Source organism: Scyliorhinus torazame, chromosome 18 (genome assembly GCF_047496885.1).
Source record: "Scyliorhinus torazame isolate Kashiwa2021f chromosome 18, sScyTor2.1, whole genome shotgun sequence".
Lineage (NCBI taxonomy): Eukaryota > Metazoa > Chordata > Chondrichthyes > Carcharhiniformes > Scyliorhinidae > Scyliorhinus > Scyliorhinus torazame.
Genome location: NC_092724.1, coordinates 68,187,218 through 68,691,966, shown reverse-complemented (window position 1 = coordinate 68,691,966; position 504,749 = coordinate 68,187,218). Strand labels below are relative to the sequence as shown.

General features: G+C 49.1%; 3 protein-coding genes across 8 annotated transcripts; 2 read left to right on the top strand and 1 right to left on the bottom strand.

Annotated features, from left to right (window-relative positions):
- The first annotated feature begins 52,996 nt into the window (after positions 1 to 52,996).
- Positions 52,997 to 95,230, top strand: LOC140394745 (E3 ubiquitin/ISG15 ligase TRIM25-like). The gene is made up of 6 exons (XM_072481962.1): positions 52,997 to 53,557; positions 58,032 to 58,127; positions 68,867 to 69,100; positions 71,338 to 71,360; positions 80,244 to 80,392; positions 94,470 to 95,230. Exons 1-6 carry the CDS (start codon positions 52,997 to 52,999, stop codon positions 95,012 to 95,014), a joined length of 1,608 nt encoding a protein of 535 aa, XP_072338063.1. The 3' UTR covers positions 95,015 to 95,230.
- Positions 95,231 to 193,826: 98,596 nt separating this feature from the next.
- c18h19orf44 (chromosome 18 C19orf44 homolog) lies at positions 193,827 to 264,012 on the bottom strand. Of its 5 annotated transcripts, XM_072482844.1 has the most exons (11): positions 263,708 to 264,012; positions 263,538 to 263,677; positions 244,800 to 244,918; positions 244,458 to 244,551; positions 241,445 to 242,167; positions 237,109 to 237,319; positions 234,657 to 234,739; positions 229,701 to 230,277; positions 228,132 to 228,227; positions 226,217 to 226,383; positions 193,827 to 195,168 (listed from the first exon to the last, which is right to left on the bottom strand). In XM_072482844.1, the coding sequence occupies exons 3-11, from the start codon at positions 244,856 to 244,858 to the stop codon at positions 195,079 to 195,081; spliced, it is 2,100 nt and encodes a 699-aa protein (XP_072338945.1). In that variant the 5' UTR covers positions 244,859 to 244,918; positions 263,538 to 263,677; positions 263,708 to 264,012; the 3' UTR covers positions 193,827 to 195,078. The 5 variants fall into 5 exon arrangements, with proteins under 5 accessions (XP_072338945.1, XP_072338944.1, XP_072338946.1 ...); XM_072482843.1 differs by having other exon boundaries at positions 263,538 to 264,012; XM_072482845.1 differs by lacking the exons at positions 263,538 to 263,677; positions 263,708 to 264,012 and adding an exon at positions 262,884 to 263,504.
- Positions 264,013 to 272,410: 8,398 nt separating this feature from the next.
- On the top strand, positions 272,411 to 493,218 carry LOC140395273 (calreticulin-like). 2 transcript variants are annotated; one of them, XM_072482842.1, is made up of 19 exons: positions 272,411 to 272,614; positions 279,431 to 279,532; positions 291,149 to 291,352; positions 292,096 to 292,190; positions 293,270 to 293,479; positions 293,994 to 294,107; positions 296,836 to 296,979; positions 299,611 to 299,708; positions 328,864 to 328,903; positions 395,729 to 395,797; positions 433,589 to 433,670; positions 455,550 to 455,629; positions 460,456 to 460,787; positions 462,569 to 462,624; positions 464,457 to 464,584; positions 475,761 to 475,854; positions 477,750 to 477,877; positions 486,616 to 486,759; positions 489,314 to 493,218. In XM_072482842.1, exons 1-19 carry the CDS (start codon positions 272,530 to 272,532, stop codon positions 489,425 to 489,427), a joined length of 2,319 nt encoding a protein of 772 aa, XP_072338943.1. In that variant the 5' UTR covers positions 272,411 to 272,529; the 3' UTR covers positions 489,428 to 493,218. The 2 variants fall into 2 exon arrangements, with proteins under 2 accessions (XP_072338943.1, XP_072338942.1); XM_072482841.1 differs by lacking the exons at positions 328,864 to 328,903; positions 395,729 to 395,797; positions 433,589 to 433,670; ... (6 more) ...; positions 486,616 to 486,759; positions 489,314 to 493,218 and adding an exon at positions 325,845 to 327,271 and having other exon boundaries at positions 272,420 to 272,614; positions 299,611 to 299,703.
- The last annotated feature ends 11,531 nt before the right edge of the window (positions 493,219 to 504,749 follow it).

The following is a 504,749-nucleotide window of genomic DNA, read 5'->3' as shown; positions in this document are numbered from 1 at the left end:
CCCTCAGGGGTGTAGCCATCTGGGATGACCACTTACAACAAGAAACATGGACGTTCGCTAAGCCTAAAGGGAAAAATGGACAATGTAAGATTCAGGCAGGCACAGAGCCTGTATGTATAATCGTGAGCAGAGAATCCAGGCAGCATCGGAACCCCCAACCTATTAGCATTTTAATGACCCATCTCCGTAAGACAAAGGACTGATACTCAGGTAAGCGATACAATTCCAAACACATCAGCGCCACTCCCTTTACTCAGGAAGCATCAACAACAGGGTCAATGACCGCTTAGGACACGCCCAGCCATCAAGGCACCCGCCACTTTATTGGCTCAGATCGAAGGCAGTGATCGAGAACTGCCCAATTAATTGGGTCCAAACCTAAGGACCACCCAAAAGAGCGCAAAACCCCCCAAGGATAAAGAGAGACACTGCCATGTGTTCGATCTCTTTTGGACCTGGCGCTCCGGCAACGTCCATCTCCAACTGCAGCACCACGACTAGAAGCAAATCCAAGTTCAACGCCCGCTACCAGACGGATGAGCCCAGCTGAGCAGCAGTTACTTCTCCAGACCCAGCAGATCCAGATTCGAACAAAGGCCACTGTTCCTCTGACCTAAGCCAGGTGCCTGAAGTTAAGTACAGGTTGTGATAGTTGTTAGGAGTGTTTCTATTGCACATATAAGTTAATCTTGTGTGTAAATAAAGTATTATTGAACTTGAACTAACTAACTGGTTGTTGGGCCTTTGATCGATATCCGGTTGAACCTTGTGGTGGTATCATTTGATACCTGGCGAGTCTGAAAGCAATGTAATATCAATATCTAGACAAAAGAAGGGCAACCTTATTGACTGCCATATTTATAGCGAGTAAATATAGCAACAGGGGGAGGCTAGGAAAGCTAGGAACCTACCTTCGTACAAAGTCCCGGACCTGAAGGTATCGAAACCCATTCCCGCCCGGTAGCTCAAACTCCTTCTCTAGTGCCTTCAAGGTCGGAAAGCCCTCCTGGATAAATAAATCCCCAAATCTCTCGATCCCTGCCTGCTGCCACCTCCTGAAGACCCCATTCAACCTTCCTGGGACAATCCCATGTGCTTCCTCCATTGCCCCCACACTCTTAGGGCTGCCACCACCACAGGGCTTGTAGAGTACAGAGCCGGCGAGAACGGCAGGGGTGCCGTTAGTAAAGCCTCCAAACGCGTACCCTTGAAGGATGCCGCTTCCACTCGCTCCCAGGCCGATCCCTCCCCCACTACCCACTTCCTGACCACCGATATGTTGGCCGCCCAGTAATAATTAATAAAGCTCGGGAGGACCCGAGCTCTCTCCGCGACCCCGCTCCAGGAGTGCCCTCTTTACTCTCGGGGTTTTCCCCGCCCACACACAACCTGTAATCGCCACGTTTATTTTTCTAAAAAAAGCCTTTGGGACAAAAATCGGAAGGCATTGAAAAAAGAAAAGCAGTCTTGGGAGGACTGTCATCTTCACCGTCTGGACCCTTCCCGCTAGCGTCAGCGGGAGCATGGCCCATCTGTGGAAATCCCTTTTCATTTGGTCGACCGCTTTGCCCCGATTTAACTTGTGGAGCTGCCCCCACTCTTTAGCCACTTTAATCCCTAAATATCTAAACTCCCCGCCACCACTTTAAAAGGTCACTCCCTCAGTCTCCTTTCCTGCCCCCGTGCCTGGATCACAAACATCTCGCTCTTTCCCATATTCAACTTGTAGCCTGAAAATCGTCCAAATTCTCCTAGTACCTCCATGATTTCGGTCATCCCCCCACCGGGTCTGTCACATAAAGCAGCAAGTCATCCGCATAGAGAGAAACCCTGTGTCAAAGACCCCCCCCCCCTCTCACTATCCCCCGCCACACACTCGGTGCTCTAAGGGCCATTGCTAAAGGCTCTATGGCCAGGGCAAACAGTAAAGGGAGAGCAGGCATCCCTGCCTTGTCCCTCTCCCGAGATTAAAATATTCTGACCGGGTTCGGTTGGTTCTCACATTTGCCACCGGGACCTGATATAACAGCTGGACCCAGTCCACAAATCCCTGCCTGAACCCAAACCTGCCTAAAATATCCCATAAGTATGTCCACTCCACCCGGTCAAAAGCTTTCTCCGTGCCCATGGCTATTACCACCTCAGCCTCACGCCCCTCAGCTGGCATCATTATAACATTAAGAAGCCATCTAATATTGGACGTCAAGTGCCTGCCCTTCACAAATCCCGTCTGATCCTCACCTATTACCACCTATTCAGGTGGCCAAGATCTTTGCCAGTATTTTAACATCTACATTTAAAAGGGAAATTGGTCTGTACGATCCACAGCTCTCCGGGTCCTTGTCGCGCTTCAGGATGAGAGAGATTGATGCCTGTGATAGCGTTGGGAGAAGCACTCCCAACTCCTTGGATTAATTGAAAGCCTTCACTAACAGCGGTCCCACTAGCCCCCAAAACTTTTTATAAAATTCCACTGGGAATCCGTCAGGTCCCGGGGCCTTACCTGATTGCATTGTCCCCAATCCGTCTATCACTTCACCAAGCCCAATTGGGCCCCCAAGAATTCCACCACCTCCTCATCTACCTTTGGGAACTCTAGCCTCTCCGGGAATTGGTTAATTCCCTCCTCCCCCGCAGGGTTTCCGACTCATATAAATGACTATAGAATTCACGAAACACGTCATTAACCGCCCCCGGTTCCCTCACTACTTTCCCCCTCATCCTTAATTTTCCCGATTTCTCTCGCCGCCTCCTGCTTCCTCAGCTGATGTGCCAACATCCTGCTAGGTTTCTCCCCATATTCATATACTGCCCCTTTTGCCCTCCTCAGCTGTCCCTACGCCTTGCCTGTGGAAAGGAGCACAAAATCCATTTGAAGTCTCTGATGCTCCTCATTCGGAGACTCCGCATACCTCCTATCCACATGTAAGATTTCTCCTACTAGCCTGTCCAGCTCCGCCTGTTCAGCCCTTTCCCTATGGGCCCGAATCAAAATATATTCCCCTCTGATGACCACTTTCAATGTCTCCCACACCATCCCAGCCGCGGTCTATCCTGTGTCGTTGGTTTTTATATACCCCCGAATGGCCTCCCTCACTCGATCACATATCTGCTAACAGCCCTGCACCTAGCCTCCACTGTGGGCGCTGAGAATTTCCTGTGTTCACCTGTAGGTCTAGCCAATGTGGTGCATGGACCGATAATACGATTGCTGAATACTCTGCGTCCACCACCCCCGCTAACAGTGTTTTGTCCAGTATTAAAAAATCGATCCTGGAGTACGCCTTGTGCACATGAGAGTAGAATGAATTTTCCTTGTTCCTTGGCTTCTCAAATCTCCCCGGATCAACTCCCCCCATGTGCTCCATGACCCCCCGCAGCTCTTTCACCATTGCTGATACTTTCCCCGACCTAGAACTTGACCGGTCCATCCTAGGATCCAAGACTGTGTTAAAATCACCCCCCACCCCCCCCCCCCCCCCCCCCCCCCCAGGCCAGCCCTTAGCCCATGGCCCGCACCTCCCAGATCTGCCCCTCGGCAGCCACCGCCATCTAGTCTCCATCTCCAGCCTCCTGGCAGTCCCCTAATCATCAGCAGTCCCCCCCCCCCCCCGTCCGTCCCCCCCCAACCCGTCACTTTTCAGCTCACCCCCCACTTCGCTTCCGTGAACCAGCCTTATCAGCTAGCCTAGCAGGTCGGGCCCCTGGCGCCTAGGATTCTACCAGCTGCTGGAACTTGAGCCCCCCAACTCTTAACATAAGTTTTCAAAATAATAGCACCAAGCACAGAAAGCAAACAAACCATCCACTTAAGGTCTAGGCTCAACGGCCCACCCCTCCCCCTTTACAACATTTTATCAATCCCATCACCTTCAAACAGAGCCCCAAACAATGGAAGTGAAAACAAACAGGATAAATGGAAGACAGAAAAAATTATGCTTGCAAGAACTCAGACAGATACCTTTCCTTCCTAGAACATCTCAATTTGAGAACTTTTCTTCACCCCCTTCCATTTTCTTCTTTTTTCTTTTTTTACAAACCCAAACACAAAAAAAAGGAAGAAACTGAAACTTGGTACATACACTAAAAGGTTCTTACATTTTGTCTCTGGGCGCGGTTCTTCAGATCCTCCACCTCTTCCTTTAACCACTTCCAGGTATCCAGTTCCTGGCCTCCAACGAGGTACGCTGCTCCTCAAGCTCCCCCACTGCCTCCTCCATCGTCTGGCTCTGGGTCACCAGCCTCTGCACCAACCAATTGACCCCCGGTTTTAGCGGCTCTACCACCTTAAGCTCCCTCCTCTGCTGGCTAAACTTCTCATTCAAGACGTCCACCAGCTGCTCCATAGACCATTGAGCTGGTAGGGCGACCCTCTACCCTCCACCATCTTCAACTGTGGCGCAGAATATCTTGCTCCAACAGCTCTTCCTTCTCAACCCACTTCTGTTCTGTGGATCCATCCACCATAACCACCAGTAGAGCTTTACTTTCCTCCACCATCTCCACCTTTTTCCATAAAACATCCGCCCAGCAGGACCGAAAAGAACGCCTCGAGCTGGAGCTGCCAAATGTGCGGCCACTCACTCCATGGCCACCACCGGAAGTTGGCGATCGTGATCTCTGACCACGCGCCGCACTGGGTGGATTTGTGAGGAGGGGGCCCAGCGCCCGCAGTGGAGGCTGAACATGGGACTGTTGGCGGGTGAGGAGGTGTGCGAGGGGTGAGGGCTGCCATCCTCGGGCATGTGGAGCTAAATTATATGGGGGAAGTCACGGCCGCCAGGTTGTGGGAGGCGCTTAAGGCGGTGGTTAGGGGGCAAGTTTCAATTTGGGCTCATTGGGAGAAAGAGGAGCGGGCAGAGGTGGCAAGGCTGGAAGATGAGATCCTGAGGGTGTATAGAAGGTATTCGGAGGCCCCAGAGGCAGGTCTGTTGAAGGAGAGGCAGAGGCTCCAGGTTGTATATGGACAACCTGCTGTTATACATTTAGGACCCATTGGGCAGTATTGGGGGCATTATGGGGATTTTGGAGGAATTTGGCCGGTTCTTCGGGTACAAGTTGAACATGGGAAAGAGCGAGGTGATCCTGATTGAAACAAGAGTGCAGCAGAGGAGATTAAGGGAGCTGCCGTTCAAGGTAGTGGGGGCGAGTTTTAGATACTTGGGCATCCAGGTGACACGGGGCCTGGCGCAGCTGCACAAGTTGAACTTGATGAGGTTGGTGGAGCAGATGAAAGGAGACTTTAAGAGGTGGGATTGTGCTGCCATTGTTGCTGGCGGGGCAGGTGCAGATGATAAAAATGACAGTGCTGTCAAGGTTTCTGTTCGTGTATCGAACCACCCAATCTTCGTCCCAAAGGCATTCTTCAAAAAGGTCAATTGGCTGATCTCTGGGTTTGAGTGGGTCGGGAGGGCATTTCTGGAGCGGGGCAAGGAGGGGAGAAGGCTGGCGTTGCTGAACATGATGAACTATTTCTGGACGACGAACATTGCCATGGCCAGGAAATCGGTCATGGGAGAGGGGTCGGCATGGGGGCGAATGGAGGTTGTATCGTGTATGGGAACAAGCTTAAGGGCTTTATTGTCAGTGCCTCTGCCGTTCTCACGGCTAGACAATCCATGAGCCCAGTGGTGGTATCGGCCTTAAGGGTGTGGGGGCAGTGGAGGCAGAATTTGGGATTGGAGGATGCCTCTGTGTTGGCGCCGATCTGTGACAATCATAGGTTTGCGCCGAGATTTCAGGGCAGATGGGGATTGAGCGATTTGTTTTTTTCGGGGACAGATTCACGACGCTGGAAGACATGGAGGAAGAGTATAAGTTGCCCACGGAGAATGGTTTCAGGTACCTGCTGGGAGGGGAGGTGGAGACATCGGCTGAGGCCCTGCGGAGTGTGAATGCATCCTCGTCATGTGCGAGACAGCCTTATCCAGTTTAAAGTAGTTACAGGGCACATATGACGGTAACACAAATGAATAGGATTTTTGAAGAGGTAGAGGAGAGGTATGGGCGGTGCGTGGGGAGGCCCGCGAATGACGTCCACATATCTGGGGTGGCGATATTCGGTGTGTCCAAGCGGCGAGAGAGGCCAGTATTTTGGCCTTTGCCTTCCTGAGAGCCCAGATACGAATCTTGATCAGGTGGAGGGACTCGGAGCAGCCGAAAGCGGGGGTGTGGGTGAGTGACCTGGTAGAATTCCTGAGGCTGGAGAAAGTCAAGTTCACAACTCCTTGACCTTTACCATAGTCATGGAGAGCGATAGGGACAGACAGTATGGGAAGGTATTTAATTGGGAGAGGGGAAATTATACTGCTATTAGACAGGAGCTGAGGAGCATAAAGTGGGAACAATTGTTCTTGCACAACAGTAATGTGGGGATTGTTTAAGGAGTATTTGCTGCGAGTGCTGAATAGTTTTGTCCCACTGAGACGAGGAAGGAATGATAAGGTGAAGGAAGAGGAAGCTGGAAGCTTGCGTAAGGTTGAGGAAGCAAGGATCTGACTCGGCTCTAGAGGGTTACAAGGTAGCCAGGAAGGAACTCAAAAATGGACTGAGGAGAGCTAGAAGGGTGCATGAAAAAGCCCTGGTGGAAGGATTAGGGAAAACCCCAAGGCATTCCACACTTATGTGAGAAATAAGAGGATGATCAGAGTGTGAGTAGGGCCGATCAGGGATAGTGGAGGGAACTTGTGCCTAGAGTCTGAGGAGATGGGGAAGCCCTAAATTAATATTTTGCTTCAGTATTCACTAGAGAGAAGGACCTTGTTGCTCATGAGAACAGTGTGAACCAGGATAATAGACTTGAGCAGGTTGATATTAAGAAGGAGGATGTGCTGGAAATTTTGAAAAGCATCAGGATAGATAAGTCCCCTGGGCCTGACAGGATATACCCAAGGTTACTACGGGAAGCGAGGGAGGAAATTGCTGTGCCGTTGGAGATGATCTTTGCACCCTCGCTCTCCACTGGAGTAGTACCGGATGATTGGAGGGAGGCGAATGTTGTTCCCCTGTTCAAGAAAGTGAATAGGGAAATCCCTGGGAATTACAGACCCATCAGTCTTGCGCCTGTGGTGAGCAAAATATTGGAAAGGATTCTGAGAGATAGGATTTATGATTATTTAGAAAAACATAGTTTGATTAAGGATAGTCAGCATGGCTTTGTGAGGGGCAGGCCATGCCTCACAATTAACAGGTGGATTGAGTTTTAGAGCCGGGAGGTTTTGCTGCAGCTTTATAAAACTCTAGTTCGACCACACTTGGAATATTGTGTCCAGTTCTGGTCACCTCATTATAGGAAGGATGTGGATGCTTTGTTGAGGGTACAGAGGAGATTTACCAGGATGCTACCTGGACTGGTGGGCATGCCTTATGAAGAAAGGTTGAGGGAGCTAGGGCTTTTCTCATTGGAGCGAAGAAGGCAGAGAGGAGACTTAATAGAGGTGTACAAGGTGATGAGAGGCGTGGATAGCCAGAGATTTTTCCCCAGGGTGGAAATGGCTGTCACGAGGGGACATAATTTTAAAGTGATTAGAGGAAAGTATAGGGGAGATGTCAGAGGTAGGTTCTTTACACAGAGAGTGGTGGGTGTGTGGAATGCACTACCAGCAAAGGTGGTGGAGTCAGAGTCATTAGGGACATTTTTTTAAAATATAAATTTAGAATACCCAATTTTTTTTTTCCAATTAAGGGGCAATTTAGTGTGGCCAATTTACCTAACCTGCACATCTTTGGGTTGTGGGGGCGAAACCCATGCAAACATGGGGAGAATATGCAAACTCCACACGGACAGTGACCCAGAGCCGGGATCGAACCTGGGACCTCGACGCCGTGAGGCAGCAGGGCTAACCCACTGTGCCACCGTGCTGCCCTGTCATTAGGGACATTTAAGCGACTCTTAGACAGGCACATGGACAGCAGTAAATTGAAGGGGTGTAGGTTAGGTTGATCTTAGATTAAGATAAATGGTTGGCACAACATCGTGGGCTGAAGGGCCTGTACTGTGCTGTGCTGTTCATCCTGAGGGGGTCAGTCGATGGGTTTACTCCGAGGTGGAAGCCGTTTATTGATTTCTTTAAGGAGAATTGAGCTGTCAGCAAAAGGCGGGGGGGGGTTAAAATGGGGAAGGCAGGATGGGAGAAGGGGGCGATATTGGGGAGTGGGAAGGAGTGGGTGTTGGTTATTAATAATGTTGTATGATTTTTCATCTGCTTTTGTTTGTTTATATGAAAATGCCTTGAATAAAATAGATTTTTTTTAAAACACCGCCTCCAGCAACGAGGAAGGTGGTGCCACTGGAAGGGTCGGACAGACGATTTTCACAAAATCCCACACCTGCATGTACCTGAAACCCTCCCCTTGCAGCACCCCAAACTTCATCTCAAGCTTCACCCCGAACTTCACCCCAACTCCTCCAGATTCCTCCAGACTCGCAAACTGCCCTTCTAGAAACAGGTCCTTTATTTCCACCTCATTCCTACCATCCCCAAAACGTCACATCCATCCTCCCAGGACTCTCCGTCGTCGTGTCTCTTGGTCAGGGTGGATCGGGTCCCCTTTTCCTCAACACTTACATATGTGTATCTGTTATCAAAGCCCCTGTTATAATTAGTAACTGTGTCGACTCTGCGTTGTTCGCCCCTACAGAGTCTGTGCTGTTACCCGATTTACACTGTCCGTGCTTGCACCCTGAGTGCCTGTTCCTCTCAGTGCCCGCTTCAACACCCAACCTTAGCATGGGAGATTCCTTCTCTTAACGTTCGATTTAAGGTAGGGCACCTTGAGTCAAGCACTCCCTTGTCCTATTGCCTTGGCACAGACACCGGATTCACTTACAATCCTGGGTTAGTCACACCAATTAGTTCTGCATGCGGTTCTTATCCTTATTTTAGTCTTAATTCCTTATTCTCGTTATCAAAATACCCCAAAAACTATTATCTTTACCTCTGGTCCTCTATTTCTTCTATTAAAAGTTTCACATAAGGTTTTACTTACCTTCTTCCACTCGGTCGTTTTGACCTATACCTCTTTAACGGACGGTATCTCTGTCGGGCGTCCTCTTTTCCTCAAAAAAATTCTGTTTTAATTCAAAAAAAACTTAGGCAAGATTATACAATTCTCTAGGACAACATTTAAACGGACAAACCCTAACCCTTAAAGGAATCTTACTTTGAACGGAGACTTGTACCCGTTGTTGACTGCCCTGGATTTTTATCAGATTCGTTTGAATTTGATCCCGGCTTCCAGACCGTGGCCACCAGTCAGAAGTCAGACATCAAACCCTGCTCTCGCAGCGCCATTTGTTGTAGGGAAAAATCCCTTGTACCAGTGCATTCAAAAGGCCGAGTCTCAAGGCAAGGTTCAAAACGTTGTTCTTTATTGTACAATTACTGAAGCCTTCAGGGAGACCCACGCAGCCAGCTCAGAAACAGTGGCTTGGCCACGTTGATCTCGACAATTACACATTCGCTCTGGATTTTTATAGGAATCCAAATTTGAGCGGGAACATTTGCTCATACATAATAGTTAAAGGGTAGTTTGGATTTAGATCTCTCAGACAGGTTTAAACTGAGAATATGCATCTTTGTCAATTTGCATCTGTACGGTGTGTGTCCGTGTTGATGAGATTATCTGTGCTCGCTCCGGTGTCCCTCCCTTGTCAATTTGCATCTGTATGGTGTGTGTCCGTGTTGATGAGATTATCTGTGCTCGCACCGGTGTCCCTCCCTTCTCTAATGTGTTTTCCATTATCTCCCTGATGTGTCTCCTTAACTAAATCGACCTCCGATGTCTGTGGCTGTGCTATGCTTTTGTTTCTGTGTTTGCTAGATGAGGTGTTAATGTCATCTTTGTCCTGCTGTGTGTGTAGGGGACGCTAATCTAATCTATACATTTCTTTTATTCCTTCTATTCTGGTTTCTTTGCCTGCCTTGGCCATTTTATTAATATATTATTTCATTCTTTCATAAGTCTTTGCAATACAGTTGTGCCATATATCCCACTGCCAGGGTCTTGACTCGCAGATATCCCGATCTCCTGGCCATGTTTTAAGATGCAGCTTCGTGCTGTTGCTGGGCAGAACAAGTGTCTTCCATCATTTAAGATGCAGCTTTGTGCTGTTGCTGGGCAAAACAAGTGTCTTCCATCATTAAGATGCAGCTTCGTGCTGTTGCTGGGCAGAACAAGGGTCTTCCATCAATTTCGAATTAAAGGTCTCCCAGCTGTGCAGAAGGGGATTTAAACGAATGTCCATCCGGGTGTCCCCTTCTGCATTGTGAGCACATTATAAACGGTGTCAATCAGTCCAATAAAACAGTCCAATAAATGTTAAACGGTGCCAATCAGTCCAATAAAACAGTTTCATAAATGAAGAATGTTTGATGAGATGAGATAAAAATATGGTCTTGGAAAATGGGTGAGATAAAAATATGGTCTTGGAAAATGGCCTACTTCACACCTTATTCGCCTGCTGCGGTGCCACACCACCAACTCCCCTGTCCTGTCCCGGACCAGAACAATCTCTCGCTGCCGGTCGAGCAGTCCCGTCAACTAGCGGCTGGTCTTCTCTCCATTCTCATATTCGCCCTCCTAAATTGCTGAATTGCCTTTCCTGTGGACAGAAGGTCAAACCTCGCCTGCAGCTCCTTCCTCCTCACCCAAAGGTCTGGAGTCAGTTCCTCCGCATATCTACTATCCACCTCCAAAGGTTCCTCTATCAATCATAGTCGCTCCTCTCTTGCCTCTCTGTCCACCTGAGCCTTAACCGAGATAACCTCACCCCTTACTGCTGCTTTCAACACTTCCCACACCAATGATGACAATACCTCTCCCTTCCTATCAAACCCTACATAGTCCTCAATCACCATTCCCATTTTGGTGTACAAGTTTGGGTCCGCCAGCAACCCCACGTCCAGCCTCCAGGCCGACCTCTTCTCCAGGACCACATCTATCCAATGTGGGGCATGGTCCAAGGTGACAATCGCAGAATATTCTGCCTTTCTCGTCCCTGCCGACAAGCCTTCCCAATGACAAAAAAGTCTATCCTCGAATACACATTGTGCACTGTCAAAAAGAACGAATACTCCCTGTCCCGCGGGTGAAGAAACCTCCATAGGTCCACCTCCCCACCTCCCTTCGGCCCCCTGATGGGGTCAGTGAATGGGGTATGGACCTATCTACCTTTGGATTCACTACTGTATTCTAGTCCGTCCCCGTTCCCCCCCGTCCCGTCCCCCCTGCGACTGCGAGACAAATGGTGAACTATTGAGGCTTTATTGTGCTAGATGTTAAGCCTCTTGCAGCTGGAACCAAGAATGGGGGCAGTGCAGGAGAGCGTACACTTTTATACAGAGCCTGCTGGGTGGAGCCAGCAGGCCGGGATTTACTGTAATGACTGGAGTACAATGACAGTACCGTAATACATGTAGTGGTGTTTACCACAAGTCCCAGCACTGATCCCTGCGGAACACCGCTAGTCACAGCCCTCCAATCAGAAAAGCACCCTTCCATTGCTACTCTCTGCCTTCTATAACCTAGCCAGTTCTGTATCCATCTTGCCAGCTCACCTCTGATCCCGTGTGACTTCACCTTTTGTACCAGTCTGCCATGAGGGACCTTGTCAAAGGCCTTACTGAAGTCCATATAGACAGCATCTACTGCCCTACCTGCATCAATCATCTTTGTGACCTCCTCGAAAAACTCTTATCAAGTTAGTGAGACACGACCTCCCCTTCACAAAACCGTGCTGCCTCTCGCTAATACTGCGGCCTCACAATGCAAGTTCAGAACTTGTAGGAGAGAATATTCGGCCAGCCTCAGTTGATTTGAACTGCAGATTTGTCAGCACCAGAGAGAGAGATGGGCATTTTGTGATACTAGACTATGATAAAAATTATAGGTGGCCCTGTAACTACATTTGTGCTCCTATATTACTTTTGAATGGTTCTGATGAGACAAAAGGTACTCATTGGCTTAGATGCCTGTTTAGAAGAGGCAATTTGTAGAAATAGATAGTGTATACACAATGCTTGTTAATATCAGAAAAGACACAAAATGGCTGAACAAGCCACATTCCCTATAAACTGTCTCATGAGAACCAACCTTGGGTATGTATAGGGAGTATCCCAACAGCTGCTGATAACCGCTTCACAGAACAAGACATGCAATGTATCCTTTTTTTTAATAAACAATTTTAATTAGGTATTTTTTGGTATTGTAAACAGTAGAATTACAGAACGTGAAAGCAAAAGGACTGTACAGTAAACAAAGTACATAGTGCAATTACCCATCGAGATCTGCCTAATTGACCCCCTATACTACATTCCCCTAACCATCCCCATCTTCCCCCCCCCCCCCGCCCGCCCCCAACACCCTGCTTGACGATTAATTCTCCGCAAAGAAGTAAATGAATGAATGGTTGCCACCTCCGGGCGAACCATAACAACAACCCTCTCAATGTGAACTTGATTTTCTCCAAGCCCAGGAAACTCGCCATGTCTGACAGCCAGGCTTCCGGCTTCGGGGGCTTTGAGTCCCTCCAAGCTAGAAGTATCCGTCTTCGGGCTACCAGGGAAGCAAAGACCAAAACGTCGGCCTCTTTCTCCCCCTAGACTTCCGGGCCCTCTGAAACCCCCAAATCGCCACCTCCGGACCCTTGTGTTTAATACTCTATACATGATTTCCTCAAACTCCTGCCAGTGTCTCCTAAGTTTTGGACACGCCCAAAACATGTGAACATGGTCTGCCGGTCCTCTCAGACACTTTACACACCTGCCCTCTTTGGCGAAGAATCTGCTCATCCGGGACACTGTCATATGGGCCCGGTGGACGACCTTAAATTGAATCAGGTCAAGCCTGGCACATGTTGCAGTCCCATTAACCCTGCTCAGCCTCCCACAGGCCTTCCTCAATCTCCCCTCCCAACTCCCCCTCCCATTTATGCCTCAGTTCCTCGGTCTGCATCTCCTCCGTCCCTATGAGCTCCTTGTAAATATCCGAGACACTTCCCTCCCCCACCCATTCTCTAGACAAGAGTGGAAAAGATGGCACCTGCCTGCGCAAAAAGTCCCGCACCTGAATATACCGGAATTCCTTTTCCCCTCCTCAACCCAAACTTGGCCTCTAGCGCCCTCAAGGTAGGGAAGCTCCCTTCCAAAAACAAATCTCCCATCTGCTCAATCCCCGCCCTCCGCCATACCCGAAACTCCCCGTCCAACCTCCCCGGGGCAAACCGATGGTTGTCACATCGGGGACCAGACCGATGCTCCCGTGGCTCCCACGTGCCTCCTCCACTGTCCCCAGTTCCGAAGGGCCGCCACCACTACAGGACTGGTGGAGAAGCGCGCCGGTGGGAACGGCAGAGGCGCCGTCACCAATGTCCCCAGACTGGTACCCCTACATGAGACTGCCTCAACCTGCTCCCAAGCCGACCCTCCCCCCACTACTGACTTCCTTATCATGGCCATGTTGGCCGCCGAATAATAGTTGCTGAAATTCAGCAGTGCAAGCCCCCCATTCCTCCCCCGGTTCTGCTCGAGCATCACCCTCTTCACTCGCGGGGACTTGCCCGCCCACGCAAAGCCCAAAATGACCTTACTTACCCTCTTAAAAAAGGAACGTGGAATGAAAATGGGGAGACACTGGAACACGAATAAGAACCTCGGGAGGACCGTCATTTTGACTGTCTGTACTCTCCCAGCTAACGACAGCGGGAGCACATCCCACCTCCGGAACTCCCCTCGCATTTGACCTACCAACTGGGACAGGTTCAGCTTTTGTAGTTGAACCCAATCCCGCGTCACTTGTATTCCCAGGTACCATAAACTGTCCCCAACTAACCAGAGCGGCAGCTCCCTCAGCCGGTCCCCTTTGGCCCTCTCCTGAACTACAAACATTTCACTGTTTGTCATATTCAATTTGTACCCCGAAAACCGGCCGAATACCCCCAGGGTCGCCATGATTCCGTCCATCCCCGCCATCGGGTCCGAAACGTACAAGAGCAGGTTATCTGCGTACAATTAAACTCTATGCTCCACCCCCCCCCCCCCCCCCCCCCCCCCCCCCCCCCCCGAACTAGCCCCTTCCAACCCTCTGAAGCCCTCAAAGCAATTGCCAGTGGCTCCAGAGCTAGCGCAAACAGCAGTGGGAAGTGGGGGCACCCCTGTCTCGTCCCGCGGTGCAGTCTAAAATAGTCGGAAGCCGTCCTGTTTGTCCTCGCACCCGCCTCCGGGGCCTGATATAGCAGCCCGCCTCTGGCTCCGCCCTCACCGGGGGTTATATAGACCGGCCACCTGTGGGTGGCACCCATTTGTACAACAGATACTGGCAGGCGAGTTCATGGATAATAAAGCCTAGTATTCACTTGTTCTCACAGTGAATTGACGGCATAACAATTCGCCACCAGTTGCCTACCTTTAACGAACCCTGTTTGGTCCTCCCTAATAACACTCGGCACACAATCCTCAATCCTAGTGGCCAAAAGCTTTGCCAGCAGTTTAGCTTCCACGTTAAGAAGGGAGATCGGCCTATAGGACCTACACGACTCCGAGTTCTTGTCCCGTTTTAAAATTGAGGAGATGGTAGCCTGCAACATCGTCTGGGGCAGCACCCCTCTGTCCCTTGCCTCATTAAAAACCTTGACCACCAGCGGCCCCAATATCCCAGAGAACCTTTTATAGAATTTTACCGGGTACCCATCCGGCCCCGGGGCTTTACCTGACTGCATGGCCTTTAAGCCCTCAAATATCTCAGCTCTGATCAGGGCGCCCAGCCCTTCTATTAGCTCCCTACCCACTTTTTGGAATGTCAGGCCGTCTAAGAAGCATCTCATCCCCTCCAGCCCCACGGGCGGCTCCGAGCTATAGGGTTTTCTATAAAAGTCCTTGAAAGCCCTGTTCACACCCGTCGCATCCCCTACCAAATTACCGCCTCCATCCACCACTTTACCTGTTGCCCTAGCCGCCTTCCTCCTTCTGAGTTGCTGAGCCAGCATCCTGCTGGCTTTCTCCCCATGTTCATATACCGCACCCCTCGCCTTTCTGAGCTGCTCCACTGCCTTACCCATGGACACCACCCCAAACTCCGCCTGCAGCCTCCTCCGTTCCCTCAAGAGCTCCACGCTCGGGGTCCCCGCATACCTCCTGTCAATCTCCAGGATCTCCGCTAACAGTCGGTCCGTTTCTGCCCTTGTCCCTGTGAGCCCGGATTGAAATCAGCTCCCCTCTCACCACTGCCTTGAGCGCCTCCCAAACCACCGCTGCTGAGACTTCCCCCGTATCGTTGACCTGCAGGTAGTTTTGTATACACTTCCTCACCCTCTCGCACACCCCTTCATCCGCCAGCAGTCCCACCTCCAGCCTCCACTGCGGGCGCTGGGAGCACTCTTCGCTCACCTGTAACTCGACCCAATGGTCGGAAATGGTGATTGCCGAATACTGCACATCCACCACCCCCGTCAGTAGGTCCCTACTCAGTATAAAAAAATCGATCCGGGAGTAGACCCTATGGATGTGCGAGAAAAAGGAGAACTCCTTCCCTGTCGGCCTACCAAACCTCCACGGGTCGACACCCCCCCCCCTTCTGCTCCATGAACTCGCTCAGCTCTTTTCCCATTGCTGACACTGCCCATTTTTGAGCACGACCGGCCCAGGCCTGGATCAATAACTGTATTGAAGTCCCCTCCCATAACCAGCTTGTGGGAATCCAGGTCGGGTATCTTCCCCAGCACCCTCTTTATGAAATCTGCATCATCCCAGTTTGGCGCATATATGTTGACCAGGACCACCTTCCTCCCTCCCTCCCGCTAACATAACGTAGTGACCTCCCCCATCCGAAACAATACTCCCCACCTCAAACTGCACCCGCTTGTTCACCAGAATCGCGACCCCCCTGGTCTTAGCATCTAACCCTGAGTGGAGTACCTGACTAACCCAGCTCTTCCTGAACCTAATCTGGTCCGCTACCTTCAGGTGCATCTCCTGCAACATTATCACGTCCGCCTTTAGAGCCCTAAGATGCCCGAACATCTTTGCCCTCTTCACCGGCCCATTTAGCCTTCAAATGTTCCATGTGACCAGCCTATTGTGCCCCCCCCACCTCTTGCCGGTCAGCCATTCCCTTTCCTGGGCCTGCCCCCAGCCCCTGCACCCGCCTCTGTAGCCCCGCCTCCTGTCAGCACCCATCCCCGATCTCTTCTCCGCTTCAAATCCCCCCCCTCGTCAGCCGAACAACCTCCCCCCTAGCAACAACATCTGTAACCTAACCCCATCGCTAATCTGATTGTATACACACACCCCCACTCTGCTTCCGCAGACTAGCTCACCCAGCTAGCCTGGTGGCCCACGGCTCCGACGCCAGCATGTCTCCCACGTATTGTTGCTTACCTGACGTCCCCCCGCCCATCGAAACCATCGCTTACGTCAACCCAGCCCCGACAACCGGCCACTTTTAGAAACAGATGCCAACCAAGGTCAGTATAAAGAAAAACAGCCAAACTCTCGCCATAATACAGATCAAAGTAATACTACTCAAAATAATACAAAGTCAAAAATCCCCACCACCATCCCCCTCACAACACAGAAAACCCACCGAAAACGAATAATTTTTTAACTACTTTCCCCTTCTTAAACAAAACACAGTTATCGAAGAGAAAAGCCAAGAACGAAAACGGACAAACGAATAAATCAGTGCAAACAGCATTTGAAACGAACAGGGAAAACAGTTTCTCAAACTTAGAGCAGAATGTTCTCAAGTTGGCACCAGTCCTTTCTTCCTGACGAACTCCATAGCGTCCTCGGGCGACTCAACGTAATGCCCCATCTCCCAGCAGCTTCTGAAACATGTTCGCCACAAACTCCCCAGAATCAGCCCGCTCCGCCCCCTCCGGGAGGCCAACAATCTTTAGGTTCTGCCTATGGGACCTGTTCTCCAAATCCTCTACCTGTTCCAGCAGCCTTTTTTGCCGGTCCTCAGCATCCCCACCTCCATCTCCACTGCCGTCTGGTGTTCCTCCTTTTCAGCTAGCGCCTTCGCCAGTTTCTGGATCGTCCGGTCCTGGGCATCTAGCCTCCGATCCATCCTCTCCACCGTTTCCTTAATCGGGTCCAGACATTCCCGTTCCTGTCTGGTGAAGCCTTCCCAGATGACCTGCATCAGCTCCTTCGTTGATGACATGCAATGTATCCTTGATAAAGCTCAAGGACTCCAGTTGCAGACAGGACATCATTATGTTAGTTTTGAATGACTTCTGTATGAAGTTAGGGGCGGGTAAGACAACACCCACTTTAACCATATATGTGATAACTGGGATGCTAGGAAAATTGATTGACTGCATGTAATAAAGTGTGACACGAATATAGTTGATTGCTTGTATGGAAATGAGAATACAACTAATTCCGCCCCTTGAATCTGTATATTAACCTGTGTGAGCCTTAGTTCAGGTGAGAAAAGGTGCTGTCAAAGGCTGCGGAGTCTCAGGCCTTCTCTCCCAGAATTCTGACATAAACTACTTTTTTACGTATACTCAGGCCTTCGTGTGAATATTTTCACCTCTAACATTTGGCGTAGTCTGGCGGGATGTTGCGGAGCCGGAGACCGCTCGAGCCGGTGGACAAGGCGAGTAATCAAACCTTTGACCACCAGAAATTAGAGTTACACGGCGAGACGGACGGACAGCGAAGCAACATCCAACGAATTTGGTATCAAGGCCAAGTGAGTAAAAGACTCAGTTTAAAATTTCTTTTTTTTGCTTTTGTTTTGTTGGTCCGCTATACCATTTTCTTTAGTACTAATTGTCTGCTCGAGGACCCATGCTGAGTCTGAATTAAGGGGCAATTGAGCTCTCACGTGACGGCCAGAGTTAGTGGGGAATTCGAGACGCACAGACCGTTGAGTGAATAACGGGTCGCGAAATTTATCGTGACACAGTGCCAAGCGACAGGACCTCCACCCTACGGGAGTGGACAATAGGTAAAGCCTCTGAGCACAAGTCGCACCGGATACGCGGGTGATAGAGATGACACGGTTAACACATCATGGAAAAGAGAGGCATGAGGCCGCTTTTCTGGGGTCCCCTGGGATCCATGAGTCTGGCGTTCAGGTAACAGCAAAATACTCTGGTACAAAAAAAAACAATGATCAAAGATGGGTGGGATCCCGACGCAGCCCCTGTGGAACAGAGAAAATGGTGAGATACACAGAAGCGAGATAAGACAAATAAAGCATTAGTCATCTTAGTTCACCAGTTAGAAGAACAACTGACAAAAATTAAGCCTTCATACCGTTTGAAAATCGGGCTAGTTTTAAGAAATTAAGCTTTCACTCTCCCACATTCACAACAATTCATTTTAAGCATAGCAATAAGAACGAGAAAAGATAGCGGCAGTACAGATTGTGCAAACTGGCAAAAAAATCACAGGAAACTGCTACAATTACGGCTAAGGACTGTCCAGGAATGTCTCAAGAAGAGGGGAAAGAAACAGGCTCCCTGGGAATGGACATTTTAAATTAACTAAAAGTTTAGACATGTCCAAAGGAAAAGAAAGGAAAAAATCAAATAAAGTAAAAATCCCAAAGATCAGAAAGGGGCTGAAACGCTCAATTAGCTTTTTGTTCCGAAATATCTGAGGATGACAAATCCCCCTCCCAAAACAAAAAATGGGGAGTAAAGTCGATACAAGATTAAGGTTAGAAACTTAACAATGGTTCTTGTCTAGAATAACTTCAGATCATTTCAAGCCGTCCAGATAGATTCGGCAGTAATTCAATTCATTTGAATCAAAAAAAATAAACACCCAGTAATATCTCTTTCAAACACTGGTTAAATAGCAAGCATTGAAAATTGAATTCAGTCTAATGAACAAGAAAGAAATTTGAGTAACATTAAAGGAAAGAATAAATAATGTTTGAGATCACGTAACAGACACATATGGCATCATTCCAATGTCCTCCTCCTTCGGTTCTGCACAAAAATTTAACCATTTCAGCAAGCAGGTCATCTGCACAAAGAAATATATGTCTCTAAGAATAGCTAATGCCTATAAAATTAATCAGTGGAAATTGACTTAAATGGAATAACACAGACAAAGTTTTATGACGAAGGAGAATGGAAGATTTTGTTCAGTATTTTAATTAAGCGACTGAAATTGCTGTCTCTTTGAGAATCTGGGCTAACAGTTAATTCTGATATTTGCGACCTGTGAGAATGTGTGCGTGTTTGGTCTGTGAATGTTAATATCTCTCTGCTAAGATTTATCTTCTGAGAAGTAACCTTGAGTTTATAATTTGCAACTTTAGAATAGGCTCCAGAAGAATTTTTACCGAACTTATTTTGGTGTGTCATCTGACATTGTGATTTAAAGATCATAGTTTGAGTGTAGTTAACAAATTTTTCTTTTCAAATGTTATCATTGACATTTCCAGGGTAATTTGATACACGAGGAATTTTAATCAGGGTATAAAATCACGTATGTAAGAATAAGAAAATATTAGTTTTATGGTGTTCATTGGAAGTTAGGATAGTTGAAATACATATAACAGTTGAAATACATATGACCTATCCCGTGTTTCATAAGTTCAGGGTTAAAACTTCCCTGACACAACGCAGGTGTATTAATTCTGAGTTTGCATAATTAAGTGTAAAGGACAGATGGGTAAATAAAATATGTCTACGATCATGTTGTTTCAACAAAAGAAGGGTGGTGACAAAATGACGTCTGGTAGAGAACTCTGGTAGAAAACCAAAATACAGCGCAAAATCGGTTCAGTCATATATTCAATGAGTTATTGTGTTTGATATTTTAAAATAAGTGTTTTACATTAGCTTGGAAATTAAAACTTCAGACAACGTGGAAGCTGGTTTTTAAAACAAAAAACACACAACTCTGATTAAAAGCAAATCTATATTCCAAGAAAACACATAGTTCTAAGACACTTGATAACGGGAACTTGGCAGCAATCCAACTTTTACTCCACCCTCTTTTCAAACCAACAGAGAATTGACCCGTGCTGGGGTTTGCCTCTGTCCACTCTCTGAGCTCTGGCTTTGTAATTCGGATAAAGTAATTTAAAAAAACAGTTGAAGATGTATTTTTAATTGGAACTTACAAATCTTAAGTTTTGAATTGTCAGATATATTCAGATTAGTTAACCCACTCTGTCCCATGCAGAATGGATCTTTTGTGTTAGAACATAGAACATACAGTGCAGAACTTTACAAGTAACTACAAGTGCCACAATATTTGCAGTAGCTTCAGGAATTTGAGACAGTTGAGTTATTGTAAACTGGCTAATTAACCAGGCAAAAGCACATCAAGGTCGGGTTCAAACGCAACAGAATTAGGCACTTAACCACGAGGAAAATCGATATGAAAAGGTTGTAATATATAAGAACTACTAACCCCTGAATAACACATGTGTTCAGCCCATACAGGAAAAGCTTTATACGGACAACATCGAACACCTGGTGACGACCAGGACACTTTTCCACTTTTCCTTTAAATGTTTAGGTTAAGCATTCAAGAAAGGCTGGAACGACAGCAGCAGCTGTGGGGACTCGTGATGGCTCTTGAGACCTCAGAACAACTACAAGCACTTAAAAGAGAAGGAACATCACTGATTTCACAACGGACACAGGATTAACATAGCTGTATGAACTATGGTGCTTTATATAATTTTATTGACGGGATGTACATCCCAGCAGCCAGAGATTGGAACAATGATATAGCTTATTTTAATGCATGGCTGCAGCTACATTCGGGGAAAGACATCGGATGCGTATACAACTTGTGTCTGTACTTCTCGCGCGTTCCGGTATTGTTTATAATATGAAATAAATATGTAGTGTTTTAAGTAAGGTTGTTATGAAGAAGGCTGCCAATGACATGGGTGCCACTAGATTTTGATGGCATGACAACCTACACAGGGTTAGAAGAGGCATAATCAATGATGCAGTGACATGACTTAACACAGAAACTTCTATGGTAAAGTCACTGGTCATACAAAGGTTAAATGCGAAGGTGGAACAACTTACAGGAATAAGGAAGAGAATATTAGGAAAAGCAGAGAAAGGTCTAGCCAGCTTGGGGAAGAGGGCCTGGATATACAATTGAATAGGACAACAATGTTAGGGACATACACAAAGACAATCAACAATAATTAACAAACCCATCGACTGAGAAAGGGAGACAGCCGGAAGGCTCTGACAGGGGCAGATAAGACACAACCTTGATCTGATCTAAAGGAGGGAGGTGCCTGATTGAATAGACCGTCCGCAACTGGCTAAGCTAGCCAAATGACAAGGGACGCTGGACAACCGTACTCTGAAGGGAGTAACCAGAGTATACTCAGGGATCCCCGACTGCAAAATGGACGAGATAACGGGGGTAGAGATGATCCTGATGATCCCTATAATCACACCGGACTCAGGGCCGTACCCTCACAACCAACTGGAAGACATTGGAATCGTACGGGCTAACACCTCCCTCAGGTACTATCTCATAGAGACCTCTGCTATAAGCAGGGATAATATATGGGATCTCCCTTACGTTGCCCCCACCCGGTGGGAAAGGGAGAGTTGGACGAATGTGGGTTAATCAGAACTCGTTGTTGTGTCTTTTTTTTTTTAATTTTATTCTCCTTTTTCACATTTTCTCCCACATTTACATCCATCAACAATAAACAATAATCAGCAAGATATGTCAGTCCCCATAATAACAACGATCCCATCTACCCACCAACCCCCACACCTCAACCCGTATGTTTACATAAACAAATGACAAAAAGGAATCAGGGATTACCCGTAGTCACCCTTAATCTTACACAGCCCTTCCCCCACCCCCGGTCTCCAGCTCCTCCCGTCCACTGCCTCTTGTAAAACTCCTCCTCCCAACCTCGGTTCCTGCCCCCCCAACTTTCCACCCCGGCTAGACCACTCGGACCCTGTTCTGCCAGGCTCCGATGGCCGCAGCCCCTCCCCCCACCTCACTCCCGTTCACTGGCCGGCTTAAACCGGCCAGCGTGGAGGCCCCCGCCCGGGTCCCTTTCCCACTTGCTCGGCCCTAGGAAAGCCCAAAGATCCCCTTTTAGCACACAAACCCCACATATCCACCTACACCCCAAAGAACCCTCATTTCGAGTGAAAGTCCTGTCCCTTCCCTTGTCCAAATATATACCACATTGGCTCCTTTAGTCTCTACACACGCGCGCAGTGATACAAAAAAGAAGAAAATACAGTCATGAGGTTACATCGGCACATGGCCATTCCTCAATTTGTCAGTTCTGCCACAGTCCTTCTGCTTTCGCAAACTCCTCCGCTGCATCCGCCGTTCCAAAATAAAAGTCCCTGAGCTTGTAAGTCACCCTCAGCTTCGCTGGATATACAATGCCGCACTGCACCTTACTAATGTACAGTGCCCTCTTCACCTGGTTGAAGGCAGCCCGCCTCCTCGCCAGCTCCACCGTAAAGTCCTGGTATACACGTATACCAGCTCCACTGCACCACCCGCTTCTGCTTGGCCCAGCTCAGGACCTTCTCCTTCACACTGTACCTACGGAAGCACAGAGTAACTGCCCTTGGCGGCTCACTCGCCTTTGGTACAGGCCTCCACGACCGATGTGCCCAATCCAGTTCATATCGGGAGGGATCCTCCCCCAATAGTTTTGCCAACATCGCGGCAAAATACTCAGTCGGCTTCGGTCCTTCAACTCCTTCGGGCAGCCCCACAATCCTCAAATTCTGTAGCCTGGATCTGTTTTCCAGGTCTTCCATTTTTCCTCGCAGATCCTTGTAAGTATCCATCACCTTCCGCATCTCTTTCCCCATCGAGGCAAGTTGATCACCGTGCTGCAATAACGTTTCCTCCACTTCCTTCAGCCCCTCCCCTTGCTCTTGCACCTCCACCACTGCGCTCGCCACCTCCGTCCTCACCGGGGAAACCGCCTCCTCCACCAGCACACTCAAAACCTCCCTCATCTCCTTCCTCACCGTCTCCATGCATTTCGCAATCTGCGCCAACTGCTTTTCAAATTCCGCAGCCATCACCTTAGTTATTTCTTCAGCCGTAAGCAGTGCGGCCTTCCCTGGTGCTCCAGCCTCCATTTTCCTTGGTGACCCCGCGGTGACCTTTCCACTCCCTGACGGACCTTCAGCTGTTTTTTTTCCGTCCGTTTTCTTGCTCACCCTCGACATTTTTCTTTGTTCTTTTTTTCCTCCTGTCTCTTCACTGTGCCTCCTCCGTGCCTTCTCCCTGCTTCTGCCGCCTCTGTGAACCCTGGGACCGGGCTTTAAGCCCCGAAAATGCCGTTGCCGAACGGGGGCCCTCCATTGTGCGGCCACCTCCCGCCCGCCGTCACCGGAAGTCTCATGGTTGTGTCTTAGGGATTACACTTGCCCTCATGCATTTTAAGTTTACGGGGAAAAGGACATACTGCGTCTCCGCCACCGTAACCTCCTAACGCTATAACCTTTTTACCCCTTAGGCCCACCACTATAGGCCTAGCAAGGATCATTTGAGTTAGGATTATAAAGAGCCAGAGATGGTCCCACATCTTGCAGAAACTCTGGGGGAACGAAGACTCAAGATTAGTCAATCAGTTAAGCTTTACCACCAGATAACGAAAAAAAATCCATGCTTTGAAAAATAAACACACAGAGGAACTACTTCAGAGTGACAGTTAGTGACAGCGTGTATGGGACTGTTAGATGAGCTTACTTGAAAATTACTATGAATAACATAATTTAATGACAAACAGCAGAGTTAGTCAGGGAGGCAGGAATGATTGATATCAAGACATTAAATGTGACATATATGGTTCGTTTGAGGGGTGATCATTGAATCACATGCACGGTGTACATACGGAACATCTGGGAGGTTCCATGCCCCAAAGGCCGTATTAAACGCATCCTGCAGCCCTCATATCATTTCATTGTGGTCAGTTGAAGTTCTGTAAACATCTTCCATGACCAAAAGAAGGGAATGTTGTGATACTGGACTATGATACAAATGATAGGTGGCCCTGTAACTACATTTGTGCTCCTATATTACTTTTGAATAATTCTGATGAGACAAAAGGTACTCATTGGCTTAGATGCCTGTTTGGAAGAGGCAATTTGCTTTATTGGCTGGGTGAAATTGCTGCACCAGGTGCCTGTTGCAAGTGTTTGCACAAACCGGCTGAGGTTGGGGTACTTCGAGCTTCACCGGGGAATGAGGCGTGGTGTCCCCTCACCCCGTTACTATTTGCCCTAGCTACAGAACCGCTAGCTATGGCACTGAGAGCCTCGAGGAACTGGCGGGGACATCGGGTCTCGCCATAGGCGGATGATTTGCTCCTGTATATTTCGGACCCTGTGAATTGGATGGGGGAGGTTCTACGGATCCTGAGGGATTTTGGTAGTTTTTCAGGGTACAAACTGAACATGGGAAAGAGCGAGTTGTTTGTAATCCAGGCCAAGGGGCAGGGGGAGAGACTGAAAGAGCTGCCGCTCAGGATGGTAGAGAAAAGTTTTTGTTACCTGGGTATACAGGTGGCCAGGAAATGGAATGCCCTGCACAGGCTCAACCTGACCCGGTTGGTGGAGCAAGTGGAAGGGGACTTTAAAGGTGGGACATGCTCCCGCTGTCACTGTCAGGGAGGGTGCAGACCGTGAAATGACTGTCCTCCCCAGATTTTTGTTTGTCTTTCAGTCCCTTCCCATCTTCATCCCTAAGGCCCTTTTTAAGCAGGTGAGTAGGATTATTTCGGGCTTTGTGTGGGCAAATAAGACCCCGCGAGTAAGGAGATCGCTGTTGGAGCGCAGTCGGGGGGTTGACGCTGCCGAACTTTAGCAACTACTACTGGGCGGCCAATATAGCTATGATTAGGAGGGGGAGGGCGTCATGTAAAGGTACTAGTCTGGGAGCTTTGATAACGGCTCGTTCTCGCCGACCCGTTACTCCACGAGTCCGGTGGTGGTGGCGACACTGGGGACAATGGAGGAGGTACAAGAAGGTGGAGGGAGTGTCGGTCTGGACCCCGATATGTAACAACCACAGGTTTGTCCCAGGTAGGATGGATGGTGGGTTCCAGAGCTGGTAGAGGGCAGGCATCAGAAGGATGGGAGATCTATTCATAGACAGAAGCTTTCCCAGTTTGAAGGCGCTAGAGGACAAATTTAATCTGCCGCCAGGAAACGCCTTTAAATATCTGCAAGTACGAGCCTTCCTGAAAAAACAGGTGGTGGCCTTTCCGACGCTGCCGCCACTGAGGATACAGGACAGGGTGGTCTCCGGCACCTGGGTGGGGGAGGGGAAGGTGTTGGATATCTATCAGGAACTACAGGAGGCGGAGGAAACCCCAGTGGAGGAGCTCAAGGACAAGTGGGAGGAGGAGCTAGGTGAGGAGTTGGAAGCGGGTCTGTGGGCAGAGGTCCTGGGCAGGGTTAATTCCTCCTCATCATGTGCCATGCTCAGTCTAATTCAATTTAAGGTGGTCCACCAGGCACACATGACGGCAGTGAGAATGAGCAAGTTTTTTGGGGTGAAGACAGTTGTATGAGGTGCAAGGGCAGCCCTGCAAACCATGTCCACATGTTTTGGGCATGCCCGGAGCTTAGAGAGTTCTGGCAAGGGTTCGCGAGGGCAATGTCCAAGGTGCTTAACACACGGGTGGTGCCGAGTCCAGAGATAGCGATCTTTGGAGTGTCAGAAGACCCGGGAGCTCGGAGCGAAAGAGACCGACGTCTTGGCCTTTGCCTCCCTAGTATCCGGAGACGGATTTTATTAATGTGGAGGGACTCGAAGCTCCCGAGTGTAGAGACTTGGGTTAACGACATGGCTGGGTTTCTCAGCCTCGAGAAAATTAAATTTGCCTTAAGAGGGTCTACGCTAGGGTTCTCTCGGAGGTGGCAGCCGTTTGTCGACTTTCTCGGGGAAAATTAAAATGTCAGCAGCAGCAATCCGTAGACGGGGGGCGGTGAGTGCTTCATTGGGATGGTGTGGGAAGACTGAGTCGCATGGGGTAATGTCTATTTAATTGTTATTGTATATTCTCTTTTTGCACTACGTTAATGTTCACTCTAGTTTGATTTGTTATTATTGTTACTACTGTTTTATTATGAAAAACTTTGTTAAACCTTAATAAAAATATTTTTTTTTTTAAAAAGAAGAGGCAATTTGTAGAAATAGATAGTGTATACACAATGCTTGTTAATATCAGAAAAGACACAAAATGTCTGTTAGCTATTTTGTGATATTAAAGACACAAAATGGTTGAGCAAGCCACATTCCCTGTAAACTGTCTCATGAGAACCAACCGTGGGTATGCATAGGGAGTATCCCAACAGCCGCTGATAACAGCTTCACAGAACAAGACATGCAATGTATCCTTGATAAAGCTCAAGGACTCCAGTTGCAGACAGGGCATCATTGTTAGTTTTGAATGACTTCTTTATGAAGTTAGGGGCAGGTAAGACAACACCCACTTTAACCATATATGTGATAACTGGGATGCTAGGAAAATTGATTGACTGCATGTAATAAAGTGTGACGCGAATATAGTTGATTGATTGTATGTAAATGAGAATACAACTAATTCCGCCCCTTGAATCTGTATATTAGCCTGTGTGAGTCTTAGCTCAGGTGAGAAAAGCTGCTGTCAAAGGCTGCGTCGTCTCAGGCCTTCTCTCCCAGAATTCTAACATAATAAACTGCTTTTTTATTTATACTCAGGCCTCCATGTGAATATTTTCACCTCTAACACTCGTTTGATTGATAGGCTGGTGGCCAATGAATTGGCCCAAAATGCCGCTAATAAAGGTCAAGCGTATTGGTTTGCCTTTAAAACTTAAATGCTGTTGTGGGGCGGGATTCTCCGCCGGCAGGATGCTCCGTTTTGCCGGCAACCTGGGGTGTTCCCGACGGCGTGGCGCTGCCTCACAATGGGAAACCCCATTGACCAGCCGGCGTAATGGAGCATCCCACCAGCGTACTGAGCCAGAAATCTGGCGTGGTGGAACGGAGAATACAGCCCGTGGTGTTTCTGCAAAAGACTCGTTTTCAGGTCAGAGACCAGACAAGGTTGGGAAAGCGGTGGGTGGGATAAGTTTTTCATTCGGGCTTTGATGGTAGGACCAGGGTGCGGAAATTTTAATCAAATAAAGGGTTTAGTTTTATGCCGCTTGGCTGACCCCATTGGTTACATGTTATTTTCTTTGGCAGGCACCTCGATGGTTCTGGTTAATGTCTCTTCTCCAAACTGGGACGATACAAGTTTTATTAAGCTGCTAGCGTCCATCCCTGATTTGGATTTGCATCATTTATTTTGGGTGGTGACTTAACCTTTGTTCTGGACCCCAGGGTAGATTGGTCCAGGCCCAAATCCCTGACTCCATCAGGGGTGGCAAAGACCATTGTTGGTTTTCATGGAGCCGGAGGGGTGGCGGGGACAGGTCCATGGCATTTTTTTTGCACCCGGGTGATAAAGATTTTTTCTTTTTCTCTCATGTCCACCAGGCATACCCGCGTCTTGCCTTATGAGCGGTGGATAGGTCTCTCCTCCGTTCAGTGGAGGGGGTGGTTTACGCGACGATTGTGTCTTCAGACCATGCCCCACTTTTTTTTTTTTAAATTTAGAGTACCAAATTATTTTTTTTCCAATTAAGGGGCAATTTAGCATGGCCAATCCAACTAACCTGCACATCTTTGGCTTGTGGGGGTGAAACCCATGCAAACATGGGGAGAATGTGCAAACTCCACACAGACCTTGACCTAGAGCCGGGATCGAACCTGGGACCTCGGCGCCGTGATGCAGCAGTGCTAACCACCACCACCGTGCTGCCCTCATGCCCCACATTTTGTTAATTTGGTACAACAAGCAGGGTCCCTCCCAGTGTCCGGCTTGGAGATTGGATACAGCATTATTAGCGGACAATAAATTTTGTGAACACGTGTCCACTGCCATTGAGGAATTATATTAAATTTAATAAAAGTGAATCTCACCTTCTATCCTGTGGGAAGCCTTAAGGTGGTTCTCATGGGGAGATAATTTCCCACAAAGCTTCCGTCCTGCCTCAGGTAAATGCGGCTTTTGAAACATTTTATCGGGATCTTTATAGATCGGAGCCCCTGGCGGAAAGTTTGGCCATGACAGATTTTTTGGATGCATTATCCATCGCAGTTGTAAGGGTCCTTCCTGTTTATTCCCTTATCTCCCCTTTTATTTTGCTGTTATTATTTTTGATCCATGGATGATTAATGAACATGCCTCTTTCCGGTAAGAAGCAGAGTTCAGAACTTGCAGGAGAGAATATTCGGCTAGCCTCCGCTGATTTGAACAGGAAGCTGCAGACTTATCGGCACCAGAGAGAGAGATGGGGTGGGACTTGGTTTGATTGATTGGCTGGTGGCCAATGAATTGGCCCAAAAGGCCGTACTCTGCCTGGGAACAGGTGGTGATTGGATCCTATCGCAGCGGAATGATTTTCAGAGTCCCAAGGAGTTTTAGTTTGACCCTTGGCAGCACAGTGTTTTCTCTGGAAAAGCTGTATTCCTGGCGCTGCAGAGAACCTGAATGAATGAATCTACAGGAAAACCATTACAAGGTTGCAACCAGAGACAAGGACCTTCTCTCTCTCCCCAGAAGAGCCTCTGAGTGCTGTATTTCTGAAACCACAGAAACTTGAATGAACCTACAATAAAATCACAAACTGAAATCATGATTTGAAGAGGAATAAGGGTGGCGCAGTGGTTAGCATTGCTGCCTCACGGCGCCAAGGTCCCAGTTTCGATCCTGGCTCTGGGTCACTTTCCGTGTCGAGTTTGCACATTCTTCCCAAGATTGCGTGGGTTTTGCCCCAACTACCCAAAGATGTGCAGAGTAAATGGATTGGCCATGGTAAATTGCCCCTAAATTGGAAAAAATGAATTGGGTACTCAAAATTTAAAATTAAAAAAAAGAAGAGGAGTAAGGTGATGGAAACTACCATCTGAATCAGAGTTTAATAAAGGCGAAGGGAGTCAGATATGTAAGACAAAGAACAGTGTTTTTCAAACTTCTTTTCCGGGGACCAATGCCTGCCGAGCTGCGCGGCCCACCATTTTCTCTCACCTTGTTTGTTGCTGACAAAAATGGAAGAAATGGTTTTGGGTCCCTTTGGCCCCCGTTGGAACTTGGACAGCAACAATGAACGCAACACGGAAGGCGTCCCAGTCGTCTGTGTCACTGGTCTGGATATCGTCTGGACACGATTCGTAGTAAGGAGGCTGAATGGTCCGCACGTCCCTGCGAGGTTGTCGGAATTGGGGAACATTGGCAGGCTGAGCTGCTCGACAGCAGGCAGCGTAGTGGCCCATCTTGCCACAGCGGAGGCATTGTCGGTTTCTTGCCGGACATTGCCGCTTTAAATGTGCGGCTCGGCAGTTGCCGCACGTCGTGACGTTATGGCGTTCGTTGCGCCACCACGCATGTGCAGTTTGGTCTTGCGTCGAGCGTGCCTGCGCATCACGTCCCTCTGTGTCGACGTCTTTTTTGGTGCGCACAGACGCGGGAGGCCTCGGAAAGCGCGCGAAATGGCCGCCCTCGTCCGGGCCGCGGGCCAGAGGAACTCGATCGCCTGGACCCGTTCGGCCTCGTGGGACGCCTGTCTCGCCGATCCAGCTGCGTAGGGCCCCTGCCGCGCCGATTCGGCCGCTTGAAATTGGGAGTAGCGGCTAGTCTCGTTTTCATGCAGGACACCGGCTTCGATTGCGGAGGCTAGGGTGAGGCCGTTTATTTTTAGGAGCTGCTGGCGTAGGGTACCTGAGGTGACCCAAAAAACAATCTCGTCCCGAATCATTGAATCGGAGGTGGTGTCGTAACCGCAGGACTGCGCGAGGTTACGGAGGTGTGTAAGGAAGGATTGAAAGGGCTCATCCTTACCCTGCAGGCGCTGCTGGAAGAGATACCTCTCGAAACTCATTGACCTCGACGTTGAAGTGTTGGTCGAGTTTGACAAGGACCGTCTTGTACTTGGTCTTGTCCTCACCTTCTGCGAACACCAGGGAGTTGTAGACATGGCTGGCGTGTTGACGTGTTTGAACAGCTTCCAATTGACTCCGAGGTTTTCAGCAACTTGTAGCGGCTGCGGTGTGCTGATGGTGTCCATGGTGCAGGATGGCAGATTCCTGAGGATTCGTAGGTAGGTCCCACAGTTACTGGGTTCCAATCCTGGTACTATGATGTGTTAGGTGCTCTGCTACACAGATGAACCAACACGGTTACGAATGGTACAACTCAGTTTTATTACTAACATATATTTACAGTGGTAAACTGGTTACTGAGCTTCGATCATAACCCTTGAATCTGTGGACCTATTCCTAACACTATTTTGGAGTGGCACTCAGCACATGGTGGATGTCTGAGTGGCTTGCTGTGAGCTCTGTGCCCTGAGCTGTCTCCTGCTGGAATCCACGGTAAGTGTCGTGTTCCCTATTTTGTAGTGTGTATGCTCTTGCCTGTGGTGTTGTGTGTGTGTTGATTGGTCCGTTGATCCGTCCATCAGTATGTATGTCTGTTTGCACCATGATGTTTACCTGAATATCATGACACCTTTGGCCCCCCGAACTTGGGGAAAGAAAAGGCTGCGACCATATAAAAAAATATATAGTTTGGCGCATGCGCACCAATGATCGGGCACGCATGCGTAGTGCAGCCGAATTTTTAATCTGTTCCCGGCCATTTTGAAGGCCACTTGCAGCCGGCATTATTAAAAGCCGGCTGCTGCGGTTGTTTCAGAGAAATTACAGTGCAGGAGGAGGCCATTCGGCCCATCGAGTCTACACCGGCTCTTGGAAAGAGCGCCCAACCCAAGCTCACACCTCCACCCTATCCCCATAACCTAGTAACCCCACCCAACACTAAGGGCAATTTAGGATACTACGGGCAATTTAGCATGGCCAATCCACCTAACCTGCACATCTTTGGACTGTGGGAGGAAACCGGAGCACCCGGAGGAAACCCACGCACACACGGGGAGAACGTACAGACAGTGACCCAAGCTGGGAATCAAACCTGGGACCCTGGAGCTGTGAAGCAATTGTGCTAACCACTATGCTACCGTGTTGCGCGCAGATTTGCATGATCGGGAGCACCGCTACGGACGGCTCCACGACCCTCCCGACACCCACCCAAGACCCATCCGCGGGTCGCGCCCCGAATTTGACAATGCCTGACAAAGAAGACGTACCATTTACAAAGAGGCCCGGATGACCCTTACCAGATCCTCTCTCTCTGTCAGTAGTCCTTATCTGGCTGACCTTGTATACAATATGACATCAGCCCCGTAGTTAGCGACAGAGCTCATAGACCTTGAGCCACACTGGGAAAACAATCAACCCGGTGTGCTCCATGCAGGCTATTACGGACATTTTTTCCCCTTGTACTTATGATTTTTTTCAAATGTAGAGTGCCCAATTCATTTTTTCAAATTAAGGGGCGATTTGATTGATTGATATTTGTTGTCACATGTACCGAAGTACAGTGCAAAGTATTTTTCTGCGGCCAAGGGAACGTACACAGTACGTACATAGTAGACAAAAGAATAATTGACAGAGTACATTGACAGTGGTGCATCAACAAATAGTGATTGGATACAGTGCGGAACAAGGCCAAACAAGAGCAGCATAGGGCGTTGTGAATAGTGTTCTTATAAGGAACAGATCAGTCGAAGGGAGAGTCGTTGAAGAGTCTAGTAACTGTGGGGAAGAAACTGTTCCTATGTCTGGATGTGCGGGTCTTCAGACTTCTGTATCTTCTGCCTGATGGAAGGGTCTGGAAGGGGGCAAAGCCTGGGTGTGAGGGGTCTCTGATAATGCTGTCTGCCTTCCTGAGGCAGTGGGTGGTGTATACAGAATCAATAGGATTTAGCATGGCCAATCCACCTACCCTGCACATCTTTAGGTTGTGGGGGCGAAACCCACGCAAACATGCGGAGAATGTGCAACGCTACACGGATAGTGACCCAGAACCGGGATCGAACCTGGGACCTCGGTGCCGTGAGACAGTAGTGCTAACCACTGTGCCACCATGCTGCCCTTACTTACCCCTTCCCCTCTGTGTTTGTTTGTCATGTGTGTGTAGAGGGTGGAGGCCAAGTTAAAGTGGGGTATTAGGGACTTAGATAAGAGTTAACCAGTTGTATTTGTTGCATATTTCATTCATAGAAACATACATAGAAAATAGAAGCAGGAGGACGCCATTCGGCCCTTTGAGCTTCCTCCGTCATTCATTATGATCTTGTTGGAAATAAAGTTACTGTATTTCAAATTACAAACCTGATGATTAATCATAGGGTAGCTAAGGGCCAAAGACGCTGGATATTTTTCGAAGAATTATTGGTTAATTCACTTGTGTTGTGACTCCAGGTCAAGTCAGGCTGGAATTGACCACACACTAGCCCAGGGTGTCATAACACAGCGGTGAAGAGGAAGTGGCGGGAAGAGTTGGTATCCTCGTTGGGCCCAGAGGAAATTAAGAAATGCATTGGGTTGATGTAGACTGGTAAAGCTCCTGACCCTGATGGCAACGCCATTGAGTCTTATAAGAGGTTTGTGGAACAATTGATCCCTCTAATTTTAGATATGTTTAATGACTCCTTGTCCAGGGATTCATTGCCCGTCACACTTGCGCAGGCCTCTATTTCCCTGATCCTTAAGAAAAACGAAGACCCAACAGGGTGTGGGTTGTACCGACCTTTAAATGTGGACATTAAGTTACTTGCAAAAGTGCTGATACTGTGGTTGTAACACTGCCTCCCATAGGTGATATCAGAAGACCAGACAGGCTTCGTCAAGGGTCGGCAATTATCGGCCAATATACGAAGGCTATTAAATGTTGTCCTCTTCCCCCTTTTCTGTGCCTGAACCAAGGGTGATTGTTTCCCTAGATGCTGAAAAGGCGTTTGATAGAGTGGAATGGGAATCATAGAATCATAGAATTTACAGTGCAGAAGGAGGCCATTCGACCCATCGAGTCTGCACCGGCTCTTGGAAAGAGCACCCTGCCCAAGCCCACACCTTCACCCTACCCCCATAACCCAGTAACCCCACCCAACACTCAGGGCAATTTTGGACACTTTAACAGCAATTTAGCATGGCCAATCCACCTAACCTGCACATCTTTGGACTGTGGGAGGAAACCGGAGCACCCGGAGGAAACCCACGCACACACGGGGAGGATGTGCAGACTCCACACAAACAGTGACCCAAGCCGGGAATCAAACCTGGGACCCTATCTCTGAGATTCTTGGAACGTTTGGATTCGGACAAAAAAAAAATTTTAAATATAAATTTAGAGTACCCAATTCATTTTTTCCATTAAGGGGCAATTTAGCGAGGTCAATCCACCTAGCCTGCACATCTTTGGGTTGTGTGGGTGAAACTCACGCAAACATGGGGAGAATGTGCAAACTCCACCCCGACAGTGACCCAGACCCGGGGGGGGGCTGTCCTGATTTGGAAAAAATTTATATCCTGGATTAGTTTTTTTTAATAGGGCCCCCACTGCTAGTGTTCGCACAAATGCTTTAAATGCAGGCTATTTTCTGTTGAATAGTGGCACGAGGTAAGGATGTCCATTGTCTCTGCTCCTATTTGTTCTGGCAATAGATCCACTTGTCAAAGCACTTAGATCTTCCGGTAAACGGAGGGGGATAAATCGGGGAGAATTGAAGAATAGGGTGTCCTTGTACGTGGATGACCTGTTTATATTACAGACACAGCATCCACTATGGATGAGACAATGAAACTGCATGGAAGCTTTCAGTCCTTCTCTGGGTATTTGTTGAATTTGGACAAGAGTGAATACTTCCCAGTGAACCCCTTGGGAAAGGGAGCCTACCGGACTTCCGGTTGCGGCGATGCGGAGCTAAGCCGCATGTTTAGGCAGCTTCCGCGACAACGGACTTTCGGGCTCTCCAGAGGAGCCCCAACGGAACTTTTTTGAATTGATCCCGTGTGGGAAGGTGCTGTAAGATCCCCCCTTACGATATATGGCCGAGATCAGCGGTGGAGCGGCGAAAAAAGAGGCTCTGGAGCAGCAGCACAATCGAGGGGGAAAAAGCAAGATGGCGGAGGGCGGAGAGCAAGCAGCATGGGGGGCGGACCAGCAGGAGTTCCTTAAGCGCTGTGTGGAGGAGCTGAAAAAGGAGGTGCTGGCGCCAATGCTGTTGGCGATCGAGGGGCCGAAGGAGACCCAGAAGACCCAGGCGGTGGAGCTTCGTGAGGTGAAAGATAAAATGAATGACAACGAGGACGAGATCCTGGGCCTGGCGGTAAAAATGGAGGCGCACGAGGCGGTGCACAGGAGGTGGGCCGAGAGAATTGAGGTTCTGGAGAACAGGTCGAGGAGAAAGAACCTCCGGATTCTGGGTCTTCCCGAAGGAGTGGAGGGAGCTGATGCTGGGGCGTATGTGAGTACGATGCTCCATTCGCTGATGGGTGCGGAGGCCTCTCCGACCCCCCTGGAGCTGGAAGGGGCTCACCGGGTCCTGGCGAGGAGACCCAAGACTGATGAGCCGCCAAGGGCGATAGTGGCAAGGTTCCATCGCTTTGCGGACAAAGAAAGTGTACTGAGATGGGCCAAGAAGGTGCGGAGCAGTAGATGGGAGAACGCGGTGATCCGAGTTTACCAGGATTGGAGCGCGGAGGTGGCAAGGAGGAGAGTTGGCTTCAATCGGGCCAAGGCGGTGCTGCATAAAAAAAGAGTCAGGTTCGGCATGCTGCAGCCTGCGCGACTGTGGGTCACTTATCAGGACCGACACCATTATTTTGAAACGGCAGAAGAGGCTTGGACCTTTTCTCGGATGGAAAAACTGGACTCGAACTGAGGGGATGTGGTTGTGGGGGGAGATGTTGGTTGTATATGGGGTTGTAAATATGGGTAAAGAATAGTTCATGGGTGGGATGATGGATGGGGATATGGGTAGAGTTCTGATTCAAATTCCTAAAATTTCCCTTTTTTTCTTTTCTGTAGACGAGATGATGATGATGGGGAATGTGGGCGTCGGTGCTGGAGGGAGGTGAGACTCGGAGATGAGGGAGCTGGGTAATGGCTGCAACAGGAGCTGCGCCACAGGGGGCCGGGCTGGTTCAGTAAAGCGCGGACTTTTTCCCACACCAAAAGGGGGGGGGATGGAGGAAGGCGAGGAGGAGGAGAGACTCCCACACAGGGAGATCAACGGGAAGGCGGGGGAAGCCGGGGTCAGCAGAAGTCAGCTGACTCTCGGAAGTAATATGGGGGGAGCAAAAGAGCTAGATGTGGATCCAGCGGGGGGGGCGGGGGGGGGGGGGGGTGGATTCTAGGATTGCTGCTGCACTGTCCGAGGGGGAACTGAAAATGGAAGAGGTGGTCGGGGCGGGGGTTCTCCGCCTGGGGGACTGGAGGGTGCGGGAGGCGTGAGCACGGGACTGGCCTAAGATAGGAGATGGCTAGTCGGAGGAGGGCGGGAGGGGGGGGGGGGGGGTAGGCAACCTGGGCAACCCCCCCAATCCGGCTGATCACGTGAGGGCCCGAGTGTTCGCGCACCTAAAGGGACTGAAGGCAGACGTGGTCATGCTTCAGGAGACATCTGAAGGTGGCTGACCAGGTCAGGTTAAGGAAGGGATGGGTGGGACAGGTGTTCCATTCGGGGCTGGGTGCGAAGAATAGAGGGGTGGCAATACTGGTGGGAAAGCGGGTGTCGTTTGAGGCCAAGAACATAGTAGCGGATAAGGGAGGCCGATACATGATGGTGAGTGGTAGGTTGCAGGGGACGGAGGTGGTACTGGTGAATGTATATGCCCCGAACTGGGACGATGCTGGATTCATGAAACGGATGTTGGGGCGTATTCCAGACCTGGAGGTAGGGAGCTTGATAATGGGTGGGGATTTTAACACGGTGCTGGACCCAGCATTAGATCGCTCCAGATCTAGGACGGGGAAGAGGCCGGCTGCGGCCAAGGTGCTTAGGGGGTTTATGGGCCAGATGGGAATAGATCCGTGGAGATTTGCCAGGCCTTTGGCCAGAGAATTTTCTTTTTTCTCCCACATACATAAGGCCTACACCCGGATAGATTTTTTTGTTCTGGGCAGGGCATTGATCCCGAAAGTGGAGTAAACGGAGTATTCGGCCATAGCCATTTCAGACCATGCCTCGCATTGGATGGAGTTAGAGCTGGGGGAGGAGAGGGACCAATGCCCGTTGTGGAGGTTGGATGTGGGACTGCTGGCAGACGAGGGAGGGTGCAGGGGTGTATTGAAAGGTATCTGGAGGACAACGGGGAGGTGCAGGTGGGAGTAGTATAGGAGGTGCTGAAGGTGGTGGTCAGAGGAGAGTTAATCTCCATCAGGGCTCATAGGGTGAAGAGAGGGCAGGGAAAGGGGGAGGTTAGTGGGGGAGATTTTAAGGGTGGACAGGAGCTATGCAGAGGCTCCTGATGAGGGACTACTCGGGGAGAGGCGAAGTCTCCAGACGGAGTTCGACCTGTTGACCACAGGGAAGGCAGAGGCCCAGTGGAGGAAGGCACAGGGGGCGATATATGAATATGGGGAGAAGGCGAGCCGGATGCTGGCACATCAGCTCCGTAAGAGGATGGCAGCGAGGGAAATAGGCGGAGTCAAAGATGGCAGGGGAACTACGGTGCGGAGTGCGGGGAAAGTGAATGAGGCTTTTAAGGCCTTTTACGAGGAACTGGTATAGGTCCCAGCCCCCAGGGGGAAAAGAGGGGATGCGGCGATTCTTGAACCAATTGAGGTTCCCAAGGGTGGAGGAGCAGGAGGTGGCTGGTTTGGTGGTTTTGGCCAATTGGGGTGGAGGAGCTGGTTAAAGGACTGGGGAGCATGCAGGCAGGGAAGGTCTTATTCGAGGAATTAAGGGCTATGGAGAGAGAGCGGGTAAATGGAGTTGAAATCAGCCATGATTGAATGGTGGAGTGGCCTCGATGGGCCGAATGGCCTTACTTCTGCTCCTATGTCTTATGGTCTTAAGGCCCCGGGGCCGGATGGGTTCCCGGTGGAGTTTTATAGGACGTATGTAGACCTGTTAGCCCCGTTGCTGGTAAGGACCTTCAATGAAGCAAGGGAGGGGGGCACCCTGCCCCCGACAATGTCGGAGGCGACGATCTCTTTGATCTTGAAGCGGGATAAGGACCCAAAGCAATGTGGGTCGTATAGACCGATCTCGCTCCTTAATGTAGATGCTAAGTTGCTGGCAAAAATGTTGGCCACGAGGATTGAGGACTGTGTCCCGGAGGTGATTCACGAGGACCAGACGGGATTCGTAAAGGGTAGGCAGTTAAATACTAATGTGCGAAGGCTCCTAAATGTGATAATGATGCCATCGGTGGAAGGAGAAGCGGAGATAGTGACAGCCATGGACGCGGAAAAGGCCTTTGATCGGGTAGAGTGGGAGTATCTCTGGGAAGCGTTGAGGAGGTTTGGGTTTGGGGGAGGGTTTATTAGTGGGTTAAGCTCCTTTATAAAGCCCCAGTGGCGAGTATGGTCACGAATCGGCGGAGGTCGGAGTATTTCCGGCTGTATCGAGGGACGAGGCAGGGGTGCCCCCTGTCCCCTCTGCTGTTCGCATTAGCAATTGAACCTTTGGCCATGGCGCTAAGGGAGTCGAGGAAATGGAAGGGGGTGGTTCGAGGGGGAGAGGAACATCGAGTGTCGCTGTATGCAGACGACCTGTTGCTGTATGCGACGGATCCAGTGGAGGGGATGGTTGAGGTAATGCAGATCCTACAGGAGTTTGGAGATTTTTTGGGTTATAAGCTCAATGTGGGTAAGAGTGAACTCTTTGTGATCCATCCGGGGGACCAGGGAAGAGGGATAGATGACCTACCGTTGAGGAGGGTGGAAAGGAGCTTTTGATACTTGGGGATTCAGGTAGCTAGGAGCTGGGGGGCACTGCACAAACTTAATTTGATGCGGTTGGTGGAACAGATGGAGGAGGATTTTAAAAGGTGGGACATGTTGCCACTCTCGTTGGCGGGTAGGGTACAGTCGGTTAAAATGATGGTCCTCCCGAGATTTCTTTTTGTATTCCAATGCCTCCCAATTGTGATTACCAAGGCCTTCTTTAAGAGGGTAAGCAGGAGCATTATGGGATTTGTGTGGGCGAGCAAGACCCCGCAGGTAAGGAGGGGGTTCCTGGAGCGTAGCAAAGATAGAGGAGGGTTTGTTTGTAAGGTGGAAAATATTGTTGAAAAATTCTTAATAAAAACATATTTTTTTTAAAAAGGGAAAGGGAGCCTACCGTTACACCTTGCCAGATCTAGCTTTCAGTATCTGGGAATCCAGGTGGCCCATGATCGGGCCTCGCTTCATAAATTAAATTATACTAGTCTGGTTAATGGAGTCAAACTGACTTGTAGAAGTGAGATACCCTCCCCCTGTCCTTGGCAGGCAGGGTCCAGTCTATTAAGATGAATGGGCTCCTGAGATTTTTTATTTTTTTTTCAATGGCGCCCCACTTTTCTCCCCAAGTCCTTCTTTGTCAAAATTAATAAATTAGTGTCCTCTTTTATTTGGGCAGTTAAGACTAGAATCTGTAGGGTGTTCCTCCAGAGAGATAGGCAATCAAGAGGTTTGACTTTACCCAATTTATTATTTTACTACTAGGCAGCCAAAATTGAGATGGTACTGGAGTCGTTTAGTGATCCGGGTTCCATTTGGGGGCAAATGGCGAGCTCCTTTAAGGGTGCAATAGTAACTTCATCGTTACGTTTCTCTCTGGCAAGATTTTCCTCGAATCCGGTAGTGGCGTTCACCCTGAGAATCTGGAAGCAGTTCAGACAGCATTTTAAACTCGGTTCCATGTCTTTGCTGGTTGCTATCTGCAATAATCACCTCCTTTTGCTAATGGGTCTAGAATCGATGGTTAGGTCATGGAAGGGGAAGGATTTGAAGAAGTTTGGGAAGGTTTGCCAGGTTTAAGGAACTGTTGAAGAAATTTCAACTGCCTGGTTCCAGTCCTTTCAGATACTTCCAGATTCACAATTTTTCACACAAAGCTTTTCTCTCTTTCCCCTTGGCACCTCCCTATTGAAGAGGATTTTGTCTTTGGCCGGGTCTGGTGGGGGGACTGTTTTGTGCATGTACAGCCAGATCCTATCGGCGGAGTCGGCTCCATTGAATGAGGTGAAGGTGAAATGGGAGTTTGAATTGGATCCTATTCTGGATGATGAGGTCAGGAGCGAGGCCGTTCACAGGGTCAATTCTACATCCTCATGTACTCGGCTAATCCAGTTCAAGGTGGTGCACAGGGCTCATCTGACAAAGGCGAGGATGAGTGTTTTGTTTTCTGGAGTGGATGACGGCTGTTGCTATCGGGGGCCGGCTAACCATACTTGTATGTCCTGTTCTTGTCCCAAGTTAGTAAGCTTTTGGGTCTCTTTCTTTAACACCATGTCAGAGCTACTTGATGTGAATCTGGAGCCATGTTTGCTGGTGGCCATTTTTCAGACTCGCCGGTGCTGTAGAGGGGGGTGAAGGTGAATCATAGAATCATAGAATTTACAGTGCAGAAGGAGGCCATTCGGCCCATCGAGTCTGCACCGGCTCTTGGAAAGAGCACCCCACCCAAGGTCCACACCTCCACCCTATCCCCACAACCCAGTAACCCCACCCAACACTAAGGGCAATTTTGGACACCGTGGGCAATTTAGCATGGCCAATCCACCTAACCCGCACATCTTTGGACTGTGGGAGGAAACCGGAGCACCCGGAGGAAACCCACGCACACACGGGGAGGATGTGCAGACTCCGCACAGACAGTGACCCAAGCCGGAATTGAACCTGGGACCCTGGAGCTGTGAAGCATTTGTGCTATCCACAATGCTACCGTGCTGCCTTGCCTTTGCCTTTGCCTTTGCCTCATTGATAGCCTGAAGATGAGTTCTGCTTGGGTGGAGTCTCCTACTCTGCCCAGTGCCTCGGCTTGGTTGGTTACCTCATGTCGTTGTCACGTTTGGAGAAGGTCAAGTCCATCATTAGGGGGACGGAGAAGGGTTCTACCCAAGATGGCAGCCATTAATTTCCTTTTTTAAAGACCTCGTTACCGTCAGTTGTTGAGGCGTTTCATTTAATGTTGGGAGGGGTTAAGTTAATTAGTGCTTTTGATTATTTGTTGTGCTCTGTGTCATTGTTACTTGAATTAATTGTTTTAGTGTTTTACTTCAAATGAAAAATTTTCAATAAACATTTTTTTTTAAACCAAACTGAATGACCTGGAAAATAAGGGGGCAGAACATTCGTATTGTGGGGTTACCAGAGGGGAATGATGGCTGCACCCTGACTGATTATTTCTCAGGCATGTTTTGCAAGGTGACAGGTGAGGGTGTTTTGTACAGCCCCCAGAATTAGACTGGGCTCATCATTCACTTCAACCGAAGCCTCGTGTGGTCATCCTAAGGTTTCTTAGTTTAAAGAAACAGATTCTCCGATGGGCAAGGGAACATTATGATCTCCAGTAGGAAGGCCACTCCATTAGGCTGTACCAAGATATGAGTGTGGATCTAGCAAAACGAAGAGCTGCTTTGAATGGAGTGAAAGCCATCATGTGTAAGAATGGAGTCAGGTTCAGAATGCCCTATCCAGCTCATTTGCGAGTGACTTGGGGAAAAAGACCACTTTTTTGACATGCTAGGAAATTTGTTTAAAAGCTCAAATTGGACACTCTTTAATCTATTTTATGGCTCTGTGGACTGGCACTTTGTATTTTCCCTGTCTTCTTTAGCCCCTATTTGTAACAATCATTTCTTTTTAAAAATAAATTTAGAGTACCCAATTCATTTTTTCCAATTAAGGGGCAATTTAGCATGGCCAATCCACCGACCCTGCACATCTTTGGGTTGTGAGGGCGAAACCCACGCAAACGCGGGGAGAATGTGCAAACTCCACACAGACAGTGACCCAGAGCCGGGATGAACCTGGGACCTTGGCGCGTGAGGCCGCAGGGCTAACCCACTGCACCACCGTGCTGCCCTCAATCACTTCTTCATAACTTCTGGTTTGGAGCCATCATTTAAATCTTGGGACTGTATTTTATTTTATAATTCTAGAGTACCCAATTATTTTTTATCCAATTAAGGGGCAATTTAGCATGGCCTATCCACCTAGCCTGCACATCTTTGGATTGTGGGGATGAGACCCACGCAGACATGGGGAGATTGTGCAAACTCCACACGAACAGTGACCCGGTGGTGGGATCGTACCCGGGTCCTCAGCGCTGAGGCAGTAGTGGTAACCACAGTGCCACCGTGCCACCCTAAAGTACAGGGACCTGAGCATTGGGCAGCACGGTAGCACAAGTGGATAGCACTGTGGCTTCACAGCGCCAGGGTCCCAAGTTCGATTCCCAGCTTTGTCACTGTCTGTGTGGAGTCTGCACGTTCTCCCCGTGTCTGCGTGGGTTTCCTCCGGGTGCACCCGTTTCCTCCCGCAGTCCAAAGGCGTGCAGGTTAGGTGGATTGGTCATGATAAATTACCCTTAGTGACCAAAAAAGATTAGGAGGGGTTATTGGGTTATGGGGATAGGGTGGAAGTCGAGGCTTAAGTGGGTCGGTGCAGACTCAATTATTTTCAGGTTTGTGACTTTCCCCCGAAGGTTTACCCTTCCTTTGGCCCCACCCCCCTCTTTGCTGAAGAGGATTTTATCCTTGTCTCAGCCTGGCAAGGGGTCTATTTCAGACCTATATGGCTATATTCTCTCGTCTGATCCCATTCCACTGAATGGGGTGTGGGTGAGATGGGAGAGTGAGAATGGTCCTGTGCTTACTGATGAGACTTGGCAGGAGGCCCTCTACAGAGTCAACTCCACGATTTCTTGTGCCCTTTAGTTTAAGGTGTTGCACTGGACAAAGCAAGGATGAGTGGGATCTTCTGAAATGTGGAAGATAGATGTGATTGTTGTTCACTTGCCCTGGCTAACCATATGCATGTGTGTGATGAACGGTTACTGTATTACTGTACCCTTATCATCATGTAAGGTGATGTCCCCTTTAAGACCGGGCTTGGAACCCTGGGGGACTCCGCCTCCATCTCTGCCCACCTGGGAGTCGTATATAAGGGGTCGCCTTGTGGGCGGTACCCAGTTAGCACCCGTCTCGGCACCAGGCTAGTTCTTAGCTTATTAAAGCCTTCTTTACCATTTTACACTCTAAACATCGTTATTGAGGGTACAACAATTTAATAAGCTAAACTACATCAGGATGGACGCAGGCCTAAAACCAGAGAAGCTCAACCTGGAAGCACGGACACCGGAGGCAAAAGAAATTTTTTAATACTGGCTCCGATGTTTCGAGGCCTACCTGGACTCCTCAGAGACTCCTATCCTGGGGCCACGCAAGCTGCGCCTACTCCACGCCCGGGTGAGTCACAGAATCTCCGCTACGCTCAAAAAGGCGACTACGTATGAAGAGGCGGCCGAGATACTCCATAAGCGATTCGTCAAACCCATCAACGAGGTAGACGCCAGGCACCTGCTCTCTACCAGCGCTCGGGGGAATCGCTAGACAAATTTGTTGAAAACTCACCGTGCTTGCCAGGAACTGTGAGTGACCATCAGGATGTGACAGGGGAAACCCATATGAACCTGCACATCAGAGAGGCGTTCATGTTCGGCATTCGCTCGACCTACATCCGGCAGCGGCTACTCAAAAACAGGGCAAAAGACCTCCAGGACACGCTAACGCTCGCCTCCTCGCTGGAGGTGGCCCGACATAACTTGGGCACGTACACACGGACTCTGTGAGCCCCCCTCGGACTTACTCAGACTCCGCCACTTTACGGGCCTGCGCCGCGCGGCGACCCACTCATCCCGGGGGCACACCCTGCTACTTTTGTGGACAGGGCCAGCATCCATGTCCATGCTGCACAGCCCGCTCCGCTATCTGCAGCGACTCGGGGAAGAAGGGACATTTTGCAAGGGCCTGCCTGGCCAGGCCCAGGGGCCAGAAAAACAAAGAACAGCCGGCCCGTAAATCAGGCTCTCAGGCCCGCAGGCCTCGCAATGGGGCTGCGAACCGACAAGGTGCGCACCGACAAGGGCAAGGGGGGTGTCGCTATCGTCGGGTGGTGGGTCAGGTTCTGGTAACGGCAAATAAATTGTCTCTGAGGGGCCGAACATATCATGGTCGGTGTCACTGGGGCTATAGTGACTGGGGTCTGGTCTGTTTTTCCATTGGTCGGAAATAAAAAGGACGTTCGTTGTGCTTTCTCTGTCGCTATCGCTGTCGCTAGCGGCCGAATCAAGTGTGAGTGTGAAATTCGACTCTGGGGGCGGAGTCAAGGTCATGTCTGTGGACGTGCTGTCCTGCCTGGGAGAGAACATAGAACATAGAACATAGAAAATACAGCACAGAACAGGCCCTTCGGCCCACGATGTTGTGCCGAACCTTTGTCCTAGATTAATCATAGATTATCATTGAATCTACAGTGCAGAAGGAGGCCATTCGGCCCCCTGAGTCTGCACCAGCTCTTGGAAAGAGCACCCTACCCAAACTCAACACCTCCACCCAACACCAAGGGCAATTTGGACATTAAGGGCAATTTATCATTGGCCAATTCACCTAACCCGCACATCTTTGGACTGTGGGAGGAAACCGGAGCACCCGGAGGAAACCCACGCAGACACGGGGAGGACGTGCAGACTCCGCACAGACAATGACCCAAGCCGAAATCGAACCTGGGACCATGGATCTGTGAAGCAATTGTGCTATCCACAATGCTACCGTGCTGCCCTTAAGAACAAATAAATCTACACTATATCATTTTCCCGTAATCCATGTACCTATCCAACAGCTGCTTGAAGGTCACTAATGTTTCCGACTCAACTACTTCCACAGGCAGTGCATTCCATGCCCCCACTACTCTCTGGGTAAAGAACCTACCTCTGATATCCCTCCTATATCTTCCACCTTTCACCTTAAATTTATGTCCCCTTGTAATGGTGTGTTCCACCTGGGGAAAAAGTCTCTGACTGTCTACTCTATCTATTCCCCTGATCATCTTATAAACCTCTATCAAGTCGCCCCTCATCCTTCTCCGCTCTAATGAGAAAAGGCCTAGCACCCTCAACCTTTCCTCATAAGACCTACTCTCCATTCCAGGCAACATCCTGGTAAATCTTCTTTGCACCTTTTCCAGAGCTTCCACATCCTTCCTAAAATGAGGCAACCAGAACTGTACACAGTACTCCAAATGTGGCCTTACCAAAGTTTTGTACAGCTGCATCATCACCTCACGGCTCTTAAATTCAATCCCTCTGTTAATGAACGCGAGCACACCATAGGCCTTCTTCACAGCTCTATCCACTTGAGTGGCAACTTTCAAAGATGTATGAACATAGACCCCAAGGTCTCTCTGCTCCTCCACATTGCCAAGAACTCTACCGTTAACCCTGTATTCCGCATTCATATTTGTCCTTCCAAAATGGACAACCTCACACTTTTCAGGGTTAAACTCCATCTGCCACTTCTCAGCCCAGCTCTGCATCCTATCTATGTCTCTTTGCAGCCGACAACAGCCCTCCTCACTATCCACAACTCCACCAATCTTCGTATCGTCTGCAAATTTACTGACCCACCCTTCAACTCCCTCATCCAAGTCAGTAATGAAAATCACAAACAGCAGAGGACCCAGAACTGATCCCTGCGGTACGCCACTGGTAACTGGGATCCAGGCTGAATATTTACCATCCACCACCACTCTCTGACTTCTATCGGTTAGCCAGTTCGTTATCCAACTGGCCAAATTTCCCACTATCCCATGCCTCCTTACTTTCTGCATAAGCCTACCATGGGGAACCTTATCAAATGCCTTACTAAAATCCATGTACACTACATCCACTGCTTTACCTTCATCCACATGCTTGGTCACCTCCTCAAAGAATTCAATAAGATTTGTAAGGCAAGACCTACCCCTCACAAATCCGTGCTGACTATCCCTAATCAAGCAGTGTCTTTCCAGATGCTCAGAAATCCTATCCTTCAGTACCCTTTCCATTACTTTGCCTACCACCGAAGTAAGACTAACTGGCCTGTAATTCCCAGGGTTATCCCTAGTTCCTTTTTTGAACAGGGGCACGACATTCGCCACTCTCCAATCCCCTGGTACCACCCCTGTTGACAGTGAGGACGAAAAGATAATTGCCAACGGCTCTGCAATTTCATCTCTTGCTTCCCATAGAATCCTTGGATATATCTCGTCAGGCCCGGGGGACTTGTCTATCCTCAAGTTTTTCAAAATGCCCAACACATCTTCCTTCCTAACAAGTATTTCCTCGAGCTTACCAATCTGTTTCACACTGTCCTCTCCAACAATATCGCCCCTCTCATTTGTAAATACAGAAGAAAAGTACTCATTCAAGACCTCGCCTATCTCTTCAGACTCAATACACAATCTCCCGCTACTGTCCTTGATCGGACCTACCCTCGCTCTAGTCATTCTCATATTTCTCACATATGTGTAAAAGGCCTTGGGGTTTTCCTTGATCCTACCCGCCAAAGATTGTTCATGCCCTCTCTTAGCTCTCCTAATCCCTTTCTTCAGTTCCCTCCTGGCTATCTTGTATCCCTCCAATGCCCTGTCTGAACCTTGTTTCCTCAGCCTTACATAAGTCACCTTTTTCCTCTTAACAAGACATTCAACCTCTCTTGTCAACCATGGTTCCCTCACTCGACCATCTCTTCCCTGCCTGACAGGGACATACATATCAAGGACACGTAGCACCTGTTCCTTGAACAAGTTCCACATTTCACTTGTGTCCTTCCCTGCCAGCCTATGTTCCCAACTTATGCACTTCAATTCTTGTCTGACAACATCGTATTTACCCTTCCCCCAATTGTAAACCTTGCCCTGTTGCACGTACCTATCCCTCTCCATTACTAAAGTGAAAGTCACAGAATTGTGGTCACTATCTCCAAAATGCTCCCCCACTAACAAATCTATCACTTGCCCTGGTTCATTACCCAGTACTAAATCCAATATTGCCCCTCCTCTGGTTGGACAATCTACATACTGTGTTAGAAAAGCTTCCTGGACACACTGCACAAACACCACCCCATCCAAACTATTTGATCTAAAGAGTTTCCACTCAATATTTGGGAAGTTAAAGTCGCCCATGACTACTACCCTATGACTTCTGCACCTTTCCAAAATCTGTTTCCCAATCTGTTCCTCCACATCTCTGCTACTATTGGGGGGCCTATAGAAAACTCCTAACAAGGTGACTGCTCCTTTCCTATTTCTGACTTCAACCCATACAACCTCAATAGGGTGACACTCCTCGAACTGCCTTTCTGCAGCTGTTATACTATCTCTAATTAATAATGCCACCCCCCACCTCTTTTACCACCCTCCCTAATCTTATTGAAACATCTATAACCAGGGACCTCCAACAACCATTTCTGCCCCTCTTCTATCCAAGTTTCCGTGATGGCCACCACATCGTAGTCCCAAGTACCGATCCATGCCTTAAGTTCACCCACCTTATTCCTGATGCTTCTTGCGTTGAAGTATACACACTTCAACCCATCTCCGTGCCTGCAAACACTCTCCTTTGTCAGTGTTCCCTTCCCCACTGCCTCATTACATGCTTTGGCGTCCTGAATATCGGCTACCTTAGTTGCTGGACTACAAATCCGGTTCCCATTCCCCTGCCAAATTAGTTTAAACCCTCCCGAAGAGTACTAGCAAACCTCCCTCCCAGGATATTGGTGCCCCTCTGGTTCAGATGCAACCCGTCCTGCTTGTACAGGTCCCATCTTCCCCAGAATGCGCTCCAATTATCCAAATACCTGAAGCCCTCCCTCCTACACCATTCCTGCAGCCACGTGTTCAACTGCACTCTCTCCCTATTCCTAGCCTCGCTATCACGTGGCACCGGCAACAAACCAGAGATGACAACTCTGTCTGTCCTGGCTTTCAACTTCCAGCCTAACTCCCTAAACTTGTTTATTACCTCCACACCCCTTTTCCTACCTATGTCGTTGGTACCAATGTGCACCACGACTTCTGGCTGCTCCCCCTCCCCCTTAAGGATCCTGAAGACACGATCCGAGACATCCCTGGCCCTGGCACCCGGGAGGCAACATACCTTCCGGGAGTCTCGCTCGCGACCACAGAATCTCCTATCTATTCCCCTAACCATTGAATCTCCTACAACTATTGCTTTTCTATTCTCCCCCCTTCCCTTCTGAGCCCCAGAGCCAGACTCAGTGCCAGAGACCTGGCCGCTAGGGCCTTCCCCCGGTAGGTCATCCCCCCCAACAGCATCCAAAACGGTATACTTGTTTTGAAGGGGAACGGCCACGAGGGATCCCTGCACTGTCTGCCTGGGTTGGGTTGACAGTGGGCGGGTCTTTGTTGTCTGCCATTGCCAGTGAAATGTGGTGTGAGTGGCTTCACTGAGTTCCATAAACCTTAAGCTGGTTTATATGGAACCATCCTGATTTTCCGTTTGGATATGTAATCTTATAAACTGAGGGGCTTACTTTATCGGAAATTGAGTAGGGTCCTGCAAATTTGGGAGAGAGGAATGAATTAGGGTTGTACAGGGAGATCATGACTTGCTGTCCGACTGTATACTCTATCGGGTGTACTGTTTTATCAAAGCAGACCTTACTCTGCTTTCTCCTAGCGCCTAGTCGAACAGCTGCAGCGAGCTGTGCTGCTTTAATATTCTCCATTATGTTTTGGACCGCTTTTTCACGGTAAGGGCAGTGACTGTGGGGCTGGCCAAACCAAGTCCAAATAAATACTCGGTACCCTTCATGGGTCGTCCGGTCATGAGGGTATGGGGGGGTGTATCCTGTCGAACTCGACACCGTGTTTCTGATAAACATCAGTGTGAATGGGAGCACTGTGTCCCATGTCGTATTGTGCTGCTGTACCATCTTCCTAAGTGTTGCCTTTACGGTTCGGTTCATGTGTTCCACAATGCCGCTGGACTGTGGGTGATAGGCAATGTGAAACTTCTGTTTTATTCCGAAAATCATCAGGACGTTTTTCATTACTCTACCTGTGAAGTGCGAACCTTGGTCCGACTCAATACTACGGGGGAGTCCCCATCTAGTAAAAATTTGCTTGGTTAGAATTTTTGCCGTGGCTTTGGTCGTGTTTGTTCTTGAAGGGAAAGCTTCTACCCATTTTGTGAAGGTGTCGATGACGACCAACACATATTTCTTTCCATTTCTGCAGGGGGAGGGGACCAATATAGTCTAACTGCAAGTTCGTCCATGGGCCATTAACAGGCGGGTGTGTCTTAGCTGACCTTTCTTTCCATATCTGTCTGGGTTGTTCTGGGCACAAATCAAACAGTTCTCAATGTGGTGGGTTACATCAGTTTTTAAATCGGGCCACCAGCAGAGAGGTCTGAGGTGGGCAAGGGTGGATTCTATCACTTGGTGTCCGTGTCCGTCATGGAATTGGCAAATAATCTGGTTCGTGTCCTGGGTGGGGACCATATAAATACCATCCTTTAATACGATTCCCTCATGTATCGTTAACGTATCTTTGAACCTATCACAGGGAGCTGGGAAGTCTCCTTTTAAAATTTCCTTCAGCGTGTCGTCTTCCTTTTGTTCCTGTGCCAAATCTTGAGTATCGGTCTGTGAGACCTGTACCGCGTGTACTGGGGCACTCTCGGGGGTTGGCAAAAGTGGCCATGTCGTGAGTCTGCTTTGCTAAAGCGTCTGCTTTCACATTACCGGGTGGGGAGGAACGATGGTGGCTTCTAACTTTTATGATTCCATATTTTCGACCTGTAGCTTCCTTAAGAATGTGTTTGAGTAATGGCGCTGAGGGTAGGGGTTTTCCGTCAGTGGATATGAATCTTCTAGATTCCCACAGGGGCAGGATTTCTGTCAAGCTGTTGCAAACATACAAACTGTCTGAATATATGTCTGCTGGGGTCGGGAACGAATCTGGGTGCTGCACAATGTCAGCAATGGCGGCTAACTCTGCTGCCTGCGAACCTAAATGTCCAGGCAATTCTAACGAGATTTCCCCTAAAGCGCGTCCCTGCACGTCCTCTGCATAAATTCCACATCCTGTAATCTTTTTTCCATTTAGAATGGTGGAGGAGCCATCTACATAAATCTTTAGAGCTTTATCTGTGGGTTGGGTTGTCTGTGGTCGGATGCCTGTCTTTTTCGACACCGATTTGGCTGCAATGATCTCACTCCTGCATATTGTAAATTGTCGGCCAGAAACGTGTGCGCCTTTGTCCTTTTTACCATAATGTCGCATCCTTGTAGGAGTAGGGTCCAGCACACTGCTCGAATTTGGCTTACTGTGCCGTCTTTTAGCCTACCGTCTAATAGTAGCTGTGTCGGGGTGTGCTCGGTCAAAATGGGTACGGGGTTGAGTCCTGTTATATAGGAGAAGTATTGGACAGCCCAAAAAACTGTGAGCAGGTGCCTTTCGCAGGCTGAAAATCCCAATTTTGGGATCTAAAACTCGTGAGGCATAGGTTACGGGTCCTAAACGATCCTGTAGAAGTACGGCCGAAAGGATTCGGTCGGTGGTGGCTACCTCTATTGCGTATGGGGAGTGCAGGTCTGGTGCCTGCAAAGCGGGGGCTGTGCTCAGGGCGCGTTTCAATGCATCTACAGCATCCGTGTGCTGTGGAAGCCATTCCCATGGGGCCTGTTTCTTAAGGAGCTCGGAAAGTGGGGCTGCTTTCATGGCAAAACCGTCTATATGGTTCCTGCAGTAACCGACCAGTCCTAAAAATGACCGGAGTGCTGTAACATTTTGGGGCAAAGGCAATTTTACAATTGAATCTATCCGTTTCTGTTCTATCTCACGCTTACCATGCGTTATGACCTTATCTAAATAAGTGACCTTTTCCTGGAGAATTTGGGCTTTTTGGGGGTTGATTTTGCATCTAATTTCATTTAGGAGTCCTAATAGTTCCGAAAGAAGCGAAATGTGCTTTTCCTTGGTGTCAGTCTGTAGGAGCAAGTCGTCCACATACTGAATGAGGCATTCGGGTCGGGACAATTTTGCTAATCCGTTGGCCAATCTGTGAAAAATGGAGGGCGAGCTGTGGAAGCCTTGTGGAAGGCATGTCCACGTGTCCCTGGAAAGTGAACCCAAATTTGTACTGGCACATTTTGTCCAATGGAATGGACCAAAAGCCGTTGCTAATGTCCAGAACCGTGAAAATGTTTGACTGAAGTCCCTTCTTTAACATGGTCTCGGGACTCGTGCCAACGTTGGGGGCTGCCAATGGAGTTACTTAGTTTAATTCCCTATGATCGATGGTCAGTCGCCATGAACCATCTGGTTTTCTTACGGGCCAAATCGGGGCACTGTTCATTGATGCTATGGGACGAATCACTCCTTGGTCCAATAAACTCTGGATTACTTTAGCTATCTCTCCCTCGGCCTGCTGTGGAAAACCATATTGTTTCTGGGGCTTAGGATCGGGACCTGTGATGTTGACCATTCCTGGAATCTTACTGCAATCGTGCTTGTGCTGGGCAAACAATGCTTTATGTCTCTTCAAGACTAACCTAACTGTTTTGTCCGTGGTAATAGAGTAATAGAATTTACAGTGCAGAAGGAGGCCATTCGGCCCATCGAGTCTGCACCGGCTCTTTGAAAGAGCACCCTACCCAAGCCCACACCTCCACCCTATCCCCATAACCCAGTAACCCCACCCAACACTAAGGGCAATTTTGGGCACTAAGGGCAATTTAGCAGGGCCAATCCACCTAACCTGCACGTCTTTGGACTGTGGGAGGAAACCGGAGCACCCGGAAGAAACCCACGCAGACACGGGGAGAACGTGCAGATTCCGCACAGCCAGTGGCCCAGCGGGGAATCAAACCTGGGACCCTGGCACCGTGAAGCCACAGTGCTATCCACTTGTGCTACCGTGCTGCCCATTTAATGGTTTGTGGATCAAATCAGTACTCTCCCACTGAGCTAATCCTGTCCCATGGTGGAACTGTGGCGTGCTCGTAGGCTGCCTTTAAGTCCTCACATTGTTTTTTCAGTTGTTCTGCTTGGTGTTCTGTTTCCTCTCTTACCAAAACCGCACGTTGTGTGTCTTGGTAGGCCTTATCATATTGGATCTGAAAGCTACTTAGGTGAGTGAGACAAGATTGGTGTGCCCGTTTGACATTAGCCACCTCCTTGTCCTTCGCTGCTAGCTGCTCTCGGGGTTGCCCATTTACTCTCTCACATTCGCTAACATTTCCCTCTCTACTCCTCTCCTTCTCCTCAAGCTGTCTATGGAGCGTCCTCACGACCTCCTCTGTTCCTCGCAATTGTGCCAAGCAGGACACGATTACCATCGTTTTACGAACTCAATTCAAATTCTTCTTTTGGATCTCGGTCAGGTTATCCCACCAAGTTTGTCCTATACTACCAGGAACTGTTTCCTCATTCGCACAAAACTCAGACCATAGGGGCCATCCTTTCCCCTTTAGGTACGTCCTAATTTCCTCTTCCCATATAGGACACTGTTCTGCTCTGTGGGTCGCTGAGACCTCGGGTTCTTGTGGGTGCATAAGGCGTTCCATTGCCTTCATTGCCACCTCTACGATTATCTCTGTATCTTTGCCGGGAATTTGGTACGGGGGAAATAAAGCGGTGGTGCAAACACTGGTACGGCTTAAGCTATTTTCCGGTTTACACAACTCCCGAAAGTTTCATGCAACAAAATCTATCAAGGTTACCTTATATCCCTTGTTAGTACACATGCAAATTACACACTTCCGAATTTTGGAGGTTTGATCGATACTGGTCTTACCCTTGTGGTTTCTTTATACTTTTCCAATTTGGATTTCTAATTTAACCGTTTTGTGGGTTCTCTTGGAGTGACACAGTCACTTCTGGGTCGAGTCCCGTCAGATGTCGCCAATAACTGTTGCCTTTTTTACCTGCTATAAACATGGCAATCAATAAGGTTGCCCTTCTTTATTTACATATCAATATTATATTGCTCAGAGTCGCCAGGTATTGAATGATACCACGACAAGGTTCAACCTGATATCGATCAAATAGCCAAACACCAGTTAGTTAGTTCAAGATCAAAGGTACTGTAATTACACACAATTATCATGCAACATAAACACTACTAGTTAAACTACACCTAACAACTATGACAACCTGTACTTAACTTCAGGCACCTGGCTTAGGTCAGAGGAACAGTGGCCTTTGTTTGAATCTGGATCTATCGGGTCTGGAGAAGTAACTGCTGCTCAGCTGGGCTCATCCGTCTGGTAGCAAGCGTTGAACTTGAACTTGCTTCTGGTGGTGCTGCAATTGGAGGTGGACGTTGCCGGAGCGCCAGGTCCAAGAGAGATCGAGCACATGGCGGTCTCTCTCTTTATCCTTGGGGAGTTTCACGCACTTTTGGGCGGTCGTTTGGTTTGGACCTCATTAATTGGGCAGTTCTCGAACACTGTCTTCGATCTGAGCCAATAAAGGGGCGGGTGCCTTGATGGCTGGGCATGTCTTAAGTGGTCATTGACCCTGTTGTTGATGCTTCCTGAGTAAAGGGAGTGGCGCTGAAATGTCTGGGATTGTATCGGTTACTCAAGTATCAGTCCTTTGTCTCACGGAGATGGGCCATCAAAATGCTAATCGGTTGGGGGTTTCGATGCTGTCTGGACTCTTTGCTCACAAATATACATTCAGGCTCTGAGCCTGCCTGAATCTTACATTGTCCATTTTGCCCGTTAGGCTTGTCAAACGTCCATGTCTCTTGTCGTAAGTGGTCATCCCAGATGGCTACAACCTGAGCTTGCTTTGACAATAAAACGACAAGTCATTCTATTACTTTTACAGGTATTCAGATATCTGGTAAATTAGTGAATCTTCTATTCTCGGGTCCCTGGGCTCAATATTCAGTAAATTAAATCATGGAGTGCTGTTAACAGGTGCGCTTACACACCCTTATACACAAGGGACCATAAAGATGTTTTTGCTGATCTATTATTGTTGTGCTGTATAATAAATCGGAGTTAACACAATAGCGCTGAACACTTCTGACTTGAACATGGCAACCGGTTTAGCCCAGGAGGCTTTGGGAGAGGAATTAACTTGTGCTATTTGTCTGGAGATTTATACAGACCCAGTCATACTCGATTGCAAACACAGTTTCTGTCGACCCTGCATTGAAGAAGGCTGGAATGATGTGGCAGCTCCTTATTGCTGTCCGGAATGTAGGGCAGAGTACAACGACAGGCCCGAACTGGAGAGGAACTTCAAACTGGCAAATATCGTCCAGAAATACCTGGCCCTGGAGGTCTCTCAGGATGCTGTTCTGTGTAACTACTGCACCGAGAAACTGCGGCCAGCCATGAAAACCTGCCTAAAATGTGAAGCCTCGATGTGCCCTGAGCATCTGAGACATCACACCGAGAGCACGGTGTTTAAAAACCATCTTCTTGTAGACCCCACTGCAGACGTGTCCCGGTGGAAATGCAAAGAGCACCAGGAACTGCTGAAGATTTACTGCAAGGATGATAAAGTGTGTGTGTGCACCCTCTGTACTCTGATCGGGAAACACAAGGACCATCGTTGTGGCAGCATCAGTGAAGGGGAGAAGGAACTGAGGGTAAGTGTGTGATACTTGCTGAATATCAGGGTATGTGCCAGGCTGTGAGAAAGATGGAGAGCCACATCTCCTATATTCATCATTTTAATTTTCTGCTTTGTAACCAGATAAACTCTAATTAAATCAGTGTTAGTTGTGTAACTTGGCATTATGCCAAGGGTGGGATCAGTCCAATGCAATAATTCATTACTGAATTAAAAATGGATATTGGTTATTTAATTGTAGCTCAGGTTACTTTTCGTTTAATGTTTAATTTATATTCTACTTCCGTCAATCAATCTGTGCAGGCAGTGAATTTTGGGGAAATTACAGCAGGACTATAGTATTTTGAAATGTTGAAGACAGAATCATTGGCAATGGAGAGACTGGCGTGCAGTACAGGGTGATGAGGACACACATCAACTCTGGATCTAATACTTGCTATCGTTGACTTAGAGCTGGCAATGCTGGAGTTAGCTTGAGGAATGTCCTATTCACTAATTCACTGTTTTCAGATTTGACAGCATTTGTTTTAAATAATGAATATTGGTGCAAACATTGAAACTAAAGAATACTGTGGATGCTGAAACAAAATAAAAACAGAGAATTGCCCTCCCTTGATGCTCCGCCCCCGATGTGCTGACTTCTCGATGGCGTGGGTCACTTGTGGTCTGAGGTTTTGTCAACCTTGCATGGTGGCTGCGGGCTGTGTCCAGCGCTGCCACAGTCGGGGGGTGGGGGGCCATTCCGCTAGCCGGAGGGGGCTTCGGCGGGGATTGGAGGGTCTGGTGGGGGATGGTCCGGGGGTAGCGAGGGTTTACTGGGGGTCACTATCTGACAAGTCGGTCCACGCGCATCCGGCGCCATGTTAGAATCATAGAATGTACAATGCAGAAGGAGGCCATTCGGCCCATCGAATCTGCACCGGCCCTTGGAAAGAGTACCCTACCCAAGCCCACACTCCACCCTATCCCCACACCTCTTATCTCTGTAACCCCAACTAACCTTTTTTTTTGGACACTAAGGGCAATTTAGCATAGCCAATCCCCCTAGCCTGCACATCTTTGGACTGTGGGAGGAAACCGGAGCACCCGGAGGAAACCCACGCAGACACGGGGAAAACGTGTAGACTCCGCACAGACAGTGACTCAAGTGGGACTCTAACCTGGAACCCTGGAGCTGTGAAGCAACTGTGCTAAACATTGTGCTATTGTTCTGCCCTTCATAACGAGAGAATTTGAGTATAGGAATAACTACAATTGTATAGGCATTGGTGAGGCCACACCTGGAGCATTGGAGGATTATATTTATTGGAGGTTAGAAGAGTATGGGGGGAATCTCATAGAAACTTATAAAACTCGAACAGGAATAGGCAGGGTGGATTCAGAAACAATGTTACCGATGGTGTGGGAGTCCAGGAGTGGTTGGACGGCGCGACCGCTGCCGGTCACCGCCGTGCACATGCGCAGCCACGGACTCGGCAATTCTCCATCCGTATCTGCAGGGAAAGCTGGGGGTGTTACGTGGCGCGGTTGCTTGCCCCCCACTGGGCGGAGCATCGGTGCGGGGGCAAGGCCGACTTTTTGGTCGTAATTCCTTTTTTTAAATTTAGAGTACCCAATTCACTTTTCCAATTAAGGGCAATTTAGCGTGGCCAATCCACCTAACCTGCACATCTTTGGGCTGTGGGGGCGAAACCCACGCAGACCTGAGGAGAATGTGCAAACTCCACACGGACAGTGACCCAGAGCTGGGATCGAACCTGGGACCTCCGAGCCGTTAGGTAGCAGTGCTAACCACTGCACCACCGTGCTGCCCTTTTGGTTATAATAGGCAGTTAGTTGATGGATGGCACATGCTCCGGACATAGCCTCAAAATCGGAGAATCTAGCCCATAGCCAATGTTTCAGGTGGAGGGAATTTTGTTGTTGGTATCTGATTACCAGCATTTTCTGTTATTTTATCTTACATTTTATCAGGAGCAGAAAATAATGCCTAGGTTCTGTAAGAGTGGTGAAGATGATTGAAGATGCAGTAAAGCAACAGAGATTAGGACAGGACGAGGATCAAGTTGGTCAGGGTTTGAGGGAGCTGCTCAAAGGGAGAGATTTCAGAGTGTAAAATCCAGGTGACTGCAGGCACAGCCTTTGATGAGGCAAAGAAGAGGGATCGAAGAAGGCATCAGAATCAGAGGAATGGAGTAGGGCTGGAGGATGTTGTTTTTTTTTAAATTTAGAGTACCCAATTCACTTTTCCAATTAAGGGACAATTTAGCGTGGCCAATCCACCTACCCTGCACATCTTTGGGTTGTGGGGGCGAAACCCACGCAAACACGGGGCGAATGTGCAAACTCCACACGGACAGTGACCCAGAGCCGGGATCGAACCTGGGACCTCAGTGCCAGTGCTGCCCCTGGGGCTAGAGGATGTTATCAACTTCCCTGGCTGCCTCAGAAACTTGGACAATCAGTAAAGATCTGAGGAAGAAAGTAGAGGCCTTTGAAACATGCATGCACAAAATCCAGATATAAATTATAAAACAAATGAAGAGGTGCTTGAAATTGCAACGACAACAAAAAGAACTCTGAAAAGTGACATCCAGAAAAGAAAATGTCAGTATCTTAGCCATTTGATCAGAGCTGAGAAGCTACAGACATCTCTATGGGGTATGGGGGGGGGGGGGGGGGGTTGCAGCAGAAAGAGGGGTACATTTATGGGGCAGTTAGTTGATGGATGGCACTGAAAGGTTGCAGGTGAGCTACAGAGGATGTGTGAGGAGGGAGCAGGACAGATAAGCATGATGCACCATGACAGAAGATCCCTGGGTAGCAGCAGGAGGATGATATAGAAAAACAAACAAAGGGCAAGAGAAGACTTTAAAATTTGAGATTATTGGGTCAGGAGTGACGATGGGTGAGTGGGTGAATCTGACATGGGAGGGGATTGGATCAGGAGAGTTTTGGACAGGCTGGAGCTTGTGCAGGGAATGGTACATATTTGAAAAATTATAAACTATTTTCTCTCAATGATGTTGACTGACTTGCTTGTACGTCCAGCAAAATGTTTCTGTGACAGGGATGTAGCTGGTGGTTGAGGAATGTGCTCTCTCTTGGACTGCGATCTGAGTTCTGGCTTGTCAGCTAACCATTGACGGTTTTATCCTGGTCCATTAGCAGCTCAAAGCAATTCACCAGTGATTCAGGAAACTTCCCTCAGTGCCTGGCTAGTATGGGGCTCCACCCACAACATTCTGACCCAGAGATAAAAGTAAACAGATGCCAAGCTGAATTCACCTGTGTATTGACACCATGTCTGGTGTCTGATCCCGTTCCCTACTAAAAGTTGTTTTCTATTGAAGGAAATTCCTTGACTCTAAGATCCAGACTGACAAGTCCACAGATACTTCAAAAAAAATGTACCATATTTGAGCGTATTCATACTTCATAAAGAAGCTTAATGCACTTTTAACTCTTTCACCCAAATAAATCTATACTTCTGTTTCAACAAACTAAAACCTGCAAAGCATTAATCCATGAAGTAGCTGTCCAGCTCACTGCCTATCCCCTCTCCAATCTATGTAGTATTGTGTTTGCAAACTCGATCACTGGCTACCTAGGAGGTAAACCCCTTACTTCTAGGCTCTTTCCCTCATTTGTAATCCCTTGATGACGCTGAACAGATATTTTAAAATTAACCTCAACAGAAATCTTTCCAATTTCAGAAGATATTTTGGGACAAATACCATGGATGGGCAGAGGTTTGGGTCACGATGCATGATCGGATGTTCAAACCCTTTGGCGGGTAAACAAATTCACAAAAGAGGTTGCTAATGGCTTGGGACTACTGTATTTCACACATTTCATATATATATAATTTCATACATGTTGATACAATTTCCCCCTTACCGGTTCTTTTTTTTAAAGATAAATCTAGAGTACTCAATTCTTTTTCTCAATTAAGGGGCAATTTAGCACGGCCAAACCACCTACCATGCACATCTTTGGGTTGTAGGGGTGAGGCCCACGCAGACACTGGGAGAATGTGCGTACTCCACATGGACAGTGACCCGGGGCCCTAAGATCGAACCCAGGTCCTCAGCACTGTGAGGCAGCAATACTAACCACTGGGCCAGCGTGCCGCTTTAAGTCCACAGATACTGACGGGTCCTTCATTTCTGTGCAATTCAGGTGATCTGCGATCTCCTCCTTGCCTGTTTTCTCACAGTATTTGAAATTGCCCAATTATGCTTTGCACTGTCACCTGTTGTGTGGATTCCTCCTATAGTTTTGGTAACATTTCCCCTTTTCACATCATTCTTTAGTTTTGTTCAATGGTGAATGTTATTATTGTGAGCTGTAAGTGAGATAGTTTTCTTCTTGCACTTTGTTTTGGCCACTTTGTCTTTTTTGGAGCAATTTGAAAATGATGTAAGCATCCTCTGCACACAAACTTGATCTTCATAATGTTTTTAATGTCTCCAATGCTCTCACTTTAGAATCACTTACAACATCAGCTCCTGAAGATCCAAAATAACGTTGAAGCTGTTCAATTAGCTCTGAGTGATCTCCACAAAGAGAAGAAGAATGCACAGGTAGGAGGTGATGTGTTGGGTGTTCTGGATCACACACAGGTCACCAACACTTGAAGTAGTGCAACACTATTTTATTAAAAGGTTAACTATTTAAACATACTTGATCTGTGGGTAAATACGATACTAGCTTTAACTAAAGACCTTTGCCTTGTCCTAACCAGTTGATGCACTCAGCACATGGTGAATGTCTGTGTTGCAGGCTGTGAGCTCTGTGCTCCTAACTAGCTGCTACTCGAATGAGCGGGAACTCTGATGCCCCCTGTCTTTATAGTGCGTGTGGTCTCACTGGTGATTGGCTGTGGTGTTGTGTATGTTGATTGGTCCCACTGTGTGTCCATCAGTGTGTGTCTGCACCATGATATACTGGTGTATATTATGACAGGAGGAGCCTGTCAAACAGTGGGTACCATATTTGCACGGATAAAGGATTGGTCAGCTAACAGGAAACAGGGATGATAGATAAATGGGTCTTTCTCAGGCTGGTAAGCTGTGACAAGTGGAGTGCCACAAGAATCAGGGATCTACATCGATAATTTGGATGAAGCCAAATGCACGGTAGCTAAATTTACTGATGACATCAAGATAGATAGGAAAATAAGTTGTCTAGAGGAAGTAAGTATTCTGCAAAGGGATAGAGACAGGTTAAATGAGTGTGTGTGTGGGGGGGGGGGGGGGGGGGGGGGGGGGGGGGGTGTTGCGGCGGCACGTATAGTATAATATGGGAAAATGTGAACTTGTCCACTTTGGCAGTAAGAATAGGAAAGTAGCATATTATTTAAATGGAGAGAAATTGCAGAACTCTGAGGTACAGAGGGATCTGGGTGTCCTTGTAAATGGAATGTTGACATTTATTACAAGGGGAATGTAAGGATGTTTTACTGCTGTGATACGGGACCTTGGCGTTATCTGGAGTTACTTTGTACAGGTTTGACCTTATTTGGAAATAATAAAAGATATAATTGATTTAGAAGTAGTTCAGAGAAAATTCACTCAACTCATTCCTGGGATGAGGGGCTCATCATATTAAGAACGATAAAGGAGGCTGAGCCCATACCTATTGGAGTTTAGAAGAATGAGAGTTGATCTTATTGAAATGTATAAGATCCTGAGGGGATTTTACAGGGTAGGTACCGGGCAGATGTTTCCACTTGTCTCCCATTTAAGACAGAGATGAGAAATGTTTTCTCTCAGAGGGTTGTCAGTCTGTGGAATTTTCTTCCCCAGAGCGTAGTGGAGGTTGAATCATTGAATTTATTCCAGGCAGAGTTAAACAGATTTTTGATAGACAAGGGAGTTATGGGGGGAGGCAGAGGACAAAATGGAATTGAGGCACAACCCAATCCGCCATAATCTTATTGAATGGTGGGACAAACTCAAATAGATATCAAGAAACAGCTGGAGAGAGCAGAATGGGAGCAGGAGTAGGCCATCAGCCCCTTAGATCTGCTCACCATTCAATAAGATCATAGCTGATCTGATTGTGACCTTGACTCCACTTTCCTTCCAATTCCAATTCTCTTCTTGCACCTAGTGATGCACTAAGGCAGACTTTTATCTGCTTCCATAGCTTGTTATTTCTGGAGCAGGTCAACTAGTCTGTCGCCAGGTGCTGAGAACTTGAGGGGTCCCACTCCACATCAAATGTGGCTGACCAGGAGTCTCTCCCACTCTTACCGCCAGCCATTAGCTTGTTTGAAAGGATTTTGCAGGTTGACATCAACCTGTTTGATCGCATCATGAACACGCTTTCCTCGGCCTTCAAATCCTGGGTTGGGACACAACCCCAGACTTTCTGGCTCAGAGGCAGGGACGCTACCCACTATGCCACAAGACTGCCTAACTCTTTCCTGCCTTCCCCCAATAGCCTTTGACACCCTTGTTGATCAAAACTTTGTCTTGCACAACCTCGAATATATTCAATGATCCAGCCTCTACTGCTCTCTGTGGCAGAGACTTCCAAGAGAAGAAATTTCTCTTCCTTGCAGTCTGAAATGGAAGACCTCTCATTTTGAAGTGCCCGAGTTACATTAACCAACTTGTAGGAACGTGGTGGTGCAGTAGTATTGTCACTGAACTTGTAATCCAGAGACCCAGGGTAATGCTCTGGGGACCCGAATTCCAATCCCACCACAAAAGATGGTGGAATTTAAATTCAATAAAGAAACATCTGGAATTAAAAGTCTAATGATGACCATAAAACCACTGTTGATTAACCCATCTGGAAATCTGCTGTCCTTACCTGGTCTGGCTGACCATATGACTTCAGCCTCTTAAATTCCCCCTCTGCAATGGCCTAGCAAATCACTCAGTTGTATCCAACTACAAAGAAAGCGGAAAGGAATGAAACTGGATGGACCACCCGGCATCTGACCTAGGCACCGGAACTGACAGTGGCGACCCTGATAGACTTTGAACTCATCTAGCAATACATGACTGGGCATCCATGAGGTGCTGTGGAGCATCAGCAGCAGCAGAATTGTACTCAGCCACAATCCGTAACCTCATGGCCCGGCCTATCCCCCACTCTACCATTACCAGGGGATTAACTCTGGTTCAACAAAAGGTGCAGGAGGGCATGCCAGGGGAAACAACAGGTATACCGAAGTGTCAACCTGATGAATCTACAGCAAGGAAACAGCAACCAACAGATCAGATCTAAGATCTTCAGTCCTGTCACATTCGGCCATGAATGGTGGTGGACAATTAAACAACTCACTGGAGGAGGAGGCTCCACAAATATCCCCATCCTCAATGATGGAGGACTCCAGAACATCAATCCAAAAGACAAGACTGAAGCATTTGCTACAATTTTCGGCCATTAATGACGTGTGGATGATCTATCTCAGCTTCCTCCAGAGGACCCAAGCATCACAAATGTCAGTTTTGAGCCAAGGGCAGCACGGTAGCATTGTGGATAGCACAATTGCTTCACAGCTCCAGGGTCCCAGGTTCGATTCCGGCTTGGGTCACTGTCTGTGCGGAGTCTGCACGTCCTCCCCGTGTGTGCGTGGGTTTCCTCCGGGTGCTCCGGTTTCCTCCCACAGTCCAAAGATGTGCAGGTTAGGTGGATTGGCCATGATAAATTGCCCTCAGTGTGCAAAATTGCCCTTGGTGTTGGGTGGGGTTACTGGGTTATGGGGATAGGGTGGATGTGTTGACCTTGGGTGGGGTGCTCTTTCCAAGAGCCGGTGCAGACTCGATGGGCCGAATGGCCTCCTTCTGCACTGTAAATGCTATGATCTATGATATCAAGAAATGGCTAAAGGCACTGGATACTGCAAAGGCTATGGGCCCTGACAATATTCCGGTAATAGTACTGAAGACGTGTGCACCAGAACTTGCCGCAACCCTAGCCAAGCTGTTTCAGTACAGCTATGACACTGGCATCTTCCCAGCAATGTGGAAAATTGTCCAGGTATGTCATGCACACAAGAAACAGGACAAATTCAATTACCACCCCATCAGTCCACTCTTGATCATCAATCAAGTGAGGGAAGGGGTCATCAACAGTGCTATCAAGCGGCACTTATTCAGCAATAACCTGTTCACGGACGCCCAGTTTGGGTTCCGTCAGGGTCGCTCGGCTGCTGACCTCATTACAGCTTTAGTTCAAACATGGACAAAAGAGCGAATGCCAGATGTGAGGTGAGAATGCCTGCATTGACATCAAGGAAACATTTGACTGAGTATGGCATCAAGGAGCCCTAGATAAAACTGGAGTCAATGGGAATCGGGGGAAATCCCTTTTCTGGTTGGGGTCATACCTGGCACGAAAGAAGGTGGTTGTGGTGGTTGGAGACCAATCATCTCAGCTCTAGGATATCACTGCAGGAGGTGGAGGAGGCCCCACAAATATCTCCATCTTTAATTCTGGAGGAGTGCAGCACATCAACTGGATACAGCAAAGATCCTGACAGATTCCAGCAACAGTGCTGAATAGTACATCACTCCAGGATCGTGTCCTAGGCTCAACCTCTTCAGCTGCTTTATCAATGACCTTCCTTCCGCAGGTCAAAAGTGAGGATGATCGCTAATGATTGTTCAGCACCATTTACAACTGCTCAGATAATGAAGCAGCACATGTCCAAATGCAGCAAAACTTGGACAATATCTAGGGTCGAGCTGACAAGTGGAAGTAACATTTGTGTCACATAAGTATCTCCAATAAGAGAGGATTCAACATTGTCCCTTGACATTCAATGGCATGACCATCATTGAATCCCCCACAGTCAACATCCTCTGGGCTACCATTGATCAGAAACTGAACTGGACTAGCTACATTAATACTGTGGCTACAAGAGCAGGTCAGAGGCTTGGAATCCTGCAGTAAGTAACTCATCTCCTGACCCCTCCAAAGCCTGCCCACCATCTGCAAGGTACATGTCAGGAGTGTGATGAAATTCTCTCCATTTGCCTGGATGGGTGCAGCTCCAACACTCAAGTAGCTCGATACCATCCAGGTCAAAGCAGCCCACTTGATTGCTACCCTTTTTGTAAATATTCAATCCCTCCACTACTTACGAACCTTGGCAGAAGTGTGTAGCAACTACAAGGTGCACTGCAGGGCTCCTTCAGGAGCACCTCCCAAACCCATGACCACTACCATCTAGAAGGTCAAGGCAGCAGAAACCTGGGAATCTCACCACCTGGACGTTCCTCTCCAAGTCACTCACCATCCTGACTTGGAAATATGTCACCGATACTTCACTATCATTGGGTCAAAATCCTGGAATTCCCTCCCTAACCTACGCCTCAGAGGCTGCAGAGGTTCAAAAAAGCTGCTCACCACTGCCATCCCAAGGGCAAGTAGGGATGGGAAATAAATGCTGGGCCTAGACAACAATGCACACATCCCGTAAATTATTTTTTAAAAATGATCCATTTACCCAAACTCTCAGTTTCTTTTTAACCAATCTTCTATCCACACTAATATATCACCTCCAACATAATGATTTCTTACCTTGTGCAGTAACTTTTTATGTGGCCCTTCACCAAATGCCTTTTGGAAATCTAAATACATTACATCTGCCGGTTCCCCTTTGTCCACCCTGCTTGTTACATCATCAAAGAGCTCTAATAAATTTGTCAAGCATGATTTCCCTTTTGCAAAACCATGTTGACTCTGTCTGATTGTATTATGATTTTCTAAACGTCCTGTTACTACTTCCTTAAAAATGGATTCTAACAATTTCCCAACAACAGATGTTACGTTAACTGGGAGAAAATTGGTGCGACCCATCTGCATACTCGGCGCAAGAACCTCGGGTGGGTTCTGCTATAAATAAATGGGAAGTGTTGGCCCATGGGCAGGATTGCATAGTTTTCAGTCTGGTGGTGGTGGCCACTTTGAAGGTCTGGAGGCAATTTAGGCAGCACTTTAAGCTGGGGCCGGGTCAGGGGGGATGTCAATTAGAGGGAATCATGGGTTTGAGGCAGGGAGGATGGATAGGAGGTTTTGAAGATAGGGTGAGAGGGGGATTAAGGAAATTAAGATTCTGTTTCTTGGGGGATGATTTGCGAGCTTGGAGGAGCTGGGAGAGAAGTATGGGTTGATGCAGGGGGAAGGGTTTAGGTACCTGCAGCTTCAAGATTTTGCAAGGAAGTTTTTCCCGAATTTCCGATAGCGGCGGCCTCCGCACTGTTGGAGGCAGTGCTGGCAGCGGGGGTGGGGAGCTGGAGGAGCGGTGGAAGAGGGTCTGTGGTGTGAGGTGCTGCGAAGGGTGAACGCCTCACCCTCGTGCACGAGGTTGGGGCTGATACAAATGAAGGTCGTTTTTAGGACACACCTCACAAAATCAAAGGTGAACCATTGTGGTATTATAGGTATTACGGTACCTGATAGACTAAAGCACCATTGGTGGAAACGATATGCTTTCTATTGGCTAGAGTGTATAATAGCTCCGCCCTGATAGGCGGGGTATAAGAACCCGTGCCGCCCCAGCAGCCCTCATTCTGTACCTGAGCTGCTGGGGGAAATATGTAGCTTATTAAAGCCTTCAGTTGGACTACAACCTCGCTTTAGTGGTCATTGATCGTGCATCAATTTAATAAGCTAGATTTAAAAGAATGGAGCTCCGAATCAAGCCAGAGTGTCTGCAACTCAGCCCCCATGCGGCGAACTGAGCGGCAATCTTCAAGCAGTGGCTGGCGTGCTTTAAAGGGTATCTCGAGATGGCCGAAAACGCACCCACGGGAGAGCAGAAACTGCACGTCCTGCACTCAAGGGTGAGTCCGGAGATTTACGCCGGAAATTTGAGCTGCTAAAAGGACACTATATTCACCCGGTAAACCAGGTCTACGCCCGGCACCTGCTTTCAACAAGGCGACAAACCCCTGGGGAATCGCTGGAGGAATTCTACCGCGCACTCCTGGTGCTGGGAAGAAGCTGCGGCTGCCCTCAAGTTTCGGCAAGCGAACACACGGAACTCTTAGTCCGGGACGCTTTCGTGGCAGGTATGCTTTCGTCACAAATCCGCCAGCGCCTGTTAGAGAAGGACACCCTGGGTCTCAGGGAGGCACGGGCCCTTGCAGGCTCCCTGGACGTGGCCTCCAGGAACGCCCAGGCCTATGTTCCCGACCACGCGGCAGCCCCCTGGGCAACATGGAACCCCGCAGCGGCCGACCCCGATACTTCCCCCGTTCCCCCACAGGCCTGCGCTGCAAGGTGGCCTGGCAACCCCGAGGGTCCCGCTGCTACGTTTGCGGGCAGGCCAAGCACCCCTGCCAGCGCTGCCCGGCCCGTGCATCCACCTGCAAGGGATGCGGCAAAAAGGGCCATTTCGTGGGGGTATGTCAGTCCCGAGCGGTGGCCACGGTCTCCAGCGGCGAATGCGGACCGCAACCACAAACCTCTCCACGGGCCCCATGCGGCCAGCGGTCGCCGCCACCTCCATATCCCAGGGCCACATGCGGACCCCGGGCGCCGCCATTTTGTTCCGCAGACGCCACGCTGGAGGGATGGGCGCCGCATTTTGTGCACCCCCGGCCATGTCCGACCAATGGGAGACGCTATCTTGGATGAACCCCCAGGACCCCCGCTCGGCCGACCACACACTGTCTGATCAGAATTCCCTGTCGATAGAGGCCCGCTTTCAGCCGCATCAAAGCAGACATTGCAAAGGCCACGATGCACGCCATCGATGAGTCCCTCCCCTTCCAGGTCGAGAGCGATGCATCCGACGTAGCTCTGGTGGCCAACCCCAACCAAGCGGGAAGACCCGTGGCCTTCTTCTCCCATACCCTCCATGCTTCCGGAATCCACCACTCCTCAGTCGAAAAGGAGGCCCAGGCCATAGTAGAAGCTGTGCGACATTGGAGGCATTACCTGGCCGGCAGGAAATTCACTCTCCTCACTGACCAACGGTCGGTTGCTTTCATGTTCAATAATGCACAGCGGGGCAAGATAAAAAAACGATAAGATCTTGCGGTGGAGGATCGAACTCTCCACCTACAACTACGAGATCTTGTATCGTCCTGGGAAGCTAAGCGAGCCTCCTGACGCCCTGTCCCGCGGCATATGTGCCACCGCACAAGTGGACCACCTCCGAGCCCTCCACAAGGACCTCTGCCACCTGGGGGTCACTCGCTTTTTCCATTTCGTCAAGACCCGCAACCTGCCCTACTCCATCGAGGAGGTCAGGACTGCCACCAGGGACTGCCAAATCTGCGCGGAGTGCAAACCGCACTTCTACCGGCCAGAGAGAGCGCCTCAGCATGGACTTCAAAGGCCCCCTCCTCTCCACCGACCACAACACGTACTTCCTGAACATGATTGACGAGTACTCCCCGTTCCCATTCGCCATCCCCTGTCCCGACATGACCGCCACCACCGTCATCAAGGCCCTCCATAGCATCTTTGCATTGTTCGGGATCCCCGCTTACATACACAGTGATAGGGGGTCCTCCTTTATGAGCGACGAACTGCGTCAATTACTGCTCAGCAAGGGCATCGCCTCAAGCAGGTTGACCAGTTACAACCCCCGGGGTAACGGACAGGTAGAGGGGGAGAACGGAATGGTCTGGAAGACCGTCCCACTAGTCCTATGGTCCAGGAACCTCCTAGTCTCCCGCTGGCAAGAAGTCCTCCCGGATGCCCTCCACTCCATCCGGTCACTACTTTGTACGACCACCAATCAGACACCTCACGAACGTCTCCTTGTCTTCCCCAGGAAGTCCTCCTCTGGGTCCTCGCTCACAACCTGGCTGGCAGCACCCGGACCCATCCTGCTCCGAAAACACGTGCGGGCGCGCAAGTCGGACCCGTTGGTTGAGAGGGTCCATCTGCTCCATGCTAACCCCCAGTAAGCCTACGTGGCGTACCCCGACGGCCGACAAGATACGGTCTACCTACGGGGCCTGGCGCCCGCCGGAAATCCATGCACATTCCAGCCACCAGTCCCACCCTTCCCTCCACCGCAGCACCATACAGGAGGATCGGTCCTTCCGCCGCCCCTGTCTAGGCCCCCCCACCCACCGACGCCCCCCTCGCAGGCGCTCCCTTCCCAGGTCAGCCGTTTTCCCCACCAGCGCCGTCTAGGGGCGACGAGGCTGCCATGGAGATCGAAGCTACACTCCCAGAGTCACAGACACCCGAGCCTCCACCGGAGTCACCACCGAGACTCCGACGATCACAGAGGACGACCAGGGCCCCCGATCGACTGATTGCTTCATTTTAACTGTAATCTGTAAATATAAAACACCAAATGTACATCGCTACCAGACTTGTAAATAGGCACTAAACACTGTACGGAGGTATTACGTTTCCTCCATAACTAATTACACCATGTTGTTATGTTTGTAGTTTGGGGCCACCACCCCCGCCGGACTCTTTTTTTAACAGGGTTTGGTGAATGTGGTATTATAGGTATTACAGTACCCGATAGGCTAAAGCACCATTGGTAGAAACTGTATGCCTTCTATTGGCTAGAGTGTATAATAGTTCCGCCCTGATAAGCGGGGTATAAGAACCCGTGCCGCCCCAGCAGCCCTCATTCTGTACCTGAGCTGCTGGGGGAAAAATATAGGGCGCGATTCTCCGCTCTCGTGCCGGTTGGGAGAATCGCCTGGCGCGCCATTTTTCCCCACAACGCCGGTCCGACGCCCTCCCGCGATTCACCCAAGCGGCGAGAATGGCCCCGTCGAGTTCTGCGCGGTGCAGGCGGGAGAATCGCCCGAGACACCCAAAATGGCGATTCTCCGCTACACCCGTTATTCTCCGGCCCCGATGGGCGGAGCGGCCTGCCCAAAGCGACAGCTTCCTGCTGGCGCCATCAACACCTGGTCGCTGACGGCGGGAACGCTGGGGGGGCAGCCTGTGGGGCAGCGAGGGAGGTTCTTTCACCGGGGTAGGACTCAAAAGGGGTCTGGCCCGCGATCGGTGCCCACCGATCGGCAGGACGGCCTCTCTGAAGGAGGACCTCCTTTCCTCTGCGCCCCGCAAGATCCATCCGACATCTTCTTGCGGGGCGGCCTCGGGGAGGACGGCAACCACGCATGCGCGGGCTGGCACTGGCTGGCGCCGGCCAACCTGCACATGCGCGGGTGACGCCAGTTATGCGGCACCGGCCGCGTCATTTAAGCGGTGCCGCGCGGTGCGCGGTGCGCGCTGACGACGCTGCTTTCGCGACATGGGGGGAGTTTCTCGCGGCCCCGATCCTCGCCCATTTTCGGACCCTGAATCGGTCGAGATCAGGGCCGTTTCGTGCCGTTGTGAACCTCAACGGCATTCACGACGGCGTGGGCACTTAGTCGCGGGAGCGGAGAATCTCGCCCCTAGCTTATTAAAGCCTTCAGTTGGACTACAACCTCGCTTTAGTGATCATTGATCGTGCATCAACCATATATTTGTGGGGGTGGAGGATGTCTGTGAGCCGTGTGGGAGGGGCTCCGCAAACCATATTCATATGTTTTGGTCCTGCCCGCAGCTGCAAAGGTATTGGAGAGAGGAATTTAGCACCTTCTCGGGGTGCTGCATATGGATTTGGAGCCGGGTCCCCTAGAAGCCATTTTCGGGGTGTCGGACCGGCCCGAGATGCAGGCAGGTGCAGAGGCAGACGTTTTAGCCTTCACCTCACTGATCGCTCGTAGGCAGGTCTTGTTGGGATGGAGGTCAGCCTCTCCATCCTGTGCCTCGGCGTGGCAGGAGAATCTGCTGGAGCTTTTGTCTCTGGTGACGTTTGAGTTGAGGGGGCTGAAGGAGGAGTTCTACAATTCTTGGGGTTTGTTTATTATGCACTTTCGGGAGTTGGTTGCCATTGTTTGCTAAGGGGGGAAGGAGGGGAGGGGTTGTTTTTCATTTTTGATTTACGAGTCTATGTTTTAGGTTTTATATTATTGGGGTTGGGGCAGCACAGTTGCACAAGTGGTTAGCACAGTTGCCTGACAGCGCCAAAGTCCCAGGTTCAATCCCGGCTCTGGGTCACTGCCTGTGTGGAGTTTGCACATTCCCCCAGTGTTTGTGTGGGTTTCGCCCCCACAATCCAAAAGATGTGCAGGCTAGGTGGATTGGCCACGGTAAATTGCCCCTTAATTGGAAAAAATAAATTGGATACTCTAAATTTAAAAAAAAATGTTGGGGTTGTTCTGTTGTTTTCTTTGTATGGTGAAAAATGATGAAAATATGGCGAATAAAAAGATTTTTTAAAGAAAGGATTGCATAATTTTCTCCGTGTCTCATTTTTGCAACAATGAGGTGAAGTGACCTGTGCTTGTTGGTAACAAAATTCCTTCTGCATTTCAAGAGCGTGAAGAAAATAGTACAGGTGAAAATCAAAACAAAATATGAGACACTGAGGAAGCACATTGACAAGGAGGAGAGGAGAGTTCTGCGATATCTGGAGAGCAAACAGAGTCGTTTGACTACAGAGATCGATGTCAAGATCTGCGAGCTTGAAAAGAAAGTGAAGGATTTTGAAAAGTCTTTTACTGATCTCAGTGACCTTCTGAAGCACAATGAAGATTTTGTGTTTATACAGGTAATGCCGCACCTCCTTCAAAGTCCTCAGTAACAGAGGAGTATGTGAGCAGTCTTGGTCACCTAGACTGGCTTTGGATGATGTGTGTACAGTTCTGGAATATCAGGATTTAAGGTTGAGCAGTTTGGATAGCCATCAAATTGAAGTTTTCAAAATGTGGAGATGCCGGCGTTGGACTGGGGCGAGCACAGTAAGAAGTTTTACAACACCAGGTTAAAGTCCAACAGGTTTCGTTTTGAATTGCTAGCTTTCGGAGCTGTAAAACCTCTTACTGTGAAGTTTTCAGGATTATGAACAGGACAAACACATTTATTTGGGCAAATTGTTCCCTGTGATGAATGTTCGAATCCCATGGGGCATGAGCATTAGGAAGTTCGCAGTAAGATGGAGAAAATGGGTTTGAGAAATAATGAGATACATTTCTTTTTTTAAATTTAGAGTACCCAATTCATTCTTCCAATTAAGGGGCAATTTAACGTGGCCAATCCACCTACCCTGCACATCTTTGGATTGTGGGGGTGAAACCCACGCAAACCCAGGGAGAATGTGAAAACTCCACACAGACAGTGACCCAGAGCCGGGATCGAAACTGGGACCTCGGCGCCTTGAGGCAGCAGTACATAGAACATACAGTGCAGAAAGAGGCCATTCGGCCCATCGAGTCTGCACCGACCCACGTAAGCCCTCACTTCCACCCTATCCCCGTAACCCAATAACCCCTCCTAATCTTTTTGGTCACTAAGGCCAATTTATCATGGCCAATCCACCTAACCATTGCTCTCCACTGTGCCACCGTGCTGCCCTATGAGATACATTACTGGCAAGGAGGGAGTGAGGGATGCAGTGAGGAGTAAGGTAGTGGAAACTAATCCATCTTCAATCCCTGAAATTCCTACAGTCTATTAACATTCACATTTCTAGATTTGCTCCTTAAATTTTGATTTTTGTTAATGAATAGCAACTGTGATTGTTCTTAGAGGAGCGAGGGTTAAGGATAAATGTATTAGAGATGTTCAAGGTCATAAGGGATTTTGACAGAATAAATAAGGAGACATTACCATTGACAGAAGATCTGGTAAACAGAAGAGACACATTTAAGCTAATTAATAAAAATAATAATAATCTTTATTAGTGTCACAAGTAGGCTTACATTAACACTGCAATGAAGTTACTGTGAAAATCCCTTAGTGTCCAATTCAGCTAAGTCTTTCAGGACTTGTGGGAGGAAACTGGAGCACCCGGAGGAAACCCACGCAGACACAGAGAAAACGTGTAGACTCCGCACAGACAGTGTCCCAAGCAGGAATTGAACCCGGGTCCCTGGCGCTGTGAAGCAACAGTGCTACCCTGCCGCCTCAGTGATTTTTTAAGTAGTGAGTTGTGACCTGGATTGCAGCACCTGACAGGGTTGCGGAAGTAGATGCAACAGTATTGTTTAAAATAAAATTGGGGGCGGCACAGTGATGCAGTGGTTAGCACTGCTGTTCCACGTCACCGAGGAGCCGGGTTTGACCCCGGCCCAGGGTCACTGTCCGTGTGGAGTTTGCACATTCTCCCCTTGTCTGCGTGGGTCTCACCCTGACAACTCAAAGATGTGCAGGGTAGGTTGATTGGCCACGTTAAATTGCCCCTTAATTGGAAAAAAAGAATTGGGCATTTTAAATTTAAAGAGAAAAAAAAATAATAAAAAAAAAATAAAATTGAAAGTACTCTTCAAAAGGGCAAAATGTGCAGGCCTACTTGAATAGGGCAAAAGGAGTGGGACTATTTGGATAGATCTTGTAAAAAGCCAGCAAATGTAAGATGGCTCAAAAGGCTTCTTTCTGTGCTGAACGATTCTATGGTTCTTTAGGTTTTTTGGCAATTCAATAACTAGGGATGGAGATTGGTGCAACCTCTGGAGTAAAGGGGCTGAATCGCCAAATACTTGCTGTAAACAGGAGAACGGAGATAAATGGTAACTAGAGGGTGTAGGGCTGATTCTCTGACAGTTTTACCAAACCCGCACAAGTTACAGGAAATGGAAAGAATCTCAAGTGAGGTCAGGGACGTGACATGTTTCTGGGCTGCATATTCTTCAGAAGCTCAACATTCTGGTTTTTGACATAAAATAAACATTAATCGATGGTATAGTAAACTTTGGAACATATTTGAATCACTGGGCAGGATATTTGATATAATAAAGATGGTTTTGATGCTGTCATTTACAATGTTTCCAATTTGTTGTTTCATTACAGGGGCTAAATTCGATGGCAGACAGGTAAGGGGCAAATATTTTACATCATTCTCTGTAACAATCCCTGCTCTCTGCAATATTTAGATGAATCCAGAATCTACTAAAAGTATATTTTTTAAAGTTCATATTTACGGGATTTGGGCATCGTTGGTTAGATCAGCATTTATTACCCATCCCGAGTGTATTTAACTCTGCTTCAGGTGTCCTGATTTGCACAAAGTCCCATTAATCCATCACTCCTGTGCTCAGCAACCTAGACTGACTCCCATTCAAGCAATGCCTTGATAGTTCATTATTTTTTTGAAAATAATTTTTATTAAAGTTTTCACAAAATATCAATAACAAAATGTAAAAGGAATCCAATGGAATTAAATACAAAACAAAACAACCCCGTGCCCCCCTTCCCTCTGTACATAAATAATAAATTAACACCCTGAATTATCACATAGCAAACATAGCAAATATATACACCCCCTCAGATCCCCCAGTGTAAACAAACAAAAATAAAATAGAACCCACCTCCCCCGGGTTGCTGCTGCTGACCAATGTCTACCGTTCTGCCAGGAAGGCCAAGAACGGCTGCCACCGCCTGAAAAACCCTTGCACCGATCCCCTTAAGGCAAATTTCACCCTCTCCAATTTAATAAACCCCGCCATATCATTGATCCAAGATTCCACGCTTGGGGGCCTCGCATCCCTCCACTGAAGAAGAATCCTTCGCCGGGCAGAATTCCGGCCTCTTTCGCCTCCTGCACTCCCGGCTCCCCTGCAACCCCAAATATTGCGAGCCCCCAGCCCGGCTTGACCCTGGATCCTACCACCCTCGACACCGTCCTCGCTACGCCCTTCCAAAATTCCTCCAGCGCTGGGCATGCCCAGAACATATGGGTGTGGTTTGCTGGGCTCCCTGAGCACCTAACACACCTGTCCTCACCCCCAAAAAACCGGCTCATCCTTGTCCCGGTTATGTGTGCCCTGTGCAGCACCTTAAACTGTATGAGGCTGAGCCTCGCGCACAAAGGAGAAGAGTTCACCCTCACTAGGGCATCTACCCATGTCTCCTCCTCGATCTCCTCCCCCAACTCCTCCTCCCACTTACCTTTCAGCTCCTCCACCTCCTCCTCCTCCTGCATTACCTGGTATGTTGCCGAGATCTTCCCCTCTCCAACCCACACCTCCGAGAGCACCCTGTCCTGTACCGTGCATGGCAGCAGCAGCGGGAATTCCACCACTTGCCGCCTGGCAAACGCCCAAACCTGCAGATACCTAAAGGTGCTCCCCGGGGGGAGCCCGCACTTCTCCTCCAGCTCACCCAGACACGCGAACTTCCCATCCACGAACAGGTCCCCCAACCTTCTTATCCCTGCCCTGTGCCACCCCGAAAACCCTCCATCTATTTTCCCTGGGGCAAACCGGTGGTTCCGTATCAGGGTCAACACCGAGGGCCCCACTTCCCCCCCCTGTGCCGCTTCCATTGCCCCCAGATTTTGAGGGTAGCCGCCACCACCGGGAGGGAGCAGCCTTCGGGATAAGAATGAGGAGGCACTGGAACAGGAACAAAAGCCTTGGGAGCACCGTCATCTTGACTGACTGCACCCTACCCGCCAGAGACAGCGGTAACGCGTCCCACCTCTTGAACTCCTCCCCCATTTGCTCCACCAGCCTTGTAAAGTTAAGCCTATGCAGGGCCCCCCAGCTCCTGGCCACTTGGACCCCCAAATACCTGAAGCTCCTCTCCGCCCTTTTTAGTGGGAGCTCGCCAATCCCCCTCTTCTGGTCTCCTGGGTGAACCACGAACAACTCGCTCTTCCCCATGTTGAGCTTGTACCCTGAGAAATCCCCGAACTCCCTGAGGATCCTCATTACCTCCGGCATTCCCCCCACCGGGTCCGCCACATATAGCAGCAGGTCATCCGCATAGAGCGACACCCTATGCTCCTCCCCACCCCGCACCAACCCCCTCCAGTTCTTCAACTCCCTCAGTGCCATAGACAGGGGTTCAATCGCCAGTGCGAAGAGCAGGGGGAACAGGGGACACCCCTGTCTCGTCCCTCGATGCAACCGAAAGAACTCAGACCTCCTCTTGTCCATGGCCACACTTGCCATCGGGACCTCGTACAACAGCCTAACTCACCTGACGAACCCCTCCCCAAACCCGAAACTCTTCAGCACCTCCCACAGATACCCCCACTCTATCCTATCGAAGGCTTTCTCAGCGTCCATCGCCACCACTATCTCCGCCTCCCCCTCCCTCGCCAGCATCATGATAACGTTCAAAAGCCTCCGCACATTCGGGTTCAACTGCCTCCCCTTCACGAACCCCGTCTGGTCTTCGTGGATAACCTGCGGCACACAATCCTCAATCCTCGTGGCTAAGACCTTCGCCAACACCTTGGCATCTACATTTAGCAACGAAATCGGCCTGTAAGACCCACACTGCAGAGGATCCTTGTCCTGCTTCAGGATCAAGGAGATCAGTGACTGGGACATCGCCGGGGGCAACGCCCCCCCCTCCCTTGCCTCATTGAAGGTCCTAACCAACAACGGGCCCAACAGATCCACATATTTTTTGTAGAATTCGACCGGGAAACCGTCCAGCCCCGGTGTCTTCCCCGCCTGCAAGCTGCCTATCCCTTTGGCCAGCTCCTCCAGCCCAATCAGGGCCCGTAATCTCGCCACCAGTCCCTCCTCCACCTTCGGGAACCTCAATTGGTCCAGAAAGCAGCCCATCCCTCCCTCCTCCAGTGGGGGCTCGGATCGATACAGTTCCTCAAAAAGTCCCTGAAGACCCCATTGATGCCAACCCCACTCTGCACCACACTCCCTCCCTGTCCTCAACTCCCCCGATCTCCCTAGCTGCGTCCCGCTTCCGAAGTTGATGCACCAGCATCCGGCTTGCCTTTTCCCCATATTCATAAACCATCCCCTGGGCCTTCCTCCACTGCACCTCCGTCTTCCTGGTGGTCAACAGGTCGAATTCAGCCTGGAGGCTACGCCTCTCCCTCAACAGTCCCTCCTCAGGCACCTCCGCATACCTCCTGTCTACCCGCACCATCTCCCCCACCAGCCTCTCCCTCTCCCTCTGCTCCCTCCTCTCCTTGTGGGCCCTAATGGAGATCAGCTCTCCTCTAACCACTGCCTTCAGCGCCTCCCATACCATCCCCACTCGGACCTCCCCGTTATCGTTGGCCTCCAGGTATCTCTCTATGCTTCCTCGGACCCGCTCGCTCACCTCCTCGTCCGCCAACAGCCCCATCTCCAAGCACTACAACGGGCGCTGGTCCCTCTCCTGCCCCAGCTCTAGGTCTACCCAATGTGGGGCGTGATCCGAAATGGCTATCGCCGAGTACTCGGAATCCTCTACTCTCGCTATCAGCGCCCTGCGCATAACAAAAAAGTCGATCCGGGAATAGGCCTTATGGACATGCGAGAAGAATGAAAATTCCCTAGCCCCCGGCCTTGCAAATCTCCAAGGGTCCACCCCTCCCATCTGGTCCATAAACCCCCTCAGCACTTTAGCTGCTGCCCGCGTCCTACCCGTCCTAGACCTGGAGCGGTCCAGTGCCGGATCCAACACCGTGTTAAGGTCTCCCCCCATTATCAGGCCCCCCACTTCCAAGTCCGGGATCCGACCCAACATGCGCCGCATAAAACCCGCATCGTCCCAGTTCGGGGCATACACGTTGACCAGCACCACCCTCTCCCCTTGCAGCTTACCACTTACCATTACGTATCTGCCGCCATTGTCTGTCACAATGCTTGACGCCTCGAACAACACCCTCTTTCCCACCAAGATCGCCACCCCCCGATTTTTGGCATCCAGCCCCGAATGAAACACCTGACCTACCCACCCCTTCCTCAATCTTACCTGGTCTGCCACCTTCAGGTGTGTCTCCTGGAGCATGACCACATCCGCCTTCAGCCCCTTCAAGTGTGCGAACACCTGGGCCCGCTTAACCGGCCCGTTCAGTCCCCTTACATTCCAGGTTATCAGCCGGATCAGGGGGCTACCCACCCCCCTCCCCCGCCGACTAGCCATAACCCCTCTTCAGCCAGCCACGCGCCCGCACCCCACGGCGGCAGACCCCCGTCCCAACCCCCTCTACTCGCTCCAGCACCCCCTTCACCATACCAGCAGCAACCCGGTTCTCCCCCCCCCCCCCCCCCCCCTCCAGCTGGGACCCCTCCTAGCTGCTTTGCTCCCCCCATTGCACTCCCGCAAGCCAGCTGAATCCGGCTGACCCCGTCCACTCCCGCCCCTCCTTCGACTCCTCCCATTGTGGGACTTCCCCTCCCCCTCCATTACCCATCAACAGGCTCCCCGCCTCCCCCTTCCATCCCATGCGCGGGGGGGAAAAACCGTGCTTCCCCGCCCCGGCCCCGCCTCCTCCAGCCTTCAGACATTCCACCTGCCCGGCCCCACCTCCTCTGGCGCAGCTCCTTTTACAGGCCCAGTCCCCTCACCCCTGACTCGGGCCTCCCCCTCCCCCGCGGGGCCCCATCCCCCCTACCGAACATCCACCCCCTACTCCGTTTTCTTGCCCCCCTCCAAGAGCCCACCCGACAGACCCAACCAAAACAGTGCCCAATCCACCCTAACCACCCACACCGAATCAAAAAGAAACAAGAACAAAGAACCCCCCCTCAAAATGTAACACAGCAACAACAATCCCCGACCATCCCCACGCCCGACCCCCCCATCCCGACCCTCAGTTTGTGTCCAGCTTCTCAGCCTGAACAAAGGCCCATGCCTCCTCCGGGGACTCAAAATAATGGTGCCGGTCCTTGTAGGTGACCCACAGTCGCGCCGGCTGCAGCATGCCAAACTTCAGCCCTTCCTGTGCAGCACCGCCTTCGCCCGGTTGCACCCGGCCCTCTTCTTCGCCACCTCTGCACTCCAGTCCAGATATATTCGAACCTCCGCGTTCTCTCACCTGCTGCTCCTCTCTTTCTTAGCCCACCTGAGCACACACTCCCGATCAGCGAACCGATGAAACCGCACCAGCACTGCCCGCGGCGGCCCGATAGCCTTGGGCCTCCTCGACAGCACTCTATGGGCCCCTTGCAGCTCCGGGGGCCCCTGGAAGGACCCCGCTCCAATCAGCGAGTTTAACATGGTGACCACATAGGCCCCCACGTCCGACCCCTCCAGCCCTTCCGGGAGGACCAGGATCCGCAGATTCTTCCGCCTCGACCGGCTCTCCAGTTCCTCGAACCGTTCCTGACATTTCTTGTGGAGCGCCTCGTGCGCCTCCACCTTTACCGCTAGGCCCAAGATCCCGTCCTCGTTATCAGAGATCTTTTGTCGGGCCTCTCGGATCGCCACCCCTGGGCCGTCTGGGTCTCCAGCAGCTTGTCTATAGAAGCCTTCATCGGCTCCAGCAGGTCCGCTTTGAGCTCCCTGAAGCAGCGCTGGATAACCTCCTGCTGGTCCTGCGCCCACTGCATCCACGCTGCCTGGTCCCCGCTCGCCGCCATCTTGCTCTTCTTCCCTCGCACTTTCTTTGGTTTCACCACCACTTTTTTAGTCGCCCCGCTCCTGCTCCAAGCCATACACTGTTGGGGGAATATTGCAATCTCATTCCCATACCAGGAAATGTCGAAAAAATGCTGTTGGGGGCCCTGAAAAGAGCCCAAAAGTCCGTTCCAAGCGGGAGCTGCCGAGCGTGCGACTTAGCTCTGCATAGCTGCAACAGAAGTCCTCCCACAACCGGAAGTACTCTAATGCCTTGATATTTCATGTAGTGAGCTATACAGTATTTGTATAGAGAGGAACAGAGTTAATATTTCAGGTCGATGACCTTTCATCTAATATCATTAGAGAGAGAACAAAGAACAACGAACAAAGAAAAGTACAGCACAAGAACAGGCCCTTCAGCCCTCCAAGCCTGTGCCGACCATGCTGTCCGTCTAAACTAAAATCTTCTACACTTCCGGGGTCCTTATCTCTCTATTCCCATCCTATTCATGTATTTGTCAAGATGCCCCTTAAAAGTCACTATCGTCCCTGCTTCCACCACCTCATCCAGCAGTGAGTTCCAGGCACTCACTACCCTCTGTGTAAAAAAAACTTGCCTCATACATCTCCTCTAAACCTTGCCTCTCGCACCTCAAACCTATGCCCCCTAGTAATTGACCCCTCTACCCTGGGAAAAAGCCTCTGACTATCCACTCTGTTTATGCCCCTCATAATTTTGTAGACCTCTATCAGGTCACCCCTCAACCTCCGTCGTTCCAGTGAGAACAAACTGAGATTATTCAACCACTCCTCATAGCTAATGCTCTCCATACCAGGCAACATCCTGGTAAATCTCTTCTGCACCCTCTCTAAAGCCTCCACATCCTTCTGGTAGTGTGGCGACCAGAATTGAACAATATACTCCAAGTGTGGCCTAACTAAGGTTCTATACAGCTGCAACATGACTTGCCAATTTTTATACTCAATGCCCCGGCCGATGAAGGCAAGCATGCCGTATTCCTTCTTGACTACCTTCTCCACTTGTGTTGCCCCTTTCAGTGACCTGTGGACCTGTACACCTAGATCTCTCTGACTGTCAATACTCTTGAAGGTTCTACCATTCACTGTATATTCCCTACCTGCATTAGACCTTCCAAAATGCATGACCTCACATTTGTCCGGATTAAACTCCATCTGCCATCTCTGCACAAGTCTCCAAACGATCTAAATCCTGCTCTATCCTCTGACAGTCCTCATCGCTATCCGCAATTCCACCAATCTTTGTGTCGTCTGCAAACTTACTAATCAGACCAGTTACATTTTCCACCAAACCATTTATATCTACTACGAACAACAAAGGTCCCAGCACTGAACCCTGCAGAACACCACTAGCCCCATAATCAGAAAAGCACCCTTCCATTGCTACTCTCTACCTTCTATGACCTAGCCAGTTCCATATCCATCTTGCCAGCTCACCCCTGATCCCACCTTTTGTACCAGTCTGCCATGAGGGACCTTGTCAAAGGCCTTACTGAAGTCCATATAGACAACATCCACTGCCCTACCTGCATCAATCATCTTGATGATCTGGGGTGGCACGGTGGAGCATTGGTTAGCACTGCTGCTTCACGGCGCCGAGGACTCGGGCTCGATCCCAGCTCTGGGTCACTGTCCACGTGGAGTTTGCACATTCTACCCCTGTTTGCATGGTTATCACCCCCATAACCCAAAGATGTGCAAGGTAGGTGGATTGACCACGCTAAATTGCCCCTTAATTGGTAAAGAATTCTCAAATCCCTGTATCGCCTCACCCTTCATTGTCTCTGTAATCTCCCCAGAACTACAAACCTCTGGGGATATCTGTGCTCCTTTCATTCTGGCCCCTTGAGTATTCCTGATTTTAATTCCTCTGCCATTGGTGAGCATGTCTGCAGCTGCCAGGGCCCTAAGCTTTGGTATTCCTTCCCTAAACCCCTCCAACTCTCTGAGCTCCTTTATTTTTTGTTAAATTCCAATTAAGGGGCAATTTAGCGTGGCCAATCCACCTACCCGACACATCTTTGGGTTATGGGGGTGAGACCCACGCAGACACGGGGAGAATGTGCAAACTCCACACGGACAGTGACCTGGGACTGAACCCGGGTCCTTGGCGCCGTGAGGTAGCAGTGCTAATCACTGCGCCACTGAGTCGCCCCTCTCTGCCCTCCTTTAAAACACCACTTAAAACCAAACTCTTTGACTAAGCTTTTTATCACCTGCCCTCATATCATCTTATGTAAGTCAGTGTCATAACTTGTTTCATACTGCCCGGTAAAGAATCTCTCGGGAGTTTTATATTAAAGGTGCTATATAAATGGATAGCTGTTGTTTTTGTGTGGCCCTGATATCCAGGATGTAAAGACCATGATAGTAACCTGACTACTGGTCCAGCTGTGATAAAATCACAGATTGCAGTTGAAGCTGCTATTGCTTCATGCTCGTGGGTAGCTGTCTCTTATCTGAGTCAGAGAATTGATTACATACAGTAATCCAGGATGATATTCCCAGTGCAGTGCAGAGGAAGCTGTAAATCTGGAAAATGCTGGAAATCCTCAGCAGGTCTGGCAGCATCTGTATAGAGAGGAACTGAGTTAATATTTCAGGCCGATGACCTTTCATCTAACATCATTTGAGATGATCTGGGGTGGCTCGGTGGAGCACTGGTTAGCACTGCTGCTTCACGGCACCAAGGACTCGGGCTCGATCCCGGCTCTGGGTCACTGTCCATGTGGAGTTTGCACATTCTACCCATGTTTGCATGGGTATCACCCCCATAATCCAAAGATGTGCAGGGTAAGTGGATTGGCCATGCTAAATTGTCCCTTAATTGGAAAAAAATTGGGTACTCTAAATTTATAAAAAAAGAGAGGATCTGGTCATGGCAACATGGCTGTTCGTGGGAGCTTGCTGTGCACATATTGATAGCCACATTTCCTACATTACAACTTTAGTAAAGGCAGCGGAGTAAGTTGAGTAAAAATACAGTACTCGTTTATTCACAACAGAAACATATACACACACAGGACCCGGTTAGGTTTCACTGGTCCTCTCTCTCTGGAGGCCTGTTCTAGTCAAGTCCCTGCGCCGTAGTTAATGGGGAAGTGCACACTCCTCGAGCCACACGGGGACTATTATCAACCCTGTCACGTGTGCCCTGTGCGGGATACTCAAACAGCCATGACCACGTTTTGAAAAAAATGTATTCGTTGTAAAGTGCTTTGGGACATCTTGAGATTGTGACAGAGAGACCCTTTGATAAAAGGGTCACCTGGACTCGAAACGTTAGCTCTTTTCTCTCCCTACAGATGCTGCCAGACCTCTTTTGGTTTCAGATTCCAGCATCCATAGTAATTTGCTTTTATTGAGGTTGTGACAGACTCTATATAAATACATGTTCTTTTTTCTTGAAGGATGAAAGATGCGTCTGAACCATTCAAAGCACAGGCACCCACCCCTGATATGGGTATATCTATTTTGCAAAAGCTGGCAGAATGGGTCCAGCAGCAGTATGTGGCAGTGCCCCAGTCAACCCTGGGCAGGAACTTCCTGGTCAGTATGTGTAAGTATCGGTAGGGATGGCTGCACACCTGGGTAAAGGGCACACAATGCCAGTAATGTCACCACCTTCTTCAGATATGAACGAAACATAGTTCGAGATGGGGAGCAGTATGTAGCGGGCAGTTGGAATTTTAATTGACTGAGATTAAAGAGATTCATGCTCCAAAGTGGAGCCTTATCTACGTATAGGATGTATCAGAGAATGTATGGGTGCTGACAGTGGGCAAGCCTTAAAGTGGCTAGCATGTACAATTACCTTATGGTAACTAGATAATACAGTGCTCTCAATCTTAGGGCTTATATGCTCACACTGGACGTCCACTGAATTCCAAGAAAACAAACTGCTTACCACTCATGCTCCTGGGAGAGAAATATTTGAGTCAGAGTCATTTATGGCACAGAAAGAGGCCATTCGGCCCATCAAATCTATGTCAGTTCACAACAGCAATCCAGTCAATCCCACTCACCCGCTTGATGCCCGTAACCCTGCAAGTTTATTTAATTAAAGTGTCCATCCAATTTCCTTTTGAAATCATAGATTGTTTCCACTCCCACCTTGTAGGCAGAGAGTTTTAGATCATTGCCACTCATTGCGTAAAAATGTTATTCCTCATTTCCCCTGCATCTCCTGTCCAGGAGCTTAAATCTGTGTAATTCAGTTCTTGTACTATATGATAACGGGAATAGTTTTTTAATCTTGTACACCTCGACCAAATTTCCCTTCCCCCAGGAGAACAACCCCAGCTTGTCCAACCTAACCTTGTAACCAAAATCCCCCATCACTGGAATCATTCTGGTAAATCTCCTCTGCACCTCTCAAAGATCCTCATATCCTTCCTTCGGTGTGGTGACCAGAACTGGACACAAGAGGTTGGGGCCTAACCAGAACTTTATAAAGGTTCAGCATAACTTTCCTGCTTTTCTACCCAATACCTCCGTTTAAGAAAACCAAGATTTATATGCTATGCTAACTATTATCTCAATATGTTCTGTTACCTTCAAAGATCGATGCACACTCTGTGTAATTAAGTCTCTATTGTCTCTCTTTATCTTTCTGCCAAAATGTATCACCTCACACTACTCTGTATTAAATTCCATCTGCTGCTTGTTTGCCCATTGTTTTTTTTGGAAAATATTTTTATTGGGTTTTCATATTTTGTATCCAACAATTTACAAAACAGTGCTGGACCAACACATATATATCCACAAATGAGGAGCATTCCAGCAACAACAGTGGCTGCCCCCCCCCCCCCTTTTACAGACATACTTTTCTTACATATTTGACATACTCCATTATGGCCAAGACATGTATTTACAGCCACTTATGTACAGTTAGGTTCAGGCCTTCGCTTACCTATGAGCCAACCTTCTGCGGGTTTTGTCCCTCCTGCTTGTCCCTCGCGTTCCACTTGTGTGTGTTTGTTTCCCCCCTCCTTTCCTCCTCCCCCAGGCCCCCTCCCCCTTCTTTCTCCTCTCTGTTCCGTGGCCAGTCCCGTGTCTCCCCCCCCGCCTCCCCCGCCCCACACAATTTTGTTGGTTGCTGGCTAGTCTTGAAACAAGTTGGTGGACGGCTTCCACATCCTGTGGGAGGCTTCTTCCGAATCACGGATGGCGAATTTTATTTTCTCCAGCCTGAGAAATTCCGCCAGGTCGGACAGCCAGTCTGCAGCTTTGGGTAGTGCTGCCGATCGCCAGCTGAGCAGGGTTCTCTGGCGGGCGATCAGGAAGGCAAAGATAGGGCAGCACGGTGGCGCTGCTGCCTCATGGCGCCGGGGTCCCAGGTTCGATCCCGGCTCTGGGTCACGGTCCGTATGGAGTTTGCACATTCTCCCCGTGTTTGAGTGGGTTTTGCCCCCACAATCTAAAGCTGTGCAGTGTAGGTGGATTGGCCATACTAAATTGCCCCTTAATTGGAAAAAATGAATTGGGTACTCTAAATTTATTTTTTTTAAAAGGCAAAGACTGGTCTGCGGCCCCTTCCCCGTGAATAGCACTGGCTGATCTGATAGCCCAGACTGCCACTTTTGGGCACAGCTCCATCCTCACCCCCACAACCCTGGACATGGCCTCAGAAAAGGACCAGAACATGTGGGTGTGGTTGCCAGTGCTTCCCTGGTACCGTTCGCTTATATCCTCCACCTCCAGGGACAAGCTGCTCATTTGAGTTCTGGTTAGGTGTGCTCTAAGCACCATCTTTAGCTGCGATAGGTTCAGCCCTGCACATGTGGAGTTGGAGCTCGCCCTGTTCAGTGCTTCGATTCAGAATCCTCCCCCTAACTCCATGCCGACTTCCTCCTCCCATTTTTGTCTTGTCTCATCCAGTGGTGAGCGTACCTCCTCCAGCTGTTTCCCAAACATGTCCCCACAGTCCCCCCCCTCCCCCCCCCCCTCTCAAGGTCAAAGTCCGCTCATCCTGTCTCCACCTTTTGAAGTGGGCATCCATTGTTGCGGGAGTAAACTTGTGGTTGTTGCAGATGGGAGCCATGGTGGACATTTTGGTTAGAAGTGCTGCCTCATTGAGCAACACGGTGGCGCAGTGGGTTAGCACTGCGGCCTCACGGCGCCGAGGTCCCAGGTTCGATCCCAGCTCTGGGTCACTGTCCGTGTGGAGTTTGCACATTCTCCCCGTGTTTGCGTGGGTTTCGTCCCCACAACCCAAAGTGCAGGGTAGGTGGATTGAACACGCTAAATTGCCCCTTAATTGGAAAAATTAATTGGGTACTCTAAATTTATTTTAAAAAGTAGGTGCTGCCTCATGTGGTACCACATTCGGAGGGTGGTTCTTACCACCGGACTCCTCGAGTATTTGGCTGGGGGATGTGTGGTATGGCCAGCGCTCGGAGGGACGTCCCTATGCAGGAACTCTCCTCCACCTTCACCCACTCTGCTCCAGGTTCCTTGAGCCATCCCCACACTCTTTCTGCTGTGGCTGCCCATGTGGGTAGGTTCGGACGGCCAGGCCTCCCACATTTCCCGTCCTTTGTCGGACCTTTTTTGGATCTTCAGGTTCTTTCACCCCCACACAAACTTCATGATTAACCTGTCGACTTTGTTGAGAATGGCCTTGGGAATGTAGATAGGGAGGGATCTGAACAGGAAGAGGAACCTGGCAGCACATTTGTTTTGATTGTCTGCACTCTGCCCGCCAGGGAGAGTGGGAGTGTGCCTCACCTCTGCAGGTCCCTTTTGGCTTCAACCACCAGACTCGTCAGGTCCCATTTGTGGATCTGTGTCCAGTCATAGGCTACTTGGATCCCCAGATGACAGAATGTATAATGGGCCTGTTTGAATGGCAGTCCCCCCAGCTCCATCCTTCCCCCTTGCGGGTTCAGGTTGTAACCTGAGAAGGCTCCGAACTCCTTTAGGAGGTCCATGATCCCTTCCATGCTGGCTCGGGGGTTCGAGATATAGAGGTGCAGGTCATTCGCGTACAGCGAGACATTATGCTCTCTGTCTCCCATTTGGATATCTCTCCACCCCTTTGTCGCTCTGAGGGCGATCGCCAGTGGCTCGATTGCCAGAGCAAACAGCAGCGGGGACAGTGGGCATCCCAACTCGTTCCTTTGTGCAGCCAGTATTATCTAGAGCTGATGGTGTTTGTCCATACGATCACCCTAGGAGTGCTGTACAGCAGTTTCACCCAGGAGGTGAACCCTGGCCCGAACCCAAACCATTCCAGTACCTCAAGGAGGTACTTTCATTTGATTCTGTTGAAGACCTTTTCTGCATCCAGGGAGATGATCACTTCTGGTGTTCTGTCCCCGGATGGGATCATTATCACGTTCAGCAGGCGTCTGATGTTCTCTGTAAGCTGTCTGTCCCTGACAAAGCCTGTTTGGTCCTCCACGCATGCAGTTCTCCAGCTGCCTCGCCAAGGACTTCGCCAGGATCTTTGTGTCAGCGTTCAGGAGTGAGATGGGTCTGTAGTATCCGCATCCGACAGGTCTTTGTCTCTTTTGGTCATCAGTGATATTGAGGCTTGGGCCAGTCCAGGTAATATCTTTGTAAATTTGCTCTGCACCCTCTCTAGTGCAATCACATCCTTCCTGTAACATGGTGATTAGAACTAAATGCAGTACTTTAGCTGTAGTCTGACTCGTGTTTTGTGTAATCTTCTTGCCAACTCCTGTGTGAAGTATTGCATGGGTTTTCCATTACAATGTAGTCTCATGGGAGATAGTGAACAAAGATAAGCAGCTGGAGTATAACGCATTTGTTTACAACTGGAGTATAATCCACTGTTTACAGCAGAACAGAGTTGAAATTACAAAAGAAAAAGAATTGTGAGGGTAAACTGATTGAAAAAATATCTTATTCAAAAAGATTTCAAGTTAAATCAGAAATCGTAAGGAATGATTCAACAATTTCTATTAGAAATCCCTCGCGAAGGAATTCCCTGGTCGAATGTGGATATTTCAGGATGAGGTAGGTTCCTTAATCATCGCATTCGGGCATTACTGACAAGTCTAGCATTTATTGTCCATCCCTAATTGTCCTTGAGGTGGCAAGCAGCTGCATTCTTGGACTGTTGCCGTCTATGTGGTGTGGTTAAGTACCCTCTGGTAAGAGGTTCTAGGATTTTCACCCAATAATGAAGAAGGAAAGCTGAAACCCACGCAGACATGGGGAGATGTGCAAACTCCACACAGTCACCGGAAGTCAGAATGAAACCCAGGTCCCTGGCGCTGTGAAGAAGCAGTGCTAACCATTGTGCCACCATGTCACCTTTGGCTTCAAGAGCAGATCAGAGTCTAGGAATTATGAGGTGAATAACTCACCACCTGCCTCCGCCAGCTCATTAAGAGAATTCATATTCCACGAACCCCACGGGAAGATCAATTGACGATTTCCCATGGTCTTTGTGGGCATCATTACAGATAGATTATCTCCTGTTGCCGATGGTCATTGCCTGGCATTTGTGTCAGTCCAAGCCGAATGTTGTCCACATTTTGTTGCATTTGGACATGAACTGCTTCATTATTTGATGTGTTGCAAATGGAGCTGAACATTGTGCAATCATCAATGAACATCCCCACTTCTGACCTTCTACCTTCTGATGGAGGGTAGGTCATCTATGAAGCAACTGAAGATGGTTGGACACTACCCTGAGGAACCCCTGTAGCATTGCCCTGGGACTGAGTTGATTGACCTCAAACAACCACATTATTTCCTTTGTGTTGGTATGACTCCAACCAGTGGAGAGGTTTCCCTGATTCCCATTGGGTTCAGTTTTCCTAGGGATCATTGATGCCACACTCAGTCAAAAGCTGCCTTGATGTCAACAAGTCAATTCTACCACTTTCTCAATCAGCCCAGTCACCTTCAATGACTTGTGCACATATAACCCCTAGATTTTTCTATTCCTGCACCCACTTTAGAATTGTATCCTTTATTTTATATTGGTTCACCTCATTCTTCCTTCAGAAATGTCTCATTTCACACTTACCTGTATTTAATTTCATTTGCCATGTATCTACTCATTCCACCAGCCGGTCTATATCCTCTTGAAGTCTATCACTATTCTCCTCACTGTTCACTATACTTCTACGATTTGGGTTATCTGCAAAGTTTGAAATTAAACTTATACACCCAAGCCTTAATATTAGTATATATCATTAGTATATATATCATGTATCAAGAAATACAGTGATCCTAATACCAATCTCTTGGAAATCTCATTATATACTTGCGTGTAGTTTGAAAGACAACAATTCACCACTATTATTTTTATCCTGGCACTCAGCTAACTTTGTATCCATGCTACCACTGTCCCTTTCCCCCTGGGATTTAACTTTTCTGGCAAGCCTATTATATGGCAATTTATTACCAAGTCAACTGTATTACCCCCATCAACCCTCTCTGTGGGGCAGCACGGTGGCACAGTGGTTAGCACCGGGACTATGGCATTGAGGACCCGGGTTCGAATCCTGGCCCTGGGTCACTGTCTGTGTGGAGTTTGCACATTCTCCTCATGTCTGCATGGGTTTCACCCCACATCCCAAAGATGTGCAGGTTAGGTGGATTGGCCACGATAAATTGCCCCTTAATTGGAGAAAAAAATAATTGGGTACTCTAAATTTGTTTTAAAACCCTGTCAGTTACCTCAGCAGAGGACCTAAACTAGTTAAAGACATATCCTTGTTAGCTTTCCAAAATTGATTCCCATTTGTGGGGGTAGGGGCTTTTCGCAGTAACTTAATTGAAGCCTACTTGTGACAATAAGCGATTATTATTATTATTAGTGGAGAGAAACGTCAGGAATTCTGTGGAGAGGTAGGAAGAACGAGAAGAGGCAATAAACCTAAATGATACAAATTTAAAATGTGATCCTTGGGTACAGATAAATGAGTCTCTGTAGGTAGCAGGACAATTAGAGAAAATGTGGGTTAAAAGGATTATATGATCCTTGGATTCATCATTAGAAGAATGGATTATAAAAGGAGGGAAGCTCTGTTGGAAGAACTTCGGATCATTCGGGAGGCAGAGGGGGTCATAGATAGCAGCTTCAGGGAATTAGTTACACCAAAGATTGGAGATAGATGGGTAACTGTAAGAGGGACTGGGAAAAAGCAGTCAGTGCAGGGATCCCCTGCGGTCGTTCCCCTGAGAAACAAGTATACCGCTTTGGATACTTGTGGGGGGGGGCCTTACCAGGGGTAAGCCATGGGGTACGGGCCTCTGGCACGGAGTCTGTCCCTGTTGCTCAGAAGGGAAGGGGGGAGAGGAGCAGAGCATTAGTAATTGGGGACTCGATAGTCAGGGGCACAGATAGGAGATTTTGTGGGAGCGTGAGACTCACGTTTGGTATGTTGCCTCCCAGGTGCAAGGGTACATGATGTTTCGGATCGTGTTTTCCGGGTCCTTAAGGGGGAGGGGGAGCAGCCCCAAGTCGTGGTCCACATTGGCACTAACGACATAGGTAGGAAAGGGGATAAGGATGTCAGGCAGGCTTTCAGGGAGCTAGGATGGAAGCTCAGAACTAGAACAAACAGAGTTGTTATCTCTGGGTTGTTGCCCGTGCCACGTGATAGTGAGATGAGGAATAGGGAGAGAGAGCAATTAAACACGTGGCTACAGGGATGGTGCAGGCGGGAGGGATTCAGATTTCTGGATAACTGGGGCTCTTTCTGGGGAAGGTGGGACCTCTACAGACAGGATGGTCTACATCTGAACCTGAGGGGCACAAATATCCTGGGGGGGAGATTTGTTAGTGCTCTTTGGGGGGGTTTAAACTAATGCAGCAGGGGCATGGGAACCTGGATTGTAGTTTTAGGGTAAGGGAGAATGAGAGTATAGAGGTCAGGAGCTCAGATTTAACGTCACAGGAAGTGTGTCTACTTCAATGCCAGGAGTATACGAAATAAGGTAGGGGAACTGGCAGCATGGGTTGGTACCTGGGACTTCGATGTTGTGGCCATTTCGGAGACATGGATAGAGCAGGGACAGGAATGGATGTTGCAGGTTCCGGGGTTTAGGTGTTTTAGTAAGCTCGGCGAAGGAGGCAAAAGAGGGGGAGGTGTGGCGCTGCTAGTCAAGAGCAGTATTACGGTGGCTGAGAGGATGCTAGATGGGGACTCATCTTCCGAGGTAGTATGGGCTGAGGTTAGAAACATGAAAGGAGAGGTCACACTGTTGGGAGTCTTCTATAGGCCTCCAAATAGTTCTAGGGATGTAGAGGAAAGGATGGCGAGGATGATCCTGGATAAGAGCGAAAGTAACAGGGTAGTTATTATGGGAGACTTTAACTTTCCAAATATTGACTGGAAAAGATATAGTTCGAGTACATTAGATGGGTCGTTTTTTGTACAGTGTGTGCAGGAGGGTTTCCTGACACAGTTTGTTGACAGGCCAACAAGAGGCGAGGCCACGTTGGATTTGGTTTTGGGTAATGAACCAGGCCAGGTGTTGGATTTGGAGGTAGGAAAGCACTTTGGGGACAGTGACCACAATTCGGTGACGTTTACGTTAATGATAGAAAGGGATAAGTATACACCGCAGGGCAAGAGTTATAGCTGGGGGAAGGGCAATTATGATGCCATTAGACGTGACTTGGGGGCGATAAGGTGGAGAAGTAGGCTGCAAGTGTTGGGCACACTGGATAAGTGGAGCTTGTTCAAGGATCAGCTACTGCGTGTTCTTGATAAGTATGTACCGGTCAGGCAGGGAGGAAGGCGCCGAGCGAGGGAACCGTGGTTTACCAAAGAAGTGGAATCTCTTGTTAAGAGGAAGAAGGAGGCCTATGTGAAGATGAGGTGTGAAGTTTCAGTTGGGGCGATGGATAGTTACAAGGTAGCGAGGAAGGATCTAAAGAGAGAGCTAAGACGAGCAAGGAGGGGACATGAGAAGTAGTTGGCAGGAAGGATCAAGGAAAATCCAAAAGCTTTCTATAGGTATGTGAGGAATAAGCAAATGACTAGGGAAAGAGTAAGACCAGTCAAGGACAGGGATGGGAAGTTGTGTGTGGAGTCTGAAGAGATAGGCGAGATACTAAATGAATATTTTTCGTCAGTATTCACTCAGGAAAAAGATAATGTTGTGGAGGAGAATGCTGAGCCCCAGGCTAATAGATTAGATGGCATTGAGGTACGTAGGGAAGAGGTGTTGGCAATTCTGGACAGGCTGAAAATAGATAAGTCCCCGGGACCTGATGGGATTTATCCTAGGATTCTCTGGGAGGCCAGGGAAGAGATTGCTGGACCTTTGGCTTTGATTTTTATGTCATCATTGGCTACAGGAATGGTGCCAGAGGACTGGAGGATAGCAAATGTGGTCCCTTTGTTCAAAAAGGGGAGCAGAGACAACCCCGGCAACTATAGACCGGTGAGCCTCACGTCTGTAGTGGGTAAAGTCTTGGAGGGGATTATAAGAGACAAGATTTATAATCATCTAGATAGGAATAATATGATCAGGGATAGTCAGCATGGCTTTGTGAAGGGTAGGTCATGCCTCACAAACCTTATCGAGTTCTTTGAGAAGGTGACTGAACAGGTAGACGAGGGTAGAGCAGTTGATGTGGTGTATATGGATTTCAGCAAAGCGTTTGATAAGGTTCCCCACGGTAGGCTATTGCAGAAAATACGGAGGCTGGGGATTGAGGGTGATTTAGAGATGTGGATCAGAAATTGGCTAGCTGAAAGAAGACAGAGGGTGGTGGTTGATGGGAAATGTTCAGAATGGAGTTCAGTCACAAGTGGAGTACCACCAGGATCTGTTCTGGGGCCGTTGCTGTTTGTCATTTTTATCAATGAGCTAGAGGAAGGCGCAGAAGGGTGGGTGAGTAAATTTGCAGACGATACTAAAGTCGGTGGTGTTGTCGATAGTGTGGAAGGATGTAGCAGGTTACAGAGGGATATAGATAAGCTGCAGAGCTGGGCTGAGAGGTGGCAAATGGAGTTTAATGTAGAGAAGTGTGAGGTGATTCACTTTGGAAGGAATAACAGGAATGCGGAATATTTGGCTAATGGTAAAGTTCTTGAAAGTGTGGATGAGCAGAGGGATCTAGGTGTCCATGTACATAGATCCCTGAAAGTTGCCACCCAGTTTGATAGGGTTATGAAGAAGGCCTATGGAGTGTTGGCCTTTATTGGTAGAGGGATTGAGTTCCGGAGTCAGGAGGTCATGTTGCAGCTGTACAGAACTCTGGTACGGCCGCATTTGGAGTATTGCGTACAGTTCTGGTCACCGCATTATAGGAAGGACGTGGAGGCTTTGGAGCGGGTGCAGAGGAGATTTACCAGGATGTTGCCTGGTATGGAGGGAAAATCTTATGAGGAAAGGCTGATGGACTTGAGGTTGTTTTCGTTGGAGAGAAGAAGGTTAAGAGGAGACTTAATAGAGGTATACAAAATGATCAGGGGGTTGGATAGGGTGGACAGTGAGAGCCTTCTCCCCCGGATGGAAATGGCTGGCATGAGGGGACATGGCTTTAAACTGAGGGGTAATAGATATAGGACAGAGGTCAGAGGTAGGTTCTTTACGCAAAGAGTAGTGAGGCCGTGGAATGCCCTACCTGCTACAGTCGTGAACTCGCCAACATTGAGGGCATTTAAAAGTTTATTGGATAAACATATGGATGATAATGGCATAGTGTAGGTTAGATGGCTTTTGTTTCGGTGCAACATCGTGGGCCGAAGGGCCTGTACTGCGTTGTATTGTTCTATGTTCTATGTTCTAAAGCTTTATAAACACTGGTTCGACTTCAGCTGGGCTATTGTGGCCAATTCTGGGCACCACACTTTAGGAAGGATGTTAAGACCTCAGAGGGGTTTTAGTAGAAGTTTAATTTTCCACCATCATTCCCTTAAGACTGCAAAGCTCTGATCTGAATAATTGGTTATGGGATCACTTGGTTTTGTTTATAGAATGGTACATCCATTGTTTAGTGTACATGTTGCAAATTCACCAGGTTGGCACCTCATTTCTAGCACATTCAGTCCTCGTTGAACTTTTTACATATTTAAAGAAAATCTTGCTGTTTTTATATTCCTTGCTAGTTTACTCTCATAGTTTACCTTCTCCCTCTTTATTACTTTTTGGTCATCTTTTATTAGTTTTTATAACTTCCCCAATCTTCTGGCTTACCACTAATCTTTGCTACATTGTATGATTTTTTCATTCAGTTTAATACTATCCTTAACTTCCTTGGTTAACCATGGTTGATCAAGGCCCTTCCTAGAATAATTCTTCCTCAGTGGGATATATCTTTGTTGTGAGTCATGAACTATTTTTATAAACGTCAGCCTTTGCCGATTGATCATCTTTTCAGCTGAACTTCTTTCCCAGCCTACTTCAGTCAACTTTGCTCTCATTTCTTTGTGTTTACCTTTATTAAAATTTGGCACGGGTGTTTCTGACCCAAGTTTCTCATTCTCAAATGGAATGCTAAACTCTACTATGTTATGGTCACTGTTTCCTAGGGGGTATTTTACTCTGAGATTGTTTATTAAACCTGTCTCATTACACATTACCAGATCCAAAATAGCCTGATCCCTGGTTGGATCCACAACATATTGTTCTAGGAAACTGTCTGGAATTCTTCCTCATGGCTACCTCTGCTAATTTGATTTTCCCAATCCACATGAAGGTTAAAGTCACCCATGATTAAAGTACTGCCTTTTTTAATGTCCTTATTATCTCCTGATTCATTCTCCATCCTACAGTATAGCTACCGTTAGGGGGCCTATAGACCACTCCCACCAGTCTCTTCTTACAGACAGCACAAACTGGGGTACCATCCTTTGTAATTCTGCCGTAGCTCTGAACGTTTCAACAGATGAGTACTGTGCACCTCTTTGGGGCTCAAGTCGTCAAACCAAACTCATTGACACACAACTTCACTCAGTAATAAAGATAATCTCTGGAACTCTGAGATCAACCCCAGTCCTGTCAAATATTGTCGCTTCTTCCATTCAATGGGACGCAGCCACACAGACAGACATAACTCATATCAGCGGCAACTTGAAACTTTTCATCCACTGAGGCTTTCAAGATAGCCCCCAACCCACCACATGGCTTGACCAAACCCCCTCTGGACACAAATCAAACATCTCCAACTCTATAACATTTTTTTAAATTTAAAGTACCCAATTCATTTTTTTCCGATTAAGGGGCAATTTAGCGTGGCCAGTCCACCTAGCTTGCACATCTTTTGGGTTGTGGGGGCGAAACCCATGCAAACACAGGGAGAACGTGGAAACTCCACACGGATAGTGACCCACAGCCTGGATCGAACCTGGGACCTTGGCGTCGTGAGGTAGCAGTGCTAACCCACAGCACCACTGTGCTGCCCTCCAACTCTATAACATTGATGAAAACTGGAGGAAAGCTTGGGCAGAAAACACCCTCCTAAATAAACTTGTTGGACTGTATTTTATGTGACCCTGTCAGGCATGTTTTGGGCAGGGGAGGAACACACTAAGAGGGGTAGATAAAGTGAGAGATCTTGGCGTACAAGTACACAGGTCCCTAAAGGCAGCAGTTCAAGTAGACAAGGTTGTAAAGAAAGCATATTGAATGCTCTCCTTCATTGGCAGAGGTATAGAATATAAAAGTAAGGATATAATGTTGGAATTGTATAAAACACTGGTGAGGCCACAATTGGAGTATTGTGTGTAGTTCTAGTCACCACATTACAGAAAGGACGTAATTGCTCTAGAGAGGGCGCAGAGGGGCTGTTTAGCACAGGGCTAAATCACTGGCTTTGCAAGCAGACCAAAGCGAGCCAGCAGCACAGTTCAATTCCCGTAACGGCCTCCCCGAACAGGCGCCGGAATGTGGCGACTAGGGGCTTTTCACAGTAACTTCATTTGAAGCCTACTTGTGACAAGCAATTTTTATTTCATTTTCAGAAGAGGCTTACAAGAATGTTGCCAGGATTAGAAAAGTGTAGCTACGAGGAGAGATTGGATAGGTTGGGGTTATTTTCCTTGGAACAAAGCAGGCTGAGGGGTGACTTAATTAAGGTATATAAAATTATGAGGGGAACAGATATAGTGGACAGGATAAAATTGTAGAACCAATGGACATAGACTCAAGATAAGTGGCAGAAAGTGTAGAGGGGGCATGAGGAAGAACTTTTTTACTCGGAGGAAGTGGGGGTCTGCAATTCGCTGCCCGAGTTGGTGGTGGAGGCAGAGACCCTAAACACTCTTTAAAAAGTACCTGGATCTACACTTGAAGCACTGGAAACTACAGGGCTATGGACCGGGTGCAGGAAGTGGGGATTAGAAAGGGCACCTGGGTGTCCTTGGGCTGGCATGGACAAGATCGGCTGAATGGCCTCCGTCTGTGCTGTAACTTTTCTATGATTCTATGGTTCTGAGAAGATGAGTTCCAGATTTAGTTAATTAACTGAAATCGCCAAGCTACCATCTAAACTCATATCTCTTGAGCATTTAGTCCAGGCTTTTGGATTATTAAATTATAAACTGCCACTATGCCACAGTACCTGTATATGATGCAAAATTCAGTATTTTATATTGAAATCCTAATAAATAGCTGTCTCCTATCGTACACCTGAGGATATTTCACTCCTTGTGGTGAGAATAGTGAACTTACTACCATTGGAGTAGTTGAAGTAAGTAACATATGTATTTAAGATGAAACTGGATAAGCACGGGACAGAAAGGAATAGAAGGATATGTCAAGAAGGTGAGATTAAGTAAATCGAGTGGAGCATAAACACTGACATTTAATGGATGTTCCTGTGCTGTATATTCAATGTAATATTTTTTTTAAAATTTAGAGTACCCAATTATTTTTTTTTCCAATTAAGGGGCAATTTAGCATGGCCAATCCACCTAAACTGCACATCTTTGGGTTGTGGGGGTGAACCCCACGCAGAAACGGGGGAGAATGTGCAAACTCCACACGGACAGTGACCCAGGGCCGGGAATTGAACCCGGGTCCTCAGCGCCGTAGACAGCAGTGCTAACCACTGTGCCGCGTGCCACCCTCAATGTAATATTTCTAACCAGCAGCAGTTCTGTGACTGAAAGCATTTGGACAGTTCCTTTTTTGCGAGAGTGAGCAGCTGAGGTTGATCAATTGATTGATATTTATTGTCACATGTACCGAAGTACAGTGAAAAATATTTTTCTGCGGCCAAGGGAACATATACAGTATGTACATCGGAGACAAAAGAATAATCAACCGAGTACATTGACAAATGGTACATCGACAAACAGTGATTGGTTACAGTGCGGAACAAGGGGCCAAACAAAGCAAATACATGAGCAAGAGTAGCATAGGGTGTCGTGAATAGTGTTCCTACAGGGAACAGATCAGTCCGAGGGGGAGTTGTTGAGGAGTCTTGTAGCTGTGGGGAAGAAGCTGTTCCTTTGTCTGGATGTGCAGGTCTTCAGGCTGTATATGCTGGTTGATGGAAGGGTCTGGAAGGGGGCAAAGCCTGGGTGGGAGGGGTCTCTGACAATGCTGTCTGCCTTCCTGAGGCAGCGGAAGGTGTAGACAGAATCAATGGGAGGGTGGCAAGCTTGTGTGATGCGTTGGGCTGAGTTCACCACCCACTGCAGTTTCTTGCGATCTTGGGCATTTACTTCAACTCTCCCTTTCATTCACAGATGGACAGTCACCAACTCTGGATCCTCACACAGCATTTCCTCACCTTGTTCTGGCTGACAGTAACCGGTCTGTGTCAGGATCGAAGCATCAGCAACCCTACCCCGATAGCTCAAAGAGGTTCAACTACTGGTGGCAGATTATGTGCACCGAAAGATTGAGCTACGGTCGCTGCTATTGGGAAGTGGAAGTTGGAGGAGGTCGCCGTCGGTGGGATGTTGGGATGTGTTATGAAAGCCTAAGCCGGAAAGGCAAGGGTAAAGAATGTTCACTGGGACAGAACAAGGAATCGTGGTGTCTGTACTCAGAGCCAGGGAGCCTTGCAGCCTTGCATGATAACAATGCTACTAAACTCACGGTCCAGATGCCCACCAGAGTGGGAGTCTATGTCGACTTTGATGCTGGAATAATCTCATTTTATAGTGTGTCTGACAAGAAACTAACCCTGTTACACAACTTCCAGGAACAAACATTCACTCAGCCTCTCTACCCAGCTCTGGGAGTGGCAGATTTCACAACATCCCTGGCATTGTGCATTCTAAAGTGATGCCTTATCAGTGATAATAATATGTACAAAAAGGAAGTGATCTGACCTAAAGGAAAATTGCAAGAACGTCTGTCCTTTAATGGCATTTAATGGCATGTTTCCTCCAGTACCAAAGGTTGTAATGGTGCTTCATGATCGTGTCATTGGTGCTAAGCAATATTTCTCCAGGCACTGGCTCCTCAGATGCCTGATACTGGTTCTTCCGGTTCTATATAATCTTTGCTCTGGAACTGCTTGATAATTCTCCAGTCGGCTGTCAAAGCAAGAGGAACCACTGCATGGCATCAATTTCAGCCATACCTCAGCGGCAGCACTATAGCCTCTGTGTCATAAGGCTGTGGATTCAGGTCACCTCAGAGACTTGATCACAAAATCTAGGTTTCCACTCCAGCCTGATACTGAGGGAAAGCGCTGTCTTTCATGTGTGGTGTCAAACTGAAACCCAGCCTGCCCTCTTATCTGGATGTAATAGAATACATGGTACCATTTGAAGAAGAGCAGGAGCATTCTCCCTGGTGTCCTGGCCAATATTTATCCCTCAACGAACACTAACCCTGTTACACAATTTCCAGTAGCAAACATTCACTCATTCCCTCTATCCAGCTCACTACTTCCCTGGCATTGTGTAGTCTAAAGTGATGCCTTATCAGTGCCGACAAAGCTTCATATACAGATTATAAAATCCCTACAGTGCAGAACGAGGCCATTCAGTTCATCGAGTCTCCACCGGTCCTTGGAAAGAGTACCTTACTTCAGCCCCTGCCTCCACCCTATCCCAGTAACCCTCCCTAACCTTTTGAACACTAAAGTGCAAGTTATCATGGCCAACCTAACCTGCACATCTTTGGACTGTGAGAGGAAACCGGAGCACCCGGAGGAAACGGGGAGAAAGTGCAAACTCCACATGGACAGTCACCTGAGGCCGGAATTTAACCCGGGAACCTAGAGCTGTAAGGCAGCAGTGTGCCACCATGCCGCCCATTTATCGAGATTATCTCTTGTTATTTTTGGAAGTTTGCTATGTGTAGTTTCGTTTCCAGAGCAGCAATTACACTTCAAAAAGTGCTTTATTGGCTGTAAAGGATTTTGGGACATCCTGAGCTTGCGAAAGGTGCTATATAAATGCACACCTTTTTTCAGTGCTAGACAAGTGCTACTGCATTCCTGTTATTTGCACATTAACTTGAGGGATTTCTCTGTGATCCTCCTGTCCCAAGAAGTGTTTTAAAAATTCTGTTGCAGAAGTCACTGCTGGTATTCAAGTCCTGCTGAAATTATACCTCGGAGACTTGGCTGGGGTTGATGGTATACTTATACCTCGGAGACTTGGCTGAGGTTGATGATATACTTATACCTCGGAGACTTGGCTGGGGTTGATGGTATACTTATACCTCGGAGACTTGGCTGGGGATGATGGTATACTTATACCTCGGAGACTTGGCTGGGGTTGATGATATACTTATACCTCGGAGACTTGGCTGGGGTTGATGGTATACTTATACCTCGGAGACTTGGCTGAGGTTGATGGTATACTTATACCTCGGAGACTTGGCTGGGGTTGATGGTATACTTATACCTCGGAGACTTGGCTGAGGTTGATGGTATACTTATACCTCGGAGACTTGGCTGGGGTTGATGGTATACTTATACCTCGGAGACTTGGCTGGGGTTGATGGTATTCTTATACCTCGGAGACTTGGCTGGGGTTGATGGTATACTTATACCTCGGAGACTTGGCTGGGGTTGATGGTATTCTTATACCTCGGAGACTTGGCTGGGGTTGATGGTATACTTGTATCTCGGAGACTTGGCTGGGGTTGATGGTATACTTAGGCCAACAGTCATCCAGCAGTGCTTAGGGCAATGTTTTGGTTTATGTTCTTTAGACGTTTTAAAATTTCAATATCATTGACTGAAGGCAGTCACACACACACCCTGGAATTAAGTCCCCTTCTCCCCTGGACCAGGGAGACATATAAGTCTATTCTAACTCACTGAACCAACCAGCATGTGGCACTGGATAACATTTAGTTAGCGAAAGGCAGTGGAAAGGGGTGTCATTGAATATTTTTAAGGTAGCGGTAGATTGATTCCCTTGCCTAACAAGAATCTAAGGTTATTGTGGGTAAAAGGGAATGTGGAGCTCAAAACACAAACAGATCTGCCATACTCTTATTGAATGGCGGAGCAGGTTCGAGGGGCCGAATGGTCTACTCTCGCTCCTATTTCCTATGTTAGTTGGAGAATCCTAGATAACTGTTCCCCCTTCTTAGCTTAAACTCACTAAGACTAGATTTAATGGCCCATTGCTGTCCTGGATCAGATCAGCTGATCGACACTGCTGTGTTGAGAGGGAAAGCTTCTAACTTGACTGTCACCTACAGTGTATGTATTACAAAGAACAACAAAGAACAAAGAAATGTACAGCACAGGAACAGGCCCTTCGGCCCTCCAAGCCCGTGCCGTCCATGTTGCCCGACTAAACTACAATATTCTACGCTTCCTGGGTCCGTATCCCTCTATTCCCTTCCTATTCATGTATTTGTCAAGATGCCCCTTAAAGTAAAAAAAATAAGAATATGACATGGATGGAGAGGGTCAACCTCTCAAGTCCCTTCACAACCAATGTAGGAGTTGGGATTATTTAACGATAATCTAGTTGAGGAAGATGCTTTAATACAGTAAATCTACTTTTAAAAGTTTATGTGGAACATAGCTTGATGTAATTGTATTGTTCCTAGCTAAAGGGTTAAATTTTTAAAAATTAATTTTCTCTGTTCTATGTTCAAATGTAAATATCTATTTTAATAACAAACTAAGAACCTGATGAACAAGAGCGACACATGCTGGCAGAAGATTCCAGAAACTAAGAGCAATGGTGAGAACTACCAGGACAATACAACCATATAAAGTAAAGTTGAGACAATTCATTTCCTTTGAAATAAAATGGAAATAGCTATGCTGCACAGGGCTGTAAATAAATATGAAATAAAATATGGTGCAAGGTGTATTTACCCCAAGTCTCTTTGTGTCATTCAGCTTAGTGAACATCGAGCTCTTTCATTCTTGGCAATAGCACAAAGTTGGATAATACTCAATGGACTTTATGTATTATCTTTACAATCTCTCACACACAATATACACATGACATAGAAACTCCTGTACAGTACTCAACTGAAATAGATCTCAAAGTTAGACTGATTATAGACTATGGGAGCAATCTCAGAACGATTAGAGAGCAGCAAGGAAGGCCTATCAATGTGAGAGAGCCCCCAGGAGCAGCCAGACAGTGGCAGAGGTCCTCAATAGGGGCCAGACAGGGGGAAAGAGCACCAAGAGTGGCCAGACAAAGTGGAGAGAGTCCTCAGAGTGGTCAGACAGGGCGAAGATAGCCCTGAGAGTGGCCAGACAGGGCAGAGAGAGTCCCGAGAGTGGCCAGACAGGGTGGAGAGAGTCCCGAGAGTGGCCATACAGGGTGGAGAGAGTCCAGAGAGTGGCCAGACAGGGCCAAGAGAGCCCCGAGATGGGCAGACAGGTTGGAGAGAGTCCCGGGAGAGGCCATACAGGGTGGAGAGAGTCCAGAGAGTGGCCAGACAGGGCCAAGAGAGCCCCGAGATGGGCAGACAGGTTGGACAGAGTCCCGAGAGCAGGCAGACAAGACGGAGAGAGTCCAGAGATGGGCAGATAGGGCTGAGAGTGTCCAGAGAGCGGCCACACAGACACGGGCAGACACGACGGAGAGAGTCCAGAGATGGGGAGACAGAGCGGAGAGAGTCCAGAGCGTGGCCAGACAGGGCAAAGAGAGCCTAGAGAGTGGCCAGACAGGGCAAAGAGAGCCCAGAGAGTGGCCAGACAGGGCGGAGGGAGTCCAGAGACTGGCCAGACATCGCAAAGAGAGTCCAGACAGTGGCCAGACAGGGCGAAGAGAGTCCAGAGAGTGGCCAGGCAGGGCGAATAGAGTCCAGAGAGTGGCTAGACAGCGCAAAGAGAGTCCAGAGAGTGGCCAGACAGGGCAAAGAGAGTAGAGGGAGTGGCCAGACATGGTGAAGAGAGTGGCCAGACATGGAAAAGAGAGTCCTCAGAGTGGCCAGACAGGGCAAAGAGAGTCCAGAGAGCGGCCAGACAGGGCGAAGAGAGCCCAGAGAGGGACCAGACAGGGCAAAGAGAGTCCTCAGAGTGGCCAGACAGGGCAAAGAGAGTCCTCAGAGTGGCCAGACAGGGCGAAGAGAGAGCAGAGAGTGGCCAGACAGGGCAAAGACAGGTCAGACAGGGCAAAGAGAGACGAAAGAGTGGCCAGACAGGGCAAAGAGAGTCCAGAGAGTGACCAGACTGGGCAAAGAGAGTCCTCAGAGTGGTGAGACAGGGCAAAGAGAGTCCTCAGAGTGGCCAGACAGGGCAAAGAGAGTCCAGAGAGTGGCCAGACAGGGCAAAGAGAGTCCAGAGAGTGGCCAGACAGGGCAAAGAGAGTCCAGAGAGTGGCCAGACAGGGCAAAGAGAGTCCAGAGAGCGGCCAGACAGGGCGAAGAGAGCCCAGAGAGTGGCCAGACAGGGCAAAGAGAGTCCAGAGAGCGGCCAGACAGGGCGAAGAGAGTCCAGAGAGTGGTCAGACAGGGCAAACAGAGTCCACAGAGTGGCCAGACAGGGCAAAGAGAGGACAGACAAGGCAAAAAGAGCCCAGAGAGGGACCAGACAGGGCAAAGAGAGTCCAGAGAGTGGCCAGGCAGGGCGAAGAGAGTCCAGAGAGTGGCCAGACAGGGCAAACAGAGTCCACAGAGTGGCCAGACAGGGCAAAGTGAGTCGAGAGAGTGGCCAGACAGGGCAAAGAGAGTCCAGAGAGTGGCCAGACAGGGCAAAGAGAGCTAGAGAGTGGCCACACAGGGCAAAGAGAGCCCAGAGAGTGGCCAGACAGGGTGGAGAGAGTCCTCAGAGTGGCCAGACAGGGCGGAGAGAGTCCAGAGAGTGGCCAGACAGGGTGGAGAGAGTCCCGAGAGTGGCCAGACAGGGTGGAGAGAATCCAGAGAGTGGCCAGACAGGGAGAAGAGAGTCGAGAGTGGCCAGACAGGGCGGAGGGAGTCCAGAGACTGGCCAGACAGACTGTGTGGCCCAGAGAGCCCCGAGATGGGCAGACAGGTTGGAGAGAGTCCCGAGAGCAGGCAGACAGGACGGAGAGAGTCCAGAGATGGGCAGACAGGGCTGAGAGTGTCCCGAGAGCGGCCACACAGACACGGGCAGACACGACGGAGAGTCCAGAGATGGGCAGACAGAGCGGAGAGAGTCCAGAGCGTGGCCAGACAGGGCAAAGAGAGCCTAGAGAGTGGCCAGACAGGGAGAAGAGAGTCGAGAGAGTGGCCAGACAGGGCGGAGGGAGTCCAGAGACTGGCCAGACATCGCAAAGAGAGTCCAGACAGTGGCCAGACAGCGCAAAGAGAGTCCAGAGAGTGTCCAGACAGGGCAAAGAGAGTAGAGGGAGTAGCCAGACAGGGCAAAGAGAGGCCAGACAAGGCAAAGAGAGTCCAGAGAGTGGCCAGACAGGGCAAAGAGAGTCCAGAGAGTGGTCAGTCAGGGCAAAGAGAGTCCAGAGAGTGGCCAGACAGGGCAAAGAGAGGCCAGACAGGGCAAAGAGAGCCCAGAGAGTGGCCAGACAGGGCAAAGAGAGCCAGAGAGTGGTGAGACAGGGCGGTGGGAGTCCAGAGACTGGCCAGACATCGCAAAGAGAGTCAAGACAGTGGCCAGACAGGGCGAAGAGAGTCCAGAGAGTGGCCAGGCAAGGCGAATAGAGTCCAGAGAGTGGCCAGACAGCGCAAAGAGAGTACAGAGAGTGGCCAGACAGGGCAAAGAGAGTAGAGGGAGTGGCTAGGCAGGGTGAAGAGAGTGGCCAGACAGGATGAAGAGAGTAGCCAGACATGGAAAAGAGAGTCCTCAGAGTGGCCAGACAGGGCAAAGAGAGTCCAGAGAGTGGCCAGACAGGGCAAAGAGAGTCCAGAGAGTGGCCTGACAGGGACAAGAGTCCAGAGAGTGGCCAGACAGGACGGAGGGAGTCCAGAGACTGGCCAGACATCGCAAAGATAGTCCAGACAGTGGCCAGACAGGGCGAAGAGAGTCCAGAGAGTGGCCTGACAGCGCAAAGAGAGTCCAGAGAGTGGCCAGACAGGGCAAAGAGAGTAGAGGGAGTGGCCAGACAGGGTGAAGAGAGTGGCCAGACATGGAAAAGAGAGTCCTCAGAGTGGCCAGACAGGGCAAAGAGAGTCCAGAGAGTGCCAGACAGGGCAAAGAGAGTCCTCAGAGTGGCGAGACAGGGCAAAGAGAGTCCACAGAGTGGCCAGACAGGGCAAAGAGAGTCCAGAGAGTGCCAGACAGGGCAAAGTGAGTCGAGAGAGTGGCCAGACAGGGCAAAGAGAGTCCAGAGAGTGGCCAGACAGTGCAAAGAGACCTAGAGAGTGGCCACACAGGGCAAAGAGAACCCAGAGAGTGGCCAGACAGGGTGGAGAGAGTCCCGCGAGTGGCCAGACAGGGTGGAGAGAATCCAGAGAGTGGCCAGACGGGGCCAAGAGAGCCCCGAGATGGGCAGAGAGGTTGGAGAGAGTCCCGAGAGCAGGCAGACAGGACGGAGAGAGTCCAGAGATGGGCAGACAGGGCTGAGAGTGTCCCGAGAGCGGCCACACAGACACGGGCAGACACGACGGAGAGTCCAGAGATGGGCAGACAGAGCGGAGAGAGTCCAGAGCGTGGCCAGACAGGGCAAAGAGAGCCTAGAGAGTGGCCAGACAGGGCAAAGAGAGTCCAGAGAGTGGCCAGACAGGGCAAAGAGAGTAGAGGGAGTGGCTAGGCAGGGTGAAGAGAGTGGCCAGACAGGATGAAGAGAGTGGCCAGACATGGAAAAGAGAGTCCTCAGAGTGGCCAGACAGGGCAAAGAGAGTCCAGAGAGTGGCCTGACAGGGACAAGAGTCCAGAGAGTGGCCAGACAGGGCAGGGAGTGGGCAGACAGGGCAAAGAGAGCTGAGAGAGTGGCCAGACAGGGCAAAGAGAGTCCAGAGAGTGGTCAGACAGGGCAAAGAGAGTCCTCAGAGTGGCCAGACATGGCAAAGAGAGGCCAGACATGGCAAAGAGAGCCCAGAGAGTGGCCAGACAGGGCAAAGAGAGTCCAGAGAGTGGTCAGACAGGGCAAAGAGAGTCCTCAGAGTGGCCAGACATGGCAAAGAGAGGCCAGACATGGCAAAGAGAGCCCAGAGAGTGGCCAGACAGCGCAAAGAGAGTCCAGAGAGTGGTCAGACAGGGCAAAGAGAGTCCTCAGAGAGGCCAGACATGGCAAAGAGAGGCCAGACATGGCAAAGAGAGCCCAGAGAGTGGCCAGACAGCGCAAAGAGAGTCCAGAGAGTGGCCAGACAGGGCAAAGAGAGTCCAGAGAGTGACCAGACTGGGCAAAGAGAGTCCTCAGAGTGGTGAGACAGGGCAAAGAGAGTCCTCAGAGTGACCAGACAGGGCAAAGAGAGTCCTCAGAGTGGCCAGACAGGGCAAAGAGAGTCCAGAGAGTGGCCAGACAGGGAAAAAAGAGTCCAGAGAGCGGCCAGACAGGGCGAAGAGAGCCCAGAGAGTGGTCAGACAGGGCAAAGAGAGTCCAGAGAGTGGCCAGACAGGGCAAAGAGAGTCCAGAGAGTGGCCAGACAGGGCAAAGAGAGTCCAGAGAGCGGCCAGACAGGGCAAAGAGAGTCCAGAGAGCGGCCAGACAGGGCAAAGAGAGTCCAGAGAGTGGCCAGACAGGGCAAAGAGAGTCCAGAGAGTGGCCAGACAGGGCAAAGAGAGTCCAGAGAGCGGCCAGACAGGGCGAAGAGAGCCCAGAGAGTGGCCAGACAGGGCGAAGAGAGAGCAGAGAGTGGCCAGACAGGGCAAAGACAGGCCAGACAAGGCAAAGAGAGCCCAGAGAGGGACCAGACAGGGCAAAGAGAGTCCTCAGAGTGGCCAGACAGGGCAAAGAGAGTCCTCAGAGTGGCCAGACAGGGCGAAGAGAGAGCAGAGAGTGGCCAGACAGGGCAAAGACAGGCCAGACAAGGCAAAGAGAGCCCAGAGAGTGGTGAGACAGGGCAAAGAGAGATCCAGAGAGTGGTTAGGCAGGGCAAACAGAGTCGAGAGAGTGGCTAGACAGGACAAAGAGAGTCCAGAGAGTGGCCAGACAGGGCAAAGCGAGTCGGGAGAGTGGCTAGACAGGGCAAAGAGAGTCCAGAGAGTGGCCAGACAGGGCGAAGAGAGTCCAAAGAGTGGCCCGACAGGGCAAAGAGAGTCCAAAGAGTGGCCAGGCAGGGCGAAGAGAGTCCAGAGAGTGGCCAGACAGGGCAAACAGAGTCCACAGAGTGGCCAGACAGGGCAAAGTGAGTCGAGAGAGTGGCCAGACAGGGTGGAGAGAATCCAGAGAGTGGCCAGACAGGGAGAAGAGAGTCGAGAGTGGCCAGACAGGGCGGTGGGAGTCCAGAGACTGGCCAGACAGACTGTGTGGCCAAGAGAGCCCCGAGATGGGCAGACAGGTTGGGGAGAGTCCCGAGAGCAGGCAGACAGGACGGAGAGAGTCCAGAGATGGGCAGACAGGGCTGAGAGTGTCCCGAGAGCGGCCACACAGACACGGGCAGACACGACGGAGAGTCCAGAGATGGGCAGACAGAGCGGAGAGAGTCCAGAGCGTGGCCAGACAGGGCAAAGAGAGCCTAGAGAGTGGCCAGACAGGGAGAAGAGAGTCGAGAGAGTGGCCAGACAGGGCGGAGGGAGTCCAGAGACTGGCCAGACATCGCAAAGAGAGTCCAGACAGTGGCCAGACAGCGCAAAGAGAGTCCAGAGAGTGTCCAGACAGGGCAAAGAGAGTAGAGGGAGTAGCCAGACAGGGCAAAGAGAGGCCAGACAAGGCAAAGAGAGCCCAGAGAGTGGTCAGACAGGGCAAAGAGAGATGAGAGAGTGGCCAGACAGGGCAAAGAGAGTCCAGAGAGTGGCCAGACAGGGCAAAGAGAGGCCAGACAGGGCAAAGAGAGCCCAGAGAGTGGCCAGACAGGGCAAAGAGAGCCAGAGAGTGGTGAGACAGGGCGGTGGGAGTCCAGAGACTGGCCAGACATCGCAAAGAGAGTCAAGACAGTGGCCAGACAGGGCGAAGAGAGTCCAGAGAGTGGCCAGGCAAGGCGAATAGAGTCCAGAGAGTGGCCAGACAGCGCAAAGAGAGTACAGAGAGTGGCCAGACAGGGCAAAGAGAGTAGAGGGAGTGGCTAGGCAGGGTGAAGAGAGTGGCCAGACAGGATGAAGAGAGTAGCCAGACATGGAAAAGAGAGTCCTCAGAGTGGCCAGACAGGGCAAAGAGAGTCCAGAGAGTGGCCAGACAGGGCAAAGAGAGTCCAGAGAGTGGCCTGACAGGGACAAGAGTCCAGAGAGTGGCCAGACAGGACGGAGGGAGTCCAGAGACTGGCCAGACATCGCAAAGAGAGTCCAGACAGTGGCCAGACAGGGCGAAGAGAGTCCAGAGAGTGGCCAGACAGCGCAAAGAGAGTCCAGAGAGTGGCCAGACAGGGCAAAGAGAGTAGAGGGAGTGGCCAGACAGGGTGAAGAGAGTGGCCAGACATGGAAAAGAGAGTCCTCAGAGTGGCCAGACAGGGCAAAGTGAGTCCTCAGAGTGGCGAGACAGGGCAAAGAGAGTCCACAGAGTGGCCAGACAGGGCAAAGAGAGTCCAGAGAGTGGCCAGACAGGGCAAAGTGAGTCGAGAGAGTGGCCAGACAGGGCAAAGAGAGTCCAGAGAGTGGCCAGACCGTGCAAAGAGACCTAGAGAGTGGCCACACAGGGCAAAGAGAGCCCAGAGAGTGGCCAGACAGGGTGGAGAGAGTCCCGAGAGTGGCCAGACAGGGTGGAGAGAATCCAGAGAGTGGCCAGACGGGGCCAAGAGAGCCCCGAGATGGGCAGAGAGGTTGGAGAGAGTCCCGAGAGCAGGCAGACAGGACGGAGAGAGTCCAGAGATGGGCAGACAGGGCTGAGAGTGTCCCGAGAGCGGCCACACAGACACGGGCAGACACGACGGAGAGTCCAGAGATGGGCAGACAGAGCGGAGAGAGTCCAGAGCGTGGCCAGACAGGACAAAGAGAGCCTAGAGAGTGGCCAGACAGGGCAAAGAGAGTCCAGAGAGTGGCCAGACAGGGCAAAGAGAGTCCAGAGAGTGGCCTGACAGGGACAAGAGTCCAGAGAGTGGCCAGACAGGGCAGGGAGTGGGCAGACAGGGCAAAGAGAGCTGAGAGAGTGGCCAGACAGGGCAAAGAGAGTCCAGAGAGTGGTCAGACAGGGCAAAGAGAGTCCTCAGAGTGGCCAGACATGGCAAAGAGAGGCCAGACATGGCAAAGAGAGCCCAGAGAGTGGCCAGACAGCGCAAAGAGAGTCCAGAGAGTGGTCAGACAGGGCAAAGAGAGTCCTCAGAGTGGCCAGACATGGCAAAGAGAGGCCAGACATGGCAAAGAGAGCCCAGAGAGTGGCCAGACAGCGCAAAGAGAGTCCAGAGAGTGTCCAGGCAGGGCAAAGAGAGTAGAGGGAGAAGCCAGACAGGGCAAAGAGAGGCCAGACAAGGCAAAGAGAGCCCAGAGAGTGGTCAGACAGGGCAAAGAGAGATGAGAGAGTGGCCAGACAGGGCAAAGAGAGTCCAGAGAGTGGCCAGACAGGGCAAAGAGAGTCCAGTGAGTGGCCAGACAGGGCAAAGAGAGCCAGAGAGTGGCCAGACAGGGCAAAGAGAGTGGCCAGACAGGGCAGAGGGCATCCAGAGAGTGGCCAGGTTGGGCAAAGGGAGTTCAGAGAGTGGACAGACAGGGCAAAGAGAGTCCAGAAAGTGGCCAGACAAGGCAAAGAGAGTAGAGGGAGTGGCCAGACACGGCAAAGAGAGTCCAGACAGCGCAAAGAGAGTCCAGAGACTGGCCAGACATCGCAAAGAGAGTCCAGACAGTGGCCAGACAGCGCAAAGAGAGTCCAGAGAGTGTCCAGACAGGGCAAAGAGAGTAGAGGGAGTAGCCAGACAGGGCAAAGAGAGGCCAGACAAGGCAAAGAGAGCCCAAAGAGTGGTCAGACAGGGCAAAGAGAGAGCAGAGAGTGGCCAGACAGGGCAAAGAGAGTCCAGAGAGTGGCCAGACAGGGCAAAGAGAGGCCAGACAGGGCAAAGAGAGCCCAGAGAGTGGTCAAACAGGGCAAAGAGAGTCAAAAGAGTGGCCAGACAGGGCAAAGAGAGTCCAGAGAGTGGCCAGACAGGGCAAAGAGAGCCAGAGAGTGGCGAGACAGGGCGGTGGGAGTCCAGAGGCTGGCCAGACATCGCAAAGGGAGTCAAGACAGTGGCCAGACAGGGCGAAGAGAGTCCAGAGAGTGGCCAGGCAAGGCGAATAGAGTCCAGAGAGTGGCAAGACAGTGCAAAGAGAGTACAGAGAGTGGCCAGACAGGGCAAAGAGAGTAGAGGGAGTGGCTAGGCAGGGTGAAGAGAGTGGCCAGACAGGATGAAGAGAGTAGCCAGACATGGAAAAGAGAGTCCTCAGAGTGGCCAGACAGGGCAAAGAGAGTCCAGAGAGTGGCCAGACAGGGCAAAGAGAGTCCAGAGAGTGGCCTGACAGGGACAAGAGTCCAGAGAGTGGCCAGACAGGACGGAGGGAGTCCAGAGACTGGCCAGACATCGCAAAGAGAGTCCAGACAGTGGCCAGACAGGGCGAAGAGAGTCCAGATAGTGGCCAGGCAGGGTGAATAGAGTCCAGAGAGTGGCCAGACAGCGCAAAGAGAGTCCAGAGAGTGGCCAGACAGGGCAAAGAGAGTCCAGAGAGTGACCAGACTGGGCAAAGAGAGTCCTCAGAGTGGTGAGACAGGGCAAAGAGAGTCCTCAGAGTGACCAGACAGGGCAAAGAGAGTCCTCAGAGTGGCCAGACAGGGCAAAGAGAGTCCAGAGAGCGGCCAGACAGGGCGAAGAGAGCCCAGAGAGTGGTCAGACAGGGCAAAGAGAGTAGAGGGAGTGGCCAGACAGGGCAAAGAGAGTCCAGAGAGTGGCCAGACAGGGCAAAGAGAGTCCAGAGAGCGGCCAGACAGGGCAAAGAGAGTCCAGAGAGCGGCCAGACAGGGCAAAGAGAGTCCAGAGAGTGGCCAGACAGGGCAAAGAGAGTCCAGAGAGTGGCCAGACAGGGCAAAGAGAGTCCAGAGAGCGGCCAGACAGGGCGAAGAGAGCCCAGAGAGTGGTCAGACAGGGCAAAGAGAGGACAGACAAGGCAAAAAGAGCCCAGAGAGGGACCAGACAGGGCAAAGAGAGTCCTCAGAGTGGCCAGACAGGGCAAAGAGAGTCCTCAGAGTGGCCAGACAGGGCGAAGAGAGAGCAGAAAGTGGCCAGACAGGGCAAAGACAGGCCAGACAAGGCAAAGAGAGCCCAGAGAGTGGCCAGACAGGGCAAAGAGAGTCCAGAGAGTGACCAGACTGGGCAAAGAGAGTCCTCAGAGTGGTGAGACAGGGCAAAGAGAGATCCAGAGAGTGGTTAGGCAGGGCAAACAGAGTCGAGAGAGTGGCTAGACAGGGCAAAGAGAGTCCAGAGAGTGGCCAGACAGGGCAAAGCGAGTCGGGAGAGTGGCTAGACAGGGCAAAGAGAGTCCAGAGAGTGGGCAGACAGGGCGAAGAGAGTCCAAAGAGTGGCCCGACAGGGCAAAGAGAGTCCAAAGAGTGGCCAGGCAGGGCGAAGAGAGTCCAGAGAGTGGCCAGACAGGGCAAACAGAGTCCACAGAGTGGCCAGACAGGGCAAAGTGAGTCGAGAGAGTGGCCAGACAGGGCAAAGAGAGTCCAGAGAGTGGCCAGACAGGGCAAAGAGAGCTAGAGAGTGGCCACACAGGGCAAAGAGAGCCCAGAGAGTGGCCAGACAGGGTGGAGAGAGTCCTCAGAGTGGCCAGACAGGGCGGAGAGAGTCCCGAGAGTGGCCAGACAGGGTGGAGAGAGTCCCGAGAGTGGCCAGACAGGGTGGAGAGAATCCAGAGAGTGGCCAGACAGGGAGAAGAGAGTCGAGAGTGGCCAGACAGGGCGGAGGGAGTCCAGAGACTGGCCAGACAGACTGTGTGGCCAAGAGAGCCCCGAGATGGGCAGACAGGTTGGGGAGAGTCCCGAGAGCAGGCAGACAGGACGGAGAGAGTCCAGAGATGGGCAGACAGGGCTGAGAGTGTCCCGAGAGCGGCCACACAGACACGGGCAGACACGACGGAGAGTCCAGAGATGGGCAGACAGAGCGGAGAGAGTCCAGAGCGTGGCCAGACAGGGCAAAGAGAGCCTAGAGAGTGGCCAGACAGGGAGAAGAGAGTCGAGAGAGTGGCCAGACAGGGCGGAGGGAGTCCAGAGACTGGCCAGACATCGCAAAGAGAGTCCAGACAGTGGCCAGACAGCGCAAAGAGAGTCCAGAGAGTGTCCAGACAGGGCAAAGAGAGTAGAGGGAGTAGCCAGACAGGGCAAAGAGAGGCCAGACAAGGCAAAGAGAGCCCAGAGAGTGGTCAGACAGGGCAAAGAGAGATGAGAGAGTGGCCAGACAGGGCAAAGAGAGTCCAGAGAGTGGTCAGACAGGGCAAAGAGAGTCCAGAGAGTGGCCAGACAGGGCAAAGAGAGGCCAGACAGGGCAAAGAGAGCCCAGAGAGTGGCCAGACAGGGCAAAGAGAGCCAGAGAGTGGTGAGACAGGGCGGTGGGAGTCCAGAGACTGGCCAGACATCGCAAAGAGAGTCAAGACAGTGGCCAGACAGGGCGAAGAGAGTCCAGAGAGTGGCCAGGCAAGGCGAATAGAGTCCAGAGAGTGGCCAGACAGCGCAAAGAGAGTACAGAGAGTGGCCAGACAGGGCAAAGAGAGTAGAGGGAGTGGCTAGGCAGGGTGAAGAGAGTGGCCAGACAGGATGAAGAGAGTAGCCAGACATGGAAAAGAGAGTCCTCAGAGTGGCCAGACAGGGCAAAGAGAGTCCAGAGAGTGGCCAGACAGGGCAAAGAGAGTCCAGAGAGTGGCCTGACAGGGACAAGAGTCCAGAGAGTGGCCAGACAGGACGGAGGGAGTCCAGAGACTGGCCAGACATCGCAAAGAGAGTCCAGACAGTGGCCAGACATGGAAAAGAGAGTCCTCAGAGTGGCCAGACAGGGCAAAGAGAGTCCTCAGAGTGGCGAGACAGGGCAAAGAGAGTCCACAGAGTGGCCAGACAGGGCAAAGAGAGTCCAGAGAGTGGCCAGACAGGGCAAAGTGAGTCGAGAGAGTGGCCAGACAGGGCAAAGAGAGTCCAGAGAGTGGCCAGACAGTGCAAAGAGACCTAGAGAGTGGCCACACAGGGCAAAGAGAGCCCAGAGAGTGGCCAGACAGGGTGGAGAGAGTCCCGAGAGTGGCCAGACAGGGTGGAGAGAATCCAGAGAGTGGCCAGACGGGGCCAAGAGAGCCCCGAGATGGGCAGAGAGGTTGGAGAGAGTCCCGAGAGCAGGCAGACAGGACGGAGAGAGTCCAGAGATGGGCAGACAGGGCTGAGAGTGTCCCGAGAGCGGCCACACAGACACGGGCAGACACGACGGAGAGTCCAGAGATGGGCAGACAGAGCGGAGAGAGTCCAGAGCGTGGCCAGACAGGGCAAAGAGAGCCTAGAGAGTGGCCAGACAGGTAAAATAGAGTACAGAGAGTGGCCAGACAGGGCAAAGAGAGTAGAGGGAGTGGCTAGGCAGGGTGAAGAGAGTGGCCAGACATGGAAAAGAGAGTCCTCAGAGTGGCCAGACAGGGCAAAGAGAGTCCAGAGAGTGGCCTGACAGGGACAAGAGTCCAGAGAGTGGCCAGACAGGGCAGGGAGTGGGCAGACAGGGCAAAGAGAGCTGAGAGAGTGGCCAGACAGGGCAAAGAGAGTCCAGAGAGTGGTCAGACAGGGCAAAGAGAGTCCTCAGAGTGGCCAGACATGGCAAAGAGAGGCCAGACATGGCAAAGAGAGCACAGAGAGTGGCCAGACAGGGCAAAGAGAGTCCAGAGAGTGGTCAGACAGGGCAAAGAGAGTCCTCAGAGTGGCCAGACATGGCAAAGAGAGGCCAGACATGGCAAAGAGAGCCCAGAGAGTGGCCAGACAGCGCAAAGAGAGTCCAGAGAGTTTCCAGGCAGGGCAAAGAGAGTAGAGGGAGAAGCCAGACAGGGCAAAGAGAGGCCAGACAAGGCAAAGAGAGCCCAGAGAGTGGTCAGACAGGGCAAAGAGAGATGAGAGAGTGGCCAGACAGGGCAAAGAGAGTACAGAGAGTGGTCAGACAGGGCAAAGAGAGTCCAGAGAGTGGCCAGACAGGGCAAAGAGAGATCCAGAGAGTGGTTAGGCAGGGCAAACAGAGTCGAGAGAGTGGCTAGACAGGGCAAAGAGAGTCCAGAGAGTGGCCAGACAGGGCAAAGCGAGTCGGGAGAGTGGCTAGACAGGGCAAAGAGAGTCCAGAGAGTGGGCAGACAGGGCGAAGAGAGTCCAAAGAGTGGCCCGACAGGGCAAAGAGAGTCCAAAGAGTGGCCAGGCAGGGCGAAGAGAGTCCAGAGAGTGGCCAGACAGGGCAAACAGAGTCCACAGAGTGGCCAGACAGGGCAAAGTGAGTCGAGAGAGTGGCCAGACAGGGCAAAGAGAGTCCAGAGAGTGGCCAGACAGGGCAAAGAGAGCTAGAGAGTGGCCACACAGGGCAAAGAGAGCCCAGAGAGTGGCCAGACAGGGTGGAGAGAGTCCTCAGAGTGGCCAGACAGGGCGGAGAGAGTCCCGAGAGTGGCCAGACAGGGTGGAGAGAGTCCCGAGAGTGGCCAGACAGGGTGGAGAGAATCCAGAGAGTGGCCAGACAGGGAGAAGAGAGTCGAGAGTGGCCAGACAGGGCGGAGGGAGTCCAGAGACTGGCCAGACAGACTGTGTGGCCAAGAGAGCCCCGAGATGGGCAGACAGGTTGGGGAGAGTCCCGAGAGCAGGCAGACAGGACGGAGAGAGTCCAGAGATGGGCAGACAGGGCTGAGAGTGTCCCGAGAGCGGCCACACAGACACGGGCAGACACGACGGAGAGTCCAGAGATGGGCAGACAGAGCGGAGAGAGTCCAGAGCGTGGCCAGACAGGGCAAAGAGAGCCTAGAGAGTGGCCAGACAGGGAGAAGAGAGTCGAGAGAGTGGCCAGACAGGGCGGAGGGAGTCCAGAGACTGGCCAGACATCGCAAAGAGAGTCCAGACAGTGGCCAGACAGCGCAAAGAGAGTCCAGAGAGTGTCCAGACAGGGCAAAGAGAGTAGAGGGAGTAGCCAGACAGGGCAAAGAGAGGCCAGACAAGGCAAAGAGAGCCCAGAGAGTGGTCAGACAGGGCAAAGAGAGATGAGAGAGTGGCCAGACAGGGCAAAGAGAGTCCAGAGAGTGGTCAGACAGGGCAAAGAGAGTCCAGAGAGTGGCCAGACAGGGCAAAGAGAGGCCAGACAGGGCAAAGAGAGCCCAGAGAGTGGCCAGACAGGGCAAAGAGAGCCAGAGAGTGGTGAGACAGGGCGGTGGGAGTCCAGAGACTGGCCAGACATCGCAAAGAGAGTCAAGACAGTGGCCAGACAGGGCGAAGAGAGTCCAGAGAGTGGCCAGGCAAGGCGAATAGAGTCCAGAGAGTGGCCAGACAGCGCAAAGAGAGTACAGAGAGTGGCCAGACAGGGCAAAGAGAGTAGAGGGAGTGGCTAGGCAGGGTGAAGAGAGTGGCCAGACAGGATGAAGAGAGTAGCCAGACATGGAAAAGAGAGTCCTCAGAGTGGCCAGACAGGGCAAAGAGAGTCCAGAGAGTGGCCAGACAGGGCAAAGAGAGTCCAGAGAGTGGCCTGACAGGGACAAGAGTCCAGAGAGTGGCCAGACAGGACGGAGGGAGTCCAGAGACTGGCCAGACATCGCAAAGAGAGTCCAGACAGTGGCCAGACATGGAAAAGAGAGTCCTCAGAGTGGCCAGACAGGGCAAAGAGAGTCCTCAGAGTGGCGAGACAGGGCAAAGAGAGTCCACAGAGTGGCCAGACAGGGCAAAGAGAGTCCAGAGAGTGGCCAGACAGGGCAAAGTGAGTCGAGAGAGTGGCCAGACAGGGCAAAGAGAGTCCAGAGAGTGGCCAGACAGTGCAAAGAGACCTAGAGAGTGGCCACACAGGGCAAAGAGAGCCCAGAGAGTGGCCAGACAGGGTGGAGAGAGTCCCGAGAGTGGCCAGACAGGGTGGAGAGAATCCAGAGAGTGGCCAGACGGGGCCAAGAGAGCCCCGAGATGGGCAGAGAGGTTGGAGAGAGTCCCGAGAGCAGGCAGACAGGACGGAGAGAGTCCAGAGATGGGCAGACAGGGCTGAGAGTGTCCCGAGAGCGGCCACACAGACACGGGCAGACACGACGGAGAGTCCAGAGATGGGCAGACAGAGCGGAGAGAGTCCAGAGCGTGGCCAGACAGGGCAAAGAGAGCCTAGAGAGTGGCCAGACAGGTAAAATAGAGTACAGAGAGTGGCCAGACAGGGCAAAGAGAGTAGAGGGAGTGGCTAGGCAGGGTGAAGAGAGTGGCCAGACATGGAAAAGAGAGTCCTCAGAGTGGCCAGACAGGGCAAAGAGAGTCCAGAGAGTGGCCTGACAGGGACAAGAGTCCAGAGAGTGGCCAGACAGGGCAGGGAGTGGGCAGACAGGGCAAAGAGAGCTGAGAGAGTGGCCAGACAGGGCAAAGAGAGTCCAGAGAGTGGTCAGACAGGGCAAAGAGAGTCCTCAGAGTGGCCAGACATGGCAAAGAGAGGCCAGACATGGCAAAGAGAGCACAGAGAGTGGCCAGACAGGGCAAAGAGAGTCCAGAGAGTGGTCAGACAGGGCAAAGAGAGTCCTCAGAGTGGCCAGACATGGCAAAGAGAGGCCAGACATGGCAAAGAGAGCCCAGAGAGTGGCCAGACAGCGCAAAGAGAGTCCAGAGAGTTTCCAGGCAGGGCAAAGAGAGTAGAGGGAGAAGCCAGACAGGGCAAAGAGAGGCCAGACAAGGCAAAGAGAGCCCAGAGAGTGGTCAGACAGGGCAAAGAGAGATGAGAGAGTGGCCAGACAGGGCAAAGAGAGTACAGAGAGTGGTCAGACAGGGCAAAGAGAGTCCAGAGAGTGGCCAGACAGGGCAAAGAGAGTCCAGGGAGTGGCCAGACAGGGCAAAGAGAGCCAGAGAGTGGCCAGACAGGGCAAAGAGAGTGGCCAGACAGGGCAGAGGGCATCCAGAGAGTGGCCAGGTTGGGCAAAGGGAGTTCAGAGAGTGGACAGACAGGGCAAAGAGAGTCCAGAAAGTGGCCAGACAAGGCAAAGAGAGTAGAGGGAGTGGCCAGACAGGGCAAAGAGAGTCCAGACAGCGCAAAGAGAGTCCAGAGACTGGCCAGACATCGCAAAGAGAGTCCAGACAGTGGCCAGACAGCGCAAAGAGAGTCCAGAGAGTGTCCAGACAGGGCAAAGAGAGTAGAGGGAGTAGCCAGACAGGGCAAAGAGAGGCCAGACAAGGCAAAGAGAGCCCAAAGAGTGGTCAGACAGGGCAAAGAGAGAGCAGAGAGTGGCCAGACAGGGCAAAGAGAGTCCAGAGAGTGGCCAGACAGGGCAAAGAGAGGCCAGACAGGGCAAAGAGAGCCCAGAGAGTGGTCAAACAGGGCAAAGAGAGTCAAAAGAGTGGCCAGACAGGGCAAAGAGAGTCCAGAGAGTGGCCAGACAGGGCAAAGAGAGCCAGAGAGTGGCGAGACAGGGCGGTGGGAGTCCAGAGGCTGGCCAGACATCGCAAAGGGAGTCAATACAGTGGCCAGACAGGGCGAAGAGAGTCCAGAGAGTGGCCAGGCAAGGCGAATAGAGTCCAGAGAGTGGCAAGACAGTGCAAAGAGAGTACAGAGAGTGGCCAGACAGGGCAAAGAGAGTAGAGGGAGTGGCTAGGCAGGGTGAAGAGAGTGGCCAGACAGGATGAAGAGAGTAGCCAGACATGGAAAAGAGAGTCCTCAGAGTGGCCAGACAGGGCAAAGAGAGTCCAGAGAGTGGCCAGACAGGGCAAAGAGAGTCCAGAGAGTGGCCTGACAGGGACAAGAGTCCAGAGAGTGGCCAGACAGGACGGAGGGAGTCCAGAGACTGGCCAGACATCGCAAAGAGAGTCCAGACAGTGGCCAGACAGGGCGAAGAGAGTCCAGATAGTGGCCAGGCAGGGTGAATAGAGTCCAGAGAGTGGCCAGACAGCGCAAAGAGAGTCCAGAGAGTGGCCAGACAGGGCAAAGAGAGGAGAGGGAGTGGCCAGACAGGGTGAAGAGAGTGGCCAGACATGGAAAAGAGAGTCCTCAGAGTGGCCAGACAGTACAAAGAGAGTCCTCAGAGTGGCGAGACAGGGCAAAGAGAGTCCACAGAGTGGCCAGACAGGGCAAAGAGAGTCCAGAGAGTGGCCAGACAGGGCAAAGTGAGTCGAGAGAGTGGCCAGACAGGGCAAAGAGAGTCCAGAGAGTGGCCAGACAGTGCAAAGAGACCTAGAGAGTGGCCACACAGGGCAAAGAGAGCCCAGAGAGTGGCCAGACAGGGCAAAGAGAGTCCAGAGAGTGGCCTGACAGGGACAAGAGTCCAGAGAGTGGCCAGACAGGACGGAGGGAGTCCAGAGACTGGCCAGACATCGCAAAGAGAGTCCAGACAGTGGCCAGACAGGGCGAAGAGAGTCCAGATAGTGGCCAGGCAGGGTGAATAGAGTCCAGAGAGTGGCCAGACAGCGCAAAGAGAGTCCAGAGAGTGGCCAGACAGGGCAAAGAGAGTAGAGGGAGTGGCCAGACAGGGTGAAGAGAGTGGCCAGACATGGAAAAGAGAGTCCTCAGAGTGGCCAGACAGGGCAAAGAGAGTCCTCAGAGTGGCGAGACAGGGCAAAGAGAGTCCACAGAGTGGCCAGACAGGGCAAAGAGAGTCCAGAGAGTGGCCAGACAGGGCAAAGTGAGTCGAGAGAGTGGCCAGACAGGGCAAAGAGAGTCCAGAGAGTGGCCAGACAGTGCAAAGAGACCTAGAGAGTGGCCACACAGGGCAAAGAGAGCCCAGAGAGTGGCCAGACAGGGTGGCGAGAGTCCCGAGAGTGGCCAGACAGGGTGGAGAGAATCCAGAGAGTGGCCAGACGGGGCCAAGAGAGCCCCGAGATGGGCAGAGAGGTTGGAGAGAGTCCCGAGAGCAGGCAGACAGGACGGAGAGAGTCCAGAGATGGGCAGACAGGGCTGAGAGTGTCCCGAGAGCGGCCACACAGACACGGGCAGACACGACGGAGAGTCCAGAGATGGGCAGACAGAGCGGAGAGAGTCCAGAGCGTGGCCAGACAGGGCAAAGAGAGCCTAGAGAGTGGCCAGACAGGGCAAAGAGAGTCCAGAGAGTGGCCAGACAGGGCAAAGAGAGTAGAGGGAGTGGCTAGGCAGGGTGAAGAGAGTGGCCAGACAGGATGAAGAGAGTGGCCAGACATGGAAAAGAGAGTCCTCAGAGTGGCCAGACAGGGCAAAGAGAGTCCAGAGAGTGGCCTGACAGGGACAAGAGTCCAGAGCGTGGCCAGACAGGGCAAAGAGAGCCTAGAGTGTGGCCAGACAGGGCAAAGAGAGCCCAGAGAGTGGCCAGACAGGGCAAAGAGAGTCGAGAGAGTGGCCAGACAGGGCGGAGGGAGTCCAGAGACTGGCCAGACATCGCAAAGAGAGTCCAGACAGTGGCCAGACAGGGCGAAGAGAGTCCAGAGAGTGGCCAGGCAAGGCAAATAGAGTCCAGAGAGTGGCCAGACAGCGCAAAGAGTGTACAGAGAGTGGCCAGACAGGGCAAAGAGAGTAGAGGGAGTGGCTAGGCAGGGTGAAGAGAGTGGCCAGACAGGATGAAGAGACTGGCCAGACATGGAAAAGAGAGTCCTCAGAGTGGCCAGACAGGGCAAAGAGAGTCCAGAGAGTGGCCTGACAGGGACAAGAGTCCAGAGAGTGGCCAGACAGGGCAGGGAGTGGGCAGACAGGGCAAAGAGAGCTGAGAGAGTGGCCAGACAGGGCAAAGAGAGTCCAGAGAGTGGTCAGACAGGGCAAAGAGAGTCCTCAGAGTGGCCAGACATGGCAAAGAGAGGCCAGACATGGCAAAGAGAGCCCAGAGAGTGGCCAGACAGGGCAAAGAGAGTCCAGAGAGTGGTCAGACAGGGCAAAGAGAGTCCTCAGAGTGGTCATACAGGGCAAAGAGAGTCCTCAGAGTGGCCAGACATGGCAAAGAGAGGCCAGACATGGCAAAGAGAGCCCAGAGAGTGGCCAGACAGCGCAAAGAGAGTCCAGAGAGTGGTCATACAGGGCAAAGAGCGTCCTCAGAGTGGCCAGACATGGCAAAGAGAGGCCAGACATGGCAAAGAGAGCCCAGAGAGTGGCCAGACAGCGCAAAGAGAGTCCAGAGAGTGTCCAGGCAGGGCAAAGAGAGTAGAGGGAGAAGCCAGACAGGGCAAAGAGAGGCCAGACAAGGCAAAGAGAGCCCAGAGAGTGGTCTGACAGGGCAAAGAGAGATGAGAGAGTGGCCAGACAGGGCAAAGAGAGTCCAGAGAGTGGTCAGACAGGGCAAAGAGAGTCCAGAGAGTGGCCAGACAGGGCAAAGAGAGTCCAGGGAGTGGCCAGACAGGGCAAAGAGAGCCAGAGAGTGGCCAGACAGGGCAAAGAGAGTGGCCAGACAGGGCAGAGGGAGTTCAGAGAGTGGACAGACAGGGCAAAGAGAGTCCAGAAAGTGGCCAGACAGGGAAAAGAGAGGAGAGGGAGTGGCCAGACAGGGCAAAGAGAGTCCAGACAGTGGCCAGACAGCGCAAAGAGAGTCCAGAGAGTGGTCAGACAGGGAAAAGAGAGTCTTCAGAGTGGCCAGACAGGGCAAAGAGAGTCGAGAGAGTGGCCAGACAGGGCAAAGAGAGTCCAGAGAGTGGCCAGACAGGGCAAAGAGAGCCCAGGGAGTGGTCAGACAGGGCAAAGAGAATCCAGAGAGTGGCCAGACAGGGCGGAGAGAGTCTCGAGAGTGGCCATACATGGTGGAGAGAGTCCAGAGAGTGGCCAGACGGGGCCAGGAGAGCCCCGAGATGGGCAGACAGGTTGGACAGAGTCCCGAGAGCAGGCAGACAGGACGGAGAGAGTCCAGAGATGGGCAGACAGGGCTGAGAGTGTCCCGAGAGCGGCCACACAGACACGGGCAGACACGACGGAGAGTCCAGAGATGGGAAGACAGAGCGGAGAGAGTCCAGAGCGTGGCCAGACAGGGCAAAGAGAGCCTAGAGAGTGGTCAGACAGGGCAAAGAGAGTACTCAGAGTGGCCAGACAGGGCAAAGAGAGGCCTGACAGGGCAAAGAGAGCCCAGAGAGTGGTCAGACAGGGCAAAGAGAGTCGAGAGAGTGGCCAGACAGGGCAAAGAGAGTCCAGAGAGTGGCCAGACAGGGCGAAGAGAGTCCAGAGAGTGGTCAGACAGGGCAAAGAGAGCCCAGAGAGTGGCCAGACAGGGCGAAGAGAGTCCTCAGAGTGGTCAGACAGGGCGGAGAGTGTCCCGATAGTGGCCAGACGGGGCCAAGAGAGCCCCGAGATGGGCAGACAGGTTGGAGAGAGTCCCGAGAGCAGGCAGACAGGACGGAGAGAGTCCAGAGATGGGCTGACAGGGCTGAGAGTTACCGAGAGCGGCCACACACACACGGGCAGACATGACGGAGAGTCCAGAGATGGGCAGACAGAGCGGAGAGAGTCCAGAGCGTGGCCAGACAGGGCAAAGAGAGCCTAGAGAGTGGCCAGACAGGGCAAAGAGAGTCCAGAGAGTGGCCAGACAGGGCGGAGGGAGTCCAGAGACTGGCCAGACATCGCAAAGAGAGTCCAGACAGTGGCCAGACAGGGCGAAGAGAGTCCAGAGAGTGGCCAGCAAGGCGAATAGAGTCCAGAGAGTGGCCAGACAGCACAAAGAGAGTACAGAGAGTGGTCAGACATGGCAAAGAGAGGCCAGACATGGCTCAGAGACCCCAGAGAGTGGCCAGACAGCGCAAAGAGTGTCCAGAGAGTGTCCAGACAGGGCAAAGAGAGTAGAGGGAGTAGCCAGACAGGGCAAAGAGAGGCCAGACAAGGCAAAGAGAGCCCAGAGAGTGGTCAGACAGGGCAAAGAGAGTAGAGGGAGTAGCCAGACAGGGCAAAGAGAGGCCAGACAGGGCAAAGAGAGCCCAGAGAGTGGTCAGACAGGGCAAAGAGAGTAGAGAGAGTGGCCAGACAGGGCAAAGAGAGTCCAGAGAGTGGCCAGACAGGGCAAAGAGAGCCAGAGAGTGGCCAGACCGGGCAAAGAGAGTGGCCAGACAGGGCAGAGGGCGTCCAGAGAGTGGCCAGGCCGGGCAAAGGGATTCCAGAGAGTGGACAGACAGGGCAAAGAGAGCCCAGAGAGTGGCCAGACAGGGCGAAGAGAGTCCTCAGAGTGGTCAGACAGGGCGAAGATAGTCCTGAGAGTGGCCAGACAGGGCGGAGAGTGTCCCGATAGTGGCCAGACGGGGCCAAGAGAGCCCCGAGATGGGCAGACAGGTTGGAGAGAGTCCCGAGAGCAGGCAGACAGGACGGAGAGAGTCCAGAGATGGGCTGACAGGGCTGAGAGTTACCGAGAGCGGCCACACACACACGGGCAGACATGACGGAGAGTCCAGAGATGGGCAGACAGAGCGGAGAGAGTCCAGAGCGTGGCCAGACAGGGCAAAGAGAGCCTAGAGAGTGGCCAGACAGGGCAAAGAGAGTCCAGAGAGTGGCCAGACAGGGCGGAGGGAGTCCAGAGACTGGCCAGACATCGCAAAGAGAGTCCAGACAGTGGCCAGACAGGGCGAAGAGAGTCCAGAGAGTGGTCAGCAAGGCGAATAGAGTCCAGAGAGTGGCCAGACAGCACAAAGAGAGTACAGAGAGTGGTCAGACATGGCAAAGAGAGGCCAGACATGGCTCAGAGACCCCAGAGAGTGGCCAGACAGCGCAAAGAGTGTCCAGAGAGTGTCCAGACAGGGCAAAGAGAGTAGAGGGAGTAGCCAGACAGGGCAAAGAGAGGCCAGACAAGGCAAAGAGAGCCCAGAGAGTGGTCAGACAGGGCAAAGAGAGTAGAGGGAGTAGCCAGACAGGGCAAAGAGAGGCCAGACAGGGCAAAGAGAGCCCAGAGAGTGGTCAGACAGGGCAAAGAGAGTAGAGAGAGTGGCCAGACAGGGCAAAGAGAGTCCAGAGAGTGGCCAGACAGGGCAAAGAGAGCCAGAGAGTGGCCAGACCGGGCAAAGAGAGTGGCCAGACAGGGCAGAGGGCGTCCAGAGAGTGGCCAGGCAGGGCAAAGGGATTCCAGAGAGTGGACAGACAGGGCAAAGAGAGTCCAGAAAGTGGCCAGACAGGGCAAAGAGAGTAGAGGGAGTGGCCAGACAGGGCAAAGAGAGTCCAGACAGTGGCCAGACAGCGCAAAGAGAGTCCAGAGAGTGGTCAGACAGGGCAAAGAGAGTCGAGAGAGTGGCCAGACAGGGCAAAGAGAGTCGAGAGAGTGGCCAGACAGGGCAAAGAGAGTCCAGAGAGTGGCCAGACAGGGCAAAGAGAGCCCAGAGAGTGGTCAGACAGGGCAAAGAGAGACCAGAGAGTGGCCAGACAGGGCTAAGAGAGCCCAGAGAGTGGTCAGACAGGGCAAAGAGAGTCCAGAGAGTGGCCAGACAGGGTGGAGAGAGTCCCGAGAGTGGCCAGACAGGGCGGAGAGAGTCCCATGAGTGGCCAGACAGGGTGGAGAGAGTCCCGAGAGTGGCCAGACAGGGTGGAGAGAGTCCAGAGAGTGGCCAGACCGGGTGGAGAGTGTCCCGAGAGTGGGCATACATGGTGGAGAGAGTCCAGAGAGTGGCCAGACGGGGCCAAGAGACCCCCGAGATGGGCATACAGGTTGGAGAGAGTCCCGAGAGCAGGCAGACAGGACGGAGAGAGTCCAGAGATGGGCAGACAGGGTTGAGAGTGTCCCGAGAGCGGCCACACAGACACGGGCAGACATGACGGAGAGTCCAGAGATGGGCAGACAGAGCGGAGAGAGTCCAGAGCGTGGCCAGACAGGGCAAAGAGAGCCTAGAGAGTGGCCAGACAGGGCAAAGAGAGCCCAGAGAGTGGTCAGACAGGGCAAAGAGAGTCCTCAGAGAGGCCAGACAGGGCAAAGAGAGGCCAGACAGGGCAAAGAGAGCCCAGAGAGTGGTCAGACAGGGCAAAGAGAGTCGAGAGAGTGGCCAGACAGGGCGGAGGGAGTCCAGAGACTGGCCAGACATCGCAAAGAGAGTCCAGACAGTGGCCAGACAGCGCAAAGAGAGTCCAGAGAGTGTCCAGACAGGGCAAAGAGAATAGAGGGAGTAGCCAGACAGGGCAAAGAGAGCCCAGAGAGTGGTCAGACACGGCAAAGAGAGATGAGAGAGTGGCCAGACAGGGCAAAGAGAGTCCAGAGAGTGGTCAGACAGGGCAAAGAGAGTCCAGAGAGTGGTCAGACAGCGCAAAGAGAGTCCAGAGAGTGTCCAGACAGGGCAAAGAGAATAGAGGGAGTAGCCAGACAGGGCAAAGAGAGCCCAGAGAGTGGTCAGACACGGCAAAGAGAGGCCAGACAGGGCAAAGAGAGTCCAGAGAGTGGTCAGACAGGGCAAAGAGAGTCCAGAGAGTGGCCAGACAGGGCAAAGAGAGGCCAGACAGGGCAAAGAGAGTCCAGAGAGTGGCCAGACAGGGCAAAGAGAGGCCAGACAGGGCAAAGAGAGTCCAGAGAGTGGTCAGACAGGGCAAAGAGAGCCCAGAGAGTGGTCAGACAGGGCAAAGAGAGTCCAAAGAGTGGCCAGACAGGGCAAAGAGAGCCAGAGAGTGGTCAGACAGGGCAAAGAGAGTCCAAAGAGTGGCCAGACAGGGCAAAGAGAGGCCAGACAGGGCAAAGAGAGCCCAGAGAGTGGTCAGACAGGGCAAAGAGAGTCCAAAGAGTGGCCAGACAGGGCAAAGAGAGTCCAGAGAGTGGCCAGACAGGGCAAAGAGAGCCAGAGAGAGGCCAGAGAGGGCGGAGGGAGTCCAGAGACTGGCCGGACATCGCAAAGAGAGTCAGACAGTGGCCAGACAGGGCGAAGAGAGTCCAGAGAGTGGCCAGGCAAGGCGAATAGAGTCCAGAGAGTGGCCAGACAGCGCAAAGAGAGTACAGAGAGTGGCCAGACAGGGCAAAGAGAGTAGAGGGAATGGCTAGGCAGGGTGAAGAGAGTGGCCAGACAGGATGAAGAGAGTGGCCAGACATGTAAAAGAGAGTCCTCAGAGTGGCCAGACAGGGCAAAGAGAGTCCAGAGAGTGGCCAGACAGGGCAAAGAGAGCCAGAGAGTGGCCAGAGAGGGCGGAGGGAGTCCAGAGACTGGCCGGACATCGCAAAGAGAGTCAGACAGTGGCCAGACAGGGCGAAGAGAGTCCAGAGAGTGGCCAGGCAAGGCGAATAGAGTCCAGAGAGTGGCCAGACAGCGCAAAGAGAGTACAGAGAGTGGCCAGACAGGGCAAAGAGAGTAGAGGGAATGGCTAGGCAGGGTGAAGAGAGTGGCCAGACAGGATGAAGAGAGTGGCCAGACATGTAAAAGAGAGTCCTCAGAGTGGCCAGACAGGGCAAAGAGAGTCCAGAGAGTGGCCAGACAGGGCAAAGAGAGTCCAGCGAGTGGCCTGACAGGGACAAGAGTCCAGAGAGTGGCCAGACAGGGCAAAGAGAGTCGCGAGAGTGGCCAGACAGGACGGAGGGAGTCCAGAGACTGGCCAGACATCGCAAAGAGAGTCCAGACAGTGGCCAGACAGGGCGAAGAGAGTCCAGATAGTGGCCAGGCAGGGCGAATAGAGTCCAGAGAGTGGCCAGACAGCGCAAAGAGAGTCCAGAGAGTGGCCAGAGAGGGCAAAGAGAGTAGAGTGAGTGGCCAGACAGGGTGAAGAGAGTGGCGAGACAGGGCAAAGAGAGTCCACAGAGTGGCCAGACAGGGCAAAGTGAGTCGAGAGAGCGGCCAGACAGGGCAAAGAGAGTCGAGAGAGTGGCCAGACAGGGCAAAGAGAGTCCAGAGAGTGGCCAGACAGGGCAAAGAGAGTCCAGAGAGTGGCCAGACAGGGCAAAGAGAGTCCAGAGAGCGGCCAGACAGGGCAAAGAGAGTCCAGAGAGCGGCCAGACAGGGCAAAGAGAGTCCAGAGAGTGGCCAGACAGGGCAAAGAGAGTCCAGAGAGTGGCCAGACAGGGCAAAGCGTGTCCAGAGAGCGGCCAGACAGGGCGAAGAGAGCCCAGAGAGTGGTCAGACAGGGCAAAGAGAGGACAGACAAGGCAAAAAGAGCCCAGAGAGGGACCAGACAGGGCAAAGAGAGTCCTCAGAGTGGCCAGACAGGGCAAAGAGAGTCCTCAGAGTGGCCAGACAGGGCGAAGAGAGAGCAGAGAGTGGCCAGACAGGGCAAAGACAGGCCAGACAAGGCAAAGAGAGCCCAGAGAGTGGCCAGACAGGGCAAAGAGAGTCCAGAGAGTGACCAGACTGGGCAAAGAAAGTCCTCAGAGTGGTGAGACAGGGCAAAGAGAGATCCAGAGAGTGGTTAGGCAGGGCAAACAGAGTCGAGAGAGTGGCTAGACAGGGCAAAGAGAGTCCAGAGAGTGGCCAGACAGGGCAAAGCGAGTCGGGAGAGTGGCTAGACAGGGCAAAGAGAGTCCAGAGAGTGGCCAGACAGGGCGAAGAGAGTCCAAAGAGTGGCCCGACAGGGCAAAGAGAGTCCAAAGAGTGGCCAGGCAGGGCGAAGAGAGTCCAGAGAGTGGCCAGACAGGGCAAACAGAGTCCACAGAGTGGCCAGACAGGGCAAAGTGAGTCGAGAGAGTGGCCAGACAGGGCAAAGAGAGTCCAGAGAGTGGCCAGACAGGGCAAAGAGAGCTAGAGAGTGGCCACACAGGGCAAAGAGAGCCCAGAGAGTGGCCAGACAGGGTGGAGAGAGTCCTCAGAGTGGCCAGACAGGGCGGAGAGAGTCCCGAGAGTGGCCAGACAGGGTGGAGAGAGTCCCGAGAGTGGCCAGACAGGGTGGAGAGAATCCAGAGAGTGGCCAGACAGGGAGAAGAGAGTCGAGAGTGGCCAGACAGGGCGGAGGGAGTCCAGAGACTGGCCAGACAGACTGTGTGGCCAAGAGAGCCCCGAGATGGGCAGACAGGTTGGGGAGAGTCCCGAGAGCAGGCAGACAGGACGGAGAGAGTCCAGAGATGGGCAGACAGGGCTGAGAGTGTCCCGAGAGCGGCCACACAGACACGGGCAGACACGACGGAGAGTCCAGAGATGGGCAGACAGAGCGGAGAGAGTCCAGAGAGTGGCCAGACAGGGCAAAGAGAGCCTAGAGAGTGGCCAGACAGGGAGAAGAGAGTCGAGAGAGTGGCCAGACAGGGCGGAGGGAGTCCAGAGACTGGCCAGACATCGCAAAGAGAGTCCAGACAGTGGCCAGACAGCGCAAAGAGAGTCCAGAGAGTGTCCAGACAGGGCAAAGAGAGTAGAGGGAGTAGCCAGACAGGGCAAAGAGAGGCCAGACAAGGCAAAGAGAGCCCAGAGAGTGGTCAGACAGGGCAAAGAGAGATGAGAGAGTGGCCAGACAGGGCAAAGAGAGTCCAGAGAGTGGTCAGACAGGGCAAAGAGAGTCCAGAGAGTGGCCAGACAGGGCAAAGAGAGGCCAGACAGGGCAAAGAGAGCCCAGAGAGTGGCCAGACAGGGCAAAGAGAGCCAGAGAGTGGTGAGACAGGGCGGTGGGAGTCCAGAGACTGGCCAGACATCGCAAAGAGAGTCAAGACAGTGGCCAGACAGGGCGAAGAGAGTCCAGAGAGTGGCCAGGCAAGGCGAATAGAGTCCAGAGAGTGGCCAGACAGCGCAAAGAGAGTACAGAGAGTGGCAAGACAGGGCAAAGAGAGTAGAGGGAGTGGCTAGGCAGGGTGAAGAGAGTGGCCAGACAGGATGAAGAGAGTAGCCAGACATGGAAAAGAGAGTCCTCAGAGTGGCCAGACAGGGCAAAGAGAGTCCAGAGAGTGGCCAGACAGGGCAAAGAGAGTCCAGAGAGTGGCCTGACAGGGACAAGAGTCCAGAGAGTGGCCAGACAGGACGGAGGGAGTCCAGAGACTGGCCAGACATCGCAAAGAGAGTCCAGACAGTGGCCAGACAGGGCGAAGAGAGTCCAGAGAGTGGCCAGACAGCGCAAAGAGAGTCCAGAGAGTGGCCAGACAGGGCAAAGAGGGTAGAGGGAGTGGCCAGACAGGGTGAAGAGAGTGGCCAGACATGGAAAAGAGAGTCCTCAGAGTGGCCAGACAGGGCAAAGAGAGTCCTCAGAGTGGCGAGACAGGGCAAAGAGAGTCCACAGAGTGGCCAGACAGGGCAAAGAGAGTCCAGAGAGTGGCCAGACAGGGCAAAGTGAGTCGAGAGAGTGGCCAGACAGGGCAAAGAGAGTCCAGAGAGTGGCCAGACAGTGCAAAGAGACCTAGAGAGTGGCCACACAGGGCAAAGAGAGCCCAGAGAGTGGCCAGACAGGGTGGAGAGAGTCCCGAGAGTGGCCAGACAGGGTGGAGAGAATCCAGAGAGTGGCCAGACGGGGCCAAGAGAGCCCCGAGATGGGCAGAGAGGTTGGAGAGAGTCCCGAGAGCAGGCAGACAGGACGGAGAGAGTCCAGAGATGGGCAGACAGGGCTGAGAGTGTCCCGAGAGCGGCCACACAGACACGGGCAGACACGACGGAGAGTCCAGAGATGGGCAGACAGAGCGGAGAGAGTCCAGAGCGTGGCCAGACAGGGCAAAGAGAGCCTAGAGAGTGGCCAGACAGGGCAAAGAGAGTCCAGAGAGTGGCCAGACAGGGCAAAGAGAGTAGAGGGAGTGGCTAGGCAGGGTGAAGAGAGTGGCCAGACAGGATGAAGAGAGTGGCCAGACATGGAAAAGAGAGTCCTCAGAGTGGCCAGACAGGGCAAAGAGAGTCCAGAGAGTGGCCTGACAGGGACAAGAGTCCAGAGAGTGGCCAGACAGGGCAGGGAGTGGGCAGACAGGGCAAAGAGAGCTGAGAGAGTGGCCAGACAGGGCAAAGAGAGTCCAGAGAGTGGTCAGACAGGGCAAAGAGAGTCCTCAGAGTGGCCAGACATGGCAAAGAGAGGCCAGACATGGCAAAGAGAGCACAGAGAGTGGCCAGACAGGGCAAAGAGAGTCCAGAGAGTGGCCAGACAGGGCAAAGAGAGTCCAGAGAGTGGTCAGACATGGCAAAGAGAGCCCAGAGAGTGGCCAGACAGCGCAAAGAGAGTCCAGAGAGTGGTCAGACAGGGCAAAGAGAGTCCTCAGAGTGGCCAGACATGGCAAAGAGAGGCCAGACATGGCAAAGAGAGCCCAGAGAGTGGCCAGACAGCGCAAAGAGAGTCCAGAGAGTGTCCAGGCAGGGCAAAGAGAGTAGAGGGAGAAGCCAGACAGGGCAAAGAGAGGCCAGACAAGGCAAAGAGAGCCCAGAGAGTGGTCAGACAGGGCAAAGAGAGATGAGAGAGTGGCCAGACAGGGCAAAGAGAGTCCAGAGAGTGGTCAGACAGGGCAAAGAGAGTCCAGAGAGTGGCCAGACAGGGCAAAGAGAGTCCAGGGAGTGGCCAGACAGGGCAAAGAGAGCCAGAGAGTGGCCAGACAGGGCAAAGAGAGTGGCCAGACAGGGCAGAGGGCATCCAGAGAGTGGCCAGGTTGGGCAAAGGGAGTTCAGAGAGTGGACAGACAGGGCAAAGAGAGTCCAGAAAGTGGCCAGACAAGGCAAAGAGAGTAGAGGGAGTGGCCAGACAGGGCAAAGAGAGTCCAGACAGCGCTAAGAGAGTCCAGAGACTGGCCAGACATCGCAAAGAGAGTCCAGACAGTGGCCAGACAGCGCAAAGAGAGTCCAGAGAGTGTCCAGACAGGGCAAAGAGAGTAGAGGGAGTAGCCAGACAGGGCAAAGAGAGGCCAGACAAGGCAAAGAGAGCCCAAAGAGTGGTCAGACAGGGCAAAGAGAGAGCAGAGAGTGGCCAGACAGGGCAAAGAGAGTCCAGAGAGTGGCCAGACAGGGCAAAGAGAGGCCAGACAGGGCAAAGAGAGCCCAGAGAGTGGCCAAACAGGGCAAAGAGAGTCAAAAGAGTGGCCAGACAGGGCAAAGAGAGTCCAGAGAGTGGCCAGACAGGGCAAAGAGAGCCAGAGAGTGGCGAGACAGGGCGGTGGGAGTCCAGAGGCTGGCCAGACATCGCAAAGGGAGTCAAGACAGTGGCCAGACAGGGCGAAGAGAGTCCAGAGAGTGGCCAGGCAAGGCGAATAGAGTCCAGAGAGTGGCAAGACAGTGCAAAGAGAGTACAGAGAGTGGCCAGACAGGGCAAAGAGAGTAGAGGGAGTGGCTAGGCAGGGTGAAGAGAGTGGCCAGACAGGATGAAGAGAGTAGCCAGACATGGAAAAGAGAGTCCTCAGAGTGGCCAGTCAGGGCAAAGAGAGTCCAAAGAGTGGCCAGACAGGGCAAAGAGAGTCCAGAGAGTGGCCTGACAGGGACAAGAGTCCAGAGAGTGGCCAGACAGGACGGAGGGAGTCCAGAGACTGGCCAGACATCGCAAAGAGAGTCCAGACAGTGGCCAGACAGGGCGAAGAGAGTCCAGATAGTGGCCAGGCAGGGTGAATAGAGTCCAGAGAGTGGCCAGACAGCGCAAAGAGAGTCCAGAGAGTGGCCAGACAGGGCAAAGAGAGTCCAGAGAGTGACCAGACTGGGCAAAGAGAGTCCTCAGAGTGGTGAGACAGGTTAAAGAGACTCCTCAGAGTGACCAGACAGGGCAAAGAGAGTCCTCAGAGTGGCCAGACAGGGCAAAGAGAGTCCAGAGAGTGGCCAGACAGGGCAAAGAGAGTCCAGAGAGCGGCCAGACAGGGCGAAGAGAGCCCAGAGAGTGGTCAGACAGGGCAAAGAGAGTCCAGAGAGTGGCCAGACAGGGCAAAGAGAGTCCAGAGAGTGGCCAGACAGGGCAAAGAGAGTCCAGAGAGCGGCCAGACAGGGCAAAGAGAGTCCAGAGAGCGGCCAGACAGGGCAAAGAGAGTCCAGAGAGTGGCCAGACAGGGCAAAGAGAGTCCAGAGAGTGGCCAGACAGGGCAAAGAGAGTCCAGAGGCCGGCCAGACAGGGCGAAGAGAGCCCAGAGAGTGGTCAGACAGGGCAAAGAGAGGACAGACAAGGCAAAAAGAGCCCAGAGAGGGACCAGACAGGGCAAAGAGAGTCCTCAGAGTGGCCAGACAGGGCAAAGAGAGTCCTCAGAGTGGCCAGACAGGGCGAAGAGAGAGCAGAGAGTGGCCAGACAGGGCAAAGACAGGCCAGACAAGGCAAAGAGAGCCCAGAGAGTGGCCAGACAGGGCAAAGAGAGTCCAGAGAGTGACCAGACTGGGCAAAGAGAGTCCTCAGAGTGGTGAGACAGGGCAAAGAGAGATCCAGAGAGTGGTTAGGCAGGGCAAACAGAGTCGAGAGAGTGGCTAGACAGGGCAAAGAGAGTCCAGAGAGTGGCCAGACAGGGCAAAGCGAGTCGGGAGAGTGGCTAGACAGGGCAAAGAGAGTCCAGAGAGTGGCCAGACAGGGCGAAGAGAGTCCAAAGAGTGGCCCGACAGGGCAAAGAGAGTCCAAAGAGTGGCCAGGCAGGGCGAAGAGAGTCCAGAGAGTGGCCAGACAGGGCAAACAGAGTCCACAGAGTGGCCAGACAGGGCAAAGTGAGTCGAGAGAGTGGCCAGACAGGGCAAAGAGAGTCCAGAGAGTGGCCAGACAGGGCAAAGAGAGCTAGAGAGTGGCCACACAGGGCAAAGAGAGCCCAGAGAGTGGCCAGACAGGGTGGAGAGAGTCCTCAGAGTGGCCAGACAGGGCGGAGAGAGTCCCGAGAGTGGCCAGACAGGGTGGAGAGAGTCCCGAGAGTGGCCAGACAGGGTGGAGAGAATCCAGAGAGTGGCCAGACAGGGAGAAGAGAGTCGAGAGTGGCCAGACAGGGCGGAGGGAGTCCAGAGACTGGCCAGACAGACTGTGTGGCCAAGAGAGCCCCGAGATGGGCAGACAGGTTGGGGAGAGTCCCGAGAGCAGGCAGACAGGACGGAGAGAGTCCAGAGATGGGCAGACAGGGCTGAGAGTGTCCCGAGAGCGGCCACACAGACACGGGCAGACACGACGGAGAGTCCAGAGATGGGCAGACAGAGCGGAGAGAGTCCAGAGCGTGGCCAGACAGGGCAAAGAGAGCCTAGAGAGTGGCCAGACAGGGCAAAGAGAGCCTAGAGAGTGGCCAGACAGGGAGAAGAGAGTCGAGAGAGTGGCCAGACAGGGCAGAGGGAGTCCAGAGACTGGCCAGACATCGCAAAGAGAGTCCAGACAGTGGCCAGACAGCGCAAAGAGAGTCCAGAGAGTGTCCAGACAGGGCAAAGAGAGTAGAGGGAGTAGCCAGACAGGGCAAAGAGAGGCCAGACAAGGCAAAGAGAGCCCAGAGAGTGGTCAGACAGGGCAAAGAGAGATGAGAGAGTGGCCAGACAGGGCAAAGAGAGTCCAGAGAGTGGCCAGACAGGGCAAAGAGAGGCCAGAGAGTGGCCAGACAGGGCAAAGAGAGGCCAGACAGGGCAAAGAGAGCCCAGAGAGTGGCCAGACAGGGCAAAGAGAGCCAGAGAGTGGTGAGACAGGGCGGTGGGAGTCCAGAGACTGGCCAGACATCGCAAAGAGAGTCAAGACAGTGGCCAGACAGGGCGAAGAGAGTCCAGAGAGTGGCCAGGCAAGGCGAATAGAGTCCAGAGAGTGGCCAGACAGCGCAAAGAGAGTACAGAGAGTGGCCAGACAGGGCAAAGAGAGTAGAGGGAGTGGCTAGGCAGGGTGAAGAGAGTGGCCAGACAGGATGAAGAGAGTAGCCAGACATGGAAAAGAGAGTCCTCAGAGTGGCCAGACAGGGCAAAGAGAGTCCAGAGAGTGGCCTGACAGGGACAAGAGTCCAGAGAGTGGCCAGACAGGACGGAGGGAGTCCAGAGACTGGCCAGACATCGCAAAGAGAGTCCAGACAGTGGCCAGACAGGGCGAAGAGAGTCCAGAGAGTGGCCAGACAGCGCAAAGAGAGTCCAGAGAGTGGCCAGACAGGGCAAAGAGAGTAGAGGGAGTGGCCAGACAGGGTGAAGAGAGTGGTCAGACATGGAAAAGAGAGTCCTCAGAGTGGCCAGACAGGGCAAAGAGAGTCCTCAGAGTGGCGAGACAGGGCAAAGAGAGTCCACAGAGTGGCCAGACAGGGCAAAGAGAGTCCAGAGAGTGGCCAGACAGGGCAAAGTGAGTCGAGAGAGTGGCCAGACAGGGCAAAGAGAGTCCAGAGAGTGGCCAGACAGCGCAAAGAGACCTAGAGAGTGGCCACACAGGGCAAAGAGAGCCCAGAGAGTGGCCAGACAGGGTGGAGAGAGTCCCGAGAGTGGCCAGACAGGGTGGAGAGAATCCAGAGAGTGGCCAGACGGGGCCAAGAGAGCCCCGAGATGGGCAGAGAGGTTGGAGAGAGTCCCCAGAGCAGGCAGACAGGACGGAGAGAGTCCAGAGATGGGCAGACAGGGCTGAGAGTGTCCCGAGAGCGGCCACACAGACACGGGCAGACACGACGGAGAGTCCAGAGATGGGCAGACAGAGCGGAGAGAGTCCAGAGCGTGGCCAGACAGGGCAAAGAGAGCCTAGAGAGTGGCCAGACAGGGCAAAGAGAGTCCAGAGAGTGGCCAGACAGGGCAAAGAGAGTAGAGGGAGTGGCTAGGCAGGGTGAAGAGAGTGGCCAGACAGGATGAAGAGAGTGGCCAGACATGGAAAAGAGAGTCCTCAGAGTGGCCAGACAGGGCAAAGAGAGTCCAGAGAGTGGCCTGACAGGGACAAGAGTCCAGAGAGTGGCCAGACAGGGCAGGGAGTGGGCAGACAGGGCAAAGAGAGCTGAGAGAGTGGCCAGACAGGGCAAAGAGAGTCCAGAGAGTGGTCAGACAGGGCAAAGAGAGTCCTCAGAGTGGCCAGACAGTGCAAAGAGACCTAGAGAGTGGCCACACAGGGCAAAGAGAGCCCAGAGAGTGGCCAGACAGGGTGGAGAGAGTCCCGAGAGTGGCCAGACAGGGTGGAGAGAATCCAGAGAGTGGCAGACGGGGCCAAGAGAGCCCCGAGATGGGCAGAGAGGTTGGAGAGAGCCCCGAGAGCAGGCAGACAGGACGGAGAGAGTCCAGAGATGGGCAGACAGGGCTGAGAGTGTCCCGAGAGCGGCCACACAGACACGGGCAGACACGACGGAGAGTCCAGAGATGGGCAGACAGAGCGGAGAGAGTCCAGAGCGTGGCCAGACAGGGCAAAGAGAGCCTAGAGAGTGGCCAGACAGGGCAAAGAGAGTCCAGAGAGTGGCCAGACAGGGCAAAGAGAGTAGAGGGAGTGGCTAGGCAGGGTGAAGAGAGTGGCCAGACAGGATGAAGAGAGTGGCCAGACATGGAAAAGAGAGTCCTCAGAGTGGCCAGACAGGGCAAAGAGAGTCCAGAGAGTGGCCTGACAGGGACAAGAGTCCAGAGAGTGGCCAGACAGGGCAGGGAGTGGGCAGACAGGGCAAAGAGAGCTGAGAGAGTGGCCAGACAGGGCAAAGAGAGTCCAGAGAGTGGTCAGACAGGGCAAAGAGAGTCCTCAGAGTGGCCAGTCATGGCAAAGAGAGGCCAGAAATGGCAAAGAGAGCACAGAGAGTGGCCAGACAGGGCAAAGAGAGTCCAGAGAGTGGTCAGACAGGGCAAAGAGAGTCCTCAGAGTGGCCAGACATGGCAAAGAGAGGCCAGACATGGCAAAGAGAGCCCAGAGAGTGGCCAGACAGCGCAAAGAGAGTCCAGAGAGTGGTCAGACAGGGCAAAGAGAGTCCTCAGAGTGGCCAGACATGGCAAAGAGAGGCCAGACATGGCAAAGAGAGCCCAGAGAGTGGCCAGACAGCGCAAAGAGAGTCCAGAGAGTGTCCAGGCAGGGCAAAGAGAGTAGAGGGAGAAGCCAGACAGGGCAAAGAGAGGCCAGACAAGGCAAAGAGAGCCCAGAGAGTGGTCAGACAGGGCAAAGAGAGATGAGAGAGTGGCCAGACAGGGCAAAGAGAGTCCAGAGAGTGGTCAGACAGGGCAAAGAGAGTCCAGAGAGTGGCCAGACAGGGCAAAGAGAGTCCAGGGAGTGGCCAGACAGGGCAAAGAGAGCCAGAGAGTGGCCAGACAGGGCAAAGAGAGTGGCCAGACAGGGCAGAGGGCATCCAGAGAGTGGCCAGGTTGGGCAAAGGGAGTTCAGAGAGTGGACAGACAGGGCAAAGAGAGTCCAGAAAGTGGCCAGACAAGGCAAAGAGAGTAGAGGGAGTGGCCAGACAGGGCAAAGAGAGTCCAGACAGCGCAAAGAGAGTCCAGAGACTGGCCAGACATCGCAAAGAGAGTCCAGACAGTGGCCAGACAGCGCAAAGAGAGTCCAGAGAGTGTCCAGACAGGGCAAAGAGAGTAGAGGGAGTAGCCAGACAGGGCAAAGAGAGGCCAGACAAGGCAAAGAGAGCCCAAAGAGTGGTCAGACAGGGCAAAGAGAGAGCAGAGAGTGGCCAGACAGGGCAAAGAGAGTCCAGAGAGTGGCCAGACAGGGCAAAGAGAGGCCAGACAGGGCAAAGAGAGCCCAGAGAGTGGTCAAACAGGGCAAAGAGAGTCAAAAGAGTGGCCAGACAGGGCAAAGAGAGTCCAGAGAGTGGCCAGACAGGGCAAAGAGAGCCAGAGAGTGGCGAGACAGGGCGGTGGGAGTCCAGAGGCTGGCCAGACATCGCAAAGGGAGTCAAGACAGTGGCCAGACAGGGCGAAGAGAGTCCAGAGAGTGGCCAGGCAAGGCGAATAGAGTCCAGAGAGTGGCAAGACAGTGCAAAGAGAGTACAGAGAGTGGCCAGACAGGGCAAAGAGAGTAGAGGGAGTGGCTAGGCAGGGTGAAGAGAGTGGCCAGACAGGATGAAGAGAGTAGCCAGACATGGAAAAGAGAGTCCTCAGAGTGGCCAGACAGGGCAAAGAGAGTCCAGAGAGTGGCCAGACAGGGCAAAGAGAGTCCAGAGAGTGGCCTGACAGGGACAAGAGTCCAGAGAGTGGCCAGACAGGACGGAGGGAGTCCAGAGACTGGCCAGACATCGCAAAGAGAGTCCAGACAGTGGCCAGACAGGGCGAAGAGAGTCCAGATAGTGGCCAGGCAGGGTGAATAGAGTCCAGAGAGTGGCCAGACAGCGCAAAGAGAGTCCAGAGAGTGGCCAGACAGGGCAAAGAGAGTAGAGGGAGTGGCCAGACAGGGTGAAGAGAGTGGCCAGACATGGAAAAGAGAGTCCTCAGAGTGGCCAGACAGGGCAAAGAGAGTCCTCAGAGTGGCGAGACAGGGCAAAGAGAGTCCACAGAGTGGCCAGACAGGGCAAAGAGAGTCCAGAGAGTGGCCAGACAGGGCAAAGTGAGTCGAGAGAGTGGCCAGACAGGGCAAAGAGAGTCCAGAGAGTGGCCAGACAGTGCAAAGAGACCTAGAGAGTGGCCACACAGGGCAAAGAGAGCCCAGAGAGTGGCCAGACAGGGTGGAGAGAGTCCCGAGAGTGGCCAGACAGGGTGGAGAGAATCCAGAGAGTGGCCAGACGGGGCCAAGAGAGCCCCGAGATGGGCAGAGAGGTTGGAGAGAGTCCCGAGAGCAGGCAGACAGGACGGAGAGAGTCCAGAGATGGGCAGACAGGGCTGAGAGTGTCCCGAGAGCGGCCACACAGACACGGGCAGACACGACGGAGAGTCCAGAGATGGGCAGACAGAGCGGAGAGAGTCCAGAGCGTGGCCAGACAGGGCAAAGAGAGCCTAGAGAGTGGCCAGACAGGGCAAAGAGAGTCCAGAGAGTGGCCAGACAGGGCAAAGAGAGTAGAGGGAGTGGCTAGGCAGGGTGAAGAGAGTGGCCAGACAGGATGAAGAGAGTGGCCAGACATGGAAAAGAGAGTCCTCAGAGTGGCCAGACAGGGCAAAGAGAGTCCAGAGAGTGGCCTGACAGGGACAAGAGTCCAGAGCGTGGCCAGACAGGGCAAAGAGAGCCTAGAGTGTGGCCAGACAGGGCAAAGAGAGCCCAGAGAGTGGCCAGACAGGGCAAAGAGAGTCGAGAGAGTGGCCAGACAGGGCGGAGGGAGTCCAGAGACTGGCCAGACATCGCAAAGAGAGTCCAGACAGTGGCCAGACAGGGCGAAGAGAGCCCAGAGAGTGGCCAGGCAAGGCAAATAGAGTCCAGAGAGTGGCCAGACAGCGCAAAGAGTGTACAGAGAGTGGCCAGACAGGGCAAAGAGAGTAGAGGGAGTGGCTAGGCAGGGTGAAGAGAGTGGCCAGACAGGATGAAGAGACTGGCCAGACATGGAAAAGAGAGTCCTCAGAGTGGCCAGACAGGGCAAAGAGAGTCCAGAGAGTGGCCTGACAGGGACAAGAGTCCAGAGAGTGGCCAGACAGGGCAGGGAGTGGGCAGACAGGGCAAAGAGAGCTGAGAGAGTGGCCAGACAGGGCAAAGAGAGTCCAGAGAGTGGTCAGACAGGGCAAAGAGAGTCCTCAGAGTGGCCAGACATGGCAAAGAGAGGCCAGACATGGCAAAGAGAGCCCAGAGAGTGGCCAGACAGGGCAAAGAGAGTCCAGAGAGTGGTCAGACAGGGCAAAGAGAGTCCTCAGAGTGGTCATACAGGGCAAAGAGAGTCCTCAGAGTGGCCAGACATGGCAAAGAGAGGCCAGACATGGCAAAGAGAGCCCAGAGAGTGGCCAGACAGCGCAAAGAGAGTCCAGAGAGTGGTCATACAGGGCAAAGAGCGTCCTCAGAGTGGCCAGACATGGCAAAGAGAGGCCAGACATGGCAAAGAGAGCCCAGAGAGTGGCCAGACAGCGCAAAGAGAGTCCAGAGAGTGTCCAGACAGGGCAAAGAGAGTCCAGAGAGTGGCCAGACAGGGCAAAGAGAGTCCAGAGAGTGGCCAGACAGGGCGAAGAGAGTCCAGAGAGTGGCCAGACAGGGCGGAGAGAGTCCAAAGAGTGGCCAGACAGGGCAAAGAGAGTCCAGAGAGTGGCCAGACAGGGCAAAAAGAGTCCAGAGAGTGGCCAGACAGGGCGAAGAGAGTCCAGAGAGTGGCCAGACAGGGCGAAGAGAGTCCAAAGAGTGGCCAGACAGGGCAAAGAGAGTCCAGAGAGTGGCCAGACAGAACAAAGAACAAAGAACAAAGAAATGTACAGCACAGGAACAGGCCCTTCGGCCCTCCAAGCCCGTGCCGACCATACTGCCCGACTAAACTACAATCTTCTACACTTCCTGGGTCCGTATCCTTCTATTCCCATCCTATTCATATATTTGTCAAGATGCCCCTTAAATGTCCCTATCGTCCCTGCCTCCACTACCTCCTCCGGTAGTGAGTTCCAGGCACCCACTACCCTCTGCGTAAAAAACTTGCCTCGTACATCTACTCTAAACTTTGCCCCTCTCACCTTAAACCTATGCCCCCTAGTAATTGACCCCTCTACCCTGGGGAAAAGCCTCTGACTATCCACTCTGTCTATGCCCCTCATAATTTTGTATACCTCTATCAGGTCGCCCCTCAACCTCCTTCGTTCCAGTGAGAACAAACCGAGTTTATTCAATCGCTCCTCATAGCTTATGCCCTCCATACCAGGCAACATTCTGGTAAATCTCTTCTGCACCCTCTCTAAAGCCTCCACATCCTTCTGGTAGTGTGGCGACCAGAATTGAACACTATACTCCAAGTGTGGCCTAACTAAGGTTCTATACAGCTGCAACATGACTTGCCAATTCTTATACTCAATGCCCCGGCCAATGAAGGCAAGCATGCCGTATGCCTTCTTGACTACCTTCTCCACCTGTGTAGCCCCTTTCAGTGATCTGTGGACCTGTACTCCTAGATCTCTTTGACTTTCAATACTCTTGAGGGTTCTACCATTCACTGTATATTCCCTACCTGCATTAGCCCTTCCAAAATGCATTACCTCACATTTGTCCAGGTTAAACTCCATCTGCCATCTCTCCGCCCAAGTCTCCAGACAATCTAAATCCTGCTGTATCCTCAGACAGTCCTCATCGCTATCCGCAATTCCACCAACCTTTGTGTCGTCTGCAAACTTACTAATCAGACCAGTTACATTTTCCTCCAAATCATTTATATATACTACAAAGAGCAAAGGTCCCAGCACTGATCCCTGTGGAACACCACTGGTCACAGCCCTCCAATTAGAAAAGCATCCCTCCATTGCTACCCTCTGCCTTCTATGGCCTAGCCAGTTCTGTATCCACCTTGCCAGTTCACCCCTGATCCCGTGTGACTTCACCTTTTGTACTAGTCTACCATGAGGGACCTTGTCAAAGGCCTTACTGAAGTCCATATAGACAACATCTACTGCCCTACCTGCATCAATCATCTTAGTGACCTCCTCGAAAAACTCTATCAAGTTAGTGAGACACGACCTCCCCTTCACAAAACCGTGCTGCCTCTCACTAATACGTCCATTTGCTTCCAAATGGGAGTAGATCCTGTCTCGAAGAATTCTCTCCAGTAATTTCCCTACCACTGAAGTAAGGCTCACCGGCCTGTAGTTCCCGGGATTATCCCTGCCACCCTTCTTAAACAGAGGAACAACATTGGCTATTCTCCAGTCCTCCGGGACATCCCCTGAAGACAGCGAGGATCCAAAGATTTCTGTCAAGGCCTCAGCAATTTCCTCTCCAGCCTCCTTCAGTATTCTGGGGTAGATCCCATCCGGCCCTGGGGACTTATCTACCTTAATATTTTTTAAGACACCCAACACCTCGTCTTTTTGGATCACAATGTGACCCAGGCTATCTACACCCCCTTCTCCAGACTCAACATCTACCAATTCCTTCTCTTTGGTGAATACTGATGAAAAGTATTCATTTAGTACCTCGCCCATTTCCTCTGGCTCCACACATAGATTCCCTTGCCTATCCTTCAGTGGGCCAACCCTTTCCCTGGCTACCCTCTTGCTTTTTATGTAAGTGTAAAAAGCCTTGGGATTTTCCTTAACCCTATTTGCCAATGACTTTTCATGACCCCTTCTAGCCCTCCTGACTCCCTGCTTAAGTTCCTTCCTACTTTCCTTATATGCCACACAGGCTTCGTCTGTTCCCAGCCTTTTAGCCCTGACAAATGCCTCCTTTTTCTTTTTGACGAGGCCTACAATATCATTCGTCATCCAAGGTTCCCGAAAATTGCCGTATTTGTCTTTCTTCCTCACAGGAACATGCCTGTCCTGTATTCCTATCAACTGACACTTGAAAGCCTCCCACATGTCAGATGTTGATTTGCCCTCAAACATCCGCCCCCAATCTATGCTCTTCAGTTCCCGCCTAATATTGTTATAATTAGCCTTCCCCCAATTTAGCACATTCATCCTCGGACCACTCTTATCCTTGTCCACCAGTACTTTAAAACTTACTGAATTGTGGTCACTGTTACCGAAATGCTCCCCTACTGAAACATCTACCACCTGGCCGGGCTCATTCCCCAATACCAGGTCCAGTACCGCCTCTTCCCTAGTTGGACTGTTTACATATTGTTTTAAGAAGCCCTCCTGGATGCTCCTTACAAACTCTGCCCCGTCTAAGCCCCTGGCACTAAGTGAGTCCCAGTCAATATTGGGGAAGTTGAAGTCTCCCATCACCACAACCCTGTTGTTTTTACTCTTTTCCAAAATCTGTCTACCTATCTGCTCCTCTATCTCCCGCTGGCTGTTGGGAGGCCTGTAGTATACCCCCAACATTGTGACTGCACCCTTCTTATTCCTGATCTCTACCCATATAGCCTCACTGCCCTCTGAGGTGTCCTCTCGCTGTATAGCTGTGATACTCTCCTGAACAAGTAGCGCAACTCCGCCTCCCCTTTTACATCCCCCTCTATCCCGCCTGAAACATCTAAAACCTGGAACGTTTAGCTGCCAATCCTGCCCTTCCCTCAACCAGGTCTCTGTAATGGCAACAACATCATAGTTCCAAGTAGTAATCCAAGCTCTAAGTTCATCTGCCTTACCCGTAATGCTCCTTGCATTAAAACATATGCACTTCAGGCCACCAGACCCGCTGTGTTCAGCAACTTCTCCCCGTCTGCTCTGCCTCAGAGCCACACTGTCCATATTCCCTAGTTCTCCCTCAACGCTCTCACCTTCTGACCTATTGCTCCCGTGCCCACCCCCCTGCCATACTAGTTTAAACCCTCCCGTGACAGGGCAAAGAGAGTCCAGAGAGTGGCCAGACAGGGCAAAGAGAGTCGAGAGAGTGGCCAGACAGGGCAAAGAGAGTCCAAAGAGTGGCCAGGCAGGGCGAAGGGAGTCCAGAGAGTGGCCAGACAGGGCAAAGAGAGTCCTCAGAGTGGCGAGACAGGGCAAAGAGAGTCCTCAGAGTGGCCAGACAGGGCAAAGAGAGCCCAGAGAGTGGCCAGACAGGGCGGAGAGTGTCCCGATAGTGGCCAGACGGGGCCAAGAGAGCCCCGAGATGGGCAGACAGGTTGGAGAGAGTCCCGAGAGCAGGCAGACAGGACGGAGAGAGTCCAGAGATGGGCAGACAGGGCTGAGAGTTACCGAGAGCGGCCACACACACACGGGCAGACATGACGGAGAGTCCAGAGATGGGCAGACAGAGCGGAGAGAGTCCAGAGCGTGGCCAGACAGGGCAAAGAGAGCCTAGAGAGTGGCCAGACAGGGCAAAGAGAGTCCAGAGAGTGGCCAGACAGGGCGGAGGGAGTCCAGAGACTGGCCAGACATCGCAAAGAGAGTCCAGACAGTGGCCAGACAGGGCGAAGAGAGTCCAGAGAGTGGCCAGCAAGGCGAATAGAGTCCAGAGAGTGGCCAGACAGCACAAAGAGAGTACAGAGAGTGGTCAGACATGGCAAAGAGAGGCCAGACATGGCTCAGAAACCCCAGAGAGTGGCCAGACAGCGCAAAGAGTGTCCAGAGAGTGTCCAGACAGGGCAAAGAGAGTAGAGGGAGTAGCCAGACAGGGCAAAGAGAGGCCAGACAAGGCAAAGAGAGCCCAGAGAGTGGTCAGACAGGGCAAAGAGAGTACAGGGAGTAGCCAGACAGGGCAAAGAGAGGCCAGACAGGGCAAAGAGAGCCCAGAGAGTGGTCAGACAGGGCAAAGAGAGTAGAGAGAGTGGCCAGACAGGGCAAAGAGAGTCCAGAGAGTGGCCAGACAGGGCAAAGAGAGCCAGAGAGTGGCCAGACCGGGCAAAGAGAGTGGCCAGACAGGGCAGAGGGCGTCCAGAGAGTGGCCAGGCAGGGCAAAGGGAGTTCAGAGAGTGGACAGACAGGGCAAAGAGAGTCCAGAAAGTGGCCAGACAGGGCAAAGAGAGTAGAGGGAGTGGCCAGACAGGGCAAAGAGAGTCCAGACAGTGGCCAGACAGCGCAAAGAGAGTCCAGAGAGTGGTCAGACAGGGCAAAGAGAGTCGAGAGAGTGGCCAGACAGGGCAAAGAGAGTCCAGAGAGTGGCCAGACAGGGCAAAGAGAGCCCAGAGAGTGGTCAGACAGGGCAAAGAGAGTGCAGAGAGTGGCCAGACAGGGCAAAGAGAGCCCAGAGAGTGGTCAGACAGGGCAAAAAGAGTCCAGAGAGTGGCCAGACAGGGTGGAGAGAGTCCCGAGAGTGGCCAGACAGGGCGGAGAGAGTCCCATGAGTGGCCAGACAGGGTGGAGAGAGTCCCGAGAGTGGCCAGACAGGGTGGAGAGAGTCCAGAGAGTGGCCAGACCGGGTGGAGAGTGTCCCGAGAGTGGGCATACATGGTGGAGAGAGTCCAGAGAGTGGCCATACGGGGCCAAGAGACCCCCGAGATGGGCATACAGGTTGGAGAGAGTCCCGAGAGCAGGAAGACAGGACGGAGAGAGTCCAGAGATGGGCAGACAGGGCTAAGAGTGTCCCGAGAGCGGCCACACAGACACGGGCAGACATGACGGAGAGTCCAGAGATGGGCAGACAGAGCGGAGAGAGTCCAGAGCGTGGCCAGACAGGGCAAAGAGAGCCTAGAGAGTGGCCAGACAGGGCAAAGAGAGCCCAGAGAGTGGTCAGACAGGGCAAAGAGAGTCCTCAGAGAGGCCAGACAGGGCAAAGAGAGGCCAGACAGGGCAAAGAGAGCCCAGAGAGTGGCCAGACAGGGCGGAGGGAGTCCAGAGACTGGCCAGACATCGCAAAGAGAGTCCAGACAGTGGCCAGACAGCGCAAAGAGAGTCCAGAGAGTGTCCAGACAGGGCAAAGAGAATAGAGGGAGTAGCCAGACAGGGCAAAGAGAGCCCAGAGAGTGGTCAGACACGGCAAAGAGAGATGAGAGAGTGGCCAGACAGGGCAAAGAGAGTCCAGAGAGTGGTCAGACAGGGCAAAGAGAGTCCAGAGAGTGGTCAGACAGGGCAAAGAGAGTCCAGAGAGTGGCCAGACAGGGCAAAGAGAGGCCAGACAGGGCAAAGAGAGCCCAGAGAGTGGTCAGACAGGGCAAAGAGAGTCCAAAGAGTGGCCAGACAGGGCAAAGAGAGTCCAGAGAGTGGCCAGACAGGGCAAAGAGAGCCAGAGAGTGGCCAGAGAGGGCGGAGGGAGTCCAGAGACTGGCCAGACATCGCAAAGAGAGACAGACAGTGGCCAGACAGGGCGAAGAGAGTCCAGAGAGTGGCCAGACAGCGCAAAGAGAGTACAGAGAGTGGCCAGACAGGGCAAAGAGAGTAGAGGGAATGGCTAGGCAGGGTGAAGAGAGTGGCCAGACAGGATGAAGAGAGTGGCCAGACATGTAAAAGAGAGTCCTCAGAGTGGCCAGACAGGGCAAAGAGAGTCCAGAGAGTGGCCAGACAGGGCAAAGAGAGTCCAGCGAGTGGCCTGACAGGGACAAGAGTCCAGAGAGTGGCCAGACAGGGCAAAGAGAGTCGCGAGAGTGGCCAGACAGGACGGAGGGAGTCCAGAGACTGGCCAGACATCGCAAAGAGAGTCCAGACAGTGGCCAGACAGGGCGAAGAGAGTCCAGATAGTGGCCAGGCAGGGCGAATAGAGTCCAGAGAGTGGCCAGACAGCGCAAAGAGAGTCCAGAGAGTGGCCAGACAGGGCAAAGAGAGTAGAGTGAGTGGCCAGACAGGGTGAAGAGAGTGGCGAGACAGGGCAAAGAGAGTCCACAGAGTGGCCAGACAGGGCAAAGTGAGTCGAGAGAGTGGCCAGACAGGGCAAAGAGAGTAGAGGGAGTGGCCAGACAGGGCAAAGAGAGTCCAGAGAGTGGCCAGACAGGGCAAAGAGAGCTAGAGAGTGGCCACACAGGGCAAAGAGAGCCCAGAGAGTGGCCAGACAGGGCGGAGAGAGTCCCGAGAGTGGCAAGACAGAGTGGAGAGAGTCCCGAGAGTGGCCAGACAGGGTGGAGAGAGTCCCGAGAGTGGCCAGACAGGGTGGAGAGAGTCCCGAGAGTGGCCAGACAGGGTGGAGAGAATCCAGAGAGTGGCCAGACGGGGCCAAGAGAGCCCCGAGATGGGCAGACAGGTTGGAGAGAGTCCCGAGAGCAGGCAAACAGGACGGAGAGAGTCCAGAGATGGGCAGACAGGGCTGAGAGTGTCCCGAGAGCGGCCACACAGACACGGGCAGACACGACGGAGAGTCCAGAGATGGGCAGACATCGCAAAGAGAGTCCAGACAGTGGCCAGACAGGGCGAAGAGAGTCCAGAGAGTGGCCAGGCAAGGCGAAAAGAGTCCAGAGAGTGGCCAGACAGCGCAAAGAGAGTACAGAGAGTGGCCAGACAGGGCAAAGAGAGTAGAGGGAGTGGCTAGGCAGGGTGAAGAGAGTGGCCAGACAGGATGAAGAGAGTGGCCAGACATGGAAAAGAGAGTCCTCAGAGTGGCCAGACATGGCAAAGAGAGGCCAGACATGGCAAAGAGAGCCCAGAGAGTGGCCAGACAGTGCAAAGAGAGTCCAGAGAGTGTCCAGACAGGGCAAAGAGAGTAGAGGGAGTAGCCAGACAGGGCAAAGAGAGGCCAGACAAGGGAAAGAGAGCCCAGAGAGTGGTCAGACAGGGCAAAGAGATTCCAGACAGTGGCCAGACAGCGCAAAGAGAGTCCAGAGAGTGGTCAGACAGGGAAAAGAGAGTCTTCAGAGTGGCGAGACAGGGCGAAGAGAGTCCAGAGAGTGGCCAGACAGGGCAAAGAGAGTCCAGAGAGTGGCCAGACAGGGCAAAGAGAGCCCAGAGAGTGGTCAGACAGGGCAAAGAGTGTCCAGAGAGTGGCCAGACAGGGCGGAGAGAGTCTCGAGAGTGGCCAGACAGGGTGGGGAGAGTCCTCAGAGTGGTCAGACAGGGCGAAGCTAGTCCTGAAAGTGGCCAGACAGGGCGGAGAGAGTCCCGAGAGTGGCCAGACAGGGTGGAGAGAGTCCCGAGAGTGGCCAGACAGGGTGGAGAGAGTCCAGAGAGTGGACAGACCGGGTGGAGAGAGTCCCGAGAGTGGCCATACATGGTGGAGAGAGTCCAGAGAGTAGCCAGACAGGGCCAAGAGAGCCCCGAGATGGGCAGACAGGTTGGAGAGAGTCCCGAGAGCAGGCAGACAGGACGGAGAGAGTGTCCCGAGAGCGGCCACACAGACACGGGCAGACACGACGGAGAGTCCAGAGATGGGCAGACAGAGCGGAGAGAGTCCAGAGCGTGGCCAGACAGGGCAAAGAGAGCCTAGAGAGTGGCCAGACAGGGCAAAGCGAGTACTCAGAGTGGCCAGACAGGGCAAAGAGAGGCCAGACAGGGCAAAGAGAGCCCAGAGAGTGGTCAGACAGTGCAAAGAGAGTCGAGAGAGTGGCCAGACAGGGCGGAGGGAGTCCAGAGACTGGCCAGACATTGCAAAGAGAGTCCAGACAGTGGCCAGACAGCGCAAAGAGAGTCCAGAGAGTGTCCAGACAGGGCAAAGAGAGTAGAGGGAGTAGCCAGACAGGGCACAGAGAGGCCAGACAAGGCAAAGAGAGCCCAGAGAGTAGTCAGACAGGGCAAAGAGAGATGAGAGAGTGGCCAGACAGGGCAAAGAGAGTCCAGAGAGTGGCCAGACAGGGCAAAGAGAGTCCAGAGAGTGGCCAGACAGGGCAAAGAGAGCCCAGAGAGTTGCCAGACAGGGAGGAGGGAGTCCAGAGACTGGCCAGACATCGCAAAGAGAGTCCAGACAGTGGCCAGACAGGGCGAAGAGAGTCCAGAGAGTGGCCAGGCAAGGCGAATAGAGTCCAGAGAGTGGCCAGACAGCGCAAAGAGAGTACAGAGAGTGGCCAGACAGGGCAAAGAGAGTACAGAGGGTGGCCAGACAGGGCAAAGAGAGTAGAGGTAGTGGCTACGCAGGGTGAAGAGAGTGGCCAGACATGATGAAGAGAGTGGCCAGACATGGAAAAGAGAGTCCTCAGAGTGGCCAGACAGGGCAAAGAGAGTCAAGAGAGTGGCCAGCCAGGGCAAAGAGAGTCCAGAGAGTGGCCTGACAAGGACAAGAGTCCAGAAAGTGGCCAGACAGGGCAAAGAGAGTCGCGAGAGTGGCCAGACAGGACGGAGGGAGTCCAGAGACTGGCCAGACATCGCAAAGAGAGTCCAGACAGTGGCCAGACAGGGCGAAGAGAGTCCAGATAGTGGCCAGACAGGGCGAAGAGAGTCCAGATAGTGGCCAGACAGCGCAAAGAGAGTCCAGAGAGTGGCCAAACAGGGCAAAGAGAGTAGAGGGAGTGGCCAGACAGGGTGAAGAGAGCGGCCAGACATGGAAAAGAGAGTCCTCAGAGTGGCTAGACAGGGCAAAGAGCGTCCAGAGAGTGGTCAGACAGGTCGAAGAGAGAGCAGAGAGTGGTCAGACAGGGCAAAGAGAGTCCTCAGAGTGGCCAGACAGGGCAAAGAGAGGCGAGACAAGGCAAAGAGAGCCCAGAGAGTGGCCAGACAGGGCAAAGAGAGTCCTCAGAGTGGTGAGACAGGGCAAAGAGAGCCCAGAGACTGGCCAGACAGGGCAAAGAGAGTCCAGAGAGTGGCCAGACAGGGCAAAGAGAGTCCGGAGAGTGGCCAGACAGGGCAAAGAGACTCCTCAGAGTGGCCAGACAGGGCAACGAGAGGCAGACAGGGCAAAGAGAGTCCAGAGAGTGGCCAGACAGGGCAAAGAGAGGCCAGAGAGTGGCCAGACAGGACAAAGAGAGTCCAGAGAGTGGCCAGACAGGGCAAAGAGAGCCCAGAGAGTGGCCAGACAGGGCAAAGAGAGTCCTCAGAGTGGTGAGACAGGGCAAAGAGAGCCCAGAGACTGGCCAGACAGGGCAAAGAGAGTCCAGAGAGTGGCCAGACAGGGCAAAGAGAGTCCGGAGAGTGGCCAGACAGGGCAAAGAGACTCCTCAGAGTGGCCAGACAGGGCAACGAGAGGCAGACAGGGCAAAGAGAGTCCAGAGAGTGGCCAGACAGGGCAAAGAGAGGCCAGACAGGGCAAAGAGAGTCCAGAGAGTGGCCAGACAGGGCAAACAGAGTCCAAAGTGTGGCCAGACAGGGCAAAGAAAGTCCAGAGAGTGGCCAGACAGGACAAAGAGAGTCCAGAGAGTGGCCAGACAGGGCAAACAGAGTCCAAAGTGTGGCCAGACAGGGCAAAGAAAGTCCAGAGAGTGGCCAGACAGGGCAAAGAGAGACCAGAGAGTCGCCAGACAGGGCAAAGAGAGTCGAGTGAGTGGCCAGACAGAGCGGAGGGAGTTCAGAGAGTGGCCAGACATCGCAAAGAGAGTCCAGACAGGGTAAAGAGAGTCCAGAGAGTGGCCAGGGAGGGAGAAGAGAGTCCAGAGAGTGGCCAGACAGGGCAAAGAGTGTCCTCAGAGTGGTGAGACAGGGCAAAGAGAGCCCGGAGACTGGCCAGACAGGGCAAAGAGAGTCCAGAGAGTGGTCAGACAGGGCAAAGAGAGTCCAGAGAGTGGCCAGGCAGGGCGAAGAGAGTCCAGAGAGTGGCCAGACAGGGAGATGAAAGCCAGATAGTGGCCAGACGCGGGGATAAAACCCCGAGAGTGACAAAATGGAGCTGAGATCCCCAAGAGCAGCCAGATGGGAAAAGCCAAAAATAAGGCAAGCAGCATATGGGAAGTTCCAATGCGAATATGCCTGAATCTGTTCCTGTGTAATCTTCCATCTCGCAGATCAAAATGTATCCAGTTTGTTGTGTTACCTTTTCACTTGTGTTATCTCAATGATAACCACAGGAAATTTTCAGAGAGAATTAACATGGTATAAACACAAAATGCTTGAAATACTCAGAAGGCCTGGCAGCAGCTGTGGAGAGAGACACAGAGGCAATGGATGATTTTTACTGGTCCTGGGTGGTGGAGGATGGAGACCTGTGTTGGGATAGCTCTCAGTCACTGTCCTGCCACTGGGAAAGTTTCCCAGGGGTGTGCTGCGAGGCAGATTGGCTGCCTGCTCCACATAGGTGAGCAGTTGACTTGTACAATTAAGGGCCCTATTAAGGGCCACTTTATGGGGCCACCAGCATTCTGCTGATGGCGAAGCAGACCATCCCAGCACCTTCGGACATCATTAATTTCATGGACCAGGGCTAGGCCATTCAACCCTCGAGCCTGTCCCGCCTTTAAATGAGATTATGGCTGGTCTGTGACCTAACTCCATATACCTGCCTTTGGCCCACATCCCTTAGTATCTTTACTTAACAATAATCTATCTACCTCAGATTTAAAATTAACAGCTGGTCTAGTTTCAACTGCTGTTTGTGGGAGAGAGTTCCAAACCTCTACCACCCTTTGAGTGAAGAAGCGCTTCCTAACATCCCTCCTGAACGGTCTAGCCGAATTCTTTTAGACTATGCCCCCTAGTTTTAGAATCTCCAACCAGTGAGAGGTGGCAAATGGAGTTTAATGTAGAAAAGTGTGAGGTGATTCGTTTTGGAAGGAGTAACAGGAATACAGAATACCATAGCTAATGGTAAGATTCTTGGCAGTGTGGATGAGCAGAGAGATCTCGGTGTCCATGTACATAGATCCCTGAAAGTTGCTGTCGTGTTGGGTGTTCCGATACACAAACGAACCAACACGGTTGTAGATGGTACAACTCTGTTTTATTATTCTGTACAATAATAACTATTAACTTCTGGCTGTGGTTCGTACTTCACCAGTTAACCTGTGGACCCAGCCCTAGCACTATCTTAGTGAGGCACTCAGCACATGGTGTATGTCTGAGTGGCACGCTGTGAGCTCTGTGCTCTGAGCTATCTCCTGGTAGAATGAGTGGGAACTGTGGTGTTCCCTGTTTTATAGTGCGTGTACTCTCACTGGTGATTGGCTGTGATGTTGTGTGTGTGTTGATTGGTCCATCTACCTGTCCATCAGTGTGTGTGTGTGATTGCACCATGATATGTTAATATGGATATCATGACATCCCCCCTTTTCACAAGGATATGTGCCTACATGGTAATAAATATTGGTGTGTACTGAGTGCATCTGAGTATGTGTGTGCAATATTTACAACATGTACATGAGGCTAAACGATATACATAGGAAGGTGTCAGGTGCAACAGAGCAACGAGGTTGTACCACAAACAAAACAAGTGCGATCATCAAATATCGAAAGAGAACTCCTGGAACGACAAAAAAAAACGTTAACATTATTGCACAACAATTCAGTGAGTCCAATGTGCAAACAGGCTCATAAGTCCAGTCTATTAGGTGGGCGACGAATTCGGGTTGACCGCCTCAAGGGTGGGTCAGGATCCACCGGCTGAGGAATGGGCCTGGCCACGGGCGATAGAGGAATAGGCAGAGTGGCAGGAAGCTCCACGAAGTCGACATCAGGGACAACAGGAGGGCGTGGCACCGGTGCATGATCACGTAGCGAGCGCGGAAGCAGCCGAAGGGCCCGCCAATTATGCCGGCGAATGGAGCCATCAGGCATGCGAACCAGGAGCGAGCGGGGAGCCACGTGGCGGAGAACCTCGGCAGTTGCCGACCAGCCACCCTCTGGTAGGTGTATGCGGACGTTGTCTCCAGGCGCCAGGGCAGGAAGATCAGTTGCCCGAGCGTCATGTGCCACCTTCTGCTGAGCACGCTGCTGTCGCATCCTTTGCAGTACTGGAGCATGGTCGGGTTTAGGAACATGAATGGATGGCACAGTGGTCCTGAGGGTGTGACCCATCAACAGCTGGGCTGGTGAGAGGCCTGTGGACAGTGGGGCTGAGCGATAGGCCAGCAGGGCTAAACAGAAGTCAGATCCGGCATCAGCAGCCTTGCAGAGGGGCCGCTTCACGATATGGACGCCCTTTTCCGCCTTGCCATTCGACTGGGGATGCAAAGGGCTGGACGTCACGTGTGTGAAGCCGTATGAAGCGGCAAAAGAAGGCCATTCTTGGCTCGCAAAACAGGGCCCATTGTCCGACATGACGGTAAGCGGAATGCCATGGCGAGCGAAGGTTTCTTTACATGCTCTGATTACAGCTGATGCTGTCAAGTCGTGCAGGCGTATGACCTCCGGATAATTGGAAAAATAGTCAATTATGATGATGTAGTCCTTGCCGAGAGCATGAAAAAGGTCCACACCCACCTTTGCCCAGGGGGACGTTACCAACTCATGGGGCTGAAGTGTCTCAGGGGGTTGCGCCGGCTGAAACCTTTGGCAGGTGGGGCAGTTGAGCACCATGTTGGCGATGTCATCGCTGATGCCCGGCCAGTACACAGCTTCTCGGGCCCTCCGCCTGCACTTTTCAACCCCGATATGGCCTTCGTGCAATTGTTCGAGGACAAGCCGGTGCATGCTGTGTGGGATCACAATCCAGTCCAACTTTAGGAGGACACCATCAATGACGGCCAAGTCGTCCCGGACATTGTAGAATTGTGGGCACTGCCCCTTGAGTCACCCTTCCGTCATGTGGCGCTTCACACGTTGTAGAAGGTCCGCCGCAGTCTCACGGCGAATGTGGGCCAGACTTGCATCAGTAGCCAGCAGGTTGGCCGATGTGAAGGCTACTTGTGCGTCAACCTGACAAACGAACCCACCCCGATTCGGGCGGTGTGCTCACTGCTCTGGACAGGGCATCCGCGATGATGAGGTCCTTTCCCGGAGTGTAGACAAGTTGGAAGTCGTACCTCCGGAGCTTGAGCAGAATGCGCTGGAGGCAAGGGGGTCATCTCGTTGAGGTCCTTCTGAATGATGCCGACCAGGGGGCGATGGTCGGTCTCCATGGTGAACTGCGGAAGACCATACACATAGTCGTGGAATTTATTGATGCCGGTTAACAAACCCAGGCACTCCTTTTCAATCTGCGCATAGCGCTGTTCTGTGGAAGTCATGGCCCGCGAGGCATAGGCGACCGGGGCCCATGATGCAGTGTCGTCCCGTTGCAGGAGTACCGCCCCAATGCCGGACTGGCTGGCATCAGTCGAGATCTTTGTGTCTCGAGTAGTGTCGAAGAACGCCAATACCGGGGCGGTGGTGAGCACGATCTTGAGCTCCTCCCATTCCTTCTGGTGTGCGGGCAGCCACAGGAATTCCGTCGTCTTCTTGACCAGGAGGCGAAGAGCCATTGTGTGCGAGGCAAGGTTGGGAATAAACTTCCCCAGGAAGTTGACCATCCCGAGAAAGCGTAGCACTGCCTTCTTGTCTGCCGGCTGCGGCATGGCTGCCACTTTGTCGGCATCCGGCCGCACCCCTGACCGGGATATGTGGTCCCCCAGAAACTTTTGCTCAGTTTGGCCAAAAGAACACTTGGCTCGGTTGAGGCGTAGGCCGTGATCTTGTATCCGTGCAAAGACACGCTGGAGATGACTGATGTGCTCCTGTGGTGTGGTGGACCAGATGATGACGTCGTCAACATAGAAGCGCACCCCTTCGATGCCCTCCATCATCTGTTCCATGATTCGATGAAACACCTCGGATGCCGAGATGATGCCAAACGGCATCCTATTGTAGCAGTATCTGCCAAAGGGAGTGTTGAAAGTGCACAGCTTCCTGCTGGACTGATCCAGCTGAATCTGCCAAAAACTCTTTGTGGCATCGAGCTTGGTAAAAATTTTAGCCCGGGCCATTTCGCTCGTGATCTCTTCCCGTTTGGGTATGGTGTAGTGTTCCCTCATGATGTTATTGTTCAGGTCTTTCGGGTCGATGCAGATCCGGAGCTCGCCAGAGGGCTTCTTTACACACACCATGGAGCTGACCCATGGCGTAGGCTCCGTGACCTGGGAAAGCACTCCTTGGTCCTGCAGCTGCTGCTTGAGGCGGTCCTTTAGTGGTGCTGGGACTCTACGAGGTGCGTGAATGACCGGGGTGGCGTCCGGTTTGAGCCGTATTCTGTAAGTGTAGGGCAGTGTGCCCATGCCCTCGAAAACCTCCTGGTTGTGGGCGAGGAGCGAGTGGAGCTGCGCCCTAAAGTCTGCATCCGGGAAATCGGACGTGCCTTCTGGAGACAAAGTGTATACCCGCTGAACGAGGTGGAGGATCTTGCATGCCTGTACGCCTAGCAGAGAGTCCTTAGAGGATCCAACTATCTCAAAAGACAGTGTGGCTGTGTATGAATTGTGTACAACCTCGAGCTGGCAGGACCCCATGGCCGGGATAACATTATCGTTGTAATCGACCAACTGACAGTGGGATGGCCGAATTGGTGGTTTGACCTTCAAGGTGTGGAAGGCTGACCATGCAATGAGATTGGCGGAGGCACCAATGTCTAAGCAGAATGTGATTGGTGATCGGTTGACCGTTAGGGTGGCACACCATTCATCGCCCGGATTAACGCTGTGCACTGGCATCGGCTGGTGGGTCCTACTTGGGGACATCCGATTCCTGTCTATTACCGCAAAGCGGAAGGGTTCCCGGTCGTCGGTATCACCGGTCTGTACGTCGTCAGGGTATGACTCGATGAATGGAGGCTGAATGGCCCGCACGTCCCTGCGAGGCTGGCGGAATTGGAGAGCGTTGGCAGGTTGAGCTGCTCGACAGCAGGCAGCGTAGTGGCCCATCCTGCCACAGCGGAGGCATTGTCGTGTTTTGGCTGGACATTGCTGCTTTAACTGTGCGGATCCACAGTTGCCGCACGTCGTAACGTCATGGCATTCGTTGCACCACCGCGCATGCATGGTGTGGTCCTGCGTAGAGCGCGCCTGCGCATCACGTTCCTCTGCGTCGGCGTCCCCTCTTTTGGCGGGTGCAAGCGCGGGAGGCCTCGGAAAGCGCGCAAAATGGCCACCCTCGTCCGGGCCGCGGGCCGGGAGGAACTCGATCGACTGGACCCGCTCGGCCTCGTAGGTCCCCTGCCGTGCCGATTCGGCCGCCTGGAATTGGGAGTACCGGCTGGTCGCGTTTTCGTGGAGGACGCAGGTTTCGATGGCGGTGGCTAAGGTGAGGCGCTTTATTTTGAGGAGCTGCTGGCGTAGGGTGTCCGAGGTGACCCCAAAAACTAACTGATCCCGAATCATGGAATCGGAGGTGACCTCATAGCCGCAGGACTGCGCGAGCATACGGAGGTGTGTCAAATAAGATTGAAAAGGCTCATCCTTACCCTGCAGGCGCTGCTGGAAGAGGTACCTCTCGAAGCTCTCATTCACTTCGACGCTGAAGTGTTCCTTAAATTTTAAAAGGACCGTCTTGTACTTCGTCTTGTCCTCGCCTTCCGCGAATGCCAGGGAGTTGTAGATGTGGATGGCATGTTGCCCCGCTGTGGAGAGGAGGAGGGCGATCTTCCTGGTGTCCGATGCATTCTCCCTGTCTGTGTCTTCTAAGAAGAGCTGGAAGCTGTTTAAACAGCTTCCAGTTGACGCCGAGGTTTCCAGCGATTTGGAGCGGCTGCGGCAGGCTGATGGTGTCCATGGCGCAGGATGGCGGATATCTGAAGAGGTGCACGTAGGTCTCACGGTCGCTGGCGAGTTTCCAGTCCTGGTATCATGCCATGATGGGTGTTCCGATACACAAACGAACCAACACGGTTGTAGATGGTACAACTCTGTTTTATTATTCTGTACAATAATAACTATTAACTTCTGGCTGTGGTTCGTACTTCACCAGCTAACCTGTGGACCCAGCCCTAGCACTATCTTAGAGAGGCACTCAGCACATGGTGTATGCCTGAGTGGCACGCTGTGAGCTCTGTGCTATCTCCTGGTAGAATGAGCAGGAACTGTGGTGTTCTCTGTTTTATAATGCGTGTGCTCTCACTGGTGATTGGCTGTGATATTGTGTGTGTGTTGATTGGCCCATATACCTGTCCATCGGTGTGTGTGTGTGATTGCACCATGATATGTTAATATGGATATCATGACAGTTGCCACTATTGCTAACTTTTGCCTTAGTTTAATTGCTCTGAATTATCACCTTTGCTCAAGTCACCAGGTATCTTTCTGATACCGCCACGTGGTTAAAATCCGAGTAATGATCAATAATCCAATACACCGCTTAGTAAGATTTAAATCAAAGCACATTTATTATACACAGTAATCACTACTCATGTACAAATTCTACGTCTAAGCTACTTCTACAGCTAACAGGCCAATACTTAACTTGGAACTGGCCCACCAGGTCAGGGGAACGAAGGGCCTTTCGTTCGGGTTCTGAGCCTGCAGGTTTCGAAGTTGGTACAGATTGGTAGCTAAGAGCGCCTATCTCGTAGCGAGCGTTGAAGTAAGACTTAATGGATATCGGCGGCGGCTGAACCGGTCACTGTCAAGGGTTGGTTCGCGTTGCTGAGTGACCCGGTCAAGAAGAGAAGCAGAGGGCCGATTTGAACTTGGCCTCTATTCTTATAGTCCCCAGGTGCTTCCCGCCTTTCGGGGCGGACCCTGTACCTGGTTCCAAGTGATTGGACTTTGTCCCAATCACTTGGTTCGATTTTCTCCAATGCTGGAGCGGTTCCCTGATCGATGGGCGGTCCTGAGGTGGTCGTTCACCTCCCATTGTGTAGGCTTCTGCTGGCGCCGAAGAGTCTGGTTTTGCTTTATGTGTCTAAATGTTGCTCATTGTTCCCGGGGATTGCTCATTAATATGCAGATGGCTGGTGTTTTGTTATGCTGATGGTTGCTGGTATCGATCTTGTCTGGCCTTTCCAGAGGTAAATACACACTCAACCTGCAGCTGCTCGTTTGTGTCCTGTTGGCTGACTTTCCCATCAGCCTTTGCCGTTCGCCATTTTAAATCGGGAGTTAGCCATTCTAAATCGGGAGTTAGCCATTTTAACTGGCTACATTCCCTCCTTGAGATCCTAACACGAAGCGTGAAGGATCACATAACTATGTTGCTTTCCATTCCCTGAACTGGGGGGGACACTTCCTTCATGGCCTCTGCACTGACCATAGCTATGCAAAACATTTTTAACTAACAATTCTAAGGGCGCTATGTCAAACAGGGACATGCATTACAAAACAATAAACTGGGAACCTCTAACTATTCTTAATACACTACACTCACTTCAACATTTCATCATCCTAACTTCCTCGACCAAACAAACAAAATTATAGCATTTCATACACAGTCTTTCCTGGCTTGGCGGTCAAGCTCAGGATCATACAATTTGCTCATGAAAAGTTCTTTACATTTCTTTATTTACAATAAACGCAAGTGAATGCACTTTATTATAGATCGCGGGGGTCGGGGGTCTGGTCGTATCCGAACGTGGGGAGCTGATCCTATATAACCGGGGTTCGAGCGCGGTAGGCTCTCCTTCTCCATTTCCGTAGACGCATAGTCTGCACAATGCAGCAGAGTATCGCTAATACCAGTAATGTTTCTATTACATAGGACAGAGAGTGCCCGGTTATAAACAGGATGATGTGGTGTCGCTGGTGACTGGGCTCTGGGTACTGCGGGGAAGTGAAACATTAACGGCTGGGGGGCTTGAAGTAATGGGGTTCGCGTTCACGCGCAACCAAATATCCATAAACATGATGCTGATCAGTGAGAGGTTAGTGGGGGAGATTTTGCGAGTGGACAGGAGATACGCAGAGGATCCGGAGGAAAGATTACTTGGGGAAAGGCGACGGCTCCAGACGGAGTTTGACCTGTTTTTTTTTATAAATGTTTTATTGAAAATTTTTTCCCAAACAACAATTTTTCCCCTCTTACAAAGCAAACGCAACAATAACAATACAGAAATTTTAAACAATACACAAGTAACAAAACCCCTTTATCTTTGACCTAAACTAAACCCCCCCCCCCCCCCCCTCCCCCTGGGTTGCTGCTGCTGGTCATCTGTCTTCCCTCTAACGTTCCCCTAGGTAGTCGAGAAATGGCTGCCACGAGTTTGACCTGTTGACCACGGGGAAGGCGGAGGCACAGTGGAGGAAGGCGCAGGGGGCGACCTACGAGTACGGGGAAAAGGCCAGTCGGATGCTGGCACACCAGCTCCGTAAGAGGGCGGCAGCGAGGGAAATAGGGGGAGTCAAAGATGGTGGGGGAGCCATGGCCCAGAGTGCAACGAAAATAAACAAGGTATTCAAGGCCTTCTATGAAGAGCTGTACAGATCCCAGCCCCCAGGGGGGGAAGAGGGGATGGGAAGATTCCTGGACCAACTGCGGTTCCCGAGGGTGGAGGAGCAAGAAGTGGCTGGTTTGGGGGCACCAATCGGGTTGGAGGAGCTGAGTAAGGGTTTGGGGAGCATGCAGGCGGGGAAGGCCCCGGGGCCGGACGGGTTCCCGATGGAGTTGTATAGAAAGTATGCGGACCTGTTGGCCTCGCTACTAGTGAGGACCTTTAACGAGACAAGAGAGGAGGGGACCCTGCCCCCGACAATGTCGGAGGCGACAATTTCCTTGATTCTGAAACGAGACAAGGACCCACTGCAATGTGGATCGTACAGGCCGATTTCGCTCCTTAATATGGACGCTAAGCTATTGGCAAAAGTGCTGGCCACGAGGATTGAGGACTGTGTCCCGGGGGTGATACATGAGGACCAGACGGGATTTGTAAAGGGCAGGCAATTAAATATGAATGTGCGGCGGCTCTTAAACGTGATAATGATGCCATCGGAGGAGGGAGAGGCGGAGATAGTGGCAGCCATGGACGCGGAAAAGGCCTTTGACAGAGTTGAGTGGGAGTACCTCTGGGAGGTGTTGCGTAGGTTTGGGTTCGGGGGAGGGTTTATTAGCTGGGTTAAGCTCCTTTACAGCGCCCCGGTGGCAAGTGTGGGGACGAACCGGCGGAGGTCGGAGTACTTTCGGCTGTACCGAGGAACGAGGCAGGGGTGCCCTCTGTCCCCCCTGTTGTTTGCATTGGCGACCGAACCCTTGGCCATATTACTGAGGGAGTCTAATAAATGGAGGGGGGTGGTCCGCGGGGGAGAAGAGCATCGGGTGTCGCTATACGCGGACGACCTGCTGCTGTACGTGGCGGACCCAATGGAGGGGATGGTGGAGGTCATGCAGACTTTGAGGGAGTTTGGGGAGTTCTCGGGCTATAAGCTCAATGTAGGGAAGAGCGAGTTTTTTGTACTACAGGCAGGGGACCAAGAAAGAGGGATAGGGGACCTACCGCTGAGGAGGGCGGAGGGGAGTTTTCGGTATCTAGGGATCCAGATAGCCAGGAGCTGGGGGGCCCTACACAAACTGAATCTGACGAGGTTGGTGGACCAAATGGAGGTGGACTTTAAAAGATGGGACATGTTGCCGCTCTCGTTGGCGGGTAGAGTGCAGTCGGTAAAAATGGTGGTCCTTCCGAGGTTTTTGTTTATGTTCCAGTGCCTCAACATCGTGATCACCAAAGGCTTTTTCAAGAGAGTAGGTAGGAGTATTATGGGGTTTGTGTGGGCGAACAAAACCCCGAGGGTAAGGAGAGGGTTCCTGGAGCGCAGTAGGGACCGAGGAGGGCTGGCGCTGCCAAACCTAGGGAGCTACTACTGGGCAGCAAACGTGGCGATGATCCGTAAGTGGGTTATGGAGGGAGAGGGGGGGGCATGGAAGAGGATGGAGATGGCGTCCTGCAAAGGAACGAGCTTGGGGGCGCTGGTGACGGCACCGTTGCCGCTCTCGCCATCAAAGTACACCACGAGCCCGGTTGTGGCGGCAACGTTAAGGATCTGGGGACAGTGGAGACGGCATAGGGGTGCAGTGGGAGCCTCGGTGTGGTCCCCGATCAGGGGTAACCACCGGTTTGTCCCGGGGAAGATGGACGGGGGTTTCCAGGGCTGGCACCGGGCGGGGATTAGAAGAATGGGGGACCTGTTCATCGACGGGACATTTGCGAGCCTAGGGGCACTGGACAAGTTTGAGCTACCCCCGGGAAATGCATTCAGATATATGCAGGTGAGGGCTTTTGTGAGGCGACAGGTCAGGGAATTCCCGCTGCTCCCAACACAGGAAATTCAAGACAGGGTGATCTCGGGTGTATGGGTCGGGGAGGGCAAGGTGTCGGAAATACACCAGGAGTTGAAAGAAGAGGGGGAAGCGCTGGTAGAAGAGTTGAAAGGTAAATGGGAGAAGGAGCTGGGGGAGGAGATCGAGGAAGGTCTGTGGGCTGATGCCCTAGGTAGGGTTAATTCCTCCTCCTCGTGTGCCAGGCTCAGCCTGATACAATTTAAGGTGGTCGACAGAGCGCACTTGACGGGGGCGAGGTTGAGTAGGTTCTTTGGGGTAGAGGACAGATGTGGAAGGTGTTCAGGGAGTCCGGCGAACCATGTCCATATGTTTTGGTCATGCCCGGCACTGGAGGGGTTCTGGAGAGGAGTGGCGGGAGCAATATCTCAGGTGGTGAAAGTCCGGGTCAAGCCAAGCTGGGGGCTAGCAATATTTGGAGTAGTGGACGAGCTGGGAGTGCAGGAGGCGAAAGAGGCCGGCATTCTGGCCTTTGCGTCCCTAGTAGCCTGGTGAAGGATCTTGCTAATGTGGAAGGAGGCGAAGCCCCCTAGCGTGGAGGCCTGGATAAATGATATGGCTGGGTTCATAAAGTTGGAAAGGATTAAGTTTGCCTTAAGGGGGTCTGCGCAGGGGTTCTACAGGCGGTGGCAACCGTTCCTAGACTACCTCGCAGAGCGTTAGAGGAAGGTCGGTCAGCAGCAGCAGCAACCCTTGGGGGGGGGAGGAGAGGGGGGAACGAGAGATTGCTTGAGGGGACGGACGAGCGGGGGATAACATGGAGGGTGGGGGAAACTGGCACGAACGGCGAGAGCCAGTGTATAAAGCTCTGTAAATATATCATCTTACCATGTATATATCTTGCTCAGGGCGATTTTGTGTTATTTTGTTACGGGGGGGGGGGGGGGGGTTTATTGTTTGTAAGGGGAAAAAATTGTTTTGTTGTGTTAAAAAACTTTAATAAATATATATTTTTTTAAACAACATGATGCTGATCCATGTGGAGGAAGTCCTCATGGCTCTTCTCTTTCCCTTTCTTTCCTCTCTTCTCCGGTCCTGGAGCTTCTGGAGTTCTGTGGAAACAAGCATAGTGTCTGTAACTATCTTTGTTTAATATCTCGTACGATAGTGTGTCTTTCCTGTAGTGCCAATTACTCCCTTTATAATTGGTCACTATGTGTGACTCCCTCATTTTTTTTTCAAAAACCGAATTTTCGGACAAGACACACCCCAATAAAGAAACAGTGCGAGCCGTCTCGCAGACTGCAATTTACCATCCAAATGTTTCAGGATGTAAATAGCATGTGGTTGGCAACCTAAAGGTTACCTAAACAAAACAAAACTTTTTGAACTAAAATTTCCAAAATGAGGTGCGTATGGGCCGCGACAGGTAAGAGATGGATGGAGTCCCCAGGTAGGACGGCTACCAATGCCGTGTCTCTCCTACCCAAGCGTTGTTGACCAGAGGAGGGGTTCCCAGGCAGGGCGGGTCCCAAACCGTTTCTCCACTACCTGAGCAACCGACAAGAACGGGCAAAAAATGTAGTCATCGTGGTGGGGCTGCCGTAGAGGTTCTACCTTCGAACCAGAAGGGCTGTTACAAACGGGCGTCTGGTTCCTTAGCCAGTCTCTGCTGACAAGCTCTCAGAGGTTTCTGCTGAACTAGTGTCTGGCAATGGTGAGTCTCTGTAGGCAAGTCCTCAGAGGTTTTGGCCGAATAGGCGTGGGGCAGTGAGAAAAAAATTCTCCTGTCGGAAATACAACATTTAACAAACTTACAAACAACATAAAACATTCTGTAGGTTCCATCAGAAAGGACAACACTTCTCCCAAGCGGTTCCTTTTAAAACATCATCTGGACACCTCAGTCCTCGGTTGCGAACAGGGTCGCAAAGGGGTTCTCGGTTTGGGAGTCAGACCCAAGTTTGTCCTCTTCTCCCGGGTGCCACACTCTTGAGTGTATCAGGGCTGAAAGGGCTGCGTGGTGTGAGGTGGGGTCGCTCTCGTCGTTGCGGACGAGTCTGAACAAGTTACCTCGGTGCCAGTAATTGGTGTCTAGTTGTGTGGTGACAAAATCTGGGTCATCAGTGTGGTTCAGTAGTCGGTAGTGGGGTTTATTCAGGAAAGTGATCATGAAGGGATCACTCGGATCGTAGTCGGATTCGCTGGGTGTGGGTCCTGTTGCATGGGGATAGTAGGAGGCGTGCTGTGGCTATCGTCCGAGTCACAGTCGCTGTCTCTGCTGCTGCAGTCTGTGGGCGTTCCGGGGCGGAGTGTATATTTCGGGGTGGAGTCGAGGTCGAGTCCGTGGCTGGGCTGAACGTGTTGGGGGATGGTAGGGTTACGTTGGCTGTGGGCGGGGTGTGGTCTGCTGCGTCGAGCATGACGTGGTGTGCGTGGTTCGACTGTGTTCCATATGCCTTCAGCTGGTTTATATGGAACCACGCGGTCTTACCGTTGGAGTACTTTATTTTATAAACGAAAGGGCTTACTTTATCCGCAATGGAATACGGACCCGAGTATTTTGGTGACAGGAATGTGCTGGGGTTATTTACAGAGAGCATAACATGCTGTCCTATACTGTACTCAGTCGCATGCACTGTCTTGTCAAAACAAGCCTTGCTCTGTTTCTTTCTGGTGCCCAATTTTACTGAGGCTGCTAGCTGAGCCGTTTTAACATTTTCCACTAATTGTTCTACTGCTTTCTCGTGTGTGATGGCCGTCACGGGGTTGGTCAAGTCCAAACCTAACAAATATTCTGTGCCTTTCATGGGGCGTCCGGTCATGAGGGTGTGTGGGGTGTAACCTGTGGAAGTAGAAATTGTGTTACGTATGAACATCAGCGCAAAAGGGAGGACGGAGTCCCAAGTGGTGTTGTTCTGCTGGACCATTTTTCTGAGGGTGGATTTTAGGGTCCGATTCATGCACTCCACGATACCACTCGACTGGGTGGTATGCTATGTGGAATTTTTGGGTGATGCCAAATATCGTGAGGACGTTCTGCATGACACGTCCCGTAAAATGGGAACCTTGGTCGGATTCAATGCTGCGGGGGAGTCCCCATCTTGTAAAGATGTGGTGGGTCAAAATCTTGGCTGTGGTTTTTGCAGTGTTTGTGCGGGCTGGGAATGCTTCCACCCATTTCGTAAATGTGTCAATTACCCCAAGTACATATTTATAGCCATTCCTGCTAGGGGGCAATGGTCCTTTAAAATCAATCTGGAGGTTAGTCCAGGGGCCATTAACGGGTCGGGTGTGGCTGAGTTGAGCCTTTTGGCATATCTGTCCGGATTATTCTGGGTACAGATAAGACAATTTGCTATGTAATGGTTTACATCATCCTTTAAATTCGGCTCCAACAAAGCTGCTTGGGATGGGCTGTAGTGGGATTGATTCCCTGATGTCCATGACTGTCATGGAACAAGCAAATCAATTGATTCCTGTCCTGTTCAGGAACCACATAAAGGGTGTCTTTTAACACCACACCGTCAGGTGTGGTCAGTGCATTTCTAAATCTCTCATAGGGAGCTGGATATTTTCCTTTTACAATCTCCTTGAGATTGCTGTCCTGCTTCTGGGCCTGCACTAGATCCTCGATCTTTGTCTGTGAGACCTGAACTGCACTCACTGGTGCGCTTTCGGGGGGTGTCCAAAAATATCCATGCCTGGAACCTGCTTTAGCCAGTGCGTCGGCTTTCACATTTCCAGGGGGGGGAGGAACGATGGTGACTGCGGACTTTGATTATCCCATAAGTCCTGTTCTGGGCTCGCTCTAAAATGTGACGGAGCAATGGGGCTGAGGGGAGGGGTTTTCCATCTGCGGAAACAAATCCTCTTGCTTTCCATAGGGGCAGAAATTCAATGAGGCTGTTGCAGACATAGAGGCTGTCCGAGTATATGTCTGCTGGACTGGGGAAGGAATCTGGGTGTTCAACTATATACGCGATGGCTGCGAGCTCTGCTGCCTGCGCGCCTAAGTGTCCAGGTAGTTTTAACGATATTTCCTCGAGGGCACATCCCTGCGCGTCCTCGACATAGATACCACAACCTGTTATGCACTTCCCATCCAAGACTGTGGAAGATCCATCCACATAGATCTTTATGGGCTCACATGTGTCCGTTGTGTTGCGCTGGTCAAAGAGACACAGCCTGAGTGAGTGAGACACAGACAGAGTGAGAATTTGAAACTTGGTAATTTGGTGCAGTCAGGTAATTCGGTGAAGAGTGGGAGAAGGTGCTTTTTCCCTACTGTTTTGTTCTTTCTCTTTCTTCTGGCCTGTAACTTTTAATCAGCAGGGAGAGAACCTGAGAACATCTGAGACCCTCAGAAGGTAAGTAAGTGATTTTTACTCATTTTTACTTTTATTACCTTTTCAAATTGTGTGTGTGTGTGTGTGGGAGGGGGGGGGGGGGGGACACTGAAGTGACATCACAGAAAAGGGGTGACCTGAGTGGCTGGTTGGGAACCTACGCTAAATTAAAAAAATTAAGCATTGGTAACTAATTAAACATAATTACTTAATTATAATTTAGAGGGGTATCTAAGCCAGAGATCGGAGAGTACTATATTTAGCTTTCACATTTATAGTAGAAATCTAGTGCTAGGAAACAGATAGTTAACAGTAACTTTTTTATTCTTTATTTTAACTTTTAACTTTAATTTAGTAATTAATTGACGCAATGTCAGTTAGAGGGGTGCAGTGCTCTAACTGTGAGATGTGGCAGGTCTGGGAGGCTTCCAGCATCCCGGATGGCTTCATCTGCAGAAAGTGCACCCAACTGGAGCTCCTCACAGACCACATGGTTCGGTTGGAGCAGCAATTGGATGCACTTAGGAGCATGCAGGTGGCGGAAAGCATCATAGATAGCAGTTATATAAATGTGGTCACACGCAAGATGCAGGCAGAGAAAGGGCAGGCAGTCAGTGCAGGAATCCCCTGTGGTTGTCCCCCTCTTTAACAGGTATAGCCCTTTGGATACGGTCAGGAGGGATAGCCTATCAGGGGAAAACAGCAGTAGCCAGAGCAGTGGCACCACGGCTGGCTCTGATGTTCAGAAGGGAGGGTCAAAGCGCAGAAGAGCAATAGTAATAGGGGACTCTATAGTCAGGGGCACAGACAGGCGCTTCTGTGGACGTGAAAGAGACTCCAGGATGGTATGTTGCCTCCCTGGTGCCAGGGTCCAGGATGTCTCCGAACGGGTAGAGAGCATCCTGAAGGGGGAGGGCAAACAGGCAGAGGTCGTTGTACATATTGGTACTAACGACATAGGCAGGAAGGGGCATGAGGTCCTGCAGCAGGAGTTCAGGGAGCTAGGCAGAAAGTTAAAAGACAGGACCTCTAGAGTTGTAATCTCGGGATTACTCCCTGTGCCACATGCCAGTGAGGCTAGATATACGAAGATAGAGCAGCTAAACACGTGGCTAAACAGCTGGTGTAGGAGGGAGGGTTTCCGTTATCTGGACCACTGGGAGCTCTTCCGGGGCAGGTGTGACCTACATAAGGACGGGTTGCATCTAAACTGGAGAGGCAGAAATATCCTGGCCGCGAGGTTTGCTAGTGTCACACGGGAGGGTTTAAACTAGTATGGCAGGGGGGTGGGCACGGGAGCAATAGGTCAGAAGGTGAGAGCATTGAGGGAGAACTAGGGAATAGGGACAGTGTGGCTCTGAGGCAGAGCAGACAGGGAGAAGTTGCTGAACACAGCAGGTCTGGTGGCCTGAAGTGCATATGTTTTAATGCAAGAAGTATTACGGGTAAGGCAGATGAACTTAGAGCTTGGATTAGTACTTGGAACTATGATGTTGTTGCCATTACAGAGACCTGGTTGAGGGAAGGGCAGGATTGGCAGCTAAACGTTCCAGGATTTAGATGTTTCAGGCAGGATAGAGGGGGATGTAAAAGGGGTGGCGGAGTTGCGCTACTGGTTAGGGAGGATATCACAGCTGTACTACGGGAGGCCACCTCAGAGGGCAGTGAGGCTATATGGGTAGAGATCAGGAATAAGAAGGGTGCAGTCACAATGTTGGGGGTTTACTACAGGCCTCCCAACAGCCAGCGGGAGATAGAGGAGCAGATAGGTAGACAGATTTTGGAAAAGAGTAAAAACAACAGGGTTGTGGGGATGGGAGATTTCAACTTCCCCAATATTGACTGGGGCTCACTTAGTGCCAGGGGTTTAGACGGGGCAGAGTTTGTAAGGAGCATCCAGGAGGGCTTCTTAAAACAATATGTAGACAGTCCAACTAGGGAAGGGGCGGTACTGGACCTGGTATTGGGGAATGAGCCCGGCCAGGTGGTAGAAGTTTCAGTAGGGGAGCATTTTGGGAACAGTGACCACAATTCAGTAAGTTTTAAAGTGCTGGTGGACAAGGATAAGAGTGGTCCTCGAGTGAATGTGCTAAATTGGGGGAAGGCTAATTATAACAATATTAGGCGGGAACTGAAAAACCTAGATTGGGGGCGGATGTTTGAGGGCAAATCAACATCTGACATGTGGGAGACTTTCAAGTGTCAGTTGAAAGGAATTCAGGACCGACATGTTCCTGTGAGGAAGAAGGATAAATACGGCAATTTTCGGGAACCTTGGATAACGAGAGATATTGTAGGCCTCGTCAAAAAGAAAAAGGAGGCATTTGTCAGGGCTAAAAGGCTGGGAACAGACGAAGCCTGTGTGGAATATAAGGAAAGTAGGAAGGAACTTAAGCAAGGAGTCAGGGCGAGAAGGGGTCACGAAAAGTCATTGGCAAATAGGGTTAAGGAAAATCCCAAGGCTTTTTACACGTACATAAAAAGCAAGAGGGTAGCCAGGGAAAGGGTTGGCCCACTGAAGGATAGGCAAGGGAATCTATGTATGGGGCCAGAGGAAATGGGCGAGGTACTAAATGAATACTTTGCATCAGTATTCACCAAAGAGAAGGAATTGGTAGGTGTTGAGTCTGGAGAAGGGTGTGTAGATAGCCTGGGTCACATTGAGATCCAAAAAGACGAGGTGTTGGGCATCTTAAAAAATATTAAGGTAGATAAGTCCCCAGGGCCTGATAGAATCTACCCCAGAATTCTGAAGGAGGCTGGAGAGGAAATTGCTGAGGCCTTGACAGAAATCTTTGGATCCTCACTGTCTTCAGGTGATGTCCCGGAGGACTGGAGAATAGCCAATGTTGTTCCTCTGTTTAAGAAGGGTAGCAAGGATAATCCAGGGAACTACAGGCCGGTGAGCCTTACTTCAGTGGTAGGGAAATTACTGGAGAGAAGTCTTCGAGATAGGATCTACTCCCATTTGGAAGCAAATGGACATATTAGTGAGAGGCAGCATGGTTTTGTGAAGGGGAGGTCGTGTCTCACTAACTTGATAGAGTTTTTCGAGGAGGCCACAAAGATGAGGCCACAAAGGTAGGGCAGTGGATGCTGTCTATATGGACTTCAGTAAGGCCTTTGACAAGGTCCCTCATGGTAGACTAGTACAAAAGGCGAAGTCACACGGGATCAAGGGTGAGCTCGCAAGGTGGATACAGAACTGGCTAGGTCATAGAAGGCAGAGAGTAGCAATGGAAGGACGCTTTTCTAATTGGAGGGCTGTGACCAGTGGTGTTCCGCAGGGATCAGTGCTGGGACCTTTGTTGTTTGTAGTATATATAAATGATTTGGAGGAAAATGTAACTGGTCTGATTAGTAAGTTTGCAGACGACACAAAGGTTAGTGGAATTGCAGATAGCGATGAGGACCGTCAGAGGATACAGCAGGATTTATTATAGAATTTACGGTGCAGAAGGAGGCCATTCAGCCCATCGAGTCTGCACCGGCTCTTAGAAAGAGCATCCTACCCAAGGTCAATACCTCCACCCTATCCCCATAACCCAGTAACCGCACCCAATACTAAGGGCAATTCTTTTTGGACACTAAGGGCAATTTATCATGGCCAATCCACCTAACCTGCACATCTTTGGACTGTGGGAGGAAACCGGAGCACCCGGAGGAAACCCACGCACACACGGGGAGGATGTGCAGACTCCGCACAGACAGTGACCCAAGCCGGAATCGAACCTGGGACCCTGGAGCTGTGAAGCAATTGTGCTATCCACAATGCTACCGTGCTGCTAATCCGGACAAATGTGAGGTAATGCATTTTGGAAGGTCTAATGCAGGTAGGGAATATACAGTGAATGGTAGAACTCTCAAGAGTATTGAAAGTCAGAGAGATCTAGGTGTACAGGTCCACAGGTCACTGAAAGGGGCAACACAGGTGGAGAAGGTAGTCAAGAAGGCATATGGCATGCTTGCCTTCATTGGCCGGGGCATTGAGTATAAGAATTGGCAAATCATGTTGCAGCTGTATAGAACCTTAGTTAGGCCACACTTGGAGTATAGTGTTCTATTCTGGTCGCCACACTACCAGAAGGATGTGGAGGCTTTAGAGAGGGTGCAGAAGAGATTTACCAGAATGTTGCCTGGTATGGAGGGCATTGGCTCGGAGGAGCGGTTGAACAAACTTGGTTTGTTCTCACTGGAACGACGGAGGTTGAGGGGCGACCTGATAGAGGTCTACAAAATTATGAGGGGCATAAACAGAGTGGATAATCAGAGGCTTTTCCCCAGGGTAGATGGGTCAATTACTAGGGAGCATAGGTTTAAGGTGAGAGGGGCAAGGTTTAGAGTAGATGTAGAGTGGGGGGTTGTGTGGAGTGGGGGGGGGGCTGTGTGGAGTGGGGGGGGGCTGTGTGGAGTGGGGGGGGCTGTGTGGCGTGGGGGGGCTGTGTGGAGTGGGGGGGCTGTGTGGATTGGGGGGGCTGTGTGGAGTGGGGGGGCTGTGTGGAGTGGGGGGGCTGTGTGGAGTGGGGGGGCTGTGTGGAGTGGGGGGGCTGTGTGGAGTGGGGGGGTGTAGAGCGGGGGTGTGTGGAGTGGGGGTGTGTGGAGTGGGGGTGTGTGTGGAGTGGGGGTGGAGGTTGTGTGTGGAGTGGGGTTGGGGGGTGTGTGTGGAGTGGGGTTGGGGGTGTGTGTGGAGTGGGGGTGGGGTGTGCTGTGGGGGGGTGCAGTGCGGGGGGTGCAGTGGGGGTGCGTGGAGTGGGGGTGTGTGGAGTGGGGGGTGATTGGAGTGGGGGGGGTGCAGTGGGGGGGGTGCAGTGGGGTGTGTGCAATGGGGCGGTGCAGTGGGGAGTGTGCAGTGGGGGGTGTGCAGTGGGGGGGTGCAGTGGGGGGGGTGCAGTGGGGGGGGTGCAGTGGGGGGTGGTGCAGTGGGGGGTGGTGCAGTGGGGGGTGGTGCAGTGGGGGGTGCAGTGGGGGGTTGCAGTGGAGGGTGTGCAGTGGGGGGGGGGTGGAGTGGGGGGGGTGGAGTGGGGGGGTGGAGTGGGGGCGGTGGAGTGGGGGGGGGTTGGATGGGGGTGTGTGTGGAGGGGGGGTGGAGTGGGGGGGGATGGAGTGGGGGGGTGGAGTGGAGGCGGAGTGGGGGGGTGGAGTGGAGGCGGGGTGGAGTGGGGAGGGTGTGGATTGGGGAGGGTGTGGAGTGGGGAGGGTGTAGAGTGGGGGTGTGTGGAGTGGGGGTGTGTGGAGTGGGGGTGTGTGGAGTGGGGGTGTGTGGAGTGGGGGCGTGTGGAGTGGGGGTGTGTGGAGTGGGGGTGTGTGGAGTGGGGGTGTGTGGAGTGGGGGTGTGTGGAGTGGGGGTGTGTGGAGTGGGGGTGTGTGGAGTAGGGGTGTGTGGAGTAGGGGTGTGTGGAGTGGGGGTGTGTGGCGTGGGGGTGTGTGGCGTGGGGGTGTGTGGCGTGGGGGTGTGTGGAGTGGGGGTGTGTGGATTGGGGGTGTGTGGAGTGGGGTGTGTGGAGTGGGGTGTGTGGAGTTGGGGTGTGTGGAGTGGGGTGTGTGGAGTGGGGTGTGTGGAGTGGGGTGTGTGGAGTGGGGGTGTGTGGAGTGGGGGTGTGTGGAGCGGGGGGGTGCGGAGTGGGGCTATGCGGAGTGGGGGGGTGTGGAGCGGGGGGGTGCGGAGTGGGGCTATGCGGAGTGGGGGTGTGCGGAGTGGGGGTGTGCGGAGTGGGTGTGTGTGTATGGAGTGAGGGAGTGTGGCGGGTGAATGAGGGGGTGAAGTGGGGGCGGGTGAAGTGGGGGGGTGGAGTGAGGGGGTTGGAGTGGGGGGGTGCGGAGTGGGGGTGTGCGGAGTGGGAGTGTGTGGAGCGGGGGGGTGCGGAGTGGGGCTATGCGGAGTGGGGGTGTGCGGAGTGGGGGTGTGCGGAGTGGGTGTGTGTGTATGGAGTGAGGGAGTGTGTGGAGTGGGGGGTTGTGGAGTGAGGGGTTGTGGAGTGGGGGGGTGGAGTGGGGGGGTGGAGTGGGGGGGTGGAGTGGGGGGGGTGGAGTGGGGGGGTGGAGTGGGGGGGTGGAGTGGGGGGTTGGAGTGGGGGGGTCAGGGGTGGGGGGGATGTGTGGAGTGGGGGGGCTTGTCGAGTGGGGGGACTTGTGGAGTGGGGGTGGAGTGGGGGTAGAGTGGAGTGCGGGGGTTGTGTGGAGTGGGTGGGGGGTGGAGTGGGGGGGGTGGAGTGGGGGGGGTGGAGTGGGGGGGTGGAGTGGGGGGTTGGAGTGGGGGGGTCAGGGGTGGGGGGGATGTGTGGAGTGGGGGGGCTTGTGGAGTGGGGGGACTTGTGGAGTGGGGGTGGAGTGGGGGTAGAGTGGAGTGGGGGGGTTGTGTGGAGTGGGTGGGGGGTGGAGTGGGGAGGTGTGGAGTGGGGGGTTGTGTGGAGTGGGGGGGCTGTGTGGAGTGGGGGGGCTGTGTGGAGTGGGGGGGCTGTGTGGAGTGGGGGGGCTGTATGGAGTGGGGGGGTTGTGTGGAGAGGGGGGCTGTGTGGAGTGGGGGGGGCTGTGTGGAGTGGGTGGGTGGTGGAGTGGGGGAGGTGTGGAGTAGGGGGGTTGTGTGGAGTGGGGGGGCTGTGTGGAGTGGGGGGCTGTGTGGAGTGGGGGGGCTGTGTGGAATGGGGGGCTGTGTGGAGTAGGGGGGCTGTGTGGAGTAGGGGGGCTGTGTGGAGTGGGGGGGCTGTGTGGAGTGGGGGGGCTGTGTGGAGTGGGGGGGGCTGTGTGGAGTGGGGGGGCTGTGTGGAGTGGGGGGGCTGTGTGGAGTGGGGGGGCTGTGTGGAGTGGGGGTTGTGTGGAGTGGGGAGGCTGTGTGGAGTGGGGGGATTGTGTGGTGTGGGGGGGTTGGGTGGAGTGGGGGGGTTGTGTGGAGTGGGAGGGGGGATAGTGTGGAGTGGGGGGATAGTGTGGAGTGGGGGTGTTGTGTGGATTGGGGGGGTTGTGTGGATTGGGGGGGTTGTGTGGATTGGGGGGTTGTGTGGATTGGGGGGTGGGGGGGTGGAGTGGGGGTAGAGTGGAGTGGGGGGGTTGTGTGGAGTGGGTGGGGGGTGGAGTGGGGAGGTGTGGAGTGGGGGGTTGTGTGGAGTGGGGGGGCTGTGTGGAGTGGGGGGGCTGTGTGGAGTGGGGGGGCTGTGTGGAGTGGGGGGGCTGTATGGAGTGGGGGGGCTGTGTGGAGTGGGGGGGCTGTGTGGAGTGGGGGGGGCTGTGTGGAGTGGGTGGGTGGTGGAGTGGGGGAGGTGTGGAGTGGGGGGGCTGTGTGGAGTGGGGGGGCTGTGTGGAGTGGGGGGGCTGTGTGGAATGGGGGGCTGTGTGGAGTAGGGGGTTGTGTGGAGTGGGGGGGCTGTGTGGAGTGGGGGGGCTGTGTGGAGTGGGGGGGCTGTGTGGAGTGGGGGGGGCTGTGTGGAGTGGGGGTTGTGTGGAGTGGGGAGGCTGTGTGGAGTGGGGGGATTGTGTGGTGTGGGGGGGTTGTGTGGAGTGGGGGGGTTGTGTGGAGTGGTAGGGGGGATAGTGTGGAGTGGGGGGATAGTGTGGAGTGGGGGTGTTGTGTGGATTGGGGGGGTTGTGTGGATTGGGGGGGTTGTGTGGATTGGGGGGTTGTGTGGATTGGGGGGTGGGGGGGTTGAGTGGGGTGTGTGGAGTAGGGGTGTGTGGAGTGGGGGTGTGGAGTGGGGGTGTGTGGAGTGGGGGTGTGTGGAGTGGGGGTGTGTGGAGTGGGGGTATGTGGAGTGGGGGTATGTGGAGTGGGGGTATGTGGAGTGGGGGGGTGTGGAGTGGGGGTGTGTGGAGTGGTTGTGTGTGGAGTGGTTGTGTGTGGAATGGGGTGTGTGGAATGGGGTGTGTGTGGAGTGGGGGTGTGTGGAGTGGGGGGTTGTGGAGTGGGGGTATGTGGAGTGGGGGTGTGCGGAGTGGGGGTGTGCGGAGTGGGGGTGTGCGGAGTGGGGGTGTGCGGAGTGGGGGTGTGCGGAGTGGGGGTGTGCGGAGTGGGTGTGTGTGTGTGGAGTGGGGGTGTGTGGAGTGGGGGTGTGTGGAGTGGGGGGTTGTGGAGTGGGGGGTTGTGGAGTGGGGGGTTGTGGAGTGGGGGGGTGGAGTGGGGGGGTGGAGTGGGGGGGTCTGGGGTGGAGGGATGTGTGGAGTGGGGGGGATGTGTGGAGTGGGGCGGCTTGTGGAGTGGAGGGGCTTGTGGAGTGGGGGGACTTGTGGAGTGGGGGGACTTGTGGAGTGGGAGGGTGGAGTGGGGGAGGTGTGGAGTGTGGGGTGGGTGGGGGGTGGAGTTGGGGGGTGGAGTGGGGGGGTGGAGTGGGGGAGGTGTGGAGTGGGGGGTGGAGTGGGGGGGTTGTGTGGAGTGGGTGGGCTGTGTGGAGTGGGGGGGCTGTGTGGAGTGGGTGGGGTGGTGTGGGGGGTGGAGTGGGGGGGGTGGTGTGTGGAATGGAGGTGTGTGGAATGGGGGTGTGTGGAATGGGGTGTGTGTGGAGTGGGGGTGTGTGGAGTGGATGTCTGTGGATTGGGGGCTGGGTGGAGTGGGGGCGTGTGGAGTAGGGGTGTGTGGAGTGGGGGTGTGCTGTGGGGGGGTGTGGAGTGGGGGTGTGTGTGGAGTGGGGGGGCTGTGTGGAGTGGGTGGGGGGTGGAGTGGGGGGGGTGGAGTGGGGTGTGTGGAGTGGGGGGTGCAGTGGGGGGGTGCAGTGGGGGGGTGCAGTGGGGTGTGTGGAGTGGGGGTGGTGGAGTGGGGCAGGGTGTGCATTGGGGCGGGGGGTGCAGTGGGGCGGGGGGTGCAATGGGGGGGTGCAGTGGGGGGGGTGCAGTGGGTAGGTGCAGCGGGGGTGTCTGGAGTGGGGGCGTTGTGTGGAGAGAGGTTGTGTGGAGGGGGGGTTGTGTGGAGGGGGTGGAGAGGGGAAGGCGCGTTCCGGGGAGGAGAGGGCGCGTGCCGGGGAGGAGAGGGCGAGTGCCGGGGAAGGGAGGGCGCGTTTCGGGGAGGAGAGGGCGAGTGCCGGGGAGGAGAGGGCGAGTGCCGGGGAGGAGAGGGTGCGTTCCGGGGAGGAGAAGCCACGTTTCGGGGAGGAGAGGGCGCGTTCCGGGGAGGAGAGGGCGCGTTCCGGAGAGGAGAGGGCGAGTGCCGGGGAGGAGAGGGCGCGTTCCGGGGAGGAGAGGGCGCGTTCCGGGGAGGAGAGGGCGAGTGCCGGGGAGGAGTGGGCGAGTGCCGGGGAGGAGAGGGCGCGTTCCGGGGAGGAGAAGCCACGTTCCGGGGAGGAGAGGGCGCGTTCCGGAGAGGAGAGGGCGAGTGCCGGGGAGGAGAGGGCGCGTTCCGGGGAGGAGAGGGCGCGTTCCGGGGAGGAGAGGGCGAGTGCCGGGGAGGAGAGGGCGCGTTCCGGGGAGGAGAGGGCGCGTTCCGGGGAGGAGAGGGCGAGTGCCGGGGAGGAGTGGGCGAGTGCCGGGGAGGGAGGTTGAGGGCCGGGGAGAGGGGGTGCCGGGGAGGTGAGGGCGAGTGCCGCGGAGGAGAGGGCGAGAGGCGGGGAGGAGAGGGCGAGTGCCGGGGAGGGAGGTTGAGTGCCGGGGAGGAGTGGGCGAGTGCCGGTGAGGAGAGGGCGAGAGGCGGGGAGGAGAGGGCGAGTGCCGGGGAGGGAGGTTGAGTGCCGGGGAGGAGAGGGCGAGTGCCGGGGAGGGAGGTTCAGTGCCGGGGAGGAGAGGGCGAGTGCCGCGGAGGAGAGGGCGAGAGGCGGGGAGGAGAGGGCAAGTGCCGGGGAGGGAGGTTGAGTGCCGGGGAGGAGAGGGCGAGTGCCGCGGAGGAGAGGGCGAGTGCCGGGGAGGGGTGGGTTTGGGGAGGCTCTCCGCCTGGCCAGGTGCCAGCTTCCAGCAGTCGCGACCATGCAGCCCATGGCACCTGGCTGCAGGGCGGGGGGGGGGGGGGGGGGATACGGGCAATGATGACATGTCATCTATCCCCCCCCCACCCCCACCCTCTGCAGGCCGTTATGTTTGGCCATCACCCAGCGATGTTGGCCGCCGTGGCGGGAGCCGCACTTCTACATGTTGCCCTGGGGGAGCTGGATGAGCCAGGAAACCATCGCCCATATCTGCCACCTGATGGCATACCTGGCACCACGTGGCACTGGGGGAGGACACCCTCTCCCCGTGGCCGTCAAGGTTACGGTGGCCCTGAACATTTATGCCATGGGTCATTCCAGGCGCCAAGTGAGGACCTGTATGGCATCTCGCAGGCATCGGTGCATCCGTGCAATGACAGATGCCCTATATGCCATTGCGGACTGCTACATCCAGTTCCCGGTTGCCCGGGCCAGCCAGGATGCCCAGGCAGCGGGCTTTGCTGCGGCAGCAGGGATTCCCGTGGTCCAGGGGGCGATTGCAGCCACCTGCAGATAACAGGGTTGTGTTCACAAATTGGAAGAGGCCCTTGATTTGTTATGTTGTAGGTGTAACATAAGTGGCTTCCTTGAGGTGCACTTGACAAAGGATGGTTCAGACATGGAGATAACTTCAACACGTTTATTAAACTATTTACACTTCTATTACTCGGGTTTGACACTACTGCTAATCCTACTATAACTACCCAGACTGACTGACCAGTTGCTGCAATCCACGTGGTGGGTGTAATATTGAATCAATCCTGTGTCTGTACTCACTGACTGTCTCCACTGGAAAGAGGCAGATCATGTGTGTGGTGTCCTTTATATATGGGTTGGTGTAATGCCCCCCTGTGGTCGTGTCAGCTCCTTGTGTATCGTGAATGTCTATTGGTCGTGTCCTATCTACTTGATCTATTGGTTGAATGTGTGTGTGATGTTTCTGGTGCTCCCTCTAGTGTCCAGTTAGTCTACATGCATTTACATTGATGCACATCACCACATCCCCCCTTCTTTATATGTTCATATTTTCTGTACACTTTTAAGAAAATTGAACAAAGAACATGTAGATAAGGTAAGGTATACACAAGTCATGGGAACAGTGATTAAACAATAAGTCCAAATCATTTGTGTGAGTCCAAAAACCATCAATCATCATGGTCAAATGTCTCTCTTGGTTATGAACACTATCAACGTCCCTGTGCCACAGGAACCAAGAAGTGGTCAAATCACTTCGCTGTCTGATTTGGAGACCCTTTCTTTCGTCGATGTTTGTGATGGTGCTGTTGGATGGCATCTTCTAGCTGTTAAGGTGTTGACGTTGAAGAGGTATCATCAACAGTATCATTCGAGGTCATATGTGCCATATGTTGAAGTTGGATAAGACTGTACATATTGGTTCTGGCCACATGCTGTGCTGGAAGGGTGATCCTGCTGAGAACCGTTGAAACTTGTCGAATTGGAAACAGAATTGCTGCTCGCATAAATACCTGGTGATGGTGTGAAACTAGAACCTTGCACCTGATAGGAATATGTCGTCTGGCCCGGCTGGGGTGCAGCAAATCCTGGGCTGTAACTAAGGCATCCAGTCTGTAGTGCAGATTGCGCTTGCGGTAGACCTCCTTTGGTCTTGATTCCATTAGTGGGCAATCCGTAGTGCTGGCCTGTTTGAGAATATGCTGCATAGACTGCTGGCTGCTGCATGCCTGAATACTGGGTTTGTCCAGCATGACCTGTCATTGGTGGCATTGCTGGTGTGGAAAAAATGTGTGCATATAGCTGTGGTGAATATTGGTGTATTCCTCTTGGACAGTAGCCGCTGCTTGTTATTACTGACCCAGTGTGATTGTTAAGTGATCCATCTCCTGTCGTTGTGGCATCTGCTGTCACCCTGAGCGTGCCATCACTGAGGAGTAAAGTCCGGCTTACATGAATCAGAGTTGGCGTTTGGTTGCTCCCCATCTGGAGTCTGGTCTGTTTTAACTGAGCCAGTGTTGGTTTGTTGATGCTCCCCGTCCGGAGTCTTAGCAGGTTCACTGGAGTCAGCTGAGATTTCTTGAAGCTGCACATCTGGAGTCGGAACATGCAGGAATGCATTGACTTGTGGAGAGGTTCGAGCGAATGAGGGTGGAAGTATCATGGTGTCACCGGAGTCACCAGTGGTCTCAGCGACCGTTGAGTGCCTCTGTACACACCAGCTGAGGTCTGTCACTTTGCACATCTTGCATGGGAAGTGGGATGCTGTCGTCACTCGTCTCACATACCATGGGTAGAGCCTCAGTAGCTGCTTGTTGTTCACTTGGGTTGGGTAAATTATCAGAGTCTTCATCTGGTGGTGCAAACAACATGGGTGGACTGTCATTGTCTTGCTCTTGTCCTTCATTTGGGCTTGGACTGTCATCGTCGCTTTGTTCTTCACTGTAGCATGATAGACCGTCATGGTCGTCCTGCTGTGCACTGGAGCGTGGTAGACTGTTATAGTCTTCTTGCTGTTTATTTGAGCATGGCAGAATCGCATCGTCTGCCGGTAGTTGGTCAGAGGAGGTTGCTAGACCCTCATGGTCTTGTTCCTGCAAGGACTGCGCGTCGGAGTCTTGCGTTTCTTCTATCGTGGAGTCTGTCCATGAGCTCGCTGTGGAGGCTTGTGACACTGGAGTCACTTCTTGTTCGTGCAAGGACTGCGGTGTGGACTCTTGCGTGTCTTCTTTCTTAGAGTCGGGAACACTGAGCGGTGCGTGGACCACGCTCTGTGTGGCAGCAGGCCGCTCTCTGTGGGCTTGTACCGCTCTCTGTCTCTTGGTTTCAGGCTGCAGCATCATCCTGCACTCACGAGTTGGAATGTCATATCTGCTGGGCTGAAGATCCTCAAATCCGAAGAATGAATCCGCGTCTGCGTCGGATTCAATACGGGTGTCGCCAATGTGCAACACGTCTAGTTGCGGTTCGGATTTGGTACTGGGGTAGCCTCCCAAGGTGAAAGGTTCGTCTGTGTCGTTGTCTTTTAGGACCATATCATCACTGTTTGTGTTGGAGCTGGCATTGGGCTCGCGAGGTCCAGAGAAAATGTAAAGGTCGGTATCGAAGTATTCAAGGTCGGAATCATCGGTTTGGGGGTAGGTAACTGCTTGTTGCAGGGTTCTTCGGAGGTTAATTTCATTTCCTGGTTCAATTTGAAGCATTGTGCTGTCATTCCAGGTGAAGGAAGGTTGTTTTACGGCTTTAAAATATTTTTTCTTTGATTTGGGACATTTCCACTTTAAATGGGGCCTCTGACGTCATGACGCACGTGACGTAGCGCGTAGGAAGCGATTGTGCATGTGCAGATCGCTGTTTCTTTACCGATGGCCGTTTTGTGATTGCGCATGCACAGCGTTTCACGCATGCGCAAACAGACCTTCCCGTTCGGTGCGCTTCTCGTGCATCGTGCAAGTGCAGACCCTTTAGAAAGATGGCCGCCGGTCAAAACTGTTCTCTGCTCCGGGATCTCGGCATCGTGGTGAGTCCTGGCGCTTCTCTTACCTTTTCTTGCTGGTTGGAGTGTGTTTTCCTCACAGTATTTGCCGAATTTGTCCCGGACTACCTGGAAGTCGCTCCTGTTTTGGCCTTTGGAGAACTTGAATTTTTAAAAGATTTGTTCTGCTCTGGCACCGGCTATGGTGAGCAGAAGCTCTGTCCTTTCAGCATCGGCCAGGTCTTCTAGTTCGGCTGCTACCACGAAGATTTCAAACTTTTGCCGAAATGCCCGCCAGTTTTCGCGGAGATTGCCGTGGCACTGGAGCTGCTGTGGAACCCGGATCTCGAACATCTTGCCTGGGTATTGTTGCTGGTTGTCACTGTACGCTGAGGTATGGCTATCTGGATTGAAACAGTTCACTCCTGGAATAATGATTTGTTATGTTGTAGGTGTAACATAAGTGGCTTCCTCGTGGTGCACTTGACAAAGGAAGGTTCAGACATGGAGATAACTTCAACACATTTATTAAACTATTTACACTTCTATTACTCGGGTTCGACACTACTGTTAATCCTACTATAGCTACCCAAACTGACTAACCAGTTGCTGCAATCCACGTGGTGGGTGTAATATTGAATCAACCCTGTGTCTGTACTCACTGACTGTCTCCACTGGAAAGAGGCAGATCATGTGTTTGGTGTCCTTTATATATGGGTTGGTGTAATGCCCCCCTGTGGTCGTGTCACCTCCTTGTGTATCGTGAATGTCTATTGGTCGTGTCCTATCTACTTGATCTATTGGTTGAGTGTGTGTGTGTGTGTGTGATGTTTCTGGTGCTCCCTCTAGTGTCCAGTTAGTCTACGTGCATTTACATTGATGCACACTACCACAAACCGATTCCATGAACATTCAGGACCACCGCATGAGGATCCTGCACGTTTGCACCCGGTACCCGGGCAGTGTACATGACTCATTCATATTGACCAAATCTTTCATCCCCACCATGTTCGAGATCGCGACCCCCGGCTGAGGGGCTGGTTGCTGGGCGACAGGGGTTACCCGCTGCGGTCGTGGCTGATGACGCCTATACGGAGGCCACAGACTGACTGAGAACCGCCACAATGATGCCCATGCAGCGACCAGGGGTGTGATAGAGAGGTGCTTTGGGCTGCTAAAGATGTGCTTCAGGTGCCTGGACCACTCTGGAGGGGCCCTCCAGTACCCGTGAGAAAAGGTCAGCCGCATCGTTGTGGTCTGCTGCATCCTGCATAACAGAGCCCAGCAGAACATAGAACATCGAACGATACAGCGCAGTACAGGCCCTTCGGCCCACGATGTTGCACCGAAACAAAAGCCATCTAACCTACACTATGCCATTATCATCCATATGTTTATCCAATAAGCTTTTAAATGCCCTCAATGTTGGCGAGTTCACTACTGTTGCAGGTAGGGCATTCCACGGCCTCACTACTCTTTGCGTAAAGAACCTACCTCTGACCTCTGTCCTGTATCTATTACCCCTCAGTTTAAAGCTATGTCCCCTCGTGCCAGCCATTTCCATCCGCGGGAGAAGGCTCTCACTGTCCACCCTATCTAACCCCCTGATCATTTTGTATGCCTCTATTAAGTCTCCTCTTAACCTTCTTCTCTCCAACGAAAACAACCTCAAGTCCATCAGCCTTTCCTCATAAGATTTTCCCTCCATACCAGGCAACATCCTGGTAAATCTCCTCTGCACCCGCTCCAAAGCCTCCACGTCCTTCCTATAATGCGGTGACCAGAACTGTACGCAATACTCCAAATGCTTCCGAACCAGAGTTTTGTACAGCTGCAACATGACCTCATGACTCCAGAACTCAATCCCTCTACCAATAAAGGCCAACACTCCATAGGCCTTCTTCACAGCCCTATCAACCTGGGTGGCAACTTTCAGGGATCTATGTACATGGAGGGGCGATGTGCTGCAGGTGGAGAAGGGGGAAGGAGAGGAGCAACAAGACGAGGCGCAGACCTCCCCAGATGAGGAGGATGGGGGCAATGGTCAGGACAGACAGGCTGGACATGGACGGGAGGCTGCCCACCGTTACCGGCTGGGCCAGCGGGCACGGGACAGGCTGAAAGCCGCCCGCTTCACGGACTAGGGGGGCGTGGGGATCACTGAGTATGGGCACAGACTGCACACTACGGCACCAGCCTACCACCCTCACCCCACCCTTCCAACACCCACCACCCTCACCCCATCCACCCACCCTCACCCCACCCACCACCAACCACCCTCACCCCACCCGCATGCACCCCACCCCTCCATTGCACATCCACCTGCGGCACAACGGGCCGGGCTCACACGGGCGCTGGTGGAGGCGTGTCTATTGCAGGCCATGGAGGATGATGACAACTCCCTCTGCGATGAGCTCTGGGCTCTACATCGTTGGACAATGTCTGACCCATGGCCACAGTACCACCCTCCACCCGGACCGTCCCTGCATGTGGCCGTGACACTACAGGGATGGCGAGGGCGACCCGGGGGGAGGGGGGGGCACACACACCGGAGGCCGACGTTCTATCACCCCTCACACACCCACTGGCGATCACCTCACACTACACTCCCGCAAGCATCGGATAGAGCACAAAGGCAGCTTCTGTAGGTGTGAAAGTGATTTTAATAACAAACAGTTCATACACATGCCCTAGCTCCTCTAACTAATCTGTGCCCTGCACCCATGCCAACTTACTCAGTGTCTAATTGTTTGGCCTTACGTGCCCTTTGACTACGTCTAGGTGGTTCCCCAGACGGTACAGCAGAACTGGAGGTGGACGCCTGTGATTCCTGCCCTGTGACTAGGGACCCCTTTGGCACCGTTTCCTGGGGCGGCCCGGCCTAGATGGGTCAGGCTGCGGCTCGGGCGACTGGGATGGTGAGCTGCCAGCCTGTCCTGCCCGTTGCCCACCAGATGCACCCCGGACGGAAGGGGTGGGGGGGGGGGGGGGGAGTTCCGAGGTGTCGCGCCTCCCCTACAGGGGGACCTGGGACTGGCCCCAGAGCTCCTCCTCCCTTGGGGTGCCCGATGGACCCCGGACCTCTACATGGGTCGGGGATGCGAACGGACCGAGCATCCGACGCCCTGACACCTGGTGCTGCCAGTCCTGGAGGCTCGTCCTGGTATCAACTAGGGTCTGCAAGTTTGCAACCATGCAGCTGAGGGAGTTGGCCATCCCTTTCTGTGCAACGCCGGCCAGCACCTGGGAAATGGCGCCGATGCCCTCAGCGATGGCCTGCTGAGACTGGGCCACGGCCTGCAGAGACTGGCCCATGGCCTACTGGGACTGGACCACGGCGTTGAGCGCCTCTGCGATTTGCTGCTGGCTCTGGCTCATGGCTTCCTGTGAGAGGGCAGCTATGTCCTGGGGCATGGATGCCACCCGCATGGAACGCCCCAGGCCTTGCATACTGTGACCCATGTCTGACACCGTCGCACCCATTGCCTCCACTGCGGACGCCACCCGTGCGGTTTCGGTCTGGGTGGCACGCATGACCGGCACCACTCCCAGCTTCTGGACGCGGGTGCACTCCTCCATCTGCATCTGCAGCTGCTGCAAGCCGGCCGTCACCCCCTTCGATCGTCCCTTGGTCCGTGACTGCATCGGGTCTATGAGTGGGTGTAGTAACTCCAGGAACCCGGGATCCGTCTGGGCGTCATCATCGCTAAAGTGCCCAACCGAGGTGAGTGTCTCTGCGATGCTGGAGGGTGTAGGAGATAGCAGTAGAGTAGTGTCGTGCTCCTCATCGGTCCCAAAATCCAGGGTGTCCTGAAGTGTTGGTTTTTGTCTATCCGTCCCGTGTGTGGGTGTCGTGCCCAGTGCGGTGTCCGGTGTCCGGTGCGTCAGGTGTCCGGTGCGTCAAGCGCCCGGTGCGTCAAGCGCCCGGTGCGTCAAGTGCCCGGTGCGTCAAGTGCCCGGTGCACCAAGTGCCCGGTGCGTCAAGTGCCCGGTGCGTCAAGTGCCCGGTGCGTCAAGTGCCCGGTGCGTCAAGTGCCCGGTGCGCCAAGTGCCCGGTGCGCCAAGTGCCCGGTGCGCCAAGTGCCCGGTGCGTCAAGTGCCCGGTGCGCCAAGTGCCCGGTGAGCCAGTGTCCGATGCGCCGTGTCCTGCGCGTCAGTGTCCTGCGCGTCAGTGTCCTGCGCGTCAGTGTCCTGCGCGTCAGTGTCCTGCGCGTCAGTGTCCTGCGCGTCACTGTCCTGCGCGTCACTGTCCTGCGCGTCACTGTCCGGTGCGTCAGTGTCCGGTGCGTCAGTGTCCGGTGCGTCAGTGTCCTGTGCGTCAGTGTCTGGTGCATCAGTGTTTCCTGGCTAGGTGTGCCCTGGGTAGGTGTGCCCTGGGTAGGTGTGTCCTGGGTAGGTGTGGCCTGGGTAGGTGTGGCCTGGGTAGGTGTGGCCTGGGTAGGTGTGGCCTGGGTCGGCTGCGACGGGGGCCTGTTCCTGTGGCTGCCCCCCTCGTCGCTGGGTGTGGCCTGCGGGCGTTGCCGCACTCGCACTAGATGGGGGCGTCGTCTCCCTGGTGCACCGGGACTGTCCCTGGCTCGTGGCCGCTCTGGATCATCCAGGGTGTGTCATATGCCTGATGGGCCGGGTCTGTCCCTGGCTCGTGGCCGCCCTGGATCGTCCTGGGGGCGTCGTATGCCTCATGGGCCGGGTCTGTCCCTGGCTCATGGTGGCCCTGGATCGTCATGGGGGCGTCATATGCCTCATGGGCCGGGTCTGTCCCTGGCTTGTGACCGCCCTGGATCATCCTGGGGGCGTCGTATGCCTGATGCTCCGGGTCTGTCCCTGGCTCGTGACCGCCCTGGATCGTCCTGGGGGCAGTCGCCTTCCGCAGGGATGGGTGGGTCGACGTTTGGCCCTGCAATACACAATGCAGCATGCATGGTTAGACACGCAGACGGGGATGGGGGCAGGGGGGAAATGGGGGATATGGGGGAAGGGGGATATGGGGGATGGGGGATATGGGGGACGGTGGATATGGGGGAAGGGGAGATACGGGGGCAATGGGAGGTACGGGGGCAATGGGAGGTACGGGGGCTATGGGAGGTACGGGGGCTATGGGAGGTACGGGGGCAAGGGGGATATGGGGTAAGGGGGATATGGGGGAAGGGGAGATACGGGGGCAATTGGAGGTACGGGGGCAATGGGAGGTACGGGGCAATGGGGGAAGGCGGATTATGGGGTAAGGGGGATATGCGTATGGGGGAAGGGGGATATGGGGGAAGGGGGATATGGGGGAAGGGAGATATGGGGGAAGGGGGATATGGGGGAAGGGGGATATGGGGGAAGGGGGATATGGGGGATGTGGGGAAGGTGGATATGGGGGAAGGCGGATATGGGAGAAGGCGGATATGGGGGAAGGCGGATATGGGGGAAGGCGGATATGGGGAAGGCGGATATGGGGGAAGGCGGATATGGGGGAAGGCGGATATGGGGGAAGGGGGATATGGGGGAAGGGGGATATGTGGGATATGAGGGAAGGTGGATATGGGGGAAGGCGGATATGGGAGAAGGCGGATATGGGGGAAGGCGGATATGGGGGAAGGCGGATATGGGGGAAGGCGGATATGGGGGAAGGCGGATATGGGGGAAGGCGGATATGGGGGAAGGCGGATATGGGGGAAGGCGGATATGGGGGAAGGCGGATATGGGGGAAGGCGGATATGGGAGAAGGCGGATATGGGGGAAGGCGGATATGGGGGAAGGCGGATATGGGGGAAGGCGGATATGGGGGAAGGCGGATATGGGGGAAGGCGGATATGGGGGAAGGCGGATATGGGGGAAGGCGGATATGGGGGAAGGCGGATATGGGGAAGGGGGATATGTGGGATATGGTGGAAGGGGGCAGGCCGTGGGGGTCTCACTTGGTGGTGCGCCCCCGACCTCTGCATCTGCAACCTTCCGGTCCTCGGTTCCGCCTGCAAGGTCCAGGGCCCTCTCCTCATGGATGGCGAGTGGTCGCAGTTCAGGTGGACCCCCTCCGGTCCTCTCACGCTCCCGATTGTTGTGAGCGCGCTTCTCCTGTGGTGGGCGGATGGGTGGCAGGGATAAAGGGCAACAGTGTTAGGCGGACATATACATGTGGACCAGCGGTTGTGTGTATGCTGGCAGAGGTTCACAACCCATCCTGACACTGCAGCCTGCATGGGTGGGTGCAGCCATGTCGATTGCACCTTGGGCTGTGCCGCACATCGGAGGTGGGGGGGTACTCACCCTGGCTGCCCTGACAAGGTCATTGACCTTGTGGCACTAGACGTCTGTCCTTGCTGTCACGGCCACGGCACTGACGGCCTCTGCCACCTCCCTCCACAGGTGCCGGCTGAGGCGTGGGGCGACCCTGCGGCCGTGTCCGGGGGACAGGGCCTCCCCCCTCTGCTCCACTGCATCCAGGAGCGCCTTGATGTCCCGCTCCTGGAACCTCGGCGCTGCGGGCGGCCAATTTGATGGGTCTCTGGGGAGGGGGTGGGGGGGGTGCGTCTTTTGTGCTGCAACGCCGCACAGCGTCACTGACGCCATGCGAATGGCGTCACGTTGCTGCTAGCCCATTCCGGGCCGGAGAATTTGCGACATTTCGGGGGGCCTGACGCCGGAGTGATTCGCGTTGTTTTTGGCGCCAGGTTCGGGCCATCGCGCCGATTATCTGAGAATCCCGCCCTTTATCTTTATCTACGCTGTCTTGGTAATGTCTTAAATACTTTGATCAGATCCCCCATTACCTTCTAAATTCTAGCGAAAACAGCTCTAATTTGTGCAATCTCTCCACGTAACTTTAAAAAAAAATTTAGAATACCCAATTATTTTTTCTCCAATTAAGGGGCAATTTAGCGTGGCCAATCCACCTACCTTGTACATCTTTGGGTTGTGGGGACGAAATCCACGCAAACACAGGGAGAATGTGCAAACTCCACATGGACAGTGACCCAGAGCCGGGATCGAACCTGGGACCTCGGCGCTGTGAGACTGCAGTGCTACCACAGCGCCACCGTGCTGCCCTAGGTATCATTTTTAGAAATGTACGTTGCACTCCCTCCAAGGCCAAAAAATCCTTCCTAAGATGTGGTGCCCAGAACTGCTCACAGTGACTCCAAGTGGGTCTAGACAGGTTTTTGTACAGCTGCACCATAACTTCAGTGTCTTTATACTCCAATCCTCCAGATAGTCAATCAACAGCACACCAAGCACTGGCTCCATGCTAAAATCATTTGAAACAGCAGCCAGCTGTCTTGCTGGGTGGTGAGAGCTGCGAGAAGGTCGGATACGGTTCTGCGGCAGCAGGGCCATGGGCCGCAGCCTGGGCGCTGCATTACAGGGAGAAGCCAGTGGAAGCTGTGCGGATCAGGGAGTGGAGTGAGGCTTGCGCAATGTGGTGGCAAGCCAGCCTGACCAGTCTGGGCTGGGTAGCAGGGAGAGATCGGAGAGCTGATCGAGCATTTCTCCAAACCCCAAACCAGTACCAAGCCAAGGAGGCCAAACTACAAGGGAACCGGACCAGCTCTTCTTGACTGACATCGGGCACAAAAAAAACTGGTTGCAGCTGGATTTAAATTTTTTTTTTTAATTTCCAAGGTGGTGCAGAGCATAGCGATTCTCTGCAAGCTCTCTACTACAGATCCTCTTCCTATATCTTTTATAACCATTATTATTGTATGTTCTATCTATTCATGTATGGAGTGATCTGCCAGGTCTGTAAGCAGAACAATACTTTTCACTGTACCTCGGTACACGTGACAATAAAAAAATTAATCAAATCAAATAAAGGCTAGCATTTCATTAGCCTTTTTCCTTATTTTCTGCACTTCTTCCTGGCATTTTAAGGACCCGTGCACCCAAACCTCTTTTTGGACATCCACCGCACCTAACCTCTTTCCGTTTAGAAAGTACTCTGCCCTATCCTTTCTTGGTCTAAAATGGATAACCACACACTCGCTTACATTGAATTCCATCTGTCACAATTTTGCCCATTCACCTAGTCTGTCACTATCTCCTTACAATTTTATGCTATGTTATGGGCCTGGCTTTAGAAAACTCCAAAGTATATCATGGAGTTCACCTGACCCACACTGTTTATAGATTTGGGCTATGAGGAGCATAAGGGCCTACCTTTCAGGTGTTATTCAACAGAGGCCTTCAGCACTTTTAATCAAAAACAAAGTTTATTCTACAAATTCAATTAACATTTCTATAAACGCACACAGGAAGCATTTTTATCAACTACAAACATAAATACCCCACACAGCTACAGTACTCTATATATAACCCTTAATGAATTCCCTTTAGCTGTTTCAATCAAGTAACAACATCCATAAACCAGAAAACCCTTTTACCAAAACAGTAGGTTTGAATTCCTTCCAGAAAACAGTTATTACTTTCATAGAATTTACAGTGCAGAAGGAGGCCATTCGGCCCATCGAGTCTGCACCGGCTCATGGAAAGAGCACCCTATCCAATGTCAACACCTCCACCCTATCCCCATAACCCAGCAACCCCACCCAACACCAAGGGCAATTTTGGACACTAAGGGCAATTTATTATGGCCAATCCACCTAACCTGCACATCTTTGGACTGTGGGAGGAAACCGGAGCACCCGGAGGAAACCCACGCACACACGGGGAGGATGTGCAGACTCCGCACAGACAGTGACCCAAGCTGGAATTGAACCTGGGACCCTGGGGCTGTGAAGCAATTATGCTACCCACAATGCTACCATGCTACTGTGAAACTTTGAAGTTATTAAGTGATCTGGAGACATCTTTTAACATGCAGAGAGAGAGAGACACGCACACAAGACTTCTCTGTCTTTATCCAGCTTCCAAAAAGTGTAAAACGAAAGTAAAACTCAGGGCCACAGCCCAGCTCCACCCACACAATGACATCACTGAAGCCATGTGATAATACAAAACATTTCTTAAAGGGACACTCCCATGACAGCTATCATCTAGGCTGTCTACAGTGCCACCTCACATTGTAACATCAGCAAATTTGGGTATGTGACTTGCTATGCCATCATCCAAGTCATTAATGAATAATGTGAATAATTGAGGCCCCACACAGATCCATGTGGTACACCACTAGCCACCTCCTGCCAATCAGAGTAAATACCCATTATCCCCACTCTCTGGGGGTGCCATCAGAGTTGGAGGCTCCCTTCCCCAAAGGTTGAGGGTGGGGTGGGGGGCCTGCAGGCAGGAATTTAGCCCCCTTAGCCTCAATGATCCAATCAGAGGGCTATATCCTATCACTGATGCAGCTGACCTGTCTGAGGACACCTCCATTTTGAGGTACCTGGAGGTCTCCGACTGGCCACTGCAACACTCACATCTCCCATCAGGGCAGCTGTAGGACAACTGGTCTCTGATTGGGCCAACAGCATCAGGAACCCATCCACTGTCCTTGGTTAATTGGCAGACCCTCAGACAGCTGATTAGGAGGTTATGTACTGTAAAATTGCTGAACCAGTCCCACTGCCGGCAATTGCAGGCTTGGGAGTTGTTTTTCACCGACATCAGGAGCCTACCGTAAACTTCAACCCAATGTCAGTCATAATCACTGCTCCCATTTTTTTGTCTGTATGTTTGCTTCTGGATTGTAGCTGTTTGCATTAATTCTGCATTTTCCCATTTATACCTTCTTGGGACACATCTTTGGTTTCTTTAGTTGTCCTATTACCGCCAGCATTAGGCCTTGCATGATGATTAGTTCTGTATTTATCTCTCCAGCCTTCCACCCCATCGCAGATCTTCACTTGTTATTTTTCTTCACTCTGTCTCTGTAAACCTGTTACATCTCTAATGTTTTCCAGTTCTGGTGAAAGGTCATGGACCTGAAACATTAACTGTATCTTTCGCCACAGATGCTGCGAAATCTGAATATTTCCACATATCTAGCATATTTGCTTTTGAATTAACTTGTGGTTTTGGGAGATTGTCACAAACCCAGAAGTATTCAACTGCACACACAGATTCTTTTGAGTCTGTATTGAAATCCCTGTTACAATGGTGAGGTTTATAACATTGAGTCAAGCAGGATTAATGGACATGTGGCTTTAAGGGAAGCAGCTAAATTCAGAGGTTACAGGAGAGCATTCTGCTAGTTTCAACTGGTTTGACCAGGAGGCTTCAGGTTTGTCAGCACCAGAGAGAGATGGGGTGGGAGGCGGTTTGATTGATTTGGCACAAAAGGCGGTACTCTGCCTGGTAACAGGTGATGATGTGATCATATCCCAGTGGAATGCTTTTCAGGCCCAAGGAGTTTCAGTTTGACCCTGGCAGCTGAAAGACTTTTCTCTCTTTCTCCAGAAAGGCTGTATTTTGATTTAGAACATAGAACAATTATTTATTTTTCCAATTAAGGGGCAATTTTGTAGAATTTTGGCCCATCGAGTCTGCACCGACCCTTACAAAGAGCACCCTACTGAAGCCCATGTATCTACCCTATCCCCGTAACCCTCACTTAACATTTTTTGGACACTAAGGGCAATTTAGCATGGCCAATCCACCTAACCCACACATCTTTGAACTGTGGGAGGAAACCGGAGCACCCGGAGGAAACCCACGCAGACACGGGGAGAACATGCAGACTCTTTTCTCAAAAGCTCCACAAGATCCCCCTGCCACACCGAGGCATTGGGTGGAGACGCTGACCTCCACTCCAATAGCAACCGCCTGCAAGTGATCAATGAGGCAAAAGCTAAGACATCTGCCCACGCACCTGTCTGCAGCTCCAGCAGGTTTGACAAATTCCATCTATAGAATCGCCGTCATGGTGCTGAAGAAGGAAACTCAAAATCTCACTAGTTCAGGACACGCCCAGAACATATGCATATGACTGGTTGGGCCCCTCCCACATATCTTTCACCCCCTCAAACAACTGATTCATCCTAGCCCTAGTTAAGTGTGCTCACTGCACTTCAACTGTATTAGCCCCAGTCTCGCGCATGACCAAGCGTTCACCCTATGCAAGGCCTCACACCACACCCTCTCATCTAATTCCACCCCCAACTCCTCCTTCCACTTGGCCTTAGTCTCCACTAGAGATGCAGTATCCTCCACCATTAACCTCCCATAAATTCCCGAGGTGCTCCCCTCCTCCAGTCCTGCGAGTGACAGAACCCTCTCCAACAATGAAAATCGTGGCATGAGAAATGCAAAGCCCTCACCTGCAGATCCACAGGTCACTGAAAGTGGCAACACAGGTGGAGAAGGTAGTCAAGAAGGCTTACAGCATGCTTGCCTTCATTGGCCGGGGCATTGAGTATAAAAATTGGCAAGTCATGTTGCAGCTATATAGAACCTTAGTTAGGCCACACTTGAAGTATAGTGTTCAGTTCTGGTCGCCACGCTACCAGAAGGATGTGGAGGCTTTGGAGGGGGTGCAGAAGAGATTTACCAGGATGTTGTCTGGTATGGAGGACATTAGCTATGAGGAGAGGTTGAATAAACTCGGTTTGTTCTCACTGGAACGACGGAGGTTGAGGGGCGACCTGATCGAGGTCTACAAAATTATGAGGGGTATAGACAGAGTGGATAGTCAGAGGCTTTTCCCCAGGGTAGAGGGGTCAATTACTAGGGGGCATAGGTTTAAGGTGCGAGGGGCAAGGTTTAGAGGAGATGTACGAGGCAAGTTTTTTTACACAGAGGGTAGTGGGTGCCTGGAACCCACTGCCGGAAGAGGTGGTGGAATCAGGGACGATAGTGATGTTTAAGGGGCATCTTGACAAATACATGAATAGGATGGGAATAGAGGGATACGGACCCTGGAGGTGTGGAAGGTTTTAGTTTAGACGGGCAGCATGGTCGGCGCAGGCTTGGAGGGCTGAAGGACCTGTTCCTGTGCTGTACTTTTCTTTGTTCTTTGTTTGTTCTTTGTAGATATCTAAAGTTCTCCGACTGTGAAAGCCCAAACTTCTCTGATAACTCCTCTGGACTCGCAAACCGCACCTCCGGAAACAAGTCCCCAAACCTTCCACCCCCTTGTCCATCCAGCCTCGAAACCTGGCATCCAATCTTGTCGGCTCAAACATATGGTTATCACAGGTTGGTGCCAGCTTTGACAACCTATCTAATTTAAAATGCTGCCGGAATTGCCGCCATATTTTCAATGTCGTGACCACCACCAGGTTACACAAAGAAGTCCCTGGAGAGAGCGGAAGCGGGGCCATCGCCAGTGCCCACAGCCCTGACCCCCTACATGAACCAGATTCCATCCTCACCCAAACTGCCTCCTGGTCCCCACACCAACCCAATACCTCTCTGCATTTGCCGCCCAATAATAAAAGATCAGGCTCAGCTACGCCAAGCCCCATATTGCCGGTCACTCTGCGGGAGCTTACGCTGAATCCTAGCAACCTTACCTTCCCAGATAAAGGACAAAATCAGTCTCAGTGCCCCTGCAAAAAACACATTTGGCATAAAAACTGGCAAGCATTGGAACAGGAACAAAAAGCCTGGTAGAATGCTCATCTTCACAGACTGCACTCGGCCTGCCAAGGACAGAGGAAGGCTATCCCACCTTTGTAGGTCAGCCTTAACTATACCCACCAGACTCGTAAAGTTTAATATCCATAGCAAAGCCCAATCCTGTGCTACCTGCACCCCTAAGTACATAAAATGCGTGTCCGTCAAACAAAATGGCAACCCCACCCCCCCCCCCAGATTAACTCCGTTCTCTGGCGGGTGATGAAAAACACTGGCTGTTCTCAAAATGTAACTTATACCCAAAGAACGCACCAACCGCTTCCGCAGCGCCATTATGCACCCCATTGTAGGGCATGGGTCCGAGGTGTACATTAACAAGTCATCAGCATACAGGGACACTCTATGCTCCATCCCCTCCCCTCGCTATCCCACAAATTCTTCAACTGAAAGAAGAGAGTTTGGGCACCCCTGCCTCGGTCTCCTGTGCAATACTGGAAATACTTCAAACTCATACTACATTCAGCAAAGAGATTGTCCGATACTTCCCGAACTCCAACGAGTCCTTATCCTTCTTCAGAAGCAATGAGATGGATGCCTGCATCATCATCTCCGTGAATAACCCCGAGCCATTGAGTCCTCTAGCAGCAGTATCAACCGGTTGGCAAACCTTTAATAAAATTCCACCGGGAACCCGTCTGGCCCCGGCGCCTTGCCCATCTGCAATTTTTTGATTGCCTTCCGAACCTCCTCCTCCCCCAGTAGCTCTTCTAACCCTTCCCAATCTTCCTCCTCCAATCCCTCCAAAAACTCCCCTATATCCAACTCGTCTTCTGCCGGTTCCAACCTATTCAACCTTTCATAGAACGCCTCAAAAGGCCCATTTCACCTTCTCGGACGCGGCCACCAGCCTACTTCCCATATCCTGCACCTGAACAATCTCTCAGGGAGCTGTCTGCCAGCTAACAAATGTCTAGTCATCTCTCTCTATATTCATACTTTTCCTCCCCTAGCCCACCACAGCCGATGCACCCACTTATCCGTATTCACCAGATTAAACAGTGTCTGCAGTTTCCTCCTGCTAGCCAATAGTTCAGGGGTGGGGTCCTCTGCATATTTAACATCCACCTCCAAAATTTCACCCACCAACCACTGGCTGTCCTCTCTAGCCTCCCTATCAGACTGCCCTTATATGTAATTATCTCTCCTTGCATCGCCGCCTTCAACACCTCCCATAGCACCGAGGGAGAGCCTCCCCATTTTTGGTGAACCCTACGTACTCAATTGCCCTCACTACCCGCAAACAAAACCCAAGATCTGCTAACAGCCCTACATATAAACTCTAGGCCAGCCACCTCTCCAGCACCACATCTACCAGATGCGGGGCATGATCTGAAATAACAATAGCAGAATATTCTGCTCCCCGAACCCCCGGCAAGAGACCTCCCTATAATAAAGAAATCAATGCGTGAATAAGCCTTATGCATTGGTGAGAAAAAGGAGAATTTCTTGTCCCCCGCGTGCAGAAACCGCCACAGATCCGCCCCATCTCTCTCAAAGCCGGCAACATCTTCCCCCCCCCCCCCACAAAAGGGGACAAAGACTTGGGCTTGCAGCAGTCCACCTTCAGATCCGAAACTGTATTACAATCACCCCGCAGGATCCTAATATCCAGGATAATCGCCATCAACCTCTTCATAAACGACATCTCCCTAATTTGGAGCATTGAAATTAACCAAAACTACCGCCCTGCCCTCCAACATCCTCGAAACCATCACATATCTGCTCCCCTGATCCGCCACCACGTTCTGCATCCAAAATCACTCCTTAATTCTTCAGGATTGCTGCCCTCCGGGCCCTACTATCAAAGCCCGAGCTAAATACCTGGCTTAACCAACCCTTACCTGGTCCTTCACCCGTAAATGAGTCTCCTGCAACAGCACCGTACCAGCCCTCAAGTTCTTCAAATGAGCAATAACTCTCACCCGTTTTACCGGGGACCCAGCCTCCGCACATTCCACATCACCAATGAAATTGGGGGCCTCTCAATCCCCCCTTGGATGAACCATTCCCCTGCACACATCGACCAGAAGCCCCCACCCAAGCTGGCACCTAGTCTACCCTTCAGATGGGACAACGGACACACCTCAGTCACCGTCAGCAACTACCCCTATCCCCAAAACACCCCAACTACTTCCTACAGAAGCTGCTCCTATCTCCATCATCCCCATACCACTCACACCTAGGCACACCAAAACCTGCACAAACAGGGTCAGCAGGCAGCAGCCCCTGCCGCCACCTTGCTCCCATTTGTTAGTGAACTGCAATTTGTTAGAAGGGTAGCAGCGCTCGCCAGAGTCCCCTTCACCTAATAATTAACAAAAACAAACCCAAGGAGCCCTCCGCACCCACCTTAATACCTCGAAAACCCCTTCCCCATTCCTAACCTCTCTTAACCCCCTCTCCATTTCCATATACCCATACCAACCCCATAAACCACAAAAGGCAAAGGAGAAAAGTAACCCATTCCACGAACACTCCCTAAACACTTTTCAATTCACAATACCATAATACAAAAGGAATACAAAACACCTCAATAGAACAAAAAAAAAATACAAAACACACAGCCCTTTAAAAACATAAGTTCCACTTCCACCATTCTCAGTTCAGTCCAAATCACTCTGCCTTCACGAATGCCTCCACTGCCCTGAAGTGACCCCTAGAGTTGTGCGTGACCCTCAACTTTTCAGGCAGACCACTCCAAAATGCAATCCGCTTTTGTAGAGAACTGCCTTCGCCTTATTGAAGGCTGCCCACTTTCTCCACCGTAACATTCTAGAATATCCGAATACCACTGCCTTCCCACCTCATTGTTCTGCTTAGCCCATCGCAGCACCTTCTCCTTCATTTGGTACCTGTGAAAGCAAACTATCATAGCTCTAGGTGGCTCGTTGGCACCTCGGCTTCGGCAGAAGGGACCAATGTGCCCTACCCAGCTTGACGGGGAGATTTCATCTCCCTCCCCCAACAGCTTCCCAAACATTGTCGATAAGCACTCCGTCGGCCTTGGGCCCTCCACACCTTCAGGCAACCCCACAATCTGCACAATCAGCCATCGGGCCCTGTTTTACAGGTCCTCGACCGTTGCTCTCAGGCCCTTATTACTGTCCTCCACCTTCAACAGCTCAACTTCAAGAGCTGGTCACTCTGCCTGGACAGCATCGTCTTCAACGCCTCACCATGCTCCCACACAGTCTCCGACTGCCTCCTTTACTGGGGCCGACAAGTCCTCCGGTGACTGCTTAAAACTCTCCAGCATTTTCGAAATGTTTACTGAACTGCTTACCAATCTCAGCTGCCATCCCAGCATATCCATCGTTACTGAAGCAGTCCCACTTGGAGAGCCCATCTCCACCATCTTTCCTCCCACAGCACTCCTCACTGAAATTGACCCTGCAGAAAGACTAATGCTTGCACCTTTCTTCAAAGTATTCCTTCTTTGTCTCTTAGACATTTAAAAAAATAAATTTAGAGTACCCAATTTGTTTTTTTCCAATTAAGGGGCAATTTAGCGTGACCAATTCACCTACCCTGCACATCATTTTGGGCTAGGTGGGAGTAGAAACACACAGACATGGGGAGAATGTGCAAACTCCACACGGACAGTGACCCAGGGCTGGGATCGAACCCTCCAAATTTATTTTTAAAATATTGTGGAAATATATGTTGTGGTGATAACAGAAACCTGGCTCAAGGAAGGGGAGGACAGAGTGTTAGATATCCCTGGGTACAATGTGCTCACAAAAGATAGGAAAGGAAGGAGGAGTGTGTGGTATTGGTTAGGGAGAGCATTGCAGTGCTGGAGAAAGAGGACACCCAGAGGGTTCGAGGACAGAGTCAATTTGATTCGAGCTCAGGAACAAAAAAGGGGGCAATTACATTGCTCGCTATAGTTTATAGACCACCAAGTAGTGAGAAGGATGTAGAAGAACAAATCTGCATGGAAATTACAGAGAAATGCAAACATTAAACAGTAGTTGTAAAGGGGACTTTAAGTACCTGAATGTAGACTGAGACAGTAGCAGTGTAAAGGTGGAGAGGTGGCACAATTTCCTAGATTGTGTTCAGGAATTTAAAAAAAAAAAATGTATACAGCATTTTGTGTCCAACAAAAGATGCATTATTTTGCAAATTTGAATCCACGATGTTACTGTCCCTTTTATTCCATGAGCTGCAACGTTTGGGGCAGCACGGTAGCCTTGTGGATAGCACAATTGCTTCACAGCTCCAGGGTCCCAGGTTCGATTCTGGCTTGGGTCACTGTCTGTGCGGAGTCTGCACATCCTCCCCGTGTGTGCTCCGGTTTCCTCCCACAGTCCAAAGATGTGCGGGATAGGTGGATTGGCCATGATAATTTGCCCTTAGTGTCCAAAATTGCCCTTAGTGTTGTGTGGAGTTACTGGGTTATGGGGATAGGGTGGCGGTGTTGACCTTGGGTAGGGTGCTCTTTCCAAGAGCCGGTGCAGACTCGATGGGCTGAATGGCCTCCTTCTGCTCTGTAAATTCTATGATCTATGATCTTCTCGCAAGTGTTTTATGTGGAATTGTATGGATTGCCTTGTGAAGGTCCATGCACACCATGTCAACAGCATTACCTTCATCGACCCCTCTCTTACCTCTTCAAAAAATCCTCAGCAAGTTAGCAAAACACGATTTTCCCTTTTAGATATCCACGTTGGTTGTTCCTAATCAGCTTACATTTTTCCATGTAACTATTAAATCGAGCCTGAATAATTGTGAAAGTAGACATGCCAGCGAAAACCACCTCACCCGAGAAGGAAGTACCGAGACAAAAGCTTGAACTCCAGAAAAACAGTAACTGGAAGCCATCCTAGTGCATCAATTATCCTTTTATTTTTATTGATATCTTCCTTACCTACCAATCAGGGTGGCACGGTAGCACAGTGTTGCTTCAGAGCTCCAGGGTCCCGGGTTTGATTCCCGCTTGGGTCATTGTCTGTGTGGAGTCTGCACATTCTCCATGTGTCTGCGAGGCTTTCCTCCGGGTGCTCCGGTTTTCTCCCACAAGTGCTAAAAGACGTGCTTGTTGGGTGAATTGGACATTCCAAATTCTTCCTCTGTGTACCCAAAAAGGCGCTGGAGTGTGGCGACTAGGGGATTTTCACAATAATAAAGATTATATCATTCTCCCCCCTCTGCGTTGTTTGTCTGTGTGTGTGTGTGTAGAGAGGGGGTAGTTAGAAGGTGAGGAGGCATGTCAGAGGTATTACAAATGAGGGTGGTGCCGAGTCCAGAGGTAGCAATCTTCAGTATGTCGGAGGACCCGGGAACCCAGGGGGCGTGAGAGGCCGACGTCTTGGCCTTTGCCTCCCCGGTGGCCCGGAGATGGATCTTACTAGGATGGAGGGACTCGGAACCTCCAAAGTCAGGGATGTGGGTTAGCGACATGGCAGGGTTTCTCAGATTCGAAAAAATTAAATTTGCCTTGAGGGTTCGATGCAGGGGTTTGCTTGGAGGTGGCAGCCATTCATCGACTTCTTCGAGAAGAATTAAACTGTCTGCAGGAGGGGTGGGGGACATGGGACATGGTTGGGGAAGGTGGCACTGTTTGTGTAAGCCAAGCCATGGGGTTTGTGCTCAGGGGGATTTGTTGGGTTTTGTTTATATTGTTTTGTTTATATTGAAATTCGATGTTTAAAATTGTTAAAATTATAAATGCCTCAATAAAATATTTTCTAAAAAAAAGGCGAGGAGGTTGGGAAAGGGGTATTAGATAGACAGCTACATTTTTCTGTCAGTTTACTTATAATACAGTACATAATAAAAGGTTACTTGTGTTAAAGTTACAAACCTGGTGACTGCACTTTATTGGGCTCAGCCAAGGATCTCAGGAATTTAAAATAATATCTAATTTCACTTGTGTTGCAACTCCGGTTCAAGTGGAGCTGGAATTGACTGCACACTAGACCAGGGTGTCATGACAATGTAGGTTAATGATCTAGGTCTTGGTGTGCAGGGGCCAATTTCAAAGTTTGCGGATGACACAAAATTTGGAAGTACTGTAAACTGTGAAGAGGACAATGGAGAATTTCAAAATGACATGTACAAGTTGGTGGAATGGGTAAATAAATGGCAAATAATGTTCAATGCAGAGACGTGTGAGATGATTCATTTTGGCAGTAAGAACGATGGAGACTCAATATAAAATACGGGGCAAGGGTGCAGGAGCAGAGTGACCTGGGTGAAAATGTGCATAGATCAGTGAAGTGGCAGGACAGTAGAGAGCAGTTAATAAAGCTGTACTAATAGGGACATAAGAGCACAAGAAGAAGGAGCTTATGCTGAACTTATACATGGCACTTGTTGGACCTCAGTTGGAAAAGTGTGTACAGTTCTGGGTGCCGCACAATAGTAAGGATTTTTAAAAAAAAATCATTTACAGGAGTGGGAGTCGCTGGATGGGCCAGCATTTATTGCTGCTCTTGTCCTTCTAGATGGTAGTAGTCATGGGTTTGGAAGGTGCTGTCTAAGGAACATTGGCGAGTTACTGCAGTGCATCTTGTAGATGGTACACATGGCTGCCACTGTTCAATAGTGGTGGAGGGTTTGAACATTTGTGGAAGGGGTAGCAATCAAGCGGGCTGCTTTGACTTGGATGGTGTTGAGCTTCTTGAGCATTATTGGAGCTGCATGCATCCACCTCACCTCTGACATTCAGCTCTTTTGTCCATGTTGTAACCAAGGTAATGAGGTCAGCAGCCAAGTGACCCTGGCGGAACACAAACTGAGTGTCCGTGAGTAGGTTATTGCTGAGTACGTGTCGCTGGTAGCACTGTTGATGACTCCTTCCATCACATTGCTGATGGTGAGTAGACTGATTGGGTAGTAATTGACTGGGTTGGATTTGTTCTGTTTCTTGTGTGCAGGACACACCTGGGTAATTTTCCACATTGCCAGGTAGATGCCAGTGTTCTATCTGTACTGGAACAGCTTGGCTAGGGGTTCAGCAGGTTCTGGAGCACATCTTTAATACTATTGCCGGAATTTGTCAGGGCCCCATAGCCTTTGCATTATCCAGTGTCTTCAGCCTTTTCTTGATACCACGTGGAGTCAATCATACTGACTGAAGACTGACACCTGTTATGCTGGGACATCTGGAGGAGACCAAAATGGATCATCCAATCCGCCCTTCTGGCTGAAGATATTTTTAAAATTCAGAGTATCCAATTCTCTTTTTTTCCCCCAATTATGAAATGAAATGAAATGAAAATCGCTTGTCACAAGTAGGCTTCAAATGAAGTTACTGTGAAAAGCCCTTAGTTGCCACATTCCGGCACCTGTTCGGGGAGGCTGGTACGGGAATTGAACCGTGCTGCTGACCTGCCTCGGTCTGCTTTCAAAGCCAGCGATTTAGCCCTGTGCTAAACAGCCCCTATTAAGGGGCAATTTAGCATGGCCAATTCACCCACCCCGCACATCTTTTTGGGCTGTGGGGGTGAGACCCACGCAGACACTGGGGCAGTGACCCAGGGTCGGGATTGAACCCGAGTCCTCGGCGCCATGTGGTAGCTAACCAGTGCACCACCGTGTTGCCCATGGCTGAAGATTGTTGCGAATGTCTCAGCCTTGTCTTTTGCACATATGTGTTGAGCTCCTCCATCATTGAGGATGGGGGCATTTGTGGAGTCTCCTCCTCCAGTGAGTTGTTTAATTGTCCACCACCATTCATGGCTGGATGTGGCAGGACTGCAGAGCTTAGATCTGATGTATTGATTATGGAATTGCTTAACTCTGTCTATTACTTGCTGCTTATGCTGTTTGGCACACAGTAATCCTGTGTTATAGCTTCATCAGATTGACACCTCATTTTTAGGTCTGCCTGATGTTGCTCCTGGCATACCTTCCTGCACTTTTCATTGAACCAGGGTTGATTCCTTCGCCTGGTGGTAATGGTAGAGTGGGGGATATGCCGGGCTATGAGTTGCAGATTGTGGTTGAATATAATTTTGTTGCTGATGGCCCACAGCACCTCATGGATGTCCAGTCTTGAGTTGCTTGATCTGTTCAAAGTCTATCCCAATTAACACGGTGGTAGTGCCACACAACAGAATGGAGGGAATCCTGAATGCGAAGACGGAACTTTGTCTCTACAAGGACTGTGCGGTGGTCACTTCTACCGTTACTGTCATCTGCAACAGGCAGGTTGGTGAGGATGAGGTCAAGTATGTTTTTCCCTCTTGTTGGTTCCCTCACCACCTGCTGCAGTCCCAGTCTAGCAGCTATGAGAACACATTGGAGAGAGTGTGGAAAAGGTTTACAAGAATAATGGTTCCAGGGATGAGCAACTTCAGTTATAAGGTGAGATAGGAGAGGTCGGGACTGTTCTCCTTGGAGGGAAAAATGCTAGGAGGAGATTTGATAGAAATGTTCAAAATCACGGGGGGGCTGGACCAAGTAGATAGGGAGAAACTGTTCCCATTCACAGAAGGATCAAGAACGAGAGGGCACAGATTTAAAGTGATTTGCAAAAGAAGCAATATGATGTGAGAAAAAGCTTTTTCACTCAAGTGGTTCAGGTCTGGAACGCACTGCCTGAAAGTGTGGTGGAGGCAGGTTCAATCGAGACATTCAAGAAGGCATTAGATGATTATCTGAATAGAAACAATGTGCAGGGATATGGGGAAAAGGCAAGGAAATGGCACTAAATTATGATGTTCGTTTGGTGAGCCTGTGCAGACATGATGGGCCAAATGGCCTCCTTCTGCACCATAACAATTGTGTGATGTGGCTTGCTCTGAGGTTCACCAGACAGCAAGCCCAGGTGGTTTGAAAAGGAGCCCCCACTGTTTTACTGCGAAGAAGCTATAAACACCTTTCACTTGGAAACAATAGCAGCAGCCTTTGTGCTAATGTTGGATAGATTGGGAGACCCCAAAGTCCCAAAAAGTGTTGATAATGTTGGATTGTAAACAGTTGTGCTTTAAACTGTCAGTTTAGTTCCAAGATGTGGGTGGAAACTCTGATTTCAAAGGTCTAGTATAAGAGGAGTTAAAACAAAGCTGGAAGATTCGGCTACTTTGCGCTAGAGGATCTGAGTAATACTCTCATCGCAAAAGATGGTTGGTTACTTGCTTAGAAGTTATCAGGCCGAGTTATCTCTGGGGCCAAGAATCATTTGGGACTTGTTCCAGGAAAATTGAATGTCTACCCAAATGACAATGTAAAGTTTACCTGTGAAGTGTATTTTCGTGGTTGTGTTAGAAGTCCTGTTCTGTAGTCAAGTATAAGTTGCCTACAAAGATAAAGTTTAGTAAATTGTGCTTTTAGTCTATTTGATACAGTAGACGTCTTAAAATGTGAAATCTTGTGTTATCCGTTCAGCTGTTAACTGGAAGTTTGAATTTCTTTAAAGTTATCAGTCTCTACGGGGATTGTAACAAATCCTAGAACACAATAGGTTGAGCACTTACCATTACCCAAGATGTAAAATAGAATACAGTGATTTGTCTGGTCTGGAAAAGAAATTCAAACAAGCACATTTTGTTCAAAAATACTTAGCTTTGTAGGTCTCCAGTGGTGTTGTTAACTACAGACACTAGTTTTATTGACAAATAAGAATTGAATGTGGAATTTCAACTGTAAGCTTGGCTCAGTCAACAATACTCACCCAAGAAAGAAGACTTAGTTTGAAATTCCACTCCAGGTGCCTGAGCACATCACCCACAATGACACAAATGTAATACTGAAGGACGTCGTACTGTCAAAGGTTCAACTTTTAGGCAGGGACGATAGGGACATTTAAGGGGCATCTTGACAAATATATGAATAGGATGGGAATAGAAGGATACGGACCCAGGAAGTGTAGAAGATTGTAGTTTAGTCGGGCAGTATGGTCGGCACGGGCTTGGAGGGCCGAAGGGCCTGTTCCTGTGCTGTACATTTCTTTGTTCTTTGTTCTTTGTTCTTTGTAGACAACATTTCAAACCGAGGCCCCTGTGCCTGTTGGGTGGATGCATATAAACTCCAAGCACTATTTGAAGAGCTGAAGTGGGGATTACTTAGCTCAGTTGGTTGGATGGCTGGTTTGCTATTAGTCCCCTTATCGGCTGAGGTTATTCATGAAGGCCCTGCCTTCTCAACCCTGCCCCTCGCTAGAGGTGTGGAGACGCTCGGGTCAAATCACCACCAGTCTGCTCTCAAAAGGGAAAGCAGCCTCTGGGACTGTGGTGATATTTACATTCCAGCTGAAGTTCTTCTTTCAGCCAGCACCATTAAAAGAGATAAACTGGCTAATTATGTAGGGCCTTGTGTTTGAAATTGGCTACCACATTCACAAAGGTGACTACAGTTTAAAAGGAATGCATTGGTTGTGAAGCATTGAGACACCCAAAACATTTAAATTGTTTCTTACTGACCAACTTCAAAGGGATTGGTTTACAATATAAAACATTTTGAAAGCTCTGTTAGACACACTGACATAGCTGATGCAAAAATACTGCAGATTCTATCGAACACTGCAATCAGCAATGGGTAATCAATCTATTTGTACAATATGAGATTATTTATATTTCTCATCCATATCTGCTTTCTTGTAATGAGTACCAATAATACATGAGTTTCTGAGCTGCAGAATCAAACTACTCAAAAATACACAGATCAGTTTGAAAAGCTGTGTTGACAAGTGAGCAGGACAATGCTGGTAACATTGACAGGAGCCACCAGTCTTAGCAGAAGTTGCTCTTCTCTTCATCATTAACATTGCAAGGTTTACTTCCCTGTCTTGGTAACAGTCATATGCAGTGATATTCCTTCATTTCTTGGTGCACTTCTTCCAGGGCCTGATCCAAGGTAAGTGGTGGCGTCCTACGACTTCTGATAAACTGGACACAAAATGGGTACAAAGGTCAACTTGGCACAGATGCAACGATTGGTGACTCTCCACTTTAGAATCATAGAATCCCTACGGTGTAGGAGGTGGTAATTTGACCCATTGAGTCCACACCGACCCTCTGAAAAAGCACCCCAACTAGGCCCACTTCCCCACACTTCCCTGAAACCCCATAACCGCAGCTAACATTTGGACACTACGGGCAATTTAGCATGACCAATCCACCTAACCCGCACATCTTTGGACTGAGAGAGCAAACCGGAGCATCGGTGGAAACCCACGCAGACACGGGGAGAAAGTGCAAACTCCACATGAGGCCGGAATTAAACCCAGGTCCCTGGTGCTGTTTGGCAGCAGTGCTAACCACTGTGTCAATGAGCGTAAATAAACAAAAACATTGCCCTCATCTATGCACAATATTTTAAGTTGGTAACATTCACATCTCTAAGTCAAAAGGCTGTGGGTTCAATTGCCTCGAAAGAGACTGAAGCATAAAGTCTCAGGTAGCACTCCAGTCCAGTACTACGTCGTGCACTGTCATAGGTGCTGTCTTTCAGATCAGCTGTTTAACAGGCTCAGTCTGCCCTCTCTGGTCATCCTATGTCACTATTGCAAAGAATAGCAGGGAAGCTTTCCCTGCTATCCTGGTCAATATTTACCACTGGTCATTACTGCATTATCTGTTTGTGGGCCTTGCATTTCTCAAATTGGATTTCACATTTCCTACACTACAACAGTAACTAACTACACTTCAGAAGTACTTCATTGGCTGTAAAATGCTTGGGTCTTCCCAATGTCATAAAAGGTGCAATGTAAATGTGAGTCTTCATGCCAATCTCTGCATGTCAGCCTTCTCACGAAGGATGCGTTGTAAAGCAGTTTCAGAATCAGCTGTCTAGACACCAAAATTCCAACTGTCTTCCTTACGCCTCCTCCCACTCCCTTTCCACTCCTTATTTAACACCTCCTTAATTTGAAATCGCCTCTATAATATCTTCTGATATTATCCAGGCGACCAAATAGAAGTCCACAAGATTATGAGGGGCATGGACAGAGTGGATATTCAGAAGCTTTTTCCCAGGGTGGAAGTGTCAATTACTAGAGGGCATAGGTTTAAAGTGCGAGGTACAGGTGTTATGGGCCAGGGTTTAGAGAACCCCAAAGTGTATCAGGGAGTTCACCTGACCCACAACTTTTAATAGATTGTGGTATAGGGAGTACACGGCCCACTCTACAGGTGTGGTACAGCAGAAATGGAAAAGTATTTTTTAAAAGCAAAACAATGTCTATTCTATGAACTCAAGTTAACCTTTTTTAAAACCTAGTGAACATCTTAGCAACCATTAATTCAAATACAACCCCCAAAGAATACAACAATAAGTAAGCCTTTAAGCTTTCCTTTTAACATCCATAAGACTTAAAACCCCTTTTACCAGAAGCACATCAGATTTACATTCACTACTGAGGACATTTATAATTTTGAATTCACCAAATGATCAAGAGATAGTCTTTTCATGGCAGAGAGATCAACCATACACCTGCTCTGTCTGGCTTCAGCTTCAACACTGAAAACGAAACTAAAACACACCCTGCAGCAAACAGCCTAAAACAAATGTAAAAAGCTGACAGACAGGCCAGCTCCACCCACTCTCTGACATCACTGCAGTAGCAAACACCCATTTCTTAAAGGTATTCTCACTACAGATATTTACATACACACCCATTTATAAACACCCATTTCTTAAAGGTACTCTCCCATGACACCTCCCCCCAAGAAATAAATAAATAAACCATCAACTTTAAGATGGTTTCATTTTTCACCTTTTAACTATCCCTTAAGAAATGCACACAGTAAATATACTTTTTCATTTTAAAAAAAACACACGCAAACAGGCACAACAATATAGTCCATTTTTTGTTTTTCCTCCAACTGGAATCCTTCTCGATTGACAGTCTCTTTGAACAAGAAGGTCTCTGCACGATCCATCCATTTCTCTACGCCTCGGCATTTCTCTTTAAAGTCAGATACTTTAGTTCAATCTGATCGCAGAGTCCCTTGTAATTCTCCAACACAGGAGCATTGGGTATCACAGCTTTCAGGCCGTCAAATGCCTGTTGAAACTCCGCTGTCCATTGAAATTTTTGACGTTTCTTCAGCAAGTCCATCAGTGGAGCAATCACGCTACAAAACGTTTGCACAAATGTTCGATCAAATCCACTCATGCCAAGAAATCGCATTATTTCCCTTTGTCTTGAGGGTATTGAAAACTCCTCAATAACTGTTGGTTTCACATCCCGTGTGACCATTCAACCCTGTCCGATTGTATGGTCAAGGAAAGTGACTTGGGCTTTTCCAAATTCACTTTTGGCTAGGTTTATCACCAAACTCGACTCCTAAAGTAGATCGAATAACTCCATCAGATGTTTTAAATGTTCTGTCCATGTCTGGCTGATCGTCGATGTATACCGCACAATTGGGTAATCCTGAAGCAACTTTGTTAGTTCACCGTTAAAATGTGGCTGGGGCGTTTTTCATGCCAAATGGCATAACTTTGAATTGGTATATACCACCTGGAGTCACAAAAGCTGAAACCTCCTTCGCCCTTTCGGATAAAGGCTGATTGTCCCACTTTCTCAATGCAATCCTCCAAACATGGGATAGGATAAGAGTCCGTTCTTGTAACTGCATTAACCTTTCTATAGTCCACACACAACCGTTGGGTACCATCTGGTTTTGGTATCATCACTATGGGTGAGTTCCATTGGCTGCAACCCACTTCAATTATGCCATTTTTAAGCATACTCTCAATCTCTTTGTTAACCTGTGCCAATTTTTTTTTCAATAACAAAGCTAATATTTATTACACTACTTATTGAAGCTCGCCCACCTACTTCGACAGCAAGCGATAATCTAGTGATCTACAATCTACACTCTACTAACACTAGTCTCTACACTCTATCTATAACTGCACTCCGCACTCTCTAGACCTCTCCTCTGCATTCTCTCCAGCCCTCTCCCATAAGCCTGAGAGTCAGTGCTTTATATAGTTCTGCATCTAGCTCCATCTAGTGGTCAATTATGATGTTCCATTAGCCATAATATAATCTAGACATTCTACATAATGTCATAATTCCAGGAATGAATTTTTAAAACAATGAACTGGGAAGGAGAGTGAAAGCAGATTCAGTCGTCACTGAATGGTTAATATTGAAAAAAGAAAATAAATTGCAGATGATGGTGCTTAACTGGGTAGGTCTTTGATTCAGAGACATGATGGGCTGAATGGCTCCCTCCTGTGTTGGATGATTCACTGATTCTATGAAGCTCCATTAGCAGGCATCATAGAATAAAGTTTACACCAGTTTTATCATTTGCCTTCAGGAGTTTGAACAAAAACACTGTGGCATCCTATGGTCTGCTGAATCCCTTTTGGCGTTTATCAACGCAACAAGTTTACCCAAGTATCTCCAGGAGGGAACCTGTAAATGAAGATACATTTGAGGGGGAAAATAAATCATGCAACCAGCGCAGCGTAACTTGAAATCCATGAAAGAGCTCACAGGATAAGTGTCCAGCAATAATGGTACTTGTTCACAGAGCCATCCTCTGTTAACCAATTGGACCCTCTCAGGCTTTGACAGAAGTACATTCTATAAAGTGGAAGTGTTATTTGATGACACTTGCTGGTCAATAAGCACACACACACTTTCCTACTTTGTCAATGCGCCAACAAAGGTCGCCCAAATCTTCTAAACGTTTCAATCAGTATGACTTAACCCATTCATTTTAAACCAACGTGCTCAGAAAATCTAAGCTGTGTGTTCACTCGGGAGACTGAAAAATCCTCAGAGACTTCTGGTCCTCATTGTCATGATATTCAGGTAAACATCATAACACATACATACTGATGGACAGATCAACGGACCAATCAACACACACACAAAACACCACAGCCAATCACAGGCAAGAGCATACACAGTACAAAACAGGGAACTCGACACTTCCTGAGGATTCCAGCAGGAGACAGCTCAGGGTACAGAGCTCATAGAAAGCCACTCAGACATCCACCATGTGCTGAGTGCCACTACCAGATAGTATTAGGAATAGGTCCACAGATTCTAGGGTTATGATCGAACCTCTGTAACCAGGTTACCACTGTAAATAAATGTTAGCAATAATACTGAGTTGTACCATTCGCAACCGTGTTGGTTCGTCTGTGTAGCAGAGTACCCAACACATCATAGTACCAGGAGTAACTGTGGGACCTACCTACGGATCCTCCGGAATCTGCCATCCTGCGCCATCGACAACCTGTGCCAATTTTAAAGGGTTAAGTCTATATGGATGTTGTTTGATTGGAACAGCATTTTCCACATCTACATCATGTATAGCCATTTTAGTACTTCCCAATTGTTCTCGACAAACTTGCCCACGTGATATCAATAAATCTTTCAGGTCAGTCCATTTTTCCTCTGGAAGGTAACTCAACAATTTATCCCAATTTTTAAGAACATCCTCATTTTCCAATTTAATTTGAGCGATGTCAAATTCACAGTCACCTGGATTTGGTTCGTCACTTTGAATCATTAAAACCTCCTTTTTCTCTCCTTCCCTTTCAAAGTACCTTTTAAGGATATTCACATGACACACTCCGTGAGTCTTCCTTCTATCTGGTGTTTTTACCACATAATTCACCTCACTTAATTTCTTTTCAATCTGATCACGTCCACAAAACCTTGTTTTTAAAGGTTTACCTACCACTGGTAACAATACTTATCTCCACTGGCAAAACTACGAACTTTGAATGTTTTGTCCACTACCAGTTTCATCACATTTTGTGCACCGTATAAATGTTGCCTAGCCAATTCACCTGCTCTATTTAATTGTTCCCTAAAATTTGACACGTAATCCAATAATGTAATTTCCGATTTCTCACTCACCAATTTTTCCTTAATCAATTTAAGTCGTCCTCTTACCTCATGACCAAAAATTCATTCAAAAGGACTGAATTTGGTTGACTCATTAGGTGCATCCCTAATTGCAAACAGTACGAATGGAATTCCTTTATCCCAATCCTCTGGATAATCTTTACAATAAGCCCTCAACACGGTCTTTAATGTCTGATGCCACCTTTCTAACGCTCCCTGCGATTCTGGATGGTACGGAGTTGATTTAAATTGTTTTATTCCTAAGCTATCCATAACTTCTTTGAATAACCTTGAGGTAAAATTTGATCCTTGATCCGATTGTATTTCTTTTTTAAAAAATAAATTTAGAGTACCCAATTAATTTTTTCCAATTAAGAGGCAATTATCGTGGCCAATTCACCTACCAGCACATCTTTGGGTCGTGGGGCGAAACCCACGCAAACACGGGGAGAATGTGCAAACTCCACAATGACAGTGACCCAGAGCCGGGATCGAACCTGGGACCTCGGCGCTGTGAGGCAGCAGGGCTAACCCACTGAGCCACCATGCTGCCCTAATCCGATTGTATTTCTGTGGGTAGTCCATATCTTGTAAAGAATTTAAGTAACTCCTCCACAATCTTTTTAGCTGTAATAGAATGGCCTCTGGAAACCTAGTAGACACAATCATTATCGTCAAGATATTGATTCCCACTTTTCGTTTTAGGAAGCGGTCCTACACAATCAATTAGGACCCTTGTAAAAGGTTCCTCAAATGCTGGAATGGGTATTAAGGGCGCTCGTTTTATCAATGCTTGAGGTTTCCCTATCACTTGACATGTGTGACATGACTGACAAAATTTAACTACATCTTTATGTAGTCCAGGCCAATAAAAATGTTTTAGCATTTAAGCTTGAGTTTTCCTTATTCCCAAACGACGTCCCACTGGTACCTCATGTGCAACTCGCAACACCTCCTTTATATACCCTACCGGCAATACTACTTGATGAACTTCTGCCCACTTTTCCTCCGCCTGCATATGTAAAGGTCTCCATTTTCTCATCAAGAATTCACTTTTACGGTAATAACACTCTGATATACACTCAGATTCCTCTTCAATGTATGCTTTCTGATATATCCGTTTTATTTCTACATCTTTCTGTTGTAACTCCGCCAATTTTCCTGAACTAAAAATATCCGCCTCATCCTCCACTTGTTCTTGTTCTTTTTCAACCATCTGATCAAAAATCGTTTCTGATAATTGCACTTCAAATTCATCTTCGTGCTTTGATTTCTCCTCTTGTCTTAACCTGTGACTTTGTGTAGCCAGTTAAAATGGCTAACTCCCGATTAGAATGGCTAACTCCCGATTTAAAATGGCGAACGGCAAAGGCTGATGGGAAAGTCAGCCAACAGGACACAAATAAGCAGCTGCGGGTTGAGTGTGTATTTACCTCTGGAAAGGCCAGACAAGATCGATACCGGCAACCATCAGCATAACAAAACACCAGCCATCTGCATATTAATGAGCAATCCCCGGGAACAATGAGCAACATTTAGATACATAAAGCCAATCCAGACTCGTGGGCGCCAGCAGAAGCCCACACAAAGGGAGGTGAACGACCACCTCAAGACCGCCCATCGATCAAGGAATCGCTCCAGCATTGGAGAAAATCGAACCAAGTGATTGGGACAAAGTCCAATCACTTGGAACCAGGTACGGGGTCCGCCCCGAAAGGCGGGAAGCCCCTGGGGACTAAAAGAATAGAGTCCAAGTTCAAATCGTTCTTCTTGACCGGGTTACTCAGCAACGCGAACCAACCTTTGACAGTGACCGGTCCAGCCATCGCTGAAATAGAGTAAGTCTTACTTCAACGCTCGCTACAAGATAGGCACTCCTAGCTAACAATCTGTACCAACTTCGAATCCCGCAGGCTCAGAACCCGAACGAAAGGCCATTTGTTTCCCGCCCACAGCCAACATAACCCTACCAACCCCCATCACGTCCAGCCCAGCCATGGACTCGACCTAGACTCAACCCCCGATATATACACTCCGCCCCGGAACGCCCACAGACGGCAGCAGCAGAGACAGCGACTGTGACTCGGACGATAGCCACAGCACGCCTCCCTACTATCCCCATGCAACAGGACCCACATCCAGCGACTCCGACTACGATCCAAGTGATCCCTTCATGATCACTTTCCTGAACAAACCCCACCACCGACCACCGAACCACACGGACGACCCCGATTTTGTCCCCACACAACTAGACACCAATTACTGGCACCAAGAAAACTCGTTCAGACTCGTCCGCAATGACGAGAGTGACCCCAACTCACACCACGCAGCCCTTTCAGCCCTCATACACTCCAGAGTTTGGCGCCCGGGTGAAGAAGACGACTTTGGGTCTGACTCCCAAACTGAGAACCCCTTTGCGACCGTGTTCACAACCGAGAACGGAGGTGTCCAGATGATGTTTTAAAAGGAACCGCTTGGGAGAAGTGTTGTCCTTTCTGATGGAACCTACAGAATGTTTTATGTTGTTTGTAAGTTTGTTAAATGTTGTATGTCCGACAGGAGAATTTTATTTTCTCAATGCCCCACGCCTATTCGGCCGAAACCTCTGAGGACTTGCCTACAGAGGCTCACCATTGCCAGACACCAGTTCAGCAGAAACCTCTGAGAGCTTGTCTGCAGAGACTGGTTAAGGAACCAGACGCCCGTTCATAACTGCCCTTCTGGTTCGAAGGTAGAACCACTACGGCATCCCCACCACGGTGACTACATTTTTTGCCCGTTCTTGTCGGTTGCTCAGGTAGTGGAGAAACGGCTTGGGACCCGCCCTGCCTGGGAACCCCCCGTCTGGTCAACTGTGCTCAGGTAGGAGAGATACGGCATTGGTAGCCGTCCTACCTGGGGACTCCATCCAACTCTTACCCGTCACGGCCCATACGCACCTCATTTTGGCATTTCAGTTCAAAACGTTTTGTTTCGTTTAGGTAACCTTTAGGTTGCCAACCACATGCTATTTACATCCTGAAACATTTGGATGGTAAATTGCACAGTCTGCGAGACAGCTCACACTGGTTCATTATTGGGAAGTGTGTCTTGTCCGAAAATTTGATTTTTGAAAAAAAATGCGGGAGTCACACATAGTGACCAATTATAAAGGGAGTAATTGGCACTACAGGAAAGACACACTATCGTACGAGATATTAAACAAAGATAGTTACAGACACTATGCTTGTTTTCACAGAACTCCAGAAGCTCCAGGATCGGAGAAGAGAAAAAAGAAAACGACAGAGAAGAGCCATGAGGACTTCCTTCATATGGATCAGCATAATGTTTATGGACTTTTGGTTGCGCGTGAACGCGAACCCCATGACTTCAAGCCCCCCAGCCGTTAATGTTTCACTTCCCCGCAGTACCCAGAACCCAGTCACCAGCGACACCATATCATCTTGGTGTGCCAGGTTTATTAGCTGGTACTCCCTGTCCTATGTAATCGAAACATTACTAGCATTAGCGATACTCTGCTGCATTGTGCAGACTATGCGTCTACGGAAATGGAGAAGGAGAATCTACCGCGCTCGAACCTCAGTTAAGAATGCCGAGGAAAAGCAGGCCGGCGCAGATATGCAGGCAGTAAAGACAACACACCACGACCCCGCATGGGTGAATGAGGGAAAGAACAGCCCCCCACCCAAGTCACAGGAGTGTTACAACTGCGGACAGTTGGGACACTTCGCAAGAGAGTGTCTAAAAGTCACAGAGAGCCCAGCAGACGGGCACTCTGAGTAAGAAAAGAACAGAGCCCATTCATAGCGTTAGCGCCCGTTCTGATCAGATGGACTTGACCGGAACGGACTGACGGTGTATGGGCTCCCCCAGTTGGGTCTGCGACACCCTTTGGGATAGATCCAGACGACCAGTAGTTGCAGCAAAAATTTGGGGACAGCCCATTGAATTTCTCTGGGACACAGGAGGGTCCCGCACCACAATAAATTCCTCCACCATGTTCCAAAAAGACACGTGGCCCACTACAGCCACTATCACCCTCAGCGGCTTTACAGGCCACTCACAGCAGGGACACATCACAGCCCCTGTACCCATTCAAATCGGCAACATCACCACCAAGCACCCCGTAGTTTTAGTTGACCTGCCCCACACAGCAGAACACATTCTGGGAATCGATTTCATGAATTCCCATAATCATTCATTCGATCCAGTCAACCAGTGTGTCTGGAAGATGGCAAAATCCGCAAGAGCCCCCGCAACGCTCAACATAGGAGAGTACATGAACAAAATTAGCACAGTAGGCGAATTTTGGTTCAACCCGACCACGCTTAGTACGGACAAGCAGGTTAGGGCAGTTCTGCAAAAAGACAGGGCAGCATTCGCGACCCACAAGCACGACTGTGGATGGATGACTGGCTCCGTACAAGTAACAGGACCTGACCCGAGACCACAAAAACAGTACGGATTTCCCCAAAAGGCAGAGGGAAAAATCTCCAAGGTAATAGAAAGCTTATTAGAGCAGGGCGTACTTAGATCAGTAGCCTCCACTAATAATGCCCCGATTTGGCCAGTGAGAAAGCCCGATGAATCATGGCGACTGACCATCGATTACCAGGAACTTAACAAAATCACCCCCGCAGCAGCCCCACAGTAGCAACAAGTCCCGAGACCATGCTCAAGCAGGGACTCAATTCCCGATTCTTTACGGTTTTGGACGTCAGTAATGGATTCAGGTCCATTCCATTGGCAAAGGCCTGCCAGTACAAATTTGCCTTCACCTTTAAAGCACAGCAGTACATGTGGACATGCCTTCCGCAAGGATTCCACAACTCCCCCTCCATTTTCCACCGACAGCTGGCAAATGGTTTAGCCAAATTCTCTCGCCCCGAATGTCTGGTCCAGTACGTAGACAACCTACTACTGCAGACAGACACCAGGGAAGAGCACACTGAGCTTCTGTCCGAACTCTGGAACTCAATCGGTTGTAAAGTCAACCCCAAAAAGGCCCAGATTTTGGAAGAAAAAGTGATATATTTGGGAACAATTATCACACATGGTAAACTCGAGATCGAGCATAAAAGGATTGACTCGATTGCTAAATTGCCCCTTCCCCAGAACGTTTCAGCCCTCCGGTCGTTTTTAGGACTGGTTGGCTACTGCCGAAACCACATTGACGGTTTCGCCAGCAAGGCAGCGCCCCTCTCAGAGCTCTTAAAGAAAGGAGCCCCCTGGGAGTGGCTTCCGCAGCATACGGATGCTGTGGACTCTTTAAAACTGGCGCTCATAGCCACCCCCGCACTACAAGTTCCAGACCCGCTTTCCCCTTATGCCATAGAGGTAGCGACCACAGACCGCACCCTTTCAGCCGTGCTCCTCCAGGAACGGCACGACAAGTTAAGGCCCATAGCTTACGCCTCCAGACTTTCAGATGCTGTGGAGCAGGGATTTTCAGCCTGTGAGAGGCACCTGCTCGCAGTATTTTGGGCAGTCCAGTATTTTTCATATATTACCGGACTGAATCCCATCACAATTCTCACCGAACACACCCCCACCCAACCTTTACTGGACGGACAACTCAAGGACGGTACCGTTAGTCAAATAAGTGCAGCCAGATGGACCCTTCTCTTGCAGGGACGGGACATCACCGTTAAAAGGACAAAGACACACACCTATTTAGTCGACAACTTATAGTACCCCGGATCCCCCCATGAATGCGAAATTATCTCTCCACACCACAGCACAGGCCCCTTTATCGCTAAAAACCCCTCCCCGAAAGATAGATAGTTCAACCCAGAGCCCCCAGCACACGGACACGTGTGAGCCCATAAAGATATATGTGGATGGATCTTCCACAGTCTTGGATGGGAAGCGCATAACAGGTTGCGGTATATATGTCGAGGAAGCGCAGGGACGCGCCCTCGAGGAAATATCGTTAAAACTACCTCTTAGGCGCGCAGGCAGCAGAGCTCACGGCCGTCGCATATAGAGTTGAGCACCCAGATTCCTTCCCCAGCCCAGCAGACATATACTCGGACAGCCTCTATGTCTGCAACAGCCTCACGCAATTTCTGCCCCTGTGGAAAGCAAGAGGACTTGTTTCCGCATACGGAAAACCCCTCCCCTCAGCCCCATTGCTCCGTCATATTTTAGAAAGAGCTCAGAACAGGACTTAAGGAAAATCAAAGTCCACAGTCACCATCGTTCCCTCCCCCCTCCCTGGAAATGTGAAAGCCGACGCACTGGCTAAAGCAGGTTCCAGACACGGATACTTTTGGACACCCCCCGAAGGCGCACCAGTGAGTGCAGTTCAGGGCTCACAGACAAAGATCGAGGATCTAGTGGAGGCCCAGAAGCAGGACAGCAATCTCAGGGAGATTATAAAAGGCAACTATCCAGCACCCTATGAGAGATTTAGAAATGCACTGACCACACCTGACGGTGTGGTGTTAGAAGACACCCTTTATGTGGTTCCTGAACAAGACAGGAATCAATTGATTTGTTTGTTCCATGACGGTCATGGACATCAGGGAATCGATCCCACTACAGCCCATCTCAAGCAGCTTTGTTGGTGGCCGAATTTAAAGGAGGATGTAAACCATTACAAAGAAAATTGTCTTATCTCGGTGGTGGCCGCAAAGCTAAGGATCTGGGGCCAGTGGAGACGGCACCGAGGTGCAATGGGATCATCGGTGTGGTCCCCGATCAGGGGTAACCACCGGTTTGTCCCGGGGAAGATGGACGGGGGGTTCCAGAGCTGGCATCGGGCGGGGATTGGAAGAATGGGGGACCTGTTCATCGACGGGACGTTTGCGAGCCTAGGGGCACTGGAGGAGAAGTTCGAGTTACCCCCGGGAAATGCCTTTAGATATATGCAGGTGAGGGCTTTTGTGAGGCGACAGGTGAGGGAATTCCCGTTGCTCACGGCACAAGAAGTTCAAGATAGGGTGATCTCGGGTGTATGGGTCGGGGAGGGCAAGGTGTCGGAAATACACCAGGAGTTGAAAGAAGAGGGGGAAGCGCTGGTAGAAGAGTTGAAAGGTAAATGGGAGGAGGAGCTGGGGGAGGAGATCGAGGAAGGTCTGTGGGCTGATGCCCTAGGTAGGGTTAATTCCTCCTCCTCGTGTGCCAGGCTCAGCCTGATGCAATTTAAGGTGGTCGACAGAGCGCACTTGACGGGGGCGAGGTTGAGTAGGTTCTTTGGGGTAGAGGACAGATGTGGAAGGTGCTCAGGGAACCCGGCGAACCATGTCCATATGTTTTGGTCATGCCCGGCACTGGAGGGGTTCTGGAGAGGAGTGGCGGGAGCAATATCTCAGGTGGTGAAAGTCCGGGTCAAGCCAAGCTGGGGGCTAGCAATATTTGGAGTAGTGGACAAACCGGGAGTGCAGGAGGCGAAAGAGGCCAGCATTCTGGCCTTTGCGTCCCTAGTAGCCCGGCGAAGGATCTTGCTAATGTGGAAGTAGGCGAAGCCCCCCATCCTGGAGGCCTGGATAAATGATATGGCTGGGTTCATAAAGTTGGAGAGGATTAAGTTCGCCTTGAGGGGGTCTGCGCAGGGGTTTTACAGGTGGTGGCAACCGTTCCTAGACTATCTCGCGGAGCTTTAGAGGAAGGTCGGTCAGCATCGGAATGGCTATAAATATGTACTTGTGGTAATTGACACATTTACAAAATGGGTGGAAGCATTCCCAGCCCGCACAAACACTGCAAAAACCACAGCCAAGATTTTGACCCACCACATCTTTACAAGATAGGGACTCCCCCGCAGCATTGAATCCGACCAAGGCTCCCATTTTACGGGACGTGTCATGCAGAACGTCCTCACGATATTTGGCATCACCCAAAAATTCCACATAGCATACCACCCACAGTCGAGTGGTATCGTGGAGCGCATGAATCGGACCCTAAAATCCACCCTCAGAAAAATGGTCCAGCAGAACAACACCACTTGGGACTCCGTCCTCCCTTTTGCGCTGATGTTCATACGTAACACAATTTCTACTTCCACAGGTTACACCCCACACACCCTCATGACCGGACGCCCCATGAAAGGCACAGAATATTTGTTAGGTTTGGACTTGACCAACCCCGAAGTGACGGCCCTCACACATGAGAAAGCAGTTGCAAATGTTAAAACGGCTCAGCTAGCAGCCGCAGTAAAATTGGGCACAAGGAAGAAACAGAGCAAGGCTTGTTTCGACAAGACAGTGCATGCGACTGAGTACAGTATCGGACAGCAAGTGATGCTCTCTGTATATAACCCCAGCACATTCCTGTCACCAAAATACTCGGGTCGTATTCCATTGCAGATAAAGTAAGCCCTTTCGTTTCTAAAATAAAGTACCCCAATGGTAAGACTGCGTGGTTTCATATAAACCAGTTGGAGGCATATGGAACACAGTCGAACCACGCACACCACGTCATGCTTTACGCAGCAGACCACACCCCGTCCACAGCCAACGTAACCCGACCAACCCCTACCACATCCAGCCCAGCCACGGACTCGACCTCGACTCCACCCCCGAAATATACACTCCGCCCCGGAACGCCCACAGACTGCAACAGCAGAGACAGCAACTGTGACTCGGACGATAGCCACAGCACGCCTCCCTACTATCCCCATGTAACAGGAACCACACCCAGCGACTCCGACTACGATCCAAGTGATCCCTTCATGAAAGTGATACTTTCCTGAACAAACCCCACCACCCACCACCGAACCACACGGACGACCCCGATTTTGTCCCCACACAACTAGACATCAATTACTGGCACCGAGATAACTCGTTCAGACTCGTCCGCAATGACGAGAGTGACCCCACCTCACACCACGCAGCCCTTTCAGCCCTCATACACTCCAGAGTTTGGCACCCGGGTGAAGAGGACGACCTTGGGTCTGACTCCCAAACTGAGAACTCCTTTGCGACCCTGTTCGCAACCGAGAACTGAGGTGTCCAGATGATGTTTTAAAAGGAACCGCTTGGTAGAAGTGTTGTCCTTTCTGATGGAACCTGCAGAATGTTTTATGTTGTTTGTAAGTTTGTTAAATGTTGTATGTCCGACAGGAGAATTTTATTTTCTCACTGCCCCACGCCTATTCGGCTGAAACCTCGGAGGACTTGCCTACAGAGACTCACCATTGCCAGACACCAGTTCAGCAGAAACCTCTGAGAGCTTGTCTGCAGAGACTGGTTAAGGAACCAGCCGCCCGTACATAACTGCCCGTCTGGTTCGAAGGTAGAACCACTACGGCAGCCCCACCACGATGACTACATTTTTTGCCCGTTCTTGTCGGTTGCTCAGGTAGTGGAGAAATGGCTTGGGACCCGCCCTGCCTGGGAACCCCCCGTCTGGTCAACTGCGCTCGGGTAGGAGAGATACGGCATTGGTAGCCGTCTTACCTGGGGACTCCATCCAACTCTTACCCGTCGCGGCCCATACGCACCTCATTTTGGCATTTCAGTTCAAAACGTTTTGTTTTGTTTAGGTAACCTTTAGGTTGCCAACCCCATGCTATTTACATCCTGAAACATTTGGATGGTAAATTGCACAGTCTGCGAGACGGCTCACACTGGTTCATTATTGGGAAGTGTGTCTTGTCCGAAAATTTGATTTTTGAAAAAAAATGGGGGAATCACACATAGTGACCAATTATAAAGGGAGTAATTGGCACTACAGGAAAGACACACTATCGTACGAGATATTAAACAAAGATAGTTACAGACACTATGCTTGTTTTCACAGAACTCCAGAAGCTCCAGGACTGGAGAAGAGAAGAAATAAAAGGAAAGAGAAGAGCCATGAGGACTTCCTTCATATGGATCAGCATAATGTTTATGGACTTTTGGTTGCGCGTGAACGCGAACCCCATGACTTCAAGCCCCCCAGCCATTAATGTTTCATTTCCCCGCAGTACCCAGAACCCAGTCACCAGCGACACCATATCATCTTGGTGTGCCAGGTTTATAACCTGGTACTCCCTGTCCTATGTAATCAAAACATTACTAGCATTAGCGATACTCTGCTGCATTGTGCAGACTATGCGTCTACGGAAATGGAGAAGGAGAACCTACTCCGGTATACTCCCCGGTATATAGGATCAGATCCCCCTATGTTAGGATACGACCAGACCCCCGACCCCCGCGATCTATAATAAAGTGCATTCGCTTGAGTTTATTGTAAATAAAGAAATGTAAAGAACTTTTCATGAACAAATTGTATGATCCTGAGCTTGACTGCCAAGCCAGGAAAGACTGTGTATGAAATGCTATGATTTTGTTGTATGATTGAGGAAGGTAGGATAATGAAATGTTTGAGTGTAGTGTATTGAGAATAGTTAGAGGTTCCCAGTTTACTGTTTTATAATGCATGTCCCTGTTTGACATAGCCCTTAGAATTGTCAGTTAAAATTTTTTTGCATAGCTATGGTCAGTGCAGAGGCCATGAAGGAAGTGCCCCCCCAGGTCAGGGAATGGAAAGCAACATAGTTATGTGATTCTTCACGCTTCGCGTTACACGCTTCGCGTTAGGATCACAAGGAGGGGTTGTAGCCAGTTAAAATGGCTAACTCCCGATTTAAAACGGCGAACGGCAAAGGCTGATGGGAAAGTCAGCCAACAGGACACAAACAAGCAGCTGCGGGTTGAGTGTGTATTTACCTCTGGAAAGGCCAGACAAGATCGATACCGGCAACCATCAGCATAACAAAACACCAGCCATCTGCATATTAATGAGCAATCTCCGGGAACAATGAGCAACATTTAGATACATAAAGCCAACCCAGACTCGTCGGCGCCAGCAGAAGCCTACACAAAGGGAGGTGAACGACCACCTCAAGACCGCCGCCCATCAAGCCAAAGTCCAATCACTTGGAACCAGGTACAGGGTCAGTCCTGAAAGGTGGGAAGCCCCTGGGGTCTATAAGAATAGAATCCAAGTTCAAATCGTACTTCTTGACCGGGTCAGTCAGCAACGCGAACCAACCCTTGACAGTGACCGGTCCAGCCATCGCTGAAATAGAGTAAGTCTTACTTCAACGCTCGCTACGAGATAGGTGCTCCCAGCTACCAATCTGTACCAACTTCGAATCCCGCAGGCTCAGAACCCGAACGAAAGGCCATTCGTTTCCCTGACCTGGTGGGCCAGTTCCGAGTTAAGTATTGGCCTGTTAGTCGTAGAAGTAGCTTAGACCTAGAATTTATGCATGAGTAGTGATTACTGTGTATAATAAATGTGCTTTGATTTAACTCTTACTAAGCGGTGTATTGGATTATTGATCATTACTCGGACTTGAACCACGTGGCGGTATCAGAAAGATGCCTGGCGACTCAAGACAAAGGTGATAAAACAGAGCAATTAAACTAAGGCAAAAGTTAGCAACATTTGCGACCTGGTTACTACACAATCCGGAGAAATCCCAGGATATTCGTCCTTCAACCCTTCAGTTGTCGGATTGTCCACTGGCTTATCTACCACAGTAGGCATCACTCCCACCTGCGATCCAGCTATATCATTACCCAAGATAAATTGTATTCCTGGGCAAGATAATTTTTCTATTACTCCTACTACACTTCACCACTCTTCACTGGACTTTCCAACCTTAGCGTATATAATGGAACACTACTCCTCTCACCCTGAATTCCACATATTACCACCTCCTCCTGATATACGAGCAAACTTTACCCACACAAGTACATTTTTTAAAGAGATCTGGCACCTTCTTATCAATCACCGCTTGATCAGGCTCTACAATCTTTTGCACCTCCTTCGCTTCACTTGGGCTTTCCTTTACCACTTTCACAAACCCCACTGTCTTATCCTGTTTTACCACATCAGCCTTCCTAGTGCTTTTCTTCAACCACCAACACTGACTTTACACGGCCTAGTTTATTACAGTGAAAACATTTGAAACTTTTCATTTCTTTTCCACCCTCCTGGATTTCTTTTTTAATCTGAGGTACACTCTCTTTATTATCTCCCATCAGATCACCTTTACCTTTACCACTTGAGTATTTCTCATGTCACCAGTTTCTATCCCTCACAGGCTGAAACTGATGCTGGAAACCAAGCTTTGATTTATGAACTATAATCATCTGCCATTTCTGCTGCTAATCTCACAGTTTTAACCCTCTGTTCTTCCACATGAGTTCTCACTAAATCAAGAATTGAATTTTTAAACTCCTCCAAAAGTATAATTTCTCTGAGAGCTTCATACGTTTGGTCTATTTTCAAAGCCCTTATCCACCTGTCACAATTACTCTGTTTGAGCCTTTCAAATTCCATGTATGTTTGACCAAATTCTTTCCTTAAATTTCTAAACCTTTGTCTGTAGGCTTCAGGCACCAGTTCATATGCGCCTAAGATGTATTTTTGCACCTCCTCATATGTCTCTTTCTCACTATCTTCATCACTATCATCCAACTGTACGTTTCCCTTTACGTCTGCCAATTTTAACTGACTGTCATGTTTCATGGCCATTTTCCGAAGTTCAAATTCTCTCTCTTTATATTTTTCCCTGATCTGTATCTCCCTCTCTTTCTTTTTGTTCTGCTAGGACTATTCTTTCTTTTCTCCTTTCTTCTCTCTCCTTTTCTTTTTCCTCCCCCTCTCTTTCTTTTTCCTCTCTCTCTCTTTCTTTTTCCTCTCTATGTCTTCTGTATTCAAGCTGCTTTAATTCTTTCTCATGTTCCATTTGTTTAATTTGCAACTGAATTTTGCCATTTCCAATGAGTCAAACAGTATCTCAGGCCACTTTAAATGCTTAGCCACCGCCATAATTACCTCATCTTTTCGCATTTTGTCAGGTAATGTTAACTGCAATGTTCTTGCCAAATCTGAGAAAGAGCGTCTCCGTCAAAGGCGTGGTGGGGGTCTATTTAAATATGTCCAAGCATTGCCAAGGTTTGACGAGAAGGAGGTAGAAGCCTTTTTCATTTCATTTGAGAAGGTAGCTAAACAAATGAAATGGCCACAGGACATGTGGGTATTACTGATTCAAACAAAGCTAGTAGGTAGGGCTAGTGAAGTGTTTGCATCACTACCGGGGGGGGGGTATCTGGGACGTATGAGGAGGTGCAAAAAAAGTCTGCTTTTAGTCTCTGATGTAAGGTACTGCCTGTGACCGTCTCCACCCCCAAATAATTCTGAGCCTCTGAAAGAGCCACTGTCCACAACTCACTCCCTACTTAAACCAGAATACCACACCTGAAAAGCACCCACAATATGCTCACCCCTCACTGTCTTTAAGTTCACTAAGCCAATCCAATAGATAGACTTTTATCCCCCTCGAGCCCCAATTTGTTATGGGCCAGGGTTTAGAGAACCCCAAAGTGTATCATGGAGTTCGCCTGACCCATAACTTTTACTAGATTGTGGTATGGGGAGCACACGACCCACTCGACAGGTGTGGTACAGCAGAAATGGAAAAGTATTTTTTTTAAAGCAAAACAATGTTTATTCTATGAACAAGTTAACCTTTTTAAAACATACAGTGAACATCTTAGCAACCATTAATTCAAATACAACCCCCAAAGAATACAACACTAAGTATTCCTTTAAGCTTTCCTTTTCACATCCATAAGACTTAAAACACCTTTTACAAGAAACACATTCGGTGTACATTGACTACTGAGAACATTTATAATTTTGAATTCACCAAATGATCAAGAGATAGTTTTTTCATGGCAGAGAGATCAACAGTACACCTGCTGTGACTGGCTTCAGCTCCAACACTGAAAATGAATCTAAAACACACCCTGCAGCAAACAACCTGAAACAAAAGTAAAAAGCTGGCAGACAGCCCAGCTCCACCCACTCTCTGCCATCACTGCAGTAGTAAACACCCAGTTCTTAAAGGGACTCTCACTACAGATATCTATATACACACCCATTTATAAACACCCATTTCTTAAAGGTACTCTCACATGACACAAGGTTTAAAGGAGATGTATGAGGCAATTCCTTTTACACAGAGGGTGGCGGAAGCCTGGAACTCGCTGCCGGTGGAGGTAGTGGAAGCAGATACGATAGTGACTTTTAAGGGGAGTCTTGACAAATACATGAAAAGGATGGGAAAAGAGGGATATGGTCCCCGGAAGGGCAAGGGTTTTTAGGTCAGACAGGCAGAATGGTCGGTGCTAGCTTGGAGGGCCGAAGGGCCTGCTCCTGTGCTGTAATTTTCTTTATTCTTTGTCCTCCTCTTGGCTCTGTCTCTATACTTTGATTACCACTCTGAAGTGCTTTGGGCAGCTTTTCAATGTTGGAAATGTTTTATAAATGCATGTCATTATCCTGGATTCTGTGGCCAGCCTTAAACCTGGTAAAGCTCCAGGACCTGGTTGATTTGGAAGTGAATTTTATAAGGAATTCAAAGATATGCTGACAGAACCTATGATTGGTATGTATTTTTTTTTAAAAATAGTTTATTGAAAATTTTTGGTCAACCATCACAGTACATTGTGTATCCTTTACACAATAATATAACAGTATAAATAACAATGACCTGTTTTATAAACAAAGAATAAATAATATATAACAAAAACGAAAATATCTTTTTCTGAAGAGATAGGCGAGGTCTTGAATGAGTACTTTTCTTCTGTATTTACAAATGAGAGGGGCGATATTGTTGGAGAGGACAGTGTGAAACAGATTGGTAAGCTCGAGGAAATACTTGTTAGGAAGGAAGATGTGTTGGGCATTTTGAAAAACTTGAGGATAGACAAGTCCCCCGGGCCTGACGGGATATATCCAAGGATTCTATGGGAAGCAAGAGATGAAATTGCAGAGCCGTTGGCAATGATCTTTTCGTCCTCACTGTCAACAGGGGTGGTACCAGGGGATTGGAGAGTGGCGAATGTCGTGCCCCTGTTCAAAAAAGGAACTAGGGATAACCCTGGGAATTACAGGCCAGTTAGTCTTACTTTGGTGGTAGGCAAAGTAATGGAAAGGGTACTGAAGGATAGGATTTCTGAGCATCTGGAAAGACACTGCTTGATTAGGGATAGTCAGCACGGATTTGTGAGGGGTAGGTCTTGCCTTACAAATCTTATTGAATTCTTTGAGGAGGTGACCAAGCATGTGGATGAAGGTAAAGCAGTGGATGTAGTGTACATGGATTTTAGTAAGGCATTTGATAAAGTTCCCCATGGTAGGCTTCTGCACAAAGTAAGGAGGCATGGGATAGTGGGAAATTTGGCCAGTTGGATAACGAACTGGCTAACCGATAGAAGTCAGAGAGTGGTGGTGGATGGCAAATATTCAGCCTGGATCCCAGTTACCAGTGGTGTACCGCAGGGATCAGTTCTGGGTCCTCTGCTGTTTGTGATTTTCATTAATGACTTGGATGAGGGAGTTGAAGGGTGGGTCAGTAAATTTGCGGACGATACGAAGATTAGTGGAGTTGTGGATAGTAAGGAGGGCTGTTGTCGGCTGCAAAGAGACATAGATAGGATGCAGAGCTGGGCTGAGAAGTGGCAGATGGAGTTTAACCCTGAAAAGTGTGAGGTTGTCCATTTTGGAAGGACAAATATGAATGCGGAATACAGGGTTAACGGTAGAGTTCTTGGCATTGTGGAGGAGCAGAGAGACCTTGGGGTCTATGTTCATACATCTTTGAAAGTTGCCACTCAAGTGGATAGAGCTGTGAAGAAGGCCTATGGTGTGCTCGCGTTCATTAACAGAGGGATTGAATTTAAGAGCCGTGAGGTGATGATGCAGCTGTACAAAACTTTGGTAAGGCCACATTTGGAGTACTGTGTACAGTTCTGGTCGCCTCATTTTAGGAAGGATGTGGAAGCTCTGGAAAAGGCGCAAAGAAGATTTACCAGGATGTTGCCTGGAATGGAGAGTAGGTCTTACGAGGAAAGGTTGAGGGTGCTAGGCCTTTTCTCATTAGAGCGGAGAAGGATGAGGGGCGACTTGATAGAGGTTTATAAGATGATCAGGGGAATAGATAGACAGTCAGAGACTTTTTCCCCAGGTGGAACACACCATTACAAGGGGACATAAATTTAAGGTGAAAGGTGGAAGATATAGGAGGGACATCAGAGGTAGGTTCTTTACCCAGAGAGTAGTGGGGGCATGGAATGCACTGCCTGTGGAAGTAGTTGAGTCGGAAACATTAGTGACCTTCAAGCAGCTGTTGGATAGGTACATGGATTACGGGAAAATGATATAGTGTAGATTTATTTGTTCTTAAGGGCAGCACGGTAGCATTGTGGATAGCACAATTGCTTCACAGATCCATGGTCCCAGGTTCGATTCCGGCTTGGGTCATTGTCTGTGCGGAGTCTGCACGTCCTCCCCGTGTCTGCGTGGGTTTCCTCCGGGTGCTCCGGTTTCCTCCCACAGTCCAAAGATGTGCGGGTTAGGTGAATTGGCCAATGATAAATTGTCCTTAATGTCCAAATTGCCCTTGGTGTTGGGTGGAGGTGTTGAGTTTGGGTAGGGTGCTCTTTCCAAGAGCTGGTGCAGACTCAGGGGGCCGAATGGCCTCCTTCTGCACTGTAGATTCAATGATAATCTATGATTAATCTAGGACAAAGGTTCGGCACAACATCGTGGGCCGAAGGGCCTGTTCTGTGCTGTATTTTCTATGTACTCTATGTAAAACTAAAACTAAATGGCAACTGCCTTGTCTCAGATAAACACTCTCCAAAAATATGATTTAACAGTCCAATATACAGTTATTTATAGCAACGACCTATACATATTATACATATATATTAACAACCCTGAGAGTCCTTCTGGTTCCTCCCCCCCCCTCCCGGGCTGCTGCTGCTACCTTCTTCTTTTCCATTCCCTCTATCTTTCTGTGAGGTATTCGACGAACGGTTGCCACCGCCTGGTGAACCCTTGAGCCGATCCCCTTAGGACGAACTTAATCCGTTCCAGCTTTATAAACCCTGCCATGTCATTTATCCAGGTCTCCACCCCCGGGGGCTTGACTTCCTTCCACATCAACAGTATCCTGCGCCGGGCTACTCGGGACGCAGAGGCCAAAACATCAGCCTCTCTCGCCTCCTGTACTCCCGGCTCTTGTGCAACCCCAAATATAGCCAACCCCCAGCTTGGTTCGACCTGGACCCCCACTACTTTCGAAAGCACCTTTGTCACCCCCATCCAGAACCCCTGTAGTGCCGGACATGACCAGAATATGTGGGTGTGATTCGCTGGGCTTCTCGAGCATCTCACACACCTATCCTCTACCCCAAAAAATTTACTGAGCCGTGCTCCAGTCATATGCGCCCTGTGTAACACCTTAAATTGAATCAGGCTTAGCCTGGCACACGAGGACGATGAGTTTACCCTACTTAGGGCATCCGCCCACAGCCCCTCCTCAATCTCCTCCCCCAGCTCTTCTTCCCATTTCCCTTTCAGCTCATCTACCATAATCTCCCCCTCGTCCCTCATTTCCCTATATATATCTGACACCTTACCGTCTCCCACCCATGTCTTTGAGATCACTCTGTCCTGCACCTCATGCGTCGGGAGCTGCGGGAATTCCCTCACCTGTTGCCTCGCAAAAGCCCTCAGTTGCATATACCGGAATGCATTCCCTTGGGGCAACCCAGATTTCTCGGTCAGCGCTCCCAGACTAGCGAACTTCCCATCCACAAACAGATCTTTCAGTTGCGTTACTCCTGCTCTTTGCCATATTCCAAATCCCCCATCCATTCTCCCCGGGGCAAACCTATGGTTATTTCTTATCGGGGACCCCACCAAGGCTCCCGTCTTTCCCCTATGTCGTCTCCACTGTCCCCAAATTTTCAAAGTCGCCACCATCACCGGGCTTGTGGTGTATTTCTTCGGTGAGAACGGCAATGGGGCCGTCACCATAGCTTGTAGGCTAGTCCCCCTACAGGACGCCCTCTCCAATCTCTTCCACGCCGCTCCCTCCTCTTCTCCCATCCACTTACTCACCATTGAGATATTGGCGGCCCAGTAGTACTCACTTAGGCTCGGTAATGCCAGCCCCCCCCTATCCCTACTACGCTGTAAGAATCCCTTCCTCACTCTCGGGGTCTTCCCGGCCCACACAAAACTCATGATACTCTTTTCGATCCTTTTGAAAAAAGCCTTCGTGATCACCACCGGGAGGCACTGAAACACAAAGAGGAATCTCGGGAGGACTACCATTTTAACCGCCTGCACCCTCCCTGCCAGTGACAGGGATACCATGTCCCATCTCTTGAAGTCCTCCTCCATTTGTTCCACCAATCGCGTTAAATTTAACCTATGCAATGTACCCCAATTCTTGGCTATCTGGATCCCCAAGTAACGAAAGTCCCTTGTTACCTTCCTCAGCGGAAAGTCCTCTATTTCTCTGCTCTGCTGCCCTGGATGCATCACAAACAACTCACTTTTCCCCATGTTCAGTTAATATCCTGAGAATTCTCCAAACTCCCAAAGTGTCCGCATTATCTCTGGCATCCCCTCCGCCGGGTCCGCTAAATATAACAAATCATCCGCATATAGAGATACCCGGTCCGGTGTTCTTCTCCTCCTCTAAGTACTCCCCTCCACTTCTTGGAACCCCTCAATGCTATTGCCAGGGGCTCAATCGCTAGTGCAAACAATAAAGGGGACAGAGGGCATCCCTGCCTTGTCCCTCTATGGAGCCGAAAGTATGCAGATCCCCGTCCATTCGTGACCACACTCGCCACTGGGGCCCTATACAACAGCTGCACCCATCCAACATACTCATCTCCAAAACCAAATCTCCTCAGCACCTCCCACAGATAATCCCACTCCACTCTATCAAATGCTTTCTCGGCATCCATCGCCACCACTATCTCCGCTTCCCCCTCTGGTGGGGGCATCATCATTACCCCTAGCAGCCTCCGTATATTCGTATTCAGCTGTCTCCCCTTCACAAACCCAGTTTGGTCCTCATGGACCACCCTCGGGACACAATCCTCTATCCTCATTGCCATTACCTTGGCCAGAATCTTAGCGTCTACATTTAGGAGGGAAATAGGTCTATAGGACCCGCATTGCAGCGGGTCCTTTTCCTTCTTTAGGAGAAGCGATATCGTTGCCTCTGACATAGTCGGGGGCAGCTGTCCCCTTTCCTTTGCCTCATTAAAGGTCCTCATCAATAGCGGGGCGAGCAAGTCCACATATTTCCTGTAAAATTCAACTGGGAATCCATCCGGTCCCGGAGCCTTCCCCGCCTGCATGCTCCTAATTCCTTTCACTACTTCCTCTATTTCAATCTGTGCTCCCAGTCCCACCCTTTCCTGCTCCTCCACCTTGGGAAATTCCAGCTGGTCCAGAAAGCCCATCATTCTCTCCCTCCCATCTGGGGGTTGAGCTTCGTATAATTTTTTATAAAATGCCTTGAACACTCCATTCACTCTCTCCGCTCCCCGCTCCATCTCTCCTTCCTCATCGCTCACTCCCCCTATTTCCCTCGCTGCTCCCCTTTTCCTCAATTGGTGGGCCAGCAACCTGCTCGCCTTCTCCCCATATTCGTACTGTACACCCTGTGCCTTCCTCCACTGTGCCTCTGCAGTACCCGTTGTCAGCAAGTCAAATTCTACGTGTAGCCTTTGCCTTTCCCTGTACAGTCCCTCCTCCGGTGCCTCCGCAAATTGCCTGTCCACCCTCAGAAGTTCTTGCAGCAACCGCTCCCGTTCCCTACTCTCCTGCTTTCCTTTATGTGCCCTTATTGATATCAGCTCCCCTCTAACCACTGCCTTCAGCGCCTCCCAGACCACTCCCACCTGGAACTCCCCATTATCATTGAGTTCCAAGTACTTTTCAATGCACCCCCTCACCCTTAGACACACCCCCTCATCTGCCATTAGTCCCATGTCCATTCTCCAGGGTGGGCGCCCTTCTGTTTCCTCCCCTATCTCCAAGTCCACCCAATGTGGAGCGTGATCCGAAATGGCTATAGCCGTATACTCCGTTCCCCTCACCTTCGGGATCAACGCCCTTCCCAAAACAAAAAAGTCTATTCGCGAATTGACTTTGTGGACATAGGAGAAAAACGAAAACTCCTTACTCCTAGGTCTGCTAAATCTCCACGGGTCTACTCCTCCCATCTGCTCTATAAAATCTTTAAGCACCTTGGCTGCTGCCGGCCTCCTTCCAGTCCTGGACCTCGACCTGTCCAGCCCTGGTTCCAACACCGTATTGAAATCTCCCCCCATTACCAACTTTCCCACCTATAGGTCCGGGATGCGTCCTAGCATACGCCTCATAAAATTGGCATCATCCCAGTTCGGGGCATATACGTTTACCAAAACCACCATCTCCCCCTGTAGGTTGCCACTCACCATCACGTATCTGCCCCCGCTATCCGCCACTATCGTCTTTGCCTCAAACATTACCCGCTTCCCCACTAATATAGCCACCCCCCTGTTTTTCGCATCTAGCCCCGAATGGAACACCTGCCCCACCCAACCTTTGCGTAGTCTCACCTGGTCTATCAGTTTCAAGTGCGTTTCCTGTAACATAACCACGTCTGCCTTAAGTTTCTCAAGGTGTTCGAGTACCCGTGCCCTCTTTATCGGCCCGTTCAGCCCTCTCACGTTCCACCTGATCAGCCGGGTTGGGGGGCTTTTTACCCCCCCCCCTTGTCGATTAGCCATCCCCTTTTTCCAGCTCCTCACCCGGTTCCCACGCAGCTGTGTCCCCCCCAGGCCCATCCCACCCCATGCCAGCTCCCCCCTCTCCCCAGCAGCAGCAGCCCAATAATTCCCCCCCCCCCCCCCCCCCGCTAGATCCCCCACTAGCGTAGTTACACCCCCCATGTTGCTCCCAGAAGTCAGCAAACTCTGGCCGACCTCGGCTTCCCCCCCTGACCTCGGCTCACACCGTGCGACGCCCCCTCCTTCCTGCTTCCCTATTCCCGCCATGATTATCATAGCGCGGGAACCGAGCCCGCGCTTCCCCCTGGGCCCCGCCCCCAATGGCCAACGCCCCCTCTCCTCCACCTCCTTTCCTCCCCCCACCACCTCCTGTGGAAGAAAGAAAAGTTACCACATCGCAGGATTAATAACATAAAACTCCTCTTTCCCCCCTTTTTACCCCTCTCTTCGCCCCCCATACTCGCCCCACCACTTTGTTTCAAACGTTCTTTTTTTTTTAATAACCCGCTCATTCTAATTTTTCTTCCACGATAAAAGTCCACGCTTCATCCGCCGTCTCAAAGTAGTGGTGCCTCCCTCGATATGTGACCCACAGTCTTGCCGGTTGCAGCATTCCGAATTTTATCTTCTTTTTGTGAAGCACCGCCTTGGCCCGATTAAAGCTCGCCCTCCTTCTCGCCACCTCCGCACTCCAGTCTTGGTATACGCGGATCACCGCGCTCTCCCACTTACTGCTCCGAGTTTTCTTTGCCCATCTAAGGACCATCTCTCTATCCTTAAAACGGAGGAATCTCACCACTATGGCTCTAGGAATTTCTCCTGCTCTCGGTCCTCGCGCCATCACTCGGTATGCTCCCTCCACCTCCAGCGGACCCGCCGGGGCCTCCGCTCCCATTAACGAGTGCAGCATCGTGCTCACATATGCCCCGACGTCCGCTCCCTCCGCACCTTCAGGAAGACCAAGAATCCTTAGGTTGTTCCTCCTCGCGTTGTTCTCCAGCGCCTCCAGCCTTTCCACACATCGTTTATGGTGTGCCTCGTGCATCTCCGTCTTCACCACCAGGCCCTGTATGTCGTCCTCATTCTCGGCAGCCTTTGCCTTCACGACCCGAAGCTCCCGCTCCTGGGTCTTTTGCTCCTCCTTTAGCCCTTCGATCGCCTGTAATATCGGGGCCAACAGTTCCTTCTTCATTTCCTTTTTGAGTTCTTCCACGCAGCGTTTCAAAAACTCGTGTTGTTCAGGGCCCCATATTAAACTGCCACCTTCCGACGCCATCTTGGTTTTTGCTTGCCTTCCTTGCCGCTACTCTAAAGGATCCACCGCAATCCGGCCACCTTCCTCTCCTTTTTTCATCCGTATCCAGGGGGGATTCCCTTCTGGTTCACCGCACAGTACTTTTAGCCGTTAAAATTGCCGTTGGGGCTCTTATTAAGAGCCCAAAAGTCCGTTCCACCGGGAGCTGCCGAAACGTGCGACTCGGCTGATCATCGCCGCACCCGGAAGTCATGATTGGTATGTATAACCATTCATTTGAAGTGGAGAGCTACCTCAGTCTTGGAGGAGGAAATATTTCTTTAATTTTGAAGACAGGTAAAAGTCCAAAAGATTGTGCCTCCTATAGACCAATTTCGCTTTTAAATGTAGATCTGAAATTACTTTCTCAAATACAGGCATTCGTCCTGTAACAGCCTCCCTGAACAGGCGCCGGAATGTGGCGACTAGGGGCTTTTCACAGTAACTTCATTTGAAGCCTACTTGTGACAATAAGCGATTTTCATTTTTCATTTCATTTGAATATCCAGGGTGATCAGACTGGGATTATAAAAGGCCGGAATTCATGACCAAAGTCAAGAAAGGGTGGCACAGTGGTTAGCACTGCTGCCTCACTGCGCCAAGGACCCGGGTTCGATCCCTGCCCTGGGTCACTGTCTGTGTGGTGTTTGCACGTTCTCCCCGTTACTGTGTGGGTCTCACCCATACAAACCAAAAAGATGTGCAGGGTAGGTGAATTAGCCACGCTAAATTGCCCCTTAATTGGAAAAAATAATAATTGGGTACTCTGTTTTTTAAATAAATTTAATGTCAAGAAATTATTAAATATCATTCAGGTTTCTCAAAAACAGGCACTAGACAGCTTGTTGTTTTTACTGGCTTCATGAAGGCCCACCTTCTCAACCTTTCTCCTCGCCTGTGGTGTGGTGATCCTCAGATTAAATCAACACCAGTAAGTTCTCCCCCTCAAAGGGGACAGGAGGCTACGGTGATCTGGGACTATGGCGACTTTACCATTACCTTGCTTTCATTGGGTGCAAAGAAAGCATTTGATCGGGTGGAGTAGAACTATTTATACATTAGACAAATTTGGATGGTACGGTGGGGGGGGGACGACTTTATTAAATGGACACAGGTGTGTTATAAAACCAACTTTTAGCAGTTTTTGCCAACTGTCTCGATCTAACAGTTTTATTCTTCAGCGGTGGACAAGACAGGGTGTCTTCTATCTCCGTTGTTATTTGTAATTGTTATAGAGCCTTTGCCTGAGGCAATTAGACATAACCCTATGGTACTTAGTTTAGCTATTGGTGGAAATCAGCATAAGATTACATTGTATGCTGATGATGTTTTACTATTTTTATCTAAGCCTGAAATTTCTGTCCGGCTATTATCGATATTCTAAATTGGTTTAGTCCCTTCTCAGATTATAAAATAATCTTTGCCAAGTCTGAGGCTATGCCAGTAGGAAGGGTTAGAGGGCTGCCCCCTCCCCTTGCTCCCTTCCCCTTTAGATGCCCCCTTCTGATTTTACTTATTTAGGGATTTTCATTACCCCTCATTTGGTCAGCTGTACAAGGCAAACTTTACCCCATTACTCACATCCATGAAGTGCGATCTACATCGTTGGACCTCTTTACCTATATCATTGAGTAAGATTAATGTATTATCAAGGTTGCTTCAGCTAATGGCCTGAAGAAAATCAATGGAGGGTTTATATGGGACAAAGAGACCTCGCTTAAAACTGATCAAATTGCAACTTCCAAGTTCAAAGGAGGCCTTAGTTTACCTAATATAGAATTATATCAGCTAGCCTCTCATCTTATATTTATATATGATGTGGAGATGCCGGCATTGGGCTGGGGTGAGCACAGTAAGAAGTCTTACAACACCAGGTTAAAGTCCAACAGGTTTGTTTCAAACACTAGCTTTCGGAGCACAGCTCCTTCCTCAGGTGAATCACCCGAGGAAGGAGCAGTGCTCCGAAAGCTAGTGTTTGAAACAAACCTGTTGGACTTTAACCTGGTGTTGTAAGACTTCTTCCTATATTTATATAGGAATGGATAAGGGACCCCCACTTCCATTTGGCTTGATATTGAAATTTGTCAGACTAAATATTCTTTATAAACCCTTTTGTTTTTTAACCAGAGATTTTAAGCCAGCAATGGACTTAATATTAAGATGTAAGATGGTCCGTGATTTGGAGGGAAGATCTATGGTAACTTCTACGCTCACTCCTATTCAGGGAAACACTGACTTCCCTCTGGATTTCATGGACCAGGGCGTTTCCTCACCTGGAGGGATAGGGGGCTTCCTTGTTATCTTTTGATCAACTGTGTCAGCAATGTTATATCCCCAGACATACTTTATTTAGATATTTACAATTTTGAGACATTATTCTTAATAAAATAACCTGTCATCTTAATCCCAGTGTTCTCGTGTCTATGTGGGTCTCACCCCCACAACCCAAAGATGTGCAGGGTTGGTGGATTGGCGATGCTAAATTGCCCCTTAATTGGAAAAAAAATATGAATTGGACACTTTAAATTTATATTTAAAATTTTTTAAAAACAATCTTAATCCCAGTATCTCCCCTGTAGAAAATATATTACTGCTCACAGATCCAAAACAGTTCATTAGTAGGTTTTATGACACTTTAGATCCAATATAAATATGTAAGAGGTGCAGCGAATTTGGGAAAGGAATCTCACAGTGAATATTTTTGAAGAGACCTGGGGGGATATCTGGGAGAATGCAAATAAAATTTCTGTCTGCAATACAGCAAAGGTGATTCAACTAAAAATGCTACATAATTTGCATATTACACCAAGTTTTAAGACCCAACATGGAACCAGCCATATCCCCATTGTGCCAAAAACGTAGAATTGTAATAGGGGACTATACTCAGTGTCTGATCTTGTGTCAAAATAAAAAAAACTGCTGGTGAGGTATAAATGTTTGACATGACCTTGGAGATGGATTGGGTGTTTTGGATTCTGAGGCTTCCAGATAAATGTATAATTGGTGATAACGAGTAACGGTTGTATAATATTCTATCATTCGCAGCATGAAAAAATATTTCATATTCTTGGATCATTGACAAGTCACCTTCTGTACATAGTTGACACAAAATTATTATAGAGTGCATTCCAATGGAATTTCTAACTTGCATACATCGATCCAAGTCGGACTTATTTCAAAATGTATGAAGCCACTATCCTAAATATACAGGTTAAGCGGTGTTAGATTTATTTTTACTAGGTTTACCATTGAATATGCAGTACTGTCTCCAGTGTACCATACTCGAGAGTGCGTGTGTGCCCCTTCTCCCTCTATTTTTATTTTATTCTTTTTCTCTTCATCCTTTGATTCTTTTATGTCAAATCGCTGGGTTAGATGATTCAATGTATTTTTCTTTCTATACGGTGAAATGATTATGCTGTACTGTACCAGTTGTATGGGTGTATTTTGTTTCAAAGAAAAAGGGGGAAAACTCAAATAAAAATATTTACAAAGAAAAGCCAATTAATTGCTTTGAAATATTCACACACAACAAACCAGAAAGTTAAGATTATCCCCATTTTTAATTTAAATTTTCAGATATAAAATAAATGACTGGAATGAGGTAGAAGTAAAACTAAAATGTAAACAAACCTTTTTTAAAAATTGTTCAGAATGGAGAAATTTGATGTTCCACAAATATACAAGTAATATAACTTTTCAGGGTGAATGTGGATGTGTAGCAGCAAATATGAAGTTAGAACCATTAAAAACTCAATGACACCTCACTCAACAAGGTGCAACTTACTCAAGGATTTGTACAATGACATTAACAGTATACAAATGAAAGTTCTCATCAATTCAATTGACCTCCCAGTGATCGCAGTCAGGGGTCGTCAACGGAGCACCATCTGGAAAATTGCAGAATCACTGACAGCATCTTCTGGATTTCCAATTTATTCAAGTAGACTCCAGAGGTTTCTGTCACATTCAGTGCAGCAAAGATGACAACCACTGACAATTTTACCTCTCTTCACCACTGCATAAACTGTTTATCAACTTGAAAGGACTGCGTAACATGTGTGCCTTGCTCGCCCCTTCAAAGGATGCACATGCAGCCATGGTGGTAGGGTGTGTTTGTTTGTGTGCGTGTGTGTGTGTGGGGGGGGGAGAAAGAGAGAGCGCGAGAGAGAATGGGGAGAGCGAACTGTAAAGTCCTACTGCACACACTGTTTAGTTACCTCTTTAGTTTCTTCCAAGGTTGTGTAATGGTGGTTGTCTTGTTCTATTGAAGCCACAACAGATAAGTAGAGATGCCGGCTGACTTGCACAAACTGGCGAATCAGAGTGAGCTGCTGTTTCAGCATGTCATTCAGAGCAAAGCTGGCAGGATTGTATGCTGTCAGTGCTGTGGATTGACAGGCAAAGGAAGTAATGAGTACCACACTGTACGGTAGAAGAAAGATTGGCAATCATGGCACACCTCAGGAAAGGTAGGTTTCATTTACAGCACAGTTAATTTTATTGTATTTTTCCATATTTATTTAAGACACAAGATGACAGGACCAAAACCGCCCTCTTCTCCACCCCACCCCTACAACCAGAGGCCGGCTGAAGTCAGGAGTGCTCTGGGTTTGATCAATGCAGAAATTTCATTATGGTGTTGAACAAGGCAGGCCAAAATTTTGAGTCTCTGTTCCCAGTGCCAAGTCTCGCTCGAGTGCAGATCAGAGGACTGGGTGCACCATTTGCAGTGCGATTGATTGACTAAAATCAGTAATTAGCCACAATGACCTCTAATAGGTGCTGCTGATGAGCGGTGAGCAGAACCTCAGATTCATATCTCAAGTTTAGCAATCCACTCTCTCCCCTTCACATTTCATTTACTGCACTATCCCTCCTAACATCGACAGGATTGTTGATTATACCATTTCTGAGGAATTAGAAATGTGTTATAGAGAATTTCATAATTTGATTTAATTGTCATTTAAGTATGAACTACCCTAATAGTCAGAACCAAAAGTCCAAACTATAGGCTCCCCTCCCCATTGACAGCGTAGAGGCACATTTAATTTAAATATATTTTTTTGAAATTTAGAGTACCCAATTTTTTTTCTCCCCAATTAAGGGGCAATTTAGCATGGCCAATCCACCTAACCTGCAATCTTTGGGTTGTGGGGTGAAACCCACGCAGACACGGGGAGAATGTGCAAACTCCACACAGACAGTGACCCAGGGCCGGGATTAGAACCCGGGTCCTCAGCGCCGTAGTCCCAGTGCTAACCACTGTGTCGCCCTATTAATTGAAATATTTGATCTATTCACACTAAAGTTGGTTTTGAAGAGAACAGTTTTTGTAGAGTCAACTAAAACACTAAAAACAGCAAGTCATTCATCTCTGTGGTTTGTGGAACTGTTCCTGAATTCACCTACATACCAGATGATTGCATTTTAAAATAATTTATTGTATGCAAGGTGCTTTGAGACATCCTGAGACAGGTACTATAAAAACATAATTTATTTTCTTTGACAGCCTTACTGCTGACAAATCCAGGAAAATTACCCAAGAGCTTTAAAGTGAGAATATCATCCTTAAATTTCAAAAGGAAATAAATATAGGTTAAAGTCAAGCCCTTCTGTACTGGTGTAAGACCTAAAGGCTATAAAAGACTGCCAAGTCTCTGGGCTTTGCCCCAGAGCAGTCTTTTATCCTATTAGTCTGGTATTCACTTAATCTAGATCACTGTCCCAGCTCCAACACATTTGTTTTAAATCACAAAGTTCTTGATGAGTGCAGATTTAAACTAAATTCAGTGTTTTGTGCAAAGTTAATTCTACTCAAATTTAAAGTTAGTCAGGTCCCTGTCTCTTAATCCTTTATGAAATCTTACGGAGGTTTATCCAAAAGTTCAAACTGAGCTCTTACATAACAATTTAATCCATCCACAGTCCTTCATATGGGGTTCCAGTGCACAGACTGCTATTTTTCTTCAGGTTCAGCTCAATGACCCAAGTCGAGTCCAGAACTCGCTGTATATTATGCAGTAGCTTCAACATCCCCCAGCACCATATTCCCATTCCAATTTGGATCTGCTAGAGGCAGCTCTTTCGCATTCATTTAGCACCAGCTTGATAAATAAAATGCTACATGTTTACCTTCCATTGCTTCAGGGCTGATAACGTGGCTGGCAATGGGGGTGGGATCTATATACGCAGCTCCAAGAGATGCTCCAAGGACTGCTACACCTTCCTCTGTGGAAAGAGTAGGGAATGTTTATTTTGTGATACAGTGGATAACTTAGCCAACAGCTGCATGCAACACAAAGGCAATATACAGTCATTGGCCTGTTCCTTGTAGAAGTGAATTAGTTTCCAATTAACTGTTTAAATGCAACAATAAAGGAGTGATTCAAACACTTATCAACACCCAATTAAAGAAGCCAAGGATGAGAAATGTTAACTGTTATAGAGTGCCATTTTGAGTACAGAGTGGATATTTAAAATGGCATGAAGAGATACAGAAAATAAATCGCAAAGGCAAATGGAATGCTGGTCTTGTATCTGGAGTGCTAGATTAGCATGTTGGATTAGCAGTTTAATAATTCAGGCATTTCAGGAGTCAAGAACGATATTAGAGAGGTAATGCTGTGTTTCGCCAGAATACATGTGTCTGCTGATGATATCACCAACAAGCAGCATGTAGGCCAGGGGGCTGGTTTAACTCTCTTGACTAGACAGCCTATTTGTGATGCAGAGCAAGGCCAGCAGCGCGGGTTCAATTCCCATACCAGCTGAGGTTATTTATGAAGTCCTCGCCATCTTCTCACCCTTGCCCCTCGCCGGAGGTGTGGTGACCCTCAGGTTAAATCACCACCAGTCAGCTCTCCCCCTCAAAAAGCAGCTACGGTCATCTGGAACTATGGTGACTTTACCTTACATTACCTAGATTAATGACCAGGAGGAGGTGGCCCGAGGGGAAACCATTGCTAAAGATGTTGTGGCTAGATAAGAGTGGGATGACATGCGGGCAGTCACACTGAACAGATATTGAAGGGGTGGCGTTTGAGGACGAAGTTATGCTGGACTGTCAAATGCAGCAGGTCGAAAGGGACAATGCACCACAGTCACAAGGGATGCAATTTGTTAGTTTGTTTCAGAATATTTCAGTGATTTGGTTGAGATGGGAATTTGATTGGAAAGCTTACAAAGAGATTGAAGTGATATCAGGAAAGTTCTAGCTGGTGCATCAAGTCTGCCCCATAATCATCCGAAGTACTGTCCACCCATCAGCAACCATATCATCTCCATTAAATCAGCCTCAATAATCTAGAAAGCAGTCTGGGGGAAGTGTATACAATATTCTACAGCACTCTGGGGGATATTTCAATATCCAAGGCTGTCGGAGTTGCAAATAACCAGTCATCAGACTAGAGGGAAAGAATGTTTTTCGACAATCCTAACAGCATACTGGTAAATCACCTGTTTCATAATCAAGTATTACAGTTGTAACTTTGATTCCTAGTCTGGAGTTTCACTGGGTATGGACTGTCAACTGGATGGAACGGAGGCAGATTATGCTCCAGGGTTTTTAATTTCTATCCACATTCAACAGAAATCACATCCTGCCCCAGTTCCTTCACTGAGAAAAACTGGGAGAAGCAGGTGGTGAAATGATTGGAAGTGGGGGGAAAAATTGCAAATAAATATTACAATTCACAAATTAACCTCTGGGCCAATTGTAGGTAAATGCAGATGGCTGCGTCTGCATTGCTGTTTCCTTTACAGTCACTCTAGTCCGTCCTGGCTCTCGCTTTCTTCTCATTGAACAGTGAGATTTAGTGCTTGCTGCCATCTTTGACTGGTCTGGAGTTGAGGATGTTGAATGAAAAGTGCTGTTGTCAGAGTAATCAGTCCTTAGCTCCTCCTTAGATGACTGGTCAGTATATGATTCACTCTGGTCCATTTTTACTGTTGATACGTCAGAGTTAGAATTTTCAAAGTCCTCTGAGTATTCGGAACACAGAGTGCTCTCATCATCCGCTTTTAATTGCTTGTGCTGCTTCTCTGGAATGTTCTTTTTCTTCCTTGACACATTAGAATCTCCAGTTAAATGTTCTGTGATTTCACTTCCAGTTCCAGCACTTTCTGTCATGATATAACTTTCCACGTCACTCTCATCCTTTTCTCTTGAAGGTGTAATAGGTTGAGTATGCTGACTGACTAGCTCGTTTGCCACACGTGGCCTTGAGATGTGAGAAACGGATTGCGTGTTCTGATCATCAAAGAGTTGGCTCTCTTCATTCTTAAAAAAAGATCAACAACAGACTGAATCCTTAGAAAACATTGCATAACAAATAATTAACTAACAACATAAAAAGATACACCAATCCCTTTCTTAGCTTAATGACATCTAGTTTAGCTTCCGCAAAACTTGGTGGGTAAGTACAGTGTCCAATGAGCTATGCAGACCAGGAAGTTCTTGGTTATGATTACCAATCTGTGCTTTCAGCTGATCTCAGCCAGCGAACATTATCACTGGCCTCAGTAGCCCCGGGCTAGGTAGAGGGCAGATTGGGGAAATTAAAAATCAGCCAGGCCTCTCACTCCTGATTCACATCATGAGTGCAGAATAATTGCTGTGTGTTGGCAGCTTGTCATATGAATCCCCTGAATATTGTGCAATGCAGTTACATTAACATCTGGCTGGTTACGATTTTCAGATGCTCACCAGGTATTTCTCGCGAGCTTAGCGCCAAGGATCATGTAAGCAATCCATCACTCTCTACAAATGGGAATGTGATTATATCTGGTAGTGTTACTCAGGGTAGAACAGAACATCCTTGTTGCTGCAAAATGTTCACTGCAGGCGCTTGCTATTTTAACAGCAGAGAAGTAATCACCGTCAGACTATGTGGTGTACGTCATGAAATACCAACTAGGTTTATATTAAAAGTAACAATAGTAGATACCATTGGAACAGATTTAGTTACATTTAACTTGCAGATCCTCATTCACAAAATAATGAAAGACAGAATGCTTCACCATCTCGCCTAATAAACCCAAGCCTGGACTAGCATCACCAACACAAAACTGACATGGGAGGTTTAGTTTATCCCCCCCAGGTTTTCTTTCAGGTTGATGGAACAGAGAGAATTGCTGCAACGCTGCCAATATATTCCCTGCCTGGGCAAGGGGCTGTCAATCAACCCCACTTCTGAGATAGCAGACAGGTAAATTGTAATGTCAATCACAACCGATTTAAAACTGCCCCCAGAATATCCAGCATTCGGCTAGCTTTGCTCACAAAGTTATTTCCCATTAGGTAATTTTCAGCAAATATACTGCAAGGAATATGGGAAAGAACTAGGGAGTGGAATTAATAGGATAGTCCCTTCAAGGGTCTAGCACAGGTACGATGGGCAGAATGACCATTCTATGATTCTATACATATAGTACAGTGTATCGGTACACGGCTTCACAGCTGCAATCGTATTTCCTATTTACCCCCTCCTTATATTCTCCTTTGCAAAGTAACTTCCTTTGGAAATATCCAACGTGCTTACACCGCAATCTATGCCACTCCACAGATAACACACATAGTGCATTGGTGGTCATCTTCCAAGCCACTATAGACTCTGGAAAAGTTCCTACAGATTGTAACCCCACTAGTTAAAAAGTGAGGTAAAGAGAAAACAGGGAATTATAGATCAGTCAGCCTGATGTCAGTTGCGGGGAAAATTCTAGGGTCCATTATCAAAGATTTTATAGCAGAGCACTTGGAAAACAGTGGCACAATCAGACAGAGTAGGCATGGATTTACAAAAGGGAAATCATGCTTGACACATCAGTGGCAGAATCGGACAGAATTGAGGAGGGGGAGCCAGTGGATGTGGTTTTATTTTTTTTTAAATGTATTCAAATAAGATTTTAATTATAACAAAAAAAGCAACAGTACAACAAATCCCAACCCAGTACCAGAGCAAAAGTACACTCACCCACTCTCCGGAAAGATCAACCCATCCAAAAATTGCTCCATTGATGAACCCTCCTCCAGTGGCTCTGACTCATACAACCCAGGTAGAAGGCTTCAAACACCTCATTAACCTTCTCTGGGGCAGAAACCAACCTGCCACCCGAGTCCCTAACCTGCTCCACCTCCTGGGATCTCAGCTCGAGAGCCAACAGATGACTGGCCTTCTCCCATTCTCATAACAAGTCCCCCTCGAACGTCACAGCTGGCTCACCACCTTATCCGTTGACAACTCAAAATTCACTTGCAATTTTTTTTTCCCCGCCAATAACTCCAGTGTTGGGGCAATCGAGTACTGGCGGCCCACTTTGAGAATGGAGTCCCCATCCTCTGCCTTGCCACATTCCCAGATTTAGCCCAATTCACCTTAAGATTATCCCCCTAATAACTGCCTTCAGGGTCTCTCAGAGCACGGAAGGAGAGACTGCCTCATCCCTGTTTAACTCAACGTACTCCCCAATGGCATAGAATACACGCTCACAAAAACTCTAATTCGCGAGCAAAGCCGTGACAAGTCTCCACAGGGGTCACCGAGAGTGGCCCAGAGTTCCGACATCAGGTCCACAAAATGCAGAGCATGATCTTATATAATGAGCGGCGAGTACCCCGCCCCCCTCACCCCAGGGCAAAGAGACCTACCCACACAACCCAAAAGATGTGCAGGCTAGGTGGATTGGCCACGCTAAATTGCCCCTTAACTGGAAAAAATGAATTGGGTACTCTAAATTTAAAATATATATATTTACTGGCCATTACTCGTACAAGGGGATCCATTTCCTCCAAAACATCGTCTATAGACTGGGTAAAAAGAGCCAAAAACAAAGTACCCTAGCGGGAGTCACCACGTGTGCGACTGCTCACCACATAGCCGCCACTGGAAGTCAGTGGATGTGGTTATTTGGACTTTCAGTAGACGTTTGACAAAGTCCCACATATGAGATTAGCGTGGGATTGGGGGTAGCGTATTGAGATGAATTGGCAGATGGTTGGCAGATAGGAAACAAAGAGTAGGAATGAACAGGTCTTTTTCTGAATGGCAGGCAGTGTCTAATGGTATACCGCAGGGAGCAGTGGCGGGACCCCAGCTGTTCACAATACATATGAAGGATTTAGATGAGGGAAATAAACGTAATATTACCAAATTTGCAGATGACACAAAGCTGGGTAGGACGGTGAGCTGTAAGGGGAATACAGAGATGCTTCAGTGTGATTTGGAAAAGCTAAATGAGTGGGCAGATGCAGTATTATTTGGATAAAGGTGAGAGATTTTCCACTTTGGCAGCAAAAACAGGAGGTAAATTATTATGTAAATGACTATAAATTAAGAGAAAGGAATGTGCAACAAGACCTGGGTGTCCTCGTATACCAGTTGCTGAAGGTAAACTTGCAGGTGCAGTAGGCATTAAAGAAGGCAAATGGTTTGTCGGCCTTCATAGCAAGAGGATTAGTGTTCAGGAGCCGGGATGTCTTGCTACAATTAAACAGGGCCTTGGTGAGACTACACCTGGAATATTGTGTGCAGTTTTGGTCTCCTTATCTGAGGAAGGATGGTCTTGCTATAGAGGAAGTGCAGATAAGGTTTACCAGACTTTTACTTATTTTTATTACTTTATCAGAGTTACAAAGCCAAAGCTTTGAGTGTGGACAGGGGCAAACCCCTAATCCAGGTCCTTTCCTGCTCCAAAAACCAATTCAAATTGAATCCAATTCATGGTCCCCACAAGAGAGACATACCAGATCCAAGCATTAAACTTGATCTCACGCTCATCAAAGCCAAAAGACCGAGAAACTATGACTTTTTGAAAATAATTTTTTTTCCAATTAAGGGGCAATTTAGTGTGGCCAATCCACTTACCCTGCACATCTTTGGGTTGTGGGGCGAAACCCACACAAACGCGGGGAGAATGTGCAAACTCCACACGGATAGTGACCCAGAGCCAGGATAGAACCTGGGACCTCGGCACCGTGAGGCAGCAGTGCTAACCACTGCACTACCATGCTGCCCTGAAGGTTTACCAGACGGATTCCTGGGATGGCGGGACTGGTCTATGAAGCGAGATTGAGTCGGTTAGGATTATATTCGCTGGAATTATATTCGCAGGAAAAAAGTTCAGACAAATGAGTGGGGTATCTCATAAAAACCTATGAATTTCTAACAGGACTAGACAGAGTAGATGCAGGAAGGATGTTCCCAATGGTGGGAGTGTCTAGAACCAGGTGGAGAAGCAGGATCAGGCTATTGAGTTGGATGATCAGCCATGATCATATTGAATGCCTAAGCAGGCTCGAATGGCTGAATGGCCTACTCCTGCTCCTATTTTCTATGTTTTCTATGTGCATTAAAGCAGGTTTGGAGAGACACTGACTAGACTAAAAGGATAGCAGTCTAGAACCCGTACCTGCTCAATAATCTGAGTGCCGACCCCACCAACATAGCCGAGGTCAGTTTAATTGAAATTCATTATGGGTCAACTCCAAAAATACCTTTGATTGGCAGCCCATCCATTCAAGAATGGTAGATTGCCTACTGCTGCAAAACTTCAAATCAAATAACAGCTTATCCAGGGACTGGCACTAGCACTACACCAGATAGCTGGCAAGCAGGTTGGAATATTTAAACTGAATAACCTCAACCTGGACAAACCGATTACCTTCAGGGCTGATGCTTCTTTTGTAGTTTTCTGTTCTACACCTGGAACCAAATCTTCCAGAGTCAAGATATTTAGCCTGAAGTCTGAAGCAGACATGGAATTCATGTTAGAAAATGACACAGTATTTCAACTATAACAGTGCAATTTGATAATAAAGATCACTGCCCTGTATAACAACAATCTCTAATTTAATTGTGCACTGTTTGACTGCTGCAGGAGAGCACACATTTTGTGCAGAACTGATACCATTAGAATGGGGAATGCTGCCCATAGTTTGTTGCCCCTTCATTGTTCTATACAAATGTCTGTTCCCATTCCACAGCCAAGCAGAACTCCGTGTGTGATATCTTATCTATTGGAGTTCTACATAAAATGTCAAACTATCTGCCAGATATGGCCTAGTTAAAAAAAAATAATAAGAGCTTTCCTGCCAATTAAGCAGGTAAGCGCACCATGCAGTGGATTGGATTTTGATTTGTTTTATTGTCAGGTGAACTGAGTTACAGTGAAGAGTATTGTTCTGCGTACAGTCCAGGCAGATCATTCTATACATGAATAAAAAATAGGACATACATAAATACACAATGCAAATACATAGACACAATGACAGGTAAAGCATACATGAGTGCAGTACTACTCAGTAGAGATGATGTGTGAAGAGACCAGATCAGTCCAGAACAGGGTCATTCAGGAGTCTAGTACAGGGGATGAAGCTGTTTTTGAACCTGTTAGTGTCCAACAATGGTAAGGAACACAGCTTCAAATCAACTGTCAGACAATCGAAATTTGAGACCGGAGGAAACTAGGTTACCAGCTAGGAAAGGATTCAAGAAACAGCGAGATACATTTCTGGACAAAGGGAAACTTTGCTCTTTCAGACTACATGAATGAATGAAAATCGCTTATTGTCACAAGTAGGCTTCAAATGAAGTTACTGTGAAAAGCCCCTAGTCGCCACATTCCGGCGCCTGTTCGGGGAGGCTGTTACGGGAATTGAACCGTGCTGCTGGCCTGCCTTGGTCTGCTTTCAAAGCCAGCAATTTAGCCCTGTGCTAAACAGCCCCGTATATGCCCGATATGAACATATCGTCATGACACCTTTGGCTAGGGCGTGGTGAATTCCAACCCCACCTGACCCAGGGTCGCAACACAAATGAACCTGAAGTTACTTAAATATCAAGGGCGGGATTCTCCCTTTCAGAGACTAAGTGCTGACTCCTGGACTGAATCGGTCCGGGTGTTCTAAGACTGGCAGGGGAAAGCAGAACTAGGGAGCATAGCCTCAAAATAAGGGGAAGTAAATTTAGGACTGAGCTTAGGAGGAACTTCTTCACCCAAAGGGTTGTGAATCTATGGAATTCCCTGCCCAGTGAAACAGTTGAGGCTCCTTCATTAAATGTTTTTAAGATAAAGATAGATAGTTTTTTGAAGAATAAAGGGATTAAGGGTAATGGTGTTCGGGCCGGAAAGTGGAGCTGAGTCCACAAAAGATCAGCCATGATCTCATTGAATGGCGGAGCAGGCACGAGGGCCAGATGGCCTACTCCTGCTCCTAGTTCTTATGTTTATGTTTATTTATGGAAGCGGCACCAGTCCTAGAGCAATTCAGGATCTCTTAATGGGCTAGCACCGGCACCATGTACAACTAGTGCAATTCCAATGAAAAACGCTGCCTGATTTACCGGAGTCAGGATTGGCACTCGAGAGGCTGTCAAGCTGCAGCCGCAGATTAGCACTCGACTCCCCACACACACTCATACCAACCAATAAGAAGGCAACTTGAAGAGCAGCACCCAGATTTGCAGATGCGGAGCTCGAGAACCCTGCTGGAGAGGCAGGGCACCCTTCTCCCCAGGTTGGGACGGAGGCTGCCACCTACGCTATACACTGTGCCTGGGTGCAGGTGGCAGAGGTCGTGAGTTCTGTGGGCCCCACTGCCAGGGCCGGCCAGCAGTGCCTAAAAAGCTGCCTGAACTCCGCAGGACAGCCAGGGTGAGTAGACACACGGATGGACGGACACGCACATGCCTGGGCAGACGGACGCACACGCCCGGGCGGAGGGACACACATACCAGGGCGGACGGATACCCGGATGGACGGACACAGTCCCTGGCCAACCCATTGGCTGCCCGCCAACCAATTGAACCGTATCCCTCCAATCTGCTGGGTGCCAGAAAGTCTAGGATTTCCTTTCTCAAATACAAAACTTGAGGACATAGTGCTCCAATTGTCAAGCTATTTGCAATATGGAATTCTGTACTTCCTCCACTCGACTTAAAGGTATGTCACAATTAATGATTCCCGGACCAAAAAAACCCAATAAAGATAAAATAAAGGAAAATGGGAACAAAAGGAAATCAAATGGAAGGGTTTGAACGATGTTCAAACGTTACGCTCATCACCAATTCAATTCAAAAAAGATGCTTAATGTTAGGCACAAAGAGATACTCACCATCAGAGGATTCATTGTCAAGACTTTTCACATCCTCAGCAATAGAGGGTTCAGTAAAGAGATCATCCAGAGACTGAATCTCACTCCGTTCAGATGGTGAAGATGGGAGTCGTTTCACAAACTTCATTCTTGGAGACTGACTCACAGGAGAGCCCACACTTGGAGGAGAGGGCATTCTCAACTGGCCCCTTGGATAGTTTCTCAAGGCAGACTATATGCAAACAAATTGCAAGTCAATGAAGATCAGGAGTTAGAGCATGTCAGGAAGTACAATCAAACATTTATAAATCCACAGAAACAAAACAAGTGTTATACCGAAACCAAGGATTACACAGAATGGGATGGGTTTCAGTATCTTATTGAAGCCTGATGCTCCAAATATCAGTTACGCTTCACCTTCCCAGTTACAATGGCTCTCAATACCAATAAATAGGCAGTCATACATTAAATCTTGCACATTACGCTAGAAAGGTGGAAAGTAACAACAGTTCCCTCAAGATCAAAAAGATTTCTCCAGCTCTTACTTGCAATGCAACTACTGAACAAGGGAATTCTCATACAAAGCCACTCCAGAGACATAGCTGACGCTTTTTATTCCTGGTGCACCTGGATGAATTGGGCATGGTGAATACAACCTTAAAATTTGCCGACAACACAATAATAACAGGTTTCACGAACATCGAGGAAGTCTGTGAAAGGTATCACGCAGACCAAGAAATTAGTGGACTGGATAGGCAAGTGGCAGGCGTAATTTAATGTTGGTAAGTATGGACTGGTGTATAACACAAAAGACGCTGAACCGTCTGGATGAAAATAAAACCAAGGGTTGAAAAACAGAATTTCCGGAAAGTGCAAGTACAGAGGTATACAGTACAAGGGTAAATAAAAAACAAGTTCACTCTTCTATAGAAAGGATTGTAAAGTCTTAGGAAGAAGCTATCGTGGATTAATCACAACAATGTCAGCGATAGGAAACCACCATAAGAAGACTAAATAGTGGTTCAGAGAAGACTAAAAGAGCAGATTGTTACATTATGTAGGTTTTGATCAGTGATTGGGAAAGACTATCATCAGGTTGGGGAGTAAATTATGAGTGTCCTCTATTTGAAATAGGGAGTGAGTCAGGAGGTTGAGAAATCCCATGACACAGAGATATGGAAAGCCAAAGCAAGTGAGTGGCTGACATGGAGTCCATTGCAATGTTTAAGGGAAAATTGGATAAACGTTTGAAACAAGGGAGGATATGGGAGTGTGTATTGGCCATGGGATTCATGTTGGATTGCTCCGTCAAAGATCTGCAACAAACAAATAGGTAATTGACCATGTCCAACAGTATTTTTAATGCTGGGAAAGATCCAGTTGTGTTATAAACCGAGGTTTGGAGGAAGCATTAATATGGACCTGTCTGTTTTATGATACAACTACTATTTTCCTGCAGCACTTGCCACAAATAGCTTCAAAGCATGAGATGAGAACAGCATAACCCAAACAGGCAGCTAGCTGCTCCAAGGCGGCACAATTCAGCCAGCTGATAGACTAACTCCACAGGATTTCTGCTGTTATGCCCAGATCTGACATACACCTCTGTACCCAGCTGAATGACTGACAACCATGGTATTTCTCTACTCTGGTGCAATGTGGAACTCCAAAAAATACATATCTGTTGGGGTACCTCCCAAGAGTGGCATGTAATGGAACATTAGAACCTGAAGCTAGGGAAAGAAGAGATATGTGCCAACTTCCTCCAGGCCCAATCCACATCCACCCTATGTTCGGTCCCAAGGGATCCCAAGGCTAATTTTCTTTACTGGGCCCTATTGTACCCCTCAGTTCTCACAAGTACAAAATATGAGCACCCATTGTATTTGCTCAGCTGCGTGTGTGTACGGTTGCACAGCAGCCTGGAAGACATCATTTATGTCTTGTTCTAGGTTAAAAGCCATGCATGTACAATCATGCAATTAAATTTAAAGGACTCATACATTGCAAATCTGGCCTTGTATAATGGCCTTGGGTGACTATCTGTGTGGAGTTTGTACTTTCACCCAGTGTCTGCGTGGGTTTCCCCCCCGGGTGCTCTGATTTCCTCCCACAGTCCAAAGATGTGCAGTTTAGGTGGATTGGCCATGCTAAATTGCCCCTTACTGTCAAAAGATGTGTATGTTAGGTGGATTGGCCATGATCAATGCGTGGGGTTACAGGGATAGGGTTGGGTGTGGTCTGAGGTAGAGTGCTCTTTCGGAGGGTCAATAACAACATTGAAAACTCTACTAGCCACCTGAAAAAAATATCTAAAACTCTTTTAGCCATCTGACAACATGCACAAATCCTGTTAACGCATAATTTCCTTGCTCCCTGGCCTAAACAGTTTAAGCAATTCATTGAATTTAAACTTATTACTGTATTGAAATTGGTTGTATCCTTTTCTCCTCCCCGTCTCGCTAGCCCCCTCCACCCCATCTTTCTCATCAGAGAACTATTGAACCGAAGCAAAGTTATGGCGCAAGAAAAGGCCATCATTTCAGCGCTGGACAAAAAAAAGAAAAATAAACTAGCCGCTCATTTTAATCCCAGTTTCCAGCATCTGATCTGTAGCCTTGCAGACTACAGCTCTTTAGCTGCAAATCCAAGTATCTTTTAAATGAATTGAGCATTTCAGCCTCAACCACCAACTTAGGTTGTGAATTCCAGACATCCACCACCCTCTGGATGAAAATGTTTTTCCTCAATTCCCCCTATCCTTCTACCAATCACCTTAAATCTTTACCCCCTGGTAATTGAGCCCTCTGCTAGGGGGAACAAGTTTTTTTATGTCTACCCTGTCTAGGCGCCTCATAATTTTGTACACCTCAATTAGGTCACCTCTTAACCTCCTCTGTTCGAAGGTAAAACAACCGTAGCTGATCCAATCTCTCCTCATAGCTGCAGTTTTCAAGTCCTGGCAACATTCTTGCTAATCTCCTCTGCACTCTCTCCAGAACATTTATGTCCTTCCTGTAATGTGGTGACCAGAACTGTACACAAAATTCAAGCTGTGCCCCAACCAGCCTCATTATATCCCTGCTTTTGGGTTCAATACCTCGCCCTATAAAGGAATGCATTCCACATGTTTTCTTGAACACCTTGTCTACCTGTTCTGCTACTTTCAGGGGCCTATGGTTGCGCACTCCAAGCTCACCGACTTCCTCAATCTCTCTCAATATCTTCCGGTTTATTTGCCCTCCCCAAATGCATTACCTCACACTTTACAAGATTGAATTTCATTTGCCACTTCTTTGCCCACTCAACCAAAGCTTTGATTTAATTCTGCAGTTGACAGCTATCCTCTTCATTATCAAGTACAGAGCCAATTATAACAAAATATAATCTTTATTAGTGTCACAAGGAGGCTTACATTAACACTGCAATGAAGTTACTGTGAAAATCCCCTAGTTGCCACACTCCGGCGCCTGTTTAGGTGCACTGAGGGAGAATTCAGAATGTCCAATTCACCTAACAGCACGTCTTTAAGCAGTTGTGGGAGGAAACCGGAGCACCCGGGGGAAACCCACGCAGACACGGGGAGAACATGCAGACTCCACACAGACAGTGACCCAAGCAGGGATTGAACCAGAGTCCCTGGAGCTGTGAAGCAACAGTACTAACTAATGTGCTATCATGCCGCCCAATTTTTGTGTCATATTAAAATTTCTCAATCATGCCTGTCACATTTAATACATCATTAATATATACAACAAACAGCAAGGGACCAACACTAAGCCCTGTGGGACACCACTGGAAACAGTTTTCCATTCGGAAAAACATTAATCAACCATTATCCTTTGTCACTGGGCCAATTTTGGATTCAACCTGCCACCTTCCCCTGTATCCTATGAGATCTCACTTTTCTGACCAGTCTGCCATGTGGGACTCTGTTAAATGCCTTACTGAAACAGTGGACAATATCCACTGCATTACCCTCATCAATCCTTCTCGGTTATTCCTCAAAATAATCCTCCTCTTCCAAGTCTCTTTAACCCTCTCCCCCCCATCTCTCTACCCCCCTCCAGGCCTATAACTCTTAGTATTGTGTTTCTCCAATTCTGACCTCTTGTACACCTGCACCTCCTTCACCTATGTAGGCCTCTACCTCTAGTATTACCTCTATTTGTCTCGCTGCCTCTAACTCATCTTTCCTCTTCATGAAGCGTCTGGTCACTTGGCTTAGCATATCCTTGCGTGGTTCAGTGTGAATCATTTTCTGACAATGCTCCTGTAAAGCACCTTGGGGTGTTTTACTATGTTAAAGATGTAATGTAAATGGAAGCTGTGAAGTAGTATTGTGTAGGTACATTACCTGGTTACGCAACTTGGAACTGTGTTGTGGAGTCACATGTGATATTTTTGTGAGTTCACTTTCATCAGACAGTTTTAAGGAGGTGCCTAGTATCTTTCTCATTTGCTCCTCATCACTGTCAATTGTCACCACTCGAACTAAAGTTCGTTGGTTTGCATTATGCTGGTTTGTCTTTGAAGATTCCATTTCTTTTTTCAGACCCCTGACATTGTATTCCTGCTTTGTCACAGTATCTGCCATTCTCTTCAGGAATCTGCTCCCTTTTCCACTTAACTCGCTGCTTGACTTGGGGGAAAGTTGTTTCTCATCAGAAATGCGCAAATCCTCGTCAGAATCAATCATGTGTGCACTCAGTCTTTTGTTCATGATTTTGTTTTCTATTTGTGCTAGTCTGTTAAGTGCAGTGCTGGTGGATCTGACCCACGGCGAGGCAGCATCTGCTCTTCTTGTGTTTACCTCATTAGATTTCTTCAACATGCTCTTGCTCACCGTGGGACATTGCGACACTGCCAATTTGTTTGCCTTCTTCAAGAATCGACTGCCAGTCGATGGCAACTCCCTGATGCCTTCTGCTGGCTTTATAGTGGCTGCAGTTTTTGAATATCGATTCTCTTTCCATTCATTGTTCACCAAACTCTCTATTGAAAGGTCACTAATTTCATGCAGGTTGAATGGATTAATCTTCATGGAATTGTTTTTCCTATAGAGAGTGTCCATATATTCCTGCAAATACCAGAGTGACAATTTAGATAAAGGCTGCTATTGTTAGCTCAAAGAGAAAGTGTATACATTCAAGGAGGTTCAGCAGTGGAACACACATAGTTGATACCTGTAATTCCCAAATTAAGTTGAACCTAAGGAAGTGGCTTTAAGATGAAGTCTCCACAAGGGGGAATAGGCGGGAAGATAATTGTGGAGGGGCATATTGCGAGCCTTCCAGCAGTTAGATTAATAACTTTCTTAGGATACTATAGTAATAATAACCTTTCTTAGTGTCACAAGTAGGGTTACATTAACACTGCAATGAAGTTACTGTGGAAAACCCCTAGTCGCCACATTCCGGCGCCTGTTCAGGTACACTGAAGGAGAGTTCAGAATGTCCAATTCACCTAACAAGCACGTTTTTCGGGACTTGAGAGAGGAAACCGGAGCACCCGGAGGAAACCCATGCAGACACGGGGAGAATGTGCAGACTCTGCGCAGTGTCCCAAGCTGCAAATTGAACTCGGGTCCCTGGCGCTGTGAAGCAACAGTGCTAACCACTATGCTACCGTGCCACCCACTCCCACCCTGCCAGGAAATATCAGTGACAGGAAGGGTTCTATACATTTTCAAAGAGATAGAAGAGTGTATTTACTTCAGTTTTGTTGGTAATTCAGATAGAAGATGCACAATACTGTGGCATGTGGGCTTTTTTTATTATACCTTTAGAATACCCAATTATTTTCTTCCAATTAAGGGGGCAATTTAGCGTGGCCCATCCACCTACCCTGCACATCTTTGGGTTGTGGGGGCGAAACCCACGCAAACACGGGGAGAATGTGCAAACTCCACACGGACAGTGACCCAGAGCTGGGATCGAACCTGGGACCTCAGAGCCGTTAGGTAGCAGTGCTAACCCACTGCACCACCATGCTGCCCATGGCATGTGGGCTTAACTGATCACAGCTGAAGGAGCTGTTGGAGCCCTACAGAGTTAAAAGAGAGAAGAACAGAAACACAGACAGAAAAAGAAATGGAATGACCTACAAAGTGCTTATGTGGAGGATAGGAGGTGGTTAAATGGCAGAAGAAACAGAAATTAGAAACAATATTGGATATAAAGAGAAAAAAATCAAAGGGAGAAGACACAAGTGTTACAATTGTGAGGTTTCTAAGATTATTATATTTTGGGGCTGCAACAATAAATTTAGGTTAAATTGAAGGGGTCATGTGACCCATCCTGCAGTCTAACTGATGCTGAACCTAGGTGGTTTGATTGTCAGGGAAGGCTTGGATTGTTTTACGGAGGAGAGGATGCAAGATATTTATGCTTGGGAGACAATGGCAAAGCCTCCCAAGTATGCCATGAGTCTTCCAAAAGTCCCAGAAAATTGTTGGTGGTATTGGATTATAAATAGTTGTGTTGTGAATGGTCCATTTACTTCCAAAATAGTAGGGAGTTGGGATCAAAGATAGGTAGTTAGCAATTCTGCCCAAATACAATGCTAATGTGTTTCACGTTGCCATAAGGAACAGGACAAAGGAAGCCAATTGAGATAAGGTTACAGACTTCCCTACAAATCAATGAATGTATCAAAGACAAACAGGTTTGCTTGGGGTGGTCTGCAGCCATTTGAGAGGACAACGCCAGCCAGTCTTGCACATGAGCGGAGAAAATACTGACTCGATTGTTCACCACACAGGTGGGAGCTTGTATTCAGATTGAAAAGACTGGGTTTGTGAGGATTTAGAGGAGATTGGAAGAATCACCTAGCATGAAATAGAGGGAGATAATACAGTGCAAGCAACACAGTGGAAATCAGCTCTAAAATTAGAACCAGCTGGGAAAGATGAAGTGTCCACTTAAGGGACAATGTAGGACACAACTGTAGCAAGATATTTTCAGCAGTGTTAGAAGTTAAATGGGAAATTGTCTTTTCTGTAATTTAAAGTTGCCCAAGATGAAAATAGCATTTATCCAAGAGTGTTTCTGAGACATTTAGAATCATAGAATCATAGAAGTTTACAGCATGGAAAATTTGTTAGTGAAAATTTCAAAACCCGAAATCTTGAACCATGGAATTCTTTCAGTGTTAACTGGAAGTTTGATTTTCTCTTCTTTTTTTGGTCTCTAGACAGATTGTAACGTGAGACACATTTTGGTAATAGCTGTCAGGGTTGGGGATAGATAATAGACAGATGGAAAGTGAAAAAAAGAAACAAAACCAAGGTCATCAACCCAAGAGGGAGGTCGCAACTAAGCATGTCGAAAAGATATTTTTTTAAAAAAGAAAAGACAATTTTTTATTACCTGCAGTTCATCCCCAGAGTCATCAAAGCTTCCAGAGAGCTGAGTCTGGGCTCTCGCCAGGGCAGAACTCCTCAATCCACCTCTCCTGAACATCCTTACAAAAACAAAGCACAAGGTCAGGAAAAGGGAGTCACAATCCTGATCCTTTCAGGTGACCAACCATTTGTACAAAACAGATTCCCAGTCCCCTGTTGCAACCCGCTCTCAAAACAGCCCCTCGACAGCAACTTTCTCAGTTGTAGGGGATGCTTGCTAACTGGTAATTAGTGGTGTTATTTTTATGTATCAGAATTTAACTAAAATGTAAAGAAGAGTTCCTCAAGGTTTCCTGAATAAATATACCTCGTCTGGGCTGAGCTGGTGCAGTGAAGAGGACACAGCCTTATCCAGGACCACAGCATTGATCGTTATCGAAACCTCTATTGGTTGATACTGCATGCCGACTGGAACTGCTTCTGATTCTGTGGAGTTTTAAACAGCACTGAACACGATATATCAGGCAACATTCCCACACCATATGGATGAAGGACTGAAGAAGCAGTTGAAGATGGCTGGACACTAGGATCCCTACAGTGCAGGAGGTGGCCAGTCGAGTCTGCACTGATCCTTCAAAAGACCACCCTACCTAGGCCCAGTAACCCCACCCAACCTTTGGACACTTAGGGACAATTTAGCATGGCCAGTCCACCTAACCTTCACATCTGGACTGTGGGAGGAAACCGGAGCACCCGGAGGAAACCCACAAGTATGAACCCGGGTCCCTGGCGCTGAGGCAGCAGTGCTAACCACTGTGCCGCCATGCTGCCCAGTACCCTGAGGAACTCCTGCAGCAAAGTCCCAGGGATGAGATGATTAGCCCCAATCTTACTTGTGCCAGGTGTGACTCCAGCCAGTCGAGTATTCCCCCTGATTCCAGTTTTGGTGGGGATCCTTGATGCCACACTTGGTCAAATGTTGCTTGATGTCAAGGGAAATCACTCTCACCTCATTGTTTAAAAATATTTTATTCAAGCAAAATTTTCATTATAACAAACAAATCCACCAACAAACAACCTCATCCCCATCCTATCCTTAAACTATACCTAGACCGATCTCCCAAACCCCTTACCCGCCTTAAAGAAAAGAAAACTTTGGCAAACCCTTAACCCAACTAAGATGAACCCCTTCTCTTCACCGCTGATGGTAACCAACTCCCTAAAAAAGATGAAAGGCTGTCACCTCGAGTAGAACCCTTCCCCCAACCCCCTCAAGGTATATTTAATCTTCTACAGGTGTAGAAATTCCATCAAATCCCCCAACTAAGCCGAGGACTTAGGCAGCACCGGGGATCTTCAACCAAACAGAACTCGCCTCTGGGCTATTAGCAAGGCGAAGGCTAAGACATCAGTCTTCACCCCCGCCTGCAGCCCTGGCGAGTCAGACACTCTAAAGATGGCCACCAACGGGCTCGGCTTCAACACCCCATCTGCAGCGCTGGCGAGTCAGACACTCCAAAGATGGCCACCAACGGGCTCGGCTTCAACACCCCATCTGCAGCGCTGGCGAGTCAGACACTCCAAAGATGGCCACCAACGGGCACGGCTTCAACTGAACATCCAAAATTCCTGATAACGTATCAAAAAAGGAGACTCAGAAGCTGACAAGCTTCGGGCAAAACCAAAACATGTGTGTGTGATTCACCTGTCCCCTAGAACACCACCCACACCTATCCTCCACACCTGGGAAGAACCGACTCTTTCGCGCCCTGTGCACCATCTTAATCTGAATCAAACTTAGCCTCACACACGAGGGCGTGAAGCTGATCCTATGCAAAGCCTCACTCCACATCCTCCCCCTCCAGGACCAAACCCAGCTCTTCTTCCTACTTCTCTTTACCTCCTCCAACGAACCCTGCTCCATCAGCATCAACTGTCCATAAACTTCTGAGATCTTGCTTATGGATAGGGTGCTGGCCATGGCTGAACTCGGGGATGGCGATGGCACCAGAGGAAATAAAGGGAGTTCTTTGCGCAAAAATTCACGCACCTGCAAGTACATAAATACAAGTACTAAATACATTCCCCCTCGGGAGCAGCTACTTCTCCAGTAGCTCGTCTAGGCTGATAGACCTATCCTCCAAAAACATACCTCTAAACCTCTCCAACCCTGCATTCGCCCATGCCTTAAACAATGAGTCTGAGCAAGACGGCACAAAACTATGGTTTCTACAGATCGGAGCCAGAAAAGACATGGAACGCAGCTTGTAATGCTGACTAAACCGATTCCAAATCCACAAGATTACCACCACCAGATTAGAAGAGAATCTAGCCGGGGAAAAAGGAAGTGGCGCTGTAACCAGAGCCCCTTGCATGAAACCTCCTCCACCCACCCCCAAGTAGATTCCGGATCCTCAAACTACCCTGGCACCTTATCAATGTTCACCACCTAGTAATAACTAACAGGTAGGGTAAAGCTAACCGTCTCACCTCAACTGCCTGTCCCTCTGCGAAAACAACCTACGCACCAAAGGAGTCTTTCCAGCCCAAACAAAAGTAGCAGTCAACTTATTAACCTTGCAAAAAACATCTTGGGAAGACAGACTGAGAGAAACTGGAACAAAAACAAAAACCTTGGAGAATATTCATCTTCACTGTTTGTATCCTAGGGTCAGAGAGAAGGCATCCCACTTTCTCAACTTGGCCTTCACCCAGTCCACCAGACCAGAAAAATTGAGTCGATGAAGGGTGCATGGGCCACCCAGATACCGAAAACTAGCCTTGGCCAGAGGGAATGGCAGCCTTCCCAGGTCAGCTCCCCTCCCTGGGGGCTCACTGGGTTTTACTTAGATTTAGTTTGTACCCTGAAAAGGAGCGAAACCTCCTGAGCAGCTCCATTATCTTCCCAACATTGGAGGCAATGTCGGCAATTTATAGTGACAGGTCGTCCACATATAAGGACACCCTATTCTCCCTCACCTTGCGCTCTAACTCCTTCTATCCAGTAGAATGCAATGGCTAGTAGCTCAACTGCTAATGCGAACAGCAACAGAGATAATGGGCACCCCTGTCTTGTACCTCTACCCAATTGTAAATACCCAAACTCAGGGCATTAGTAATTAACCCTTGCGAAGGGGGCCTTGTATAAAAGCTTAATCCATGACACACATTTAGGTCCAAACCTAATCCGGCCCAAAATTTCAAAGAGGTATCCCACTGAACCCTGTCAAATGCCTTCTCTGCATCCATCAAAACAATCTCCTCCGGTTTGCTCTCCAAGGAGGGCGACAAACAACATTTAACAACCTCCTGATATTGGCTGACAACCGCCAGTCATTCACAAATCCAGTCTGCGCTTCCGAAATCATCTCTGGTAGACCGCGTTCTAGCCTCATTGCCAACACCTTTGCCAATAAATTAACATCAGCATTTAACAACGAGACAAGCCAATATGACCCACATTCCATGGGATCCTTGTCCTTCTTCAGGATCAAGGAAATCGATGCCTGTGTCAGCATGGGCAGTAACACCCCTCCGCCAATGGAGTCATTAAACATATCTAGGAAAAGCAGGACCAGCTGTCCAGCCAACTGTTTATATAATTCAACGATTTACCCATCCGGTCCCGGCACCTTACGCGTCTGAACTAACCTAATACAACTCATGATCGCTTCCAGCCCAATCTGCACCTCTATCTTCTGCCTTTTCTCCTGCTCCACCTCTGGGAAAATCTCTCCGTCCAAAAATTGTCTCATTGACAAGTCCCCAACTTGAAGCTCTAATTCATACAACCCACGATAGAAACCTCAAACACCTCATTCACCTTTTCTGGGGCAGAAACAACCCTGCCAACCGAGTTCCTGACCCGTATTATTTCCCAGGAAGCTGCCTGCCGCCTCAGTTGGTGAGCCAACAGACTGCTGGCCTTCTCCCCATATTCATAGAACATGCCCCTCGGGCAACGCAGCTGCGTCACCATCTTCCCGTGGTCAACAATTCAAATTCCATTTGCAACTTCTTTCTGTTTGCAGTAATCCCAACATCGGGTCAATCAGGTACTGGCAGCTCACCTCAAGAACGGAGTCCACCAGCCTTTGTCTTGCCACCTTCCCCACATGCCTTAAATAGGATTATCTCCTCCTAATCAATGTCTTCAGGGCCTCCCAGGGCATGGACGTCGAGGCCACCTCATTCCTGTTAAACTTAACATACTCCCCCCAATAGCAGAGGATAATCACTCACAAGACCTCTTATCCGCGAGCAACACCATGTCCAGTCTCCATGGGGGTCTCCGAGAGTGGCCCAGCTCCAACAAAAGATCCACAAAATGCAGAGGATGATCTGAAATAATGATCATTGAGTAACCCACCCCCTTCATCCCGGGAGAAGGGACCGACCTGCGACAAAGAAGTCTATTTGGGAGTAGACCCATGAACGTAAGAAAAAAGGAAAACTCCCTATTCCTTGGGAATCCAAACCTCCAAAGGTGTGCTTCCCCCATCTGCTCCACAAACACCAATAACTCCTTTGCCACCCCTTCCGACTCTACCTATCCAGGCTCAGATCTAAAACACAATTAGCTGATGAGAATAAATCTAGACCTGGGATAGACACCAGAACTCTGTTAATAAAAGCCGTGACATCCAAATTCAGTGCATACACATTGACCAGCATCATTGGCGTGCCCGCTAATAACCCACTGACTATGACATACCTCCCTCCTGGGTCCACTAGTGTATTGCCTGCCAAGAAAACCATCCTCATATTAATTAACACTGCGAACCCTGCGCCCTACAATCCAAACCGGAGTGTTTTAACGGCCTCACCCATCCCTTTCGCAAACCTGGTTTGATCCTTAATTCTTAAAATAAATGGGTAACACGGTGGCAGCACTGCAGTCTCGCGGCGCCGAGGTCCCAGGTTCGATCCCGGCTCTGGGACACTGTCCATGTGGAGTTTGCACATTCTCCCCGTGTTTGCGTGGGTTTCGCCCCCACAACCCAAAGATGTGCAAGGTAGGTGGATTGAAAAAGCTAAATTGTCCTTTAATTGGAAAAAATGAATTGGGTACTTTAAATTTTTTTTTAAAATTCTTAAAATAAGTTTCCTGTTAAAAAAAAAAATCACATCAGCCTTCAAAAATCTCAAATGCCCAAACACCTGGTTTCTCTTTACTGAGCCATTTAATCCCCTCACATTCCACGTTTTCAACTGGATCGGGGGGGGTCTTCACCCCCCCCAGCCCAGGATCAGTGTCTCAACCTGACCAGCTGCAGGCCCACTCCAGATGGTCACCAAATCCCCCATAAAACCAGCCCAACAACCAAGGAATCGTCACTGTCAGCAGTTTCCTCCCTTCCCCCAACGTCACCCGTCCCCCTGGAAACCAACCAATCAAAAAACAACCCCCCCCCCCACCACCCAACATAACTCCCAATCCAGACAAAACCAAAACGTCAAGTTCATTGCCGTACAATTTTTTTTTTTTTTTTTTTTAAGAGGATGCCACATGGTGACAAGCTGCAGATATCCCCATCTCCACTCCCGTTAACTAGCTACACCATTAGCCGGGTGACCCCCATTCAGGGCAAAGATCAAAGTAAACACAACAAAATATCAATGAACAACTCCCCCGCCCAAACTGAACTTTAATACAGAACCTTAGAGGAAAATGAAACACACCCAGTCCCCCTCCCCAAAAAAAACAATACTCAATAATACAAAATATCGTCCCCAACTCCGCCCCTTACGAACACCAACCGTCAAGCCCAAACATAGTTTGGGACTAGCTTAATGGTAAAAACTGGGCGGCATGGACTGGTTGGGCCGAAGGGCCTGTTTCCATGCTGTAAACTTCTATGATTCTATAGTCCTAAATTCTCCCCCATATTCTGAAAATCCCCTACCAGGTACAAGAACAGATGGACTTAACCATAAACAAGTCCTCAAATCACTTTAGTTCATCCCCAGTCTGTGCTTCCTGACAAATTCGGTCACATCTTCCTTTTAAAAAAAAAAATTTAGAGTCCCCAACTATTTTTTTTTCAATTAAGGGGCAATTTAGCGTGGCCAATCCGCCTAACTTGCACATCTTTGGGTTGTGGGGGTGAAACCCACAAAGATAAGGAGAGAATGTACAAACTCCACACGGACAGTGACCCAGGGCCGGGATCGAACCTGGGTCCTCAGCGCCGTATAGTTCACATCTTCCAATGCGTCAAAATAATAGACTCTGCGCTTGAAAGCTACCAAAAGACAAGTCTGGTACACCACACAAAACCTCACTTTATTCTTGTACAGTCCAGCCTTGGCCTCATTAAAGGCACGTCTTCTCGCCAGCTCGCCACCAAGATCTTGGTATATGCTGAAGGCATATGATGACCATCTACAGTCCCGATGGTCGTTCGCCCACCTCAGAATCCGCTCCCTATCCAGGTAGCGATGGAACCTAAATATGACCGTCCGAGGTGGCTCCCCCGATCTGGACTTCTGCCTCAATATCTATGGCATAATCCAACTCGGGGGACCCTCGCCCCCACCAACTTTCCAAACATCTTGGACACATAATCCGTGGAGTTGGAGCCGTCCAGGCCCCCCCCAGCATCCAACGATCCTTATGTTTTGCCATCTGGACTGGTCCTCCAGATCGACAACCTTGACCTTTAGCATCCTCCGCCAGCACAGTCATCTCTGCCTCCAATGAGGCAATCTGATCACAATGATCGGAGAGCGCCGCCTCCACCTTTTGAATGGTCTCCTTGTGTACCTCCACCTGTCCAACTTCTCCATGGTCGCCCGGATTGGGGCCAAAACCGCTTCCATTGCCTTCTTTAGATCCTCGGTCATGTCCTGTCGCTGCTTCCTAAATTCATCAGCCAGAAAGCTGAACAACATCTCGGTCGCCAATTGAGGGGTCCCATCCTCAGCAAAAGCCGCTGCTGCCATGTTTTTGTCTGCAGGGGTCAGAGCTCCAGATTCCGTTGACGTTCCCTTGCCCGACTTGTTTGGAGCTGCTTCTATTGGACATGGTAAGAATGGGGGGGAATCCTGTACTACTGAATTATTCAGTTTCCTCAAACAAAAACGCCCGTACATCGGGCAGAAAGGGCTGAATATCGAGCGCCCCATTGGAAGTCACATGTGTGCATCCGCTCAGCACATTGTCACCACCGGAACCATCTGGAATTCAGCTCTTTGTTCGGCCAAATCTGCAATGACGTTGAGAGGAGACTGGGCCCCAGTGAAATCTAATCTGACCATCAGTGAGCAGGTTATTGCTAAGTAAATGTTGCTTGTTAATAGTGTTGCTCTTTTTAGCCTTAACTTTATTACCTCTGATTATGTCACCTTTGCTCACGAGTCACCACGTATCTTTCTGATACCGCCACGTGGTTCAAGCTCGAGTTATGATTAATAAGTCAGCACACCGCTTAGTAAGATTGAAATCAACGGTCATTTATTATATACAACAATTAATGCTTACACAATAATCCTACTATCTATATCGAAACCTACCACTACTGGCCAATACTTAACTTTAGGAAGGGACCACCAGGTCAGGGAAACGAATGGCTTATCGAATCGGATCTGGCCCGCGGGATTCAAAAGGCCGATACGGGTCGATGGCTAGGAGTCTTTATCGGGTAGCGATCGCTGGAGTCAAACTTACAGTTTCTGGTCGATGTTCTTGCGAAGGTCGCGAGCAGGAGAAGGGAGAGATAGAGAGATCTGAACTTGGCCGCTCACTTTATAGGGCCCAGGGGCTTCCCGCCTCTCAGGGCGGCCCTTGACCCTGAGTCTCAAGTGATTGGACTTGTTCCCAATCACTGGGTTCGATATGCTCCAATAATGGGGCGATTCCTCGATCGGGGGGTAGTCGTTCACCTGTCTTTGTTTCGGCCACTGCAGGCGCCGACAGGTCTGGCCCGGCATTCAATTGCTAATATGTTGTAATTGTTCCCGGGGATAGCCGATTAAACTGCAGATGTCTGGGTTGATGTGCTGCTAATAGTCTTGAGTATCGATCTGGGCCGACTTTCCCAGAGCCGAATACGCTATTCTGTCTGCAGCTGTCCGTTTGTGTCCTGTTGGCTGCTTTTCCCATCAGCCTCTTCGGTTAGCCGTTTTAAATCGGGTTTTGGCCAAATTAATAGGGAATCAGCCATTTTAAGTGGCTACAGTCCCTCCTTGTGATCCTAACGCGAAGCGTGAAGGATCACATAAATTTTGTCCTTTCCGTCCCCTGACCGGGGGCGATACCTCCTACATGGCCACTATTCTGACCCTAGTTATGCACAAAAATTTACCTAAACAATTCTTGAGGGTGCTATGTCAGGCAGGGGCATGTATCTAAAAAATGAAAAATTGGAACCTCTAATTTTACCTAAATACACTCATTACGCATTCCATCATCCTATCTCTCTAAAACATACAACAACAATCATAACATTCCATATATTCTTTCCTGGCTTGGCAGTCAAGCACAGTATCATACATTTTTTCTTGTTATAGGTAGTTTTGTACATCTTTTATTTACAGGAAAACGCAAGTGCTTGTTCTTTATTTTTGTATTATAGGTAGCGGGGGTCTGGGGTCTGGTCATACCCGAACATAGGGGATTGGATCCGATATACCGGGGTTCGAGTGCGGTACGCTCTCCTTCTCCATTTGCGGAGGCGCAGAGTCTCTACTGCACAGCAGAGTATTACCAACGCTAATAGTGCTTCAATAACGTACGACAGGGAGTACCAAGTTATGAACTTGGCACACCAGGATAGTGCAGCGTGGCTGGTGACTGGGCCCTCGGTACTGCGGGGCAGTGAAACATTAATGGCAGGGGGGTTTGAAGTAATGGGGTCTGCGTTCCCGCGCAACCAAATGTTCAGTATAAAAATCTTGATCACGATGAAAGAAGTCCTCATGGCTGTCCTCTTTCTTTTTCTGTCTTTGTGTTCTCTGTTTTCTCCGGTCCTGGAGCTTCTGTAAAACAAGCATAGTATCTGTAACTAACTTGGTATAATATCCGGTATGTTAGTATGTCTGTCCTTCGGGGCCAATTATTCCCTTATAATTGGTCACTCTATGTGACTCCCTCATTTTTTTTTTTCAAAACAAATGTTAGGACACGGCACACTTCCCAATAGTGGACCAGTGCTAAGTTTATCATCCAAATGTTCTAGAATGTAAATAGCATTTGGCAGCAACCCAAAGGTTGCCTAAATAAATAAAACTGTTTTTGAAAGGAAAAGGTCGAATGAGGTGCGTATGGGCCGCGACGGGTAAGATTTGGATGGAGTCCCCGGGTAGGACGGCTACCAATACCGTATCTCCCCTACCCGAGCGTTTTTTTACCAACGGGGGGGGTTTCCCAGGCAGGGCGGGTCTCACGCCGTTTCTCCACTGCCTGAGCAACCGACAAGAACGGGCAAAAGTGTAGTCATCATGGTGGGGTTGCTGCTGTGATTCTCCCATCAAATCAGATCGGGCATCTGGCCTTGAACCAGTACCAGCTGAAAAGCTGGTGCTGTGCTTCTACCATCGAATCAGAACGGGCGTCTGGCACTTGGACCAGTACCAGCTGAAAAGCTAGTTCCTCTGAACGAGCGTGTGGTGCTGACCAGGTATCTGTGGACAAGTTGGTACCATTGTGGTATCTGTGGACAAGTTGGTACCGCTGAAGAAGCGTCTGGCCGCGGTGGGTCTCTGAGGCAAGTCCTCAGAGGTTTCGGCAGAACGGGCGTGTGAGAAAATTCTCCTGTCGGACGAACAACACTTAAACAAACATACAAACAACGTAAACATCCTGCAGGTTCCATCAGGAAGGACAACACTTTTCACCAAGTGTCTCCTTTAAATCATCATGTGGACACCTCAGTTCTCTGTTGCGAACAGGGTCGCAAAGGGGTTGGCGGATTGGGGGTCTGACTCGAGGTCGTCCCCTTCTCCCGGGTGCCAAATTCTGGAGTGAATTAATGTTGAGAGGGCTGCGTGGTATGAGTTGGGGTTGCTCTCGTCGTTACGGACGAGTCTGTAGAAGTTTTTTTAAAAAATATATATTTATTAAAATTTTTTAACACAATTTTTCTCCCTTACAAACAATAACCCCCCCCCCCCCCCCCCCCGTAACAAAAAAAAAAAATGGGAAATCGCGCAGAGCAAGATATATACATGGCACAATGATATATTTACACAGCTTTGTACACTGGCCCTCACCCGTATGTGCCAGTTTCCCCAACCCTTCATGTTATCTCTTGCTCATCCACCCTCCCAGGCATTGCCCCCTTTCCCCCCCCTCCCCCTCCTCCCAGGACGTCCCCTCCACCCCCTCTCCCCCCCCCCCCCCCCCCCCAAGGTTGCTGCTGCTGCTGACCGACCTTCCTCTAACGCTCCGCGAGATAGTCTAGGAACGGTTGCCACCGCCTGTAGAACCCCTGCGCAGACCCTCTCAAGGCGAACTTAATCCTCTCCAACTTTATGAACCCAGCCATATCGTTTATCCAAGTCTCCAGGCCGGGGAGCTTTGCCTCCTTCCACATTAGCAAGATCCTTCGCCGGGCTACTAGGGACGCAAAGGCCAGAATGTCGGCCTCTTTTGCCTCCTGCACTCCCGGTTCGTCCACAACTCCAAATATTGCTAGCCCCCAGCTTGGCTTAGCCTGGACTTTCACCACCTGAGATATTGCTCCCGCCACTCCTCTCCAGAACCCCTCCAGTGCCGGGCATGACCAAAACTTATGGACATGGTTCGCCGGGCTCCCTGAGCACCTTCCACATCTGTCCTACCCCAAAGAACCTACTCAACCTCGCCCCCGTCAAGTGCGCTCTGTGGACCACCTTAAATTGTATCAGGCTGAGCCTGGCACACGAGGAGGAGGAATTAACCCTACCTAGGGCATCAGCCCACAGACCTTCCTCGATCTCCTCCCCCAGCTCCTCCTCCCGTTTACCCTTCAACTCTTCTACCAGCGCTTCCCCCTCTTCTTTCAACTCCTGGTGTATTTCCGACACCTTGCCCTCCCCGACCCATACACCCGAGATCACCCTATCTTGAACTTCTTGTGCCGGGAGCAACGGGAATTCCCTCGCCTGTCACCTCACAAAAGCCCTCACCTGCATATATCTAAAGGCATTTCCCGGGAGTCAGTAGGAGTTGTCGCGGTGCCAATGGCGTTCGTCAAGTTGTGTGGGGATAAAGTCGGGGTCGTCCGTGTGGCTCGGTGGTCGGTGGTGTGGTTTGTTTAAGAAAGTGATGAGGAAGGGGTCACTGGAGTCGAACTCGGAGTCGCTGGGTGTGGGACCAGGATAGTAGGGAGGCGTGCTGTGGCTGTCGTCGGAGTCACAGTCGCTGTTTCTGCTGCTGCAGTCTGTGGGCGTTCCGGGGCGGAGTGTAAAGTTTGTGGGTGGAGTCGGGGGCGAGTCCGTGTCTGGGCTGGACGTGGAGGGGGTTGGTGTGGTCACGTTGGCTGTGGGCGGGGTTTGGTCTGCTGCGTCAAGCATGACGTGGTGGGCGTGGTTTGACTGTGCTCCATAAGCCTTTAGCTAGTTTATGTGAAACCACGCAGTCTTACCATTTTGGTATTTGATTTTATATACCGATGGGCTTACTTTATCCGTAATGGAGTACGGACCCGAGTATTTCGGAGACAGAAATGTGCTGGGGTTATACACAGACAACATCACTTGCTGTCCTATATTATACTCCGTTGCATGTACTGCCTTATCAAAACAGGCCCTGCTCTGTTTCTTTTTAATGCCCAATTTAACAGCGGCTGCTAACTGAGCCGTTTTAACATTTACAAGTAATTGTTCAACGGCTTTCTCATGACTGAGGGCCGTAACTTCAGGGCTGGTCAGGTCTAAACCCAACAAGTACTCTGTCCCTTTCATGGGGCGTCCGGTCATGAGGGTGTGTGGGGTGAAACCTGTGGAGGTGGAAACAGTGTTACGCAAAAACATCAGTGCAAAGGGGAGGACCGAATCCCAAGTGGTGTTGTTCTGCTGGACCATTTTTCTAAGGGTGGTTTTTAGGGTCCGATTCATGCGCTCCACTATACCACTCGATTGAGGGTGGTACGCAATATGAAATTTTTGGGTTATGCCAAATATCGTGAGGACGTTCTGCATGACCCGTCCCGTAAAGTGAGAACCTTGGTCCGACTCAATACTGCGGGGGAGTCCCCATCTTGTGAAGATGTGGTGGGTTAGGATTTTGGCGGTGGTTTTCGCGGTGTCGGTGCGGGCTGGAAATGCTTCCACCCACTTTGCAAAAGTGTCTATGACTACCAGAACATATTTATAGCCATTCCTGCAAGGGGGCAATGGACCTATAAAATCGATCTGGAGGTTAGTCCAGGGGCTGTTAACGGGTCGGGTGTGGCTGACTGAGCCTTTTTGGCATATCTATCTGGGTTGTTCTGAGCGCAGATGAGGCAATTCTCAATGTAATGGGATACATCCTCTTTGAGATTTGGCCACCAACAAAGCTGTTTGAGGTGGGCTACGGTGGGTTCAATTCCCTGGTGACAATGACCATCATGGAATAAACAGGTTATTTGGTTCCTATCCTGCTCAGGAACTACATAAAGGGTGTCCTTTAGCACCACACCGTCATGTGTGGTTATTGCATTTCTGTACCTCTCGTATGAGGCTGGAAACTTCCCTTTCACGATTTCAGTGAGAGCGCTATCCTGCTTCTGGGCCTCTACTAGATCTTCAATCCTAGTCTGCGCGACCTGAACTGCACTCACTGGCGCACTCACTGGGGCGCTCTCAGGGGGCTTCCAAAAGTACCCATGTCTGGATCCTGCCTTAGCCAGTGCGTCGGCTTTTACATTTCCAGGGGGGGGAGGAACGATGGTGGCTGCGGACTTTTGCCAAAGGTCCGGTTCTTGGCTTTTTCCAAAATATGGCGGAGTAATGGGGCTGAGGGGAGGGGTTTCCCATCCGCGGAAACAAATCCTCTTGTTTCCCAGAGGGGCAGAAATTCAGTGAGGCTGTTGCACACGTATAGACTGTCTGAATACATGTCTGCTGGGCTGGGGAAGGAATCTGGGTGCTCTACAATGTAAGTGATGGCCGCAAGCTCTGCTGCCTGCGCGCCTAAGTGTCCGGGTAATTTTAATGCAATTTCCTCGAGGGCACGTCCCTGCGCGTCCTCCACATAAATCCCACAACCTGTTATGCGTTGCCCATCCAGGACTGTGGAAGATCCATCCACATAAATCCTAATGGGATCACACGTGTCCGGGTGAGGGGGGCTTTGAGATGGAGTGGCTAGTTTTCTGGGGGGTGTTTTCGCGATAAAGGGGCCTGTATTATGGTGGGGCGAGATGATTTCACACTCATGGGGGGTTCCGGGGTAATGTAGATTGTCCGCTAAGCATGTGTGTGTTTTGGTCCGTTTGACTGTGATGTCCCGTCCTTGTAAGAGAAGGGTCCACCTAGCAGCGCGGATTTGGCTGACGGTACCGCCTTTAAGTCATCCGTCTAGTAAAAGTTGGGTGGGGGTGTGCTCGGTCAAAATGGTGATGGGGTTCAGTACGGTAATGTATGAGAGGTACTGGACTGCCCAGAAAACTGCGAGCAGGTGCCTCTCACAGGCTGAGAATCCCTGCTCCACAGCATCTAAAATTCGGGAGGCATAAACCACGGGTCTTAGCTGGTCGTGCAGTTCCTGCAGGAGCACGGCTGAAAGGGTGCGGTCTGTGGTTGCTACCTCTATGGCGTAAGGGGAAAGCGGGTCATGAACTTGTAGTGCGGGGGCGGCTATGAGTGCCTGTTTTAATGATTCCACAGCATCCGTATGCTGCGGAAGCCACTCCCAGGGGGCTCCTTTCTTTAAGAGCTCTGAGAGGGGCGCTGCCTTGCTGGCAAAACCGTCGATGTGGTTTCGGCAGTAGCCAACCAGTCCTAAAAACGACCGGAGGGCTGAAACGTTTCGGGGAAGGGGCAATTTAGCGATCGAGTCAATTCGTTTTGCTCGATCTCGCATTTGCCGTGTGTGATAATAGTACCCAAATATACCACTTTCTCTTCCAATATCTGGGCCTTTTTGGGGTTTACTTTACAGCCAATGGAATGTAGTAATTCCAGGAGTTCGGACAGAAGCTCAATGTGCTCTTCCTTCGTATCTGTCTGCAGTAGTAGATCGTCTACATACTGTACCAGACATTCGGGGCGAGAAAATTTCGCTAGTCCATTTACCAGCTGTCGGTGGAAAACGGAGGGGGGAGTTGTGGAAGCCTTGTGGCAGGCATGTCCACGTGTACTGCTGCGCTCTGAAAGTGAAGGCAAATTTATACTGGCACGCCGTTGCCAATGGAATGGACCAGAATCCATTACTGACGTCCAAAACCGTGAAATTTCGGGCATGGAGTCCCTGTTTGAGCATGGTCTCGGGACTTGTTGCAACGGTGGGGGCTGCTACGGGGGTGACTTTATTGCGTTCCCGATAATCAATGGTCAAGCGCCATGATCCGTCGGACTTCCTTACTGGCCAAATCGGGGCATTATTAGTTGAGGCTACCAATCTTAGGACGCCCTGCTCTAATATACTTTCTATAACCTTTAGGATTTCTCCCTCTGCTTCTAGGGGGAATCCGTACTGCTTTTGGGGTCTAGGGTCCGGTCCTGTTATTTGTACGGACCGGTCATCCATCCACAGTCGTGTTTGTGGGTCGCGAATGATGCCCTGTTTTTTTGCAGGACTGCCCTAACCTGTCGGTCCGTGCTGAGTGTGGTGGGGTTGAACCAAAACTCGCCTACTGCGCTAATTGTGTTCATATAATCCCCTATATTGAGCGTTGCGGGGGCTCTAGCGGATTTCGCCATCTTCCAGACACACCGGTTGACTGGATCGAAAGAGAGGTGATGAAAATTCATGAAGTCGATCCCCAAAATGTGCTCTGCTGTTGGGGGCAGGTCGACTAACACTACGGGGTGTTTTGTATTAATGGTTCCGATTTGGATGGGTACAGGGGTTGTGATATGTCCCTGCTGTGAGTGGCCGGTGGAGCCACTGAGGGTGATAGTGGCTGTGGTGGGCCAGGTGTCCTTACCAAGGGTGGAGGAATTTAAGGTTGTGCGGGACCCTCCTGTGTCCCAGAGAAGCTCGATCGGCTGTCCCCTAACCTTTGCTGCGACTATGGGTCGTCCTGACCTATCCCAAAGGGTATCGCAGACCCAGCTGGGGGAGCCTGTACGGTCAAGTCTGTCTGATCGGACTGGGCGCTAACGCTATGTATGGGTTCTGCTTTTTTCTTATTGATAGTGCCTGTCTGCTGGGCTCTCTGTGGCTTTTTAGGGCCATTGCATTCTTTGGCAAAAATGTCCCAATTGTCCGCAATTGTAGCATTCTTGCGGTTTTGCTGGGGGGGCTGCTCTTTCCCTCGTTTACCCAGGCGGGGTTGTGAAGAGTGGTTCTTACTGCCTGCACGTCTGTGGCGGCTTGTTTTTCCTCAGGGGTTCTAGCTGCGGGTTTACTGTGAGCCGCTTGTTCCCAAACGCGGGACAATCTTTTGACCACCCACTTCTCATTATGAGCCTCCTCCGAGGGGTCATAATTATTACAGGCATTCTGTCCTGCTTCCGTAGCATGGGAGATAAGGGTGCGGGTCCATTTGGCCATATCGTCTACGGACAAATGGGCACGGTCTACATTTCCGAAAACGGCTTCAAAGTGAATCCACAAGCGTCCTGCGAACGCTGTGGGGTGTTCAGACTTTTTCTGTCTGCACTTATTTAGACCGTCTACGGGGTCGCCCCGGTTATACCCGATCGCATCCAGGATCGCGGTATGCATTTCTGCAAGGGTGCCTCCTCCTACATTCTGTGGGTCGGGGAGGGCTGCTGCGACCGATGGGTCTAAGCTGAGACCTGCTCTTTCTCATCCAGGCTGTACATGGTCGCCTGGTGTTTGACTGTGGCAAAGAAATGGTGTGGGTCTGAAGCGGGGAGGAACGGTGTGATTTTAGCACACGCGTCCCGTAATTGGGTCACTGTGAGGGGGGTGGAATATAAGACTTCCGCCTCGTCTGCTGTGCCGGTGCAGTGGGTTGTTACAGGGTTCATGGGAGCCTGTATTACCTGCTGTGTGGGGGGTGGGGGTGCTCTCCTCCTTTGGGGCTTTCCCTGCGCACATGTTCCCTGAACATATCTCTGCGCTGTCTCTTGCAGTTCTTCCCAATCAGGGCCGTCTTCCTGTTCTAAACTTTCCCCAAAGGTGTCTTGGAATCCCTTTTGGACAGAAAGCATTGCTTGCAGGTCTGCAATTTGCTTTTGACACTTTGCATGGTCTAAGGTACTCTGCCTTTGTTCCGTGGTTGCAGCGTGGAGCGCTCTCAAGGCTGCCTTGAAATCACTACATTGCTTCTGTAGCGTCTCCACCTGCTTCTCTGTCTCTTTCTTAACCAGGACGGCACGCTGCGTGTCCTGATAAGCCTTCTCATACTGGGATTGAAAACTGCTTAAATGCACCAGACAAGACTGGTGACCCCGTTTGGCGTCAGCCACCTCTTCGTCCTTGGCTTCTAACTGCCTTTTCAATTCCAGGTTCTCTTTTTCCATCTCGCATACATCGATTTTACTCATACGATGTATGCCTTCTATTTCTTTTCGGAGCGTCCTGACGACCTCCTCTGTGCCTCGCAATTGTGCCATGCAGGGCATGATTGCCATCGGCTTGCGCGCTTTCGCGAAGCTTTTCTTATGAATCTCACTCATGTTCTCCCACCAAGTATGCCCTATACTTCCGGGACCTGAGTCGTCATTATTACAGAAACCGCTCCACACGGGCCATCCTTTGCCCTTCAGAAATTTGCGAATTTCCACTTCCCAAGTGGGACACTGTCCCACTTTAATGCTGCTGATCGGTGCGACCGCAAATTCTTCGGGGTTCATGAGGCGTTGCATTGCCTACATGGCCATCTCTCTTATCTGCTCGCTACGTTCAAATTTGGAACAAGGGGCTAAGGTGGTGTCGTAGATGCGGGTACGGCTTGCGCTAATTTCCGAAAATACCGACTTCCGACAGTTTTGATGCAACAAAAAATCTATCAGTTTTACCTTATAACCCTGTTAGTTACGCATGCATACACACACTTCCGAATTGTGAATTATTAACCAGAACCGCTTGAACACTTGTGGGGGTTTTTTTTTTGTTTGCGATTGGGTTCTATTCAAATTTTTGGGGTTCTCCCGGAGTGGCCAATGTCGGGTCCCGGCGGAGTCGCCAATTATGTTGCTCTTTTTAGCCTTAGTTTTATTACCTCTGATTATGTCACCTTTGCTCACGAGTCACCACGTATCTTTCTGATACCGCCATGTAGTTCAAGCTCGAGTTATGATTAATAAGTCAGCACACCGCTTAGTAAGATTGAAATCAACGGTCATTTATTATATACAACAATTAATGCTTACACAATAATCCTACTATCTATATCGAAACCTACCACTACTGGCCAATACTTAACTTTAGGAAGGGACCACCAGGTCAGGGAAACGAATGGCTTATCGAATCGGATCTGGTCCGCGGGATTCAAAAGGCCGATACGGGTCGATGGCTAGGAGTCTTTATCGGGTAGCGATCGCTGGAGTCAAACTTACAGTTTCTGGTCGATGTTCTTGCGAAGGTCGCGAGCAGGAGAAGGGAGAGATAGAGAGATCTGAACTTGGCCCCTCACTTTATAGGGCCCAGGGGCTTCCCGCCTCTCAGGGCGGCCCTTGACCCTGAGTCTCAAGTGATTGGACTTGTTCCCAATCACTGGGTTCAATATGCTCCAATAATGGGGCGATTCCTCGATCGGGGGGTAGTCGTTCACCTGTCTTTGTTTCGGCCACTGCAGGCGCCGACAGGTCTGGCCCGGCATTCAATTGCTAATATGTTGTAATTGTTCCCGGGGATAGCCGATTAAACTGCAGATGTCTGGGTTGATGTGCTGCTAATAGTCTTGAGTATCGATCTGGGCCGACTTCCCCAGAGCCGAATACGCTATTCTGTCTGCAGCTGTCCGTTTGTGTCCTGTTGGCTGCTTTTCCCATCAGCCTCTTCGGTTAGCCGTTTTAAATTGGGTTTTGGCCAAATTAATAGGGAATCAGCCATTATGTTATGTAGGGGAGCTCAGGGAGAGGCTGGGATGGATCATCCAGCATTTCTGGCTGGAAATGTTGTAAATGTTTCAGTTTTTGTCTTCTGAACTGATATGCTGGGCTCCTTATCATTGAGGATGCGGATGTTTGTGGAACCTCCTTCTGCTAGTTGCTTAACTGTCCATCCCTATTCATCACTGGATGTGACAGGACTGCTGAGCTTTGATCTAATCCAATGGTTGTGGAGTTGCTTTCTCTGTGCTGAAGTGTAATTGAGTGACACTTATAATCAAAAAAGTTGAGACCAACAAACGTACAGGAATATTAATAAAGGTGTCAGCTGTGACTTGGTAGGTAGCACTCTCACCTGCATCAATTGTCAATTCAAGTCTCACTACCGAAATTGAATACAAAAAAATGCTGGTATAACTCCAATGCAGTTCTGAGGGAATGCTGCACAATCAGAGGTATTATCTTTTGGATAAGATGTTAAACTGAAGCCTGGCCCATCCTCTCACATGGAGGTAAAAGATCCCATGGCACGATTTTGAAGAAACGCAGGTGACACATCCCCAGTGTCCTGGCCGATATCGATCTCTTCCCCGGTGTCCTGGCTGATATTTATCTCTCAATCAACATCACAAAAACTGATTGTCCAGTCATCATTTTGCTGTTTGTGGGATCTTGCTATGTGCAAATTGGCTGTCATCGCTCTTGCATTACAACAGTGACTAGACTTCAAGATCCTTCATTGACTGCAAAGTCCTCTGGGGCATTCGGTGGTCGTGAAAGGCGCTATATAAATGCAAGTCTTTAGCCTTTTGTAAAAAAGACTAGGTAGCAGAAATCTGAACGAGAAAGTGCTGAAAGCACACAGATGATAAGTTAGCCTGTGAGCAGAGGGCTCTGGGTGGAAATGTTCAGCAGAATGAGCTGGGGGTATGAACCTGCCTGCGCTCTCCACAGATACCGCGCTGTGTTTGTGCTTCAAACAGATGAGAAATAAGCACCCCACACTTACCTTTAATCTGACAAAACGGCTCAAACTGTTGCAGCACAACGGGGTAAAGTCTAACTGCACGGTTAGCTGCCCACTTCTTTAGATCCCATTTCCGATGTTGCCCGGTGTTCTCGGGTGAAGGGTCCGGGTGCCGGTGTTGCCTGGTTACCCGGCGCGGGTTCCGGTGTTGCCTGGTTACCCGGCGTCCCCCCGGGTGAGGGGACCGGGTTCCGGTGTTGCCTGGTTACCCGGCGACCCCCCGAATGAGGGGTCCGGGTGCTCGTGTTGGCTGCTTTTCGTTCCGGCTGTCCGGCCTGCTCCTTGCGGGGGGAAAAGCGAGCACATTTGAGAAAATATTGCCTGATAAAAAGTGTTTACTTTCAGTATTATTAAAAGGAACGTGTTATATCATTTGTCTGATGAACTCTCGGTTACTGTGATCACATAATAATTATTGTTGAATTATACTTGTTCCATTGTTCTGCAACGACCGGATTTTCAAAATTCAAAACTGGGACGGATTGACAAGCCCCGGGAAGGCGGGGCTCCGGGTGATTGACATGTCCGGCGGCCAATGGCAGGAGGGGCGGGGCGACATCTCCCGGAATCTCCCAGCTAGAGTTGGCAATCCGAAAAGTACACCCAATTATCAAAGATCACATTTACAAACCGCAGACTTTTGTTTCAGTGATACCACTTCCTCATTCAAAAAAAACTGAACCACGGCTTCGTTTGTCACAACATCCTGCCTCTGTCCATTATTCTAAATTTGGATTTTTGCATTCTCTTTATTGTCTTGTTTGCTTTTATAAAATCACTCCTCTGAAGTCTCCATTCCAGGATGAAGAGCTTGCATTTCTCTACTTTTTCTTCCTTACATAAGAACCTTGACAATGTCATAATCAGTCTCATTTCAGGTAGAATGTACTGTCCATAACAAGCCACTTAAATGGGACATGAGGGTTTATGCTCCACACAAGTCTCTTCCCATCACTCTTCATAATAATCTTTATTAGCGTCATAAGTAGGCTTACATTAACACTGCAATGAAGTTACTGTGAAAATCCCCTAGTCGCCATATTCCGGCGCCTGTTCGGGACTGAGGTTCATCTTTCAGGACTTGTGTGGGGAAACTGGAGCAAACCCAAGCAGACATGGGGAGAACAGACAGACTCCACATTGACAGTGACCCAAGCCGGGAATCGAACCCGGGTCCCTGGCTCCGTGAAGCAGCAGTGCTAACCACTGTGCTACCATGCCACACATACCTAACCTGTTCAGCGTAATCTACTGTTATGGGCCAGGGTTTAGAGAATCCCAAAGTGTATCATGGAGTTCACCTGACCCACAACTTTTAATAGATTGTGGTATGGGGAGCACAGGGCTTACTCTACAGGTATGGTATAACAGAAAATGGACCAGTGGTTTTTAAAACAAAACAATGTTTATTCTATGAACTCAAGTTCGCCTTTCTGAAACAAACAGTGATCATCTTAGCAACCAGTAAATCAAATACACCCCCCAAAGAATACAACACTAAATAACCTGTATGCTGTCCTTTTACCATCCAAAAGACTTAACAAACCTTCAAACAGGAGCACATTAGGGTTTACATTCAAGACTGAAAACATTTATAATTCTTCTGAATTCACCAAATGATTAAGAGATAGTTCTTCATGGCAGAGATCAACAGCAGTGCAGCTCACAGACATCCCCAAGCTTTTCTCAAACTGAAACTAAAAAGCAAAAGTGGGGCTCAGCTCCACCCACACTCTGACATCACTCCAGTAACATGAGCAGCTCCATTTCTTAAAGGTACATTTTTTAAACACACATTTCTTAAAGTGTACTCTCACATGACACTACAATTCCTTTTTCCCTTGCGTCTTCATCAGCTTTCCCTTAAATGCACCTATGATACTTGCCTCAACTATCCTTATAGCTGGACAAGGCTCATTGGTCGCTCAGGCCCAAGCCGAAGGCAAACAAGCCGCCAAGGGCTGTTATATTTGCTTCCACAAATTCCATGTTAAGGAGAAGGTCCTGAGTTGGGTGAAGCAAAGACGTGGTGAGGTGAAGTGAGAAGGAGTTGGTATTCGAATATGCCAGGACTTAACTGTGGAGCTGGCGTGAAGGTGGGTGCCTTCAGTTGGGTAAAGGTGGAACTCCACAGCAACGGTGTATGATTTGGCATGGTCTACCCAGCGAAGCTGAGGGTAACCTATAACTCGAGAGACTTCTACTTTAAGACGGTGGAGGCGGCGGAGGGGCTTGTGAAGGCTGTGTCATAATATACATCTATGTATACAATGGAGTACAGACAGGCAGTGATTGACACACAGGATGACCAGTAAGCACACAGAACAGAGCAGCCAATCACCAGACAGGACACAACCACTATAAAGCCAGAGGGCACCAGTTTCCCGCTCTCTCGGGACCCAGCCTCTGAGACAGTCAGAGTTAGTGAGCTGACCAGTGCAAACACCATGTGGTAGCTAGTAAGTCTGGTTAGGCTAGCATCAGGTCTCCAGTCAAGTCAGCATAGTGTCAACCCACAGTTGAACATGTATAAGTTTAGATGTTAAATAAAATCGTGTTGCATCTTATCAAGTGTTGGAGGTCTGTCTCTCGCTACACTGCATCAAGTGCAGTCCACATCGACCCAGCCTACCCAACACATCATGGTACCAGTGAGTGATGCTGAAAATTGACGGACCTACCTTGAGTGAATCAGCGTTGACCAGCAAACAGCCATCCAGTGACATGGAAAATGTCCGCCCTCCTCCGCATCGCCGGCAAACTCGGCGCAAATTGGAAGATCTTCAAACAAAAGTTCCAACTCTATCTACAAGCCACCGACCTCGTGGCCGCATCGGATGCCAGGAACATCGCACTATTCCTATCCACAGCCGGGGACCACGCCATCCACATCTACAACTCCCTTACATTTGCTGAAGGTGAAGACAAGACGAAATTTAAACAGTCCTACTGAAGTTCGACAGCCACTGCGATATTGAGGTGAATGAGAGCTTTGAACGGTACATTTTCCAGCAGAGGCTTCAGGGTAAAGATGAACCTTTTCAATCCTTTCTGACCCATCTCCGCATCCTCGCGCAGTCATGTAACTATGACTCGACCATTGATTCCATGATCCGGGATCAGATCGTTTTCGGGGTCCACTCCGATTCCCTTCACCAGCAGCTCCTGAAAGTCAAGCAGCTCACCCTCACCATTGCCATCGAAACGTGCGTTCTCCACGAACATGCTAACAATCGGTACTTCCACATCAGGGCGGCAGAAACGGCAAAGCTAACCTCCCACAAGGCGGAACAGGTGCAGGCCATCGCACAAATGCAGGGCCTAAGTATCGATGAGAGTGGCCATTCCGCCTGCTTTCCCCGGGCCCCTGTGCATGCGCGCCATGACCGAGGGGACGGCGAGGCCGACGACCACTATAAAGCCAGAGGGCACCAGTTTCCTGCTCTCTCGGGACCCAGCCTCTGAGACAGTCAGAGTTAGTGAGCTGGCCAGTGCAAATACCATGTGGTAGCTAGTAAGTCTGGTTAGGCTAGTGTCAGCATATTGTCAACCCACAGTTGAACATGTATAATAGTTTAGATGTTAAATAAAATCGTGTTGCATCTTATCAAGTATTGGAGGTCCGTCTCTCGCTACACTGAATCAAGCGCAGTCCACATCGACCCAGCCTACCCAACACATCAGGCTGAAGGACTGGGGTTGAATTGAGAAATGGGACTGGGGTTTGGCTTCGGACTGAGGGAGGGGGTTAAATGTTATGGACAGGCTTTATTTCTGATTTCAGGTTGTTTATTTGTTTTGTATTTGTTGGGGGGAGCAGTCGGGTTTTTGGGTTGTTTGATGGGAAAGGGTAGTTTAGAACATAGAACATAGAACAATACAGCGCAGTACAGGCCCTTCGGCCCACGATGTTGCACCGAAACAAAAGCCATCTAACCTACACTATGCCATTATCATCCATATGTTTATCCAATAAACTTTTAAATGCCCATTATCTTTACTATGGGCTAAAGTGGGTACGAGAATATTGGGCTTTTGGATTATGGCAGTTTTCTGGGGCACAGTTTCTTGCACTGGTTATATTTGTCTTTGTTTTCAGGGACCGGGTCATGGGGGAGGGGATTGGGGAGAGGGGGGCCTGGGCAGGGGCCTCCACACTAGCAAGTGAGGGTTGGCCAGTGAACGGGAGTGTGGTGGGAAAGGGGCTGCGGTTGATGGAACGTGGTCGAGCAGGTTTCGATGAGCCTGGGAGGTATGAAAAGTGGGAGGATGCGATCGATACTGGGAGAGGTTTGCAAGAGGACGTGGATGGGGGGATTCTGTTATGGAGGGTTCAATGGCAACAAAGGGACAGGGTGGGGCAGGGCCCAGGTTTATGATGATGGCGGTTAGAAGGGGCGGGGTGGGACGTTGAGAGACCCTCTTTCAGAATACGTGGAACATGAGAGGTTTAGGGTGGCCGATGAAGAGGTTGAGGGTCTTTATTTAAAGAGCTTAAAGGCCAATGTGGCAATGTTGCAGGAGGCCCATTTGAGGGTGAAGGATCAGGTGAGGCTCAGGAAGGGTTAGGTGAGCCAAGTTTTCTATTCAGGGTTTGATCGTGGGACTCAGGAGGGTAGCTTTTTTTTGACGGGCTAGAAGGTGAGGTTTCAGATGGAGAAGGTGGTGGTGGACCAGGGAGGCAGGTACGTGATAATGACAGGGACGTTAGAAGGGAGATTGGTGGCACTGGCGAGTGTATATAGCCCCAAGTGGGACAATGCAGAGTTTGTGAAAAGGGTGCTGGGTGCCATTCTGGATTTAGTCACCCACGAGTTAATAGGAGGGTGGGGATTGGAATATGGTGCAGGAACCGAAGGTGGACACATCTCAGCCGCACTTGCTGGCCCAGTCAGCGGGGGTGAAGACACTGCCTGGGCTCAGGAGCGTGATGGGAGGAATGGACAGGGGAGGTTCCTCCAACCAAGGAGGAACCTCCCCTGTTTTTCTCCTCAGTTCATAAAGTGAATACATGTATAGACTTTTTCAGTGTGGGGGAAGGCGTTATTGGCTGGAGTCAGAAGTATTCAGCGATATTGATTTCGGACCATGCGCCGCAATGTGTGGATGTGTTTTGGAGAAGGGGGTGGCTAAGAGGCTGGGATAGAGAATGGACGTGGGGTTGTTAGGGGACCAAAGTTTTTACGATAAGATCGGGAAGATGCTCGAGGAATATGTGAATATGTGTGGTTTAATTGCATGAGGGAAGTTTCGCAGTTGGTGGTTTGGAAAGCTCTGAAGGCAAGAGTGAGGGGGGGACGTGATTTCGTTCAAAGCTAAGATGAACAAAGTGGAGAGAGAGAGAGCAGTGCCAACAACTGATCTAGGAGATTCTGGAGATGGATGGGAGGTACGTGGGGGACCCGGACCCTACCCTCCTGGCCAAGTGTACGGGATAAGGTGGGGAAGCTGTTGATGGCCCAGAGCAGATCAATAAAGTATTTGAAGAGTTCTATAGGTCAGAGCCACCGGGGGAGGAACAAAAGATGAGGGAGTTCCTGGATGGGTTGGAGTATCCAAGGTTGGATGAAGTGGATAGAAGAGGCTTGAAGTGACCGGTGGGGGAGCAGGTGAAGGAGGAGATTGGGAGGATGCAGGCAGGGAAGGCGGCGGGACCAGATAGGTTCCCAGTTGAATTCTATAAGAAACTGAAGGATAAGCTGGCGCTGCTGATGGTGGGAATGTTCAAGGATGCGATAGGCAGGGGTGTCTTGCCACAGATGATTTCCCTGCTGCTATAGAAGGTTAAGGACCCAGCGGAGTGTGGGTTGTAATGTAAATGCCAGGATATTGGCAAAGGTTTTGGCGGCAAGGCTGGAGGGATATCTCCCGAAGGTGATTGGGGAGGAACAGACAGGGTTCGTGAAGGGAAGGCAGCTGTTTTTGAACGTGAGGAGGTTGCTGAATGTGAATCTGTCTCCGGCGGAGGGAAAGGAGACGGAGTTGGTGGTAGCACTGGATGGAGAGAAGGCTTTTGATTGGGTAGAGTGGAGTTATTTGATGGCGGTATTGGAAAGATTTGGAATTGGGCCGAGGTTCGTGGCGGGGGTGCGGCTGTTGTACAAGGAGCCGATGGAGACCGTTCAAAATAATAATATGAATATGAGGTACTTTGCTCTGCACCGGCGTACAAGGCAGCGATACCCTATGTTCCCCATGTTGTTTGCACTGGCTATAGAGCCCTTGGCCATCACGCTAAGGAGCTTGGGGTTGTGGACGGGGATAGTGAAGGGGGGTGGTGGAGCATAGGGGACCCTTCTACGCTGATGATCTGTTATCGTACATCTTGGAACCGAGCACAGACAGTGACCCAGCAGGGAATCGAACCTGGGACCCTGACGCTGTGAAGCCACAGTGCTAATCACTTGTGCTACCATGCTGCCCCCATAGGCGTGTCCTGTTGGGGTGGAGGTCAGTCTCTTCACCCTGTGCCTCGGCGTGGCGGGGGGATCTGCTGGAGTTTGAGCTGACGGAGAGGGGGGGTGCGAAGGAGGGATTCTACAATTCTTGGGGTTTGTTTATTATTCACTTTAGGGAGTAGGTTGCCGTTGAATGTTGAGGGGGGGGGGTTAGGGGTGAGGACTGTTTTCTTTATATATTGTTGGATTGTTTTGGTTCTGTTTCTCTTTTGTTTGGCGAAAATTATGAAAATATGGCGAATAAAAATTTTTTTTTTTAAATCAAGACTAGAATCTGAGGAGAAAGGTAAGCTTAAAATTCAGTTTTCTCTTTGCAAGAAATAGCAACTTAACCAATGTGGTGAAAGGTGGAAAAGAAGCTTTGGTTGACTGTTTTTGAACAAGTTTGCTGGAAGGCGGTAGGGTATCAGAAAGATAGTATTCGACTATTTATTTTCAGCAGAATTATTTGTAACATTCTGCTTACTGGCATACACAAGTTCCAAGCAGAGTCAGAGTTGGAATTGTTTATGAAAATGACTCGTACGATAGGCTGAATTTCTGCACATAATAATGCCACATTTGATGGTCAGTGAAGGTAAGTTACAGAACATTCTCCAACCATGTGATGTGAACAGTACAGGCTTGCCAGTCATGTGGGATTCCCAAATCAGTCATACAGGGGATGTATGTATGTACCTTGCACAGGTTCGGGTTGCGGACTGACTACAAGAATTATGCCTCAGTTCAATTTCCAACAATCTTTAAAACTCCCAGATCTTCTTGAGGTTTTCACCTGTCTTGAAATGAAATGAAATGAAAATCGCTTATTGTCACAAGTAGGCTTCAAATGAAGTTACTGTGAAAAGCCCCTAGTCGCCACATTCCGGCGCCTGTTCAGGGAGGCTGGTACGGGAATTGAACCGTGCTGCTGGCCTGCCTTGGTTTGCTCTCAAAGCCAGCGATTTAGCCCTGTGCTAAAGTATCTGCTCCGTTAAACCTGCTGAAAAGCTCACTTGCCTCTGCTTTTAATGTTTCTCTCTGATCGTGGGCAGCACGGTAGCATTGTGGACAGCACAATTGCTTCACAGCTCCAGGGTCCCAGGTTCGAGTCCGGCTTGGGTTACTGTCTGTGCGGAGTCTGCACATCCTCCCCGTGTGTGCGTGGGTTTCCTCCGGGTGCTCCGGTTTCCTCCCACAGTCCAAAGATGTGCAGGTTAGGTGGATTGGCCATGCTAAATTGCCCTTAATGTCCAAAATTGCCCTTATTGGTGGGTGGGGTTACTGGGTTATGGGGATAGGGTGGGGGTGTTGACTTTGGGTAGGGTGCTCTTCCAAGAGCTGGTGCAGACTCGATGGGCTGAGTGGCCTCCTTCTGCACTGTAAATTCTATGATATTCAAGTCCATCACGATCTCTCAGCCCATTGTATCTTTTTAATATATTTTTTAAATATAAATTTAGAGTATCCGATTTGTTCTGTATTTTTCCAATTAAGGGGCAATGTAGCATGGCCAATCTACCTCCCCTGCACATCTTTGGGTTTGTGGGGGTGAGGCCCACGCAGACACGGGGAGAGTATGCAAACGCCACACGGACTCAGCCCATTGTTTGTTTTAAATAAATTTAGAGAGCTCAATTATTTTTTTCCAATTAAAGAGCAATTTAGTGTGGCCAATCTACCTCGCCTGCACATCTTTGGGTTTGTGGGGGTGAGACCCACGCAGGCACGGGGAGAATGTGCAAACTCCACACGGACAGTGACCCGGGGCCCTGATCAAACTTCAGTGCCCTGAGGCAACAGTGCTAGCCACTGTGCCGCCAAACTCAGCCCATTGTTGATGTTAATTCCTCTAGGTTTATGGTTGAGAGCATGCTGCCAGAAGCCACTTTCTTCTTTTATTTGCACATTTCTATTGCAATGACTTGGAACTACATTGCAAGAGGACTTGAGTACAGGAGCAAGGATGTCTTACTGCAGCTGCACAGGGCCTTGGTGAGACCACATCTGGAGTATTGCCTGCAGTTTTGGTCCCTTTATCTAAGAAAGTACATAGCTGCCAGAAAGTGCGTGTAACATAATGAAAATGGTGAATCGCAGATCAGTGGCTATTTGGAATCTCCCATATAATTCTGCCACCCGGATAATTATACTCTCTTTAAATGTAATTTACATTGAGCTGGCCTGGACTGCCTAATAAACCATTCTCAAATAAAGGTGGCAGCTTTGACCATTCTGGTGTGTGTGTAAAAAAGATACAAAACGTTCACTAAAGTGCAGAGATGTCTGGTTAGCCAGAAGGTGCTGTCTGGAACCATCCAGGAACTAGAATGTCGGAAAAACGTGTTTGGAGCTGATTTGCGGGGCTGCTGGTGACTGTAGCCAATGGTTAGAAGCCGTGTGGAGAGAGGGGGTTGACCTACACGCTTGAAGCCGGGAGTCAGCGGTCTTGCTGCTGCCTCTACCGTCGCCGCTGGTTTGGGTGTTCCGTCGCCGCTCGTCCAGCTCCATCCTCTCCCCCCACACAGCTATCAGCGATGCTGCTACCGCTCCTGCTGCTCTGCTCTGTGGCCGGCATTGTCCAGCCCGCTGTCTACTTCACCGAGCAATTCTCAGACGGAGGTGAGATTGACCTGCTTGCCAAACTGTAACTAGCTGCTTGCAATTAGTTTTCTGCAACTGGATTCCTCCTCCTTAACTAACACAGGCGGCATGCTTGTACTGAAATCCCCTTAGCCGCCTCTTGCCATCTAAGTTCCCATCAACTCGCCATGAGTCACTTTGTTATTTCTGAAGATGGGGACCTTGTCTTGTTGCGCCCTCTTTTCTAACTTGGATGTTTTCCTTAATCTCATTGTGCCCTGGTGTGATTTTTCGGGACTGTTTAACCTTTCCACTTAACTGGGTTTCAAGGGGGGAAGATGTCGAGGTTTCCCCCCAAGAATTTTCCTGACCAGTAATGTAGATTTCACAACCCTCGTTACCCTTTTGTGCTTGACAAAATATGGCTGTTATCCTACTGACAGCCCAGGGGAAGGGCCACACTGTGCTGTGAATCTTGAGGAGGAGCTCCAGGAGAAGTACTGTGATACAATTTGATCTTTGGCGTTTCAGTTTAATTCTGTTGTCATTGCTAACAGCTAACTTTGCATTTCCCCCTTCTGACACAGCACAACCTCAAAGTCTATAGGCCAAAGGGAAAAGACTGGCATTTATACAACCTATCGCAACCTCAGGGTGTTCCAAGGTGCTTTTGAATTGTTGCCACTCTTGTGATTTGTACACAGCAATGTCCCACAGACATTGCGATAAACAACAAATCACACTGGCTATTACATTCACAAAGATTGCATGGTGACTTTTTAAGAGGGGAGCTATTTACTCATTTTTGATTCACTCACCTACGGCTCATTTCTCTTCCCAGTAACTTACATTTATATAGTGCATTCTACAACAGTAACTACACTTCAAAAGTACTTTGGCTGTAAAAATGCCTTGGCACTTCTTAAGGCGATGAAAGGGGCTATTAAATGAATTACTGTCTGTCTTTAACATTGTAAAATGACCCAGGGTGCTTCACAGGAGTGCTATTGAACAAAGTTTGACACAAAACCTCATAAATAATATTAGGATCAGCATGCAAAAACTTGGTCAAAGATTTTGATTTGAAGGAAAGTGTTAGATATGGCAACCAATATTGAGTGATTATTTTGGAGATGTGCAAGAGGTGAGAACGAGCTACCTGGGAGGTTTGTAGAGTTTGAGGGGATGGGGAGAGCCAAGGTATGCCCACATCTGCAGCAATGGCTTCTCTTTCTGCCTCTGCAGCATTAACTCTGGACTCTCCCAGCCTTGGCCCGTCTCCCCTTCCTAATCTACATGCTATTCAAAGGCATCAGAAATCATGGGGTCAGATTCCATTTGCTGACAACATTTAGCTCTACTTCTCCAATCTATCTTTAAATCTGTACTGTTATGATTTCAGCCAAGACCAGTAGCTTTTTTGTAAAGAGGAAAAAATCTAAAACATTTACTGAAATTCTGAAGCCATGAGATTCCATGGTTTAAACCAAATTTTTTTTTACTATACTAGAGTCAAACAAAGCAAATGTTATGTTCCACAACTATTGGTACTACCTATACTCTAAAACTCAGGATCAGCATAAGTTAAACATGAATTAACAAGCAAATTGTAATTGATTATAAACTTCAACTTAAATGGCAGATACAACTAAGACAGATCTCCGAATTAGTTGGCAGTCCACTCAGCTTGTATGTCATGGCGGCAGTGGTTAGCACTCTTGCTTCACAGCTCCAGGGTCTCAAGTTCAATTCCGGCTTGGGCCGTTGTCTATGTGGAGTCTGCATGTTCTCCCCTGTCTGCGTGGGTTTCCTCCGGGTACTCGGGTTTCCTCCCACAAGTCCCGAAAGACGTGCTGTTAGGTAATTTGGACATTCTGAATTCTCCCTTAGTGTACCCGAAAAGGTGCCGGAGTGTGGCGACTAGGGGCTTTTCACAGTAACTTCATTGCAGTGTTAATGTAAGCCTACTTGTGACAATAAAGATTATTATTATCAATCTCAGTCACCAAGTCCTTCAAAACTCTGTCTTCCTCACAAAGAATTTCAGTTCCTCTTCTTCTAGGAGTTAGACTGATTCCCAGCCAACAGCAGCACACAACTGACCCGGGTTGCGCGCTCAACAGTCCTCAGAAAAAACGGCACATGTCTCCAGAACCACCTCCGTTCTGCTCACAATGGTCTGGATGGTATAGATCCACCAATGTAATCTTCAAGTAGTGGAAACAGCTGGAGCAATAGAATATTTGCCCATTCTCAGCTTCTGGATCTAGCCTCTGTGTTCTTTCGCCGACCTGTGCTACACCACTGGGATCATCATCTGAGTTCTGATGGCTGTGGGCCCTTTTTATATAAGTCAGTTTCAACTAAGTCACAGAGTCTCCAGAAGCTTCGGTTTCAAATCTCATTTTTAACCTTGGTTTCTTTTTTGGAGATGTTGCACATATCTTCAGTTGTGAATACTTTGGGGCAGAATATTTATAAACTCATATAGTCCTCTATTTCGCCTTCTCACTGTTAGCTTTCATGTAGTTTTGAAGTTTTTATTTGCTGTTTGCTTTGTCTCTATCTATGCTTTTTTAAAGTGTCTCCTTTAACTTCTGATTACTGTTCAACATCTTTCTGCATGTTCTCTTGCTCCACTGAATCACTTTCCTTGCTAGAAAGGCAGAGATAATTTTTTCTCTTTATTTCATTTCTGTTGCTGTTCCATTTTTAAAAATAAATTTAGAGTATCCAATTTTTTTTTCCAATTAAAGGGCAATTTAGCGTGGCTACATCGTTTTGGGATGTGGGGGTGAGACCCATGCAGTCACTGGGAGAATGTGCAAACTCCACACGGACAGTGAGCCGGGATTGAACCCGGGTCCTCCGCGCCATGAGGCAGCAGTGCTAACCATTGCACCACTGTGCTGCCCGCTGTTCCATTTAGTGCCATGCTTGTTTCATCTGAATTTGCTGATCTCAAATCTGTATATCCTGCGTGCACAGGATAGATACATAATTTCCTAATTTAACAAATTTCCATTTAACTTCTGAAGCGTTGCTACTTCAGCAAAAATACAATAACACAGTTCACGGCCATACAGACTGGGATCCACTTCTAATGGGCTCCCACATATCCCATTGTAAGGACATTTCCAAAGTCGAGGTAGTTTGTGAACTGACTGTTGATGTTTAAACATGAGGAATTTGAGGATTTTTGTTTATGGGATGTGGGCGTCCTTTTAAATTCCATTCTTTCAATTTCCCCCCAAATTTAAATAAATAACATGCACTTGGAAACAGACGTTGTGGCTAAGAAGTAATCACAGCCAGAATTAAAACTCACCAGATAAAACAGATCAACAGGAACTGGTCTTTTTCACTACAGTAAAATAATCTTGGTCAGATCCATTCATTCTTCAGAAATAGGAAGGAGAAGGGCAGCACGGTGGCACAGTGGTAGCACTGCAGTCTCACGGCGCCGAGATCCCAGGCTCGATCCCGGCTCTGGGTCACTGTCCGTGTGGAGTTTGCACATTCTCCCCGTGTTTGCGTGGGTTTCGCCCCCACAACCCAAAGATGTGCAGGGTAGGTGGATTGGCCACGCTAAATTGTCCCTTAATTGGAAAAAATGAATTGGGTACTCTAAATTTATGAAAAAAAAGAGATAGGAAGGAGTAAACTAAAGATTATAATTTAACTGTTGTTTGATTTGAAACAACAAAAAAGCTGAAGCAGGCTATGAACGTGCTAACATATTTTACGGGGGTATTTTCAGAGCTTTCTCATATTTTGGGTCTGGCCAGGAGGTCAGTGAGAACATGAAGTTCTAGATCTCCGCGAGTGCAACTCCAAAATCTAAACGTTCACCTTGTGAAGAATTCCCAAACTTCTGGTCATTCCAATTGTACCGTCCCTCATCCATATATGAGAGCATGCAGCAGTGAGGCAATCACTCCTTGTCCCATCACTTGGTGTTGGGCCTCCAGCTTGACGGATTACCTTGATACACACTGGACTGTCAATGCCAGCAAATGTGTAATTCTTCAACTGTGTTGATGACTTGTTGAGAAGATGTGTATGCAAATTAGGATGGTCAGTGTAGCTTCCTCAATAGTGTGTTAACAAACACACTCAGGTCAGATACAGTACAGATTATACAATAATATTTATTAGTGTCACAAGTAGGCTCACATTAGCACTGCAATGAAGTTCCTGTGAAAGTCCCATAGTCGCTACACTACGACGCCTGTTCGGGTACACAGAGGGAGAAGTCAGAATGTCCAATTCACCGAACAAGAAAGTCCAGTGTGGGAAACCTGGCTGATGTATAATTTTGTTGCTCCATTGCCACACCACCTGTGGTCGGCCAACAACAGGTGCAGGATTTAAAAGTAAAATAAAATTGCCTTACCTTGGCTGAGACAGTTTGCTTCTAGTCAGTTCCGGGTTTGGGAGGCGAGCACGGCACCGTGACTGTGAAGGGGGTGATTAAAATATTTTGAAACAATGAATGCTTGGCAGCATTCCCAGGACAGCGTAGATGATATTAACAGTGCATTGTCAGGAGTATCATGGGTGCTTTCTATTTTAAGATAAATAGTTCACTGGCAAAAAGCACTCATCTATGCACTTTCAGCTCTACTTGTTGGCTTGCCATACAACTTCTCAAACCTAGTTGAGTTGTGTGCCTTAATGGATGTGGAGGGTCATAAAACCCTTCAGCAGTTTTCCAAATTTGTGACTATTCTGTACTTGAAGCCCCAGTCAGAAATGATGGAAGGAGCCCTGTACAAATAAATTGGATAAATTAAAAGTCTTGCTAGAGCTGAAGTAGTTATAGAATCATAGAATCCCTACAGTGCAGAAAGAGGCCGTTCAGCACATCGAGTCTACATTGACCCTCTGAAAGAGCATCCTACCGAGGCACATTCCCCACTTTATCCCCGTAACCTAACCTACACACCTTTGGGTGCTACAGGGCAATTTCAGCATAGCCAATCCACCTCACCTACACATCTTTGGACTGGGGGGGGGGGGGTAACTAGACCACCCAGAGGAAACCTACACAGATGTGGGGAGTAAGTGCAAACACCACATAGACAATCAGCCGAGGTTGGAATTGAACCCAAGTCCCCAAATACAGAATAGTCACAGGTCCCCAGCGCTGTGAGGCAGCAGTGTTCACCACTAAGAAACTCCGTAATATACTTGGTATAAATAAAAACAGAAAATACTGGAAATGTTCAGCAGGTGGGCAGAGAAAGGAGTTAACAATTCAGGTTGATGACCTTTTGCCATGAATGGACAAAATTAGATACCAGCGTTTAAGCTAGTGTAGAAGCTTATCTAGAAATTTGTGGCAGCAGGTTCCCTAGCCAGGGGAAACAACCTCTCAGTGTCCACTCTGTCAAACCCCTTCATAATCTTAAATGTTGCAATGTGACCACCCTCACTCCATTCTTTTAAACTCCTATGGGCCCAATTTACTCACCCAGTTGATGAATTAGTTGTCCCTTCATGTTGAATATCATTTGGGAAGAAGCACTGAGTGATAAGGCACAGAATGTACTCTGTCTGGATTTCAGTGCCCATCACCAAGAGTGGCTCTGCTACTGACTGAGCTGATGGAATCCTAAAGAACAAAGTTGCTAGACTGGGTCTGAAGTAGACGCTGAGGGAACCAACCTACTTTTTTTTTGTTGTAATTTTAAATTATTTTTTTCAATTAAAGGGCAATTTAGCATCACCAATCTACCTGCACAGCTTTGAGTTGTGAGGGTGAGACCCAAGCGGACACGAGGAGAATGTGCAAACTCCACACAGACAGTGACCCGGGCCGGGATGAAACTGGGTCCTCAGCACTGTGAGGCAGCAGTGCTAACCACTGGGCCACCCTGCCACCCCTGGAAGAACCTACTTGAGCTCGGCCTCAACTTCTCATCTTCCCATTCAGTATACCCTCTGTCATGTGTGGCACTGCCACCTTGCCAAAAGGATAGATTTAGAACAGATCTAGCAACTCAAAACTGGGCATCCATGAGGAGCTATGAGCCATGATCAGCAGCAGAATGTATTAAAAAAAATTTTTTTTAGAGTACCCAATTTTTTTTTTCAATTTATGGGCAATTTAGCATAGCCAATTCACCTACCCTTCATATCTTTTTGGGTTGTGGGGTGAGATCCATGCAGACACTGGGAGAATGCGCAAACTCCAAACGGACAGTGACCCGGAGCCGGTATTGAACCCGGGTCCTTGGTGCCATGAGGCAGCAGTACCACCGTGCTGCCCTCGATCTTGTTATTCAAGATGTAGAGTGGCACAATGGTTAGCATTGCTGCCTCACAGCGCCAGGGACCTTGGTTCGATTCCAACCTTGGATCACTGTCTTATGTGGAGTTTGCACGTTCTCCCCGTGTCTGCGTGGGTTTCCTCCGGGTGCTCCGGTTTCCTCCCACAGTCTAAAGATGTCGTTTAGTGTCCAAACGTTTAGGTGGGGTTGCACGGATAGGGTGGTGGCCTGGGTGGGATGCTCCTTCTGGGCTGCGGTACAGACTCGATGGGCCGAATGGCCTCCTGCACTGTAGGGATTCTATGCAGAAATTTTCTATGTTCCAAAAGTGACAATACTTTAGAAATACTTTATTGGCTGTCACGTTTGCTATGTCCTAGGGCCGTGAACGGCACTACATCAGTGGGACCTTTCATCAATCCTCCCTTTATCTGAATTTACTGGTTACCTGATTTTGAATGTAAGGTTGATTTGAATTGGTGGAATCATTAAGACAAGTACAGAAAAGTAAGTTATTGATAAGTATGTCACTAATGGATTTCTCCTCCACCTCCCCCCACCCCGACCATTCTGATTTCAGATGCCTGGAATAGCCGATGGATTGAATCCAAACATAAATCGGACTATGGCAAATTCAAGCTATCAGCTGGAAAGTTTTATGGGGATGTGGAGAAAGACAAAGGTAGGTTGACCTGTGTACAATGTTTGAAGATGTTAACTGTTTTCTGTAGATCTGTTGAGCTTCCTTGCTAATCTCTGGGCTGATTTGATTTGGGAACAGTATCCTTAATTTTATTTCATATGGAACTTCTAGATCCTCAGTAATGATACCGTAACTTGTATGTATGTAATTTGTATCCTGGCAATGCTCCTTTAAAGAGAAGTAGTCGCGCCTTCAGGACGCGCGACAACCGCTTTAACCTGGGGTTACCCCATCTCTGGATCTGTAAAGATTTAATCACCTGCTAATGCTCGCATTCCAAGCATTGTCTGGCATCTTTGAATTTGTCTATATATGTGTTTCTGGAACAGACCTCTTCATTCACCTGAGGAAGGAGCAGCGCTCCGAAAGCTAGTGACATAGAAACAAACCTGTTGGACTTTAACCTGGTGTTGTAAGACTTCGTACTGTGCTCACCCCAGTCCAACGCCGGCATCTCCACATCATGGCTTTAAAGAGAAGCCCTAGCTTCCCTTATTAATTCAACGACTAACATACATTAATGTTATTGGGTGAGATTTACCGGCTATTCATGCCGGCAGGATGTTCCGGTGCCACGCTGGAGCACGGGCTTTCCGGCGACGAGGGGTGCAGTCAACTGGAAATCCCGTTGACAACGCGGGACCTGTAAATCCTGCTGGCCGGCTGTCTCCACCGCTAAAAACCACATGGCCGGTAACTCAGTAAATCCTTCCCTATTTTGTTTCTTGTTGGTGATTTTTTTTTAATGTCCCTTCTATTTTCTGGTCTTTTCTAAAGTTACTGGCATTCAGAATCCAGAAAAATACAGCACAGAAGGGGCCCTTTGGCCCATCGAGTGTGCACCGAAGCATGAAAAGCATCTGACCAGCTTACCTAATCCTATTTGCCAGCACTTGGCCTATAGCCTTGAATGTTGTGACGCGCCAAGTGCTCATCCAGATACTTTTGGATGTGAAGCAGCCTGCCTCTGAGATACAGTTTCGGCAGAGTCCTACTGTCCTTTGATCATAGAATTTACAGTGCAGAAGGAGGCCATTCGGCCCATAGAATCTGCACAGGCCCTTGGAAAGAGCACCCTACTGAAGCCCATGCCACCACCCTATCCCAGTAACCCCACCTAACCTTGGTTTTGGACACTAAAGGCAATTTAGCATGGCCAATCCACCTAACCTGCACATCTTTGGACTGTGGGAGGACACCGGAGCACCCGGAGGAAGCCGCCGCAGACATAGGGGTAAGGCGCAGACTCCGCACAGACAGTGACTCAAGCCGGGAATCGAACCTGGGACCCTGGAGCTGTGACGCAACCGTGCTAACCACTGTGCTACCATGCCGCCCCAATATTCTTTATTTGACCTGAGCGAGAGGAAATCAATAATCTATTTCATACTTGGGGCTGGGACAGAGAATTGCATTGCTGCCAAGTCTGTTCCAGCACGTGCCAATATCACTTAATAACAACCAGGAATAGAAGTGCTGGTTGACTTGTGTGCATGTGAATTTCACAGCTTCTATAACTATGTCAGTGTTGGAGCTTTAGGGCAGATGTTAGGATCTGAAGGCATTGAACAGTGTTCAGTCCAGAATTCTGTAATTGAGGGGTGGCACAATGGCACAGTGGTTAGCACCACCGCCTCACGGCGTCAAGGACCCGGGTTCGAATCCTGGCCCCGGGTCACTGTCCGTGTGGAGTTTGCACATTCTCCCTGTGTCTGCATGTGTTTCACCCCCACAGATGTGTAGGATGGGTGGATTGGCGGCAATACATTTTCCCCTTTTTAAAAACAAAATCAATTCTGTAATTGAAAGGTGAGGTGCTGTTCCTCTGGCTTACACACATTATTAGAAAGCATTTCCTTTGCTATTCCTCATTGCTGTAATGGATGAGAACAACAGGTTGGCCCTTGACTCTCAGGCCTCTGTCAGTGTTGTCTTGTAAATAGCAATTATTCAATAAATGACGGCATACTCTGTTTGTTCTCTTCCTTCATTCTGGAGATGGGATTTCAATCACTTGGTAGAACAGAGCTACGTGCAGTATCAAGGATGAGACTTCCTGGTGCTGTATGCATCTCCCTGATCACCTTGTTGAGAAATGGGTTGGGTGAGGAATCGTGTGTAGGCCCAGCCAGTTTCTTGTAATGGTCTTGGTTCATATGGATCATTTCAGAATTACTTTTTTATTAAAGTCCTGTTTTGCACACAGGTTTGATTCTTACATTGTTTTGTGGTACTCTATTAAGGCAAGTGCTTTGATTCTTGCCTGAAACCAGCCTGGGGCTGGTTTAGAACAGTAGGCTAAACAGCTGGCTTGTAAAAAAAGGCCAGCAGCGTGGGTTCAATTCCCGTACCGACCTCCTCGAACAGGCGCCGGAATGTGGCGACTAGGGACTTTTCACAGTAACTTCATTGAAGTCCCGATTAATGATTTTCATAAAAGTAGGGCCTTGTCAGTCAGCCACACGTGCAACTTCAGAACAGGTAGTTTTTAGAGGAACTGGGAAGTAATGAGTGCACATTTGCATTTTTTATTCCTATAAATGGGCTGAACACCAGAAATGTAGTTTCATATTTTTAAACAGGTGGCTCCAACTATCTTGTCCTTGTTGTTCGTGAGCTTTGAAACTTAAAGTTTAAATTTAAACATGACACCTTGTTTCTAGTAATAAGCTGTTTGCTGGTTGTACCACATGTGAAGCTACAACATTAGCCTTTTCTGGCTGCCATGCGAACGTCGTGGGAAAGCATTATAATGAGGATATCTATTATATGTAAAATGTCTTTTGTCATCTTTTTATAAGATTCTCATTATAAACACAGATCTATGTAAACTTGCTACACAGTAGTTACACTTTTCTGCCAGTGTCATAAAGGTCCAGCACAGAAAAGCCTTTTTGGCGCATCACATCTGTGCTGGTCAAAAATAACCACCTATGTATTCTTTTTTTAATGTATTTAGAGTACCCAGTTATTTTTTTTCCAATTGAAGCACTATTTACCATTGCCAATCCACCTAACCTGCACATCTTTGGGTTGTGGGAGGTGAAACCCACGCAGGCATGGGGAAAATCCCATTTTCCAGCATTTGGCCTTGTATGCCTCGGCATCGTAAGTGCACATCTAAATATTATTTCATTATTATGAGGGTCTCTGCCTCCACCACCCTTTCAGGCAGTGAGTTCCAGACTCCCACTACGCTCTGGGGTGGAGGGGGAAAGTTTTTCCTCACATTCCCTCTGAACCTCCAGTCCCTTACCTTAAATCTACATAAGAACTAGGAGCAGGAGTAGGCCATCTGGCCCCTCGAGCCTGCTCCGCCATTCATTGAGATCATGGCTGATCTTTGTGGACTCAGCTCCACTCTCCGGCCCGTACACCATATCCCCAAATCCCTTTATTCTTTACAAAGGTATCTATCTTTTTCTTAAAAGCGTTTGAAGAAGGAGCCTCAACGGCTTCACTGGGCAAGGAATTCCATAGATTCACAACCCTTTGGGTGAAGAAGTTCCTCCTAAACTCGGTCCTAAATCTACCTCCCCTTATTTTGAGGCTATGCCCCCTAGTTCTGCTTTCCCCGACCAGTGGAAACAACCTGCCCGCGTCTATCCTATCTATTCCCTTCATAATGTTATATGTTTTAATAAGATCCCCCCACATCCTTCTAAACTCCAATGAGTACAGTCCTAGTCTACTCAACCTCTCGTCATAATCTAATCCCCTCAGCTCTGGGATCAACCTAGTGAATCTCCTCTGCACTCCCTCCAGTGCCAATATGTCCTTTCTCAGGTAAGGAGACCAAAACTGAACACAATACTCCAGATGTGGCCTCACTAACACCTTATACAATTGCAGCATAACCTCCCTAGTCTTGAACTCCATCCCTCTAGCAATGAAAGACAAAACTCGATTAGCCTTCTTAATCACCTGTTGCACCTGCACACCAACTTTTTGCGACTCGTGCACCAGCACACCCAGGTCCCTCTGCGCAGCAGCATGTTTTAACATCTTACCGTTTAAATAATAATCCATTCTGCTGTTATTGCAGTAGCATTGTGGATAGCACAATTGCTTCACAGCCCCAGGGTCCCAGGTTCGATTCCGGCTTGGGTCACGGTCTGTGTGGAGTCTGCACATCCTCCCCGTGTGTGCGTGGGTTTCCTCCGGGTGTTCCGGTTTCCTCCCACAGTCCAAAGATGTGCAGGTTAGGTGGATTGGTCATGATAAATTGCCCTTAGTGTCCAAAATTGCTCTTAGTGTTGGGTGGGGTTACTGGGTTATGGGGATAGGGTGGAGGTGTTGACCTTGGGTAGGGTGCTCTTTCCAAGAGCTGGTGTAGACTCGATGGGCCGAATGGCCTCCTTCTGCACTGTAAATTCTATGAAATTCCTCCCAAAATGGATAGCCTCACACTTGGCAACATTGAATTCCATCTGCCAGACCCTAGCCCATTCACCTAACCTATCCAAATCCTTCTGCAGACTTCCGGTATCCTCTGCACTTTTTGCTTTACCACTTATCTTAGTGTCGTCTGCAAACTTTGCCACATTGCACTTGTCCCCAACTCCAAATCATCGATGTAAATTGTGAACAACTGCGGGCCCAACACTGATCCTTGAGGGACCCCACTAGTTACAGGTTGCCAACCAGAGAAACACCCATTTATCCCCACTCTCTGCTTTCTGTTAGTTAACCAATCCTCTACCCATGCTACCACTTTACCCTCAATGCCATGCATCTTTAGTTTATGCAGCAACCTTTTGTGTGGCATCTTGTCAAAAGCTTTCTGGAAATCCAGATATACCACATCCATCGGCTCCCCGTTATCTACTGCACTGGTAACGTCCTCAAAAAATTCTACCAAATTAGTCAGACACGACCTACCCTTTATGAACCCATGCTGTGCCTGCCCAATGGGACAATTTCCCTCCAGGTGCCCCGCTATTTCCTCCTTACGCCCTGGTCATTGATCCTTCCACCAAGGGGGAGGCGGTGACGTAGTGGTATTGTCACTAGACGAGTAATCCTGAGGCCTAGGATAATTCTCTGTCTGGGGACCTGAGTTTGAATTCAATAAAAATCTGGAATTATAAGTCTATTGATGCCCATGAAACCATTGTCAATTGTTCACTAATGTCCTTTAGGGAAGGAAATCTGCCATCCGTTTTTTTTAAATTTAGAGTACATTTTTTCCAATTAAGGGGCAATTTAGCGTGGCCAATCCACCTACCCTGCACACCTTTGGGTTGTGGGGGCGAAACCCATGCAAACACGGGGAGAATGTGCAAGCTCCACACGGACAGTGACCCAGAGCCAGGATTGAACCTGGGACCTCGGCACCGTGAGGCAGCAGGGCTAACCAACTGCGCCACCGTGCTGCCCTGAAATCTGCCATCCTTCCCTGGTCTGGCCTACACGTAACTCCAGCAATGTGGTTGATTCTCAATTGTCCTAAGGGATGGGCAACAAATACTGGCCCAGCCAGCGATGCCCACATCCATGGCTGAAAAGAAAAGTTTCTACCTGTCTACTCTATCCATACCCCTGAATGTTCTACAACTCAGGAGAAGCTGCATTATCCAAACAGCATTTATTGAGGAAATATTTCAGAAAAAAGACAATGGATGACTTGACAAATCATTATTGAATTATGGTCCAATATGGAAGCACGAGGTGAATAAACAATAACAGTAAATGTAACATTGAGGCAATGTAAACTTATAGAATGGGTTACAGTACAGGAAGCCATTTGGTACATTAAATTCTGACAGGGCTGTGCAGACTGGATGCAAGGATGAGCTTTCCTCTGGCTGGAGGGTCTAGAACAAGAGGTCACAGTCTCGGGATACAGGGTAGGCCATTTAGGTCTGAGATGAGGAGAAACCTCTTCACTCAAGAGGGTGGGGCACGCAATAATAATCTTTATTGTCACAAGTAGGCTTACATTAACACTGCAATTAAGTTACTGTGAAAAGCCCCTAGTCTCCACATTCCAGCGCCTGTTCGGGTACACAAAGGGAGAATTCAGAATGTCCAATTCACCTAACCGCATGACTTGTGGGAGGAAACTGGAGCACCCGGAGGAAACCCACGCAGACACTGGGAGAACGTGCAGACTCTGAACAGACAGTAACCCAAGGCAGGATTCGAACCTGGGAACTTGGAGCTGTGAAGCAACAGTGTTACCGACTGTGCTACCATGCTGCCCTGAAGGCTGTGGAGGCCAAGTCACTGAATATATTTAAGAAGGAAATAGATTTCTACACTCTTTAAAAAGTGTCGAGGAGTAGGGGGAAAGTACGGAAGTATGGTGTTGATATGCAGGTTCAGTCATGATCATATTGAATGGTGGAGCAGGCTTGAAGGGCTGATTGGCCTACACATGCTCCTATTTTCTATGCCCTATCGTAATTATGCCCTACTCTTTCTCTGTAGCCCTGATTTTGTTTTTTATCTTCAGATAATTAATTCCCTTTTGAAAGCCACGATTGAATCTACTTCCACCACACCATTAGGAAATGCATTAAGCTCCTCAGCACTGGTTGCATTTTAAAAAACATTTCCTTCGGCGGCATGTGGCACAGTGGTTAGCACTGCTGCCTACGGCGCTGAGGACCCGGGTTCGAATCTCGGCCCTGGGTCACTGTCCATGTGGAGTTTGCAAATTCTTCTTGGGTCTGCGATCCAAAGATGTGCAGGGTAGGTGGATTGGCCATGTTAAATTGCCCCTTTCCTGGAATAAAAATAATTGGGTACTCTAAATTTATAAAAAGAAAGTTTCCTCATGTCACCTTTGTTTCTTTTGCAATTCACCTTAAATAAATGTCCACTCATTCTTGATCCTTCCGCCAATGGGAGCAGTTTCTCTTCTTCTACCCTGTCCACATCCGTCATGATTTTAAATAATTCGATCAAATCTCCTCTTGCCCTTTTCTTCTCCAAAGGAGAATTTCCCCAGCTTCTCCAATCTAATCTCATGTCTGAAATCCCTCATCCCTGGAAACATTCTCCTCAACTAATAAGCATTAATTTCTCCTTTTAATGAGCTAACATCGGCATTTAAAAAAAAAAACCAGTGTTGGAAGATTGTCCAGTGACTCAGTAAGTTCATTCCATGTGTCATTAAGGTGTCCAAACCAAGATGATCCCAGATCTGATGCGCAGTTCTGAGCTTGCCTTACCTCAGGGTGGCGCAGTGGTTAACACTGCTGCCTCACGGCACCGAGTACCCGGTTTCGATCCCGGCCCCCAGTCACTTCCGTGTGGAGTTTGCACATTCTCCCTGTGTCTGCATGGGTCTCACCCTCACAACCCAAAGATGTGTCGGGCAGGTGAATTGGCCACTCTAAATTTCCCTTTAATAGGAAAAAAAATAATTGAATACTCTAAATATAAAAAAACAAAAAATCAGCTCAGAGTGGTATTGGTCTCAGTATCAATGAGATAGGAAGGAAGTTAACTAAACTTCCCACTCCTGATTATTAACCTGTGACTCCCACTGGAAGTGTATAAACAATGTAGTTAACTCAAACAACCTTCTGAAATGGGTTAGCAGAAGCTGCTACAACTTTCACAGGGGTTCAAGAAGATGGCTCACAATCAACTTCTTGAGGGCACTTGGGGATGGGCAAAAAGTGCTGGCCTTGCCGTGAATGGAATTTTTTAAAAAAAGAAGGATGTTGGGTGATAAGGTTAGGTTTGGCTGCCATTTATCCTGTTCCCATCCCCATCTCCAGTTGAATGACTTATGAAGACAAATTTTTGTTAGTAATTTGGGCAAGGGAGGGAACAAGGTACATGTGGAGCCTACCTCAGCAGAGAATCACTATTTTCAAGAAAGAAAGAGTCAAAAAGAAAAGCAGCCGTGAAGAATTTGCAATAGTCTTTCTCGGATGAACAACACCAGGAATAACTATATTTTTAAAGTAAATTTAGAGTACCCAATTATTTTTTTTTCCAATTAAGGGGCAATTTAGCATGGCCAATCCACCTACCCTGCACATCACGCAGACATGGGGAGAATGTGCAAACTGCACACAGACAGTGACCCAGGGCCGGGATGAACCCCGGTCCTCAGCGCTGTGAGGCAGCAATGCTAAGCACTGCGCCACATGCTGCCCTCGGAATAACTTTTGTTTTTTAAATTTAGAGTACCCAATTAATTTTTTCCAATTAAGGGGCAATTTAGCGTGGCCAACCCACCTACCCTGCACATCTTTGGGTTGTGGGGGCGAAACCCACGCAAACACGGGGAGAATGTGCAAACTCCACACGGACAGTGACCCAGAGCCGGGATCGAACCTGGGACCTTGGCGCCATGAGACTGCAGGGCAAACCCACTGGGTTTCTATGCTGCCCCGAATAACTATTTTGATTAGTTATTCCCATATTTTGCATTGGTGTGCCCCAAAAAATTTGTTAGCCTAAACTATTTTGAACCTGCTCCACTATTCAGTTATGTCATAGCTGATCTGGATCTTACCCACCGTAGTTGGATATTCCTTCAGACCCTTGCAGAAATCTATTGATCTTCATCTTAATTCCTATAAAGCAGTAGCTGTTGAACTTTTCTATAGGTCTACCTGCAAATGCTGGTACCTAAATTCCAAGGAACCCTGTACAGTATCCTGATAACCAAAAGGCCATATTACATCCCAAAGCAGCAAGTTCAGTTACTATCGAAAATGTTTCCTAGTATGCACTGCCAGAAACAACAAGTTCGTAAATCAGCAAATATAGAGGATAAAAATCAGAAATATGATGACTGACAGAAAATTGATGACCATGGACCCTCTTTAGGCTCACTGGACTCTCTTGGGCTCAGCACCTCTGGTTTGAACGTCGATACTGGGAATGGGAGCACAGTAGTGGGTACTACTGTATCTTGGTTGTACAAGTGGTTAGCACAGTCGCTTCACAGCTCCAGGGTCCCAGATTCGATTCTCGGCTGGGTCACTGTCTGTGCGGAGTCTGCACGTTCTCCCCGTATCTGCGTGGGTTTCCTCCGGGTGCTTGGGTTTCCTCCCACAGTCCAAAGATGTGCGGGTTAGGTGGATTGGCCATGATAAATTGTCCTTGGTGTCCAAAAAATGTTAAGTGGGGCTTACTGGGTTACGGGGATAGGGTAGATAGGTGGGCTTCAGTAGGGTGCTCTTTGTATGGGCTGGTGCAGACCCGATGGGCCGAATGGCCTCCTTCTGCACTGTAAATTCTATGAATCTAATAACTGCTAACTGTGACATGTGGATGGAGTAAAAGTGAGCCAAAAGCTCTTTCACCCTCCCCATACCAAAAGCTGCCTTTCATCTTCAGGGCTAATGTCCGTCAAGGACACGAGAACACAAGAAATAGGAGCAGAAGTAGACTCTATGGCTCGTCAGCCACCTTCGCCATTCAATAGGATTGTGGCTGATCCTAGGCTTTGACTCTATTTTTACACCTACTTCCCATATCCCTTAATTTCTTGAGAGACCAAAGATCTGTTTATCCCAGCCTTAAATATATTTAATGCTGGAGCATTCACAACCCTCTGTGGTAGAGAATTCCAAAGATTCACAACCCTTTCAGTGAAGTAATTTCTCCTCATTGTAGTCCTAAATGATCAGCCCCCTTATCCTGAGAGTCTGTCCACGTGTTCCCCTACGCTATCAAACCCCCTCAGAACTTTGTATGTTTTATTGAGATGGCCTCTCATTCTTCTGAACTCCAGAGAATATGGGTTTAATTTACTCAGCCTCTCATCCCAGGAACCAATCTAGTAATAATTTATCTTTATTATTGTCACAAGTAGGCTTACATTAACACTGCAATGAAGTTGCTGTGAAAAGCCCCCAGGTACCACACTCGGGCGCCTGTTTGGGTACACGGAGGGAGAATCCAGGATGTCCAAATTACCTAATAGCACTTCTTTTGGGACTTGTGGGAGGAAACCACATAAACCGCATAGACAGTGACCCAAGCCGGGAATTGAACCTGGTACCCTAGCGCTGTGAAGAACAGTCTAACCACTGTGCTACCGTTCCGTACTAGTGAACCTTTGCTGTAAGTTGCTGTAAGGCCTCCAATGCAAGTACATCCTTTCCTAAATATGAAGACGAAAACTACACATGCTATTCAAGGTGTGTGTCAGAAACCCCGTACAATCGGGTAGGTTGGACGGTGGGTTCCAGAGATTGCATAGGGCAGGAATTAGGAGGATGGGGGATCTATTTATAGACGGGAGCTTCCCCAGCTTGAAAGCCTTGGAGGATAAATTTGAATTGCCAGCAGGGAATGGGTTTAGGTATTTGCAGGTGCGAGACTTATTGAGGAAGCAGGTTCCGGCCTTTCCACTGTTGCCACCACGGGGGATACTGGATCGAGTAGTCTCCAGTACCTGGCTGGGAGAGGGGAGGAGATCAGATATTTACCGGGAGCTTTCGGAGGCGGAGGAAACTCCGGTGGAGGAGCTTAAGGGCAAGTGGGAGGACGAGCTAGGAGGAGAGATAGAGGCGGGTCTGTGGGCGGATGCCCTAAGCAGGGTTAATACATCCTCATCATGTGCCTATTACAATTTAAGGTAGTCCACCCGGCACACATGACAGTGGCTAGGATGAGCAAGTTTTTCGGGGTAGAGTACAGGTGTGCACGGGAAGCCCAGCAAATCATGTCCACATGTTTTGGGCACGCCCGAAGCTTAGAGGGTTTTGGCAGGGTTTTGCGAAGGCAATGTCCACGGTGCTAAAAACACCGGTGATGCCGAGTCCAGAGGTAGCGATCTTTGGAGTGTCGGAAGAGCTGGGAGTACAGGGGGTGAAAGAGGCCGACGTCTTGGCCTTTGCCTCCCTGGTAGCCCGGAGACGGATCTTATTAATGTGGAAGGACTCGAAGCCCCCGATGTAGAGACCTGGGTTAGTGACATGGCTGGGTTTCTCAGTCTCGAGAAAATAAAGTTTGCCTTAAGAGGGTCAATGTTAGGGTTCACCCGGAGGTGGCAGCCGTTCGTCAACTGCAGATGCAGTATTCCAATGGTGGGGGGAGAGAGAGGGCTGGATTGTTGTTTTATGGTTGGGGTGTGTGAAGATTGGGTTGGGGGTGGAAACGTTTAGTATACATGTTTATGTTATTATTATAAAAACTTGCAAATACCTTAATAAAATATTTTTGAAAAAAGGAACCCCGTAAACCTGTGGCAAGTCAGTTGTTAGTTTCTCCGTGCCTGAAGTCCTGCTGCTGTTAGGACTGGCCTGTATTTGACTTGAGTCAAGTTCAGTTACATTTATCTGTGTATCATTAACCCACCTGATGTGGGTTTCTGGTGATGAACATCGGGAGCAGTCATTTTAAAGTCTTTTGTGAATGGAGTTGGTTGGTCGGTTGTGGGCAGAGCGACTCGGTTACAGAGCAGATACATGTGAGTTGAGCTTCTCTGTCCACTTGTTTAGGTCTCATCAAGACAATTTAAACTGACTGCACAGCATTGTATCTGCTTAATCCAGTTCTTTGTGTAATATCACTTGTATTGGTGCCCATTCCATACTGATCACCTGGTTACTGGGTGCACAAAGTTATCCAATTAACTATTGTATGAAATTTATATAATGTTACAATCCTTTCCAGGTATCCAGACTAGCCAGGATGCTAGATTTTATGCCCTGTCGGCAAGATTTGAGCCATTCAGCAATGAGGATAAAAGCCTGGTGATTCAGTTCACTGTGAAACATGAGCAGAAGATTGACTGCGGCGGTGGTTACATTAAACTCTTCCCAGCTGACTTGGATCAGGAAGCCATTCACGGAGAGTCTGAATATTACCTCATGTTCGGTGAGTTCACTGGGCTTAGGTAGCCAATGTTAAAGTACTTCGCGAGGAAGTTATGTCGGCTTATAAGCTTATTCCATTGACATAGCATGCATTTGAAAATAAAGCAGCCTCTAGATTATAATTAAGAAGTGGCAGGCAGGTAAGTTCTCCCAGTGAGTCTCAGTCATCTGATTCAAAGTGGTCTAAGATTTAGCCAACTATTACTGCTTTTTACCACCGTTCATTTCTAAACTAAAAATTCAATTAATCTACAGTGATCCCCTCTTCAGTCCCCATGAGAAGTTCATGAGTAATTTAGTACCTGAAGCATTCTGCGCAAGGAACTGACTAGGCCCATATAGATATTATGTGCTGCAATATTGTACTGGCCACCGCATTCTGTGTGTCATACTAGTATTTACTATACACACGTACCATGTGTATTAATTAGTGGGAGGAGCCGGTTTAGCTCAGTTGACTGAACGGCTGATTTGTGATGCAGAGTGAGGCCAATTCAATTCAATGTCAGCAGTTCAATTCCCGTACCGGCTGAAGTTTATTCATGAAGGCCTGCCTTCTCAACTCTGCACCTGTGGTGATCCTCAGGTTAAATCATAGAATCCCTACGATGGTGGGGGGGGGTTGTGCCACCATGCCGTCCCTAAATAAATCACCATATAAATGCTGCAGTTTTCTTCCTTTTTTTTCTCCAAGAATCAAATTGAACATGAATTGAAAAATATGTCCGTTTTCTTGCACCTAAGGTCCCGATATTTGTGGATACTCAACAAAGAAAGTACATGTAATTATCAACTACAAAGGCAAAAACCATCTAATCAAGAACGACATTAAGTGCAAGGTGTGTATTAATTTATAAGCTACATGTACCATTGACAAAACATGCCTATGCGAAGTGATGTGGAGTAAGGAAAATGACGACTGAGCCAAAGGACATTAGGAGGGCTGGTCAAGTGATTGGATGAAAAAGCTGGTTTTCGGGAGTGTCTAAAAAGAGGAGAGGAAGATGAAGAGTTTGAGGGAGGAAAATCCAGAAAGTGTAGGAGGCTGAAGGCATGGCTGCAAATTAAAGAATTGAAATGGACAAAGAGGCTGCAGTCTGACAAACGGAGTATTTGTAGGATTATAAATATTCAATGGGAAAAGAGCAAATTCTCTTCCCATTTGTTCTCTTGTTGGAGAGCCATACTGATCGCGATGGCAAAGCAGGTTTTCCACCTGGGATCTTGACCAAGGAACAATATGGGAACTGGGAAACCAGGGAATGAGAAATGTTTAGAGGGTTTCAAATGAGCAGCAAATGCCATTGGAATGGGGATGGAGTCCAGTTCTACTCCAATCTGCATTAATCAGTCAGGTGCCAAATGGAAGAAATATCTTCAAGCATGGGGAAAGGCAAACCTAAGGGAAAACCATGCCTGGGTGGTCCCATGTCACAAACAGCAAGACCATTAAAAAGTTTCATTTTAATCTCTGCAACCTTCCAATGACAATTATACATACAATTCTTTGCACATTTCCCCATTCTTACCTGAATCTGCTTGACTCCTCTCTGTGGGAGAGAGGGGTTACAAAGCACAAACTCTGGTATAGCAATACTTTGTGATCAAATTGGTTTGTTAGATCCCATACAAGTGAGTTGACACTACTGTGAGCACCGTTTGTTTTTGGTCTTTAAAATTTTTTTAAAATAAATTTAGAATACCCAGTTAAATTTTCCAATTAAGGGGCAATTTAGCGTGTCTAATTCTCTGCACACCTTTGGGTTGTGGGAGCGAAACCCACGCAAACACGGGGAGAATGTGCAAACTCCACACGGACAGTGACCCAGAGCCAGGATCGAACCTGGGCCCTCGGTGCCGTGAGACAGCAGGGCTAACCACTGCGCCAGCCTGCTGCCCTTGTTTTTGTTCTTTGCAGGACGATGAGTTGACCCACCTGTACACGCTGATCATCAAACCTGATCAGACATACGAAGTTAAGATTGACAACGCAAAGGTGGAGTCAGGTAATCTGGAAAATGACTGGGACCTCCTGCCAGTAAAGAAGATCAAGGATCCTGAAGTGACGAAGCCAGAGGACTGGGATGACCGAGAGACAATTGATGATGTTGATGACAAAAAGCCAGAGGTGAGATTGGAGAACCATGAGCAGCAGTTGCTTTGGTCTCCCTGTGATTGTTGACCACCCATCAGGTGTTGTTGACCATCCATCAGGTGTTGTTGTGACAAGTAGCCGTTCCCAAATATTACAGAAACTTTTTATCTAGTATCAATCCGCCAGAGCAAGCTTCTGCCATTATACATAATGGAAAGTCATTGGTAGGGGAGATGGAAGGTTGAAAAACTCAGACTGATATTGCACCTCCCACTGGCAACGTAGACTAGAACAGTGCATCACTTGGTGTTGAGGAACTTGACTTGTCCTCAAAATTATCTGCAGTGATAACTCGACAATAACACCATCCGGATAAAAAGCTTTAACTAGGAATAAACTGACATAACCATGTATATGTGTTGGTGAGAAAGCTGATGAGCGAGTTCATGAGGGCAATGATTAAATTGACGGAGCTGCTAACTATTCCAGTGCAGGTAATAATTGTCTGATCTGACCACACATTCTTCATCTCTACTGACAAATGCAGGATTGGGATAAACCTGAGAACATTCCAGACCCAGATGCCAAAAAACCAGAGGATTGGGATGAAGAAATGGATGGAGAGTGGGAGCCTCCAGTGATCCCAAACCCAGAGTACAAGGTATGGAAGTAAAATTGTTGGTTTTACAGAATAGAAACCGGATATTCGCTCCACCCACATTCATTTAACCCTATTTAGCATATCTTTTGATGCAATTATTTAGCTTTCCCTTAAATGCATCTTTGCCTCAACAACGATGCGTTAGTAAGTTCAACATTCTGACATATGGAATCCTGAGCTATTTATATAGAAGCACATGGTACAAAAGCCAAGAACCTCTTATAAACCTAAAAAATGTTTGATCACAGCTTGAATATTGTGTCCAATTCTGGGCGCCAGGCTTTGGAGAGGGTACAGAAGAGATTCATTATATGATTTCAAGGATGAGGTCAAAATGTAAGGTTCTTTCGCTTCAAAAAAAGACTCCAGGAGATTGGATAATCATTCATGGTTCAGACGAGAGTAAATAGAGAGAAACCTTTTCCAAAGGTTTAAGGGTGGATAACCAGAGGGCACAGATTAAAGGTAATTGGCAAAAGAACCAAGGGTGGGATTCTCCAATAATTGGGTTATAGTCCCATGCCAGCGTAAAAATGCTGGCGAATCACTGGACTTTCCTGAAGAAAGTCCTGAATTATTTGCCTACCTGCAGGGGGCTAGCAGGGAGTGCTTCTCGCAGCTCTGGCCCCGGATACGGGGCCCCGCATTTCCGGTGCGGATGCGCACGGCGGCGGCCTGCAGCGCCTGCCCCGTGGGACATGGTGGACTCAGCCCGCGTATTGGCACCAGAAATGTAGGCCCCCTGAGATCGCGGGCGCCCATGGGTCTGTGACGCCCGATCACACCCCTGGCCGTCCGTGAGCCCCCCCCCCCAGCCCCCGGTGATTGATCCCCCGCCCCCCACCAGGGCGACCGCACCAGCCGTTCCCGACGGCCGATAGGTGGTTAGAACCACGCCGTCGGGAACTCGGCAAGTTTTCCTCGGAAAATCGCGGGGGGGGGGGGCCTCTGTCAATGGCCCCTACCCGCGCCGTGTAGTATGTGTGCGCGCGTGATTTGCGAGCGATTCTCCGGGGACCGGTTTTGTGATCGTGATTTCAGCGCGGAAGCTTGGAGAATCCAACCCCAGGTCTAATGAATGGTTATGATATTGAATGCACTATCTGATATAAGCAAATTGGATAAATACTTGGAGGAGAAAAAAAAATGTCAGGGATCTGGAGAAAGAGTGGGGCAGTGGGAATAACTGGATTGTCCTTCAAAAGAGATAGGACATACTTGGGAATAGAGGGATACGGACCCCGGAAGTGTAGAAGATTTTAGTTTATACGGGCAGCATGGTCGTCGCGGGCTTGAGGGCCGAAGGCCTGTTCCTGTGCTGTACTTTTCTTTGTTCTTTGTTCTTGATGGACTGAATGACAACCTCCTGTTCTGTAATATCCCATATCTCTAACCGCTTTCTGGGTAAAGAGGTTTCTTGTGTCTGCCTTATTTACTGTCAGCAAAAGAAGGGAAATGAGGAAGGGGTTTATTAGTGAAGATTTTACATTTGTGGCCCCTAGTATTGATCTTCCCACAAATGGAAATATCTTCTCTACATCTACCTTGTCAAACCACTCCCTTTATGTTGAATACCTCTTTCTAGATAAAAGAGTAGTTATTATCTCAGTTCTGGTGTATTCCTTCTCCACTGCCTTTATATCCTTTTTGTAATAAGGAGAACATAACTGTTCAGTTTTTAAAAGAATATAAATTTAGAGCACCCAATTTTTTTTTTCCCAGCTAAGGGGCAATTTAGCGTGGCCAATTCACCTACCCAGCACATCTTTGGGTTGTGAGGGTGATACCTACGCAGACACAGGGAGAATGTGCAAACTCCACACGGACAGTGACCCAGGGCCGGGATCGAACCCGGGTACTCGGTGCCGTGAGGTAGCAGTGGTAACAACTGGGCCACCGGGCTGCCTCCACTTTGGAATAAATTAGGCAGCAGTTAATGTCCATTCTTCCCAAATACAATGGCATATGTTAAGGCTTTAAACACTTTGGCTACTGTGTAGCTGCATACACTTGCAATACAACCGGTACAGCGAATAGCTCTTATCCTGCTGTTATCAACTGGGTAAGGTATAACTCTAAAATTGAAAGATCTTAACAGAAACAAGATGTACATTTTTGTCGGCTATGAATAAAATATACTAAATATTTGCAAAATTTTAAGTTTGAAACATGTTGAATGCAGTTTCTTTTGAGTTGTTAAACTCCTATTTTCCATTAAAGGTATTTCACCGAGAGTGGCACAGTGGTTAGCACTGCTGCCTCACGGCACAGAGAACCCGCGTCCGATTCCGGCCCCGGGTCACTGTCCATGTGGAGTTTGCACATTCTTCCCATATCTGCGTGGATCTTACTCTCACAACCCTAAGATGTGCAGGTGGATTGGCCATGTTAAATTGCCCCTTCGTTGGAAACCATTTTTAAAATGTATTTCACAAGTTTTTCACTCCTCCTTTCATCCATGTAACTGAATCTTTAATCGCATTTTTGTTGGTTTAAGTAGCTTTCGCTATTTGCCTTATTAAGATCTTTATTTTTCATAGCCCTACGAAGTAGAATAGCACCTAACAGAAACTGTTAAAGTCTGAGTGCTTGGAGTATTGGTAACAAAGGGCAGTTTCCCCTTTTGTTCAGCTTCACACGTGCATTGCCACCTTACTTTGCACACCTGGGGTGTTGTACGTTGCATTAAACATTGGCTGAATAAATGTTCTTTTTTTTTTAAACCTAGGGTGAATGGAAACCAAAACAAATAAAAAATCCCAGCTACAAAGGTTCCTGGGTCCATCCAGAGATTGACAATCCTGAATATGCTCCTGACACTAACATCTACAGATTTCCGAACATTGGCGTGATTGGACTGGACCTGTGGCAGGTCAGTAATGGGCAGTGATACTGACTGGCTTCAGTATGTTTTGTAGCAATATTTACATTTGGGAGTATTTGGGATTGCAAACCTACTCTTCAAATATCAGGTCTGGCCTTTGTCCTCCCTGTCATTAAATCTACAGAAGTGTGGAACACACAATCACAGCACTACGGCTGTCTTACAAAAGGTTACAGAGAACTCTGATTACCATCCTTATTGCTGACAACCCAGTCTCAGTGATTGGCTTTGAAGACGATACTGAACCAGATGCCATGAAGGAGTTAGATTAATTTACGTTCTGCTGAAATCATGCATGTTCTATAATTCTCCAGGTTCAGGACGATGGCTTTACTGTTTAAATTCAATTCCAGCACATAATGAGCCACTGTGAGCCAAACAGACAAAAATCCGTTTTGTGCTACAGCAGCTGGTATTGTAATTGTTAAGTTTATCTTCTCTAAGCAATGATGTGGAGATACTTGGGTGGGCACAGTGTGAAGTCATATAACACCAGGTTAAAGTCCAACAGGTTTATTTGGAATCGCGAGGTTTCGGAGCGTAGCTCCATCATCAGGTGAGTTCACTCACCTGATGATGAGCTACGCTTCGAAAGCTCGTGATCCCAAATAAACCTGTTGAAAATGAAATGAATGAAAATGAAAATCGCTTATTGTCATGAGTAGGCTTCAATGAAGTTACTGTGAAAAGCCCCTAGTCGCCACATTCCGGCGCCTGTTCGGGGAGGCTGGTACGGGAATTGAACCGTGCTGCTGGCCTGCCTTGGTCTGCTTTGAAAACCAGCGATTTAGCCCAGTGAGCTGCTGTTGGAAGACGCCTTACTTTTCTCTGAGTAAGGAAGAGGCATAAAGCTGTTTCCGCCCACTAAGGTTTCAGCTATGGCCCTAATCTCACTGTTGCCTTCAGATCAAAAGATTAAGGGTTCAATTCTCACGCCAGAAACTTTAACACCTAATTTACACTGGCATTTCAATGCAGTACCAAGGGAGTACTACACTGTTGGAAGTGCTGTCTTTCGGATGGAACATTAAGCTGAGGTCCTGTCTGTGCACTCAGGCAGATGTAAAAGATCTCTTGCCACTATTTGAAGAGCTGGATAAGTCACCCGTGCCCTGGCCAATATTTGTCACTCAACCAAAATCTTTTATTGAATTAATTATGTGGTCATTCATTGCTGTCTGCGGGACCAGGCTTCACTTCGATTGATTGCCATGTTTTCTATATGATAAAAGTAACTACACTTCAAAATAAAAGTAGTTCTGGTGTTTGGGCATCCCGAGATCATGATCATTGCTGCATAATTTATTTTTTCAGCAACCCCCAGATGTGTGGGTATTGTGTGAGGGAAAATTGAGTTTGCCTGTGATATCTGCACAGAGGATTAAAAAAACCAACATGATACTTCAGAATTAAATGGTGCAGTATGTTTTAACACTGGCTTAAAGAAAGCTTCTGGGATCAGGGGTCTGTGGAGCCCACTGGATGAAACAGAAAAGTCCTCAGACTACATCCAGTGGATGTGAACCTCTGGAACAACACAGTCAAAATTTTGACAATTTAACCCAGGTGGTAAGAATTGATGTTAGAAGAGGCAAAACTCTCACTGGTGCACCCGATGATCCTGAGCTGGAGTTTGGATTAACTTTGGGCTGTGCTATTCCTGAACGGGTATTTTCAACAAATGGAATTAACCCCAGTTGCCAAGAACAGTGAGGTTGGCACTGCCCTGTTGCCTCTTTCCCTTTAAAGGTGTCATCCTTAGTTCAGTACTGGCACCAACACCTGAGTCACAATCCAGAGACTTGACCATGTAACCTGGGCTGACATCTGGGTACTGAGGTGCTGCAGTGTCGTAGATGCTATCTTTTGGATGAGTTGCTTCCAATCACATGATTCTAATCAATTTGAAGGCCAGATGTTCATTGCCAGGTTTCTTGTTACATTAGTTGCTGCAAGTACATTACTGCTGTGCTGAATTCTCGATTTCCTGGTTTGCGAAATGGTTTCAATGTCTCCTTGAAAAATGACATGACATAGCACTTTGTGACATTGTTTTGAGTACCCAATTCTTTTTTCCAATTAAGGGGCAATTTTAGCGTGTCCAATCGCCTACCTTGCACATCTTTGTGTTGTGTGGGCAAAACCCATGCAAACACGGGGAGAATGTGCGAACTCCACACAGACAGTGACCCAGAGCCGGGATCGAACCTGGGACCCCGGCGCCAAGAGACAGCAGTGCTACCGACTGCGCCACCGCGCTGCCCTCTTTGTGACATTGTTACCACACATGTATTGAAATTGCAGAGAAATGGCACGCATGTTGTATGTCGGGTAATAAGCAGCCAGTTAGGGCAGCACGGTGGCGCAGTGGTAGCACTGCAGTCTCACGGTGCCAAGGTCCCAGGTTCGAGCCCGGCTCTGGGTCACTATCCTTGTGGAGTTTGCACATTCTCCCCGTGTTTGCGGGGGTTTCGCCATCACAACCCAAAGATGTGCAGGGTAGGTGGGTTGAACACGCTAAATTGCCCCTTAATTGGAAAAAATGAATTGGGAACTCTAAATTTGTTTTTTTTTAAAAGCAGCCAGTTCAAACACACTATCCTAATTCTTGTTTTACAGGTGAAATCTGGTACTATTTTTGATAATTTTCTCATCACCGATGATGAAAAATATGCAGAAGAGTTTGGCAGTCAGACATGGGGACAAACTAAGGTGAGGTGGTTGTGAATTGGAGGTGGAATGGTGGGAGAAAGACAATCTGTAAACTAATTGAATTAATATTTTGATGCTGCAATACTTTGCCTTAAGAAAGCAGGGCACATCGATTTGTGCTTGTGATATTTAACATGCTAAGTAATATTGGTAGAGGCCAGCAATACAGCCCCTCATTGCTTTGTAAAGCAGGGATTGTACCATGAAGATGAGATGGGGGTGGAAGAGAGGAAAATAAAATGTAAGACAGGCCTTGCCCCTGTCAAGTCTATGAATTATTATAAGCAGGGACATTTGTTTACTTTGTGTCTTTTCTCCTTCCATTCGTTGGAATGTATTTGCCTGTCTGGCACCTTATCTAATGATGGTGTGAACCCAAAAGCAGATTGGACTGAAGTGTCCGAGCTGAGCCTGGTCCTGTTCTTAACTGACTCTCACATGCCAATTTTCCAACTGGAGACAATATAGAATGATTTAAAACACTAATGTTATTTTTAGTCCCACCCCTTCCGCACATCTCCTAGGAATGCTGGGCCCAATTCCAGTGCCCCTGTTGCAATCATAGACGAAACAGAACAGAAGGCGGCCATTTTGACCTTGTGAGTCTGCAGTGGCTCTTTGGAAGAGCAATTCAGTTGGTCCTACTTCCCTCGCTCTTTCAACAAATCATTGCAATTTTTTCTCCTTAGTATTTATCCAACACTCTTTTGAAAGCTACAGTGAATCTATATCCACTATCTTATTGGGCAGCACATTCCAAATCCTAGCATGTCGTTTTTTTATTTAGAAAAAATTTTACTCAAGCACTTGTAATTTTCACAATTTAACATGTTGACGTTTCTAAAACAACTGCACGGGTCAACGCACAAAATACCCCCTAAAAGAACAACAAACTATAAACCACGTCCCCCACTTCTCCCGCACTGTCCCCAATTACCCGTATACTAAGTTCCCTGTCCTTATTTAACATTACCATGCCTCCTGTTTCCCCCCCCCCCCCCATCTTTTCCCTTTCCCCCCTTACTGCTGACGTTCAATTTTTGTTAAAGAAATCGATGAATGGCTGCTAACTCTGGGCGAATTCCTGTATTGATCCTCTCACAGCGAACTTGATTTTGCTCCAGACTGAGAAACTCTACCATATCGTCTACCATGACGACTTCGGGGGCTCCGAGTCCCTCCATCTCAGCAAGATCCGTCTCCAGGGCCACCAGGGAGGAGAAGGCCAGGATATCGGCCTCTCTCCCCCACTTTGCCCCCGGATCCTCCGACACCCCAGATATTGCCAATTCTGGAGTTACCCTACCTTCCAGGACTTCCGACATAACATCTGCAAATCCCTGCCAGAATTCCCTCAGTTTCGGACATGCCCAAAACATATGAACATGGTTGGCCGGACTACCCCCACACCGTCCACATCTGTCCTCCACCGCTCGAAGAACCTACTCATCCGGGCTACCGTTATGTGGTCCCTGTGGGCTACTTTGAACTGAATCAAGCTACGTCTAGCACAGGACGAGGATGCATTTACCCTTTTCAAGGCTTTTTCCCATAGTTCAGTTTCCAGCTCCCCTCCAAGCTCCTCTTCCCACTTCCTCTTCACTTCTTTGACAGGGGCCCCTTCCCACTCTAACAATTCCCTGTATATCTCCGAAACCTTCCCACCTCCAACCCCTGTTTTTGACAGCACTTTATCCTGTAGTCCCCTTAGGGGGAGGCGAGGAAAGCTTGGGACCTGCCTCCGTACAAAGTTCCGCATTTGAAGGTATCGAAACCCATTCCCACCCAGCAAATCAAACTCCTCTAATGTCTTCAAGGTCGGAAAGCCCTCCTGGATGAATAGATCCCCAAAACTCTCAATCCCTGTCTGCTGCCATACCTGAAAGCCCCCATCCAGCCCCCCCCCCCGACAAACTGGTGATTGTCACAGATCGGTGACCACACTGATGCCCCCCCCCCCCCCAGTCTCATATGCTGCCTCCATTGCCCCCACACCCTTAGGGCTGCCACCACCCGGTGAGAATGGCAGGGGTGCCGTCAGTAAAGCCTCCAGACTCGTACCTTTGCAGGATGCTGCCTCTATCCACTCCCAAACTGACCCCTCTCCCACTACCCACTTCCTGACCATCGATATGTTGGCAGCCCAGTAATAGTTTATAAAGCTCAGGAGAGCCAAGCCCCCTTCTCTGCGGGTCCGTTCCAGGACAGCCCTCCTTACTCTCTTTCTCCCCCCCCCCTCATATAAACCTCGATATCGCCGCATTCATACTTCTGAAAAAAGCAAATCGACCGCATAGAGATAGACCCTGTGGTTTTCCCCCCCGCCCCCCCCCCCTCTCTCACTATACCCCGCCAGGCACTCGCCGCTCTCAGGGCCATTGGTAAGGGTTCTATGGCCAGGGCAAACAGTAATGGGGAGAGCGGACATCCCTGCCTTGTCCCCCGACATAGACTAAAGTATTCCGACCGAACTCTGTTAGTTCTTACGTTTGCCACCGGGGCCCGGTACAATAACCGGACCCACTCCACAAATCCCTGCCCAAACCCAAACCTGCCTAAAATATCCCATAGATACTTCCACTCCACCAGGTCGAAAGCCTTCTCCGCGTCCATGGCGATTACCACCTCAGCATTGCGCCCCTCCGCTGGCATCATAATTACATTAAGAAGCTGTCTAATGTTGGATGTGTCATGTGAGAGTCACTTTAAGACATGGATGTTTAAGCAATGTACCTTTAAGAAAACAGTGATGTCAGAGAGTGGGTGGAGCTGAGCAGTTCAGCCATTTTGAAGTTTCAGTTTGGAGGAAAAGAGCTTGGGGAGTGTCCGTGTTTGCAGTGAGTTGGATTTGCTGTGATCTCTGCCATTTTTCCTGAACTAAAAATATCCGCCTCATCCTCCACCTGTTCTTGTTCTTTTTCAACCATCTGATCAAAGATCGTTTCTGATAATTGCACTTCAACTTCATCTTCACTCTTTGATTTCTCCTCTTGTCTTAACCTGTGACTTTGCGACCTTGTTACTACACAATCCGGAAAAATCCCAGGATATTCGTCCTTCAACACTTCAGTTGTCGGATTGTCCACTGGCTTATCAACCACAGTAGGCATCACTCCCACCTGCGATCCAGCTATATCATTACCCAAGATAAACTGTATTCCTGGACAAGTTAGTTTATCTATTACTCCTACTACCACTTCACCACTCTTCACTGGACTTTCCAACCTTACCTTATATAATGGAACGCTACTCCTCTCACCCTGAATTCCACATATGACCACCTTTTCTTGCAACATTCTTCCAAAACTACATAATTAAACACCATTAAAGATTGACCAGCCCCTATATCTCTTAAAATTGTGACTTCTTTACCTGCTCCTCCTGATACACATGAGTAAACTTTACCCAAACAAGTAAATTCTTTAGACATCTGGCACCTTCTTAACAATTACTTCTTGAACAGGCTGTACAATCGTTTGCACCTTCTTCGCTTCCCTTGGGCTTTCCTTTACCACTCTAACAAACCCCACTGTCTCATCCTGTTTTATCACATCAGCCTTCCCAGTGCTTTTCTTCAACCACCAACACTGTGACTTCACATGGCCTAGTTTATTACAGTGAAAACATTTGAAACTTCTCATTTCTTTTCCACCCTCCTGGATTTCTTTTTTAATCTGAGGTACACTCTCTTTATTGTCTTCATCAGATCACCTTTACCTTTACCATTTGAGTATTTCTCATGTCCCCAGTTTCTATCCCTCACAGGCTGAAACTGATGTCGGAAACCAAGCTTTGATTTATGAACTAATTCATAATCATCTGCCATTTCTGCTGCTAATCTCACAGTTTTAACCCTCTGTTCTTCCATATGAGTTCTCACTACATCAGGAATTGAATTTTTAAACTCTTCCAAAAGTATACTTTCTCTGAGAGCTTCATAGGTTTAGTCTATTTTCAAAGCCCTTATCCACCTATCACAATTACTCTGTTTGAGCCTTTCAAACTCCATGTATAGAACATAGAACATAGAACGATACAGCGCAGTACAGGCCCTTCGGCCCACGATGTTGCGCCGAAACAAAAGCCATCTAACCTACACTATGCCATTATCATCCATATGTTTATCCAATAAACTGTTAAATGCCCTCAATGTTGGCGAGTTCACTACTGTAGCAGGTAGGGCATTCCACGGCCTCACTACTCTTTGCGTAAAGAACCTACCTCTGACCTCTGTCCTATATCTATTACCCCTCAGTTTAAAGCTATGTCCCCTCGTGCCAGCCATTTTCATCTGCGGGAGAAGACTCTCACTGTCCACCCTATCTAACCCCCTGATCATTTTGTATGCCTCTATTAAGTCTCCTCTTAACCTTCTTCTCTCCAACGAAAACAACCTCAAGTCCATCAGCCTTTCCTCATAAGATTTTCCCTCCATACCAGGCAACATCCTGGTAAATCTCCTCTGCACCCGCTCCAAAGTATGTTTGACCAAATTCTTTCCTTAAATTTCTAAACCTTTGTCTGCAAGCTTCAGGCACTAGTTCATATGCACTTAAGATGGATTTCTTCACCTCCTCATATTTTCCAGATACCTCCTCCGGTAGTGATGCAAACACTTCACTAGCCCTACCTATCAGCTTTGTTTGAATCAGTAATACCCACATGTCCTGTGGCCATTGCATTTGTTTAGCTACCTTCTCAAATGAAATGAAAAAGACTTCCACCTCCTTCTCGTCAAACCTTGGCAATGCTTGGACATATTTAAATATATCTCCACCACGTCTTCGACTATGACTCTGTCTCATTATCCTCATCCATCTCCTCCAACTGTACGTGTCCCTTTGCGTCTGCCAATTTTAACTGATTTTCATGTTTCAGAGCCATTTTCCAAAGTTCAAACTCTCTCTCTTTTTCCCTTTCCTCTCTATCTCTTTCTTTGTTTCTTTCTTCTCTCTCCTTTTCTTTTTCCTCTCTCTCTCTTTCTCTTTCTGCTCTCTCTCTTTCGTATTCAAGCCACTTTAATTCTTTCTCATGTTCCATTTGTTTAATTTGCAAATGAATTTTAGCCACTTCCCATGAACTCTATCTCAGGCAACTTTAAATGCTTAACCACCGCCATAATTACCTCATCTTTTCGCATTTTGTCAGGTAATGTTAACTGCAATGTTATTGCCAGACCCAACAGTCTGCGTTTGGTCTCTGTCCGTAAAGTACTGCGTGTGACAGTCTCCACCCCCAAAAACCTATGAGCCTCTGAAAGAGCCATTGTCCACAACACACTCCCCACTTAAACTAAAATACCACACCGGAAAAGCAACAATCCTTCACTGTCTTTAAGTTCACAAAAGCCAATCCAATAGATAGACTTTTATCCCCCTCGAGACCCCAATTGTTATGGGAGAGGCGTTTTCAGAACCCCAAAATGTATCATGGCGTTCAACCAACCTCCCCCTTTAATGTATTTGTTGCTTTTCCCAGCACACGGCTTGTCCCCTAGGCGTGGGATTACAATTATGGACACGTGGGTTTTTAAACACAAAACAATGTTTATTCCATGAACTCAACTTAACATCTTAAATAAACATTGGATCGCTTAACACCCCTTACTTCAAATATAACTCTGAAAATATTACAACAGCAAATAATCCCTCAAAATGTTCCTTCAAACTTCCAAGAGACTTAACACCTTTAAACAGAATCACATCAGGTTAAAGGCTTTACTATTATGAGTTTAAATCACCCAAATGATCCAGAGATATTCTTTCATGGCAGAGATCACAGCAAATCCAGCTCACTGCAAACACACACTCCCCAAGCTCTTTTCCTCTTTTCCTCCAAACTGAAACTTCAAAATGGCTGATCCACCCACTCTCTGACATCACTGTTTTCTTAAAGGTACATTGCTTAAACATCCATGTCTTAAAGGTACTCTCACATGACAGATGTCAGGTGCCTGCCTTTTACAAATCCCGTCTGATCCTCCCCAATTATCTCCGGGACACAATCCTCTATTCGAGTGGCCAGGATCTTTGCCAATAATTTGGCGTCTACATTCAAGAGGGAGATTGGCCTGTACGATCCACAGCTCTCCGGATCCTTGTCACGCTTCAGGATGAGAGAAATTGATGCGTGTGATAACATTGGGGGGGGGGGGGGGCGGGGGGGGGGGGGAGTACTCCCAGCTCATTGGACTCGTTAAAAGTCCTAACCATGAGCGGCCCCAGTAACCCAGAGAACTTCTTACAAAATTCCACTGGGAATCCGTCAGGTCCCGGGGCTTTACCCGATTGCATCGCCCCCAGTCCATCTATCACCTCCCCAAGCTCAACCGGGGCCCCCTAGGACCTCCACCAGCTCCTCGTGTACCTTCGGGAACTCTAGCCTCCCCACAAATTGATTCATGCCCTCCTTCCCAACCGGGGGTTCCGACTCGTATAGCTGGCTCTAAAATTCCCGGAGTACTTAATTCACCGCCCCCGGGTCCCTCACCATGTTCCCCCTCATGTCCTTTATTTTCCTTATTTCTCTCGCTGCCTCCTGTTTCCTCAGCTGCTGCACCAGCATCCTGCTAGCTTTCTTCCCATGCTTATATATTGCCCCTTTTTACCCTCCTCAGCTGACCCTCCGCCTTACCTGTGGAAAGGAGCCCAAACTCCATTTGAAGTCTCTTGACGCTCCTTCTGGAGCTCCTCATTTGGAGACTCCGAATATCTCCTGTCCACCTGTAAGATTTCTCCTGCCAACCTGTCCAGCTCCAACCGCTCAGTTTTAGCCCTGTGGGCTCGAATCAAAATCCATTCCCCTCTAATAACCGCTTTCAATGCCTCCCAGACCACCCCAGCTGCAATCTCTCCCGTGTCATTGATCTTTATGTACTCCCGAATGGCCCCTCTCACTAGCTCACAGATCTCCTCAACCGCTAACAACCCTGGCTCCACTGTGGGTGCTGGGCATTCCCTGTCTGCCCGTAGGTCTCGCCAGTGTAATGCGTGATCTGAGACCACAATTGCTGAGTACTCCGTGTCCTCAACCCCTGCTAACAGTGTTTTATCTAGCACAAAGAAATCTATCCTGGAGTACACCTTATGTACATGGGAGTCGAATGAATATTCCCTGCTCCTTGGTCTCTCAAATCTCAACGGATCTACCCCTCCCATGCACTCCATGAACCCCTGCAGTTCCTTTGCCATTGCTGATAGCTTCCCCGACCTAGCACTCGACCGGTCCAACCTCGGGTCCAGGACCGTATTAAAGTCCCCACCCATGATCAGCCGGTGCAAGTCAAACGCGACATCATCCCAGTTTGGGGCATATATATTCACCAGCACCACTGCCATTCCCTCTAGCTTCCCGCTAACCATAACAAATCTGCCGCCCAGGTCTGCCTCTATCTTCCCCACCTTGAATGTCACCCTTTTTGTTAATCAGGATAGCCACCCCCATTGATTTAAAGTCCAGTCCTGAATGAAACACTTGCCCGACCCATCCCTTCTTTAATCTAATTTGGTCTCCCAGCTTCAGGTGTGTCTCCTGTAACATGGCGACGTCCGCTTTTAACTGTCTCAGGTGTGCGAACAAAGAGACTCTTTTTTTGCAAAATATTTTTATTCTCCATTTTCACATTTTCTTCACAAATTACACCCCACCAACAAACAGTAAACGGTAACAAATCCAAAGTCAATTCCCTTATCAACAACAACGATCCCATCCTCCCACCACCCCAAACAACGACCCACCTGACAATATAAGCATCAAATAAAACAAACCCTCCCACGGTGGGACAAACAAAGGAGAAAGAAAAAGGAATCAGGAATTGCCGATGGTCACCGTTGACCTACAGAGTCCCCCTTTCCCTAACATTCAATGCCATCCAATCCCTGAAAGAGTACCGTAAATGACACCCACGTATTGCAGCCCGCCCCCCCCCCCCGGCTCTTCCCCTCCACTTCCTCTTACAAAACTCCTCCCCCCAACCGCTGTTCCTCCCCCCAACTTTTCACCCCGGCTAGACTCATCGGAACCTGCTCTGTCGGGCTCTGATGGCCACAGCCCCTCCCCCACCTCACTTCCGTTCACTGGCCGGCTTAAACCGGCCAGCGTGGAGGCCCCCGCCTGGGTCCCTTTCCCCCTTGCCCGGTCCCAGGGAAACCAAGAAATCCCCTTTAGCACACAAACCCCGCATACACACCCAAGCCCCAAAGAACCATCATTGCAAGTGAAAGTCCCATCCCTTGTCCAAGTATATACAACGTTAGCACATACACCAGCAGCAGTGAAAAAAATACAGTTACATGAGGCTACATCGGTGCATGACCACTTCTCAATTCAGCCACAGTCCTTCTGCCTTCGCAAACTCCTCCGCTGCTACTGCCATCCCGAAATAAAAGTCCTTGGATTTGTAGGTCACTCTCAACTTAGCTGGGTATACTATTCCACACTGCACCTTCTTCACCCGGCTGAAGGCAGCACACCTCGCCAGCTCCACCGTATAGTCCTGATATATGCGTGTACCAGCTCCAGCCCACTGCACCACCTGCTTCTGCTTTGCCCAGCACAGGACCTTCTCCTTCACACTGTACCTACGAAAACACAAAGTTACTACTCCTGGCGGCTTACTCTCCTTTGGTACAGGCCTCCACGACCGATGAGCCCGATACAGTTCATATCGGGAGGGATCATCCCCCTCCCCCAATAGCTTCGTCAACATCGTGGCAAAATACTCAGTTGGCCTCGGGCCTTCCACTCCTTCGGGAAGACCCACAATCCTCAGATTCTGTCGCCTGGATCTGTTTTCCAAGTCGTCCATTTTGGCTCGCAGATCCTTGTTGATCTCTTATCACCTTCCGCACCTCCTTCCCCATCTAGGTAATTTGATCACTGTGCTGCAATTATGTCTCTTCCACTTCCTTCAGCGCCTCGCCTTGCTCCCGCACCTCCGCCACTGCACTCAACACCGCCGCCCTCACCGGGGCAATCGCCTCCTCCGCCAGCACTTTCAATACCGCCCCCATCTCCTTCCTCATCGCCTCCATGTGCTTTGTGAACTGCCTTTTGAGTTCCGCGGCCATCACCTTAGTCATCTCTTCAGCCGTGGGCAATGCGGCCTCCCCTGGTGCCCCAGCCTCCACTTTTCTTGCCGTCCCCACGGTGACCTTTCCACTTCCCAACGGACTTTCAGCTGCTTTTTTCACGGCCGTTATTTTACTTTTTTCGACATTTCCCTTCACTGTGCCTTCTCCCTGCTTTTTCTGCCTCTGTTGCCCCTGGGACCGGGCATTAAACACCGAAAATGCCGTTCCCGGACGGGAGCCCTCAATATGCGGCTGCCTTCTGCCCGCCGTCACCGGAAGTCCCCACAAAGAGGCTCTCTTAACTGGCCCGTTCAGTCCAAGAACATTCCACGTAACCAGTCTGGTCGGGGGGGGGGGGGGGGGGGGGGCTTGCCCCCCTCCCCTGTCGATCAGCCATGACCTTTCCTAGGCCAGCTCCTAGCCCGTGTTCCGTACCTCACTTGATCCGCTCATTGGCGGCGACCGCCATCTGATCTCCATTTCCAGTCTCCTAGCTGTCCCTTACGGTCAGCAGTACCCCCCCCCCCCCTCCCACTTTGTCTTTCCTCAGCTCTCCCCCCATTTTGCTCCCATGAACTAGCTATCCAGCTAGCCTTCCAGCTCCCACCCTCTGGTGTCAAAAAACCTGCCATCTGCCAGATTCTATTCCCCCTAAACATAACACAAGCACTCAACACAGTAACAACAATCCCCAAAAGCAAACACACCAATGCGCAGGCAACAGGGCCCTCCCCCTTTAACCGATTCTTATCAGTCCCATCACCCACAAACAGAATCAAATACAATAGAAGAAGCTTCAAGCAGCTTAAGCAAAATTATGCATGTAAGAATCAACCATCTTTCTTACAGAAAAGAAAACCCCCGTCGCAACTAAGTTTTGTAGTCCAGTACATAAAGCAATAAATCAAATTTCACAAGAACCCCCCCCCCCTTTTCTTCCCGAAAATCAAAACTTAACTCACAGAATTAAAAAGACAATTTTAAAACAAGACAAAACAAAACCCAGAACTATTTCTCTCTCTCTCTCTTTCCCCCCCCCCCCCCCCCACACACACACTTTACCCCTCCCTCCCCCACTTTACCCCTTCCCCCAAACTCCGTCCACCACAGTTTGAATTTAAAAGTCCTTAAACCAGATTATTGTCCTTCATAAAAGTAGCCACCTCTTCCGGAGAGTTGAAGTACAGCTGCAAATGTAATGTCTTTCGCAAACAGGGCTGCCTTAACTTTGCTGAAACTTGCTCTCCTCTTTGCGAGTTCTGGTCCCCAACCTTGGTACACCCGGATCTCTGATTCTTCCCCACATGTACCGTTTTGTCTGCCTGGCCCACTTCATGATATGCTCCTTGTCGAGGAATCGGTGTAGCTTCACCACCATGGCCCTCGGGGGCTCACGACCCCTGGGGCTTACGTACGAGCACCCTATGTGCCCGGTCCACCTCCAGCGGCTTGTCAAACACATCGGCCCGACCATCTCCTGCAACATCTTCCCCACATACGTACCCGCATCTGTTCCCTCCTTTCCCTCTGGCAGCCCGACTATTCAGATATTTTGCCTGTGAGACCGGTTCTCTAAGTCTTCTACCTAATCCAGCAGTCGTTTCTGGCTGTCCCTGTAGTATGCTAATTTCCAAAGTCATTGCAGTGGACTCCTCTCGTTCAGTCGCCAGCTCCTGCAACTTTTGAATCTCCTGTCCCTGGGTCGTCATTTTCTCCTTCACCCAGTCAACCACCTCCTTAATCGAGGCTATCGCCTGGGTCATGTCTTCTGCACACCCCTTACGATGCTGGGCGAACTTCAGGTACTCGACCCATTGCTCCATCGACCAATGAGCTGGCGTGGACACGCTTTGCCTCAAAGGCTTGATGGCCTCTGAGCCTTGCTTTCACTCATCTTTTGGTTCTTCTTTTTCTATTCTTATTTGGACACAATTCCATAAATTTGAGGGTCACCTCCTTTTCCTCTCCCTTCGATCAATTTAACACCTATCAATTGTCCTCATTGCCTTCTCTGCTCTAAGGCAAAGTTGCCACTGTTTCTTTAGTACCATTGGCTTCTATTTTCTGACTTAAGTCTTTTATGTGGTATTTTATGAAATATCTTCTGCACCTTCATTTACCATCTCTGGTGCTTCACCAAAGAACTCAGCCAGGTTAATGAGATGCAATTTTCCTTTAACTAATCAGTGCTGCCTGTCCCTTAATTGCCCACACTTCTCCAAGTGAGAATTAATTTTGGGCTTGACAAGAGTCTCTGGTAATTTTCCCATCACTTATTTTTATAAAGTTAGAGTGCCCAACTATTTTTGCTTTCAAATTAAGGGGCAATTTAGCGTGGCCAATCCACCTACCCTGCACATCTTTGAGTTGTGGGGGTGAGACCCACGCACACACAGGGAGATTGTGCAAACTCCACACGGACAGTGACCCGGAGCCGGGATCGAACCCGGGTCCTGGGCGCTGTGAGGCAGCAGTGCTAACCACTGCACCACCGTGCTGCCTTTAATTTTCCCATCACTGATTGCCTGTATATAGTCCTCCGGTTTATCCCTCTTTTTAAAAAAAAATCAGTGTGTGGCATTTTCAATCCTTCAGACCTCTGACACCACTCCCATATCCAAGGAGGATTAAAAATTATGATCTGAGCTTTTGCTACCTCCACTCCAGCTTCTTTCAGCACCCTAGGATCTGGACCTGATGATTTGTAAAAATTTGTGTTGTCAATGTATGCAGCATGTCCTTTCTATCTATTATCTTTGCCTGTGGATTAAGCTTGGGATGCGGAAACATAGGAATTGTTAGATGAAATCAGACTAGTCACCCAATCAAATAAACAATTTCCTTTCTAAACCTCCTGTTGCTACTTCTATTCCTTTCGGTGCCTTAAAACATACCTCTTGGGACCAAGCTTAAACGCCACTTGGTTCACTGACTTTAGGGAGGGAAATCTGCCATCCTTACCTGGTGTGGCCTACATGTGACTCCAGATCCACGGCAACGTGATTGACTTTTAAATGCCCTCTGAAATGGCTCAGCAAGCCACTTGATTGCATCAAACCACTACAGAAAAGTTGGTAAGAATGAAACCGGCGCAGTGGGTTAACCCTGCTGCCTAACGGCGCCGAGGTCCCAGGTTCGATCCCGGCTCTGGGTCACTGTCCGTGTGGTGTTTGCACATTCTCCCCGGGTTTGTGGGTTTCGCCCCCACAATGCAAAGATGCGCAGGGTAGGTGAATTGGCCACATTAAAATTGCCCCTTAATTGGAAAAAATGAATTGGATACTCAATTTTTTTTTTTTTAAAGAATGAAACTACCCAGCATCAACCTGGGCAATGGCACACCCAGCCCTGTCCTTACTAATATACAGAGAAACAAATATAGAAAATGGGAGCAGGGGGAGGCTATTTGGATCATTATGATCATGGCTGATCATTGAGTTCAACACCCATATCCTGCCTTCCTCCCCGTATCCCTTAATTCCTTTAACCCCAAGAGCTTCATCTAATTCCTTCTTGAAATTAAACAAATTTTGTCCTCAACTACTTTCTGTGGTAGTGAATTCCACAGATTCACCATTATCTGGATGAAGAAATTTCTCCTCACCTCAGTCCTAAAAGGTTTACGCCTTATTCTCAAACTATGACCCCTAGTTCTGGACTCTCCCACCATCGGGAACATTCTTTTTGAATCTACCCTGTCTAATTCTGGGGACTTGTGCCAAAATTGGGAGATCTGTCTCATAGACCAGTCAAGAAACAGCCAGACATGGTCATATTCACGGAATCATACCTGACAGATAATGTTCCAGACATGACCATCACCATTCCTGTTCCGCTAACAGGAGAGACTCACCAGAGGTGGTGGCACAGTTGGGAAAGAGTGGCCCTGGGTGTTCAACATTGAAGTCCATGAGGACGCATGCAATCGGGTCAAACATGGCAAGGAAACATCATGCTGATTACCACCTATCACCCTCCCTCAGCTGATGAATCATATGAATCAGTATTCCATGGTGAACGCCACCAGGAAGCATGGCATAGCTAAAGTACCAATTATTATTTTTCCCCAATTAAGTGGCAATTTAACGTGGCCAATCCACCTAACTTGAGCATCTTTGGGTTGTGGGTGGGACATCCGCGCAGACACTGGGAGAATGTGCAAACTCCACAGGGACAGTGACCCAGGGCCAGGATTCGAACCCGGGTCCTCAGCGCTCTAGTCCCAGTGCTAACCGCTACGCCACGTGCCGCCCTCGCGGTTAACACTGTTGCTTCACAACGCCAGCATCCCAGGTTCAATTCCCGGCTTGGGTCACTGTTTGTGCGGAGTCGGCACATTCTGCCCCGTGTATGCATGGGTTTCCTCTGGGTGCTCCGGTTTCCACCCACAAGTCCCGAAAGACGTTCTGTTAGGTGAATTGGACATTCTGAATTCTTCCTCTGTGACCCGAACATGTGCCGGAATGTGACGACTGGGGGATTTTCACAGTAACTTCATTGCAGTGTTAATGTAAGTCTACTTGTGACAATAAACATTATTATTATTATTCACTGGGTGAGAGTTCAATATCTGTCACCAAGAGTGGCTCGCTAGAACCACCAGTGACTGGGTTAGCCAAACCCTGAAGCAGCAGCAGCAGCATGCAATAGACAGCTCAGTGCTCTCACAGCCAACAAATCAGATCTAAACTCTGTAGTCCTGCAAAATCAATTTGTGAATCAAGTCCATAAACATAATAATGTTCTTCATTAGTTCCACAAGTAGGCTTACATTAACACTGCAATGAAGTTACTGTGAAAATCCCCCAGTTACCACACTACGGCGCCTGTTCGGGTACACCGAGGGAGAATTCAGAATATCCAATTCACCTAACAGCACATCTTTTGGGACTGTATCTGCATAGAATCTTAGAATCATAGAATTTACAGTACAGAAGGAGGCCATTCGGCCCATTGAGTTTGTATCATCCCTTGGAAACAGCACCCTATTTAGGCCCACACCTCCACCCTATCCCTGTAACTCAGTAACCCCACCTTTTTGGTTTGGACACTAAGGGCAATTTAGAATGGCCAATCCACCTAACCTGCACATCTTTGGACTGTGGGAGGAAACCGGAGCACACGGAGGAAACCCACGCACACACGGAGAGCATGCAGAATGCAGACTCCGCACAGACTGTGACCCAAGCGGGAATCGAACCTGGGACCCTGGAGCTGTGAAGCAATTGTGCTAACCACTGTGCTGCATCTGCATGGAGGAGCCCAAATATCTCCATCATCAATACTGTAGCCCGGCACATCACTGAAAAAGACAAGGCTGAAGCATTTTTAACTAGCTTCAGCCGGAAGTGCTGATCCATTTCGGCCTCCTCTTGCAGTCCCTAGCATCACAGATGCTAGTCTTCAGCCAATTCAATTCAGTCCACGTGATATCAGACAATGGCTGAAGGCACTGAATACTGCAAAGGCCCTGACAACATTCCAGTAATAATACTGGAGACATGTTGGCCAGATCTAGTTGCACCCCTAGCCAAGCTGTTAGAGTGTAGATACAACACTGGCATCTACCTGGCAATGTGGAAAATTACCCAGATATATCCTGCTCACAAAAAGCAGGACAAATGCAACCTGGCCAATGACTGCCCCATTAGTCAACTAGTGATCATTGCAAAGTGATGAAAAGGGTCATCAACAGATATATCAAGCAGTACTTACTTAGCAATAACCTGCTCACTCCGACAGGGTCACTCAGCTCCTAACCTCATTATAGCCTTGTTCCAAAAAGGAAGGTGAGGTGAGAGTGACTGCCCTTGACATCAAAGCAGCATTTGATTGAGTGCAGCATCGAGGAGCCTTAGCAAAACTCTAGTCAATAGGAATAAGGGGCAAAACTCTCATACCCTGGCACAGACAATGGTTGTGGTTGTTGGAGGTCAATCATTTGAATCCAGGGACATCACCGTAGGAACTCCTCAGGGTAGTTGCTTCAACAGTTTAATTTATATTTTTGAAAATAAATTTAGAGTACCCAATTATTATTTTCCAATTTATGGGCAATTGTGTGGCCAATCTGTCTAACATGCACATCTTTGGGTTGTGGGGGTGAGAACCACGCAGATATGGGGAGAATATGCAAATTCCACACAGACAGTGACCCGGGGCTGGGACTGACCCCGGGTCCTCATCACTAAGCAGCAGTGCCACCACTGTGCTGCCCATCATTGCTTCATCAGTGACCTTCCCTCCATCATAATGTCAGAAGTGGGGATGATCGTGGTTGATGATCGTGACAAATGTGCAGGTCCGTTCAAGACTAATCAGATACTGAATCAGTCTATGTCTAAATGCAGCAAGACCGCGACAACATTCAGGCTTGGGCTAATAAATAGCAAGAAATATTCACTCTATACTAGAGGCAGGTAATGACCAGCTCTGATAGGAGAATCTTACCATCGCCCCATGACATTCAATGGCATTACTATTGATGAATTCCCAACTGATGAATTCCCAACTATCAGCACCCTGAGGGTCACCATTGATCAGAAACTGAACTGGTCCAGCTATGTAAATACTGTAGCTACAATGACAGGTCAGAGGCTGGTAATTCTGCAGTGATTAACCTAACTCCTGACTCCTCAAAGTCTGCCCATCATCTACAAGACACAAATCAGGAGCGTAATGGAATACTCCACACTTGCCTGAATGAGTGTAGCTCCAACGATACTCGAGAAGCTCAACATCATCCAGGAGAAGCAGCCCACTTGATTGGCCCCCTATCCATCACCTCAAACATTCACTCCCTCCACCACTGACACACAGTAGCAGCAGTGTATACCATCTGCAAGACGCACTGCAGGAACTCACCAGGGCTCCTTCCACAACACCTTCCAAACCCACCACCTTAATTACCTAGAAGGACAAGAACAGCGGATGCAAGTTCCCCCCCAAGACGCACACGATTCTGACTTGGAAATATATCGCTCTTCCTTCATTGTTGCTGGGTCAAAACCTGGAACATCTTAACAGCACCGTGGGTGTACCTGCATCACATGGACTGCAGTGGCTCAAGAAGGTGGCACACCACCACCTTCTCTGGGACAATTGGGAATGGGCAATAAATGCTGGCCTGGACAGCGATTCCCACACCCAGTGAAATAATATATTTTAAAAAGCTTCTGTTTGAAAATTCTTCTATAAAGCATCTTGGGTTGTTTATTTTGAACATTGTTGATTTGATCATGACAATCAATCTCTGTCAGTTAGTTTGCAGTTTAACCACCGGTTAAGTAGCGGGAAAGGCCAAAATCCAGATTTGCACCGGGCGCAAATCAGTTGGCTATCTCACTGGTCCGCACCCAATGGTGAGTTCCAGATCACATTCAAATCGGGCGAACATATCATTCACCCTCATTTGCATTAATTTCCATCTCATTAGTGAGGTTGAAGTTGAATGTAATGGTCTCCTGAAAATTAGCCAGCTCCCCCGTGAGAAACCACGCGGCCGTCGTTTAGTACGCCTTTTTTTAAACGTGAAGCTGGTGCAGTGGCTACTAAGGGTAACTTGAGGAGGTGAGGAGCCATTTCCATTTTCTGGCAGGCAGCTTAAGTGCCCCGGAGCTGCTGGCCCAGTGCTCCGAAGATGGGGACGATTGTGGGGGGGGGGTGGGGGGGGGGGGGGGGGGGGTTGAGCTCGGTCCGGGGCAGTTGGGGGTGAGGAGCTTTTCGCCTGCAAGGCCTTCAAGCCATCTTTTAATATTGTGGAGACCCATAACTGGGGCAAATACAGCTCAGCATGTCTCTGCCATCGCCGAGATGCTCCAGGTCCAGGGGGTAATTGATGGAACGCATGTCACCTTGAGTGCAACGGGGCATCAGGGACTGCCCTTCATTAATATGAAGGGGTTCCACTCCCTAAATTTTCAACTCGTGTGTGACCATCGCTTCTGAAACACGTGTTTGCAAGCTTCCCGGGGAGCATGCATAACAGCTATATCCTGGGAGACTTTGAGGACAACCCCAGGATGGTTGGCACTTGGGGAATAAGGAATACCCATTGAGGTCCTGGCTGATGACACCAGTGCGGTGGCCGGAGACCAAGGCGGGGATACGATAAAATGAGGCTCTTGTCATTGAGCGGTGCATTGGAGTGCTCGCCTGATTCTCATACCACCAGTGATCCCCTCCTTGATCTTGAATGGTCTACTGCTAGATCACAGTGTGTCCCAGGATGCAGGTCAGAGGTAGAGGCAGCTTTGTTGCCCATGGCAGACCTCCTCTGGAGGGCCTGGAGTCGGAGGGCTGTCTGACTTACTGGTGTCGCAGGTGCCACCCTGTTCTACCCGCTTCCCTTGAGATGCACCGGTGTCAGGAGGGGGGGGGATTGAGAAGAACTGGAGACCGCTGTCGTCTCTGCTGGCAGGCCCCAGGTTGGCCTCCAGCACTTGCTCCTCTCTGGTGGTGCCTATGGAGCCTGGGACAGAGGGGCAGCTGGAGTGAGCTCCAGAGGCCTCTACATCATCTGGTTCTACCAGTCCTGGCGACTCCCCATTGCCTTCACCATGGTGTCGATGCTCCTCCGTGGCAGGGCCACACTCCGGCAATGTCTACCTGCACATGGGACATGTCCTATCGCGACCGGGACGTGATGTTGAAGCCTACAGCCATGGTCATCACAGACTGAGCCATGCCTTGGACATCACCACTCAAGGCGCTGATGTCGTGCTTTGGCCTTTCCACTGCTGTCGCCACCCTAGCTGTGTTGGCCTCGGTGCCATGCATTGTCGGCATCATCTCCTGCGGCCATAGCCTTTGGGACTTTTCTAATCGGCTATGCACTCACTGGAATGCGCTGACATCCCCACCTGAATCGCAAGGCTGTGCCCTATCATCTGCATCAGCTCTGGGATAATCTTGTCCAGAGGCTTGGCATCTGACTAGGACTCAACGGAGTCCTGGGATCCAGCAGACCTCCGACTGCTGACTCCCTTGGATGTTTCAGCCTCCACCTGATCTGCATCAGCAACTGTGGTGCTCACCAGATGGTGTCCCAGAGGTCTGCCACATGTTGCCCGCCGAGGTGTGTATCTCTGCGCTGGTGGAAAGTGGGGATGATAGCGGTGATGCCTCAATGGTGTTCTCCTCCGAGTCTCTTCTAAAGTGGTCTCTTGGATGGTGGAGTGTTGAGGAATGACTCCGGGTGGCCTGGCCCCACCAAATGGAGATCCTGCGAGACAATGGACCTGTGGGTAGTGAGAGAGAAGGATCATTTTGTCTGACATGAACAACTCACTTGAGACGGGTCATCTGGGTGAAGGGGCAGTGTATCCTCACTTCTGCGGCACAGGCCAACCTCGCTGTTGATGACTGCTCTTTCCTCGGACAACCCAGTGATCTCCAGGGCCCGTTCCTCATCGGGGTAAGGACTCTGATCTCCGCTACCCCATCTTTGACCTTTCCCTGCGGGGACAAAGAGAGGGCATTGTGAGCCGCACACTTGATGGGTCAGGGGGGTCTATAGCAGGTGGCATTGTGGGCACCATACCTGGACTTGAAGAGGTTGTGCTGGTGGATGCTGGGGTGCTGAGAAACGAGCACAAAGATCTGTACAAGATATGGGGGAGGTGATGGGAGTTGGAGGCTGGGTTGTGGGAGGACGCCCTGAGGTGAGTCAATGCATCCTCGTCGTGTGCCAGGCTTAGTCTGACACAATTTAAGGTGGTCCACAGAGCACATATGACTGTGGCCCGGATGAGCAGGTTCTTTGAAGGGGTGGAGGATAGGTGTGGGCAGTGTGCAGGTGGGCCTGCAAATCATGTCCATATGTTTTGGGCATGTCCAAAGCTTGGGATTCTGGCAGGGGTTTGCTGATGTCATGTCGGAGGTATTGAAGGGAAGGGTGGTTCCGAGTCCAGACGTGGCGATTTTTGGAGTGTCAGAAGTTCCGGGAGTCCGGCGGGAGAGAGAGGACGATATCTTGGCCTTTGCCTCCCTGGTAGCCCAGAGACAGATCTTGTTAGCATGGAGGAACTCTGAGCCCCTGAAGCCGGAGGTGTGGGTTAGTGACATGGCTGGGTTTCTCAGGCTTGAGAAGATGAAGTTCACCCTGAGGAGATCGATGCTAGGGTTTGCCTGAAGGTGGCAGCCATTTATCGACTTCTTGGGGAAAAATTAAACTGTCAGCAGTGGTGGTTGGGGGGAGGCATGGGGAGTTGGGGAAGATTGGTGGGGAATTGGGGTTGGGGAGTTTATGTAAGCCGTGTTGGCTGGGTTTTGTTGTTTGTTTGGTGAGTGGATGCTTATTTTGTTAAAATTTATAATATAAATGCCTCAATAAAATATATTTTTTTAAAAAGCTATGGGGAAGGTGTTGGTAATTTCCCCCCCCCCTTTGGGGTGGCAGGCGGAACTGATGCCAGGAGAGAGGTGGTAACTTACCCTTGCAGCTCGTTTGAGGTCGGTGGTTGTCTTCTGACATTGGACGCTGGGCCTCCTTGTCATGCCGCCCGCACCGACAGCCACTGCTACTGCTTCCCAGGTGGCATTGGTGGCCCTGCTGCTGGTCCACCGACCCCCTCGGGGGAACAACATGTCCCATCTCGACGGGGTCGAGAAGCCTGGCCAGCTCGGAATCCCTGAAGTGAGGACCAGGTCAGCACGCTGCCATGCTTGGGTGTGAACGGTGAGGGAGCGTTTAAAAGCAGCTCCCCCCTTGTTAGCAGTGAGACGCTGAGGTGCCAGTCTGGCAATTCAGATGGTCAGACCCCCAGTAATGACGAGAAGCTCATGGGGGCTCATTTCACAAAGTGCTGTTAAATATGAGCCGCGATCTTGCCCTCACAGCCGTTGAGAATCACACTGCTCGTCACACATGTTTCCGTTAGATTGCGCCCCAGGCTACGACAAATGTAAACACAAGGTGAGGAAAACCTCCAGTGGTGGATGGCTTTGGGAATCACAGCTCTGGGCTTGCCTGTTCATTAAATTAAAATGTCAGCCCGCCTATTTGTCATTCTTCAGTTAAACCCAGAAGTTGGTGGGTTAGAGGTGCGTTCCTGAAGCTCTTCAAACGTATGCACATTTAGGGCCTCCTCAACCATGTTAAAATTCCTAATGTTTGTACAGATTGCTTTACCACTTTTCCCCTTGAAATGGGGGCCTCGTCCTTTGTTACCAAAGCAAAACAGGTTGTGGGGTCTATATTATCTAGTCCCTTAACGAACAGAAATCCTACCACATATCAACCATCTCTTTTCTAATGAGAATACGCCAATTTACATAATCAAATCCCTCCATTCCTTCACTTTTCTCCTGTATTCTTTCAAAAGCTGCAATTTTCTCTTTGGCAGAGAGCACAAATGCACACATTAGTGTGATCACACCAATCATTTCATGAAATGGAAGACTTGCCTCACCCTTGTCAATACTGATTTTAATACATGCCAATATTTGATTTGGTTTGTTTAGCCATCAAGCATTTCCAGTTGTGATATATTAAAGAGCTTATTGAATTCCAAGTGTACCACATTCACTGACCCCTGTCAAATGTCTTTGTCACCCTCAAAGGAAACTAGTAAAATTAGATTGGCAAGAGTTCCCCTTCATGAATCTATATTTGCTACTTTTTTTGGGGGCAAAAATATGCGTTATTTATAAAATTTGTATAAACAAAATCAACACATGTATCAAAAAAACAACAATACCAGTAACCAATTCCTTAACCATATACGGTAGAACGCCTCGAACGACCACCTCACTGTAAACTTGACCTTGAGGTACAAAAACACCCAAGACCTAGCCATGTTGAGACACTAGGTGGTGTCGCCTGTCTCCAGCTCAGTAGAATTCACCTCTGAGTAATCAACGAGGCATCTGCCCCTGCACCCGTCCTCGGCTCTGTATGGCCCAACACCCCTAATGTAGCTGCTAACGGACGGGTCTCTAAATCACTATTTAGGATTGCCAATATGGTGCTGAAGGAAGAAACCCCAAAACCCACCAATTTGGGACCGGACCAGAACCTGTGTGGCTCGCAGGCCCTTTCGAACACTGCTCGCACCTATCTTCAACCCCCGCAAAAATCGGACTCATCCTGGCCTTGGTGAGGTACGCCTTAAACACCACCTTGAGCTACATCAAGCTCAACCTTGCCCAGGTTGGCATAGCATTCACCCTGCGGAGGGATCACTTCAAACCTTTTCCCCCAATATGGGTTGTAGCTCTTCCTCCCACCTTGCGTTCACGTCTTTGACTGAGACCTGCTTCCCCCCCCCCCCCCCAAGATCCGCCCAAGATCCGCCCATATATGCCGGATGTGTTCCCTCTTCTGACCCTGCACAGGAGAGAATCCTCTTCAATAAAGTCGGCAACTGCGCTATCCAGGACTCTTTCACCACCACCACACACACGCAAAAAAAAGTCCTGCTTTCTCTTTCAAGTCCTCCAAGCTGGAAAACCACCCCTCCAAAAATAAATTCCTCATCCCTTACCTTTTGTACCCCACAAATGTGGCCTCCAATTCCACCGGCTCAAACACATGATTCCTACAGATACAGCCCCCAGCTTACAACGCTGACGGAGCTGCCGTCATATTTTCAAAGTGGAGACAACCACCGGGATCGAAAAATATTCACCGGAGCAACCGGCAGAGACGCCGTCACCAGCGCCTCCAGCCACACCCAGGTAGCTTCCTGGTCACCCCAACACCTTCTCCGCATTGGCCGCCCAGTAATAAAACACCAAATTCGGCAGTGCCAGCATCCCCGCCTGCCTCTCCCTCTGCAGGACCCTCGCCTAATCCAAGGTGTTCTACCTGCTCCTATGAAACCCGCTATGAGCCGCTCCATCCCCTGGAAAAACGACTTGGGTAGAAAAAATGGGAGGCATTGAAAAATCATGGCGAGATTTTCTCTAAATGCGCTGAACCTGATCCACCAGCGACAACGGAAGGTTGTCCCACCTCTGTAGATCTGCTCTGACCCTGCTTGCCAGACTGGTGTAATTCAATTTGGGAAGCTGCAACCAATCCCATGCCATCTGGATCTTGAGATACCAGAAACTAGTCCCAGCCAGCCCCACCCAACAGGAGAGGAGACAAAGGTCACACTTGTCTTGTACGCCTGTGCAGCCGAAACAACCCCAAACTCATGGTGTTAGTGTGCACACTGGCAGACTGAGCTTCATACAACAGCTGCGCCCACGACATAAACCCAGGACCCAACCCAAACTTTTCCAGAACTGCGAAAAGATAGCTCCACTTAACCCTATTAAACTGTTTTCTATCCAGACATGATTATCTCCGGTTCTGGTCCCATCGCCAGTATAAGAACTATGTTGAGTAGCCGTCTCATGTTGGATAAAAGTTTTCAGCCCTTCACAAAGCCTGTCTGATCTTCCCCCACTACCTCTGGGAGACGGGGCTCCAACCTCAATACTAAGACCTTAGCCAAAAGCTTCATATCCACATTGAGCAGCAAAATTGGGTTGTATGACTCGCACTCTGTGTGGTCCTTATCTTTCGTCAGGAGGAGGGAGATGGATGCTTTCCCCAGCTTCCCCGGCAGAAAACCCTGCACCAGTGAATCATTAAACATCCCCAACACCAACGGGACCAACTGATCCGCGAACTTCATATGAAATTCTACCGGGAACTCAACTGGCCCTGGCGCCTTCCCCATCTGCATCTTTCCTGAAGCTGTTCGAACCTCCTCCATCACCAATTGCACTTCCAGCTCCTCCCGCAATTCCTCCCCCACCTGGGGGAGCTCCAAACGTCTTTAAAAACTCTGCCATCCCCTGCTCGTCCTCTGCTGGCTCAGACCTATAAAGCCCCTCATAAAAGGCCCCGTTCCAAAAGGAGACCCCCCTCCCCTCCCCCACCCCCACCCCAAGGCTCCCTCGCCTTTATATCCCTAGCATCTTCCTGTCGCCTCAACTAGTGGGCCAAAAAGTGGCTTGCCTTCTCCCCATATTCATACACCACCCACTTTAAGCGCCTCAGTTGGTGCACTGCCCGGCCCAGCTCAGCCCATGGACAACAGGTCAAATTGCATTTGCAGTTTCTTCCTGCGTGATCCTAATTGAGGTGTTAGGTCACTCGCATACTCCTGGTCCATATCCAAAATCTCATCCACCAGTTCCTGATGCGCCTTCCTGGTCTCCCTATCTATGTATGCCTTATACAAGATGATCTCCCCACGAACCGCTGTCGTTAATGCCTCCCACAAAGCTGAGAGTGAGACCGTCTCATTCTCATTCAATGCAACGTACTCCTTTATGGCTCTAGAGATCTTTCCGCAAAACCCAATAGCAGATAACAGCCCTACATCTAGCCTCCATCCTGTGCGCTGCCTCCAACATCAAGTCCACCAAGGGCAGCGTGTGGTAAGAAATAATCGCTGCCGGGGCGGCAGTTGCCACAATGGTTAGCACTGGCACTGCGGCGCTGAGGACCTGGGTTTGAATCCCGGCCCTGGGTCACTGTCCATGTGGAGTTTGCACATTCTCCCCATGCCTGTGTGGGTTTCACCCCCACAACCCAAAGATGTGCAGGTTAGGTGGATTGGACATGCTAAATTGCCCCTTAATTGGGGAAAAAATAATAATTGGGTACTCTAAATTTATATAAAAAAAGAAATAATCACTGCCAAATACTCTGCGTTTTTCACCCCAGGGAGCAGAGTCCTTCCGACCCATGACAAAAAAGTCAATCCTCGAGTACACCTTGTGTACTGGGGGAAAAATCGAAAACCCCTTGCCCCCAGGTGCATAAACCGCCACAGGTCCGCCCCATCTACTCCCCCGTGAATGTGGCTAATACCCTCGCCATGGGTACACTCTAAAGATGGGCTTTAGAGTGGTTTCACAGGTCGGCGCAACATCGAGGGCCGAAGGGCCTGTACTGCGCTGTAATGTTCTATGTTCTATCCCCGAAGAGGCCATGACCTCGGCCTGGAGAGGTCCAGCTTTGGATCCAACACCCCTTTTTCCCGCTAGCTAGGTGGCCCCCAACCAATGCCCCCCTAAAAACAACCACCACCCGATCCCTCCTGACCAACTCCTCCCACCAAAGTTCCCAAACCCCAACATCATTCATAAAATTTCTCTCCCCTCCAAGCAACATGTCAATCCCCCTTCTTACAGCCCCAGCCCCCAAGAAAAAACAAAACAGAAAGAGGCACAAATACCCTGTACAAACCCCCCCCCAATCCATAAACAGTGTCCAAAACAGTCCTCCTCAGACCGATCCCAACTGCTCTCTGATGAAGACCTCTGGCGTGCAGAAGAAATAATCTTTTGAGTCCATTGTGACCCCGTAGTCGTGCCGCATACACCATTCCAAATCGCACACCATTGCTATAAAACTTTGCCTTCATCTTGCTGAAGACTGCTGCCACTTCGCCAGCTGAGTCCCAATATCTTGATATATCCGCACCGTGTTCCTCTCCCAAACAGTATTATGGTTCTTTTTTACCCACTCCAAGATCCTCTCCTTTCTTTGGTAGCTATGAAAGCGGATAGTCACTGCCCGCGATGGCTCTTTCAACCTTGCCTTCCCAATGATCTCTATCCAACCCTGGACCGGCGAATAACTCATTCCCTCCCACCAGCCAAGAAAACATCTCCGAGACGTCCTCTGTCGGCTTCGACCCCTCCACTTCCCCCAGCAGCTCCATCATCCTGAGGTTCAACCACCTCGACTTGTTCTCAAGATCTTCAACTTTTAACCTCAGGCCTTTGTTGCTCTTCGCCACGAGCAGCAACTCCACTTCCAATGAGGTGAACTGCCCCATATGCTGCGATAAGGCTTCCTCCACATCCTCTACTGTCTCACCTTGTGATTTCGCCGTATTCGAGGTCTTTACAAGCTATTCGCGAATCGGGCCCAGAGCGTCCTCAACAGTGTTTTTAAATGATTCCTTTATCTCCTTGCCCTGCCCTTCAAGCTGCCGATCCATCTGCTTGCTGAATTTTTCCAGCTCCTGCACCATCGCCACAGCCAGTGTGTCTAATGTAATGGGCGTGGCAGCCATCTTCCCTCCTTCAGGTTCTTTCAATAGGCTACCCTCCTGGGCTTTCTTCGCATTGGGCTTCTTTGTTGATGTTTTTGACATGCCTCTGTCGGGCAAAAGTTCTCCCAATCACTAACTGCGTTTGAACACCAAACTCCCCAGGAAAAACAGGTAAAAGGGATTAAAAAAACAAAGACCCTGCCACCTTTTGTGTGCCTTGCTCTTGCATGATGTCACCGACGTCCCTTGCTGAATGAATTATTGTTTGCTTTTTCTCCAGCATTAAAATTGGACATATTAAACCTGTGTTTCTCTTTCGTTGGCACAGCTTCAGATTTGCTCCAATTAGTCTGGGTGATGTCTTACACCTACCACAAGCACCCTGCAATTAATTTTGTTTTTAAATTTAGAGTACCCAATTTTCTTTCCAATTAAGGGGCAATTTATCGTGGCCAATCCACCTATCCTGCACATCTTTTGGGTTGTGGGGGCGAAACCCACACAAACACGGGGGAAATGTGCAAACTCGACACGGACAGTGACCCAGAGCCGGGATTCGAACCCGCGTCCTCAGCGGCTAACCGCTGTGCCACCCTGCTGCCCCCCCCCCGCGCCCCCGTAACTAATTTTAAACACATTCCTACCTTCTGTGTATGGTGCATGCAAACACCGTAAACCCACCCCCTGCATCATTGTTTACGTTAAGTCCAGCTAATTTATATATTCCAAAAGGCATCTTGCTGTTCGAGGAGCTGGAATCATGATTCCCACACCAAAGCCTTGGCCAAGTTTTAAACTGTTAATTGCCCTCTGTGTCCCTTCACTGACATGAGTTTGAAAAAATAAAAATCCCTATTATTTGAATATTCTGCTGACTCTGCAAATTGATGGCCCTGAATTTTACTCCTCACAAAGTGTGTCAGTCTGAGATACTTGCTTCAATGTTAGCGGGGGGACGGTTTGCTGTGTTGGAGTGATGCTGTCTAGTTGGGCCTAGGTTGGGATGAGAGTTGCTCATCGGCTTACCTGTGATACCCAATGTCTCTTTATTGCTTTTGTTTAGGAGCCCGAGAAGAAGATGAAGGAAAAACAGGATGAGGAAGAAAGCAAACGGATTGCTGAGGAAGCGAAAAAGAAAGATGAGGAGGCTGACGATGAGGATGATGAAGAGAAGGAAGAGGAAGAGGAAAAGAAAGATGAGGAGGAGGAGGAGGAGGAGGAGGAAGAAGAAGAGGATGCATCGGATGATAAAACTGCAACAAAAGATGAATTGTGAAATCTGTGTATTTCCAGTCTTGTCCATTCATCAATGTTTTTCTGTGATTTAATCCTTTCACCAGTGTCTTCTTTTGGAGTTCCTAATTGAAATGTCTTCTGCAAAGCAAATGCCATTGTTACAAACTTGGGACTATACGATTTCATACTACACAGTTTTCGTTTTCAAATACACAACTTCACATCTTTCTGCCCTGGGAGAATCAGTCAAACTTGGTGGGTGCTGGTCACTCCCGATTGAGAATTAGAATCAATTTATTGTGCCATTAATATCTTAACAGAGCCTAGCAGTGGTTGCAGTTGATTGACTGGAACCGATTGATTCACATCATACCGGGATGAAATCTGGCTCATTTGGGAGTCTGCTACTTGTCGTCTCCTTCTTTCTCCCCCCTCCAAAAAATGAGAAGCTGTCGGCAGCTGTTTTGTTTTTGGGAAGGCAGACTGTCTGAACCTGTGTCATTTCCATAGTTGAGAGAAATCCCCACAGCAAATGAGAATTTTTTGCTGTGGACCTAAAGATGCTGATCTATTCCTGGGGGTAGCTTCTGAAACCTTTTTTGCCATTATTTTAGTTCCTTTGCTGCTGCTGAATGTCTCTGCCCGACATGGTGAATGTACTACCATGAACTGTACTGGGTGTGGATCCCATTCCTGACCAAGCATAGTGGAGCATTAATGAAGAATACAATGCCTCTTAAATTTAACAGACATGGAGGATGAAACAGTGGCTGCATGTTTTTACAGACAAGCAATATTTGTTTTGTGACAATGAGCCTGTAATGTATGTAAGTTGGCATCATTGATATAAATACCACAGCTGTAGTGCATGACTGAAGTGCAGGAATTGGAAAGATCAGGGAGCAATGAATGACCTGAAACCAATTTGGTATTTATCAAAATTATTGCATAGCTTTGTAACTCTGCATCAGGAACTTTGCTTCAAATGGAGGAGGAGCTGATGAATCGATTAACCATCACATTGAAACTGCATTCACATCAGTACCCGATTGAATATTCCATCTTAAATCATTGTCCGAAATTGGTGTAAATAATTGCAATCTGAGGTAATGTCCCACTTTTCAGCCGAGGTTTTGATTATTTTTGGTACCTTGCAAAAAAAAAGAAAATTGTCTTTAACTGATTTTGTAGGATCTGAATGTATTTCCAGAGACAAAAGGTTTGTTTTAAATAAACACGAACAAAAATGTCAAAGGGGTTACAGTGTATTCAGAATCCTCATGACTAAAAATCCTTTCACATGATCTTCCAAGCCAGATTAAGAACTGCTCTTCCTTGTTCAATCAATGGGTTTGAGATCTGTTCCATCGCCATTTCGGAATATCAATGTAGCTGATCCTTGAAATCACCATCCTGAAGTTGCACACTGGTGTAATATCTAATGTAGTACATGCATGCAGCAGTGTATTGCAGTGAAGGACAAATCAAAGCAGTAACACACATTTGCACTTTTGATGTCGGCCATTGAGAACAGTAATTAATTTTGGGGGGAACTTTGTTTGTGAGGAAGGTTGCCAATTCGCAGACTACTGAAGGAGGTCAGGGAGGAGATAGCAGATGCTCTGAGGATTATTTTCCAATCCTCATTAGTCACAGGGGAGGTACAGGAGGACGGAAGAAATGCGAACATGGTACCATTGTTTAAAAAGGGATTGAAGGAAATGCCAAACAATTAGAACAATTAGTCTTACGTCAGTGGTGGGCAAATTAGTAGAACCAATCCTGAGAGATAGCATCAACTGTCACAGAAAGGCATAGACTAGTCAGGGATTGTCAGCATAGATTTGTTAAAGGAAGTTCTTGCCTCACAAATTTGATCGAATTCCTTGAGGAAGTGACGAGAAGGATTGATGAAGGTAGTGCAGTGGATGGTGTACATGAATTTTAGCAAGACGTTTTGACAAAGACCCACATGACAGATTGGTCAAGAAAGTGAAAGCCTATGTGATACAGAGCAATGTGGCAAACTGGATAAAAAGATGGGGCAGCATGGTAGCACAGTGAGCAACACTGCTGCCTCAAGTCGCCGAGGTCCCAGGTTCGATCCCGGCTCTGGGCCACTCTGTGTGGAGTTTGCACATTCCCCCCTGTGTTTGCGTGGGTTTCACCCCCACAGCTCAAAGATGTGCAGGGTAGGTGAATTGACCACACTAAATTGCTCCTTAATTGGAAAAAATTAATTGGGTACTCTAAATTTATTTTAAAAATGGATAAAAAGTTGGCTCAGTAACAAGAAACGAGGGGTAGTGGTCAATGGCTGCTCTTGTAAATGGAAAGTTGTTTCAAGTGGTGTTCTACAGGGCTTGGTGTTGGAATCCAGACTGTTTATATATATATATTAACGATTTGGACATGAATGTGTGGAGCACAATTGGGAAATTTGCAGACGACACAAAGCTTGGCTGAGTGATGGACAGTAGAGGATCGCTATAATATCCAAAATGATACAGATGGGTTGGTGGAGTGGGCAATAAAGTGGCAGATGGAATTTAACACCGAGAAATGTGAGGTCATGCATTTAAGGAGTACACAACAAATGGGAATATACTAAGAGGGGTAGATGAAGTGCAAGATCTTGGTGTACAGGTACAGAGGTTCCTAAAGGCAGCAGTTCAAGGTTGTTACAAAAGCACATGGAATGCTCTCCTTCATTGGCAGAGGTATAGAATATAAAAGCAAGGATATAATGTTAGAATTGTATAAAACATTGGTGAGGCAACGTTTGGAATATTGTGTGCAGTTCTGGTCGCCACATTACAGGAAGGACGTTATTGCACTGGAGAGAGTGCAGAGGAGGTTTACAAGAATGTTGCCAGGGCTAGAAAAGTGTCTCTACGAGGAGAGATTGGATAGGTTGGGGTTATTTTCCTTGGAACTAAGAAGGGTGAGGGGTAACTTCATTGAGGTGTACAAAATTCTGAGGGGAAGGGCTAGAGTGGACAGGATAAAATTGTTTTCCTTGGTGGAGAATTCTAGAACCAAGGGACTTAAGATTCAAGATAAATGGCAGAAGGTGCAGAGGGCACATGAGGAAAAACTTTTATGCAGAGGGCAGTGGGAGTCTGGAATTCACTTCCCGAGTTGATGGTGGAGGCAGGGACCCTAAACTCTTCTAAAAAATACCTTAAGTGCTCTAAACTACAGGGCTATGGACTGGGGGTAGGAAGGTGGGATTAGAAAGGGAACCCGGGTGTCCTCAGGCTGGCATGGACCAAATGGCCTGTGCTGTAACGTTTCTATGAAAAGACCTGGGCATGATTTAATGGCCGAGTTGCGCTTAAGTGAGAGTGCGACAAGTCCGTTAAATCGCCGAAGAGGCCAAAATCGAGAATCAGGCCGGGCGAGAACCAATAATCACCATTTAAACACAATCTCCATACAATTAACGGGAGTGATGACCTATCTAATGGCCCCCGTGATCTAATGGCATCCGCAGCAAGTGCCAATTAGTAGTCCTTTTTAAAAAGTGAAGTTGGTGGAAGGGCTGCTGCGGAGACCTGAGGAGGTGAGTAGCCATCTTCTCCCCCGGGGTTGCTGCTCCGGAGCTTGGAGGGCGGGTGGGGGAGTTCCCGGGGGCCAGCCTCGGTCAGGGTGGGCCATCGGTGGGGTGTCGTGGAGCAGGGGGTATGGTTGTCTCAGTGCCCATGGGTCTGACATGCTAACCCCTGGATCGTGTATTCCCATTTCCGGGACATCCCATGCCCTACCGACCAGCTATAACTGACCATGGAGGCCTCTGGCCACACGGCTGAAGGCTATTGCTAATAGGGAATTGGCAATTATAGTTAAGTGAGCACTTTACACATCCCAAGTGGATTCCCGTGGGAAAGCGTGCCATGTAGTATGTGGGGGTTATTGCCTAGAATCCCAATCAGACCGTGATGCCTGGACACTCTGCCTGAACACTGCGGGAGGCCACACCACGGACGCAACGGCCAACATCTGATCGTCCAGGGGCTGGGCCTAGCACAGGGGACATTTCCGTGACCAGAGGGTGGGTGTGTGCGCCGTGGAGGGGACCAGTGCCTGGTCCAGGTGAAGTTACATGCGGGTGTCTGGGATATAGGGTGTGACCAGAGGTCCCCGCTGCGGTCGGGGGTGCGTGGGCAGGACATGCCAGGTGGGGTGGGGGATGTAGTAATGGGGGGATTGTTGGGTCCCTGGGTGGAAGATACAGCTGATTGTCTCACCCTCTCCAATTACTTACAGATATTAAACGGTATGGACAATATCTTGGACCCCACGGATGCTTCCCTCAAGGTGCTGCTGATAGGCCAGGTAACCAGACACTGGAGAAGGCGGCGGCAGCAGCATCGACAAAGGCTGGAGGTGATGGCCCATGTGCAGGGCCCCACCCCACACTATGAGAACCTGGCTGACCATCAGGCCAGGGAGGGACCTAGAGGGGGAAGCCACGACGTCCCAAGGTCTACAGTCCGTTTGAACAAATGACAGACAGTATGTGCCATAGGAGGCTCCGCCTCAGCAAGGAGATGGTGCAGCACCTGTGCCATGTTCTCGCGGACTTGGCACCACGTGGAAGAGGAGGATACCCGCTCGCGGTGGCTGTAAAGGTCAACACAGCCCTGTACGTCTATGCCTCAGAATCATTCCAGGGCTCGAGCAGGGACTTGTGTGATATCTCACGAACTACGGCCCACAAGTTCATCCGTGAAGTCATGGATGGCCTGTTGCTCAGGCAGCCAACTACAGAAACTTTGACATGGACCAGGCCCAACAGGATTTCACGCATGTCACCTTGTGCCACCAGCCCATCTGGAAGTGCCCTACATCATCAGGAAGGGGTTCCACTCCCTGAACATCCAGCTCGTGTACGACCACATGAAGATCATTTATGTGTGTGAACGCTTCCCAGGGAGTGTCCACGACAGCTACACCCTGGTACAGTCGGACATCCCCGGCCTCTTCGAGGACCACTCCAGGATGTCCGGTTGGCTCTAGGGAGATAAGGGGTACCTGCTGAGGACCTGGATAACGTGCCAGTACGGAGCCCGTGACCGATGCAGAGAACCAATACAACGAGGTCCATGCAGCTGCCAGGGCTGTCATTGAGCAGTGCACCGGACTCCACAAAATGCAGTTCCAATGCCTCGACCGCTCCGGTGGTGCCCTGCAGTACCCCCCCCCCCCTTGTGGTGATCTGCTGTGAACTCCACAACATGGCATAGCAGCAGGGTGACGTGCTGGAGGTGAAGGAGGAGGAACATGTGTTCACCTCCGAGGATGAGGCTGAGGAAGCGCCGGACCAGGAGGGGCTGGAGGACAAACCCGGGGAGGACCGGCAGGATCACTGGAGGATGGAGGACAGGTAGCAGTGGTGAGTGTCCCGCAAGCCCGAAGGGATGGATCATTCTGTATGGCATTAACAACTCACGTGTGACATGTCATCTGGGTGGGGAGCGGTGGATCCTCACCTCTGTGAGAAATGTCGATGTTTAACAAATATTTTAAAAATTAATTTAGAGTACCCAATTCATTTTTTCCAATTAAGGGGCAATTTAGCGTGGCCAATCCACCTACCCTGCACGTCTTTGGGTTGTGGGGCGAAACCCACACAAATACGGTAAGAACGTGCAAACTCCACACGGACAGTGACCCAGAGCCGGGATCGAACCTGGGACTTCAGCGCCGTGAGGCAGCAGGGCTAACCCACTGCACCACCTTGCTGCCCAATGTTTAACAAATATAACCATGCTTTATAAAACATGATTATGCATAGTAATTTAAAACATGTTACATATACAGATCTAACTGTGCTTTACAAAACATGATATGCATAACAATTTCAAACATGTCCCTTGTACACAGTTTATTGCACGTTCAGTCTTTCAGGTTAACGACATCTTGTTGGTCTCCTGAACCTTGACCGAATGTGCGATCTTGTTTCGTCTTTTGAAAGACCGATTTTCTGGCTGGTCTTTGAGTCACCAACTCTTTCAGCCTTTTGAAGCGATGCTTCCTACTCCATGTGTGTTCTTGTATATTGGCCTTATTGTCAATACTTGTGGCTTCACTGTCGCAGCTGTTGCCCGGTCAACCAACTGTGCCCTCGACTCTTCTCTTACCCTCACTTCTCTTTTTTATAATCAGCTCTTTCCTTTTCTTCTTAGCTTTAGTGGCATTATCCATGAAGTCAGTGCAGTTAACTCTCACATCTGCCTGTGCACCTAGAGCATCATTCTTGTTACTGGTCTTGGCCAAGGAATTGATTAGCTGTTTTTGGATCCCTTGCTGCAAAACTGTTTTTGGATCTGCTGCTGTAATAGCGGTCTCTGGATCATCTGCTGTGAAAGTTGTTTCTGGCTCTTCTGCCACAATAGCTGATTCTGGAGCCTTTGCTGGATTGAAGAGTTTTGGTTGATCCATGGTGCTTGCGCTCAAATGCTGTGTTGCATGCCCATCAACTGGTGCAACATCCAATGTCAGCATACTTTTGGACGCTTTCACAGTTGCAAGCAAGTATGCAACTTTAGGAATGATCTGCAAACCCTTGCATCTTAGCTGGATCAATGTCCTCAACTGTAGTACCCTCAATAACGACACTAGAGTGTAGAATGGTAAATGAAGGCTTTAATAAGCAGAGAACTGGTCAGTGACCGAGACGTGTGCTTATTGAGTGCCACCTACAGGGCTTCACCTTATATACGGTTCCCTGGTGGGCGGAGCCGGAGGCGGAGTCCCCCAGGGTTCCAAACCCGGTCTTAAAGGGGCATCACCTACATGGTGTTAAGGGTACAGTAACCATTCATCACATTCACCCCAGTTTAAAAAAAAACGCAAAGTCCGTCGGGAGTGAAGTGGAATCACATGTCTAGTCTTTTCGGCGGCCGGATCGTCTTCCTCAGCTCGGGCGGTGGTGCGGCGGTGCGGCGGACACGGACATCTTTGGTGACGGTACATCCGGGAGCACGGTGGCTGGAGCTTTGGTCTGGGTCGGGGTAGGGGGTCGGGTGGCAGGGGGAATAGCTGGGGCTGGGGGTAGCGGTGCCGGCACCAGTGGGAAGTGTGGGGGGCGCGGTCGGTGTCTACCGACGAGGCGGGGGTCCCGGGGGGGGGGCATCAGTGGGGGAACCAGCGGGTGCCAGGTCCCGCGCGAGGGGGTGTGTGGGGCGTCAGTAGTGGGGGAACCAGCGGGTGCCGGATCCCGGAGGGAAACCGTGTCTTGCTTGCCGTCGGGGTGCTCGACGTAGACGTATTGGGGGTTCGCATGTAGCAGTCAGACCCTCTCGACTAGGGGGTCCATTTTATGGCTCCTCGCGTGCCTCCAGAGAAGAACAGGTCCCGGAGTCGTCAGCCAAGGTGGAAACGAGACCCCGGAGGCGGACTTCCTGGGGAAGACAAACAAGCGGTTGTGAGGGGTCTCATTCGTGGCCGTGCAGAGGAGCGACCTAATGGAGTGGAGGGCATCATGTAGGACCTCCTGCCAGCGGGTGGTTGGGAGACTTCTCGATCGTAGGGCCAGAAGGACAGCCTTCCAAACTGTCGCGTTCCCCCTCTCCACCTGCCCGTTTCCCTGCGGGTTATAACTGGTCGTTCTGCTCGAGGCGATGCCCTTGCTGAGCAGATACTGACGCAGCTCATTGCTCATAAACGATGTATCCCGGTCGCTGTGGATATAAGCCGGGAAACCAAACAGGGTGAAGGTGTTGTGCAGTGCCTTTATCACGGTGGCCGAGGTCATGTTGGGGCAGGGAACGGCAAATGGGAAGCGGGAGAACTCGTCGATGACGGTTAGGAAGTAGATATTGCGGTTGGTGGACGGGAGGGGGCCTTTGAAGTCCACGCTGTTGCTAACCTTTGGTTGGTTCAATTGGCTCTGTTTTATAACCTTTGCTCTCAAGTCGCCAGGTATCCTTATGATACCGCCATGAGGTTCAAGTTCAAGTAATGATCAATAACGCAATACACCAATTAGTAAGATTCAAATCAAAGCACATTTATGATACACAATAATCGCTACTCATGCATAAATTCTACTTCTAAGCTACTTCTACAACTAACAGGCCTATACTTAGCTTCGGACTGGCCCACCAGGTCAGGGGAACAAATGGCCTTTCGTTCAGGTTCTGAGTCTGCGGGATTCAAAAGTTGGTACGGACTGGTAGCTAGGAGCGCCTATCTCGTAGCGAGCGTTGACTTAAGACTTACGGGCTCTTGGCGGCAGCTGAACCGATCACTGTCAAGGGTTGGTTCGCGTTGCTGAGTGACCCGGTCAAGAAGGACAATTTGAACTTGGGGGCTTAACTTTCTCATCCCCAGGGGCTTCCCGCCTTTCGGGGCGGACCTGTACCTGGTTCCAAGTGATTGGACTTTGTTCCAATCGCTTGGTTTGATTTCTCCAATACTGGAGCGGTTCCCTGATCGATGGGTGGTCTTGAGGTGTCCGTTAACCTCTTTTGTGTTGGCTCCTGCTGGCGCCGAGGAGTCTGGCTTGGCCTTGTTTATCTCAAATGTTTTGATTGTTCCCGGGGGTCGCTCATTAGTATGTAAATGGCTGCTTCATTATTGTGCAGATGGTTGCTGGTATCGATGCTGTCTGGGCTTTTGCAGAGTTTAATACACAGTAAACTTGCACCTGCTAGTTTCTGCCTCTGTTGGCTGAATTTCCCTCCAGCCTTTGCTGTTCTCCATTTTACGTCGGGAGTTGGCCAACCCAGGTGGCTACACCTCCTCCTTGTGATCCTAACGCGAAGCGTGAAGGATCACATAACTGCATTGTTCTTCATTCCCTGACCCAGCGAGCACTCTTCTATGGCCTCTACACTGACCATAACCATGCAAGAAAATTTTTAACTGACAATTCTGAGGGGCGCTATGTCAAACAGGGACATGCAATACAAAATAAGAAAATCCGACCCTCTAACTATCCTTAATAAACTACACTCACTCAAACATACTAACTTCCTAAACAAGACACACAAAATCATAGCAGCATTATACACATTTTTCTGGCTTGGCAGTCAAGCTCAGGATTGTACAATCGCTCATGAAACATTTCTTTATTCACAACAAAAACGCAAACGAATGTTCTTTATTATAGATCGCGGGGGTCGGGGGTCTGGTCATATCCGAAAATAGGGGATCTTATCCTATATACCGGGGTGCGAGCGCGGTCGGCTCTCCTTCTTCTCCATTTTCTCAGACGAATATTCTGCACGATGCAGCAGAGTATCGCCAATACTCGTAGGGATTCTATCAAGTAGGACAGGGCGTACCAGATTATAAACCTGTCACACCAAGATGGTGTGGTGTCGCTTGTGACTGGGCTCTGGGTACTGTGGGGAAGTGAATCATTAACGGCTGGGGGAGTTGAAGTCTGGAGGTTCGCGTTCTCGCGCAACCAAATGTCCATTATGGTGATGAGCAACACGGAGGATGTCCTCATGGTTCTTCTTCTCTCCTTTCTCTTCTCTGGTCCTGGAGCTTCTGGAGTTCTGTGGGATCAAGCATAGTGTCTGTTACTATCTTGGTTTAATATCTCGTATGATAGCCTGTCTGTCGTTTAGTGCCAATTACTCCCTTTATAATTGGTCACTATGTGTGACTCCCTCATTTTTTTTTCTCCAAAAAACGAATTTCAGGACAAGACACACTTACAAATACTGAACCAGTGCGCGCCGTCTTGCAGATTGTGCGGTTTACCAACCAAATGTTTGAGGATGTAAATAGCAGAGGGTTGGCAACCTAAGGGTTACCTGAAAACAAAACAAAACTTTTTGAACAAAACATGCCGAAATGAGGTGCGTATGGGCCGCGACGGGTAAGATTTGGATGGAGTCCCCGGGTAGGACGGCGACCAATGCCGTGTGTGCCCTACCCGAGCGTAGCTGACCAGAGGGGGGGTTCCCAGGCTGGGCGGGTCCCAATGCCGTTTCTCCACCGCCTGAGCAACCGACAAGAACGGGCAAGAAATGTAGTCATCCTGGGGGGTTGGTTCTTCCTTCGAACCAGAAGGGCAGTTACGAACGGGGGGTCTGTGTTTCAGTCGACAGACGAGTTCCTCTGAACTGGCGTCTGGGACATTAACAAGTCTCTGCGGACAAACTAGTTCCTCTGAACTAGCGTCTGGCCAAACTAGTTTCTCTGACTGCCAGTGGGCGTCAGAAGGGTGGTGGCGTGGGACCGTGGAAATTTTTTTTCGGTCATACATACAACATTTAACAATACAAGTACAAACAACATTAAACATGCTGCAGGTTCCATCAGAAAGGACACCGTTTCTCCCAAGCGGTTCCTTTTTAAAACATCATCTGGACACCTCAGTTATCGGTTGCGAACCGGGTCGCAAAGGGGTTCTCGTTTTGGGAGTCAGACTCAAAGTCGTTATCTTCTCGCGGATACCAAACTCTCGAGTGTATCAGGGCTGATAGGGCTGCATGGTGTGATTTGGGATCACTCTCGTCATTCCGGACGAGTCTGTACGAATTATCTCGGTGCCAAAAGGTGGTGTCTAGTTCTGTGGGGACGGAATCGGGGTCGTCATTGTAGGTCGGTGTTCGGTGGTGGGGTTTGTGTAGGAAAGTGATCATGAAGGGATCACTCGAATCGTGGTCAGATGCGCTGGGTGTCGGTCCTGTTATATGGGGATAGTAGGGAGGCGTGCTGTGGCTATTGTCCGAGTCACAGTCGCTGTCGCTGCTGCTGCAGTCTGTGGGCGTTCCGGGGCGGACTCTATCGTTCGGGGGTGGAGTCGAGGTTGAGTCCGTGGCTGGGCTGGATGTGTTGGGGGAGGGGAGGGTTACTTTGGCTGTGGGCGGGGCGTGGTCTGCTGCGTCGAGCATGACGTGGTGTGCGTAGTTAAACTGTGTTCTATATGCCTTCATCTGGTTGATATGGAACCACGCAGTCTTTCCATTGGGGTACTTTATTTTGTAGATGGAAGGGCTTACTTTGTCCGCAATGGAGTACGGACCCGAATACTTTGGTGACAGGAATGTGCTGGGGTTGTATACGGAGAGCATGACTTGCTGTCCTACACTGAACTCAGTCGCATGCACTGTCTTATCGAAACAGGCCTTGCTCTGTTTCTTTCTTGTGCCCAATTTCACTGCGGCTGCTAGCTGAGGCGTTTTAACATTCGCCACTAATTGTTCTACTGCTTTCTCTTGTGTGAGGGCCATCACATCGGGGCTGGTCAAATCTAATCCTAATAAAAATTCTGTGCCTTTGGGACTTCTGGTGGCGTGGGTGAGCAGGGCGGCCGCAATAACAAGAGCACCTGCCGGTGGCCGCGATTCGCGGCAATTTTGGGGAAATCCCCGAGTCCTCACGCACCCCCCCGACTATCGTCGGCCTTTGGGGCCGCCACGAGCAGCCAGCGGGGCCGGTTTAAAAACCGGCGAAGATCCCCGCGCGGGTGTCGGGCGGCGGGGGCTGAGGCGCCGGGCCCGGCAGGTCAGAGCAGCGGGGGCGGCGCTAGGAGGAGCCGAGGCGGCAGGCCCGAGGCCAAGGCACCATGTAGGGAGGGTGCCGCATGTCGGATGGCTCCCACCTAGGAAGAAGAAAGAAGGTTGAAGCCTGGTCCCAGGGCAGCTCTAGGTGAATGCAGAGGAGAAAGAAAGAAGGTTTAAGGAAGTTTGGTGAAAGTTTTTTTCTCTCCCCCTTTTTTTCAAAAAAAGAATGTCAGATTGATGAAGGACAGGAGGGTTAAAGGGGAGAGAGGAGAAAAGAAAGAAGATAAAAAACTATAAGCCGCTAAAGGATGCGAAGAGCAGCGTCGAAGAAAGGAGGAAACGCGGGTTCGCCGCTGAAGGAGAGGACGAGCAAAAGTGCTGACAGGATGGCGGAAGCCGAACTGCAAGATGGGGCCGCACTACTTACGGTGGAGAAGATGACCGAGGTGATGGCGGTGGAGCTGGAAAAGGGTTTGGTGAGGCACATGGAGGCCTTGAGGAAAGAGATGGCCGTCGTGTTGAGGTCATTGGTGGAGGAGGCAATCGGCCCGATGAGGGTGGAGGTGGCAAAGGCATCGGCTGAGATGAGGGAGCAGGGCGAGAAGATGAAGGAGGTGGAGGAGGCCGTGACACGACACAGCGACCAAGTCACCTCGATGGGGGATGAGCTGCGGAGGGTGGTGGAGGTTAACAGAGGACTCCGAGCAAAGCTGGAAGACTTGGAAAACCGCTCAAGGCGGCACAATTTGAGAATTGTGGGCTTGCCCGAAGGGACAGAGGGCCCAAGGCCAACGCAATACTTCACTAAGAAGTTGGTGGAGCTGATCGGGGAGGGTGGGAGCCCCACCCTGTACGAGCCAGACCGAGCTCATCGGTCATTAAGGCCGAAGCGCAAAGTGAACGAGCCGCCAAGGGCAGTAATTATCTGCTTCCATAAGTTTTGCATGAAGGAGAAGGGGAGAAGGTATTAAGCTGGGCGAAGCAGGAGCGTGAGGTGCTGTGGGATGGTACTGCGGTTCGGATCTACCAGGACTTGACGGTGGAGTTGGCAAAAAGACGAGCGGCGTTTGGGCGAGAAAAGGCGGCTTTGTACAAGAAGGGTTTGGTGTGGTGTACCTGGCGAAGTTGAGAGTAACATATAACACCAAAGACTTTTATTTTGAGACAGCAGAGGCGGCTGAGGCGTTCGTGAGGGCAGAAGGCTTGGGACAGACGTGAAGAGCGGAACTGGTAGAGAGACTGTGGACTGTGTTTGAGCGGCTGGAAAATGTACAAATGTTACGACTTTCTTTTTACTGATTTGTATTGAAATTTACTTCTCTTTGCATTGTTACAGAGTTCAAGTTAATGGCGTTCTGTGTTGCGACGGTTAAATGTTATGTTAGTGAATTGTAGGGGTTGGATTGTTGGGTTTGTTTTGGTGTTTCTTTCACTGGGACTGGGTGGAAGGGGGCGAGAGGTCTTGGCGGGGGGAGCCACCCGCGCTAGCTAACTAAAGTCAGTTAGTGAACGGGGGTGAGGTGAGAGGAGGGCTGCGGACGTTGGAGCCTGGATAGCAGGCTTCAATGGGCCTACGAGGCGAGCAAGAGGGGGTGGAGGGATGGATGTTGGGGGATGTTTTTGTAGGGGGGGATCTTGGGAGGGGGGGAAGGGGTTCAATGTTAACAATGGACAGGGGCGGATCAGGCTTATGATGGTGGATAAGAAAGGTGGGGGGTTGAGAGACCCCCAGTAAGGATAGTCACTTGGAACGTGAGAGGGCTAGGAGGTCCGGTCAAGAGGTCAAGGGTGCTTGCACATCTTAAAAGTTTGAAAGCCGATGTAGCAATGCTGCAGGAGACTCACTTGAGGGTGAAGGACAAGGTGAGACTTAAAAAGGGCTGGGTTAGCCAAGTGTTTCACTCCGGATTTGATGGAAGGGCTCGAATAGTAGCGGTGTTGGTCAGCAAAAGGGTACGCTTCCAGATGGAGAAGGTGGTGGCAGATCACGGGGGTAGATATGTGATTGTGGCAGGTGCGCTGGAGGGGAGATTAGTGGCGCTGTTAAGTGTATACGGTCCCAATTGGGACGATGTGGGATTCGCGAGGAAGGTGTTTGGGGCTATTCCCGACTTGGACACGCATGAGCTGATTATGGGGGGTACTGGAACTTGGTGCAGGAGCCAAGGTTGGACAGATCACGGCCGCGCTCGCTGGTCCCATCAGGGGGGGCGAAGGTGCTGGCTGGGCTAACGGTGGAAATGGGAGGGGTGGACCCTTGGAGGTTCCTGCACCCAAGGGAATGGGAGTACTCATTTTTCTCAGCGGTCCATAAGGTATACTCGCGGATTGACTTTTTTGTGGTGGGGAAGGCTTTGCTGGCTGGCGTAAAGGGGTCGGAATACTCTGCAATTGCAGTGTCAGATCACGCTCCACATTGGGTGGATATGATGCTGGAGAAGGGGGCAGCGCAGAGACCGGGGTGGAAACTGGATGTGGGGCTTTTGGGGAACCAAGTGTTCTGTGAGAAAATTGAAAAGGTAATTAAGGAATATGTAGGTTTCAATTGTACGGGTGAGGTGTCGAGGGCAGTCGTCTGGGAGGCTCTAAAGGTGGTGGTGAGGGGTGAGGTAATTTCGTTTAAGGCCAGGGTGGATAAAGAGGAGAGGTTGGAGCGGCAGAGGGTAATAGATGAGATGTTGGAGGTAGATAGGAGGTATGCAGAGGATGGGGACCCGGCGAAGCTGGAAAAGAGGAAGGAACTACTGGCGAGCTTCGACCGACTGTCCGCCAGGAAGGCGGTGCGCCAACTGAGACGAGCAAGGGGTGCAGTTTATGAACATGGAGATAAGTTATGTTAGCAGGTCAGCTCCGGAGGGAGGCAGCGGCAAGGAAAATTCTTCAGGTGAAGGATAGGGCAGGGAAGTTGGTGGTGGCCCCAGTGCTGATTAACAAGGTTTTTGAGGAGTTTTATGAGAGGTTGTACAAGTCAGAGCCACTCGGGGGAGACCGTGAGATGCAGGAATTTTTCGATGGGTTGGAGTACCCGAGGCTAGGGGAGGGGGACAGGGCTACATTAGAAGGAGCAATAGTGGAGCAGGAGATAAAGGATGCGATTGGGAGGATGCAGTCGGGAAGGTGGCAGGGCCGGATGGGTTTCCGGTGGAATATTATAAAAAATTTAAGGATAGGTTGGCACCCCTGATGGTGGGGATGTTTAAGGAGGCGATAGGGAAGGGGGTGTTGCCGCAAACCTTGGGGCAGGCATCGATTTCCCTGTTGCTAAAAAAAGATAAGGATCCGACGGAGTGTGGGTCGTATCGGCCCATATCACTTCTGAATGTGGACGCAAAAGTGTTGGCGAAGGTACTGGCGGGTAGGCTGGAGGAGTGCCTCCCGAAGGTGATAGGTGAGGATCAGACGGGGTTCGTGAAAGGGAGGCAGCTGTTTTCGAACATTAGGAGGGTTTTGAACGTTGTTATGGCACCGGCGGAAAGAAAGGAAACAGAGGTAGTTGTGGCATTGGACGCCGAGAATACGTTTGATCGGGTAGAATGGGGGTACCTGATGGCAGTGCTGGAGCGGTTTGGGATTGGACCAAGGTTTGTGAACTGGGTAAAGCTACTATATAAGGAGCCGAAGGCGAGTGTCCGCACAAATAATATCAGTTCGAGATACTTTTCTCTCCACCGTGGGACGAGACAGGGATGTCCTATATCCCCCCTGCTGTTTGCACTTGTGATTGAGCCGTTGACCATCGCATTGAGAAGTTCGGGAGCATGGAAAGGAATAGTGCGGGGGGGGGATAGAGCATAGGGTGTCCTTATATGCCGACGACTTGCTGCTGTATGTGTCGGAGCCGAGTGCGTCGATAGGAGGAATATTGGAGCTACTGCGGGTATTTGGGTCTTTCTCGGGGTACAGGTTGAACCTGGACAAGAGTGAGTACTTTGTGGTGTCTCGGCCGGGGGTGGGGGCAGGGGTGGGGGGCTGCCATTCCGTAGAGCAGGGACTCATTTTAGGATCTGGGGGTGCAGGTTGCCCGGGAGTGGGGGAGGCTTCGCAGGTACAACATCACTAGTTTGGTGGGGAGAGTGAAAGCCGATCTGGCAAGGTGGGATGGCCTTCCTCTGTCACTGGCGGGTCGGGTACAGGCGGTTAAAATTAATGTGTTGCCGCGATTCCTGTTTATTTTTCAATGCCTACCGATTTTCCTGCCAAATTCTTTTTTCAGGGAGATTGAGGGAAGGATTACCTCATTCATATGGGGAGGGAAGGTGGCCAGAGTGAGAAAGGTGCTGCTACAGGGGGGAAGGCAGGCAGGGGGTTTGGGTCTCCCAAACCTGTTGTACTACTACTGGGCGGCAAACGTGGAGAAAGTGCGGAACTGGGTCAGAGGGGTTGATTGTCAGAATGGAGGAGAGTTTGTGCAGGGGGTCGGGTCTGAAGGCACTAGCAACAGCGCCACTCCCGATAGCTCCGGGGAAATATTCAGGGAGTCCGGTAATAATAGCTTCATTGAAAATCTGGAGGCAGTTTTGCCAACACTTAGGGTTGGGTTCAGGGTCAAGGGAAATGCCGATTCGGGGGAATCACAGATTTGAGCCAGGGAGGTGGGATGGAAGTTTTCGGAAATGGGAAGAGAAGGGGATTAAGATGCTAAAAGATTTGTTTCTTCGGGGTCGGTTTGCAGGATTGAGGGAGCTGGAAGCGAAGTATGGACTAGAGCAGGGAGAAGTGTTTAGGTACATGCAGGTTCGGGATTTTGCCAGGAAGGAGATACAGAGCTTCCCAGAGGAACCGGCCTCCACATTGCTGGAGGAGGTGTTGACGACAAGGGGACTGGAGAAGGGGGCAGTGTCAGTGGTGTACGGAGCTATTTTGGAAGAGGATAAGGCACCACTGGAAGGGATCAAAGCAAAGTGTGAGGAAGAGCTGGGAGAGGTTATAGAGGTAGGGGTCTGGTGTGAGGTGCACCGGAGAGTGAATGCCTCCACCTCATGTGCGAGGTTGGGGCTGATACAGCTGAAGGTGGTATATAGAGTGCACCTCACGAGGGCGAGGATGAGCCGATTTTTTGAAGGAGTAGAGGATGTGTGTGAGCGTTGCGGGGGGGGGGCCCACGAATCACGTTCACATGTTTTGGTCCTGTCCAAAGTTAGGTGAGTACTGGAAGGAGGTGTTTAGGGTAATTTCCAAGGTGGTGCGTGTGAAACTGGACCCGAGTCCCCAGGAGGCCATATTCGGTGTGTCGGACCAGCCAGGGTTGGAAACGGGAGCGGAGGCAGATATCATAGCCTTCGCCTCGTTGATCGCCCGAAGGCGGATCCTGCTGGGATGGAGAGCAGCCTCTCCACCCAGTGCCCTGGCGTGGCGGGGGGACCTGTTGGAATACCTGACCCTTGAGAAGGTTAAGTTCGAACTGAGGGGAAGCTCGGTGGGGTTCTACAAGTCATGGGCACTATTTATTATGCACTTTCAAGAACTGGATAACATCGAACATTAGTTGGGGGGGGGGGGGTGCTGTGTAGATTAAGGGTGGCTCTGGGTAATCCCTGATTCCTTTTTGTCATTTGTTTATGTAAGCATGCGGGCTGATGTTTGGGGGTTGGTGGGCGGATGGGATCGTTGTTATTATGGGGATTGACATATCTTGCTGATTATTGTTTATTGTTGATGGGTGTAAATGCGGGAGAAAATGTGAAAAGGGAGGAGAATAAAAATATATATTTTTTAAAATAAAAAATTCTGTGCCTGGACTTCCGGGTGCGGCGATGACCAGCTAAGTCGCACGTTTCGGCAGCTCCCGGTGGAACGGACTTTTGGGCTCTTGATAGGAGCCCCAACGGCAATTTTAACGGCTGAAAACACCGTGCGGTAAACCAGAAGGGTGTTCCCCCTGGACACGGATGGAAAAAGGAGAGGAAAGTGGCCGGATTGCAGCGGATCCTTTGGAACAACAGCAAGGAAGGCAAGCAGAAACCAAGATGGCGTCGGAAGGTGGCAGTTTCATATGGGGCCCTGAACAACAAGAGTTTTTGAAACGCTGCGCGGAGGAGATAAAAAAGGAAATGAAGAAAGAATTGTTGGCCCCGATATTACAGGCGATTGAAGGGCTGAAAGAGGAACAAAAGACCCAGGAGCAGGAGCTTCGGGTCGTGAAGGCGAAAGCAGCAGAGAATGAAAACGATATACAGGGCCTGGTGGTGAAGTCGGAGATACAGGAGGCACACCAGAAACGATGTGTGGAGAGGTTGGAGGCACTGGAAAACAACGCAAGGAGGAACAACTTGAGGATTCTTGGCCTTCCTGAAGGTGTGGAGGGGGCGGACGTCGGGGCATATGTGAGCACGATGCTGCACTCGTTAATGGGAGTGGAGGCCCCGACGGGTCCGTTGGAGGTGGAGGGAGCATACCGAGTTATGGTGCGAGGATCGAGAGCAGGAGAAGCTCCCAGAGCCATAGTGGTGAGATTTCTCCGTTTTAAGGATAGAGAAATGGTCCTTAGATGGGCGAAGAAAACTCGGTGTAGTAAATGGGAGAACGCGGTGATCCGCGTCTATCAAGATTGGAGTGCGGAGGTGGCGAGAAGGAGGGCGAGCTTTAATCGGGCCAAAGCGGTACTTCACAAAAAAAAGATAAAGTTTGGAATGCTGCAACCGGCAAGACTGTGGGTCACATATCAAGGGAGGCACCACTACTTTGAGACGGCGGATGAAGCGTGGACTTTTATTGTAGAAGAAAAATTGGAATGATTGGACTACGAAAATGAACGTTTGGACAAAGTGGTGGGACGAGTGGGGGGGGGCGAAGAGGGATTGTATGATTAATCCTGCGGTATGGTAATTTTTCTTTTTCCCACAGGTGGTGATGGGGGGAGGTGGGGAGGGAGAGGAGATGGGGCGTTGGCCATGGGAGGCGGGGCCGAGGGAGAGGCGCGGGCTTGGTTCCCGCGCTATGATAATTATGGCGGGAATAGAGAAGCAGGAAGGAGGGGGCGCCGCACGGGGCGAGCCGTGATCACGGGGGGAAGCCGAGGTCAGCCAGAGTTTGCTGACTTCTGGGAGCAACATGGGGGGAGTAATTACGCTAGCGGGGGGTCTAGCGGGGGGGGGGGGGGGGGAGGGGGGAATTACTGGGTTGCTGCTGCTGGGGAAAGGGGGGAGTGGGTACGGGAAAGGATGGGCGGGGGGGGCACCGTCTGGGAGAAATACAGCTGCGTGGGAACTGGGCGAGAAGCTGGAAAAAGATGATGGCTAACCGGCAAGGGGGGGGGGGGGGGGGGGGGGGGGGTGGGAAGCCCCCCCAACTCGGCTGATCACGTGGAACGTGAGGGGGCTTAACGGGCCGATAAAGAGGGCACGAGTACTCGCACACCTTAAGAAACTTAAAGCAGATGTGGTCATGTTACAGGAAACGCACCTGAAACTGATAGATCAGGTTAGGTTGCGCAAAGGATGGGTAGGGCAGGTGTTCCATTCGGGGCTGGATGCGAAAAACAGGGGGGTGGCTATATTAGTGGGGAAGCGGGTAATGTTCGAGGCAAAGACTATAGTGGCGGATAACGGGGGCAGATACGTGATGGTGAGTGGCAAATTACAGGGAGAGATGGTGGTGTTGGTAAACGTGTATGCCCCGAATTGGGACGATGCCAATTTTATGAGGCGAATGCTAGGACGCATCCCAGACCTAGAGACCGGAAAGCTGATAATGGGGGGAGACTTCAACACGGTGTTGGAACCAAGGCTGGATAGGTCGAAGTCCAGGACTGGTAGGAGGCCGGCAGCAGCCAAGGTGCTTAAGGATTTTATGGAGCAGATGGGAGGGGTGGACCCGTGGAGATTCAGTAGACCTAGGAGTAAGGAGTTCTCGTTTTTCTCCTATGTCCATAAAGTCTATTCACGCATAGACTTTTTTGTGTTGGGTAGGACATTGATCCCGAGGGTGAGGGGAACGGAATATACGGCTATAGCCATTTCGGATCATGCCCCACACTGGGTAGACTTGGAGATAGGGGAGGAAACAAGAGGGCGTCCACCCTGGAGAATGGACATGGGACTAATGGCGGATGAGGGGGTGTGCTTAAGGGTGAGGGGATGCATTGAAAAGTACTTGGAACTCAATGACAATGGGGAGGTTCAGGTGGGAGTGGTCTGGGAGGCGTTGAAGGCGGTGGTTAGGGGGGAGCTGATATCAATAAGGACACATAAAGGGAAGCAGGAGAGTAAGGAACGGGAGCGGTTGCTGCAAGAACTTTTGAGGGTGGACAGACAGTATGCGGAAGCACCGGAGGAGGGACTGTATAGGGAAAGGCAAAGGCTGCATGTGGAATTTGACTTGCTGACCACAGGCACTGCAGAGGCACAATGGAGGAAGGCGCAGGGTGTACAGTATGAATATGGAGAGAAGGCGAGCAGATTGCTGGCACACCAATTGAGGAAAAGGGGAGCAGCGAGGGAAATAGGGGGGGTGAGAGACGAAGATGGAGAGACGGAGCGGGGAGCGGAGAGAGTGAATGAAGTGTTTAAGACATTTTATAAAAAATTGTATGAAGCTCAATCCCCGGATGGGAGGGAGAGAATGATGGAGTTTTTGGATCGGCTGGAAATTCCCAAGGTGGAAGAGCAGGAAAGGATGGGATTGGGAGCACAGATCACGGTAGAAGAAGTGGTGAAAGGAATTAGGAACATGCAGACGGGAAAGGCCCCGGGACCGGACGGATTCCCAGTTGAATTTTACAGAAAATATTTGGACTTGCTCGCCCCGCTACTGACGAGGACCTTTAACGAGGCAAAGGAAAGGGGACAACTGCCCCCGACTATGTCAGAAGCAACGATATCGCTTCTTTTAAAGAAGGAAAAGGATCCGCTACAATGCGGGTCCTACAGACCAATCTCCCTCCTCAATGTAGATGCCAAGGTCTTGGCCAAGGTAATGGCAATGAGAATAGAGGAATGTGTCCCGGGGGTGGTTCATGAGGACCAAACTGGGTTTGTGAAGGGGAGACAGCTGAACACGAACATACGGAGGTTGTTAGGGGTAATGATGATGGCCCCACCAGAGGGTGAAACGGAGATAGTAGTGGCGATGGATGCCGAGAAAGCATTTGATAGAGTGGAGTGGGATTATCTGTGGGAGGTGTTGAGGAGATTTGGGTTCGGAGAGGGGTATGTTAGATGGGTGCAGCTGTTGTATAGGGCCCCAGTGGCGAGTGTGGTCACGAATGGACGGGGATCGGCATATTTTCAGCTCCATAGAGGGACAAGGCAGGGATGTCCTCTGTCCCCATTACTGTTTGCACTGGCGATTGAGCCCCTGGCGATAGCGCTGAGAGGTTCCAAGAGATGGAGGGGAATACTTAGGGGAGGAGAAGAACACCGGGTATCTTTATATGCGGATGATCTGCTACTATATGTGGCGGATCCAGCGGAGGGGATGCCAGAAATAATGCGGATACTTGGGGAGTTTGGGGATTTTTCAGGGTATAAATTGAACATGGGGAAGAGTGAGCTGTTTGTGGTGCATCCAGGGGAGCAGAGTAGAGAAATAGAAGACCTACCGTTGAGGAAGGTAACAAGAGACTTTCGTTACCTGGGGATCCAGATAGCTAAGAATTGGGGCACATTGCACAGGCTAAATTTGACGCGGTTGGTGGAACAGATGGGGGAAGATTTCAAGAGATGGGATATGGTAGCATTGTCAATGGCAGGGAGGGTGCAGGCGGTTAAGATGGTGGTCCTCCCGAGATTCCTCTTTGTGTTTCAGTGTCTCCCGGTGGTGATCACGAAGGCTTTTTTCAAAAGGATAGAAAGAGTATCATGGGTTTTGTTTGGGCCGGGAAGACTCCGAGAGTGAGGAAGGGATTCTTACAGCGTAGTAGGGATAGGGGGGGGCTGGCACTACCGAGCCTAAGTGAGTATTATTGGGCCGCTAATATTTCAATGGTGAGTAAGTGGATGGGAGAGGAGGAAGGAGCGGCGTGGAAGAGATTAGAGAGGGCGTCCTGTAGGGGGACCAGCCTGCAGGCTATGGTGACAGCCCCATTGCCGTTCTCACCAAGGAACTATACCACGAGTCCGGTGGTGGTAGCTACACTGAAGATTTGGGGACAGTGGAGACGACATAGGGGAAAGACCGGAGCACTGGGGGGGTCCCCGATAAGAAACAACCATAGGTTTGCCCCGGGGGGAATGGATGGGGGATATGGAATGTGGCAAAGAGCAGGTATAACGCAATTGAAAGATCTATTTGTGGATGGGAAGTTTGCGAGTCTGGGAGCGCTGACCGAGAAATATGGGTTGCCCCAAGGGAATGCATTCAGGTACATGCAATTGAGGGCTTTTGCGAGGCAACAGGTGAGGGAATTCCCGCAGCTCCCGACACAAGAGGTGCAGGACAGAGTCATCTCAAAGAAATGGGTGGGGGACGGTAAGGTGTCGGATATATATAGGGAAATGAGAGACGAAGGGGAGACTATGATGGACGAACTAAAAGGGAAATGGGAAGAAGAGCTAGGGGAGGAGATTGAGGAGGGGATGTGGGCAGATGCCCTAAACAGGGTAAACTCGTCGTCCTCGTGCGCCAGGCTAAGCCTGATTCAGTTTAAGGTATTACACAGGGCACATATGACTGGAACACGGCTCAGTAAATTTTTTGGGGTGGAGGATAGGTGTGCGAGGTGCTCGAGAAGCCCAGCGAATCATACCCATATGTTTTGGTCATGCCCGGCACTACAGGGGTTTTGGATGGGGGTGACAAAGGTGCTTTCGAAAGTAGTAGGAGTCCGGGTCGAACCAAGCTGGGGGTTGGCTATATTTGGGGTTGCACAAGAGCCGGGAGTGCAGGAGGCGAAAGAGGCCGATGTTTTGGCCTTTGCGTCCCTAGTAGCCCGGCGCAGAATATTGCTAATGTGGAAAGAAGCCAAGCCCCCGGGGGTGGAGACCTGGATAAATGATATGGCGGGGTTCATAAAGTTAGAGCGGATTAAGTTCGTCCTAAGGGGGTCGGCTCAAGGGTTTACTAGGCGGTGGCAACCGTTCGTCGAATATCTTGCGGAAAGATAGATGGGGGAGAACAAAGAAGGCAGCAGCAGCGGCCCAGGACTTGGGGGGGGGGGGGGAGAGGGATGGGGGGGGATGGGGGGGTGTGTGGCCTGAGACAAGGCAGTTGCCAATTAGGGCTAGTTTTTATTTTTTTGTTATTTAATATTTATTTATTTGTTGTTGTTTTTGTTTAAATTAAAAAAGGTAATTCTTATCTGTATTGTTACAATGTTGTGTAAAGGATGCACAATGTACTGTGTTGGTTGACCAAAAATTTTCAATAAAATATTATTTTAAAAAAAAAAAAAAATTCTGTGCCTTTCATGGGGCGTCAGGTCATGAGGGTGTGTGGGGTGTAACCTGTGGATGTTGAAACAGTATTTCGCAAAAACATCAGCACAAAAGGGAGGACTGAATCCCAAGTGGTGTTGTTTTGCTGGACCATTTTTCTGAGGGTGGATTTTAGGGTCCGATTCATGCGCTCCACGATACCACTTGACTGGGGGTGGTATGCAATGTGGAATTTTTGGGTAATGCCAAATATCGTGAGGACGTTCTTCATGACACGTCCCGTGAAATGGGAACCTTGGTCAGATTCAATGCTGCGGGGGAGTCGCCATCTCGTAAAGATGTGCTGGGTGAGGATCTTGGCTGTGGTCTTTGCCGTGTTCGTTCTGGATGGGAATGCTTCCATCCATTTTGTAAACATGTCTATCACCACGAGTACATATTTATAACCATTCCTGCAAGGGGGCAATGGTCCAATATAATCAATCTGGAGGTTAGTCCAGGGGCCATTAACGGGTGACTTTGAGCTTTTTTTGCGTATCTGTCCGGGTTGTTCTGGGCACAGATAAGGCAATTCTCAATGTCGTGAGTTACATCATCTTTTAAACTCGGCCACCAACAGAGCTGCCTGAGGTGGGCTGTAGTGGGATCGATTCCATGATGTCCATAACCATCATGGAACAAACAAATGAGCTGATTCCTGTCCTGTTCAGGAACCACATAAAGGGTGTCTTTTAACACCACACCGTCATGTGTGGTCAGAGCATTTTTAAACCTATCATAGGGTGCTGGATAGTTTCCTTTTAAAATCTCCCTGAGATTGCTGTCCTGCTTCTCGGCCTGCACTAAATCCTCGATATTAGTCTGCGAGACCTGAACTGCATTCACTGGTGCGCTTTCGGGGGGTGTCCAAAAATATCCGTGCCTGGAACCTGCTTTAGCCAGTGCGTCGGCTTTCACAGTTCCAGGGTGGGAGGAACGATGGTGACTGCGAGCTTTGATTCTTCCAAAAGTCCGCTTCTGTGCTCGCTCTAAAATGTGACGGAGCAATGGAGCTGAGGGGAGGGATTTTCTGTCTGCGGAAACAAATCCTCTTGCTTTCCACAGGGGTAGGAATTCCGTAAGGCTGTTGCAGACATAGAGGCTGTTCGAATATATGTCTGCTGGGCCGGGGAAGGAATCTGGGTGTTCCACGATGTCTGCGAGGGCCGCAAGTTCTGCTGCCTGCGCGCCTAAGTGTCCTGGAAGTTTTATTGCTATTTCTTCTAGGGCGCATCCCTGCACGCCCTCGACGTAAATGCCGCATCCTGTTATGCGCTTCCCTTCTAATATTGTGGAAGATCCATCCACATATATCCTTATGGGTTCACATGTGTCTGTGTGCTTGGGGCTCTGGGTTGAACTACCTATCTTTCTGGGGGTGTTTTAGTAATAAAGGGGCCTGTGTGTGGTGTGGAGAGCTAATTTCACATTCATGGGGGGTTCCGGGGTACTGTAGGTTATCGGCTAAAAAAGTGTGGGTCTTTGTCCTTTTTACAGTGATGTCCCGTCCCTGCAAAAGAAGGGTCCATCTGGCTGCTCTTATCTGACTAACGGTACCGTCCTTGAGTCGTCCGTCCAGCAAAAGTTGGGTGGGGGTGTGTTCCGTCAGAATTGTGATGGGGTTCAGTCCGGTTATGTACGAAAAATACTGTACTGCCCAAAAAACTGCGAGCAGGTGCCTTTCACATGCTGAAAATCCCTGCTCCACAGCATCTACTGCTATGAGTGTTTGTTTCAAAGAGTCCACAGCATCCGTATGCTGCGGAAGCCATTCCCAGGGGGCTCCTTTCTTTAGGAGGTCTGAGAGGGGTGCTGCCTTGCTGGCGAAACCGTCAATCTGGTTTCGGCAGTAGCCAACCAGTCCTAGAAATGACCGGAGGCTGAAACGTTATGGGGAAGGGGCAATTTGGCAATCGAGTCAATCCTTTTGTGCTCGATCTCGCGTTTACCGTGCGTGATAATTGTTCCCAAATATATCACCTTGTTTTCCAAAATCTGGGCCTTTTTGGGGTTAACTTTGCATCCAATTGCTTGTAGGAGTTCCAGGAGTTCGGACAGAAGCTCGATGTGCTCTTCCTTGGTGTCTGTCTGCAGTAGTAGGTCGTCTACGTACTGGACCAGACATTCGGGGCGAGAAAATTTGGCTAAACCATTTGCCAGCTGTCGGTGGAAAATGGAGGGGGAGTTGTGGAATCCTTGTGGAAGGCATGTCCACGTGTACTGTTGGTTTTTAAAGGTGAAGGCAAATTTGTACTGGCACGCCTTTGCCAATGGAATGGGCCAGAATCCATTACTGATATCCCAAACCGTAAAGTATCAGGAATTCAGTCCCTGCTTGAGCATGGTCTCGGGACTTGTTGCTGCTGTGGGGGTGATTTTGTTGAGTTCCCGGTAATCGATGGTCAGTCGCTTTTGTAAGGGCCACGAAGAATCCAGCACGAGTTTTAAGGATACAAAGTAATAACATTTATTTACAATAACATATATATATAACAGCAGTAGCAACTTCCCTTGCTGCACACACCTTCCTGCTGGTTCCAAACTGGCCAGCTTTATTTATACATGGGGTTTACTAATGGTTTCTCCGCCCCCCCTCATTGGGGAAGCTCATACTCCCACAGGATTGTGGGATTGTCATTAGTCCCCAGCCAATGTTAAGCAGGCAGGTTATAACATCCCTCCCCCCCCAAAGTCCAAGGAATCCACCGAAAACCCTGGCGAAGGAGGGCGTCGGAATTGTTTTGCCGCAGGCCGGACACCATTTGCACGCGGCGCTGGATCAGGCGGCGTGTAACGAGACGGAGACCGGCGCTTTCGTGATGAACGGTTGTACATCCACGGCCCGTGGACCCGAGGATTCCCCCTCTAATGCGTCCTGTGTCTCCATCTCGGAGTCAGAGTCTGCTGCCTCCGTCATGTCAGCGTCTCTATCTCCATTCAGTTCTGTAACGACCTGCGCAGGCTTTGAGTGAGGCACCAGAGGAAGATTGTGAGGACTACCTTCCATTGTCTCTGGTCTCTGCGGCTGTAGAAATTAGCTCCGGGGGCGGGGAACCTTTGGAGGGGATAGTCCTCTGGACCGAACGTGGTCTACATGTTTGCGCTGGAGACGACCCTGGGCTTGCACCTGGTAAGATATAGGGCCCGTTTGGCGAAAGATTACGCCAGGAACCCACTGGGCACCACCAGCAAAATTCCGAACGAACACTGGGTCACCGGGCGCAAACTGCCGAATCGGCCGATGCTGAGAAAATCCCTGTCCCTGCCGTTCTTGTGTGCGGCGTACTTTTGCGCCAATGTCCGGGAAAACCATACTAAGGCGGGTGCGAAGTCTCCGGCCCATTAGGAGTTCTGCGGGAGCTACCCCAGTCACTGCATGTGGGGTGGTCCTATACGTAAACAAAAAGCGAGCCAGTCTCGTGTCCATTGATCCGGAAGACTGCTTCTTTAGACCTCTTTTGAATGTCTGCACTGCGCGCTCTGCCAACCCATTTGAAGCCGGGTGGTAAGGGGCAGTGCGGATATGGCGTATGCCGTTCATCTTCATGAACCTCGCAAACTCCTCACTCGTGAATGTAGTGCCGTTATCCGTGACCAGCACCTCGGGGAGGCCATGCATACTAAAAGACAAACGCATCTTTTCAATTGTTGCGCAGGACGTTGTCTCCTGCATCTTATGCACCTCTAGCCATTTAGACTGGGCGTCGATTAATAGAAGGAACATGGATCCTTGAAAAGGGCCTGCAAAATCTGCATGCAAGCGCGCCCAAGGCCGCCTTGGCCATTCCCAGTGATGTAGGGGCGCGGCCGGCGGAAGCTTCTGATGCTCCTGGCAAATGGAGCAGTTTTGGGCCACCTTCTCAATGTCGGTGTTGAGGCCTGGCCACCAGACATAACTCCGGGCCAACATTTTCATTTTGGTCACACCTGGATGGCCATTGTGCAAGTTTCTTAGTATCAGCTCCTGGCCTTTTTCTGGGACAATCACACGCGTCCCCCACAAGAGGATGCCGTCTTCCACGCTGAATTCTGACAGCTTGGAGGAAAATGCCCGCATCTCACCTGGGAGCTGTCTATGCTGCCCACCATACAGGACTATGTGCTGAACCTTTGACAGGACTGGCTCCGTCTGGGTCCACTCACGGATCTGTGATGCCGTGAAAGGCAAGGTGTCCATAAAATTTAGGGTTGCAACCACCTCACCGGTCGTGGGGGTCGACATGGGGCCGGCCGATAAAGGCAATCGGCTCAGTGCGTCGGCATTTGCTATCTGCGTTCCTGGTTTGTGCTCCAGAGAATACTCGTATGCAGCAAGCAACAAAGCCCAGCGCTGGATCCGTGCGGAAGCAATGGGCGGTATTGGCTTATCCTCTCTGAAAAGTCCCAACAGAGGCTTATGATCAGTCACGATAGTGAAATGGCGGCCATACACGTACTGGTGGAAGCGTTTCACCGCAGAAACCACTGCCAGGCCCTCCTTCTCGATCTGCGCGTACTTTTTCTCCGCTGCAGTCAATGTGCGGGAGGCGAAAGCTATCGGTCGCTCGGCCCCGTTCTCCATCTTGTGGGACAGGACGGCCCCAATACCATACGGGGATGCATCACATGTGATGAGCAAAGGCTTTCCAGGATCATAGTGGATTAGTAACCCAGACGACGACAATTGTTGCTTTACCCGCCGGAAAGCGGTTTCTTGCGGCTGACCCCAAACCCAGGTGTGATTTTTCTTTCGCAGAAGGTGCAACGGGGCGTAGTTGCCAGATTGGGGAGGAACTTCCCGTAATAGTTTACGAGACCGAGAAAAGAACGAAGATGCGAAGTGTCAGTCGGGGCGGAGGCCTGTTGAATCGCACGCACCCTCTCTGCGACGGGGTGCAAACCTTCGCGGTCCACCCGATAACCTAGGTAGACTACTTCCTTTGCCTGAAATACGCACTTTGTGCGACGTAAACGGACTCCAGCCTCCGAAAAGCGTCGAAGGACAACCTCCAGATTTTCCAAATGTTCCTGCTCCGACGTCCCTGTAATCAAAACGTCATCTAAGTAGACAGCGACACGTGGTAAACCTCTCAAAATGCCCTCCATAACACGTTGAAAAATAGCGCAGGCAGAGGATACGCCAAAGGGCAACCGTGTATATTCATACAGGCCCCGGTGTGTATTAATCATTACATATGGTCGGGAGGCAAGGTCCAGCTCCAACTGTAGGTAGGCGTGACTCATATCTAATTTTGTGAACGAGAGTCCGCCTGCAAGCTTCGCGTAGAGATCCTCTATGCGAGGCATTGGATATCGGTCGAGTCGGGAAGCAGTATTCACTGTAAGTTTATAGTCGCCACACAAGCGAACTGTGGCATCTGGCTTCATTACAGGTACAATTGGTGCTGCCCAGTCAGCAAAACAGACGGGCCTGATAATACCCAAACTCTCCAAACGAGTGAGCTCCCCTTCTACCTTCTCGAACAAGGCGTAAGGCACTGGGCGCGCCCGGAAATAGTGCGGCGTGGCTCCTGGTTCGACTTGTATACGGGCTACGGCCCCTTTTATTTTCTCCAAACCAGGCTGGAATACATCTGGGTATCGTCCTAGCACCTCAGTCAACCCTCCGGAAACTGTTTGGAGGATGTGCTGCCATTGCAACCGCAAATGGCGCAACCAGTCCCGACCCAACAGGCTGGGCCCCTGGCCGCGCACCACGATAAGTGGGAAACTCCCCTCCTCGCGTCCATAAACAACAGGGGTCATTGTAGTTCCTGCAATGTCCAGTGGTTCCCCCGTGTAGGTGGCCAACCTGGCCTGTGAGTCGGTTAATGTAAGGGTCTGTATACCCTGCTTGATGCGGTCGAATGTCCTCTGGGCGATCACGGAAACCGCTGCGCCAACTCCATCTCAAGCGGGTGACCATTGACCCGTACTGTCACCTTAATGGGGCCACACAGGGAGCTGCCGTACAATGCAGCTGCAGGCAGTCATCCTCCGTTTCCACGTCCTCAGGAGTAGTCGCCGCAGGTTCATCCACATGGAATGTACGGCCCCTGGGCTGGTCCCAGTTTCAGTCGGAACGACGGCGCCTCTGGCGCCCCCAGGACCGGCGTCCGCGACGGGGTCGGCGCCTACAAGTCTGACACGGACATGGCTCCTCATCCATTGGTTCTGGAGAAGGCTCCCTTCGGGGAGGAATGTCCGACGGCCACTGGCGTCGGTCCAGACGTCGCCTCGCCCAAGGTACCACAGGAGTGCGGGGGGACGTTTTCGTACGGAAGGTGTTGCGCCCCAAGGCATGCACTTCCATTCCCTGTAGCTCCTGCACTCCTCATTCTGTGCTCTCTCGGGACAATACTATTTGAATGGCCTGTTGAAAAGTCAATGTTGGCTCAGCTAACAACTTTCTCTGGGTGGCCGCATTGTTAATACCGCAAACCAAACGGTCGCGTAACATTTCTGACAAGGTCTCACCATAGTCACAGTACTCTGCAATCCTGCGTAGCCTGGATAGAAAATCAGCAAGGGATTCTCCAGGGGTCCTCTCAGCGGTATTAAACCGGTAACGCTGGACTATCGTGGACGGGGTTGGGTTAAAATGTTGCCCCACTATATTCATCAAATGTTTTGGTGTCCGGCGCAGCTGGGTACATAAGGCTCCTAATCACCCCAAACGTATGCGGGCCGCAGGCCCTGAGCAATATGACCACCTGCCGCTCGTTTTCGGTGATATTGATTGCCCGGAAATAGTAACGCATCCGCTGTGCGTACTGGTTCCAGCTTTCCAGCGCAGCATCAAAAACATCCAAACGTCCGTACAGGGGCAAGGTATAATAGAAAACAACTTCCAACCTGTATCCAACAAAAATCCAGGGAGGTGGCTTCAGCAGTGTAGACAGCTATTCACTTTAACCCTCGTCGCCAGTTTTGTGAGGGCCACGAAGAATCCAGCACGAGTTTTAAGGATACAAAGTAATAACATTTATATACAATAACATATATATATAACAGCAGCAGCAACTTCCCTTGCTGCACACTCCTTCCTGCTGGTTCCAAACTGGCCAGCTTTATTTATACATGGGATTTACTAATGGTTTCTCCGCCTCCCTCATTGGGGAAGCTCATACTCCCACAGGATTGTGGGATTGTCATTAGTCCCCAGCCAATGGTAAGCAGGCAGGTTATAACAGTCGCCATGATCCATCGGGCTTTCTTACTGGCCAAATCGGGGCATTATTAGTGGAGGCTACTGATTTAAGTATGCCCTGCTCTAATAAGCTGTCGATTACTTTTGTGATTTCTCCCTCTGCCTCTTGGGGAAATCCATATTGCTTTTGGGGTCTAGGGTCAGGTCCTGTGATTTGTACTGAACCAGTCATCCGGCCACAGTCGTGTTTGTGGGTCGCGAATGCTGTCCTGTTCTTTTGTAACACTGCCTTAACCTGCTTGTCCGTGCTAATTGTCGTTGGGTTAAACCAAAATTTGCCTACTGCGCTAATTTTGTTGGCGTATTCACCTATTGTGAGCGTTGCGGGGGCTCTTGCGGATTTTGCCATTTTCCAGACACATTGGTTGACTGGATCAAAGGATAGGTTGTGGGAATTCATAAAATCTATGCCCAAAATGTGTTCTGCTGTGTGGGGCAGGTCGACTAAAACAATGGGGTGCTTGGTGGTGATGTTGCCGATTTGAATGGGTACAGGGCTGTGATGTGTCGCTGCTGTGAGTGGCCTGTAAAGCCGCTGAGGGTGATAGTGGCTGTAGTGGACCACGTGTTCTTTTGAAACATGGTGGAGGAATTTATTGTGGTGCGGGACCCTCCTGTGTCCCAGAGAAACTCGATGGTCTGTCCCCGTATCTTTGCTGCAACTACCGGTCGGCCGGACCTATCCCAAAGGGTGTCGCAGACCCAACTGGGGGAGCCCGAACACCGTCAGTCCGTTCCGTTCAGGTCCGTCGGATCTGAACGGGTGCTCACACTATGTATGGGCTCTGTCTTATTCTTACTTAGAGTGCCCGTCTGCTGGGCTCTCTGTGGCTTTCCTGGGGCATTTCATTCTCTTGCAAAGTGTCCCAACTGTCCACAGTTGTAACACTCCTGTGACTTTTGTGGGGGGCTGTTCTTGCCTTCATTTAGCCATGCGGGATTCTGGTGTGCTTCAACTGCTTGTATGTCTGCTTCTGCCTGCTGTCCTTCGGGATTTTTAACTGCGGGTTTGTTTTGTACAGACTGCTCCCAGGCGCGGGACAATCTTTTTACGACCCATTTCTCATTATGAGCCTCCACTGAGGGATCATAATTTGCACAAGCTTTTTGTCCTGTTTCTGTGGCATGGGAGATAAGGGTGCGGGTCCATTTGGCCATGTTGTCTGGGGACAAGTGGGCGCGGTCTAAGTCTCCGAAAACCGCTGCGAAATGGATCTACAAGCGTCCAGCAAACGCTGTGGGGTGCTCGGTTTTCTTTTGCCTGCACTTATTGAGGCCATCTACAGGGTCACCCCGATCGCGTCTAGGACCGCGGTATGCATTTCTGCAAGGGTGCCTCCTCCTACATTCTGTGGGTCGGGAAGGGCTGCTACGACCGAAGGGTCTAAACTCAAAACTGTGAGATTTACGTGCTCACGCTCGTCCAGGCCGTACATGGTCGCCTGCTGCTTTACTCTGGCAAAGAAGTGGTGGGGGTCTGAGGTGGGGAGGAACGGTTTGATTTTCTCACACATGTCCCGTAATTGGGTCACTGTTAAGGGGGTGGTGTACAGAAATTCCGTATCGTCCGATGTGGCTGTGCGGTGGGTGGTGACTGGGTTCATTGGAGCCCGAACTATCTGCTCTGTGGGGGGGTTGGGGCGCTTTTCTCTTTTGTGGCTTTCCCTGTGCACATGTTCCCTGAACATATCTCTGCGCTGTCTCATTTAATTCTTCCCAATCAGGGCCTTCTTCCTCATCTAATTTTGATCCAAAGGTTTCCTGGAATCCTTTTTGAACTGAAAGCAGAGATTGCAGCTCTGCAACCTGCTTCCGGCACTTTGCGTGGTCTAACGAGCTTTGTCTTTGCTCCGTGGTGGCAGCATGGAGTGCTCTTAACGCTGCCTTCAGGTCACTACACTGCCTCTGCAATGCCTCTACCTGCTTCTCGGTTTCCTCTCGTACCAGGACTGCACGTTGCGTGTCCTGATAGGCCTTTTCGTACTGGGATTGGAAGCTGCATAAGTGCGCCAGACAAGACTGGTGTGCCCACTTGGCATCATCCACCTCTCCGTCTTTTGCTGCCAACTTCCTCCTTAACTCTACGTTCTCTCTTTCTACCTCACTGACATCGACCTTGCTCATTCGATGTATGCCTTCTATCTCTTTCCAGAGTGTCCTAACGACCTCCTCTGTGCCTTGCAATTGTGCCAGATAGGACACGATTGCCATCGGCTTGCGAGCTTTTCCTAAGCTCTTCTTGTGTATCTCGCTCAGGTTCTCCCACCAAGTATGTCCTATACTCCCGGGACCTGTTTCCTCATTGTTACAGAATTCGCTCCAAAGGGGCCATCCTTTCCCTTTGAGGTACTTCCTGATTTCCTCTTCCCAAACGGGACACTGTCCCACTCTGCTGCTGCTGGTCGCTGCGACCACAAATTCTTCGGGGTTCATGAGGCGTTGCATTGCCTGCATTGCCATCTTTCCTCTCTGAATGCTTTCTTAAAATTTGGAACAAGGGGTATTAAGGCGGTGCTGTAATTACGGGTACGGCTTTCGCTATTTTCCGGAATACAAACTCCCGACAAAAAAATCTATCAGTTTACCTTATCGCCCTGTTAGTTACGCATGCATTTAACACACTTCCGAATTATGAGGATTGATCAGAACTGCTTGAACACTTGTGGTTTTCTGTTCCCAATTGGATCTCTATTTCAAACTTTTGGGTTCTTCCGGAGTGGTTAAGCCACTTCTAGATTGGATCCCGTCAGATGTCGCCAGTAATATGTTGCTAACTTTTGGTTGGTTCAATCAGCTCTGTTTTATAACCTTTGCTCTCGAGTTGCCAGGTATCCTTATTATACCACCACGAGGTTCAAGTTCAAGTAATGATCAATAACGCAATACACCAATTAGTAAGATTCAAATCAAAGCACATTTATTATACACAGTAATCGCTACTCATGCATAAATTCTACTTCTAAGCTACTTCTACAACTAACAGGCCTATACTTAGCTTCAGACTGGCCCACCAGGTCAGGGGAACAAATGGCCTTTCGTTCGGGTTCTGAGTCTGCGGGATTCAAAAGTTGGTACGGACTGGTAGCTAGGAGCGCCTATCTCGTAGCGAGCGTTGACTTAAGACTTACGGGCTCTTGGCGGCAGCTGAACTGGTCACTGTCAAGGGTTGGTTCGCGTTGCTGAGTGACCCGGTCAAGAAGGGCAATTTGAACTTGGGGGCTTAACTTTCTCGTCCCCAGGGGCTTCCCGCCTTTCAGGGCGGACCCTGTACCTGGCTCCAAACGATTGGACTTCGTTCCAATCACTTGGTTCGATTTCTCCAATACTAGAGCGGTTCCCTGATCAATGGGCGGTCTTGATATGTCCGTTAACCTCTTTTGTGCTGTTTCCTGCTGGCGCCGAGGAGTCTGGCTTGGCCTTGTTTATCTCAAATGTTTTGATTGTTCCCGGGGATCGCTCATTAGTATGTAGATGGCTGCTACATTATTGTGCAGATGGTTGCTGGTATCGATGCTGTCTGGGCTTTTGCAGAGTTTAATACACAGTAAACTTGCACCTGCTAGTTACTGCCTCTGTTGGCTGAATTTCCCTCCAGCCTTTGCTGTTCTCCATTTTACGTTGGGAGTTGGCCAACCCAGGTGGCTACAACGCTTAGTCGCTCAAAGGGCGCCGAGGCCTTTACAACGCGAGCCTTGTCCGGCAGGTAGAAGTGCGGTTTGCACTCCGCACAGATCTGGCAAGCCCTGGTCATGGCCTTGACCTCCTTGGTGGAGTAACCTTGGTAGGTTGCGGGACTTGATCAAGTGGGCGAGCTGGGTAACCCCCGGGTAACAGAGGTCATCGTGGATAGCCCGCAGGCGATCCTCCTGCGCTTTGGCGCACGTGCCGTGGGACAGGGCATCTGGGGTCTCGTTGAGCTCCCCAGGACGATACTTGATATTGTACGTGTAGGTGGAGAGTTCGATCCTGCCCGCATCTATCCTATCTATTCCCTTCATAATTTTATATGTTTCCATAAGATCCCCTCTCATCCTTCTAAATTCCAACGAGTATGGTCCCAGTCTACTCAACCTCTCCTCGTAATCCAACCCCTTCAGCTCTGGGATTAACCTAGTGAATCTCCTCTGCACACCCTCCAGCGCCAGTACATCCTTTCTCAAGTAAGGAGACCAAAACTGAACACAATACTCCAGGTGTGGCCTCACTAGCACCTTATTCAATTGCAGCATAACCTCCCTCGTCTTAAACTCCATCCCTCTAGCAATGAAGGACAAAATTTCATTTGCCTTCTTAATCACCTGTTGCACCTGTAAACCAACTTTTTGCGACTCATGCACTAGCACACCCAGGTCTCTCTGCACAGCAGCATGTTTTAATATTTTATCATTTAAATAATAATCCCTTTTGCTGTTATTCCTACCAAAATGGATAACCTCACATTTGTCAACATTGTATTCCAACTGCCAGACCCTAGCCCATTCACTTAGCATATCCAAATCCCTCTACAGACTTCAAGTATCCTCTGCACTTTTTGCTTTACCACTCATCTTAGTGTCATCTGCAAACCTGGACACATTGCCCTTGGTTCCCAGCTCCAAATCATCTATGTAAATTGTGAACAATTGTGGGCCCAACACTGATCCCTGAGGGACACCACTAGCTACTGATTGCCAACCAGAGAAACACCCATTAATCCCCACTCTTTGCTTTCTATTAATTAACCAATCCTCTATCCATGCTACTACTTTCCCCTTAATGCCATGCACCTTTATCTTATGCAGCAACCTTTTGTGTGGCATCTTGTCAAAGACTTTCTGGAAATCCAGATATACCACATCCATTGGCTCCCCGTTATCTACCGCACTGCTAATGTCCTCAAAAAATTCCACTAAATTAGTTAGGCACGACCTGCCCTTTATGAACCCATGCTGCGTCTGCCCAATAGGACAATTTCCATCCAGATGCCTCGCTATTTCTTCCTTGATGATAGATTCCAGCATCTTCCCTACTACCGAAGTTTAGATCACTGGCCTATAATTACCCGCTTTCTGCCTACCTCCTTTTTTAAGCGGTGGTGTCACGTTTGCTAATTTCCAATCCGCCAGGACCACCCCATTGTCTAGTGAATTTTGGTAAATCATCACTAGTGCATTTGCAATTTCCCTAGCCATCTCTTTTAGCACTCTGGGATGCATTCCATCAGGGCCAGGAGACTTGTCTACCTTATTAGCTTGCCCATCACTACCTCTTTAGTGATAACAATCCTCTCAAGGTCCTCACCTGTCATAGCCTCATTTCCATCAGTCACTGGCATGTTATTTGTGTCTTCCACTGTGAAGACCGACGCAAAAAACCTGTTCAGTTCCTCAGCCATTTCCTCATCTCCCATTATTAAATCTCCTTTCTCATCCTCAGCCCATTAAATTTGCACCGGTCCTTGGAAAGAGCACCCTATTTAAGCCCACGCCTCCACCCTATCCCCGTAACCCCACCTAACCTTTTGGACACCCCTACCCAATTCATTTTTTCCAATTAAGGGGCAATGTAGCGTGGCCAATCCACTAACCTGCACATCTTTGGGTTCAGTAAGAAGTCTTACAACACCAGGTTAATGTCCAGCAGGTTTGTTTCAAACACTAGCTTTCGGAGCACTGCTCCTCCCTCAGGTGAACCCCTCAGGTAGCTAGTGTTTGAAACAAACCTGTTGGACTTTAACCTGGTGTTGTAAGACTTCTTACTGTGCTCACTCCAGTCCAACGCCAGCACCTCCACATCATCTTTGGATTGTGGAGGTGAAACCTGTCATGTTGGGTGTCCTGATACACAAATGAGCTAACACGGCTGTAGATGGTACAACTTGATTTTATTGTGTTAACTAACAGCTGCAACTAACTGTAGACTAGGGTACGTTCGCTACCAGCTAACCTATGGACCTAGCCCTATCACTAATGTTGGTGAGGCACTCAGCACATGGTCTATGTCTGAGTGTCACGCTGCAAGCTCTGTGTCCTGAGCTGTCTCCTACCAGAATGAGCAGGAACTCTCGTGTTCCCCCTTTTATAGTGCGTGTGCTCTCACTAGTGATTGGCTGCGATGTGTGTGTGTGCTGGTTGATCCAAATGCCTGTCCATCAGTGTGTGTGTGATCACCATGATATGCTGACCTGGATATCATGACAAAACCCACGCAGACATGGGGAGAATGTGCAAACTCCACACGGACAGTGACCCAGGGCCGGGATTCGAACTCGTGCCCTCAGTGCCGCAGTCCCAGTGCTAACCACTGCGCCACATGCAGCCCCTAAGGCATTTATAAGTTTAACATTTTAAACAAAAGGGTCCAAGAAACACAAAAAAACCCAACAATAACATATCCATTGCCCCCCCCCCTAAGCATAAACCTTAACTATGGCCCTTGTAACTACTCCATCTCTCGGTTCTCCCTTCATTAGTTTTCCTACCCTTATTCATCACTTCCATGCACCCCCCCCCCCCCCCGCCCTGACAGCCTAATTTTCCTTGAAGAAGTCGATGAACGGCTGCCACCTCCGAGCGAACCCCAACGAATCTCTTTAGGTGAACTTGATTTTCTCCAACCTAAGGAACCCTGTCATGCCGACTTTGGAGGCTCCCAGTCCTCCATCCCAGCAGAATCCGTCTCCGGGCCACCAGTGAGGCAAAGGCCAAAACGTCGGCCTCTCTCCCACCCGGGCTCTCGGATCTTTTGACACTCCAAATATTGCCATCTCTGGGCTCGGAGTCACCCTCCCTTCCAGGACCTCTGACATGACATCTGAAAATCCCTGCCAGAATCCCCTCAGCCTCGGACATGCCCAAAACATATGCACATGGTTCGCAGGACTTCCCCCACACCGCCCACACCTGTCCTCCACCTCCTCAAAAAACCTGCTCATACGAGCCACAGTCATATGAGCCATGTGGACCACCTTAAACTGGATCAGGCTAAGCCTGTCACACGACGAGGATGCATTGACTCTCCTCAGGGCCTCCTCCCATAACCCGACTTCCATCTCCCTGCCCAGCTCTCCCTCCCACTTCCTCTTCACCTCCCCTATTGAAACTCCTTCCCATTCCATCAGTTCCTTATATATTTGCGAGACCTTCCCCTCCCCAACCCCTGTTTTTGACATTACCTTTTCCTGTACCTCCCCTTATTGGGAGGCGCTGGAAGCCCGGGACCTGCCCCGAACAAAATCCCAGACTTGCAAGTACCAGAACCCATTCCCACCTGCAACTCAAACTCCTCCTCTAGCTCCTCCAAACTCAGGAAACCCTCCTCAACAAAAAGATCTCTGAATCTCTCGATCCCTGCCTGCTACCACATCCAAAAGCCCGCGTCCAGCCCCCCTGGAGTGAAACGGTGGTTGTCACAGATCGGTGACCACACCGAAGCCCCCTCCAGACCCATGTGTTGTCTCCACTGCCCCCACACCCTCAGGGCTGCCACTACCACCGGGCTTGTGGAGTACCGAGTCAGCGAGAATGGCAGAGGTGCCGTAAACAAAGCCTTCAGACTCGTGCCCTTACAAGATGCCGCTTCTACCTGCTCCCACACCGGCCCCTCCACCACTACCCACTTCTTAACCATTGATATTAGCCGCACAGTAGTAGTTTATAAAGTTCGGAAGGGCCAGCTCCCCATCCCCGCGCCCCCGCTCAAGTAGGACCTTCTTCAACCGTGGGTCTTTCCCAGCCCAAATAAAACCCAAGATCGCCGCATTCATCTTCCTAAAAAACGCCTTAGTGATGAAAATTGGGAGACACTGAAAAACGAACAGCAATCTCGGGAGGACTGTCATTTTCATAGTCTGGACCTTCCCCGCCAATGACAGTGGGAGCACATCCCACCTTCGGAAGTCCCCTTTCATCTGCTCTATTAGTCTGCCCAAATTTAATTTGTGAAGCTGATCCCATTCCCGTGCCACTTGAATACCCAGGTACCTAAAACTCCCTCCCACCACACTGAGGCATCTCCCTCAATCTCCTCTCATGCCCCCTAGCCTGGATCGCAAAAACCTCACTCTTGCCCATATTCAGTTTATAACCCGAGAACTGACCAAATTCCTCCAGTATCCCCATAATTCTTCCAATCCCCTCAATGGGTCTGTTATGTAATGGAGCAAACCATCCGCGTAGAGCGAGACCCTATGTTCCACCCCCTCTCTCACTATCCCCCGCCAAATGTTCGATGTTCGCAGCGCCATTGCCAATGGCTCTATGGCCAGGGCAAACAGTAGTGGAGAGAGTGGACATCCCTGTCTCGTCTCCCGACACAGGCTAAAATATTCTGGTCGCACCCGATTCTTGCTCACATTTGCCACCGGTGCCTGATATAGAAACTGGACCCAATGCACAAATCCCTGCCCGAACCCAAATCTTCCCAGGGTCTCCCACAGATATTTCCACTCCACCCATTCAAAGGCCTTTTCTGCGTCCATGGCCACCACCACCTCGCCCTCGCGCCCATCCGCAGGCATCATTATTACGTTAAGGAGCCGCCTAATGTTGGACGTCAGGTGTCGTCCGTAAACAAATCCCGTCTGGTCCTCCCCTATTACCCCCGGAACACAGTCCTCTATCTGTGTGGCCAAGATCTTTGCCAGCAAGTTTGCATCCACATTAGGCACGGAGATTGGTCTATACGACCCACAGCTTTCAGGATCTTTATCCCATTTCAAGATAAGGGAAATCGATGCCTGCGATAACGTTGGGGGGAGAACTCCCAAACCCTTGGACTCATTGAAAGCCTTTACCACGAGTGGCCCCAACAGTCCGGAAAACGTCTTACAGAACTCCACCGGGTATCCGTCTGGTCTCAGGGCTTTGCCCGATTGCATCACCCCCCCAACCCCTCTATAACCTCCCAGAGCCCAATTGGGGCCCCCAGATCCTTTAGATTTGATTTGATTTGATTTATTATTGTCACATGTATTAGTATACAGTGAAAAGTATTGTTTCTTGCATGCTATATAGACAACGCATACCGTACATAGGGAAGGAAGGAGAGACTGCAGAATATAATGTTATAGCTATAGCAAGGTGTAGAGAAAAGATCAACTTAATACGAGGTAGGTCCATTCAAAAGTCTGATGGCAGTAGGGAAGAAGCTGTTCTTGAGTCGGTTGGTACGTGATCTCAAACTTTGGTATTTTTTTCCTGACGGAAGGTGGAAGAGAGTATGTCCGGGGTGCGTGGGGTCCTTAGTTATGCTGGCTGCCTTTCCGAGGCAACGGGAATTGTAGACAGAGTCAATGGATGGGAGGCTGGTTTGCGTGATGGATTGGGCTATATTCACGACCTTTTGTAATTTCCTGCGGTCTTGGGCAGAGCAGGATCCATACCAAGCAGTGAAACAACCAGATATAATGCTTTCTACGGTGCAGCTGTAGAAGTTAGTGAGGGTCTTAGCTGACAAGCCAAATTTCCTTAGTCTTCTGAGAAAGTAGAGTCGTTAGGGGGCAGCACGGTAGCATAGTGGTTAGCACAATTGCTTCACAGCTCCAGGATCCCAGGTTCGATTCCCAGCTTGGGTCACTGTCTGTGCCGAGTCTGCACGTTCTCGCCGTGTGTGCGTGGGTTTCCTCCGGGTGCTCCGGTTTCCTCCCACAGTCTAAAGATGTGCAGGTTAGGTGGATTGGCCATGATAAATTGCCCTTAGTGTTCAATATTGCCCTGAGTGTTGGGTGGGGTTACTGGGTTATGGGGATAGGATGGAGGTGTGGGCTTGGGTAGGGTGCTCTTTCCAAGAGCTGATGCAGACTCGATAGGCCAAATGACCGTATTATGCATTGTACATTCTATGATCTTCTTAAATATAGTGTTGGCATGGGGGGACCAGGACAGGTTGTTGGTGATCTGGACACCTAAAAAGTTGAAGCTCTCAACCCTTTCTACTTCATTCCCATTGATGTAGACAAAGGCATGATCTCCACCATTCTTTCTGAAGTTGATGACAATCTCCTTCATTTTGTTGACATTGAGGAAGAGATTACTGTCGTTGCACCAGTTCACCAGATTCTCTGTCTCATTCCTGTACTCTGTCTCGTCATTGTTTGAAATCCGACCCATCACTGTGTACAGGGACTGAAGGGGTGTTGAGGGGCTTAGGGGGTGTACAGGGGCTGAGGGGGTGTTGAGGGGCTGAGGATATGTTGAAGGGCTGAGGGGATGTTGAGGGGCTGAGGGGGTGTACAGGGGCTGAGGGGGTGTTGAGGGGCTGAGGGGGTGTTGAGGGGCTGGGGGGGTGTTGAGGGGCTGGGGGGGGTGTTGAGGGGCTGTGGGGGGTGTTGAGGGGGTGAGGGGATGTTGAGGGAGTGAGGGGGAGTTGAGGGGCTGAGGGGATGTTGAGGGGCTGGGGGGATGTTGAGGGGGTGAGGGAGTGTTGAGGGGTTGAGAGGGTTTTGAGGGGCTGAGGGGATGCTGAGGAGCTGGGGGGGTGTTGAGGGCTGAGGGGGTTGTTGAGGGGTGAGGAGGTGTGTGATGATAAGTAGATTGTCATCTGTATTATCATCTGTATATAAATAAGAATGTGTATAACTGTTGTAGTTCCAGCATCCGACCAGCAGTTAGTGCGAGTATGCAGGCACGTGACCCGAACACATCATTTGATCCAGGAGAAGTTGTTAATAAGGAGTGTGTAGCAATCACATATTAGAGTAGCTCTGTAGTATCTTAATGTAAGTTAGTGTTAGACCATTATTTCCAACTTAGACATTTTAGTAATTCGTTAGTGTAGTGTTAGTAATAAATAACTTTGATAATAAAACAAAGTCTAATGTTCTTTTTTCACACTACAATATCAAGATTCAACACCAGCCCAATCAAAGAATATTACATGGTAATAGGAGTGGATGTCAAAAGAGAACAGTTAGGGAAAGTTAGGTACGTCGAGAAGACAGAAGAGAACAATCGGATACTCAGAGCAAATCAGCTGTAAAATTAAATACTACCAGCATCATCGAAGTGAGATGGAAGCATTGAAGACTCCCAACCAACTGCTCACGACTGGTAATTTCGACTCGAACTGGCGTGCTTTCAAGCAACAGTTCACTTTTTAAGTGCAGGCTCTTGGTCTCTAAGAAGCTTCAGACAAAATAGCGCTCCTACTGACAGTAGCCGGTTCCCAAGCAATTGATTTTTATAATACCTATCAATTTGCTTTGGAAGAAGACAAGAAGAGCTACTTAAAGATAATCGAGCAATTCGATAATTATTGCTGTCCTCAAAAAAAAACATTCGAGCGCTGCATGTTCAGGATGAGACTGCAAAAACATTTGACTGTTTTGTCAACGATCTTCGTCTCAAAGCACAATCCTGCAAATTTTGACCTCCATGAGTCATTGATTGAAGACCAAATCGTAATACAGTTTACAATGTGATAAATAACTAATAATAATAATAATCGCTTATTGTCACAAGTGGGCTTCAATGAAGTTACTGTGAAAAGCCCCTAGTCGCCACATTCCGGCCCCTGTTTGGGGAGGCTGGTACGGGAATTGAACCTGCGCTGCTGGCCTTGTTCTGCATTGTTCTGTATTACAAGCCAGCTATTTAGCCCACTGTGCTAAACCAGCCCCTATTACGTGAGCGATTGCTGAGTGAAAGTGATTTAAAATGAGCAGATGCCATTAAAATCTGCAAGGCCCGTGTCACTGAGCTCCAGACCCGAGAAACTGGCGGGAAAAAAAGAGGCTGCGACCGACACCATCTTTGCTGTGTCACAGCAAAATTAGAAACATGGTTTGAGTGGTGGCCATTTTAAAACATTATCGGAGAATGCATTTTGTGCCGGAGGTGCAGCACAATGCACGGTCCGAGAAAATGCCCTGCATTCGGCAAAGCTTGCGCCAGATGTGCCAGAAAAAAAGCAATTTAGCATGGCCAATCCATCTACTCTGCACATCTTTGGGTTGCGGGGCGAAACCCATGCAAACACAGGGAGAATGTGCAAACTTTCAGTGACCCAACGATTAAATCTGGGACCCCGGCACCATGAGGCAGCAATGCTAACCACTGTGCTGCCCTTAGTTCAATCATGAAGATCATCGTTATTGGAAGCAGGCGCCTGGGAGCAGTTACAACTGGCAGGATTTTGCTAGGAAATATGATTTCAAGCACGTCACCTCCAGTCCGCACAATCTTCAATCCAATAGGCAAGCAGAAAAAGGGGTCCACATCGCTAAGACTCTGCTCAAGAAGGCCATTGCTTCACACAGTGACCCGTATCTAGCCCTGTTGGCATACCACACCTCTGAGTAGTGGATTAGCTCCAGCTCAGTTGCTAATGGGTAGGAAGCTGCGGACAACACTTCCCAGCATTCCTAAAAACAAATCTGTAATAAGTACATAATGCAAAAAATCGCTGCTCAAAAACAGAAACAAACACACTACTACAACCACTCCAGCAGACTGTTGGATGGTTTGGGACCAGATGATACCGCCTGGATTTAGACACCTCAAGGATGCTCCATGACTGCCAAAGTCATAAGACAGGTAGGTCCCAACTCCTTTGTCGTTCTCACAGATCAAGGCTCAATATTGAGACGCAACCACAGACGGTTGCTAAAACTCAAGGTGAATCAACTGTTTACTCTTCAATCAAGACGATGATGGGAGGACGGCACGGTGACAAAGTGATTAGCACTTCTGCCTCATGGCGCTGTGGATCCGGGTTCGATCCCGGCCCTGGGTCACTGTATGTATGGAGTTTTCACATTCTCCCTATGCCTGCGTGGGTCTCACCTCCACAACGCAACGATGTGCAGGGTAGGTGAATTGGCCACGCTAAATTGCCCCTTAATTGGAAAAAAAGAATTGGGTACTCTAAATTTATTTAAAAAAAGACTGGATGATGGGGTTGCTCCTCCTCACAAGCCTGAGACTACACAGACAGCTGTAGAAACGCCGAACATTGAAGCAACCAATGAGCAGGTTAGCTTACCGGAAAATAACCAGACTACCTCGTCTTCACCTCGAGCACTATGACGGTCCATCAGGGTTCGAAGACAACCTGATAGATATACATAGTTTTCTCAACACCGTTAGTAAAAATGTAAATAGAGGGCAGCACGGTGGCGCAGTGGGTTAGCCCTGCTGCCTCATGGCGCCAAAGTCCCAGGTTCGATCCCGGCTCTGGGTCACTGTCCGTGTGGAGTTTACACATTCTCCCCATGTTTGTGTGGGTTTAGCCCCCACAACCCAAAGATGTGCAGGGTAGGTGGATTGGCCACCTTTAACTTGCCTTCAAATAGTCGCGCAACCTCAAACAGATAATTGTTTGCAGCAAACTACCCAGCCTTCAGGAGAACAGCGACCACGACACCACACAACCCTGCCATGGCAACCTCTGCAAGATGTGCCAGATCATCGACATGGGTACCGCCATTACACGTGAGCACACCACCCACCAGGTACATGGTACATACTTGTGTGATTTAGCCAACGTTGTCTACCTCATATGCTGCAGGAAAGGATGTCTCGAGGCATGGTACATTGGCAAGACCATGCAAATGGTGCGACAACGGACGAATGGACATCGCGCGACAATCGCCAGGGAACAATTCAGCAGTCAAGGGCATTCAGCCTCTGATCTTCAGGTAAGCATTCTCCAAGGCAGCCTTCAGGACACATGACAACGCAGAATCGCCAAGCAGAAACTGATAGCCACATTCCGCATGCATGTGTACGCCCTCAACGGGGATCTTGGATTCATGTCTCATTACATTCACCCCCCACCAACTGGCCTGGGCTTGCAAAATCCTTCCAACTGTCCTGGCTTGAGACAATTCACACCCCTTTAACCTGTGATTATCGCACTCTCCAGTCACACCATCTGGACCTGTAAAGACTTAATTATCTGCAAAGACTCGCAGTCAAAGTATCATCCTGTTTGATTGACTTTGTCTATATATGTATTTGTGGAACCCACCTCTTCACTCACCTGAGGAAGGAGCTGCGCTCCGAAAGCTAGTGATTTGAAACAAACCTGTTGGACATTAACCTGGTGTTGTAAGACTTCTTACTGTGCCCACCCTGTAGTGATCTATGTATATGCATGTACATAAGGGGTTAATGTGTAATCAGTAGCACCACATGATCACTTGAGGGCCGGACCAACAGGGGTATAAAGGCAACCATATTGGGTCTCTCTCCCTCTCTTTTGGATGAACTGTGACCAGGACAGGAGTATCAGATTAGCTAAGATGGTTAGTGGAGTCAAGTGCCGTTACTGTAGTTAGATCTTGTTAATCTGATCACTAGTATCAATGTTAAAGTAAAGAACTCACACATGTTATGGGCCAGGGTTTAGATAGCGCCAAAGTGTATCATGGAGTTCACCTGACCCACAACTTTTAATAGATTGTGGTATGGGGAGCACACAGCCCACTCTACAGGTGTGGTGCAGCAGAAATGGAAAAGTATTTTTTAAAGCAAAACAATGTTTATTCTATGAACTCAAGTCAACCTTTTTAAAACAATCAGTGAACATCTTAGCAACCATCAATTCAAATACAACCCCCAAAGAATACAACACTAAGTAATCCTTTAAGCTTTCCTTTTAACATCCATATGACTTAAAACACCTTTTACCAGAAGCACATCAGGTTAAAGTCACTATTGTTATTAGCTTTATATCACCAGGATCGATTTACAGTCTTTAGATTACAGAAAGAGATTCATACACCTTCTGGCTGTGACTGCAGCTATCCAGCTCTGAAAACGAAACTAAAACACACCTTGCAGCCTGCTCAAAAACGAAAGTTAAAAGCTGACAGACAGCCCAGCTCCACCCACTCTCTGACATCACTGCAGTAGTAAACACCCATTTCTTAAAGGTACTCTCACTACAGATATTTATATACACACCCATTTATAAACACCTGTTTCTTAAAGGTACTCTGACATGACACCTCCCCCCAAGAAAAAAAAAAACCATTAACTTCAAGATGGTTTCATTTTTCACCTTTTCACCATCCTTTAAGAAATGCACATAATGACTTCCGGTTGCGGCCATGCCCGGGTAGGTCGCACGTTCGGCAGCTCCCGCCGAGATCGGACATTTGGGCCCGTTAACGGACCTTCAGCGGCACTTTGGTGGCGATCTCCGGTGGGGCAGTAAACGCTGGTGAGCACACGGCCCACTCTACAGGTCTGGTACAGCAGAACTCCCCCAGGACTGTATGGAGTGGACCAGGAGTGGGGCAGTGAAGAAGGCTGGATCGGTGAAACGAGGGGAACGGGTGCGAAATGACAAAATGGCGGCCGGCGCGGACCAGGAGGCGTGGGCCCAGTGGTCGTGGGAGCAGCAGGAGTTCCTGAGAAGCTGCTTCACAGAGCTCATGACGGAGATGCTGGCCCCTATGAAGGCTTCCATGGAAAGGATGGTGGAGACTCAGAAGATGCAGGAGAAGACGATCAAAGAGGTGGAAAAAAAGGTCTCTGAAAATGAGGATGATATCTTGGGCCTGGCGGTCAGGGTGGAGGCGCACGAGACCCTGCACAAAAGATGGTAGGACAAACTAGAAGACCTTGAAAATACGTCGAAGAGGCAGAACCTGCGAATCCTGGGCCTTTGCACAAAGGCTCGATCAAATTCATTCATGCTAAGAGATCGCATTATTTCCCTTCTTCTTGAGGGTATCGGAACCTCCTCAAGGAAAGTGATTTGGGCTTCTCCAAATTCACTTTCGGCTAGGTTCATCACCAAACCCGCCGCCTGAAGTCGATCGAAGAACTCCATATGATGTTTTAAATGTTCTTTCCATGTCTGGAAGTTGGAAATAAATGCAGATTGTCCCACTTTCTCAATGCTATCCTCCAAACGTGGGCTAGGATAAGAGTCCGTTCTTGTAACTGCATTCACCTTTTGATAGACCACACACAACCGTTGGGTACTGTCTGGTTCAGGTACCATCACAATGGGTGAGCTCCATTGGCTGCAACCCACTTCAATTATGCCATTTTAAAGCATACTCTCACTCTCTTTGTTAACCTGTGCCAATTTTAAAGGGTTAAGTCTATATGGATGTTGTTTGATCGGAACAGCATTTCCCACATCTACATCATGTATAGCCATTTTAGTACTTCCCAATTTATCTCTACAAACTTGCCCATGTGATATCAATAACTCTTTCAGGCCAGTTTGTTTTTCCTCTGGAAGGTAACTTAACAATTCATCCCAATTTTTAAGAACATCCTCATTTTCCAATTTAATTTGAGGTATGTCAAATTCACTCATCTGGGTTTGGTTCGTCACTTTGAGTTAGAATCATTAAAACCTCCTTTTTCTCTCCTTCCCTTTCAAAGTACCTTTTTAAAAAATATATATTTTATTCAAGTTTTTTGGCCAAACATAACAATACGTAGTGTTTCTTTTACACAGCAATAAAGCAATATAAATAACCGTGGCCAGTTTTAAACAAATAAATCAGTAATATATAAACAAAAACAAAAAACAAAACTAAATGGCAACTGCCTTGTCCAAAATAAATACTCTCCAAAAATACAGTCCAGCAATCCAATATACAATTACATATACCAAATACCTATACATATACAATAACATCCCTGAGAGTCCGTCCGATTCCTCCCCCCCCCCCCCTCCCCCCTGGGTTGCTGCTGTTATCTACTTCTTTTCCATTCCCTCTATCTTTCTGTGAGGTAGTCGACGAACGGTTGCCACCGCCTGGTGAACCCCTGAGCCGAACCCCTTAACACGAACTTAATCCGTTCTAACTTTCTGAACCCTGCCCTATCGTTTATCCAGGTCTCCACTCCCGGGGGTTTGGCTTCCTTCCACATTAACAATATCCTGCGCCGGGCTACAAGGGACGCAAAGGCCAACACGTCAGCCTCTCTCGCCTCCTGCACTCCCGGCTCTTCTGCAACCCCAAATATAGCCAACCCCCAGCTTGGTTCGACCCGGACCCCCACCACCTTCGAAAGCACCTTTGCCACCCCCACCCAGAACCCCTGTAGTGCCGGGCATGACCAGAACATGTGGGTGTGATTCGCTGGGCCTCTCGAGCATCTCGCACACCTATCCTCTACCCCAAAAAATTTACTAAGCCGTGCTCCAGTCATATGCGCCCTGTGTAGCACCTTAAATTGTATCAGGCTTAGCCTGGCACACGAGGACGATGAGTTTACCCTACGTAGGGCATCAGCCTACAGCCCCTCCTCAATCTCCTCCCCCAGTTCTTCTTCCCATTTCCCTTTCAGCTCATCTACCATGATCTCCCCCTCGTCCCTCATCTCCCTGTATATGTCCGCCACCTTACCGTCCCCCACCCATGTCTCTGAGATCACTCTATCCTGCACTTCCTGCGTCGGGAGCTGCGGGAATTCCCTCACCTGTTGCCTCGCAAAAGCCCTCAATTGCATATACCGAAATGCATTCCCTTGGGGCAACCCATATTTCTCCGTCAGCGCTCCCAGACTCGCAAACGTCCCATCTACAAATAGATCTCTTAATTGTACTACCCCAGCTCTTTGCCATGCTCCAAATCCCCCATCCATTCTCCCCGGAACGAACCTATGATTGTTTCTTATCGGGGACCGCACCAAAGCTCCCGTCCCTCCCCTATGCCGTCTCCACTGCCCCCAAATTCTCAATGTAGCCACCACTACCGGGCTTGTGGTGTATTTCTTTGGTGAGAACGGCAACGGCGCCGTCACCATTGCTTGCAGGCTAGTCCCCCTGCAGGACACCCTCTCCAATCTCTTCCACGTCGCTCCCTCCCCTTCTTCCATCCACTTACACACCATTGAAACATTGGCGGCCCAGTAGTACTCACTTAGGCTCGGTAGTGCCAGCCCCCCCCTGTCCCTACTACGCTGCAAGAATCCCCGCCTCACTCTCGGGGTCTTCCCAGCCCACACAAAACTCATAATGCTCTTCTCAATTCTTTTGAAAAAAGCCTTCGTGATCACCACCGGGAGGCACTGGAACACAAAAAGGAATCTCGGGAGGACCACCATTTTAACCGCCTGCACCCTACCTGCCAATGACAGGGACACCATGTCCCATCTCTTGAAATCCTCCTCCATCTGTTCCACCAACTGTGTTAAATTAAGCCTATGTAATGTACCCCAATTCTTGGCTATCTAGATCCCCAGGTACCGGAAGTCCCTTGTTACCTTCCTCAACGGTAAATCCTCTATCTCTCTGCTCTGCTCCCCCGGATGCACCACAAATAACTCACTTTTCCCCATGTTCAGTTTATACCCTGAAAAATCCCCAAACTTCCCAAGTATCCGCATTATCTCTGGCATCCCCTCCGCCGGGTCCGCCACATATAGCAACAAATCATCCGCATACAGAGATACCCGGTGTTCTTCTCCCCCCCTAAGTACTCCCCTCCACTTCCTGGAACCCCTCAGTGCCATGGTCAGGGGTTCAATCGCCAATGCAAACAATAACGGGGACAGAGGACATCCCTGCCTCGTCCCTCTATGGAGCCGAAAATAGTCAGACCCCCGTCCATTCGTGACCACGCTCGCCATCGGGGCCCTATACAGCAACTGTACCCACCTGATATACCCGTCCCCAAAGCCAAATCTCCTCAACACCTCCCACAAATAATCCCACTCCACTCTATCAAATGCTTTCTCGGCATCCATCGCCACCACTATCTCCGCTTCCCCCTCTGGTGGGGGCATCATCATTACCCCTAGCAGCCTCCGTATATTTGTATTTAGCTGTCTCCCCTTCACAAACCCAGTTTGGTCCTCATGGACCACCCCCGGGACACAATCCTCTATCCTCATTGCCATTACCTTGGCCAGAATCTTAGCATCCACATTCAGGAGGGAAATGGGCCTGTATGACCCGCATTGCAGCGGGTCTTTTTCCTTCTTTAGGAGGAGCGATATCGTTGCCTCTGACATAGTCGGGGGCAGCCCTTTCCCTCGCCTCATTAAAGGTTCTCATCAGTAGCGGGGCCAGCAAGTCCAAATATTTCTTTCGAATTCAACTGGGAATACGTCTGGTCCCGGGGCCTTCCCCGCCTGCATGCTTCCAATCCCTTTCACTACTTCCTCCGTCTCAATCTGTGCTCCCAGCCCCACTCTCTCCTGTTCCTCCACCTTAGGAAATTCCAGCTGATCCAGAAAGCACATCATTCTCTCCTTCCCGTCCGGGGGCTGCGCTTCATATAATCTTTCATAAAATGCCTTGAACACTCCATTCACTCTCTCCGCTCCCCGCTCCATCTCTCCCTCCTCATCTCTCACCCCCCCCTATCTCCCTCGCTGCTCCCCTTTTCCTCAGTTGGTGGGCCAACAACCTACTCGCCTTCTCCACATATTTGTACTGTACACCCTGTGCCTTCCTCCATTGTGCCTATGCCTTACCCGTAGTCAAAAAGTCAAATTCTACATGTAGCCTTTGCCTTTCCCTGTATAGTCCCTCCTCCAGTGCCTCCGCGTATTGTCTGTCCACCCTCAGCAGTTCTTTCAACAACCGCTCCCTTTCCCTACCCTCATGCTTTCCTTTATGTGCACTAATAGATATCAGCTCCCAACAACAAGAACAAAGAACAAAGAAATGTACAGCACAGGAACAGGCCCTTCGGCCCTCCAAGCCCGTGCCGACCATACTGCCCGACTAAACTACAATCTTCTACACTTCCTGGGTCCGTATCCTTCTATTCCCATCCTATTCATATATTTGTCAAGATGCCCCTTAAATGTCCCTATCGTCCCTGCCTCCACTACCTCCTCCGGTAGTGAGTTCCAGGCACCCACTACCCTCTGCGTAAAAAACTTGCCTCGTACATCTACTCTAAACTTTGCCCCTCTCACCTTAAACCTATGCCCCCTAGTAATTGACCCCTCTACCCTGGGGAAAAGCCTCTGACTATCCACTCTGTCTATGCCCCTCATAATTTTGTATACCTCTATCAGGTCGCCCCTCAACCTCCTTCGTTCCAGTGAGAACAAACCGAGTTTATTCAATCGCTCCTCATAGCTTATGCCCTCCATACCAGGCAACATTCTGGTAAATCTCTTCTGCACCCTCTCTAAAGCCTCCACATCCTTCTGGTAGTGTGGCGACCAGAATTGAACACTATACTCCAAGTGTGGCCTAACTAAGGTTCTATACAGCTGCAACATGACTTGCCAATTCTTATACTCAATGCCCCGGCCAATGAAGGCAAGCATGCCGTATGCCTTCTTGACTACCTTCTCCACCTGTGTTGCCCCTTTCAATGACCTGTGGACCTGTACTCCTAGATCTCTTTGACTTTCAATACTCTTGAGGGTTCTACCATTCACTGTATATTCCCTACCTGCATTAGCCCTTCCAAAATGCATTACCTCACATTTGTCCGGATTAAACTCCATCTGCCATCTCTCCGCCCAAGTCTCCAGACAATCTAAATCCTGCTGTATCCTCTGACAGTCCTCATCGCTATCCGCTATCGTTATCCCCTCTAACCACTGCCTTCAGTGCCTCCCAGACCACTCCCACCTGTACCTCCCCATTATCATTAATTTCCAAGTACCTTTCAATATACCCCCTCACCCTTAAACACACCCCCTCATCTGCCAATAATCCCATGTCCATTCTCCAGGGTGGAAGCTGTTGTTTTTCTTCCCCTATCTCCAGGTCCACCCAGTGTGGAGCATGATCCGAGATGGCTATAGCCGTGTACTCCGTCCCCGTCACCTTTGGGATCAGTGCCCTTCCCAAAACAAAAAAATCTATTCGTGAAAATACTTTATGTACATAGGAGAAAAACGAAAACTCCTTACTCCTAGGTCTACTAAATCTCCAGGGATCTACTCCTCCCATCTGCACCATAAAATCCTGAAGCACCCTAGCTGCAGCCGGCCTCCTTCCGGTCCTGGACCTCGATCTGTCCAGCCCTGGGTCCAGCACTGTATTAAAGTCTCCACCCATTACCAACTTCCCCACTTCTAGGTCCGGGATTCGTCCTAACATACGCCTCATAAAATTGGCATCATCCCAGTTCGGGGCATACACGTTCACTAATACCACCGCCCCCCCTTGCAGTTTGCCACTCACCATCACGTATATGCCCCCACTATCCGCCACTATAGTCTTTGCCTCAAACATTACCCTCTTCCCCACTAGTATGGCCACCCCTCTGTTTTTTGCATCTAGCCCTGAATGAAACACCTGCCCCACCCATCCTTTGCGAAGTCTAACCTGGTCTGTCAGCTTCAGATGCGTCTCCTGAAGCATAACCACATCTGCCTTAAGTTTCTTTAGGTGTGCGAGTACCCGTGCCCTCTTAATCGGCCCGTTCAACCCTCTCACATTCCACGTGATCAACCGGGTTGGGGGGCACTTTACCCTCCCCCCTTGACGACTAGCCATTTCCTTTTTCAATCCAGCTCCTCACCCGGTTCCCACGTAGCTGTATCCCCCCCAGGCGGCGTCCCGCCGCCCCGACCCCCCTCCCATACCAGCTCCCCCTTCTCCCCAGCAGCAGCAACCCAGTTAACCCCCCCCCTCGCTAGATCCCAAGCTAGCGTAATTGCACCCCCCATGTTGCTCCCAGAAGTCAGCAAACTCTGACCGACCTCGGCTTCCCCCCGTGACCTCGGCTCACACTATGCGAGGCCCCCTCCTTCCTGCTTCCCTGTTCCCGCCATGATTACCATAGCGCGGGAACAAAGCCCGCGCTTCCCCTTTTGGCCCCGCCCCCAATGGCCGGCGCCCACAGCTCCTCATCCTCCCTCACCCCCTCCCCCACGACATGGGGAAGAGAGAGAAGTTACAGGGTCGCAGGTTTAACAATCTGGGAAGTCCTCTCTTCCCCCTTTTCCCCCCTTCATCCCACAAATTCACCCCCCCACTTTTGTCCCAAACGTTCTTTTTCTGGCCCACTCACTCCAGCTTCTCCTCAACAATAAATGTCCACGCCTCGTCTGCCGTTTCGAAATAGTGGTGTTTCCCTAGATGTGTGACCCACAGTCTTGCCAGTTGCAACATTCCGAATTTGACCTTCCTTTTATGCAACACCGCCTTGGCCCGATTAAAGCTTGCCCTCCTTCTCGCCACCTCCGCACTCCAATCTTGATACACGCGGATCACCGCATTCTCCCACCTACTGTTCCGAGTTTTCTTGGCCCATCTGAGGACCATCTCTCTGTCCTTGTATCGGAGAAATCTCACAACTATTGCTCGAGGAATTTCTCCAGCCCTCGGTCTTCGCGCCATAACCCGATAGGCACCCTCCACCTCCAGCGGACCCGTCGGGGCCTCCGATCCCATTAACGAATGCAGCATCGTGCTCACATATGCCCCGACGTCCGCCCCTTCTGCACCTTCGGGAAGACCAAGAATCCTTAAGTTCTTCCTCCTCGCATTGTTCTCCAGCACCTCCAGCCTTTCCACACATCTTTTGTGTTGTGCCTCGTGGATCTCCGTTTTCACCACCAGGCCCTGTATGTCGTCCTCATTTTCAGCAGCCTTTGCCTTCACGACCCGAAGCTCCTGTTCCTGGGTCTTTTGCTCCTACTTTAGCCCCTCAATCGCTTGTAATATCGGGGCCAACAGCTCCTTCTTCATCTCCTTTTTGAGTTCATCTACGCAACGCCGCAGGAACTCTTGTTGGTCAGGGCCCCATATTAAACTGCCTCCTTCCGACGCCATCTTGCTTCCTGGCCGCTGCTCTTGAGGATCCACCGCAATCCTTCCTCTCTTTTTTCCATTCGTGTCCAGGGGGGATTCCCTTCTGGATTACCGCACAGTGTTATTTGCCGTTAAAATTGCCGATGGGGCTCCTATTAAGAGCCCAAAAGTCCGTTCCACCGGGAGCTGCCGAAACGTGCGACTTAGCTGGTCATCGCCGCACCCGGAAGTCCTCTCAAAGTACCTTTTAAGCATATTCACAAGACACACTCATTGAGTCTTCCTTCTATCTGGTGTTTTTACCACATAATTCACATCACTTAATTTTCTTTCAATCTGATACGGTCCACAAAACCTAACTTTTAAAGGCTTACCTACCACTGGTAACAACACTAAAACTTTATCACCACTGGCAAAACTACGAACTTTGGATTTCTTGTCCGCTACCCGTTTCATCACATTTTGTGCAACTTTCAAATGTTGTCTCGCCAATTCACCTGCTCGATTTAATCATTCCCTAAAAAATTTGACACGTAATCCAATAGTGTAATTTCCGATTTCTCACCCACCAATTTTTCCTTAATCAATTTAAGTGGTCCTCTTACCTCATGACCAAAAATTAGTTCAAAAGGACTAAATTTGGTAGACTCATTAGGTGTATCCCTAATTGCAAACAGTACGAATGGAATTCCTTTATCCCAATCCTCTGGATAATCTTGACAATACGCCCTCAACATTGTCTTTAATGTCTGATGCCACCTTTCTAACGCTCCCTGCGATTCTGGATGGTACGCAGTTGATTTAAATTGTTTTATTCCTAAGCTATCCATAACTTCTTTGAATAACTTTGAAGTAAAATTCGATCCATGATCCGATTGAATTTCTGTGGGTAGTCCATATCTAGTAAAGAATTTAAGGACCTCCTCCACAATCCTTTTAGCTGTAATATTACGTGCTTGAATGGTCTCTGGAAACCTGGTAGACACATCCATTATAGTCAAAAGATATTGATTCCCACTTTTTGTTTTAGGAAGCGGTCCTACACAATCAATTAGGACCCTCGTAAAAGGTTCCTCAAATGCTGGAATGGGTATTAAGGGCTCTGGTTTTATCACTGCTTGAGGTTTCCCTATCACTTGACATGTGTGACATGATTGACAAAATTTAACTACATCTTTATGTAGTTCAGGCAAATAAAAATGTTTCTGGATTTTAGTTTATGTTTTCCTTATTCCCAAATGACCTCCCACTGGTACCTCATGTGCAACTCGCAACACCTCCTTTCTATACCCTACCGGCAATACTACTTGATGAACTTCTGCCCACTTTTCATCCGCCTGCATATGTACAGGTCTCCATTTTCTCACCAAGACATCACTTTTACGGTAATAACACTCTGGTATACTCTCAGATTCCTATTCTGTATGTGCTTTCTGATATATCCGTTTTATTTCTACATCTTCCTGTTGTCATTCCGCCAATTTTCCTGAACTAAAAATATCCGCCTCATCCTCCACCTGTTCTTGTTCTTTTTCAACCATCTGATCAAAAATCGTTTCTGATAATTGCACTTCAAGTTCATCTTCACTCTTAGATTTCTCCTCTTGTCTTAACCTGTGACTTTGCGACATTGTTACTACACAATCCGGAAAAATCCCAGGATATTCGTCCTTCAACCCTTCAGTTGTCTGATTTTCCACTGGCTTATCAACCACAGCAGGCATCACTCCCACCTGCGATCCAGCTATATCATTACCCAAGATAATTCTATTTCTCCTACTACCACTTCACCAGTCTTCACTGGACTTTCCAACCTTACCTTATATAATGGAACGCTACTCCTCTCACCCTGAATTCCACAATTCGGGGCAGCACGGTAGCATTGTGGATAGCACAATTGCTTCACAGCTCCAGGGTCCCAGGTTCGATTCCGGCTTGGATCACTGTCTGTGCGGAGTCTGCACATCCTCCCCGTGTGTGCGTGGGTTTCCTCCGGGTGCTCCGGTTTCCTCCCACAGTCCAAAGATGTGCAGGTTAGGTGGATTGGCCATGATAAATTGCCCTTAGTGTCCAAAATTGCCCTTAGTGTTGGGTGGGGTTACTGGGTTATGGGGATAGGGTGGAGGTGTTGACCTTGGGTAAGGTGCTCTTTCCAAGAGCCGGTGCAGACTCGATGGGCCGAATGGCCTCCTTCTGCACTGTAAATTCTATGATATCACCACCTTTTCTGTCAACATTCTTCCCAAACTACATAATTATTCATCTCTTACCGTTAAAGATTGACTAGCCCCTGTATCTCTTAAACTTGTGACTTCTTTACCTGCTCCTCCTGATGTACATGACTAAACTTTACCCACACAAGTAAATTCTTTAGAGATCTGGCATCTTCTTATCACTCACCTCTTGATCAAGCTGTACAATTTTTTGCAACTCCTTCGCTTCACTTGGGCTTTCCTTTACCAATTTAACAAACCCCACTGTCTTATCCTGTTTTATCACATCAGCCTTCCCAGTACTTTTCTTCAACCACCAACACTGTGACTTTGCGTTGCTTAGTTTATCGCAGTGAAAACATTTGAAACTTTTCATTTCTTTTCCACCCTCCTGGATTTCTTTTATAATCTGAGGTACACTCTCCTTATTATCTCCCATCAAATCACCTGTACATTTACCACTTGAGTATTTCTCATGTCCCAGTTTCTATCCCTCACAGGCTGAAACTGATGTTGGAAACCAAACTTTGATTTATTAACTAATTCATAATCATCTGCCATTTCTGCTGCTAATCTTGCAGTTTTAACCCTCTGTTCTTCCACATGAGTTCTCACTACATCAGGAATTGAATTTTTAAACTCCTTCAAAAGTATAGTTTCTCTGACAGCTTCATACATTTGGTCTATTTTCAAAGCCCTTATCCACCTATCAAAATTACTCTGTTTGAGCCTTTCAAACTCCATGTACGTTTGATCAAATTCTTTCCTTAAATTTCTAAACCTTTGTCTGTAGGCTTCAGGCACTAGGTCATATGCACCTAAGATGGATTTTTTCACCTCCTCATACGACCCAGATACCTCCTCCGGTAGTGATGCAAACACTTTGCTAGCCCTACCTATCAGCTTTGTTTGAATCAGTAATACCCACATGTCCTGTGGCCATTTCATTTGTTTAGCAGTCTTCTCAAATGAAATGAAAAAGGCTTCTACTTCCTTCTCATCAAACCTTGGCAATGCTTGGTCATATTGAAATAGATCCCCACCAAGCCTTTGACTATGATGCTCTTTCTCACTATCCTCATCACTATCATCCAACTGTACGTTTCCCTTTACGTCTGCCAATTTTAACTGACTGTTATGTTTGATAGCCATTTTCTGAAGTTCAAACTCTCTCTCTTTTTCCCTTTCCTCGCTGTCGCTTTCCTTTTCTTCTCTATCTCTTTCTTTGTTTCTTTCTTCTCTCTCCTTTTCATTTTCCCTGATCTGTATCTCCCTTTCTCTTACTTTTTCTCTCATTGCATATTCAAGCTGCTTTCATTCCTTTTCATGTTCAAGTTGCTTAATCTGCAACTGGATCTTTGCCATTTCTAATGAGTCAGACTGTATCTCAGGTAACTTTAAATGCTTAGCCACTGCCATAATTACCTCATCTTTTTGCATTTTGTCAGGTAATGTTAACGGCAATGTTTTTGCCAAATCTAACAGTCTGCTTTTAGTCTCTGTCCATAAGGTACTGTGCGTGACCGTCTCCACCCCCAAAAACGTCAGAGCCTCTGAAAGAGCCATTGTCCACAACACACTCCCCACTTAAACTAAAATACCACACCTGAAAAGCAACCACAATATGCTCACCCCTCACTGTCTTTAAGTTCACTAAGCCAATCCAATAGATAGACTTTTATCCCCCTCGAGCCCCCAGTTTGTTATGGGGCAGGGTTTAGAGAATCCCAAAGTGTATCATGGAGTTCACCTGACCCACAACTTTTAATAGATTGTGGTATGGGGAGCACACAGCCCACTCTACAGGTGTGGTGCAGCAGAAATGGAAAAGTATTTTTGAAAGGAAAACAATGTTTATTCTATGAACTCAAGTTAACCTTTTTAAAACAATCAGTGAACATCTTAGCAACCATCAATTCAAATACAACCCCCAAAGAATACAACACTAAGTAATCCTTTAAGCTTTCCTTTTAACATCCATATGACTTAAAACACCTTTTACCAGAAGCACACCAGGTTAAAGTCACTATTGTTATTAGTTATCCTTTTTAAAACAAACAGTGAACATCTTAGCAACCATTTATTCAAATACAACCCCCCCCCCCCCAGAGACTACAACACTAAGTAATCCTTTAAGATTTCCTTTTAACATCCATACAACTTAAAACACCTTTTACCAGAAGCACATCAGGTTAAAGTCACTACTGTTATTAGTTTTAAATCACCAGGATCGATTTACAGTCTTTAGATTACAGAGAGAGATTCATACACCTTCTGGCTGTGACTGCAAGCTCTGAAAATGAAACTAAAACACACCCTGCAGCCTGCTCAAAAACGAAAGTAAAAAGCTGATAGACAGCCCAGCTCCACCCACTCTCTGACATCACTGCAGTAGTAAACACCCAATTCTTAAAGGTACTCTCACTACAGATATTTATATACACACCCATTTATAAACACCCATTTCTTAAAGGTACTCTCACATGACACACAATTATTGTTATAGTTACTCAATAAACCTTTTGTTACTACTGGACGAGTTTGAGTCTTCTTCGAGATTCAGAAGGCCTCATCAGTAACCAAGGTTTGAGTAACACATATTACACTCCGTAGTATATCAAGATAATACAGGAGTGTAATAAAAGATCGTACCAGGTATGTTGGCTTTAAAAGAACTAGTTAGATTAGGTTAGCCAAAAACAGAAGAAAATTCAAATTGGATATTTGACTGTGGAAGACATCGCAGCATATGGATCCTCGACGACTAACTGATTCGATGGAACTCATTGGAGCTCCATGGCAGCTGGAAACAACCGGTAAGTTAAGTTATAACTGGAAAATGTTGGAACAGATGTTCTAAATATGTATCGCAGCTGATGATTTGAGCACGGTCTCTGTGCAACAAAAATAGTACTGCTACTCTCAACAGGACGGCATGAAGCTAGAGAAATCTATAATTGCTTTAATTACTTAGAAGGTGAAGAGAACACCAAATTAGAATTAATACTCAAAAAATGTGATGAACACTGTAAAAGTCAGTCTGGTGAGATGCTGGAAAGATTTAACTTTTGCCATAGATGCCAGAGAAACGGAGCGCCCATCACAGACCTCAAGTTAATAACACAAGGTTGTAATTATGCTGATCTCAGAGACACTATGATAACGGATCAATTAATTTCTAGACTATCTGAAAAAAATTTGAGGGAAGAACTTTCACAAAATAAGTATCTAACTCTAGAAATCGCTATACAAAAATGCCATGCTTATGAACAAAAACAAAATCAATACTTTGAGTATTTACAAACAAAGAATCAGTATCCAGAAAATAAAATCTGTAAAAATGGCAGAAATACTCACCACGAGGCAGAGGCAGGGTTGAAACTTAAGAAGATGTAAGTTCTGAGCGGCAGCCATCTTGCACGTGTGCAGTCTGACCAGTCCGCACATGAGCACTTCCCGAAAGGAAGCAAACCGGTAAAACAGCGTTTTGCGCATGCGCGAGAAGCCACGCATGCACAGTTACGAAAAGTGCGCACAGTAAAGGAAACTCGGATTGCGCATGCGTAATCGCGTCTCCTACGCTTGATGTCAGGAGCTTCATTACGTCAGAGGACCCGGACCATGCTCACTTAAAAGGGAAATGGACAAAAATTTTAAAAAAGAGTTTTAAAGCGACAGAACCAAATTTTTTTACCTCGAAAGACAGAACAATGCTTGAACTTCTACCAGCAGTTGAAAATAACCTCCGCAGCACACTGGCACCAGCAGTTTGCACCACCCAAAGTGAAGAGCACAATGACAAATCCGAAACCAAAGAAAATAATTTGTTTATTGAACATGAAGAGCACAATGACAAATCTGAAACCAAAGATGATTTGTACATTGAAGAATACTACTCAGACATGGCTGAGTTCTTCGGATATGATGATCCTAGCATCAACAACATGGTTGAAAAGCTCAATACGAATCTGCTCATGGTAGATGAATCGAATACCATGATGCAATGGCAGATTGTGGAAACAACCTGTCAATCAGCCAAGAAGAAAACAACGCCACACAGAGAGTACAGAACGACTCCGTTGAGAGAGCACAGATCGACTCCAAAGAGAGAACACTGCACAACTCCACACAGAGAGCGATGAAAGACCTCACAGAGAGCTCGTTGACAGACTCCAGAATGGAAGCAATTAAAGACTCCAGACTGACAACCGTGCACGAAGAAGACTATGAAGGTCTATCCACCTCATCTGAGCAACCGGGAGCAGACTATGAAAGCCTACCAAGCCCACGTGAACAACAAAAAGACTATGAAAGTCTACCCAGCTTATTTGAGCCACCAGAAGAAGACTATGAAAATCTGCCCAGCTCATTTAACCAACAAGAAGACACTGAATGTCTCCCCACTGTATGTGAGAATAGTGACAATGTGATCACGATCGACATACAGGATGTGCAAGATCACAGCGAGACGGACAGATCTCAGCTCGTATGTATAGAAGCACTCAACAATCAAAGTGAAACTACTCTTGAGTCCAGTGAGACCACGTCAATTAAAGCCTCATCTACTCTTTTTTTTAAAAAAATAATTTTTATTAAAGGTTTTCATAAAATATCAATAACAAAATGAGAAAGAAAAAAGAACCCAACAGGGTTAAGTACAAAACACAATCTAAAAAAGCAACCCCTCAAACCCCTCCCCCCCCTGTACCTAAATAATAAATTAACATTAACACCCCGACTTAAGACAACACGTGTATACACCCCCTCAGATTCCACGCTTGGGGGCCTTGTATCTTTCCACTGAAGGAGAATCCTTCGCCGGCTACCAGGGACGCAAAGGCCAGAATTCCGGCCTCTTTCGCCTCCTGCACTCCCGGCTCCTCTGCCACCCCAAATATTGCGAGCCCCCAGCCTGGCTTGACCCTGGATCCTACCACCCTCGACACCGTCCTCGCTACGCCCTTCCAAAATTCCTCCAGCGCTGGGCATGCCCACAACATATGGGTGTGATTTGCTGGGCTCCCTGAGCACCTAACACACCTGTCCTCACCCCCAAAGAACCTGCTCATCCTTGTCCCGGTCATGTGTGCCCTGTGCAGGACTTTAAACTGTATGAGGCTGAGCCTCGCGCATGAAGAGGAAGAGTTCACCCTCCCTAGGGCATCTGCCCACGTCCCCTCTTCGATCTCCTCTCCAAACTCCTCCTCCCACTTACCTTTCAACTCCACCACCGAGGGCTCCTCCTCCTCCTGCATCACATGGTAAGTTTCCGAGATCTTCCCCACTCCCACCCACCCCCCCCGAGAGCACCCTGTCCTGTACTGTGTGTGGCAGTAGCCGTGGGAATTCCACCACCTGCCGTCTGGCAAATGCCCTTACCTGTAAGTACCTGAAGGTGTTCCCCGGGGGGGAGCACGTACTTCTCCTCCAGCTCACCCAAGCTAGCGAACTTCCCGTCCACAAACAGGTCCCCCAACTTTCGTATCCCTGCCCTGTGCCACCCCGAAAACCCTCAACCTGTTCTTCCTGGGGCGAACCGGTGGTTCCCCCGTAATGGGGTCCATGCCGAGGCCCTAACTTCCCCCCTATGCCGCCTCCACTGCCCCCAAATTTTGAGGGCCGCCACCACCACCGGGGTCGTGGTATACCACCTTGGAGGGAGCAGCAGCGGCGCCGTTGCCAGCGCCCCCAGACTCGTACCCACACAGGACGCCGTCTCCAGCCTCTTCCATGCAGCCCTCTCCCCCTCCATCACCCACTTGCGTACCATTGTCGCATTGGCGGCCCAGTAGTACCCACAGAGGTTGGGCAGCACCAGCCCCCCCCTATCTCTACTCCGCTCCAGGAACACCCTTCTCACCCTCGGAGTCCCTCACGCCCACACAAACCCCATTATACTCCTGTTAACCCGCCTGAAAAAAGCCTTCGGGATAAACACGGGGAGGCACTGGAACAGGAACAAAAACCTTGGGAGCACTGTCATTTTGATTGACTGCACCCTACCCACCAGGGACAGCGGCAACGCGTCCCACCTCTTGAACTCCTCCTCCATTTGCTCCACCAGCCTTGTAAAGTTAAGCCTATGCAGGGCCCCCCAGCTCCTGACCACCTGGACCCCCAAATATCTGAAGCTCCTCTCGGCCCTTTTTAGTGGGAGCTCGCCAATCCCCCTCTCCTGGTCCCCTAGCTGAACTACGAACAGCTCGCTCTTCCCCATATTGAGCTTGTACCCCGAAAAGTCCCCGAATTCCCTAAGGATCCTCATTACCTCTGGCATTCCTCCCACATACAGCAGCAGGTCGTCCGCATAAAGCAACACCCTATGCTCCTCCCCACCCCGCACCAACCCCCTCCAGTTCCTCGACTCTCTCAGTGCCATAGCCAGGGGTTCAATCGCCAGTGCGAAGAGCAGGGGGGACAGGGGACACCCCTGTCTCGTCCAACCGAAAGTACTCGGACCTCCTCCTATTTGTGGCCACACTCGCCATTGGGACCTCATACAACAGCCTAACCCACCTGACAAACCCCTCCCCAAACCCGAACCTCTTCAGCACCTCCCACAGTTACCCCCACTCCACCCTATCGAAGGCTTTCTCAGCGTCCATCGCCACCACTATCTCCGCCTCCCCCTCCCTCACCGGAAAAGCCTCATCTACTCTAATCTACCCACAAGAAAATGAAATCTTGAAGACTTTGACTCCAGAAGAGGAGCACCAAGAAACCAATGATAATTCAAGTGAACCAGAAATTACTCCAGAAGAGGAGCACCAAGGAATCAAAGAGGAATCACATTAACCACAAATGACTGATGTCACCAAGATCAATGCAACATCAGATCATTTTCACAATCCTCAAGAAGAAACGCTCAATGAAACATCAGATACCACAAAGGACACTAATACCAATAACTTTGAGAATGACTCAAATTATCCACACGGAACAGTCATTGAGCGCAACCAGAACAACAAGAAGCACAACAGAAACAAGAACAACAACAGCATCAACAAAAACAACAAGAAGCACAACAAGAACAACAACAAAAACTATAAGCGCAACAACAAAAACTATAAACGCAACAACAAAAACTACAAGCACAACAACAAAAACAACAAGAAGCATAATAAAGGCAACAACAGCAACAACAAGCACGACAAAAATAACAAGAACAACAATGAAAACAACAAAAACAGAAACAACAAGCATGACAAAAACAACAACAAGAAAAAGAACGAAACAATAAAGACAGAAACAGCAACAATGAAACAACAACTTGTATGACATGGTACAACTCTGCACATGAAGGGCAATGTAACAGCACAGCTCAAAACAATGGCAAGAGTACAAACATACCATGTCATGGCAACAAATCTCACGAATTCACATTTGCTCCACTACAAACAAGCAAACCAGTTTTCAAGAAAGATGACATACAGAATCAATACCGCAAGCACAGGAAAAATTCCAGGTCAGTCAACAAAGATGACATACAGAATCAATACCGCAAGCACAGGAAAAAGTCCACGTCAGACAACAAAGATGTCACACAGAATCGCTACCACAAGCATAGAAAAAATAGTCAAGGTCAGACAACAAAGTGATTCGACCATTCAAACACCTCATGATGACTTCTTGGTTACTTATACACAAGAACACTGACGACGTTCACAAAGAAATGACAACATCAACATCACCACGTCAACAACAGAAGAAGAAAGAACTCAATAAAGTTCATAAAGTTGGACTCATAAATATTAATTGACTTTGTATAATCATCAATATCATCGTAACTTGTACATAGGGCAAGAGTTATAGCTGGGGGAAGGGCAATTATGATGCCATTAGACGTGACTTGGGGGGGGATAAGGTGGAGAAGTAGGCTGCAAGTGTTGGGCACACTGGATAAGTGGGGCTTGTTCAAGGATCAGCTACTGCGTGTTCTTGATAAGTATGTACCGGTCAGACAGGGAGGAAGGCGTCGAGCGAGGGAACCGTGGTTTACCAAGGAAGTGGAATCTCTTGTTAAGAGGAAGAAGGAGGCCTATGTGAAGATGAAGTGTGAAGTTTCGGTTGGGGCGATGGATAGTTACAAGGTAGCGAGGAAGGATCTAAAGAGAGAGCTAAGACGAGCAAGGAGGGGACATGAGAAGTATTTGGCAGGAAGGATCAAGGAAAACCCAAAAGCTTTCTATAGGTATGTCAGGAATAAGCGAATGACTAGGGAAAGAGTAGGACCAGTCAAGGACAGGGATGGGAAATTGTGTGTGGAGTCTGAAGAGATAGGCGAGATACTAAATGAATATTTTTCGTCAGTATTCACTCAGGAAAAAGATAATGTTGTGGGGGAGAATGCTGAGCCCCAGGCTAATAGAATAGATGGCATTGAGGTACGTAGGGAAGAGGTGTTGGCAATTCTGGACAGGCTTAAAATAGATAAGTCCCCGGGACCTGATGGGATTTATCCTAGGATTCTCTGGGAGGCCAGGGAAGAGATTGCTGGACCTTTGGCTTTGATTTTTATGTCATCATTGGCTACAGGAATAGTGCCAGAGGACTGGAGGACAGCAAATGTGGTCCCTTTGTTCAAAAAGGGGAGCAGAGACAACCCTGGCAACTATAGACCGGTAAGCCTCACGTCTGTAGTGGGTAAAGTCTTGGAGGGGATTATAAGAGACAAGATTTATAATCATCTAGATAGGAATAATATGATCAGGGATAGTCAGCATGGCTTTGTGAAGGGTAGGTCATGCCTCACAAACCTTATTGAGTTCTTTGAGAAGGTGACTGAACAGGTAGATGAGGGTAGAGCAGTTGATGTGGTGTATATGGATTTCAGCAAAGCGTTTGATAAGGTTCCCCACGGTAGGCTATTGCAGAAAATACGGAGGCTGGGGATTGAGGGTGATTTAGAGATGTGGATCAGAAATTAGCTAGCTGAAAGAAGACAGAGGGTGGTGGTTGATGGGAAATGTTCAGAATGGAGTACAGTCACAAGTGGAGTACCACAAGGATCTGTTCTGGGGCCGTTGCTGTTTGTCATTTTTATCAATGACCTAGAGGAAGGCGCAGAAGGGTGGGTGAGTACATTTGCAGACGATACTAAAGTCGGTGGTGTTGTCGATAGTGTGGAAGGATGTAGCAGGTTACAGAGGGATATAGATAAGCTGCAGCGCTGGGCTGAGAGGTGGCAAATGGAGTTTAATGTAGAGAAGTGTGAGGTGATTCACTTTGGAAGGAAAAACAGGAATGCGGAATATTTGGCTAATGGTAAAGTTCTTGAAAGTGTGGATGAGCAGAGGGATCTAGGTGTCCATGTACATAGATCCCTGAAAGTTGCCACCCAGGTTGATAGGGTTGTGAAGAAGGCCTATGGAGTGTTGGCCTTTATTGGTATAGGGATTGAGTTCCGGAGTCGGGAGGTCATGTTGCAGCTGTACAGAACTCTGGTACGGCCGCATTTGGAGTATTGCGTACAGTTCTGGTCACCGCATTATAGGAAGGACGTGGAGGCTTTGGAGCGGGTGCAGAGGAGATTTACCAGGATGTTGCCTGGTATGGAGGGAAAATCTTATGAGGAAAGGCTGATGGACTTGTTGTTTTTGGAGGTTGTTTTCGTTGGAGAGAAGAAGGTTAAGAGGAGACTTAATAGAGGCATACAAAATGATCAGGGGGTTGGATAGGGTGGACAGTGAGAGCCTTCTCCCGCGGATGGAAATGGCTGGCACGAGGGGACATAACTTTAAACTGAGGGGTAATAGATATAGGACAGAGGTCAGAGGTAGGTTCTTTACGCAAAGAGTAGTGAGGCCGTGGAATGCCCTACCTGCTACAGTAGTGAACTCGCCAACATTGAGGGCATTTAAAAGTTTATTGGATAAACATATGGATGATAATGGCATAGTGTAGGTTAGATGGCTTTTGTTTCGGTGCAACATCGTGGGCCCAAGGGCCTGTACTGCGCTGTATTGTTCTATGTTCTATATCAATGGTCAATAGGACTTTAAACTAAAGATTGGGGGGAAGGGAAAGTCAGGGAACCAAGAGGTGAAGTAATCAGCGGGGAGTGTAGCTGCTTAGGAATACAAAAAAACACGAACAGACAAAACTCAAGAGTGGTTACGATTGTCCCCATCCCACAAAATATGACACAGTGTATGGAAAGGCTCAGTAAACCAAGGTCCACCACACTAAGAAAACAAAAAGGGACGGTCAATAGAGAATTAAAGGTGCTATATTTAAATGCGCGCACTGTACGGAACAAGGTAGATGAGCTTGTGGCCCAGATTGTGACTGGCAGGTATGATGTGGTAGGCATCACAGAGACATGGTTGCAGGGGGTTCAGGACTGGCATTTAAACATCCAGGGATTCACAACCTATCGAAAAGACAGAGAGGTGGGAAGAGGGGGCGGGGTTGCCTTGTTAATTAGGAACGAAATTAAATCAATAGCACTAAACGACATAGGGTCAGATGACGTGGAGTCTGTGTGGGTAGAGTTGAGGAACCACAAAGGCAAAAAAAACATAACGGGAGTTATGTACAGGCCTCCTAACAGTGGTCAGGACCGGGGGCACAAAATGCACCACGAAATAGAAAGTGCATGTCAGAAAGGCAAGGCCACAGTGATCATGGGGGACTTCAATATGCAGGTGGACTGGGCAAATAATGCTGCCAGTGGACCCAAGGAAAGGGAATTCATTGAATGTTTACAGGAGGGCTTTTTGGAACAGCTTGTGATGGAGCCCACGAGGGAACAGGCCATTCTGGACTTAGTGTTATGTAATGAGCCAGACTTGATTAATGATCATAAAGTAAGGGAGCACTTAGGAGGCAGTGATCATAATATGGTCGAATTCAATCTCCAATTTGAAAGAAAGAAGGTAGAATCAGATGTAAAGGTGTTACAGTTAAATAAAGGTAACTACAGGGGCATGAGGGAGGAACTGACGAAAATCGACTGGGAGCAGAGCCTAGTGGGAAAGACAGTAGAACAGCAATGGCAGGAGTTTCTGGGAGTAATTGAGGACACAGTACAGAGGTTCATCCCAAAGAAAAGAAAGGTTATCAGAGGGGGGATTAGGCAGCCATGGCTGACAAAGGAAGTTAGGGAATGCATCAAAGCAAAAGAGAAAGCCTATAATGTGGCAAAGAGTAGTGGGAAGTCAGAAGATTGGGAAGACTACAAAAACAAACAGAGGATAACAAAGAGAGAAATAAGGAAAGAGAGGATCAAATTTGAAGGTAGGCTAGCCAGTAACATTAGGAATGATAGTAAAAGTTTATTTAAATACATTAAAGACAAACGGGAGGTAAACATTGACATTGGGCCGCTCCAAAATGACGCTGATAATTTTGTGATGGGAGACAAGGAAATAGCTGAGGAACTGAATAAGTACTTTGCGTCAGTCTTCACAGTAGAAGACATGAGTAATATCCCAACAATTCCGGAGAGTCAGGGGGCAGAGTTGAATATGGTAGCCATCACAAAGGAGAAAGTGCTAGAGAAATTAAGAGGTCTAAATATTGATAAATCCCCAGGCCCAGATGGGCTACATCCTAGAGTTCTAAAGGAGATAGCTGAAGAAATAGTGGAGGCGTTAGTTATGATCTTTCAAAAGTCACTGGAGTCAGGGAAAGTCCCAGAGGATTGGAAAATCGCTGTTGTAACCCCCCTGTTCAAGAAGGGAACAAGGAAAAAGATGGAAAATTATAGGCCAATTAGCCTAACCTCGGTTGTTGGCAAGATTCTAGAATCCATTGTTAAGGATGAGATTTCTAAATTCTTGGAAGTGCAGGGTCAGATTAGGACAAGTCAGCATGGATTTAGTAAGGGGAGGTCGTGCCTGACAAACCTGTTAGAGTTCTTTGAAGAGATAACAAACAGGTTAGACCAAGGAGAGCCAATGGATGTTATCTATCTTGACTTCCAAAAGGCCTTTGATAAGGTGCCTCACGGGAGACTGCTGAGTAAAATAAGGGCCCATGGTATTCGAGGCACGGTACTAACATGGATTGACGATTGGCTGTCAGGCAGAAGGCAGAGAGTTGGGATAAAAGGTTCTTTTTCGGAATGGCAACCGGTGACGAGTGGTGTCCCACAGGGTTCAGTGTTGGGGCCACAGCTGTTCTCTTTATATATTAACGATCTAGATGACGGGACTGGGGGCATTCTGGCTACGTTTGCCGATGATACAAAGATAGGTGGAGGGGCAGGTAGTATGGAGGAGGTGGGGAGGCTGTAGAAAGATTTAGACAGTTTAGGAGAGTGGTCCAAGAAATGGCTGATGAAATTCAACGTGGGCAAGTGCGAGGTCTTGCACTTTGGAAAAAAGAATAGAGGCATGGACTATTTTCTAAACGGTGACAAAATTCATAATGCTGAAGTGCAAAGGGACTTGGGAGTCCTAGTCCAGGATTCTCTAAAGGTAAACTTGCAGGTTGAGTCCGTAATTAAGAAAGCAAATGCAATGTTGTCATTCATCTCAAGAGGCTTGGAATATAAAAGCAGGGATGTACTTCTGAAGCTTTATAAAGCATTAGTTAGGCCCCATTTAGAATACTGTGAGCAATTTTGGGCCCCACACCTCAGGAAGGACATACTGGCACTGGAGCGGGTCCAGCGGAGATTCACACGGATGATCCCAGGAATGGTAGGCCTAACATACGATGAACGTCTGAGGATCCTGGGATTATATTCATTGGAGTTTAGGAGGTTGAGGGGAGATCTAATAGAAACTTACAAGATAATGAATGGCTTAGATAGGGTGGATGTAGGGAAGTTGTTTCCATTAGCAGGGGAGACTAGGGCCCGGGGGCACAGCCTTAGAATGAAAGGGAGTCACTTTAGAACAGAGATGAGGAGAAATTTCTTCAGCCAGAGAGTGGTGGGTCTGTGGAATTCATTGCCACAGGGGGATGTAGTGATCTCTGTATGTGCATGTACATAAGGGGTTAATGTGTAACCAGTAGCACCACATGATCACTTGAGGGCCGGACCAACAGGGGTATAAAGGCAACCACATTGGGTCTCTCTTCCTCTCTTTTGGATGGACTGTGACCAGGACAGGAGTATCAGATTAGCTCAGATGGTTAGTGGAGTCAAGTGCAGTTACTGTAGTTAGATCTTGTTAACCTTATCACTAGTATCAATGTTAAAGTAAAGAACCACACAATCATTGTTATAGTTACTCAATAAACCTTTTGAAATGAAAATCGCTTGTCACAAGTAGGCTTCAATTAAGTTACTGTGAAAAGCCCCTTGTCGCCACATTCCGGCGCCTGTTCGGGGAGGCTGTTACGGGAATTGAACCATGCTGCTGGTCTGCCTTGGTCTGCTTCCAAAGCCAGCGATTTTGCCCTGTGCTAAACACTATTGGACGAGTTCGAGTCTTCTTCATCGAGATTCAGAAGACCTCATCAGTAACCAAGGTTTGAGTAACACATATTACACTCCATAGTATATCAAGATAATACAGGAGTGTAATAAAAGCCACCCCAGTCCAACGCCAGCATCTCCACATCATATTATAGTTCTAGCATCCAACCAAAAGGTGGTGTGAGTATGCAGGCACATGATCCGGACACACCATGTGTTCCAGGACAAGGTGTGAGAGAAAGTTTTGTAGCAGTCACATATTAGAGTAGTTCTGTAGCATCTTCGTGTAAGTTAGTGTTCGACCATTATTTCCAATTGTATTGATCCTAGACATTTTAGTAATTTGTTAGTGTAGTGTTATTAATAAATAACTTTAAAACAAAGTCTAATGTTCTTTATTCACACTACAATATCAAGATTCAACATCAGCCTGATCACCGAACATGACAAGGATTTATGATTATTTAGAAAAACATAGTTTGATTAAAGATAGCATGACTTGATAGAGGTGCACAAGCTGATGAGAGGCATGGATAGAGTGGATAGCCAGAGACTTTTCGCCAGGGTGGGCATGGCTGTCACGAGGGGACATAATTTTAAGGTGATTGGAGGAAGGTATAGAGATGTCAGAGGTAGGTTCTTTACACAGTGGTACATGTGTAGAATGCACTGCCAGCAGAGGTGGTGGAGTCAGAGTCATTAGGGGCATTTAAGCAACTCTTAGACAGGCACATGGACAGCAGTAAATTGAAGGGGTGTAGGTTAGGTTGATCTTAGATTAAGATAAATGGTCGGCACAACATCTTGGGCTGAAGGGCTTGTACTGTTCTATGTTCAATTACAGGGTGCACAGGGGCCGTGGAAATTCTGGAGGAAACAGCAGCCCAGTGACGTCACCGCGATCACGTGCCCAGCAGACGTCATGGCCACGGCGACGTCATACCGGCTGCTTGCGCACAGCCGGTTTGGAACTTACTGGGAAAATATGGTAGAGTCTGTGCGTGGGTTGATAGAAAGAAGAGCCGGTGTTGATTCCTTCAATTTCACACAACGGTTTAAACAGCCGCCTTTAATTCCCGCAGGCGAACGCTCGAATGCGCTCACCGCGCCGCAGACCTTCTCCATCACCAATATGGCTGCGGCACGGCAATCAAGTGAGACCGAGAGCGCTCACACTGCACTGCGAGGGGGAGGAGCGGGGTAGGTGTGGCGATTGTGGGGGGGGGGAGGGTAGCGGAGGGTTGAGAGAAGGGGGGGGGGCGCGATGTTACAACTGCGCCTGCGCTGTGTCCGCTTGAGAGGCCCCGCCTCCTCCTGCTGTACACCTTCGATGGGCGGAGAACGCAATGACGTCCGGAGGACGCAATGTGGTGCGGGCCCGACGTGATGACGTGTAGTTTGGGCGCGAGGACGCCGCGGGAGCGCGCGCGCTGACATTCCGAGTGACTGAGTGGCTGGAAGGGCTTAGACGGACCGAGAGCGGGAGACGATGCAGATCACGCTGAAGACCCTCCAGCAGCAAACCTTCCGCATAGACATCGATTCCGAGCAGACGGTGAGTATGTGCAAGGCCTCCTGGGCATAAGTGGAGTGGGGCGAGGAGAGGCTGCGGCGCATTGGGAGCAAGGCCGCGGGAGCGGACAGGCTAGTGGCGGTGTGGGCCTAGGCCTGGAGTAGGAGCTGGACCCGGCCTCTTGATGCCAGAATGGAGGGGAAGCCTGGTCACGCAGGATTGATAGTGGACTTTTTCCACCGTCTCGATTGGCATTGGTTGGGCTGTGGCCTTAGGAAACTCCGGGGATCCTGAGACATTCGGCCGCCTCTAGCTAGTCAGTTAGGCTGTATCCCCCCCCCCCCCCCCCAAACTGAGTTAGTGGCTCTGCGGGACTATCCCACACTGCTCTCGAGGCCTCTGGAACGGGATTGTTTACCCAGTTGTCCCACCCTGACCAGCAGTGTGGCAGAAGCTTGGCTCACCAGCCGCTGGAAGTCCCGACTGCTGCTGGGTTACACTGACTGGGCTTTAATCAGGGAAGTTGGGGAGAGACCACGTTTGGCCGGTTAGATAAAAATCTTTCTGTGTGGTAAGATATCGGCGTGGAGCGTAGTGAATAGAAGGACTGGGCATGATGCATCAAAATTAGAAAGAGTAACATTAAACCTGCACTGGGATCGAGCCCAAAACAACCATGACACAGCAGCACAGTACAGTTGTCAGTGTGAAGTGTGCAGGAGTAGCTAAGTTTGGGGCCTGCTGCTTCGTTGTTATATTGTGCTGAAATGCTCTCCATTAAGAAATAATTGTTGCAACGCCCCCGCAACCCTTTTTTATGAAAAACTAAGTTTACGTTTGGCTTAACTCGTCACTGCAAAGAAAAAGTCATGCACGTTTACACGTGTAAATCTTCAGGGATGTAAACCCTCCCCACCTTTCGAGAACATTTACCTTTTAAATCTGTTTTATATTTGTGTTTATTATTGTGTTTGTTTTATTTTGGGAGTAGTGATGGGATCTGAACATGTTAAGTTGCCCTTCAGGGAGATCATTTATTTTTCAAATTGACCGTGAAAGTGAAGTAATAAAAAGTTACTCAAATGTTTCATTACTATAGTGGTGTAACATTGTAATGTTAACAGTGTAAACATTTAATCTTCAGTAATAAGTTGGAAAGAGTGGCGATGTGTTCCATGGTGAATAAGTCCGTTTACAGCAAAGTGCAGCCAGGTGTTTCCTCCCTAGTATTATTTTGAAAACTTAAGGATTATTTTCATTGGTTTTAATTTGGGGGGGAAAATAGCAAAAGACTGAAAATGCAAACCGTGTTGGAAAACATTAGAAAGTCAGCTGGTCTTTCAGAATCAGTAAAGAGAAAGCCTGAAGGAGCGAGAATGGACGAGTGGATTACAGGTATTCGTCCAAAACCAATTTTTAAAAGTTCCATTTGAAGCCATTGTAAACAGGTTTTGAAGCACCAAATCCTTATTTTCTGATAACATTGAGTAAAGACCACCTTTAATGGCAACTTCTATTTATATCGCACTTTTAAAGTAGTGAAATGTGCTAAGGGCATGCTAAGAGACAAAATTTGACACTAAGCCACTTGATCTGTTTGTTCAGATGACCAAAAAGCTTGGTCAAAGAGACTGGTTTTAAGGAATGCCTTAAAGGGGGAGAGAACTTGCAGTTTTTGACATTGCAGCAAGCTCTAACTACATTTAAAAACACATTTTCTGTGTTTTGGTAATTGAACTGTTGCATTATGTAAATGGATGAATGGTGAAAGATAATGATTACTGATATTGTCTTGTTTAAAGCTGTTTTTAGCTTTCCCAGTGGCTTAGCTAATAAGTAGACCACGTTGAGTCATTCCGAGCAGACGGTCTTCTGTGGTTTTATTCCTTGTCTGTACTTTAGCTAATCTGACCCATGGCAACATTTAGGGTCCTATCGATTTCAGCTACCAAGGGCTAGGGAGGGGAAAGCTTACATAGGAACAGAGGAATTAGGAGCAGAAGTAGGCGATTCAGCCCTTCGAGCCTGTTCCACCATTCAATCAGATCATGGCTGATCTCTTCCTAGCTTGTATCATAGTTCCCCTTGATTGATTTTCAGTAACTCCTGCTGGAAAATGCATCTCAGAACAGGATTGAGCTCTACTTTGATTTAGGCTTGACTCATATATGGGCTTTTGAAGTCAAGAACAGCCACAACAGTAAGGTATTGGTGCCCATGAATTCATATTTCAGCTAGAGTTGGTGCTTGGCACCTGTGAAATTGAGCTCCAGCAAACTTCCAGAAAAATGGGATGTGTTTTAGCTTCTAATTCTGCTTCATTCTGTTTGTGTGTTACCCTTTGACCATTGACCCAGTGCATATAATATCTGGATAACATGTAAGTGATTGCACACTTGGTGAAAGTACTTGCGTAAAATAAAATTCTCAATCTTTACAGTGAAAACTGTAAATTGTTTGGAATGGAGGTTTCTTTAACAACGAACATTATTTTTAAAAAAATATTTTTTCTGTGACTTGAATTCTTTCTATTTTATGTCTGGCACCTTTATTCTTGGGTTGGCAGGGGTAGAGAAATGTGAATTTTTATTGAAACAGTTTGCCTTGTACATCACACTTTCTTCTGCCCGAGGATGCACAGATGATTTGTTCCCAGGTTTAATAATATCACAGTTGTCATAATTCAGAGTACATGGGAGTGAAGCCTGAGTGACTTAATCCTGTTCTTCCCTTGGAAAGGGTCTCATTGCTAATGTGTGCACATGGGACTTTAAAAGAAAATTAGTCTGGAACTTAAGGGTAGCTAGCAGATTTGCACAGCGGAATCTACAACAGTGGTTCCCAACCTGTGCCCTGTGGGCCACTGGTGGTCTGTAAGGGTACTGCATAAGAACTAGGAGCAGGAGTAGGCCATCTGGCCCCTCGAGCCTGCTCCACCATTCAATGAGATCATGGCTGATCTTTTGTGGACTCAGCTCCACTTTCCGGCCCAAACACTTTAAAAATCTATCTATCTTTATCTTAAAAACATTTAATGAAGGAGCCTCTACTGCTTCACTGGGCAAGGAATTCCATAGATTCACAACCCTTTGGGTGAAGAAGTTCCTCCTAAACTCAGTCCTAAATCTACTTCCCCTTATTTTGAGGCTATGCCCCCTAGTTCTGCTTCCACCCACCAGTGGAAACAACCTCCCCGCATCTATCCTATCTATTCCCTTCATAATTTTATATGTTTCTATAAGATCCCCTCTCACCCTTCTAAATTCCAACGAGTATAGTCCCAGTCTACTCAACCTCTCCTCGTAATCCAACCCCTTCAGCTCTGGGATTAACCTAGTGAATCTCCTCTGCACACCCTCCAGTGCCAGTACATCCTTTCTCAAGTAAGGAGACCAAAACTGAACACACTACTCCAGGTGTGGCCTCACTAACACCTTATACAATTGCAGCAGAACCTCCCTAGTCTTAAACTCCATCCCTCTAGCAATGAAGGACAAAATTCCATTTGCAGGTGGTCAGTTTGCCTGTTTCATGCCCATGGAGAAAAAATAACTTGTACCTCTTATGTAGCATACTAATAATCCTTGTTAAATTACTTTAACAATTATTTTCGGTTTTAATCTCTGTAATTAAATAGTGTGGGCAGAAGTGGGCTTTCAATGAAGCTCAGTGCTGCAGTGCGGGGCTCTCGTCTATGGGGGCCCCCCGTATGGAAAGGTCACTGTTGTGGTGGGGACACCCATCAGAGCCAGGGTAGCTCTAAATTTGCTGATCGGCTCATTCTTGGGCTATACAGAATAACATCGGGCTCTGATTGGTGGATTCCCCTTTAGAGCAGGAAAGCAGTTTGCCAAGCATTGAGAGGTGGTGGAGACTTAGAGCAGTTCAGACACATATCTCCTGAATTACAGCGAATTGAAGAGCAGCGAGGTTTCTGATGGGTAGCCTGGGACAAATGTGAGGTCGCCAACCTAACATTGAGGTGCGAGCCTGCAAAGCCTTCAGCGAGGTGAGGAGACAGTGCTGGCCAATGGCTAGTCGTGCAACCAACCAAAAAGAACCGAGGCCACCGGGCCAGATACCCAGCAGCCAGCCAGGAGCACCTGTGGTCTTTGAGGCCTGGTCAACCAAGCTAGAGCCCAGGGGTGAGCAGAGCAGCAGTCGGGAGATACGAAGAAGGCCAGGCACGCGCTGGCTTTGTGTCTCGGTGAATCGGGGAGCAGCGGCCAGTGGGAGCAGGGCGACTCAAATGGAGCCAGAGGAGAGCCAGGCAGTAGAGCTGAGAGTGAGGGGGCTGGACTGGGCAGCAAACAGACCAGGCAGTGATGGCGAGAGAGAGCAGAATCCAGGCCAGATAGCCATGTAGCCAGCATGAAACACTCAAGGTTCTCGGGGCTCAAGGCCTGGCCACCAGAGCGAGAGCGGAGAGGTGCGACAAAGGTCAGGCAAATACCGGTGTCGTGTCTCAGGGAATGAAGAGCAGCATCGTGACTCGGAATCACGGAGCAGCAGAAGCGGGGCGAGTCGACCAGAGGCCAGCCAGGCAGGGCTGAGAGTGAGGGTCGGCCAGCAACCAACATCTATCATCTTTACCTCGAGAGAGCAAGGCAGCTTTATAGAACTGCCCTGTCACAGTGCTTTAAGGCTGCATTTCTCTCAGAACTACCGGGCTAATGTTTGGCTTAAAGTTGCCTAGGTACACCCAGAACTGTCCCACAAGGCAGTAAAGTTTCTGATGCCTTTCCCTACCGTTGCGAGACTGGATTTTCAGGGCTATATGGATTGTAGACCAAATATTGGAATAAACATAACATTGAACCAGATCTCCGATTGAGGCTGCCATACCTGACATCCAGCGCTTGATGTCTGCGAAACAGAATCAGCTGCCTTGTTTTAAAAAAAAAATAAAAAAATTTATTCTCCATTTTCCTTCAAAATTTACACCTCACCCACAAACAGTAAACGGTAACAAATACAAAATCAATCCCCTTAACAATACCAACGATCCCATCCTCCCACCACCCCAAACAACGGCCCACCTGTCAATATATGCATCCCCCCCCCCCCCCACTCAACGCCCTCCAACCTCTGAAAGAGTACCGTACATGATGCAAAAGAGTTGCCCCCCGCGCCCAGTCTCCACATCCTCCCGTCCACTGCCTCTTGTAAGACTCCTCCTCCCAACCTCTGTTCCTTCCCCCCAACTTTCCACCCCGGCTAGACCACTCGGACCCTGTTCTGCCAGGTTCCGATGGCCGCAGCCCCTCCCCCACCTCACTCCTGTTCACTGGCCGGCTTAAACCGGCCAGTGTGGAGGCCCCCGCCCGGGTCCCTTTCCCCCTTGCCCAGCCCTAGGAAAGCCCAGAAATCCCCTTTTAGCACACACAGCCCGCATATCCACCTACACCCCAAAGAGCCCTCATTTCGAGTGAAGTCCCATCACTTCCCTTGTCCAAATATATACAACATTGGCTCCTTTTAGCCCATACACCCGCACGCAGTGAAACAAAAAAGAAGAAAATACAGTCACGAGGTTACATCGGCGCATGGCCATTTCTCAGTTCTGCCACAGTCCTTCTGCCTTCGCAAACTCCTCCGCTGCTTCCGCCGTTACAAAATAAAAGTCCCTAAGCTTGTAAGTCACCCTCAACTTCACTGGATATACAATGCCGCACTGCACCTTGCTAATGTACAGTGCCCTCTTCACCCGGTTGAAGGCAGTCCGTCTCCTCGCCAGCTCCACCGTAAAGTCCTGGTATACACGTATACCAGCTCCAGCCCACTGCACCACCCGCTTCTGCTTGGCCCAGCTCAGGACCTTCTTCACACTGTACCTACGGAAGCACAGAGTCACTACCCTTGGTGGCTCACTCGCCTTTGGTACAGGCCTCCACGACCGATGAGCCCGATCCAGTTCATATCGGGAGGGATCCTCCCCCTCCCCCAATAATTTTGCCAGCATCGCGGCAAAATATTCAGTCGGCCTCGGTCCTTCAACTCCTTTGGGCAGCCCCACAATCCTCAAATTCTGTCGCCTGGATATGTTTTCCAGGGCTTCCCATTTTTCCTCGCAGATCCTTGTTAATGTCCACCACCTTCCGCATCTCCTTCCCCATCGAGGCAAGTTGATCACCGTGCTGCAATAACGTCTCCTCCACTTCCTTCAGCGCCTCCCCTTGCTCTCGCACCTCTGCCACTGCACTCGCCACCGCCTTCATCACCGGGGAAATCGCCTCCTCCACCAGCACACTCAAAACCTCCCTCATCTCCTTCCTCATTGTCTCCATGTATTTTGTAAACTGCCTTTCGAATTCCGCAGCCATCACCGTAGTTATTTCTTCAGCCGTAAGCAATGCGGCCTCCCCTGGTGCTCCAGCCTCCATTTTCCTTGGTGACCCCGCGGTGACCTTTCCACTCCCCGACGGACCTTCAGCTGTTTTCCTTACGGACGTTCTTTTGCTCACCCTCGACATTTTTCTTCACTCTGCTGCCTCTGTGCCTTCTCCATGCTTTTGCCGCTCCGTGGACCCTGGGACCGGGCTTAAAGCCCGGAAAATGCCGTTCCCGAACGGGAGCCCTCCATTGTGCAGCCGCCTCCCGCCCGCCGTCACCGGAAGTCAATCAGCTGCCTTGTTAAGGCTAAGCTTTATCTTTTTCCACTGTTAGGCCTATTTCAGGTAAATGTGCTGTCAAGACTGTGCATCATAAACTATTAGAAATAGCTGTGTTTTTAATACCCACTTGATTAGTTCAACTCCCGTCAGCGATAGGCTACATAAATAATGTTTAAAACTGCTTGTGTACGTGGCGGTCCGCAAAGCTTTTGATGACAATCCGTGGTCCCCATAAAGGACAAGGTTGGGAACTGCTGATCTAGAACACGTCTGCTTCCTTTTTTCCCTATCCAGAGTAGTTGAAGTGGTGCAACTTCATTCAGTTTTCAAGCTGGCTTCCAGCTGCTTGTGCAATCAGAATGCCCAAGAGAAGGTGATCTGATCTCTGGTGCAATCTAATGAATGTGGCGGCCAGATGTTCCCTGCCTTCAAAATGGGAACATCCCATAGGGCATTTCTACTGCTTGTGTGAGAAGTCGCCCACTGTTTAGTTTGGAAGACTGGTGTAGACCACTTGCTTTTCTTTCTAGAAAGGATGTTGACCTTCGGCTTTGATCATTTACTGGATGAGGTACAGGTTCAAATGGTGTCTATATGTGGAGAGAAAAAACTGCATTTATATAGCACCTTTTGCAACTTTAGGATGTCTCATGAAGTACATTTTCTCCTTCAAATCTGCCATCATAGACTTTCTCCTCATAAGGTCAGCCCTGTAACTCTCCATACTTTAAAACCCCAGCTCCATTTCCAAACCCCTCAAAATTATGTCCCAGATTTCTGGTGCTCCATGCTTGATTCCCACCAGTCGGATTTCTGCCTCTGCCACAGTACAGAAATGCCTCCTCTCAAAGTCACATCACATCCTATGTGATTGTGTCAATAAAGTGTCCCTCCCTGTCTGCAGCCTTTAACAGAGTTGATCACACCATCCTCCCCATGGCGCACTGTCACCCAGCTGGGTTGGGACAGCGCTCACCATATTCCATTTTATCTATTTACTCATAGCTATATAATCACCTGCAATAGCTTCTTGTGTCCTTTAAGAATATATTCTTGTCTCTCCTCAGTGACACCTTTGGAAAACAATATCATTTTCCACTAAAGTTTTTTTTCGAAAAATATTTTATTGAGGCATTTCTATATGTGTGTGTGTATTATCTATCTATATATATATATATATATATATAGATCTACACACATCAAACACAACAAACCACGAGTCCCACCATTCTAATAAGATCCATCTCTGGGGCAGCACGGTAGCACAGTGGTTAGCATTGCAGCTTCATGGCACCGAGGTCCCAGGTTCTGGGTCACTGTCCGTGTGGAGTTTGCACATTCTCCCCGTGTTTGCATGGGTTTCGCCCCCACAACCCAAAATGTGCCGGCTAGGTGGATTGGCCACGCTAAATTGCCTCTTAATTGGGAAAAAAATTAATTGGGTACTCTAAATTTATATTTAAAAAAATAAGATCTGTCTCTGGACTACCAAGGAGGCAAAGACCAAGACATCGGCCTCTCTCACCCCCTGGACTCCCGGTTCCCCTGGACTCCAAAGAGCGTCACTTCTGGACTTGGGGCCACCTTCACCTTTAAGACTTCCGACATAACATCGACGAACCCCTGCCAGAATCCCCCTAGCTTCGGACAGGTCCAAAACATTGATATGATTCCCGGGCCCACCCGTGCTCTGCCCACATCTATCCTCCACCGCTTCAAAAAACCTGCTCATCCTGGCCACAGTCATGTGCCCTGTGAACCACCTTGAACTGACTAAGGCTAAGCCTAGCACACAAAGAGGACGCGTTCACCCTCCTCCCAGCTTCCACCTCTCCCCACTCTTCCTCCCACTGAAACTTCACTACCCCATCGGGACTCCCTCCCAATCTATCAACTCCTTATAAATTTCCGACACTTCACCTTCATCTACTCCTCTTTTTGACACCACCTTGTCCTGGGGCCCCCCAAGCAAATCTATGATTCCTGCAGATCGGTGCCCAAACCGAGGCCCCTTCCAGCATCAGGTGCTGCCACCAATGTCCCCACACCCTCAGGGCCGCCACTGCTACAGGGCTTGTGGAGTACCTGGCCAGAAATGGTAAAGGCGCTGTCCTGTCTGTGTGGAGTTTGCACATTCTCCACGTGTCTGCGTGAGTTTCACCCCCACAACCCAAAAATGTACAGGTTAGGTGGATTGGCCACACAAATTGCCCCTTAATTGGAAAAAATTCATTGGGTATTCTAAATTTATTTTAGAAAAAGGTGTCAGCAGTGCCCCCCAAACTCGAGTCTTTACAAGAGGCTGCCTCCATCTGCTCCCATACCGACCCTCCCCCACTTCCTAACCATGGCTTTATTCGCCGCCCAATAGTAATTCAACAAAATTCGGAAGAGCTAGCCACCCCCCTCGATCCACGGGGCTTTGCCCGCCCAAACAAATCCCAAAATCAGTGCATTCACCCTCCTAAACAAAATCCTTTGGAATGAAGATCGGGAGATTCTGGAACACAAATAAGAACCTCGGGAGAACTGTCATCTTCATCAATCGCACTCGTCCCGCCAGCGACAGCGGAAGCACATCTCATCTCCTAAAATCCCCCTTCATCTGTTCCACCAACCGAGCCAGATTCAGCTTATGCAGCTGCTTCCAACCCCGTGTCACCTGAATACCGAAAGCTCGCCCCCACTACTCTAAAATGGCAACTCCCCCAGCCTCCTGCTCCTTCGCTGGATCGGAAAAACATCACTCTTCCCCATATTCAATTTGTACCCCGAGAACCGGCTGAATTCCTCCAACATGCTCATAATCCCCCCAATAACTTCCGAAGGATTTGATATATCGAGCAGTGGATCATCTGTACAACAAGACCCTATGCCCTGCCCCCCCCCACACACACACTACGCCCTGCCAGTCCTTTGACGCTCTCAGCGCCATTGCCAATGGCTCGAAAGCCAAGGCAAAGAGCAATGGCGAGAGTGGGCATCCCTGCCTCATTCCCTGGTGCAACCTGAAGTACTCCAATTCACCTGGTTCGTTTGCACATTCGCTGTCGGCGCCCGGTTCAACAGCTGGACCTAATCTGCAAACCCCTGCCCAAACCGTCCTAGCACCTCCCACAAATAGTCACTCTCCACCCGATCAAAGGCATTCTCTGCATTCAAGGTGGCCACCTCCACATTTCGGCCCTCCGGGGGCATTATAGTATTTAACAACCGCCTGATGTTAGCCGACAGATGCCTCTCCTTAAGCCCCATCTGGTCCTCCCCTATCACCCCTTGCACACAGTCCTCAATCCTTGAGGCCAAGATCTTGGCCAGCAACTTAGCATCCACGTTTAATAATGAAATTGGCCTGTAGGACCCACACTGCTCCGATCCTTTTCCCTCTTTAGAATTAAGGAGATCGATGCCTGCCGTAGTGTAGGGGGGAGTACTCCCTTGACTGATTGAATGCCCTGACCAGCAGGGGCCCCAAGCCATAGAATCATAGAATTTACAGTGCAGAAGGAGGCCATTCGGCCCATCGAGTCTATACTGGCCTTGGAAAGAGCACCCTACTTAAGTCCACATCTACACCCTATCCCCGTAACCCAGTAACACCACCTAACCTTCTTTGACACCAAGGACAATTTAGGATGGCCAATCCACCTAACCTGCATGTCTTTGTATGGTGGGAGGAAACCGGAGCACCCGGAGGAAACCCATGCAGACACGGGGAGAATGTGCAGACTCCACACAGGCAGTGACCCAAGCTGGGAATTGAACCTGGGACCCTGGAGCTGTGATGCAACTGTGCTAACTACTGTGCTGCCCCAAAAACATTTTATAAAATTCCACCAGGAACCCATCCAGGCCCGGGGCCTTCCCTGCCTGCATCGCCCCATGCCCTCCAACACCTCCGCCAGCTCCCTCCACCCTAGGAAACTTCAACCCATCCAAAATGCGCGTCATGCCCTCCACCCCGGTTGGAGGTTCTGACTCATACAATCTCTTGTAATAGTCCCTGAACACCCCATTCACCCCTGCTGGGGCCGAGACCGTGTCTCTCTCCTCCCCATCCTTCACCCTTCCGATCTCCCTCGCTGCCTCCTGCTTCCTCAGTTGATGTGCCAACATGCCTTTTCCACATATTCATAGACCGCCCCCTTAGCCCTCCTCAGCTGCCATACTGCCTTACCTGTAGATATCAGTCCAAACTCCAGCTGAAGTTTCTGCTGCTCCCTCAACAACCCCACCTCCAGGGGCTCCTAATACCTCCTAGCTACCTGCGGAATCTCATCCACTAACCTTGCCATCTCCTCCCGCTCTATCTTGTCTATGTGCCCGCATTGAAATAAACTCCCCCCTCAGTGCCTGCCTTCAGTGCCTCGCACAGTGTGGCAGCTGAAACCTCACCCATTTCATTCAGCTCCACATATCTCCAAATAGCAGCCCTCACCCGCTTACAAACCTCCTCATCTGCCAACAGCCCCACATCCAACCTCCACTGCAGGCACTGTCTCCCCCCGCACCCCGATTCACTTGCAAGTCCACCCAATGCAGCACATGGTCTGAAACCATAATTGCCGCGTTCTCCGAACTGACTACCCCCCCCCCCCCGCTAACAACGTCCTGTCCAACACAAAATAGTCAATCCGGGAGCACACCCCATGTACATAGGAGAAAAACAAAAATTCCTTCGCCCTCGGCCGACCAAACCTCCACGGGCCCACTCGCCCCATACATAGAACATATGTTCCATAAACCCTCTCAATTCCCTCGTCACCGCCGATACTCTCCTCGACCGTCGGCCTCGATCAATCCAATTTTGGCTCAAGAACCATGTGAAAATCCCCCCCGGACATAAACAATAAATCAACATTAACACCCCGACTTAACACAAGTATCTACAATCCCTCAGACCCTCCAGTGTAAATAACAAAAACAAATTAATAAAGTGACACCCCCCCCCCCCCCCCCCCCCATTGACCAATGTCTACCGCTCTGCCAGGAAGTCTTAAGAACGGTTACCACCGCCTAAAGAACCCTTGTACCGACCCTCTCAAGGCGAATTTTACCCCCTCCACCTTAATAAACCCCGCCATATCATTCATCCAGGATTCCACGCTTGGGGGCCTCGCAGCCTTCCACTGAAGAAGAATCCTTCGCCGGGCTATCAGGTATGCAAAGGCCAGAATTCCGGCCTCTTTCGCCTCCTGCACTCCCGGCTCCTCTGCCACACCAAATATTGCGAGCCCCCAGCCTGGCTTGACCCTGGATCCTACCACCCTCGACACCGTCCTCGCTACGCCCTTCCAAAATTCCTCCAGCGCTGGGCATGCCCAGAACATATGGGTGTGATTTGCTGGGCTCCCTGAGCACCTAACACACCTGTCCTCACCCCCAAAAACCCGACTCATCCTTGTCCCGGTCATGTGTGCCCTGTGAAGCACCTTAAACTGTATGAGGCTGCGCCTCGCGCACGATGAGGAAGAGTTCACCCACCCCAGGGCATCTGCCCACGTCCCTTCCTCAATTTCCTCTCCCAACTCCTCCCCCCCACTTACCTTTTACCTCCACCGCCGAGGGCTCCTCCTCCTCCTGCATCACCTGGTAAGTTTCCGAGATCTTCCCCACTCCCACCCACCCCACCCGAGAGCACCCTGTCCTGTACTGTGTGTGGCCGTAGCCGTGGGAATGCCGCCACCTGCCGTCTGGCAAACGCCCTTACCTGTAAGTACCTGAAGGTGTTCCCCGGGGGGGAGCCCGTACTTCTCCTCCAGCTCACCCAGGCTCGCGAACTTCCCGTCCACAAACAGGTCCCCCAACGTTCGTATCCCTGCCCTGTGCCACCCCGCAAACTCTCCACCTGTTCTTCCTGGGGCGAACCGGTGGTTCCCCCGTAATGGGGTCCCCGCCGAGGCCCCCACTTCCCCCCTGTGCCGCCTCCACTGCCTCCAAATTTTGAGGGCAGCCACCACCACCGGGCTCGTGGTATACCTCCTTGGAGGGAGCGGCGCCGTTGCCAGCGCCCCCAGACTCGTACCCACACGTCTCCAGCCTCTTCCATGCAGCCCCCTCCCCCTCCATCACCCACTTGCGCACTATTGTCGCATTGGCGGCCCAGTAGTATCCACAGAGGTTGGGCAGCGCCAGTCCCCCCCTATCTCTACTCCGCTCCAGGAACACCCTTCTCACCCTTGGAGTCCCTCGTGCCCACACAAACCCCATTATACTCCTGGTAACCCGCCTGAAAAAAGCCTTCGGGATAGACACGGGGAGGCACTGGAACAGGAACAAAAACCTTGGGAGCACCGTCATTTTGATTGACTGCACCCTACCCGCCAAGGACAGCGGCAACGCATCCCACCTCTTGAGCTCCTCCTCCATTTGCTCCACCAGCCTTGTAAAAAAAATGTTATTAAAAAAAAAAATTTATTCTCCTTTTTCACATTTTCTCCCACATTTACATCCATCAACAATAAACAATAATCAGCAAGATATGTCAGTCCCCATAATAACAACGATCCCATTTACCCACCAACCCCCAAACCTCAACCCGCATGTTTACATAAACAAATGACAAAAAGGAATCAAGGATTACCCGTAGTCACCCTTAATCTTACACAGCCCCCAACCACCACCCCAGGTCTCCAGCTCCTCCCGTCCATTGCCTCTTGTAAAACTCCTCTTCCCAACCTCTGTTCCTTCCCCCCAACTTTCCACCCCGGCTAGACCACTTGGACCCTGTTCTGCCAGGCTCCGATGGCCGCAGCCCCTCCCCCCACCCCACTCCCGTTCACTGGCCGGCTTAAACCGGCCAGCGTGGAGGCCCCCGCCCGGGTCCCTTTCCCCCTTGCCCGGCCCTAGGAAAGCCCAAAGATCCCCTTTTAGCACACACACCCCGCATATCCACCTACACCCCAAAGAACCCTCATTTCGAGTGAAGTCCCGTCCCTTCCCTTGTCCAAATATATACCACATTGGCTCCTTTAGTCTCTACACCCGCGCGCAGTGATACAAAAAAGAAGAAAATACAGTCATGAGGTTACATCGGCACATGGCCATTCCTCAATTTGTCAGTTCTGCCACAGTCCTTCTGCTTTCGCAAACTCATCCGCTGCTTCCGTCGTTCCAAAATAAAAGTCCCTGAGCTTGTAAGTCACCCTCAGCTTCACTGGATATACAATGCCGCACCGCACCTTGCTAATGTACAGTGCCCTCTTCACCCGGTTGAAGGCAGCCCGCCTCCTTGCCAGCTCCACCGTAAAGTCCTGGCATATACGTATACCAGCTCCAGCCCACTGCACTACCCGCTTCTGCTTGGCCCAGCTCAGGACCTTCTCCTTCACACTGTACCTACGGAAGCACAGAATCACTGCCCTTGGCGGCTCACTCGCCTTTGGTACAGGCCTCCACTACCGATGAGCCCGATCCAGTTCGTATCGGGAGGGATCCTCCCCCTCCCCCAATAGTTTTGCCAGCATCGCGGCAAAATACTCAGTCGGCTTCGGTCCTTCAACTCCTTCGGGCAGCCCCACAATCCTCAAATTCTGTCGCCTGGATCTGTTTTCCAGTTCTTCCATTTGTCCTCGCAGATCCTTGTTTGTATCCATCACCTTCCGCATCTCTTTCCCCATCGAGGCAAGTTGATCACCGTGCTGCAATAACGTCTCCTCCACTTCCTTCAGCGCCTCCCTTTGCTCTCGCACCTCCGCCACTGCGCTCGCCACCTCCGTCCTCACCGGGGAAACCGCCTCCTCCACCAGCACACTCAAAACCTCCCTCATCTCCTTCCTCACCGTCTCCATGCATTTCGCAATCTGCGCCAACTGCTTTTCAAATTCCGCAGCCATCACCTTAGTTATTTCTTCAACCGTAAGCAGTGCGGCCTTCCCTGGTGCTCCAGCCTCCATTTTCCTTGTTGACCCCGCGGTGACCTTTCCACTCCCCGACGGACCTTCAGCTGTTTTTTTTTTCCGGCAGTTTTTTTGCTCACCCTCAACATTTACCAGCCTTGTAAAATTAAGCCTATGCAGGGCCCCCCCAGCTCCTGGACTCCCAGATACCTGAAGCTCCTCCCTGCCTTTTTTAGTGGGAGCTCACCAATCCCCCTCCCCTGGTCCCATAGATGAACTACGAACAGCTCGCTCTTCCCCATATTGAGCTTGTACCCCGAAAAGTCCCCGAATTCCCAAAGAATCCTCATTACCTCCGGCATTCCTCTCACCGGGTCCGCCACATACAGCAGCAGGTCGTCCACATAAAGTGACACCCTATGCTCCTCCCCACCACGCACCAACCCCCCCCAGTTCCTTGACTTCCTCAGTGCCACAGCCAGGGGTTCAATCGCCAGTGCGAAGAGCAGGGGGGATAAGGGACACCCCTGTCTCGTCCCTCGGTGCAACTGAAAGTACTCGGACCTCCTCCTGTTTGTGGCCACACTCGCCATCGGGACCTCGTACAACAGCCTAACCCACCTGACAAACCCCTCCCCAAACCCGAACCTCTTCAGCACCTCCCACAGGTACCCCCACTCGACCCAATCGAAGGCTTTCTCAGCGTCCATCGCCACCACTATCTCTGCCTCCCCCTCCCTCGCCGGCATCATGATAACGTTCAAAAACCTCTGCCCCTTCGCGTTCAACTGCCTCCCCTTCACAAACCCCGTCTGGTCTTCATGGATGATCTGCGGCGCACAATCCTCAATCCTCGTGGCTAAGACCTTCGCCAGCACCTTGGCATCTACATTTAGCAAGGAAATGGGTCTGTAAGACCCTACACTGCAGGGGATCCTTGTCCCGCTTCAGGATCAAGGAGATCCGTGCCCGGGACATCGTCGGGGGCAAAGCCCCCCCCCCTCCCGCCTCATTGAAGGTCCTAACTAACAGTGTGCCCAAGAGGTCCATATTTTCTTTTATAGAATTCGACCGGGAAACCGTCTGGCCCCGGTGCCTTCCCCGCCTGCATGCTTCCTATCCCATTGATCAGCTCCTACAGCCCAATCGGGGCCCCCAATCCCGCCACCAGTCCCTCTTCTACCTTTGGAAGCCTCAATTGGTCCAGGAAGCGGCCCATCCCTCCCTCCCTCCCTTGGGGGCTCGGATCGGTACAATTCCTCGTAGAAGTCCCTGAAGACCCCATTGATGCCAGCTCCACTCCGCACCACACTCTTTCTCCGCCCCTCCCCCCCCTGACTTCCGCAAGTCAGCTGACTCCTGCTGACCCCGGCCACTCCTCCTTCGACTCCTCCCATTGTGTGGCACACCCTCCTCTCCCGTCCCCATCCATAGGCTCTCCCCCTCCCCCTTGTGTTCTAAGCGCGGGAAACAACCCTCGCTTCCCCACCCCCTCCAGTCTTCAGCGCGGGAAAAGGCCCGCGCTTTCCTCCTACCAGGCCCCGCCACCTCTGACACAGCTCCTTTTACAGGTCCGGTCCCCTCACCCCTGACTCGGGCCTCCTCTTCCCCCGCAAGGCCCCATCTCACCTCCAAGAGCCCCCCTGACCAACCCAACAAAAACAGTGCCCAACGCGCCCCAGCCGCCCTCACCGACCCAAAAGAGAAAAAACACAAAGAAAAAGAAACCCGGAGCAATACAAAGGCCCCGCCCCCTCGAAACAAAAATAAACATAGCATATCAACCGTAGTCCCCAATCGCCCGTCCCAACCCTCAATCTGTGTCCAACTTCTCGGCCTGAACAAAGGCCCACGCCTCCTCCGGAGACTCAAAATAATGGTGCCGGTCCTTGTAGGTAATCCACAGTCGCGCCGGCTGCAACATGCCAAACTTCACCACCTTCCTGTGCAGCGCCGCCTTCGTCCGATTGTACCCCGCCCTCCTCTTCGCCACCTCCGCACTCCAGTCCTGATATATCCGAACCTCCGCGTTCTCCCACCTGCTGCTCTCCTTCTTGGCCCACCTGAGCACACACTCGCGATCGACGAACCGATGGAACCTCACAAGCACCGCCCGCAGAGGCTCGTTAGCCTTGGGCCTCCTCTCCAGCACTCTATGGGCCACTTCCCGCTCCAGGGGCCCCTGGAAGGACCCCGCTCCCATTAGCGAGTTCAACATGGTGACCACATAGGCCCCCACATCCAGCCCCTCCGGGAGGCCCAGAATCCGCAGATTCTTCCTCCTCGACCGATTCTCCATCTCCTCGAACCGCTCCTGCCATTTCTTGTGGAGCGCCTCGTGCGCCTCCACCTTTACCGCCAGGCCTAAGATCTCGTCCTCATTGTCAGAGAAATTTTGTTGAGCCTCGTGGATCGCCACTCCCTGGGCCGTCTGTGTCTCCAGCAGCTTAACAATCGACGCCTTCATCGGCTCTAGCAGGTCTGTTTTAATCTCTCTGAAGCAGCGCTGGATACCCTCCTGCTGCTCTTCCGCCCACTGCATCCACGCTGCCTGGTCTCCGCCCGCCGCCATTTTGTCCTTCCCTCGTACCTTCTTCGGGTCCACCATCACCTTTTTTGTCGCCCGCTCCTAGTTGAAGCCATATACTGACAGGGAGCTGTTGTAGGCTCCTTCCCACACCGGGAAACATCGAAAAAGTGCCGTTGGGGGCCCTGAAAAGAGCCCAAAAGTCTGTTTCTGCGGGAGCTGCCGAATGTGCGACTTAGCTCCACATAGCCGCAAGCGGAAGTCACTATGTTCCCCATTTCAAAAGCTACCCATTTATTTATCAAGACCGCCACCCCCTCGTCTTCAAATCCAATCCTGAATGCAAGACCTGCCCTACCCACCCTTTCTTGAGCCTCGTTTGATCTCCAATCTTCAGGTGTATCTCCTGCAAGATGCCACATCCGCCTTGAAGCTCCTCAAATGCACGAACACGCGAGCCCTCTTAACCAGCCCATTGAACCCTCTCACATTCCATGTGATCGGCATGGTCATCAGGCCCACCCTTGGATGTCCACTGTCATCAACCCCACTCATACCATATTTCAACCCCCCCCCCCCCCCCCCAAACAAATCAACAATCCCAACACCCATCAACATTCCGCCCACCTGCTCACCCCCCACTGCACCTCCATGAACTAGCCTGTCCAGCTAGCCTGGCAGCCCCCCCATTAATTTCACCCCCCCCCCCCACTGATTTCCAACCCCCCACTCCACCCCGCTCAAACACTATCTTTTTTTAAATAAAATATTTTATTGAAAATTTTTGGTCAGCCAACACAGTACATTGTGCATCCTTTACACAATATTATAACAACACAAATAACAATGACCTATTTTATAAACAGAAAATGAATAAATAATAAATAACAAAAATGAAAACTAACCCTAATTGGCAACTGCCTTATCACAAGTAACACTCTCCAAAAATATAATTTAACAGTCCAATATATAATTATCTGTAGCAACGACCTATACATATTATACAGTATATATTAAGAACCCTGAGAGACCTTCTGGTTCCTCTGCCCCCCCCTCTCTCTCTCTCTCTCTCTCTCTTTCTCCTCCCCCCCCCCCCCCCAATCCTGGGCTGCAGCTGCTGCCTTCTTTTTTCCATTCCATCTATCTTTCTGCGAGGTATTCGACGAACGGTTGCCACCGCCCGGTGAACCCTTGAGCCGACCCCCTTAGAACGAACTTAATCCGACCCCCTTAGAACGAACTTAATCCGCTCTAGCTTTATAAACCCTGCCATGTCATTTATCCAGGTCTCCACCCCCGGGGGCTTGGCTTCTTTCCACATTAGCAATATCCTGCGCCGGGCTACTAGAGACGCAAAGGCCAAAACATTGGCCTCTCTCGCCTCCTGCACTCCTGGTTCTTGTGCAACCCCAAATATAGCCAACCCCCAGCTTGGTTCGACCCGGACCCCCACTACTTTTGAAAGCACCTTTGTCACCCCCATCCAAAACCCCTGTAGTGCCGGGCATGACCAAAACATATGGGTATGATTCGCTGGGCTTCTCGAGCACCTCGCACACCTATCCTCCACCCCAAATAATTTACTGAGCCGTGCTCCAGTCATATGCGCCCTGTGTAATACCTTAAACTGAATCAGGCTTAGCCTGGCACACGAGGACGACGAATTTACCCTGCTTAGGGCATCTGCCCACAGCCCCCCCTCGATCTCCTCCACCAGCTCTTCTTCCCATTTCCCTTTTAGTTCATCTACCATAGTCTCCCCTTCTTCCCTCATTTCCCTATATATATCTGATACCTTACCATCCCCCACCCATGTCTTTGAGAGCACTCTGTCCTGCACTTCTTGTGTCGGGAGCTGCGGGAATTCCCTCACCTGTTGCCTCGCAAAAGCCCTCAGTTGCATATACCTGAATGCATTCCCTTGGGGCAACCCATATTTCTCGGTCAGCGCTCCCAGACTCGCGAACTTCCCATCCACAAACAGATCTTTCAGTTGCGTTATTCCTGCTCTTTGCCACATTCCATATCCCCCATCCATTCCCCCCGGGGCAAACCTATGGTTGTTTCTTATCGGGGACCCCCCCAAGGCTCCATTCTTTCCCCTATGCCGTCCCAACTGTCCCCAAATCTTCAGTGTAGCCACCACCACCGGGCTTGTGGTGTAGTTCCTCGGTGAGAACGGCAATGGGGCTGTCACCATAGCCTGTAGGCTAGTCCCCCTACAGGACGCCCTCTCTAATCTCTTCCACGCCGCTCCCCCCTCCTCCTCCCATCCACTTACTCACCATTGAAATATTAGCGGCCCAATAATACTCACTTAGGCTCGGTAGTGCCAGCCCCCCCCTATCCCTGCTACGCTGCAAGAATCCCTTCCTCACTCTCGGGGTCTTCCCGGCCCACACAAAACCCATGATGCTCTTTTCAATCCTTTTTTTAAAAAAAAGCCTTCGTGATCACCACCGGGAGGCACTGAAACACAAAGAGGAATCTCGGGAGGACCACCATCTTAACTGCCTGCACCCTCCCTGCCAGTGACAGGGATACCATATCCCATCTCTTGAAATCCTCCTCCATTTGTTCCACCAACCGCGTTAAATTTAACCTATGCAATTTGCCCCAATTCTTGGCTATCTGGATCCCCAGGTAACGAAAGTCCCTTGTTACCTTCCTCAACGGTAGGTCCTCTATTTCTCTACTCTGCTCCCCTGGATGCACCACAAACAACTCACTTTTCCCCATGTTCAATTTATACCCTGAAAAATCCCCAAACTCCCCAAGTATCCGCATTATTTCTGGCATCCCCTCCGCCGGGTCTGCCACATATAGTAACAAATCGTCCGCATACAAAGATACCCGATGTTCTTCTCCTCTAAGTACTCCCCTCCAATTCTTGGAACCCCTCAACGCTATCGCCAGGGGCTCAATCGCCAGTGCAAACAATAATGGGGACAGAGGGCATCCCTGCCTTGTCCCTCTATGGAGCCGAAAATATGCAGATCCCCGTCCATTCGTGACCACGCTCGCCATCGGGGCCCTGTACAACAGCTGCACCCATCTAACATACCCCTCTCCAAAACCAAATCTCCTCAACACCTCCCACAAATAATCCCACTCCACTCTATCAAATGCTTTCTCGGCATCCATCGCCACTACTATCTCCGTTTCCCCCTCTGGTGGGGGCATCATCATTACCCCTAACAGCCTCCGTATATTCGTGTTCAGCTGTCTTCCCTTCACAAACCCAGTTTGGTCCTCTTGGACCACCCCCGGGACACATTCCTCTATTCTCATTGCCATTACCTTGGCCAGGATCTTGGCATCTACATTTAGGAGGGAAATAGATCTATAGGACCCACATTGTAGCGGGTCCTTTTCCTTCTTTTAGAGAAGCGATATCGTTGCTTAAGACATAGTCGGGGGCAGTTGTCCCCTTTCCTTTGCCTCATTAAAGGTCCTCGTCAATACCGGGGCGAGCAAGTCCACATATTTTCTATAGAATTCGACTGGGAATCCATCCAGTCCCGGGGCCTTTCCCGCCTGCATGCTCCTAATTCCTTTCACCACTTCTTCTACCTCGATCTGTGCTCCCAGTCCCACCCTTTCCTGCTCTTCCACCTTGGGAATTTCCAGCCGATCCAAAAAGCCCATCATTCTCTCCCTCCCATCCGGGGGTTGAGCTTCATATAATTTTTTGTAAAATGTCTTGAACACTCCATTCACTCTCTCCGCTCCCCGCTCCATCTCTCCTTCCTCATCCCTCACTCCCCCTATTTCCCTCGCTGCTCCCCTTTTCCTCAATTGGTGTGCCAGCAACCTGCTCGCCTTCTCCCCATATTCGTACTGTACACCCTGTGCCTTCCTCCGTTGTGCCTCTGCAGTGCCTGTAGTCAGCAAGTCAAATTCTACATGTAGCCTTTGCCTTTCCCTGTACAGTCCCTCCTCCGGTGCTTCCGCATATTGTCTGTCCACCCTCAAAAGTTCTTGCAGCAACCGCTCCCGTTCCTTACTCTCCTGCTTCCCTTTATGTGCCCTTATTGATATCAGCTCCCCTCTAACCACCGCCTTCAGCGCCTCCCAGACTACTCCCACCTGGACCTCCCCATTATCATTGAGTTCCAAGTACTTTTCAATGCACCCCCTCACCCTTAGACACACCCCCTCATCTGCCATTAGTCCCATGTCCATTCTCCAGGGTGGGCGCCCTCCTGTTTCCTCCCCTATCTCCAAGTCTACCCAGTGTGGAGCGTGATCCGAAATGGCTATAGCCGTATACTCCGTTCCCCTCACCTTCGGGATCAACGCCCTTCCCAGCACAAAAAAGTCTATTCGCGAGTAGACTTTATGGACATAGGAGAAAAACGAGAACTCCTTACTCCTAGGTCTGCTAAATCTCCACGGGTCTACACCTCCCATCTGCTCCATAAAATCTTTAAGTACCTTGGCTGCTGCCGGCCTCCTTCCAGTCCTGGACTTCGACCTATCCAGCCCTGGTTCCAACACCGTATTAAAATCTCCCCCCATTATCAGCTTTCCCATCTCTAGGTCCGGAATGCGTCCTAGCATCCGCCTCATAAAATTGGCATCATCCCAGTTCGGGGCATATACGTTTACCAAAACCACCGTCTCCCCCTGTAGTTTGCCACTCACCATCACGTATCTGCCCTGGTTATCCGCCACTATAGTCTTTGCCTCGAACATTACCCGCTTCCCCACTAATATAGCCACCCCCCTGTTTTTCGCATCTAGCCCCGAATGGAACACCTGTCCCACCCATCCTTTGCGTAGCCTAACCTGGTCTATCAGTTTCAGGTGCGTTTCCTGTAACATAACCACATCTGCCTTAAGTTTCTTAAGGTGTGCGAGTAACCGTACCCTCTTTATCGGCCCGTTCAGCCCTCTCACGTTCCACGTGATCAGCCGGGTTGGGGGGCTTCCTACCCATCCCCTTGTCGATTAGCCATCCCCTTTTTCCAGCTCCTCACCCGGTTCACACGCAGCTGTATCTCCCCCAGGCGGTGCCCCCCCCCCCCGCCTATCCCCTCCCATACCAGCTCCCCCCTCTCCCCAGCAGCAGCAACCCAGTAATTCCACCCCCCCCACCCCCCCCCCCCCCCCACCCCCGCTAGATCCCCCGCTAGCGTAATTACTCCCCCCATGTTGCTCCCAGAAGTCAGCAAACTCTGGCCGACCTCGGCTTCCCCCCGTGACCTCGGCTCGCACCGTGCGACGCCCCCTCCTTCCTGCTTCTCTATTCCCGCCATGATTATCATAGCGCGGGAACCAAGCCCGCGCTTCTCCCTTGGCCCCGCCCCCAATGGCCAACGTCCCATCTCCTCCACCTCCCCTCCTCCCCCCATTACCACCTGTGGAAGAGAGAAAAGTTACCACATCGCAGGATTAGTACATAAAACTCCTCTTTCCCCCCTTTTTAACCCCCCTATTCGCCCCACCACTTTGTTCAAACGTTCTTTTTAATAACCCGCTCATTCCAGTTTTTCTTCCACAATAAAAGTCCACGCTTCATCCGCCGTCTCAAAGTAGTGGTGCCTCCCTCGATATGTGACCCACAGTCTTGCCGGTTGCAGCATTCCAAATTTTATCTTCTTTTTATGAAGCACCGCCTTGGCCCGATTAAAGCTCGTCCTCCTCCTCGCCACCTCCGCACTCCAGTCTTGATAAACGCGGATCACCGCGTTCTCCCATTTACTGCTCCGGGTTTTCTTTGCCCATCTAAGGACCATTTCTCTATCCTTTAAAACGGAGGAATCTCACCACTATGGCTCTGGGAATTTCTCCTGCTCTCGGTCCTCGCGCCATCACTCGGTATGCTCCCTCCACCTCCAACGGACCCGCCGGGGCCTCCGCTCCCATTAACGAGTGCAGCATCGTGCTCACATATGCCCCAACGTCCGCTCCCTCCGCACCTTCAGGAAGACCAAGAATCCTCAGGTTGTTCCTCCTTGCGTTGTTCTCCAGTGCCTCCAACCTTTCCACACATCATTTCTGATGTGCCTCATGCGTCTCCGTCTTCACCACCAGGCCCTGTATGTCGTCCTCATTCTCGGCTGCCTTTGCCTTCACGACCCGAAGCTCCCGCTCCTGGGTCTTTTGTTCCTCCTTTAGCCCTTCGATCGCCTGTAGTATCGGGGCCAACAGCTCTTTCTTCATTTCCTTTTTGAGCTCTTCCACACAGCATTTCAAGAACTCTTGTTGTTCAGGGCCCCATGTTAAACTGCCACCTTCCGACGCCATCTTGGTTTTTGCTTGCCTTCCTTGCCGCTGTTCTAAAGGATCCACTGCAATCCGGCCACTTTCTCCTCCTTTTTTCATCCGTATCCAGGGGGGATTCTCTTCTGGTTTACCGCACAGTGTTTTTAGCCGTCAAAATTGCCGTTGGGGCTCCTATCAAGAGCCCAAAAGTCCGTTTCACCGGGAGCTGCCGAAACGTGCGACTCAGCTGGTCATCGCCGCACCCGTAAGTTCAAACACTATCTTGGTGCAAACAACATCAACATTCAAAGACCAAAAGAAAAAAAAAAACCAAAACCCCTACAGAAGAATAAAGGACAATGGCCCCCAGAGGGGGGAAAAAAAACGAGCAGAGCCCCATGCACTCACCCACAACCCTGCCCCAACAAACCCTCCAACAACCCCTACCCCCAAGAGAGAAAACAAACCCCCTCAAGAACAAAGAAACAAAGGGGGACCCCCCCCCTCCCTCCCAAATAAAACCAGCCTCCCCGGACAGAGGGACAGAAACCTTCCTAAAGACCTCTCCAAATTTCACTGTCTGCCTGCCAGTCCATTGTCTCTCTCAAACTTCATCGCTTCCTCCAGCATCCCAAAATAGTGTTCCTGACCATTGCAGGTCACCCAGAGGGGGGCCTGGTACAGCATTCAAACTTCACCCCCTTCTTAAAGAGGGCAGCCTTCACTCTGTAAAGCCCGATCTCCTCTTGGCCACAACCTTGGTCTTATTTTTTTGCTCCAAGATAAGCTTCCAGTCACATGAAATGACTAAGACTACTTATTTCTACTTCTATTTCTACTTCAAGCATCAATCAACCCTTGCCTCAGCTCGTCAGCTAGAATTGGCTATTCTAATTTACTGCAAACCAACCTCTCCCTTTCTATCCTCTATAAACTTGTGGTTATTCAAAAGTATATTTTGTGTCCTTACTTCCATCAGTTGATTCCCGATTGAGCAACTCTTTGGTTTTAATTCTCATCTTTGTTTTCAGATTCATCAATTGTCTCGCCCTCTCCTTTCTCTGTAATATCCTCCAATCCATCAACCCTCTGAGAAATCAACTCTTCTCCTTCTGATCCTTCCAGCATCCATACTTTTGCCTGCTCCACCACGGTGGCCGTGCCTTTAATTGCCTGGGCCCTAAGCTCTGGAATTCCTTTTTTAAGATTTTTAAAAAATATATATATTTTATTCAAATTTTTTGGCCAAACAAAACAATACAAAGGTATTCCTTTTTACAACAATAAAACAGTATAAATAACAGTGGCTGTTTTTAACAAATAAGTAATATATATATATATAAACTAAATGGCAACTGCCATATCAAAAATAATAACTCTCCAACAATAAAATGAAACAATCCAATATACATAGCCTAATACAAATATCTATACAAAAACACCCCTGAGGACCCCCCCCCCCCCCCCGTTGCTGCTGTTACCTTCCCATTTCCTTTATCGTTCTGCGAGGTAGTCAATGAACGGTTGCCACCGCCTGGTGAACCCTTGAGCCGAACCCCTTAGTGCGAACTTTATCCGTTCTAGTTTTATAAACTCTGCCATGTCATTTATCCAGGTCTCCACGCCCGGGGGTTTGGCTTCTTTCCACATAAGCAATATCCTTCGCCGGGCTACTAGGGACGCAAAGGCCAAGACATCAGCCTCTTTCGCCTCCTGCACTCCCGGCTCTTCTGCAACCCCGAATATAGCCAACCCCCAGCCTGGCTCGACCTGGACCCCCACCACCTTCAAAAGCACCTTTGCCACCCCCACCCAGAACCCCTGCAGTGCCGGACATGACCAAAACATGTGGGTGTGGTTTGCTGGGCTTCTCGAGCATCTCCCACACCTATCCTCTACCCCGAAAAATTTACTGAGCCTTGCTCTGGTCATATGCGCCCTGTGTAAAACCTTGAATTGTATCAGGCTTAGCCTGGCGCACGAGGACGACGGGTTTACCTTACGTAGGGCATCAGCCCACAGCCCCTCCTCAATCCCTTCCCCCAGCTCTTCTTCCCATTTCCCCTTCAGCTCATCCACCATGATCTCCCCCTCGTCCCTCATTTCCCTGTATATATCCGACACCCTACCATCCCCCACCCATGTCCCCGAGATCACTCTATCTTGAATCTCCTGCATCGGGAGCTGCGGGAATTTCCTCACCTGCTGCCTCGCAAAAGCCCTCAGTTGCATGTATCGAAATTCATTCCCTTGGGGCAACCCATATTTTTCCTTCAACGCTCCCAGACTTGCAAACGTCCCGTCTACGAACAGATCTCTCAGTTGCACAACCCCAGCTCTCTGCCATGCTCCAAATCCCCCATCCATTCTCCCCGGGACAAACCTATGGTTATTTCTTATCGGGGACCGCACCGAGGCTCCCGTCCTTCCTCTATGTCGTCTCCACTGCCCCCAAATTTTTAGTGTTGCCACCACCACTGGACTTGTGATGTATTTCTTCGGGGAGAACGGCAACGGCGCCGTCACCATTGCTTGTAGGCTGGTTCCTTTGCAGAACGCCATCTCCAATCTCTTCCACGCCGCTTTTTAAGATTTTTTTTTTTTTTTTTTGACTACCCAATTCATTTTTTCCAATTAAGAGGCAATTTAGCATGGCCAGTCCACCTACCCTGCACATCTTTGGGTTGTGGGGGCGAAACCCACGCAAACACTGGGAGAATGTGCAAACTCCACACAGACAGTGACCCAGAGCCGGGGTCGAACCTGGGATCTCGGCGCCATGAAGCTGCAGTACTACTCATTGCGCCACCGTACTGCCCTTGTCTGGTATTCCTTTCCAATGTCTCTCAGCTTCTCTATCTTGCTTTCTTCCTTTACAACCGATCTCTTTGTCCAAGTTTTTGATTATCTGCCATTTTATCTCCTTATATGACTCATTGTCATATTTTGTTTTATACGTGAAGTTCTTTGGGATGTTTTATTACATTGAGGACACTTCAAACACAATGTTCTACAAAATAAATGCTGAAGTTACTGTTGTAATGTAGGAAACATGGCAGCCAATTTGTGCGTGCATTCCCACAAATGGTGATGAGGTAATGGCCAGATGATCTGTTCTTGGTTATCTTAGTTGAGGGATAAATATTGAGTACATTGGATGCCCAAGAGTGTGTTACAGGCTAGAATCTAATAGAGATTTTGATATTGTAAAAATACAATAATAGACACCAGGGTGCGAGTTCAGACTATAAATATGAGGGCTTGCTTGTCAGCGTTGTAAACTGCATTCTATAGTTGTCAAGCGAGGGCTGAACTTTCAGATTGGGTTGCAATTGTAATTTTTAACATTTTTGTGCTGAGGAGGCTTCTTGAAGGAGTTGTCACTCCTGATGAATTTGCCTGGGAAAATCTATGATGTCTACTTTACCACAGATTTACCAAGTAATTGTATTATTGATATGGGAAATTGTAACAGTGTGTTGCAAATTTCTGCACTGTATGGTTTCACTATTCTGTCCAATTTGCACATTGTACAGCTGAGGGTTTTTTCACAGGTGACTGGACCCTGACATGTTAGTATTTCCCAAAAAGTATCATAATCAGTTGAAATGCTACAGGATGTTTGTTATGCTGATACCACCAAACACCTTTGACTCACAACGATTGTGTTCATGACATTGCATTATTAGAATAATTCGATACAAGAACTTTAATAGTGCCATGTGTTGGTTTGATGCCATGGAATGTTTACTTACTGTTGATCCCTGCTGAGGAGAGACTCCAGTAGTAAGAAACATACCTTTACTTTTAGAGAGTTGTGAAAAATTTGGTAGCAGATTGTTCAGTATCTCTGCTGCAAATAGTGAAATGCAAGGAAAGTGATTCTTAGCAAGCTTTCTAGAGGTCTAAAATTCCTTGTGTCATAAAGGGACTGTTGGCAACTGATTGGGAAAATGTAGGGTAGTGGCAGTAAACCCATGCATACTGTTTTGTTCCAGCCTTTTACATGGAGCTGTCCTGTTCTGCAAGCAAAGTAATTGCTTAGATTCATTTGAAGGATAAATTTGGCATCAACATTTTGGTTCTGAGACTATTTTCATGCTGGTGAATACTTTTTTGTTTTAAAAAAAAGTTAGTCAGAGGGTTGTAGAATTTTTACAGCATGGAAAGAGGCCCTTCAGCCCATCGTGCCATCGCTGGCCGACAAGCACCTACTCTACTCTAATCCTATTTTCCAGCACTTGGCATGTAGCCGTGTATGCTATGGCATTTCAAGTGCTCATCTAAATACTACAATGTTGTGAGGGTTCCCGCCTCTTCCACTCTATCAGGCAGTGAGTTCCAGATTCCTACCACCCTCTTTGTGAAAATTTGTTTGTTTCCTCACATCTCCTCTAAACCTCTTGCCCCTTAACGTAAACCTATGCCTCCTAGTTATTGACATCTCTGCTCAGGGGAAAAGTACCTTCCAAAGCCCCTCATAATTTCATACACCTCAATCCAGTCGTCCCCCCTCCGCTTTCTCTGCTTCAAGAAAACAATCCCAGCCTAATTAGTCTCTCTTGATAGCTGAAACGCTCCAGCCCAGGCAACACCCTGGTTAATCTCCTCTGTTATACAACAGTGCATCAACTTTGAAGGCAGTAAGTGCACTGTTAATTAAAATCATTGGCTTCATGTGTTATTAAATTCCATTGAGTCCATTTCACCTCTACAGATTTTTGGAAAAGCTTCATTTTCCTCGTGCTCTTTTAAAATTTTACTTGAAGTAATTCTCCACTTGGATTCTATTAAGCTTTTAAAACGCTAATTCTGTTTCTGGTTGGGAATCCTGGGCGGGATTCTCCGACCCCCCCGCCGGGTCGGAGAATCGCTGGGGGCTGACGTGAATCCCGCCCCTGCCGGTTGCCGAATTCTCCAGCACCGGATATTCGGCGGGGGCGGGAATCGCGCCGCGCCAGATGGCGGGCCCCCCCGACGATTCTCCGGCCCACGATGGGTCGAAGTCCCGCCGCTGTCACCCCACGCCAGCTGGCGTGGATTGAACCACCTTTGGGACAAGGCGGTGCGGGCGGGCTCCGGAGTCCTGGGGGGGGCGCGGGGCGATCTGGCCCCGGGGGATGCCCCCAAGGTGGCCTGGCCCGCGATCGGGGCCCACCGATCCGCGGGCGGGCCTGTGCCGTGGGGGCACTCTTTTCCTTCCGCCTTTGCCATGGTCTCCACTATGGCGGAGGCGGAAGAGACCCCCTCCACTGCGCATGCGCGGGGATGCGCCGCCCGGCAAAGTCAGTTTCTCGCCAGCTGGCGGGGCACCAAAGACCTTTCCCGCCAGCTGGCAGGGTGGAAATCAGACCGGCGCAGGCCTAGCCCCTCAAAGTGAAGGCTCGGCCCCTCAAGATGCGGAGACTTCCGCACCTTTGGGGCGGCGCGATGCCGGACTGATTCGTGCCGCTTTTGGCGCCGATCAGCGGACATCGCGCTGATATTGAAGAATCCCACCCCTGTCTTTTAAACACCATCCATTTAAAACAAAACTCTTATAACCTCTTTCTTTGTTATTATTTAAGTATATTTTACACATTTGTCCTTCTGCAGAGATCTTTTCAAATTTTTGGACATTTTTAAATAAAGATGCTTCAACATGCTTCAATCTCTCCTTGCAAAAATAAAAAAAGGGCACTGAACCCTTCCTGTCTGTTGCTGTATTAGATACAAAGGGTTCAGTGCCTTGTATTAGTCTGAAAGTGGACGTGTGTGTGTACATTTGCAGCCTGCTCATGTTAATATGGGAACTCTGGTTAGGAGAGGCACTTGATGTCTTCTGTTTTTGGTTGGTAAAGCAGCTGTGGTACATTTGGCTTCAGCATCTTTTGGATTATGAATGGAGTAAATTGGATATTGTTTCTGTTTATATCAGCTGTCCAGTTACTCCTACTAAAAGTGCAAGTGTGGAGGGCACACTGGTTAGCACTGCTGCCTCACAGCACAAAGAGCCTGGGTTTGATTCCGACCTGTCACTGTCTGTATGGAATTTGTACATTCTCCCCGGTCTGCAAGTTTCTACCGGGTGCTCCGGTTTCCTCCTACAGTCCAAATATATGCAAGTTAGATGGACTGGCCATGCTAAAATGTCCCTTAGTGCCCATTGGTTAGGTGGGGGTGGTCTTACAGATGGTCAGTGCAGACTTGATGGACGGCATCACTTCCTGCACTGTAGGAATTCTTATGAATTTGGTGCGGGCGAGATCGAGCTGATCTGATTTCTCTGCATTCAGTTGATCTGACATGGGCTCAGTGATCAAAATGTGTGGCGAAGAGTTAATTTTAGGGGAGCTGCGGATGAAATAACTCTTGAGGCTTGTGAGTTTACTAACTTGGTGAGGAACCTATTGATCATTGTAATTTAAGTAGTGGTGAGGAGTATGAGTATTTTAATTTTGATGAGGCAAAATTCATTCAACTTAATTACAGTAAATTTGCTATAGGATGTTTTCTGGATCAATTACTTTTCCTTGAGCAGTCACCTTTGGTGTATTCCAAATATCTATCCTCAGTCATCTTATTTTCCTTACCTGCATTTTGTTTTTTGGTGATATCTGTAAACTTTGAATCATCCTCTACATGCATACGATACCATCCAACTGTACCTTCACATCTTTGAGTTCCGTGCCTACCTTGTGCTGTTGAACTGCCTGTCTAACGTTGTCTTGAATGAACCAAAATTTCCTTCAGAATAATAGAAAGCCGAAAACCATTGATTTGGCCCTGCCATTGACTTTGCACTTGTCTCCCTTACTGTTCATTCAAGGCAAAGCCAGACAGTATGTAACCTGTCCATGTTGTTTCGTTTGTCCATTACCAGGCTTGGGTGCAATAACAACATCACTGCCTCTGGCTTTATTCCCATTTCTCAAGTTCACCTCGTCTGTCTTCTGTGTTCAACTTCCATAACCTTCCATCTTTCAAGCTCTGGCAAGCACCACCTTATCCATAGTGATACCCACTTAAACATCACTTTCATCCTCACTGGTTCTTAATTAACTTATTGTCTGCTGACATCCCTTCTTGTATCCTTGAGTGCCCTTGTTATCGTCTAGTTTATTCTGTCTCCCTCTTATCATAGAATTTACAGTGCAGAAGGAGGCCATTCGGCCCATCGAATCCGCACTGGCTCTTGGAAAGTGCACCCTACCCAAGGTCCACACCTCCACCCATAACCCAGTAACCCCACCCAACACTAAAGGCAATTTTGGATACTAAGGGCAATTTATCATGGCCAATCCACCTAACCTGCACATCTTTGGACTGTGGGAGGAAACCGGAGCACCCGGAGGAAACCCACGCACACACTGGGAGGATGTGCAGACTCCGCACAGACAGTGACCCAAGCTGGAATCGAACCTGGGACCCTGGAGCTGTGAAGCAATTGTGCTATCCGCAATGCTACCGTGCGGCCCTCTTCATTGGTAGATCCTTCAACCACTCCGATACATACATAGAAGATAGGAGCAGGGGGAGGCCTTTTGGCCCTTTGAACCTGCTCCGCCATTTATCACGATAATGGCTGATCATCCAACTCAATAGCCTAATCCTGCTTTCTCCCCATAACCTTTGATCCCATTTGCGCCAAGTGCAATATCTAGCCGGCTCTTGAATATATTCAATGTTTTAGCATCAACTACTTCCTGTGGTAATGAATTCCACAGGCTCACCACTCTTTGGGTGAAGAAATGTCTCCTCATCTCTGTCCGAAATGGTTTACCCTGAATCCTCAGACTGTGACCCCTGGTTCTGGCGGTGAAGGTGGAGGCGCATGAGGCGCTGCACAAGAGGTGGGCGGAAAAATTTGAGGACCTGGAGAATAGGTCGAGGAGGAAGAATCTTCGGATTCTGGGTCTCCATGAAGGAGTGGTGGGGCCCGATGCCGGGGCATATATGAGCACGATGCTCAATTCGCTGATGGCCACGGGAGCTTTCCCGAGGCCCCTAGATGGGGCTCATCGGGTCCTGGCAAGGAGACCCAAAGCCAACGAGCCGCCAAGCTGCATTGGCCAAAGGGGAGCTGGAAGTAGGAGAGGTAGTCGGGGCGGGGTCCGCCGCCTGGGGGACTGGAGCATGGGGGAGACGCGGGCACGTGGCTGGCCTAGAAAAGGAGATGGCTAGTTGGCGGGGGGGGGGGGGGGGGGAGAGAGCCCCCCGATCTGGCTGATAACTTGGAATGTGAGGGGCCTGAACGGGCCGGTCAAGAGGGCCTGGGTGTTTCCGCACTTAAAGGGACTGAAGGCAGATGTGGTTATGCTCCAGGAGACACGTCTGAAGGTGGCAGATCACGTTAGGCTGAGAAAGGGATGGGTAGGGTAGGTCTTTCATTCAGGGCTGGATGCGAAGAACAGAGGGGTTGCAATACTGGTGGGGAAGCGGGTGTCATTCGAGGCACTGAATATTGTGGCGGATAATGGAGGTTGATATGTGATGGTGAGTGGTAGGTTGAGTAGGTTCTTTGGGGTGGAGGACAGATGTGGGAGGTGCTCGGGGAGCCCGGCAAATCACGTCCATATGTTCTGGTCGTGCCCGGCACTGGATGGGTTTTACGAGGACTATGTCCAAGGTGGTGAACGCCCGGGTCAAGCCGAGCTGGGGATTGGCATTATTTGGGGTATCGGACAAGTCGGGAGTGTAGGAGGCGAAAGAGGCCGGTATTCTGGCCTTTGCGTCCCTGGGAGCCCGGCGGAGGATTTTGTTACTCTGGAAAGATGCAAAGCCCCCTTGTGTGGAAGCTTGGATCAATGACATGGCAGGGTTCATCAAGCTGGAGAGGAGAAAGTTTGCCTTGCGAGGGTCTGTGCAAGGGTTCCTCAGGCGGTGGCAACCGTTCCTAGACTATCTCGCAGAGCGTTAGCCGGAGGTCAGCAGCAGCAGTCCAAGGGAGGGGGGGGTTCTTTTGGGGTGGCGTTTGGGTGAAGGTATTTTTTTTCCCTATTTGTGTTTATAAATATTATATGGGGGGTTATTGTATACAGGGGAATCCAATGTATAATTTCTGCTTGTTGTGTTCTTGGTTTTTTTTTCTTTCTTCTTCTTGTTTTTTTTTTTGGGGGGGGGGGGGGAGGGTTTGTTGAAAATTTGTTGAAAAATTTGAATAAATATATATATATTTTAAAATCTTCTGAACTCCAGCGAGAACAATCCTAACCGAGTCAATCTATCCTCATATGTCAGTCCTGCCATTCCTGGAATCAGCCTGGTAAACCTTTGCTGCACTCCCTCAAGAGCAAGAACATCCCTCCTCAGAAAAGGAGACCAAAACGGCGCACAATACTCTAGGTGTGGCCTCACCAAGGCCTTGTATAATTGCAACAACACATCTCTGCTCCTGTATTTGAAACTTCTCGCAATGGAGGCCAACATACCATTAGCTTTCTTTACCACCTGCTGCGCCTGCATGCTTACATTCAGCGACTGGTGCACAAGGACACCCAGGTCCCAATGCACACTCCCCTCTCCCAATTTACAACCATTCAGATAGTAATCTGCCTTCCTGTTTTTGCTTCCAAAGTGAATAATCCAAATTATACTTCATCTGTCATTGATTTCCCCACTCGCCCAACCTGTCCAGATCATGCTATAGGATATTTGCATCCTCGTCACAGTTCACCATCCCAACCAACTTGGTATCATCTGCAAACTTTGTGATGTTATATTTTGTTCCCTCATCCAAATCAATAGTATATATTGTGAATAGCTGGGACCCCAGCACCGATCCCTGTGGCACCCCACTAGTTACAGCCTGCCAATTTGAAAAGGACCCATTAATTCCTACTCTTTGCTCTCTGCCAACCAGTTTTCTATCCACCTCAATACACTTCCTCCAATCCCATGAGCTTTAATCTTGCACAATAATCTCTTATGCGGGACTTTGTCAAACGCCTTCTGAAAGTCCAAATATACCACATCGACTGGCTCCCCCTTGTCAACTTTACTTGTTACACCTTCAAGGAATTCCAACAGATTTGTCGAGCATGATTTCTTTCCCCATCATAAACCCATGCTGACTTTGACTGATCCTGCCAGTGCTTTCTAAATATTCCACTATAAAGTCCTTGACAATGGATTCAAGAATTTATCCCATTATCGATGTTTGGCTTACTGGTCTATAATTTTAATTTAATAATTTTTATTGTCACAAGTAGGCTTACATTAACACTGCAATGAAGTTACTGTGAAAAGTCCCTAGTCGCCATATTCTGGCGCCTGTTCGGGTACGTGGAGGGAGAATTCAATGTCCAATTCACCTAACATGCATGTCTTTCGGGAATTGTGGGAGGAAACCGGAGCACCCGGAGGAAACCCACACAGACATGGGGAGAACGTGCAGACTCCGCACAGGTGACCCAAGCCGGGAATCGAACCTGGGACTCTGATGCTGTGAAACAACAGTGCAAACCACTGTGCTACCGTGCTGCCCAAAAATTCCCTGTTTTCTCTCTACCTTCCTTTTTAAATATTGGAGTGTCATTAGCTATCCTCCAACCTGCAGGGACTGTTCCAGAGTCTATGGAATCCTGGAAGATGACCACCAATGTATCCACTATTTCCAGAGCCGCTGACTTTGACTGATCCTGCCAGTGCTTTCTAAATATTCCAGTATAAAGTGCACTCTAGGATGCAGATTATCAGGCCATGGGGATGTATCCACCTTCAATCCCATCAATTTTCCCAGCACCATTTCTCTACTAATATTGATTTCCCTCTCAATAAACCTTTCATTCTCCAACATTTCTGGTATCCTTTATGAAGAGGATTTTGCTCCTAAACCTCTTCACCCTTTTTAACTTCAGTCTTGCCTTTTAAAAACAATTTCAAATCTTTCAAGCCACCTAACACTGCTGCAAAATATTATTGGCATAATGTTTTCTCTATGACGAGTCTTGGAATGTTTTCTGAATATTGAAGGTACTTTTAAAATGCAAGTTGTTGATTTCTTATTGTTTTGATTATTGGTCAGCCATTGTACTTGCTCTATGTTCAAGTCGTAGTTTTGTTGGTGAGTAATTGATGTTCGCGCATTAGTAAGCATCGATCTTGCCCCATTGATACATGGTTCACAATTATGGGGGACTTGAGTTAGAAATAAATGAGCTACTTCTCCATAGATATGTAAAATTGGAGGGCTGCTTGTCATACACCATGTTAAAGTGCAAGACAAACTGAAGAAAACTCTTCAGCCCAGTGTTCTTGGGCAAGGAATGTTGTGTAACACTGAGTGAATTGTTGGTCAACTGCTGACATGATGATCCCACTGCAGCTGTTTCCCACTGCAGTACAAGTAACAGCCATTTTTTTGTGTGTGTCATACTGTCTATAATCTGCTCCATCATCACTGTTCGTGCTTTCAGCTGCCTTGTTCCTAAGCTCTAGAATTCCCTCCCTAACCCTCCATTGAGAGAATGGGCAGATTGTGGTCGGTGTTAATTATTACGACCATTGAAGGATGTCACTCTCCCACCAATCTGCCTCCAGCTAGAGGTGAAAGTACAGTGCTGTAACCCAGAGCAAAACACTTGCGAAAAATACATCGCCAGCTCAGTAGCAACCTTTTTTTCAGATTTCATCTGAAATCCTGTGTTACCAGTGGAATTTTCTGGTCACAAATGTGAACTCACTTGGGATAGACACATATGGTGTCATATAAAAAATTTAAGATGTTGCATAATCGGTATACTGTTAAAGATTTCGGTATACTGTTAAAGATTTCAAGCACAATTATCTTTGTGAGCACCTGATTTCTCAGACAGGGTGGATCTCCAAGGCTAAAATGCAGTCTATTTTACAGCAATACGACGCTGCCAAAAGTTGATAAGTTTCAAGTGTCGCACTGATTTATAACACCTATTTTGTGCTTGAATTTGGGCTGGAATAGGCACTGAAAGATCACCATTGAACTAGAAAGCTTTCAGTGAGTAAAAAAAATCTCACTATAACTAAAATAAAATTGACATGGGTAAAAATATGTTCAGTTCAGTGGTGCTGGAGCAGGCCACAAAGGATTAACAGCAGCAAAGTAAGAGAGCAGTATGAAGGGCTAAGTCCAGTGAAGGTAGAATAAATGATTGGCTAATCAAATATTTGTCTTGCAGCAAATTGCTTATGGTGTATGTAGTCCTAGGTAGAGGTTGAGACTTCCATTGCAAATGAAATTAAATGCAGTAACTCTGGTAGTTAGTGAACCAGCAGTAGGAAAATGGTCATGAAAGCTGCAAGATTGTTAGCAAAACTGAACTGGTTCATTCAGTGATGCCTTCCGGTAAGGGAATCGGGTCTTGTCTGCATGTGACTCCAGTTCCCCAGATTGTGGGTGATATTTAAAATATCTATGTAGCATTGCCACATCCCAAAAACACATTTTAAAATAAAAAGATATGTGTAATTATAGACCAATTTATGCTGCACCCACACAGTGCCATAATATAATGGTCTGATCTCTCTCCCTAATTTGAATGCAAAGTAGTCTACTTGCTTTGCTTTTTCTACTTGCATTTATGTTTGAGAAATCATTGATGAATAAAGAAGGAGTGGTAATAACAGGATGGACCTTGCAGGTACTGTGACCAGTTGCTTTGTAAAATAAAATACTGGAAATCTGAAACCGAAACATAAAAAGCTGGCGAGACCAGGCATTTGTGGAATAAACAGGAATTTGATACTTGCGGTGGGTTGACCAGCAGTGACCTCCGTTCCGATGGAAGATGTGCAGGTGTTCTGTCCGCAACTTTTTGGTTGACCTGCTATAAATTGTTTGTTCTCTGCTCTTCAGAATCAGGAAGTGGGTCATGCCAGGTTAGTTGGCAAGTGTCATTTTTAGACCGGTCTATAAAATGCTGATAAATGCATTGCATGCAAAGTATATTTTCTGATGTTCTTGATACATTTTGAGCAATGTTGAGTGACGTGGAATTAAAAGCACCCTACTTTAGTTTCAGGCTTGTTGCTGTATTTAATTTTCTGGTGTATGGCATAATGGCTTTGAAATAGTGGATAAAAAGTTCCTTGCAAACAAAATAAATTGAATCGCTTCAATGTTTTAAGCCGAGTTTAAGTGTGGTGAGCAAGCATTCGGAAGAAACTAAATAAAAATACTGTTAGAACCATAACACAATTACAGTGCAAAAAGAGGACATTCAGCCCATCATGTCTGTGCCAGCCGAGAAAAGAAACTGACCACTCATTTTAATCCCACTTTCCAGCACCAGTTCCATTGGATTGCAGATTCAGGTGCAGATCCAGGTACCTTTTAAATGAGTTGAGTGTTTCAGCTTCAACTGCCAATTTAGGCAGTGGATTCCAGACGCCTACCATCCTCATGTTTTCCCTCATGTCCCCTCTAATCCTTCTCTTGTCTCAGGCTTCTGGATATTGCTGAGTTGAACACTATGATGAGCATGTATTGAGAGGGTGGAAATGGTAAATCTTGCATATAGAAATGGGAGCTATTCGAGCCTTTTCTGCTCTTTATCCTTGTCTGGGTTGTCATACCAACCCAGACAGCCTAAATGTTTGACAGTCATTGATGGTAGTCAACAGAGGTGGGTAGAACTGGCTAGACATGATTGTCCTTTTGGGTCAGATTTCACAATTGAACCGGAGGCTCTGAAACTGTTGTGACTGTGCAGTTATTCTGAGTACTGGGTTGAAGTGCCAATAAAGCCACCAGAGAGATGTACCGCAGCTGATGAAAGCCTGCGATTGTTTCATGTGCGAGTGTGGAGAGAGGTTAAGCTGTAAATGGTTTAAAATGGTATTTATATCATTATTGAGGGTGGCACTGTTGCTTCACAGGGTCAGGGTCCCAAGTTCGATTCCCGGCTTGGGTCACTGTCTGCAGAGTTTGCACGTTCTCTCCGTGTCTGCGTGGGTTTCCTCCAGGTCCTCCGGTTTCCCCCTCACAAGCCATGAAAGATATGCTGTTAGGTGAATTGGACATTCTGAATTATCTCTGTGTACCCGAACAGGCGCCGGAGTGTGGCGACTCGGGGATATTCACAGTAACTTCATTGCAGTGTAAATGTAACAATACTAAAGAGTATTATTATTTAAGTCATCTTTTTGAAAAATATCAAACCATAAAGTGCCTGAATCTTGATGGAAATTTTTGTAGCAAATCCCATGACTGTTGGATCCATCGTTGGTTTCTGGTCTTGTGTTTTTGGAAACTATGTGGCATTGACAATAGTTTTAATGGTTGGGTGTAAATTCCCCTTATTCACATCAAGGCATTTTGACTGGCAATATGATTGTATTGTTAAATATATTTCTGTGGAACACAACCACTGTGCCTTTTCTCTCATACAATGAGCACCAGTAATGTGAGAGATTAAGTTGCATACAAATGACACAAATATGATATTTTTAAAATGTATCTCTTGTGGCATTGGATAATTGACAAAAGGCCTAGAGCAGTATGTGCAGTGAGAAACCCCCCTCCTTGTCTTTAACACACAGGCTTTCAATGTTGTGTTAATAAATCAAATCCATGTTTCTAATAGACTGCTGAAATTAAAATTGAGAAAATCTGTTACACTGCAAACCTTGAAAGTTCAGAGCAGCATTGAAACTGACTTCTTCCTTTCTGTTATTTATCCTTCAGGTAAAGTCGCTGAAGGAAAAGATTGAAGCAGAGAAGGGAAGTGATGCTTTTCCAGCTGCTGGGCAAAAGCTAATATATGCAGGTAATGTGAAATTTTACTAGTTCATAAGGCATAGTGTGCATAAAGGTTCAAGCTGTTGACACAGTCACGTGCAGGAACTAACATATAGGTGTAGTTAGGGACGTAGAAAAGGAAGTCGACCATTTAGTTGCTTGACCCTGTTTCCCCCATTCAATTTTTTAAAAAAAATCAATTTAGAGTACCCAATTCATTTTTTTCAATCGAGGGGCAATTTTGTGTGTCCAATTCACCTAGCTTGCATGTTTTTGGGTTGTGGGAAACACGAGGAGAATGTGCAAACTCCACACCGACAGTGACCCAGAGCCGGGATCAAACCTGGGACCTCAGCGCCGTGAGGCCACAGTGCTAACCCACTGCGCCACCGTGCTGCCCGTTTCCCCCATTCAATGAGACCATGGCTGATCAGTAACCCGACTCCATTTGCCTCAAATCACTTAATTGTTACAGTTTTCTTTTAAATCTATTGGTCTCAATTTTAAAATTAATAAGTGATCAAGATCAAGTATCAATTGTCGTGACTTCCAGTGGCCCCCATGGTCTGATTGGTCGCACACAAGGGGGCTCCTGCTTGGAGGTGTTGGTTTTGCACCTGTCTGCCCATTTAATGGGTGACCTTTGTGGATGAAGTGAGAGGAGGGTAGTATTTCTCCCCCAGAGTGGAAATTTGGTGGGATACTAGACCCACCAAAAGTCGGTGAGAGCTGTGGCTCAGGAATTGGAGGATGCTCATGGCGCAGCACCGTTGGAAAACATGGTGGAGGGGGCAGGGTCATTGCCATCAGCCACATTGCCTGTGGAGCAGTTGATGGACTTTATTATGGGGGAATTTCATCAACAGCGAAAAGAGATGCAGGGTGACTGGTCTAGTACGATTGAGGGAGCAATAGCCCCTCTTCGCGGGACTTTGGACCGTGTGGAGAAGTGTTTGGAAGCACATGGTGCAACGATCCAAGAGGTGGAAGGGCGTTGTCGGATCATAGCGACCGGATCGTTGTTAGAGGCGGAGATGGTGATGCTGGGGGAGTCTTCTGAGGGTGGGCAACCAGGAGAATCGGTCCAGGTGGCAGAACTTGTGAATCGTGAGTTTGCTGGAGGGAGTGGAGCTACGACACTGGCTATGACTCGGGTATGTTTGAGAAGTTGGTGGAGGAAATGGTCTTTGATGAGGCCTCAGAAGTTGGTTGTGCCCATCAGTCCTTGAGGCAGAGGCCGAGGGCCAGGGAGCCGCCTCGGCGGTGATTGTGTATGCACAAATTCCAGGACAAAGAAAACATTCTGAGCTGGGCCAAGGCGACTCAAGACTGTAGCTGGGAGAGGAATTGGATCTAAATTTACCAAAATATTGGGGGTGACCTGGTCAAGCGACAGGCAGGCTTTATCAAGGTCACGGTGGCGCTTTTTCTGAGCAATGTTCAGTTCGGGCAGCTGTACCGGCCAAACTTTCGGTGACTTTCCAGGGCAGGGAATATTAACTTTAAAAAAAAATATTTAGAGTACCCAATTCATTTTTTCCAATTAAAGGGCAATTTAGCGTGGCCAATCCACCTACCCTGCACATCTTTGGGTTGTGGGGCCCTTTGGAGCTCCAGATGAGAGTCGCCATGTTAGGCTGTGTTGGATGGACTGAAAGAGGGGAGGTGCTGGTAGGTTTTTTGGCTGGGTTTATTAGGGGAGGATGGAGGGGTGGCCATTTTGGACAGGCACAGGTTAGTGAGGGGACGGATGGTTGGGCGGGGCTTGGGTTAGGTGATGGTGGCAGACCTTAGCAGAGGGGGAGTTCAGAAACCTCCGGTGAGGATTGTATCGTGCTATGTGCGCAGGTTAAATGGTCCGATTTAAACAGTCTCGGGTGTTCGCACACCTAAAGAATTTGAGGGCCGGTGTGGTTTTCCTGCAGGAGACACATCTACTGGTGAAGGATCAGGTAAGGTTAAAGAAGGGATGGGTGGGGCAGACGGTCCACTCGGGATTTGATTCTTTGCGGTTTGCGGTACTGTTCAGTTTTAAAACGTCACCGTGTCTGCGTGGGTTTAGCCCCCACAGCCCAAAGATGTGCAGGGTAGGTGGATTGGCCACGCTAAATTGCCCCTTAATTGGAAAAAATGAATTGGGTACTCTAAATTTAGCAAAAAAAAAAAGGGTTAAAGTTGAGAGGCAGAGGTTGTTGGAAGTTATTGTAAATGTAGATTGTAGGTATTCGGTGGCCAGACTCTGGAGCTGTTGGCGGAAAGGAAGAAATTGCAGGGCAAGTTTGATTGGTTGAAAACTGGGAATGCGGTGGGTCATCTTCGCCGGTTAAGTGGGGTTCAATATAACTATGGGGAAAAGATAGGTCACCTGCTAGCCCACCTGTGCAGGTGGGGGAGGGCGGGGTGCGCTGTGTGATGGCACCGGAGAAAATCAATGAGCTATTTGATGCCTTTTGACAGGGGTTGTATTGATCTGAATCTGAGGATAACATGGTCGTGGGGCACTTTTTGGATGGGTTGGTATTTCTGGAGGTGTAAGAGGAGAAGCAACGGCCATTGGAGGTGCCATTGGGGCTGCAGGAGATTATGGAGTGTGTGGGATTGATGCAATCGGGGAAGGCTCCAGGGCCAGATGGCTTCCCGGTTGAATTTTCTAAACAATTTTTGGTGGAATTGGCATCTCATCTCTTTAGTATGTTTTTTTTATAAAAAAACAACAACATTTTATTAAGGCAATTACAAATGTGAACATAACTCAATAAATAACACCCACCCCCAACCAACAGCCATACCCGACCAACATGGCTTACACACACAGTTCCCCAGTCCCCTCTCCACTCGCTGATCCCGTCTAAACTAAACTATTTCCCCCTGCCCCCCTCATTCCCTAATTGTATCTGCTAACAGTTTAATTTTCCCTGAAGAAGTCGATAAACGTCTGCCACCTCCGGACAAACCCTAAAGTTGATCCTCTTAGGGCGAACTTCATTTTCTCAAGCCTGAGAAACCCAGCCATGTCGTAACCCAAATCCCCGATTTCGGGGGCTCCGAGTCCCTCCACGCTAGTAAGATCTGTCTCTGGGCTGCCAAAGAGGCAAAGGCCAAAACATCAGCCTCTCTTTGTCCCTGGACTCCTGGGTCTTCCGACATTCCAAAAATTGCCACCTCTGGACTCGGTGCCACCCTTGTCTTTAAAAATGTGGACATGACATCGGCAAATCTCGGCCAGAATCCCCTAAGCTTCGGACATGGCCAAAACATCTGGACATGGTTTGCGGGCTCTCCCGCACACCGCCCACATCTGTCCTCCACACCTTCAAAAAACCTGCTCATCTGGGCCACTGTCATGTGTGCCGGCACGTATACATTCATTAGAACCTTAAATTGTATCAGGCTGAGCCTGGCACATGATGAGGATGTGTTGACTCTACTCAGAGCGTCCACCCATGGACCTGCCTCTAGTTCCTTGCCCAACTCATCCTCCCATTTATACTTTACCTCCCCTATCTTGGTTCCCTCCCACTCCATGAGTTCTTTAGAAATTTCTGAGACCCCCCCCTCCACTCACATTTTTGAAACTACCTTATCCTGTATCCCCGGGGCGGTAGAAGCGGAAAGGTCGAGACCTGCCTCCGTACAAAGTCCCCCTCCTGCATATAACAAAACCCATTCCCTCCTGGCAGTTCAAACTACTCCTCCAAATCCTCCAAACATGGAAAGCTCCCATCAATAAGCAGGTCCCTCAATCTCTGCTCTCTGCCAGCTCCGAAACCCCCCCCATTCAACCTCCCCGCCACAAACCGGTGGTTCCCACAAATTGGAGCCCACACCGACACTCCTGCCACTCCCATATGCTTCCGCCACTGTCCCCAAACCCTCAATGCTGCCATCACCACCGGGTCTGTGGAGTACCGAGCCGCAAGAATGGCAGAGGTGCCATTACCAGTGCTCCTAAACTTGTGCCCTTACATGATGCTGCCTCCACCTGCTCCCATACTGACCCTTTCCCCACTACCCACTTCCTAATCATAGCTATATTTGCTGCCCAGTAATAATTCCTAAAGTTTGGTAAGACCAGTGCCCCCTTTACTCGTGGGGTTTTACCCACCCATACAAACCCAGAGATCACCACATTGACCCTCTTTTTTGGATAAAAATAGGGAGACACTGAAAAATAAACAAAAATCTCGAGAGAACCGTCAACTTTACGGTCTGTATCCTCCCTGCCAATGACGAGGGGAGCATGCCCCACCTCCGAAAGTCCTCCTTAATTTGCTCAACCAACCGGGCCAGATTTAATTTTACTGTAATCTCCGTGCCACCTGAATTCCCAAGTAATGGAAACTCCCTCCCACCACTTTAAACGGCATCTCCCCCAGCCTCCTCTCCTGCCCCCTCGCCTGGATCACAAAGACCTCACTCTTACCCATATTCAATTTATGCCCCGAGAACCGGCCAAATTCCTCTAGGATACGCATAATCTCTGCCATCCCCCCCTAACGGGTCAGAAATATACAGGAGTAGGTCGTCCACATATAATGAGGCCCTGTGCTCCCCCTTCCAGTCCTTTAACGCTCTCAGCGCTAAAGCCAACGGTTCTATAGCCAAGGCAAACAGCAATGGAGAGAGTGGAATCCCTGCCTCGTCCCCCGGTACCGTCTAAAATACTCTGAGCTCACTTGGTTCGTCCACACACTTGCCACCAGTGCCTGGTACAACAACTGGACACAGTCTACAAAGCCCTGCCCAAACCCAAACCGTCCCAGGACCTACCACAAATAATTTTGCTCCATCCGGTCGAAGGCCTTTTCCGCGTCCATAGTGACCACTACCTCCACCTCCCTACCCTCGGAGGGCACATTGATAACATTCAAGTGCCTTCTAACGTTGGCCGTTAACTGCCTGCCTTTGACAAACCCCGTCTGGTCCTCCCCTATCACTCCTGGGATCAATCTTCTATTCTCGAGGCCAAGATCTTGGCCAGCAATTTGGTGTCTACATTCAGAAGGGAGATTGGCCTCTATGACCCACGCTGTTCTGTGTCTTCTCCCGCGTCAGAATCAGAGAGATCGAAGCCTGTGACATTGTTGGAGGAAGGACATCTCGCTCCCTAGCCTCATTGAACACCCTAACCAGCAAGGGCACCAGTACCCCAGACAACGTCTTACAGAATTCCACTGGGTATCCGTCTGGCCCCGGGGCCTTGCCTGACTGCATAGCCTCCAATCCCTCCACTACTTCAAAGAGCCCGTTCGGGGCTCCCAGACCCTCCACCAATCCTTCCTCCAGCCATGGAAACTCTAGTCCTTCCAAAAATCGCCTCATCCCCTCCACCCCAGCTGAGGGTTCCGACTCTTACAGCCTACTATAGAATTCCTTGAACATCCCATTCACCCCCGCTGTGTCCAAGATCATGCTCCTCCCTCTTTCCTTCACTCTTCCTATCTCCCTGGCCGCCCCCCGTTTCCTGAGCTGGTGTGCTAACATCCTACTGGCCTTCTCCCCATATTCATACATCACCCCTCTCGCCTTCCTCAACTGCCCCACCGCCTTCTCTGTAGCTAGCAGACCAAAGTCCATCTGTAGCTTCTGCTGCTCCTTCCAACAGCCCTGCCTCCGGAGCCTCCGAGTACCTCCTGTCCACCTGGAGAATCTCCCGAACCAGCCTGTCCATTTCCGCCCACTCCATCTTCACCTTATGTGCCTGTATCGAAATAAACTCCCCCCTAACTACTGCCTTCAACGCCTCCCATACCATTGCTGCCAAATCCTCCCGAGTCGTAATTCTGGATTGCCTCCCTCACTTGCCCACACACCACCTCATCTGCTAACAGTCCTGCATCTAATCTCCCAGTGCGGGCGCTGCCCCCCCCCCCCCCCCCTGCTCACCCGTAAATCCACCCAGTGTGGGGCATGGTCCGACATTACAATCGCTGAGTACTCGGCATCTACTAACCCCACCAGGAAAGCCCGATCCAAAACACAAAATTTGATCTGAGAGTATACTTTGTGTACATTGGAGAAAAAAGACAACTCCTTCAATCTCTGCCGTCCAAACCTCCACGGATCTACCCCTCCCATCTGCTCCATAAACACTTTTAGTTCCTTCGCAGCCGCTGGCACCCTCCCTGTCCTCGAACTCGACCGATCCGGTCTCGGATCTGGAAACCATATGATCCCCCATGATCAGCCGATGAGAGTCCAGGTCGGGAATCTTCCCCAACACCCGCCTCATGAACTCCGGGTTTGTTGCATAAATGTTCACCAGCACCCCCTCCAGCTTCCCACTCACCATAACGTACCCCTCAACCCCCGAGTCCACCACTATACTTTCCACTTCAAATGACACTCGCTTGTCTAGCCCAACCCATCCCTTCCTCAGCCTAGTCTGTTCCACCATCCTCGGGTGTGTCTTTTGTAATATTGCCACATCCGCCTTTAAACTCTTCAGATGCGCGAACACGTGAGCCCTCTTGACCAGCCCATTCAGCCCTCACAGGTTCCATGTGATCAGCTTGGTCGGGCCACCCCTGGCGTTCAACCATATCCCTTCTCAGGCCAGCCCGCGTCCCGTGCCTCTTCAGGCCCACCCCCAGGTGCCCACCGTCATCAACCCCCATCCTGTTGCCTATCCCTCCCTTGTCAGCAGATCTATACCCCCCTCCCTCTCCCTCCGCCCCGACCCCGTAACAAAATAACAGTCCCAACCCCCATCAACAAACTTATCACCTGCTCGCCCCCCATTGCGATTCTGTGAGCTAGCCTGTCCAGCCAGCGTGGTAGCCCCCGCCCATGGCGCCAGGCATCCTACCCCCCACCCCCGCTCGAGCAACTTTCATATGCAAACATTACAATCCCCAACAAACACAAAGAAGACAATTCCACCCACCATCCCCCCATTAGGAACCCAGTTAACCCGCAAACAAAACTGAGCAGCCCCAAACTTAGTGCAGAACAATACATACAAAAGAAAAAGAAGTTTAACAGCAGTTCAAAGACACAACTACCCGACCCCAAGTTCAATGTCCTCCATCTCCTGCCAGTCCCTTGTCCCTGATAGTTCATCGCCTCTTCTGGCGATCCGAAGTAAAGTTCCTGGCCCTCATATGTGACCCACAAACACGCTGGATACAGCATGCCTAACTTCACCCCCTTCTCAAAGAGGGCTGATTTTGCTTTATTGAAACTCGCCCTTTTGGCCAGTTCCACACCCAGGTGCTGATGGACTTGCAGCTCGCTGCCTTCCCATAAGCAGCGCCTCATCTCCCTGGCCCACTTCCAGATCTGTTCCTTGGTCCAGGATCCAGTGCATTCGTACCACCATCGCCCTTGGTGGCTCGTTCCTCAGTGGCATCCTCATAAGCGCCCTGTCACCTCCAAGGGTTGAGCAAACGCACCTTCTCCCAGCAACTTCTCAAACAAGCGCATCACGTATGCACCGGCATCCGATCCCTCGCTGCCCTCCGGCAGGCCGACAGTCCGCAAATTCTGTCTGCGTGATCTATTCTCCAGATCCTCCACTTTGCCCTGCAGCCTCTTCTGATGGTCCTTCATCAGCCCCATCTCCACCGCCATCACGGCTAGCTGATCGTCATGCTCGGCCACTGCCTCTTCCATCTTCTGGATCGCCTGGCCCTGGGTTTCCAATCTCTGCTCCACCTTCATTGGATTCACCACCCTGACTAGGCCTTCCAGATATTCCTTTCTCTGCTGAGCAAATTTCTCATGGAGAAAGGCCACAAGTTGCTCCGTCGACCACTGAGCTGGAAGTTTCAGTCTCTGACCGTCCGCCATATTCCCCTGTATCGCAGGCTCCACTCCCGTTTTCGACCATCATTCTCTTCTTTTCAGACCACTTCTGGTCCACAAATTCATACACTGGTGGGGAATCCTCCTCTTCTACGTCACCAGCATCTTGTTTTATCGATCAAATCCACCATAAATCGGGGAAGCGGTCTAAAAAGTCCACAGCGAGCGGGAGCCACCAAATGTGCGACCACTCACGCATGGTTGCCACTGGAAGCCCCTCTTTCGTATGTTTTAATGAATCGTTGGCAAATGGGGAGTAGCCGGCTACGCTGGCACAGACTTTTATCTCATTAATCCCCATGAAGGACAAGAACCTGACTGAGTGTGGATCTTACAGGCCTATCTGGTTATTGAATACGGCCATGAAGGTATTGACCAAGCTGTTGGCGAGGTGGTTGGAGGGGTGTGCGGCAGATGTGGTCTCGGAAGATCAGAGGGGGTTTGTTGAGAGGCAGTTGTTCTCCAGTAATATCAGGCGATTGTTGAATTATGACCCAGTCGCAGAGTAAAGTATCAGAGGTGATCGTTTCAATGGATGCAGAGAAGGCCGTTGACTGTTTTGAGTGGCGGTACTTGTTCAAGATTCTTGGGAGGTTTGGGTTCAGGCCGACGTGCGTTGCATGGCTCCAGTATTTATGCCTCTTGCATGACGTGAGGATGAATGTGATGAATTTGGGGTAGTTTAGGTTGCATAGGGGGACAAGGCAGCGATGCCCGTTATCCCTGTTGTTGTTTGCGTTGGCTATTGAGCCTTTGGCGATTGCCCTGCGAGCCCCAAATGAGTGGCAGGGGATTGTGTGTGTGTGGGGGGAGGGATTGGGGGGGGGGGAGGGATTGGGGGGGGGGGTTGCGGTTGAGAGCATAGGGGGTTGTACGCCGATGATTTATTGTGGTATGCTTCAAATCCATTGGGGCGCATGGGGAGGATTATGGACCTGTTGGAGGCATTTTCAGGGTACAAATTAAGTGTGAGAAAAAGCTTGCTCTTCCAGTGAATGCCTAGGGTAGAAGTGTGAACCATGGGACCTTGCCATTCAGGGTTGCACGGTTTCGCTATTTGGGGATTCAGATGGCTCATGACTGGGCAACTAGGCACAAATGGAATCTGATTGGTCTGGTAGAGGGGGTCAAAGGAGATTTGAAGAGGTGGGATGCCCTGCCACTGGCGAGGAGACTATAGACCATGAAAATGTACGTGCTGCCAAGATTTTTATTTATCTTGCAATCCCTGCCAATTTTCGTTCCCAAGGCATTTTTCCGGAGGGTGAATAAATAGATTTCTGAATTTGTTTGGGTAAACAAGACGGCGAGGATTAGTAGGGGGCACTGGGGACAGCTCTGCTCCCATTTTCTCCGGGGAGGTACACTAGCAGTCCCATGGTGGTGCCATCGATCAAAATCCGGAATCACTTGAGGCATTTTAAGCTAGGACATATGTCAGTATTGGCCCCAATATGTGGGATTCACAGTTTATACCTGGAGGGATACAAATAGTTTCTCTCTATCCACCCTACCTGTTTTCCCAAATTTCTTGAAAACTGCCTTCAAATCACCTCTTAACTTTGTAAATTGTTGAGAATGCAACCCTATTTTTTTCCAACTTTCCCCCATTTAACCCATTGAGTCCAGGTATCTTTCTGATAAACCAAATCTGCACTCTCTCTTCAAGGCCAATATATCACTGCTAAGGTATCATGCCCAGAAATTCCCACTGTGCTACAGGTGTAGTTTACCCAGGGCTTCCTTGAACTGAAGGATGACTCCTGCACCCTTCCATCCCTGACCTCTGGATGTACCGACCAGCATTCCATTAATAATAATCTTTATTATTGTCACAAGTAGGCTGACATTAGCACTGCAATGAAGCTACTGTGAAAAGCCCCTAGTCGCCACATTCCGGCGCCTGTTCGGGTATAAGGAGGGAGAAGTCAGAATGTCCAATTCACCTAACAGCACGTCTTTTGGGACTTGTGGGAGGAAACCGGAATACCCAGAGAAAACTCACGCAGACACGGGGAGAACGTGCAGACTCCACACAGACAGTGACCCAAGCCGGAAATCGAACCTGGGACCCTGGATCTGTCAAACAACAGTGCTAACCACTGTGCTACCGTGCCTTGTCTCTCAGTGTCTGAGACCAGGGTTCAATTCCAACCTTGGGTGAGTGTCTTTGTGGAGTTTGCACGTTCTCCCCATCTGCATGGGTTTGCTCCTGGTGTTCCGGTTAGCTGCTGAAGTCCATTATCTGGGGCAGCACGGTAGCATTGTGGATAGCACAATTGCTTCACAGCTCCAGGGTCCTAGGTTCGATTCCAGCTTGGGTCACTGTCTGTGTGGAGTCTGCACATCCTCCCCGTGTGTGCGTGGGTTTCCTCCGGATGCTCCGGTTTCCTCCCACAGTCCAAAGATGTGCAGGTTAGGTGGATTGGCCATGATAAATTGCCCTTAATGTCCAAAATTGCCCTTAATGTTGGGTGGGGTTACTGGGTTATGGGGATAGGGTGGAGGTGTTGACCTTGGGTAGGGCGCTCTTTCCGAGAGCCGGTGCAGACTCGATGGGCCTCCTTCTGCACTGTAAATTCTATGATTATCTATGATTATGATTATCTATGATTATCAAGGATTTGGAAAGTAGTGGTAGACAAAGTCAGCATGTATTTACGAAAGGGAAATCATGCTTGACAAATCTACTGGAATTGTTGAAGATGGAACTAGTAAAGTTGACCAGGGAGAACTGGTGAGTGTGGTTTATTTAGACTTTCAGAATGCTTTCGACAAGGTCTCGCATAGCAGATTACTATGTAAAATTAAAGCGCATGGTTTGAGGAGAGACTAAATCGATTAGGATTATATTCATTGGAGTTTAGAAGAGTGAGGGGAGAAATCTCATAGAAACTTACAAAATTCTAACAGGATTAGACAGGGTAGATTCAGAAACAATGTTCCTGATGGTGAGGGAGTCCAGAACTACGGGTCATAGTTTGAGGATAAGGGGTAAACCTTTTAGGACTGAGTTGAGGAGAAATTTCTTCATCCAGAGAATGATGAATCTGAGGAATTCACCACCACAGAAAGTAGTTGAGAACAAAAGATTGTGTGATTTCAAGAAGGAATTGATAAAGCTCCTGAGGATCAAGGAATGTAGGGGGAAGATGGGATCAGGATATTGAATTTGATGATCAGCCATGATGAATGGCCTACTCCTGCTTCTATTTTCTATGCATGTGCAGGTTGGGTGGATTGGCCATGCTAAATTGCCCCGTAGTGATTTGATGCAGTTATAGGAATAGGGCAGGGGAGTGGGCCTAGGTAAAGCGCTCTTTCAGAGGGTCAGTGCAGACTCAATGGGCCGAATGACATCCTTCTGCACTGTAGGGATTCTATGGATTTATTATTTGCACCTGTTCATGACGTTTTATATTGTTTCCTTGGACCTTCACTGTATCTAGCCTTTTTCACTTTATGCTATCATTTCTAGATGCAAATTGGATGACCTCCGATTTGCCTATATTAAATTCCATTTGCCATAATTGTGTTGATATTGATAGGTTATGAATCCATTCCCCAATGTGGATTACAGTGCCATCTATCTTGATATTTGGAAATATGGCTTTCTATCCCATCATCTAAGCTGTTAATAAATTTGGTGAACAGTTGAGGCCTTAAAACCAATTCCTGGAAGAGCGGACTTCCGGTTGCGGTGATGCACTGCTAAGCTGCACGTTTCGGCAGCTCCCGTTCCAACGGACTTTTGGGCTCTTATCGGGAGCCCCAACGGAAGTTTTTTTTGACCTAACCCAGTGTGGGGTGACGAAGGAAGGAGTCCCCCCGGGTGTGTATGGAAAGGAGCGGCGGTAGTGGCCAGATTGCGAAGGATCCTTTGGAGCAGCGGCAGAGAAGAGAAGGGAGAAGCAAGATGGCGGCGGATGGAGCCCAGATGGTATGGGGCCCGGACCAGCAGGAGTTTCTCCGATGATGTGTGGAGGAGCTCAAGAAAGAGGTGCTGGCGCCGATGCTACTGGCAATCGAGGGACTGGAGGAAACACAAAAGGTCCAGGCGATGGGGCTCCGTGGAGTGAAGGCAAAGGCAGCCGAAAATGAAGATGAGATACAGGGCCTGGTGGTAAAAACGGAGACACGTGAGACACTACACAAGAGGTGCATAGAAAGGCTGGAAGCCCTGGAGAACAGCTCGAGGAGGAAAAACCTACGGATTCTAGGTCTCCCCGAAGGAGCAGAGGGAGCTGATGTTGGGGCTTATGTGAGCGCGATGCTCCACACACTAATGGGAGCTGAGGCCCCAACGGGCCCCCTGGAAGTGGAGGGAGCGTACCGGGTCCTCGTGAGAAGACCAAAGGCAGGTGAAACACCAAGAGCAAGAGTGGTGAAGTTCCATCGCTACAGGGACAGAGAGATGGTCCTGAGCTGGGCCAAGAAAGCACGGAGTAGCAAATGGAGAATGCGGTGATACGTGTGTATCAGGACTGGAGTGCGGAGGTGGCGAGAAGGAGGGCGAGCTTTAACCGGGCCAAGGCGCTGCTCCATAGGAAGAAAATAAAATTTGGGATGCTGCAGCCGGCGCGATTGTGGGACATGCACCAGGGCAAGCACCACTATTTCGAGACGGCGGATGAGGCATGGACATTCATCCATGAAGAGAAACTGGACTAGATTTGAGATTTTGATGCTTGGAGAGAAGCAGCGAGGTGGTGGTACAGAAATGTAAAGTGGGGAAAGGGGAGGGCTATTGTACAGCAATGTTGGACGGGGAATTTTTCTCCCCCTGTTGGGGGGGACACGAAGAAATGTGGGCGCCGGTGGGAAAAGGGACAGGGAAGGGGAATGAGGGAACTGCGCCATAGGGGGCGGGGCCGAGAGGAAAGCGCGGGTATCTTTCCCGCGCTATGGAAATTATAGCGGGAAAACGGGCGCAGGAAGGAAGGGAGCCCCACACGCAGGGAGGTCAAAGAGTGAACGGGGGAAGCCGAGGTCAGCCAGAGTTAGCTGACGTCCGGAAGCAATATGGGGGGAGTAACCAAGCTAGAGGATGGCCCCCCAATCCGGCTGATCACGTGGAATGTGAGAGGCTTAAATGGGCCAATTAAGAGGGCACGGGTGCTTGCGCACTTAAAGAGACTGAAGGCGGACGTAGTCATGCTCCAGGAGACACACCTGAAGGTGGCGGATCAGGCTAGACTAAGAAAAGGACGGGTGGGACAGGTATTCCACTCAGGGTTGGATGCGAAAAACAGAGGGGTGGCAATATTGGTGGGGAAACGTGTATCATTCGAGGCTAAGAATATAGTGGTGGACAACAGGGGCAGATATGTGATGGAGAGTGGCAGACTGCAGGGAGAGGCGGTTGTGCTGGTGAATGTATATGCCCCGAATTGGGATGACGTGGGATTCATGAAGCGAATGCTGGGATGTATCCCGGACCTGGAGGTGGGAAATTTGATAATGGGGGAGGGGGGGGGGGGGGATTTTAACACAGTGCTGGATCCAGGGCTGGACCGGTCCAGATCCAGGACTGGGAGAAGGTTGGCAGCGGCCAAGGTGCTCAAGGGATTTATGGAACAAATGGGGGGAGTGGATCCGTGGAGATTCGCCAGGCCGATGGCTAAAGAGTTCTCTTTCTTCTCCCACGTCCATAAGGTATACTCCCGGATAGACTTTTTCGTTTTGGGAAGGGCACTGATCCCGAAGGTGGCAGGAACGGAGTACTCGGCCATAGCTGTTTCAGACCACGCATTGGGTGGATCTGGAACTAGGAGAGGAAAGGGAGCAGCGCCCACTCTGGCGACTAGATATGGGACTACTGGCGGACGAGGGGGTCTGCAGAAGGGTGAGGGGGTGTATTGAGCGATACCTGGAGGTCAATGACGATGGGGAGGTTCAGGTAGGGGTAGTATGGGAAGCGCTGAAAGCGGTGGTTAGAGGAGAGCTGATCTCCATCAGAGCCCACAAGGGGAAACAAGAGGGCAAAGAAAGAGAGAGATTAGTGGGGGAAATTTTAAGGGTGGATAAAAAATATGCGGAGGCCCCAGACGAAGGGCTATACAAAGAAAGACGAAGACTACAGACGGAGTTTGACCTGCTGACCACGGGAAAGGCAGAGGCACAGTGGAGGAAGGCACAGGGGATGCAATATGAGTATGGGGAAAAGGCGAGCCGGCAGTTGGCCCACCAACTTCGGAAGAGGACTGCGGCGAGAGAGATCGGGGGAGTTATGGACGAAACGGGAAATATGGAGCAGAGAGCAGGGAAAGTGAACGAGGTGTTCCAAGACCTTTTATGAGAGGCTATATAAGTCCCAACCCCCGGGGGGGAAAGAAGGAATGCTACACTTTCTGGACCAGCTAAGGTTCCCGAAGGTGAAGGGGCAGGAGGTGGCAGGTCTGGGGGCGCCAATCGAGGTGGATGAGGTGATCAAAGGAATTGGGAACATGCAGGCAGGGAAGGCCCCGGGACCAGACGGGTTTCCGGTGGAATTCTACAGGAAGTATATGGATCTGTTGGCCCCGCTTTTGGCGAGAACCTTTAATGAGGCTAAGGAAAGGGGGATGTTACCCCTGACTATGTCGGAGGCGACGATATCGCTAATCCTGAAACGAGATAAAGACCCGCTGCAATGCGGGTCATCCAGGCCTATCTCACTCCTAAATGTAGATGCCAAACTGCTGGCCAAAGTGATGGCGACAAGGATAGAGGATTGCATCCCAGGGGTGGTGCATGACGATCAGACAGGGTTTGTAAAGGGGAGACAACTGAATGTTAATGTACGAAGGTTGCTGGGGGTGATGATGACGCCCCCACCGGAGGGGGAGGCATAGATAGTGGCGGCAATGGATGCAGAGAAGGCATTCGATAGGGTGGAGTGGGACTATCTATGTGGGAGGTGTTGAAGAGGTTTGGGTTCGGTGAGGGGTTTATTAGATGGGTCAGACTCTTATATGGGGCCCCGATGGCAAGCGTAGTCACAAACCGGCAAAGATCGGGGTATTTTCGGCTACATCGGGGTACAAGACAAGGGTGTCCCCTGTCCCCGTTGGCAATTGAACCACTGGCCATAGCGCTGAGGGATTCTAAGTGGAGGGGGGTGCTTAGAGGGGGAGAGGAACACCGAGTGTCGCTCTACGCGGATGATCTACTGCTATACGTTGCGGACCCGGTAGAGGGGATGCCAGAAGTAATGCAGATACTTAGGGAGTTTGGAGAGTTCTCGGGATATAAACTAAATATGGGGAAGAGCGAGCTTTTTGTAATGCACCCCGGGGAACAGGGAAGGGGGATAGATGCTATGCCGCTGAGGAGAGTGGAAAGGAACTTCCGATACCTGGGGATCCAGGTGGCCAGGAACTGGGGAACCCTGCATAGACTTAACCTGACGCGACTGGTGGAGCAGATGGAGGAGGACTTTAAGAGGTGGGATATGGTGCCGCTATCGCTGGCGGGCAAAGTGCAGGCAGTTAAAATGGTGGTCCTCCCGAGGTTTCTTTTCGTGTTTCAGTGCCTCCCCATTCTGATCACAAATGCCTTTTTTAAAAAAATAGACAGGAGCATTACGAGCCTTGTGTGGGCAGGAAAGACCCCGAGAGTAAAGAGGGGGCTCCTGCAGCGCAGTAGGGACAGAGGGGGACTGGCGCTGCCGAGTTTGAGCGACTACTACTGGGCCGCCAATGTGTCGATGGTCTGTAAGTGGATGAGGGAGTAAGAGGGAGCAGCGTGGAAGAGGCTGGAGATGGCGTCCTGTAAGGGAACGAGCCTAAAAGCGCTGGTGACGGCGCCGCTGCCGTTCTCCCCGAAAAGGTACACCACACACCCAGTGGTGGTGGCAACCTTGAGGATCTGGGGGCAGTGGAGGCGACACGGGGAGTGACGGTTGCCTCGGTGTGGTCCCCGATAAGGAATAACCACAGGTTTGTCCCAGGGAGGATGGATGGGGGATTCCAGTGTTGGCAACGAGCAGGAATTAGGAAGCTGAGGGACCTGTTTATAGACGGGACGTTTGCAAGTCTGGGAGCGCTAGAAGAAAAATATAAGTTGCCCCCGGGGAACGCCTTCCGGTATATGCAAGTGAGGGCATTTGCGAGGCAACAGGTGAGGGAATTTCCGCAGCTCCCGACGCAGGGGATCCAAGATAGTGATTTCTGGGGTATGGGTTGGAGAGGGCAAAGTGTCCGAAATATACCAGGAGATGAGGGACGAGGGGGAGGTGATGATAGAGGAGCTGAAAGGAAAATGGGAAGAAGAGCTGGGAGAAGGGATTGAGGAGGGGCTATGGGCTGATGCCCTAAGTAGGGTAAATTCCTCGTCCTCGTGTGCCAGGCTTAGCCTGATTCAATTTAAGGTTCTACATAGAGCACATATGACGGGAGCAAGACTGAGCAGGTTTTTCGGGGTGGATGACAGGTGTGGGAGGTGCTCGGGAAGCTCGGCGAACCACACACACATGTTCTGGTCGTGTCCGCCACTGCATGAGTTCTGGGGGGGGCGTGGCAAGGGTAATTTCAAAGGTGGTGAAGGTCCGGGTCAAGCCAGGCTGGGGGTTAGCTATATTTGGGGTTGCGGAAGAGCCGGGAGTGCAGGAGGCGAAAGAGGCCGATATTTTGGCCTTTGCGTCCCTAGTAGCCCGGCGTAGGATTCTACTCATGTGGAAGGAAGCGAAGCCCCCAGGCGTGGAGGCCTGGATAAACGACATGGCAGGGTTCATAAGATTGGAACGTATAAAATTTGCATTGAGAGGATCGGCTCAGGGGTTCTCCAGGCAGTGGCAACCGTTCCTTGACTATCTCGCGGAACGATAATGAAAAGATAGAAATGACAGCAGCAGCAACCCGGGGGGGGGGGAGCACTATTCTGTGTTTTTGCTATTTGTTTTTTCTTTTTAGTTTTTGTTGTAAGTTCACTATATTATTTAAATAATGTTATCTACCAGTTAATGTATAATCTCTTGTTGAGTTGTAAAAACGGAAATATTTTTGTTTGAAAAATTTAATAAAATATATATTTTTTTAAAAACCAATTCCTTATGCGACTCCAGTAGGCACATTCTACCAGTTGGATCGGCCCCCTGCTGCTCAACTAACTTGCTCAACAAGTATATAATTTGTCCTCGGTTCTATGTGTTTTAACTTTATCTAACGGCTTTTGCCGAGGGTCTTGACCAAATCCCTTCTGGAAGTTCTTATAAATATGATGCATAGAAATTCCCCAGAAAGGTACTTCGGTCACCCCTTCAAAGAAGTCAATCAGGCCTGTCAAAAATGACCTACCCTTACAAATGCTGGCTCTTTCTGATCAGTTTAAAAATTTCAGTCATCTTCTCCTTAATTATCGATGTCAGTAATTTCCTGACAACCAATGTTAGGTTAGGGGCGGCACGGTAGCACAGTGGTTAGCACTGTTGCTTCACAGCGCCAGGGTCCCAGGTTCGATTCCAGGCTTGGGTCACTGTCTGTGCGGAGTCTGCATGTTCTCCCCGTGTCTGCGTGAGTTTCCTCCGGGTGCTCCCGTTTCCACCCACAAGTCCCAAAAGATGTGCTTGTTGAGTGAATTGGACATTCTGAATTCTCCTTCTGTGTATCCGAACAGGCGCCGGAATGTGGCGACTCGTGGCTTTTCACAGTAACTTCATTGTAGTGTTAATGTAAGTCTACTTGTGACAATAAAGATTATTATTATAACTGGCCTATAATTCCCAGGTTTCCCTCTTCCATTTTTCTTAAAACCTTTAATTGACCTAAACCTGGGAATTGTGTAGATGTTTACACATCTATATGCAATGTTATTCATGAAGACCTGCCTTCTCTACTTTGCCCCTTCCCTGAGGCGATCCTCAGGTTAAATAACCACTAGTCAGCTCTCCCCCTCAAAGGGGAAAGCAGCCTCTGGTCATCTGGGACTATGGCGACTTTACCTTTTACCTATATGCTACTGCTAGTTATGTACATATCATGTACTGTAAACCACCAAAGAGTTTCTCCTACTGTATTTACATTTTGTTTCCCTTAACTAAGTTTCCCTGTTATTGTATTGGAATAAATACAATGTGCCTCTGTGCCAATTGTTTAAATTAACGTTGATTGCAAAAGGACTGGAGTATAAAAGTAGAGAAGTGTTGTTGAGATTGTATAGGGTGTTGGTGAGACCACATATGGAGCAATGTGTCCAGTTTTGGACTCCTTATTTGAGGAAGGATATGGTGGCAGTGAAGGCAGTTCAGAGGAGGTTCACCAGATTGATTTTGGGGATGAAAGGGTTGATGTGGGAGGAGAGATTGAATCGTCTGGGCTTACACTCACTTGAGTTCAGAAGAATGAGAGGGGATCTGATCAAGGTATATAAAATAGTAAGAGGGATTGATAAATTAAACGTAGACCAAATGTTCCCGCTTGTGGGGCAATCTAGAATGAGAGGTCACTGATATAGGTTGAGGTGGTAAGATTTAAATCTGAGACGAGGAGGAACTATTTCTCGCAGAGGGTGATGAATATGTGGAACTCTGCCCCATAGAGCAGTGGAGTCTGAATCATTCAATGGTTTCAAGAAGGAGCTAGATATATTTCTGATTTTTAAAAACGGGTTAAAGGGACATGGGGAACAGGTAGGGAGGTGGATTTAAGACCAGGAAGAGATCAGCCATGATCTGATTGAATGGTGGAACAGGCTCGAAGGGCTGAATTGCCAACTTCTGCTCCTAATTCCTATGTCAGTTGTAAATTTGTGAGAGTCTTTACATCATCATTAATGCATAGTTCATTAAATCTCATTCATTTTTTGCACCTTGCAGAATTCACAAGTGATGTGAAATGCATGTAGGTTATGTAACTTACCAGTCATTTTTTTAAGAAACTCCAGTCCAGTTTTGCAAATGTACAAGGTGTGAAACATGCTAGTTGCAAATCAACAGGGATTCAAAGACTTGGGTGCTTCAACTGGGTCCAAGCAGTTGTTTTTGCTTAAATTAAGTTAGGTGAGGCCATTTAGTGTAAGTAATGATGTGAGCTGGCCACAATCCCCCCCCCCCCCCCCCCCTCAAATAAAGAGCTGTAAGCAAATTCTCGAGCTCAGGCTGTCATTACTTTGTGTTGAAGCTTGGATATAGACTTTAGGAAGCCTTGAGTTAAATGGACACATGTCAAATAATGAACTGTAGATATGATTGATTATTGTGTATAGCACTTGTGGCATTTGGACCTTTTTTTAATGCTTTCTAGACAAAGAGGACAAGTTGTTTGCTCCCTCAGGAGTAAACTCTGCTCAGGAAATATGAGTCCCTTTGCGTTTTTTCTCCCTGGATAGCAAAGCCACAGAGCTCAGTGCAGAGGGACAATTGTCACAGACCGCTGATCTATCACTCCTGTAATTTGAACAAAATTGTCAAGTAATTGAGGAGAGCATGCTTTCTGTACACCTGGATATTGTCTGGGTTCTTGCACTGTCTGCAGAAGTTAGATGCCATTGATTCTGTTGTCCAAACTGCTGAATAAGCTGATTGCTATGGAAAAGCACGTTAGATCATTTCAAATTTTGCATTTCCAAGATGATTTCTGACACTGCATAAGTGTTGTGCTTATGGTTCAAATGCACAAGTAGATTCCTAATATTGATAAAGGAGGATGCTGCAGATAACATGATATTAACCAATACTGCCTTCTATTTTTAAAAATATTTCTTTATTCTCCTCCTTTTTCACATTTTCTCCCAAATTTACACTCCCCAACAATAAACAGTATTCAGTAACAAATATGACAATCCCCATATTGATAACAACTATCCCATCCTCCCACGAAACCCAAAACATTCGCCCACATGTTCACATAAACAACTGACAAAAGGAATCGGGAATCAATACTGCCTTCCAGAAGGAAATAAACCATAACACTTGCCCTGTATTGGTGTCCTGGGATCTGTCCTTTGCTCCGCACTCTCTGCTTGAACTTTGCAGTTCGTCTTACCATTAATCACAGAGTGATTGAAGTGTTCTACATTTCTCTAGCTGACTCCACACACAGCTCCGTCTTTGATTCAGTTCCTGATCTCTACATATTTGAAAAATCTATATACTCACTCAATGAAAGGCTATCCGTGAATCGGTTTGGGGGGTTATTTATTTATTATTCTCCTTTTTCACATTTTCTCCCACATTTACATCCATCAACAATAAACAATAATCAGCAAGATATGTCAGTCCCCATAATAACAACGATCCCATTTACCCACCAACCCCCAAACCTCTACATAAACAAATGACAAAAAGGAATCGGGGATTACCCGTGGTCACCCTTAATATTACACAGCTCCCCCCCCACCCCCAGGTCTCCAGCTCCTCCCGTCCACTGCCTCTTGTAAAACTCCTCTTCCCAACCTCGGTTCCTTCCCCCCAACTTTCCACCCCGGCTAGACCACTCGGACCCTGTTCTGCCAGGCTCTTCCCTTTCCCACTTGCCCGGCCCTAGGAAAGCCCAAAGATCCCCTTTTAGCACACAAACCCCACATATCCACCTACACCCCAAAGTACTCTCATTTTGAGTGAAAGTCCCGTCCCTTCCCTTGTCCAAATATATACCACATTGGCTCCTTTAATCTCTACACCCGCGCGCAGTGATACAAAAAAGAAGAAAATACAGTCATGAGGTTACATTGGCACATGGCCATTCCTCAATTTGTCAGTTCTGCCACAGTCCTCCTGCTTTCGCAAACTCCTCCGCTGCTTCCGCCGTTTCAAAATAAAAGTCCCTGAGCTTGTAAGTCACCCTCAACTTTGCTGGATATACAATGCTGCACCGCACCTTGCTAATGTACAGTGCCCTCTTCACCCGGTTGAAAGCAGCCCGCCTCCTTGCCAGCTCCACCGTAAAGTCCTGGTATACACATATACCAGCTCCAGCCTACTGCACCACCCGCTTCTGCTTGGCCCAGCTCAGGACCTTCTCCTTTACACTGTACCTACGGAAGCACAGAGTCACTGCCCTTGGCAGCTCACTCGCCTTTGGTACAAGCCTCCACGACCGATGAGCCCGATCCAGTTCATATCGGGAGGGATCCTCCCCCTCCCCCAATAGTTTTGCCAGCATCGCGGCAAAATACTCAGTCGGCTTCGGTCCTTCAACTCCTTCGGGCAGCCCCACAATCCTCAAATTCTGTCGCCTGGATCTGTTTTCCAGGTCTTCCATTTTTCCTCGCAGATCCTTGTTAGTATCCATCACCTTCCGCATCTCTTTCCCCATCGAGGCAAGTTGATCGCCGTGCTGCAATAACGTCGCCTCCACTTCCTTCAGCGCCTCCCCTTGCTCTCGCACCTCCGCCACTGCGCTCGCCACCTCCGTCCTCACCGGGGAAACCGCCTCCTCCACCAGCACACTCAAAACCTCCCTCATCTCCTTCCTCACCGTCTCCATGCATTTCGCAATCTGCGCCAACTGCTTTTCAAATTCCGCAGCCATCACCGTAGTTATTTCTTCAGCCGTAAGCAGTGCGGCCTTCCCGTGTGCTCCAGCCTCCATTTTTCCTGGTGACCCCGCGATGACATTTCCACTCCCCGACGGACCTCCAGCTGTTTTTTTTTTTCTGGCCGTTTTCTTGCTCACCCTCAACATTTTTCTTCGTTCTTTTTTTCCTCCTGTGTCTTCACTGTGCCTCCTCCGTGCCTTCTCCCTGCTTCTGCCACCTCCGCGGACCCTGGGACCGGGCTTAAAGCCCCGAAAATGCCGTTCCTGAACGGGAGCCCTCCATTGTGCGGCCGCCTCCCGCCCGCCGTCACCGGAAGTCTCCGGTTTGGGGGTTTATGACAATTCTGCAGCTTTCATGGTCATTTTCTGATTTCAGCTCTCAAGTTATCAGGTTTATTTATTTGTTTAATTTGCCATGGTGAGATTTGAACTACTGTATTCTATGTATGCACAGCAGTACAACTACAAACTGATACTTCCCTTTTGCTTCACAGCTGCACTTGTGATATGCATATATTTTGAGTGTAACCCTTTGGAGATGGTCAGTTAAATCCTGCAGATATTCTGCAGGAAAGGAGAATTGTCTGTCTTGATTGTATAACATCTATTCATTAAAATCTAAGTTCATTGCTGATTGTTTGTTGCAGGCAAAATCCTCAATGATGACACACAACTTAAAGATTACAAAATTGATGAGAAGAACTTCGTAGTGGTTATGGTAACAAAGGTAAGTAATTTGACTGTACTGGGATCTGAATGGTGAAGCATGTAGCATCATGGCCCAGATTAGTAATTTAGGACTGAGTATACAAAGGCAAATAAAGCCGTTATTACCTCTGTAGGTTTCTTCCCTTATAAAGGGTCATCTTAATATTCTTTTGGGTGGTGGATACAGGCAAGAGGCAAGCTGGTAAAGCTCTTTAGATGTCCTTTGAAAGTATGGATTGGGGTGACGACGTAGTGAGAGTGAGTTTCAGTGAATGAGAGAAAAGTGGGTGAAGAACAGTCATCAATGAGGAGAAACAAACAGGGAATTAAGTCAGAAAAATGGAGAGTACTAGTGAGAGCTAGTGCAGCATCCCCCCCAGACCCACTTTACCAACCAGCTGGCCTTTGCAGCGCATAATTTTCGCTTGCCTTTAAAGCGACAGCTGATCCTCACAATCTCACTTGCTTTCCCATTCAATGTTACATTTCTTCTAAGGCCTTAAACTGATGATTTAAGTTCTGCCATAATTCCCTGTTTGTTTCCCCTGTTCTTCGCCCACTTTTCTCTCATTCACTGAAACTCACTCTGACTACTTCATCACCCCAATCCATACTTTCAAAGGACGTCTAAAAAATCAAGAGGTTTGTCCTTGAACTTGCTGTGCTTAATCTTCAAATGCCTTTGAAGTTTTGAGGCTTTTAAACTTCCATTAGCCAGTCCTTCCTTGCATATAATACACATGGGGTTTGCATCCTGATTTGCATTGGCACAATTAACAAAACCATACCTCAAGAAATCAACTCTTCACTGCTTTGTTCCCTAATTCAGTTTCTTCTTAGGTTGTTCACCAGAGGCCCTGGACCTCTGTATACAACTCCACTAGTCCTGTTCGAGGCCAGATGAACTGAAGCCTTGTAAATGTAGTTAATCACTCAATGACCCATTGGCAAGCTAGGCTCCCATTTGCTCACCCAGACTGTCATATCAGAACATCCACATGAGCTTGGAGGATGTGCCGGAGCCAATGTAACAGAGAACTGTGCCTCCTGCAGACCTGGTGTTGAACTGCACTATCGGATTCAGTGTGGGTCCACTGCGATGGAGGCAGAGGAACTTGGGAAAATGGGCAGGCAGAGCCCTGGAATTGGCGGAAACATCCAGAGTAGAGTGGACATTGAAAACGCGCTGTCGCTCCCTCACTTGAGACAAAGCCGCTTGCCGCTTCAAAGCCGGGTTGACCTTGTCTGCGTCAGAATCCAGCTCCTGAAGCCGACACATTAGTTTTTCTGTTTCTTGTCTTGAAGAAGGACTGTTCCACATTCCTGTCAACAGTCTGCCAGCATTCTGTACCCTTTCAGCAGGTATTCCCCCATCAGTTTTGTGATCTTGTCCTGGCGTTCACAGTGGGCCTCAGGCCGGGAGGGATCCATGCAAACCCCTGATCCCTACTATTCAGAAGCATGCTGCTGCTGCAAGTCGCGGCCAGCGCTCTTAAAAGCCGCTCGCGGCCATTGGGAGCTTCTACTGCGATCGACATTGCCATGACCAATCACTCCGACCCTCCTGACATCTGCCCACAACCCACCCACGCAACATGACCCAGAGTTTGCAAAACCCTGAGCATGAGTATTTTCCATAAAGAGGGAGAGGCATTGCCATGGCTGGCATTTAAAGGGGTGGCGAAAAGTTTTAAAATTAATCCTCAGGGAGGTGCTTTGAACCAGAAAGGAATAAGTGTGGCTGAGAATGTGGGCCATGGAATTCAGAATGAGTTGTTCATGGGTGTGGAAGAAGTAAAGTTTGCAAGTCGTGCAATGGAGATGTCAAGCTTCAGGGCCTTGGGTGATAAAGGCATGGACTCTGGTTTTGGCAGCTGAATTGGAGCAAACGAAAGGGAATGAGCAATGATTTTGAAGGTTCAAGGAAAGCATTTTGGAGCACTGAAATCGAGCTCTGGGTTAATTATGCCATGGTTTTGCATTTCCGGGTTGGAGAGCTGGCAACTAAGCAAGTTGTTAGAGTTTAGATTGGGACGGGTGGCACCGTGGTGCAGTGGTTAGCACTGCTGCCTCACGGCGCTGAGGACCCGCGTTCGGTCTCAGCCCTGGGCCACTGTCCGTGTCGGGTTTGTGTTGGGTCCCTGTGTCTGTGTGGGTCTCACCCCAAAACCCAACAAGAAAATGAATTGGGCAATTCAAATTTTTTTTTTTAAAGAAGTGTTTAGATTGCGGTTGTGCATGTGTTTGCAACAGCTGATGAGACTTCTTCCTACTCTACAATGTAGCATCTTTGATGCAACAAGTACCAAGCACAAGTGAAGACAATTGTAGCAAATGTGGATAGCCAAGGAGAGAGAAGCATACTGAGTGGTTAAAGAGGGACTGCAAACTGGTCAGGCACAAAGGGTGAACCCAGAAAATGATCCATGAAGCTTTGTTGGAGGGCTATAAATAGGCAGTTGGGACCATCACAACTACCATGTGTTTTAGATTTTTAGGAAGGCTAGGAAATGGGATTTTGTAATCCGAGTGTTTTATGAAGAGAGAATTGTGATTATAAATTATATTGGTAGGGACAGATCATTGTCTAATCATGGAGCTGAATTTGATAATTGAGGCAATAGATGCGAGCATTTATGAACAAAAGTTTAGGGCTGGTGGAAAAGGGGAATATGGAGAATAAACCATGGAAAAAGTGTGGTAATTTGGATATGTGAAGACTTAGCCTAAGGAGATGATCAGAAGAGACAGAGGCAGTAGAAAAGCTGACTGTTTTTGGATCCTAAGAGGTTCATGAACTTATTTGATGTCTTGAGCTGAGGCAGTCAATGTAAAGGAGTTAACAGCAAAGAGGTGAAGTTTGGTAAAATTCCTGTTCTTTTAGGGTGATCATTGGGTAGTTGAAGGGCTTGATTTCTTTGTAGCCGTTGGAGTGCTGTTCTGCAGACCAGCTTGCATGTTGGTGGGGAATGTAAATATTGCCAATATTTCCTTTGTAACATAGATTGAGAGGATCTACAGCTGTCATTTAATATTCCCAAATGCATCTGCTATATTGTAGTGAGGATGTTCGCTGTATTGCTTTGTTCGTAAAATCTAACTTTTAAGTATAGTGTAGTTATTTCCACATCAATCGGAGTTTTTTGGCAGGGAAGGAGACAAATCTCAGAACCTTCCACAGTCAGCAAGTAGTAATTATTTCAATGCATTTTATATAAAAATGTCATCAATGGTTTAAAATATGTTACAAAGGATATTAAAGGATTCTTTTGCTGTGGGTCTGGCTGATGGGGCAAAAGTAAATTGGATGCACTGGGAAGGCTGTCAGATATTGGAAAGGAACCTGTCCAAAGTGAACCACAAAGGAATGTTTGCAATTTTCCCTTCAGTAGGGAAGGAAATTGAGGATAGAGTGACCACAGGTACTCTTCCTGGCCCAGTTACAGAATAGTATTGGCCTACACTCAGTCTTCCTGCAGTTGATGCTTCGTGCGATGAGACTGAGGAAAGACTTACAGTAATGCATGGAAGAAAAGTTGGCTGAATTCTCATAAAGGTTTGTGCTTCACAAAGCACCTAGCCCCACTTATCTTTGTGTGCTAACGTCACTTGAGTTCTTTGAAAACAGCTTTGTTGAAGATTAGTGCAAATTAAATTGATAACGAATGTTACAACTGAGTTCAAGTTGGGTTAAATGTTGCACTGTCACCAGACCCCCAATGTGAGAGTCTCGAGTCTTTTTCTTTAGCCAGTTCTTGCATACAATTGAACACGCCTCTCAAAGAAACTATGTGTCTGTGTGAGAGAGAGTTGGGATCTCTAGTTTGTGGTAATTGCCAAATGTAGATTCGGTTTTTAAATTATAAACAGAAGGCCTTTAAAACCAGGACTAAAATGGCACAAACTTCATGTTCCTATAAGTCAAATAAAGTACATTTTGTTTGGACTTGTAAAACATTTTTTTAGTATGTATATATGGCATTGACTTCGTATTATGCTTGTATTTTCGCAACACTTCTAGTTGACAATTTGCAGTGTTTTTTTCCTGAATGTGCCCCATGTATCTGGCTTTTATGAAAATTGTTGCCGTAAATAGAAGTTCTGTAAGTTTTCAAAATAGCTGCTGATTTTCAATTACTTCTACGGAAAATAAACACCTTTTCTTGATCCATATTCTTGCCATCGTAACTTTTTGTTGAAGCGCAGCAACCATCCTAAAAGCTTCATTGTGTGTGTGTGTTACTTTCTTCCTCGCCATTTTAGTTTTTTTTGGCAAAATGTCGTAGTAGATTTTGTTTTGTTTTTTGTCACATCCACCTTCGCTCCTTTTAGTTCCAAGGAGGTAGGTGAAATGTTCCCAAACTTTTCCAATGCTACTTTGGAGCTAGCATGAGACACACTCCAATGGTTCGCTGTTTAGACCGCCTTCTCTGTCTAAATCTGCAGTCACCGAAGCTATTCATCTGACTGTCCTCATGTATGTAAGGTGCTCACTCTGGCAGCAAAGTGAAAGTTTCAGTCAGGCAAATATGAAACAAATGCTATTTGACTGAAACTAGCCATTGTCCTGAAGGAATGAGGCAAACGCTTTTTCTCCTGCAGATTAGGATGGACTAGCCCATAATCTTCTGCAGGATTTACTGTGAGTCCTTGCACGGTGCAGGAAGAAAACCTCAAAATATAGGCTCTCGAAAGCCTGAGTGTGATTATCATTTGACACTGGCATTAAGTTTGTGTCTTGGTTGGATGTCCTGTGGTGCTCAGTACTTTCATTTGTTATAATTTTATTCAGTACAGCTGACCTCGCCACGCATTAGTACTTAACTTTTTCTTCTTTGAAAACAGCCAAAAGCAGCTCCTGCGTCTGCACAACCAACAACACTGCCTGCTTCAGCGAGTACCACAGCAGCTGCGTCCACCTCAACTGCAACTCCAGCTTCAACTGTGGCTCCAGCTTCAACTGCAGTTCCAAGCTTAATTACAGATTCAATTTCAGCTCCAAGTCAAACTTCCATCTCTACCCCTACTCTAACCTCAGGTGCCACCTCCCTTGCCCCTGCCTCGCCACCAGCTATAGTTCCGACATCAGATTCTTCCAGCACAATCACAGAGGAAAAGCCAAAGGAAGAAGAAACAAAAGAAGAAACCAGTGCCATTACTGAAGCACTAAACCCAAGGTACAATAAAGTTGGGTAGGGAAGATGCTGGACATTAATACGTAGGCTATGTCCTGAGGTTGGGGAGGAAAGTAAAAGTACCCTGGGGAAAAGTCCTTTTGGGGACATTTAACTGAATTTACAGGCTTCTTTCTATAAATTTAACGTTTCTTTTCCTGGAACTTGACTAGTGTCTTACTCATGCACTAAGTGTATGGAAGAAAGAAGAACAAATTACTTAATATCTCCCTGATGCAGCTGATTTTTCAAAAGATCAAATCAGACACATAAAAAACTTTGGTTTCGAGCTGATGTACATTTTTGAGTCTTGGAACAGAACGTGGTTTGCACTAAAATTTCAGGATGTGCACAAGTACATCAGTTTTATTTTTCAATTTTTGATTTGCTTGTGTTCCAAAATATGAATAATTTTGATTTTTTTTTTTTTTGAGGGGGTATTCCTTTTTGTTCAAAGTGTAGCACTCCAAAACTAAACAGTTTCTATTTATTAGTGAGGCTTGCCATTTTGCTTTTTCTCCTGTGTTTTCACTCTCCCCATGTCTTCTCACGCCATTCCCGGACAACACTCTTCCTTTGTGATTAGCATGACATGACTGAGATTGGAAACTCAGTATGCACAGTGTTGTAAGGACAAGTCAAAGAACAAAGAACAAAGAAATGTACAGCACAGGAACAGGCCCTTCGGCCCTCCAAGCCCGTGCCGACCATACTGCCCGACTAAACTACAATCTTCTACACTTCCTGGGTCCGTATCCTTCTATTCCCATCCTATTCATATATTTGTCAAGATGCCCCTTAAATGTCCCTATCGTCCCTGCTTCCACTACCTCCTCCGGTAGCGAGTTCCAGGCACCCACTACCCTCTGCGTAAAAAAAAAAAGTCCATATCTTAAAATTCCATGAGAGAGTACATTGGGACTCCCAACATTTCATACTACCCTCTTAATGAGGTTTTAAACCCGTATGTCATTAATTTCTGAAAATGTTCTTGTCATCATGTTTATCAGGGAGCTAACAATACAAACTGTGTGGCTGTTGTTGCGAGAATAGGTGTGTTTAAATTGCCGGTAGTTAATCAAACTGTCTATTGCAGGAATTGGTTCTAAATTCTTTTTGGTAACATAGCATTTTGGTGCTCTGCAGTATCCGATAATGTTCACAACCCTGGTCCTGCTGTCAGATTGGAGTACTCAACTGAAGTTGCGAGCTTCTTTATACCGCAGCTTGCTCCTCTGTACCTCCCTGGATGTCAGGTTCAAGAACAAAATTTGGCAGAAGCTGAGGAATAAGCCAGCTTCTGCTTCAATGTGCAAGATGCAAAGAGCAAATAAAAACAGCTGAAAGTGTTTGTGAAAATAAAAGTTTAACTGGCGACAAATGTAACTCTTTCAGGCAGATTTACATTTATTGCTTTGCGGGTTGTGCTGTACTTGATGACAGTGATTGTTTACTGAGCAGTCAGTTGTGTCCAGTTTGGAAGCTTGGTGCAACTTCGTAATTAACAAATCATCCATAACAAACTTTCATTGTTTGTCACCAAGCATATAACTTGCATTAAGTAGGGGAGTCCTTGGCCACTGTTAAGTTGCAAGGTTTATGTTTTTAATAAGAATGCAAGCCTGCCGCCAAATAGAATCTGAACTGATGCGGCGTGTTCATAGAAAATCACTACTTGGAAACCTATATTGTAATATTAGGACCATGCTCTGATCTGATTTCTATTTTGAGGTGGCAGTATGATGGATTAAATGTCATTGTTTAATGACAACCTTTTTTTTTAGGTCTGTGGCCGAAGAAATTGATTTGAATCTGGTGGAAACAGCCTCCTCTACATTAGGTAAGCTTAATAGGAACCATTTGTGTTACTGCTGAAATATTAGGCACTGACACGGGTGATAATTCACAATCTCTTGCTGTATTAACTTGCATAAATTAAAATTCTTGTGTATATTAGTCACTAGGTAATAAAAATTGTGTGCATGATGCTAGGAAGAAAAAATGATGCTTACACAAGTCACACAACTTGGCATTATGTTGGCTAAGGGAGGTCTTCTGTAGTTAAGTAAAAATTGTGATCTCTTGTGTTGTATATCTTTCCTTGTCGGCTTTTTCACACTGTATTCTGTTCTGCAGGCAACAAATCAGCTGCTGATCTATTTTTAGGCTGTTACGAATGCCTCTGGTCAATAACCAGTGCGTTCAATTGGATTGTAATTAAATGTTTTTCTCAACTTATTATAAGTCAGGATTTTGGTGAAATCTAGCAGCTTCTACTGCTGATTAAATCATGTTGGGTGCTTGGGATGATCTGAGGGTTCTTAATGTTGCCCCAGTTGCTCTATTGACACAACCAAGTCTAACTACATTAGATTTACTGGCTGCTGTCTTTAGAGTCTTTTCCAAAGGAAGTCAAGAAAACCTTCATACTTTCACTTGTATTTAAACTGAAGAACAAGTAATGTAAAGTAGAAATGGTTAATATATTTCATGAGCTAAAGTAGGCAAACACCTATACCCCCTGTTAACCATTCATAGAGGACCTGGCAGCAACTGAGGGGAAGGTTAAGCTATTTGACAACCTTGAGACACTATGAAGATGCAAGGGAGCACAGAAGATTCTCGTGCTGCTGGAATATGCATTTTTCTGAACTCAACTTTGATGTCAGATTACATACTGGGCATGCATTACATAGATACATAGAAGATAGGAGCAGGAGGATGCCTTTTGGCCCTTCGAGCCTGCTCCACCATTCATCACGATCATGGCTGATCATCCAACTCAATAGCCTAATCCTGCTTTCTCCCCATTTTTTTTCTGAAGGAGAAGAATTCAGATTATATCACCTTTCTAGTGTCTCACATACAATATCTGCAACCCAGTAACTGATAAAAGACAAATATAACATAAGATTAAAGTGAGGTAAAGATAGGCAGGGTATCTATAAATAATTTAAAATATGTTTAAAACTGATAATTGATTCGTTGGCTGTTAAAAGCTAAAAAAGGCCGAGCTATTACATTTGTTTCTCAACTGGTTTCGCTCAGTCCTCATTTATCTATGTCTTGATATCTGTGGGCATTCCACGGAGAAATTACTCAGATACAGGAATAAAACAAAGCTGATACAGTGTCGGAAATTTATGTTGAGACAGCAAGTTGCAGCAGTAGCCAACAGTGAACCAAACAAACTCCTCTTAGTAAATCAGGCAGGAAATGTGCAGAGCACATGGACTATTATCAGGCATTACCATACTGCCAATTTTGGACCCTATTGTTCCAGTTTACACTCAAATTCCTGACATGTTGAAATACTGTTCCATATGCTGTGGGCATCCTGATAGCACTACAGGAAATCCTAGCTGTGTGGAACAGACGTGGTGAAGGGCCATTCTGCTCTGGTTTTACCTATTCAATCATATTTACTCTACACAGGATGCAAGGCATGGAGATGTACTGTAAATGGAAATAGCAATGTGTTGCTATCCCTTTTTAAAACAGTTTGACTGTCTAGGCTACAAAATTCATTTGTCAAAGACCTATTTAAAATTTTAATGTTTGTTAAAAGAGATATGGGAAATATCCCAGTTTAATCTGTTGACATTTTATGCTCTCTGCGGATTGGTTTCTTATTTGGAGTGAAGTAGGTTTACTTAGGAACATTTATTCCAGTTACAGGACAGGCTTATGAAAATCTGGTGGCGGAAATCATGTCAATGGGTTATGAACGGGAGCAGGTTCTTGCGGCGCTACGGGCAAGCTTCAATAATCCAGACAGAGCTGTGGAATATCTTCTGACGGTGAGTCGCAAGTGGACTCTGGAATGTTTTAAAGTATTGAAGTATTAATTCTTGCCTGTAGATGGAGGCACTGACTGAGAACCAAAACCAGAAAGTTGAAAATTAGCTGAAAGATTGTGTATATAATTGGAGTGAGCAAAATGAGCTGAATGACCTTTCCTCCTTCCCACCTCTTGACATTGACGAGAGTTGCTTAATGGGCATTGATGTTTTTTTGTATTGATTTTCATCCCACCTTTTTTCTATTTAGATTTTTTTTTCATGTATTTGCCTGAACAGGTTGATAGTTCATGAAGGGCATCACAAGTAAAGGCTGATCCTGTACCTTTTTTTAAACCTTCGCTTGATGGTAACTAGTGCTCCATTTTCTGAGTGCAGCTAGAGCCTAGAATTCTCTGGTTTACATAACTTAGCATTATGCTAAGTGCGTTTGTTCGGGATAAGATGAGGTAATTTTGAAGTGTACAGCTTGGTGAAGGACAGTTCAAATGAAAGGCATTGTGGAAATTATCAGACTAGGTAATCTATAGTACAGCAGTGGAATTGATGGCAACCAGTAGTAATAACTATCCCTCAAGCTAAGGTATGTGTAAGAGTAGATGGCATAATGTTCTGCCAAAGCTATACTCCCTAATTAGACTGTTGGAAAATACGTGAATTAATAGACTTGAAATAGAGCAGCAGAGCTGCAGCACTTGATTGGAAGCTGCAGGCCCCAGACTCTTTTGATGGTCGTCAGTCGAGGATTTGATCAGTATTTGAACAGTCTGATCATCTGACAGATTAGGTTGCAATATGCAGGTTTCATTGTGCTGCTTCTTGGAATATAGGGTTAATCTATGTTAATGGGCCATAGCTTCAGATTGGTGGGGAGGGAGAGGGGGGCGGGCGGGGGGGGGGGGGGGGTGGCAAGATGTGTTGGGGAACCCCTCTTGAAACTCCACAGGTAGGTGTTTGTTTTCATGGCAATTCCCAGAGTGCAAACCTCTGGGTAATAGTCCTGTGCTGGGAACCATCCTTTGATGGCACTGAACTTCAACGCTGGACCTCAGGGATGTGCTGCACTGCCTGGATCTCACCTGACCTCAGACAGAAAGTCAGGCGAAACAGGGTCGGAAGAAAAATCCTCCAAGTAATTGGGCAAGCCTTGCATGTGGACTTGGAGTTTGTCCCCTCGGGGCCATATTCGGGGTGTCAGACCTGCGGGAGTTGCAGGCGGGAGCAGGGCAGATGTTTTAGCCTTCCCCTCGCTGATCGCTCGCAGGCGGGTTCTGTTGGGGTGGAGGTCAGCCTCTCCACCCTGTGCCTCGGTGTGGCTGGGAGATCTAATGGAGTTCCTGCATTTCGAGAAGGTGAAGCTTACCCTAAGGGGCAAATGAGGGGTTCCACAAGAGATGGGTTTGTTACATTTCGAGGAGCTAGTTACCGTCAACTGTTTTGGGGGGGGGGGGGGGGGGGGGGTTGCGCGATAACGGGGTCAGGTTTTGTGCTGGGTTTATTTTATTTTGTGCTGTAATGTTTTGTAAATGTTAAAAACCTGAATAAAGGGCATGGAGAGGCAACCCAATGCTAATTGCCACTCTTAATTCCTCAATCGCAAGTTCTGGACAAGGAAAATTTGGTCTTTGAAATTTGTCCCGACTGTACAAAATTGCTGAATTAGTGTTTACTGTTGGCAGCAGTTTGGACTTAATGGCTTCTTACTATTAGACTTAAATTGCTGAACTCGGCTCAGTAAGGCAGTTTGTCTGGCCTCTACAATTGCTGTTTTGCATCTCCCTTGAAGACATATATATGCCAATTTTGATATAGGTTTTTAAAAGTTATGATGGCAAAGCCCCATCTCCTTTGCAACAAATCAAAGTACTGCATAGTCTGGAAATCTGAGATAAAAGTAGAAAATGCTTGGAAAACTCAGCAACATCTGTGGAGCAAAACAGAGTTAATATTTCGAGTTCATGACCTTCCATCAGAATTGAAAATGGATAGAAATGTAGTCAGTTGGAGGAGAGGACAGGAAGAACAAACGAGAAGATCTGTGATAGAATGGCAGGTAGGAGAGGTTAAATGACAAAAGATTTCATGGTACAAAAGCCAGCAAGAGTAATAGTGGATATCGTAAAGAAACAAAAGGTGTGTCCAGAGAAGACACGAGTGGCTACATAGCTACCTGATTGCAACATAAAGGGATAAAGAAAGAAATGAGAAGACTGAACCAGAAAATAGAATATAGAACAAGTATTTCTGAAAGAAGAGACTTGCTGTCAAAGCTTAGATCCTGTACTTATTAGGACAGATGCAAGATTGCCAAATTTCAAGTGAGTAACAATTGCATTAGAAAAGGTTATTGATTGGTTGAGGTGTTGCCACGGAGAATGCACCAGGGAACTGTCAAACCAACCTGAACCCTTTCTCATGTAATACAAATTGTTGCTCCCTTCGAAATTTGGCATTCTTGCATCTGTCCTGATGAGAGAAAGACAAAAAGATTTGACAGCATGTCTTTTTTTCAGCAATACTCCAGTTCTTTACGGCTATTAATATAGAACATGATGGAGGTGGAGATTTAAAAAAAATGTTTTTATGGGTTTTCACATTTTATATTTTTAAAATATTTTTATTAAAGTTTGCAGGTTCACACTGTACAAGAAATGAATGGACCGGTGATAATTTGCATTTGTTCCCTTTCGGTGCCCCCACCACTCCTCTTTTCTGCTGTCTCTGGGTCCTATCCTAGGCCCTCTCTTTCACTGTAGATGGTTTATTTGGTGTTTGTTTATTCTTATGGCTTTGTGATGGGCCTTCTGGTCCCCATGTCAGTCTCTTCCTGGGCTCCCCTTTAGCATTTCTTTGGGCATCTCTCTCTCTTCTCCTCCTCCCCCGTTCCTGTCTGCGTTTGTGGCTGGTTTTCACATTCTATGTTACACATTCCAGTTTGTAGGTTAAGTTACAGACTGCAAAACAGCGCCTAATACCAAGTAAGAACAACCAAGGAGAAATTAAAATTGCAAAAGAGATAAACCAAAGAACAGAAAAAACAAACAAAAATAACAACGGTCAATATACATATAAAAAATGAAATGAAAATCGCTTATTGTCACAAATAGGCTTCAAATGAAGTTACTATGAAAATCCCCTAGTTGCCACATTCCGGCGCCTGTTCGGGGAGGCTGGTACGGGAATTGAACCTTGCTGCTGGCCTGCCTTGGTCTACTTTAAAAGCCAGCTCATTAGCCCTGTGCTAAACCAGCCCCTATTTATTAAACCAGCCCACATATTTACACATACTTGTGTCCCCTCCCTCTGTAGCTGTGATCCCTGTTTGGCCGGGAATACACTTGCCTCATGTGTATTCCCCTATGTAGCCAGAGCTTGTATTAACCAGCGTGTTGATTTTTATTTAATTATATATTTTTGTTGTTTACTCTGGTTTTCCACTTGCTGGTCCTCTGCGACCACCTCTGGTACGCAGCTCTCCAGCTGCTTATCAAGGGGTTTGCAAGATGGGCCTGTAGGACCTGCACTCAGTCAGGTCTTTGTCCTTTTTGGGTATCTGTGATATTGAGGCTTGTGCTAGTGTTGGTGGGAGGGAGCGCCTTACTATGAACATCTGCCACAAGTGGCCATCTGCGGGGCCAGTGCGGTCGCACATCTTCTGTAAAGGTTCGCCGGGAATCCATCTGGCCGCAGCATCTTCCCTACCTGGTGCCTAGGTCTAATGGTGCTTCCAGACCCCATCTCCTATCTACTCCCCCAACTGGCATGTACAGTCCGTCGAGGAACAGCTTAATCCCAGAGTCCCCCTCGGGTGGGTTCGGTGGTGTACAGCCCCCAGTAGACAGTCTAGAAGCCCTCGGTGACCTTTTCCAACGTAGCGATCAGCCTGCCTTTACTGTCCTTAACCTGAGCTATGTCCCTCGTGACTGCCTGCTTTCTCAGCTGGTGTGTCATGGAGACAAAGCTGGCTGGCTTTGTCTCCGTGTTGTAAAAGGTCCCCCTTGTCTGGAAGCCCTCATCCGACCCTCGGATGGTGTACTTGATCTTCTCTAGATGGAGAAATTCCGACCGGTCTGCCAGCCAGTCTGGAGCCACGGGTGTGCTGCTGATCGCCAGCCGAGCAGGATTCTCCGGCGTACGATTAAGGAAGCAAAAGCCAAGGCATCGGCCCTCTTCCCCCAAATGTAGTACTGGCTGGTCTGAAACACCAAAGACTGCCACTCTTGGGCACAGCCCCACCCTCACAACCTTGGACATCGCCCTCGAAGAAGGCCGTGCAGCACCGGCAAGTCTGGAGCAGGCCCAGAATATCTAACCTTGGTGGCCGGGTCTCTCTGGCACCGTTCACATTTGTCCTCCACCTCCAGGAAGAACCTGTTCATTTGGGTTCTGGTTGGGTGCGTTCTGTGCACCACTTTAAACTGCATGAGGCTTAGACTTGCGCAGGACGTGGAGTTGGCATTACTTAGTGCTTCGCTCCAGAGTCCCCACCCTACGTCCGTCCCAAGTTCGTCTTCCCATTTCTGTCTTGTCCCGTCTAATGGTTTTCTTGCCCTTTCCAGAAGTTAGTACATGCACCCGCCCAAGTTCCCCTTCTCCCTACTGTCCACGTCTAGATCCAGCAAAGTTTCTCTCGGGGCCCTAGGATACATTGTCGTCTCCTTATGGAGAAAGGTTTTGATTTGTAGATGCCACAGCTTCTGTTGCGAGTCTGTCCCTCATGTAAAAATCCCTGACCGCGAGCATCCTCCTGTCCTGTCTCCACTTCTTGAAGGTGGCGTCTAGCATGGCTGGCGGGCATTTGTGATTTCCGCAGATGCTGCCCATGGAGGACATCTCGGTTAAACCAAGATGTTAGTTCCGAAAGACATGCTGTTAGGTGAATTGGACATTCTGAATTCTCCCTCTGTGTACCCAAACAGGTGCCGTAATGTGGCAAAGAGGGGATTTTCACTGGAACTTCATTGCAGTGTTAATATAAGCCTACTTGTGACACTAATAAAGATTATTATTATTATAAATGTTGTCTCATTGGTTCAATGAGGGCCGTTCCCTTGCAGGAGGACTCCTCCAGCTTCACCCATTCCGTATTCGGTTCTCGTATCCATCCTCTCATCCTCTTGGCTGTGGCTGCCCAGTGGTAGTATTGCAGATTCGGAAGGACCAGGCCGCCCACATTTCAGCACGTTCATCTTGATCGTCTACACCCACCCCTTACTCCGCCAGACTGGCCAGGTTCCATTTGTGGGTGCCTGTCCAGTCATGGGCTATCTGAATCCCCAGATAGCAGAATTTGCTTTGGGCTAGTTTGTATGATAGACCCCCCAACTCTGTCCCTCCCCCGTTCGGGTTCACTGGGGATGCCTTGCTCTTGCCCAGGTTGAGTTTGTAGCCCGAGAAGGCCCCGCGCTCTTCCAGGAGCTTCATGATTACTTTCAGGCCATTCTGTGGGTCCGAGATGTAGAGGAACAGGTCATCCACATAGAGTGAAACTCTGTGCTCTCTGCCTCCTCTTTGGATGTCCTTACAGCCTTTCATGTCTTGTAGAGCGATTGCCAGGGGTTTGCTTGCCAGGGCGACAAGAGCGGGGACAACGGGCATTCCTATCTTGTGCTTCGGTGCACCTGGAAGTATTCTGAGCTGGTAGTGTTGGTCTGAACGCTCGCCTTGGGGTTGTTGTACAGGTGTTTCATCCATGAGGTGAAACCCGTCCCTAATCCCATTTCAAATAAGTCAATTCAAGTGTATACCTTGTACATCGGTGAAAAGAACGCGAATTCCTTCTCACCAAGGTGTAGGAACCGCCTTGGGTCCACTACCCTCATCTGCTCCATGAAAGTTCTCAGTTCCCTAGCCATGCCTGTCTTTTTTTCCGGTTTTGGGGCTTCATTTGGTCCATCAATGGGTCCTGTAGGCAGTCGAAGTCTCTTCTCCTCTCCTCCTCCCCCCCCCCCCCCCAATGAAAAGTCGGTGTGTATCAATGTCGGGAATTTCCCGCCATGGTCTTTTTTATGAAGTCCGTGTCTTCCCAGTTGGGCGCGTACATGTTTGCCAGGGCACCGCTGACCGTGACGTAGCGTCCCACCGGGTCCATAACTGCCCTTGTCATCATAGACACCGTCCTCTTGCTAATCAGAATTGCTACCCTCCTAGCCCTCGTCCCGTAGCATGATTGGTACTTCTGCCCTACCCAGCCCTTCGTTGCCCACAATCCGTCCTGCCCCCTTAGGCGTGTCTCTTGTAGGAAGACTATGTTGACTTTCAAACTTCTCAAATGGACAAAACACCGTGGATCTTTTCACTGGGTGGTTAAGTCCCCTAACATTCCAGGTGACTATCCTGGTGGGGGCTTCTGTCTCCCCTTTCCTGCGGGATCAACCATACTTAGCTGGTGGACATGCCCCTGCACTCCGGGGTTTCCCTTTATTAGGGGGCCGTCCAAAATGGCGGCAGTCACCATTCTCATTGTGAGGCCAGGCCCCTGTGCTCCAGGATTTCCCTTTGTCTGGGAGCAGCCAACTGTGTGTGCGCCATGTGGCTGCGCCTGCATTCAGGGGTTTCCCTTTGTTCAGAGATCCTTCAAAGTGGCTGCTTGCGGCGCCATCTTGTTCCCTCGGGGGGAGTGGGTGTTGATGCTCGGGCCGTCGGTGGGGGTTGATGCTCGGGTCGTCAGTCTCCCTCTCTCTGGAGTGGCCTCGCCTTGTGGGTCCGCCAACTCATCCACCTCTTTGTGTCCTTTTCCTCTACTCCTGCTGTCTCTTCGTCCTCTCGAGCTCCCATTTGCTGGCATGCTGCCTCTGTTCCTCTCATTTCTTAATTGAATGTGTGATGCTACCGAATTTCCGAGCTAATTTCACCTAAAATTGTCTATGGCTATGCTCTGGAGGAGAGCCACCTGATGTGCATCTGCTCAGGCTATCAGGGTCACCGGAAGTCATAGCGGACTGATTTCCTTGATCCCCGACCTTCCCCTTTAATCTCCCTTGTGTCGCCACCAACCTTGCTGTTTCTGTCTCTAGTACGGCGATCAGCCCCGTGTGTGGTCTACCTGTTCAGGTGTGGCCAGGACCTTGTCGCCCCGCGTGCTTTCCGTCATCTCATTCCTTCTCTCCAGTCTTTTGCTGCCTTTGCCGTCTTTTCGGCCCCTGGAGCTGCTGCTGCTTGGTCTGTCTTGTCCGGAAGGTGAGGGTATTTTCTCTGGGATTTAGCAGGCTGCTGTGTGTTTGCCACGTGGCTGCGCCCCTGCATTTTTGGGTTTAAAGCGCCTAAATTCAAGTTTCAGGCAGGGGAGCCACCTTCTGTGCGTCCACTCAGCACATCCCTGTCACCGCAGATGTGGAGACTATGATGGAAAAGTACGGAACTCAGTGAGTCCAGAAGACTGCAGAGTACTGAGTTGAAATAAAGGTACTCTTTCGCAAACTTGTTTTGATCTTCATTGGAACACCAGCAAGCCAAGGCTAGAAAGGTCAGAGAGAAAGCATGGTGCAAAACTGAAGTGACAAATGACAGGATGTTACAGGTCATGCTTGTGGACTGAACAGAAGTGTATATTCCATTGTAGAGGAGACCATATCATGCGCAGCGAATGCATCGCCACCCGCTCTCCCAATTCTGCCACCTCCAGCTTGATGTCACCGTCAAACCCATATGCTCTTTCCCTCCCCTTCCAATGTTCCAAAGGAACCTTCGCCTTTGTCCACTCATCCCAACCTTTCTCCCTCTCTCACAGCACCGTTCCATCCAAGTGCAGGAGGCACAAAACCTGCACTTTCACCATCTTTCTTCTCACCTGCCAAGGCACGAACGCTCCTTCCAAATGAAACAGCGGTTCATGGTGTATTACAGTAGTAATGGTCAAACTCGTGTAAAGGTGGACCCCTGACTTTTGGCCCAAAACATCCGAATCCTTTCCGCTTACCACCCACTCCCCTTCAACGTCAAATCTGCCCTGGTGCAAACCTACTCATTCGTAGAATCATAAACTAGCACACATCGAAGGCTGCTGTTCAACTCCTCATGCCTGTGCGCATCAAGATGTCGTCTTGTTTGGCGATCACACGCTAACGAGTATGATTGCCCACCCAAGAAACTCAGTGTTACTGTCATGGGTTCTGTGGATTCATGCATGGCTGATGAGCCTGATCCTAGAGTCACATCTTCGACTGCATGCGTGGAACGTTTTTCCGGGAGTTGGGATGGGTCCTGGGACTCTAGTTCACTGGTATTCATTCCTTGGGCTCCTTTTCCAGAACTTTTCATCGTTGGGTGTCCTCAAAGAATTGTCCCTTCAATCAGGAGGCTCCTTGAAGTAGGTCTCTGAGCAAGGGCCTCTTGATGTCTATGTCACATTTCTTTAACTAAGCTTCAGGGTGTCTGTGAAGCACCTCCTTTGTCATCCTCTAGTTCGGAAGCCTTCCTTGAGCTGGGCAAAGAAGATTTGCTTTGGCAGTCAAGACTCTGACCAGCCCAGTGGCGTTGGGTTTGGATGATCATGACCTTCAAGGACATTGATATTCGTACGCCTGTCCTCTCAGCTGATGCGGAGAATGCATCTCAGACAATGTTGATGGTACCTCTTGAGGTGGCGTCTGTGCATCGTCCCAAGTTTCTTAGCCGTATAGAAGAGTTGGGAGGACAACTGCCTGGTACACGGGGATCTTGGTATCAGCTTGGATGTTGTGGTCATCAAAGACTCTTGGCCTTGGGCGTCCAAAGGAGGCACTTGCAAATTTAATACGATGTTGGATCTCCACATTGATGTTAGCCTTCGATGAGAGATGGGAAATATTCCCTGTTTGGATGGGTTTCTCCGTTAATCTTGTCCTGGGTGCGTTGGTAAAGGGCTTGTGCTATCAAGGCTCCCACCTTATTACGTGCGGCATTCCAACCCTCTAATATGACAATATGGCATCAAGAAGGAATGGCAGATGCACAGCCCAGTTCAAGCTTGGAAAGTCATTGTGCAGCCAAATAACCATGCAGCAGCTCGATAATTCAAGATGTCAGAAAAGAGGAGCTGGTTTAGCACAGTGGGCTAAACAGCTGGCTTGTAATGCAGTACAAGGCCAGCAGCGTGGGTTCAATTCCTGTACCGGCCTCCCCGAATAGGCGCCAGAATGTGGCGACTAAGGGCTTTTCACAGTAACTTCATTGAAGCCTACTTGTGACTAAGCGATTATATCTAAAATAAAAAAAAGTGTTAGAAATTGGAAGAAGTTCTCTATGCTGTTTAGGCCGATGTCTGATTAAATGTGCAAATGGGAAAGCCGCAGTTGGAAAATTCAGTTGCGAAATAAGTCAATGAACATTGGCCAAAATTGACTCCGCTTCATGCAGAACTATCTGAATTGAGCTTTGACAAAGAGTCATCGGACTCGAAACGTTAGCTCTTTTCTTTCCCTACAGATGCTGCCAGACCTGTTGAGATTTTCCAGCATTTTCCCTTTCGTTTCAGATTCCAGCATCCGCAGTAATTTGCTTTTATCTGAATTGTTGCCCTGAAACAAGCAACAACAAAAAATAGCCATCACTGTATGCCAGAAAAGAAAAAGTTTAAACTGTGATAGCAAGATTTCACATTTTAAATAAAAGTTCAATAATAAAAATTATTTTTGGGTCCTTGGCACTACATTGGGGGACGGTTTGGCTGCAACAGTCTCTGGCCTGGCAATTCTCCGATAGCGAGGCAACAGGAGAGGATGGATTTAACCCCCCAAATATTAGTTGTGTAAAAATTGATCCCGTGCTTTTTGGCCAAAAGATTAATCTTGGAAACTCTACTTTTACACAAATATATACAGTACTTGTACTTTTAATTTAGTATACTATATTCGCTGCTCACAAAGTGGCCTCTTCTACATTGGGGAAGCCAAATACAAATGGGTGACCACTTTGCAGAACCCCACCCCTATTCAGTCTGCTAACATGACCCTGAGCTTCCTGTAGTTAGTCATTTTAATTCTGCACCATGGCGCCTCTCTGACCTTTCTGTCCTGAGCCTGCTAGTCAAACTTGTACATTGCAGAAGGAGGCCATGCAGCCTCCTTCTGCAACAACCCTCTGAAAGAGCACTCTACCTAGGCACACTCTCCCACACTCCTTGAAACCTCACACATTGATCGTGGCCAATCCACCTTTCCTGCACATCTTTGGATTATGGGAGGAAACCTTTACTCACCACTGTGCCACTGTGCAATGCAAGGAGTGGCACCTCATCTTTTGACCTACAGCCTTCTTAATTCATTGAATTCCGCAACTTTAAAACTAATCTCAGCCTCTCTTCTGTTTGCCTTGCCTCTCTTGATAAATTCAGGTGGCTACTTTGTAATCATTCACACCTCATCTGGATACATAATTTATTTCTTTACTATACCCGATATCACTCGTATTGACTTTTGCATCATGAAATCTTTTGTCATTTAATCTCACCTGTCTGCACCCGATCACAAACCTTTTTGTTCTTCCGCTTTCTACTGGCTTAAAACCTATTACACTTCTTTCTTCGTGTTGTAATAAAAAATCATTGTGTCATTGCTCCACAAATGCAGAATATTTCCTGCTGAATATTTCCACCATTTTATGTTTTTGCTTCTTTTTAACATGGTATCAATTGAGGTTGAAGCAATAGCTTGCCAGCTTGGCTGGGTGGTTCTTTCACTTTTGTTGTATGTAAAACCAGGCTGACTCCATTAGAATTTTGTCATCAGGTCGTACAGCTGTGGCAAGGGAAATGTATTTCTTAAGTAAAAGCAAAATACTGTGGATGCTGGAAATCTAAAATAAAAAAGTGCTGGCAAAGCTCAGGGCTGGCATCCCCTGTGGCAAGAGAAACCGAGCTAGAAGAGTCATATTTAACTCGACTGCCAGTTTTTCCAGCACATAAGTCGTTCCAAGATCTGGGGGGCGGTGGTGATAATGAATCTGAAGCATGCTTGGCACTGATCCATTCTGGCCTCTGCTGTTTTGATTTTGTAATTCTGACCATGTTAATTAATTTTGGGGGAGCTCATTTTTTTGTTTGTTTCATTCTCACCTGTGCTGGTTTCCAAGATGATGGCAGAGTGGAGCTTTGCATGGGCTATTTCATAATGTTTGGCCTGATTTTATAGTGCTGCTTTTAGTTTGTATCAGTGAATACAAGCGAAGGTGCATAATAGGTGTTTTTTTCTTTGTTTAGGGAATCCCGGCAGAACCGGAAGTTCCAGAGGAACCACAACCTCGAGTCACAACACAGCCGCCATCACAGCCGGCATCACAGTCTACACCAAGCAGTGAGTGTAATCAATTAGTGTGGATAACAGAAAAATTATCAACTTTACTGTTTTACTAGGGCGACACGGTGGCACAGTGTCTTTTTTTAAAATTCATTTATGGGATGTGGGCATTGTGGGTTAGGCCAGCATTTATTGTCCATCCCTAGTTGCCCTTCAGAAGGTGGTGATGGGTTGCTGCCTTGAACCGTTGCAGTCCTTGAGGTGTAGGTACACCCACTTTGTTAGGGAGGGAGTTCCAGGATGTTGCCCCTGCGACAGTGAAGGAACGGCGATATATTTCCAAGTCAGGGTGGTGAGTGACTTGGAGGGGAACCTCCAGGTGGTGGGGTTCCCAGGCATCTGCTGCTCTTGACCTTCTAGATGGTAGTGGTCGTGTGTTTGCTGTCTAAGGAACATTGGTGAATTACTGCAGTGCATCTTGTAGATGTTACTCAAGGCTGCCACTGTTCATTGGTGATGGAGGGTTTGACTGTTTGAGGAAGGAGGAGCAATCAAGCAGGCTGCTTTGTCCTGGATGGTGTCAAGCTACTTGAGTGTTGTTGGAGCTGCACTCATCCAGGTAGTGGAGAGTATTCCATTGCACTCCTGACTTGTGCCTTGTAGATAGTGGACAGGATTTCTTTTGGGGGGGGGGGGGTCAGGAGATGAGTTACTTGTCGTAGGATTCCTAGCCTTTGACCTGTCCTGGTAGCCACAGTATTAATATGGCTAGTCCAGTTCAGTTTCTGATCAATGGTACCCCTCAAGATGTTGTATGTGCGGGATTTGGCAATGGTAATGCCATTAAATGTCAAGGGGCGGTGGTTAGATCCTCTCTTGTAGGAGATGGTCATTGCCTGGCACTTGTGTGACGCAAATGTAACTTGCCACTTGTCAGCCCAAGCCTGGATATTGTCCAGGTCTTGCTGCATTTGGACGTTGACTGCTTCGTTATCTGAGGAGTCGCGAATGGTGCTGAACAATGGTGCTGAACAAAGGGTGGCGCAGTGGTAGCACTGCAGTCTCACGGCGCCGAGGTCCCAGATTCGATCCTGGCTCTGGGTCACTGTCTGTGTGGAGTTTGCACATTCTCCCTGTGTTTGCGTGGGTTTCGCCCCCACAACCCAAAGATGTGCAAGGTAGGTGGATTGAACACGCTAAATTGCCTCTTAATTGGAAAAAATGAATTGGGTACTCTAAATTTTAAAAAACAAAATGGTGCTGAACATTGTGCTGTCATCCGCAAATATCCCCACTTCTGGCCTTATGATGGAAGAGAGGTCATTGATGAAGCAGCTGAAGATGGTTGGGCCGAGGACACTACTTTGAGAACTCCTGCAGTGATGTCCTGGAGCGGAGATGGTTGACCTCCAACCAACACAACCATCTTCTTTGTGTCAAGTATGACTCCACCAGCGGAGAGTTTTCCCTGGTTGCCATTGACTCCAGTTTATGACGCCATACTCGGTCAAATGCTGCCTTGATGCCTCACGGCACCAAGGACCCAGGTTCGATCTTGGCCCCAGGTCACTGTCTATGTTGAGTTTGCACATTCTCCCCATGTCTGCGTGGGTCTCACTCCCCCAACCCAAAGATGTGCAGGTTAGGTGGATTGGCCATGCTAAATTGCCCCTTAATTGGAAAAAAAAATTAATTTGGTACTTTAAATTTTTTAAAACTTTACTGTTTTACTGATATGAGTAGCGTGCAAGCGATCACAAAACACTTATGTTCGAATGTAGCAAGTCATCACGCTGGTGGTGGGCAGTGTCTGAGGTGTTGATGCGGGAATAGTGAAGGAATGTGGAACCAGAGAATCTGCATATATAATAAATTATTCGGGTTAAATTCACTTAAATATAGGTCTTTGTTTTGGTTTGTGTAGGTTGCTAACTACTGGTGCTCTCTTGTAGGTAACCCGCTGGAATTCCTGAGAACTCAACCGCAGTTTCAGCAGATGCGTCAGATAATACAGCAGAACCCGGCACTACTTCCGGCCCTCCTCCAGCAGCTTGGTCGAGACAACCCAACGCTCTTACAAGTATGCCATCCATTTGTTGCCTGTCCACTATCAAATCACCAGCGCCACTGTTGGCAGAACTGACAAACCCTTACATTTCTTTCTCAAAGATCTGGTTACTTTAGCTGCGTTTCAGTTTGTTGTCTTTCCCCAATTGACTGCTGTTCATGTGCAAACCCAACCTGGTTGCCCCGCAGGATATTCTGTTTTCCTGTATTAAACCCCTGGTGTGTTTTCACCCTTTAGTTCAGAACACCTTCCTTTGCCTTTCATGGACCAGAGTCGAGCAAAATATTTTTTGACAACCTGCCCAAAGATAGGTCAGAGAACCTTTGACAGTAGGCCCAAGATACAGGATTTGCAATCAGGACGGTAGCATAGTGGTACTGTCACTGGGCTAGTAATTCAGAGACCCAGGGTAATGCTCTGGGATCCGCATTCAGTTCCCACCACAGCAGTTGGTGAAATTTGAATCTAATAGAAGTCTGGAATTAAAAGCCTAATCATGACCTTAAAACCTTTGTTGTTAAAAACCCATCTGGTTCACCAGTGTCCTTTAGGAAAGGGAATATTCCATTCTTACCGAGTCTAGCCTACATGTGACTCTAGATTTACAATAATGTGGTTGACTTTAAATGCGCTGAAATGGCCTAGCAAGCCACTCAGTTCATTAGCAATTAGGGTAAGAAATGCTAGCCAGCCAGTGACACCCACATCCTATGAATGAATTTTTAAAAACTCTCAATCTTTTTGGTTCCCGCAATTAAGAATCTTTTCTCTAATGCTCCTTGAGGATTGTTGTACCCCTTTCAGTTGGCAGTGCCAGTGAATATTTTGTTCAGAGTATAACCATGTGCTGTTTTTTGCTTTGGCCATCGGTCAGTAAACTGCACTGGATTTGTTGGCCAGTGGATGTTGTCCAAGTGCAACCCCATGTCTTGCAGTACCAGTTGCACCCTTCCTTTCAAAACCTGCATTACTTGTAAATATTAACACACGGTTTCATGGAACCGCATAGCACGGAATGAGGTAATTTGGCCTATCCAATTAGTTCCACACCCCTATTCTTTACCTAGAACTTTGCAATTTTTATTCCCTCCCCAAGTATTTATCCAATTCCCTTTTGAAAATCACTGTTGAATCTGTGTCCACCACCAGTGCATTGTACATCACAACTTGTATTTTTTTTTTTAAATCTCATCTCTCCTCTGGTTCTTTAACCTGTTTTTCTAAATCCTTGAGCTCTTGAACAGAAACAGTTGCTTCTTATTCACTATCAAAATCCCTTGTATTTTTGAACAGTGCTTGGAAATAAATTACTGAACGCTTCTCTTTTTGGTTCCTTAGTTTGGGATGTAGGCGTAGCATGCACTAAAAACAGAGATTGTAAAGCGAAAAACAATCTTGATATTTTTAGAATTTCTGTAATAGTAAAGTGTGAACAAGGGAGATTGTATAGCACAATATTTTTACACTGTTGCCCCTCGATCTTGGTTCAGATTCAATCCAGATTTGAAGAGATGAAAGTGTCCTGTTGTATGTGCCAGAATTATAAAATTTTTCCGCACAGGAGGAGGCTATTGGTCCACCTTAGCTGTGCTGGCTTTTTGAACGAGCTGTCCAAAAAGTTCCACTCGCTGACCTTTTCGCACCTTAATTGTGCTGGTACTCTGAGATCTGCTGCCCCTTCCCTCATTATCTTCCTAACATTTATCTGCTTCCCTTTTTAAGAGCTGCTTTGGTTGCATCACTAATCCTTGCTCTGGCAATTCATGTCTCAACAATCTTAAATTAAATATTCTGGGACTTCTGGTGCTGGCAATGTGCAGATCAGTCACACAAAAGATGGCTGTCCTCTAGAAACTTAAACATAGGTCCTTTTAATCTGGAATTCAGCCATTAAATCAACAAACCCCCCACCCCGGGTGCCGCTGTTGCCCTAAAACGAGCAACAACTCTAGGAAATGCCCTTGAGTCAACCAAGAAGCCGAAAAGACAGTAGGAGCAGCAAGAGTCAGGAGAGGAAGACCCAGACTGCAAACACGAGGCGTGAAGCAGAGCAGGACATGGCGTACCAAGAGGGATGCCAACATGAACACTGGCCTATCCACTGACTATGAAAGCAGCCATCGTAATAGATTTTGCCCCCTTCAAACTGGCGCTGGAGAGAACAGAGTGGCAATTGGTGACCCAGGAAGTGGTGGTGCACCAATCATAGAACCGCGACAGTGCAGTAGGAGGCCATTCGGCCCATTGAGTCTGTACTGACCCTCTGAAAGAGTACTGCACCCAAGCCCACTCCCGCGTCCTATCCCAATAACTCCTTAACCTAACCTACACATCTTGGGACACTAAGGGGCAATTTAGCATGGCCAATCCACCTAACCTGCACGTTTGTGGACTGTGGGAGAAAACGAGCACCCGGAGGAAACCCAAGCAGTCATGGGGAGAAAGTGCAAATGCCACACAGACAGTCACCCAAGGCCAGAATTGAACCCGGGTCCCTGGCGCTGAGGCAGCAGTGCTAACCACTGTACCATCCAGCCTCCTGGAACTGGAAAAAGCGGCCACCGACCAAAGTGATCGGATCGTCTCGCTCAAGACTGAATTGGCACGGTTGGTGGCAGCTCAGGAAGCGCTCAAGGGGAAGATGGAGGACCAAGAAGGTGAGAACCTCAGGATTGTCGGGCTTGCTGAGGGCATGGAGGGCAGAAGCCCAATAGAATAGTAGCGTAGATGCTAGGGAAGCTGGCCGAGGGAGAAACACTTCTCCAAGCACCCAGAGGTGGACAGGGCCCACAGGTCGAATGCTGGTCACAACAGGTCGCCCATGGGGCCATCTGGAACAAAGAAGGCAGCGAGTCCTGGAAGGTGCACCAGTGGTGCTTGTGAATGTATACACCCCTAACTGGGACAAGGCAGACTTTCTCAAGTAGACCACGGCTGAAATCCCCACCCTAGATACCCACCGACTCATCATGGAGTGCAGGATCCATGGACGGACAAATCCAGCCCCAAATCGGGGAAGCAATCGACTATGACAAGGGAACTAAAAATTGGTGGGGGGGGGGTGGACCCTTGGATTCACATACCTGAGGGAGAAGGAGGTCTCCTTTCCCAAGTCCACAAAGTATATCCCGCCATCGATTTCTTTGTAATGGACCAGGCGGTGCTTCCAGGGGTGGTACAGGTGGAATACTCCACAATAGTCATTTCTAACCACGCACCACACTACGTGGATGTGAGGTTTGAGACAGGCCGGGCCCAGCACCCCCCAAGGAGGCTGAACACAGCCCTCCTCGCCAACAAGGCGTTTTGTGGGAGAATGTCATCGATGGATATGTATCTTGCAACCAGGACGGGGAGGTCTCTCCTCCACATTCTGGGCACTCTTGAGGGCGGCAATAAGGGGGGAAATAATAGTGTACAGGACAAGGGGCAGGAAAGAGAGGGTGGCTAAACAACAGTGGATCAACCCCATATTAGAGGTGGATCAACAGTACTCCACACCCCGACCTTGCAACTCCTGGCGGAAAGGAAAAAGCTACAAATGGAATTTGACCTGCTCTCCACCTGGAATGCAGTCCACCAACTCCACCAGACACTGGGGGGATCTTTTATGAACATGGAGATGAGGCCAGCCACCTGCTGGCTCACCAGCTGAGAAAGTAGACCGCCACAAGGAAATAAACACAGGTGAAAGACGAGAATGGCCAACTAGTCACAGCGTCCGACAACATCAATGAGGCCTTTACAACTTTCTACCAAGAGCAGTACACCTCAGAGCCCCCAGAGGTGGGCTCAAAGATGAAACAGTTCCTTGACTGGCTGGACATACCAGTGTGGGATAGGGAAAGAAACGGGGTTTGGAAGCACCACTCGAACTGGGGGAAGCCATGAGAGCATTAACTCCATGCAGTCGGAGAAGGCCCCACATCTGTGGGAGATATTCAACTCCTCTCTATCAAGGGGACCCTGCCACCCATGCTGGCACAGGCCTCCGTATCGCTGATGCCTAAAAAAAGACAAAAGACCTGACAGAGTGCAGGTCATACAGACCCACCTCACTCCTAAACAGAAGTTCTGGCAAATGCCCCAGTGAGGCGACTGGAGAGCTGTGTGCCGGAGGTAGTTGTAGAGGATCAGACGGGCTTTGTCGAGCACAGGCAGCTAACGGCGTACATCAGGCACATGCTGATCATGACCCCACCGGGGGGTGGGGGGGGACACAGACACCTGAGGTGTTCATCTCACTGGACGCAGAGAAGGCCTTTGACACAGTAGAATGGAGGTACTTGAATGGTTTTGGTCAGGGTTCATCTCCCGTGTAAAACTAATAATAATCTTTATTAGTGTCACAAGGAGGCTTACATTAACGCTGCAATGAAGTTGCTGTGAAAATACTGTCCAGCGTTCCTATGGCGAGCATATGGTTGAACGTTACCAGCTCTGAATACTTCTGGCTGCACAGAGGCATGAGCCAGGGATGCCCATTGTTCCCCCTGCTATTATCCCTGGAATTGAGCTGCTGGCCATCACTCGCCGATCAGCGAAAGGATGGAGAGGCATCCAGAGGGGAGACGGGGAGTCTCTCTCTATGCAGATGACCCGCTCCTCTACGTCTCAAACTCCCTATCCGAGGATAGGGAGGAATAATGGAACTTCTAAGGTGCCTTCTCGGGCTACGAACTTAACCTGAGCAAGTGCGAGGTCTGCTCTGTGAACCTGCAGAGGAGGGGTGGGAATCCGAGATGGGGAGATTGCTGGCCCAGCCCAAATTCTTCTTTTAAAATTTAGAGGACCCAATTCATTTTTTTCAATTAAGGGGCAATTTAGCATGGCCAATCCACCTAACCTGCACATCTTTGGGTTGTGGGGGTGAAACCCACGCAAACATAGGGAGAATGTGCAAACTCCACACGGACAGTGACCCAGAGCCGGGATTGAACCTGCGACCTTGGCGCCGTGAGGCAGCAATGCTAACCACTGCACCACCGTGCTGCCCTCCAATCCAAATTCTGATACCTGGGGATGCAAGATGCAAATAACCCATGACTGGACACGCATCCACAGATGGAACTTATTGAGTCTGGTAGGAAGGGGGGGGGGGGGGAGAGAAACCACTGGGCAGCAACCGCCGAAAGAGTATAGGGATAGGTCAAAGAGACCGGAGTGGAGTGGGTAAAAATGGAGGAGAGCTTCTGTACGGGGACATCCCTCCAAGCACTGGCTAGGGCGGCACTCCCATTCCCCTCCAGCTTGGTACTCAAGAAGCCCAGTGGTAGTGGCCACACTGAGAATGTGGACCCAACTTAGACACCCCTTCATTCTGGTTGCAATATCCACCTCCAAGAACCATAAATGCACCCCCGCGACAAAGGACACCACCTTAAAAGGTGGAGACAGGGCGAAGGGTACTGACAGTAGGGGACCTATATTTAGACGGCAAAGTAGCAACCCTGGAGGAACCGGCTGACTAGCCCCAGCTCCCGAAAGGCACCGACTCCGCTACATACGGATAAGGAATTTCCTCTGCATGGAGACAGCAATGTTCCTCAGCTACCAGGACACTCGCTACTGGACAGACTTCTGACTGCGGGCAAATAAGGGGACAGCAACTGCGGGGCATGTACGGGCAACTATTCGAGAAAGTACGGTCACACACTGGATGAGGCACGGGAGATGTGGGAGGAAGAACTGGCATAGAGATAGGGGGAGGACTCTGGATCGAAACACTGCATAGGTCGAACTCCGCTTCATGCGCTGAGCTGAGCATAATGCAACATAAGGTAGTGGACAGGATGCATTTGACCAGAACATGTATGAACAGGTTCTTCCCGCAGTTGGAGGACAAATGTGAACAGTGCCGTGGATGCCCGGCCACATGTTCTGGGCTTGCCCCAGACTTGTCTGGCACTGAACCGACTTTTTCAAGGCCGTGTCCAAAGTGATGGGAATGAGGATGGAGCCATGCCCATTATTTCTTTTTTCTTTTATAAATTTCGAGTACCCAGTTTATTTTTTCCTATTAAGGGGCAATTTAGCATGGCCAATCCACCTGTGCATCTTTGGGTTGTGGAGGTGAGACCCACATTGACAGTGTACTGGGGCTGAGATTGAACCCAGGTCCTCAGTGCCCTGAGGCAGCAGTGCTTGCCACCGTGCCGCCCAGCCATGCCCACTAGTGACAGTCTTCGGGGTGGCGGAACAGACAGAGCTCTTTATGTGGAGGGGGTCAGACGTCCTAGCTTTTGCCTCCCTGATCGCCTGCTGGAGACTCCTGCTCACCTGGGGATCAGCAGCACTACCCAAGGCTGCAGACTGGTTGTCCGACTTAGCAGAATTCCTTAAATTAGAAAAATTAAATTCTCCATTGAGGGATCTGAGGAAAGCTTCCACAACTCGTGGAAGCTGTTCACCAGCCTGTTCCAAGACCTGTTTATGATCAGCAATCAATAGGGGAGGGAGGACCTAAACGGAAGGAGGTGTGTGTGTGTTTTTGTTCTAATACCAGGAAGAAGCATGTACATAATTAAAACGGTACAGTTGTGGCAGCCGAACACTGGGAGCTCAAAAATATGGGCCCCACAACTGTACATCTGTTACTTTTGATGTATACCTGTTTGGCTTGAATTTTTTTGCTAATATTTTAATTTTCTTCATTCCAATGGAAAGACTGCCAATTCCTGCAATCTCTTGCCATACATCTTTCACATCGTGCTGAATTTCCCATATATCCTCGCCCTGACATTAATATGTTTCCTTCAGCAAAGCACCTACGACTGGACACTTCAAACTGCAATGACGTTGACCAGGTCGTACTTGGTTCTGGTTGGCTTTGGTTCGTAGCAAAAAGCTGCCCCTAACTTGGCATTTAAATGGTAATCAACTGTGGTCACCAGAAGATGGTTTTGGGAGGTTGAAAGCAATAAAAGATCGTCTTCAGAAGTTGTGGTGGAGTGGATAAGCCTTCATTGGTCTTCCACCTAATGACCTGAACCAGGAGTGATTGATGCTGACATGTCACATTTTCCGGTGATATTATCTGTTATAGAGGTGAAGCGGTTCAGCAAAACAATGTATTGAAAAATTGGCCGGTGCAATGGGTCAGCCATTAGTATGTGATTAGTGTTGCTCGTTTTAGCCTTAGTTTACTTATTCTTATTCTGTCACCTTTGCTCATGAGTCGCCAGGTATCTTTCTGATACCGCCACGTGGTTCAAGTCCAAGTAATGATTAATAATGCAACACACCGCTTAGTAAGAGTTAAATCAACGCTCATTTATTATATACAGCAATTAATACTTCTACAATAATTCTACTTCTAGACTACTACCTACCACTAAAGGCCAATACTTAACTTTTGGAAATGGCCCACCAGGTCAGGGAAACGAATGGTCTTTCGAATTGGTTCTGAGCCTGCGGGATTCAAAAGCTTGTACAAGTCGATAGTTAGGAGTGCCTATCTGGTACGATCGCTGGAGTAAAACTTACGGTTTCTTGTAGAAGGGTCTCGCGAGCAGGAAAAGAAGGATCAAGTTGAACTTGGCCCCTATTCTTATAGTCCCCAGGGGCTTCCCGCCTCTCGGGGCGGACCTTGTACCTGATTCCAAGTGATTGGACTTGGTCCCAATCACTTGGTTTGATATGCTCCAATACTGGAGCGGTTCCTTGATCGGGGGGGTGGTCGTTTACCTTTCTTTGTGTCAGCCCCTGCTGGCGCCGAAAGGTCTGGATCGGCTTTGAGGTGCTAATTTGTAGCAATTGTTCCCGGGGATGGCTGCTTAATATGCAGATGGCTGGGTTGTTGTGATGTTGATGGCTGCAGGTATCGGTCTGGACTGACTTCCCCAGAGGCGAATACACTGTTTTACCTGCAGCTGTCCGTTTGAGTCCTGTTGGCTGATTTTCCCATCAGCCTCTTCCGTTCGCCATTTTAAATCGGGGTTTGACCATTCTAATCGGGAGTCAGCCATTTTACATGGCTACATTAGTATGTGCATTCAAATCCATGATGAGTTTAAGATTTTTCCTGGCTAAAAAGATCCTGTGTGCAATATGTTCGGTGTAGTGGTGCATTAGAGGGTGCTCTTTTACAGTTGGAACTAAGGAAATTGAGTAGGCATTTGAAGGGAATAAACTTGATAGGCTACAGAAGAGTGGGAGGATGGGATTGGTTTGATTGCTCTGAGTCCTAACATGGACTTGGACCGAATGGCTGCCTCCTGTGCCATCTCACGACCTGCATTACAATCAAAGTAAAAGGAGCAATACTTTGCATCTGGACGTGCTCTGTCTTTTTTTAAAATTTAAAGTACCCTATTCATTTTCTTTTTCTAATTACCTACTCTGCACGTCTTTGGGTTGTGCGGGTGAGACCCATGCAGGCACGGGGAGAATATGCAAACTTGGATGTGCTATGTCTGACCTGGGACTGCTGTACATAGAACATAGCACAGAACAGGCCCTTCGGCCCTCGATGTTGTGCCGAGCATTTATGCTGACATTTGGCCTTTGGAGTGGAAAGTGTCCATTCAAAAGTACCAACACCTTTCACATTGACATGCACAAAAAAGATGCCAAATAATGACATTTTCTCAGATATAACTACTTTATTAAAGTTATTCAATTGTATACTTTTAGTACTGCACCTTGTGTATAAGGGTTCCACAGACAAGGAGTTACTTGTTGATTGGAATAGTGGCCTGATGTGCCAGTCAGACTGATGTCCACTCATTGTGTTTCTGATTGTCTTCCAGCAAATAACTCAGCACCAGGAACAGTTTGTTCAGATGCTTAATGATCCTTTGGGAGAGGCTGGAAGTGAAGGGGCGGAAGGTCACGGGTCACCACACACTAACTACATCCAGGTTACACCCCAGGAGAAGGAAGCAATAGAAAGGGTAAGTGAATTTTGAAAACCTGAGTATGTTGTATTTTGGGCGTGCAAAGGTTTGTAAACTAAGATGTAATAAAGAGAGACATACAAAATATCACTAACAGATATAGGCATCAAATTTTGATCTCCATTTCAGCCCATCAGTGCAGTTCTGGAAATGTGTATTTCAATGTTTGTGCAGCAGTTGAGAATAATTAGTAAAGCAAAATTATATGTTCTAAAGCTGAAACGAAATGAGATCAGCAACGTTATATTTTATATCTAGTTATCTTGTTGACTCTGTTGCCTGTATGTATCTATGTAAGGCAATCTTTACAGCCTTCGACAAATGCTACATTTATTCCCAAGAGTAAAAATCTCTATCTAGTGGAGTGTTTTCAAATATAAAATGGGAAGTGTGCTGCAGGCCCCTTAGTTTTTAAAGCCCAAATCTGCATGGCTTGATTCCTGTAGCCCTAAGGGAACCCATGCCTTGCTGCTGTGCTTCTTCCACCTATCACCAGATATATATGAACAGCATACAGGACTAAAACTGGAGCAGCAGAACAGAGTTGCCGCTCAACGCAGACCTCCCATGTTTATGGCAAAAATACAACACCTTGGGATATAACCTATATATATCCAGACTAGCTTTCAGGTGATGAAGTTTCACATGTTGTTACGCACACATGTAGAACACTCTCCCAACCTATGTTACCTAGAATTTGTGCATAAGATCTACGTAATCAGGCTTGCAGGAGTATGCATTTGGCTCAAGCCCCTTGATACCTCAGCACAGTTTATCCAGGTATTTTTCTGCCTCTATCAAGATTCTTTTGGTGAGGTGTTTTTCTTTTGCAATTAAAATATGAAAATGAAGTGGTTGTAAAAACCCATTTAGTTCACTTATATCCCTTTAGGGAAGGGAATTTTCCACCCCTCCCCAGCCTGGTCTACATATGACTCAGGACCCACAGCAATGTAGTTGACTCTTAGCTCCCCTCTGAAATGGCCTAGCAAGCTACTCAGTTCAAAGGCAATAAATGCTGGTCCTGACTGTGATGCCCACATCCTGTGAAAGAATAAAGAAACAAATGGTAGTGTACAGTTAAGGTGCAGTACATTCGAATGATAAACTGCAAAGCAGAATTGCTATAGGCCCTTCCTCTAGCAGAAGTTATAGAGCAATTCAAAACTGCGAAGGGCACAATAGTTGGTAAGCAGAGAATTTATTGGAAAACTAGCAGTCACAAAAGGACAAGTTAAGTTTATGATGCAGAATAGAAACAGCCTGTAACTCCTGTCCTTGGTTGTGGAAATTTGGAAGAAAAATTCAATATGAGCAAGGGATGAGTTGGAAATACTAAGGATATAGCCAGCCTCCTACTGATGTCGAATCATAGAATCTCTGCAATGCAGAAGGAGGCTATTTGGCTAATGAAGTCTACACTTGACCCTTGGAAAGAGCACCCTACTTAGGCCCACGCCCCGACCCTATCCCTGTCACCCAGTAACCCCACTTAATCTTTTGGACACCCAGGGGAAATTTAGTATGGCCAATCCACCTAACCTGCACATCTTCAGACTGGGAGGAAACTGGAGCACACGGAGGAAACCCATGCAGACACGGGGAGAAAGTGCAAACTCCACAAGGACAGTGATCTGGGGCCGGGATTAAACCTGGGTCCTCGATGCCGTGAGGCAGCAGTGCTAACCGCTGTGCCGCCCTCTTTTGGATTTCCTTCTATGTTGCTGTCAGTCTCTTATACTCTGTCTCTTTGGTTTTTCACTCTGAACCTTGTATATTGAGCTCCACCTGGCATTTGCCCCCCTTTTCTGCTTCATCTTACTTTCTATCTTTTTCGTCAACCGGGGAAATGTGCTGTATACATGAAAGACGTTTTAATTACCCAATAAATAAAGTGCAGGCCACGTCTTCGTGTGCCACTGGTTTGGACAAGGTGAATTAGCTGTCATTGTTGACATTACTCACACCCTTTATAACCTGAAAAACCGCAATCGCGTCACCTCTCAATTTCTGGGAGAATTCTCATGATTACTTAAGGTAGTTATACACTCAATTTAGTTTCCCTACCCGTAAGGAAGATTTTAGTCTTAAGCTCATTGCTTGGGCTTGTCAGCACAGATGAGACTGGATAGTCACTATGTCGAATCACAAAGCAGCATCCCATTCATTTTTGACATACTGCTGGATGTCCAGTACTTGTTCATGGCTGTGCAAAGAGGGCTCGTTTTCTGCTCTCATTTTGTCTTATGATCTTCACATGTAACTGCTTTTGAATCTCTAGGTGATGATTTGCACTGCACTTTTCGTCCCTTTTTGAGCATGATTCCAATCTAATGCCATTGTCTAAAATGGGAGAGTTGCTGAGAATATTCAGATGTAGAATGTATGGTTTGGTCTGTTTAGTCATTCCAATTTAATGCTCCGCTATTCTCTTATCATCAGGAGCTTGTCTTACTGTTTTTATTATTTTTGGACGTGTCTCCAATGAAGTAGAAAGGAGGAAACAAAATCAACAACTTACTACAGTTAATGTTTTGTTTTCTTGTTTCAGTTGAAGGCGCTGGGTTTCCCTGAGGGACTCGTCATTCAGGCCTACTTCGCTTGTGAGAAGAATGAAAACCTCGCCGCAAACTTCCTTCTGCAGCAGAATTTTGATGATGAATGATTTTGTTTTTTCCCTCTTCTCCTCTCCCCATCTTTCCCCGTCCCAGCCCCATTCTCCCACCCATGCTTCTTTCCAGAACCCAGCTCACTTTCTGTATCTGCAGTGGATGGTTTTTTGGTAAGGCCAGGCCTAGTGTGTATTACCTGGCTATATCAACATTGTGAAGTGCAGCACTGGAAAGCACATATTTAAACAAATCCGATACAGTGTCCCTTTAGTCAGTCTGTACTAGGTGATATTTGACAGCTCATTAAGACTAGCCAGTGTTGGCAGGTTGGGGGGAGGGGGGTGGGTGGGGCGGGGGTGATAAGGCCTGTATTCACAAAAGTTTATGCAGTACATGCGCCAAAAATTCCCTAGCCCCTGAATTTTAGATACAACACTTTTTTTGCATTTGTGCCTTTTGTGAATATGGGCCTGGACTTGTATGAAAGACACTGAAGGTCAAAAGTGCTTCTGCAGCGTAATGTTTCAAACTTGCCTACAATCAGATTTTTCAGTAGATTTTTTTCTTTGTATGTTTGTGTCGAGGCGGGGCTGATATGGACAGAAATGTACAATCATTAAGTAGTAGATGTGAGATTGCCATTCTGGATTGAAGCTGGCAGCAGTTGTGATCCCTAATAGGATATTGCCTAGTTTATGTTTGCCAACTCTGGAAATGCAAACATAACCATCGTAAAGACAGCAAATTTTAAAAACAATAAAAACGCAACATTTCCCACATTTAAAAACTGCTGTATTTAAAAAGCAACCTATCTTGCACTGCTGTTTAGAAAGTGTGTGTTGCGGTCTGTATCTTTATTTAAAAAGTGAAAGCACGGTATTAAACAGCAGCTTGCAATCACTGCAGGAATCTTTAGCTCATCTGAGTAAGTAGCAGCAGTTTAAGTTAACGCTCACTCTCATACTGCACATAGCTGTTTCTTAATGTTAAGCTACTTTGTGGAGTCAATATTCTTAATAGCACTAACTGGCCACAGTTTAGAGAGTCAAATAGATAATCTAAAGGTTTTGACCAAGGGCAAAGCACCAAAATGATTCCCATAGCAATAGGCATAGAAGGGCAGGCAGAACATCCAACACGACATTGGTGCTTCCCACACACTATTGAATGCAGCAAATTCATCTTCAGTTAAATTTGGTGGGGGTTCGGTTGTCAGGTGCTAAGGAAGAAAGAGAATAGCTGTGTCCAAGACGGGTTATAGAAAATAATTATGTACCTGTCCTGGTTGCAGGAGTCGAGTAATACTTTGAGGTGCACAGATGGGTTGAATAGTTATTTTCATGATGTGCTGAAGCATCTTTGTAAATCACAATGAAGTGTCATTTTTGAAGGGATAAGGAGGGGATTAGTCATAAGTTGATCAAGGGGGTGATTTTTTTCTCGGGCCTCAGTGGTGCGTTTTGATTTTTGCTTTGCTTCTCTAGGGTGAGAGACGACTATTTATAGTTAAAGGGCTGAAATAATTGTTCCATCTCTGATTCAACGGAGCCTAAAGGCATTATTATCAGGAAAATGGCTTTGATCATTGAGGCTCACAACAAAAGTGGAAATCTGTCTCTTTTCTTAGTTTCCAGTTTGCACCAATTGATACTCAAGACTATCTGAGGTGTTTCTCTTTGTGCTGAACAGTTGCTCTGCTAATGGGCTGTCCTGAATAGCTAACGCTGTTTGTGCTTTCTTCTCGACCTGTAATCCAGTTCTCTGCATCTTTTCACTCTGAACTGAGTAGCTGTATGTGAGCATTCATGATTGGAATCTTCGCGGCATTACTTTCTGCAGAATTTCACTTGGCACAGTTGAGCTAATTCAATTATGTTTGAATAATATTGGCCAGATGTTCTTGCCTGAGGTAGAATAATACCTTTGTGCCTCACCCGGCAGGCAGATAGCTGAAAAGTTGCTGTTTCACTGAAGTTACCTGGCTGATGCCTTGCAAGTCATAAATGGAACCCTGCCTTTTTTGACCACTGAAGTTGATTTTATTTTGTATATAATCTGTCAAACATTTTTTTTAAAAGTTGCATAAGTTTCATCTTTGACACCCTGAATTGTTCCCATGAATTGTCTAATGAGAAGTGATGCTGTCTTTTTTAAAAGGAGAAAATATAAATTACCATTTATGGGCTGTTGAGAAATATGTTCAAATGCAAGCTTTTGACGATAACCTCCCATCATTGGCAGTTTAAAATGGCAAAAAAAGCTTTTATTGTTCACCAAGTGGATATTATGTGAGTTTTTAATTTAAGCCTTCTGCTATTTTATGGTTAGCTTTCTGAAGGAACTTGAAGTCACTAATCAAAAAACCTTTCATTTACAAACTTTCCAACAATGTGTAACTGTTCAGAATGTATACAGGATGCACTTTACCTTTCAAGGATATAAGCTAACAGCAAAATCCCTATAGCCACCCACCCCACCCCCAAGTCTATTTGTCCATTTTCAAATCCGAATTTAGCATCCAAGCTCACTATTTTCATCCTCTTACGTTACTTAGTGCCAAGCTCTTACGGCTCTATTATTTGGATTCTGTTCAAACTCTAGCTGAGCTTGATAGCCGGTACCATAACTTATCTGTTGAAGTGACCCACTCTGAAACCACCTGGCCTGAGAATGAACTAATTTAGAGTCCATTTGTTTGCATACCTTCTCATTGTTTCAGTTATCAAGCAATTTAGCCGAGGGAGGTGGTTTGCTTGGGTGCTAATCAGCAGAATTGTTAACTTTTATGACCAAAGAGTGTGCGCAGCCTAGAGTGTTGAAATAGAGTGAGGGGGGAGGGGGTGGTGCTGGAAGGGTGGTTGAGGAGGAGGGAGTAGTCTTTGATAGTCGGGCTCAGTGCTTAATTTCATGGGACATTGGAAATCCCTCTTCTGCAATTTTGCTTCTTATGCCATAATGCAGAAGGGATTGGAAAAAGTCAGCACCAAGTTGATAATCCTGTGGTTATTTTTATGCTGGGTTTATTTTGTACCTGCTGATGTGGTGTTGGGGAAAGGGTAGATGTTGAAATGATAGGTTGTTCATTCTCAACTCGGCAGGTCTTCGAACAATAACCAATGATGGTTACTGGTTGCAGTCCTCCCGATCCGACCTTTCCCAAAATGCCATTGCTGACTGAAATAGATCTAGGAACACTAGAATTGAATAACGCAAAGCCCAGTACAATACAGCTCAGTTCTGTTAATTTAAAACTCCTCTGTGTATCAGTTCAAAACCAGAAGCTTGTATCTGAAGGATAATTGGAAATGCAGCTTGTATTTGGTACTGGTGCTATTTATCCCCTCTTCTTTCTCCCCTGCATCCCCACCTTTCTCCCACCCACCAGTTTGATGGTTCAGACCTTGTACTGATGCACTGTTGCTGAGGAACATGGACACATTGCTCTGCCTGATGCTTGTCTCATTCTCCTCCAGCTCTCCAGAGTTATTTTGTTCCAAGTAAAGCTAACTTGTTGGAGAGCAACACAGCCCAAGACTTGAATGGGGTGTATTTGGTCTATTGTTCATACCCCACTACTGATCAGTTGTTTCATTATACTGTTCTCATTCTGATATTGGAATAAGTCACAGGACCAATATGCAACCACAGTTCACATTTTTACACCAGTGATCTTTGCAGTTGACCTCTTAATTACAACCTATGATTCAGTTTGCCCTTTTCATACTTTCTTGAGTAAGCCCCAGTCTTGCATCAGGTACCTTTGACATTAGAGCTGATTTGCTGAATGTTCCTGGGATTCACAATGTTTCAGTGTTAACTACAATAAAGGCTTTTTACAAAGCTTTATTATAGTCGTTTGCTTCTTTCTCTTTTCATCATTTAGACTTTTGCTCAATGTACTAAAACTAAATTTCTTGGCTGTTCATAAGACTTTTAACCTTTCATATCAGGGTATGGGAATTTCTGGCCCAGGTGAATGAAAGACTTCTCCGGCTGGGAGGACCTTGCAGGATACAAGTTTGGTTCAATTTAATTCATTTCCTATTGACATGCGTAGACCTGAAACGTTAGTTGTTTCTTTCTCCACAGATGCTGCCTGCCCTGCTGGGTATTTCCAGAGTTTTCTGCTTCTATATCCGATTGGCATAGACGTAGCTTTGGATAAATTAGCAATTTCACCGAAGACAGTTGGTATGGGAAAATGGATGCTGGTACGACAGTTTAGAGCATAGATCATTATAAGCCAAGGAACATTTACAGTGCATTTGTTTGAAACTAGAGAAGTAGGTGCATCATTTCCAAACTGGTACATCCCTCACCTTTTTTTTAATACAACAATTACCCCCAAAAGAAACATTTAAAAGCCAATGTTTAAACAAGTTGCACTCCTACAACCAGTTATGTTATTTTGATTTCGTTGGTTTAGACTTGCGTGAAACGGTACTTTGTGCAACAGATTTTTCAGTCACCCTGCTCTTGTTACACCCATGGCTAAAGCAGTGTTGGGCTGCACCAACCTGGCTGTTGTGCCTTAAACCAGCTTTAAACCAGGGGCTGGTTTAGCACAGTGGGCTAAATAGCTGGCTTGTAAAGCAGACCAAGGTCAGCAGCACGTGTTCAATTCCTGTACCAGCCTCCCTGAACAGGCACCGGAATGTGGTGACAAGGGGCTTTTCACAGTAACTTCATTTGAAGCCAACTTGTGACAATAAGTGACTTTCATTTTCACCAGGAGCAGCAGAACTGACCTCGCATGAGTGGGTTCGGGGTGGAATTCCTCTTTGCGATTCCTGTTGGAAAGTTGGAAAAGGGAGGGTTGTGACAGGTAAGCCCTGGGGTACAAACGGTAGAAAGGATTTTAGCTTGAAAAATCAAGATGTAAAATCAGTTCGCCTGGAGGCAAGAAACAAAGAGCAGAAAAAAACACTGATGAGTTGTTTATAGGCTCCCTAACAGTCGAGCAGTGTATAATTCAGGAAAAATGGCATGTAACATGGTTCATAGAAGAATCATAGGGGTGGGACTTTAATCTCTGGCAAAAGTCGAAACAAAGTTGCAGGAAGGTTAATGGAATGCATTCAAGATTAGTTTTCTAAATCAGTATGTTGAGGAATCAACTAGGGAACAGGCTATTTTAGATATAACATCATACAATGAAAAATGGTTAATTGGCCTTAAAGGAGCCTTTGGGGAAGAGTGATCATAATGTGATTAATTTTATATTGAGTTTGAATATGATGGGGTGGCACAGTGGGTTAGCACTGCGGCTTCACAGTGCCGAGGTCCCAGGTTTGATACCGGCTCTGGGTCACTGACCGTGTGGAGTTTGCACATTCTCCCCGTGTTTGCATTGGTTTCACCCTAGAAAAATGCAAACTTGATGGATTGGCCACGTGAAATTGTCCCTTAATTGGAAAAAATGAATTGGGTACTCTAAATTTATTTTTAAAAAGAGTTTGAATATGATATGGCTAACACTGAAAGTAGGGACTTAAATCTGAACAAAACATACTATGTTGATAAGGGTGGCACAGTGGTTATCACTGCTGCCTCACAATGCCAGGGACCATGGTTCAATGCGGCCTTGGGTGACTGGAGTTTGCATATTCATCCTGTGTCTGTGTGCGTTTCCTCCAGTTGCCCCAGTTTCCTCCCACAGTCCAAATATGGTGAGGTGGACTTATGGGGATCGGGCATGGGAGTGGGCCTAGGTAGGATACTCCTTCAGAGGGTTGGTGCAGATTCGATGGGCTGAATGATCATCATCTCCACTGTAGGGATTCTATGGAAATGAGGACAAATTGGCTAGGATAGATTGAAAAAACTTGTCATGAGCAATGGCAAATATTTAAGGAATTAATAATTCACAAAAAATATACTTTTCTCTTAAATACAAACCCCATGGGGAAAGTGTACCAACCATAGCTGTAAGAAGTTAAGATAGTATTAGATTAAAGAAAGGAGCTAATAATGTTACGAAGTTTGAGAATTTTAAAATTAAGCAAAGGATGACCAAAAAACTAAAAACTAATAGGAAACATTGAATATGAGTAAACTAGCAAGTGACTTAAGATGTTCATAAGTTCTAAGTTAAAGGCAGCACAGTGGCGCAGTGGTTAGCATTGCTGCCTCACGGCGCCGAGGTCCCAGGTTTGATCCTGGCTCTGGGTCACTGCTGTGTGGAGTTTACACATTCTCCCCGTGTTTGCGTGGGTTTCGCCCCACAACCCAAAGATGTGCAGGGTAGGTGGATTGGCCACGCTAAATTGCCCCTTAATTGGAAAAAATGAATTGGGTACTCTAAATTTATTTTTAAAGAAGTTCTAGAGTGAATGCAAACATTGGGTCCCTTGGAGTGTTACCTCTGGGTGGGAGTAGTAAACTGGCTCACCTTTATTCTGCCCTTGCGGTTGCTCACAAAGGTTTTTTTTTAATCCGATTCCCAATCGATGCCTTTTCCAATCCAAATGTATATACTTTTTTTTTAAAAAAAAATATTTTTAGAGGTATTTTTAAATGTATACAGAACAGAAACCAGCAAATAGCAACAGTTAACCATGCACAATTGCCACTATTCCCCCAGATCTGTCCCCCCCCCCCCCCCCCCCCCCAACCCAAACTAAACGCACACAACCACTCTCTCAACTGCCACCCCCACCCTTCCCCACTGACGTGTTACTGTTCCTTAAAGAAGTAAATGAACAGCCTCCATCTTGTGGAAAACACCTCCTCTTATGGCGAACTTGATTTTTTTATCTAGCCGGGGGAACTCTACTAAGGTGCTCACCCATGCCTCCGCCTTCGACAGCTCCAAGTCCCACCTACACAAGATCTGCCTCGGGGCTATCAGGGAGGCTAACACATCAGCCTCTCTCCCCACCTGCACTCCTGGATCCTTCAACACTGCAAATATCGCCACCCACAAGCTCAGTGCCACCTCCACTCCCAAATTCTTCAACATTACATTTGCAAATTCGCTAGAACGTATCCAACTTCGGACATGGACATGGTTCACTGGACTCCCTGCACACTTATCCTCCGCCTGTCTCATCCTCTGACAAAAGATTGTCCTGTAGAGCTGGAGGTGGCAGTCGCGGGAATGAAACCAACTCCTTCAAGAAATCCCTCACCTGCAGTTCTTGAACCCATTCCCCTTCGACAGCAAATATACCTCAAGCTTCTCAAATTCCCCAAACAAACATTCCCCCACCCCCCCCCACAAGCAGGTTCTGAAAATGCTCTGTCCCCAACTGCCCTCATCCCCCGAAACCTCGCATCCAGCACCGCCAGAACAAATGGTTGCCACAAATCGACGGCCACAGGGACATGCCCTCCATTCTACAGCGTTGCTATTGCTAACTTTTGGTTGGTTCAATTGGCTCTGTTTTATAACCTTTGCTCTCGAGTCGCCAGGTATCTTTATGATACTGCCACGAGGTTCAAGTTCAAGTAATGATCAATAACTCGATCACCGATTAGTAAGATTCAAATCAAAGCAAATTTATTATACACAGTAATCGTTACTCATGCACAAATTCTACGTCTAAGCTACTTCTACGACTAACAGGCCTATACTTAGCTTCGGACTGGCCCACCAGGTCAGGGGAACAAATGGCTTTTCGTTCGGGTTCTGAGTCTGCGGGATTCAAAGTTGGTACAGATTGGTAGCTAGGAGCGCCTATTTCGTAGCGAGCGTTGACTTTAGACTTACTGGATCTCGGCGGCAGCTGCACCGGTCACGGTCAAGGTTGGTTCGCATTGCTGAGTGATCTGGTCAAGAAGAACGATTTGTACTTGGGGGCTTAACTTTATAGTCTCCAGGGGCTTCCCGCCTTTCGGGCCGGACCCTGTACCTGGTTCCAAGTGATTGGACTTCATTCCAATCGCTTGTTTGATTTCTCCAATACTGGAGCGGTTCCCTGATCGATGGGCGGTCTTGAGGTGTCCGGTAACCTCTTTTGTGTAGGCTCCTGCTGGCGCCGGGGATTCTGGCTTAGCTTTGTTTGTCCCAAATGTTGCGATTGTTCCCGGGGATCGCTTATTATGTAGATGGCTGCTACATTATTATGCAGATGGCTGCTTGTATCGATGCTGTCTGGGCTTTTGCAGAGTTTAATACACTGTAACTTGCACCTGCTGGTTTCTGCCTGTGTTGGCTGAATTTCCCTGCAGCCTTTGCTGTTCTCCATTTTACATCGGGAGTTGGCCAACCCACGTGGCTACACTGCCGACATTGATTCCACACCCTCAACGCAGATACCACCATCGGGCTTGTGGAGTACCTGGCCGGTGAGAATGGAGATATGCCAACAATAGACTTACGAAGCCTACTCCATCCGTCCCCACACCTCTCCTGTACTGCCCACTTCCGTACCATAGTTATGTTCTCCGCCCAATGCGCTGAGGACCCGGGTTCGAATCCCGGCCCTGGGTCGCTGTCCGTATGGTGTTTGCACATTCACAACCCAATGATGTGCTGGTTAGGTGTATTGGCCATGCTAAATTGCCCCTTAATTAGAAAAAAATAATAATTGGGTACTCTTTAAAAAAAATTATGTACTCCGACCAATAATAATTCTACAGAATCGGCAGCACCAGTCCCCACCCACCTATACTTTTCCAGAAACACCATCCTGGTTTGGGGAACCTTACCCACCCACACAAGCCTGAATATCATCTTATTCACCCTACTAAAAAAGGGCTTAGGCACGAAAATCGGGAAATTCTCGTCTTTACAGTCTGTACCCTTCCAGCCAATGACAAAAGCAACATTTCCCACCTCCTAAAATCCACCTTCATTCCCTTCACCAGTTTTGTCCGATTCAACTTGTGCCGCTGGCCCCTGCTCTGTGTCACTTGTTTCCCAAGATACCGAACGACTTCCAACCCGTCCCTCGGTGTTGATCGGGAAAACCTCACTTTTCCCCATATTGACCTTATGATCTGAAAAAAGACCCTCATAATTCTGTCAACTTTCAACTGGGTTCGCAAACTATAACAAGAGGTTATTAGCATATAAACACTCTGTGCTCCAACCCCTCGAAACCCTAAGTGCCATTGCCAACAGTTAAATCGCTAGGACAAAGAGCAAAGGAGAGCGGACACCCCTGCCTCGTCCCCTGATGCAACCCAAAATACTCCAAATTGATGTTATTGGTCCACAAACTCGCCTTCAGAGCACTATACAACAATCTCACTCAGATGACAACCCCTGTCCAAACCCGAATCACCCCAGCACCGCGAATAAGTACGGTCACGCCACAAGGTCAAACGCCTTATCCGCGTCCATAGACACAACCACCTCACCTTCCAGCCCACCGAAGGCATCATTATCTTATTCAGTAACCTTCGAACATTGGCTGACAGGTACCGTCCCTTTACTGACCCCGTCTGGTCCTCCCCCATCACCCCCAGCACACAATTCCCTATCTGCACCACCAGCACCTTGGTCAATAGCTTTTCATTTGCATTTAACAACGATAACGGGTGGTACACTGCTTCAGGTCTTCATCTTACTTTAAAATGAGCACGATACACCTGACACACAGTCGGGGGAAGATCACCCCATCCCACTGACTCATTGTACATCTCCTGTAATGGACCCCAGCTCTGCCCAAGCCTTTTCCAAAACTCCGCAGGGAATCTGTCCCAGCCCGGGCCCTTCCCCGACTGCATCACCCCCACACGCTCCCAGCCCCTGTACCCTTGCCTCATCCACCCTCGCGAACTCCAGCCCATCCAAAAACCGCATCAGGCCCTGGACCCCTGCTGGCGGCTCCAAACTGTACAACTCCAATAAAATGCCTCAAACATCACATTTACCTCCGGCCCTGTTGCCTGCTCTTCCCCAACCACTTCATCCACCAGATGTCCCTTGCCGTCACCTGCCTCCTCAACTGATACGCCAGCATCCTGCTTACTTGCTCTCCATACTTGTACACTGCTCTGGCCCAGTGCAGCTGTCCCTCTGCCTACCCCGTTGATACTAACCCAAACTCCACTTTGAGATGCTGCTTCTCCTTCAGCACCGCCTCCTCAGGCGCCACCGTGTATCGCAGGACCCACTGCCAGAATGGCCTTCACCTACCTTTACACCCTCACGTTATGAGCCCTAATCGAAATAACCCCCCCTCTAACCACTGCATTCAATGCCTCCCACAATGTCGCCACCGAGACCTCCCCTATCTTATGCTCCACACAGTTCCGGATAGCCACCCCTAGAACCCCTGGCACTGGTATGTGACCCATAACCGGGCTGGGTACAGCACCCCAAACCTCACTCCTTTGAACAGGACCGCTTTGACCCTGTTAAACCCAGCCTGGTGCTTCGCCAGCTCCACACTCAAACCCTGGTAGATCCAAATGTCGTTCCCTTTCCAGGTGCATTTCTTTGTCTCCTTCGCCCACTGCAGAATCTTCTCCCTGTCTAGATATCTGTGCAGTTGTACCACCCCTTGGCTGCTCACCTGCCCTCAGCCTCCTCCTCAATGACCTGTGCGCTCAATGTGAATGTTTTGGTCTTAATCTTCAAGAATTCCCTCAATTTCTGTGCTCTGGAATTTGCAAATGTGCATGTTAATTTGTATTCCAGAAAGGAGGGAGAAAAAAACGATAACTGTAGCCCAGTTAATCTGACAGTCGTCTGGAAAATGTTGGGGTCCATTAGTTAGGGACATAACAAGATATTTTATTGACCAGAGTTAACACTGATTTTGAAAAGGGAAATTGTGTTTGCCAAGGTTAGTTTTTCAGACTGTAATTTGCAGGATAGATGAGGGCAAAACCAGTGGGTGTAATATCTTTGAATTTTCTGAAAACATTTGATAAAATTGCACTTGATTTACAACATAAAATGTGAGCTCATTGGATTGGTTTGATTGAGGGTTGGTGAAATGTCAGAAAACAGTAAGAATAAATGGTAATTGTCAAGTAGGCAGCCTGCGCCCAGCAGAATACAACAAGTATCAGTGCTTGAACTTCTGCTGTTTACAATCTGTGATATTGACTGTGATGAAGGGACTGATTCTAATGTATCTAATTTGGCTGACCTATGCACGTTCGGTGAGAAAGTAAGCTTTGAGCAGAATACAAAGCGGGCATAGGTTTATACGAGGAAGTGTAAAGCTATGCACTTTGGTCGTAAGAATAGAAGAACAGTATATTTCTTTAATATGCACGACTGAGAATCTTGGTTTTCCTTTAATCACAGAAAGTTAACATGCATGTAAGTCATTGGCAGTGGTCGCCCCTCAATTCAAGAATGACATTTACCCAGGGTCGTGAGTTTCTGCCTTGGGTTGTCATGTGACTGACAGGCTGATTCTTGACCCGCAGTTCTTTGGAGTCCATGGGGCAGGATGTCATACAAGATAGTAGAACCTGGAGAGCAGGATTTTCTTCCTTTTCTTTCTTACTCTGCCCCTGTTTTGCCTCAGCGTTAAGATATTGCAACACACTGGTGCAGTGGTAGCACTGCTATCTCACGCACAGAGGTCCCAGGTTCGATCCCGGCTCTGGGTCACTGTCCGTGTGGAGTTTGCACATTCTCCCCGTGTTTGATTGGGTTTCACCCCCACAACCCAAAGATGTGCAGGGTAGGTGGATTGGCCATGCTAAATTGCCCCTTAATTGGAAAAATTAATTGGGTACCCTAAATTTCTAAAATTTCAGCAATTGAGTGGTCTAGCAATACAGGTACAGCCTTTATTACAAGAGTAATACTTACAGGAATTATAATAGAACATTGGTGAAGTCACACCTGTGTTATTGTGTACAGTTCTGGTCACCTTAAGAGAAATTGCAACCAAGGTTCAGTCCACTGATTCCTGGAATAAGGGAATTTCTGATGAGCGATTGACTAAACTGGGCCTCTGTTTCCTAGCATTTTGAACATTTAAAAATTATTTCATGGGATGCAGGTGTTGCTGGCAAGGCCAGCATTTTTTTGCTCATCCCTGATAACATTTGTGCCTCTGGCTCTTTATTCATTGACAAAGGCAGGTGCCTTTTTTTTTAATGTTCACCTCTCAGTAAATGTTATTCTGCCACTCCCAAATCAAGGTTAGTGCAGGTTTGATGCTCTGCCCCACCAATGTGTCTGCGGGAGTAATGTCCCTTCACTCCTCCAGTGTTATATTGTCACAGGCCCATAATCCAATTTGAGCTCACTTGGGGAGTTGGGAACTGTCCTCAGAAGTCTGATTTTCAATACCTTTTAGAAAAAAATAAGTTTCATAAATTTAGAGTATCCAATTATTTTTTTTCCAATTAATGAGCAATTTAACATAGCCAATCCACCTAACCTGCACATCATTTTTTTTTTTGGGTTGTGAGGGTGAGACCCAAGCAGACACGGGGCTAATGTGCAGACTCCACACTGACAGTGACTCAGAGCCCGGATCGAACCTGGGACCAAGGTGCTGTCAGGCAGCAGTGCTAACCACCGTGCCACCCTGATTTTCAATACCTAGCACAAAGGAAAATGGTTATGGTTGTCAAAGACCAGTTCTCATAGTCCCAGGACATCGCTCTGGTGTACCTCAGGATAATGTCCTTGGCCTAATCATCTGGTCAGAATGGGGATGTTTGATTGATACTGAAGACTGTGACTCCTCAGAATCGGAAGCAGTCCTTGTCAAAATGCAGCAAGACTTGGGTAACATTAAGGCTTGGGTTGATAAGTGGCAAATCTCAGAATTGCAGACAATGACCATCCCAACCAAAGTAATAACCATGTGCCTTTGATGTTCATTGCTTTGCTGAATCTCTCACCAGCAACAGCCTGGGAGTTACTATTGACCAGAAATTAAACTGGACCAGCCGTATAAATACTGTGCCTGCAAGATCACTTCAGAGGCCGGCAATTCTGCAGTGAGTAACTCACCTCCTGATCCCAAAAAATCTGTTCGCGATCTACAAGTCAGGAGTTTGATGTAATACACTCAACTTGCCTGGATGAGTGCAGTTCCAAGCAACATTCAAGAAGCTGGACACACTTCAAGACAAAATAGCTTGCTTGATCAGTACCCCATCCAGCACCTTGATTATTCTGTCCCTCCACCACCAGCACACTGAGGCTACAATGTATGTTTTACAGCAGTGTTTTTCAAACCTTTTTGACTGGAACCCGTTTTTACCAACCGGCCGTCCTCGACCCACCATTTTCACTTACTTTTAATGTGATAGGTGAGCCTGCTTTGTCCTCGCAATCTCACTTGCTTTGTCATTCCATGTTACATTTCTGCTAAGGAATTCAGCTGACTATGCAAGTTCTCACTGCATCTGTTGAAAAAAAACTCAAGAGGTTTGTCCTTGAACCCACCATGCTTAAGTCTTCAAATGCCTTTTGAAGTTTTGAGGGTGGCACAAGTGGTTAGCACTGCTGCCTCACATCACCGGAGACCTGCGTTCGATTCCTGGCGTGGGTCACTGCCCATGCAGAGTCTGCATGTTTCCCCCCGTGTCTGCATGGGTTTCCTCCAGGTGCTCCGGTTTCCTCCCAAAGATGTGCAGGTTAGGTGGATTGGCCATGCTAAATTGCCCCTTGGTGTCCAAAAGGTTAGGTGGGGCTATGGGGATAGGGTGGAATCGTGGGCTGAAGTAAGGTGCTCTTTCCATGGGCCAGTGCAGACTTGATGGGCTGAATGGCCTTGTTCTGCACTGTAAATTCTATGATTCCCTGCATATAACACACATGGACTTTGCATCCTGATTTGCATTGGTCATCTTCCTACTTCTTCCTGATTTCAGCTTCTTAATGGACTGTTCAGCAGAGTTCACACCGACATTGCTTTGTCTGGCTGTGGATTCTCCTGAGCAGCTTTCTCTAGCAGAGTTAGTTGAGAGATCCTGGCCTGTTTGTGTCTCTCTTAGTACACTCTGGATTCTCTTCAGATCGTATAAATCTTTTGCCTGTTTGTGTCTCTCGTCCTCTCTTCCTTATTACGAAACGGAGGAGTCTCTCTTCGGCCCAGGGCACGTGACATCAGTGTTCGGGGAGCGTGACTGGTTCTCTGCCAACGGTCCAGGCAGGAAGACTGCATCGATTTGTTTTTTAAATCTGCTGACGTCAGGAGGAGGTGGTCTTCCCTGCTGGACTCCAGGCCTACGCCCTGCAGAGGGGGCACGCATGCACTGGACAGCCAGCATTCTGAAAGCCAGTCCCTTCCATGGGGACATCAGCATGTGAATGTACTTCCACCACCTGGACATCATTTGGTCAAGAAGGTGACATCACCACCTACGCAAGAACAGTTAGTGATGGATAACAAATGGTGGCCTTGCCAGCTATATTCGCATCCCATGTGGGGGAGGGGGGAATTGAACTGGCAGCTGAAATTCAGAAGAACATTCATCGGTGATGCAATGCTAGTTCAAAAGTAATAACGTGCACTTTTGTGGCGACCTTCACGACCTTGGGTCATTTGAGTGCTTTACACTCATCGAAACACTTATAAAGTAGTCACTGTTGTATAGTAGGAAACATGGAAGGTTGGTGTAGGAAATGCAATGGATTTGTCCACGTGGATTTGGAATAAGTATGATGAAGTGCCATCGAACCGGCGGTTAACGAAGTTGATGTTTTGATGAGGCGTAGGGGGGTGCGGGGACATGGGGAGAGACATGAGGGGGGGTGTGGGGAATTTAAAAAGTTGAGGTTTGTGCAATAAGGTTTGTAGAATTGGCAGACTAGTGACATGTAGAATTTAACACAACTGAGATGTTACATTTTAATAGAAGGGTTGGGGAAAGGCAATATAGACATAGTGGCATAGTTTTAGAGTGCCACGACACTCTGACTTGGAGTCGCATTCATAGATCCTTGAAGGTAGCAGGACCCACTGATCAAAACAATGGGGTCTTGTTCCTGATAAATGGGGGTATTGAGCACAAAGCAGTAAAGTTGTGCTGAACCTTTAGGTGTGGTTAGGCCACTGTGGTGATCTCTGTAGGTGCATGCACACAAGGGGTTAATGGGTAAATAGCAGCACCAATGATCACCAGAGGGCTGGACCAACAGGGGTATAAAAGGCAGCCACACGGGGTCTCTGTCTCTCTCTTGGGTGTGCTGTGAACAGGGAAACATCAGAATCACTTAGATAGTTAGTGGAGTTACAATTGTTAAATCTTGTTATCCAATTCCTAGTTCCCAAGTTAAGGTAAAGAACTCACGCATTAATAGTTATAGTTACTCAATAAACCTTTATTGTTACTGGATGAGTTTGAGTCTTCAACAAGATTCAGAGGACCTCCCCATCAGCCAAGGATTGAGTAACACGTGTTATCGATCACGCAGGTAACACTACATGGTACCACGGACTGTGTTGGCCTTAACAACGAAAATAGAAACTAGCTATCTTAGGTTCGCCAGACAAG

Excerpts from the sequence above, each read along its gene's own strand:
- LOC140395273 (XM_072482842.1), top strand. The coding sequence starts at position 272,530 with ATGCTGCTACCGCTCCTGCTGCTCTGCTCTGTGGCCGGCATTGTCCAG. Across the intron at positions 464,585-475,760 it reads CTGTGGAATATCTTCTGACG|GGAATCCCGGCAGAACCGGA; the intron begins GTGAGTCGCAAG and ends TTCTTTGTTTAG. Across the intron at positions 475,855-477,749 it reads ATCACAGTCTACACCAAGCA|GTAACCCGCTGGAATTCCTG; the intron begins GTGAGTGTAATC and ends GCTCTCTTGTAG.
- c18h19orf44 (XM_072482843.1), bottom strand. The coding sequence starts at position 244,858 with ATGCTGTGGTCCTGGATAAGGCTGTGTCCTCTTCACTGCACCAGCTCA. Across the intron at positions 234,740-237,108 it reads TGACAATGAATCCTCTGATG|ACTTCAGGCTAAATATCTTG; the intron begins GTGAGTATCTCT and ends TGTCTGCTTCAG. Across the intron at positions 230,278-234,656 it reads AAGAAGCATCAGCCCTGAAG|AATGAAGAGAGCCAACTCTT; the intron begins GTAATCGGTTTG and ends TCTTTTTTTAAG.
- LOC140394745 (XM_072481962.1), top strand. The coding sequence starts at position 52,997 with ATGGCAACCGGTTTAGCCCAGGAGGCTTTGGGAGAGGAATTAACTTGT. Across the intron at positions 58,128-68,866 it reads AAGAGAAGAAGAATGCACAG|AGCGTGAAGAAAATAGTACA; the intron begins GTAGGAGGTGAT and ends CTGCATTTCAAG. Across the intron at positions 69,101-71,337 it reads AAGATTTTGTGTTTATACAG|GGGCTAAATTCGATGGCAGA; the intron begins GTAATGCCGCAC and ends GTTTCATTACAG.